Source organism: Berkeleyomyces rouxiae, assembly GCF_048999995.1.
Source record: "Berkeleyomyces rouxiae strain 22BRR77 chromosome Unknown BrBRR77_ptg000003l, whole genome shotgun sequence".
Taxonomy (NCBI): domain Eukaryota; kingdom Fungi; phylum Ascomycota; class Sordariomycetes; order Microascales; family Ceratocystidaceae; genus Berkeleyomyces; species Berkeleyomyces rouxiae.
In genome coordinates this window covers 1,308,194-1,848,393 of record NW_027396493.1, presented here as the reverse complement: position 1 = coordinate 1,848,393, position 540,200 = coordinate 1,308,194, and the positions used below count along the sequence as shown (strand labels likewise).

Sequence of the window (540,200 nt, the reverse complement as noted above, 5' to 3'; positions counted from 1 at the left end):
ATCCTGTATGATAGTTCTTATTAGTCTGTATACTCGCGATGAAATCGCGACATGCAAGAGTTGGCTGAGCTTACCGACCTGTTGGCTTAGTCAGCAAACAACGTTGCACAAACATGAGACCCTAGTGTTAGTTGAGCCAAACCACAAAAATAAATCGAATACACTGATCAACACCAGACATACAACACCGAGGATTCGCATGTGGTCACCCACCATACTACTGGTTCGGCGCTCTGCGGCTTGACTAAGGGGGAGCAGACGGGACCCCGTACTTTCCGCAGGCTATGGTCGTATGTGAAATAAATGGGTCAAGAGATATCTTATAAAGACAGCACTCAGTTGGGCGAGAGCAAAACTAACCTCCACAGTAAGCAGACTGACGATATCAAAAAGAACATACAACACTGGGGATTCCCACGTGGTCACCCACCGTAGTACTAGTCCAGCGCTTTGTAGGTTAACTAAGGGAGAGCGGACGGGATCCCGTGCTTTCTACAGGCTATGGTCGTATGTGGTTGAGGTAGACTCTATCTTCACATACCAATAGACGATCGTGAAAATGGTGGCAGAAGTAAAAAGGATACCGCCCACTGGGAACTGGTGTCCCCGCCGAATCCCCCTTCCGTGTCTCCCGCTACGACGTCCTCACCAGGATTGAGCTAGGCCACATCCTGGCAGCCAGAACCGGAGATGGTGACTTTGACGAGTACTACGACCGATGGGAACACAACTGTCCACGCGGGTGCCGAGCCTGCAACCAGCCAATAGAACAAGGACACTGGTGGACGTGCAGGGCACTGCCGAGGCCATGGAGCCAGAGATTTGCAGACAAGCTTCTGAAAACCACAAAAGCGACAAGTCACGTTGCCAGCGTGTTATGCCGCAATCTCAAGTTCCTTGAGGAAAGACAACAGCCCGAGCGCCCCGAGGCTACCCAGCCATCGCTCACTGCCAGCACCGAGACATGAAGGTGGGATTTTGGAGGAGAGATGAGAGTGGAAGAGAGATGGGAGAGGAAGGTTAGATTGGGAGGAGACGAGGTAGTCGGATCGGAAGGAGATGTCGAGGAGGATTCCATGAGGAGATTTTGGGGGGTCCTTTTCCCGTCCACCAACTACAGAGGAGAGAAAACTTTCAAAAATGCAGCAACGGCCATGCCCGCAAGGGGACAAAACCACGCGTAATCCACCGGGGTCAACTCCCCGTGCCGAGAGCCGGTGGCCTTTTAGACTAGGCTTCACGCGGTTTGTTGCAAACTAAAAAGACCAGGTGATCAATCCTGGAAAGGTAGGTGTGCCCTCGGGCCGCGCTGGACAGAGAGTCCTCCCGGCTTCAATGCCGGACCCTAAAAAGTCACAGAAGATGCTTGAAGTCTACGCGCACCTGCAATCGCTGACCGCCCGGGAGTAGTTTGGAAGATGACATCACCCGACTGCTTCCGTCCGGAATATGCCGTCGTATTGCTGCGAAATAACAGTAGGTAGACGTAAAAGAATAAAATCAATTCAAATCAAATGATCGTGAAAAGGAGTGATGGGACATGAAAAGAAGGCTAAACACCAGCGTGCCACACACGGGTTCGCCGCATTTCTAGAACGTATTGTTCATCTTCGTCTCATTTTGAATGCAACTATATTACGGCTGACCCTTTCCTTTACTCCCAAGGGAAAAAACAAGGGAGTGTTCTTGAAGCTTCAGCGCCCGCAAGACGATCCCGCGTGCAGGCTAGGCAAGTCAGATCTCTGGCTAAGCGGGTGATCTGCTACGGCTGTTGTCGAGAGTAACCGTCCATTGTTTTCGTTCGGATCGGCAGACGGGTGGTATTTTGGTTTCTGGCTTGGTATGTATGGAAAACGTGGGGTTTGGGAATCGCTGAAGAGAAGGAGAGGAGGAGGCTCTCCGTGACTTGTGGATATTGAATCAAGCAAAAAAAAAAACCAGAGGCAACAGATGTGCGGGAAAGAAGTGGCGCAGAGGTCGAGACTTGCTGTCTATGGAAGTCTACTGATACAAAGCCTTCTCTTTTTTCACAGTGGCCCGATTCCGGAGCACAACAGATAGTCTTCGTCCGAGTTCCTATCAGGCCGATTGATGTTGCTACTTGTCTATATATCACTCACGACGTCTTGGAGTTGGACCCTTAGATACGCTTGAGTGACAGATGGCTAATAATCCTCTTCTTCAAATGTTCGGGCGTGAAGGTATATTTCCGCAGACTGGCCTGTTAAGCATTCCCACCACGGACCTGGTTACTTAGACGAGGATGGCATGGGTGTAGACGTAACACGGAGCCATTGAAAAAAAAAGATAATCTTGAACCCCTGTTGACTCGATAGAAGGATCCTGTCACCTCTTTGAGTGTGAATGCCGCGGGTGTGTCTTTACAAGTAAGGATATGCAGCTTTCCACAAGTCTATACACTTCATTCTTCCCGATCAAAACCGGGGCTCAATATTGATAGGCTCTAAGATGACAAACGTGTCATTATGTCCGGCGACAAGGTTGGTTGGTCAAGACTTGTTTTGGCGTATCTCAGTCCCCACGATATCCATCACCAACCACATATTTTGGTGTCTAGCTTGTGAGCTTCATTGATCCTATAAAGATTACGTAAACAGCCAGTGTAGATAGTTCAAGTGCAGTAGAGAAAGAAAGGTCGACATTACTAGCTTTGGTATAGCTTCTATTTGATAATAGCATGTGATATCCCGATTATCATCACTTCACGCCTCTTTGATTTCTGCTCCCATATGGCGTCCTAATCTACCAACAACACCTCCGTTCTATTGGGCTTCGTAAATGTACAGAGTACTCTCGTGTTGGTCTGGCAACCAGTACAGCCGCAGTTTGCCGTCCACCATGGCCAGATCCATCGGGTTCATCGTAATGCGCGTGCCTTTGGACGACGCCAGTGTAATAGGCACTTCGACAATAGGAACCAGCGTTTCCACATCTACTAGTGCAATTCCACCCATCACATAGCCGTCAGCCAGACGCGCCACGCCCGAGCAAAGCATGACCGAGTTGTCCGAAGCTGCTGGTCTACCCAGCCACTTGCAATCCTGGTAATCGACAAAGTACGACCAGTTCTCCTTTGTGCGTATTACATGCGGTGGCGGCAGTTGGGGCTTGGAGCTTTTGCTGTCATCTGGGCCAGTGTTCTTGTTGTTGGCCAGCTTGAAAGTCACGGCTTTCCGACCACCCCACGTTAGGCAGGTGATGTCATTAGCTATCGTGTCATGCACAATGCCACCTAGATGGTCAGGGTAGCTGACCAGCACCTCTGGCTGCAGCGTATATGGAGATGCGCGGAACACATACGACGACGAGTCGGGGCGGTACTCGCCAATAGTACCCCACAGGTACGTGCCGTCAAAGTCAATACCACCAACATGGTACTCTGTCGATCCAGGCTTAGATATCGATGCGTCAGCAATGCGTTCTCCGTGCCCATTGAACACTATCAAGTGCGCAAAGCCCGCGCCTACGCTGGTGTAATTTCCATGGGCATCCTTTTCCACTGGCGCAATGTATTCGCCAGCGCTGACAATGTAGCGATCATCGCTTAGCCGCACTAGACCTTCAGGCTCAAAGGCGTCGCCCTCGAAGCTGATGTTGGCAATACTGGACCACTGAGTGCTTCGTGAAAGACCTTCCAGCTTGCGGATCATGGCATCGACGTCGGCCGATGCCGCGTGGCCCTTGGGCAGCGGCACTGGAGCAAAGGACTCGTTGCGGTACACGGTAATGTTTAGGCCCGAGTCGAATGGTGAAGGGATCCCGATCTGCTGCAAAGCATCTGTGGCAAGCCCAGGCTTGCTAATGACGATGAAAAATAGCAAACATAGGATCGAGGCTGGGATAATGTACACGGCCAGAGACCCTCGCCGGGGCGGTGTGAGCGGCTGCCACGACATTTGAGGCAAATGATACTTAGAGGTATAAAAGCTAAAGAAAATGCTTAGATGTTCCACTCGTGAGACCACACTTGGAATACAGATTCACAGCAGCATATGAGGCCCAGTAGACCTGGAGCAATAAAGGAGATTTCGTCTAGTCAACAACAGGATCACCATGATTTCGTGGCTTATCTTAAAGGGGGTCCAAAAGTAGCGTTTTAGGGTTAGTTTAACACTTGAAGTCGTTTAACCCTAGATCTACCACTACGACTGTCTATTAGGCCGTAGCTTGCCTGCCCGCTACACGGCGTCCTCGAACATACACATGAATTACATTTCGATCATCCCCAGTCATGACATACTTCTCAAAGATTGTACGCTGAGAATCGTCCTTTTCTCGGGGCGTCATTGCAGACTGCAGCCCGCTTGTAGTGCTAACCCAAACCGCATCGAACTCCTTGCCCACCTCGAAGCTGCCAACGGTGTCCTGCAAGCCCAAGACTTTGGCACCCCCGAGAGTAGCTAGATACACCGCCTCGTCAATGGTGAGAGGCTTGTCTTTACCTGCTGAAAAAACTTGCTGTGCATTGGAAGCTATCATGGCTTGGCGAATCACCATCAGCATCTGGGATGCCCAGCCGCCGCCACTGTCAGTGCCGAGACCGACTTTGATGCCCCGGTCAAGATATTCACGGACAGGAGCGACCATGAATCCGCCACCCACCGTCATATTAGATATTGGGCAGTGGGCCACGCCGCAGTTCAACTTCTGGATACGGTCTTTTTCATAGTTGGTCATGATGGTACAGTGGGCTAAGATGGAGCGGTTATTCAGGAGACCATAACTTTCGTACAAGTCAGCCTCGCTGCCTTTGAACCGCGGGAACAAGGACGTTGTGAAATCTACTTCCTGTTGGGCCTCGTTGAAATGGGTTTGCATGAATAGATCGGTATCCGCTTTGCAGAGACCCCCGAGCCCAGTCAGGAGTTCTGGTGTACAGCAGATGGCAAAACGCGGAGTTACGACAGGCCTCACCAAGGCCTGCGATGCCGAACTACACCCCTCTAGCCCGCGGATGTGCTCAATGCATTCCTTGGTCTCTTTAAGTGACACCTGGGCACTCTCGTCTCGGATAAAGTCTGGAGCGTTCCTGTCCATGTTGCACTTGCCGACCAAAGCGCGTTGGCCCTTTTCCAGGCAAATCTCGGCCAGCCGCTTGGTAGCTTCCGAATGGCGAGAGCCGTAGTACGAGGCAGTGGTGATGCCCTGGCGCAGAAAATCGGCGACAGTCTGGCGGTAGCTCGCATCGGCGTAGGCCGGGTCGGCAAAGCGGGCCTCGAATGGGAATGTTACCTCATCCAGCCAGTCGAGGATGTGTAGCCCTTGGCCGATGCCGCGCATGGGCCACTGGGGCGCGTGGTTGTGAGTGTCTATGAAGCCAGGCATCAGGAAGTCGCCAGTTGGCAGCACATTCACAGTGCCTGGAAGCGGTTTGGCGCTGGCGGGGATAGAGTCACGGGTAGGGTACAGAGCCGTGATGAGGCCGTCGTGCACAATGAGGGTGGCATCAGGATAGAACTGCAGAGAGGAGGGGGTGTCTGGGTGGGGTGTTACGATGGCGCCTTGAAAGACGTGGGAGGCCATTGGGAGCGTGAGATGGGCTTCTGGATAGTCTAGTCTAGTAACAGCTTGATAACTAGGAAAATGCAATGGCAGAGAGGCGGCCTGTGGGATGTAGTTGAAAGGGCTCGGCTTAATACCGGGGTTAGATAAGAAGGGGGGCCAACGGCCAATCACCGGTTGTGGAATTTGGGCAGGACGGGGTTGAGAAGGGTCCTAAAAGAGGCCTAGAAGAAGCCTAAAAAGACCTTAACAGGCCACTGTAATGTGTAATCAGCAGCCAGGACAGCACTGATGACCCAGTCAAAGCCCTGTAATTGCAGCCCTGTCGCAGTGATGAGCACACTAATGGCAATGCCTGAAGGTTGAAGATTGATATCCATGTTTCTCAGTTCGTCCTGGGACTTGTTTCTCACCAGACCCCCTGCCAGACTGATAGGCTCTTATGACGTTGCTAAGCCTGCCGTGAACCGGTAGACAGACACATCAAACCAAGTGCATTGGTAAACTGGCACCTGCAACTCCCCGCAGACTGGGCCCGTACTTGTCTACCACCGTGCTATCACAGGCCCGTCGTCTCCGCGGTATCAGCCAATCCGACAACAAGCTTTTAAGCTTGAAGCAAGGGCCTTATCTCGGTCGCTGCTGTCAGGACCCAACCGGCCTGCTTGAGCTAGCTAGTCTAAGCTCAAAGGATCCTTTCACTCCTACTGCACTTTGTCCTCGATGTTTATCTTCCCAGACCCCCCACTGCGGCCGAACTATACCAGGGACACTAGGAGCGTGTCTGCATAGAGTTTCTGGAAACGGCCTATCGTAGATAGTAAGTGATATATAGTGTAGAAGTGACCTGGCTGTGGCTGGCTACTTGCATGTATGTATTTACTTAACTACACAAGTACCCCGGAGCGAGATAGAACTTGGCCGTGGTCTTGATATCCATCCACCCCCTCTCTGTTGTGTGTATTTCCGAGAAACAGGCGTCCACGTAAGCTCGACCTAGGATTGCCGGTGTTTCTCTTCTTCTGGTAGTTCGGGGTGTAGGATAGCTAAGGCGGGAGAGCTCCTTGGTTAAACAGGAAACGAGCCCTTTGGCAAAGGTTGTCATAGCGCCAAGGCGGCTTCGAACCGTCATCACACCCACTTACATGCATGCGACTTTAGTGAGGAGGCTTTCTTCGTTGATTCTCGCCAATACAAGCACAATATCAAGAAGATACTATTTCTCCACGTAGCGCTGCTGCTATGTCTGCTTGTAGTTATGAATGATTAATTAGTTGGTTACAGGTACAAAAGTATGTAGCTGCACATAGTTCTCCCACCAATTGCTTGTATCTATCTGCTGGTTTACACCACGGCCGAGGTCAACTTATCCTGGTCCATAGCACTTATTATGTTTATCTTTCTGGCAGTTGGCCATGTGCGAGAAAACATCGGCAGGCCTTCCTACAGGTCGGCGAAGACTGAGAAAGGGTGTGCAAAAGGTAGCAGCTCGAGTTCTACACCCACAGTCCAAGCTATTATGTTAGATAGGCTGCGGCTGTCAGTCAATCTATTACCTCATAGTCATTTCAAATCCAGATTCTTAGGACCATGGCCTTTCTGAATTGGGAAAGGGAACTTTGTTGGTGTTAGTGGTCCATCTTGGAAGATAGGCCGGCCTTCATCTTGAACTTGATGTTAGAGATGTGGTAGCTGTTAGGCCAGAACAACAAGATACGGACACATCAAAACGTTCTCCGTAGTCGACTACATGTATATAAATCTCAAGATGGCTCCATACCTATCTGTCTTCTGGTCTTCTCTTCTCTTCACCAGGCTCGCCTTGTCCTCTCTTGGGTCTTTTTTCACACTTTCCCTCGCCTTCTCCTTCTCGCTCTTTCTACCTCTCACCACCACTTCTCTACTGTCAAGACCAAGTCTACCCTTTCCTCACAATGAAGGCCAGCGCTACCTTTGCCTCATTGGTGCTGGGTGCCTCTGCCGCCGCCACCCCGCGAAGCCCCTCCCCAATCACCCTGGAAACTCGCTCCAGTCTGAACTCTCGCATGGCCAACGTCCACCTCAAGTTCGCTGAGCCCATCTCCGGCCTCGTGACTTACACCTACGGCCCGTGCGCCTCCGAGTTTGGGGATCATGACCACATCATTGCCCGCTCAACCGACCACTCCAATGATCGTCTCGTTTGGGTCATGCCGGCCGGTGTCTCTCCTGGCGGCTGCCTGTCTGCATGGAACGAGGCTGGAGTTCTTTTGGGCCGCTCGGCTGAACAGGCCATAGACCACTCCAACTCGTATCGCGTCAAACGCGATCTAGCTGCCAAGGCTAAGCGTGACGGAATTGCCATGCCTGACGTGCCCAACATCGATATGATGGGACCGTGGTTCGACGGCGTAGCGGCGCTCGACGGCAAGAACATCACCGCTGTCAGCTCCAATGTCAAGAACAAGAAGATTGGTATTCTGGGTGCCGGCATGTCGGGCCTGATGACCTACCTTGTGCTGCAACAGGCCGGTTTCAAAAACATCGAGATTCTCGAGGCTGCCCAGCGTCTGGGCGGCCGTGTCCACACAGAGTATCTTACAGGGGGCCCTTTTGATTACTCCTACCAGGAAATGGGTCCCATGCGTTTTCCTTATCAGGTCGTCTACAACAACGTCACGCACAACGTGACCGACCACCAGCTCGTTTTCCAGTTGGCTTCGGAGCTGAACGCGCTCAACAACCACAACAAGAACTGGTCCGTCGACTTCATCCCGTGGTACCAGAGCAGCAAGAACGGCCTTGTGTACAAGAACGGCTTCAAGCTGCCGTCTGGTCTGCCGCCCACTGTTTCACAGATTGCAGCCAACGCTTCACTTGGTATCTCGACTGTTTACGATGAGGCCACTCTGGAAATTGAGACCAAGGTTGACGACATTACCAGCAACACCACCTTCCTGGCCCAGATTGCCGACAACATGTTCAAGGCGCACTCTCAGTTTGTGGCCAATGGCCTGGGTGGCAAGCCTGGCGACCAATGGTCTGAGTTTGCCTACATGGTCAACTACCTTGGCGCCACGCTCAACAGCACCGACATGTTGGATGGCGGTTCCTCGTCCTTCTGGGACTCGTTCTACGAAGGCATGTACTTCAGCGCCAGCACCTGGAAAACCATTGACGGTGGTCTCTCGCGTCTCCCTGCGGCCTTCCACCCTCTAGCCGATAAGGTGGTGCGCATGAACCGTCGCGTTGAGAGACTGGACAAAAAGAACGGACAGGTCAGTGTCCAGTGGAGAGAACGCGCCACCGACGTCTCCACCAAGACTAGCACATACGACTACGCCGTGGTGGCCGTACCTTTCAGCGTCGTCAAGCGCTGGCGCCTACCCAGCATTGAGACGGGCATGATCAAGGCTATCACCAAGCTCAATTACAACACGGCCTGCAAGGTTGCTCTGGAGTTCAAGACGCGCTTCTGGGAGCACTACGAAAACCCCATCTACGGAGGCTGCTCGACTACTTCTGATATTCCCGGCGTTGGTACTATTTGCTACCCTTCGTACAACATTAACGGAACTGGCCCCGCCACCATCCTTGGCTCGTACATCTCAGGCACCCAATATGGTCTCAGTTGGGCCTCTGCCCCCGAAGTCCAGCACGTCAATGCTATCAAGGAGGCCATCTTTGAGATCCACGGCGATGTGGCGCGCAAGGCGTACACTGGCAAGTACAACCGCCGCTGCTGGGCTAACGATGAGTACGAGGCCGGCTCGTGGGCTTCTCCCACCATCGGACAGCACGAGACGTACATTCCCGAGTACTTCAAAATTCACAACAACGTAAGTTGACTGACAAAACCTCACCGAGACGTTGTATAAAAGACTAACCATGATCTCGGCAGATGATCTTTGTTGGTGAGCACACCTCCTACACCCACGCTTGGATCTCTTCTGCTCTGGAGTCTGGCGTCCGCGGCAGCGTCCAGCTGATGCTAGATCTGGGCCTGGTCGACGAGGCCAAAGCCGCTACTGAGAAGTGGATGGCGCGCTGGATCGAAGTTGTAAGTTTCCTCGTGACAAGTTTCACTCGATATTCCTCGGTCCACTAACAAATACGTTTCTTCAGTAAACTCTCGAGTTTCAATCGACTCGCAATGATGACGAGTGGCGCGGAAGTGTGGACAGAAATGAGAGGGGGGAGGGAGAAGTTGTATATATTGGCGACTAAGCTTATGAATCTTAATGAACAGAATGACGATGAGATTTTTTATTCACTAGGTTTTACTAGCTATATCAAGTGTGAATATGTTATGTGAAGGTCATTTCACGATGCCGAGACAGACCGTCCTAGGGTTGTTAACCCCGAGAAGATGGGAAAACCTGAATCATCGGGGCCTACGAACCCCCCTCAGCTGACGGGCTGAGGCTCCAAATCCGTAGGAAAATCAACCAGCTCGCCTTGGTTCAACAATGAAAGAGAAAAAAAAGAAAAAAAAAAAAGAAGTCATGGAAACTGACAAAAGATTATTTTTTCGACAACGACAGGATTCGAACCTGTGAGGGCGAACCCATATGATTTCTAGTCATACCCTTTAACCACTCAGGCACGTTGCCGGTTGAAATGTGCGGCTGTTGTCAGCCTACAACAAGGCCGTGTGTAACCCTATCCCTAATTTTGGCTGGTCAACAGTAATGCCAACCTTTGAAAGGGTGTCTTCGAAGTTGATCTGCGTTATTGTACCTGTCTTCTTGCTGCTCAGAACAGAGTCTAAACCAATGGTTGTTGAGGGCTTGGAGATGGAGCGCCACGCCACATCCACAGAAATTGTGCGGCGTGCAGAGCAAAAGGCATTAAATAATTGTCCGATGGTCAAACTGACGTCGTTTGATCTTGGTGATGCAGGCAGACGTTGGACATAGTTAGCTGAAGACTGATGTGTCTGTAGGGTTACGAGCTACTATAAATAGAATAGGGTTTACCGCTTTGGCTTTTGTTCCTCTCGCTAAAGCCCCCTTCGAGATTTCTCAAACGAGCCCTTGTACCTCAGCTTGTGGAAATGAGAAGAGAGATTATGGCGGAACATTACGAGGGGAGGCCAAGCTTCGCTTATGGTGGAGGGCAACATGGCGAGAAAAAACAAAAGAAAAAGGGCGATTCGTTCTGAAGAAAGAAACGAAACGCTGTGGAGTCTTCTTGTAGTTAGGAGCACATAGACGACAAAGTCCTGTGTGACTTGGGAGGAACTGTATCAATTCTTGTGTGTGTGTGTGTGTGTTTTTTTTTTTTTTTTTTTTTTTTTTTCTTCACAAGTCTGGTGGTCAGGTACAAGTACCACGCATCGAAGAGGAGAATAGGAGGAGTTTTCCGACAGGGCCGGTGTGGGATGACTTTGAAACGCGGTTCCTGTCTCACTCACACCACCTCCAGTCCATATTTTCTCTTGTGGCTCTTGGCTTGTGTCCCCTCTGTTCAAGATGGCCGGCCTGTGTTACTTCCGCGGTGGCTCCTAGCTGTCTGCTTGGTGGCATGGGTATTGTCTGTTGTTGTTTATCTAGTGCTCCTGCGGAGTATGTATGTACATCCAAGCAAGTACGAGAACTTATCAGGCTAGAACAAAAAGGCTTGGCTTATTTTCCGTAGTCAGCTCGCTCCTATGCCTTCTAGAACCACCAAGAGCGCTGCTCCCTGTGATGTTTACAATGTGGGCACAGGACTGAAAAAAATACAACTGCAACCACTTGGCAGGTTTGGTGTTCAGTTGAGAGGGGGAGAACTAGAGATGAGGAGAGCCGACAAGAGGGGCTTACTTTCGGGAGTTTTATGCATTGGCCTCGGCCATGTAAGTGATCCGGCATCCCTTTACAACCACACGACATTTTCGTCCAAGCTTCTCACACACTACACTACATCACCTGGCCTAGGAAATCTTAAGCTTGTTCTTGGCCAGGCACAGGATTCAGTCCAGCTTGTAAGTTGGAGCGTCGGAGAAGCGGGATCCTGACTGTCCAAGACTATTTATGTTCTATTGCTTATAGCCTAACAACTGTGACATGGGTATGAGACACTATCAATCTTGTCCAGGGTCCAGAAAGCTCCGACTTTGTTTCTGGTAGCATGTGGTCCTCTGATCCCTGTTTATGCTGGTTTTCTTCTTGTTAGAATACACTACGAGAGATGGCTGTGATGTAACTAGACAAGAGATAGTGGGTGCTAGGCCGCCCAGTCTTCGGGAGAAGGGGAAATTATAGGCGACGCGAGGGGCGCGTGCATGGGACGAAGAGAGAGAATGAGAAGGAATGACAAGGGCAAGGGGAGCAGGAGCGAGAGGAGAGTGTGTAAGTGGTGGATCGAGGTCAAGTCTTGCCTGTCAATCAGCGAGTGACATCAGTTGGCTTTGTGCTAGTTGTCTGGCTTCCCGCTTATAAACAGAGAACCTCCCAGCTCTCGTATTCCCCATGTCACTTGGAAATCTTTGACTCCTCGTTCTCATCTTCAGGAAGCATTCCACTCTCTTTCATTTTGCATTTTCTGTTCGTGCCAGCACTGCGTGCTCACTAGTATCTCAGCTTTTGTCCTGGTTTGACGGAGCCTCTCAGTTCGTCGTTCTTTCGCTTATACCTTTATTCATTCTTTTTTCCGAACTTCAGTTCATTTCTACCTCCCGGTCTTTGATCTGCATCTTGACGATAGAGATCTGCATTCTTTGGCATATATACACACACATATATATATATATATATATATATCTTTCAGAAGCCACATCGGATTCCGCCCCCAACAACACTTTCACAGTCTTTATCATCTCATCATGAAGGCCAACAGTAGTCTCAAGGCGCTTGCTGCCACCACGGCGCTGTTTGCATCCACTGCTTCCGCTGCTTTCGGCTTCACCAAGTCTGGAAGCAACTACGTTGTTGACGCCGGTTCCAAGGACTCCTTTGCCATCACCGTCTCCGGCTCCAACTGCGATGTCACCTCCATCAAGTACCGCGGCACTGAGCTTCAGGCCTCGTCCCGTGGCACTCACATCGGCTCTGGTCTAGGCTCAGCCTCGGTCACCGCCGAGTCCATCAAGGGCTGTGAGTACCGTGCTCCATTCCAGTCTGCTGCAATAATGTCCCTTCTTGCTAACAACTTATCCGCCCCGTGATCAGCCAAGGCCAGCTATGTCAAGGTAACTTGCACCACTGACACACTGATCCAGTACATCATCGTCAAGCAGGGCGAGGCCAACATGTACATGGGAACCCACATCACTGCTGTCCCCTCCATCGGTGAGATGCGATACATTGCCCGTCTCAGAGCCCAGCAGCTCCCCAACGAGTACCCCTTCGGCGAGGTCTCCAACACCGCCGGAGCTAGCGAGACTATTGAGGGCTCCGATGTCTTCCTGGTTGGCGGCCAGACCCGTTCCAAGTTCTACTCCAGCGAGCGCTACATGGACACCGACTCTTACTGCGCCTACAGCGATGGCTCCAACGGCATGCACGCTTGCTTCGTGCCTCTGCAGATGGAGACCTGCCTGGGAGGTCCCTTCTTCCGTGACATCAACTCCAACAAGGCCGACTCCAACACCATCAACCTGTCGTTCTACATGAACTCGGGCCACGTGGCTACCGAGAAGGCTCGTCTGGGTTTCAATGGTCCCTATGTCCTGTCCTTCACCAACAGCAACATCCCCAAGAAGAGCGACTTTGACGCCTCCTTCTTCAGCGAGATGAAGCTGAAGGGCTACGTCCCCGACTCTGGTCGTGGCCAGGTTTCTGGCAAGGCCACTGGTGTTTCTTCACCTTTCAAGCCCGTTGTGCACTGGTACAACGATGCCGCTCAGTACTGGGCCACTCCCGGCTCTGACGGCACCTTTGTGTCTCCCCGCATGAAGCCTGGCACGTACACCATGGTTCTGTACCAGACCGAGTACAAGGTTGCCACCACCACCGTGACTGTCACCGCTGGCAAGACCGCTAGCAAGAGCATAGCCAGTGGCTACAAGGCCCCCACCACCTCGCTTTTCAAGATTGGTGAGTTCGACGGCCAGCCTCTCGAGCTTCTCAATGGCGACAAGATCCTCCGCATGCACCCGTCCGACAAGCGCATGAGCGCCTGGGCTGCTCCCGAGTTCAAGGTTGGCACCAGCAAGGCTTCCGACTTCCCCATGGCCATCTTCAAGACCGTCAACGAGCCCTCCATCTCCTTCAACCTCAAGAGCGACCCTGGTGCCTCTACTCTGCGCATTGCCACTACCATCAGCGCCAACGGTGGTCGTCCCCAGGTCACTGTCAACGGGTGGAAGGCTGCTGCTCCTGCCGCCCCTGTCAAGATTGACTCGCGTAGTGTCACCCGTGGTGCCTACCGTGGCTACGGAGAAGTGTACAACATTGCTATCCCGGCTGGTAAGCTGGTCGCTGGCAGCAACAAGATTAGTATCTCGTCGCTCTCTGGAAGCACTGCCTCGGCTCCCTACCTGAACCCTAGCTTCATTGTTGATGCTATCGAGCTCTTCGCTGGCCAGGCTACTACTGCCAAGCGTTCGGACACCAACGAGCGCAACGTCCCCAGCCACCGTGCCATGCGTCATTAGACGGTCGTTGTTGATAGACCGCCTTCCGACAAACTCAGATGTTGTGTAGATTGTCAATTCCAGCTTTGCTGCGGAAAGAGTCCTCTCAGCCTTTTGCTTTTCTTTTTCCTTCTTTTTGTATATATCTTGGACCGCATTCTCTTTTCCCTTCTTGGTACATTTGCTTTACTTATGTAGCTACTTTTCTTTTCTTTTGGTAACTAGTGCCAGAGTCACAATAACTACGCGTTTCAGTGTCGAACTTGAAGGTTGTATTGTCAATCGAAGCTGCGTGTCAGTGTCACAATGTGCTTGCGTGTGTAACGATAGACTTTTGATTTTGTATGTACAACTAGTTAGTGACGTGTAGTTGGTTTAGTTGTTGGCGCCCAAAAAGGTTCCGCTACTCGACTTGGCGTTTGAGAGAACTACGAAGCGTTTTCAGAGTTTTGGTGTACTCGTCTTCCTCGCCGTCCCAGTTAAGCATCAGTGCATCAAAGAGATCCTCGGCGTCTTCAGCTACAGCTTCAACATCCTCTTCGAGCTCTTCCCTGTCCATCTCGAAGAATGTATTAGCCTGGCCTATTATGTTCAGGTTCATATCGTCAAGTAGTTCTATCACGTCGTCAACGCGTCGTGCTACTTCGGGCTTGAGTGGGAAGTCTGGCAACGTGGCGAGGCGAAAAGTGGCTATACCGTCGTAGAGAGTGCTAATGAGTTTCGAATTGCTGATGCATAGATCGATAACCTTGCACATGCCCTCACGGTCATCCTTGGGCATTTTAGGACCTTGGTTTGTCAGAGCGTCTACCAAGTCTTGAAGATCTTCGTCGGAGTCGTCAGAGTCGAAGCCGCAATCGTAGCTTTCTTCCGAATCATCGCCCTCGACGGAGGTCTCCTTCCACTCAGCAAGTTCTTCGATCATATCATCGATAGTAGCCTTGGCTTCGGTGGTGTGTTTTTCCGCGAACATGTGTCTCGGTCCCAGAGTCAAGTCGTGTTCAAACTCTGAAATATGATGCGCCAGAAGTGATACGCAAAGGGCCATGTTTTTTTCAAGATCTGTAGCCATAGGCTTGTCTGGAGATGTGGGAATAACAGTCAAGATTCTGGACACTACGGCCAGCATTGGCCAAATGTTATCTGCGATTCGGCTGATGAAGGCAACCGTGTAGACCTTGGGATCCCATGCCAGCACGCCCGGAATCAGATAGGTTGAGCATGAGGTTTCAATTTCCTTGACCACAGTCATGATCGCACTTGGCGTGATGGGATGTGTCTTGGAAAAGAAGTGTGCCTGTACACAGCGGGCTTGGACGACCTTCAGAGTGTCTACCAGAGCAGTCGTGGCCACTGGCGTCGAAGGGCCGTTTTTGACTTCAGGCAGATCATTGTATTCTTCAAGAGTTGCACACTTCATGTCGGTAATGCGATCAGAGATTGCCTGAACTTGTTTAATTGCGTGTTGGACGCATTTTACTAGGCCTTGGGGTTGTACCTTTTTGCCAGACTTTTTTTTGGGTGCCATGGTGGCGGGGTTGTTAGAGGCGCTTTGCAGATGATGGAGATTTTGCAGCAGAACTGACGGGGGCAACGAGGAATAGAACGACTCCGGGAGAGTCAAGAAGAATGCAGTGGATAGAGAGGGATCTTGGACGTTGAAGAAAAAAAGATGTGTTGTGACAAAGAATAGTTAGACAAAGCAAGTCTCGATGAATAGGTCCAATCGAGGGGCTGCCACAATCTTCAAAGGGGGATTGGATTACCCGTGGATTCACCGAAGACAACACAGCCACAGTGTGCACTGTCTTCCCCACGGAGAGCTTAAATCACATATCGTCTACTTGTTAAGTTGCATCTGGGGAGAGCTCTCAGCTTGTGCACAGGCAAATCTAGATGAAAGGTTGAGCTCGAGAGTCTCTGCAGCGCCAAGTCGAGTCTTCTAGCAAGCGTATCTTTGTTTTTGCATGCGCATTTGAGCAAGCCGTTCTCTCCGTTTCTTCTTTTGCCGTTGATTGTATTGGTGCACCATCACGCACGGCCAGCTGTGAACTACATTGCACTATCGACCAGTCCGTCCTTTCTTCTCCATCATGAAGACCTTGGCTGTTTTCGCCAGCACGGCCGGTCTGATCTCTGCGGCTTCGGCCTCCAAAGGTCTACCTCGTGGTGTTGGTCCGGAATGTAAGCCTACTTCACCACCAATGCTGCTACTCAAACTCCTATACCAAGAACCGCCGCGCCGTCATTGGATTACCATCATTGTCTAACAATTTAACTCGTATAGATGCCCAGCACTATAGCTCCAAGGACAGCTTTGCCTGCATCAACTACCCTGATATCAAGATAAACCCAACCCAAGTCAACGACAACTCCTGCGACTGCCCCGATGGCTCCGACGAGCCTGGAACTGCCGCCTGCGCCAAGCTCGATGTGCTTTCGCCCCCCCAGCCGCTGCCCGATGCCGCTTCAGGAACCACGCAGACCACCAATGCTCTACCCGGGTTTTGGTGTGCCAACTCTGGGCACATTGGCTCATATGTCCCCTTCATGTTCGTCAATGATGGTGTCTGTGACTACGATCTATGCTGCGACGGCAGTGAAGAGTGGTCTGGAGCAGGTGGTGTCAAGTGTCCCAACAAATGTGCTGAAATTGGCAAAGAGTTCCGAGCAAAGGTTGCTGAGAAGCAGGCTGCTCTCGACCGTGCATTGAAGCAGAAACAGGAGATTCTGAACGACGCCCAGAAGCTGCGCCTGGAGATCACCCAACGTATTGCTGCCCTCCAGCAGGAACTCAAGAGCGAGGAGCAGAAGCGCGACGAGCTGGAGCAGAAGCGCAACGATGTTGAAAGAGCAGAGCGTGGCAAGATTGTCCGCGGCCCTGTCAAGGCCGGAAAGCTGGGCATTCTTGTCAACCTCGCCAAGGAACGCGTCACCGGTCTGAAGAAGGCCTTGAACGAAGCACTGGACCAGCGAGACGATGCGACCGACAAGGTCATTAAGCTGGAACATATCTTGCGCAAGTTTAAGGAGGAGTACAACCCCAACTTCAACGACGAGGGTGTCAAGGCTGCTGTCAAGGCATGGGAAGACTACGCAGCTGCGCAGGCGCAGAGCTCACATGAGTACATGGCGGATTCTGACATGAATGATTTGCTCCGTGACGACAATGAACACACGGGCATTAACTGGGCCGAGTTTGAGGGCCAAGAGGAGTCGGATGCCGACATTAGTAAGTTCACTCACTTGGTGCCAATGCATTACTATCACTATCGATTACAGTCTTCCACAACTAACACCACACACACAGTCTTTAACTTTGAAGCGTACCTACCCGGCTCCCTGCGCTCTGCCATTCGGGACAAGATTCTTGCTGTTCGCGTGTGGATGATCGACAACGGACTTCTCGCCGAGCCCCAGAATTCCGGAGAAAGCTCTGCTGTGCGCATTGCCCGTGAAGCATTCGAGGCTTCTGAGCGCAATGTTGCTGCCAAGTCGCGCGATTTGCAACAGGCCAAAGACGACCTTAGCAGCGACTATGGTCCTGACGGCATTTTCCGCGCGCTCAAGGACAAGTGCATTTCAATTTACAGCGGCGAGTACGAGTATGAGGTGTGCTGGATGGGCCGCACCTACCAGAAGAGCAAGAAGGGCCATGGCCAGAGCCACATGGGCACTTTTGACAAGTTCAGCTGGGAGGAGTCGGATGAGGAAGAGAAGGCCGACGGAAAGGGACTGGGTACTGGCAAGCGACTGGTTCTCAAGTACGAGGACGGCCAGGGTTGCTGGAACGGTCCCAAGCGTCGCACCGACGTTTGGCTGGCTTGCCATGAGACTGAAGAGATTTGGAAGGTCATGGAGGCCGAGAAGTGTGTATACAAGATTGAGGTTGGCACCCCCGTAGTGTGCGCTGGACCTGAGGCTCGTGAGCCCCAAGGCAAGGACGAGCTGTAAAGCTTCCCCTTTGAGTATTTGCACTTCTTTGTCTCTAATGATACATGTGCTTCATATATAGCCCGAGAAGGCAGTTTTTCTCTGTATTCATAAACACCCAACCTAAAAGTTCCATAGATACAGCAAAATGAGGCTAAATGTAAATCATGATGACTGTGAGAGCCAGAGACTCACCTCCTGGATGCTGCCAGCCGGCGACGTTTCTGTTCATCTTGCTCAGCCAACACTTTGCTTGTGATAGCAGCAGCCATGGGGTTATTAATGCCGCTTATTCTTTTGTCTGTCCTACTGCGAGGCTCTTCTGTTGCCTTTCTCTTTTCGCCACGGGCTTCTGAAGCGACAGTGCCAGTCTTTGCTATCTTGTCCTTTTTGGATTTTTTCTTGGCCTGGGACTTGTCTTTCTTGAGACTATGTGTGAGGCTTAAGGCTTGTAAATCTTCCATTCGCTTGTCAAGTTTGAGGATTTCTGATTCAGTGGTAGGCAGGATTGGAATCACGTCGCGACGCTGAAAGGCCTCGCTGCACTCGGGACAAGCTTCTTCTTGGATTTCTCTGATCGCAGCTTCGGCAAAGGCGTGGCCACATGGTACTAGATATACCGACTTGGTTTTTGAGCCAAGCCCTTTCATAGACACAGGGCATGACCAGACGCCATTTCTACTGGAGCCGCCACGCTTGAACTGAAGGCGCACGACATCCCGAATAGACTTGATTCCCGTGGCTTCAAAGGTGGACCGGGTCTTGTTCTCGATATTGGTTTCGTCGGGGGTCGCGGGGGGCATGAGGCCCTGGAGAACGGACTCGTAGTTGTATAGACGCCCGTGACAGTCGGACACGGTGTTTTCCATGTCGAGCTTTTCATCTGTGATCTGGCAGTGCGTCCAGGCATGACTGAGAGACTCTAGTGCAGTGGCCTTCAGCTCGCTGACTGTCGGGTTTCGGGCGGCTTCTTTCACGAGCTCGTGGCGCTTGGGGATGGAGCCTCCGTCGTTACCCATGGCGTACAAACTAGAAGAAAATAAAATAGAGGGGGGGTTGTGTGGTTTTGAGAACAGCCTGGAGTTGGTAACGTGCAGATTATTATCGCCTTGAATGTCTTTGAGAGATGAAGGTTGGGGAAGCAACGTCGACTAGGGTTGAGATGCCAAACTCCACCAGTTGATAAGATAGTGCTGCAGCCTTGCACAAGACCCAATTTTGACCAGGCGTACCTAGACAGTGTGCAGAGCTGGACGGGACATGGTGCAACAGTCTGGGCTGCCGCAGAAGACAGTGCACCTTTCGCCATTTTCCATTCCTAGCACGGTGTCTATACCTGCACAAACCAATCGGCTGACCTGTTTTAGCACAGAAACCCGCTTCCAGAAGCAGAGCTACACCTCACAACCGCCGCTTCTGCTGCTTCCGCAAGAGGCGCTTGCCTGGTGACGGCTTCGATTTTCCCACCAAATTCAAATTCGCCTTCTCCTTCTTTGTTCTGCCCGCACAAGCTGAGCGCGCTACGATCCCACGACTGGAGCCGCTGCCGGTATTTTTTTCTGGCTTTTCTTTTTTAATTCCATCACCGCGGCATTCTTTTTTTCTCCCGTCCCAGTCTTAGTCGCGCATTTTGGCAAGTTTCCACGCCCTGCATTGATCGCCCTCTCACTTTTATCGATAACCCGACAGCCGCTTGGTCGCTTTTCCGCGTGAATCTGCAGACCAGCGCTGCTTGAGCTTACCGACGCTGCATCTTATCCTCGTGTCATCCATCATCGCCGTCACCGCTCCGCCTTCGCTCTCCGCCCTCCGTTCATCGCAACCACCGCCCCAACTCCGCCAGACTCCCCTCCGCCGGGCTATTGCTCCCTTGCTCCTTGCTGGCTCTTTGAGACTCCATCTCATGTGCTGAGGACCACTCCACCCAGCCAGTCCAGGTACTTTGCACGAAGCAGCAGTGCTTTGCCTGGTCTTGACGACCGACCGCAAAAGTCGCCCAACATGGCGCAACAACACCAGATTGCAATGGATCGCCTGGACATCGTCGTCCGAGATCTGCGATCTAGGTACGCTGCCCTCGTCTCGCCGCCTCTCTCCGCCATGCTAACTCTTGTCCCCAGCCGCAACACCGACGAAGCCCGCCGAAGAGCCGCCGGCGCTCTGAGAGAACTCGTTTCGGTTTGTCATAGAGGTGCGTCGCCCAACCCCCAGTTCCTCCCCCATCCCACACGTGCCTAACCTCAGACCCCCGAACCCGCGGCTGACTCCCAGCTCCAGACTTCCAACCCGACCAGTTCCTCCCTTTCTACAACGCCGTCAACTCAAAAATCACCCAACTCATCACACATGGCTCGGACTCTGCCGAACGACTCGGTGGCGTTTACGCCCTCGAGAGCCTCATCGACTTCGATGGCGTTGACATGTCCATAAAGTACACCCGATTCACGCAGAATATTAAAACTATTTTGCGTGGCAAGGATGTCCACCCCATGCAAGCCGCTGCCACTGCCCTCGGCAAGCTTTGCCGTCCCGGAGGAACCCTGACTACCGAGCTGGTCGACTCCGAGGTCAAAATGGCCCTCGAGTGGCTCCAGTCAGAACGCGTGGAAGAGCGAAGGTACAGCGCCGTTCTCATTCTCCGCGAGCTTTCCCGCAACGCTCCCACCCTCATGTATGGCTATGTAGGGCTGGTCTTTGAGCTTATCTGGGTTGGCCTGCGGGACCCGCGCAATTTGATCAGAAACGCATCTGCCGAAACTGTTAGCGCCTGTTTCCGCATCATTCGCGAGCGTGATCCTGAAATGAAGCAGACCTGGATGTCCAAGATGTATACCGAAGCAATATCAGGCTTAAAGGTTAACACTATCGAGTCTGTGCATGCTTCTCTTTTGGTGACCAAGGAACTGCTGGAGCAAGGTGCCATGTTCATGCAACCGCACTACCACGAAGCCTGCGACACAGTCTTCAAGCACAAAGATCACAGAGATCCTGTCATCCGCAAGACAATCGTGTCCCTGATTCCAGACCTCGCCCGCTACAACCCCACCGACTTCAGCTCCAACTATCTGCACAAGTTCATGGTCTATCTTTCGGGCATGTTGAAAAAGGACAAGGAGCGCAACGAGGCTTTCTTGGCCATAGGTGACATCGCCAATTCAGTAAAGAGCGCCATTGCGCCATATCTTGACAGTGTGCTCCTACACGTTCGCGAGGGACTCAGTGTTACCAGCAGAAAACGAGGTTCCGTCGACCCTGTATTTGATTGCATCAGCCGTTTGGCTGTTGCTGTTGGACAAACACTAAGCAAATACATGAGCGCATTACTCGACCCCATATTCGCCTGCGAACTCACACCCAAGCTCACACAGGCTCTGGTCGACATGGCCTTTTACATCCCATCTGTCAAGCCCGAAATTCAGGAACGGCTCCTCGATATGCTTAGTGTTGTACTCTGCGGAGAGCCCTTCAAAACTTTGGGAGCCCCTCAGCCCAACACCCTCGCCTCTGCCCCCGTCATCTCCAAGGACAACAAAGACCCACAGGCCTACGAACAGCGCAAGGAAGAAATCAAGCTTGCCCTTAATACGCTTGGCAGTTTTGATTTCACAGGCCATGTTTTGAACGAGTTTGTTCGCGATGTTGCCATCAAGTATATTGAGGATGACGATGCTGATACACGAGAGGCCGCTGCCCTGACGTGCTGCCAGCTTTACATTCGCGACCCCATCATGAATCAGACAAGCATCCATGCCTTGCAAGTGGTTAGTGACGTTGTAGACAAGCTGCTCACAATGGTCATTTCTGACCCCAGCTCCGACATCCGTCGCACCGTGTTGGCTGCCCTTGATGAACGGTTCGATCGCCACCTTGCCAAAGCCGATAATATTCGCATCCTGTTCTTTGCTCTCAACGATGAGGTCTTTGCTATTCGCGAAGTCGCCGTTTCGATCATTGGACGACTTGCGCGCGTAAACCCGGCCTATGTGGTTCCTTCTTTGCGCAAGACTTTGATTCAGATGTTGACCGAACTCGAATTCTCCGACGTTGCCCGCAACAAAGAAGAGAGTGCTCGTCTCTTACGGCTTCTTATTCAACATGCACAGGAACTTATCAAGCCATATGTAGAACCCATGCTCTCTGTTCTCCTTTCCAAGGCTGACGACCCAAACCCCTCTGTCGCTGCCACCATTCTCAACGCCATTGGCGAGCTGGCCACTGTAGGTGGAGAAGACATGCTCCCTCACAAGGACCAACTCATGCCACTGATAATGAACGCACTTCAAGACCAGAGCTCAGACCTCAAGCGTGAGGCTGCTCTCCACGCACTGGGCCAGCTGGCTACCAATTCTGGTTACGTTATCCAGCCCTACCTAGAATATCCCGAGCTTCTCGAGCTCTTGCAGGGTCTTATCCGCGCCGAACCTCAGCGCGGTCCATTACGTCAAGAAACCATTAAACTTATGGGAATTTTGGGTGCTCTTGACCCTTACAAGTATCAGGTTAGTCTAGAGCTCGTCTCTCCTATATCATTGTTGCCATTACTAACTTTCAACAGCAAGTACAAGAAGAGCGCTTCCCCGAGTTGCAGCGACGAGTGGAATCTAATCAAGTCACCGATATTTCACTCATGATGACGGGAATCACACCATCAAACAAAGACTACTACCCAACTGTCGCCATCAACGCTCTACTTCAAATTCTAAAGGACACTTCACTTGTTCAGCATCATGCTGGCGTTATTGAGGCCATAATGAACATCTTCCGCACCCTGGGGCTGGAGTGTGTGTCCTTTCTGGATCGGATTGTGCCTGCTTTTCTGGGAGTTATTCGGTCGTCTCAGATTCAAAGACTTGAGTCGTATTTCAGCCAGCTGGCAACTTTGGTTGGTATCGTGCGGCAACACATCCGCCAATATCTCCCCGAGATTGTCGAGTGCTTAGAGTCCTATTGGAATCGTTCTCCTAATCTCCAGGTCACGATTCTACAGCTTGTCGAGGCCATCTCTCGCTCACTCGAGGGCGAGTTCAAGATTTACCTCGCACGTCTTCTTCCGCTTATGCTTGGAGCTTTAGAACGTGATACCTCGCCTCGGAGAAACTCTTCGGAACGTGTGCTTAACGCCTTCCTTGTTTTTGGCTCTAGCTGTGAGGAGTACATGCACCTCATCATCCCGGTTATTGTCCGGGCTTTTGAAAAGCATGGCCAGCCTCTGGCTACACGCAAGATGGCTATTGAAACTATCGGCAAAATCTCTAGACAAGTTAATCTCAATGACTACGCCGCTAAGATTATTCATCCCCTTACAAGAGTTTTGTCCATGGGTGAGCCCTTGCTCAGAGTCGCCGCTCTTGATACTCTTTGCCTCCTCATCTCTCAACTTGGAAAAGATTATCTTCACTTCATGGGTCATGTCAATAAAATTATGACATTGAACCAAATTCAACACCAAAACTACGAGCTTCTCGTTAGTAGACTGCAAAGAGATGAGGCCTTGCCACAGCCTCTCAGCTCCGAGACCCAGTCCGGCGAACCTAGTGCCGAGCCCATGTTTGGCGATATGGGCTCTCGCACCTTGGAGATGAATACTGTACATCTCAAGGCTGCGTGGGATACCAAAGGAAAGTCTACCAAAGAGGACTGGCAGGAGTGGATTCGCCGCCTTAGTTCGACGCTTCTCAGCGAGTCACCCAACCATGCCTTAAGAGCCTGCGCCAGCCTGGCAAGTGTATACCCGCCCTTGGCACGAGATCTTTTCAATTCAGCCTTCGTCTCATGCTGGAGCAAAATGTACGACGCAGCTCAAGAGGAGCTCATCATGAACATTGAAAACGCGATAAGATCGGAGAATGTTCCGCCGGACCTCCTGGGCCTGCTACTCAATTTGGCCGAGTTCATGGAGCACGATGACAAGGCTCTGCCTATTGATATCCGAGTCCTTGGCCGCGAAGCTGCACGTTGCCACGCATATGCCAAGGCTCTTCATTACAAAGAGCTTGAGTTCTTGCAAGACCAAAGCGCTGGAGCTGTTGAGGCTCTGATTGTCATCAACAATCAGTTGCAGCAGTCTGACGCTGCTATCGGCATCCTGCGCAAGGCACAGAACTACAAGGAGGGCATTCAGCTGCGCGAGTCTTGGTTCGAAAAGCTTGAACGCTGGGAGGAGGCCTTGAACTTCTACACTAAGCGTGAAGAAGAAATTCCCGACGACCAGCCAACTCCTATTGACATCATCATGGGTAAGATGCGCTGTTTGCATGCTCTTGGTGAATGGGAAGCCCTTTCTGCTCTTGCTGCTACAACTTGGCACCATTCTTCACCCGAGACCCAACGCCGGATTTCAGGCCTCGCTACTGCTGCTGCCTGGGGTCTTGCGAAATGGGATGATATGGATGGATACTTGCAATCGATGCGCAGACTATCTCCTGATAGATCTTTCTTTAGCGCCATTCTTGCGCTTCATCGCAGCCAGTACCGTGAGGCTCTTACTTGTGTTCAACAGGCCCGCGAAGCACTTGACACTGAGCTCAGTGCCCTTGTAAGCGAGTCTTACAACCGCGCGTACCAGGTTGTTGTTCGTGTCCAAATGCTTGCTGAGCTAGAGGAGTTGATTGTCTACAAGCAATGCGAAGGTGATGAGCGGAGAAGAGCTACAATGCGTCGCACGTGGGAAGCCCGTCTTATGGGCTGTCAACGCAATGTTGAAGTATGGCAAAGAATGCTCAAGCTCCGCCACTTGGTTATTTCTCCTGCTGAAAACATGCACATGTCTATCAAGTTCGCCAACCTGTGCCGCAAGTCAGGTCGTATGGGTCTGGCCGAGAAGTCTCTCAAGGCTCTGGTCAACATTGACCTTCCGCTGGAGACTATCATTCCGTACTGGAATGAGAATGACCCAAGTATCATCCTGGATCCTGAGGTTGAAGCCCGTATTCCTAGAGAAATTCCCGAACAGGTCGTTTACGCTATTCTCAAGTACGTGTGGGAGCTTGGACAGCAGACCAAGGCGCAAAAGAACAACATTCCCGAGAAGACTCTGTACTGCCTGCGCAAGTTCACCAGAGACACGGCCAACCGTTTGGAGCTCATCCGCAATTCACTCAACCAGCACGCATCCAATGGAATTGAAATCCCGAGCGACTTCAGCTTCCACCAGCCTCTTGATCCTGCGATTGTTAATCCTCAAGCGCAGCAAATGATTCAAGACCAGGCGATTTTGTTGGCCAAGTGTTATTTGCGACAGGGCGAGTGGCTTGTTGCCTTGAATAAGCATAATTGGCAGCATAACCATGTCGCCGATGTCCTTCGTTCGTACTCGGAGGCTACCAAGTACAACCCTCGTTGGTACAAGGCCTGGCACGCTTGGGCTCTGGCTAACTTTGAGCTTGTGCAGATGTATAACTCTGAAGTTACTGAACGGAGCAACATGGATCGCGCCATTGTGATAAGACACGTGGTGCCGGCTATCCATGGCTTTTTCAAGTCGATTGGCCTGTCGATGGGAAGCTCGCTTCAGGATACACTTCGTCTTCTTACTTTGTGGTTTGCCCACGGCACTCATATTGAAGTCAACGCAGCTGTTACAGAGGGCTTTGGCAGTGTCAGCATTGACACATGGCTGGAGGTTATTCCTCAATTGATTGCACGTATCAACCAGTCTAACAGACGTGTACAGTCTTCGGTTCACAACCTCTTGGCCGATGTGGGTCGTGCGCATCCCCAGGCTCTTGTTTATCCCCTTACCGTGGCGATGAATACAACTGGTCAGACTGGCCAAGTTGGACAAAGTACACGCCGGTCTCGCTCGGCCGCGCAGATCATGGAAAGCATGCGTCAGCACAGCGCCAATCTCGTTGCTCAGGCTGCTATGGTCAGCCGAGAGCTTATCCGCGTTGCTGTTCTTTGGCACGAGATCTGGCACGAGGGCCTGGAAGAGGCGTCTCGGTTGTACTTTGGAGATCAGAACGTTGAAGGCATGTTGGCGACGCTCCAGCCTCTTCATGAGCTCCTCGAGAAGGGTCCCGAGACTCTGAGAGAGGTTTCGTTCCATCAGGCCTTTGGCAGAGACCTGGCCGAGGCCCGAGATTGGTGTCGCCAGTGGGAGACAAGTCGAGATTTGAACGATATCAACCAGGCTTGGGATCTCTATTACCAAGTTTTCCGGCGCATTATACGTCAGCTCCCCCAGGTTACTACCCTGGAGTTGGCGTACTGCTCGCCGCAACTTCTGGAAGCCAAGGATCTTGACCTTGCTGTTCCTGGAACTTACCGCAGTGGCCAACCGATTACCCACATTCAGTCGTTTGACACTGTGGTGACGGTTATCAATTCCAAGCAGCGCCCACGCAAGCTTCACATTAATGGCAGCGATGGTGTATCGTCTCCTTTCCTTCTCAAAGGCCACGAAGATATTCGACAGGATGAAAGAGTGATGCAGCTCTTCGGACTGTGCAACACTCTCCTGACCAATGATTCAGAGTGTTACAAGCGTCATCTTATGATCCAGAGATATCCTGCTATCCCCTTGTCACAAAACTCCGGTCTGTTGGGCTGGGTGCCGAACAGCGATACGTTACACGTCCTTATTAGGGAGTACCGCGAGTCACGTAAGATTCTGCTCAACATTGAGCACCGAATCATGCTGCAGATGGCACCAGACTACGACAACCTTACCCTCATGCAAAAGGTCGAAGTGTTCAGCTATGCACTCGACAATACAACGGGTCAAGATTTATACCGTGTTTTGTGGCTCAAGAGTAAGAGCTCTGAGGCTTGGCTGGAGCGCCGCACTAACTACACGCGGTCCCTTGGAGTCATGTCCATGGTTGGCTATATTTTGGGTCTGGGTGATCGTCACCCGTCTAACCTCATGCTCGACCGTGTGACTGGCAAGATCATTCACATTGATTTTGGTGACTGCTTCGAGGTGGCAATGAAGAGAGAAAAGTACCCCGAAAGGGTTCCTTTCCGTCTCACACGCATGCTCACATATGCAATGGAAGTCTCCAACATTGAAGGAAGCTTCCGGATTACTTGCGAGCATGTCATGCGTGTGTTGCGTGATAACAAGGAGAGTGTGATGGCTGTGCTTGAAGCTGTAAGTTTATACCCCGTCGTTTTGTTCTGTTCTTTTTTGTTTTATTCCCAACTAACCACTCTACTATTTAGTTCGTCCACGATCCACTTCTCACTTGGCGTCTTACCAACACCAACAGCCCTGCCGGACCGTTCCAGTCCGAGCGCGAACAGGCCCTTGCTGGCCCCAACGGACCGCGAATGCGGCGGACTTCTGTCCTGGAAGGAAACCCTGCCGAACTCATGGCTGCACAAGTTGCAGCAGGCGACGAGCTGGATGCTTTGGGTGGCGCACCGCCAACCAGCCGATCGCGCGCACGCACCAACTCTACAGCGCTATCTGAAGCGGCGCTCGCCAACGGAGTCGTCTCAGGCGTCAGTGGCGGGCTCAACACTCTTGCGGTCAACGGCAACGGTGCGACTGCCAATGGAACTGCTGCGAACAACAATAACGTCAACGATCCGGCAGATATGCAGAACACACGGGCGCTCGAGGTCCTGCACAGAGTCAACCTCAAGCTGACGGGCCACGATTTTAAGAACAACGAGGAGCTCGATATCATCAGCCAGGTCAACAAGCTGATTGTTGAAGCGACGAAGCTGGAGAATCTATGCCAGCACTACATAGGATGGTGCAGCTTCTGGTAGATTGGTGAGCAGGGCTAAAGGTGTAGGCGAGGGGAGGAAGTGACAGGAGCCGTGTGCGGGATGGAGGACCAAGGGTTGGGTTGGATGTCTTTTTTTTTTCTACTTGTTCTGGGCTGCTCTTTTTTTTCGCCTTCTCTCTATTTCTGTTGCCTGTCTTTCATGTCCATTATACATAGAAACGGAAGTTCTTGTCCGTTGCGATTTTTCTTTTTTACCCTCTCCTGTTAGTCTTGAATGTTCGGTGCATTCTTGACTGAGTTTTTTTCTTCTTGTCTTTTTTTTGCTTGTTTTGTCTCCTCTTTGGGGCTATGAGAAAGGTATGATGAGCTCTAGAATAGATATCGCTCTTTAAATACTTGATCATGGTGCATAAAGACGTCGGGTTTTCTTTTTATGGTGATGACACTCCCAAGGGTTAAGTTGAATTTATTGATTTACGTCTACCTGCTGTTATTTCGCACTCCCAAGGGTTAGGGTTTGAGCACCGGATAAGTCCGCTTTGCGGCCCGAATTTACAACAAACACCTACAACCCGCCCGGTTAGCTCAATCGGTAGAGCGTGAGACTCTTAATCTCAAGGTTGCGGGTTCGACCCCCGCATTGGGCTCAATTCCCAGTGCTCCAGATCATCTGGAATCACCGAACCTCTCTCGGGTTATCTTTTTCTTTTTTTGCGGATCTTCTTCTCGTAGGCTTGGACAAAGCTTCATAGTTGCAAGCTCCAAGCTCCGAGGTCAAGTACAACCTTCCCTCCTACAACCCTCGGGGTGGCACCTTTGAGTTCAAGATGTCGCCCCCTCGCCAAAAAACGAACATTCCCCCCTCGTTGTGGGCTTGAACGAGCGCGCACATATCCCCAATGCTGCGTCTATTCTTTTTTCGAGTTGTGAGGCCTTGAGCCCGTCTTTTTCCCCTCTCGTGGGTTGATCTCGTCGACGTTCGCCCCTTTTCTCACCACCGCTACGACCGTCGGCCCCTCGAGCACTCTGCACTGCACCTTAGGGAGACACACTCACTCTCGATGGACCGCCTTTCTGGAAGGTTCAGGTAGTCCGCCCCGTGGCGCGGGAACCGTATCGCTGTGCCTCATCCATTGCGCACGCTACGGTTACGCCAACTTTTCTTTCTTCAGGTCCCACGATCACCAGACTTCTGGAGGCTCATCTGGCCGTGGTTTTTCGCTCTTTCGAGAGCCCCCAGGCCACGTCCGCTGATTGGCTCGTCTGCGAGAATTTTTCTCGTTTTCCCGCCCTTTAGCCGACGAGCGAATGTTGGTGGGGATGGTAGCTCCACAGCAGGGCTGCGCTGGTTTTGGCTCCACTTTTTCTTTGGGGGATGGTTTGGGGTTGTTGCGCTTTTTGCGCGGTACTACAGTAGTTAGCCAGGATTCCAGGTTTTGTTTGGAGGTTGCACGAGAGAGGGACAGTCCTAGCAGCTGGGCGGTGGGAAACTGCACGTCATTACACTTCGCCAGTGCAACTATTTTTTAGGCGGATTCGGGTGCTGGTTTTTAAACAGCTGTATGTATTTCTGGTACTAGTAATGGCCCCCTGTCGTATGCCGAGAATCCCTCGCGAGTAGACAGGTAAATAAAGACTTTCATCATTGTCAAGTAGGTTAAAATGGCGACATACGGAAGGATCAGGGTTAAAGATTGCCTCCAGAGCGGTGGAGAGCAGGGGAGCTTATAAGAACTTGTAGTTGGTAGCTTTGAGTTGGTCAGCGTTGTTGGCATCATCCTCTCTTTTTCATCTTTCACGAATCTCGTCTGTCTCTTATCTTCTTCGTTTTTCTATCACCATGGCTCCCTCTACCATCAAGCTGGCCTCGGGCTACGAGATGCCCCTTGTGGGCTTCGGTCTGTGGAAAGTCGGCAGAGAAACTACTGCGGACACTGTTTACAACGTGAGTACAAAACCATAGCTTTGCCTCTTGGCGAGCTTATTAGACGGGATGGCGCCCAGTTCTGGCAGAATGTTAATGCATGCCCGGCACAATAGGCTATCAAGACCGGCTACCGCCTGTTTGACGGCGCCTACGACTACCAGAACGAAAAGGAGGCTGGCGAGGGTGTTCGGCGGGCCATTGCCGACGGGCTGGTCAAACGTGAGGATCTCTTCATTACCACCAAGCTGTGGAACAACTACCACAAGCGCGAGAACGTGCTCAAGATGGCCAAGCTACAGCAGGAGGCTTGGGGTCTGGAATACTTTGACCTCTATCTGATCCACTTCCCTATCGCCCTCAAGTACATCGACCCAGCCGTGCGGCAGTTCCCGGTGAGTTTCCGTAGCCCAGATCTTTGTAAGCTCTGAGTGGAACACTAACAAGCTCCGTTTTGCTTTGCCAGTGTTGGTGGATGGATGACAATGGCACTGTCGAGACCGAAAAGGTATCGATCCAGGAGACGTGGAAAGCCATGGAAGAGGTCGTCGACGCCGGCATCGCGCGGAGCATCGGTGTCAGCAATTTTTCTGCGCAGCTGCTCTACGACGTGCTCAACTACGCCCGCCACCCCGTGTCGACGCTGCAGATCGAGCACCACCCGTTCCTCGTGCAGCCGGAGCTCGTGGCGCTGGCCCAGGAGAGCGGCGTCGCCGTCACGGCCTATTCGTCCTTTGGCCCGCAGTCGTTCCGCGAGCTCCCCGGCTTTGAGCAGAAGATTGGCGACTCTACGCTGCTGCAGCACCCCGATGTCGCTGCAATTGCAAAGGCCCATGGCAAGACGCCTGCCCAGGTCCTCCTGCGCTGGGCTACGCAGCGCAACGTTGCGGTTATCCCCAAGTCGAACAACGTCGAGCGGCTGGCACAGAACCTCGATGTTCTGGGCTTTGATCTGACGGCGCAGGAAATTGCGCAGATCTCGGGCTTCAACATCGGCCTGCGCTTCAATGACCCGGGCTACTATCTGAAGAACCGCCCCCTGCGCATTTTTGCCTGAGGAGGAGGAAGCAAGGGAGGCGGGTGTCTAGGGTCTAGATAGGGTTAAGAATGGCGTTTACCGCCCCAGAATACTGCCCCCGGTTCCCCAGTTCCAGAGGGCCCCGCGTTCCCGTGGTATCCGTAGCTCAAGACATGACATGATCCAAGATGTATATGCAAATCCTTTTAAGAGCAAGTTGTTCTGCTGCGGTCTACATGCAGCCTTTCTCCCACACGTTTTCTGCGCGAACCGGCACAGCCAGAAGCTGGCTCGGCATGTGGTTGTGGGGCCAGGACTATTTCAAGGCGTGAGAATTTGGTGTAGCAATATTAACTGCCGAAACGTGCCCCCCCTGAACAAAGATAGGATCGAGCAGGCGGATCAACGACAGGGTCGCTGGCTTGTGGCTAAGCGTGTGATGGGAACGAGGTGCGACGGGCGACGGCTAGACTGCCGTGAAGGGTATAAGAAGCCGTGAAGGACCAGAGTCCAGGCGCACATAAGAGCGGCTGCCATCCGCCATTGTTCCTGGTTTGTTGCCTCTTCTCCATCTTCACAAGTTTGCCCCTCCACTACATCCCAGTATCACCATGGTTCTCCCCGCTGGCGTCTACCGTGCCGACCACGTCGGTTCCTTCCTTCGCCCCAAGGAGGTGCTCGCTGCTCGCGAGCAAGTCAACACGGGTGCGTTGACTCTGCAGGACCTGCGGGCTGTTGAAGACAAGCACATCACCGAGCTCGTCGCCAAGCAGACCGAGAACGGCATCCAGTCTGTGACCGACGGCGAGTTCCGCCGCGCCTTCTTCCACATCGACTTCCTGCAGCATCTGGGCGGCTGCCAGCGCGAGGGCTCGCTGCAGTCGACCAACGTGACCACGCATGGCATGAAGCCGCCGCGCGTCGTCATCGTCGACAAGGTCAGCCACCCGCGCGCCATCCAGCTCGATGACTACAACTTCATCGACCGCGCCGTGGCCGCGCTGCCGCCCCGCCCCGCCGCCGTCTCCACCAAGGTCTGCATCCCGTCGCCGACCATGCTGCACTTCCGTGGCGACCGCGACTGCATCAGCGAGGCCGCCTACCCGCAGCTCGAGCCGGCCTTTTTCGACGACGTCGCCCGCGCCTACCAGGAGGAACTAGCCGACCTATACGCCGCCGGCTGCCGCTTTGTCCAGCTCGACGACACCAACCTGGCGTACCTGTGCGACGCCGGCATGCGCGCCGAGGCTGAGGCGCGCCACGGCGACGCGGCTGCGCTGACTCGCCGCTACGCTTCGCTGATCAACGCGGCTATTTCCAAGCGTCCCAATGACATGAAGATCGGCATTCACCTTTGCCGCGGCAACTTCCGCTCGCAGTGGTTTGCGCAGGGCGGCTATGAGCCCGTGGCAGAAGTACTGTTCCGCGAATTGAGCGTCGACGTGTACTTTTTGGAGTACGACGATGCGCGCTCCGGCGACTTCTCGCCCCTGCGTTTCCTGCCTGAGCACAAAGTTGTCGTGTTGGGTGTCATGTCTAGCAAGATTGCCGGGTTGGATGACAAGGAGGACATCATCAAGAGACTCAACGAGGCGGCCAAGTTCTGCCCCCGCGGTCTGGACCAGCTGTGCCTGTCTCACCAGTGCGGCTTCAGCTCCACTCACGAAGGCAACGACTTGACGGAAGAGCAGCAGTGGGCTAAAGTTCGGCTCGAGGTCGAGATCGCCAAACAGGTTTGGGGAGACGACCTGTCCAAATAGACAAAGTAGGCCACATATGTATATAGATGGGTGCTGTTTGGGTTTGTCTGGGTGTTATGTTGTAAGCCCATTGTATATTAAATTGCGCATAAGTAGAGTGGAGTTCTGAGCTGTTGCGATGTTGTGATTTATGCTAATTGAACAATAGTTCTAGACATGTGGCCTTATCGGGCTACACATTATCTAGATAGTGTCTAATCCATTCAAGCACCGTAAAGTGTATCTAACCATGGAAGCCCCCGCCTATCTATGATAGATCTCAACAAAGCAAATACATTGACCGACCAGTTTTTCACAAACCACCTATGGCCCACGAATCTGAATAGAATAGAAAACCCAGCAAAGATCACCAGAGCTGCCACATGCCTCTGTCGGAACAGCTGAATGAACTCTGGTGTTACACGGCCAATCCAGCGCAACAACAACGAGGGTTCGATTTCAATCTCTTTTCCTGGACCCATCCCTGAGATGAGAAAGAGAACATCTCGATGCAAAGATTCAAGGACGTTGACGGCTTCTTCGAGTGCCCTGCGGTCGTTTGAGCCCCTAAGAACAAGAAGGTCATCTAGACAATCACCTCTCAGCAGCTGATAACGATGTTGGAGATTTGCTGGCAGGATAAATGACTCGCTACCACTGACTAGGTGCATCACCAAGATCACATTGTAGGGGCTACTCGTAATGTTCTTCCAGACGTTGTCCTGTACCAGGACCGTATGAGAAACCTTAATGGCAGTGAACAAGGAGATGAGATCGTCAAAGTTCAAGTTATTTTTTTGTAGCCTATTGTCTGACAAGGAAGCCAAAGCTAAGATGGCCGACAGGTACGTCATAGCGAAGATGGGACTGGCATATTCAGTTCTGATGTTGTGGGTTGCGCGGCGGTACTCTGGAATGGCGATGCTCTCATGCTGAATGAAGCACCTTTCATACTTATTTCGCTGAGAGGGCCGCAGACTGGCGCAATGCAGGGCTGATGTGGCAAGAATGCCGTGGAGAAGGAAACGGCATGGGATGGCGTCTTCCGGTATAATAGTCTGCCATAGATGTAAGACATCCTGCCGAATCGAAAAGGTTTGACATGTGGATGAAACAAAGTGGCTCATGAGAAACAGATCTTGGTTCCACGTCTCGCTGGGCCTTGCAACAGGAGCACACGGGTCGTATGGTAGCCCAACTGGGGGAGAGGCTGAGTGGGTCGCTGCAGACGAAGCATCACTAGCCTGCTCAACAAAGATACAGACGTATGTAGTGTTAGCGATTATGGTTCTAGCTCAAGTGATGTGTTGTGGGTACTTGCCTGGTATACCGAGTTCGATATAATGCTCTGGGAACTACTCGTAATATCATCCGGCAAAAGACTGCACTCCTCCCGCCTGCGAATACAGTTCCAACATGGAGCACCTTCATCGCACTATGAACTCAAACGACAGTCAGATTTTGTTAGAGCTGAGGTAGAGTTGATATTGCGAACTACCAACCTTGACCCGGCGCTGCTTGCAGCGGGCGCATCCGTGGCGCGATTTAAAGTGTGAAGCTCTGGACATGGAGAGATAGATGGGGAGAGACAGCCGGCGTGTGTATATGAATCACTGAGCCCTTCAGCGAAGAAACGTGACGTGGCTGCGAGAAAACCGAGGAAGCGTTGCGGTTGGAAGAGAAGACTGATGCCCGGTTTTAATGTAAGCGGGAGAACAAGGCTTCCGAACCTCGTAAACTTTACCTTTTTGGGAATGGATTTCTTCATCGACATCCCGCACATTATAAGATTCTACATTTCCTGATGCAAGTGAGGACCCAGAAAGCCCTTTGTGTGTGTGATTTTTCTTCAAGGGATTATTTACTAGGTTCTGGAAGCCCGCAACTAGCTAAACAAGCCGCATTGCTTTGAGGTTCTCGCTCGTAGTCCTGGCCACATTACATTATATACTAGGTGAAGCCATCAGATATATGATTAGCTAGTACGGATCAAACCTCGGATCTTTCGTATTTTGACATAAGTCCTATTTCGTTGTAGACAGCTGGCGGTAGCCTTGTGGATTTTGAAAAAAAAATAAAAAAAAAACAATCCCTAGATTGTGGGCACTGGAAAGCGCTTTTCGTTTGCTGTATGCCCCTTTTTTTCGGCTGCGTCATTGTTCGCATCGAGCGAAATCTTGATCTGAAGTCCACATGGTGTGAAGTTAAATGCATCGCAATACATTCAACATATGTGAAGACAATAACTGCGTCAAACACAGAAAAGACGGGTTATCCTTTACAAGTCTCCATGACAGTAATTAGCCCTTCCCCTTTTATTTGTGTTAGGTTTCACTAATGTTCTCTATGTTTCTAGTCGTTGAATAAACTCTCCAGCAGTCTTACATCCGCGATGTAGTTAGTTGTGTAACTGCAGTCTTGTGGTACTTGCTCTCTGTTCCGCATCCAGCTGACAACACATATATGCAAAGGGAAATGGCAAATCCAGAAGTCTTGTGGCATTGGGGCTCTTTGATTAGCCAACTCCTCTGTGGTTATTCGACCAATGGTAGATGCCAAGCTTGACGACAAAGACCAGCAGAGGATATCACAGCCGACACTCATGGAGTGATTTTTTACACAAGTTCAAGGGAAAAGGAATTATTGGTGTCCAGAAAAAAAAAAGCTCGAAGTCACATTAGCCACCCTCCGCCACAACCCCGTCGAGATGCTTTTTGTATCGGCAACCCTGCGCGGCCCAGTTCAACAGTTGGAAGTAGAAACATCCAAGTTTAATTCAAGGCACTCTTCGGACGTTTCCCTGCTTCATGGGGGCTATTAGTAGCAAAAAGCCACTATACATCGATACTTGGGGCAAGGTCTGACTTCATGCTTTTTTGTCCCATTTGCGCGTATACAAGTGAACTATAGCCCGTACAAATAGACATGGCTTGTCAGCACGCCAATACGCAACTACGAAGTAGCCTTATATTGGACTTCCTCCTGGCGTATTTTCTGTAGTTCGGATAGTTTAAATGCACCGAAAGCCTCCGACTCTGACAACCCCTGCCATAGCTCCTGTCATGGCTGATTGACCAAACTCCAGCACAGCACATGTACATACTGGTAGATAGGAAGCCATCTTGATTTCTAAATATTATTGCAGCCTTATCTTTCCTGTAAAGTTGCAAAAAAAAAGGCACGTTCGCCCAATACCACTGCGGTCCTCGCTGTATCGTGAGCCTTTTCCATTCCATACCTCTTTGCTCCTATTGTTGGCTGCATCCACTGCCTACATACTTGCGAGTCAAGCTCTATCTCCGCTGTTATTATATTTTTCTTTTCTCTCTGTCCCTATTGGACTTTTTCTTGCGGCATGGACAGCTCAGTGAAGGACCTAGATCCCCCACCAGAGGCACCCCATCCCAACCAGCGACGATCGGCATGCGAGAGATGTCGCCGTCTTAAGCTCAAGTGCTCCAGACGAACTGTGGCAAATCAGACGCGATGCCATCGCTGTAAGCGTTTGAACTTTGAGTGTATTGGAGGGCGGCAGCGTAAAATCGGTCGTCCGGCTCTTAATATTGATGCTGCTGCCGCCCCAGTCTCCTGCTCAACCCCCTTGCTGGCCACCGACACATCTGCGCCAACAAGCACTCAGCACAGAGCCGCCAAAGCCCTTACTATTAACCCAAATAATACCATCTCAGCCGCCACATCCTTGCAAGATTCTGGCATAAACACCACAAATGACCCCACTCATCCATCTATCCACACTACCTCCCAGCCTACTGCCCGGCAGTCAACTGGCTTTGTCGGCCTCTTACCAAGCATCTGCGACGAGCTTCAAGACTTCACTATCCCCCATGGCTACTACCGAAGCTCCTCTGTTAGCCCAGTTTCGGCCCATGCTGGGGACATGAGGGTGGCCGGCAATCAGACCACCACAATTGTAAACGAGCAGCTAGATGTAGTCTCGGAAATACCAGGCGTTCAAAACCGCATAGACGCAGATCTGGCGTCGTGGTCATCAGCGCAAGCCCTATTTCCCGAACTACAATCTACCCAATTTACCCACCTAGAACAACAACTACAGTGTCGGCCAGAGCCCCAGGAGGTGCAATATCACCAGTCCGCGCACTTCAACGGGCATTGCGGACACCAAGAGGAGGAGACCTGGGTCAAGCCTTTTCAGTCGCAAACCGGAATGCCGCCCTTAACTCACCAGTCCTCGGTGCCATATGCCTTTCTTTTCCCCTTCCCCATTTCCCCGTATCCTATATTCAACAGGAGCAACCAAACTATCTATCCGCCTAGCCAAGTTGCTCGTGAAGCCTCGCTCGCCATCGGTGCTTCTCGTGCGGCTAACCCAACTATGCACCACGGCTACACGGAGCTAGTAGTGAAGCTTCTCCACATCAAAACAAGACTCCAAGAGCCCGTTGCTCTCCTCTGCGAGCACGAAAAACACACAACAATCGACCTTCTCCTAAGCCTCGATTCTCCTCTTACGGTAGGATCACAACCTATAATGCAAAGGGGCATGTCGGCTATTGAGGAATTGTTCAATGCCTTGGGGAAACTCCATAAAACCCTTTCTCCCAAAAGCCTCGACATACTAACTTCTTCGACCATCATAAAATGCTACTTACAGGCTCTCAAGTTTCTAGAGGTCATCACATACTACATCAACCACACCTTGGACAACCATGATATCCGGCCTCTACATACCATATCCGATATTTGGCAAAGCAAAGGGTCCTTTCGCGAGGTACTCCTCGATGGTGTCATGTTTGCCCAGTTTCTCATACAAATAATCGATCGTTTTAGTGATATTCTAGGCGTCCCAGTCGAGGACCCTGCTGTTGTGTCTTTTACCTGCCCCAACGGCATGCTCAATGATACACAGCGCCGAATGTTGTATCTGGAAATGGGCGAACAGCATGCTACTTGGAGTGCAAGGCCACAGAGGCTACGCAAGGATTTGGATTATATGAAGGAGGCAATGGCCCACCTGTTGGCAGTATATAGCACATAAGTGTACAGCTAGTTTTTGCATCTGCATCTGCATCTGCTTAGAAATTACGTCATTTTTGTGGTATGCATGCTATGATAGAGCTTGTCATAACTATGTGGATATCATGCCTCTATGTCAGAGTTGCAGACCTTGGCACAACTCATGTTCCCTTTGTCTCTTGCACTTGTGGACTACCACGAACTGACAATCAAGTTTGATCGAAGCTTAATCTGTACGTGTCATATATCACAAGTCAAGCGTGATAAATCTTCGAAAGTAAGCATCAAGACATACGCCCCGAGTTGCTTGGGGTGTCTTGTCTTTCTCGGATGCTTATAACAAGCCAAAAGGATCCGGTCCTATGGCCCCTTGCCATTCATACTAGTGGCCCCTCCTGCGGTTGGACTAGTGCGCATGTAAACTATGTAAGCTTCGGCAAGATTTTGTGTTTGAAGATATATACTGGGCCAGCTTGTGAGTCTCAAAGGGCGCCTATTTTTTCACTATCATTAGTAAAGGAACAAGTGCCGTCTAGGCAGCCGAGATTCGCGCGCCTTGACGCCCCCATTACATCTTAAAGCCCCCCCTTCCCTTCCTCGAGGGCAAGCTATGCTCCGATATCCGCGCACCTTTATATCGTTACGCGTAACGCTCCTACTTTTCAATCTCATTTTTCTTTGCTCCTTTGTCTTTGCCCACGCTTCGGTGGCATTTCCTCTACACTATGGGTGATACACGCGATCGGGAGAGCCCTCCACTAATAGTCCCCCATCCAAACCAGCGGCGCCTTGCATGCGAAAGGTGCCGGCGCCACAAGCTCAAGTGCTCAAAGCAAAACGAGCCCGATCAGCTCCGCTGCCATCGCTGCACAAGGCTGGATTTTGACTGTGTTGAAGGGCGCCAGGGCAAAATCGGCCGTCCTACTCGTTCTGCCGTTGCTGCTGCTGCCGCTGCTGCTGCCGCCGTGGCTACCTCGTCGTCAGCTCCCACGGAAACATCCACAGCCACAAACATGCCGAACAAAGCTCTCTCCCGCAAATCTTGTTCTCGGGCACAGCGACGTGAACCATCTGGCACCCCTGAACAGAAGGTCATCAATATTTGTACACCAGAACCTTATGACTTCGCCTCTACGACAAGGTCCTCAAACATACCAGATGGACAGACCACCAGCCGCCGTACTGGTTCTTTTCCTGCAGTCCCAGCTGCCGGCCTGCGAGCGAACGATCGGCCAACCGCTTTGGGTAGTTTGTTGCCAATCATTAACAGCGGTCTCGGAGGCTTCGCCACCCACCACGAGCACTACCTAAGCTCCTCCACGACCGCCATCTTGACTCATGATGGAGATGCTACTGGAGAAACTCACCACACCGTCATGCCTGGAAATCAGCAGCCAGCAGTAAATGATTTAAGAACAAACCCGGAGGTTTTTGACTTGACTGAGAGCATCGCCATAGATCCCGCGCTATGGACCTCAAATCCAAGCATGATCCAGGGAGTCCAGCCTGCCCAAGCTGCTCAACAGCAGAATCAAGCCCAGCCCCTAGCTCGCTTCCAGCGACAGCAACAGCAACAGCAGCAACAGCAACAGCAGCAACAGCAACAGCAAAAACAACAACCGGCTATGGACATCAACGGGTATCAACAATTCTATCAACAACCCTTGTTGCAGCAACAACAACAACAACAACAAGACAATCAATCCAAGACCCTCCAGTCCCAATTCCAGATGCCCGGTATCACTCGCCATCCCTCTCATCCACACGCCTTCTTTTTCCCCTTTCCCATCTCGGCATACCCTCTTTTCGACCAAGGAAACTCCAATTTCTACCCGCTCAACAACATACCTATTGATGGAGCTCCTCCAGTATCAGCTACCTCCAGAGCAATCATCGCAGTGAATCAGGACTACACTGATGTTGTGGTGAAGCTTTTGCGCGCCAACACAAGCCTTCACGAGTACCATGCCCTCATACAGAAGTACCAGGATAGAATGAGTATTGACCTTCTCGTGGGAAACTATTCGCCGCTTACCAGTGCGTCACAAACCATGATCCGGAAAGGGGTTATAGCGATCCAAGACTTCTTCAATGCTCTGATAAAACTCCAAGAAACTCTTTCCCTAAAAAGTCTCGACAGCCTAATTTCCTTGACCATAATAAGCTGCTACACACAGTCACTTAAGTTTTTGGAACTCATCACATTCCATATCAACCACACGTTAGACAATGTCGATACTCGGCCACTTTACACTATTCCCAATACGCGAGGCTCTACTTCGACTCTAAGCAATGCTCTGTTCCAGGGAACCTTATTCGCGCAGGGCATCATCAATCTCATCAGGCGCCTTGATGAAGTAGTGGGCGTCCCATACAAAGACCCTAGCGTCGAGCCTGTCACTTCTCCTAGTGGACTCTTGAGCGATGCACAGCTCAAGATGTTGCTTATGGAACTAGGCGAACAACACGCCAACGGGACTTCAAGACCCCAGAAACTGCTCAAAGATTTAACATACATGAAGGAAGTCATGTCTCAGCAGCTTGTGGCACACAGCACTTGAGCCTATGACTGATGCTTACGCCCTTCTATTTCAAGTAGGGTCTTTTTTCTCTCCTTTTTTGTAGCCGTCTTCATGAAGAATCCATTTGAATGGCCTGAACATGTGCATTTCCCTTGCTGCTGTTGCTACACATGCTTAATTCCGTAGAACGTGACACAGTGTATTTTAGTTACACAGAGCGTACATGAGCCAGAGGAATTTATGTACAAGTCTCCCATGAAAACGTAGTTGGGGGCAGACAGGCTGAATCAATTGTGCCTCGCTCGGGTCTACACATTCGCTAGTTTCTCGCGGCACATCGTGGTCCTTCAAATTTCAGGATGCCAGTGCCGAAGTTTTCCTACAGATAAACATATGGGCAAGCTACCCAGATAAAAAAGTAAAAAAAAAAAGCTTCGAGATGCCTGTAGGATCTGCGCCCCTAACACGCCCACAGCGCTAGATGCGTCAATGACTACGGAGATAACTGTCGGATTAGGGGCAAAGGCAACCCCTCGGCAAAGGCAAGAAACGCTAAGCCACTAACTACGAGAAGAGGTCTGATACTCCAGGTATGTGAAAACATCCACACTAGAAGATCGGAAGATAAAAATCACTTGGACCTATGATTTCCCCTATAGATGAAGATTATTGTTTTTTTCATAGCGATCATACCAATTCGGGCCATGAAGCAGCCGTCTGGAGATGGCTCAATGCGGTATAAAGAACACTTTGGTCCATCCATTGTGCTACCCTCATCTCAAGAACCAACTCTAGCTCCTCTCCATGTATCGGCCAGTCGGCAGCGAAAAGAGAAAAGAAAAAGGCCAACTCCCTTGTCAAGCCTGTCCACCTATGTATATAAGGTAGCATCTCCTCGGCGATTAGAAACGCCCTGATTAGCCGCCTACGCGCGGCCGCCCAATTTACGCTCTGGCACTGACTGGTGGGTGCATGGAGCTGTCACTCGTCTTCCTCCTGTGTCCAACATCGACATGTATGCTATTTTCTGCATAAAACACAGTCAGTCACCTTGTTCGATATCGTGGTCTGGCTCAAGGGCTGCATCCGAAGCTCGGCCCATGAAACTAGCAGATAACCAGTAGCAGGATCGTTTTTTGATTTCGATTCTCTTGCTGTCATGGCCTGATCTCTTCACAGGACAACATCAAGAACATATTAACAAGTGGCACATGCTCACAATTAGATTCGGCTCTCCTTTGGTTTGATTCTCTGGGGCTGAATGAGGAAACTTCGACGTATGCAGGATATAAAAGAGTTAGTTATGCAGTTAATCACTTGTTGTCCATGGTTCGCGTTGGTGAGAAAAGCCAGAATTCAACCGGCATTCTTCTCCTTCTCACTTACACGGCGTGGCAGAGCACCGATATGAAGCGCAATTGCCGAGGGTCGGAGAGGAGGCGGGATTGAATGTGCATGTTGTGTCTTGACATGCAAGCGACTATAGTTAGCTGGTGAAGATGTCAACTACAGTCACGTGTGTCTGTTACACGTAGTACTCCATCTTGACACCTTTGTAGTCATACAACTCACCGTCAACCCCAACTCGATGTCGGGCTGCCTTTCGCCGACGACCTCGCCGACCAGGTTGCGCTGCATGATCCCTTGGTTCCATCCACCACCACTACCGCTTCCCCTAGAAACTCGATCAAATTTGGGCTATCATGTCCGCTAGGCAGCAGCGGGAGCCCTATTCGAGACTTAGGCACCTGTGAAGTGAAGCGGGCAAGCGAAACAACGACAACACACTTGGAGATGGTTCCATGGTCCAGCACAACACCACACGAGATCATGACGGTAAGTCGGCGAGTCGACGATTGTACTAGCAAGCTATGGGATACTTATACGGGGTACACGACAATTTGGGATCTTGACGTCGCATGGCTCGTATATTGTCCAGGCTTTGGAGTTGTGCTGAGAGCTTATTGATCCTCTCTTACTTGGCCTTCACACAAGCACCCCAAACATCTGTCGTATTCCGGTCTAAGGACACAAGATCCTGTGTCTTGTGTGTCTATCCTTAGGGTTGTCAGTCCTGAGCTGAGCTGCTCTACTCGCCATCCCTTCATCCCCCCCAATTTTTGGCTTATCACAACAACAAAATGCCAAAACACAACTATTACACCAGTCTTCTGTTCGTCCCATATTACATAGCGTTATGCATGCATGTATGCACGTATGGGCGTACGTACATACACAGGCACCAATGTAGATTGCTCCAGCAGGCACCAGAATAGAAGTCTACACTTGAAATAGACGCAAGTACGCCATGGCATGTCAATGTATCCCAGGGCGCAACAAGTACCATACAAGCGATCTGAAGCCGCCGCTCCCGGAGGCATCCACCCAGAATGGAAAGCATCCGAAGCCAGAGGGCCCATCTTTATGGTGGCCGCTTAGGTGTGGCGCTGGGGGCTCCTCTTGTAGTCTATCGATCCAAGCTTCGAGACTACTTGTAGAAGTGCTCATGGAAGCAGGCCAAGGTGCCAGGGACAGAAGACCCAACGATAAACGCCCAACTATACAGACAACTGCAGCAGACCAAGAAGTGTGTATGCACAGACATACATAAATACGTACAGGTACAGGCGCGCTGGCGTCCAAGTCCCTCCCCGAATGGCTTGTGCAAGTACACAAACACAAGGAATCGCGCCGGCAGGGGCCCCAGAAAGCCTCCGAACACGCCCCACACTTCTATCATGAATGCTCCGGTCCCGAGACGCTGAGAAATGCAAATTGTAGATTTCCAGTCGGCTCAACTAACTACTTATTTGCTGGAGACGCTTTTCGCTGCACGGGTGCCCCTTTTTTCTGTTTCGACTACAGCCGCGCTGCAGCAGTTTCTTAGCAGTGCTTATTTTGCCGACCAGTAGCAACACCAGGGCCACCTGGGGGACCTCCTCCTGCAACGCCCACCAGAGCTAGGCAGTCTCCTGCGGCCATCCATACAAGCGCAATCTTGCGGGTGCTCGGTGTTTGCCGTGCCCGCTAATGTCGCAGTACATCTCAAACACCCGCTTGACGCCAGGAAGCGCTGCTTTGTGGGCGAGGGAGTCCATCTCCACAGCCTCCTACCTGCGCTGTGCATACCAGGAGCGGGTGGGTGTGGCTGATAACCCTCATACAAGTCGACGTGTACATACATACATACATACATGCTTGTGTCTGCGGCCATATCTCAATCTACACCTGCACTATACTCCTCTTGTTAGTTCTGTTTACTAGCCGGTGCCACCCCGCCTCGCAGCCTTGACGCCCGCGTTTTTGTTTTAAACCTTCGCCATTTCTCCACTCACACCTGCGCTTCGGTATCCGCGACTCTCCCGCCTTTCCGTTGTTTGCACTACTCTGCATTGCCTTGTCCCTCGGTTGCTTTTTTTTTTCTTTCATTCTTCTTTCCTGCCCTCCCTCTCACGTCTTCTCCGGGACCATGGCCGACCCATTAGAGGACCAAAGCCTGATCCCAAAGGCACCCCATCCCAACCAACGGCGATCGGCGTGCGAAAGATGCCGTCGCCAAAAACTGCGCTGCTCCAGGCAAAACGCGGCTAATCAGGCGCGATGCCAGCGTTGTGCGCGCCTAGGCTTTGAATGCATCGAGGGGCGTCAGCGCAAAATCGGCCGCCCGTCCCGCTCCGATATTGCCGCCGCCGCCGCTGCTGCCGCCTCATCCTCGGCCTCGGCCTCGGCCTCGGCCTCGACGCCTTCCATCACACACACATCGGCAAGCACGCCGGACAGAACTCCTTCCCCCCAGTCTCGGTATGCTCAAACTTGGCACAATGTATCACCCGCCGGCATCCCTATCCATAAAATCGCCCACAGCTGTACACCAGAACCGTACAATCCCATTCCACCTATTGGATCCTTGAATGTCCCAAGCTCAAAAGTCAGCACTCATGCTACCAATTCTCCCGATGTTGATATCCTGACTACCGCGTCACATACCAACTCTCCCGTCAACGCTTTTACTGGACTTCTACCAAACATCACTAGTGGGCTTGGAAGCTATGACAGCCATTACTCGAACTCCTCCACTGCCTCCACCACGCCCCATACTGGAGCTGTGACTACTGACAGTCATAATATTGCTACCACAGCTGCAGGCCATCCACCGGCCGCTGCTGACCTCGACATGATCTCAGAGATTCTTGAGCTGGGCGATAACATAGACATGGACCCAGCTTCGTGGACACAGAGCACTAGCATATTCCACCAACTGCAACCTAACCAATCTGCCCAACGACACAAGCAGTCTCAGCCGCAGCCCCAGGCACAACATCATCAACGACACGAGACTGTCAACATGCGTGGCCATCAACCACATCACCAACAATACCCACAACTCCAGCCACAGCAAAGCCGCCGCCACCATCACCAACAACAACAACAACAGCAGCAGCATCAGCATCAGCAATCAAGGGCCTTTCAGTCACAGATCCAAATGCGTACTCTCACTCATCAACCCACTATTCCGCAGGCCTTTCTCTTCCCATTTCCCACCTCTGCCTACCCCACACTTAACCAAAGTAATCCCAAACCCTACCCATCCGATTATGCCCAGTTTCCAGGTTATGACACCCCAACCACCACTCCCGGTGCAATTCTTCCTATACGCCATGGCTATACCGAACTCCTAGCACTATTCTCGGGTATCAACACGAGGTTTCATGGATATCTTTCCCTCATACAAAAGTACAAGCAAGATATGAGCATAGATCTTCTTCTGAGCATGGATTCCCCACTCACGACCGGATCGGACCCTATGATAAAGAAGGGGATAGTGGCCGTTCAGGACTTCCTCAATATATTGGTCAAGTTGCAACGGACACTTCGCGGTATTGTGGACTTGGATATTGCTGATGAGGCGAAATCTAACTTCCCTCCTAAGCTCCGCGTTCCCTCCCCCGTTCTGGAGAATGTCCGCCGTGCAGTCTTTGAAGCAACCAATTCTCTCACTCTGGCTTCATCCAACAACAACAACTTTGCTACTCCCAAAATTCTTGACACCCCGACGTCGCTGGCTATCATAAGCTGCTATTCGCAGTCTCTCAAGTTCCTGGAAGTCATCACATATCACATAATCTACACCTTGGACAACACGGAGACTCAACCTCTGTACAACTTGCCCAATGTTCGAACTGGCGAAGTCTCTCTGGGCGATGCTCTTTTCCGCGGGACCATGTTTGCACAGATCATCGTGAACCTCATTGAGCGCCTGGATGAGCTTCTCGGAATCCCGCTAAAAGACCCTGCAATTGAACTCCCCAGTTGCTCCCACGGCATGCTCAATGATGCGCAACTCAAGATGCTGTGGCTAGAATTAGGCGAGAGTAATGCCAACTGGAGCTCTAGACCCCAGAAGCTGCGCAAGGATTTATCATACATGAAGGATATCCTGGGGCAAATGCTGTTGGCATACAGCACTTCAGTTTGAATGGGATTTGTACTTGTACTTTATATTGTTCGCGAGGATGTGGTTTGTTTTTTTCCGGTCTATATCATGTCGTATATAATTATACCCTTTTCCACAGAGAATCTACTGCCTACAATGTATTGAATATGAAGCTCTTTTCAGACATTCAATACGTGCCTATGCTCTTTTTTTTTGTTTTTTTTTTACATCACGGTCATTTTTGGTTGTTGTTACACAAGGGATTTGAGATTTTTTTAAAAAAAAAAGACTCCCCAGAATCCGCGGTTTCTTGATAATACTAATTCTGCCTGCTACATCCAATATCCAATGGCAAGATGGCCGAGTTGGTTATGGCGTCAGGTTAAGGTCGTTCCTTAACGCAAGTTTCCTGATGGAGAAATCCGCCTGGGTTCGAGTCCCAGTCTTGTCAACACGATACACTATCACGCCTCACATGCGTGGTATCATCTTTTGCCGATTGTCAAAATCGCATTCTTTTTTTTCGTCCCGGTGAAACCACTGTGCCACCGGTTCCGGATCTGGTAGTATACCGAAATTCTCTCGCCGCCTGGTGGGAGGCAGAGGGTCGCAACTCCAGACCTCACCTGCGCCCCTCTGGCGTGAATACGCCGCCAACCCCCCTTTTTTTTTTTCTTATTTTGCACAAATATTTTTATCACTACATCGGCGGTGAGGCCAGGACTCTGGGTCTTGTTTGGACCACGCGGACGAAGGACAGCCTCTGCGCTGGGCAGGTGGGAGACCTCCTGTCATTATACTTTGGATTGTGGGGTTTCTGTATGCATGGTTTTAGGTTTTGGTTTTTGCTTCTGTTATGTATTTTTCCTGGTACTAGAAATAGTCCCCTGTCGTATGCCGAGAATCCCTCGCGAGTAGACAGGTTAAATAAAGACTTTCATTTCACCTCACCTGCGCCGCCCCCTCGGACCTCTGGATATACACAGACGGATCCAAGCTGGGAGAGGGCCGGGTCGGCGCTGGGTGGGCGATCATTCGGGACGAGACAGTCCTGGACACGGGCAACTGCCCGATTCCTTTCCACGCCGAGGTTCATGACGCCGAGGTGATGGCCATTGCCAGAGCCCTGGAAAAAGTAGACTCGTGGGTGAAACCACAGTGCCGCAAGGTCTGGGTCTGCTCCGACAACCTCGCCGCGGTGTACCGCCTCACGACATGGGGCGCGAAGCCCGGAACCTCCGAAGAGCTTCTCCGGAGGGCCCAAACGATTTGCGCCGACTGGATTGGCCAAAGCCCTGACCACCCAGGTCCTAGACCGTGGCCAGATGGTGCCCCCGCTGTGGAAGTGATTTGGGTCCCGGGACACTCCGACGTCTGGGGCAACGAGCTCGCGGACCGACAAGCCAAGATGGGCGCCGAGAGGGCCTACACGCCCGTAGGAATGTCCCTTTCCTGGGCCCGCAGCCATTTCCGCGCCCGCGTCACCACCGAGTTTCGCACCTGGTGGTCGAATGAAGGTTGTGCCAACAGACCTCACCTGAGCCGACCTCTCGAGGCTCCTAAGAAGGCCTGGAAAAACCTTCTTGACGACACTGAGCGCAAGCTCGCCCGCGCTGTCCTGACAGCACTTTCTGGTCACGGAGACTACGCAGACTACCACCGCCGTTTCAATCACTTGAACGCAGTGCTAACCTGCCCCCTCTGCGACGCTGAGACCACCCCGGAGCACATCTGGACCTGCCCCCGCAACCCTCAACGGATGGCTAAGGGCTTCTTCCAGAAGCTCATAGCCACCAAGAGTGGAGCCATCTGGCTGGCATCTAAAGCGGCCAAGAGTCCTCCGGTGCTTCTAGCACACCGCCGTGCGGTAACGGGAACGGACCCGCAGGAAGGGGACTCCCCAGTTCGCCCTCCGCCCGACCCTCCACCGTCTGGTCCGACCCTGCCCGGGGCAGCTTAGCCTCTGGGGCCCAATCTTTTTTCGCGCAACCGCGCTGCCAACCCTCTGGCGTGAATACGCCGCCAACCCCCCTTTTTTTTTTTCTTATTTTGCACAAATATTTTTATCACTACATCGGCGGTGAGGCCAGGACTCTGGGTCTTGTTTGGGGCCACGCGGACGAAGGACAGCCTCTGCGCTGGGCAGGTGGGAGACCTCCTGTCATTATACTTTGGATTGTGGGGTTTCTGTATGCATGGTTTTAGGTTTTGGTTTTTGCTTCTGTTATGTATTTTTCCTGGTACTAGAAATAGTCCCCTGTCGTATGTCGAGAATCCCTCGCGAGTAGACAGGTAAATAAAGACTTTCATCATCATCACCTGCGCCGCCCGGTGCAGGCCCCGAAGAAGGCTTGGACAAGTCTCCTTGACGAGACCGATCGCAACCTCGCCCGCGCGGTGCTGACAGCTTTGTCAGGACACGGCGACTTTGCGGCCTATCACCGCCGTTTCGAGCACGAGGACGCCGTGCTCTCCTGTCCCCTCTGCGGAGCCGACACGAGCCCGGAGCACATCTGGGTTTGCCACCACAACCCACAGCGGGTGTCCAGCAGCTTCTTTCAGAAGTTGATCGGTACCAAGCGCGGAGCCTGCTGGCTGGCCGCCAAAGCAGCCAAAGCCCCCACGGCCCTGCTGGCCCACCGCCGCATGAGGCCGGACACGCAGGCGCAAGACGCGGCCCCTCCCGCGCCCCCTCTGCCACCTAGAGACGGCGTACCCTCGGGGTCTCCCCCTTAGCGCGTTTGCGCTGCCATCACCTCCTTTTTCCTACTTGTTTCTCTCTTTGTTTGTACTTCCCTTTGTTGTTTCCTTTGTTTTTGTTTTTATGTTTGGTCTGCATCAGCGGCGAGGCCAGGATTCTGGGCCAGGTTTGGGGCCACACAAGCAAAGGACAGCCTCTGGGCTGGGCGGGTGGACACACTGTAGTCATTACACTTTGTGCGGGGGGTTTCTGTATGCATGGTTTGGATTTTAGGTTTCTGTTTCTGTATGTAATTTCTGGTACTACTTGTAGTCCCCTGTCGTATGCCGAGAATACCTCGCGAGTAGACAGGTAAATAAAGAATCAATCAATCAATCGAAATTCTCTCGCGAGGAACTGTCGTATGTCGAGAATACCTCGCGAGTAGACAGGTTAATAAAGACTTTCATCATCATCTCTCGCGAGGAGACAGGAGATAGGGTTGAAATAGAGAATTACACATTAAGTCACGTTAAATATGGCGAATTCAAGTAAAGAAATCGATCATCAAAGTACAACATATTGCTATTGAAATAATAATAATAAAAAATGTATAAGAAGCGAAGGTGGCGCACTTTCACAGTACAGTCAAGTACTGTCACACCAAACAGGTCATGATAATTGTAAACTTTCCAGGCTTAGATAGACTTGAAGACAGAAAGACTGTTCATGGGCTTGCCATCATAGGAGAACATGCAGTTCCACTCGCAAGACGAGCCGAGACCGGCGTTGTTGACCCACGAAGGCTCCCAGTAGAAGATGCCCAGACCCTTGCTCACACCAGCAACGATAGCTGCGACCTTCTTCATCCACTGAGTCTGGCCATCAACGGAAATGGGGATAGAGCTAGCATCGGCCGGGAAGGGGAACTTGGGGCTAGGGCAAGAAGTGGGCCAGTTAGTCTCGGCAACAATCAGGCCCTTCTTGTAGGTGGAAGCCAGGTTGGTCAGGGAAGTCTTGAGGTTGGCGAGGGTAGCTTCAGCGTTGTAGAAGGGGTAGTACGAGACACCGATGATGTCAAAGTCGCTCGAGGTCAGGGGACCCTGCTTAAGGACAGTGTCGTACCACCACTTCTGGGTCTCCCACTTCCAGCCGTTGTCCAGGTGGATAGCAATCTTGGGGGCAGCTCCGAGCTTGGATGCACGGACGGCAGACGAGGCAGAGTGCAGCAGACGCGCCAGGTTGTAGGGGTTGGACTCCATGCTGCCGGTGGGGAAGAGCATGCCGCCAGTGATCTCGTTACCGATGGAAATGATCTCGGGGGTAATACCGTTGTCGTAGAACACGTTGGATACCTCGTAGGTGTAGTTGTACAGGGTCCAGGCCAGATCATCAATGGCAGTGGGCCAACCCGAGGGGATAGTCTGGTGGGCAGGATCAGCCCAGGTGTCGGAGTAGTGGAAGTCAAGGAACACCTTCATGCCGGCCTTTTTGGCGCGCTTGGCCAGCTTGATGTTGAAGTCCAGGTTGTAGTTGCCGTCCTTGGGGTTGACCCACAGACGCTGGCGGGCAATGTTGACGCCGTTGTCAACAAAGACCTTCTCAATGGCGGTGTTGGCACCACTGGCACTCTTGAACTTGATGCCATTCTTCTCATCGACAGGCACAGACGTCCAGTCAACGCCGCGGTAGGTCAGAGCAGCGTTGGCAACAGACACGCCGCAGGCCAAAGCGGCAACAAGCTTGTTGAAGATCATCTTGGAAATGGGTGATGCAAGATGGGAAGAGGGTGGGTATAAACGAATGAAGTACGGGATTCTGAGTGGCTAGCAAACAATAAAGCGGCGAGACAGTAACGACTGGACTGTTGCTTGTCCGCAAAGAAGCAATATATAACGAAAGAATGGAGGCACCAAGATGGTATGTAAAGAACGACTGGAGCACAGAGCAGCTCAACTGACACTGAAGCAACACAAAGAATAAGAGAAATGAACGATGAAAATCCCGACCTAATCGAACCTAAAGAGTAGGAATTCCATCCGAATCAGTGCAGATCGGGGCGGGCCAGGCTCATATATAGATTTTGAGATTCAGCTTTAGGCGACAGCCATTGACCTCGCTGAAAACCCCCCTTTTGTCGTTTTTGTTTTCAGCCGATGGAAATATTCGGCTGCTTCTCTGCATGGGCAAACGGTCTGATCATTTTCTCATGGATCCATACATAGATGATGAACAGGGACTCCCTGTATGCAGCCGCATCTCTGGCCAATTTCCTTGGCTAGCAACTTTATTTGTGGATGTCCTTGGTGACTAACACTGCCAATAGCGCCACCGTCACAAATAGCATCTTCAATAGAGTCAGCCAGCTGCTCGTAATGGGCCTTCGATGCTTCTCGGAGCAAATACTTACTTGCGCACAACTGAACTTGTTGCCTACGCCCACATACCCGTTCGTTGATACTAGTGCCAGCTGAGCTTCCAGGAATGTTCTCTGCGTCGCTTGGAAAGTTAGTTCCCGAGCCTCGGATACCTGACCCATGGCGCTCATTTCAGATGAAACGTCGCGTGTGATGCAGTATTGATGCCCCTTGGGAAGCAGGACGGTCGCACACAGAGACACCCAGGCCTGTGTCAGTATTTGCACAAATGCGCAGGTATGCATGTATTTTCATAAATGCCGCGCACAATTGAGTCGTTGTATTCTCCATGGCCGAGCTTGTGCCCAAGAACACCTGCAGACTCGAATTAGCCAAGACATGTTGAGACGTCAAGCCAGCAATGTTTTCTCCACGCTCTAACTTCTTGGTATTGGATCGGGTTACAGCCAAGAGCTGAATCACACTCACGCGCGCCTTTTGCACACACAGATCCTAAGCCACAGCAGGTGTTTGTGCTGGAAGCAGTTGGAATTCCGCTTTCTGGGTGGGGGGGGGGGGGGGGGGAGGGGGGAAGAGTCACGTGTTGCACAATGTCATTAGTTTGTCATTTGTTATGTAGTACAGGTCGGACCTTGCCGTCCGCCATGATAGTTGTGTATAATTCAGGACCTCTTGGAGTAGGTCGGCCAGCAGCACAATTAGGCTCAAGTCCGTAGATAAACTCCAACTGCGCACTCGTACAAAACAAAAATCATAGCCAACCAGCAAGCAAATTTCAGGCGAAAAAATCCTCCTGGCTTGGATTTGTGAGCAAGAGGATGATCCATCCGCCAGTCTGGCCCCTTTCTGCTCTAAAGCACGCAAACCCTAGGCTTCAAACAACGCGTCAGGCGTCCCCCAAAGCTTGATTGTGTTCGCAACAGCTGTCAAACCTCCGGGCCAAGCATCGAGCTGGTGACAAGGACAGGACCAGTACCACATGGAACCGACTGCATCGTGACCTCGGGGCTTTTCCAATCTTGAATTGTCCGGTGCTGCGCTTCTCACCTGTCACTGTCAGCCGAAGCGAAACGGAATAGGCGGGGGCGGGGCGGTCTGGTGTGGTCTTTGTTGCAGTGGTGCAGGCAATGGAGTGGCAGTGACGTCCCGCTTTTCTTTTTCGCGCCTTCCCTTCTTCCCTTTTGTCTGAAGACGGGAAGCACCCACCCACCAACCAACCCACCAATCAGGTAGCAGTTCGCTGTGCACTGCCCTACACTCATCCACCCAATCTGCGCATGAACCGCTGGCAAGAGCAAACACCCACACACTCGCTATTAAGAGCAGCGGATCGATTTGCTGTCGGTCCTCTGGATTTTTCTCCTCTTCACTATTTTCCTTGCCGTGTTTATTCTTGCGCTTCACCCCAACACCTCGCCTCGCCTCGCCTCGCCTTGACACTGTTGCATTTGCCGTTGTTTCGGCTGCTGTCTACTAAATACTATTTTTACTCATTTGTTTGTTTCAACGCTCGCCGTCTTCTGATTCCCTTCGTTGCTGCTGCGAGAACATCCACCACACCACACCGAAATCAATACCTTGGCTCTAGCTGCACCTCAGCGCCCGATACCTCTCGTTAACGCACTGATCCGGTCCCTGATTCTCGTTTTTTTGTGGATTCCCGCGAACCTCGACTCTCGTCGCCCTCAGCAATTTTTGCGACTTTCGCCTCATCCGAAACTGCCCCCCCCCCCCCCCCCCCCACAGTTTTGGTGCAGCTGCGCGCCAAATAACCGTACAAAACAGACCGCAATCATCTTCGCCGTTCAACATGACTCTGCGGTCCAAGATTGCCCGCCACTTTGGCGAAACTGTGAGGCTTTCCGTTCTTTTGCACCGCACCTGATAACGCTGCCCCGACAATCCAAGAATGCCTGTCTGCCTGGCCATGGCCCCTTCTGTTGTCTGCTGATATGCATCGAGTCTCCATTCCACCCGCAATCAAGCCTCTGTCCCACCATCGCCGCACGTCTGGGGTCAAGCCGACCGCCCATCCATCCATCGTGGATCGTCTTCCTCGCGGTGTACTTTGAAAATTTCATCGACGTCATGGCGGCTGTGCTGTGCGGCTTGGCGCCATTGTTGGCTTCCTCCCGACCGGCGCCATGACCGCCTCGAATTCCGGCACGAGCACCCGTCGGAAAAGACCGTACAATGGATGGATGGGCGATCAAGGCTCACTGCATTTCCCTCAACCGCTATGATATTTTCTGCGGAGCCCCGTTTGCTGACTTCGAATTTCATGAAAAGATGTCTCCACATCAGCCATATTTGTCTTGTAAGCCCAGTCTCACCCGCCGCCGCACATCTTGTTTCCAGAACAACACCTAACAAGGCCCAAATAGATCATGACATCCTCCGTATGTTATCCGCCAATCTCGCTGTTACCCAAGTTTGATTTTCATCAACCCAGGGCTCGCCACCCGGAGCCGCCATAAAACCTGCGCAAGTACTAACACTGCCAAAGTAACCTACGAGGATCTCAAGGCCCTTCGTAATGACTGGCTTACAGACAACGTACGTCTCATACAACTCAAAGTATCCCCACACTTTACTCACACAGCCTACAGAATATTGCTTTTTGGGAAGAGTACCTGGAACGCGAGGTTCTGCCTAAATATCCAAAAGCCCGTGTCGTCCTTCTACGACCCAGCATGACCTTCCTCATGATGAAGGACCCCGACCTGAAGAGCGTTAAGTCTGCCCTACCCGATTTTAGACACATCTCGCACATCTTTCTTCCCATCAACGATAACCGTAATGTGGGTGTTGCGGAAGGAGGCTCGCACTGGTCGCTTCTTGTTGTTTCGTTGCTGGACCGTGTTGCCTTTCACTACGACTCTCTCGGTCGTTCCAACTATTACGAAGCGAAGAACGCTACTCAGATCTTTGGCCGTCTGCTACGGATCCCATTAACGTTTTTGCACCTGGACGACACGCCCCAACAAGAAAACGGCAGTGACTGCGGCGTGTTTGTGTGCATTTTGATGCGCCATCTTTTGGTCAAGAGACTTTTATGTGTCGGTGCAAGAGAGCAAGTATCCATGAGTCTTGCTAACAAAATGGTGGACTCGAGGGGTGCACGAAAAGAAATGCTGAACATAATAGAGCAGTTGCGGAAGGAGGGCGAACGTCGCAGATCGTGAGTTGAGACTTAGTTTTGCTGCTCTGGCATTGGGCATTCCGATTTTATAGATGCCCGACCCGCCTTGTCTTTATCCATGCTAACCTTTTTCTGCAGACTTAGTCGGAGTTCCTCGCCTTATTCTTCCAAGACCCCGCCACGGATCGAGTAGAGCTTTCATATCCGCCCGGCCCACGTCGTGAAGAACAAAAAGATTACCAAGGCTAGGATGAGGTAGTCTCTGGTGCTCTTGACCTTGACTGGGTGATGTGTCACATATCGTCTTCTCGCCTTCCTCGTATTTCGTTTTCATGTTTCCTTCATTCCCGCCCTTTGTTTCTCAATTTCCTTTATTCAAGCCTTTTATCCGAGATTGCACAGCATGTAGAGCAGCTGTTTGGAGGCTGTTGACATGCTTGTCCTTTCAAGCCACACGATGGTTGAGTCTAGTATATCTTAGAGAGGCTAAACCATCCAGACACAGATAGACAGTGTCATGTATTGGCAGCTGTTGTAAAACTTGACCAATAGTTTGTTTTGATGAAGCTAACTTGTGTTTGTTGCTTACTTCCTTATACGTCGTCCTTCCATTGATTATAGTTACATATGGTGGTACGACTATGCACAAGCCCGCCCAAATAAAAAAAAACAAGACTCGATGCATGGTTTTCAAAGCTTGCTCCCGAATGAAGTTTCTGCGATGTAGCTATGTCTATGGTGCCATGTATTCTCTTTTATAAGGCTTCGGCTTTTGTCCAAAACGGACTACGCCCTCCGTTGCCTTTACCGCTCATGAATGGTGCACCGTTCTCTCGAAGCAGTCAAGGCAACGGGGTATGGTTTGTGTAATATCTCCGTGGCAAGTTAGATCGAGGCGTATTCAAGCCGTCTGTCTATTTAATAGTGCTAGCATTAGTTATCGTATTCCCAGGCAAGACCTTTGTGCATCCGGGCGTTGTATTTTGTCCAGCTGCGTAGCCAAGACGCTAGTTTCTCGGCGCCCCCTCCGTCGCTTCTCCATATCCTAGTCGTAGCCGTACAACGCTACCTACCTCCCCAAATCTTACGACTTGTTCACAAACGCCGGGTTCTGCTCCATCGTTGCTGAGATGAACCCTCTGAGTGCCGCCCATCTGTTGGTCGTCGACGTCTCCAATTGTGGCGCCGGCGCCGGCGCCGGCGGTAGTGCCTGCTGGTTCTGGCTCTGGAGTTTCTGCTGCTTCCTGCTCAGCTTCACGGGAGCCGGGGTATTCACTGTCGGCGCCACCTCTGTGACTGTAGCCAGCTGGGCCATGTTAGCGCCGAAGCGGCCCATTTCCGACTTGACGAGGAGCTCCTTGCGCTTGAGGGCGCCGGGCCTGCTCTTCAAGCTCCGGTGTCTGATTTTGCCGGCCGCCGCCGCACCACCGTCTTCGCCGTCGCTGTCGAGTTCCGGGAGCGCGTCGGCCAGGCTCGTCAGCGTCGTCTTGAGCTTCTTGTTGGCGCGGCGCGTGGCGTTGCGCGACGGCTTGGTGTTGGCTTTGGCGATGCGCGAGACAAAGGCGCTCTTTTTGATTACGCGCTTGTCCTTTTTGGACGAGGCAAAGGCGTCGCTGATTGTCGTGTCTTCGCGGTGCACCTTGTACGGCGCATGGGGATGGATGTCGCCGCGTAGGCGCGCCATGCGATGCTCGCCGATGGAGAGCTTGGGGACTGTGGGAGCCTGGCGTTGAGCATGTTAGCTGGTGACTGGCGGATGCGTCATCGGCAGGGTGTGTTACGAATCAAGTACCATTTTGATGTGAATTAAAAGACGGTGTTGGATTATGGAGATCTACAGAGTCCGTCTGTCGTTGTTGGTCTTCTTCGTAGCTACAACCCATGACGGTGGTGGGGCGGACAAAATTTCTGGAGCCCTGGTAGTTTCTTATCTTATCTAATCTAGTCTTAATTGGCTCCCAATTGAGATGCTCTGTGCAACAATAGAATTCGGCAGCTGATTCATTAGCTTGACGCAGAGTCGGGGGTTTCTACATTTTTAGAGCGACCGAGGGTGCTTGAAAATTGGCATAGGTTGATATACAACGGCAGCGAGATTAGAGGTATGGAATCAAGGGCGGGGAATTTACAGCGCTTGAAGCTGGTCCTTGCTCAAGTTGAAGCCAAAGCTGCTTTGTTGAGAAAAGAGATTGCTGCGCTTGAAATTGAGGAAAAGAACGGAGGAGACTCTGGTTGGCCTCTTGAACCACATGACTACGAGAGATATGGCCGCCAGATAATTGTTCCCAATGTTGGCGTGCAGGGTTAGTATTCAGCCGTTGCTATACCTTATGCTCGTGGCTTCGACTAATCCGACGCAACACAGGCCAGCTGCATCTGAAAAACTCCAAGGTGTTGATTGTTGGAGTCGGTGGTCTTGGATGCCCAGCTTCAGCATATCTGGCTGGAGCCGGTGTAGGGACGCTGGGATTTGTCGACGGCGATACTGTCGAGGCTTCAAATCTTCATAGACAGATTGCCCATTCGACATCACGAGTTGGCATGACCAAGGTCGAGAGTGCCATTCAATATCTAACGGGGTCAGTTCTCCGCTGGGCCTCTTGTCTAAAACACCTGCTGACACTCTACAGTCTTAACCCGCACGTCACCTACCGCTCTCACATTTACCACCTCACAGCCGATACCGCCGTTGACGTCATCAGCCAATACGATCTTGTCCTTGACTGCACCGACCACCCCACCTCGCGGTATCTCGTTTCTGACGCCTGTGTCCTCCTTCAAAAGCCGCTGATCTTTGCTTCTGCGCTCAAGCTCAGCGGCCAGCTAATGGTCATGAACTACCCGGCAACGCCACAGGGCTCACCAAACGGCGGCCCATGCTACCGCTGCGTATTCCCCAAGTCGTCGCCGCCAGAAGCCATTGTGAGCTGCGGTGACGGCGGGATCCTGGGCCCGGTTGTCGGTACCATGGGCGTGCTCCAGGCGCTAGAGGCGCTCAAGATTATTACGAGCGGCGGACTGGGTGCCACAGCTGACTGTGCGATAGACTACGGAAAACCGAGCATGCTTTTGTTCACAGCAAACTCACCAAATCCTTTCCGCTCGATCAAAATGACTAGCAGGCGGCCAAAGTGTTTTGCCTGTGGTCCTGAGTCGCCGTTGAAAAGGGAGAGCTTGCAGGACGGCTCGCTTGATTACGTACAATTCTGCGGCACAACGTCTCCAGTTCGTATCCTTAAGCCCGAGGAACGCGTCAGCGTCAAAGACTACCAGAAAGCGCGGGCCGACGGCGAACACGTGCTCTTGGACGTCCGGAGCAAGGAGCACTACAGCGTTGGCTCGCTTGATAACTCGATAAACATTCCTTTATCTGCACTTATCACCACCGAGGCGATGGATAGACTGGTTGAGGCTATGGGCCCCAAGTCGCCCATTTACGTCATCTGCCGACAGGGAGAAGACTCGCAGGTTGCTGTTCAGCGATTGAAAGAAGGGGGATATGGGAACAATGGGTCGCGGCCTATTGTCGATATTGAAGGGGGTATGCGGAGTTGGAAACGCGAGATTGAGCCGGATATGCCCTTCCTATGAAAGATCAATCGAACGATATGAAACGAGACCCTGGAAACATAGAGGGGACATCTGTCATTGGAGAAGAGAATGCTATACACAACGTGCAGCTAGTAGTACAAATACATCAGGAAAGATAGCGCGATCCAGGCAAACAACGGTAAAAAAAAAAAAGGAAAAGTCATCAGGTTGCGTTGATTCTTTTGTCAAAATTGAACATTCAAACAAAGCTGGTGCGTTTCTTGTTGAAGGCACGCTGGTCCTTGAGCCAGTGGCGGTAGCCCGTCACACTGGATATCTTCTCTCCGTAAAAGTCGGGAACTATCAAGGAATACCGGGTTAGCTTGCCGTATTATAAGAGAGCGGAGGTCTGATAAGCGTACCAGGGTTGCCGGCCGAAGAAGAAGAAGGGTCAACACGGTTGCGCTTGATGCGAGCAAAAAAGTTATTCTCTTTCTGTCCAGGGGATTAGCACAAAGTATTTCCGCTACGTTTCCTTCTCTCCACCACCTACCAGCATAAACTGCGGCGTGACCTGACGGTTCAGCCAGTAAAACACACGCGAGCCCAGACTCGGTCCCATCAGCCAGCCCAGCGACGCCGCCGACGTAGTCACCAGGCCCATGGTAATCATTGGGTCCAGCGGGACCTGGGTCAGCAGCTCGCCGCCGACGCCGTTGGCCAGCATCACCGCACCCGTCATGCCGCACCCGACAAAGCCGGCCGCGCTAAACAGCAGCTGCCACCGGCGCCGCGCCTTGCGCAGCTTGAAAAAGCTGTTCCAGTCAAGCACTGTGCTGGACGACGAGGGGGGCGCAGCAACGCCGGCGCTGTACATGTGCGACGTGAAGCTCAGTGCGCGCGTCTGCGTCTGCATCTTCGGCTGCACTAGTGCCGAGGATGCGGAGAGCGGCTGTCGTAGGGCGCCGGGGGTGGCGGGGACGGTGCCGCGGAGCGTGAGAAGGGCGGCAGAGGTCGAGAAGGACGAGGCGGCTTTGCACGGTGTCATCTTGGCGGCAGCCGGGCGGGACAGAGCACTGGAGCCCAGGGCTCTGAGAGCTGGAGGAGCGGTCTTGGAGGCAAACATGGCGGGATTGATTGGACGCAGGAGAGAGGTGCGAGGGTGGAGGTGGAGCGAGATGTAATAAGAAAAATCAATTGATCCGGATAACGGGTGACAAGGTGTTGATTAACAGGAGAGCAGGAATCTTGTCGATCAGTTGCTTGTAATCTTCTTTGGCTACGTTGTCTTGGCGGGCGATGCAAAAAAAAATGGAAATCAGGAAGAAAAGTGCGTCGAATTAATAGTGAATGTTTGTCTGCGATGCTGGACGAGAGGACCGAGTCCAAGAGGTTCAATCATGGAGCTTGGATTTTTTGTCCTGGGACTCCAATTATTCCATTCACTGTCCGATCTCGAACTTCAGCCGGCATTTGTCCAGGCCCCACTTTGTGGGAATTGCCACCTTATTTTCTTATCCAGAGCTTGAGCTTCATCCAACCACAACTAGCTTTTGCTGATTACTACGACTAACTAAATAATTTCTATTGATATCCTAACAATGCTGATGTGATAATTCATGGCTGCCGTATCTGTTTCTCTTTCGCCGATACCCTCAAAGCTTCAATGCCTCCTCGTCTGTTCCCTGCAACTTTCCATTCTTTGCTGCTTCATTTATGATGCTTGAAATCTCCCCTTCAAAATCATGCAGGCTAACTGCAGCTTCATCATCATCAACTCCTAACGAGTCCTTCAGCTTGTGTAGAGCTTTGATCGCACCTTGTATCATCGAGTCCAGTTGGTCAAAGTCCAGCTGCACATTATGGACGCCCTGGTCTTGTCGTTCCAGTGCCTCTTCCCTCATTTTTTGTATGATCTTAAGTTTCGCATCACACATGGCTATGAAGGCAGCATTGTTGGTTTCTAGCTTAACCCGCAAGTCCTCTGCCTCTTGCAAGTGCATCTCCCGAGTTTTTTGCACCAACATTGCCGTCTTTTGGCGATACTCGTCGACTACCTTGTCTACCACGCTTTCCTGGCTATGAATGTATTTAAGCACATTCTACATGAAATCATCAGCCTCCTAGCTTCGGAATCCGAGAAAAAAAACTTACAGAAGTAGTTTGTGTCACGGCCTTTGCCAGTGGACTCACATGGATCTCATATGATGGGGCTTCAGCACATGCCTCTGTAGGGGGTGTTTGCTGCTCTTCAAGGCTCGCTTCCTTCACCTTCGAGTCAACTCTTCTCCGCTCTTCGCGTCGTTGAATTTGGGTTGTAATCTCCAGTCGTAGATCGGATGGTTCTTGATCTTGAGCTACTCCATACGGTACATATGGAATGGCAGAAGTGTTATCCTTAGTTGTTGGGCGAAGAGAAAAGACCTCGGGAAAGGATACTTTTGACTGCAAACGGGGATTCGTTTGGTCGTCTGTACCCGGAACTTTGTTAAGCCTTACCGGGGTTGCAGGTCTGCAACTTGTAGTATCTACTTTTTGCATGCTTTGAGAACATGTTTGCTTGGCAGATGTGTTCTCCTTCTTTTGTTCGCTTCTAGCAAACAAAACAAATGATTCACGATCTAGTGAGATCTCCGATGGAATATCTTTTGCCGAATACACGGGGTTATTTTTCTTACGGGGATGGCTGCCAACTTTGGATGTCATTGGCAAGACTGGTGTTCTTGACTCAGATGGTGGACGCCTAACTCGTGTGCTTCGTCTTACAGGCAATTGTCTTTTTTTTGTCTGGTGCTTCGCACGATCTTCCTCGCTGTCTGGAATTTCGATAGCTTCCGGTGTATCTTCCCCAGGGAAAATGGGAATAGGGCTACCGGCCTCATCTACCTTGACACTGCTTGGGCGTCGCGGTAAGCTCGGTCGTCTTGGCTCAGATAGCTCTGAGCCATCGCGAGTAAAGTCAAGTTGACAATTCGGTATGGGGCTTGAACGTAGAGTTGCGATGGATTCTTTTCCAGTAATACTCGGTTCACCATCCTCTTGCATTTCTGGGAATGGGGGTATCACCACCCCAACTTTTTTTCTTCGTTTTCTGGTAGCTTGAAGGAGCTTGTGCTTCTGGCTTTTTCCTGATATCGGGGGTTGGTCTTTCAGGGCCGGACTTTTCTTGTGCTTTAAAGGATTTTCTGGATCTCCCAGACTGTCTGGCTTATCTGGAGATTTTTCAAGACTAGAGAGAGTGGGAGAAGACCTGTTGGTGAATTTATAATTTAGTTAGCCCTGTATATTAAGATAAGCTTCTGTTCTAGTCTTTTTGTGTCGTACTTGGTACTCTCGGCTTGAATTGCCTTTTCTACCAGCTTGGCAATAGTAGCTCTGTGAGCCGGGTCACACAAAAGAAGAGAAGGCCGTTTTCCCTTTTTCTGTTTTTTGCTAGAGGCAGATGGCTGTCGTGATAGATTATCAAAGGCTGTATGGACACTAAAACGCCAACCGAAAGTTAGCTCATGCCGATGGCATCCTAATTTATTGAATAAATTTGGTATACCTTGGTGGCTTTTTATCTCCTTCGTCGAATCCAGACTCGCTAGAGAGCATGAAAACAGACATGTCATCATCTCGGACTTCTCTCCAAGCGGTAGGGGTTGCGATGGGATTGTTTGTTTTCCTTGTGATGACTGAAATCTCCTTGCTAGAATGTCTCGCGAGTCTGGTTCTTTGACTATCAGTGTCATCGGTGGGGAAGATGGAGCTTGGCAAGACGTCATCCAGTAACTCGTCTTGCATAGATGAAGGATGTGGCGGTAGTTCTCCGTAGCCATTCGCGTCGGAGTTTCGAACAGGGGGTGAGCTCGAAATCAGCTTCTCACTGTCTTCGTTGCTAAGAATGAAGCCATGCATCCCGTTTCTTAGAGAATTATTTGCTAGGCCATCGGATGGTACAGTCGAAGTTCGCATGTGCTCATATTCGTCCATGGCCTCATCCGAGGGCAGACCAAGGCGGGAAAAATGGGTTGCTTGACTGCAATCATTGTTGAGTTCAGGCAGATTGAGGTTATCGTCTTCAAGTATTGCCGTCTTGAGTTCGGATGGCATTCTTAGGGTTGGATTTCCTTGGGAGCTTGTCGGGAACAGTGTCGTTGAAGAAAATGAGCAACCAAAGAAGGGTTCTAGATGCTACCTTTTCACTTGGAATCATGTTTAGCTTGAAGAGAAACTGATTTTCAATTTGTGCGTTAGTTCCAGCTCACAATCAATGTCGTTCTTTCTCTTTCTAGACAATGAAGTTCCATCAGGGTTAGGGCATGCCAGACTTTGATGTAGCGGAAACTACAATTGCCACCCGACGGTATATACGAATATTTTCCATGTTATGTTTGAGAATTTGGACACCCAGAGACAACAACCTTTCTTAAAGCAAGTAAAAAACGTCGAAATCCTACATCTTGCCCCCTTTTAGCCTGTGACGCACTTAAATGGGAAAGTTTCGATGGTTAGCTTGGTGGCATTCATTGTTGCACAAGAATTGAAGTGTGGTTTGAACGAAGATATAATAGATTGAATCTAATGACAGGAGAAACTAGCAAATAACCGGTGATCAAAACTAAGAACATCATAGGGTGCTCTACCCCCCCCCCCCCCCAAGGTGGGAAGTATTTGTATCTAGACCAGACATGGAAATGGGGTAGAATCCCTGTGTGTCCTAGTCATGTGACATGAGCAACCATCCATTAACCCTAAAGCCTCGCAACAAGAATTGATTGATATTGACTCAGGCAATCAATACCATGCTGCATCCTTGACTTTGCCTCGCAAGCCCTGTCGCTGACAAATTGGGGATAGCCTTGGTTTCTATTAGTCAGCTGACAAGCCAATGCTACACCTCAATGTAGAGGACAGGTTCATTGTTTCCGTGAGATACATTAAATACACTGATGCTCGTCTTTCTTATTTGTTTACAATCAGCAGCCACTTAGCTCTCTGACTTTTATCATCTCAATTCCTACAGATTTCCATTATTTTGTCGTTGTCATGTTGGACTTACCAGCGATAAGCCCTGAGCGACTTGCCTTGGCGCAGATTGGGACCCAGCCCCAGACACCCCCAGATACAGAGCCAAAAACGGTGCTCTATCTTGCATTTGGCTCTAACCTCAACCACAAAATCATTACGGAACAAAAGGGAGCCTATCCGCTGGGCAAAATCAATGTGACGGCGCCCGCTCTCAGGTTGACATTTGATCTTCCAGGGATTCCCTATATAGAGCCGTGTTTCGCCAATACTGCCCTACGGAAGCTCCCCAAAGATCCTCTCCCGAACCCGATCAATCCTGGGCCCACGCCGCCGCCCATTCAGGATCCCAAGCAACCTGTTTGGAATAAGGGTCTTGTAGGAACGGTATACGAGATTACCAAAGAAGACTACTCCAAAATAATGGCCAAGGAGGGAGGCGGCTCCGGGTACATAGAGATTCTAGTGCCGTGTATTGCTCTTCCGCCTAGCGCATCGATCCCTGAGAGTCCGAACCCACCTGTTCCTCGGCCGTTCATTGCCCGCACTCTGTATCAGCCAGATGTCCCTGGGGAGGTCCCAGAACTGCCTACACCCCCGGAAGTCCCCGACAAGCCACCAAAGGCGCCTGGCAAACCGACCAACGAGGACGAGAGGTTGGCGGGAGATATCTTGGTCATACAGAAGAAGAAGGACGCCGAGAATCCGACCGAGCCGGATCCCAGATGCAGGTGGTGGCTACGCCTGGTACTGCCCCACAAGCGTCCCAACCCGGATTATGCACAGGCTAGCTCTAGGTACCTGAATCTTATAGTTCAAGGTGCAAAAGAAAACGAGCTGCCAGCCGAATATCAAGCTTACCTAGAGAGCCTTCAGCCTTACACCATTACCACGTTCAGACAGAGGATTGGGAAATTAATCATGGTTCTGGTGACTGTTTTCACGGTCTTTCCCATGATGATCTTTTCTGTACATGTATCTGACAAGAATGGTAAGTATCCAAAGTGGTTGACGATAATGTTGCATATTGCGTTCAACATGATTTGGATTATTTACGATCATATTCTGAATCCCTTATTTGGTGATGGTGAACGGACTATCTCCACCGACCACAAAGCCATTAAAGGGACTGACAAGGAAATCCCACGAAACTCGGACGAGAAGACTGCTCTTTTGAGCGACAATGAAATCTCAGAAGGGGAAGAGGAAGCATAAGGGCAGATCCAACACCTTGGTATGGATAGTTATGGATACCTGTATACATAGTGACTAGACGTAGACATATGTACATACATAGAGCAGAGCCTCACATTTTGGGTTGTTATCATAAGACGGGGAATTATATGTTATACAACAGAGCCTCAGCGTGGTAGAGTCTTTGAATAGGGTGAGCTTGGCCATGTATGTTTGTAAGCCGTATGCGTGAATTCTGCAGTGAGAAAGATTTTCGTCAATACACCCTTGAGCTCGGGATGTTGGATTCAATGCATGTGAGTGAGTGGTTTACAAGCCGGTTAGTAGCAGCAAACAAGCCTGTCATTTGCGTAGTTATAACGATGTAGCACTTGTAAATATGTGCGCAGACTTACGTTACAGCACCACATAGCTATGTAATGCGTGGCAGGGATTTCCAGGCGGTGATCCAGTTAATACAACGGGCAGATCTTCAAGTTATCCGTGTAGACAGCGACACAAGCTCAAGATAGTGACAAGTCGGCATCAAGGTGACGTCAAGATCAAGCGGCTCAATAGTCCTCATACGCATTTGCCAGAAACGGTGGCTGAACGGGTGTTTGAGGACATGGATGTCGTTTCTCGGGTTGGTTTCCAGGAGACATGAAGCTTGAACTTGGATGTTATCAGGATTTTCACCTGGACGCAGGGTCCACCTCTTCATCCTATTGAGCGGACACGGTTTTATGTATTGATACAAGCTGGACAACCGTGATGTTTGGATATGTACGTGAGTGCGCGGTGTGTGGAGAATCCAGGAGGCAGTGGGGGTCGTCTCTGGGGCAGCGGCTTCCACGGGCCCATGCTGCTGACTAGGCAGCCCGCGGAGAGATGCCGGTGCGCTTCTGGGGGGGGGGGGGGGGGGGGGGGGGGCTTCTTGCTATTGCTATATTGAAGCCACGGAAGGATAAATTCTTCTGCAAGGAGAAATACATGTGGAAGTGTACACATGGAACTACATGCTTCTATACTTGTCCACCATCAGCATTAGCCAACACTAGCGTGGGATGCTAGTGTCTAGTGTCCCTGTTAAGGGCTTAACGAAGGACATGCTTTGACGGTGGATCCGTTAGCATCCTCGGCCTTGACCTTGGGAATGACTTGCCTACAACATGAGATGTAGACACATAGAGAAGCGGGCTGGCCTAGTATGATAGCAAAAATAACAACTGGCCTAGAGTGAGCGATGTTTCATTAAGGTAGGTTGCGGCTCAAAACCAAAGGGCCTTATCTTATATTCAGGAGGCATAGGGCGGCCTTGGCATTTGACGGCCGACCAAACCTGGCATGTATATCTGTACTTGAGGACTCGGTTGATCTTCGTCGCGGATTGATGTACTAGTACCTGTGTGCATTTATATTTTGACATCTTCAGTTCAAGATGCGCGCGCACGTGCGCAGGACTCGGCAAACAGGATAGGACGACTGGACTAACCACCAAGACTTTTAGAAACAAAGTCCAAGCCATATGTCAATGACCAACACGGTCCACCTAGCCAGAGTCTAGTTTCAGGTACGAAAATACATATACGCGAGGATACTTGTCGTGGCAGACACTTTTAGGGCCGCCCGTTCGCCCATATCGCGGGAAAACACACATAAGCGGTGTCGTTGACAGCATGAAACTCCGGACAAGTGCGAGCTCGTGCAGGTTTTACGGATACAGTTACATGGCCAGCTGGAAGGGCGGATTGGACGGCTAGCGGTATCAAAAAGCATGTGAATGGATCCGGGTCTGTAGATGTAGGCATACGTGTACAAGTCCCTGTGGAAGACATCCTTACAAACACACTTGTAGTTATCTTCTCAGCGGGCGCCAAACCCAATAGCCGTACACCCAATCCTGGTTTAAAAGCCTCAGAGTCGCAATCAAAATAGAGCCTGATATCACCCCGAAGCTAGGCGGCATTCCCACAGAAAGGCTGACAATCTCATGGTTAGTTACAGGATTAGAAACGACGTCTACTTTGGCCAGGTTCTTTTGAGCTTCCACAGCCCGATGACGCCATTGTGCATGGATAGTGGAAGCACGGCTCAAGCGAAGTGGGACAGTCGGCCCGGAGAATGAAGTTCTAGGGGGGGCCGGTGACGGGCTACCGAAGTTTTAAAAGACCGCTTGTCAAACCAGGAACGGGTGGCGAAATTAGCACCTGAGCCGGTGGATTAACTTGGGGGAGCCGACGGGTGCCAAAGTGCCACGTGTGGCGCCAGCGTCTCTAACTGTCTACATCAAGTAAGGTGCCACGTGCGGATTTAGACGTCCTAATCCGACCCATAATGGGCATGGTGGTGAATTTTTCTGGGGCGGGCGTAGGCGAGGATACACCGACACCAACTAGAGACAACTGACAAAAGCCAAAAGTTAGAATCGGTTACTCAACCTTGCCGCTGCAGCTGCTCAACATCATAGTTACATATAAGGTCCGCCCTCCGCCCCCTTTCAGCGCTTTTTTTTTCTGCCTCGATGTTCTACACCAACTCTCTTTTGACCATCTCCTCTCTTCGGTCTGCTTCTCTGATACTCAGATATCCCGTCTTCGCTCGCTCTATCAGACACACTCCCCTCTTTCAATCTTCTGTCGCCACCACATCCCCAACCTTTCTTAAACATCGTTTCTACAGTACCTCGGTATACTCGCCCATCATGACTACCTCTAGCCTCGTCCAGAAAAAGCACAAGGTCACCGTTGTCGGCTCTGGTAACTGGTAAGCAACAGCCGGGGCTTCCCTTTCTCTTCCTTGTCTTCTTCCTCCTACTCTTCTTCCCTGCCAAACCGCTAACAACTGCCTTGTTTCGTCTATAGGGGATGCACTATCGCTAAGATCATTGCTGAAAACTGCGCCGAGCAGCCGGACATTTTTGAGAAGGAGGTGCAGATGTGGGTGTACGAGGAGAACATCACTCTGCCTGCTACCAGCCCCTACTACGATGAGAAGATTGGCGAGACTCCCCAGAAGCTCACCTCCATCATCAACAACTACCACGAGAACGTGAAGTACCTTCCTGGTATCAAGCTGCCCTCCAACCTCGTTGCCAACCCTTCAGTTCAGGACGCTGTCAAGGACTCTACCATTCTGATCTTCAACCTGCCCCACCAGTTCATTGACAAGGCCTGCCGTGATCTGACTGGCCACATTCTGCCTTTTGCTCGCGGTATCAGCTGCATTAAGGGCGTCAACCTGACTGACGACGGCATCCACCTGTTTTCTGAATCCATTGGCAAGGGCCTGAACATTTACTGCGGTGCTCTGAGCGGTGCCAACCTCGCCTCCGAAATTGCCCAGGAGAAGTGGTCTGAGACCACCATTGCCTATGCTCCCCCGCCGCTGGACACCCCTTCTGGCTCCAAGTCTGGCGAATCCGAGTCCGATGATGATGAACTTTACCACAAGGATGCTAGCGGCAAGAAGTCTTCTGTCACTCTAACTCCCATTCCGGCCGAATATGCTCCCATTACCCAGACCACCTTCAAGAAGCTGTTCCACCGTCCCTACTTCCACGTGCGTACCGTCTCGGATGTTGCCGGCGTGTCTCTGAGCGGTGCCCTGAAGAACGTCGTTGCGCTGGCTGCTGGCTTCGTCGAGGGCCGTGGCTGGGGTGACAATGCCAAGGCCGCCATTATGCGCGTTGGTCTTTTGGAGATGGTCAAGTTTGGCCAGGCCTTCTTCTCTACCGCTGACCGAGCCACCTTCACCGACGAGTCTGCCGGCGTCGCTGATCTTATTACCTCGTGCTGCGGTGGCCGCAACTACCGCTGCGCCAAGATGGCCGTCCAGGAGGGTCTTACCGTCAAGGAGGTTGAGGCCCGTGAGCTGAACGGCCAAATGCTCCAGGGAACTTCGACTGCTCTGGAAGTCCATTCCTTCCTGAAGATTCGTGGTGTTGAGGCCGAGTACCCCCTGTTCACCGCTATTGCCGGTATCCTGGAGGGTAAGCACAGCGTCGACGAGATCCCTGATTTGATCTCGGACAACTAAAAAGCGTCTTCTTTGCTTTGTTTTGGGCTTTTTGTTTTTGATCTTTTCCAGTCTTTTTGCTCTGCTACGTAGCCAGCTGGATTGGCATCACGGTCATCTCAGAGAAGGAGAACAGGCCTGTTTGGGATGTACTTTCTTGTGATTTGTTTTTTACCATGATTTGAATTTGGCGTTTTTTGTCTTTTTTTTGTGCACCAATGGAAAGGGAGAAAAACTCTCTTGGCTCCTTTGTTTGCTTGGGCCATGATACCTAGACTAGATGTTATCTCATTGGCAAAAATGAATACGTCGTACATGTCCACCAGTGACTACTTGGACACATTTCACTTTCATTCTCATTCTCATTTTCATTTTTAGTCTCACCGACATGTAAAATAGTTATGCTTTCACACTCTAATTAACAAGCTACTTATGTATGATTCGGCAGTTTTTCACTCTGCACTCTATTCACGGAGTTAGTGCAAGGCTAAGTGATGCTACTGTTGTAGTGGTGGGGTGTCGCGGGGTGTCGGTTGACCCGAGCCCAAGTTAGACTTTGCCCCCAGATCACATTTTTTGTTAGTGAAGCCCCACGACGGAACAGACCGCACTCAGAATCCTCTTTTATGCAGAATATCACGAGTTGACGACATCAAGTGTGAACCAAGGCTGTTGAAGACAAATGGTCAAATGGAAGCTTTTTTTCTTTTTTGGAGAGAGCGCAACGCGGTATTAAAGTCGCATGGAAACCTTCTCAGCGTGGTTTAGTGTTTCCTTTTATGCGAGAGATTAACTAGTATAGGTACAAGTCATACAACCACAATCACATGTAGTCTGTGAGGGCGCATTGCAATGTTTGTGTGCTTGGTACTTGACTGCTTGGGCCCATGGTTCGAAGGCGAGTTTGCTCTTGGCCTCCCTGCAGGCCTCTTGCCCCAACAAGTTCATGAACAAGACCCCCGGAAAAGCGGCCACATGATGCAACTAGTTAGACCACAAATATTGGTAGCCACTTATAAGTAGTACGTGAGATAGAAGCTTAGAAGCCGTATTCACATAGATACATCCTGTTTAGGTATCGTGCAGAGTGTATTTTTCTCCTGCGCCTTGCAGCAGCCACATCGATTTGACTCTGGGTAGCCCGGCCTGGACTTGTCTCATGTTCACATGCCATGCAGATATAGATGTTGAATGGACTGGGCTAGATTTATGTCACACGAGAAGTCAGACCATCAGCCTTGAAGCCGACGTCAGACCCTTGACATGGCACACAACCCTAATTAGCTTAGTCTCATGCAGCCAAATAAAGTAAGTCGTGTTTGCGTGCCTCTCGATGCACCCTATGATGGGTATTAGACTGAACTAGGAGACTTGCATCTCAATCTGCAACTAGACATTGGGCTTCTAGCCGTCTTGAATTTGGGCCTCAAAGCGGGGAAGTTCGCAAGGCCAAGTATTTGTGTCTATGTAACTACGCATGTGGTAACTTAGTAACTATGGGAGTGAACTTCTGGGATTGTGTAGTTAGCGAAATCCTGTACGCGCCTTATCATACACACTTGGCGAACAAAACTACAGCTTCCTCGCCATCAGTGAGTGACAAGTCAAAATGCAACGACACTGAGGACGAAAGTAAGGCCGTGAATTTTGTAGATGGTGATATTCTCTCATTGGGTTTCTGTGGTCTTTTGGTGTCTTCTTGGATGTCAATGTGTCCTTAAATCGTGCCGCGGTGTCCCTGCCCTGCGTGATCCGTCCTGCCGACAAAAGGGAAGCTACACCCGTTTGCGCCTTCATTCATTCTTGGAAGCTCGCATTGGGATAAGCTGCTGGATATTGGCCCAGAAGACCGAATTGTTTATTACATCAGCGCGAACGTTTCCGTCGAGTTCTAAGCATCAAGGCAGTCCAGTCCGGTTTGTAGCCTTTTATATGACCGATTCTCCTCCCGCCTTGAGCGCCATAGCTTCGCCCTGCAGCTCCAATTCTAGAGCTCCTCTCCTTGAGCCACCAGCAATTATCCCGCAATAGTCGCCACAATCACAGCCAGCCATCTCAGACCACATAATTGCTTTGTTTCCTCCAGCTGGCTTTAGCTTGAGCCCATTCTTCATCTCACTGAAGCTTCACCGTTCTTTTGTCTCCCGAATCTCTTCTCTATACTTTCTCTTCTTTTGCTGTCCACTACCCCCCTGGCAGCATCATGGCACCCCCCACCATCTCATCCAGCGAGATATATTTGCTCCCCCTCAACGATGACGGATCGCCCGATGTTGCCGGCCAGTATGTTTATCTCGCTCCCCGCTCGGACGACCCATTTGTCGTGCGCTTCTCAATTGAGGGCACCTCGTCTGTATGCCGCCATGGCAGCCTGTGGGTGAATGTTCCCGAAAAGGGTGCCGAGTTTAGACGAGACCAGTTCCGCGAGTTCAAGTAAGTTGTCCGCCAAACCGAGACCAACCCCGGACGTCTACTAACCCTGTCATACAGGCTGGTTCCCAACTTTTCCCAAAACATCGACATCGATATCACGATTCCCCACGCTGGTGCATATGCCTACTACATCACATATGCCGAGCTGCCTCCTCTCACAGAAGTCCTCGAGGCCAATGACGCCACCGAGTCCGAAGCTGCTACCAAAAAAACAGACCTCTTCTACATCGATGTAGCTCCATACCTCACCATCAACAACTCTCCACTCCCCCTCGATGGACTGTCTGTGTTCTCTGTACTGTCCAAATTCATGGGAAAATACCCCAAGGACTGGAACTCCCACTTCCATGGCATCTCTGAGAGAGGCTACAACATGGTGCACTTCACCCCGCTTCAAGTCCGCGGCTCTTCAAACTCGCCCTACAGCTTATACGATCAGCTAGGCTGGGATTCACAATTTTTCCCCAATGGCGAGTCTGATATTGCAAAGCTGACCGAGAACCTGGAAAAGAACTATGGCCTACTCAGTCTGACAGACGTAGTCCTCAACCATACCGCCTACAACAGCGAATGGCTCCAAGAGCATCCCGAGGCAGGTTACAATCTTACGACTGCTCCTTGGCTCGAGTCTGCCTATATTCTTGATACCAAGCTCCTGGAGCTGAGCAGCAAGCTCAAGGAGAAGGGACTGCCGACCCTTCTCCGTGACGAAAAGGACCTTCTCAAAATCATGGATGCAATCAAGACTGATGTTATTTCTGACATGCGTCTCTGGGAGTTTTATACTCTAGATATTGAAGCCAACGCCAATTCCGCCGTCGATGCCTGGAAAAGTGGACGGTTGAAGTTCCCTGAAGACAAGGATGCTACCAGTATGATCAATAAACCCATTGAGGAACAGGCCAAGTATCTCACTGAAAATGGTCTGCGAGGCACCGACCAGATGGGAGCGCGGTTCCGACGCCATGTTGATCCTGAGATTTCAGCCGGCCTTCTCTCTCTGCACCTTGGAAAGTTTGAATCCAACTCGGGCAACGGGCCTGATGAAGGCGCGGCCAAGACAAAAGTCTCTAGCATTCTAGATGCTGTCAATCTCCCATGTTACAAGGAATACGATGCCGAGGTTGCCGATATTCTACAACAGCTGTTCAACCGCATCAAGTATATGCGCCTGGAAGATAACGGCCCAAAGGCTGGCGAAATCACTGACCAAAGCCCACTCATTGAGACATACTTCACTCGACTTCCCCAAAATGCGCGGACTGCCCAGCACAAGGAAGGCGATTTGTTTCTGGCTAACAATGGCTGGGTTTGGGGCGGCAATGCCCTCATTGATAATGCAGGCCCTCAATCTAGGGTGTACCTACGAAGAGAAGTCATCGTGTGGGGGGACTGTGTTAAGCTTCGCTATGGCTCAAGTCCCGAAGATAGCCCATATCTTTGGGACCGAATGACGAAGTACGTTCGCCTCTTGACCAAGCACTTTGCTGGTATTCGTATCGATAACTGCCATTCGACCCCTATCCATGTTGCCGAACATATCTTGGACGAAGCGCGCCGCGTCCGCCCCAATGTATATGTCGTCGCAGAGCTATTCTCAGGCTCAGAAGAAACCGATTACGTTTTTGTTAAACGTTTGGGCCTGAGCTCTCTTATCCGCGAGGCAATGCAAGCCTGGAGTACTGGCGAGTTGAGTCGCTTGGTACACAGACATGGAGGTCGACCCATTGGCAGCTTCGAGCGAGACGAGATCACCCATGCTGAAATCAAAGTACATGAAGGCAATACAAAGACCAATGGTTCTAATGGTGAACACAGCCGTAACAACTCATTCGCAAAGTCTCGCGAGTTTATCCGTAACATTAAGCCTGTTCCTGTCCAGGCTCTGTTTATGGACTGCACCCACGACAATGAAACCCCCTTCCAGAAGAGAGATGCTCGGGATACTCTGCCCAACGCCGCTCTGGTCAGTATGTGTGCCAGTGCATCGGGTAGTGTAATGGGATATGATGAAATTTATCCCAAGATCATTGATCTGGTTGGCGAAACCCGTCTCTATGTATCCGAGGCCTCTTCTTCGCCTAATGTCAAGATTGGTGCTGGAAAGAACGGCATTGCGGGTGTCAAGAAATTGCTTAACCAGATTCATACTCTCATGGGCAAGGACGGCTATGATGAGACACATGTCCATCATGAAGATCAGTACGTCACTGTGCACAGAGTCCACCCCAAGTCTCGTAAGGGATACTTCCTTATTGCCCATACCGCCTTCCCCGGCTACGGCAATGGAAACGGTGCTTTCAACCCCGTTCACTTAACTGGCACCAAGGCCAAGCATCTAGGTAGCTGGATGCTTGAAGTCGATACCAGCGAAGAAGCTGTGGCTGATGTCACCAACGACAAGACATACTTGAACGGCTTACCTAGTCAGGTTGTTGACCTACCGGGTGTAAAGCTTGAAAATGTTGGCAACGATACTTTTATCACCGTCCGTGACAAGTTCCCTCCCGGAAGTATCGCTTTGTTCGAGACTTGGATACCTTCTGCCGAGCACTCTGCTGGCCTTGACACGTATGTCACAAGTGATTCTACTGCTGCTTTCAGTGGACTTGACCTCGTCGACCTCAACTTTGTTCTTTATCGTTGTGAAGCCGAAGAAAGATCAACCAGTGACGGCCAGGACGGCAACTATGATATTCCTGGTCACGGAAAACTCATCTATGCCGGCCTGCAAGGTTGGTGGAGTCTTGTTGAAGGGATTGTACGGGACAACAACCTCGCTCACCCCCTTTGCCAAAACCTAAGGGATGGCCTTTGGGCTTTGGACTGTATTGTTGGGCGTCTAGAGCGTCGTTCCAAAGTTGCCGGGTGTGAGCGTCTTGCCAAACCCGCCCAGTGGCTGAAGGAACGCTTTGATGCGCTGCGTGGTATCCCCAGTTTCCTCATTCCCCGCTACTTTGCGTTAGTTATTCGCACCGCGTACCGCGCATCCTGGGATCGTGCTATGAGCCTGATGTCACCCATTGTTCAAAAAGGTCAATGGTTCATGCAGAGTCTTGCCATGGTCAGTGTTCAGCAATCTGGTATCGTCCCCTCTGCGTCGCTGTATCCCAAGACCTTGGTGCCGTCTCTTGCTGCGGGTTTACCTCATTTTGCTGTAGAATGGGCTCGTTGCTGGGGCCGTGATGTTATGATTTCTCTCCGTGGTTTGTATCTGGGTACTGGCCGCTTTGACGAAGCCAAGGAGCACATCAAGGCCTTTGGCAGTGTTCTCAAACACGGCATGGTTCCCAACTTGCTGGCCAGTGGCGGAGCCCCGCGTTACAATGCGCGTGATTCAATTTGGTTCTTCCTGCAGTGCATTCAGGACTACATAAAAATTGTTCCCAACGGCACCGATATCCTAGACGAAAAGGTCAAGCGCCGTTTCCTTCCGTACGACGACACCTGGTTTGCAGTTGATGATGAAAGAGCTTACTCGCGCGAAAGTACCATTGCGGAAATCATTCAGGAGGCGCTGCAGCGCCATGCTACTGGAATATCATTCCGGGAAGCTAACGCTGGTCCTGCTATTGATTCGCAGATGAGTGATGAGGGCTTCAACATTGACATCAAGGTTGACTGGGAAAACGGGTTCATCTTCGGTGGTAATCAGCACAACTGTGGCACTTGGATGGACAAGATGGGCGAGAGCGTCAAGGCGAACTCAAAGGGTGTTCCGGGTACTCCTCGTGATGGAGCTGCAGTGGAAATCATTGGCATGTTGTACAGCACGGTGAAGTGGATTTCTGAGCTCAATGGGGCTGGCAAGTTTGCTCATAATGGCGTGAAGAAGGAAGACGGCTCATCAATCTCCTATGCCGACTGGGCTTCGTTGATCAAGGCCAATTTTGAGCGCTGCTACTTTGTGCCAAAGGACAGCGCTGATGACTCCAAGTACGATGTCAACCCTGCCGTTATCAACCGCCGGAATATCTACAAGGACCTTTACCGCTCGGGTAAGGAATACGAAGACTACCAGCTCCGACCCAACTTCCCCATCGCCATGTGCGTAGCACCAGATCTCTTTGATCCCAAGCACGCCCTGGGCGCACTCTTCGTCGCCGAGTCCGCTCTGCGCGGCCCCACCGGCATGGCCACGCTCGACCCCGCCGACCTGAACTACCGGCCGTACTACATCAACAGCGAAGACAGCACAGACTTTGCCACGTCCAAGGGCCGCAACTACCACCAGGGCCCCGAGTGGCTGTGGCCTACGGGCTTCTTCCTGCGCGCACTGCTCAAGTTTGACTTGATGCGGCGCGGCGACAGCGCGGCCGCGCGGACCGAGGCCTTTCAGCAGATTACGCAGCGCCTTGCCGGCTGCAAGAAGATGATTCGCGAGAGTCCGTGGGCCGGACTCGCAGAGCTTACGCAAAAGAATGGCGAGTATTGCAGTGACTCGGTAAGTAATGTGTTTTGTTTATTATTAAGGCACCCCCCCCCCCCCCCCCGCGACTCCCTGTGGATTTTGTAGTATACTAACGTCTGTCTGCTCATAATCCAGTGCCCTACGCAGGCTTGGTCTGCTAGTTGTCTGATTGATTTGTACATGGACGCTGCCAAAGAGCAAGGTGGAGAAGCTTCTCCGATTGCAATCCGCACCAAGTGAGCTCTGAAATGTACCTAGATGCATGTGAGTGCGGTCAAGTAGTGAATATATATGTATAAATAAAGCGCAAAACAGCCACTTTTTATGTATTTCAAAAGTCACTATTGTATAAAAGCGAAAAACCAGAAAAAAAAAAACAAAACAAGACACGCACCCACAGGCGGAGTGGCTCTTTTTCAGGTGCAGTATGGATGCATGATGCGAGAAAGCATGTGCTGGATGAGGGGGAGAGGAAAAAAAAAGGAGAGAGAAGAAAAGAAAGCGGAAAATTATAGATCAATAAAAACACCCTCCCAAAAAAAACGCCAGTTCCCAAGCCAAAGAGGACAGAAAGAAAGAAGAGAAGGGAATAATGAAGCGAATGAAAGAAAGAAAAGAAAAAAAAAAAGAGACGGGAAAGAGGGAAAAAACAGTCAGGTGGAGCCCACAAAGTAAAGGTCAAGTGGTTTCCGGTTATGACCGATGACGCCCAGTCCACTTGCTCAGCTTTTCGAGATTTGAAGCGCTCTGGATTCCGTCCGGGCTGGCATCGGCGCCAGGAAAGTTTGTAGCCGAGTTGGAGGTCGGGATGCCTTTGCCGAGTTCGTACATGCGGTCTTTCTTACGCAGATAGGAGCGACGCCATATACAAGCGCCTACCCAGCATCCTACAATCAAGAAGAATATAACGACGATGGCGACGACCCATTTCCAGTGTCCATCGATCCTGTGAGAGCGTGTTAGTAGGCTCGAGGTAGAGTAGAGCGTGGCGGCCAAGGTGTAGCGGTACGTACCATGAATCGTATACTTTTTTGTTGCTGTTGGATGAAGAGCCTTGGGATATGGACGAGGTCGAGGTTGACGTGCTTTCTGTGCTGGGTGGTGGAGTGACACTACAGGCAGACATGAACCAAGTCTGGAGACTGGCTAGACCCTCGGGCGTGCCAACACAGGCATTGTCGCAGACTCCGGTGGATGCGGAGGAAAAGCCTTTTACACGGGGGTCGGCGCAGAAGCAGGCGGTGTAGATGGACGCGGGGGCGGATCTGAAGGCGGGAGGCACACAGGCACCATTGGCATCATAGAGGACACCGCAGTCGTAGACACACTGCGGGAAGATTTCAAATGGGATGATTGTTGTGACGGCTGCAACAGAGAAAGAAGCGAGTGTTAGTAGGCTTGGCACATGCTGCAAGATAAACCCGGAGGGTTTTAGGTGCCGAAGCTTCATGTGGTACGACTGGCAAGAGACTCTACATACCCATGATGACGTGAGAATTAAGTTGAAGGGTATGCTATGTTGCCGTGATATCGGACGTGCAGGTCAGGTGGAATTTGTCGAATCGTGAATAGGAGATTTCGGCTTGGAGTTCAAGAGCAATGCAAGACAGCAATGACGCAGGGTGTTTTTCTCTGGCGGTATGGCGGAGCTGGACGCGAGAGGTGCAGGAAATAAGAATGAAGAACGGAAAAAATAAAGAAAGCAGAGACGGGAGGTTTGGAGGGAAGGATGTATTGACGTCGGTTGTGTTTAGCGGATATTATGGAGCTCGGGATGGATTTCAGCGCCAGTCGTCAGGTCAGGGCAGCGGATTGTGAGGGCCAAAGACGCGGTTGGCAGTGGGGATTTCTTCGCAGGCTGGATCTCGCTGTTGTAGGTCACGTCGAGGGAGCACGCTGAGAATGAAGCGGGCTTTCGTAGCAGGTGGGCGACCAAGAGCGGGTGAGACAATGACAATGTTTGAACTTTGGGGGGGGAGGCCGGTATTAGCGGAAGAGTAGCTGTGGTTGAACGAAGGAGGCAGAGAGACGGGGCGGGGCTCCGGTGAATTAGAAAATTGCGTAGGAAACGAATGTCGGGAGAGCGAGGGCGAGAGTGAGAGCAAGACAGGAGGACAAGACCGGCGGAAACTGTGGTGGACAGCAGCTGATAAAGTGGTGAGAGGGTTCGCAGGTGAAAAAGAAAAGAGCCAGGCGGTAACCAGAGAAGATAATTCTCAAGAGGATCTGACCAGGGGGCCACCTCCAGTTGAGGAAGGGCAGCGGCGAGGTCTGATTGGCTGGGGCTGGGCCTGCTCGTGTTTACCCTGGAAAGGCTTCAAGCTTAAGTTCATAGTCAAGATGCAGGGCAGGAGGCAGGATTCTGATGGTGGATCCAGCGAATGCGAAGGAAGCTGGGGGACAGAAGTACCTGCGCAGGTGGAAATGTGGGCAGAGGTACAAGGAATGGCACGGGGCCAGGAACGAAAAGACAAAGCGAGGCAGGGGGCCAAGGTATAGTACAGAGGTACAGAGGTACAGAGGTACAAGATACAAGGCACAAGCAGGACGTGGGCATAAATGCCCAGCTGGGCCGTCAGCCTCTAAAATAGAGGGCGCTTCCGCCGAGACGCAGCAATACAGAGGCCAGAAATACAGGGGCCCGCCAGCGCAGAGGCCAGCGCAGAGGCCAGCCGCTGGGCCTGCAGTAGGCCCAAAATAATTTCTAAGCAGCACCCACTGCAAATTCAGCACGCGTGGGTACGAATGTCCATTCTTGAGCGGGTATTTTTGCTACAAAAAGCCTGTGTCAAAGAGCCGCCGGCGGACCACAAGCCCAAGTCCAAGTCCTCGACAAAGTCCCCCCTCTCGTATTCCCGCATTCCTCCCTTTGCGCTTCTCCGCCGGCTGGAGCTGAGCCTTGCATGTTGGGTGAGTCCTTGTATCCTGCGCCAGAACTTCTTCTTCGTGTCCAAGGCTCTGGCGCCAAAGTCCGGCCGTCCTTCGTCTCTATACCGCAATCCACAATCCGTAGGACACGCTTATGCGCGCCGCTGAGCTTTGCGTCGTTTAACCTTTTAGTCTCGCCAGATCGTGTCCTCGGGCCTGAATGGATACGAACAAGCTAAAATCGCTAGGCCTGCCAGCGATGCCGGCAGGCCTAGCGATTCGCTGAGCCCCTGGCCGCCAGCGAGCGGGTTCTGTTTGGCTCTATCGAAACAGTCGCAGATACACATGTTGACGTTGACGGCCGACCCCTGAGCTATTTTCTCCACTTGCATGTACAAGCATGCAATGAATGAATCATCGGTCCATACGAGAATGCGATCTGTTGATCTGCTAATCTCCCCTCCCACACATCCAGACACCGGGCCACGGCACTACGGCACCACGGCACTTGCTCACTATCCTGCTCACGAGGCTAAGATCCGTAGTGTCTACTGTTGCTCGTATTCATTCTTATACTTGGAGTATCGTCCCACATCATCACGGTGCCAGACTTGACGCCCTCGTTCTGACCTCCTCATCGCTTCTCCGCCCATGCACCACCAACCAACCTGCAATTCAAAAACTGAACCCTCGAATCCTCCACATCCCGTGTGTCAAGCCGGGATGAAAGGGCGATCCAGGGATCCATCATAAAGCAGCATTGCCAATGCCTCGCCATGTTCCATGAAACTCTTGCAGTTGGCCCAGGGCTTAAGTTCAGATAACAGCCGGCACATGTCCCGGCCAAGTGGGAAATGGCCTGACCATGTGCTACTGCATACGAGACGAACTTGTGCCGCCGTACTTTGTGATGTGTCTTGAACGAGATCGCCCAGCCTTTGTATTCTCGCCAAGGTTCGCCTGGAGTTCCCTTCCCGTCGTCCTGTCGTGTGTAACCCCAACCCTAATGACACATCCCCATGAGGCGTTCTGTCCGACAAGTCACCGATACGCCACCGTTACGCCACATTGACCGTCCTCCGCAATGATTTAGTGGGGGAACATCACCAACCCCAAAGAGGAAGCTCGAATTGCCAATTGGCAGAGAGGAGCAATAAGTCTCAGCCTTGCATCACGTCACAGACCCAAGGACAGCCTTTTGTTCGCCTCACTAATTGCCTGCCTTTTCCTTTTGAGCATTTGCAGCTTGTCCTGTTTTCCCCGTGCAAATGTTGGGAAGCTTTCTCCGCCAAGCCGGTTCTCGTATTCTCAGAACGACATCAGCGCCCTTCACCAAATCCGCTCTAATCTCGTCTCCCGCCCTTCACTGCCGCTCTCTTGCAATGGCTGCCCAGCGGGATCCAAACACGCTGTCCAATTACAGTGCCTGGCGAACTCGCCATACCACTGTTGACGTCACCATTGACTTTGAGTCCCGGCGCCTGGTGGGCTCCGTGTCGTACGAGTTTGAGTCTCTGACAGATGCCACCAGCAGCGAGCTGGTGCTGGACTCGAGTTTTGTGGCTATTGACACTGTCAGTGTGGCTGACAAGCCCGTGTCTTTTGATCTCAAAAACCGCATTGAGCCGTACGGCGCGCCGCTGCACATTCCCGCTCCGCCGACTGCTAAGGGCGCTAAGCTCAAGCTCAAGATCGACCTGGCCACCACGGACAAGTGCACAGCTCTCCAGTGGTTGACGCCCGAGCAGACCTCCAACAAGAAGCACCCGTACATGTTCTCCCAGTGCCAGGCCATCCACGCCCGCTCGCTGTTTCCCTGCCAGGATACGCCAGACGTCAAGTCCCCCTTCTTGTTCAAGATCAAGAGCGCACTTCCCGTTGTTGCCAGCGGAATCTTCCGCAGCGCAGATAAGCTTGACCAGAGTGGCTTGACCCAGTACACCTTTGAGCAACCTGTGCCGATTCCTTCATATCTGTTTGCCCTTGCGTCAGGCGACATCAAGTCTGCGCCGATTGGCCCACGCAGCAAAGTCACTACTGGCCCCGAGGAGCTGGAAAAGTCCAAGTGGGAGCTGGAGAACGACATGGAAAAGTTTATAGAGATTGCCGAAAAGATTGTGTTTCCCTACCAGTGGGGGGAATACAACGTGCTAGTATTGCCTCCCAGCTTCCCCTACGGCGGTATGTTTCCTACCTGTAAATTGAGTGGTGACATAATGTAGTCAACTAACCCCGTCATAGGCATGGAGAATCCCATCTACACCTTTGCTACCCCTACCATTATTAGCGGTGACCGCCAAAACATTGACGTCATTGCCCATGAGCTAGCTCATAGTTGGAGTGGCAACCTTGTGACCAGTTGCAGCTGGGAACACTTGTAAGTCATCAAACTACTCTACATACACATACACACCTATCGATAATCCAAGCATACTAAGCTCCAAAACTCACAGTTGGCTAAACGAGGGCTGGACCATGTACCTTGAGCGTCGCATTGGCGCTGCCATTCATGGGGAGCCTGAACGTGACTTTTCTGCCATCATTGGCTGGAAGGCTCTGGAAGACGCCGTGAACAGCTATGGCGCCGACCACGAGTTCACCAAACTTGTCATTGACCACAAGGGCATTGATCCCGACGATGCTTTCAGCACTGTGCCCTACGAAAAGGGCTTCCACTTCCTGTATTATTTGGAGAAACTTGTTGGCCGGGACGCCTTTGACAAGTTCATCCCTTACTATTTCAACAAGTGGGCAACCAAGTCGTTGGACTCGTTCGAGTTCAAGGCCACCTTCATCGAGTTCTTTGAGGCTTTAAAGGATGAAGAAATCTCCAAGAAGATTGCAACCATTGACTGGGATGACCGCTTCTACTCTCCTGGCCTGCCCCCCAAGCCTGACTTTGACACGTCTTACGCCGACCAGTGCTACGCTCTGGCCGACAAATGGGAGAACACCGTAAGTTGACTATTCCGATATATTACCGTGAGAATTTTACTGACAGACGGTACAGTCGTTTGTACCCTCCGCTGAGGACGTGGCCTCGTTTTCTGGTAACCAGAAGCTAGTGTTCCTTGAAAAGGTCCAGACCTTTGCAGCTCCTCTGTCCGCTGAGCGCGTCTACCAATTGGGCGAGACCTACCAGCTCACCTCTTCTGAAAACATTGAGCTGCAGTCTGCCTTTTTCCAGATTGCTCTCAACTCCAAGGCCGATAAGTACTACCAGGCCGCTGCCAACCTGCTCGGCCACGTTGGCCGCATGAAGTTTGTGCGCCCGTTGTTCAAGTCGCTCAACAAGGTCGATAGACCACTGGCCCTTGCTACCTTTGACAAGTTCCGCGAGTTCTATCACCCCATTTGCCGCGGCATGGTCGAGAAGGACTTGGGTTTGGCCTAGAGGCGAGAGGCCTATGATGAGCAATACTATTATAGGTGGTATAATAAGCAGGAATTCCATATAAGGAGGTCTTAATTTGACAACAAGGAACCGTGGAAGATGATCTTGAGAAAAGACACCTTGAGACATGTAACGAGAGTTAATACAGTCCAAGTTCATATACCTTAAACCCAAAACAACACAAGTCACTGTAAGTATTATCAAAGACCAGACATAACAAATGAAGAAAAAAGTAGCAGCAAAAAACAAGGACCAAAAAGAAAAATGATGAAAATCAATCTCAACAGCAAAGACAATGCGACGAATTTGAGAAAACAATGAACCGAAACAGCGGTAGAAATAAAAGCCAAAAGTTCAACTAAAACATGCCAACAAGGATGCTAAAACACCATGAAAACAACATTGTGATGCAGAAAAAAAAACTCAAAAACGCAAGGCCACAAAAAAGACATGGAAGCCAAAAAAAAGTTCCAAGAACAGGAAGATAACAAGCCAAAAAGGAAAAAAAAAAACATCAAGCTCAAAAGCCTAAGCAATCAAAAGAGCAAAAAAAACAAAGACAACAAAAACAAACAAACAAAAAGAAACTGCAACGCCGCCATTCCTAGAAAAGGAACCGCTTAAACGCCGCCCGGATACCAGACTTCTTATCGCCGTCTTCCTTGGCCCGCTTGCGCACATCCTGCTGTCGCTTGCGCCGGTCATTTTCCGCCTGCAGCCGGTCATTCGCCTTGCGCGAGACCTCGGCCGCCGCCAGGACGCGCTCGTCCGCGGCGTGGCGCGAGGCGCTTCCGCCACCGACGTCCATGGACAGTCGGCGCGAGTGCCCAGCGGCGGCGCCGGCGGCGCCGGCTGCCGACGGAAGCGTTGTCGAGTGGTGGTGCAGCGAGCGCGAGCGCTTGAGCCCGTCCTTGTCCTTGGATGGTGGCGGGAGCTCCTTGGTGGCGGGCGGCGGCCGCGAGACGCTGGCGTGCTCGAGCTCGCGCGTGCGCTCTTGCTCGGCGGGGTGGTCGCGGCGGCGGCGGAGGCGGCGACGCTCGCGGTCGCGGCCCTTGTCGTTTTCGCGCTCGAGTTCCTTTTGGTGATCACGTTCACGCTCACGCTCTCTCTCTCGTTCTCTCTCTCGCTCACGCTCGTGGGATGACAGCGCAGTCATAATGCGGCCAAGACCATGACCATGTCCGTGGTCTGCAGAGCGAGCGGATCCATGGCGTGCCAGATGGGCAGCACCGGCAGCGTCGCCGCTAAGCAAGGTATCGAGAGGCTGCTTCGGAGCGGCTGGGATGGCACCGGCAGCAGTAGGGCCGGGAACGTTGGTGGAGCGCGAGCTCTTGCGTCTGCTGCTTGTTCTCTCGCGGTCAGGCTCGGCCGGCACGACGACAGCGGCATCAGCCTGCGAGTGGTAGTGGCGCTCGCGCGACGAGCGGCTGCGCTTGACGCGGCCGGCGGCCAAATCGGCCTGGTGCTGCTGCTCGAGCGCGGCTGCCTCGCGGGCGGCCTTGCGCGCTTCCTTGCGCTGTTCATGTGCTGCCTGTTCGGCGGGCGAGCGCGTGGCGCGTTGCGACGGCGGCGTGTTGGATTCGAGACGGAGCAGCTGCGGCGTGAGCGGCGGCGTAGGCCGTGGGTCAGAAGCGGTTGAGCGGTGCGAGCGCATGCTGTCGGTGCGGATGCCTTCAGACGGCCGGGGGCGCGTGTGCGGCGGCGTCGGAACGGTACCCGTGCCGGAGGGACGGGCTGACGTGCTGGGGCGGCTGCTGGGGAGGTCATTGCCGGCTACAACAGCGAGAGGAGGCGCTGCGTGCGAGGAACTGGAACCCGAGGGGCGGGAGCTGTGGGAAGAAGTCTTGTGGCTGCGGCGGCTATGGCGGTCGGAACGACGGCGGGAAGAGCTCTCGGCTTTGTCAAGAAAAGTTACACATTCTGTAGAAGAGATGTCAGCATCAGAAATCCCGTCCACCACATTTGTCAAGTCCATGTCCATGTCCAAGTCGTCAGAAGTCGAGCTGGCCACCCGTTTGTGCTTGCCAGCTCTCAAGATATTGTGCCCTGCTGTGATGTTTTCATGAGTCTTGTGGTTGCCATTAGAAAGTGTCCGCTTGGGTAAATCAAACGAGATCCGGTTTGCGCCATCGGCCCGGGGTGAGAAGCCCTCGGACCACGGCGACGCGGGACACTGGGGCTTGGGGTCTGCCTGAGAAGCACTTGCTTCGGCAAAAGTAGTCTCGGTAGGGCTCAGGGCCTCAGCAGTGGCGTACACAACCACAGCGGCGGCAAGCAACTCCTCGTTATGCAGACGCAGGCGCTTTTTTTGTCGCCGCAGGGCACGTTGTTGCTGCTTCTTCTGGTCCTCCGAGGTGTCGGGAGTCACGACATTGGGGTCAGGAGGCCGGACGCCGTCGATCATGGAAGCGAACGACTTTTGAGGAGCAACATGGTGCTGTTTTTGAGCGGAGGTGCTCGGCGAAACAATAGGCGCACCCTCAAATCGGAAAACACCAAGCCTATTTTCGACATTCTGAGGAGGATATTGGGGTTGAGGGTGTTGGAGGACGGGCATGTTGCGATCCTTAGAGTCCTTTGCATCGAAGATAGCGGATAAAGACTCGGTGAGCTCTTCTTGGCCGTCAAAGCGGTCGACCACAACAGGCGCCTCCTTGGCAAGATTAGGGCTACCAGAAGGAGCCTCATTCACAAAGAAAGACTCGCGGAGTTCATGCTGTACCAACGCGTCATATTCGGGATCAGTATCGAGCTTCTTGCTAGCTGGCGGCGGGGGCGAGGCTCCATAGATACCGCCTCCAGGCTGGCTGTCTGACAGCATTGATCGCGTAGCGAAAACAACGCTAGCAACCATGGCAGCCCCGGCAGCTAAAGCGCCAGCAGCGAGAACACCGTTAGGAGACTCGTCGTCGACAGTAGTGTGTTCCTGGTCTTCATTAAGCTCCCTGGTGATAGGCTCCTCGCTGGTAGCTTCGGCAATGGCGGGTTGTTCAGCAGCCATAGCCTCTGTGACGGTAGTATCGTCAGCGACAACCTCCTTGGTGGTCGGTTCGCTGGAAACGGTCTCGACCATGACAACATCCTGGGATGCAGGCTCATCAACAACTGACTCTTGAGTAGAGACGTCTTCGCCAACTGACTGCTCGGGGCTGGGCTCAGGAGTGACAGCCTCGACAACGGGTTCGATCACGACGGGTTCTTCAACGGAAGCCTCATTCAACTCGGGAGTGTCAATAAGAGGATCAATGACAACAGGCTCCTCATCAATGGGGGTTTGGCCGACATTACCCCGAATAGCGTGCTCTTCAATAAATTCAGCCTCAGCAGTCGCCTCAGTGGCCACATATTGAGTAGATTCCTCGGTTGCAGCTTCAGTGGTGAGAGGCCCCTCAATAGTTTCTGAAGCGGACTCAATGACGACAGAATCTTCAGCCGTAGGCTCGGTAGCAGCAGTTTCTTCGACGGGGGCATCGACAGAAGTCTGAACGACTACAGGTTCTTCGTTAGACTCGGCGAAAGACTCTGTAGAAATGGCCTCTTCGGCAGCAGGCTCTGCAAGATCCTCAGGGATAGACTCAATCGCTGGAGGCTCTTCCATGGAAAATTCAACAGCGATTTCAGCGAGAACATGCTCTTCGGGAGTTGTCTCAACGGTGGCTTTAACAGCCGAAATCTCTTCGGTAGCGGGCTGTTCACCGATAACGTCATGAACATTTAGTTCTTCAGCAGAAATCTCAGCTAAGGGCTCGGCCGAGATCGGCTCTCCAGTACAAGACTCAATAACTCCTATCGTGGCGGTCTCGGTCGTGGACTCCAAAGCGACAGGTCCCTCGGAAATGACATCTTCAGCCGCAAGATCATGAGCCACTATGTCTTCAGTGACACTCTCAGTGATAGGCTCTTCAACCATGGGCTCAACTTCTTTATCAGTGGGAGATTCAGAGATAGCCTCAGCGGGTTCATCTGTAGCAGGGATTTCCTGAGTAGCCAGTTCCCCAGGAACTGAGGCTTCAGTGGGCAGCTCATCAAAAGCCACATCTTGACTAGTTGACTTTTCGGGGGTATACTCTTCCACATCAGCCTCTTCGACAATAACAAGGTCCTCAGCAACAGTCTCTTCAATAGTAGCCTTTTCGGAAACGAGTTCAGTGGTAGGGTCAGAGGGAAGCTCTTGAGAAGTTTCGACAGCGATAATAGAACGGTCTGCCGTCTCTTCGGGGTCTCGATTGCTACCAGCTTGTGATGTAGTCTCGATGATGACTGGATTCTCGCTAGAGTATTGGGCGGTGACTCCAATAGTCTCTTTGGAAACAGACTCCTCAATAACAATGCTCTCAGTAAGGACCTCGACCGATTCCTTGGAAACAGACTCAATGATGACAGGTTCTTCGGAAATAGACTCGACCAAAGTCTCGGTCACGGTAGTTTCTTCAGTAAACTCATGTGTGGAAGGGTCCTCAGAAGATTCAACAAGAACAAGTTCTTCGTTGACAGACTCATGGGGGGAATTCCCATGGCCACTAGTTTCGATAGCAACATGAACCTCAGCGGTGGGGGAATTGGATGTGTTGTCCTCTTCAATGGCGGACTCTTCAACGGCTAGAGACTCTGGAGCGGTAATTTCAGTGACAGAAGGTTCTTCAGTGGCCTCTTCAGGGATAATTTCAACAATGGTGTCCTCAGAATCAGACTCAACAATAACTGACTCCTCGATAGACTGGGCAGCGGACTCTTCAATGGCATTATCCTCAGTGATGGGCTGCTCAAGAACAATTTCTTCAGGATTGGAGTCGCAGCTAGACTCCTCGACAGCAGGCGTCTCAGTGATGGGCTGCTCGGGGGTGCTTTCAGGGGCGGTCTGTGCGGTAGGCTCCTCAGAAATAAGAGGCTCATGAATGGGAGCCTCGTCAACTACTTCAGTCGCAGAATCAGTAGCGTTAGGCTCCTCGGAAGTAGGCTCTTCAATGGCAGGGGCCTCAACCGAAGGCTCTTCGGCAGCGGACTCTTCAGTAGCGGCGGCCTCGGCGACGGCCTCGGCGGCAGGCTCTTCGGAGACGGGCTCTTCAGTGTTAGGGGCCTCAATGACAGACACCTCAACAATAGACTCCTCAGCGGCAAGCTCTTCAGCGGCAGGCTCCTCGGAGGCAACCTCTTCAGTAGCGTCAACAGACCCAATAGCACCAGACTCCTCAAAAGACTCGTCAACGACAGGGGGTTGAGGGTTAGAGTCGTGATCAATCGAGGAATGTTCAGGGTTAACCATGACCAAATCATCTTCAACAAAGGATTCCGAACAAACAGATCCCTCGACAGGAACGACAGTAACAATAGGCTCCTCGACGGGCTCCTCAGCAAGATCATCAGCGAAGGATTCAACAGTGTTCTCAGTAACAGTGCCTTCGACAAGGGATTCCGTGAGAGTCGGCTCCTCATATGCAGGCTCCTCAACAACTGGTTCGACAATAGACGGTATGGTAATTTGGTCATTTGTAGGTTCTTCAGGGGAAGATTCAACCGTGATAGTCGCGACAACAGAATCAATGGCCGGCTCTTCAACAACAGGAACCTCGGCCAATGTCTCGATAATAGGCTCAGGAGTAGCCTCTGGGGTAGCATCATCCACAAGAGGCGACTCTTCAACAGGTACTACGCTGAAACTGTCATCTTCAGCCACAATATCGTGACCAATAGGTTCTTCCAAGGCGCTTGAAATGGAGTCGTCAAAATCGGACTGAATGTTGACAGCCTCCTCGATAGCAGCTACCACAGGCAGATCCTTGCTGACAACAGTGGCTTCAGTACTAGAGGCTTGCTCGGTGCTGGAGGTTAGTGGTTCCTGTGTGGTTTCCGGAACGGCTTCTTGAACGACTGGAGCTTCGATGACCACTTGACTTTCAGTAGATTCTTGAACGATGGTTTCATGAACAATATGAGTCTCGGTGGTGACGGTCTCTTCGACTATGACAGTCTTTTCGACAATGGGGGGAACTTCAACAGATGTCGAGATATGAGATTCAAGAAGAACGGCATCCTCGACGGAGACTGACTCAGGAAGAGATTGGACTTCAACCTGCTTCTCGCTTGTCATCGCCCTCGTAGCGTTATCCCCATCAGAAATTATAGGTTCTTCAACGACAGTGGATGTCTCGCCGGCGGTAGGACTTAAAACAGAGGCTGTAGTGCCCGGTGTGGTCTCAGAAACGGGGTTAACATTGGCAGCCTCGTCAACAACTACAACCTTATCTGTAGCGAGTGTTGCAACTACAGATCCTTCGATGGCGGGCTCCTCGGCTGCAGGCTCTTGGGAGAGAGAGTCTTGCGTGAGAAGCTGTTCAGCAACGGGGACTTCAGTAAGAGGTTCTCCAGTTATAGGCTCCTCAGTATTAGGCTCTACAGAGACAGCATCTTCAGCGACGGGGTCTTCAGTGGTGGGCTTTTCAGTGGAAGATACTTGAACAACAGGTTCCTGAGCAGCGCTATCGTCAAGAACAAGCGCCTCAGTGGCGGGCTCGTCGAGCACAGGCACTTCGGTAACAGGGGCCTCAGTAGCAGACTCCTCAGTGAGGAGTTCGTAGGGACCAGGCTCTTCAGTTGCATAGGCCCCAGCGGCGGGCTCCTCAGTGACAGGTTCCTCAGCAGATGGCTCCTCGGCGGCAGGCTCGTCAGTGGCAGGCTCCTCAGCAGATGACTCCTCGGCGGCAGGCTCTTCGGAGACGGGCTCTTCAGTAGCGGCGGCCTTGGCGACAAGCTCAGCTGTAGGCTTCTTAGCAACGGGTTCCTCGGCAGCGGGCTCCTCAGTTGCAGGCGCTTCAGTGACGGGCTCCTCGGTGACGGGTTCGTCAAGAACAGGCTCTTCGATAGCAGGCTCCTTGGCTACAAGCTCAGCGATGGGCTCTTCAGTAGCAGGCTCTTCAGTGGTAGGCCTTTCGGAGACGGAATCCTCAGCGTCAGGGGTCTTAGTGGTAGACTCCTCAACGGCAAGCTCTTCAGTAGCGGACACCTCAGCGACGGTCCCGGTAGCAGGCTCCTCGGCAGCAGGCTCCTCAGCAACAGGCTCTTCAATGGCAGGGGCCTCAGCGATGGGCTGCTCGTGGGTAGACTCCTCGGCAGTGGGCTCCTCGGCAGTGGGCTCCTCGGCAGTGGGCTCCTCATTGGCAGGTTCTTCGGTAACAAGGGCCTCGGCCGCAGGCTTTTCAGTAGCGGGCTCTTCATTGGCAGGGGCCTCAATGACGGACTCTTCGAGGGTAGGCTCCTCAACGGCAAGCTCTTCAGTAGCGGACACCTCAGCGACGGTCCTGGTAGCAGGCTCCTCGGCAGCAGGCTCCTCAGCAACAGGCTCTTCAATGGCAGGGGCCTCAGCGATGGGCTGCTCGTGAGTAGACTCCTCGGCAGTGGGCTCCTCGGCAGTGGGCTCCTCATTGGCAGGTTCTTCGGTAACAAGGGCCTTGGCCGCAGGCTTTTCAGTAGCGGGCTCTTCATTGGCAGGGGCCTCAATGACGGACTCTTCGAGGGTAGGCTCCTCAACGGCAAGCTCTTCAGTAGCGGACACCTCAGCGACGGTCCCGGTAGCAGGCTCCTCGGCAGCAGGCTCCTCAGCAACAGGCTCTTCATTGGCAGGGGCCTCAATGACGGGCTCTTCGAGGGTAGGCTCCTCGACAGCAAACTCTTCAATGGCAGCGGCCTCAATTACAGACGCTCCAGTGGCAGAGGCTTCAGTTGCAGGCTCCTCAGCAACAAGCCCAGTGACGGACTCGTCGGTCACAGGCTCTTCGATGAGAGAGGCCTCGGAGATAGGCTCCTCGGTCACAGGCTCTTCAATAGCGGTGGCGGCCTCAGTAATGAGCTGCTCGTGGGTAGACTCCTCGGCAGTGGGCTCCTCATTGGCAGGTTCTTCGGTAACAAGTGCCTCAGTCGCAGGCTCTTTAGTGGCAGAGGCCTCGGCGGCAGACTCCTCAGTGACAAGTTTGTCAAGAACAGGCCTTTCAGCGACAAGCTCTCCGGTGGCAGGGGCTTCAGTTGCAGGCACTTCAGTAACAGGCTCCACAGTGGAAGGCTCCTCAGTAACAGGCTCCTGAGCTGCGGGCTTCTCAGCGGCAAGGTCTTCAACGACCGGCCCCTCAGTTTCAGATTCCTTAACGGTGGGCTCCTTATCGATGGACTGCTCGGCAACAGGCACGTCTGCGACGGGCTCTTGTGCAGTAAGTTCTCCAGCAGCAGATTGTTCGGTGACCGGCTCCTCGGTGACGAGCTCCTTGGGAGCCAACTCTTCAGTAGAAGAAACTTCTGTGGCGGGGACTTGGACAATAGTCTCTTCAGCGATGGAGTTATCAACGGGTTCTTCGGGCGCGCAAGTCTCGCCGACGTCAGCCGAAATCTCACCGACAACTGGCATCTCTGAAAAAAGCGGTTCATCAACAACCTCTTGGGTAGAAGGGGCGGCCACAACAGCATCATCAACTATGGTTGTTTCTTCAACAGGAGCAGTCGAAGTCGGGTCACAAGGAGCTTCAGGCTGGGGCTTGGGCTGCTCTTCATCGGAGGTGCAGGCTTCAAGGGCGCCAACGGGCGTTTCTTCGGGTTGAGACACAGATTCAGCCTCGGGCAGTTCGTCGTTGGAAGGGGCCGTGGTAGGTTCAGGCAAAGCTTCCATGGGTTCTCCGGCGTCTGTCTCAGGGGTAGAAGCAGGTTGCTCATCGGGTGAAATGGTGGCTTGAGCTTCTAGATTTTCTTCTTGTGCTTCCTGTGCGTCAACGCCGGAGCCTTCACCAAGTTGGGGCTCAAAGGTCGCCTCAGAATTTGGAACAATAGCAGCGGTTGGCTCATCTTCGGACAAAGCTTGAGGCTGGTCACCGGATTCGCCTTCGAGAGTTTCTTGAGAAGGTACTTCTGATGCTGTTTCAATGGGTTCTTCCAGAGCAGCCTGAGAACCGCTTGCGATTTCGTTCTCTAGAGAGACTTCAGGCTCCATCTGGGCCTGAGTCTCAGGGGAGTCTGCAGAAGTCTCAACTGGCTCGGCGTCGGAGGCTACTCCATTGGTGTCTTCAGGGGTGTCGGGCTGTTCTTCAGGAAGGCTGTCACCTGGGGCCTCGAGTTGGTCTAGAAGAGCCCCAGAAGACTCAACAGCCTCAGCTTGAGGGATTCCTTGAGTATGGCTTTCAGATGTAACAGTGGACAAATCTTCGGTGGGCTCACTGGCTGGTTCCTCGGGACCTGTTTTAGGGGAATCCTGGGGTGGTGTCGAGACGAAAACAGGCTTGTCATTGGTATTCAAGGTGTCCGCGGGACGGTCCTGGGTGTGTTCCTCCGGCTCGGATTGGGTATTATCGTCGGGGTGGTCGTCCATTGTCCGTTCGGTCTCGATTTCTAGGGTCTCCTGGGGGGTCTCATCGAGGGGATTCTCAAGGGGTTCTTTGGGGTCAATATCGGAGCGAATCTCGGAGTGAATCTCAGACAACTTATCAGAGTGCACTTTAGAGGGGACTAAGTCATCTTGTTGGCCCTCATTATTGGACCTTGGGACCTGGACTTGAATCTCTGGCATCGCTGTGGTGTCAGAATGTGGGAGAGTTTGCTTACTATCAGTGTAAATGGGCTTTGGCTCCAAAATTGGGACAGGTGATACTGTGTGGGTATCAAAAGTTCCCGGCGCAGCAGTCATAAGGGGGAATTCCAGAGTTTCTTCAGGGACCGGCATCGTAGAAAACTCATGGCAGTCGGATGGTCTTCGAGAGGACTTGTGAGAAGACTTTCGGGAAGACTTCCGTGAGGATTTCTTGCGAGACTCGGACTGAGATTCCTCGTGAGCCTTTCTCAGAGCAGCATAAATGTCATCGGGCGCAGCGGTGGGCATGTAACTCCCATCCCCTGCTGCAGCAGTGCCTTGATGCATAGTTGAAGCATCCGCACCATGATAGTAGCCGTAGGCCGGACTGGTTTGTGAGTACCCCTTGTCAACCGACCATGAGGCGACCTGTTGCTCTTGAACCCAGGCCGAAGTTTGCGGTTGCGAATAATCGGTCTCAACCCCACGCGGCAGCTCAATTTCAGAAAGCGACTCAAGAGCCGACAATTCTTCGGTAGCGGCGTATGGCTGTGCGTCATAGTTGTAGTAGCCTTGATCTAGCTTATAGCCTTTTTCGATTGTGAAGCTCTCTAGATAGCGGTGAACGGCAGGTTGGAGATCAGGATGAGATTGAGGTTCAGGCTCGGGCTCTGGTTCTGGTTCTGGTTCAACTTGTGGATCAGCCTCATTTTCTTGTGGCGGCTCTTGGGGATGTGAGTCTTCTTGGGGGGCAAGAGACGCGGGTTTCTGCTCAGGGTTAGGCACTTCGACAGCAGGTGACGGAATCTCGCGAGGCATCCGGGGGATGTTGCTATAGCGAATATAGGCAAACGGCTGGTCCTCAATCTCTTCGGCTGTTGGCTCTGCAGGCGACTCTGGGGCACTATCATCTGCTGTCTCGGAAGGTTGTTGGTCTTCTACCAGTATAATGTTAGTAAACAGACTTCCATCTTGAGAGGGTTTGGGTATCTGTGAGTGGTGGAAACTTATGTTGAAAGCCCAAATCTACCTCACAGTCTCCAGATATGGGAGGATCGTGGAAACTTGCGAGACAGTGGTACAGGATACATCACGAGGAACATGAGAGTAGTAGTTGTGATAGCAGTGATATCATAGTAGGCACGGGAATTTCAGAGAGGGCTTGTAGGTAGCCAGAGAGAGAGGGTATTGTTCTCAGTGCAGTGAAACCAACGGATAGCCAAGCCGGGCCAAGTAAAAGCATACATTGGAAAAGCAGAGCATGGTAGAGCACGTCGAAGAGCTGTCCAGCAAAAGGAAACGACAGAGATATCAAATCTGGCGTGGCGTGCAAAAATACAGCCACCAAACCCAGAAAAAGAACAGAAAGACAACAGGGAGCCTCCAAGAGAAGGCAACACAGCCACACCACCCACACAGAAAACAGCACCAAAACACAAGCTTTCCTGTTCCTTTGTCATGTTTAGAAAAAACAAACATGCATACAGTACCACCAACACCATCATCAGATCACCAGACACAGTGCCATTAGAACAAGAGCAGCCGCAATAGCCGGGCGCTGCGCTGGTACCAGATACAGCCCAGGAGCAGCCGTCAGCATCAACAGAATCAGGCTTCGAGAAGATAGCCATCTGAAGATAACTAGAGATACAACAGCTCCAACGGCATAGACGCCAGTGGACGGGTCCTGTGGGGCAGCAGACTTGGTACCAGTCACAGCGGGAGGCTGAGGAGAAGACCTCTGCTGGATAGTTAGAGGCGTGTTCACAGAGGCGCTGGAATCTAGTGCAGGTGGTGGTGAAGATGGTAGGGGCGAAACAGAAGAAACAAAAACAGGGAGAACAGTGGCAGCAGGGGTGGTGGGGGGCAGACTGACATCTTTTCCGCTCGAGGGCTTGGACTCTGAGTTGGTTGAAGTTAAAGGGCTTTTGGTGGTGGTGGAGACAGGCTCGGGCAGGGATCGAGCGGAAGGGGTGTTTTCCTCGAGATCAGTCTTGCTGGTGGCAGACTTCTCGTCCAATTCCGCCTTCTTGTCTGAGGTTGCAAGCTTAATTGCTGCGGCGGTAGCAACAGCACCGGCACCAACAATAGCAACAGTAGTAAGCAGCTCGCTGGTAGACTTGCCCTCTCTCTCCTCTGCGTCATCAGGCACAACGTTCGGACCTAGAGCTTTGCTCAAAGTAACCTCGGGAGCATCATGTTCAATAGCGTTCATATCTTTAGCTTCCAAGACCTCGCTCTGAGCCATAAAAGGCATGGTATCCTCAATATCACTCGGAGCAGTAATCTCAACAAAAGGAGCCGAAGTGACAGATTCCAAGGCAGCGGGAGCATGGTGATCCCCTTCAATAGTGGACTCTGAGACAGCTGGGACAGAAGTCGAGACAACAGCAGGGACATCAGAGGACTCCATGGAAGGCTCACTGTCTGACAAGACGGGTTCAGGGACGCTCTCAGTGGGAACCTCAACCAAGTCAGGAACTTCAATTTCGATAGGGGGTGCAGTGACGTGAGATGAAGCTTCAGGCATCTCATTCTCAACCTCAGCTTCCTTGACAGGCTCAGAAACAGAAACTTCCGGGGCTTCGGACGGGGATCCAGTGAAATGAGGTTCGGTCGAAATGTCATCCGCGCCAAGATCCCAAGCATCAATGTCTTCATTCGAAATGTCCGCGACAGGTGAACTCGGAAGAACAAGTTCTCGCGAGGCTTCTTCAGCCGGGGCAGTAGAGGGCTTCTCAACAGACAAATCCAAAGTGGAAGCTTGAACAGGAGCCTCTTCAATGACTGATTCAGCGAGAGAAGTCGTAAAAGACTGAGCGGGAGCTTCAATGGAGATAGATTCTCCTTCAATTCCCCAGGCTTCTAGACTGTCTTCGGAATCGGCCTCGGAAATAATTGATTTTGAAAGCAAGTCGGACGTACTAGTGGCTTCGACCTCTAGAGTCTCACCCAAGGTCTCCTCAACCATAGATGCACAAGTATCTCCATGAGGCTCAACAGAACCCTCAGAGGCGGGACCGGTAGACTCAACAACAACGAAGCTATCGTCACCCTCAACACCACCAAAGTCTTCCTGGCGCAAAGGTTCATTGGCAGCCTCTTCATCAAATTCAGTATGAGAGGCCGTGTCGCTGTTCTCCGGCTTAGTATCGGCCGCCAGATCAAGGGGCTTCATCTCGAGATCATTCATGCCCATAATCTCGCTCTCAAGTGCTGAAATTGAAGCAGTTGTAGCAGGAGAGGCAAAAGAGGTCTCGCGCGAGTCTGCGGGAGAGAACAGATCCGGGGCATCGGTGACGTCACTGAAGCTCTTCTTGTGGAAGGTCAAAGCATCAGGTGCTGGGCGCCTAGTCTCGATATGGAGAGGGTTCACCTCAAGTGGCTGCGGGGCCAGACCGAAAGCCATAATTTCGGAGATAGACGAGAACTCCTCAGGCTTAGAAGCAATAGCAACAGTGACATTAGACTCCGAAAGCTTTTGTGAATCGAGAGGTACAGTCTCTGCATGGCTGTGTTTGGCATCAAGGGTGTTCTCAGCATGGGGCTCAACCAAAGAAACAGCTTTTTGGGATAGATCTTCAACAGCTGGGTGTGTGGCTGTTAAGTTAGCAACCTTGAACGGTCGTGCTAGGGGGTCCTAGAACTGGGGTGGACAACTTACCAGGTGCTTCAAAGAGCTCCGTGAGCTTAACATCAGCTAGAGCATCAACGGCAATAGGTTCGGTTGCAGCAATGCTCTTCGCAACTTCTTCGACAGTGGCAATACCACTGGCTGACTGCTCAACAGCCTCGGCGGCTTCGACAGAGGCACACACCTTGTCGCCGGTGTCCTCTGTGGCTTCCGTCTCAACTTCCTCCTCCACAAACTTCTCAACAGACATTTGGTTCACTAGCAGGGCAACATCATTTTCGACTTCCTCCACGGCAGATGGACTTGACATGGCTTTTTCCTCCTCAACACATGCAGAAATGGGGGTAATCTCACCTTGTTCGTTTGCGGCCTCCTTTGGCGCTTCCTTTTCTTCAGCAGCAACTTCGACTTTTTGATCAACCTCGGTCTTCGGCGGGACACTGCCGTCGATTGCCTCGTGCTCAGTGGCCTTAGTAGAGCCTGGTGTCACGGGTTCTTCCGGCTCTGAATCAGTAGATGTAGCAACAACTGCGGCAGTGGCGGCAGTGGCTGCAGCCGCGACAGCCGCAACAGCAGCAATTTCGGCAGTCTTGTCGCTAGACTCGTCAGTGCTAGCAACTTCAGCCAGAGCCTTGACAACCTTAGGCTCGGTGGCAGCCTCAGTTACGACCTCAGGAGAGGCTTCGGCAGGAGCCTCAGTGGATTCGGCCTCAGGGGGAGCGTCAGACGGAGCAGTATCGGGCTCAACGGGTGCTTCTGAAGAAGCCTCAACAGGCTCAGTGGCTTCAATGGCCTCAGCAGCCTCTGGTTCAGCTGGAGTCTCAACAGCAGCCTCGGGCTCGGCAGCCTCAGCAGTCTCAGTAGCAACCTCAACGGGCGCTTCAACCTCGATGGCAGCCTCGGCGGTTTCACCTTCGGCCTCAGCGACAGTTTCGGCATGGATCTCAACAGTTTCGTTTTCGGCGACAGCCTCGGTAGCAGCAACCTCAGCCTCAGGTTCATTCGCAGCACCAGGCTCTTCGGGAGCAGCTTCAACGGGTGCTTCAACAGCTTCGGGTTCAGTGGGTGCCTCAGGCTCGGCAGTGGCTTCAACAACAATCTCAGCCTCAACGGCTTCAGGCTCGGCGGCAGTGGCTTCAACAACAATCTCAGCCTCAACGGCTTCAGGCTCGGCAGCAGCAGCTTCGGGTTCCGCATCAGCTTCAGGAGCAGTCTCAACAACGGCTTCGACTTCAGTGTCGACAGCATTAGCTTCGGACTCGGCTTCAGGAGCGGCCTCAGGCTCAGCAGCGGCAGCTTCAGGTTCGGCAACAGCTACTCCGGGCTCGGCAGCAGTTTCGGCCTCAACTTCAGGCTCAGCAGGAGGTTCGGGCTCAGCGGCAGCTTCAATAGCTTCGGGCTCGACAGCAGCGACTTCAGAAACGGGCTCAGCAGCAGCTTCAACAGCTTCAGGCTCAGCAACAGTCTGAGCAGCGGCCTCAGGCTCGGAAGGAGCTTCAGTCTCGGCGGTGACCTCAACTTCACCAGCAGCCTCGGGGGCAGCTTCGGGCTCAACTTCAGGCTCAGCAGGAGTTTCGGGCACAGCAGCAGCGGCTTCGGGCTCAGCGGCAGCTTCAATAGCTTCAGGCTCGGCAGGAGCTTCAGGCTCGACAGCGGTTTCCGGGGCTGACTCGGCTTCAGGCTCAGCAGCAGCTTCAGGAGCGGCCTCAACAACGGCTTCGACTTCAGTGTCGGCAGCATTAGCTTCGGACTCGACTTCAGGAGCGGCCTCGGGCTCAGCAGCGGCAGCTTCAGGTTCGGCAACAGCTACTTCGGGCTCGGCAGCAGTTTTGGCCTCAGCTTCAGGCTCAGCAGCAGCCTCTGGGGCAACTTCAGGCGCGGCAGCAGCTTCAACCTCAGCCTCAGGTTCATTCACAGCACCAGGCTCTTCGGGAGCAACTTCGACAGGTGCTTCAACAGCTTCAGGCTCAGCGGGGGCCTCAGGCTCGGCAGCGGCTTCGACAACAATCTCAGCCTCAACGGCTTCAGGCTCCGCAGCAGCCTCAGAAGAAGTTTCAGGCTCAGCGGCGGCGGCTTCGGTCTCAGGAGCGGCAGCAGCGAGGTCGGTGGCAGTAGCTTCGGGCTCAGCAGGAGCCTCAACTTCAGGAGCAGCTTCAAGCTCAGCAGGAGCCTCAACTTCGGTAGCAGTTTCGGCCTCAGCTTCAGGCCCGACAGGAGCTTCAAGTTCGGCAGCGGCAGCTTCGGGTTCGGCAGCAGCTTCAGCTTCAACAGCTTCAGGCTCAGCAGCAGTCTCGGCTTCAGTCTCGGCTTCAGTCTGAACAACGGCCTCAGAAGAGGCTTCCTCCACCGGTTCAGCACTCACAGCTCCCGCTGGCACTTCGGCGGCCTTGGCCTTCTCAGCAACATCATTGTCGGGCGTGGCTGTCTCTTCAGTGACCACAGGGGCTTCTTGTACTGTCTCGGCAGATTCGATTTCGGTAGAAGCGGTATCGGGAATAGTCACAGGCTTTTCAGTAGGCTCAGAAGCTTCGGGCGCCTTGTCTTCAGTAGAGGCCTCAACTGAGACATCATCTTCTTGTGTAGCAACTCCAGTAGTAGCAGTGGCCTCGGGTTCAGTCGTTTCTTCGGCAGCAATCTCAGGGTTAGATTCAGGGTTAGTCTCGGGGTTAGCCTCAGAAACAGCAGTGGTCGTCTCTTCGGCAACAGGCTCGGGAGACTCGGAAGCAGCAGCCGGGACATCTTCGACTAGAACTTCAGAGGCAGACTCAGTAACAGGCTCGGATTCAGCTTCTGGCACAGCTTTGGCTTCAGCTTCGATAGCGTCATTTGAGGTTTCGGTGGCAGCGGCCACCGGTGCGGGTTCTTCGGTAACAGGCTCTGTGGCGGCTAGTTCTTCAGCAACAGGTGCAGGCTCCTCGGCAACAGGTGCAGGCTCTTCGGTAACAGGCTCTGTTGCGGCTGGTTCTTCAGCAACAGGTGCAGGCTCCTCGGCAGCCGGTTCAGGTTCTTCGGCGGCAGGTGAAGACTCCTCAATTACAAGCTTCTCGGGCATAGGTTCTTCATCGGGAGGCTCCTCGGTGACAGGAGCTACCTCCTCGGTTGTGGGTGCGCTTTCCGTAGATGCAATCTCGGGTTCAGCCGCATCGTCAGCGGCGGCAGCATCGCTGGTAGTAGCGGGGACAACAGTGGCCTCTTCGGTTTCAACAGGGGCCGGCTCCGGGGCATCGGTCGTCTCCGCAACGGCGATTTCTTCGGTGGCCTCAGGATTTGGCTCCGTGGAAGCTTCTGTAGTTGGTTCGGCGGTAGGCTCAACGGCCGGCTCTGGGGTGGTCTCTACGGGATCTGCAGTAGACTTTGCAGCGGGCGCGTTTTCGGGCTCTGCAGCAGATTCTACGGCAGGGTCGGGAAGAGACTCCTCAACTGGCTTTTCTGGCACCTCGGCAGCAGGTTCTTGGGCAGGTTCAGCCGCAGACTCGGAGACAGGCTCTACAGTCGGCTCTTCGGTGGGAGATGCCTCTACTGCGGCTTCAGCGGCAGGCTCACTTCGAGAAGCTTCTACTGCGCCTTCTACAGAGGCAGTGGTGGCAGGCTCGGTTGAAGAAGCTTCTACTGCAGCCTCGGCAGGGATATCGTCAGTGTCAGTTTCCGCCACTGCGGCAGATTCTGTGGGAAGATCCTGCTCTGCGACAGCATCGACAGACTTGGACTTCTTCTTTTTAGACTTCTTCTTCTTTTTCTTAGATACTGAGACCTCGGAGGCGGTGCCATCGGCCAAAGAGAGCACGCTGCTGTTGGGGTCTTCCAGCTCGTCAACAGCAGCCGGTTCTTCAGAGGCCTTGTCCTCAAGAGACTCTGTGCTAGTGGTTGGTGAACTCTTGGACTTTTTCTTTTTCTTTTTCTGCTGCGATGTTGAGGGTGCAGGCTCAGAGTTGTCTACACAGATAGTTAGCTTGGGCCAGCAGCCAATGGGGTGTAAGTCGCAGTAGAAGGAGGCTAAAAGCAAAAATTCAAAAAAAGTGAAATAGGGAGGGGCCTACCAGCAACGGGCTGCTCGTCTGGCTTGTTATCTGCAACTTGGGAGTCGGCGGTCTCCGTCTCCGGGACAGCATCGGCCTCGGGGGTTTTCTTAAGAGGGTCCATCTTTGGCAGTGACTGACTGAGGCGAGCTGTCCGGACGATGTTTTAGGTGTCTTCTTTGTGGCAGATGAGCCGGATTATATGACAGTGATTAACTCCACGGGGCCGATTCGCAAATCCGGGATCGGCTGGGAAGAACTGGAGATAGCAGTCTCGGCGGTGGTGGGGATGTTTTGGATGGGAACAGAGGCTCTCGAGCGAGGCAACGCGGGATAGCGAGAAGGCGATGGAGAAGGGGGATAGATAGGTAGGGGAACTGTATAATGTACAGAAATGGCGATATGAGACGAAGCACAAGTGGCTGGACAAAGGGTATCAAGAATGGTTGGGACAGGCCTTGGGGCTCATGGACGGCGTGGGCGCAAGTACAAGGGCAGGAGACAGGCAATGAACATGGACATGGACGTGGAGATGAAGGAAAGGAAAATATAAGACAAGACGGGCAAGGGGCGGGAGAGTTGGGCTGAACAAGAAGTATGTAGGTAGGCCAGAGTGGGCGGGAGTTGGGCTTCTCTGACGGATCAGATCACCAAGCACTTGACTTGTATACAAGTAGACAATACAAAGACCCCTTGTTGGAAGCGGGCATGGATGGATGGATTGGGTGTTTTGTGAGAGGTTAGTGAAAAGCTCAAGGGCAAGAGAGGAGAAGATTTGACAGGAGACAAGGAAAGAAATCCGGGGCAAGACATGGGATGGTGAGATTTCTTTTTCTTTTTTTTTTCCTTTTTTCCTTTTTTTTTTTGCTATATACGCAACGCAGACAGGCTCACCACTCTCGTCGTGCTTTGTTTTCACAACGCACGATCCCTCTGGGCCCTTTTTCTCTTCTCTTCCTCTTTGCTCTTCCTTGCCCAGAAAAACAGCAAGAAAAAAAATCCCAAGCCAAGGCCCTTGTGCATTGCATAAGCGCTCAAGCCAGGCCCAGCCCAGTATCGGAATCACGGCGCAGACAGGAAGTATCAGGACAGGAGCACGCCCTTGCCTGGCCTGGGGCACAAGTTGTGTTCTCGACTTCGGATGCTCTCAATAGTCTTGGTTTTTTGTCTTTGTCCGCGGCTGGTGCTTGATATCAGAGTGTCTCGCTCGTGTGGTGCAAGAAAAAAAAGAAAAAAACACCAAGTCCTAGACATGCAGCAAACCTGATTGCTCACCCAGACTCCACACAGACCACACATTAAATCTGTGATATGGCAGCTAATCCCACCACACTGGCCATCTGACGGCCCTGCCGACGCTGAGCAGTGAACAGCGCATTGGAATGGGAGGAAGCTAAGCTGCTGATTGTTGCTGGCTCCCGAGAAGAAGAAGGGAGCAAGGAACACAAACACACATCTACGCCGGCCAGGCTTGTGCGAGCACGCCACATAGTTGTGGTCTGGCTGTCTGGCTACGCTAGCATCCTGCTCACGCTCTCTGGCCGGCCTGTCCTGCAGCCCTTCTCGCCGGGTGGACAGCCAGTCTGCGGGATCAAGTCACCCGAACCAGACATGTACCAGTACAGACATACATATGTACATATGCACATGTCGAGTGCATATTTGTCTATCGGCCTCAGTCTGTCCGCTTTGCGACAATGTCACGCTGCACACTTGTTCAAACTCCTGCATCATGCTAACACTTCTTCCTAATTCCTCCTCCGTGGTCGTTGTGCTTCTTCGGTCTTGTTCTTCTTTCTGTGCAGACGTGCTTCTCTGGCGCCATTGCCCGCCCTCAACCCCGCCGCTATAGCGATGCAAATGCCTGGCCCAGCTTCCGGGGCCTCATCGCCAAATGCCCAAGTATATCAACGCCTCTTATTTTCACGCCGTCTCGTAAACACGAAACAGAAACGAGGCCCGGTTGTCGACGACGCTGTGTCCGCTAGGGTTAGCTTGGCCCTAGGGATCCCAGGCGTGTAAGTCATTGGGCATCAAGATTCTCCGCTGCACTGCAGGCCATGCCGCTTCTCAGTGCTGCCCTCTATGCTGCTGTGCTGCCCTGGAACAGTGCATCATATATGCTTCGAGTGGACACAAACAGAACTTCATGAAACCCCTGGACGGCCGCCATGACAAACTGTCCAGAGACTGAGCCGTCAGAAACCAAAAAAAAAAAAAAAAAAAGGACTAGACATGTACTCGCTGCCGGTCCTGCTCACGCGGAACAGCTCGGCCTCGATTATCCCGGCAAATCAAACAGATCACCTTCTTGGGCTTCCCGTTCTTACGCTTTGGTGCTTGTGCTTGTAGCTGGATGTATGTATGCATGTACATACATACACACATAGTTCGTGCTTGGTCCTTGGATGTACTTGTACCTGTTACCAGCTATCGGGGCTGGCCATGCAAGATGTAGAGACTTGGATGCAGAGCTGTGCTCATACTTTAGCACAAGTTGGGCACCAATCATGCACGCGGCCAAGGGATTTTTCCCCCTCCATTTTTTCCCCCGTGCTATTGTTCTCTTAATTCTTTTCTCCTCCACTCACTCCTCTTCTCCCCCCCCTCCCCCGGCCCACCGTCAAGGTCCTTGTCTTGGTCTTGCAGCGCAGGATCTCTTGTGTGCGTTCTACTTGAGACAACGCCTGGCGTTTTCCTTCTGTAGTCTCTTACAGATTGCTGTTATCTTTGCTCTCTGTACCACTACTTCCGTCTCGGTCCGGGACGCAGACTTGCTGCTGCTCTTGTTGCTATTCCTTTCAACCGCCTGCTTTGACACCATGTCACCAAGAGTCTTACCACATGCGGGCAACTACATATGTAGACAGGACAAAAGAGACACTAGAATTTGATATCATATGATTAGCTCGACAACATCAAGACAACTACTGGTTACCAATAAAGTACTAGCTAGCCAACAAACAAACAAAAGACGTCATTGCCAGGGATCTTATCCTTCACTCGCCTGTCTCCCACCATCCCATCCCAGTAATTCCCTGTCTAGCAACCTGATCCTCTGCACGAAGCGGTGAAGACAGCAAGAGGACGCAGGCCAGGCTTTGCGCCAAATATGGACCTCATGTTCCGCCATGAACCACAACCATACAAGCCGGTTCTCTCTAGGACTAGAAGACACCAGTCTGCAAAACCCTTGCATAGAAAAGAACGAGATGTCATCCACCAAACAAACGTAGATATTCACAGAAGAGAGCACGGCGGTGACGAGGAGGGAGAAGGGAAAAAGACAACTAGCTCGGTGTCGATCCCTCTTTCCCAGCATGACAGGAAGGGAAAAACAGGCTTCGAAGTTCGTGCATTAGGCGACTAGCTGACTCTAGAAAGCATACCAGTAGAGATGGCCGCAGAAAAGAAAACCCTAGAACATCAGGAAACAGAGAGAGAAAAACAAACAAACAAGAAAAAGGAAATTGTCCGAAAGAGGAGATTGAGGCGTAATATGAGCATGTTGATGATGGAATGTCCGTGTTTATGTCGGCGTTTGTATGTGAAAAATTGATGGATAAGGGGGAGGGAGGGAGGGGGGTATCGTGAATCGCTGGGCTGCAGTGTTGCCAAGAAGATAACGTCCGTCTGCGATAATGTGATGGCTGTTGATCCCATTCACATGGCCATCTCGGCCTGTAGCTTTCGCAACTCTGCTTCTTCGTCGTCCTCTTCGACGGCGGGTGCTTTTCCCTTGACTACAACAGAGGGAAAGGGTAGATTAGTATCAAGTTTGATGGCCATGTTGTGCCGGGATGGGGAAATGACTAGCACAGCGCAAGGGTATGACATACTGGGACCACTGGACACCGTCGGCATTTTGTGCACGGCATCTGCAACGGGCACACTCCCTGAGTTGAGAAGCTCGCCGTCCAGCATTTCTTGTTGCATAGACTCGAGCTCGTCCTCGAGGTCCATCTCATCGACAGCATTGTTGATGTTGCTGTTGGTAATAGCACTGACGATCTCCTCGCTGAGTGCGTTCTGCTCCTGCAGCGCCGCCCTATAAAACAAGAGTACGTGTGTTAGCATGTCAACTGATATATGTGAATCTCTGGGAAAGACTTTGGGCAAAATAGCGCCGCTTCTCTCCAAGCCAGATAGGAAAAAAACGCACATGGTTTCGTCAACAGTTTCTGGCGTCAGCTTGCCGTGGATCTGTTTCATGGCTGCGCTTGCACGCTCCATGGCTGCCAGTGTCTCCATGTTGATGTTAGCCGACTCTATCGCGTTGACCTGTTGTTCCAGCGTCACGATCTGTGATTGAGTCTGCTCAAGACTGTGCTCATGCGCCTTCTTGCGTCTCAAGGCAGCCTTGGCGCCTATTATCGTCAATGATATCACAGGTTAGCCGACTGCGTCGTGCAAGTGCCGTGACGGCGCAACTAGAACCCGGAAAATCACTTACCGTTCTTGTCTGTGGCAATCTTCTTGCGCGCAATCGCATCCTGTTCGTCCATCTGGGTCTGCAAATGATGCTCGCGCTTCTGCAACATCTCCAGCTGCGAGCGCAAGCCAACGATGGCATTCTTCGGCGTGTCCTTCTTCTTGGCCGCACCGCCACCAAACCAGCCCCAAACGCCCGACATGTCGTGAGCTACGAGTGAAAAAAAAGGCAAGGTGTAGGAGAAAGGTTGTGAACGAGCCGAAGTCGTCGACTTGTCGTGCGTGATAAATCCGTGAGTGTGTGCGTCCGGCGAGGGCGGTCCGGTGGGAAAGTTGTTGATGAAGATGGGGGGCTCGGAGACAAAGGAGGCTTATCCCTATGACGGGTTTCCGGCTCTGAATGCGGAGATGGTCAAAGAGCTTGTCGGCGAAGAGGGGCAAGAGGCAGGCCGGGAGAAGTCGTCCCAGGTGTAATCGGCAGGTTTTTTATCGTTCGTTGTAGCAGTCGCTGTTTTCGTATCACGATGCTGTAGCAAAGGGTCTATTCGGGCGAAAAGAGACAGGGTCAAAACTTGATCAAGAAGCACGGGATCAGAGCTTGATAGCGAAGGGACCCTTCTTGGTGGGGTCGGTCAAATGACGAAAGATGCGATAGATGCTGAGCCGCCCCAAAATGCAGGGGACTCGGCCAAGACCTGAGGAAGTCGACAGCCGGCGTGGGAAGACGTACCTGATTGTAGCGGGAGAACTGCGTGGCTAGAGGCTTTGCAAAATGTTGCCAAGAGAAAAGAGAATGTGCTTGTTGATCCAAGACACGAGGCTGAGTGTTGGGGTGATTCTCGTTATCGGGAACTCAGGCCTGTTCGACGATTGCCAGGCCCTCCTCCAAGACTCAGAGCGTCCGTGGTTTGTCGGTCGTGAGGCCAGCCATGACTATGCCACTAGTGCACTAACAGATGATAACGCATTTACCGCCTAAATCTGTTAGTGCGCTGACAGTCGGGCTCTCAGGGTTGGTGATCATAACCCTTTGTGCTCTACTATAAGGGTTAATCATCCCTATACTTCTTTCCAAATATTCCGACGCACCAAAACTCCAACACTCGGCTCAGCCCAGACTAACATGCCTGCACAATGAACTCATTACCAGAAGCGTCCACTTTGCGTCTTCTATCATCTCTCCCAAAGCTCCGAGTTGGCGACAAAGTGCGTTTCCTCGGATGGTGAGTAGTCCCAAATAGCGGCTCTACCGCAGCTAACACCGTCATACTCGCAGCATTACCGGGTACGCCATTGAGACAGCCACTCTAACTATAGAGCATGATTATCCAAAGAGCAACAATATACGGGTGTCTGCTGATATCAAATTGCTGGTAGAAAATCTTAAACTCAGTGCTGTCGATATTGGGACCTGGACGAATGTGGTGGGCTACATCACTTGGATCAAGAAGCCTAATGCGCGGAGGAGCTATACGTCTGTCGGAGTTCACGCGCTCATGATTTGGCAAGCTGGGCCGTTCTGTCTTGGTACATATGAGAAATTAGTAGGTGGGTCAGATTTATCTGGCCTGGATAACTGATATCTCAATGAAGGGTTTTTCTCGCTCTCTTTCCTGTACTCACATTTAATGATAAACTGCCACCTTTACAAGCTACCATTAGGCTCCATCTCAAGTTCCTCGCCTACTTCTTGCTATCGTGAATGCTCCAGTATCAATATGGTTCTCATTTGGAAATATCTTTCTAGTCAAGATTGTGTGGTATGACTACCAAGTCTAGAGGTTACAAGAATTTAATGTGATCTTCCAATGTTGAACATGACCAAACTCTAGTCCAATGTCAAGGAGTTTTCTCTATCTGTACTCTTCATTTGGCAAGCGCATGTCGAGAAGAACACCCAGTGTCGCTCTCTCTCTCTTCCTGTCCATTTAACAGAGCAGTACATATGAAGTTGGCCCCGGCTCTCATTACGCATGTTCAATTCAGCCGCGTCATATAAAGGTCTTGAGTGCAAGATCACCCGTGGTAACACAAACCAAAATAGCCACACTAAACATCTTGTGGGACTAGACACACCTAGTTATACATGTTACCCAAATTGTATGGTGTCGCTAAGGAGCGACCGCCCCACTTATTTTGCCTGGGGCAACGCCAAACCACAAGAAAAAAAATCAGCATGAAAACACGACCTTGCAGGCAGCTCCTGGACTTGTTCTGTCGATCACCTTTCCACATCACGTTGAGACCAATCGTGCGAGACATCGTTGGCTTCAATATCGCTATTTTGACGTGGGCCTTCCCTTTCATCTTACGTCACATGGTCAGCCAATTGTCGACTCGATCCGCCCAAAAAAAGCCAACCCTAATCACATCACCACCGCCGAAACAACCGAGCCCAGAGACATAATAGCCAACAATGGACGCCAACGCCTCCCAACTGTGGACCAAGGTCGAAGATCGCTTCAATCGCGTCTGGAAACTGCGCCAGGAGTGGAGGCAGCTTATCAATGCTCCCACCACCGAGCTGGGCACGCAGCCATGGATTGGAAGCGTCCTCGCATGCTGGAACGAAGCTGTAAAGCTCCAGGCGCCTTTTGTGAATCCTAAGAGCCCCCTCCGCGAGTTCAACGATGCAGTGGGCCGCATGCTCGATGTCTATAACTCGCACACTGGCGGTACGGCCCGTCTCAAGGAACTCGGCGAGCCGAATCTGGAAGTCATTGAAATATCCTTCCTGCATAACCTTCAGACTGAGTACAGACAGTCCTGCTTTGAGCTTGAGGCTAAGAAAGAACTCAGTACAACTGTCCGATCCAGAAGCAAGGGCTCGGCCGAGTCCCGATTCTCAATATCCCATAGTGTGACTGAAACAAACGGATCCGGTGGCTACCCTAAATACGACATGGACGACCCCGAAGACGACCACTCGCATGAATGCATCTGTGGCATCCCGCACGCCGGCGGTATCCCTGGATGTTTCTACCTTATCCCTGAGCTGCGTCCCGCGCACTTCATCTCTCGTGAAAAGGTTGAGCAGCGCCTGGAACGCGTACTGCTCAATGACAGAAGACTTCAGCATTATGTGGATAAGGCGCGTAGCAAGATTCGCGGAGAAAATGCCACGCCGACCCCGAGCTTTGGTCTGCCCTCTGCCAGTGTCGCGCCATCGGAAATCATATCCGATTCTCTTCATCACGAACCTGTCTTGGACTGGGCCGACTCTGACAACGGATACACATATAGCAGAATCGATACAGACTCAAAGCACACTGTCACCACAACCCCCACCCCCATCACGACTCTCTCTGCTTCGGCCGCTGCATTTGTGCCTACCGTCTCGGCTCCCGACTTTGTTCCAGCATCGCAGTCACCGGTCGCCCCCAAAACGTCCGTGCAGGAACACTCGCTCAAGAAGAGCTGGATCATCAGCGCTTCGTCCACCATTTGCGTATGCAACGACAAGTCCCGTCTCCTCGACTTTGAGCCCGTGGCTCCTGGCGAGAAGATCATTGCGCACGGCCAGGAGCTCGAGGTTTTGGGTGTGGGCAAGGCCGAGCTGCGCATGGAGTCGTACGAGGATAGCTACCAGTACGTCACGTTCCCCGAGGTCTGGCTGGTGCCAGAGTACTACACCAACATCATTTCCCTGAACGCGCTGGAGGGCTTTGATATTGTCTGGGTTCACCGCGACGACACGCTTGTGATGAACGATGAGCCGTGGTGCAAGATCAAGCGCATCAACGGCATGCATGTGCTTGAGTACATTCCGCTGCACAAGGAGATTATGTAAAAGTTGTCGACTGCGTGTAACTAAGTGTGGACAGAAAAGCGAATGATGGACGAGCAGGATGCGAGCATAAAAGCAATGTGGGTAGTAGCAGGGTACATGGAATTTCGCACGAAATGCTACTCAGAGGCTATACTGAAAAGCGCCCAAAAGAATACATCCTTTGCTCCAGTCAATCGAGGCAGACAAGCCGTGATGAAGCCATGTAGTTGTGATGGAGCGATGGGTAGGGTTACATGTGGCCAATATGTGTACCACTGGTAGACACCCGTACTTTTCTATATTCATTGATCTATGCAGCCTGCGCTATAGTTGGAGATGCCCAGTCCTTTTGCCTATAGCGCGTCAAACCGGCACACTGACCACGAGCAAGAGGGAGGATGCACTTGGCGGTCGTTTCTGGCTCCAGCTGTCAGCCCACCGGGGCCTTGTTTGCAGCCCACCATCATGTGAGTTTGTGGGTTGGCTTGGGGTTTATGTTTCTGTGTTTCTGCGGTGGGCGGCAGTAGCCGGCAGGTGGCATTGTCTTGCCCCCCCACTATAGTTATAGTGGAGACAGCCAATCACCGGCGGTTTCTTCTTTTTGTCCAAAAAGCATGTGATTGGTAATGTGTAAGACCTGCCAGCTCAACTCTAGACAGCTAGCCAACCCGACAAGAAAGCGGCCTCAGACAGATGCCATAAGCTCTAGAGAGGGTGGCCTTATTGCGGTAGTGAGCGATAGGAATTGGCTAGAGTAGAAAAGAAAAAGGAAAAAAAAAGCAAACATGCGCGAAGCTCCAAGTCCAGCTGCAAAACCAACGAATAGAAAACAGGCAAAAAAATCGAATGCGTTGGCTCCACCTTGCCTCTCTTGGACAAGGAAGGAAAGAAGGACAGCCTCCAATGCTTCCACAGGTTGCTTCCTTGCCATTCCCCAAAGTTCGCCAATTTTTTCCCCCCGTTGGTTCCAGCTTCCCTCTTCTTCTGCTCTCTCCTCTTCTTTTCTTTTTCTTTTTATTTTCCCCCACACATCAATTGCTCTCGCAGTTTGTGTTGGCATCATCTTCTTCTAGTTAGTTGCTTTTCTTGCTCTTGCATCGCCAGCCCTGCTTGGCTTCGTTCCACCGATTTCTCCTGGCTTCTATTGTTCTCCTAGTCGGAAGCCGACTCGCCGATTTATCCATTGAACCCTACCCTTTTTGATTTTTTTTGCCAACGCTCTGAAATCCGTACCTGAGCCGAGGAGCTCTTACGCCCACCAAATCTTCCATTCCGCCCGATAACCTTGGGGACAAAGAAAAAGAGTCTCCGGAACTCTAGCGGCGGCTTCCCGGGTCCGACTTTTCTAAAACTACCACCACCTGCTCCTCCTCCTCCAATCCGCGCCGAGTCCCTTCGGAGAATCGGTCAGAGTCTGATACCTGAGGCGCTCCGCTGTTGGTCTGTGCCTTGTGCAGTCTAGGAGCCGAGCTACAAGTACAGACGCATATTTTATCCGAATCATCGTGTCTCGAGAAGCCTCATTCCACGACTCTTTGGTTTGCTGGTCCGCCAGTGACTGCCCCGATAAGCTCATTGCATCAATTGCCCACCCACCCACACTCGACGCCCAAAATGGTGCTCACCCACTCAACCACCCACAAGTACTCGCACCCGTTTCCGGCCGTGGCGCTGGCCTACTTCCTGCGATATTCGTCGCCCAAGTTGAACCCGTTCAGCAAGCATGTCATGGGCACCGACACCATAGACTGCTACGTCGACCCCGCCACAGGCCGCCTGCACACCACACGCATTCACCTCAAGAAGTCGCGCATTCCCGCAGCCGTGTTTAAGCTGCTCCCGTCGTCGGTGACGGGGGGGGCCTCGGACAACAAGTCCTCCTACGTGCTGGAAACCAGTGTCGTGGACATCCGCGAGGGCTGGATGCACACCGAGAGCCGCAACCTCAACTACGTGGGCGTGCTCTCGGTCGTCGAGAAGCAGCACTACAAGGTGCCCAACGGCTTCCACGGCCCGGCCTCCACTAGCAAGGAGACCGATGTGACCACCACCGTCATCTTCCGCTCGCGGCTGGGCGAGAAGCTCAGAGACATGAAGGACTCGTTCCAAACACACAACGAGAACCGCTGGGCTTCCGTCACTGGCTTCGTGGGCTCGTGGGGCGCCAAGGGCATCCAGCGCAGCATCGAGTCCATAGCCTCGACCAAGACGCTGGACCAGCTGGGCAAGAGCCGAGAAGGCATGCATGTGGTGCTTGAGCGGCTGCGCAGCACGAGTCCCATGTCCGTGTTGGAAATGGTGCGCCGTGAGAGACGCGAGCGACAGATGCTTCCGGCTTGAATCTAGCCCATGGCTCCCTTGTCCTTTTGCTTTTGATTTCTTTTTTTTTTCTCTTTTTTTTTTTGCGTCTGGCGGGCGTTTCTCTCCGGCTTTTGGCTGCCATGTCCAGTCCTCTGCCCTTTTGTTTCCTTTATTTTCACGACCATGGCCTGTTTGTATTGTTTCTCTGTTCTCCGATACTCTCATCCCCTTGTACATTACCCTGTTTCTTCACTACTACCCCTCTCTTGTGCAGCGCGGCGTCTGATCTCTTTTGCTACTTTTCTGCTTGTTACTCCATCAATTGTGTTCCTGATCTTCTTTACCTGGATCCTAAAAAGACAATACCATTGTCAGTGTTTGTTCGTTGTTTATTTTCCCCCATCTTCTCTTCACAAAGTTTATGTAATTAGTTTATTTCGATTTGTCCATGATTTCCCCCGCGTAACATGTGTCCGCTATCTCCAAGTTGCTCTCTCCGCCTACATTTCGTATCCAAAAAAAAAATGCATGTTTTTCTGCAGAATGATTGCCAAGATGAAGTAGTCTGTAGTTCCAAGTCATTAGCAAGAATCGTGCGTTTTCATGCTTCGGTTCTACGTAGCCAAGGAGACACTGAATGCTTATTCAAGTTATACGGGTAGTACTACTATTCAACCATCTACCCATTCCGTGTGGTGATACAGTAAGTTAATGTACAAGTCTATCTTCTCGTGCCCCCCCCCCCCCCTCTCAAGCCTTCCCATCCTTCTTCTTCTCCGCCGCAGCCTTGGCCTCCTCATCTGCCATCATGGCTCTAATATCCCTCGCCACCAACCACTCCCTCACACTCACCACCACCTTATCCAGCATCTCGCCGCCCTGCAGCACATCCGGCAAGTTATGCACATCCAGGCCGGACCGATGATCCGTACAGCGGTCCTGGCCATAGTTGTACGTGCGGATCTTGTCCGCGCGCGTCATCTTGTCCTTGGCCAGGACGGCATTGCGTAGCGCATACGCCTGCTCTTCGCGCGCCTCGCGCCGCTGCTGCGCGACGCGCGAGCGCAGCAGCCGCCACGCCGCCTCCTTGTTGCGCTGCTGCGACCGACTGTCCTGGATCGCCACGACCGTGCCGCTGGGCACGTGCGTCAGCCGCACCGCCGACTCCGTCTTGTTGACGTGCTGCCCGCCCGCTCCGCGCGCCCGCATCACCTCCACCCGCACCTCCTCCGCGTCAAGGTAGAAGTCGCTCTCCGGGTTATCCCACCCGTCCTCGCCCGCCGACGCCGCGCCCGCTGCCGACTCGGGGAACGCCGGCAGCACCCACACCGCCACCGCGCTCGTGTGCGTGCGCCCCTTGCTCTCCGTCGCCGGAATCCGCTGCACGCGGTGCATCCCCGCCTCGCCGCGCAGCAAGTCATACGCCCCGGTGTCCGCGACCTCGAGGATCGCCTCCTGCAGGGGCATCTCGCCATCCGCGCCCGTCGAGTCGCCCGCGCTATCCGACATCTCATACTTGACCACGCGCACCGCCAAGCCCTTGCCGTCCAGGTACTGGCGGTACATTTTGAACAGCGAGTCGGCAAAGAACCGGCCCTCCATGCCGCCGGGGCCCGGCCGGAACTCCATCAGGCACGGCATCGCGGCAAACGGGTGGCGCGGGGTGAGCGCGGCCGTCAGCGCGCGCGTCTGCGCCGCCAGCTGCGCGTGCGTGGCCGCCAGCTCGTCGGCTGCCATCTGCCGCAGCTCCGCGTCCGCGTCCGCGTCGGGCGCGCGCAGCAGGCTCTCGAGCTCCGCGAGCGCCGCGCGCGCCGCCTCCCACTGGCCCAGCGCGCTCGCGACCCCCGCCAGCTCGCCCACGCGCTTCGCCGTCGCCGCCGAAAAGTCCTGGTCCAGCTGCGCCTTGAGCTGCGTGTATTCGGCCGACTGCGCCTGCGCGCGCTGCAGCAGAGCCGGGGGCAGCGCCGTGTCGCTGCCGGAGGAATCTGCATTCGGGGAGAGAGGGAGACATGAAGCACCAGGGTCAGCCTCTTTGCTTCTTTTCGTTCTCGGCTTGCAACGACTACCTGATGCCGTTGCTCACGCCATCACATCACCACGCAGGAAATAAAGCAGAACCCACTATTTGATGCCCGGCGAACAGTCTGTACGCTACCGCATTGCCAGGGCTTACGCACTGTTTGGGCGGCTGCCATTGCAGGTCGCCTCCATAGCCATTGTGTTCTCAGCATCGTCGTTAATGTTGCAATATCGCCAGCATCTTCTGGACCTCCAGATGGACCAGCGCTGTTGAAAATTGGGCAACAAACATCTGATTTTTCCTTTTTTGCCCATGCTCATATATTTATGACCCTTAACAGTCCTTCCTCTCTCTTCCCACAATAAACACCAAGACCCTTATGGCCAATTAATCACCAGACTCTCCATGTGACGTTTAACTTTTATACGGGTTAGTTCATGAAGCTCAAAACAGGGCAGAGAAAATCACTCTTGCATCCATCCATTACTTAGGTACAGTAAAACTACAGTCAAACATCCCCGAGCACAGCCCCTCCAACACCAAGCCAAAAGATATTCAGAACAATCATCACCAATACAAACCAATCCCCCTCAAATACTTGTGACAATCAAACCCGACACGAAAAAAAACACACAACTACATTCTGGAACCAACTTCTGACCAACAATACATATTGAAACCCGAATGTCAACAACAAACTGAACTACAAAAGAATAATGAATCAAGCAAAACAAGATATCAATGAAAAAGTTTGTTAAAAAGTAAAGGGGAAAAAAAACCTGTAGGGTTCAAGAGACGCAGTCTACCATCAGACGAGTACAGGACAAGTGGGGTACAAGAAATTAATATAAAGGAAACGTGGGCATGAATCATTAGAGCAAAATAAAACAGTGAGGCAAATGATTGAAGATAACCAAGCCGGGTAGCAGATCACCTCACACCAACTTAGGCGCACACAGGAGTAGTCTTGCGCTTCTCAGCACTGGTCAAGACAAGCATGGGGGCCTTGCGCTGGTCCTGACCCTCGACTTCACGGCCCGCGTTCTTGAAGATACCAGCAAAGCTCTGGTCCTCAACGAGGTTGTCGTGCTTGCGGTCCTTTGAACGAGAATTGGGGCGGTCAGAACCAATGGCACCCCAGCCAGAGGGGGCAGAGCGAATGTTGATGCGAGACTCGGCATCACCGGCTAGGCTGCCAGAGCCACTCCGTCCAGAGTCAGACTCGTTGTCGGTGATCGGAGTGTCAGCTTCTTCAGCTGTTTCGGAAACGGGGCTCATGCTACCAGTAGAGCTGGATGTTCCCTTACGGCGGACAAGACCGGCACGAACCAAGTTGTGCACGGCAGACCGACGAGTGCGAGTGGCAAAATTCTTGCTTCCTTCAAACTTGGCAGTAGGCTTAGCACGCAGCTCCTCAATAGAGGGAGGACCACGAGGCTGGCGAACAGGGTGCTCACCAGCCCGGGCCTGACCAGGCCCATAGGTACCGCTAGCGTTTGTGGGGAAGGCGTTGGACTTGGGACCGGCCGACTTGGGGTCCTCGGTCATCTCAGTAGCAATAGTCAAGTTGGCGTTGTTGTTAGCAGCCATTGACGTAACCTTCTTGTGACCACGGCGGAAAGCATTGGCTGAAGGGGGAGGCAGAGGGGCGTGGTCAGAAGGCGTGTCGTTGCGCTTAGGCGGCGAGGTAGCACGATGGGCGAGGACAGCATTGTCGGTCGGGGGAGAAATCTGGACACGGGGAGCCTGCTGGGGAGCCATGTGTGCCTGGGCCTGGGCTTGAACATGGGCCTGCTGCAGCTGCATCTGCTGGAGCTGAAGCTGGAGCTGTTGCTGCTGTTGCTGAAGCAGAATCTGGGTCTGATCGACGTACTGGGGGTAGCCCTGGTCCATGAAGTACTGAGTCTGACCAGTAGCAGGATCGACGTAGGCATAGATCTGCTGAGTCTGGCGAGGCTGAGCCTGGCCGTACAGAGCAGCTAGCTGCTGCTGCTGGTACTGCTGCATCTGGGGGTTGGCAGAGAGACCCTGAAACTGCTGAGCAGCGGCCTGAACCTCGAGGAGCTGCTGCTGAAGATGCTGCTGCTGCTGAGCGAGATACATATTAGTATGGACCAGACGTTGGTAAAGGTCGGGGTCCATTTGCTCCTGGTCCTGTTCATCAAGTTGAATCTCAGGAGGGGCCAAGATGTGATCAGGCGTGTACTGGGCGGTCATGTGAGCTAAAGCGGCATAGTTCTGCTGCTTCGGCTGACTGGCGAAACGCGGCATAGCGCTCTTAGGGCCGTTTTGCTCACCAGATGTCGACGCAAGCGATGTTCCACTGACATTGCGAGACATGGCAGGCTTGCTACCAGTGACAGGAGAGGTCGGGTAGGCAGCACCAGTGGCTGTCTTTGGAGCAGTGCGTAGGCCAGCCAGCATGTGGCCACGGCTAGTTCGGGGTGTGGGCACAGCGGGATCGCTAGGCTCAGCAGTACGCAAGGTATCGAAGGAAAGGGGCTTAACATTGGCACCCCCGCGACGAGATGCCAGGCCGGAGGCCTGGGCGGGAGCGAAAGAAGACATTTGAGCAAGACCGCCTGCGTCCATTGCTCTCGATTTTGAAGTGAAGACGGAAAATAAAGGGTTGACAAGATCTAAGCTTGAATGATGGAATGATAAGACGCACAGAGTCGTCTAAATTGTTGGCAAGGGGTAATGAAACCAATGACTAAACTAGGTCTTGTGGCTGTGAAAAGCAAAAGCTCAATTGCGGGCAAAATTAATGCTGGTTGTTTTTGGATGTGGGCTTTGTGCGGTCTCGTCCGGGAGACAACGAAAGCAAGGTCCTGAGACTGGAACGTGGTGGTATCGTGAGTTAAATCGCAAAGAATATGACAGCAAAGCTGAACGCCAACAGAAAAGACACGTGACGAGAAAGAGGTGGAAATTTGTGGATTGGTTTACACCGGGCAAAGAAACAGAAGAAAAAAAGAAAGCGAAGCGATTCAGTGTAGTTCAAAGGAGGCACTGGGCAGTTCAATCACACGATTCCAGGCTGCGGATAGTCGAAAGCGAGTAAGACTCGGTAAGATGAAGCTGGTAGCGCAAATCAAGATGGTGCAGATAGCTCGAGGTGGCAAATTGACTGGCGATGTCGAGACGATGCGAACGGTATGAACTGGGCAGCAATTATGTATGGATAAGAATGAAACACGAAGGTGGGCGAAGAAAAGAATGTGCACTGTGTACAGGCAATTAAGAAAAAGAAGCGTTTGAGTGGATGCAAAGAAATGTGATATTCCGACGAAATTGCTTAGTGACCACGACGGTCGGAAAAGAAGGCGATTGGAGAAATGAAAAAGAGGAGGAAAGCAGAAAGAAGGATGGGCGGTTTGGAAGAAGCCAAGCTCGTAGTGAACCGCTTGTATTTTGTTGGTGCGTTGTTTGTGTGTGCTGGGAAAGAGGCCCAGGATGAGTGATGCGAATGGGTGCGTATTCTTATGTTTGACGAGTGAAAAAACGATAGCAGAGAGCGAGCTTTTTTTTGGAACAGGTCGAAAGCAAGAAAACGGTAGTAAACAGAGTACGAGTACAGACGATGACAAGACGGAAAATGCAGAAGGTAAGTTTTGTGATCTTTAAGAAGAGAAAAAAACAACGACGCCGACGATACAAGCTCGCACGAACGAGAGAGAAAGAGAAAGAAGGAAGAGGATGGGATGGTGAGAGGAGGGAAATGTAAAGAAGAAAAAGAAGAAGAAGAGAGGGAAAAGTCTGGAGGCCAATGGAGGTGCAGGTGGAGGGGAGAAAAGGAAAAAAAAAAAGATGCGATGGAAGGAGCTGCACCACAAAGGAAACGACAGCCCAGTGGGCCCCCTTCCTCCCCCTTCCTCCCCCGAGAAAACCTGGCAAGGAAAGAATAGAAGTCGCAGACAAAAAAACGGGTTAAGTGGGCAGGTGGGTACAGGGAGCTCAGGGCTTGAGGGGCGTCCAAGCAGAGGGCATTCCGGGTGGGGTGGGCTTATCTAGATGGTTGTGTTGGTACAAGTTGGTGGCCAGTGCGGAAAAGAAGCAGCAGATGAATAGAAAGATGAACAGAGTGAACAGGCAAGATGAACGCCGTATGGCTTGGTTCGTCGCAGCACCGATGCAAGCGCGCTGGTTTGCGGTGTGTTTTTATGTCCTCAATCACATAGGGACACATGCATGCAGGCTGTATGTGCATACACATGTAACTATGTATGTACTGACTGTGTAGATACTTGTATAGCTACATATCGGCAGCTGGCAACTTCCCCGTGAGAGCTGCTGACTCCGCAGCCACCCAAGGAGGAACGCCGTGTTCTAGGGGAAGACCAGGCCGAGAGGGAGGTTCAGTCATCAGCCATACGGCAAGCTAACTCTTGGAACTGGGCAGGTGCTTGGTTGTATGCAACAAGGAAAGAGGGAGCTAGATAGGCAAGCAGGATGTCCTCTCCAAAAAAGAAACAAAAAAGGTCTTGCCGGTTTTCTTCTCGTCTTCGTGTCCACAACTAACTACATACAAAAGGGCAGCTGCCACCCAAAGCGAACAAGAATTACCACCTTCCCTCTCAGTCAATAAACAACGCAATGACGTATTAAAAAAAAATAGAAAAAAAAAGATGCATCGGCCAAGGAGGCCTAACTGCTGCAACTGCCTACTGCCGGCGGCGGCAATCAGTGAAGCGTACTTGTCTCGACCGCGTTTGCATTCCCCGCGCCTTCTGCAAGTGGCAGATCCCCCATTGTGGCCAGTTATACCTGCAACAACTGCGTGCCAAATTAACAACAAGTGCACCGCTGTGCCTATGCCCACAAGCCCTGCAAGTCCTGCAAGAGGACAAGTATAGAACAGAGCATCCATCTGTGGCCCAGCATTACATCAGTAACAACGGTTCACGCGGCAAATCAAGATCACCGTAACCCTTGACCACCCACACAACCTTCTTTTTTTTCCTTGCCCATCTCTTGTGCACTTTAAGTGGTCTCTGTTTAACCTCGATTATTTTGGTATTCGCCCCCATACCTGACTGACAGTCTTCTGTTTTCCCTTCCTTCCGCCCTCAAAGCTCCAGGCAAGAGGCCCACAAGACTTCTCTCACCTCCCAGCGATGGTGGCCCCTGCCGGCCAACCCTAACTGCATATGAAACTTTACAGTTTGCGAAAAAGCCCAGACATCCTTGCCTTGGAAGAACCCTAGCCCTGTCCGTATATACATATTTACGTGCATATGCATATAGCGCTGACACAGCACATGCCGAAAAAGACCGAACGCGCTGCGTCACCTGGCTCTAGGGTATACACGCAGGACACAGTGTAGGCACCGCCAGCCAATGAGAAGGCGTATCCTTTGTCACTCGAAAAAACAGGTGAGGCCCAAAGCAACCCCAGGGCTCAAATGATTTCGCCCTCGCCTAGCACCATCGACGTCGTCAATGCATTCATTCTCTGCACACTAGGATCCGTAGAGTCTCTTCTCTCTCTTCTCCTGTTGGAAGCCCTTAAAGAAGTCGAGCTAGCGCCATGAACAGCTTTCCAGCCAGCTAGCCCCAGGCAAGTCCAATCAGGTTGGTCTCCGCCGCTGGAGACGCTTGCTGGCCTATAGCTACTTGCTTGTGTGCGTCTATGCACACCCCCTTGTCACTGAGTTTTTGTCTCTTTTTTCTTGCTAGTTCTCACCTGCACTCGTAGCATGTTGCGTTGAGTTGACGAGAATAGTTTATGCGGCCAGCCATTTTAGTCAAATACAAGTATGTTGTACATAACTACAGTCAGTACATGTGGCTGTGAAAAAGACCCAAGTCACCAAAGCATAAAGGACGCTGAGGCGTGTGTGCATACTTCACGATCGCCTGGACAAGTGCTAAACTACATGCATGACATAACCTACGGATGTGTCCCTTTGTTCTCTCATAAAAGTAATAGCGTCGAAGTCACATGGAACAGTATAGCTAATTCCAAGCTGGTGTCATAAAAGTCAAAATGGGTACAGCTCACGCAATGGCTGAGCTGATGGGGAACGTCTTGAGCCTCAAGATAGACTCTAATAATAAGTGCATTCATGCTGTCAAAACCTGAGCAGCCAAGCTTCGTCTTAACTTCGTAGACAGAAACAACAGGAAGGGCAGAGATGTTTCTCTTGGGTGAAATTAGTAGTTGTTGGGAGGGCCTGGATGTTGTCTTTGTTTGTGCCATTACGACCAGAAAGGGTACAAAGCTTAGGGTTAGGTGTTATATGTCTTACAGATGATGTTCTTCCGCTCCGTCTCACCGCCGGTTTTTTTTTTCCCCCTTCGTCATCAACGAACGAGAAACCTGGTACTCTTGCTACGGCAGCGTAAGATCCAAGAAAGTTCCGAGCCCCCAAAAAGTGCGATTCGCTCCATCATGTTTCAAAGAAGAAGATGAGCGAAGGGAAGGGTTTACCTTGCTGTGTAAACCTGTGTGTGCGGTACCTCAATCTACGTGTTGAAAGAGTGGCGATGCAAAGTATATCTCGCTAGCACGGCACAGGCCGCGACCCTTGAAACACGGTTGCGATAGCATGGGCTCTCTGCCAGGGTCTGCAGAAGCGTTCTGAAATTAGAATACACAGGCGTTCGGAGCAGGCAGTCTGTTGGCCTGCCCTGGAGGACAACAACACAAAAGAGCAAGAGAAAAAAAGAGCATGGGGTTTTTTTCTTGCTTTTCTTTTGTGTCTGCCCTGTTTCCTCCCTCGTTTCCCTGGTCTTATTTTTTCTTTTCTCACTCGTGGTTATTTATATAACTGTGGGACCGACTGTTTTTTTTCTTTTCTTTTCTCAGGGCTTGAATTGTGGTTCGCTTGTTGGGCTTCGAGTCGCTAGTAGATGTTTAGATCGCTCACAAGAGAAATCAAGGACTTGTGCAGATTTGCACTTTTGCGAGGGCCGAGGCCAGGTGAGAATGATATGAGCGGATTAGCCCATAGACATAGACACGGCTAAACTAGCAATATGTACCTGTGTACCTGTTGTCGTTGCCCACAGACAAGTATCGCTTGTAGTACGTACGTCTGCATGTTTCATTCTCGTGGTAATCCTCTTTCCTCTGTGGCTTCCCACCAGTCCCCCTTTCTGTCCCTTTTACCTGCTCCATGTCTCTCAAGACGTCTTTCCCCTCTGTTGGTCTTTTCTCCTGGAGTTCGTAAACAATTGAAACCAAGGATGACGCGTGATGAGCACAAGTAGTCTCTATACCTCTATGCCTCTATACCGCCTTTTAGGCCAGAGTTATATAAAAAAAAGAAACCAGGTCAAAAATGGCCTGTAATTTCGACTGGGCCAATCTGCTCTGCTGACCGTCCAGAGAGCCGTGGGTCCGAATGACGAATGACGTGAAGAGATTAAAGCGTGGCCCAAGCATAAAACGATTTGATGACACCTTGATCTACCTTCTGAAGTGAAGAAATCTGCGGCCCATTGTATGAATCTCCATACTGGTTATATCTCGCTGTTTTAAAAGGCCTGAAACCGGCTGGGTGTCAACCACGGATAGAGTGGCCTTTGTATCAGCTGCTTCTAATAACCACACACAAGCAAGCATTAACTAAGATTCGGTTACTGGTTATAGTTGGTTACTTGTATTGTCCGGCCGAAGCTTCCCCTCGCTTCAACACTCCTGCTCAAGTAACGACGATGACACCAGCACAAGAATGCACAGAAAGGGGGGAGAACAGGATCCCTTCTCCGTGCTCTCGTCAAGGCGAAACACGGGGGAGCGCGGGTTCCCATGACCATATGGAAACCCAAGCCGAACAGGGAGTAAAGAGAAGGTCTTTGCAGAGGGAACCACCATGACGCTCATCTCTGCAACCCACTATCGCAACACAGAAAAAAAAAAGTACGTATATACATACATGCAACACCAAGTACTAACTAACTACATGGAAAGTGTAAAGAGCAACTAGTGGCGTTGTTGGTCCTTGTATTCTCGTTTACCAACAAGGGCCACCGACACCAGAGGGAGAAATGAGAAGACAAAAGACTCGGTGTTTATGGTGCTTGATCAAGCTGTGTAGCACGATCTAGACAGGGCTCCAAGAGGCCAAGCCCGCCAGCCTTTTTCTTTTGAACCGACTTGCAAGAAAGGGATTGTCGTGTTGTGGCTGAGCCCTGAGCCTGTTTTTCTCTTTTGTTTTTTTTTTTCTTTTTTTTTTTCTTCTTTTTCTAAAACATCTGTGCGCACACCATCTACCCCCTGATGATCTTGTGCTCTGTTGGGCAGTGATCCCTGAGTTTTAACGGTGCACCTTTTCTTTTTTTTCACTTCATCATTACGAATCCTTGACACTGACTGACTTGATGTGGCTATATGCAAGTAACAATTGACAACGTGAAAGTGAAGAATTTTCCTTTTCTTCCTTTTTTTTTTTTTTTTTTTTTTTTTTTCTTGTTGCTCTTTCTGCACTCGGAGATGTTAACTTTAGGCCCTCAGTTTGATATCAGGTTGTCACACTCCCGTTTGACAGAAGCTTCCCATGTATGCTCCTCAGGGATGGAGGAGGGGTTGAAGCTTCTGTATGTACAAATACAAGTCCTCTTGTCTCTTGGAAGCTCTTGGGGAGGGAACCCTGGAAAAAAGAAAAGAACAGAATAGAAGAGACCATTGCTGACGCGGGGGTATCCTCGGGGCATTTTCATCGTAAAGCGAAAGCATGATGATGATGTACCGTCGAGAGATTATAATTAGCCACGATACTACCAAGGAAGATAAGGATCCGAAGGAACCATATAGAGTAAGACTGCACTCTGTCCGTCAGTCAGTCAAGTCGGTCTCTGCTCTCTTCATCTTCTTGACCCAACTACCTGCGTATCTGTGTAAAAGACAAGATACACAATATACACAAGCATACAGACATATGCTTGTGCCTTTGCTGGTAGCGCTGTGCATGCTTCGTCATCTCCACCGGAGATTCCCTCACATGGTTGAAATTAATCTTGTCCAATTTCACTAGATATGCACCCTAGATACAATAGTCTGGCATAATTTGTGCTGCCCTGTGCGGCCATGGAATAATGAACTACGCACGGGAGCATCATAGTTACATATACAACTAACACAAGCGCACAAAGGGGGCTATTTTATCTAGTTAGGCTTAAGGTGAAATGAACCGACCACGGTAGCTTCAAGGCGAACCATGACTCGTTCTAGGGTCCATATACCCTACATGTAACTAGCCACACAGATGAAGACGCACTCAGACGCTTCTCATGTAGGCGTCAATCTGCATCGAGAATTGCAACATTGGCTTGAGATGTCGACAGCCACAAAGTAAGGCGTCCCGCGTACATGGCATAACAATTTGAAAAAAAGGGACATTACACCTGCATAGACAGCGCTCATGATTAACTATAACCATACCAAAGATTGCAAGTACACTGCGCCGATGGCTGGCTGCATTGCATGTCTCAGATGGTGTTACGTGAGAGAGCTGATCGATTTTCCTCCAACGTGAATTCATAGCTGCAAAAACAACAAGACGGGCTCGTGAACTAAGCAAAGACAAACAGCCAGCGCACGCAGATACCATGCCAATGAATGTCCCAAATATTATTATCAGTCTCAGGTCTCACATGCACATCAGCCCGTCCCTACAGACGAACGTCTCAGTGAGGCCATGGTTACACAGACCGTGAATACATGTGTGTTTGTAGATCGATCAGCCCGAGACACCAACTGCCATTTTTCTCATTCTTCTTTTTTTGCTAGATAAGCCTCTGGTATTGGCCTTAGAGAGACCCCTCCTGACAACCTACTCAGCCAGATCATCCAACCTCAAAAATCCAAGTGCTACGAAACGGCCCAAGGGAAAAGAAAAAAAAGGAGACTTCCCAAGGCCAGTAGAAACAACCCAACCGAGGACACGCGAAACATGTCAACTATACATAACTACTTGTTACATCACGGATACATGCAGGTCAATGTTCATTTTTTTTCTCTTTTTCTTTCTTTTTTTGTTCTTCTTCTTCTTTTCTTCCCCCTCCACTTTTCTCTCTTTTAGCCGCGATATCAACAACCTTGGTCACCAACCCGCTGCGGCTCTCTGCAGATCGGGCGGCTATATAGACACACTCAGCAATCCGAAGTGCAACGGACGTCGTTGTTGGATATTCTCGACTATCCGTGTCCCCGATGCACCGTGGGGGATGGCTTGTATGTATATGTACATACGTACATACATATATAAATGTGTGGCCACTTGTTTGATATCTCTGGCGTTTGTGCTGGTGAGCCGCTGGCATTTGGGGGGGGGGGGGGTCTCTTTTGGGGAGACTTGGTCAAATCAGCCGCTGTGTTGTATGCACAGCCTGAGAAGGCACATTCATGCAGTTGTATGTACGCAAATAGATAGAGACAGCCGCCAGTGTCGTATATCAGGCGTGCTTGATGGCCCGGATGGCGATTCGTGGCTCTGCGGGATCAATATCCACCATAACATGCAAGTATCGTGTTCCAAAATATAGCTGCATCTAATGCGCCATAGGAAATCGGAGCACAACACGCGGCTCTTAGAGTAGCTCTGGAACCGAAGCAGCGACAGACTGAATGGTACTCATGCCTATGGTGTATCTTGAGGAACACAGGGAGCGGGAAATATCATAAAGTAGATGTTGTACTCGGTGATACTTCGTTTGCTTGCACCGAAGAGATTCTGTAATGTTAACTTTCTTTTGATGTGAACCTAGTTACAACTATCATACCCTTCAAGTGTCGTGAATGAGCTTCCTACCATCAGCGAACTACGCGCTACACCAACCCGTTTCGTAGAACTTGTCCGTAGGTTGAACATTGACATGTCGCCCAGGGCCTTTGGAGACTCCATGGACAATTACACATAACTACGACATACAACTCAAGCTTCAATACATGCTCACTTACAGAGTTACAATTTCCATTAAGTATATACCATAAAATCGCCACTTTTGAAACAGGACATGTCCCGAGTGTGTAAGTCTATAGATTAGGCGACTAGTCATGTTGACAAATGAAAGTAAGTGAATTAGAACCAGACAGACCATCCGTTCTTCTGTTGTGACCGGAATTGCTGCCCAATGAGTTGGAAAGCAAGCCTGGTGTCTCCCATTCGATGATACCAAGGCTTATTGGGAAGAAGTGAAAGAGAAAACAGAGAGAAAGTATGAGTACGAGACAAAACAGAAATCATATGCATCATGAGGGTCGTATCAGGTTCAAGGCCAAAAATGGCAGAGTGTCATGACGTCTGGGAGGTGAGATGGCGTGGCACAACCCATGTGACAGAGTCAGTTAGCTATGAGCTCAGGGAACGGGAGCTTACTGGCGCTTCTCAGCAGGAGTCACACTAGGACCGTATGAGCCACCGCGCTTACTGACGCAACACGAGCAAGGGCCATTGTTGTAGACAACAGTATGGCGAGTCCACTGCTGTCCGTTCATGATCTGGCCCTGAATAACTTCTCCGTGGGCGTGTCCGGAGCCAACACTAGCTTTGATGGGCACGGCAGATTTGACAGAGGTCTGTTCAGAATCAGACATTTTGGCGTTGATAAAATCCTCAGCGTCTGTGTCTGAAAGATAATCAGGGTTTGGTTGATGAATGAACTCTGTTTCTGAAGTACGAGTTCCAAGCGTGAAAATAGACTCCGAGACCTCTGGGGGCGTCAAAGGCGGAGGAGGCACGCTAAAGTAGTCTGGAACAATAGTTAGAATGTCGGATATTGAAAAGGGGGAGAGGGGGAGGGGGGAAGGAGGGGAGACGGCAAGAAGTTATAGAATTTTCTTGGACCAACTTACAAGAAGGGTTGTTCAGAAGCGTTGAGTTCACAAAGTGTCTTTGCAAACTTTGGTGGTTGAGAAGTTGTTGGGTTTCAAGTTGGGGAGACAGAGTCCGAAAATCAAGCGATTGATAGCTGGGTTGACTCAAGTAGCGGGTTGAAAGCGAATTGGGTTTAGTGGTGTATGTGGTTATGGAGGGAGAAGAAAAGGGAGAGAGAGACAGTGAGGATTTCGTAATTGAAATAGTGGACGGAGAACAGGGGCGAGAAGATGGAGAAGTGGAAGGAAGAGACGAAGAAGAAGGTGGGCGTCTTGTCTTGAATTTGCAGACCAGCCACCAGACAACAAGCAAAACCGAGATGATGGCAAGAGCACTAGGCAGCTGCGATGTAAGTGTGGCAGTTACGGCCTCAAAGTGGCCCAAGGACACCTGTTGCAGGTGGTTCTGAAGGCCGTTTTGGCGTTGCTGAGGCAGCAACGGAGGCGGCGGCGGCGTTTGCTGTTGACTGTTATGAGAGTGGGCTTTTTGATGATGCTGGTCGTACGGCAAGGAAGGAACAACAGTGATTGGTTTGGCGGCAGTCAGGTCAAAAAGCGGGACTGGCTGGTTGTGGAGAGTTGATTTCTGGTTTGTTCTGGCAGGTGCAGTTGCAGTGGGTGAAGTGGAAGCGGAAGGCAAGGAAGATGAAGACAAAGAAGCTGCAGTGTTGGCGGCGGCGGTGGTGGTGGTTGAGGAAGAAGAGAATAATGAGGAGGGAGGAAGGGAGTAAACATCCGAAATAGTAATTTCCGCCGCAGCAGAGGGTACTTGTAGGAGGTGAAAAATGGCAGGCATTGTGAAGACCGAAATGATTCCTTAATGTTTATTCTTGCCTTATTTTCAGGCACGTCAAAAGCAGGCCAGGGCAGGGAAATGCAAGACTACTTGCTGACTGAGCAGGAAGGACTTGCACAAAGTTGAGTAGGAAAGCGCAAGTACCAAAAAGGAGCAGAGGCCACACGGAGACAAGAACAACCCCCGGAAGGCAAGAACGAGCACAAGAGAAAAGGTAGGTGCAACGCAACGTAAAGGGTGCACAAGTAAAGGGGAAATCCCCTATCCTGGTATTTTTTCTTCTGTTCCCAAGACGTATAAGGCAGAGTGGTGAAAGACCAGATGAGGCCAATTGTGCTTGAAGCGGAGCGTTTATGGCCTGCAGGTGGAGACTGGGTTTACAGGTGGGAGCAGGCTTGGGTTCTTTTTTTTGTCTCTCTTCCTCTCGGGCTGCAAATTCGGGAGCCGGCGGGGAGGGTGTAGCAGAGGCACAAGTAAATGCGGTAAAAGTAGAGGCTTGTCGAAAAGCCAGAGACGGGCGAGACTAGAACTGCGAATACAATCGTATTTGCACCTGGATATTTTATTTGGCCTTGTCTCGGTGACAGGGTTGCAGCCAAGGATACACAGCGAAAAAAGGATTCTTTGACAGTGTCGGATTGTCCTAGGGCTGGCAACCCAAGCTGAAGAGGAAGCAGCAGGATTCACTGGCCTGGTACGTAGTGGGTTTCGATTTACAGATTGGCGCAGCAAAGCCGGTGCCAAATGGTGGCCAGATGGGTGCAAATGGTTGTGGTTGTAAGGCGTCTAAGTGTCTGGTCTGACGGACAACACGAGCAAATGGGCGCGGGGCAGAAGGCAGCACGTGCGGGCTTGAAGCTTCGGAAATGTTAGAGGGAAAGAGCTTTATGATAAGAGTTGATGAAGATGATAAGCAGGCTTTCGTAAAGCAACAGCCAAAAAAAAAAAAAAAAACAAGAGGACCCGGTACTAGGAAACAAGGCAGGCCTGACTCAAGAGAGAAGAAGGCCCAGATGAGATGGGATGAACAGGACTTACAAGTTTCTTATATGCTGACAAGTAGCAAAAAAAAAGACGCGATAGTGATAATGCTGGCCAGGGAGAAACAAGAAGAAAAAAGGATACAGCGATGAGCAGAGAATAAAAAGAAAGTCGAGACAAGGTAACCGCACACAAAGCAGCAGAGTTCAGCTTGCTATGTTTTTTTTTCAGCGCGACCAAACAGGCTAAAAGGACCAGGCGAAGAGAATTGCACACGCGGGCGCCAGAACAATGAGACTTTCTGGTGGCGATAGGGATGGAGGAGCTGCAGAACCAGAGTGAGCGAGAAAAAAGATGATCAGATATCGCCGCAATATATCAGCAACAAAAGCGGCACTAGGTCTTGCAGAGAACCGGAAACCAGGCCAGGCAAGCTGAGAGAGGGGAGCGGCCGTGCGGGGGCCAGAATGACAATGAAAATCGCTTTTGCTGTGCGGAAGAAGCCGACCCTGACGCCTGCAATATCCGGGATTTTGCCCTGATGCAGTTTAGGTGGTGTTGTTAATGACTGGGGCCAATGACCAAGTGCGCTGAAAAGAACCCCGGTCAAGCTCAAGGATACCTGCGACTCGAACTGGACTTGGACTTGTGGACTGGTGCAAGTGGAGAATGGATAGGGATCGAGATGGGAGACCCGGTGACGAGGGGTTGCTGTTTCGGCTTCACTCTTTCCAGAGGTGCTCGGCGAGAGCGAGGGCGAGGGCGAGACAGAAGCAAAGGGAACACCAGCGGCGGAGGCAACGGGCGGGGCGAGATCGTGGTGTTGGAATAGTTGACCTGAGAGTGTGTGCAACAGTCTCTAGGGTTGGGGTTAGACTGGCGATCTTGAAGCGGTTAAAGACGAGTTGGCAATGGAGGATAGACACATACAGCAGAAAGCCACGGTGTAGTAGAGGCGGGAGCCCATCCAGACTTATACTGCGGCGCGTCTGCCCCGGTGCAAAGGCAAGTTAGGCCCATCCAGACATGGCATGGCCAGGATGCAACGGGATGCTCACATGGTGCTATGCCTCTGATACTTCGGAATAGACTTATTTTTCTGGGCTCGTAGCGCAGTGTCTGGGCAGTCAGAGGGGTGGGGGTATGGATGGCAACAAACCATTCTGCATGCAGATCTGGATCTTGGTCCAACTACTGGTTTGGACGCTCAGCAAGCTACGCCCAAGGAGGCTCCTGTACCAGCAAGTCAAGGCAAGCATTCAGCGCTACTGTCCAGACTCGTTCGTCTCAGCTGGCTGTGCTTCGACAATCACTGCCCAGGCAGTTTACCGTCTCTTGTCAGCCAGGGTTTCCAAGACAGAGAAAAAGGGAGAAGGGGAGCGACCTCTGACTGGCATCGGTACTTGTCAAGGGACTAGCTAGCTAGCCCACTGGCGGCCATCCATGGGGCAGAGAATCAGGACGAGCCTGATCTGCGGATCCGTGCAATATCCCCGAGGGGCAAACTTGATGCTCAAATTTCTCGCTCGCACTCTCCAGCTTTCAGCAGCCGTTGCATGGCAAGCGGACAGCCGTCGCCATCCTTCAGAGACAGAGTTCAGAGAGCAGCGGCGGCATGGGCCCAGACTAAGACCAGAACAGACCAGACCAGACCAGGAACAGGGGACCTGGGTTGAGCATCCTCTTTTTGTTTTTCTTTCGTTCTTTTTTCTTTTCTTTTTGTAGAAGAACCCCAGTGCTCTCTCTCTCTCTTTCTCTTGATGTCTTCTGAGTGGCTGATTAAACTTGTTCAGCAGACGTGGTTGGTGTCTTGCAGACAAGGCTAGTCACAAGCAGGAAGCGAGAGGTCAGGGCCTACAGAATTATTAAAGTAGATCGTGGGATGCATTCTCGAATTTGTCATGGAGGAACACAGCCATAGGACAGACGTACAGGCGTAGCTTCGTGGCTGTGGCCATAGTGACACTCATACTCATACTCATACTCATACTCATACTCATGTCTATTCTCACACACCACACACCACATAACTTGTCCCAAGCCTGTCAGTGTCGTCCTCCTCTCCCTCCCCCTCTCCTTGGCCTTGGGTCCCTCCTCTTCCAGCTCCAGCCTAGAAGCCAGTCGGTAAAACGGCTGCGAGGGGAAATAGAGGCTCACATCGTTCCTCAAGCTGCGCTGAGTGTCTTGTAAAGTGTCTCACCCCAGTCCAAGTGAGAACGTGGCCAACGCCCAGGACGACGACTAGTTCACGACCGATGTCTTTTCCTTGGGAAAGACGGTCAGAACTAAATGTGTCTAGAGTAAGGGTTGTGGCGCTTTTCTGTGCAAGCCAGAGTGCACCCACCGCTGGGCCCTAATAGACCGCGCCACGGCAGACTAGTCTGCACTGCATGTTCCCATATCACCACGACTGCCTTCCATTGAGCACTTGTACAGGCGACATCCCTGTTTTCAGCCGATATGGCGTTCTTGTCAGAGGTCATGGGCATGCGTGCATGCATCCGTCCGCGTTGTACTTGGGCTTCATCTTGGTCTTGGCTTGTTCTTGGGCCGGCGTATGTACATACATATGCATGTGTTCTGCTGCTGCTGTCTTTGAGAAGAATCATGTAGTGTGACTTTGGTGTAACTAGTAACTAGTCACATAGACAACTATGTACACCACTACATGATATTGACATGGAAGTAGACTTACAAGTACTAGTTATCGATAACACACACACACACATCCACACCCTGCCTGTCACAAGTACGCCCCAAGCCCGCGGGTTTCTTGTCTCTGTCTCTGGCCGGGCCACCCTTTCCGACCCTGGCTTGACCCATCGTTCGAGGTGGTCCCCTAAACAGGCCATTTCTCGCAGAAAGTGCCCATTGTCAACATGGCTTGTCCGTAAACGCCATTAGCCGAGTCTGCTAGCCATGATGGCTGCATTGGGGAGGGTGTGTTGCTGCTGTTGGCACATACACAACACTAAATATATGGTTAGTTAACTATATATAGATACATACGTGCATGGAATGTCAGACCATCTGCCTCGGGCCAGGGTACAACTCTGTGGCTACAGGCACACATCGTGCTAGCTGTCAACAGGCGCAGGACCCAGGTGACTTTCTGACGCACACGCTGTCCTTGACGGCTGTTTATGGCGTGTGGTATTACAAGGAAAAAGAAAAGTACAGCAGTGGCATGCCAACCAACACAGCTCGGTGTATACTTGTACGCCATGAAACACAAGTTTAGGAACATCACAGCTGGCTGGGCTGGCTGGGATAGAGTACAAGCATGTATGTTGTATGTACATACAGATATACGCACAAACAGACCACCGTCTACTACCCCTGCGTTTCTTCGGCGTGTTCTGGAAAGCTGGCAGAACAAGCTGCCGTCCACAGCACTCGGCAGACGTTGTAAAGAAGAACGCCATTCATTTAGCTATCGGTACACCTGTAACTAGTTATATTACTTCTGTGGCTACATAGTTACTCATCTATGTGCATACATACATATAGAGCTTCCGGATTCATACCCTCAGCTGACAAAGGGAGCGCGTTACAGGCATATATATGCACATACAGGGCCTTTGGGGGGGGGGCTTCTCCAGGGAAGGAAAAGTGACTCTGGGTTGGCCTGTTATTTTGGGATTTGTCCAAGATTCAGGACAGAGAAGTGCGACCCGGGCAGAGCTGAAATAACATGGAATGAGGAAATGACTCTCAAAGGCGAAGGCCAGCGAGGCCCGTTTCAAAACATGGCTCTTGTCCTTGTCCCTGTCTTTGACCTTGCAGTACTCGTAGATCTCCTACTAGTTACAGCTTTGTTTGAGACACAAAGACGAGAGGAATGAGAAGGGACTGGACATGTTGGATTACGTCATGGGGTTTCCTACCTGGTGGGCGGCTTTGGGTCAAACAATTGATACCGGCAGAGGGGAGGTGTTTGGAATAACCACAGACAACACAACACGATGGCTGACTACTTGGATCCCGAGTAACTAACACTGGGATCAGCAGACAAGCAGCGCATATGCACAAGTAAAAGTGTGCATGCATGTGTGCGCGTATGCATGCGCTACAATGTATGTACGTATGGACATATGCACGAACTATGCAACTAGCTAGCTAGTCACTCAACTACTAGTCAGTTCGTTAGTCGTAAAACTCGCACCTATGCTATGCTGGCTTGCATAAGATTCAGCTGCCATGGAGCGAATCGCTGACATCATCTCACAGTTCCTCTGGATCCGAGTCACGCGTCTGATGCGTGTATTCAGTGCCTTGGATGTCTGGATCGGGCCCTTCAGTTGGCAATGTCTCTGCATATACGTGTGTACGAGCATGTAGCTATGAGTTGGACATGCAGTGATTTGAGTTGAGCAACACTCCAAACTCCACCACATCACACCACATTACACCGAGCCACAAAGCGCGAAATCGCCTGCATCGACACCGACATCGCAACGTCTCCGCTTGGGCAGCAGTCCTCACTTGCACTGCACTGGGCGCCAGCTCCAATGCCACTTCCGTTGCCCTGTGCCGTCTGCTGGCTTTCAGCCAGGCCTGCACTGTTGGCTCTCGACAGACCAAGCTGTAGGTGACGTTGACTGATACTCGATCTTCTCAGACTGGCACCCACATGCACAAGTGGTCCTGTTTACGTTTTGCCTTTAGCTTAAGCTACAGGGACAGCCATATGTTGAAAGCACATTGAATCTCAGTCTCCGCCCCTCTGCGTCTCCCCGTCCCCGCCGACTTCAGGTCCCACGCTTGATGTGTGTATGTAACTACATACACCATGCAAGGGATGTTTGACAAAAGTGCAGTGCTTGCTGTGGCCGAGGCATAAAGTGCTGCGGCGTGTGTACAATGCATCCAAGCAAGCCCCGTCCCAGTCCCCACAACAACATCTTGGTGGCGGCTGCGTACAGATGCAGCTCAGAAGAGTGCCGGCCGGCTTTGTTTACCTGTCGGGACTAGGCATAGCCCGCATAGCCATCATAGGCACATTGACGTCTCCCACCAGCACACGTCCCTGTGTCTGTACATCCATACATGCGCTATTTACCTCGTTTAATTGGATGCCATGCCCTTGCTAGTCAAGTGTCAAAACACTGTCAATGCAGCCCTATCCCGCCAGCGCCAAGCAGGTTGCACTTATGTACTGGGCTCCATGTACAAATACAAACCAGTGCTCAGCGACTGCGCTATTTACGTGCGGCGCCCACAAGTACAGGTACAAGCCCAACAAAACACTGCCGTCACATCGTGGCATGGCATGGCTGCCACCCAACTTTGCTTCAACACGGGAACCGGAATGTGGCAGGGTTCGTTTGGCGCATCGGGTTTTGTGCCTGCTGGAGTATAGGTTGGGTGTAGAGCCTCGTATCTACCCACAAGCCACCTGCCGTCACGTCACGTACGCACGAAAGAGGAGGAGAAAACAGCGCCCGAGACAGAGTCTGCCTGTAGCTCTCGTCTCGCCGTCTAGTGGGATGGCTATCTATGAATGAATATAAACTAATACCTCCTAATCCTCAACCCTTACTTTCTCTCCTGCTGTTCTTCCGACGACCACTTCCACTCGGTCTGAGCATCACAAAACAAGTCTGGGAACAGCACGTCACCCTCAAAGTCCGAAGTCTCCGAGTCCACAGGTGAATAAAGAGCATCCAGCGTCATCCGCGGACTTGCTGCTACGCCTAACAAAAGACCCGACTCCTGCAAGGTCAAATCGGATGCCAGGAACGGGTCTTCCGATCGAGCATGGAACGAGCAGATGGGCTCGTCAGACAGCCCACCGGCCTTTGGTTTCTCAGCCGGTTGTCGGTAGACAGGCGGGAGCATCGGAAAGATGGGTGGCAGCTGGATATTTCGGTCGCGCGGTGCAGGCGGCGGCGATGATGTTTGCCCGGGCGATGTGTCTGGAAGCAGTGGCGGAAGGGCTTGCGACGCCGGAAGACGCACGTTCTCAGACATCTCGTACTGGCGAAGGGGCAGGATGGTTTTGGCACTGGCGGCTGGCAGGTGCACGAGATTCTGTGTTTCCACGGGGCCACTGCGAATGTCAGCCATGCCCCCAGCAGAGCGTCGCCGGCTCCGCGCGCCGTAGAAGCGCCCATGCCTGGGACTGAGCGTATAGTTGCCTCGCTCAGTCTGTTGCATGGCACGCGCCTCTGCAACGGCCTGCTGCAGCTTGCGGCCCAGCTCGCCCGTCAGCCGCAGACCGGCGGGGTGGCGGCGCCTGAACTTGCGTTTCCGAGGCGGCCGTGGTCTGCGTGGCGGGAGGGACGAGATAGGCGGCACGGATGACACAAGCGGCGGCGGCGATGTCGGCAGCAGAGCCGTTCTCGACAGAGTCCCGGGCGCCACGTAGAGAGTATCCGCGGTCTCGGCAGCAGTTTCGGGTAGAGATCGCGGGTGGGATGTTTGTGCGGGGAGCAGCGTTAGCGCGAGAGCTTCGACGGGCGATGGCGACGGCTGTGCGGTTGCAGCAGCGGGTTCTCTGAGCGGAGCCACGGTTGCGGTGGTGGGTGGGAGAGGCTTAAACACATTTGATAGGGGGGGGGGGAGAAAGGAGGAGTTGGAAGCCCACAAAGCTACATGTGCCGGTTCAGCCTCGTGGAAGACGGCAGAGGAGCAGAGACGGACGACGCGTAGCTGAGAACTTGGAATCTCTGTGGAAGCACCGCGAGATGCGGCGGCGGCCTGACCGGGCGGCTAATGGATGGTCCAGGCAGAACGCCTTTATATTGAGTTCTCTATCAAGTAGATGAAAACCCCAGGCGTACTGTCAATACTTTGTTTCCCCTGTAATCTCATCTCAAAGACATAGCAAACACAGGACAGACAGGAACAACATGCGCATATAGACACGATCGAGAGATGAGAAAGTCCAGACATGTTGCCAACCAAAGTCCCCAGACGCAAAGGAGAAGCACGTGGTTCGGAGAAATGAAGAAATCAAGAAAGAAAAGCGAAAAAGCCTTTTACATTGTTGTCGCGTCTAGATTAACCCAAAGAAAGAAACGAGCAGGAAACAGAGGCACAGAATGAGCATCTCATAGAACCCGGAAAAGAAAAAAAAAGAAGGCCGTGGTGGATGAGAGATGCCATGTAAAAGAAAGAAGCAAAAGAAATGTCGCCTGGTAGTTGGTTGGTATAAAATAAGGAAGAGAAGAATCTCGCGGTGAACAGTCTCCAACCGCCATCTGCATCCACCACTCTGCTCAAATCACAGCCGGCCCACAGCCACACGCTCGCCATCCTCCGGCACCGCCATGCCCGGACCGACCATCTGCTCGTCCTCTTCCATCATCTCAATCAAATCATCAATATTCTCATCGAGCACGCCGGCATCCTGGGCGTCCAGACAGTTGCGTAGTAGCCGACGGTACTTTTCAATCTTGGCGCCCGTGCCGACCATGCTGAGTGCGTCGACGTAGTCGGCCTCGGCCTGCGCCTCGTCCTTGATGGCCTGGCTTAGGCTTTTGGCTAGCGCGAGCTTGTCCTCGGCTGAAAGGCCTGCATCGTCAGCTACGTCTGTCGCGGCCGCGGCGCTCGCCTCGTCCAGGCCCAGCCGCTTAAGCTCCTGGTCGACAGTGGCTTGGATCTGCGTGGCGTTGCGGTGGCGCACGAGCTCGAGTAGCTCCTGGCGTGCGCGGGCGGCTTCGCCCGTGACTTTGGCGGCCACGTCTTCGGGCTCAAGTTGCGATTCAAGAGTCTGGATCTCTTGATTGACCATGTTAGTCTCAGTCTGCGTGTTGGCAAGGATTTGCCGCGCTTCCTTTTCGGCTTGATCTTTTTCCGACCACTCATCTTCAAAGTTGTGTGCCATGCCCTGCAGCTTTTCAAATATCAAGGGCGTTATGCTTGAATGCACAGTCTTTGCCGCATTGCACTGGTAGGTAGCACCGAGCTTTTTGCTCGATCGGTCCATGGCGAACCATGGGTTCTGAGATTCTGGGCCAAATGGAGACGAAGATCGTTGTGGTACTCGCTCCTTATCTTTTGTTCGAGAGTTGAGTTCCATGATCATTTCTTCTCCGGTAATACCCTCCAGGTTCGGTATATCCATAGAAGCATTGCGGCCAATCAGAGACCGGATGCACTTGCGCGCATTGCGCCTCGCCGCAAGATGAATCGCTGTATTCCCTTCGTTATCCTGGGTGTCGACCAAGTGTTGGATAAAGGCAGGGTCGTGAGTTTCCTGGAGCTTATTCAAGATATGGTCGAGATAATATCTTGAACATGATTGACCAGTCACTCGGTCGTTTCTCAGGGTAGCAGCATGGTGAATGACAGTAGCGCCCGTGAGGTCTCTCAGACTCACCGTCTCCCATAGTTCCTTCATCACGGCGGGGAATGTGTCTCGCTCAAAGCAATTAGTAAAGGTGACGGAGCGCATGAACGGGGTCTCGCCCCTTGAATTTCTCGAGTCTAGAGAGGCACCACAGTTCTTGAGCTCTCTAATAACCTCAATGTCTCCCATGGCACAGGCCCAGTGCAGAGCCGTATTTTCGTCGGTGTCTATTGTGTGGTTGGGCTGGAAGTTGAGCGGCGGGTCGGGGCGCCGAGCCATCTTTCCGGTTTTCTCGTCTCGCGAAAGTAGGAAGTAGTCCAACAGTTCGTCGCCATAGACTGCATGTTGTTGACGTACAAAGTCAATGCTCTCGTCCCGCTTGCGCTTGCGATGACCGGTCCCGGGTTGTGGTATGTCAAGGCGCTCGTCGTCTGTGACAAAAGGCATCGAAGCCACGGTAGTGTTGTCAGGAATTTCGTCGGCGCGTGCAATGTCCATGGTCTCGGGCAGGATCTCGGGGGGAGGAGCAACTATCGGCGACGGCATGACAGGGGCCACGACGGGCGCGGTGGGCACGGCAGCGGTCGCCTCTGTGGGATGGTGGTCAGCAGGGTCTCCCGGTTGTGGATATGGGATGCAAACTTACTCCATTTCGGCACGGCAGGCCGTTTTGGTTGTTTCGGCTTGCTGGTGTGCCGCGGAGCTGGCGGGGGAGGCTCGTCTCCGCCCACATACTCGAAGATGGGCGCAAGCTTGTCGTATGTGTTGTTCCGTATCGCCAGGGTCTTGCCGTTCTCAAGAGGGATCCAGGTCCCTTGGTATTTTCCGTAGCCGCCTTGAATCTTCTCATGGGTATCCTTTTGTACCTCCCGCTCGAGAATTCTGGTGCGCGAGGGCTGTGAATTCGCAGGTCTGTTAGCCAGAGCTACATTGCCATATCACCGAGGGGCCACGGGTCGCCATACCTTATCAAAACCTGCTGCCTTGAGGATGTGTGTCGCATTGATCCAGTTATCGACCTGCCGGCGCATCACACTCTCCTTGAGCTCAGGTCCGTAGAGGAACTCGAAAACGGGAATCTAGAGAGCCAGGGATAGGACAGTATTAGCAAACAAAATCTTGTGCATCGCCAACGGGTAGCTCCGCATTAGGGTTCGGACGTACGCCGCTATATGTGGCACTGTAGATGCCATCATACGGCTTGGCCGCCATTCTTGCTGCTTTTCTGGGCGAGTCGTCCCCCGATTCGGTATTGGTAGGTAGTGGGCGACGGAATGGGGCGAAAAAGAAAAATAGGAGAGCAGTCCGGCGAAGACGGCATAAATAAGGCTGAAGTTGAATAGGTCGCTACGGAAGTGCGCCGGGCGGAAAGGGTTCACGGCAAGGCGGGTGGGCGGGGGGGGGGAAGGATCACGAAGTCATTTACGCGTGGGCACAGAATGACTCGAGGCGTCGAAGCGGCGAGATGCGATGGGCAATGGGCAATGGGCTTGTATCAGACAACGCGAAAGCGACGCGTCTCGTGGCGCGTTGGGACACCCAACTTTAAAAAGCTTGGGTGGGTCCCTAACTTGCCTGTTTTGGTCCATGTCACATGCACAGTCACGTGCGCTTCTCCGGAGCCTCTACGCCGGCAACAGGACCTGACCGGTGGATGCTTGCATGCAGTACGAATCCTTGCACATATCGACTTTTCATTCCCTGGAATACCTGCACGTACATATGCGTACGTTTGGCTAATGCTTGACGTCGTCGTCTTGGCACCCATCCGACCAGACGACCATGTTTGCCGGCGCGTCTTCCATGCCGTAGAAAAAGTCCCGGATCTCCTTGTCGCTATACCTCAGGCTGAAGTGCATGAGCACAAATGTAGTCTTGGCCCATTTTCTAATAATCGGCTCAATGTCGCCCCAGTAAACGTGCTTGGTTTTGCGTGCCTGGGCAATGTGCTCCGGGTACAGGAAGCTACACTCGACGATAACCACCGGGATGCCGTCCTTGAGCCACTGCGGCTCGGCCTCGAGCGGCTTTGTCGTCGTGTCGCCACAAAAGGCAAAGATGTTGGCCTTGACCGGGGCAGTGATTTCAACTCCTGACTGGCGCAGCTTTTTGATCTCTGTGCCCTTGAGTCCCACGTACTCGGGCTTGAGCTTGTTGTTGATCTGCGAGAAGACGTACCCTATACACGGAACTGTGTGGTCGCAGTTGAAAGCCATCGCCACTATATCGGCCTTAATCTTCCGCAGCGGCACTTCATCGCCGTCTCTCATGCCAAACGACATGTGGGTGTCAAGCCATTTGGGCCCAGGCGGTCCTCTGCCGTCATCCTCATCCTCGTCCTCTGCGCCGCCCTCAGTTTCCTGCTGGTCGCCCTCGCTGTCCGGCTTGCACGGCCCCACATTGCCGCCTTCGTTCATCACTCGGCTGTACATTGCATACGCATCCATGGCGGCCTTGAGCTCTGCCGGGCAGTAGATATCGGGGCAGCGGGTCCGGCTAATGAAGACCGGCACACGGCCTGAGTGATCGGTGTGGCCGTGCGTGATGAAGATCTGGTTTGGGCGGACCTTGTTTACCACATAGCCAACGTCGAGAACAATGTCTAACTGGGGAATTATAAACGACGTGTGCCACCCGGCCCGTGAGCGGCCAGTCAAAACGAACTGGTTGAACGGCTTGGGAAAGGTCCACTCGAGCACTTCTGAGCGGGTAGACTGAGGCAGGGCCCGGGCAAATGTGGCTGGTGCCATGGCACTTTGTCTTGGGACAGTTGATGGACTGATAGAGGTTGACCAACGAAGCGATGTCAGTATCGAGTAGATCTAAAACTTGTGTGAGAATCATCAAAAGTCGAGGGTTCAAAAGTGTGACAGCTGCCGCCAGCTGGCAAGGGTCCCGGCTGCATCATCGTACTGCCGGTACATCGCGAGAGTGTATAACTAACTAGCCAATAGTCAATGATTGCACAGTTTGCTACAACATCTATAAAGCATAAGAGGACAGCGTGCTCAAAGTATCGAAATATTGCGTTCAAGTTAACAAGATCTAAAATAACACGGTATATAACATACACTAGCCAAGAAAGCAGCTAGCCGTACACCTATATACAGCTCGTCTACGGCTTTGCGCCTTCTTTGCCCCAACGTGAACTCTCGTCACCGTCCTCCCACACCTTCTCGACGTAGCCAATTTCCTCCTTAACCTTTCGGACAGTTTCCTGGTCGCCAGTATTCTTACCCGAGTTGTCGCTGTGAAGTGTGCTGATTGTTAGCGCTGTGGCAATTCTATTGGTTATGGAAAAGAACACAGGGGGACTGACCTGATCTTGACGGCGTGTTTCCCAGCAGCAGAGCTTAGCTTAATGACAATATTCATGGGGGTCGACTTGGTTCCAGTCGAACGGTGGATAAAGTCGTTAGTTAGGTATGTACCGACACCAAAGGTTGGGACAAAGCCATGCTCCTCCGCGATCTTCTTGTACTCTATGCAGCGCTCAATATTGAGTGAGTCAGAGAATACAATGACCTTCTTCTCTGTGATGCCAGAGTTCTTGAAGTATTCTGACAGCACCTTGACGTATGTAGCCGGGTCGCCCGAGTCCTGGCGGACACCGGCAAACACATCGGCATACGTCTGCATCTTGCCATTCTCGCCGCGGAATTTCTCATTGTCCGAACCATCGGGGTTCTTGACAGGCAGACTGAACGCGCGCAGGAACTCGGGCGTGCCAAAAGTGTCGGTCAGTGCAATGCCAAGACGCCCGCCAAAGACACCGACCCAATGGCGCAGGGCCATCTCGGTGGAAGTGGTGTAGTCGTTGTGAATAGCAGCGATGCCCATGAACCACTCGTGCGCCACGGTTCCAATGGGGGGGATGTTGAAGCGCATGGCGAGGTGCACATTACTAGTTCCTGTCAGCTTGCCCGAGAAGCCCTTTGTCTTGGCTTCCTTGCTGGCGCGAACAAGGCCGCGGAATACTAGAGCCTGGGTGTGGTAATCGCGGCGACGGCGGGTGCCGAACTCGGAGGTGGTGCAGCCGGCTTCCAGAAGACGCAGGCCCTTTTCGAAGGCGGCCTGCTCCTGGTTTTCATAGTCCCAGTCTTTGTCCATGAAGCGGAAGTACACCTCGGACGTCAGAGCCAATATGGGGATCTCGTACAGAATGGTATCACACCACGTGCCCCGGATGGCAATTTCAACATCTCCAATCACGGCGTCAGAGCCATCGTCAGAGCCGGCGGGCACAAAGTTCACTTTGACCTGATCGCGCGGCCGCAAGCGGAACTCCTTGAGAAAGTCAAGATATTCAGGCGTCAGGTAGTCGCAATGGGTCTTGAGGAACTCGTACTCTTCATTGGTGAGGCTAATGTTTCCCAGTTCTGTAGGAGCAGTAAGTAAAACAGCCCACAGCCAGGAATAGAGGGGTCAAGACTCACTCCTGATTTGTTCATCCAGCCATTTATAAGCTTCGCGCGACAGCTTCTTTTCAGGAGTGCGATTTGTGAATGAGTAGGTAACGGGCACATCCTTGAAGTACTTTAGGACGGCACATTGCATCGTCAGCTTGTACAGATCGGTGTCCAAGAAGGAGATGACGCCCTCCGGGTACGGCGAAGAGCTGTTAAAATCCATGATTGTGGCGGTGGCTGTAAATCTGACAGATGGCACGAAATGGAGGAGTATCAACTCATGTACAGGTCCTCGACAGCTTTTGGCCAGCAAAAGAAGTCGCAGAGTGTGATGTCACAGGTCACGAATTATGTTTCGTGATAAGATAATATCATGGGGGAGGCTGAAAATGGAGTTCAATTAATGGCGCTAGGGTTACGCTGGTTGGAATGACGAAGCACTGAATATGTGGATTTGAAAGTACAGGTACGGGGTCAGACACAGTGACGAGCGTGTAGCCACAAGTACCAGTACTTGCAGTTGGGCTGGCTGGTGCAGCATGGCAGCCGGCGTGTAGAGCCACTGACGAACGACAATGACGATGGGTGAAAAAATCTTCATTGTGCTGGCATGTGGTAGTTGTAGCCATGGCATGATTCTTTGAGGGGAAGCGCCGGTGGGCTGGAATTGCTAGACATTGTTTGTATTTGTGCTCTTGCGCATGAGTCTAAGATAAGGGCGGATAAGTATATGTACAAGGGCCGAAATATGTGGGGTGGATATCCCTAGCGAGTACGTGTAGATGTTTGCACAAATCAAAGGTGATTAATGCGAGAGGGCATGTTCTGGATATCTAGCTGTATACACGTATATGGAGAAATCTAGACGCCTGACTGACAATATCGCGGCTTGCGGATTAATAATAGACGCAGCAAGCTGCAGAATCTTCCTGATATTCACCCGATGAGTCGGCCCTTCTTGCTTCTTGTGGGTGGCGGCTATTGAAGCGGGGTTGTCCCGTGTACCAGGACATGCATTAACACCGGAGGAACGGCACTTGACAATTGCAGGCACAGGAGCGGGCGTATCAAGAGCCGGGTCAAGATTAAAGCGGGCTCAGGTGGTTTGCAGCTTGAAGCTTGAAGCTTGGGCGTCAGGGTGCATTGCCATCGTGACGGCAAGTACCACAAAGATAACCACTTGTGCAACTATACCTCCGTTGCTGCCGATTCAGCACTCAATGACAAAAGGTGCTGAAAAGGCGATTGTCGCCGGCTTGCATCTTAAATCTGTTCGGTGCTTTCATGCGGAAGTAGCTTCGCCGGCCCCTATCCAACTAACGAGGGCTTGATTATGAAGCGAGACCACGGGCGGATGAACTTGATCCGCGTGCTACTCCAGATTCACTGGAATATATATCGCCGGCCCGTCGATGTCTTGGCACTGGATTGAAACCACCACTCATCACTCATCGCTCACTTCTGCATCTCCTCTCACCAGCCATCTCCAACAACTATCTCTAACAACAGCTCCTCCTTTCCAACTTCACCATGTCTCCCACCCAGGACTCTAAGCCCCGCATCATTCTTGGCCTGATGACCTTTGGCCCTTTGAAAGAAGCTGGCGGCCGCATCACCGACCTTGAAGAGTACAAGAAGTGCCTCGACACCTTCCAAGCCCGCGGATACAACGAGGTCGATACGGCCCGAGTGTACGTTGGTATGCAACAGGAGGCCTTCACTCGCGAGGCTGGCTGGAAGGAGCGTGGTCTTACTCTTGCCACCAAAATCATATACCCTTTGAAAGATGGCACCAACACTACGGAAAATGTTCTGACTTCTGCCGAGACGAGTCTGAAGGAACTTGGAACTGAGACTCTTGATGTATGTTACCACTAAACGCCACTGCATAATTGCGATAACAAGCCTTTGCTAACTGTTTGATGTGTAGATTCTCTACCTCCATGGCGCTGTAAGCTACACACATGCACCCCCTCTGATAGTGTCATCACTGGTAGCATCTATAAACTAACCATTGCCGTAGGACCGTGGCGTGCCCTTTGCTGAGACCCTTGGGGCCATCGATAAGCTGCACAAGGCTGGAAAGTTTGTGCGCTTTGGCATTAGCAATTTCACTGCCTTTGAGGTGGCTGAGATTGTCATGACTTGCAAGCACAACAATTGGGTCCAGCCTACCATCTACCAGGCTCTGTACAACATGACTAGCCGTGCTATTGAGCCTGAGCTGGTACCAGCGCTGCGTTGTTATGGCCTTGATATTGTGGTTTACAACCCGCTTGCTGGTGGACTGTTCTCCGGCAAAGTCAAGTCGGCGGATGTCACTCCCGACGAGGGCCGCTTCTCCAAGTCCAGTCTTACCTTTGCCATCTACCGCGACCGCTACCTGAAAGACAGCACCTTCCAGGCGCTCAAGCTGATCGAGGACGCTGCGAGCAAGCACAATATGTCGGTTATTGAAGTCGCTCTGCGCTGGGTCATGCACCATTCGGCGCTCAAGATCACCAATGGTAATGACGGCATTATCATTGGCGCCTCAAGCAAGGAGCAGATTGACCAGAACATCACCAACCTCGAAAAGGGCCCTCTGCCTGAGAATGTGGTTGAGGCTGCGGAGAAGGCGTGGCAGCTGACGAGGGCAGAAGGTACCCCTTACTGGCACAAGAATCTGGTGTACCAGTACGACACCAAGGAGGCCGTGTTTGGCAGCAACTAGTGGGACGGGCGCTTGAGACAAATGCAATTATGAGTACTGTAGCCAGTTAGTTAGTCACCTGTACATACTATAGGGCAATGGGTGTGTTCCAACGTGCCGCTCTCGTCAATACCAACAGAAATCTTTGCTGGCAACTCTGGGGCTGCAACTAACCATGATAACTTGTAGTTAGTCACAGATAACTCACTAGTTAACTAACCGTACAACTACTAGTACCACGTCACTTGACCTATTTTGGGATCCGTGTTGTCCAATTGCCACTAACAGCCACCCCCCAGAATTGCACCGCCAATTGCTAGTGCAAGTGTGGCTGAATGATCCGCCTTCGTTTCACCATGTCCATGTCCACGTCCACCACGACCAAGTCTTGTTTTCTTTTTTCTTTTCTCTAGCAAGCTTCAATTAGCAAGTCGACGGACGTTTCCATCGTCATCTGTAGCGCTGATCGTCTGTTTTTTTTTACGGACCGCCTACAAACTCGCGCGCTCATTGTATTTTCCTCTGATTCTGCCTTCTCTCCCAGCTCGTCTAGATGGCTTGGATAACAATATCACCCTCATTAAGCCCGTTTCCCACCAATCCCTTCCGCCCCAGTGACGTCAACGCCAATCTTGCACATGTGTAAAGTGGAAAACGACTCGATAGTCAAGCCCACACAATCTTGCCATTTTTGTTAGACTTTCCTCACGAGCCTGCCTTTGTCATTGGCTCTCCTTGGACGCACAGCCCTTTTTTTCTTTCTCTCTTTTCTTTCGCACGACTATTCTAGAATGGCCGCTGGCAGCCTCCAGCGCGAGCACTCGGCTGCGCCACTCCTCTACAAGACCCCGTCAGACGGCTCCGATCATAGCGACCATCTCCACCCCGACCGCCACCTGCCCTCCGCATCCCATCATGTCCGCGGCTCCACGTCCCGGCCGCACTTTGGCACGCGCCACAGTTCCATGCGCAGCCGCAGCCCCGCCCTCGCCTCGTCGGCCCGCCGCGAATCGGCCCGGACAAAATACATCTACGCTTCCTTCTTCCTCGCCCTCAGTCTTGTCTCGTTCACAGTGCAGACCGAGCTATCGGCATATATCCAGCAGGAGCTGGGCTGGAACAAGGCCTACTGCATGATGTACTTTACACACAGCTCGTGGTCGCTGTTGTGGCCCTTCCAGCTGCTCATCATTCGCCTGCGCAAGCCTGATGTGCCATGGCCCGTGGTCTGGCGCCGCCACGAGCAACTCCTGCGCTCGACACTCGCAATGGTTGAGTTGCAGGACCTTGACATTTCTAAGCCGCACCGCCGTACCCGTGGCTGGACGTATCTTGTACGTACCACGTCCGTCATCACCGTGGCCCTGACCGTCGCCGGGCTAACATGGTACATCGCTGTCAACATGACGACCCCTGCCGATCTGACCGCCATCTACAACTGCTCTGCATTCTTTGCCTATGCCTTCTCTGTGCCATTGCTCAAGGAAAAACTGCGTCTCGACAAGTCTGTCGCTGTGCTGATTGCCATTGGTGGTGTGCTTATCGTCGCCTACGGCGGCGGCTCGAACGGCGCCGATGCCGAGGGCCACTCAAACCGTTTCCTGGGAAACGTCTTGATTGGTGGTGGTTCGGTGCTGTATGGTTTGTACGAGGTGCTGTACAAGCGCCTTGCGTGCCCGCCTGAAGGAGTCAGCCCCGGCCGCGGCGTCATCTTTGCTAACACTGTTGGCTCCTGTATTGGTCTATTCACTATGCTTGTTCTTTGGTTCCCCCTGCCCATTTTGCACATGACTGGAATTGAGACGTTTGAGTTTCCGACGGGCTACACCGGCCTGTGTGTCATGGCATCGGTGGCCTCCAATGCTATATTCTCCGGATCTTTTCTCGTGCTCATCAGCCTAACCAGCCCTGTGCTCAGCAGCGTTGCTTCGCTGTTGACCATTTTCATCGTCGCTATAGTCGATTGGATGTTGACGGGCATCCCGCTCGGCTCGTCGTCCATTTTTGGCGGCTTCTTGATCATCATTGCCTTTGGCATGCTGAGCTGGAGCACATGGCGTGAAATGCAGGAGCAGGAACTGCTCGCTGACCAAGACGTGGATGACGAGGAAGAGGAAGAAGAGCTCTTGTCGTCGTCGACTTCAGAAGCATAGAAGCTTGCCTGATGGCCTAGATAATTGCGTAGTAGACTCGGAACAGGAGGCCCTGCCGGCCACGGCTCTGGATGGGACATTAGAGGCTTTTTTTGCTAAGATTTTACATCTCAACAACAATACACACACATGATTCTCTTTGCGAAGCAAAAAAACAGAAAGAAACATGATGATGAAAGTCTTTATTTACCTGTCTACTCGCGAGGGATTCTCGACATACGACAGGGGACTGTTTCTAGTACCAGGAAAAATACATAACAGAAGCAAAAACCAAAATCCAAACCATGCATACAGAAACCCCTCGCACAAAGTGTAATGACTAAAGTGTGTCCACCCGCCCAGCCCAGAGGCTGTCCTTTGCTTGTATGGCCCTAAACCTGGCCTAGAGTCCTGGCCTCGCCGCTAATGCAGACTAAACATAAAAACAAATACAAAGGAAATAACAAAGGGAAGTACAAACAAAGAGAGAAACAAGTAGGAAAAAGGAGGTGATGGCAGCGCAAACGCGCTAAGGGGGAGACCCCGAGGGTACGCTGTCTCCAGGTGGCAGAGGGAGCGCGGGAGGGGCTGCGTCTTGCGCCTGCGTGTCCGGCCTCATGCGGCGGTGAGCCAGCAGGGCCGTGGGGGCTTTGGCTGCTTTGGCGGCCAGCCAGCAGGCTCCGCGCTTGGTACCGATCAACTTCTGAAAGAAGCTGCTGGACACCCGCTGTGGGTTGTGGTGGCAAACCCAGATGTGCTCCGGGCTCGTGTCGGCTCCGCAGAGGGGACAGGAGAGCACGGCGTCCTCGTGCTCGAAACGGCGGTGATAGGCCGCAAAGTCGCCGTGTCCTGACAAAGCTGTCAACACCGCGCGGGCGAGGTTGCGATCGGTCTCGTCAAGGAGACTTGTCCAAGCCTTCTTCGGGGCCTGCACCGGGCGGCGCAGGTGAGGTCTGGAGTTGCGACCCTCTGCCTCCCACCAGGCGCGAAATGCGGTAGTGACCCGGGCGCGGAATTCACTGCGTGCCCAGGAGAGTGACATGCCAGTCCTTGTGGTGATTATGTCTGCACCCCACCTGGCTTGTCTGTCGGCGAGCTCGTTGCCCACGACATCGGAGTGGCCTGGAACCCAGATCGCTTCCACCTTAATGGCTCCATCTGGCCACGGTCTTGGCCGCGGATGGTTGGCGTCGGGACGTAACCAGTCCGCGCAAATTGTTTGGGCTCTCCGAAGGTGTTCCTCGGAGGTTCCGGGCTTGACGTCCCGGGACGTGAGTCTACTCACCGCTGCCATGTTGTCTGAACAGATCCAGACTTTGCGGCACCGCGGTTTGTCCCGCAGGTCGACGGCGGTTATGGCCTCGGCAATGGCCAGCACTTCGGCGTCGTGCACCTCGGCGCGGAAAGGGACCGGGCGGTTTCCCGAGAGCAGGACCTGTCCCCCCTGGATAATTACCCAGCCGGCGCCAACCCTGTTCGGACTCAGCTTCGAGCCGTCTGTGTATAGCCACAGGTCTGAGGGGGGGGGAGGTGCAGACCAGAGCGAGGTGTGCTGCAGCGGCAGCCTCTTTGTCACCCCGGATCGGGGCCCGGGTCGAAGGTAGCTTGCCCTTGCACGGCGGCGGGAAGCTCGTGGACAGCTCGTATGGGAGCATACTCCTGAGCTCACCCAGTATGCCCCACATAGGCCTTATGGAGTCTAGGGGGTGGTTTGGCGTGGCCAGCGCGACTCTGAGAGCAGCCGACCCAAGGAGGTTGTCCAGCGCATAGCGCATGGGAGGGAAGCCCGATGCGAGGTTGTATATTGCACAGGGTGTGGTGCAATATAGCGGCAGGGTGGCGCGGAGGCCTCTGCGGACGGTGCGGTCGAGGAGCCTTGAGGCCCCCAGTAACCCGCGGCTCAGCGGAGCGTTGGGCAGGGTTGGGCGCCACCATGTGGCCGCAGCGTAAGACAGCTTAGCAACTACGCATGCGCGGACCGCCGTGAGGGCGCCCTTGATCGGGGCGCCTTTCCAGCACCCGGACAGAATCTGGATGCCGCGAATGGCCGGTGCCGTCCTCTGTGCCACGTCTCGGATGTGTGGCACGAAGGAGAGGTTTCGTGACCAGCGCACGTCAAGCCAGCGCAGGGTCTCGCGAGGGCTGACCGCCTCCAGCGTAGAGCCGTCGGGGAGTCGCAGGCTTGGGTTTTGTCCATGACGCTTGCGCGTCACGTGCAGAAGTTCGGACTTCGTCAGGTCGAGCGCCATGCCGTTGTCCGTGCACCAGCTGTCAACGAGCTCCAGAGAGCGGGAGAGAACCGAGCAGTTGCCTTCGAGGGACGAGTCTGAGTTGACTAGGCAACCGTCGTCAGCGTACCCACGGAGAGCGCAGGGGAGTGGCATCTTGAACAGCGGCGACATGAACAGCATGAACAAGATTGGGGAGATGGGCGAGCCCTGTGGGAGGCTGCCACCTGTTGGCTGGAGAGCGTCGGAGACGCCGTCTAAGGTTAGGGAAGCCCACCTGCCCGCCAGGAACGACACCCATCGACATGTTCCAGCCGGGCACCCCAGGTCCGCCGGTCGTTTGACCATGCGGTTCGGATGCACGGCGTCGAAGGCCCCCCTGATATCAAAGGTGAGGACCGAAGACTCACCTCTGAGGTCGGCTGTGCACTCGAGAGAGTGCGCCAGGCGTAGGCACATATCCTCGGCGCTGCGCCCCGGAACCGCACCGGCGTAGTTGTCTTGGATGTGACCTGCCTCCAGCGCCCAGCACGAGAGACGGCGGGCGACGATCCTTTCCAGGCACTTGGCCAGGGTCGGGAGCAGTGAAATCAGCCGGTAGGCCCGTGGCGACGAGCGATCCTTCTTGTTGGGCTTTGGCAGGGCGATCACCTTGGCCTCTTTGAAGGAGGCAGGGTGGTGGCCCCAGAAGAAGCTTGCGTTGAACAAATGGGTGACCTGCCGCTTGAGGGAGGGCTAGGCCAGTTTCAGGACGTTGTTCGAGAGGCCGTCCGGGCCGGGGGCAGTGTTGCGCGGCCTCCAAAGAGCAGCTTCCATCTCGTCTCTGGTGATTCGGGCGCATGTCGGCGGGGCTTCCGTCCTGGAGCCCCGGGTCCTCGGTTCCACCTGCAGGGCGGGGGATTCGATGTCCCCTGGCCGGACGGAAGGCATGTGCACGCTGCGAAGGAGAGCGATCTTTTCCGTGGTGTCTTGTACCGTGGCCTCCGCTCCGTCCGCCGGCGATAGTGCTGGAGAGTGGCGGTGCGGAGCTTTCGTCCTCCATTTCACGATACGGAAGAGGTCTCGGGTATCAGTGACCTTCGCCAGCAGGTCGGCGTAGAAAGCCCGAGCCGCGCTCCTGAGTGCGCGCCTGAGGCGCTTCTTGGCTTCGCGGCGGTCGGTCCTGGCCTCTTGTGCTGCGGCCTGTGTCGTTGCCTTTTCCACCCTGTTCCGCGCTGCGCTTTGCTCCGCACGCGCGACGCTGCACTCCTTGTTCCACCATGGGAAGCTCTTGGCCTTGCCCAGAGACCTGGGCGTTGATGCGACCAGGGCGTCCAGGATCACATCCTGTAGCAGCCTCGCGAAGTCGTCAATGTGCTTTTTTTCCGGGATCTGGCCGTCTGACCTCCGGTACTCTCTCACAAGGTCGTCCAGGCGAGCGGCGCCGGCCTTGCATGCCGCGTCGAACTTCTTTTTGTCAAGCTTATCCATGAGGAAGCGCCCTGCGAGGCTCGGGACCACTGTGTGCCCTGGCAGCGGGATGGACACCAAGAGCGGGAAATGGTCACTTCCGCATGTCAGATCGTCCCGTAGCTCCACGCTCGCCCCGGTGACAAAAAGAGGCGACGACATTATGGTAAGGTCTATGACACTCCCTGACTCGTGGGTTGGCTCCCCATCCGCGTTGCCCAGCAGAAGGGCTCGCTCTTCCATCCAGGCCAGTAGGAGCTCGGCGTCGTTGTCGTCCGTGGCGCATCGGGGGTTCCAGGCACTGTGGTGGAGGTTGAAGTCGCCCACTACCACAGACCGCGGCCCTGGCTGCATGCTGGTCAGAAGACGAAGCGCCTCCCCTGTCCTAGCCTCCCCTGTCCCGGCATTGTAAAGGTTTACGATGCTGTATGTGTGCCCCCCGATTAGGACCTCCACAATGATGACATCCTGGTGTTCCTCCCTCATGTAGGCCTTTTGGAAGCGAAGCCCGTGTCTTTTTGTCGAAATGTATGTGGCGACTCGGGGATTCGAGCGCCAGTTACCCTCCGGGACTATTACCTGATAGGAGGGGTGCCTAGGGAACGTTCTGTTCCCCGGGTCTGCGCTAGACGGGGCTTCTTGGAGGCAGACCACATCCACCTGGTCTTCATGCGCCTTGTGTAGCAACGACTGTGCACAGGTCCAGGACCTTTGCACATTCGCAGAAATCATTTGCAATACTGTGTCGTTAGGGTGTCCTAACATTTACAGAAGTTCCTCGTCATTGTCGTCTACCTGCATTGAATCCTGTGTTTCAGGGGACTCGCTGGAGGTGGGCAGGGGGGAGGGTTGCAGCTGGGCGGCCTGTGATGGGGCGGTCGATGGCTGGCTGGGCGCCGAGGAGGCAGGGGAGGGGGAAGCCTGGGAGCTTGAAGGGCTCTTCGTCTGTGACGACGGCCGGGCCGGGGGGGCGGAGGTGACGGCCGTGGAAGGCTCCTGGGAGGGCACTGGGGACGGGGCCTTGTCTCCCTGGGCGGCGGCTGCCGGGGTAGACGACTGCGTCTCGGTATCGGCCGGGCATTTGCGGTCAAAGTGGTGGACCCGGCAGCGTGTGCAGAACGGGAAGCGCTCCAGGGTGTTGTCTGCGGAGACCATGTGCAGCTCTCCAAGTGTCGCTACGCGACGGGGAACCGCGGACGGGGACACAAGGCCTTCGTGGAAGGCGATGTGGGCGCGGAAGGTGGGCACGCCCGCCTTGCCAACGTACTTTGACAGCGTGGCGCTGGCGGAGACGACCCCAAAGGCCTGTTCGATATCCTGACGGACATCGTCTAGGGTGACCCGGTGGAGCATCACGGCGCCAGGGGTCTTGGGGTCCTCGACCGTGATCGAGGTGGGCAGTCCGTGTACGATGTACTTGGACCAAGCGTCCCTCTTGTGGACCTTCTCCGCAGTCAGGTTGGCGCGGATGCGCTCAGCGTGGCTGAGGAATTTGCCGACGTCGCAGACGGCTGTCAAGGCGAAGCCCGTCTTGGTGGCAGTGGCGGTGCCTGCGCCCTCACCGCGGGGGATGCCCGCGTTGGCCTTCGTTACGATGTAGGCCGGCGAAAGCTTCCGGAGGGGAGAGTCGGTTGGCACAACCACGAAAAGGCGGTTGTCGGTGGGGGCGGCCTTGGGGGCTGAGCTGGTATTGATTGCCCTGTTTGGCCTTTGGGGCCCCGGTCAAGGGGGCGGCGGGTTGGGTGGCCTTGGATGTTTTTTTTGCCCTTGCGGGCGACTGTGCTCCAGGATTCCTTGTCCGAGGACTCGGTGGGCACTGCAGGAGCGGCAGCAGAGGGGTGGTATGCAGGCTGGGCCTTTGATGGAGCCGGGGCCGGGGCCGTGTTAGGGGCGGGTGGCACGGGCTGTGCGGCCGGGGGGAGAGAGGTGTTTGTGGCAGCGCCCGTGGGGGGCGCGTGGGGTGAACCTGTCATCGCGGCCACCAGGCCGTTCTCCAAGATTGAGGCCAGGTCGTTAACGATCTGGCGGGTAGACGCGAAGGCCTCCGCGTGGGGGGGCCATGGAGGCCAGGCAGTTGTCGGCCATTGTCAAGAAGATGCTGGCCAAGCGATCTCTCGCGGCCGCTTCCGCATCCTGCTTGGTGCGGATCTTGTCGGCCAGGGCCTGGAAGCGACCGACCGGGAGCGAGATGGGAGCGTAGTGAGCCTCTTGGGGGAGGGGCGCGTCTTCGCTCCTGGCGCGTTTTGCGCCTGTCGCGACGCGCGCGACGGAGGAGGGGAGCCCCTGAGGGGCCTGGCCGGCGAGGTTCGGCGAGAACGACACGGAGGAGGGGACAGTGGTGGGCACGGGGGAGGGGTCGCTGGCGGGCGAGGTGGCCTGCGCGTACGTCAATGACGGAGGCGCGGCGGGCGCGGGTGCGTGGACGGACGCGATCATCTTAGGGATGACAGGGCCTGTCGGGGGCGAAAATAAAGTAAAGTAGTTTGCAATAATGGTAGCTGATTGCTTGGTCAAAATGTCGAAGGTGCCCTCTGAAAATCGGGGAAAATTTTGGCGCCCCCCCCCCCAGAGTCCTGGCCTCACCGCCAATGTAGTGACAAAAATATTTGTGCAAAATAAGAAAAAAGGGGGGTTGGCGGCGTATTCACACCAGAGGGTTGGCAGCGCGGTTGCGCGAAAAAAGATTGGGCCCCAGATGCTAAGCTGCCCCGGGCAGGGTCGGACCAGGCGGTGGAGGGTCGGGCGGAGGGCGAACTGGGGAGTCCCCTTCCTGCGGGTCCGTTCCCGTTACCGCACGGCGGTGTGCTAGAAGCACCGGAGGACTCTTGGCCGCTTTAGATGCCAGCCAGATGGCTCCACTCTTGGTGGCTATGAGCTTCTGGAAGAAGCCCTTAGCCATCCGTTGAGGGTTGCGGGGGCAGGTCCAGATGTGCTCCGGGGTGGTCTCAGCGTCGCAGAGGGGGCAGGTTAGCACTGCGTTCAAGTGATTGAAACGGCGGTGGTAGTCCGCGTAGTCTCCGTGACCAGAAAGTGCTGTCAGGACAGCGCGGGCGAGCTTGCGCTCAGTGTCGTCAAGAAGGTTTTTCCAGGCCTTCTTAGGAGCCTCGAGAGGTCGGCTCAGGTGAGGTCTGTTGGCACAACCTTCATTCGACCACCAGGTGCGAAACTCGGTGGTGACGCGGGCGCGGAAATGGCTGCGGGCCCAGGAAAGGGACATTCCTACGGGCGTGTAGGCCCTCTCGGCGCCCATCTTGGCTTGTCGGTCCGCGAGCTCGTTGCCCCAGACGTCGGAGTGTCCCGGGACCCAAATCACTTCCACAGCGGGGGCACCATCTGGCCACGGTCTAGGACCTGGGTGGTCAGGGCTTTGGCCAATCCAGTCGGCGCAAATCGTTTGGGCCCTCCGGAAAAGCTCTTCGGAGGTTCCGGGCTTCGCGCCCCATGTCGTGAGGCGGTACACCGCGGCGAGGTTGTCGGAGCAGACCCAGACCTTGCGGCACTGTGGTTTCACCCACGAGTCTACTTTTTCCAGGGCTCTGGCAATGGCCATCACCTCGGCGTCATGAACCTCGGCGTGGAAAGGAATCGGGCAGTTGCCCGTGTCCAGGACTGTCTCGTCCCGAATGATCGCCCACCCAGCGCCGACCCGGCCCTCTCCCAGCTTGGATCCGTCTGTGTATATCCAGAGGTCCGAGGGGGAAGAGGAGCGTACCAAGGCTAGGTGCGCCGCAGCTGCAGCCTTCTTGTCACCCTGTAAATGGGGGCGAGATGATGCAGGCGCGCCCGTGAAGGGGGCCGGGTAGTTTGTGGCCAGGCTGTGCGGGAGCAGCATCTTGAGCCTCCCTATTCTACCCCAGTTTGTGGCTGTCGTTCCGAGCGGGTGGTTTGGCTGCGCGAGAGTGGCCCTAAGTCCGGCCGAACCAAGGCGGCTGTCTAGGACAAAACTCATTGGCGGGAAACCGGACGCTAGGTTGTATATAGCGCATGGGGTTGTGCAATATAGCGGGAGTGCCGCACGCAGACCTCGGCGGACTGTGCGATCCAGGAGTGCCACGGCCTGCTTCAGCCCACGGGGTTGGCTAGTTGTCCCGGCTCCGTGGTTCCACCAGACGGCGGCGGCGTAGGCGAGCTTGTTCACCACACAAGAGCGGACTGCCGTGAGGGCGCCTTTCACCGGGGCCCCCTTCCAGCAACCAGACAGAATCTGAATGCCGCGTATGGTGGGTGCCGTCCTCTGGGCGACGTCGCGGATGTGCGGCACGAAGGACAGGTTGCGTGACCAACGCACGCCGAGCCATCGTAGGGTATCCTTGGGGTCTATGGCATCTAGTGAGCCGCTATCGGGGAGTAGAAGACCCGGGTTTTGGCCGTGGCGCTTGCGCGTCACGTGGAGGAGTTCCGACTTGGCAAGGTCGAGCATCATGCCGTTCCTCACACACCAGTTGTTGACAATGTTAAAACAAAAAACGAAAAAAAAACCATATCTTCGAAAGATGGCGCCGCAGACAAAGGAAATATGTGAGAAGGTGGTTATGAGCTTCTGGAAGAAGCCCTTAGCCATCCGTTGAGGGTTACGTGGGCAGGTCCAGATGTGCTGCGACAGAAAGAAACATCTTGGTTGCCGTTGACCGAATGCTCTCGCACGAGAGCAGCAAAAGATTGAACCGAGGCGGACTTGAACCGCCGACCTTTTGTGTCCATCCATTCGAAGATGAGTGTTAGACAAACGTGATAACCAACTACACCATCGGTCCCGGGTGTTTGTTGAAATGGAGGGGCATGGCTACGGCCTAAAGAGGAAAATTTGCCGAGTTTTGTTTTCTTTTTTCTTTTTTCTTGTTGTCTCGTTTTGATTTCTGTTTTGTGTTTTTCCTGGGACCATCGGGGTGACTTTAGGGTCGCTCTGGAGGCTGCGAGCCTCCGTGTTCCAGTTGTTTTTTCTCTTCGTTCAGGTGTAAACCTGCTCTTTTCATGATTATACTCTTTTCACAGGTGGAATAGCCGCCTGTGACTGTGTGAATCGTATATGTATTGCAAGTATGTACAGATTTAAGATTTACACCGTCTTCCGCTCTTATCCCTCTCTTGTGTGGGTTATTAGGCGGAAGGGTTTTTCCTGTAGTGCTTAGTCAGGATATTGTGCCCCTGATTTTGACAGTGACGCCCATTCGACCAGTGAGCCCTGGCACACGGCGTAAAAATAAACAACAACAAAAATCTTTTTTCTTATTTTTACATAGTTATCGAACAGACAGCTCAATCAGTACTAACCACAGGGAGATCCCGAGTCGGCGTCTACAGTTTCTTCGGAGCTGGGAGACTACGGTCACCAAGGCAGTCCGAATCGGAGGATCCTGGCAGCCGGTTATGCCGCTGCCAGGTTGCCAGGACCTGCCTGGTCATCTTATGAGTGTTTGACGAACACTCCGAATGATGTAAAATAGATGAAATGAAATGGAATGAAGCCAGTACTAACCATTGAAAAAAAAGGCATCATTCGTTTATCAGCTGTTGCAACCACTAGTTTTCTATGATCTAGCTAGTTGTGTTTGTATACCATGAAACCTTGACTACATAAAGTTGATACCCACGCCAACTTGGAATCCCTTAGCAGCGTCTTCGCCACGACGCAGAGCGATAGGGAGACCAAAGTTCAACTCAAACCGAGCCACCGGATGAGCATACACAATTCCCACCCCGGCGGCGATGCTCGGAGGACCGGTTGCCAGCTCACCAAAAGAATTTTGGAGGCTTTGGAAGAGGTCAAATTTGTGTGACTGCTTCTCTCCACTCCTGTGGCCTGAGAGAGCCACTAGTCTTCCTGCGTTGGCAAAGGCCTGGAGCCTCAGGGCCGAGTCGGCACCTCTTCCTGGGAACGGCACGAGCAAATTGACGCTTCCAGCTACAGCAATATCGCCGCCCAATGCATCGCCCAAGTCACGGGGGCCAAGGCCGCCAAGACGGAATCCACGAACGTCGGTGGGACCGCCGAGCTGGAAGCGATCGTTAATGCGGCTAGGTTTCATGGTGCCAACAAGGTTTTGGGCCAGTGGGCAAAGCATACCTAGACGCAGGCCGGCGCCAATAGAGACACCACTGCGGCCCTTGATACCGGGAATGGGAATTGGCAGAGCGCCGCCAGCGTTGAGCTCGGTTTTGGCAAAGGAAACGTCCCCACCCATTGGCCCAAGACCAGCCAGCTCAACAGCAGAGCGTACGTGGTAGCCAGACTGTGGTAGGTTGGGATTATCGCGACGTTCGCGGGAGAAGGTATGCTTGATGGCGGTTTTCAGCGAATCGCCCGAGTCATGGCGGACTGTGGGCGATGCACGGGGACCTAGACCAGTAATTTGGCGCCACATGCTGGTATATTCGACTGAATGCATGTCTCTCTTGTCAGAAAGCCACGAGAGTCTCGCAGTGCCGCCGTTCAAGTTCTCTTCGTGTGAGGCCCATGACTTTTCGGTCACAGATGATAGCCCCTCGAAGGCTAGACGGAAGTCTGGGTTGCTGAAGAGGGGCATGCTGAGCGAGGCATTGTAGGCTGAGCGTGTGCGCGTGCCACGGCTGGCGTTGAAGGTGAGCATCTCAGCACCACCAAAAACATTTCGCCAGAGCAGCGAGGCGTAGCCCTCGCCCTCGCCGTTGCCAAAGTCAGTGCCACCCTTGAGCAGAAAGCGGCCTAGCTCACGGACACGGATGTCAATATCGGTATCGGTGACGGTAGAGTCGGGGTCGGTGGCATCAACGTTGGAAAGCCAGACCTGCGGGTTGGGATGGAAGAGCTCGAAGGAGTCGAGTTTGTGTGACGCATCGCGCAGCTTCAGAAGCACATCGCCGACAGTTGTTGCGTCATTGTCGTGGACTAGGGGGGCGATGATGGGATTCAGAAAGCCGTGGCGGACATTTGTTGCGCCGTGGATGCGCACGCGATTGACAGTTAGGGGCTTCGAGTGCTGGTCAAGAAACTAGATGGACGGCATGTGTGAGCTCGAGAAGGACGCGCAGGCAGGGCTTCATCGTTGTCCTACAAGTCGTTCAAGCCTCTTCTTGCGCAGCTTTGCATCCAGCTTCTGGAAGTCGGCATCACTATGCAGCCCCTGCGCAAGCTGGCTGGGGTCAGCCTGCAGCTTTTGGACTGCGGCGGGGGTCTAAGAGCAAAGAGCAGCGACCAAAGTGGCCAGGTTAGCAACTCGCCGATTCAGGCAGCTTCTGTGAGTTATGGTTGTGTGGTCGCATACTGGGTTGGATGAGGTCATATTGCCGGGTCCAACAAAAATAACGTCAAGCGCAGAAAACCATGAGGTCAATGAGTTTGTTTTAGGCCGTGATGATGTCTTAGGAGAAGCTGAGCTAAGCAAGGCAAGAGGCGAAAAAAGAAGTGGGGTTATGATTTAATGGACTTGGGCTCCACAAAACCTGACGGCCTCTTATTAAGCGTTGCAGCTGGCCCGGCCGATGCGATGGCTCCCTTCTCCTCCAATCCATCTTTTTATCATCACCGGCAAATAAGAACTCGTCCATCCCCTTCAGGCTGCGCGCTTATTTTTTTTCCGCATCTTCATCACCATCGCCATCTTATTGACCTCATTCTTTTGAGTCTGGGATCATCCGGGCCTCTTTTTTTTTTTTTTTTTTTTAGCTCAGCTTTGTTTGTTGTTTCTCATTGTTCTCCTTATCTAATTTCAGCCTCTCTGCGAATCTGAAACACGAAACGCTTTCAAATCATCCGTTCAGTACTTCTTTCCGGCTCTTGGAGATCCCGCCCACGTCTTCCTTCTCTTTATCCACCGCATCGAAAAAAGAATCCGACTCGTTGGCGATCTTTATTGTTTGCTTTTATTAAAACCACGCGCGATATATTCTAGCTTTCTGATAGCAAGCTCTTCACCTGTCGAATTTCCATCTCTTTTTGACTTGCTTCCGAGACCTCCAGCATTGCGTCCGCTTTCTCGTGTTCGCGCTCCAAATTTAGTCCAACCACCCAAGTTTCACAACGCTTGTCAATTTAAACTCGCATCTTCCATCTTCTCATCACATCCAACAATCATGGCGACCACCAAGGCTGCCCGCACTCGGGTAGGTCACCTGAAAACTCCAACCGGCCGACCAACTGACATGTTTGCTAACCACCATTCTGCAGCTGACGCGCGAGTACAAGTCCATCCAGGCAAACCCTCCTCCGTACATTGACGCCCACCCTTCAGAGTCCAATATTCTTGAGTACGTGATCTCAAGCTGTACTTCCAGCCATCCACATCTGCGTGATTTGCACGTACTAACTTACCCCTGTTCCTAGATGGCATTACGTCATTACCGGGCCCGAAGACACCCCATACCACAATGGCCAGTACTGGGGCACTCTGGTATTTCCGCCCAACTATCCCTTTGCGCCGCCCGCTATCCGCATGCATACACCGTCCGGTCGCTTCCAAACATCGACCCGCCTCTGCCTTTCCATCTCCGACTTCCACCCAAAGTCTTTCAACCCCGCCTGGGAGGTGTCTACCATTCTGATCGGACTCCTGTCGTTCATGACTGGCGACGAAAATACTACGGGATCTGTTACGAGCACAAATCTCCAGAAAAGGCAATATGCCGACCGGACACGCTGGTGGAATTCGACTGGTGGAGGCTCTGTGGCTAATGCGGCAGCTAAGGGCAATGTCAAGGCCGGCGATGGCGGGGCCAAGTTCCGTGAGCAGTGGCCTGAGCTGCACAAAGAAAATCTCAAGTGGATGGAGGAAAACAACATTGACCCTTTGACTGGCAACTCCACCACGAGCAACGCTGCATCTGGTCCTTCTGGTTCGTCTACATTTTGTGCTCCGCCTCTTAGTATCACAGGGGCAACGGGAAGTGGCAATGGAAGTGGAAGGGCTAACCAGGCACAGGCAGTGGTTGATGCTGTCGTTCAGCAACGTGATTCCAGGACTGGTTGGGCTTCAAACAATCGGCTTTTGCTTTTTGGGACTTTTGTTTTCTTCTATGTTCTGCTGGCGCGCCTGTTGAACTCGACTTGAATGAAGTAGCAGTAAAGTATACCCAGATGTCGTCTGTTTTTTTGTTGCTAGCAAGCACGGGGTAATAGTTTGTATCTGACATGCACCACAAATTTGCCTTAGTTTTGTTTTCGTGTGTTTTGGATACCTTTGACTGTGGCCGCCCCATATGCATCAAACCTACGTCTTGCTGCCCATCCATTTATGGACCGCGGACTGTGGCTTGGTCACAAACGGCGTTTACGGATTCTAGATGAATGTATGATGTTCTAGCCTATTTTCAGCCAATCACATACCCAACCACCACATATATACACACACATAACAGTATATAAGAACCACCTGCATGTCTCATTTGCGCTGCGATCTGTACCTAACACGGCCGCAAGCAAAGGATGCAGTCACGGCTGCTGAGAGTGTGATTGTATCTCAGCTCTTGGATATGAATGTGATCTGGCTTCTTTGATGTAAGTAAGCGCATTGCAACGCGAGATCAAAAATACCACACGGGGTGGTAACCTGCAGCGAGGGTATACATGCCTAGCTACACATTGTTGCAACTGTCATGCGGAGTCTCTTCTGTCCAGCTAGTATCACAATATGCACCATAGCCATCGCACATGGTTCCCGACACATAATTCCTTTTTTTTTCCAAGCTCGTCCGAATATGTTGATATTTTTTTTTCTTTTCGCACCTCCTCACCGCTGACGAGTGGTTGACCTGACCTCTGCGTCATCAGCTCTTAACCAACAGTGGCCGCTTCACGCTTATCAGACAAACTCGACGCTTGGCACATCCCTATGTGTGGGTGTGTGGGTGTGTGGGTGTGTGGGTGTGTGGGTGTGTGGGTGAGTGGGTGGGCGAGCGGGTGTGTCTTGGAAGAACAATGTAGGCAATCAAACTAGAGAGGGACGGGCAGGCAGGCAGCTGATTGCTGAAGCAGGTGGTCAAAGTATGGCTCGCTTGTGGGATGGGTGGGATCGCTGACTATGTAAAGCGCTGACCTCGCTGCTCTGCAGAAAGGCCGGCCTTCCCCTCTCCCAGACTTTTTTCTTTGACTCTTCTTCCGATTCCCACACGCACACGTCTCGGTGCAGCCAAATCAGCCATGGCCACCTCCAAGAGAAGCTTTTATGTTGTTTTATGCGCCGTTGCCGTCCTCATCATGGGCGTCCGAGTGAAGTCATTTGCAGATCGTCTGTTCCAGGTGGCGGGAATCTGGCGGATCATCAGCCCAACCCTAGTGTCCAAAGGCGATGGCTTCGTGTATATTCCCGACACCATCCAGTGCGAAGATCTCCACTACCACGAACGGAGCGGGTTGATCTTCACTGCCTGTGAAGATAACCGCCAAACCCGCCTGTCGTGGTTTCCGCCACTCGGCATCTTTGACGATCCCGTCCTGGGCCAGGAAAGCCAGGGCTCGATCCACATAGTCAACCCTAACGTGCGTTGTTGTGCCCTATTTGTGTTCTGAAACTGTGGTTGACTGGTTTGAAATAGACTTTTACCTCGACTCGCCTAGACATGGAGAATTTCAACGGCCCCTTCTCAACCCATGGCATTGACGTCATTACGGATCCTCAAGACGCACAGGCTGTATACATCTTTGCCATCAACCATGCACCCCACATGCGATATCTCAGTGACTTTGCCGCTGGCAAGCCAACCAAGCACCTGCAAAAAGCACAGTCAGTTGTCGAGCTCTTCCACCACAAGCTCTGGTCAACTTCGGTCCGCCACATACGAACCATCCAGCATCCGCTGATCGCTACGCCCAACGATGTCTTTGCAAGCTCGCCAAAATCTTTCTTTGTTACAAACGACCACCACTACCGAGAAGGGCCTATGCGGTTAGTCGAGGACATGTACATGGATGCTCGTTGGACTAACACTATCCATGTTGCCGTTACTGACATGACCCCCGCTTCTGGGGCTCCTCAGGATGGCGTTGAGGCCTCCGTGGCCCTCGATAATATCCATAACAACAATGGGCTAGGTCACGGGCAAACACCAGACGAAATCCTCATCACGGACACCATGGGCGGCAAGCTGCTCATTGGAAAGATTTCTGCCAACAACCAGATCCGCATCGTCGACTCCTTTGATGCTCCAGCAACCATTGACAACCCGAGTTATTTTGTCGACCCTTATGGCGACAAGATGGGCATAGTATTGCCTAGTATAGGAAGGCTATTGGAATTATCAAGCCAGATGCAAGACCCGCAACACAAAATCTCAAGTCTCGTCATGATGGTCTCACCCGAGCGAAATACCACATCCAACGTAATCTCATCCTCGTCTACTCCAAGGACGACCAGCCAGTGGCACACGGATATGCTGTTTGAAGATGACGGCTCCCGGCTATCAACAGCCAGTGGGGCGGTGTTGATACCAATCCCACCGGCTAAAACTGTTGGCAATAAGCGACAGGCGTGGTTGTTCGCTACGGGGTTCATGTCCCATAGTATGGCCGCAGTGAGAGTTGGGCTATAGGCACATTTGAAGCTAGCCTGCGTAGGTTTAGAGAGATGATAATGTAACCTAACTTCTATCCACACAGTGGCTCACTTTTTGATATGTTGTATTGGGCTAGCTTAGATCGGCCAAGGACAAAGTTTATTGAGACGAAACTGTCTTTGTGCTACATGCAGATCCAGATCTACATGGCCATCTCATCCCCATGAGTAGCTTCTCTCTTTTTTCTCTTTTTCTGACAACTTGAGTCGCCGCATGTGACCTTGATGTCTTGGATAAGCATACATATACGCATTTATGTATGTACATCTACCAGTGGTAAAGGCTTAGGGTTGGCCGATAATTCACGCGATGGCACTTGGAAGTCAAGCTGACGTGAAGTGGCATTGAAGGCGGCACAGGCTGTAACCCTCAGCACATGTGATATATGTGCTTGTACACACAGGTTTAGGCCTAAAGCTGGCGGCTAACTAATCCCTTCTCCCCATGCCTTGGTGTCCTTGGCTCGATATGAACAGACAATGGGAATGGTCTCAGAAGCTAAATAAGTGGCTTAGAATCCAGAGCTAACCGGCAACAATCGCCCCCACAATCTCAACCATCCAACAACCTAGCCATGACGTCAACCGAACTTGCTATGATATCAAGAACTCGTATATTTAACTACATGAAGCTTAAAACTAAAACTTCTGTAGCCGACAGATCATCCGGGACGCGGGTTTCCTCGTTAGTAAAAGAATCTTCGTTTTGCAAAAGTAGAGCCATACGCGTTCCTTCCGTATCTGATCACCGTGTTTGCACCCACGGCACCTTGTTGGGCTCTTTCCTATTTGAACGAGCTTGATGCCTGAGGACGGAGCTCTAGATACTTTAAAACCAGAACTACAAGAACTTTTTTTTCTTGCAAACTATCTGACTTGTTATTCAAGCTGATCATGCCTTATAGGCGTAGTATGACTCCAATTGCGGCTTCAGCCTCACCAATCAATACCACGCCATTCTTATATGCAGCAGCTTACTTATCTCACAGCTTCACTAGACGTTCTCCAAGAAGGTAGAAATCAACGACGACGCAGATAGCCTTCGTTACACCATCGCCTTGAAATAAAGCCATCGCCATTCAGCCATTTTTGCTGCTCGCCGCGATCCAGCTCATCGTGACAGAGCTCACGGTTTCCATCACCCCAAAGTCGCTTACGACGTCCCGCAGTGTGAGTGATCACCCTGATCAACCTGATTTGTTGAAGACCTCCCAATCGGCCTACCCCAACCTGTACGTCAGCATTGATATCGCTGTTTTCATCCCCACCACTTGCATGGCTTGCTCCGTTTGGGCTTCACAAGCCCTGGCAATCAGTCCACCAACGAGACCCTTGTGTCACCATGCGAATATGAGAGGACCTTGTTCTACTGGAGATTGTACCAAGCCTTCTAAAGCATTATTTCACTCTTCGCTGCTGCAAACATGATCACTCTCGAAAGTCCTCTTCTAGACTTAATCTCAAATATTTGCTTGCAATGAAGTAAACTAACAATAGTCTAGCTCAAAAACTTTGGTCTTTGTTTGCCACCATCACACACAACAAGCGCTATCAGTGCATTGCTGTATTGACTCTGCCTACACCGCGCTTCAAGCTACTTTAGGTCTCGGTAACCTCAGAATTTGTTTCTCTTCTGCCCCAATTAAGCAACGCAAATCTGAAGTAGAGTTATGGCTTTAACCCACGAACAGCTGAGAACCATCAGCTCTATCGAAAGAGCCGGTTCCGTGCTTTCTATGCTCGGCATATTTCTGATTGTGATATCGTATTGCAGTTTCAACCGCCTTCATACTATTCCCAATCTCTTCATATTGTATGCTTCTCTAGCAAATGCAGGTGCTAGTATTGCTTGCGCTATAGGATATGACGGGCTAAGATCCGGTGTGAATTCATCACTTTGTCAGGCACAAGCCTTCCTCCTTGAGATGTAAGTTTATGCACGCTTTTCAACTCTATTTGAGGCGATTTTTTTTATTCTGACATACCTAGGTGTATGCAATCGGATGCCTATTGGTCTTTGGCCATGGCCATCAATGTGTTCCTCGTCTTTTTCTTTGGGGCATGCCCATCTTCCTTCAAACATTATTTGTGGCTGTACTGCATAATATGTTACGGACTTCCAGCCATCCCTGCGATTACCCTACTTTTTGTTAAATCAAAGGAACGAGGCAAAGTATACGGCGATGCGACAGTATGTGAAAGCGAGCTTCCAAGACCCTTTGTGTTATGTACTAACCATGGACCTGTAGTTATGGTGCTGGATCGGCTCCAATTGGGCACCTCTCCGCCTGTGGACTTATTATATTCCTATTTGGATTTGCATCATCATGTCTCTTCTCATTTATTTTGTCATCGGATATCGTGTTTTCAAACAACGAAACCAACTTCGGAATGTCGTCTTCAGTCATACTGATAGAGACTACCGACAACAATCATTCTCGGATACCCACGATTGTTCTGAAAAGGTACGCAAAATATGTTGTAGACCAAATCTTTTACCACAACCTTCTGACACTTTCAAAGGGAATTTTACGCCCTGTATTGACTGTGACAACCGAGGTCGAAGTCACGAGTAGCCCCAATCTTGATGCTGTTATACCAGAATCTTCAAGTTCCCAAGTGCGATCCTCCGCCAATTTTCCGCCTCGCCCGCCATCACAACCTTCCCCTGTTGAATCTGGAGCATGCGAGGAATGGAGTCCACCTGAAAAATGCTTAGAACCTCAGCCGATGCCCTGCATACAAGCACATCTAGAGACAACATGCACTTCAACCTCTGCTGGGAGGGCTTTCAAGGAGTCCCAAGCCAAACTTTCCTTGTGTGGCCAATGTCGAGAAAAGCTTCGTCGCATAGATCCTGTTAAACTGGCCTACCTGCGAACCAGTTTTGTCTTCGCCATCTCGGTTTTAGTGACGTGGACGCCTAGCTCGATCAATAGAATACACAATCTCATACATCCAGACTCGGTAGACTTTGGCCTCAGCGTTGCGAGTGCTGTAGTTCTCCCGCTTCAGGGTCTCTGGAATGCCATTATTTTCTTTACAACAAGCTGGAAAGCCTTTCGAGAAGAGATCCTGCACCGCTGGAGGTCTCGCCAAGCCTCTGAAGACATGACTCATCTGAATCAGCGACTAGATGAAAGCAGTCGCTCCCGTACCAGATCTTTGCCCATCCGCAGTGGTAGTGGACTCTGGTCTGATGAAGCTGATGAAGATGGTGAGCTAGCCTCGAGAGGTCCATTTACAGTTGCAACGTTGTAGGTAGCACAAGCACAACTAGCTGCGGAAACCCAACATATGACGAACCCTATTTAAGAAAAAACAAGCCCGGCAAAAAATGATTGATTCTTTATTTACCTGTCTACTCGCGAGGGATTCGCGGCATACGACAGGGGACCATTGCTGGTACCAGAAATACATACAGCTGTTTAAAAACCAGCACCCGAATCCGCCTATAGATAGTTGCACTGGCGAAGTATCTCGGCAAAAAAAAAATGCGACCAGAGATTTCATTCTAGCACGTTTCGCGATGATTGATGTGAGGTAACGAACTAGACGAAGCAAAAAGTGATATTGGCCAATTGGCAAAAGGAAACACCACACATGTGAGATGTGGTGATGTATCGTGTTGACAAGACTGGGACTCGAACCCAGGCGGATTTCTCCATCAGGAAACTTGCGTTAAGGAACGACCTTAACCTGACGCCATAACCAACTCGGCCATCTTGCCATTGGATGTTGAGAGCGAGCCGGATATACGGGCATATACGGCGGTAACGGAGTGCGCTGGAAGTTGTTCGGAAGATGACATCATCAGAGTGCTTCCAACCCATTGTGGACTTTGGCTGCACTGAAACGATGGCGCAAGCGGGAGTTCCAAGCAGCGACAGATCGATGGTGGAAAAGCACCGGGCGAAATCTGGAAGCACCGGTGGCATGGAAGGCTACAGCCGGAAAGCACAACCGAGTCAGCGTCGGCAGAGTCCTCGCGGCTAGGTCGGGGCACGGAGACTTAGACAAGTACCACGTCCTCTTCGAGCACGACACGCCGTTGGGGTGCGAGAGATGCGGGGCCGAGAAAGACGGCCCACATGTTTGGACATGCAAAGGCCTACAGAAAAGATACAGCAGGTCATGGGTAGAGCGTCTATTGAAGACGGCACGAGGGGCAAAGACGTTGGCCGAGAGAGTCGACAAACTGGCACAGAGGGGCCCCGGGCGGCAACGCCTCATCAACCAAGCATAGGCCGGCAGAAAGACCGAGCAATTTTCTACTTTTTTTCCTTTGTCTAGTTCTTTGTATTTCGTTATTTGTTTTACTGGGACCTTTGGGGTGACGTTAGGGTCGCTCTGGAGGCTGCGAGCCTCCGTGTTCCAGCTGTTTGTTCTCTTCGTTCAGGTGCAGACCTGCTCTTTTCATAGTTATACTCTTTTCACAGGTGGACTAGCCGCCTGTGACGCCCATTCGACCAGTGAACCCTGGCACACGGCGTAAAAATAAACAACAACAACAACAATCGGAGTGCTTCCGTCCAGAACATGCCGTCGTCTTGCTGCGAAGTAACAGTAGGTAGACGTTAAAAATGCAAACAAACAAGCCGGAAGCTTTTCCATCACACAGGTGTATCTCGTAGGAATGCCCTCTCTTCCCACAGCTTCTTAGACCAGTCTTCCGGCCATGGCTTGATCTTGGCCTTTATCTAAGGTCAGTTTCTTTTTTTTTTTTTTTTTTTTTTTTTTTTCATTTCATTTATTTTACATCAATCGGAGTGTTCGTCAAACACTCATAAGATGATATCCAAGGTCAGTAGCCGTGAGATGAGCCTATAGGCCTTTGGCTCTCGACAGTCTCTCTGTCGTTTCGGGACCAGACACATGCTAGTCTTCTTCAAAGGAGTGGTGTGTACTCCGCGGGTCAGGGTCACTTGATCCAGGTGGACATTTTGTGTGTTTTATCAGATATTCCGCGTTTCGCTGATGCCTCTGATGTCCTCCGCGCATCAAGTAATGCTCCTTCGATTTGCGAGCCCCTTTGAGTAGCTTATTCTCTGCCAGATTCCTCCGGCCGGCAAGTCTAGACGCCTATACCATCTGCCTCAGCCCCGCACTACTCGCAGGCCAGCGAGGTGACGTGATGGAAACGAGTGTAGCCCTTGCCCAAGTCTCCATGTCCCGGTGAAAGTCGGCGTAATCGTTGTTGTCTGTTTTAATGCCGTGTGCCAGGCTTTACAGAACTTGAAGCAGCTTTTGTTTGCTTGTTTATATTCTTTAACGTCTACCTATTATTACTTCGCAGCAAGACGACGGCATGTTCTGAACGGAAGCACTCCGATGATGTCATCTTCCTTTTCATTTCATTTCATTTCATCTATTTTACATCATTCGGAGTGTTCGTCAAACACTCATAAGATGACCAGGCAGGTCCTGGCAACCTGGCAGCGGCATAACCGGCTGCCGGGATCCTCCGATTCGGACTGCCTTGGTGACCGTAGTCTCCCAGCTCCGAAGAAACTGTAGACGCTGACTCGGGATTTCCCTGTGGTGATAAGCACCCCCTGGCGCGGGATACATCAGGGGGGATACATGAAGACTGTGATAATGAAAAAAAAAAAAAAAAAAGAATCAGAAAACAGAACAAGAAAAAGAAGCAAGTAATGCACGAAAGAAAGCACCCAAAAATAAAACAGAAATACAAAATCACACCACGCCAAACGCCATCGCAGCTGGCCATTCCTCTCTCACCCTCTTCAACTTCTTGAGGAGCTGCTTGCATCCTTTGACTGTAGGGAGAAGCTTTTTAACGAGTCTCTCCGTCAGCCGTAGCCTCTGTGGGATCGAGTCACACGTCCAGGGGTGCCATGGGGTCTTCTCCTGTCCACATCTCGGACAATCGTGAGCGGCCCCGGTGTGCTCGAACCTCTGGTGGTACGTGGCAAAGTCGCCGTGTCCAGAAATTGCTGCCATCAATGTGCCAATATCGAGTCGGTCGTGTTCCCTGTAGTCCTTGAACTTCCAAGGTTCGACGGGCTCTGGCTTGTCTATATGGGAAGGCCCGTTCTGCGCCCCCCACCACGTCTTGAACTCTGTGGCGGCCTGCTCTCGGCACCACCGTTTTGCCCTGGAGAGCGACATCTCGCGTCCGCCGACTTCAGTCCCAGCAACCCCTCTGGCTAACCGGTCGGCTCTTTCATTGCCGGGGATGTTCTTGTGGCCCGGTACCCATCTGACTCTTGCCTTTGGCGCAAAGAGCCCGCCCTGTCTCAGCTTCCAGCTTGCCAGGAGTCGTCTCGTCTCGTCGATGACTGTTTGGGATGTCCCCAGGTCACCCTCTTCTGCATTCAGACGGTTCACAATGCCCCTGTTATCAAGACATAGGTAAAGGTCGCCGGTCGTCTCTTGCGGTAGCTCGTGGGCCGCTTGCACGGCGTGTAGGGCTGCGATTGCCTCAGCGTCAGCCACTTCTTGCCAGATGCCCAATGGTTTGCTACCTTCGGCGCAGGTCGTATTGTCTACCACCAGGGTCCACCCGGCCCCTGCGCCGCCGTCTTTGACTTTCGCCCCGTCTGAGTATGCCCACACCGTATCAGGCCACGCCATGCGCAGGTCTTCTAGATGTCTGGCTACCTCCTCATCTTTGTCGCCCTTTATCTCGATGGGGTCGTCTGGTCTCTCCTTTGCAGATCTCACCCCGCCAGGGCTAGGTATCGTCTTGGGCAGGAGCCTACCGGTTCGTTTCTTGACTTGACTATATTTATCGTCTACCAAAATCACTAAGATCACACGACGCCGGATTGGTTACCGGACGGAAGTTTAAAGTCCTCCGCTCGACACGCCCATCGTTTCTGTGTGTTCGGGATGGCGCACCATCCCCAAGCCCCGAAGAACCAGTGGTCCACACTCCGCTATGAGCAAAAGAAAACAAGTAAAAAAAAAAAAAAAAAAAAAAGGGAATAGCAAAGAAAATGAAAGAACACAAAACACGCAGAAACACAGCAAAAAACAAAACCACTCTCATCACCTCCCCCCGCTCCCCCTCGCTCGTTCATCCTCTGAAATTGTTGCGCCCGTTGATGGGGTCGCCTCTCTCGGTGCGTGCGCTCTGTAATGGCGCCACTTCACCTCCAATCTCTTTGCAAGATACTTGCATGAGCTGTTTTTGCGGAGTAGCTTTTTGACAAAGTTCTTCCGCAGTCGTCGCTTGTTGCTCACACAGGACCAAGGGTGGAAGGGTTCCTTTGGCTGCTGGCAAAGCGGGCAGTTCTTCTCGGCCTCTGTGTGGTCGAACCGGTCATGATACTCCGCGAAGTCGCCATGGCCCGCTCGGGCAGTCAGGATGCGAGCGATGGTGGATCTGTGTTGGCCCTTAAGCCAGTCAACCTTGTAAGCGTTTGTCGACTCGAAGCGAGCCCCAATGTGGCTTCTAGGCTCGCAACTCTCGGTCCACGCCTTGAACTCGGCGTTCAGCTGCAACTTCTTCCATCTGCGTGCTGACGCAAGGGACATGCCTCCAGGCCTGACAAGCAGGACCTCGCTCTCACATCCTCTCTTTGCCAGCCCGTCGACGAGCTCGTTTCCGGGGACGTTGGTGTGGCCCGGGACCCATCTAACAGCGCCAACCGCTGCATCCAGTGACAAGTGCTCGGTGCCTCCCTTCTAGTCGTGAAGCAACCGGCGGATCTCATCAACCTCTCCTTGGGATGTGCCATTCTTTTTGGATCTGCAGGCGATGCGTTGCGCTACGCCCAGGTTATCGAGGCACAGGTACAGGCTACCCGCCTCCGGAGGAGCATTTTCGACAGCTGCTCGGACCGCGTTGGCGGCAGCGACAGCCTCGGCATCCGCAACTTCTCGCAGGGTACCACAGGACCCAAACCCTTCGCAAAGCTTGGTGCCTCCGCAGAAGATCGCCCAGCCTGCTCCTGTTCTGCCGTTCTCGTCGCGCGAGCCATCTGAGTAGGCCCATACAGTGTTTGGGTTTGACTCGGCGACTTCTCTTTGGTGCTGCTCAGCAGCCTCCTCTTTGTCCAGCTGCGGGGGCAGGGGCTCCGGTGGGCCCTTCTCTTCTGGAAGAAGTTTCTCGGACTCGTGTATAGGGTTCGGAAGCATCTTCTTGTACTCGTCTATGTGACCACCTAGCTCTGTGATGTACAAAAGGTGGTAGTTGTCTACCGTAGACGCGCGGATGGCAGCAGCCCTCTCATAGTCTCTGAGCAGCATCTCCATGGTCGGCACCGCGGAAAAGATGTGCAGTAGCTTGATGGGCGTCGTGCAATGGACTGGCAGGGCAGCTCTAAGGACAGCTCTCAGTGCCAGTTCCAATCTCTGAGTCCCTCTGGTTTTATGCATGAAGGGAGACCACGTGGATGACGCATATGTCAGTTGCGGGAGCACACAGCTCCTCACCACATGTAGCAGGCTCTTCACCGGGGTGCCATGGTACACTCCAGCAAGTGCGCGAAGGGCGTTGGTAGTTCTCTTGGCCTTGGCCGTGACCTGTTTCGCGTGCTCCGCGAAGTTGAAAGCAGAGTCCCACCACACGCCAAGCCATCTCAAGGACTTTGACGGCTTCAGGATGTTGCCATTCGGAAGCTCGACGGTGTTCTTGGCCGAGCAGCCACCAGGCCGGCAGTGTAGCAGTCCTGTCTTGTCCCAGTCTAGCTCGAGTTCGTTTTCTCTGCACCACCTATCGACCTTGGACAGAAGTTCGGTGATAGAGAGATTGTTTGTCTTTGCATTTCTTGACGATACCGCGAGCAGGCCGTCATCTGCGTATCCAAGTCCCATGCACGTGCTGTGCAAGTCCGCCATATATAGCATGTAGAGGATGGGGGACACCGGGGAGCCTTGAGGCAGACTGCCTCCTACTTTCCCAGTGACCGCTTCCCCTCCTTCTATGGACAGGGAGACCTCTCGCCCGGTCAGGAAAGATTCGACCCACCTGATCAGCTTCGTTGGCCAACCTTGCTGCCTGAGCCGGCGGACCATTTGTCTTCGCTTCACGGCGTCAAACGCACCCTTGATGTCGTATGTGGCGAAAGTGGTTGTCTCTTTGTACCTTGACCTCCCTTTTATCTTGTCCGCCAGAGCTAGTGTCAGGTCCGCAGCCGCGCGCCGTGGCACTGCGCTAGCGTAGGCGCGGGGGATGATCTTGAGTTCAACTGCTTGGACCGCCAGGCGACGTGCCACCAGTCTTTCCAGACCCTTTCCCAACGTCGAGAGTGAGATGACCCTGTAGCTTCTTGGGAGCGATTTATCTCGCCCTGGTTTCGGGATGACTACCAGAACGGCTGTCTTGAAGGATTTCGGATGCCAACCAACCTCCAGACAGTCTCGGAACAGTGCCGTCAAGTGTGGACCCAGAACTTTCCATGCGGTCTTCCAGGCGCTGTTAGGGATGCCGTCTGTACCTGGCGCTGTGTTGCCCGGTCGGAAGAGCGCGGTGCGGACTTCCTCTTCGGTCACTTCACCAAGTTCTCGTGCTGCCCTATCTCGTCAGTTGCTCAAGTTTTCGGTTGCTTCTTCTTCTAACTCTTCGGCTTGTGTATGAGTGTCTAGGAGGAGCAGCGCCTTTTCGGTTGTCGTGAACGCCGTTCTGCTCCCTGAAGCCAGAGGAGGCATACTGTACGTGGCCGCAGCCCGCGTCCATCTCAGTGCCTTGAAGACGTCACCCGGTTCCTGGATGGCCTCAATGTTCCACTTCCACATTTCCTTCTTGGCCTTGCGCACTTCTGCGTGGAAAATCTTACGCTTGGCCTTGTACAGCTCGAACACATCGTTTCCCCGGTGTGCCAGCCACGCAACTTTCGCTCGGCGTAACTCTCGGACTGCAGAGTCACAGTCACTGTTCCACCATCGTTTTCCAGTCCCCTTGCCAACAGTCTTGGGGGTGGACCTATCCAGAGCCCGGGTCATAGCTTCTCCGATCCTCCTGGCTCCTAGGTCGATCTCCTCTGGAGTTGTCATTTGATGTATTGAGAGGCCAGCGGCTTCTTCTGCGCACAGCTTCAGAAACCTTTCTTTGTCCATCTAGTCCATCTTGTACCTTGCCGTGCGGCCAGATCTTTGAGCGGGGGCTCCAGTGACCGTCGTGATCAACACCTCATGGTCGCTCCCGCAGTCGAGATCACTGCGTACTTCCGTGGTGCAGAGGTGTCCTGTGTTGAGCTCCACCGTGGCGAATGACAAATCTATCACCGAGGGGGATGCTGGGTTGGCATGACAGGTTGCGATGTCCGGGACGTTCAAGAGGACGGCCCCCGACTCCTCAACCCAATCTACCAGTTTGTCACTGTCGGAGGACTCGTTGGATTTACTATCCCACATGGGTGAGTGTGTGTTCCAGTCTCCGCACAGTATTGCTTTCTGCCCCCGCACGATTTCCTGTGTTTTAGCGGCGGCTATCCAGCGTTGATCGTCTCCCGGGTTTGGGTTGTATATGTTGGCAATCATGGTCCCTTGGCTCAGGCGCACAATCACCATGTCACGATGTCCCATGTTGTCGGCTGTCGTGACTTGCTCTGAGACTAGGTCCTTTCGGACGTACGTCATCGTTCTTGGACGCTCTACCCACTTCGCGCATGGTGCATAGGTGCGGTAGTATCCAACGTAAACCGTCTTCGCTTCTGCTAAATCTCTCCCAATGTATGGTTCTTGGACGCAAACTATGTCCGCTTTTACTGCTATTGCCGTCTGAATGGCGGCAATGTGGTTGTTGTAACCACGATGAGCATTGAACTGAAATATTTTCAGCCCGTTGATTCCTTGTGTGTTTGTACTATACATTAGTTATCACTGGGCTTGGGTCGATTGGCGGTCCGCTTTCTAGTGCGGATTGGCTTGGGGGCACTACTGGGCTCTCTTGAGGCGCGCGTCCTTGGCGTGTCCTGCTCCGAACCCTGTGTCTCCACGTCTGGGGCCTCCGGGGCTGGGAGGTGGGGCTGGGCGGCCGGAGGCTCCTGGGAAGTCAGGTCCTCTACCGCCACGCTAGTCTCCTGTCTCGCGGCTGGTGGGTCTGTTAAGGTTTCTGGCTCTGTGATTCCCTGAGATCTGGGGATTTTCCCGCACTTTTCATTGCGGACTCCCACGTACTTCTCCTGCTGCGCTGTGCGGGTTTCTCGCTTCTCCTGCGCGCTAAGGTTTCTGTTTCGGAGAGGGCATTCCGGGTCGTCTGCCGGGTGTGGGCCTCGGCAAATTATGCACTTAGACACGCATTCGTGTGGCACGGTGCAGCAAGTGGGGTGTTCATCGCTTGCGTGTTCGCTAGAGCCGCAGTGTCTGCACAGCTGGGCTCTCGCGCAGAGCTTCTCATTGTGCCAAGCATAGCACTTGGTGCACTGCTTGTGCGCCTTGGGCCTCTCTAGCAGAAGGCGGGTGAGAATAAGTCTGGATCCCATCCTAATTTGTCTAGGGACCTTTGTACCCTCGGCTGGGATTTTGACCACGAAGGTCGCTTCGTTGCCCTTGTAGCTTGGGCTGACGTGTTCGGGGGTGGCTTTGGTGGCCGCCTCGAAGCACTCCGCAATCATGTCGGGTGTGACTTCAGCGCTACCAGCACTGCCCAGGCTGATGTATCTGTTTACAGGCCCAACTATGTAGGCGTCACACACAGACGCCTTGTCGATAGTAGTGCCGGGACCGAACCATTCCTTGATGGCTTCTGACTGCTCCAGGAGTGCAGTGCGGCCCTCCGCGTTGCGCGGCTTTAGGGCAAAGCCAGTCCTAACGTGATAGGCGCCAAGTAGCGCCCCTTTGATGCTGTCACTCAGTGCGCGCAGCTGGTTCGTTACAATGAAGCTGTCTGCTTCACGTTTGTCGGATCCGCTGTCCAAGCGGACGAAGATTCGGTCATCCTGGCGCGCTTCCGGCTTGGAGACGCGTTTCTCAGGGCTGGGGGTTTCGGAGTTTTTGGCGGCAGCTCTCTTTCTCTTCTTCTGTCTCTTGCTAGAGACGGCCTCCCACTCACCCGACTGCTTGGGCTCGTTGGAGGTTTGGCCACCTTGCTGGGCAGCCTTCGTAGTAGCGGGTTGGGCTACTGCGTTGCCGGCAACTCCTGCATACGTTGCCTTCGGTTCGGGCGCCTCTTGGCGCGTCGGGGGGGCCAGCTGGTCGGCCGGCTTCGTCTTCTGAGCCTGGGTAGATCCGGCCTTCGTCTTGTTGGTGTCATTTGTCGTCTCAGTCCGGGTGGCAGTGGCGTCAGCGGGGGGCGACCCGTTGAGAAGGGTGACCATGAGTGTGGCGGTCATGGTCTCGATGGTGTTCAGTGTTGTGTCGATCGCGGACGCGTTCAGTTCGTCCTTGTACTCCGCGCATTTGGCTTCGAATGCCTCTAGCAGCGGGAGTATAAGATCCTCGACGACTTTTCGTCGACTTTCAAGCATACGGCTTTGCTTCTCGAAAGCCTGCCTCTGTTGGCTAGACATCTTCGCGCTGATGTCGCCGTCGTTGGTGTCTTCGTTTGTGTGGTGTGTTCGAGGGTTGCTTAGGGTTACCTCCTTTTCCTGGAGTTGTAGGAGGGAAGTTTTTTTGGATGCATCGTCCGAACAACTTCCGGCGATTTGATTTGATTTGATTTTATTCTTTTACGTCTACCTACTGTTATTTCGCAGCAATACGACGGCATATTCCGGACGGAAGCAGTCGGATGATGTCATCTTCCAAACTACTCCCGGGCGGTCAGCGATTGCAGGTGCGCATAGACTTCAAGCATCTCCTGTGACTTTTTAGGGTCCGGCATTGAAGCCAGGAGGACTCTCTGTCCAGCGCAGCCCGGGGGCGAACCTGCGGGGTTCCAGGGTTGGTTACCTGGTGTTTTTGGTTTGCAACAAACCGCGTGTAGTCTAGTCTAAAAGGCCACCGGCTCTCGGCACGGGGGTTTGTCCCCGGCGGATTACGCGTGGTTTTGTCCTCTTGCGGGCATGGCCGTTGCTGCATTTTTTTGAGAGTTTTCCCTCCTCTGTAGTTGGTGGACGGGAAAAGGACCCCCCAAAACCTCCTCATGGAATCCTTCTCGACATCTCCTTCCGATCCTACTACCTCGTCTCCTCCCAATCTAACCTTCCTCTCCCATCTCTCTTCCACTCTCATCTCTCCTTCAAAATCCCACCTTCATGTCTCGGTGCTGGCAGTGGGTAGTGGCTGGGTAGTCTCGGGGCGCTCGGGCTGTTGTCTTTCTTCAAGGAACTTGAGATTGCGGCGTAAAACGCTGGCAACGTGACTTGTTGCTTTTGTTGTTTTCAGAAGCTTGTCAGCAAATCTCTGGCTCCACGGCCTCGGCAGTGCCCTGCATGTCCACCAGTGTCCTCGTTCCTTTGGCTGGTTGCAAGCTCGGCACCCGCGTGGACAGTTGTGTTCCCATCGGTCATGGTACTCGTCAAAGTCACCATCTCCGGTTCTGGCGGCCAGGATGTGGCCTAGCTCAATCCTGGTGAGGCCGTCGTAGCGGGAGACACGGAAGGGGGGTTCGGCGGGGACACCAGTTCCCAGTGGGCGGTATCCTTTTTGCTTCTGCCACCATTCCCCGTATTCGAGACTTAGACGGTCTCGCCTCCATCTCCGTGCTCCGGCCAGGCTGACGCGGGGTTCCGTTGTCGTCTGTTGGCACCCCAGTTTTGCTTGCGCGTCTGCCAGTTCGTTGCCTTCCAAGCCCATGTGGCCTGGGACCCACAGCACATGGACTCTCCTCCCAGGACTCTCGCTCGCCCAGCGGCGAAGGGTTGTCTTTGTCTCATCAATAACGTCCTGAGATGTGCTGTTTCTGGTGGATGGGTTGCGGAGGCGGTTCACTATTCCTTGGTTGTCCAGACAAAGCCAGATTTCCTCGGTACCTTCGCGCGCCGTGGCCCGCCTCGCTGCTTCGAGAGCGCCAATCGCCTCAGCGTCGGCCACTTCCATCCATTTTCCCAGAGCTACGTGCCCTTCCTCTAGCGTAGCCCCATCTTCCGTAATCACCCAACCCGCGCCCGCGTTTCCATTCTCGTGCTTCGATCCGTCGGAGTAGGCAATGATCGTTCCCGGGGTGGCCATCTCAACTTCCGCTCTGTGTGCCTCTGCCTCTTTTTCCTTGTCTAGCCACGTTCGAGACGGCATGTCTGGCCCAGCTGCGTTTGGCCTGAGCCTGGTGTGCTTCTCCATTTCGGCAGGTAGCAGTTTTCGCAGCCTCACCACCACTGGATTGTACTGCGGCCCTCGAAGTAGATGCTTGTCGTCGAGTCTGTGCCATCGTACCGCCTCTCGTCTCTTTTCATCTTCCAGGAGGAGCTCGAAAGGTGGAAAGCTTGCCGCATGGTGTATGCATTCTCTTGGCGTGGTGCGATACATAGGGAGAGCCGCCCGTAAGCATTTTCTAAGGGCAACATTTATCTTGTCTGAGGCCGTTTTTGTCGTTTCCGTCCCAGTCCAAGAGCTGGCCGCAAAGAGTGCTTTGCTCAGAGCGCACGCGCGTACCGCATGGAGCATGCTTTCCGTATCTGCTCCCTTATAGCAACCGGCCAGATACCTCAGGCCGTTCGCCACTCGGTTGATACCCGCGGTCACGTGCGCGATGTGCTTGTCGAAGAGAAGTTTGGCGTCTAGATGCAGCCCCAGCCATCGCATCGAGGCATTAGCCGGGGTGGGTTCAATCGTGCCTAGACCCTCCACTGTGACGGACGGATTTCCTGCGACCTTTCTTCTGCCCTTGACGTGCAGCAGTGTTGACTTTCCGGGGTCGATCTCCAGTCCATTGTTGGCCGTCCACCTCAACACTTCCCTCATGAGAATTTGGATGACTTCGCAGTTCTTGCTAAAAGCAGGACCACTAACCACCAGAGACCCATCGTCTGCGTATCCGAGAAGTGCGGGGTTTCTCTTGTACAATGGGGCCATGAAGAGCATGTACAGCACTGGCGAGACCGGCGAGCCTTGCGGGAGGGAACCTCCTACAAGGGTTGTGGTGACGCCTCCTTCGGTGCGCATGCTTGCAGCCCTATCTTCCATGAAGCTTCTGACCCATCGGCATAGCTTCGTTGGCCAGCGGTTCTCAATCAGGCGGTGCTCCATTCTCGCTGGGTCAACTGCATCAAAAGCTCCCTTGATGTCGAATGTGAAAATTGAGGTGACCTTTTTCCAATCCTGGGCGTCCTCGATTCTTCCACGGAGCTCAATGAGCATGTCGGTAACGGCCCTTTTTGGCACGGCGCAGATGTAGTTTCTCGGGATGGTTTCTCTCTCTATCGACTCTTCCGCGAGCCGCCTAGCCACTGCTCTCTCGAGGCCTTTGCCCAGAGTGGGGAGAAGTGAGATTAGGCGATACGAGCGTGGTGCTTGGCGTGGGCGTCCTGGCTTCGGTATTGCCACGAGGTCGGCTTTCTTGAATGTGCTCGGGTGGTGTCCGCTGTCTAGGCATAGGTTATATAGTCCCGTTATCAGATTACCTAGAGGTTTCCACGCCCTTTTCCATACCTCGTTGGGGATGCGGTCCGCTCCCGGCGCAGTGTTCGCAGGTTTCCAGATGGCAGCCTTCACCTCGTCCGAAGACAGAGGGGGCCACTCAATTGCGTCGGGGTTGGGCTCCTGAAACCGCCATTCTGAGCCTGTGTGTGGCTTAGTATGGGTTTCCAGAAGGAGAGCCACGGATTCTGCTGTGCAGGTCGTCTTCGTACCGTCTGGTCTCTGCAACAGTGGAATACGTCTGTCGGTCTTGTCGTTGGCCCATTTGATCGCGCGGAATACATCTCTCGTTTCGTTGAATCCGTTGATGATCTTACTCATGAGGGCCCTCTTGGCCTGGACGACCGCCCATTGCATTGCCTTTTGCTCCTTGACGTATGCCGCTCGCAATGTGAGGTCTCCCAGTCTTTCTCGAGTTTTGTCGCGTGCCTCCCTCATCCTGGCGTTGCACCGTTTGCAATTTTCGTTCCACCATGGTTTGAGGTCGGTGTTGGGTGGTGTTTTCGGTGTCGACACATCCAGTGCCCTTCCCACTGCTGCGACTAGTCTCCCGGCAAGATCGTCCGCTCTGTCTGCTCCGCTTCCGCTACCGGTGAGCAGCCACTCCAGGCCGCTGTTCTCTCTTGCGCACTCCGCCACGAAACGTTCTATATCCATCTTCCCTAGTCTCCACCTTGCCTCTGGTCGTTTTCGAGACGCTCTCGCTTCTATCTCTAGCTCGAGTATCTCGTGGTCGCTTGTGCTTCCGGGAACAACTTTCATGCGGGTCTCCCATTTCACTACCGCCGCGTGCGGCACCACGACCAGATCTATCACCCTCCCGGCTCTGTGCGTTGGTTCGTCTCTCTGGTTCAGCACAGTCAGCCCTTGGTCAGTCAGCCAATTTTCCAGGGTCATCCCGTCGTTGTTTTCTTTGTCGTTGGCGTCCCATGTACCGTGGTGGGCGTTGAAGTCTCCCAATGCAACCCATGCGTGTTCTTTTTCTGTACACATCAGTTCTTGCAATCCCTCACCGGCTCGCAAGCACCTCTCCGGCGCATTGTACACTCCCAAAAGCCGAAGCACGCCCTTTGTCGTCTTGATGCGGATTGGACACAGGTCCGGGTGGGCCTGATTTGTTTCAAGTGTCTCGATGTCTTTCCGCACGTAGGCGATGCTCCGTGGTCGATCCAACCATCCTTCTCTCGGGCTATGCAGAGTGAATTCTGGGTGGAACTTCGTTTTGTCCTTACGCGGTCCAATCCAGGGCTCCTGCACAAACACGACGTCTACCCGTTGCCTGACGGCTTCGCGTAGAGTCAGTTCATGGTTAGGTCCCCCTCTTCCCACGTTGACGCTCCATACTGTTAGGTGTCCTAACATTCATCTCGCTGGGAGCGTTCTCGGATGACCTCGGGCCGCGGAGTCGGCTGCTCCGCCGGGGAAAGTCTCTTTCTCTTACGAGCCTGGTTGTCGTCCTGGGGGTTGGCTGGCGTGTTTTCCGTTGGCTTTGGGGTCGTGCGATTCGGGCGAGTGCCTCGCTTGCAAGCGGGGTCCCCTGCCGAATGGTCCGGAGCCTTGCACACGATGCATGCGGCGCGGGATCCAGCGTGTTGCCCCTCTCTGTGGTCTGCGCTCCCGCACAGGCGGCACCGTGGCTTTTCTTTGCACCCCGCTGTCGGGTGTGTCGCCCAGCAGGTACGGCACAGCGGCAGTGAGGGGGTCCGGCACTTCTTGACCGTGGCCGGGTTTGAGCTCCCCTCGAATTTCACACTGTTGGGGAGGGTCTGGCCCTCGGGTAGGTCCACTGCAATACGGAGTGTGGCGTCCATGTACTTCTCGGTTTCAAATTGCCACTTGATGGATTTCACTTCTCCACCGGTTTGCTCCGTTATCTGTCCGATGAACCATTCTTCGTTCTTCTTAGTCACCGGTCCGTTCTCGCCTACGACATAAAAGTCTGATAGGCCAGTGATGCGTGCATGCGTCCATCTTTTGTCAATTTCGCACGCTTTCGCCCCACACGCTTCCTTGACGCAGTTCAGCTTCTCGGCTGACACCGCACCCTTGGTCGTGTAGAACGCCCAGCCCGAGTTCACCTTCTTGATCTGGATCTCGGCGGGCTTGCCGCCAAGGACCTTGGCGATCTCGTTGCTGGCGTCCGCTTCATTTGCGGCCGCTGGTCCTCGGACAAAAACTCGCACTTTTTTCTCTTCCTCTGTTGTCGTTGTCTTTGTCTTGGGCTTGGGGGCAGTCTTTTTTTTCAGGGTGACTGCTTGTCCCTTGCCACCGTCGGCCTCTGCCGCGGTGCTTGCGTAGCTCCTGTTGTTGTTGTTGTTGTTCGTGTAACCCGGTGTGGGCTTCGGGGCTTTGGCAGACCCTTGCTTGTCGTTCTTAGGGTTGCCTGAAGGGGCAGGGGTAGTGCCACCTTGGAGCTTCTGGAGCATAGCTCTGAACTCCTGGGACACGTGTCCTGCCAGCTTCCTCACGTTCGCGTCGCCTTTAGCCATGGCGACGGCTTCGTTGCACATTTCGGGGATCTTTTCTGCGAGCCAGAGGTACGCCTCAGCGCGCAGTTCTATCTTCTTCATCTCTCCTGCGATGTGCTTTCTGGCCATGGCGAGATTGCGGTCTTTCTCGGTGGCCGCCCCACGCTTCTCGTTCTCCTTGGGGGTGTTGGACGGTGTCGAGCCCTCATTCTTCTCGATTTGTTCGTCGGGCTTGTCGACAATCATCAGCTCCATTGACGAGCTGGTCGGAGTCTCTTGCTGGGCGTCGTCGGTCTCGGTTTCTGGCTGGACGTCGTTCGTGTTGACCATCTCAATGTCGACCTCCGTGTGCGCGTCCGTTGCGCTGATCGTGGGCTGGTCTTTCGCGGGTCGCGCCACCTGGGCGCTTCCTGGTGCATCGTCGCACTCCATTTCTGGATAAGGGGATTGTTCTCGATTGATTCTTGTAAGTCTGTGGTCGTTTCGCTGATTGACTGTTACCAGTATGGTGGTTCTCGCGAAAGTTGTTGTTGAGGGGTCGTTGAACAACTTCCGGCGCACTCCGTTACTGCCGTATATGCCTGTATATCCGGCTCGCTCTCAACATCCAATGGCAAGATGGCCGAGTTGGTTATGGCGTCAGGTTAAGGTCGTTCCTTAACGCAAGTTTCCTGATGGAGAAATCCGCCTGGGTTCGAGTCCCAGTCTTGTCAACACGATACATCACCACACCTCACATGTGTGGTGTTTCCTTTTGCCAATTGGCCAATATCACTTTTTGCTTCGTCTAGCTCGTTACCTCACATCAATCATCGCGAAACGTGCTAGAATGGAATCTCTGGACGCCTTTTTCTTTTCGGAGCCGGGCGGTTATTTTTCGGGCGGGCTGCGGTTCACAGTCGACGGGCGAGTGAAGCCAGATTTCTCGACCATGCCTTGGAATTCAACGGATCAAAACCATGATTGGGCCGAGACGCACTTCTCGTGGCCCAAGAGCGCCAGGGTAACAACTTCCGCCTAATCGATCCAGATAACCTCTTGACGTCGGCGAGCTTGAGAAGTATTGAGGGCCCGGGACTTACCACATCAGAGCAACATGTCGCGCAACGCTCACCAATTCATCCTTTGTCAACAAGCCGGACCTATCCTCATAGATCGGTGATTTCTTCACACCGGAAGACACTCAGGGCAGACTAGAGAATTGTATACCATGGCTCACGGATTCTGAACCACCGCGGCTATTGAGGTAACGGTGGAATGGATTCTCAGCAGTTCAACCCACAATCACATTAAATATAGTCAAATACAAAGTTTTGACGGACAAAGAACCATTTTCAGCAAAAAGCCGAGTTCATGTGATACAGGATAATCATGAGTGGTTTAGATGACAGCACTAGAGTATGTTTTGTAAGATGACGATATATGAAGACTTGGTAAAATCCCTTGTTGCCTTTCTCGCTCTTCTTTATCTTATCCTCCCCCCTCTGCATAAAATTCTCATTCGTCTCACTCTTCACAAACCTGATTTTGATTTGATTGTCTTTATTTTACCTGTCTACTCGCGAGGTATTCTCGACATACGACAGGGGACTAAAACTAATACCAAGAAATAACAAACCTGTCTTCATCCTTCACCTAGGTTTTGTCAATCTTTGTCTTTCCAAAAGTGCACTCAACCGTGCTTGAGTTCCCCAAAAATAGGACTACAGGCCAATAGGATAGCCAGCATATGACAGTGATAAAGAGAAGCATATTAGGGAGCATTAGGGTTAGTACGTCACATGTTTGTGTGCATGGGGGCAAAAAAAACAGAACGTGCTTCCACGCGGATTCGAACCGCGGATCTTCGCATAACCGTAGCCGAATGACTACAAGTGCGACGCGTTACCCCTGCGCCATAGAAGCCCAGATTGTTGGTGCTGTGATTGACGAGCTAGAAAGCTAGCTATAAATAGGAGGTACCAAGTGTCAGATTAGTAAGCACAGATCTGACCACAAAACTGAACAAAAGATGGACCAGTTGAATAAAGGACGGTGTTGAGAATTGTATCCATGTACAAGAAGCCACCGGCTTCTCTACAAGACGGATATTGGCATAAGGTGGGCAGGCGAAAGCCGCCGCGCCCAACCTCAAGCTTGGCAGCATCCAACGACTCCTCGGAACTCCAGAAGGCGCCATCCGCTTCGCCAAATACCTCGCAGCATCCAACTTTCTTACAGAGTGCCTGTACACCACCACCCCAAAGCTCCATTGCCTGTGGCTGAACCGGTTGAAAGACCTTAGCTACTAAACTAGTAGCGTCGTAGCCTACCCATGTATAGCTATACCCACGCGCCCAGCGGAATGCGGGCGCCAGCCATAGATCTCCCATACAGTCCGCATGTCCCCACCAGGATGAGGGTGTGACTTACGTGACACCGACACCAAGCCCTGTGCTATAGGGTTGCTCTGCACGTGACAACACCCTGCGTGACTTTAAAAAGTAATAAAACAAAAAAAAAAAAAAAAAAAAAAAACATGTCCATGACATCGAAAGAAATTGGGCGGAGAGCAAGGTGAGTACCTTATTGACCATGGACGTTAAAGGTGCTTTCGACGCAGTCCTCCCCGGTCGGCTCCAATGTCGGCTCCGCGAACAAGGCTGGCCCTCATACTTGACAAGCTGGGTGGGTTCCTTTATCTCCGACAGAAAATGCCGGCTACGGATGGGCTCGATCCGATCGACAGGGAAAAACATATCGTGCGGTGTTCCACAAGGCTCTCCGGTATCCCCCATTCTGTTCATGCTGTTCCTTCAGCCTCTGATCAGCACCAAACACCGATTCAGCTACGCAGACGACGTGGCTATTCTCGCCAGCGGCCGGTCGCCCCTGGAGTCTGTAGCCTCGGCTCAGTCTGCTGCTGAGAAAATGCGAAAATGGGCTCATGAGAACGGAGTAGAGTTCGCACCAAACAAGACTGAGGTGCTCCACTTCACACGATCCCGCCTCCACCCCCACCCTCCGGTAACTATTGGTGGAACCACAACTGCCCCGAAGAGCTCTATGAGATGGCTCGGCTTCTGGCTCGACTCTAAGCTGTCGTTCAACAAGCACGTAGAGACATGGTCCACCAAGGGGCGCAAAGCAGCCAACTTTCTGAGATCCATCTCGAACACGCAGAGCGGAGTCCCTCCTGCCATGGCCCGACTTGCGGTCATTGCTTGCGTGATCCCTACCGCAATGTATGGCGCAGAAACGTACTGGCCAGGCCTCCACCGGACGAGCTCCAGAGGCAATCAGGTCTCCACTCGGGCTAAACACCTCGCAAACAGAATAGAGGGCACGCTCCGGGTCGCGATGAGAGCGGTGCTGCCAGTATGGAAGACTACGCCCTCCTCAGCCCTTCATCGTGAGGCCGCAATCGCCCCCGCCTTACTCCTCCTGGAGAACAAACGACAAAGGTTAGCCGCTAGGTGGACAAGCCTGGACCCTGCTCACCCGCTGGTATCTCGAGCCAACGCCAGCCCTGAAACTAGACTCGGCCGAACTCTTTCCCTGATCGAGCACAAACCGCCAAGACCCAAACTGATGCCCCCGCCCAAGACGGCACAACCGACCAAAAAGACCAAGGAAGGCTACGACTTCTCCCCGCTCCGGAAAGCCGCCGACACCCGTGACATCTTGGTGTACTCAGATGGCTCCAAGCTTGAGGATGGCCGCACTGGCTGGGGATTTGTCATCTTCCAAGGTGGCCATCTGCTCGGAAGCGGTCGCGGCTCCCTTGGGACGAACCACGAGGTCTATGACGCTGAGATAGCCGGTGCACTGTTCGGCTTGAGGATGGCCCTCCAGACCCCATGCACCTACTTAGCCGACAACATCCTAGTAGTCCTAGACAACCAGGCCGCTCATGACTGCCTCCTCCCCGGGGCCACACCGACAGACACCAGCCAAGACCGCATCCTTGAGTTCCACTCACTTGCTGGCACTTGGCCCAACCGACACCGCTACCCTCGAGTGCAAGTGGGGCAAGTCCTCCCGTTCTGGGTCCCTGGACACAAGGGCATTCCCGGCAACGAAATGGCTGACACTCTGGCAAAGGAAGGCGCGTCTCTGACTCCACCACCCAACCTCACCCCCTCTATCGCCCACGTTCACCGTGTGGCACGCGAAAGGCTACGCGTTGCGTATGCAGAATGGTGGGCTACCTCAGCCCCCACGTCATACAAGGACCTCGGGCTCACGGCGACACTGAAGGCCCCCTTCGAGCTGACAATCCCTAGAAAGACTCTTGGTTGGCTACTCGCTGCTCGTTCCCACCACGGGGACTTCGAAGAATACCACGAGCGCATGAACCACGCCAACTTTAAAGCCACATGCTCATGCGGGAAACGAAAAGATCCCCTCCACCTCTTCTTCTGTTGGAAAGGCAAACGTCTGTCGAAGGTCTTCACCAGGAGGCCCATACACATGACAATCGACGACACTCTGACCACGAAACAAGGTGCACGCGACTTCCGCAGGTTTGTTGAAGAAACAAAATTCTTCGTAGATATATGCCCGTAGCCTGTAGCTTGTAGCCATGTTTTGGTGGACGGTAGGAGAGAAAGCTCAGCCAGGATAGCGCTGCTTGAGTCCCCTCCCGCTCCCCAGTTCCGACCGGTTTTTCCCCTTCTTCCGGGGTTCTTGTACCACATAACTTTTCCTTTGTTTTCCGGACCTTCACCTTGGAGGGATTTTCGAGGACCCTAGGGTGCCTCGACGTCTAACGATCCAATAGGGTCGGGTCCACGTGACCCACAGACAGACGTAAAACGCAATAATAATAATAATAATAAAAAAAAAAACATGGCATAAGGTGGGCCCGTGGCACCTTGAACACGACCTGATGAAGATGACATCCCTAACATCGCCTGGAAAATCACACGGAAAGCTCTAGATCTGGAAAGACTGCCGGGACGTTGCCTGGCAGTCCAAGCAGTTGAGCTAAAGATCATTCCCCGTACCTGCACCCGACCAGTACCACGACGAGCCGGTGCGGGCCTGAACTCTCCCTAACGGACAAGATTAAAGGGCAGTTGAAACCCAAAGAGACAACCACTTGGAAGAGTGCTTCCGACTCCGGACGCAACCCACTACCTTGTGTGCAAGGCGACTTGCACGAACTTGAACTCTCGTGCAGTCTCCCCTTGACGATGAAGGCGGAAAAGAAGATGACGAAGAAATTCCTGGTATTGTAAAAGCTTGGGTATGGGGGAAGGCGCCATGGCAAGTGCTCCACTATCACCAAGCCGCATCGCCGGCTGCCCAGCAGGTTCAACCAGCAACATTTGGGGTGGACCAATGGAATGTCACGGGCTGCCCAAGAAACCCCCGTCGAGCTCAAGTAGCTCTGAGTATGATCAGAATTATCTGGAAATGGCCAGTTTCCACAGTCGAAATAAAGTTTAAGATGCTTACCATATGCCACCTGTGCTCGTCTTGTGGATGTTCTATGATGGAATGTCAGCTCTCTAAACTTCAACAGCGTTATATCAAGAGACCAAAAGAACAAGATTAATCCCACCACTAGCAGCGCTGCTCCTCCACTGTCGTTTGGGATTATCCTCCAAATTGGGCACTTGGAAATGTACCAACCGAGGCTTCTGCTTTGGTTTCTCCTGCAGGCACTTGGTGAGAAGTTGACTTTCCTGCTTGATGTTACTCGGCTACAGGGGCCTTGTAACACAAGACGACTCCACCAAATAGTTGACAGAGACTTCTTTTTTTTAACTTGTCCTAGGTAAGCCCGTGAGACCATGATCGCAGGTTACGAGAGCCACGGGCTTCCACCTACCGAATGTCGTTTGCATAGATCATACAGAATTTCTTTTGGCAAGATATCACTTGACACCGAGAGTTTGCTACTATAGATATTCACGACACATGCAACAATCCAGCGTTGGCGTGTTGAAGAATCGATCTTTAGCAGACTGTATCAATCTAGAGTCGGGAGCAATATCATCTGGAATTACATGTCTAGCATACAGTTACCAGCACACAAGTCCACACAAGGTTATTGATGCAAACAACAAAGAATGACCATGTGCCTCATGCTTTTCATTACATTGTGCTATGCAGTTGAAAAATATTCTTAATCTATATCCAACGAATCATCCATTGTAAGGAACAAAAACCCAAAATCAAAATTTTACACCCGGCCACGCCAGTTTTCGCTCTAAATGGCCAGAGGCTTAAAGGCCTTTTTGCCCTTCTTCTTCTTTCCATTGGCCGGCTCTTCCTCGACGACAGGCGTCGTGTTACCCGATTCCTGTGGAGACGACGACGACCCCCCGTTCCACGAGAAGCCCGTGTCGCGCGTAGCGCCAAAGTCCCTGCGGACAACACCACGACCGTAGCCCAGCATCCTAGTCTGGACCTTGGGCGCCGCAGGCAGCGCAGGGAAGGCGTCTTCGCCGGCCGCAGTTCTGGCAACAGGGCGCGTGGCGACGGGGCGCGGTGCAGGTCGTGAGGAGGATGCGGCGCTGCTGTTGTTTTTGCTGCTGCTGGAGGGCAGCGCAGGGAAGGCAGCGGCGGACGGCGCGCTGGACAACGAGGGAGAGACCCAGGTGGATGCCCCGGAGTTTTGGACGGGAGCTGGGCCGCCAAGACGCGTGCTATTCTTGAGCTTCATTAGACGGTTAGAAGTTTGGGCCGAGGTGCCCCGCGAAGAGCCGGGGGTGGCGTTGACGACACCAGCCCATCCGCTGGAGCTCGTGGTCGCTCCATGCATACCGGCGAGGCCGGGCAGCGACGGGTAGTCCTCATTGACAGAGCGCCAAGCTTGCAGGGCGCTACGGAGGCTCTGGGAGCGTTCGGGATCTTCATACAGCTCGGCGAGTTCTCGTACGAGGGTGCTGATAGCATTCGGGGAAGAGTTGGAGCACAGAGTGAAGAGTGACTCGATAAAGTCGTGGGCTCCCAGCTTATGATTCTTGTAGGACGAAACATTTTCACGGAAGGTCTGCAGCTTGTGTTGGTCGTTGGCCATCATCCCGCTGGCACGCTCAATGACCGTCTGATGTTGGGACAGTCTGAGACGTTGTTCGGGGTTCATGGAAGAAATGTCAACATTGCGAACAGATTCAAGAGGGGCAGACGATGAAGCAGAGGCGGAGGCGGAGGTAGAGGCGGAGGCGGAGGCTGCAGGGGCACGGCGTGAAGACGAAGATGCTGTCGGTTGAGTTGACGATGGACGCGAAGCTTCGTTATTGCGCAGAGCAAGCTGTCTATGGTAGGCCATTTCATCACGTCGCATATGATGCGTAGGCGCAACGACCGGCACTTCCGCATTTGGATCGCGTCCATGGCCCCCTCGACCCCCACGACGATTTCTCCCGCCTTGGTTCTCGGTCTGATACGATTGTCGGTAGTCAAAGTTGGACATGTCTACCACGCGGGCGTCTCTTCTGACGTCCTTGGATAGGGAATTTCCATGCTCCTCGAGCTGGTGAGCTTTCAAATCAACCTCGGACTCAAAAACCACAAACTTTTTGTCCAGGCAGTTTCTATCGAGGCAGAGATAGTGGTCTCGCATAAAGTGCTTTTCTAGAGACTCGTAGTTTTCAAAGTAGTGTGGCTGTCGGGAGTTCTGGCGATCACAGATGAAGCAGCGCTCGTGCTTGTTGCGGCAGTGCTCAAACAGCTTATCATCGTCGTAGAACCGCTCGTTACAGAAACCGCAGATGGGGTGGCCCTTGAAGCCTGACTGGTCAGCTGCGCCAGGCTTATCATCGCCCTTCCGCATGTGGGTTTCAAGCTCTCTGTGCTCGTAAAGAACATGCTCGTGTGTAAAAACCTTTTTGTTGCGTGTGCAGAGGTCGCACATCTTTTTCGAATGGGTGCTTTTAACATGGCGGTGGAGGTCTGGCAAGCCGAGTCCTGCAAAGTCGCATTCCGAGTCCGGGCAGTTATACCGAAGAAGAAGGACGGTATCCCCCACGATATCTTCGTTTGCGTATTTGATTCCAATGTTTGTATCAGTCGAAGAGATCTCACTGTCGGCGTAATCCTGGTACTTTTTCTCAGCATCGTTTGTGAAGATGACGTAGTCGGACGGTGTCTGTGGAAATTAGCAGCTGCTGTGACAAACAGATTTGCACATCCGCAAAGGACATGGAAATAACAAGGCTACTCACCCGGCAATGGGCACAGTCTTTTGTCTTGTAAAGGGCGCGCATACGAAGACTGCAGATGTGGCAGGTAGTATGGTTGCAGGGTGCAATGGAGTAATGTTGGACGGGGTTGGCGCAGATGAAGCAGACCTCCTCGGATGTGTCCGATGCCGCATCATCGTCGGCAGGCTTGGTGGCCGGTAGCTTCTGAACCGCTTTGGAGCTCAGGCCGGACGAATTGCCGTTTGACTTTGCGTTGGACTGCTCCTTGGCTTTGGCCTGGCCGCCCCGACCCCGACGACCGCCACGGTTTCCGCTGCGACCGCCACGATTGCCTTCACCCTTGGGGTGGGAGCTGTTCTGAGAGTCACCAGTCATGTGGGCGGATGCTGTATCGAAGGATTGAAGAATAAGACTCAATGTTGGGTTGAGGGACTTGGAAGAGAGCCCCGGAGTTGACGGCAGGTGGCGGGGAGGAGGGGGATGCTTCAAGGTTAAGTATACTTGTGCAAAAAGGCTGACAAAACAAAAGGCTCAGAGGCAAAGGCGCTGACCAAGAGGGAGAAGACTGGATGATTAAACGGAGGCCAAATCTTAGAAGATGCAGGATAGATCGAGAAGTAGGATACAATACAAGTGGTCGAAGACAAGGGCTTAAACCAGATTATCACAGGGCAGCTTTTTACGTCCAGCTACAAATAAATAAGTTGCACTGATGATTTTCGATGTGCTCATAATAGTGGAGCACCCAGAACCGGGACTGGTGTTAAACAGGCACAATGGGTATTACCGAAGATTAGCCGGCGTCGCATCATGATGATATTGGGCAGCGTTTGTGAAACTGGAATTTGCAGTGCCAGTAAAAGAACTGACGTTTGATGTTGGAACGTTCGGCCAACTCGATAGAGGGTCTATGGGCCGACTTTGGGCCTCGGTGCAAACGACGTCCAGGGCTCAATGTACATTGGGAAAGCCTGCCAAGGCGTGCTTCTAGCTCCCCTTTTTGTCTGGCTTGGCTGCGTTGAAGTTCTGGGCCACGGACGAGTTTGGACATGACATCAGATGGCATCACAGTCAGTTGGAGCAGGGGTCTCAAGCCACCCCTATGAACTGCATACTTTGTTTGATCTCGTCAACTCTTTGGGCAACAGAGTCTATTAGATGTTTGTATGCTTGGCCTGTAAAATTTCGACATGTATCTTGTAGTTATAACTAGTTATTCTTGTCTGTTCAACTTGAACATGGAACAGTCTAGAATGATCGGGTTTGACAAGCCGTGGTCTTGGCTATTTTGGGATGGGATCTGCAGAATCAACCCCAAACCTGCGCTGCCGCCTCGCCTTGTGTATAAAATCATTTGCCAAGTAGCATTGTCAACACTACAATGAAGCGCTGGCACGTATCTGAGGAAAAAAAAAAGTGGAAGGCTGTTGGGGACCACGTAGCATTGGATAACAGATGAGATAATACATTGTACATCTTGCACCTATGGAGTAGCATAGAGGAACGTAAACGGAGTGAAATGACATGTGAAGCATGAAGAAAAAGATGACGTAACTGGACAGCATGGCAATGCGAAAGTGAGAGAAAACGGAAATGAGAAACGCCCGACGCCAAATATCCAAAGGAGGCGTCTATAGAACTAGGAACAGCCAAACACGCAGGGGAAGATGAAAGGAAAAGATTAAAGGCAAGACGTAACAAAAGAGTAACATAGTAGGAAGATGACCAGATCTTGCTCAAGACAACATGCGCTGTATACGGGTTCCATGCTGGACAGTCCTGTCGGTCATTCCTCTTCAATGGGATAAAGATGACTTCCCAAGTTCTTGTTCATCTGGAACATGTTGATGGTGGTTTGTTTGAAGACGGCCTGCATTAAGTCGTCGCAGCGAATCTGGCGCTTGTCATTCGGGTCTTGGAGCTCGTTGCTCTTTATGTGCTCCCATATCTTCTTGACGACCTGGGGGCGCGACAGCTGGAAGAGGAGAGCCATGTGTTAGCACAGCAAGAATGAATGTCACGTGGGACTAGCTGCAGCGCTTGAGCAGGGGGTTTGATTGGTTTACCTGAGGCTGACCGACAAGCACGGCAAGCTGATGGCTCAGATTGAAGGGCTTCTGGAAGCCAGTACCCTTCTTTGGCGGGGCGTCGGGATCGCTCTCCTCCCCGCCCGAGACTCTCTTAGGCGTCTTCTTGCGCGGCGTAGCCTTTTTCTTGGTGACCTTGCCAGATCTGACACCATTAGTGCTTCCACGAGTTGCTCGGCCGCGGCTCAGGCGATTTTCCTGGGCCTGTAACTCGGCAGCAAGCTTGGCATCGGCATCTTCAACGCTGGAGCTGTGCTTGTGCGGTTTTGGCGGCTTGATGTCTTCGTCGTCGGCGCCAGGATCGCCGTGCGTGTTGTCATCGTTGGAGGCAGCGGGTGAGGCTGGTTGGGATTGTGTCAAGGCGTCGAATCGGGCTTCAATGAGGTCGCGAATCGCATTCTGATTGGAGTGTTAGTCACGAGGCACATCTTTCTTTGCTTTGCCGAGCCAGTCGAGGCGTTCGTGCCGTGAGGAACTGGGTCTAACTTTTTGTAAACTGAGATCTTTTCCCCCCAGAGTCAGCTCCAGGCCCGAGCGGATTTTTTTACGCGTAACAGTTTCGAGATCAGACGTCTGGAGGATGTTGTCGACAATAGCTGTATATTTTGAGATTTCGTCGGCCGTCACTGCAGAGAAATCGGGTGTTAGGCGTTTGGGGGCGGTCGTTACAGCACGCGCTTGATGGAAGCCGAAGCAGAGCGCCGGGCAGAAGACGGTGAACATGCGACGCTGGAGGGAGACTTACGCGGATCGGACATGATTGCGCAGAAGACAAGCCAGGGCAGCACAACAAAGAAAGGAGAGGCGGCTTGCAGCGCGATGAAGGCAGGGCGATGACGGGAATGGCGGTTACAGGAAAAATACGCCGACGCCCGCGATGGAGGCTAGCGACAGCAAAAGACAAGGAGCAGAAACAGCAGTAGCCGCAACGTATGCCACTCGAGGAGAGAGAGCCTGATAGAGAGCAATAAGGATGATGGGACGAATCAAAACAATCACAATGTCAATACAGCGACGTGCATCGACGATTCTGCGTGGCGTTGGGCCTGGCACTCGGGCAGTTGATGGAGTCGTGAGAAAACGCAAGGGAAGAAAAGCAAGTAAAGAATAAAATAGCCTGCTGCCACACGGCAAAAAAAAGCAATTCAAGCTGCGCCGAGTCGAGATAAAGTTGGCGTGCGATGTTTGTGCTTTTCGACGCTTGGGCGACTACAAAATGCTACAAAGTATGGAACTATCAAGAATCGCTGTGCTGCCGTTTGGTACCTGGAGCTTAGATCAGCCCAGGACGAATCGCCCATCGCGTTCTGGAGCGTTTTGCTCCCTGGGCGAGCGAGAAGGATTGGGGTTAGGGTTTGGCCAGGAACCGCCACCGTCGCCGCCGTACTGGAGCGAGGCTTCTGTAACGAAAGGACTGCGTGATGTTGCGCAATGAGCAGTCGCCTACATGCGCCAAATTGCCTATTCCCATGTCCACGTCACAGGCTGAGTTTGTGCGCGTCAAAGGCGATTGTTTATTCATCTGGGCTGTTGTACGCAGTGGAATCGACATTCAAGTCCTCTGCTTAGTCATCTGCTATAAGCTGTGCTACATAACCTCCAAAATTGTCAGCTGCATCGCTGCCGCTCGCAGCCTCCAAACGCGCTGTCCTCGCATCCAAAACCCCAAACTCATATACCGCTGCAGATTGCATAATGTCTTCTCAACCGTCGAATGAACAGCCGAGCACGTCGCCCGAGGCTCTCGTCACTGAAGAAAAGAGACAACAGTACCGGGCGTAAGTCACTGCCATCAGCCAGCCAGACATCCAAGACGGATACAAGTCGGCAGGCTGGAGGTTTTCTTTTTTTCTTGCTGCATCTGCTGTAGGACTGCGCATCTGTTTTCTAACCCGTTCTAAAGCAAGGATGTGAGCAAGTACTTTGACCCGTGTCAGGAGGCTGCCGACCGGAGCATTCGGTGCCTGCACCGGAACCCGACCGATAAGTCGCTGTGCTCAGACTACTTCCAGTAAGAAAAAGACCCCGAGCTGGCGGAGCACTGGCGGGATACTAACAAACATGGCGGATATAGGGCGTATCGGGACTGCAAAAAGGCTTGGGTGAGTTCTCTGCTGAGATGTGACAGCCATGTAACTAGGCTTTGTACTGACGGTTGTATTCGTACCAGCTGGCCAAAAAGCCCTCCAAGTGGCTTTAGACAAAGTACACATACAAAAGTTTGGAGCAGTAGATTAGCAACGAGCTCAAGTTTTCCGTTTTCTTCTTTCAAGCGTCAATATGTAACTACACACTTGTTGAAGGGTCTTGACAAGCCTGCGTAGGGTGTTCTGTAGGCCGCTGGACGTTCTAGACGTCGGCTCTGGATTACAAACGCACTGTTAGGGTTAATGGTTGCCCCTGCATCTGAAGCTGAGATGCCAGGAAGCAAGCTTGACCTCCAGCTTAACACGCAACTTGAGCTTGATTTCCCACCTCAAAAACCTGTCCCCAACACCATACCCACCACCCCCAATCCCACCTGCAGACGCCATGGCCATATTATCTGGCACCACCATCGTCGGGACAGTCTCGCTGCTGCACCTGGCGCTGGCCTACTTCTTCCTTTGCAGCCCCTCCACCGTTGCCGACCAGGCACTCGTGTACATTCTGGGCGAGAGCATGGGCCTGCCATCCTCGCGCGGCTTCGACGTGCCCTCGGCGCCGCTGGCGCTGGTGGCTGCCCTGTTTCTGTTTATCGGCGTGTCAGACCTCATGAGTTTGACCATGCCCGAGGACGTGGCAGTCTTGTACCATTGGGGCACACAGGGTCAGTATATATCTAAATAAAGCCTTCTGCCTCCCTCTGCCCCCCCCCCCCTCTGAGAGCACCACTGAAGCTGACCGTCTGTTCTCTTGCTCCAATCCACAGCACCCGCTCGCTTCTTCTTCGCAATCTTTGGCGTCGTCTACTCGTTCCTCTTTTCGGCCAGCTCGCCGCTCTATGCCGACGCCAACGCCCGTGGCCGCATGGCGCATCCGAGCGCCCATGCCCACAATCCCAACTACGTCCCGGCCACGTGGGGCGGCGAGGGCTTCAAGAACCGTGTGCTGTTTAGTGTCATGTTTGTTGAGGCGGCCTGCTGGTTCTGGGTCTGGGTAACGCTGCGCGAAGAGCGCCATGAGATTGTCACCAGACACAGACAGAACACTCATGAACATGAAGATTAAGTAAAGGGTGGTGTCGTCGCGTCTTGCTTGATGCTTCGTGTATAACTACTTGTATATTTCATGGTCACTTGAAACAATTAGCTAGAACCGGTTATAGATAGAAAGCCTTGAATCTTGTCCACTCTGACTTTTTTTACTTTTTTACACAACCTTACTCACGATTGTTCCTACTTCATTTGCTCCCACCCAATAATGTTGGTTTTCCAACTAGACACAATAGCCTTGGCCCATGTTGCCGACGACGAGCCCTCGAGGTCAGCCGCAACCCTCACTGCCTGAGAAAGGCCATCTTCATCATCGCCCGTAGACCCAAAGGCCAGGGCCATCAACTTGCGCTCGAAACTCGGCTCAGCTACCGTCTTCTTGGCCTCCGTGATCCACGCTTTGCTCTTGGCTAGAGCACTTGAGGAAGCAGCTGCGAGAGCCTTCATGTTGGCCGTAACGTCTTTGGAGGGGGGCTTCGGCGGCTTCTGGCGCCCGTTGAACAACGTAATGTAATTTAGAGCAACGCGGATGGCGTTGGCCGTGTCACGAATGTACCACAAGTCGTGCAGCGAAGAAAAGAACTTGAGCGTCTTTATGGCAGTTTCCGGAGCACTGGCCAAGCGCTCTTCGACAACTAGAATCATGTCTTCCAGTGCGCCGACAATGGCATCGACAGCGGTTTTTTTAGCGGCACCGGCCTGGGCAGCTGGGGGGCACAAGGCCAGGACAAACACGCTCAGCAGTGCAAGGATCTGGTAATATGTGTGCTCTGAAACAGTGAGCTTCTCAAACGCGCTAGGAGATAGTTGATGGTCAAATGAGTTGGCGAGACGGGCAAGTTCCTCCGCAACATAGAATTCATCGAGTCCCACAGCCGCTGCCGAAGGTTTGTAGAGAGAGGGCGGCTTGAAGTTAAGGATAGAAAAGAACTTTTCTCCCAGAATGGAAAGTTGAGTACGAGTGTTCTGCAAGATGTTAGATAACCTCGAGGTTGGATTCACGGTGTGGTGCAGCACTTACAGAAGGTTTAGGTCCGATCGACAGCGTTTCATAGATGGGCCGAGTAGATGCGCTCTCGAACTTGGGGAAAGGCCCGAAATCAATCGTCTCTGAGTAAACGGGCTTGTCAACCATGGTCCCTAAGTTGGTGTCAGTCCATAGTTCAATGATCCAGTACTACAAGTTACAACCTACATTCTTCTGGCTTTGCGGAATAGCTGCGACTGGCCTTTTGCCGTTCAATGTACGCCATGGCCTGGGTACTGCTAGTCTTGAGGCTGTGAATGTATTTGGGGATCTCAATAATACTCGAGTAACTCCGAGCATGAACAGCCTCGACAATAGATTTCGGCATTTCTGTCTTGAATGTATTTTCGTAGTATGACATAACCGTCTTGATGATGCGGTCACTGTATGCGAAAACAGGCGAGATGGTAGACAGTCTATCAAGGAAAAGAGGTGCCAAAGAGTCTACGATGGTTCTTTTGACATCCAGTGTATCCCACGTCTCCTTGGCACGCCATACAGAACCAATCAGAGAATGTAGCTTCACCAGCAAGATCAGAACGCCGTGGTCCTTGGGTGTAATATGGAGCTGATTTTCGAGGATGGCGATAGCTTGCAATATGTACGAAAACTTGGCATCACAGATGTTTCCAGGCGTCAGACCACTCAAATTGATCAAAGCGACAGCAATCAAGATTGAGAAGTCAGGTGATGACTCTAGTTTGATATTTCTGGCATCTTCGATTTCCATTTCCTTGAGCAGCAAGGCAAGCTCGCTGTCAATATTGCCGTTTGTGGGGTGAGAAAGACTGCGGAGGTCAGTACAGGCATCTCGGACAATAGAACGGAGAGCCTCTGAAGAAGGTTGCTCTTGGCAAGTCGAGATCAAAAACGAAAGTTTGCCAACAAGAGCGCGCTTGAGTACCACAGCCACTGGTTTGAAGGTGTCTTGAAGAGGCGCGGCTATGGCTTCTACAAGCACCTTCATGTCCGAAGCAGACAATCTCTGGACTAGAGGACGTAGATCTTCGAATCGAACGACAACCGTGAGCTTCTGGATCATCTCGGTCATATGCTTGATAGCATCTGGGTTAGATTCTGACTCAGACGAATCCTCGTTGCTCAACTCGAAAGACGCAAGGATCTTGGCCAGGGCAATGGTGCGGCGATGGATGGCAGTCGAATTTTCCTCCCATGCGGCTTCGAGTAAAACGTTGGTTTCTTCTAACACACTGTTGCATATAATTAGACCAGGGTGTGGAAGTGGGTGTAGAGGGGACACATACTTTGGGTTTGATTCGCGCATATGGCGAGCGGACCTCAAGAAGTATTGCCAAAGGATCCAGTCAGAAGCCAGAACAGACGGCTTCCACTTGACCTCCGTACTGTCAGGGTCTGTGATGCAAGCCTTGGTGAGCTGGTAAATGCTTGGCCAATCGCCAAACTTCTCAAGGGCCTGTAGGGTTGAAAGGAACGGCTCCTTGCGGCCGAGGCGGCACTGGGAAATAGGGCCTAGAGCGTCATTGCCAAGCAAGTCTTGCCAATCTTTAAGAGAGCCCTGTTCCGAGAGAATGCGGTAGTAGACTAGAACTTCTTCTTCTTGTAAGGCCAGGGCTTTGGGTGCCGCCGCTACGTCTTGGTTCTATCTAGTGTCAGCTGCTTGCCCGTGAAAATCAGTACAGGAAGAAACAGAGAGCACCCACGACTTTCAGAGCCATACGAGAGGCCAATGTGATGTACAACGCCTTCTTTTCCTTGGCGCACTGATCGCTAGTCTGCCAGAGGTTGTGTTAGTCTTGCAGGTCAAAGTGCCAACGTCATCAGAGAGTTAATGAACCCACCGCCAATAAAAAGGTCACGGCAATGTTCCAAAACATGAAAAGGCGCTCCTGCTTAAAGGTTCGGTCCTGGTAGACAGCAATCTGCTGGGCACTCTCGAGATCCCAGTTGCGCAGGCACGCCTCAAAGCACATGATCATGGAATCCCGGTTAAGCTTGCCGGACTTGACGGCGCGCAGCCTCAGCGGGCCAATGACCTCCCGAAAGAAGCCGTCGTCTGCAACATCCTTGGTGGCCCAGTCTAGCAGATCAAACGACTCAATGTCGCAGATGACAGCGTCTTCCTTGAGCATCTTGTATGCGTAGGCCACAGCTGCGTAGCGAGACACGGGCGCATCCATTTGAGCCTCAGCCGCCACCTTGAGAATCTACAGCAAAGTCAGCAGATGCTCGCCATGAAACATTGTGAGCTGGCGTGACAGTGTGCATGTCTACCTCGTGATACTGACGGTCTGTCATGGTGCTGCGCTTGGCAGCCAGGCGGGCAACACGGAGCCAGTCGCCATCGCTGTAGGCCGACTGCACCTGGAGATCAACTCCACGCTTGAGCTTGGGGTAGTTCCAGTAGTACGACATGTTCAGGGAAGCAGGTCTAGCGGAGCGTCGCGCCAGGAGTTGCTTATAAACAATAAAGGGCGGCGATGCTTGGCCGGCGTCGTTGGACGGCTCAGACACACGCACACATTGGCGAATACGGAGAAAAAGGCATGGTCTGAGCTCGGTGGAGCTGCGGGGTTATTGCTTAGGGTTAATCGAGGCAACGTTGTCCGAGATGAGGGGCAATCAGGTCAAGACCCATTGAGATGAGCACAACGCACAGGACAACACGGGAAAATTCATTCAAGTATGACAATAGATATGAAGCCAATTGCATCTACCAGCCCAACATCCGGTTCCAAGACAAGCTATCGCAGAACAACATGAAGCACAGGGCCGGGTATATTTACGCGCCAACCCTGGTTATCACTTGTTATCTGGAGCTGGGGTACAGATATACAAGCACAAGTACAGCTTGGGCATAGCTTAGACGCAAATGGCGGCCCTTTATCTATAGCTTGAATACAACCAGGCCAGATGACCGTTCCCCAGGCGTTCTAGAATCTCACCACGGGTGGTACTTCGGGTTGGAAGCGACCAGACCGGCGAGGGGGTGATGGGGGCAAAACAGCCACGTCCAGTCAGTTTCTTTGGCGATAATTCAAGATGTGGCATTACTATGACAGCATGTTTGAACAAGGTCTCTGATTCGCTGCTCTTTACAAAAGAAACAGAGCTCGGTTTCGAGTGAGAGAATGTTACGTGAACTTCCCGCGGAAAGTTTGCGTATTGAAGGCGGCCCAGCACCATGATAGAGAGGGAAAGATCTTTGTGGCTTTTATGAGGGGAAACTTTCAATCCGCAGTTCAGCTGTGGTCCGGTGACTCAAGGCGTAGGATTTCCCCAGGGTATGTTGGCAAATAATAGGCGGACTAGATGTAAAGATCCGCAGCTAGAACGTTGAGTATATAAGAAGCTCCTCTCCCCCATACTTTGTATACCGCGGAAAACTACCAGTTCATCTCCGTTTTATACAACACATCTTGATCTCTGCAAGAATGCCAAAGTTTGTGGTGGACATTGACAAAAGCCCAGTGCCCTATGCTCTTGGGCTGCTGGTGGCCGCTGTTATCTTGATATTTACCAGGCTACGATCAAGAAGCCACTATGAAAGACAGTCGGTATGTACATGTCTGATGCCCATGACTCGACAAAAACTAACCAAAGCCTTTAGATTCTGCCCGAAAAACACCCAAAGACACCTCTCCCAGTGATTGAAGCGTTGGAGAATGTTAGTCTCGAGTCAACCGGCCCGGAGAAATTCCGTCCCTGGAAGCCCGTCTACAACATCACCATGGGTAAGACACAACTTACAAGAAGCATCATGTGCATTCATGCTAACCAACTACCAGCGATTGAAAGGGATTCTCCCTCTAACCTGATTTGCATGGATAGCGAGTATGCAGAAAGAATTGCGATGCGCAAAGCCATTATCACCGAGTTCCCCGAGAAGAGCCACGGCTACACAGCGGATGGAGTTAGCTCAATCCACGATATCTACTCATACCTGACCGAGACATATCTCCCAACACGCTATCCGAGCATTTTCTCCGTTGCCAACGGCCGATTCAAGAACGCCGTCACCGGCCAGTCGTACCCGCTCTTCTCCCGTGTAAATCTCACCCACGAAAAGGGCGCCATGCTCTTCGACCCGCGCGCTATTCTGCGCGCGCTCGGTGAGATTGTCCAGGAGGACCTTTTCCTGCTCAAGCAGGACGAGGGCAACGGCCCGCACCGGCTCGTGGCTTTCATCTGCTGCTGCCCAAGTGGCTTTGACCCTTCAGAGAAATTGGGCCTGACGCTAAGAGACATCCACGCCCCGGTGCCTTCGTACGACAAGATTGGGCCGAGCATGGAGCGCTTTTTCTCGCGCCTGGAGGCTGGCCAGAATGTCAAGCGGACCAACGTAAGTTGCCATGAAACCCTGACCCCATCGTAATAGGTACGTCGCTAACCAGAGTAGTGGTCCGTTACGACACACGCAAACCTTTTCGATGTATCCGTCAACCACATCAAGGGAGACGTCACAGCGGAAGACCAGGACCAAGACATCAACTGCGAAGAATCGTTTGCCCGCATCGAGCGCCAGACCGTGTCTCGGCTCCCCCAGACAGACACCGTCATGTTCTCCTTTAAGACTTATCTATACCCGCTTCGCGACATCAAAGCCGAGGGTCTAGGCCCCAAGCTGGCCGAGTCAATTGAGGGCCTAAAGGTAGGAAATGCACCCGGCATGTGGAAGTACAAAGGAGCAATTCGGTGGGGAAAGGCGGTATGCGAGTACATGCGCTCGGAGAGCAACGATGATTAGAGTTGTAGTCAAAGTGAAGTAAATCGGATGGAGTGTTAGGTGCAAGATTGTGGTTTAACCCACATAAGGGTTGCCACTTAAGTGGGGTATCAAGGAGAGCTCAGTTACAACAGCTCGATGATGAGTTAGCTGGAAGCCAAATGCGCCTCTAATAAACATCTTTGTTGCTTGCTATAATATTTCTATAAGCAAGCTTTTGCTTTATCTCGATTCTCCTCCCCTTAAATCCTAGCATCAATGGAACCCACTATCAATCGAGACAAGCACTTGGCATACTGGAACCGCTGCTACAAGTCGTTTCTGCCCTCGGCCTATACTGCCTCGGACAGCACCCGCGCTACCTTTGGCTGCTTCATTCTCTCAGCCTTTGATGTGCTAACACAGCCGTCTGAACTCTACCCATCATCGCCAGACTTTCTCTCCGCCGAGGACCGCAAGCGCCACTATGACTGGGTCCTAGCATTGCAGCACCCCGCCGGCGGCTTTGCCGGCTCGCCGAACCAGATGCTCCCGTATTCGAAGCAAACTGGTGCCGACGGTTCCACCCGGCAAGGCCCACCAGACAGCAACTGTGCCAATCTGGCCGCAACTTTTTTCGCGCTCACGATCCTAGCGCTGATAGCCGAGGATGACACGGCCCAGGACGCCTTCCGCGACGTGGATCGCGCGGCGACGCTGGCGTGGATCAGGCGGCTACAGCGCCAGGACGGCAGTTTCGGCGAAGTTGTCGATTCGCGCGGCCAAATCTCGGGCGGGCGCGATATGCGCTACTGCTATCTGGCGGCGAGTGTGCGCTGGATGCTGCGCGGCCGGCATGAGCCAGGGTCGGAGTTCTGGGTGGAGGATATTAACGTCGAGGCACTGATTAGCCACATCAGAAAAGCACAAGTAAGCCTTGACGTTTGAACTTTTAATGGGAGTACAAAGCTGACTCCACCTAGACATACGATGGCGGCATCTCTGAGAGTGACTACAACGAGTCCCACGGTAAGTAGATACCCTAACGAATCCAAGATTTCACCCGTATAATCTTACTGATCCTGTCACAGCCGGATATGCATACTGCGCCATTGCCGCCTTGACCCTTCTAGGAGCAGGAGAGGATACGCAGTCTGCTAACGGGCCGCCAAGCACTATTTCTAGTGGTGTGCGCAACATGAACAAACTTGTTGAATTCTTGGTATATCGCCAACAGAGCTATCTTGGCGAAGAAGACGAAGATGGAGACATCGTTGAAGCTCCGCCGCCCATAACTGCAGTTCCCACGGATCTCGAGACCGTGTCTTGCGCACACATAGGCTTCAATGGCCGCCAAAACAAGCCCTCTGATACCTGCTATTGCTGGTGGGCTGGTGCTACACTCTCTGTATGTCTAAAATGTTCGCCCTATTGTCGGGAACTTGGCATTGCTAACACAGCTCTAATCCCGCTATTTTGCAGATGCTTGGTTACAGCCATGTCATCGACTCCATCCCTGCTCGACGGTTCCTGGTCGACAAGACACAGCACTTTGTCGGAGGCTTCTCCAAAGCACCCGATGGATTCCCTGATATGTACCACAGCTATCTCGGTCTAGCAGCGCTCGCGACCATGGGCGACCCAACATTGGCACCGTTCGACCCAGTTCTGTGTTGCACGAGGGTGACAGTGAAGAAAATTATCAAAGCGCGGAACGGCATGTTTCAGAAGGCCGCTTCGACCTGATCGACTGGTACATGCCTCACTTGAAAAGAACTATAGTGGTATATATTCTATTCTATTTAGTGACCCATATCCCATGATGCCAGATCCCATGCGAGGCATACTGACACAGAGCAAGGGGAAGCAGCGTGGGTAATATACTACTTGTAGTACTTGTATGTGCTAGCTAAGCAAATCGAGAACAAAAGGGATTTTCTAATACAATGGGGTATATATCCACGAACGCAAGGGGTTCGGACAAGTAGAACAGAAAGAGATACGCAGAGATGACGGCAAGATACGACTAGTTGAAGAAAAACAAAGGAACACGGGCAGCAGTAGTATATAAGACAAACAAAGAGGAACAAAGGGGAGTGAGCTGCGAACAATGTATGAAGCAAATTTTGGTGAGAGAGCTAGGGTGGGACAGGGGCAACAAGAACGAGTCCGGCAGGTCAATGAAAAACTTACCAAAGCCACGTTCAACTTTCAGTAAGCTTAGGCATCATCTCAAGCGGAGGCAAAGTCGGCGGTCCGGAGCTCGACAGAGTCGGGCCGTCGCTGATGATCGAGAGCGTAGACTTGTCTATCGACATGCTCTCTTCGCCCTGTATGTCCTCGAAAACATGCTCCTCGACAATCTCGCCAGGCCGCGAGACTACGGGCGAAAACTCCTCAACATCCTCGATATCCTCGTCCTCAAACTCATCCTCCTCGGCAATCGTGATCTCGCCCGACCGTCGCCCGAGGCCTGATGCGCTTGCACTGCGCGAGTGCGAACGCCCGCTCATCTTGGATGTCGGGGTGCCACGAGCGCCAGGCGCGCTTGCCGTAGCGATGCTGAGCATGGGGCCTTTGAAGACATTGCGCTTGCGCTTGGCAAACATGACGCCGCCGTTGCCAAACGGGTTCGGCGAGCCGGGTGCCTGACCTTCCCGCGGTGGCATGCCTTCGTTGAACATGGCAAGCGGGGCTGGTCCGGAGCCGCGCACGAGCCTGATACTGGACGGGATGGCTTGTGTTGCAGGCGCGGCGGGGAGCATTTTGACGGAGTGGTGAGGCGAGGTGCCCCGTGCGAGAGTGGTTTTAGAAAGGGCGGTAGATATAGAGCCGTTAGAGCTCGTAGATGAAGCTTTGGAGTGCGTGTGGTGGTGGTGGTGGATTGAGCGGATGGAAGACACCGAAGAGGAGGTGGACTTGCGGCCACGCAGACCTACAGAGGATCGGCGCATGTTGGAGCGTGGGGTGAGAGGTGACGGGGAGAGTGACTGGCGTTTGTAATATGGTGTTATGCGGTTATTGGGAGTAGCTACAACGGGCGAGATTGGTGCAGGTTGCTGGCTGACATTTGGAATTGGTGGCGGGGGCACTGCCGTCTTGGTGCTTTGTCCATTGGCTGTTAACCCAGCAGGCAACGTGCTGGTCGAGCGGCCTTCCTGGGACTTTCCACGGGGGTACTTGCTAGTCTGTGGCCGGGGGCTTAAATCCTTGGGTTCCTTTTGCGACGAGGATTTGCTCTTTTCTCGGAGATTCGACGTTGAGTGGCTCGTCCTTCTCCCCGGCTTGGTCCGTCGTGTTGTCTCAAAGATCCAATGTGTCCAGTTCTTCCACTGCGCGATGAATGCCTGAGAGTGCTTCTTACGCACTTTTTGTTCGGGCCCATTCTCATTCTCGACCTCGGGCACAGACTCTGGTAGCACGACGCTGGGTGGGGCGACTAGGTGCAACGTAGACCCGCGAGAACGGGCGCTTCGGATATCGCCTTCTTTGGGGGGCGGGATGGGGCGTCTTGTCCTTGACGTGCTAGATGAGCGGACAGACTCCCTGTCTAGCAAGCGCGGGGAGTGGGGATGGAGGCTGGCCTCCTGAAGCCGCTCCTGAAGCTGCGGAAGATCGGGGCTTTGGTAGTCAAAGTTGTAAGAGCTCCTGCGTTCCGAACGCCCTCGGGCCCTGGGTGTAGCAACCAGGTGGTCTGAAGGACGGCGTCTCGCGCCTGGTGATTTAATCCTCTCTTCAACATTTGCTAGCGTCATGCGATCAAAGCGACTAGAGGCAGCTGAAAGGCGTCTCATGCTTCGCGTTTCGGATTCCTTGTCTTTCCTCTTGCGCTCGCGACGCGCAAGTTTGCGCTGCTCTTTCTCGAGAAGTAGTGCCCACCATCCCCCCAAAGCATCGCAGCGCTCAGCAAGAACGCTCTCGATGACATTGTCAATATTGACTCCGGCTGAACGCAACCGGTCTAGAGTGTCCTTTTCAACTGGTGTCGTGAATGGCGGAGTTTGTTGCACGTTGAGGATGGCTTGTTGTGTGGGCGCGTGTTCTGCCAAGAACGGATTGGACAGAATTTCGGGCAACGACGGTCTGAGAAGCGGTCGCTTAGACAGCAGTGATTTTATAAGGGGAATCGACTCGGCTGGTAGGTGGTCGGGGTATTTCGGCTCGTCGGAGAGAATCTTGCGTCTAGTTTCATTGTCGATATCGTCGTCAAAGGGAAGTTCACCGCAGAGCAGAGCATAAAGAATGACACCCAAGCTCCACACATCAACCTTTTCGCCGGCGTACTTTTCGCCCCTGAGCATTTCGGGGGCAGAGTAGCATATTGTTCCACAGAAGGTCTGTAGATGATTAGTCTTTCCTTCGTATTCCCGCGTAAAGCCAAAGTCCACCAGTTTCACGTTCTCGTTCTTGTCAAAGAGAATGTTTTCGAGCTTGAGATCGCGGTGAACACAGGAGTGTTGGTGTACATAGGCGACAGCGCCAACAAGCTGGGCGAAGATTTTTTTGACTTTATCGACGGGAAGGGGGCCATGTTTCAGGAGGTGGTTGTAGAGTTCGTCGCCTTGAGACTGATGTTAGCGTTTTCGGTAGACTGACAGCTAGAACTCCCGGAACTCGGATATACCTTCGCAGTACTCAAGCACCATCCACACCATGCTCTCCGTTACAATCACCTCGTAGAGCCTGGCGATGTGGGGGTGAATAAACTGGCGATGATGGTGGATTTCGCGCGCCAGGTTGGAATCATTCTTGTCGGCTGATTTCAAGACCACCTACAGCAGCAGGTTAGATGACGGTGTTCCCAGAGACAAGCAAAGCAAAGGAGCGCGTTTCCAGAGTCGTACCTTGGAGCCGTTCGTAAGCTTGTGCGTGGCCAGGTATACTTTTCCAAAGGAACCCTTTCCTATCAAGCGTCCTAAGGTGTAGTTTCCCACCGATCGCAGATCTGCTGTGGCGAATTCGCTGGGGGCGGCGAACGGAACGTTAGAACGGGGTACTCGGCGTGGATGTATTTTGGTTGCGCAGCGAATTGGGATGACGGGGTGGGAAGCAGATTGGCACATACTCGAGAAGTTGCTGGTAAGATTGCGCGAGCTGAGGCAAAGAGCCGGCGATCACGAGCTAGTTGTCAGTATTTTGTTTCAAGGAGCCGTCACAGGCAGATGGGTGGTCGTTGGGATGGTCGGCCAGGAGAGTGGCCGCTCTGGGCCACAACACCCACTCACCTTTGCTTTGCGCCCGTTTGGGTCGTTTGCCTTGGCTTTGGTTGACTGCATAGCGATAACTTGTGCGCAGCAGCTGCACTGGCCCGGGCGGGAAGTTAGATATAGCGAAGCTCGAGGACAGTAGCAATAGTGCCGGCTCTGAAGGGGGCACTCCGTCGCTGGCGCAATCGGCTTGCGGGCAAGAAGGCAAAGGCGGGCAGCGCAGACGTCGATTCGGCGAAGCAGGCGAGAGATGCAGGATTTGCCTTTCCTTGGGCTGTGGCCGTGTTCGATTGGGACCTCCACTGTGCCGGCGAGCTTGGTCTTCTTGGATTTGGTGCTGGCTTTGGCACTGGCTTTGAGTGGATGGGTGGATGGGGGATGGTGGCTGCCGGGCTGCCGCTTCGTGCTGAGCTTCCTGACTAGAGCGATTCTATTTTTGCCAGTGTTTTGAAACAATAAAGAGAGAGTGGAGGACGCGGACAGGCAGGCCCGGGACGATCAGCGAGCAGGGTTTGGCTGGTGAGTCTGCGAAGGCGATAACGAGAGTGGCGCTGTACTTGAAATATTATGCAGCAGGCGACGAGGGTTCGCGATTTGTCTGGCAGAAAACAAGAATGCTCGAAAAGAATCGACAAAGTGGATGGGCCGGATAATGAGTGTCCTCGATGACCGCACAAAAAAAAAGTGTGACGCGCAATGATTTCGGACGCGGCTAGAGCTTCTGAATGTCGATTCTCGCTTCATGGTGTTCATCAAGGGTTATGACTCTCACTTCTTCTGAATCGCGAATTCACTGCTCTGCATCTCGCCAGGCCCAGACTTAGGGTTATCACAGTATGCAGGGGCATTCTGCACGGTAAGCCACATGCGACGAATTCCCCTGAGCAGGCAATAGACGTCACGTGCCAGCACAGAAAGATGCGATGATGGGCTGCATGAGCCACATCCTGACCGTGCCTGTTCGCACTGTCCGTAGTAATGTGGTAGTCAACTCGATGAATTATGGCTGGCATGTAGATTTGCGTAAGGATGGATGCTGGCATGTCCTAAAGACGATCTACAGGCAGAGGCAAAGCCGAAGCAGGATAATCGTTGAGCGAGAGGCGAGCACTTGGCATGCGGAAGAAGCAAGCCAACTAACCTTTGCTGCAGCTTGCACGCCATTGTGCAGCATACCTGCAAGCTCGATTATATGTTTACTACACTGGCCAGAAGTATCCATTTACAACAACAACGTGCGGTCTGTCTTGATATGCAGAAGAATGGAGCCTTGGACGCATCTGCGATCCTCTCTGTGAAGTCATAGCCCATGCTGTGCCTGTGGTGGTGGTAAACGCGAGATTAAGAGGCCGTGTGGTGGTGAAGCTCTGGCCATGAGGCACCCATTCCATCAGTTCACCGCGTTTGCCTGCGAGATGCAAAAAGCTCAAACCATTGAGGTTGGGGCAGCATTCGCCGGCGGATGACGTGGTTTGATATTGCACCTTGCTTTTGCATGATATCAAATACATGTGTACGAGGATATGCGTTGGTTCTTGAATATCTGCCTCTTGTACGCCCATTTGCGCGGGCGGTTCTTCAGAGAGGATCCATGTCCTGAGAAGCTGTCCAAGACCTGGAATCTCAGTGGGTTGGTGCTATAAGGCCTCTGTATGTCGGCGGTTTCTGGCGCTTCTTGATGCAGGCTTCAGTAGGAAGAGGGAGCTATCTTGGTGGGTCCCACAACTCCTAGTCCAAGAATCTGCTACAGACTTCCCCACCCACCCACTTACACACAGCCGGAAATGCGAGGGAATGTCTGAGGGGAACCAGCGGGCCGCAACGCTGAGATTCCGAGGCTGCATTAAATGTGATATTGAGCCCGATTTCAAGAGGAGCCTGTGCTGCACTGTTACAGGATTATGCAATGCCGTTCATTTGATGGAGGCATTTAATAATCCGTAGGCCACCCACCCCATCATGGACAGATGCTTCTGCTTGTATAGCGCCGTTCATGCCGCATAACACTTTGGTTCCCAGGCTGAGATCTGAAGGCTCATGTGCGTCTTGGCCAGATGTGAATCAACTGTAGTTTTGCATGAGTAGCAAAGTCGAGGCAGTTAGGGAATAAAGCAAAAAGTCTGCAGGCAAAGATGCCGTGCAAGGGGCTACTTGAGGATCTGACGACTCACTAACCTCACTCAGCCCCAAGAACTCGAACTCGAACTCGAACTGTATGTATATACTCTCGGCTTTGACGGTTGTAGATGGTCAGTGGCTATGGTGAGCAAAGTACGTTCCTTTTGTATGTTTGATGGTGCCTAGTTTTTTTTTTTTTTTTTTTTTTATTCATTACTCGCATGGAACCTGACAGGGTTATGGCGAGGTGTATATTAATACTATACACGAATCAAGGTTTAACGGAATCTCAAACAAGCTAGCTACTACACATAATATACTCCAATCCCCTGGCAGGGAGGCAGTTACATCTAAGATCCCACAAATATAATCCCCAAGTTATGACAGAAAGGAAATACATGAATAGCTTTTGGTATGAATTTCCAACGAGCAGCACTAACCCCAAGTGCCCCAGTTAAGGTTGACTGCTCGTAGAAAATTGGCGTCACTGGTAGGAATCGAACCTACGACTTCTCGGTAGCCAACCGAAAAGCCTTGCCAGGTGCTATACCACTGCACCACAGCGACCGGTGCCTAGTTTGAGTGACCGCAGATAGGCGATCGACGTGACGGAGACTTTTGCGGGAGAAATGAGCTAATGGCTTGTGGTGTGACAGAGAGACGGCCGGTTTCCTACTATCGACAGGCGTCGTCATTGTGCTGGTTTGATGTGTTCTGAGCGGAACATGTGCTGGAGAGATTGCAGCCATTGGATGACTGATGTCATAGATGTATAACTAGCTAACTAACTAGATGTCTATAACCATGGTGGTTAGTCACCCACCCGTACTTTGGTGTTCTAGAGTTAGGTATTGAGCACGGACAGACACTTGGATAATTTGCATTTCTGTGCTTAATTCTCGTAGTGTTGAAGTATTAGTACTACTAACCACTTCTCCGCTCCAGCACCTGTTACAGTTGGAGTTCTCCTATTATCCCAGCCCGGTTGTGCCTAGGGGGCACTGTTTCATGATCCTTTTTGGGTCTAAAGAGACCTTTAGGGCTAGAGCCCGCTTCCGAAGTTGGAGGCAATTGCCATGGCCTCTCGGCACAGACTGCAGAGTTTCCATTTTTGTCCTTGTGCTTGAAGCCGGCCGTAGAACAAAGTAGGCACTGAAGCAAAAGCCAGTAGTTTCTCTACAAATAGCTAGTTGACTGGCTAGCAGATGCACCGAGAGGTACAAGTACACATGTACACACTACAAACAGTGGCAAAGAACCAAAGAACAGGAGAACAGGGGCATAGGGGCACCTGGATATAGTGCCAGGCTTGTGTTGTCTGTGTGCATGGAACAGGGAAAAAAAGCCGTCTGGCTTTGTTCAGTCAGTCAGGGGATTCCATCCAGTTCGATCAAGATCTCTGCAATTCGAGACGAAACGTCCGTGACCTGGAGAGAATTTGGTGAGCGGCCGCGACTGGGTTGTACAAGTACACGGGTACAAGTATTTACATAACTATAGAGGCAACTGTGCCGGCAAGTCTGTCCACTTCCTGCCGGGCCTGTCTATCTTCTACATACATACATACATAGTTACAACAGACAGACCACATACCTTCCCCCATCTCTGCTCCGCTCCACCCACCCTTGGCTACTCGCGGTTATTGCCCGTGTTAGCTGTGTACCGTACTTGCTCATTGCACTTGCGGCCAGCCTCCTGGGATCAGAGGCCTTGGTTTTTTTATGCTTCAGGGCTGCTTCCTTTATTCTCTTCATCAAAATTTTCTTCTGGCTTTGCACGTATCTCGCCGTATCGCCGCTCTGCCCAATTCTCTCATTAATTTCCCATTTCTTTCTGCAGAACTCGCCTCATTCTCATTCCCGTCTCTGTCCGGTCTCCTGCAGTGGTGAAAAAAATAACATCCTCATCATTCTTTGCCTCATTCTCTGATCGGGCAGCCCACATCCGCAACTGCACCCACCCATCCACACCCACACCCACAACAGATCCCACACAGCATCCATCCACTGCCTCCGTACACCCATCACACTATCGACAAGTCCCAAGCGTCGATGGCCTCATGAGTCTCTACGCCGGCCCGCCCCCCACACCAGTCAACAGTCTCCATGAATAGATGAATTGGACATTGCTATCCGCCAGCCAACCATGCAGCTACGTCTGGGCCGCTATTTGATCGCCTTGGCCGTGCTGCCTGTTGCACACACTGCAATTGTCGATGCCTCCTCGCCCTCACAACACACTCAAGATCCCCAACGCCAGTTCCACCTCGCAAACCAAGAACCCAACTCTAACTCCCACTCCAACGCAAACACCGATGGTGATACAAACTCGCCCAACTCTGCTTCTGCCGCTGCTGCCGGCTATGTGCCCCAATACAAGAGAGACGCCGGGCAAATAATCTCAAGCATCCCCCAAGCTTCCATCTCGACCCCCAAAACACGCCATCGTCGAGATCCCACCTCTAACAAGAAGCTCTCTACCAAAGACCCCCGAAACAAAAACACTGATTATATAACTTCCGACGATGCGAGCGCCCTCGCTACTTTGGCTCCGGCTATAGCCGTTCGAGCACCAACCCCCCGCCTCCGATCCAGCCCCACTTCCGGGTCTGGCGTCGCTTCGCAGCATCTTGCGCGGAGTCTGGGTGATTGGGAAGCTGAGGATTTTGTCCTTCTGGCGACCGTCGATGGAGACTTGTATGCCGCAGATCGCAAAACAGGCCAGGAACGCTGGCGTCTGGAGGTCGAGCTACCCATGGTTGAGACTATTCACTACCGGGCCAACACCTCCACAGCCAACGAAGACTTCAATCCCGTGGACCACTATATTTGGGCCATCGAGCCTAGCCAGGATGGAAACCTATACTTGTGGGCTCCCGGAGAGACTTCGCTCTCGGGTGCCTCTATCGTCCAGACTGGCTTGACCATGAAAAAGTTGGTTGAAGAACTTGCCCCTTATGCAGATGCTGAACAGGCTGTCATTTATGTCGGAAGCAAAACGACCACCCTCATAACTCTTGACGCTGCCACTGGACGTGTTCTAAAGTGGTTCGGCGAGAGTGGTACGCATGTCAACGAACCTGAAACTTGCCTCAGGCCTTCTGTCCCTTTCGATCGAGAAGAATGTGGTTCTACCGGAACCATTCGACTCGGCCGAACTGAATATACTGTCGCCATTCAGCGTGAAGATGGAAAACCCGTCTCTATGCTCAAGTACCGCGAATGGGGTCCCAACAACTTTGATCAAGATCTACTTCAACAGTACCACGCTTCGCAAACTTCATTTGACAACAAGTATATCACGTCCCGTCATGATGGCAAGGTTTATGGTCTTGATTATGGCTTCGATGAAGCTACCTTCCATGACCCTAACACCGAACCGGGCTCGACCGTTTTTGCTCACAAGCTTCCGTCTCCAGTAGCTCGTGTCTTTGACCTCTGTCGCCCACGCGATATTTCTGTTGAAACGAACCCAGAACTTGTTGTTCTCCCCCAGCCTGTCCCACCCGCCAAAAATCTTAGAGAGGAGACTGCTCGCTCTACTAGTATTTTCCTTAACAAAACTCGTGAAGGGAGCTGGTTTGCTTTGTCTGGGATCTCCTATCCCATGATAACCAATGCTCCTGTTGCTCTGATGGCCATGGACGGCTTGATTGAAATGCCGAAAACCCTCGAGTTCGATGCCCTCTGCAAAGCACTGGTCGGTACACATAGTCTGGGACTCGTTAGCAACGGCTCTAAGTCAAAGCATCACGTGCATCTGATTGAATCTGGTGACCCACCCCAGTCAAAGGTTGAGAACGAATATGACTACATCGACTATGTTCCTCCCGCCGATATTGTCATCAAAGATCCGCCAACTTTTGTCGAGCGTGTCAAGAGCTTGCCCCAGACGGCCGCTCGATTAGTTGCCCTTAGCATCATAGATCTTGTCTCGAACCCTGCTTTGTTTTGTCTACTCATTTTCGCCCTCTTCTACTATCAAGATGATGTTAGACGCTGGATTCGCCAACGTGTCAAACATGGATGGCTTCAAGATGCAGGTTCCAGTCGCAAGCGCATTCGCAGATTCCTGACACCCATGGAAGAGCAGGAGAATCCCATGGAATCCTTGAGCCAAGAAGAGGACTCTGCAGCTCCAGCTGAAGGGTCCATGACTGACAGAATATCCAAAGAAATCTCTCAAGCAGATGCCAACAAAGTCATGCATAAGATCAAAAACTTAGTACCCAACGTTAGTAAACCCGACGCTTTTGATGGGCCTGAAAAGAATGAACAAAAGGACGACGGGTTGCCAACTGTTGAGCCCACAGGAGCTTCTTCAAACCTTTCCGATAACGTTACACCTTCTACCGATTCTCTAACCACACCGCTTCCTAAGAAGAAAGCCCACCGTGGCCGCCGCGGCGGAGTCAAGCACAAGAAGAAGAAGAAGGATTCGTCTCCAACTCGCGAAGAAGAGGACACGTCCAAAGCAGTTGACCAAAATACCAAGTCGGTTGATGATGCTGTCCAAGGAGTTCTCAAAATCACCCAACAACGCGAGACTCAAGTTGAACCTGATGTGCATTCTATCATGGAAGACCCTGAAAACTTGAACAGCCCCCGCCTTCGCATGGGCCAGCTTGAAGTGGACATGAACAACCAACTTGGTACAGGCAGCAACGGCACTCTTGTCTTTGCCGGACGTTTTGACGGCCGTGATGTCGCCGTGAAGCGCATGCTTATTCAGTTTTATGATATTGCTTCTCAAGAAACGCGTCTTTTACGCGAGAGTGATGACCACCCCAATGGTAAGAGGCGCCTCTGGCCTTTCCGTTTTTAGATTTGATCTAACGTTTGGAAATAGTTATCCGTTACCACTCCCAACAAGTTCGAGATGGCTTTCTCTACATTGCCCTCGAACGTTGTGCTGCTTCGTTATCGGATGTTGTCGAAAAACCTCACATGTTCCGCCAGCTCGCTGATGCGGGTCGACAGGACATTCCGAATGTTTTGTATCAGATCACGAACGGCATAAAGCACCTACACTCACTGCGCATTGTCCATCGCGATCTTAAGCCCCAGAACATTCTGGTGAACATGGGTAATGATGGCAAACCCCGACTTCTTGTTTCTGATTTTGGTCTTTGTAAAAAGCTAGAAGGAGGGCAGTCCTCATTTGGAGCAACTACAGGTCGTGCCGCGGGAACGTCTGGATGGAGAGCTCCTGAACTACTCTTGGATGATGATGCCCGTGACATTATGGAATCTAGTATCCACAGCGGGTCTGGTAGTGTTTTGGTTGGTGATGGGCTCACCCCTCGCCGGGCTACCCGTTCCATTGACATCTTCAGCTTGGGCTTGGTCTTTTATTATGTGCTTACTAATGGTGCACATCCATTCGATTGTGGTGATAGATACATGCGCGAGGTCAATATTCGCAAGGGCCAGTACAATCTCGACCACCTCGAAGTTCTTGGGGAATTCCGTTACGAAGCCGAGGACCTAATCAAGGCCATGTTGAACGCTGATCCCAAGCAACGCCCTCCGGCACACGAAGTCTTGGCCCATCCGTTTTTCTGGTCTCCTAGAAAGCGCTTGGCTTTCCTAGCTGATGTCAGTGATCACTTTGAAAAAGAGCCACGTGATCCGCCTTCAGAAGCGCTTCAGGAACTTGAACGCCACGCGTCCAACATCACCAAAGGAGACTTCCTCCGGGCTTTGCCTCGAGAATTTACGGAATCCTTGGGTAAGCAACGCAAGTACACGGGCACTCGGCTTCTTGATCTCCTGCGTGCACTGCGCAATAAAAAGAATCACTATGAAGATATGAGCGATTCATTGAAGCGCACGGTTGGCTCGCTCCCAGATGGATACCTGTCGTTTTGGACAGTTAAATTTCCCATGTTGCTTCTTGTTTGTTGGGATGTTGTATACTGCCTTGGGTGGGATAACACGGACCGGTTCCGGGAGTATTTTGAACCTGGTCCTGCTTGATTGAGTGTCTATATTTGTATTAGCTTAGTGTTATAGAAAAAGATGTGTCTGTATGGATTCGTTGCATAACCAAGCTTCTATTTCGACTAAGTGAAATTGCCCTGTAAATGCATATATTGTTCTAGCACCAAATATATGCTTTTCTTCAATCGGGGAACCTGGTATCTTGTGATGGGCTAACTAGTTACTTTATGGGACTGCAAACATGCTTCCGCGGATTAGTTACTTCTCACTTTTCCTGTATGGACCAACAAACGGAACCGTCCAGAATCATCGGATACTTAAGATGAGGCTAATGTCGTTCCCGTTTGAGCGCAGGAAAAAGTCACCCACTGTGTTGATTGGTTCTGGGTGGTGTCTGCGTTGCTCTTGAAGGGCTAGACTTGACTTTTGTGTCTGTAATAGCTACTACGCACTTCCATGGGCCATTGGCGTTGTCTAAAGCTTTGCTGCAGAATTCATGTGCGGTACCTGCAAATGAAGTACCCACACAGCAACGAATCCAATACCGGACTTGTTTCTTGGAAAGCTATGAGTATGGGGACTCAGCCTAAGAGGCAGATAATTTAGCAAAAAAGAAAAGAAGAAAAACGGGGGTTCCACGTGCGGGTTGTTGGGTAGCCTGCGGAATCGTTTGCCAGCTCTGCATGAGTCAAAGTAGACGTTATTACATGAAAATAGGCGACCACGCAAACATGTATGGATAAGAACGTGGGACAACAACCAGCTTTGCCTTGTGTGTGGAATATAAATTAACAGCCGTGCCTCTATCGAAAGCTTTCTTTTCCTTTGAAGTTTCTTCTCCACCACCAACATCATTGAAAAGATTCATCCTCTTCCCGCGAAGCATACCGTACCCATCTTTGCCATAATGGAAAACGGGCAGCAGATTGTCTTCGGTAAGTCATCTCGAGACTAAATCTCTTCTTCTCTTGCTAACAAGCTTGTTTTCTATAGTCTACTGGGCGCCGGGTGGACAGTATACTACTGAGCCCCAGCCAATGACTGCCAGTGATGCTGCTTTCGAGAGGCATTGGCAGTATCGATACGTGCGGCGCTACGATCGGTACACCCCAGACAGTGATGTCGAGAGCTTGGCGAGCTCATCAGATTACAGCAGTCTGTCATCACAATGCTCAGAATATACAGCTGCTACTAGCGTCATGACAGACGAAGAAGACCTAAGCTACGAATTCGGTAAGTTCACTTTGCTTCACAGGTGCACCTTTACATATTAATGTTCTGGGACATGGACTAATTGATGGTTCAGCATATGTTACACCAGAGGAGTCATTCATGTATACTTCCGACTCTGAAAGTGATAGCGATGACGATGACGATGACCTGGCGGGTCTCTACTAGCTCTGTAGAGTCTGGGGTGTTTCGGGGACCGTATGTCCCGCAACGTATATAACTTCATCTCATATTTGGGATGATGAAATCAGTTTGTACATATGCATAGAACAACTGCTATGAACCTTGCGTATAGATGCCTGTTATGACAGATAAAGCTTTAGTCTTAAAATCACGAGTTCACCCATTACATGATAGACATGGCCTTCTCCAGCCCCGCCCTACTCTGCCCAAAGATTGAAGACACTACCAAACAAAGAAACGAGGCAAATGTGTTGTTGCTTGTACCTACCAAAAGTGGATATTCCAGAGTGGCACACAATAGTATTTATTGTATACAGATAGTTACGGACCCAAAGATAAGACCGTACTTCCAAAGACCCAGAGCGTCAATAATAGACAGGTTAGACCTATTAGCTTAGCCATGTGGTGTTTTTTTTTCGCCAGTTAGTTTCTCTTTGGGAGATTGTTTTGGCCCTTGTAGTTGGTTCGAACCAGGCTGTCCACCGACTAAAACCAAACAAATACAGGTACCAAGCCTGGAAACTAATTGGCCCACAGCCTTTTCCCTTTTACGTGATGCCAGGTACTGTTATTCCATTGTGTCGTCGAAAGTGGGTCCTCCAGTTAGTAGCCTGTTTTGATGTTGAAATGTTGTACAACTCGAAGCCTTCCGTGTGGAAATTCAGGATCCGTGTTAGGTCACGTGAGTCCAGCCTGGCTCTGAATACTGGTTCTCATATTCCGGACGGGTTTGTAGTCCATGACGTAGTCGTGCCTTTTTCTTTCAAGTTTGGTGGAAGAGGCATGGAGTACTGGAGGGAGAACATAGAATGTTGTGTTGAGTGTAATATGTATGCCCCATGATATTGGCCCGACGACAAGACCCTTCTCACGTGAAGATAGATTTGTAGATGGCTTCACTAGAAGACAAGAGATAAATTAAATCATAGTTGGAGGTTTCAAACGTACTATCTAAAAGCTGTTCTCGCTCATGACAAATCAGTGGTTGCTCCGGCAGGTCCCAACCTGGGTTCTGGTGCGGTTCTGGTTGCCGACCTGACTCGTGAACTATAGTTTGTATTTCTGGAGAATGGTCGACTACAAAAAGCTACTGATACCAATTCACCTTGACCGTGACTTCTTTCATTTGCTATTCGCGACTCTAAGCTGACATCTCTGCGAGCCCGGCACGTTGAACATCACCATGAAGCTTTCGAATACTCTCATGTGGCTTGCGCCTAGCACCGTCCCTGCTCTGGGCTTGCGTAAGCATTGGTTTCTCCCATTGTCGGCCCCGATATGCTAACAAATACTAGGCCGCCCCATGTTGGACCGAGGCGACGTAGCTGCGATGTCTTCTTACTACCCGTGCCACAGCTACTATCTTGATAGCAACAACGCAAATATGCTGTGGTCGTCCTGCCCGGACATTGACCAAGACGAGGAACTCTCTAGTCTTGATCTCAACCGGTGCCTTATCAATGACAAGGGCACTTTGAAATATGTCGATGGCGGGTAAGTCTGATATCAGGGTGAGATGGGCTTTGGGAGACGTAGTCTAATGTGTTTTATAGAGGCGATGCCATGAAGACTTGCTCGGAGTGCAGTCTATCAGACGCAGAAGGGTACTACCCTCGCATCAAGTGCCGGTGCCGAACAGGCCACGGCGACAAAACCAAGAAGACTACACTTGATCTGAGTAAGCTTCCAGGCCAGCACTTTGTATGAGCAGGCAGCTAACAGATGGGTGTAGTGGAACAGCTTTACAACTCGAATGGTTATCTGGCGTGCTTCTGGGCTATTGGCGATCGCCAGGGGGACAAGAAATAGGCCTGTATCGTGGGATGTGGGACAATAAGCCCAGCCCAATCGTCAGAGTCTTGATAGAGCAAGAAATGCTTAGCTAAATGCAGGTTTTTTGTCTGAATGCGGCTTCGTAACCACGGGTGCAATTTTTCATCACAGGGTCTGAAATGTGGTGCAGAAAGCTGCGTCATGGCGTAACTTTGTACAGTGCGCTGAAACATGGACGATTTCGTCCTGTAATTTTTTAGGACAGAGGCAAGGCCTTCCAAACTGGCGCATGCACGTTGGGCAAAAGCTTGGCAGGCTGTAGAGAGCTTCTATCAGAAAATCCAGCGACAGCATTTCCTGTGCTCCATTTACACGCCTTTCAAGACCAGCCAGCGAGCCCGTTTTCCACCATGAAGCTCGTCCTCTTCAGCTCCAAGACCTACGACAAGACTTACTTTGAGGCAGCGCTCTCTGCCGAAAAGGAAAACGAGCTTGCCAGCGTGACGGTCGACTACTTTGAGACGTCGCTGGGGCCAAGCACCGTCTCTCTTGCCTTTGACGCCGATGCCATCTGTGTCTTTGTCAACGACATTGTCAATGCCGAGGTGCTCCGAGAGCTCTACGGCTACGGCGTGCGCGCCATTCTGCTGCGCTGTGCTGGCCACAACAACGTGGACCTCGAGGCGGCGTCGCGGCTGGGCATCTTTGTGGCGCACGTGCCGAGCTACTCGCCCGAAGCCGTGGCCGAGTTCGCCGTGGCGCTGATCCAGACGCTGAACCGCAACACGCACCGTGCCTACAACCGCGTGCGCGAGGGCAACTTTTCGCTCGGCGGCCTGATGGGCAAGACTCTGCACGGCAAGACGGTCGGCGTCGTCGGCATCGGCCGCATCGGCCTGGCCTTTGCCCGCATCATGCACGGCTTTGGCTGCCGCATGGTAGCCTTTGACCCAACACAGAACCCGGCGTTTCTCCGCTATGGCACGTATCTGCCGCTCAACAGGCTGCTGGCTCAGTCGGATATCGTGAGTCTGCACTGTCCGCTGGGCGCGGCGACCAAGCACATCATCAACGACCAGTCGCTCGCCATCATGAAGGAGGGCGCAATGCTGGTCAACACATCGCGGGGCGGGCTGATTCACACAAAGGCTGTCATCGCGGCTCTGAAGCGCGGCCATCTTGGCGGCCTGGCGCTGGATGTATACGAGGGCGAGGGCTCCTTGTTCTACAACGACCACTCGGACCGCGTGATTGATGACGATGATCTCATGCGCCTGACAACCTTTCACAATGTGCTGATAAGCGGCCACCAGGCCTTCTTTACAGAAGAGGCCATGGAGGAGATTGCAGAGTGCACTTTCCGGAATCTCGTAGACTTTATGCATGGCAGGCCGTGCCAGAAAGGGCTCACGCAGCCGGTCGCAGCCCAAGAGGCATGATGATAGAGCATATTAGGGTTAGAGATACAGGGTTATACATAGGTTGCCTCAAGCACAATACGCGCAGTAGTGAAGCGATGGAATGTGAACGCCTTGCACTATCATAGGCACCCGAATTAGACTCCACGAGTGCTTGTAGTCGTCACATGTCAAAGGATCACGGGTTGACGCCATCACAGAGGCTTAGTCGGGACGGGACAACTCAACTAGCACAAGAGCCCCCCGGAACAAAGCTCAAAGCGTAGAAACAGGCTCCTCTGCCGCCTCTAGATCCTCCGTCAATGGCACAACTAACGTCGTGTGCGGGCTTGGGTTTCTTTAGGCTGCCGCAATCATGCTTTTTCTGTCTTTGATAACGCCCGATCCTTGGCCCAACGCTCGATGCTGCCTCTGCCTCCATCGCCGATTTTGAGGCAGCCAAACCCACAGAGTGTGCCAAGCATCCACAGAAAGAAGCTCCGCCCGCCTACTTAAGAAGCTGCGGCCCCGAAGCCTCGCTGTCATTATTTTCCCGTTTCTTTTTTCATCCCTTTGACATTTATAAACGCCGCCCCCGCGCTGTTTCTGGCAACAGTCTTTTTCTCTTTTCTACATTGTTAGTTATTCTTTTTTTAGACTTTTATCTCCTTTCCCACTGCCGCCGTATCGCATAGACCATCGATATTCTTCCCACCCAGGCTTCACTGCTGCACTTGGAAAAAGGCCCCCCCCCCATCATGACGAGGATCATCGATTCAACTCTCAACACCCAGGGCCTGGCCGACGACCAGCGCGGCCTCCTCGAGCTCATCGACAAGCTCCAGTTTGCTCAGCTCGACAATGTCAAGCTCCCCCAGATCGTCGTGGTCGGAGACCAATCGGCCGGCAAAAGCTCCGTCCTGGAGGCCCTAACTGGCACGCCGTTTCCCCGCGACTCCGGCGCCTGCACACGCTTCGCCACCGAGATCCGCATGCGCCGGTCCAAGGAATCCGCCCTCAAAGTCTCCATCATCCCCGACCGCAACCGGCCCCAGAGCGAGCAGATGCGCCTGCTGCAGTTTGGCGGCCATGTCCATGAAAACACCTCATTTGACTCCATGATGCGCGACGCCGGCGATCTCATTGCCCCGCGCGGCATTCCTGGCCGCTTTGCCGCCCGCGATATCCTCGTGGTGGAAAAGCGTGGCCCGGATATGCCTCTCCTGACCCTGGTTGATCTTCCCGGCCTGGTCAGGGTCGCTAATCGGGATCAGTCCGAGTCTGATATTCGCACAATCGAGGCTCTTTCGGACCGCTACATGAAGAGCTCGCGCACCATTATTCTTGCCGTCATCGGCGGAAACAATGACTACGTCCAAGCCCCCATTCTCAGAAAAGCCCGCCAGTTTGACCCCTCTGGCTCACGATCTATTGGTGTGCTCACCAAGCCCGACCTCACCGAGGGTATCGGCCTTGAGGACAAGTTCATTGAGCTGGTAATGAACCAAGATACCGAGAACCACTTCAAGCTGGGATGGTATGTCTTGCTGAATCCCGGTCCTCCCCAAAACGGCGAACCTTGGCCGAGTCCCTCGGAGCGCCAAATGCGCGAGGATGACTTTTTTAGCCGTGGCAAATGGAGCACTCTGCCTGAATCCATGCGCGGCGTCGGCGCTCTTCGCCAGAAACTCAGCTCCCAGTTGCAAAAGCACATTGGCCGCCACATTCCAAGCCTGCGCAAGCAGATTCAAGATGCTCTGGGCCGCTGCGACCATGAACTCAAGCAGCTTGGCGAGGGCAAGGATACCGTCGAGGAGATGAAGCTGGAGATGGGCGAGCTCTTTTCCACCTCCAACAATCTTGTCACACCAGCTATCAACGGAAACTACAAGAACCCCCCCGGCGAAAAGTTTTTCCCCCGCCAGGCAATCTCAAAGGGAACGCCTTCCCAGCGGCTTCGTGCCCGTGTGCGCGAAGAGAGCGAGCGATTTGCACGCCGGTTCCGGGATAGTGCTCGCAAGGTCAAGTTTGGTGACGCTACGGGAGCTGCAGGCGCTGACTCTACTCTGAATGGACTGGGCTCTAACTCCAAGAAGGAGTTTGCCCGCACTCATGTTGAGCCGCTCCTGGCACAGGTCCGCGGTACCGAGCTTCCTATGGACTCTAACCCACGTGCCCCCTACATTCTCTTCCAGGACTATGCCGAAAACTGGCCCACAATTTCGACCGAGTTCAAGGACAATATCGTCGTCATTTGCAACGAGTTTCTTTCAGGAATCATTGACTATGTTTGGCCTTCGCGCATGCATGCACCTCTGCGCGAGCACTATCTGGAGCCTATGATGGGTGAGCTAATTCAACAGGCGGAGAAAGAATTGGTGCGCCTGACTGAGGACATGGAGTTGGAGATCCAGCCCTTTGATCCAGAGTACGAAGAGCGCCTCAAAAAGTGGCGCCACCAGGCAACCCAGGAGGGCCAGACATACACCGAGGCCGAAGAGGTTCTAGAGAAGATGCTGATCTACTATGACTGCACCGCTCGCATTTTTATTCGCAATGTCATCACACAAGTGGCTGAGCGTTACCTCATTCTCGGTCTACTCCGCCTATTCAACCCCGTCAAAATCCTCCAAATGACCAACACTGTCGTCGAGGCCATTGCTGCCGAGAACAAGCAGACGCGCGACCGCCGCGTCACGCTTAAGAAACAGAAGCAGGCTATCGAGGAGGCCAAGGCACTCTGCGCCAACCTAGCGATGCGTAGTGACCTGCGCGCGGCCTATGAAGATGATTATGGCGAGGATTCTGCCGATGATAGCGCCATCCGCCGACGCCCAGCAGCCGTCGCAGCGCCAAGCCCGCCCCCCGCGCGTAGCGACGAGGACATTATCGCAACCAACCAGCGCCGGCTTCGCGAAATGGAGGCGACAAAGAACATTGCCATCCAGCAGCAGCAGAAGCTTGCCATGGAGCAGCAGGCCGCAGCACAAAGAGCGCAGCAGCAGCAGGCTGCCACGCCCCAGCGCTCGTCGCATCGTGACAGCGCCGCTTACTACTACAACGAGGCCGATGTTGATCCCAATGTCCCCGTGAGCCGGAGCAAGAGTCGTGCTGACCCGAGCGTCGGTGGGGACCGGGACTACTACAAGCGGGCGTCTGGATTGCCCGATGGCCCAGACCTTCCTTCTGCTTCCCCGCCGGCTCCGCCGCCCCGGCCGCCCTACCATCCAGACAATGAAGCAAGCTCGGCGCCAAGACGGGAGCCGCGGCCGTATGGATCCAAGAGATAGCAGGTGGTAGGAGAGTGGGGAGCTGTTGTATAATTGGTGCGAATCATGGCAGATATATAGACTAGTAAACATTATTTGCTTGTATTCATTGGTTGTGCTTCTATGTGTGTGTATGTATGGGTGAGGATTGTGGTCACAGTATTGGGTCTATACGTAACCCTAACAACATGATCAGCACGTGGCAATCAAACGCGAAAAATCAAAAAAAAAAAAAAAAAAAAAAACTATCCTCTCGCCTCTTGTTTTGCACCGGGTTGCCTGCAAATCCACACGTCGCAAGCCACCGTGTTCCATGTCCCATCACATTGCTATTGTGTGCCGCCGAACAATACCGTCAAGTCAGCCTGACTGACTGAGAGATTGACTGTAAAGCTTCCCTCTTGTGCGACGGCTCTGGAGCTTCAAAAAGAAGCCCTGGGCAGTGTGGACTTGAATGCGAGGCTCTTTACGCGTGGGCTCGGTTTCTGCACGCCTGGCACGACGACACGCTACGCCATATTTTCGACACTGCCACGCCACTCTGGACTCTTGATTTGCACGTCATCTCGTCTCTGCCATCTGGATCAAGCCGGTGGGTACATGACTTGACGATCACTACACGCTTTCCCCGAAGGTGATTTTCTTGTCTTTTTTTTGTTGGTGAGACGGAACTTTCCACTGCTCTTTTATTTTATTTTATTTTATTTTTGCCCTGGGAATCTGCCCAGAAACACCACTTTATATCTATGCTCCGATCAGCGCGTTTGCCAGAAAGCCCCGAATTCATCAACATTACTACTGATTTCTTGCCAAACACGTCACGTCGCTAAACTTTGGCGCATTCTCCACCGCAGCGCATCGCGTCTTCTTTGATCGCCACCTCTCAACATTCCAGCCCTCGGAACCCCCTCCGAAAAAAAGAAACACCCCTCCCCCGACAACCGTTTCCTTTGCGACCAACGCTGTCCGTCCCTTATGTAATCCAGCGCCTGCGACTCTCCTCCACCATGTTCGGCATCCTAGAGTCGATCAATGCACCGCTGACGGGCATATACAAGTCGTATGAGGAACTCTTCAGCGAGTTGAGCGCGCGCATGCAGAGCGAGGGCTACAAGGTTGTCAAGGCGCGCTCGCACCGCGGCAAGATTGGCGGCGCTGATGTGCCCGGGAACGAAATGGTCCGATGCGATCTGGTCTGCGACCGCGGCGGCCGCCCGTACAAGTGCCTGGCGACTAAACACCGGACAAGCACCAAGAAGACCGACTGTCCGTGGAAGGCCAAGGCCGTCAACCGCAAAATGATGGGCGGCTGGGTGCTGACGGTGATTTGTGATCAGCACAATCACGAGCCCGGAACACCGGAACCCCCAACTCCGGGCGCAAGTGAGCCAGACGCAGCTGGGGAACTTGTCGCTGACGGTGTGTGCCTAGCCCGATTCTCTCCCCCGCTTTATCCCACCACTCTTTATCTTGCATGTCGTTGTTGCTGACTCATCTCCCGCCGACTCTCTAGCTGCTGCTGCAAGTGGCATCGCCGATCAATCAGACATCATCGCCCTGCCGCCTAGCGCTACCCTCTCGAATACGGTGGCCTCACTGCCGCCCCCAAATGTCGCCTCCACCGGAACTGGATCCAGCTCGGATCTCGTCACCTTGGCCGGACCAGTCTCCACGGCCGGTGCTCCCGACGTCGAAACAAATGCCGCTCTTGCTGTCGCCGGCGTATCACAGGCTGTTCTTAAGCTGTCGGGAGACACCTTTCATCAATTCAAGAACGAGTTCCGTAAGCTTGGCAAGCCGGATCGCCTAAACGCGCTTGCCCAGCTCCAGTTGCGCATCGCTGCCATCTACGCCGTCGAAAATGAAGACTCACAGCGCTATTTACGCCAGGAGCAACAGGAACGCCGGCATCGCCAAAGCGACGAGAGCAGAAACCAACCCAGCAGGCTCAGCGCCGAGAAACCGTCTACCGGAACGCAGGTCGTTCCTTTGAGCGCCAGTGTCGGCGGAACGTCAACAGGCGGGCCAAGCTCGGTCATGGGGAATGCCGCTGCATCACAGGCACAATCTGCACAACAAGCACAGCTGCAACAGCAAGCCCAGGTCCAAGCCCAGCAGCAGCAGCAACAACAACAACTCTTCAGACAATCACAGGCTCACGCCCAAGCCCAAGCCCAAGCCCAAGCCCAAGCCCAAGCCCAAGCCCAGGCCCAAGCCCAGGCCCAGGCACAGGCCCAAGTTCAGGCTGCCCAGGTTGCACAAGCCCAAGCCCAGGCTCAGGCCCAGGCTCAAGCCCAAGCCCAAGCCCAGGCCCAAGTCCAAGCTCAAGTTCAGGCTGCCCAGGCTCATGCCCAAGCCCAACAACCGGGAATCCATCTACCCCCGGACTTCCTCCAACACCAGTTCCAACTGCAGGTGCCACAAGCTGCGGTGCCCACGCCGGTACCACCGCCAGCGCCGTCATCACGAAACAACTTCCGGCATTACACTGGTCCGTCGCGTAGGCCTAGAGGAAACCGCACGGCCGGTCCTGGCCAGTAGTATTCCAGTCTCTCATGTCCATACCATTGTTTTCTTTGCCTTTTTCCTTTTCTTTTTACAAAAGCATAACCGGAGATTGTGACCTCGCGGTCGGGATGAAGTAGCTTTTTTTTTTTTTCGTATTTCCCTTTTCATATCGGTCTCTTTTCTTTTCCGGTCTAGTTATGTACGGTTGGGTTTCTTGGATAGTTTGTATGGGTGCGGACAGGCTTTAAAATGGCATTTGGGCTCTTCATTGTTTTGTATCTTATTTTCTTTCTTCTTTCGTTTCATTTCTTCGAGTAACGGCTTTGGTCTAGGAGCCTCGGGATACTTTGTGGTGGCGTTTGAATCATTCTCTTGTACCATGTGGCCTTCCTTTATTCTCTCATTGTGTTGCGGTTGTTGGTGATTATTGACCATGACCCCCCAAGGTTGCAGTCCATTTTTGTCTCCAAGTCTAGACACCAGTTTCTCTGCTCTCAACTATAATCAAAAACGTCGTCGGCCGTCGTCCTTTTCTCTTCCATCATCTTCCGTATTACAAGCGTGTAGGAGGTAGTTGCCTCTGTGGGAACTGTGTGCCCAAGATGTGAAAATTTTATGAATTACTTCTCCTGAGATCCTTCTTCTCAGCGCTCCTACAACGTGCCTGGAAGGTTGCTTGGTATTAAGCCCGATCCTCAATGGAGCGTTATAGCCTTCCGTCGTCACGGCCGCCCACGGCTCAGAGTCATCTTCACAGCTCCGTCGGTGGGTTCCGGGGCTTGGGCTCCCCGAGCGCCGAGTCGTCCATCAGTCAGATGCCGAGCTGGAATCAAAAGCGCGCCATCACACCTGGAGTAACCTCCCTTCGGCCTTCCTCCTCTGTATCCCAACATGCTCTACCCCAGTCCCAATATAGTACCGGCTCCCGTCAATCTCGGCCACCAACCAGCATGTCGTCCCGTGGCCTCAGCACGACCTCAGGTCGCAAGTCTAGAGCAAGCTCGGTTATCGGCAACGATGAGTCTGAGAATCTCATCTGTGCACTGAGCGAAGCTCGGGGAGTGGCTCCCGCTGTTGGTATCTGCTTCATCAATGTCTCGACTGGTGAGGTGTCAATGAGCCAGATTTGCGATAACCAGTTCTACGTCAAGACAATTCACAAGCTCCGAATGCATGAGCCTTCTTATATCCTTGTTTGTACAACATATTGCTTGCCAAACCACAAGTCTACATTGTATTCTCTACTAGAGGAGCATATTGTGGGCTCCAAATTGGTTTCTGGCGACAGATCAATGTGGAATGAAGCCGCAGGCCTGGAATACATCCAGACATTAGCTTTCAGAGAAGATGCTGAAGCTATCAAGGTTGCTTTACAGGGCAACTTTTATGCCATTTGCTCCTTTGCCGCAGTAAGATTAATACAGAAAGCATCATCATGTTCTCTTGCTAATATAAAACAGGCTATGAAATACTTGGAGAATGAATATTCTGTTCGCGTCACCCCCCATTCCCTCCGTATCAAGTACCAGCCATCAGAGGATACCATGATGATTGATATTTCAGCTGTCCAATCTCTAGAGCTTATTCGGAATCTTCGTGAGCCGCGGTCGAAAAACAGTCTTTACGGATTGCTGAACCACACACAGACTCCGATGGGGGCTCGGATTCTACGCAGTAATATCCTCCAGCCATCAACACTTCGAGATGCCTTCCTGATTCCCCGGTACGATGCGCTGTCTGAGCTTACTACCAACGAGGCAATGTTTAAGGATATCCGACAGGGTATGTTCATCTAAATCTTGATCTTCCTCGGAACTCTCAAGTACTCACAGGATGTCGTCAGCACTGCGAAAGTTTCTCGACATTGAAAAGATCCTGACAAAACTGGTCTTCGTAACGACAAAGGTGTCCCTGTACGAATCAGAGCAAGCTTTAAATCAAGTTCTCATGATCAAACAGTTTCTGGAGTCTGTTCCCACCATTCACATGGCATTGTCACCTGCGAAAAGCCCGTTGTTGACAAAAGTCCGTGATTTATGCCGTCCGGATATTACGCTGCCTATTATTTCTAGAATTCTTGAGTCTATCGAACCAGATGTGACATACGCCAAAGCTCCAGTTGAGTTGAGAAATCAACGCACCTTTGCTGTCAAGGTAAACCCAATTCTATTTTCAAGACACATGCGGGATGAAATATTAATACACCTTCATTTAGAGTGGCGTCAACGGTCTTCTTGATGTTGCCAGAAAGACTTTCAAAGAAGGCCAGGCAGATATTCATAGCCATTTTGAAGAGCTAAACAGTGAGTTGATTCCTCTCAAACATTTTTCTCATCACTATTGAAGTATCGGGTACTGATTATCTTAGGTGTCCTTGGTATCAACTCGCAGCTCAAGTACGATCCCGGTCGAAAGTATTGGCTGCAAATCCGAGCAGAAGAGTTTGAAAATAGACCAATGCCCGAGGGCTTGATAAATTGTGTCAAGAAACGCAAGTTCGTCCAGTGCCAGACTCTCCTTCTAGTAAAACTTAACCAAAGAGTCAAGGATTCAGAGCAGGAAGTTATCATCCAAAGCGATGCCGTCATACAGGAAATTCTTGACTTTATTCGCACACATGTTCCGCATCTCTTTAGGGTCAGTGAGTCAATCGCTCTTCTCGACATGATTGCATCCTTTGCTCAATTAGTCACGGTGAGGGACTATGTCAAGCCCGAAATCAACGGAACCCTTGCTTTGAAATCAGCCCGACACCCGCTGATGGATGTTGTAAGTATAAAGTCTTCAGGCCCCTCCATGACCCTATATTGTACAACTAACAGTATTCTAGTCTATCAGCCAATTTGTTCCGAATGACTTTTACTCCAGCGAGGACTACCACTTTCAGATTGTCACTGGGTGTAACATGAGCGGGAAAAGCACCTATATTCGATCGGTTGCTCTTTTCCAAATCATGGCTCAGATAGGATGTTTTATTCCTGCAGAGTATGCCTCATTTCCAGTTATTCACAGCATGTTTGCACGTGTATCTACAGATGATAGCATTGAAGCAAACATGTCAACCTTTTCCATTGAGATGCGAGAGATGGCCTTCATTTTGAGGTAAGTAGACATCATAATAGCTGGGTATCATGTGCCTTGATCAACATACTTACTTCGCTCTAGGAATGTCGATGAAAACAGCATGGCGATCATTGATGAGCTTGGTCGTGGCACAAGCACAAGAGACGGCTTGGCTATTGCAGTGGCCATGGCTGAATCGCTCATTAAGAGCAAAGCTAGGGTCTGGTTTACCACCCACTTTCTTGAACTCGGCAAGTCTACAATTGACGGTTGAAAATCTTCTCAAAAAACTGTGCTCTAACATCGTTGTGTATAGGAGAGGCACTTCAAGACCAGCCAGGAGTTCTCAATCTACATCTGGCAACCCATACATCAGACGAGACGGGGAGTGCCCCAAAGACGACGATGTTGTACAAAGTTGAGTCTGGCGTTGTTGACAATGAGCATTATGGTCTACGCTTAGCCAAGGCAATGGGGTTCCCACCGCGCTTTATTCAATTTGCAGAAGCGGTTTTGCAAGACTTGCAAGCACGGCGCGAAGCGTCTAAGCAAAGCGCGGAAAGAACGCAAATAATTGCTCGACGACGCTTAGTCATGAACTTGTTTGAAAGCCTCAAGCACGTGGTTAACTCGAAAATGGACAACGCTAAACTGTGGGCGTATTTGGAGCGATTGCAGGAAGAGTTCATCAACCGCATGGAAGAGCTCTCACACCACGAATGTATAGAGGTAGATGATGAGACTAGTAGTGCTATGGGGTTGTTTGTTGATAGTGCCAACGTATCGAGTGAGAGCACCAACGGCCTGGAGCAGTAGACGCAGGCAGTCTAAATGATGGAACGTTCGGTTTTATAAGACAAATATCCAAGTTTTCTGCATTCCAAAGTAGTTATATTGCACCACGAAAGTACATCCACAAATAGGTCAGCCCCACTTGTGAAGTCGGGTTGCACAAACACCCATGTTAACTCTTTATCTTATCGCCAAGTGTGCCCCACGTCAAAAAAAAAATCGAGGCAGTCTACGACAAGAACACTGGAAACACACATTGCAGCCGTAAGCTTTGAGGATTTTGTTTTTTTGATTTCTTAGAGAAGCTGTCAGTTTTTGTCGCTCTGGTTAAGTGGGACGTGTTATTTTTCTCCCGATCTTATTTATTATATACATCATTTCCGATCCAACCAACGAACCAAAACAAACACCAAGCCACCATGTCTACCGTTCTGCCCCCGCCGTCCAAGCGGCAGCGCAGAGAGCATCTCGAGCGCACGACTAACCAGCAAGATGTCACCGCTAGCACAAGCAAGGACATTGGCTCTTTCAAGGCGCGCTTTGTAGATTCTGAAGGCCAGCAGCTTGCAGAGGTCATTGAAGTTCCTCTGGCCGACGCGAGCGAGAAGAACATCTCACTGCTTCTCAACACATTACTAGGACGAGTAAGAGAGAGACTCTACATGCCAGGCAGGTGCCATAGTACACTCATTGACAGTTAGCAACAGGACCGTGAAGAGTTTCTTCCGTACAAGTTCCGCGTACACATCCCCGACTCCGATGTCATCGTCGACACATACCCCGAGGACCTTTTGGCCCTCCTCCAAAGCCATGGCATTGCCAACCCATTCGAAACTACCATCACGCTTGGTGCCGAGCCGCAGGCCGTCTTCAAAGTCCAGTCTGTGACGCGCATGTCACACCGCATTCCCGGCCACGGCGAAGCGATTCTCTGTGCACAGTTCAGCCCCGCCACGAGCAGTCGCATGGCAACTGGATCTGGCGACAAGACAGCGCGGATATGGGATACCGAGACCGGCACGCCCAAGTGGACGCTGGCCGGCCACGATGGCTGGGTGCTGTGCGTGGCCTGGTCGGCCGACGGCGAGCAGCTGGCAACCGGCAGCATGGACAAGAGCGTGCGCGTGTGGGACCCCAAGACGGGCAAGCCCAAGACGACCAAGCCGCTAACCGGCCACGCCAAATGGGTGACCAGCACCGCGTGGCAGCCGTACCACCTGTGGAGCGACGACGAGGGCCCGCGCCTGGCCAGCGCTAGCAAGGACGCTACGATCCGCGTGTGGGTGGTCAACAGCGGGCGCACCGAGCACGTGCTTTCGGGTCACAAGGGTAGTGTCAGCTGCGTGCGCTGGGGCGGCACGAACTTGGTGTACAGCGCCAGCCACGACAAGACGGTCAAGGTGTGGGACGTGGCCAAGGGGACTCTGGTGCACACGCTCAACTCGCACGCCCACTGGGTCAACCATCTGGCACTGTCGACGGAGTTTGTGCTGCGCACGTCGTTCTTTGACCACACGCCGACGCCGGTGTCGGCGGCAGAGCGCAAGGAAAAGGCAAAGGACAGATTTGAGCGTGCGGCTAGATTCAGAGGCAAGATAACGGAGAGACTAGTGTCTGCCAGTGACGACTTCACCATGTACCTGTGGGACCCGTCACAAGGCACAAAGCCGGTGGCTAGAATGCTGGGCCATCAGAAGCAGGTGAACCATGTGACGTTCTCCCCTGATGGAAACACGATCGCCAGTGCTGGCTGGGACAACCACACGAAGTTATGGAGCGCAAGGTAAGCTAAAGCACCCCCTCTCCCTACGTTTCCCTGTTCCTCTTCATAGAGTACACATGGGAAATGCCCTTTTAATTTAAAAAGAAGCAACGTACTAACCACGCCCTACCTATTTAGAGACGGCAAGTTCATCAACACCCTGCGTGGCCATGTGGCGCCCGTCTTCCAGTGTTCTTTCTCTGCCGACTCGCGGCTCTTGGTTACGGCGTCACGCGATTGTACTCTCAAAGTGTGGTCAATGGCGTCTCACAAGATGGCAGCCGATCTGCCGGGTCACCAGGACGAAGTGTACGCTGTCGACTGGAGTCCGGATGGCAAGAAGGTTGGTAGCGGTGGAAAGGATAAGGCGGTTCGCGTTTGGTGCAATTAAAGGGCAGGTCTAAACAGAGGGACTTGGAAATAAGACAGATCAAAAGCAAGTCATGATTCAAACGACTCAAACTTATTTGGCATAATTGCATGTCGATAAAGACTCTTCGTTGTTAAAGTACAACATGTTCATATTTAGGGTCAGAAATTCCATTAGGGTTCCACATAACTACAAGATGAACATCTATAGTTGGCCAAGCTGTTCGCATACAGGACCAGCGGTGTTGATGGGAGAAAGCCAGGTGCATGCAAGGTGAAAATCAAGAGGACAAGTGGAGATGCGATGAGGTCAGAATATGTAGTGAAGCCATTTAAAAAAACGCCATAACCCAGGTAGTGCAATAGAACAGTAGAAGACAAAAAGGACAAAGAAACTAACACCATCCATCCGTACACATCGTCAAACTCCATGTACCGGCTTGCTTCCCACTACCTCTCACATGTTTCGGCTTGCGGTTTCTTCAGTCACGCCTATGACGGCTTCAGTGATGGAAACCATCAGGGGCCCCAGCCGACGCATCAGCAACGCTCGTTTTAAGCATGGCGGAAAGAGGAAAAGAAAAAGGTAGTGGGGGGGGGGGGGGGGGGGTTGCAGAGTTTTAAGCAAAGGCCGAGATGAAGCGAGAGGTGCCTGAAGCGAGCAAGCGAGCATGCGAGCAACAGAGTAGGCAGGTTTACCGGCCACCGCGGCTGAAGCCGCCACGACCACGACCGCCACCGCCACCTCTGGAGAAGCCACCACCACCACGGGGAGCACCACCGCGGCCACCGAAGCCGCTGCCGCCACGGCCGCCGCCAAAGCCGCCGCGGGAGCCACCACGACCGCCGAAGCCGCCGCGACCAGCACCGCCGCGGCCGCCGCCAAAGCCACCGCGACCACCACCACGGCCACCAGCGCCGCCACGCGAGGGCTTCTTGACCTTGGGCAGACCAGCGAGGGGCTTGGGCTTGGGAAGGAAGCGCTCCATGGGCAGCAGCTTCTCGGTGGAGATGTAGAACTTGTCGCCGGCCTTGAAGGAGGTGGCCTTGATGCCCTCGGTAGGGCGGATGGTGAAGTAGACCTGGTTGATGGGGCCGAGAATCTCGTCGATCTTGCCAATGGAAGTCTTGTTCTCGAGGAACATCTGGGCGTTGAACTGAGGGACCTTGGGGTTGGTGGACTCGCAGACCATCTCGTCCTCGCAAGCATGGAGGAAGGTACCCATCTCTACAGTAGAGGAAGAAGTTTAGGTTAGCAGCGCGTTTTATTAGAGCACAAGGCAAGACTATCTTTGGTCAAGCCAGCCAGCAGGAGTTAAACGTACCAATGACTGAGGCGGGAGGACCCTCCTCACGGCGCTGGAAACCACCGCCACCGCGACCTGAAGCAAAACGCTGTTAGCAAAAACGCCTAGGAAAGCACGAAAGCCTCAATGCCAGCGCAAATGCCGCAAGATGCGAGATATTCACGCCGGGGGGGAGACGAGCTGGACTCGATTCTTACCACCACGACCACCACCACGACCACCACCGCGACCACCGCCTCTGAAAGACATTGTCGGATAGAAGAGAGCTTAGGAGCCACACGAAGAAAAGGAAGCCGGAAACGGAGTATAGACTTGGTCGCAGAGATTGTCGCAAGCTGTTCGTCGAGGCCTTGCGATCGTTTCGGCGAGGTACAACAACAAAAAAAAAGAAAAAGGGCGATAAATTCGTCGCTTCAACAACTTCTTCAGCAACGAAGAGAGGAAAAGCAAAAAAACGGACCAAGGTGTCGCAAGTTTTTTTTTCCCAAGGCAGTGGAGAGTGGGGCCGTCGCCAGCCATCGCGCGGCAGCCATTGGTCGGATAAGCGCCACAGGCTGCTATCACGCAGCCACACAAAACCCATCCATCACGCTAGGCTTTTTTTTTATGGGAAAGCACGCAGAGGTTGTCAGCCACATCAGATCTGCCAGGCGAGAGAAGTCTCGGCGATCGGGATAGCGTTGGCTTGGCCCGGGCGCCTGTGCAAGTCTCAACATCAGCTGTATGCATGTACACGGATTTCAGACAAGAGTCATTGGCTCCAGCACAAAACAGCGTCTGCATTTACATGCGTTTTGGCTGCATGTTGGAGAGCAGTACGGCCAGATACCAGTAGCATTATACAAGTAACCGCACTATACCATTATAACCTGTACGTGCCTATCACAACTAGGGCTCCTAGTAGTTACAGCACGATTCGCCGTCTGAGTCACAACTACAGCAGCCCGCCAGCCTGTACTACCCGCTAACAAATGGATCAAATGGCTCCGCCAGCGCCCCAAGTCCCAACTCTGATATTTTCTTGGTGGGGTTTGCATCCTCCATAGAACCAATCCTCCCATTTCCTCCCTGTGGTTTGTCTTTGGCTGCTTTGGCTGGTGCTACGCTTGAAACCTGCTTAGCTTCCTCTTTCTCCTTCTCTGCTCCTCGCCTTTTTTTATACTCTATGCTGGCTGGTCTGCATTGATCGTCAGAACAACTCCATCCAACGCCCGCTCCCCTCCCCTGGAAACCCCGCCTTCCCCTCCTCAACCCACGCTTTGCTGCTCCCGCGAAGATGGACCCCGCAAAGGCCGTTGATGCCGTCACCGAGGCCGTCAAGAAGGTCTCGGTGAAGGGCGGCGACAACCCGAACCCCAAGAAGACTGAGAAGAAGACTGAGAAGAAGCCCAAGAAGTCTGGTGCCGCTGGCGGTGCGACCGGCCCGCTCGAGCTGAACCCGGCCCCCGAGTTCCTGGCCTCCCGCCTGGCCTTGTTCGACCGCCTCAAGAAGGAATACGACGATGAAATCGCCGCCAAGCCTCGCGAGCCCATCACCATCACCATGCCTGATGGCTCGTCGCGCGAGGGCACGGCCTGGGAAACCACGCCGGCCGAGATCGCCAAGAGCATCAGCAACTCGCTGTTCAAGCGCACCGTTGTTGCCCGCCTGGACGGCGATAAGGAAAAGCTGTGGGATCTGGAGCGCCCGCTGGAACGTAGCTGCAAGCTGGAGCTTCTGACTTTTGACGATGAGCAGTATGTCCCTGTGCTGCCCCTGCTTGGCTTGCTAGAACGCCAGTGCTAACTATACCTTGTGTCTCCCTAGGGGCCAGTTCGTTTTCTGGCACTCAAGTGCCCATATCTTGGGAGAGGCCTGCGAGAGACGGTTCGGCTGCTCTCTGTGCATTGGTCCCCCCGTCGACAATGGTTTCTACTACGAGATGGCTCTGCCCAACAACGCTGCCGTCACCGATGCCGATTTCAAGCCCCTCGAGACTCTGGTCGGCTCGATCGTGAAGGAGAAGCAGAAGTTTGAACGTCTGGAGCTGTCCAAGGAACACCTGCTCGAAATGGTGCGGTTGATTCTCAGTTACATTCTGTTGTTGAGTTGCTGGCTAACACCAGATTCAGTTTGCGTACAACAAGTACAAGCAGCACATAATAAAGGTAAGCTCCATGGCTATTCTGACCAAACCCAAGCACAAACTAACATCACTCATGTAGGACAAAATTGCCGATGGTATGCTTCACTATGACTCTTTACTACATACCAGCCGACTCACATAGCATAGGTACTCGTACTACCGTCTACCGCAACGGTCCCCTGATCGATCTGTGCCGTGGTCCGCACGTCGTTGGTAGGTGCTCTCTAGCTCCCCAAAGACATCCACATATCACTAACACAGACAGACACCTCCCGCATTGAGGCCTTTGCCGTGATGAAGTCTTCGGCTTCTTATTTCCTGGGTGACCAGGCCAACGACAGTCTGCAGCGTGTCTACGGTGTTTCTTTCCCCGAGTGCGTGGCAATCACCCGAAACCCGACTGCAAGTTTTTTAGCTAACACCCCTACAGCAAGAAGCGCATGACTGAGCACAAGAAGTTCCTGGAAGAGGCTGCCAAGCGTGACCACCGCAAGATCGGCAGAGAGCAGGAGCTGTTCCTGTTCCACGAGTGGTCGCCTGGTTCCGCTTTCTGGCTGCCCCATGGTGCCAGAATCTACAACACCCTGCTCAACTACCTCAAGGACCAGTACTGGAAGCGTGGCTACGAGGAGGTCATCACTCCCAACATGTTCAACTCTGATCTATGGAGACAGTCTGGCCACTGGCAGTACTACAAGGACGACATGTTCGTCGTTGATGTCGACAAGACCCAGTTCGCCCTGAAGCCCATGAACTGCCCCTCACACGCTCTTCGTGAGTTAATGACTATATCTCCCTCTCCCACTACTCAATACATGCCTCTAACAACAGACAGTGTTCGGCCACCGTGAGCGCAGTCACCGTGAACTGCCGTGGCGAGTTGCCGACTTCGGTGTTCTCCACCGTAACGAGGCCTCTGGTGCTCTGAGTGGTCTGACCCGTGTGCGCCGTTTCCAGCAGGATGATGCCCATATCTTCTGCCGTGAGGACCAGATCAAGTCTGAGATTACCGAGCTATTCGACTTCTTCTCGGACATGTATGGCCTGCGTAAGTGGACCTGGCCTGTTTGCTTAATACAGGCGTGTTCCGTTTGCTAATCATTACCAGTTGGCTTCACCTTCAAGCTGAACCTGAGCACTCGCCCCGAGAAGTACCTGGGTGAGATTGCTACTGTAAGTTTTCCATCCTCAGCCTATCGTTAAGTCCAGTAACTAATGCGTTGTAGTGGGACCGGGCTGAGTCCATGTTGAAGGAGGCTCTGGATGAGTTCTGCACCAAGCAGAACTCCACCTGGGTCCTCAACGAGGGCGACGGTGCTTTCTACGGCCCCAAGATTGATATTCAGGTCTATGACTGTAAGTCAGATACGGCCCGAAACTTGGTTTCTTCAGTTACTAATAACCCACCCATCCCATAGCTCTCAAGCGTGCTTGGCAGACTGCCACCATCCAGTAAGAAACTCCCCCCAATACTAGGTGAAGCGCAAGCTAACCATTTTCAGGCTGGATTTCATGAACCCCCAGAACTTCAACCTGGAGTACCACACCGACGCCAAGGTCGAGGACGTCACTGCCGAGAAGGCTGCCAAGGAGAAGGTTGCGCCTATCGTCACGCCTGTCCCCGCACCCGCCGACGCCGCTGCTGCTGCTACCGATGCCGCCGACGCTGCTGGTGCTGAGGGTGACAAGAAGAAGGTTGAGACTAAGAAGTGGGCTTTCCGCAAGGCCCTGTCTCCTGGCTGTGCCCGCCCCGTCATGATCCATCGCGCCATGGCCGGCTCCATTGAGGTAAGCAACTCCCGTCAACGTCCACACAAAAAAAGGAGTCCCCAAAGCCGCTAACTACCCACCCATCCCCGACAGCGCTTCACTGGTATTCTGTGCGAGCACTTTGCCGGCAAGTGGCCGTTCTGGCTGTCGCCGCGCCAAATCATGGTGATTCCCGTCGGCAAGGGCTTCATCCCGTACGCCGAAGAGGTGCGCGACATCTTCCACCAGGCCAAGACCTTTGTCGACGTCGACGTGTCGGGCGAGACGCTGCAGAAAAAGGTGCGCAAGGCCCAGCTGACGCAGTATAACTTCATCTTCATTGTCGGCGACGAGGAGATGCGCGGCCGCCAGGTCAACGTGCGCTACCGCGACGATACCTCGGCCCAGGACCGCGGCAAGCCTGTGTCCATTGACGAGGCGCTCGAGAAGCTGGCCAAGCTGCGCCAGGACCGCGGCATGTACAACCCCTTTGCTGGCGTCGTCGTCAAGCCGACTGAGAAGAAGGCTGAGGAGCCTGCTGCTGAGGCGGCGGCTTAAAAGGCGGGTTTGGGTGACTAGTAGAGCTAGGAATCAGAGCTGGCATGAATGAAAAAAAAATAATGAAAAACAAAAACAAGGTGAAACAGAAAAAACACTACTGCTTCTTATATGATGCATTACTTTACTCTTGTCCATGATTCTAGGTTTCTTTTTGTTATTGTTGAAATATTGCTTTGTTTTTGAAGTTTTTTTCTTGATATTGTATGACGTACATCTCCTCGCCCACTCTTGTCAACAATGAAGCCTGTAATCTTGTTTCAGGATATCTAGATATTATAAAAAAAAGAGAAGAGAGAAAAATACATGAGTAGGGTTGACCTGTTTGTTTTTTTGTCTTTGTTGAGGAATGGGGGTTCAATCTTTTGTTTCTTCAAGGCTTAGGTATCCGAATACTCCGTGAAGTCATCAAGCATCCATGGATGACAAAGATGATGACGGCAGGATGCACTTCGAGCGCCGAGCCCTCAAACCACAAGCCCCAGGGCAGCTCGGCCAGGACCCAGTTCTTGGAGACCCAGTAGGCGAGAATGGCATCGATGCCGAGCGTGGTGGGGATCGGAGTGCCCTCGAAGTAGCGGCTCTTGCCCGAGGCGTCCTTGGGCAGCAGGGCGACGGTGACGTTGAAGCGGGCGAGGCGGGCGAGGCCGCACAGCACGAAAAAGGCGAGCGCGACAGTGTCGAGGGTTGAGCGGAAGCCGAGAGCGAGCGCGGCAGAGGCGGGCGCGACGCCAAAGGAAATCTGCAGGGCAGGGCAGAGGTTGGTTAGTCGTAGGGAGGCGGAACGATGGGGGAGGGCAGACAAAGAGGGAGACGAAAGCGGGGGGAGGGCGGGAGGGGGTTCTGGCAGAAAGCCCTCTCGGAGGGCGGGAGGGGGTTCTGGCAGAAAGCCCTCTCGGAGGGCAAGGAAAGAACAGCAGTTCCGCAAGCGTAAATACATACAAGATCAGCGAGAGAGTCAAGCTCTTGGCCCATCAGGCTGCTCTTCTTGCGCCAGCGCGCAACGCGGCCGTCGAGAAAGTCAAAGAACAGGCCAAAGGGGAGGAAAGCCAGGGCGACGTACATGACGCCGAGGTCAGCCGGATTCCCGAGGCAGTAGCGCAGCGAAGTGAAGATGGACATGACGCCACAGAAGCCTACGGGGCAGCAAAAAAAGAAGGAAAAGTCAGTCAGGAGAACGAGGAGAGCAGCAAGAAGTAGGTGTGGCGGGCGTGGCATGGGAAGAACGCACCGTTCATCATGGTGATCAGATCAGCGAGGTGCATGGCGCGGATCAAGGAGAAATGGCCTGTATCGGCAGAGAGCAGGACACGCTGCTTGTCATTGTGGGCTAGATGGCGAAAGCACGGGGCAAAAGTCAGCATCGACAGTGGGATATCAGCGGTGGCCGCGAGCCTCTGGCCCCGACGCAGCGCAATGTAGTGTCGGCGGCGAGCGCAGGCGGGCGGCGAGCGCAGGCGGGCGGCGAGCGCAGGCGGGCGGGCGGGCAGCAGGGTGCGAGATGGAGACGTACGGAGCAGCGGCTTGGAAGCAGCAGCCGGGATTGCAGCGTTTCCATTGCCGCTAGAGACACTAAGACGTTTTGACATGGTTTATAGATGCGTGGAGAGCTGTGGACGCGGGTGCGGGTGCGGATGCGGGCAGCCAGCGGGCGGAAGTTGGAGAGCGGGACTCGGAGAGCCGGGGGCGAGGCAAGATAGCAGAGTGGAGCCGAGGCGGAGATGTGGTGGGTTTTTTTCTTGTCTTCTCGTTTTGGTTTTTCTTGTTGAGAATACGACGGCAAGGTTGACGGATCGGTGCCTGATGCGATGGGAGGGAGATGTTCTCGCTAGATGGGGGCGGCAATGTTTCGTCGGTGGTAATTTTTTTTGCCGCTGCTGCGTATGTACAACAGAGCTGAGCCGAGCTGGGCTGGTCGGTATGTACTTTGTACTTTATCGGCTAGTTGGCAGCTTAGCTAGCTTGGGCGTGGGTGGTTTTGAGCGAGCTGTGGAAGGGATCGTCGAGACACCGAGACAACCCGAGCAGAGCAGGAGAGGAGAGCCGTGGACAATGTTGAGGGGTTGCTGGCAGAACTAAACAAAGAAGAAAGAAAAAAAAGAATGGGGATAGAGAAGAGGGAGCAGAAAAAAAGAATGGCTGGCTCAGTTCGTCCAGACCAGGAATCAACTCGACTTGGAGGAGGGAGACGATGACAAGCCAAAGTTCAAGAGGAGAGGCAGGCACGCCGGCTTTGAAGGATCGAGGAAGGAAGCACAGAAAAAAAAATTGGGAATGGGACAAGAGAGCACAGCAAGAGCCAGCCAGGAGAGGAAGGAGGAGAGAAAAGAGAGGACGGCTCGATTCGACAACTGCACAAACCGATAAAATCGGGCTGGTTGGCGGTGTTTGATCGCCAACTATAGCGTCAGAGAGCACAAATGCAACTGCCATTGGCCAACCTAGCTAGACTCACTAACTGCATGTATAGCTCGAAGCAACTACCCACCACATCGCATCGCAGTTTCCCGCAGTCCCAGCTGGCACGCCCCAAGCTGTTCTCTGCTGCTAATCTGACAGCACCACCACCAATCACAAGGAAAACGATAGTTAGTGAGTTACTTATAACCCTATAACCCTGGCTAGTTTTGTCTCTGTCGCTGTCACTGTCGCACCTTCTGCAGCTCGGTGGCTCCACTTTCACAAGCCAAAAAGCAAATCTAAATCTCAACGGCGCCTGCTTTTTGCACGTTAGCTCCTGCCTCACCGCCGCCGCCAATAGGAGCCCGAATGAGGGAGGGGGTTGGTGTCAATATCGGCAGATTATTCGGCCTACGGATTGCCTGGACCATCAGAAACAATGCATACTATCAAGTACTAACTGCAAACATGGCCTATATTAGGTACACAACTAGTTAACCGCAACGAGAAACAAAGCCAATGTTATATCAACTGCATAATATCATCCTCGACGCCTTAACCCCCAACACACTCATGGCCCGGCTCCACCCAACACTCCGGCAAATAAAGCGCGAACACGACTAGAGAGCGAAGAAAATCAGAGTCCGGAAAGAAAACGAGAGAAGCGGGACCGAACCTGCCGTCTACAGCAGTGCTACTCTCACGACCTGAAAGCCTACTTCGATATAATAATAGAAAAGCTATCCAACCAGCCACCACTAGACCCTGAAACACCACGAATTGTGTAGCCCCTCGGCGGTATCACACAGTGTGCCGACCCGCCGTGGGCATTGCCGTACAGTTCCGACTTGCGCCCAAGGCTGGTTTTGATCTGTATTGCGTCAATGTATGCCCCGGATCGGACCAGGAAGCCCGATATGTATTCCCCGCGCCGGATGTCTATAAAGCCAGGCTGTTAGTTGATCGCCCACTACACCAAAAGAGGTAAACAGCAAAAAATGACTTACCAAACTCAAACATGTGGGGTGAGCCACCTTTTTGCCCAAAGAGTTGAGACGAGGCATCGTCATATACAAACTCCAGACCATCTACCGCCAGACCAGAGTAGACAATCATTTTGCTCATCACCCGATCAGGCTTGGTGGAGCTGATAAAGACTTCATCTTGGCTCTTCTCCTGATCAAACCTGCCGAGATACTGGCTGCGGGACGCCATCTTGCCTGTATCCAGCTTGAAATATGCCGACTTCGAGCACATTTGCTCAAAGTTGGTAATTTCCATCGACCCACCACCGACCGAGTGGACTGAGATGCACAGCTTCTTTTGACGATGACTTTCGGGTAGTCTGAGGCGCACATCGTTTTCGTAAATGCTGATTTGCCGTTGGACGCTGTTTGGGTCCAAGGGGTACTCAATCCACGCCCGGCATATTTCCTCGCCCTCTACCCGAATCTCAACAAATGCTATTCCAGAGGTAGCGTATATCACAACGCTGCCGACTTCAGCTGAAAATGCCTGGATACTCCCATCTATCTGTAAAGGCGGGTCATGTGGCAGCCTGAAGCAAGGGTGCGTTCGGAAACGAAGACAGTCAAGCCGGTGCCATGTGCACTCGTCCACCTGTGTGACCATGCCGCCTTTGGATTTTGTTCTAGTGCTATATGCTTCACGCGTGAGGAATGTTCGGTTAAGCGTGACATAATCTCGCAGCATGACACCGCTTTCCTGGTGTGGGCACCCTAGAAGATGGCCGGTTTCGTGCATGTGGGCTCCAATTCCAATGTTTGCTGTCTCCCAAGCGCTGCCTGCTTCGTTGCAATCATTGGCAACAAAGCTCGTGTCTGTGGGGGTACAGTCGGTAAACGCCGGCACAACCTCTTCGAACGATGATGGATAGCTGTACAGGCAGTGTGAACCAAAAATCGCCAGGTTCATATCACCATTCGCGCCACCAAGGGCAGCATGCCCCGTGATCACGTTAGAAGCTGTATCCCAATGCGAATCGAGAATGAGCACAGACACATAAAGTCTATGTCCTGCTTCGGGTTTAAAGTAATCGCGTACAGCATGTGTAGCAATGTCATATAGAGCGCCTTTGTCAGTAGCTGGCTGGTGTTGCTGGGCAATATTGAGGTCTTGAATTTCTGCGGTAGTCTTGTTACAGCGGATAACGTGGACACGGGCTTCAGACCTCATAGTCCCATTTTCCTTGTCTTGACTACTGGCAGAGCCAGGAATCCACTCCTCATCAAAGCGGAAGACCCGCCGACCGAGTCTATTGCGCACCATCTGTTCTGCGGTAAAGGCCTGCCAAAGATACGCAGACATTCGGAATTTCCGGATTGCGGCGTCAAGATCATTGCCTTCCTTTTTGGCACGCTCGGGGGGACAGTCAAATTTCTCTGGGGAGTCACTGGCCAAAAGGATAGCCAATTGTACTGGTGGCGCACCAATGGGTGGCATCATGTGTAGAGTAAGATAACTAGTATGAATGGGATTGGAGGTTTGGCTGTTTGCAAGCTTCGGGCTCGAGAATTCGAAGCGGAGGCGGTTTGGCCCCGGTTGCAAATATACCAAGGCCTTGAATGTCGAACTAGTGACGGGCCATGAAATTGAAGGGAAGCTGTCATCAAGTCGGCTAACTGTGAGGGTTCCATCCAAGTTCGTGGACTTGGACTCACCCACAGTACCATTTACAAGAAGGGCTTTTTGATATACCTATTCATCATGTATCCAGTATTAGTATTCTTGAAGCTTTAGGCTTGCGGTGTGTATGAACATCCAAATGACACGAGGAAACAACTTGGAAACGTTCTTTGGGCCATAAAAGGAGGGGGGATAACAAGAGGACTATTGGCTTGTTGAAGTTAATGAGCGACTACTCAATGAAGCTTCAATTGGGGTGTTGCACAGGCCCATCTGTGATCCCCATCTGTGCATTCTTGATCCAAATAAAGCACAAATTGCCACTTCCTAGGATGATATGCTTGATTACATCCGTCCCACCCGTTTAAAAGACAAAGCCGTGGCTGGGTTCTTGAAAGCTGCCATGAGCCCTTTTTTCGAGCTGGGCTGCTATTCGCCTGTGTGCAAAGCACGGCAGCCAGCACATGGCAGACTGTCGTGACATCTATCACCCTTCCCTTTCCCTTCCTGTGTCTTCCATATTGCTGTCAAACAAGGCAAGACTTCGATGGGAAACACACGTAGTGTAACAAAGGGACCAAGCGCTAGCTTATTGGTTCTGCTTCCACCCACGTCTGGCTTCTGAGGGCGTACTTGTGTGCATCAGTCATGTTGGGTAAAACTTACCCAGGAGCCTTCAGTAATGTTTGTTATACGCGGTGCATACTGAGAGACTGGAAGAGATCCTTTCTGGTTGAAAGGGGCACCAAGTCCTGCCATTCCCGAAACACTTTGGCGGTTGCTGTGTTTTTGAACTGGAGAGGATGGTTGGGTGTTTTGGTTTGGAGATGGCGACTTGCTCACAAGACCAGGGTCGGAATCGTTGCCAGCAATTGAAGGGGGAGTCAAAGAGCCATGGCTACTGTTGCCGTTGCTATCGTCGCGATTGCTGCTGGGGGATTCACTGGAGCTATCGGTTCGGAAGCTCAGACGCGAGCGTCGGCGAAGCTCTTTTAAACTGAATCGAGACATGAGTTGTGATGGAGCTAGTGACCGGGTCGTATCAACAAATGCGCAATGGTTTGCAGATAATACGAATATAATGTCGACGGGCGGTGAAAAGATAAGGCTTTTAGCTGTCCAAGTATTCGGTCGTCTTGTTTTCAGCTGTTTCGGATGCAGATTTGTCGATTGGGTCAAAAGTTAGTAAACAGCGAGGGAGGTTGAGTTCAAAGGTTGTTGGGTTGCCGAAGTTGTCGATTTATAGAAAAGGGAAAAGGGGAATCGTTGAAGTTTGCACTTGAGGCTCGATATGCGCGGATTGGACGTGTCAAAAAGCCACCACAAGAAAAATAAAAAGTGAAGCGAAGTGTACGGCGGAATTTTCGTTTCAAGATCGCCAGCAAAAAAAGGCCAAGATGTAGAAAATAACCAGCAATGGAAACTCAGTAGATAAAACAAGATGCGATCCAAGGCGTAGTCGGAAAATCAAGGATGCATGGAACTGGCGGTAGAGGTCGAAAGGGAGAGAAGTCAACGAACGCTTGGAAAGAAAGAAGAATAGGGAGAAAGCGAGGAGAATATGTTGGCACGAAGATTATCGAATGAAGCCTCCAAAAAGGAATTTGGAAGGAAGAAGGACAAAGTAGGAAGAACAAACAGCCAAGAAGCAGCTCCCCTTCATATTATAGGTAATTAACTATGTTGGAATATTGTCTCCTGCGAAGGCTCGGGCAGGGTGGGAGACTTATATTTGTATACAGACGAATACGGCAAGAGCGCAGCAACACTTGTCAAGTTTAGCTTTGGAGCTATTCAAATGGTTGCAATTGCCCTCTTCCCTCTTTCTTGCAAGTTCAGCATTGGAAATTGGACGTCCATCGGAAGGAATGAGCGACGCGGCCCGAATAAAGGATGGGGAACTCTGCCTCTGTCAAAACGGCCAATCAGCATCAAGCAGGCCAGACATACAAATCGGGACAATACCCAGGTAAAGGTTTACACGTCTTCTCTTCGTTACAGAAACACACAATTCCTCACTCTCCAAGCTTATTTGCACCTGAATTTGCACACATGGGATGCCGTCCCAATTTACTCGACTGATGCAATCTACAGGATGTAGCCAAGTCTGTTCTTGGATCCAACTACTCCTGTTCTGGAAGAAACTAGAGACCATGTAATTAAACAAGGCCCAGCATCCCGATGTAGTGCATACGTACCACTTGCACAAGTAGCTATTAATTCCTTCTCTTGGCCTCTTATCATAGTCAGCTCATGGCGCCAAGCAAACGAAACAATCGATACAAGTCCTTGGGCAAGCATCCAAGAATAACGACATGTCACTGCACATGGCTAAGCGCGAGCCGGCGTTGGATCGCTAGAATAACGGCGCACAATTCCAAGTAACTAACTAGCATATTTTTGATTTTCCATTCCCTACCTGACAAACTAGCCGCAAACTTCTTGATGCGTCTACAATATACTTGTATGACATGGCACAAATGTCGGCTAAAGCCATGCCGATAACAGCCAGACAAGGAGATGGCAGAGCCCTTGGGCAAATGTCTTGAAAGTAAAGCCACGTAGTCACGCTATCTCGAGTCATTGAGGTCTTCTTGTCTAGTCTCTGCAACCATTGTCAAACAATGCCCGCAGAAACTCGCTCTCATGTGGATTCACGCCTGTGTATTGATACTTGTACTACATACATGAGGATATATGTCCATGTGTGTAAAGCATAACAACACCCAACGAGAACAGGCCAACACTCTTGGATGCAAAACTCTAAACATTGTTCACAAGGCTTCTCATGCACTGGCTTCATAGCAACTCGTATATCTCTTGGCACGCCTATCTCTGCCGCTTCTCTCGTATCGAGAGTGATACGTACTAGCTACCAGTCAGCATGCTAAAACGCCAGTGCTTTCTTTCCGGCTAATGTTCAAGTACAAGCGGCGTAAGGCGGCGGTCATTCAATACGGGCGGGAGATCATATTCAAATCGAGGAGGTGTCGTTTCATTGGTATTTGATAAACATTCCTGGCAAGTGGTAGATCTTCAGCTCACAGGGCCATAATGACGTCACCCTGTGGCCCGGGGCTAAGCTATAACATTTGAAGCAGTCACAAATCCCAGAATACAGGTGCCAGAGTTGGCCTTCGGAATTGCAAGCGGATTTACACTAGTATTAGGTCATCAGCGCCATGCAAGCGTAACCGTCAGGGGATTTCGGGTCGAGATGTCTCAGAGTTTTATTCATAAAGACGGCTTTAGGCTTCTGCTGCTATCGGTCGTCTCGTCCAAGTAACCTCAACTGTTGATGTGCATTGTTTCACATGCAGAATTATATGCATTGTGCTGCATGTATAGTGACTTGTTGTGGCGTAACCCTAACCCTAACCACACTCAGCGCCACATATGAACGCCACATGTAAACGCCTCACAAAACACCACCTCCTCTTAAATACCCGTAGATAGCACAACACTCCTAAGCATTTACCAATAAAACCCTCAGTTCAACTTACATGACTCCTTATCTAGTCTGTAAACGAGTCTGAGACAAAGCCGACAATGAATGGCAACCAAGGTCGGAGAATTAGGGTTATACACAGACACGCTCATAGTCACATGACTTTGTGCAACGGCCAAAATCCTTCAACGCCTATGTTCAACAACTTCTACGCTTTGTCTTGATTGAAAAGTTAGACTGTGCCTTGACTACTTACAATGACCACGTCATCACTACTAACACCAAAGTTGACGTCTTACTCCCAGACGACGTTAACCTTTTTTTGTTACCCGAGGATTTTGCTTTTTGTTGAGGTATGGCATTTCATGTGCACCGTCCCTGAGCCTCGTGAAGCGAATTCCATTCAAGAACGACAGGTAAGAGAGACCTGCAGTGAAATACAAGTGGGATAGTTATGGCACGTACATGATTGTGTATTAACGTGCATATATCGGCCCATAATTGTATATGATCTTTTGGATCAGCTAAGGGGGCTACCGTAGGTTAGCTGAAATGATGTAGTTAGTACTTGTATTGTCATTGAAAGAGAGGTGACTCGGCTAGTTGTTATCAATTGATACTCGCACACAATAGACAATATGGCTTCTGAAAGCGGAGTGCCTTTGCCCAATGGTCAAACTAAGCAATTGATCTTTTGCTTCAGCTTTGAAAAGAACCGAGAATGCGGTACTACTGATGAGCCGGAGGGCGTTTCGTGGCTAGGAGCTTCCCCTCACCCCTCTATTTACACGTGCGCTGGGTGTAAAAAAAGGACTTGGGGCAAGGTTTTAGATTGATTGTAGAAGGCAATGGCCAGGGGAGCCAGCTGCCTTGCCGGCCATATGGTGCCGGTGTTATGGCAACCGGAATTATTGGCAGGGTACAAGGAAGCATAGTTTGAAGGAGCGACAGAGGCCAAATCAGAAAAGAAGGGCAAAGAGGTGCTGGCCAGTAAAAAAACTCAACAGATGAGTGTGTTTGACGGTCAAGTGGAGGAGGTGGGTATAACTTTATAGTATATGACTTACAATTGTGAATATACATGCAAATCGGGTATCGCATCCAATGATTGTTCTTGAAGTCGAAGCCTGCTTCAAAGAGATAAAATGCGGCGACTTTTTGATGCCATTTCATTGGCTGGGGGGAAGGGTGGCCGCCCTCTTTCCTAGCTTGAAGTAAATTCTTGTAGCTGCCTTGATCCTTTGGTTCCTGTTTGCAACTGCCACAGGAGTTAGCCCCAAACGCTGTCAGGGCTTAGGCACAAGTCCAAGTCCAAGTCCATAACTACATACATACATACGTAGTTATAGAAAGAAGCAAGAAGCAGCAATGTTCCAAAGCTGGTAGTTGCGGTTGGTAGGATGGATCTACGGAACCTCCAGATTCGGGGCTGCATGCTGGCTGCATGGGGCTTGTTTGCGGTAGTTACCTGATCCAAGCACACTAACATGTATATTATATATGTATGTAAGTAGAGACATACATTCATCCACGTCTCCAGCCATGGAAAAAAGCCTTCGAAATGTCTACTACAGAGCGGTTGTCTTGGTGGAGAATTGGCATCTGGAGCTGCTATTAGAATGTAGCAGACCGAATATTCGAGCAATGGAAGAGAAGTGGACACGAAATAAAGTGATGGAATGCGTCATGCAGAAAGTTGTGTCCCTATATTGGCGAGGAGAGACAAACAAAACAACGAAAAGGCAAGTGCCCTGGCAGTGCTCTTCCCCTCGTTCTCGAAGGCGGCCATCATAAGGCAACGGAGTTTCAATGGCTAGGGGACCTTCCTTTATTTAGAGCTTCGGCTAGGAAGAGCGACGAGGACAAGGCCCGGGCGCAGCAGGACCAGCGCAAAAAAAGGCAGTCAGTGGTCGTCTCTCTTGTGCTGCTCTTTCCTCGTCTCGTGGCCCCTGTTTCCCTCGTTCCCTCCCGGTTGCTATGTCGCATTTTGTGGCCCCATCCCAAGTTTCTCGTCCTTCTCGTCACAACATGGACCATGTTGTGCCCTCTTTTTTTCCTCGTCCTCCCTCTTCTTCCTTTTTCTTCCCTTTTTCCCCCTTCACTTGCATCAGCATTAACGCCACGCTGCGCTCTTGTTTATGTCCTTTGTTTCCCCTGTTTAATGCTTAACTCTCTTAATCGACTACTTATCGCATTCCCTTTCTTCTCTTTTCTTTCTTCCAACTTGTACAAGTACTTGTACCTCCGCCTCCCGCCACCCTTTTACCAGCCATTTTTTCTGCCTTCTTAACCCCAACCAGAACAACAAGAACAAGCCCAAGCAAGCCCAAGCATCGCCTCCTTTTCCCTTGTTGCTGTGCAGTTGTGAATACCATCACTACAAGTATAATCAGTCAAGCCCGCAATATCTCCTTGTGCCCGCAATTGTCTAGTGTGCTGTGTCTCGTGTGCCTGGCCGCCTTTGCCTTCGCCCCATCTCTGTTTTCCTGGTTGCTGAGGCTACCTGTGCACACCACTCAAGCCGGAAAAATTGCGATACTTGGGAGTTTCCAGCCTCAAAATCCACCATCCCCGCCCCCCCTTCTCTCCCCTTCAACCCTCACCCAAATCCTTTGCTCCTTGATCGCATCCACCGGCGCCGCGCTGCCTCCAGCCTGTTGTGCCGTGCCATGCCAACCACCAAGTCCGAGGCCGATGCCGTGGCCGACAGAGTCTTGAAGCGGGCCGAAGTTAGCAAGGTAAGAAATAACCGCCGCCAAACGAACTAGCTCCTAGCCCCTTGACCTCCTCATATGCTTACTCGCAATGTCCTCCGCAGATCGCCCGCCGGCTGCAAGACCATCTTGCTCTCGCCCAGTTCAAAACAAAGCATGGCTGGGAAGATCTCACCCTCGATAAGATTGAGCCCAAGGTCGAGGCCGAGCGCCGCCTACGCCGTCTTGCCGCTTCTTCAGCCGAATGCGACCACACCTCCGATTCTTCGTCTACCGTCTCCGACCTCCCCTATCCCCGGCTTTCCAACGGCCTTATGAGCTCGCCGATGAAGCCCCCTGCTCCCCTTTTCAGCGATGCCATCTCAACCCCCAGCGCAAGTGGCAGCGGTAGTCGCAACCACCGCAAGCGCAGCTACATGGTCTCCTTTGACGATGAGCCTTTGCCTGGCCCTGGAACTGCTCGCACGCTGTTCAACCAGTCCAAGCGCTCCCGTGATGCGTCGCCCTCCGGCCAAAAGCCCTTCCCTACTGGCCACGCATCCTGGAAAGACCTGCACAAGCTAGCCCAGTCATCTCCCATAAAACCGCGCAAGCACTATTATGCAAACTCCAAGCCTGCTGCCACCAAGACATCCACCACACAGCACCGACAGCAGCAGAAGCAATCAAAACCGACAAAAAAACACTATCAACAACAGCACATCCTCCAGCCGCCTGTACAGCAGCACCGCCAAGCCGCCGTGCCCATCCAAAAGCAGCAATACTTCACCACCACCACGGGCCCCAACGAGCCTCTGTTTTCAGCCCAGGCCTTTGATGAAACCCTCGGCTCGCCCCCCTTCAACCTCATGTCTGACGATGACGATGACATTCCCCTTGACTCCTTCAACGTGCGCTCTTCCCCTCCACGAACACCGCCCACACGTCCCCGAACCCTTGCTCGGCCCCGGAACATCGACCCCAACCCCACCATTTGCCCGGGCGAGGTGGCCCATGACGTCGGCGCCCACGGCACCGGCCTGCTCTACCTGTCAGATCTGTCAACAACCAAGCGCCATCCTGCCGTTAGTGCTCTGAATGTGGACATTGCCAACAACGTCGATGCTGGCATCGAGCCTCCCCAGACGCCTCCTCCAAAGAACAGCATGCTCCCGTCATCCCTCATGACTACACCGGGCGGCAGCAACCTGTTCAACACTCCCGGCCAGCCCTTTGACTTTGCCGACTACGTCAACATCACCCCCAGCCCTGCACAGAAAACAGCCTGGGTGCGAACGCCGGTTGTCTTGCCTGGCGACTCCCGAACGCCAATGAGCGCAAAACCCTTGGAGTTCCCGTCCGAGTTCCGGTAGCGAAGCAAATGCCTTGCTCTCTCTGTTGTTGTCATGATCACGTCTGCCGTTTTGTTTTTTTTTCTTGCCATATTCACTCAGCGCGCAATGAATTTCTCATTATTCAAATCAAGGTTCAGTTATTTCATGTTGTTTGGTTTCTGCTTGCCCAATACCGAAAATTTGCCTGTTAGCAAATGGGCCGCTTATCGATACCCTTTTTCTTTTTTCTTCTTCTTCCTCTTGTCTTCTCTTCTACTTTCTCGTTGTACTATTGACAAATATATTCCCCCCCTACTCCCCTACTCGCTTGGAGTGGCAATAATCAGATGGGACCTTGGATGTCAAGTGGTCCTACACAGTTTGATATCGTGATGACCAGCTTTTTTTTCAATAAGATAAATGACAGGCAGGCCTAGTTTCTTTCCTTTTTTTCTTCGGGCTGATTTTTTTTCACTCCAGAGGAAAAGGATAGTGTTTTTTATTTTTATTTTTGTTTCTTGGTTTCCATGATGTTTGTGTTTTTTGTTTTATCCATAACTAAAGCTGGCGTTTTTTTTGGTGTGTCTGTTTTTCTTCTTTAGCTACATGACTACTATTTCTTTATCTATCTTGGCTTTTCGCCTGTTATCATCACACGTCTTTTTTTTTCCTAGTCTTTTCTTGCGTGTTTATGCTACAAATAACAAAGAGCAGTATGGTTGAGCTTCTATTTCAATAATGTGCTCGGAATAGCCAACTACACAAAAGGCGTAGTAGTCATCACCAGCCTAAAAGTGCCCTCCTATTCTAAAGCGTGATGGCCATCTACACAACAGACTGCTGACAACGCCGGTGTATAAAATAACCACGCCGACGATGTCTTCTACCTTGGGTTGAACACATGCACATACATAAAATCACTCTTCATGACACGAATCATGTGTCAAATGCAGTTGGTTAGTTACTGGATAAATCGGAATTTCTTTTTTGACATATCTGACAGTATGGCGGACTTTGTACACGGGTGGGATATAATAAGAGACAAAGAAAAAAAAAAGAAAGTGAAGATGATAGCGGGACCAAGTCCTGTCAAGTGGAAACTGATGCAACTCTTGGTCTAAACGAACAATAACCTCAAGACCAAGAGACCAGCTTCAACGACCCTACCACTACCAACCACGAAGTTCTGAGCTGAATGCATATGAAGAAAAAAAGCTCATCTGCTTAGAATCCTCGAGGAGCCATGTATATATGTTGTGGTATATGGTATTGAGAAAAAGAAAACGAGGAACGAAAGGGGGGATATAGATAAGAGGTCGTTCATGAGATAGTAAGAAGAAGAAAAAAGAAAAAAAGGAAAGAAAATGCCAGGACGGAGGCCAGTACTAGTGTAGAAAGAAAAGTTTGAAAAAAGGGATGGAAAAGCTTTGAGTCGAAAGCTTCCCAGACGAAAAGAATGATTAAAAATGAAGAAATTACGGTACACAGTACCATGGATACACACATGTCGTCCAAGACAGAGAGTATGTAGCGCCAAAAAAATATGATGGCCAGCAAGCGGCAAATGCTCAGAAGCACCCGTCCAAATCTTAGATTATGCAAAGTATTTAGGCAATTAATGAGGAGTACAGTCGGTACAAGGGAATGTTTAAGCTGCGGCACCTTTGCTGAGGGGGGACGGTAGCGGGGTTGCCAGAGCAAGGCCACTCGGTCCGATATCAGGACCGGGATCCGACCAGTCACCCAGACTTGTGCCACTAGACCATTTCGATGACAAGCTGTCTCCGCGGATGCGAGCCACTAGTGGTCGCTTTGGTGGCATCACACTCATGGTCGTGCTATTGCTGTTCACGCTGATGCCCGAATCTGGGCGGGGGATCATCGCAAACTGGGGTATGGGTGGCGGCGCCGGTTTTGGAAGAGGTCCGAGATTTCTGTTAATCTTTTGGTCAAGGTCAAATTGATCAGAGCGGAAACGATGGCGATTTTCATTGCTCTGTTGGTTTTCATATGCCAGCCAGTACATGGATTCGCTCTTGAGCGCAGATGATGCTTTAGATGCCTTGGAACTGCGAGCAATGGATTTACTACGGGTTTGACGCAAGGCGGCCGTGTAGGATAGTTCGTTTCGCTTGTGGACTTCATTGTCGTCGGAAAAGGGATCAAGCCCATTGTCAGAGCCGGGACGAGAAGCCGCCTTGCTTAAATCAGGCAAGGCTTTAGCATCAAGGGCTCTGTCATCGGAGAAAGGATCGCTGTAACGGTTTTTGGCGAGCAGATGATCTGTTGAGCTGGCGCTGTTGCTGGCTGAGTGATTTGCCTGGCGTGGAAGATCGTTCCCATTCATTCCAAGGTATCTCATAAAGTCCGGCTTGGAACCCATTTGGGAGTCGTTCTGAGTCATTCTGCGAGCAGATACATTATTGCCATCGATTCCTGTTGACGTACTAGGGGATTTACCCAACATGCCGAAAACCCAACCTTTAGCCTTGTCTGCGGTGGCAGCAGCACCGGCAACCATGGCTTGTTGGCGTGTCATAGGCGGTTTAGCACGGGGCAGTCGCGAATTACGATCGGTAGTAACATCGGCAGAGCTGAACTGAGTGCGCAGCTTGCTTACATTGTAATTAACAGCAGCCTTGAAACGGGCTGAGCGAGGAGTTGGTCCCACAGAACCCGTCTCAATAATGTACTCCTTTTCCCGTTTAGATTTGGTGGCCGCAGCAGCAACATCGCCATTGGGGTCCAAGGTGAGAGGTGTCAATAGGGTACTGCGACGCTTCTTAAGCTGGCGTCTACGCCACCACCACAAGAGAAGAGCAATCAGGATGACAAAGAACAAGCCACCAAGAACACTACCAACAATGGCACCAATAGGAGTGTCGCTGCCATCAGATCCATCGTCTATGTTGGTGGTAGATGAGGGCAGGGCAGTAGCAGAAGTAATGCTGTCCGCAATGTCAAAGGAGGTGATTTGCTCGGCTGGAGTGCTTGAAATAGCCTCGTAGGGGGTTGTAGTTGATATGGCAGAAGTAGACGAGCTAGTTTCGGATTCGGTGGAAATATCTGAAGTAGCGGTCGCCAGATCTGGTGTTTCGCTTGAGCTTGACTCGAGCTCCGTGGTTGTTGAAGTGGTAGTTGAAATATCGGGCGCTACAATAAGAACATCGTCTGCTGATGTTGATTCTGGGGCTGTAGACGAAGAAGTTACTGGGACGATGGAGGGTACAATAGAATCCGAAGTAGATGAAGGGGCAACAGGCTCGGGGGTCGACACGGGGGTCTGTGTTGTTTCTGGTGCTTCCGATGTTGCCGAGCTAGGATCAGCAGACGGTGTTGGTGACGGCGTACTCTCTTCGGGGGTAGGTGTAGAGCTTGGAGTGGATGAACTCGGTGTAGGTGTAGCCGTCGAAGAAGACTCTGAGACGCTTCTGGGGACAGCAGTACACCGACGGCCGTTGAAGGTGGTGATGAAAGAGCCGGAGAGATTTGGGCTCGACATTTTGAATATGTGGCGGCGTTGAATGAAGAGTATTCCTATGATACAAAGATTTTTCGTGGGCGGATATGTCTTGCCTTGGACCAACCAAAGACACAGACAGGAAAGATACCTAGGTGTTGTGTACTTGTGGTGACAGTTCTGAGACTGGTGTACTCGTCAAGAGCACGATGGACTGTAAGGAATGGCAGAGAAGGAGACTTGGGCTCTCTCTCGAGTAAGAAGTGTCGAAAGGAATGAATCGAATGGAAACCAAGGACCGGCCAAGTTGTTGGGAGAAAGGGTTGTCTATGCCTGAACCTCCATCTAGACTGAAGAAGCAGCGATCATAACCGATGATGGCTGCGGAACCACTCAAGGTGTAGTCTCAGTAGAGGGCGAGCGTGTTGGACGGTTCACCAAGAGGGACGTGACAGAATGGGAGGACAACGGCGATGTTGGTGATGCCAAAGACAATAAATGCTTGGAGTTGGCGAAGCGGTGGTGACTCGAAGGGGAGACACGCAGATCGGATTAGCAGCTCCGGGCAACAGGAGAAAGGGAAAGCAAGGAAATTAAAGACGGCGGAAGTAGCTCGCGCGTCTGCCGCAAGACTAGAATGACTTCTTGGTGTTTATGCAGTAGACAGAGACCAAGCCGCTTGATAATGTCTTGATGAATGGATCGGCTTCCTCCAATTTCGCAGCAGCAGTTTTTCCAAGACACGACAACAGGACAGAAAAAGAAAAGAGGCGAACAATGCAAAAAGAAAAATGGGAAAAATGGGATGGGATGGGCAATACCTTCAAGGTGGTGATGAGCAAAAAGAGAAGAAAGCGAAGCAAGCGGAAGAAGAAATTAAAGGCGGACCTTGAAGGAAACGAAGTGTGGACGATTGTGTGTGTGGGTGTGCAAGGCAAGTGCAATCAAGTTACCAACTACTTGCACATAACTAACCAACTGCAATATGAGACAGTGGGAAAAGGAAACGCCTCACAGTCAATGTGGAACAAGAGAGACAAGCCAAAAGCAAGTCTAGCCCCAAAAGAGACAAGGCCTGGGTGGGTAGTTGCCTGCACATACGAGGAAGGAAGTTGACGTCCATGCACACTTCACCTAGAGCAGGAAGCCTCAGAGCAGCACAAAGACAATTCAGTCTTGGTGGGCGGGGGAGGCCCTTCCAAGACTCCTTCCAAATGGGGCGCCAACCACAAGCTGTCAGGGGTAGGTGCCAGGAAGGAGGATTAGGGATTGGGCGTAGAGAAAGAGGCAAGGGTCCTTTTCTTTCCTTCCTTTTCTGTTGTGTTGTTGCCTTTGGTGCGGGTTGTATCCGCTTGGCTGAATACATCGTTAATTACAACTGTAGTTGGCGAGTTAGCACAAGATACGTGCTTGTTCATTCAGACGGTGGCTAGATAGTCGCCGGCTGCCCACGCCTGCTTGGCTGCATAAAGTGTCAGGCCTGGCTTGGTGGTCATCTTCAGCGTCAACTCTACCAAGAATCGAAAGACTGGTTGGTGGCCACCCGTCGATCCAGGCCTTGCTCGCTGTGATAGCTGATTGATGGACAACCAGAGAAACAACCAAACAAGGCGCCTATTAAAAACCCGTCCGCCGCCCATCTGGTCCGCCTGTTATGGGTACTGCAACAAATAAATAGCAGTGTTTTATGTGTGTCAAACGTTGATGTGCAGTCGCTGGTCGTACCATTCGCAAACTTTACAGGTTGGACAAGTAGTTAGTTGCAACCAGCTATTTCACTAGTTACATTTAAATCAAGAAGTGTATTTCAAGTGACTGGTGAATTTTTAGAACCCGGCGCAGAATCCAGGAGGACTGTCTGTCTGTCTGTCTGTCTGTCCGATGCGGCCCAGGTGTATGCCCTGGGGCTCTAGAATCAAGTACAAGAAGTTAGTTACATCTCTTTTTATAACTAGCTATAACTAGCCTTGTAGTAACTATATCTTGTTTGCCGTCTCCTCTTGTTCCGTCTGTTTATCTTGTCAATCAAGCCTGTCCCAGATAGCTGCCCCATGCCATGCTCCATGCTCCATGCCCATGCTCCAGCCAAGAGATCAGCATGCTTCAGTTCCCCTCCAAGTCCATGGCCCGCTGCCCTGTTGGTTCCCGTGAAGACTCTGATTTTTCTCTCGTAGTTTTCCCTGGGTAGCATCCAACTTGAACTAAATGACGATAATATAGGAGCAACGCGATAGCTTCCGGCTACCGCTCGCATCGCATTTACACTTGTAGTTAAGCATACTTATCCAAATGTGTACGGAGGATTCACCAAGAGAATAAGGAGGATCAAGAGGAGGCACAAGGTCAGGCAGGGACAAGGCCAGTCTTTAGGAAAAGGGGTGATTGAGAAAAAAGATTAATGAATAAAACTCTAAAATTCAAGACCCCAGAGGTCAGCTCCCCCTTGCTGGTTCCGCGACAGTTTTGACGCGCGAACAGGGCTTCATGTTCAACGCTCTGGCCAACTTGAAATTGTTATCCAGCCAATCAGAAAGAGCAGGCGTCGGGAATCCATAGAACCTCTCCAAGTTTTGATGGTGGCAGGAGCAAAAAAGTTGCTTTACGCTTTCTTTTGTTCTCCGGATTCAAAAGCCTCACCAGTAGCTTGGGAAAGCTTTCATGACTTGTGGGAGACGGCAAGTGTGTACAAAGGCTCAAGACTGTTGTATCCGGGCTTACGATATCTTCGAAAGCTTATTGTTGCAAGTAACTACCAAGATGGATTGTGTTCTAGAAATGGAATCCCGGTGTGGTCTTGTGTCAGCACATGCAGTGCCAGTAGTTGCCAACCTGGCCGCAAATCCTGCTTTCAACCTTCAGAAACCTTCATTTGTTAGGGTTAATAAACATCTCGCCGTTAACCCGAGACGACTTCAGCCTTTGCAACGCCGTTTTCACTAGTACGTGCTACTCATTGTCTGCGCATTTTTGTTTCCTCCTTTTGTGCTCTCTTGATGCTTGGAAATAGAAATGGCTTGGAAGCAGCACATCATTAAACGCAAGTAAAGTCCCAAGAGAGCTAACCTCTGCCAGGAACATGGGCAGTTCAGGTTTATGTAAAAGTCCTATGCTTACAACTACGCACTAAAAAAAAGCCTATTGACTTGCTTCTTGACAGCTTCTTGCCCAGGCACAGGCTAGCTGGTAGTATTTGCTTCATGTTTTCTCTTAATCTCCGGAATTGATTCTTCAAGTATGTGGTATCAGTAGTTAGCACCTGGACAGGACTTATGTAGTGGTGTTCTTTGAAGTTGTTGAGGCTGCCCGCGTCTATTGAAAACACGACTCACATGGGAAATCAAACTTGCGCTCTGCAGTTACGCACTGGATCGTAGCCTGGTTTAACTAAACAACCAGTAAAAAAGAAGAGAAACAGATGTGCCGATATGATGCGTGATTGATTACTAGAGGTCAACGGGCATGAATGAGTTGCATGAAAAATGTGTCTACTTGTGTAAGCATGTAACGATGGCATGTATACATAGCCGCGAGTTACCATTGTGATAGTTACCAAGCATCACCAAACAACAAGCCAGAGGTGAGTTTTGCATTCATGTAACTATGTATGTACACATTATTTAGTACTTGTCCCAAGCCTTGAGTTGAGTAGATTGGTCTAACTCGTGTCCCTAGCAGAGGAGTTGGCCGTTGACAAAAACAATGGGCATAAGAACTTACTTGGAATGCGGCGGGCCATACAAGCATACAGGTAATGATTTTCTAGAAGTTTCATGTCTGATCCTTTAATATGGACATATGACACACAATGTGAGAGATGAATTCATGACCCAGCCATTGTCTGCCAAAGAAAGCGGTCTGCGGGCTTTTTATTTGTTGATGGAGAAATGCTTGACCAGAGTGGTGGATGGATGCCCAAAATAAATGCCAGGTATACTCGAATTGGACTTTCCGGCATCCGGTGGGGCTGGGTGATGTATACAAGTATTTTTTGCAACTGCTAGGTTACTTGTGCTTCCGTGATAGGATCGGCAGGCCGATGCCGAGACCCCGTCTGGCGCTCCCGCCCCACAAGGCCATGCACTTTCCCGAGTTGCACCGTGTTTTCCAGGGGGAATAGAGGGGGGGGGAAAGAGTGGCAAGCCAGGACAGTTAGCCGCAGGGTAGCTGTATGTTTGAACTGCACAAAGAGGCGGAAATGAGTTAATGAGAATTTTAAGAGACGAGCGGAAAGAAACCCGGCTGCATGGCGAGGGGGCAAGAAGTTGCCAAATAACTAGCTAGCTAGGTGGACATGTGTGTCTACAAGCATGGGCAACTGCTAACTACGGGACTGTGGGAATATGAGTATTTGCCATGGCAAGAAGCTGTTGCAGCAGCGGCAGCTGCTGCAGTTGCTCTTGCCGTTGTCGTTGCAGTTGTACCTTCCAGTTGTTGGCCCATAGCTCGCAGCTCACAGCTCACAGCTCACAGCTCGCAGTTGCAGTTGCAGTTGCAGTTGTAGAACCTGCAGCTGCCGTTGCCGTTGCAATATCCAATTGGTCATCGATAAAAGGCAAATCCCGCATTTTCCCTCGGGTTTTTTTTCTTTCCCGCTCTCCCTTTTCAACTTCTAGCCTGAGGTTTTCCTACCTTTTTTATCCCCTCTTCTTGGCTATTTTCATCCCGACTCGTGATGATAGCTAGCCAATACTGATTTGACTGGATTAGTCAAACTTTGGCTCAGCACCACGCTTGCTCGTTCCAGATTCTTGGATCCTACATGTCCATCCACCTCACAGTCGCTTTCATTTCTGCTTTTTCCTAGCTTTTTACCTTGAGCGGCTGGGAAATCTTGCTCCAATCCCCCTCGAACAACCCCCGACAGCTTCAGGTCTCAGAAGCCCAAAAGACGGCTAGAATAACCCGAGCCAGCCGCTCCCGCTTTCGCTTTAGCAGCCGCAGCCGCGTCGCCGATTAACCTCCATCCTTTGCCTTTGGCATCCATACTGTCCTGTTGTCGTTGGTACAAGCACACCACCATGTTCGCTGCCAGCATATGTAAGTTTGAAGTTGCTTGCTGCGACAGCACCAAATCCAAATCCCGGAAGAACCACTCCTCTTTTGACTTTTGGCTGGCCTCTCTCCCCCGCCATTAGCAATGCTTGCTGTCTGCTGCTGTTTTTGCAGCCTTGGACATCCAACCTCATATGTTTTTCTCTCGTGGCCTGGAAAGCGAAATCGAATACACATGTCTACCCCCTGCATTGTCTACTTCCCCATCTCCCACCATCAATGGCTCTGGCGCAATTCATTGCCGTCAGTTTGCCCTTGGAGCTCGGTATAGCTTCATATGGAGCTTGTGCTCGTGCCGGGGACAACTTGGACGTGTATATGACTACAAAGACCAATAAACATTGCTCTGCAGCTGTTGCTTACCCCACTCCGCATATCTGGCATGGCGTGATCTCAATCAGCTACAATACTGCAGCTCACTATGTGTTCATTTTGCTGATATGCCTCATCGCTGCTTCTAGCCAACGTACGCCTTCGGCCCGTTGTGGATCGTTCCAAAGTTCCGCCGCCGACGCCAGTATCATTTCCGCCAGCTCCGCCAGTTTCCCCCGCGTCAACTGATAGAGTCAAAGAGAATCTTGTCCATGAACTCCAAGCCATCTACCGCCCTCATGACATCAAGCCCATCCTTCTTTCCAATGTAGGACTTCAGGCTGTCTATGATGCTTCTCCTGAAGATGTGTTACCCGACGCTTCCTACTTGCCTGATTTTGAGGCTTGGGACAAGCTGTCATTTGAGGAAGCCCGAGAGCTAGACAAGACCCTTCGGAAGAAACTTCCCAGCGGTCACTTTGGACCCGGTGCCATTACTTACCTTGACCGCAAGCGTGAACTCAGCTACCCAAACTCGGTTGCCTTTCGGAACATCCGCCGCTTACCGCCGGCACCAGGAAACTCCCAACCCCGCCTGGGTAACTCGTATGATTTCTTCCGTCATCTCGAACACATTACCATGTACTGGGACGACCCGACCCAACCTGCTATCGAGAGTGAGCCCAAGGATGAGAACGCCAACAAGACCCAGCCTCCCAACGCGACGGTAGCTGGTGGCGGGGTCGACTCTAAGGTGGCTGTCAAAGATTCAGACTTCTACAGAACTGCTCAAGGCCAAGTAATGCCTAACGAAGCTCGTCTCAACTTGGTCAACGCCTTTATCAAACTAATTGCCTATGACTTTGGCGGTAATACTACTGCACCTCGAATGGAACCACGCCTCTATATGTGTACTCCGATCAAGGGTGATTCGCGGATCGCTCCGCGTCGCTCATACATATCATCAGCCTGTACATTTGTATTCCGAACTCCAACTGATCGTGTGTCCGCCCGTGCCAGTATTGTTGAGGGGCCTTTGGCTGTTGTTTCATGTCGGACAACTGTCAGTTTTGAAAACGACAGTGAAGTATGCCAAGACATCACCCGTGAGATCATTGCCGCTTTGGTTGCTGCGCAGCAGCGTGATCGCGAGGGCAAGAAAGAAAAGAGGTTTGGCCAAGATGTGTGGTGGACCTCAAAGCCCCGCTGGGGTGGTGGTCCCGGCGGTCCTATTGGGCGTGAAATTGATCCTGATGATATCCCTGGTGACAAAGAATCAGCTTTCCAGAAGCCAAAGAAAGAAGAGTCCCGCGAATCGCAGAGACCGCTGGGCAACATTCCAGGGCTTCCGACGGTGAAGCGGGTGAAGAAGACAACCCAGTCCATTTACGACAGCTACCGTCAAGTGCGTCCTCCATCATCGACCTGGGACGCGAAAACGAAATACCAAGCGATTGGTCGCATTCCCGGTGCTCAGTTCGACGATATTTTCATGGTCAGTGGCTTATTCCATCATATTAGTATTGTGCGCATCCGTGTCCCTCAGACGCTTCTGCACATGCTTGAGGGCAATGTTGAACAAGTCGACTATGGCAAGTTGAAAATGTGGCGTAGTAAGTGGTATGACCTGTTTTCATTTGACGACAGAATGGAGGCTCTGCGTCTCGTGTGGGGTATGATGGCATATCAAATCCGCGACCCGTCGGAGAACGTGCCCATGTCAGATGTCGCCTAGAAGACGAGATGGCATTGGGCGAAGGCTTACGAGGGAGCCGTTGGCAAGTATGTCCATGTGGGCAAGAGGTGTCTCAAGCTGGTGAGGAAACAGGGGATAAAGAAAAAGAGAAAGTAATGATATGAAGACGAGAGGGCGTTGCATAGGAGTAGACAGTCTCTGTTGACAAGATAGTGTTGCATATATGCCTTGCCCGACCGTGACTTTTTATTTTTATTTTCACACATTTATATAAATCACGAGCTTATTAGGAGAAAACAATCTAGTCTGGGATGAATCTGCAGCTCCAAGTAGGTAGATAGCTAGTTAACTACAACTACGCATGTATGTAGTTGCTTGGATAGTTTGTTTCTGTTCTACGAGTCCATTAGTAGTGTAGACTGACTGAACAAATCTGCGAAAGCAATGCTGATGATGCCAAGCATAATCTCGTACAAGCCCACGGACGACTAAGCAGCCAGCGGTGTGGTGATTTGGATGTTGTGTTCCAGCAGGGCAAACGAGGCCACAACAGAACAGCCCAACGAACCAGGTTCTAGTTTCTATGTCTGGCTTGTCTGTATGTGTGTGTTGTGTTCATGTTAGGCTCATGTAACGAAGCATGAACACAAACACGTCGAAAGAGTTTCTCTTTAAGGGAATTGAATGACATGGGCACGTTCCTGATGGGAAATAGCAAGCAACCCTCCTCACAGCCTGAGCAAACTGCTACAGGTACATTCTGATACCTGCATGCATCTAGTGTATCGCAAGTGAATGAATACTCTGGGCACACAGGTACGAACATAGCTGAGCAAGGGGACTGCTGGGAATTGACATGGCATAACTAGGTACTCCGTTTATGTAACTAGCAGCCATGTCTAGTTACTACAAAAACAAACAGTCTGGCAGAGCGCATGTAATGTTACGGTATGGCGCGTGGGCACGTACTGGCAGAGACACTTGGCCATGCAGCAATATGCATCTATCCAGAACCATAGGTTACACGTCATTGCGTCTTTTTCAAGCTCAGCACCATGTGGCTTCATGTACAAGTACATGCTTGTCAACGCCTGTGCAGGCTGGTCGGCAACAAGGCTTCGTTTTCTCTATCACTAGCTATGCTTTTTGTTAAGCCTCGGATGAATGAGAGTGGTGGAACACCAACAGGTCTGAAGGGATAATCTAAGATGTAGAATTCCGTCTCCTGAGACATGGCTGTGCTATAGCAGCTGGGATTGGAGGATATGGGCATAAGAGAGAGCGAGCAAGCAAGCAAGAACGAGAGGTAGACCTAACAGCACAATGGCAGGGACCTACCGTATGTATTGTGGTCGTCCATTCAGCCCGGTCTTTGTTCTCTTTCTGTGTAGCATGGAAAATACCCAAAAGTCTCGGCTACCTCAGCCCACCCCCTCCCTCTGGCCCCATTTGCTCTTGTCAAGCTCTAGATCCCCTCCTCGGCTATCACCATCTGACACAAGTCTATGTTTGCCTGTATCGTCATCAGCCAGCTATGGGAACTACTTGCTATTGTGTAGAAGCAGAGGGACTCGACTCATCACACCAGCGCACACCTGTCACCCTAGAAAGCTCACCTACTATGCCGAAGATTCAAGCACATGCTAGTTCAAGCTGTCAAGTCCATGTCGCCCAGTGTGGTTAGACACGGATTGACTGATACAAGCATATACGTATATATGCAGTTGACTATATATATATGTACAAGAACAAGCTCACGGCTGACAATACAGGGAGAACATTCAGTGGAGAAAGCAGATATAGCCCTGCATTATGCGTACCGTTTACATCCCCAAGAAGCTGCCAGACAGAGACACGGCTAGAAGGCCTCAGACGGCATTACAGAATGACATTAAACAAAGACATGCAGCAGTGGGAGTCGGAAGGGAGCCAATCTGGTATGTGTGATACATGACTGCATGCTTTCAGTTGTGCGTGTGTAGTAAGTAGTTGAAGAAGTTGGACTGCTACCTGAAGAGTGTTGGCAAAAGCAACTATGGATCGACATGTATGTATGTATTGCAGGCAAGGGAAAAGAAAATAATTAGAAGGGGTGCGTTATGCATATTGTAGTACAAGCAACGGTAGGTGCGAGTAAAGTAACACATTAGTGTCTCAATGGCAACTGTATTAGGGTTGCTAGGGTTTCTCTTGCCTTGTGCTCTCTCTTCTGACTTGGACGTTGTTTTTTCTTTTTCTTCTACTTACTTCATGGTGTGGGAGCCCTACAGACATGACATTAAGTTAGATGCTGGATAATAAGGTTGATACAGGTAGGGCTTGTTTGTCCCAGTGGCTGAACTAGAACAAGACAGAGACAGACAGACACGACACGGCTGATTTGGTTGTGATGCAGCGGGTAGGGACGATAGATGCACTCCAGAGATTTTCTCTGGCTAGCCATGAGCGAAGAAAAGCTCAGCCAGGGCTTTCAACCCTGGAGGAGCGACAAGGCAAGCTTTTTCTTTTTGGCGTTCGCGTCCACGTTGTAGAGCATGCGGAGAGGAGGAGCAGGCGGGAGTTAGAAGGGCTCTTTTTCTTTTTTTTCTTCTTTCTTTTTCTTTTTGCTTCTTCTAGTTATAACTACTTGTTTACAGGTATCGGGTTTTTTTTTCTTTGGCTGCCAGGACCAAGTCACACTAGGCGGTATTGGGCTTAGAGCGGCGTGCTTCTAGCACGGAGCCGACCGGTGCCATGATGACAAGAGCTGCTGAAAGAGAAACGAAAACTAAGAGTCAAGCCAGGGAACTTGCAGGCCGGGGCGGGTCTGAGATTGGGAGGCCGCCACCACACCATACTAGCGCCAGAAGATGCCGTTACTGACGGGGTTAGCTGTGGTAGTGAAGGGACACGTGACTGGCTGCGTGGTGTGAGTAAGCGAAAGTTGTCGAGTACATACATACACACTTGAAGGCGTAGTGTAGTGTAGTGTAGTGGGTGCTACGCTGTGGTGATAGACCGATGGACACTCTCGCTGGTCTCTGGCGGGAGAGGGTCAAGTTGGGGGGTTTGTAGATATGGGGGTGGACTTTGTCGAGCACAAGCAACAAGCACATGTCCATTTGCTGTAGTCTCTCTCTCTAGTCTTCTTCTCTGCCAGGATGTCAGTGGCATCCCTCACCAGCAGAAACTCGGCCCAAACCCATGTCTCTCAGCTTGACGTGGTTTTCTTTTATTCTTGATCCGCCACTCGGCTCTGGATAGCGGCGCCAACCACAGGCCTCATACGGGCAAGATTTGGCGGCAAACCCCGTTGATAATAGGGGAGGGGAGAAGGGGGAGGGGGGAGGAAGTGGTGGTAGCTAGCCCAAACCTCACTCACCAATGAGCTGCTGTGATTGCACTTTGGATTTCGAACGGGCTATGCACATATCTGCAGAAACACTAGTTGAGTAAAGTGAAAGTGACTTGCGTCTGGCTACTGTTACTGGGGTTGTTCAAATGTGCAGTTCGTTCAAGGCCATGCACATAGACAACTGGCCAAAGTACCCTGTACCTTGCTAGACCCTGGTCCTATAATCCCTCTGTCAGCTTGGTTGGTCTGTGGGACAATGTGGAAGTGGTGGGGGGAGGGGGCAGAGAGAGAATTGACAGGCATGTAACATACATATGTATGTACAATGTATGTGTGTACACAGACAAGAAGGTTAATGTGGGTGTAAGAGTTGAGTGCGGGAGTACAGGAAGAGCATGAGCATGGGCACAAAGACAAAGGTTGGAGACTGGTAGTTAGAGGTGTCGTTGCACACCAATCTAGCCTGCGGGTTGGAATGCTTTATCTTGCCTGAGAGATGAGATACTGTGCTTGGGAGCCATTTCCGGGTGGAGGAGATGTAGATGGAAGTGGAGACGGAGACGGAGACGGAGATGTACATTGTACATAGATGCAGCAGTAGCAGTAGCAGCATTGAGCAGTGGTAGTTACCCAACTGAATGCCCAGTTAGCTACGTACAAATGTACAAATGTACAAATGTCTATACACACCACAGATTGTATGCACCTGCCTGTTTGGATGCTGGGCTGTTTGTACCTGTACAGTCAAGGAAATGTCTGACTTGGCATGCACGCATCTGCTCTTTCCTTGCCCAGCCTTGTGGTCCTTTTTCTGCCTCTGCTGCCTTTTTTCCGGTATGACCAGCTTCCAAGAAATCCTGCAGTCTCTGGTTTCTTCTCTGCGAGCGATCCATCGTCCATCGACAATCCCTCGATAATCCATCCATCCCCCATTGTTGCTTTCTGGAGCATCCAAGTCCCTGGCCGAGCTTGAGTCCTAGTTCCTCCAAGGCCTGGCCTGGCCTGCCCACCACGCGCCGTCTCGTCTTCCTCGTACTTCTACCCGCAAACTTGAGACGCCGGACTCTTGCTGCTGGCGCCACCTTTGCTGCTCTGCCCGTGGTGGCTGTCCAGGCTCCCAGACCCGCTCTCCACTCCACTCTCTCCAGGCCCAGCCAGGCCCCAAATGCACCGACCCGCGTGCTGACTCTGATCTTCTTCCGACGCGAGTCTGAGTCCTGGGAGTCTAATCGCTGGCATAGTCATCTCGGTCTCTCTTTGCCGCCCAAACAAGGCCCTTCTTGCTCGAGGGACAACACGCACATGCCGTGGCCGCAGATCGGCATTGCTGTCACTGGCCGATAACTCTGGCCCAAGCCCTTCACAACTTCATTATGCCGATACAATCATTTGTGTATGTACATACCTACCTATACAACAGACAACCAACACAGCGCCGATGCTACTTTGCTGCCCGTCATCTTCTCCATGCCATTGTCTTCTCTTCTTGTCTTGTTCCTCCTTTTCTCTCCTCTCCCCTCTCCTGCTATCAACTATTGTCCTTGTACCCTAATCCCTGCCCCGCCGCAGCCCAACAGGCTGCACATTGCATTGATTCAATCAACTCTGGGCCGCTATATAGGCGAGCGAAGATCCCCTCTCCAGGGTTTCAATTCTCATTATTCTGCCCGCCCACCTGTCTGTGCAGCTCGACTCTTTTCTCTTTTTCCCGCTTGATCGGCTATCATCCGTCCTACCCACCATTTTCGCATAAAAAGTTCATTGCACAATTGCCTTTTTGCCGATGCAGCTGATCTTTCACTGCCACTGGAAATACCTTGTTTGTTCTCAGCTCATTGTTTCGTTTCTTTTTTTTCTTCCAGACATCGCATCGTATAGATTCAGCACGTCAAATCTTGCCTGTCAAACCTACATCGCCGACTGAACCCCCCGACAAATACAACCTCGATACACACCCATCATCGCGGTGCCTAGACCTCTCGCCCCTCGCCTCACATCACCTGTTTGTCAAAGACCGGAAATCTCCTGACGCCAGCAGACCTACAAGTAGCTCTGGAGCACCAACTATCAGTACCAACACCCTCGTTTCTGGTCTTCACCCACCCGTCGCTCGCCCTACACCTGCCCTCGCTTTCTACAATTAGCCAGTCGCTGGACGCCCTGGTTTCTCATACGAACCAAACTGCAATCACTTAATACTGTTCCACCCCTATCAGCCGCAAATCTTGAGGGTCTTTGTTTTGCCCAACAAGCTCAGCGGGCCATCGGTGCCAAATCTCATCGCCAAATTGTCCCATTGTCTCGTCTGTTCTCAAGTTCACAGCTGCCCATCATGTCCGGCTACAACTATCCATACGACGGAACAACTCCGATCCCCGGTGGTGTAAGCCCACAATTTGTGTCAGGATACTATGATCAGCAGCAACAGCAGCAGTCATACCCACAGCAAGTGTACGTTTCAATAAGAACCACCGCTGTTACTTGATGGTCACCAATCCAGTTTTATCTACATGCTAATTTGATGACATTGAAAAGACCCGCCAACTACCAAACCTATGCCCAGAACCCAGAGCCGGTTTATAGCTATGCGACGACTCCTGCACAGCCCATGTACCAGTATGCGCAGGTTAGTTTCTTCTTGGCTGCCATTTGCAGCTTGTCGCCATCTTGTATATAACAGAAACTGACTACTTGGAAATTTAGTACTCCTCACCAGGATCTGCACCATACTCGCCCCAGCCAAACGTTGCTGCTGCTTCATGTATGGGACCCCCGGATTTGTGCTTTGTTTTATCCATGTCCCGAAAGCTAACGAAAAACCGGCCCAGTTCAAAATGCGATCCCTATGAACTATGCGCAAGCTTCCGTAGCTGGCCCTTCAACTGGCGTTGTTAACCCCAACACTTACCCCCCATCGACGTCACTTCCTCCTGCACCAACTGGAAACTCTGCATATGACTTCCAATTACCGCCGTGTCAAGGGCGCAAGAAAGCACTCTTGATTGGAATCAACTACTTTGGACAACGCGGCCAGCTGAAGGGTTGCGTGAACGATGTTAAGAACATGTCAGCCTATTTGACTCAGCAATTCTCATACAAACGGGAAGATATGGTTATACTTACCGATGATCAGCACAACCCCATAGGCCACCCTACTAAGCACAACATTCTTCGAGCTATGCACTGGCTAACAAAGGATGCCAAGCCGGGTGATGCCCTCTTCTTTCACTACTCGGGTAAGTAGCATGCGTTCTGCACTCCCGGACTCGACCTGTAGTAGAAATGAAAGATAAAAGATCTAACTCTGAAATGCAGGCCATGGTGGACAGACGCGAGATCCCGAATCTGAAGACCCTGAGGGGTACGACGAGGTTATTTACCCAGTAGACTTTAGACAAAACGGTCACATATCAGATGACGAAATGCACCGCATTCTGGTCAAGCCACTATGCCAAGGTGTGCGACTTACTGCAATCTTTGACTCCTGCCATTCAGGAACAGCTCTTGACCTGCCCTATATCTATTCGACTCAGGGAATAATGAAGGAGCCAAACGGAGTGCAGGCCGCTGGCGCAGACCTGCTGCAGAGTGTCTCTGCTTACTCTCAAGGCCAGGGCGAAGCAGAGTCAGTTAAGCGTGGGCTTCTTGGTCTTTTGAAACGCGCTACAACTGGCGACGAATCTTTACAGCGCTCTAAACTCCTCAAGTCGTCTGAGGCTGATGTCGTCATGTTCTCAGGGAGCAAGGACAACCAAACTTCGTACGTTTACACACATCGACCAATGCATTTTAACCCGCTAACTCTTTTCTTTTTACCCACAGCGCCGACTCAATGGTATCATCGCAGCCAACCGGCGCCATGTCATGGGCCTTTATTTCGGCTCTACGCAAGAACCCTCAGCAGAGCTATGTGCAGCTTTTGAACAGCATTCGAGATGAACTGGCTACTAAGTACACGCAGCGGCCACAGCTTTCTTGCAGCCATCCCCTGAGTAAGCACCACCCACTGATGATAAAACAGTACAAAGCACCCGTACGAATGCCCCTATAATATGCACCCAGCCTTGAATTTAGATTTTGTTTTCCCTCCTAGATCTTAAAACAGCCAGCGTTGTATACCCTTCACTCAAGCACACATGTCTCCTATCCAAATCTTGTCATTTTCACTTTTCCTCCCTTGCATTATTTGATGGCCGTTACTCCCTGTGCGTCCGGGCGAGTGTCACATCCACATGTAACCTTGGCCTGGTGCTTCCCCCTCCGGCCCAATCGCCCCTCCTCCGCAAGTTTAAAGAAGTCTCTACGTGCTGACACTGTAGTAGATACAAATCTGCCGTTCGTCATGTAAGCAACACAAACGCGCAACGTTCCAAAGCTAGACAACCGAGCAGACCATGCAACAGCGAATCTGGGCGGGCGGCAGGAAGTAAAAAAAAAAGGAAAGAAAAGAAGAAATACAGAGTCAAGAAACAAGACAAAGAGCGTGCATGTAACTATTCTATTCCAACCAAGTATTTCCGTCAAAACAAGCCGCTCCCCTTTTTATATTCTCGGTCACGCCTCCAAGTCGAAGGGAAACCATCGAGTTCCCTACGACTATCAATACTCGTGGGAATAACAAGCGGCTCATGTGGATGAGGGAGCAATTATTGTTTTTTTTATCTTCTGTTTTTCTAGCTTGGTTGTGTGTTTTTTTTTCTCATCTCTTTTCTTCTCGGGAGGTTTGATTTATCGGACTGAGTTGAATGTTGTAGCGAACACGATTTTTGCAACACACTTGTTTTTATCATCTCTTAGCCTTGTGAGAATATATGTATGTGCATCCATGTGTAATGTTCCTCGTTGGGGAGGCCTTGATGGCAGCTTATAATATAACAAGCGTCGGACTTGATTTGACTTGCCGTTGAACTTGATGATGCAGGACTGAAGTCACGCAGGGGCAAATAAGAAGAAGAAAAAAAAGAGACAGGAGGGGGGAAATGATATACGAATAACTGAGTGATACCAAAGCCAATAAATCATCATTACAGCGTATAGTTTGAGAGAGAGAGGGAGAGCGAAGGGTAAAAGAACTGAGAATGTTCAAAGTCTAGTCCAACGCCGTGTAGTAGTGGTAGTTAAAACAAGAAAAAGAAGAAATAAGAATCAACGCCAGTCCCTCCCACAAAGAATCATCCAAAGAGAAAAAAAAAACACATTCCAAGTTTACATAACGACGTCATTTTGCTGCGAGCGGATAGAGAGCCCTCAAAGCACCTCACCTGCGCCTCGCCTCTGCGCGACACGGCGTCCACCCGAGGCCGTACCAGCAGCAGTAGCAGCAGAACCACCAGCTCCAAGCTGCTTATGCGCTGCCATGCGATCGCGCGCCTCGCGCACGCGGCGGTTCTTCTTCATCGTCTGGACGGCCTCGACGATGCGCGCGCGCGTGGCCTCCTGCACCTGCCACGCGGCAGCGCAGCGGCGCGCACGCACCGCGAAGCGGACGGCCAGGGCGACGGCGCGGAGCGACGGGCGGGCGTCGCGCGAGGTAGACGAGGGCGCCGGCTTGGCGGCGGCGGACGGGAGAGCGAGTGCGGCCTTGTCACCGAGGACGTTGCGGCGGATGTGTTCGAGTTCGCGCAGTTGGGCGGTGTTGCTGTTGGAGGAGGAGGTAGTTAGCAAGTCTGTCACATTGTGAAGACACAGGAGGAAACAAAGCCAAGGGCGTAGTGCAAATAGGGATCAAAGGGGAATACAACATACCAGGCATTCGCTACATCGAGCTGCAGCTGCAAGAAGCGCTTGGCAAACGCCGCGTCGGCGCGCATCGCCGCCTCGCGCTCCCAGCGCGCCTGCATCCACTCCATCTGCTTGACCATGCCGCGCAGTTCCTTGCGGTGCTTGTCCTCGGTAGCCTGCAGCGAGCGAGCGAGGTCGTCGACGGTAGCGCGTGAGCCGGAGTCGGCCGCGCGCGCCAGTTCGTGCTGTAGCTCGGCAAAGACGCGCTCGTGCTCGCCGGCTGACGCCTGCAGGTTCTTGAGGTCGCGGGCGAGCTTCTCGGCGCCGACGCGGAAGGCGGCGCGCTCGGAGCGTGTGCGCTCGAGTTTCTTGCGCAGCGAGGCTTCGGACGCCGTCAGGCCCTGGATTGTCTCGAATTGCATGCGCACGTCGTGCTCCAGAGCTTCGGACTCGGTGAGCGCCTTGGAGAGCTGTCGCTTGAGAGTCTTGGTCTCGTTGGTCGACTGACTACCGCGCAGGTTACGCTCGGCAACCTCATCGGTGCGGGCTGTGGCAGATGCAGCTTCCTTCTCGGCCTTCTCCAGGTGCAGATTGAGCTTGCGAGCTTCTCTATTGTGTTCAGCGCGCAGTTCGTCGGCTTCGCGGCGGGCGTCATCCAGAGCCTCCTCAAGAGCCGCGCGCTCGTCCTCGACGTCGGCCAGCTGGTTTCGCAACTCGCTTGCGGATTGCGCGGCCTTGCGCTCAGCCTCGCGTAGCTTGATCTTGGCCTCTTGCAGATTTTGCTGGGCAGTAGTGACCTGTTTGCGCAGAGATTCGATCTCAGTGCGCCAGGCGGCTGAGCCTGGAGACGAGTGTGCAGATGCAGGCGAACCCAAGAACTTGGTCATTTTGGCTTCATGTAGGTTGCGCTCAAGGTCGACGATCTGTTTGTGCAGGCTGCGAATAGTCTCCTTGTTAGTTGATTCGCGGGATAGATAATCGAGTTCTTTTTGGCGGGCTGCCAGCAGATCCTGGCGCATTGAGAGAACCGCGCTGTTGCCATCGTCAGCTTCAGTCAAGTCGGGGACAGACGCAGCCGCGAGTTTGGTTCGATAATCGTCCAGCTGTCTTTCCAGATCGCGGATTGTTCGGCGTGCCGTGGCGAGTTCTTGTATATCGTGGGCATCCGAAGATGAGGAGGCCTGCCGTAGCTTGTTGATTTCAAGTGCAAGCTTGTTCTCTACCTCGGCGGCCCGATCGATTTCATCTTGGAGCGCACGCTCAGCCTCAACTCTACGCCGTTCAAGCAAATCTTTCTCGTCGTTTAAGCGGCGGACTTCGCCCTCAAGTTTGGTGCGAGCAGCCCGCAGGTCAACACGCTCCTGGTCGATTCGGTACGTCTCCTCGCCTCTCTGATGACTAAAAGACTTGAGCTCGGCCTCCAACTCGTCGCGTTCGGCGCGGACCTCGGCAATGCTTCCACGGATAGTTTGCAGTTCTAAGCTGATAGTAGCAACTTGCTCTTGCAAAGCCATCTTTTCTTTGGAAACGCGGCTAAAGTTCAAGGAAGACTCAGAAAGCTGAGTACGGAGTCGCTCGAGTGTCACAGAAGTCTGACGGGCCACTTCGTCGTGCGATCCAGAAGCAGCAGCACGGTTTGCTGCTCTCAAAGTCTCAATTTGCTCCTTCAAATCATCCCTCTCGCGCAAAGAATTCTCGGCCTCTTCATCCATGACTGCTTGTAGAACATCAACTTCGTCAGCCAAAGCCAGGGCCTTTTCGCTTTCGGCTTTTGCCTGGTTCTGAGCTCGTCGCAAATCTTCACGGACATTGGAAATCTCTGTGCGAAGCTCGGAAAGAGACGACTGTTTAATCTCTAGTGCGTGCTGGAGCTCCTCGATACGTCGTGACAGAATGGCCTCGTCACGGTTATGGCGATCGACCTCGTCGTTTATGGCGTCTTGGAATCTCGTTTCCTTGGAGCTCAGGCTTTCTCCGGCCTGGCGGAGACTTTCAATTGTGCGCTGCAGGTCGGCGGCCCGTTGCTCAGCGCGCTCTCGCGCAGACTCTAGCATTCTCTTTTCGTTCTCCCACTTGTCTGAATCCATATCGTAAAGGTTATCGCGTTCATGAATCTGGGCTTGCAGTTTGAAGATCTCTTCGTTTAATCTGTCAATGTCGCCGGTGTATAGCTCGCGTGCATCTTTGTCGAGGTCAAGGGCCTTCTCCCGTTCGCGGGCCAGACTGGTTTCCAAGTCGGAGACAAGCTTGCGTAGCTTGATAGCTTCTTTCTGTAAGGATGCCGACTCGTGGACCGCGTTATCGTATTGACCTTGCAAGTGGATCTTTTGGTCACGGAGCCCCTCGACTTCGGCCTCTAGATCAGCATGTTTGGCCTTGAGCGTGTGAAAGTCGCGTTCAAATGAATCGCGTTCTCGCTTCACTTCGCGCGCCTTTGTGCGGAGTTCTTCGCCTTCGGCCAAAGCTGTAGCATATTGCTTTTCTAGCGCAGAAAAGTCTTTGCCGGCTTGGTCAAGTTCCATCTGCAAACGGACAGACTTTTCATCAATTTGGCGGGTGAGAGATTTGCTCATAGTCGACTTGTTTGCCATTTCCTCCTGGAGCTCTTCAAGATCGGCCTCGGCGCGCTCGCGTTCAATCATGGCCTCCTCCATCTTGATCCGGATATCGTCAGACTCGGATTCTATGTCTCTGATCTTGCGCTCCAGGTCCTCGATGGTGTCGCGTGCAAATTCAAGGTCATCGTTAATCTTTGTGGCATTTTGTGTTTGTTCTTCAAGCTCTACCAACCGGCGTTGATCGGCTTTGGCTCGCGTTTCAAGCTCAATGATTTGACGCTGTTCGTTCCTGGACCGCGCCTCGGCGGCCATGAGTCGTTGCTCGAGTTCGGCAGCCTCCGAGTCTCTGCCTTCAAGACTGCGCAGTTTCGTTTGTAGCTGTTCAGTCTCCAGTTCGTGCTCTTTAGATCGTCGCAGCTTATCACGGAGACTCTCTATCTCTGACTTTCGGTCTAGCTCAACGCTCTCTAGATGGCGTACCTTCTCCTGAAGTTCTTCGAGTTCTTCATTGTTGGCCCGGGACCTTCGCAAACTCTCCTTCAAGGACTCAATCTCGGCTTCTCTGTCTGATAGTCGTTTTACTTTGAGTTCAAGTTCTGATACGTGGCCATCCTTCTCCTCTAATGAGCGCTGTTGATCTCGCACAGTTTTCTGGAGTTGATCGATCTCGCTCTCTTTCTGGTCAAGCGACTGTTCCTTGTCTCGCAAATTCCGTTGCAGCTCTTCTAGCTCGTTCTCTTTCTCATCGATGGCGCGCTCCCTATCTTGAAGATTCCGTTGTAGGTCGCCGATTTCGTCTTCTTTCTCTTGGACTGCGCTGAGTACTTTGTCTTCAACATCGCCACCAATCTTGTCGCGTAATTCGTCCATTTCATCTTGGTGTTCGGATATGAGTCGCTCTTTTTCACGTAATTCGGCTTCGAGATCGGTTATTTCGTCGCGAAGTTTGTCGGCTTCTGCGCTTCCGCTCTCTGCTTGATCAAGCTGTGTTTGTAGGCGCTCAATTTCAGCCTCTTTTTCTTCGAGACCTAGGCGGAGGCGTTCAGCTTCAGCTTTGAGGGAATCATCGGCGTATTTGCGCTTTGAGCGCTCTTGAAGTTCAATCATCTGTTGGCGATATATTTCGAGGTCCTTTTCAGCGACAGTGAGATGCTTCCTGTAGCGCTGGAGGTCGCGCTGCATTGTGACCTTGTCGACCTTGAGCTCGGTATTCTCTTTGAGCGCTGCCTCACTGAAGCCGGGGCCTGCCTTGCGCAGCGCTTCTTCGAGGAAGTGAATCTTGAGTTTGAGGCCAAAGTTTTCCTTTTCGATCTTGTCAATGACGTTTTCTTGCTCGCGCAAAGACATCTGATTGCCATCGTCCAAGGGCCCTTTGCCGGAGAAATTTCGTCGTGGGGGGAGATTGAGAGGTGTAGAGGCAACACTGCTGGCATCGGCTGGTAATGGTGTTCCTATCGACATGACAGAACGCCCGAGAAGCGAGTTTTCAAGGGCGGGAATTGGCGTGAGATCTTCCTCTATCCGGTCCAGCAGTCCTGTCGGTGTGCCTGGCATATCGTTGCCGTTTTCCTTGCCACGGCGCCGGAAGCCGCCGTTTCTGGTTGCCGACTTGAGAAGAGGCGTGAACTCAGGGCCGTTGTCTGGGATATTGCGCCGATCGGCTAGCGGCCCTCGCCTCGGAGTTCGGATTGTGGCTCCGCTGCGACCGCCGCGCAGCTGTGCAAATAGATTTTGTTGCGCATCGTCCTTGACTGGTGATACGAATGAGGCTTCTTGGGAGATATCGAGGTCGGGCTGATGTTGAGAAAGATAAGTCGCGTCGCCGAGATTTGTGCGCGGAGTATCAAGACCGCTTCCGTAGCCGGGATAGACCATGGCTAAGTGTGGGGAAGAGGGTAGGTGATGCCTGGAGTTAATGTATATGAAGTTGTGAGATTAAACAATGGATAAGATGGTAGTAGCGGCCGGTGAAGCGTTACGCGCTGGAGGCTTATGGCGGAAAGATACGTCGGGGATCGGCTGCTGTAATCGAGGCTGAGCGGGTAGCCTTATAGTAAAAGAAAAAAAAGACACTTTGCTAGTCACAATGACGAATTTTCAGATACCCGGCCGGCGTTGCTTGAGGGGAAGCCTTATACGGTCTTTGTTGCAATTGCTCAAGCGCACTTTGCAAGGGCGCGTTTGTTGTTTACTGCGTGTCCATTTTAGGACTAGCGCACTTTTGCTGTCACACCTTCTCAGCCAATCACTTTTTTTAGAATGGCGCGAAAAGTCGGTTCTTAGGGTCTTTTAACCCTCAAAGTTAACATCGATCTGCAGCCTGGTCTGCGCAGTTAAATAGCGTGCAGGAACCCTTAATGGTAACCCTACGCCCTACTGTTAGCAAGCGTCTGCAAAACGCGTGCTCACCACTAACAAAAGCGGGGTGTGCAACCGTTCCTACAATATGCAGTACCCCGGAAGGTTGTTGAACATTTTGACGACATGGGGCCGGATCGCGGGATGTCTTTGCTTTTGTTTGTTCCGCTGTCGTGACGCCCTGGTGCAATGCTCAAATCATTCTTGGATATTGCCGGATCGCGCTTCGTTCCTCGCTTCTCTTTTTCTTTACATCTTCCTCTCTTCGCCCATTGCGCCTCGCCCGCCCGAGAATTTCTTTTTTAACGCCGTCTCTCGTCTGTGATACCGGTTCATACACTCTACTATATACTTGGACCCAGGCCTATAAAACCTCGCTGTGGTTCTCTTGCGGCTCCATATTTTCTCCGGACGACATCCCTTTGGCATTGTCTCGCTGTTCAAACTTTGAGCAACCAGCTTGCATTCTCTCCCTCGCAGCTTTTGCCTGGTGTCAAGCCTGCGAAGCTCTGAAGCAAGGGGAACCCTACACCAACGGCCCTTGTGAGCCGAATTGTCAACCACCAGGTTTTTTCCATTTTTATTTTGTTTTTTCTTCGGCTGTTCCTGACTGCATGTCGCCCTGTTTTTGCCACTGTCTGCAGGTCTTCGCTCTAAACGACTGTCGGGCTATTTCTGGAGGCTCGCTTTGTTGGCTTGCGGCTCTTATTCAAGGCGGCCACATCCGCCGGCTTTTTCCTCATTGGCTTTAAGAATTCTTTCTAGCCTCACTTCTCGTACATGTGACTACTTGTACGATCTTACACGCTCATCCGCGGCAGCCACTCCAGCCTCTTCCTACCTCTCCTGTTTACCGTTGCGCGCATTCTCCTAGAACACCGACCCAGACTATGCTCCATAAACCCCGGTCTCTCTCTACGCGCACAAGACTTGATGTACCGCCCCTTGATTCTCTCATGCAATAAAACACTGCCCTCGTCAACCTCACCCACGTTCATATAGACGAGGTCTCCCGACCTCTGCTCCTTTGGCGCCTTGCGCATTTTCCTCTGCCATGACACAAAGGATGGCTCAATTCTCAGATCTGCCCAACGAGCTCATACAGCTCATCATCAACTTCATACCTCCGGAAGATAACCTGCGCAATGTGCAGCGTGTTAACCGTCTCCTCCATTTTCTCGGTAGTGATCCGAAGATATGGCGTCACCACTGCTCGTTGATGCGCTATTGGAGTCCCCATCATGAATTCGAGTCCAAGCTCAAGCAGGGACTTTCCATGGTGAATTGGAAGAAGCTATATCTTTTGCGGAGACGGCGCAATGCCGAAGCAGAACATTTGCTATCAAGCGCCATAGAAAGCCGCCGTGGTCGCATGCTGAGACTAGAGCAAGTCTCAGTGCTTGGTCTGGACGTCAAGCAATATCTCCTCGACCAAACTTCTCTAAACTTGATAGATCGCAGTGATGCTCTTGCTAGGAGGTATGTTACAACACAATTGCTGATACAGGCCATAGTTGCTCTGTATTGCCACCTTACGGGAGCTTCCCACTCACTAACACTACACACCCTTGCAGGTTTCATGCAGACGTTTCATTAGCCAGTATGCATAGAGCCATGGGTATTGCCCGCGCTCTCCGGCTCGGCCCTCATGGAATTAAAGGAACCCGAGTTGCTCTCACTGTCAAGTTACCGGACTATGATCAGCAAGAGTGGAATAGAAATGACCTGGAAGAGGTTATGTCAGCTCTTGATATGTTTGCATTAACAAAACAAGAACGGGATATGTCCTGGGTAAGAAAAATGAAACATGAGACACGTACTCTGAAGACTTCTGACACGAACAATATAGTCATCAACACAACTTGACCGGTATGCAGCAGAGTTCCGGGCACAAAACCCCGATTTCAGCAAACTCAACCACCGGCGAAAGGCGCTCCGCCTTAATAGATGGCTGCGTCATCGTGGTTACACGGGCAATAAGCCGACGGGGAAAAATTTCTACTATTTGCGGTGTGCCTATCTTGGCCAAGTATTAGCCCATGATGACCACTTGTCGAACCCGCTGATGCAGTGTGTCATTTACTGTTGTGTAGCAACTCGGCTCGGGATCCGCGCTGACTGTTGTATGTTTCCTGGGAAGCTGCATGTCATTGTACGGGCACCTGACGGCGAATATCTTGACGGCCCGTTTATGCGCAAGACAAGAGATGTCGGAGATGAAGGTCGGTTTCTAGTTGACATGTTCCTAAGTCCATGTGATAGCGACTTTGAGATCAATCTCTCCGACCTTGAAAATGACCTGATGGCGTGGGGGTTCCATGCCTCCGAAGATGGCTGGCTTCAGCCTATGCATCCGGCCAGTGTGGCCCTGCGGAACTCGCGCAATATTGCCTCTAGCTGCGAAAGAATACATCGCATGGACAACAACTCGGCTGCCGAGGCATCCCGTTTGATGGATAGCCAAGGGTACAACAATGTCCTTGTTGCTGCTTACGCCAGTCTCTGGATCCGGACTGTTCTGACCCCAACCTGGGACGTCTCTTGGAAACAAGGCGTCCTTGAGCTCGTGGAGACAGTGAGATCATCTTGGCCAGAGGACTACTGGCTAATCCAAAGATTCTGCCCACCGTTTGATGCATCCGGCGTGTCGCATACCCGTGCAGGAACACACAGCTTGATGACCACCCTCACGCCATACAGGCCCTCAGAGATAGAACAGCAGCGCGACCAAATGAGACTCCAACCCTGCTACCGGGATTCCCAAGGCGGACCAGCGAGGTATCATGTTGGTCAAATCTTCGAGCACACTAAATACGGCAACGTTGGCGTTATAACTGGCTGGGTGGAGGACCGCTCACCACGGGGCTATGTTTCATCCGGCACGGAATCCGAGGAAATCAAAACTGTATTTTATTACTGTCTGTAAGTTACGCCCCTCCTTTCTCACACTACAAAAGTTGAAAACTAACCGTCTTCAGTGTCGGCAACAATGCGCTTCCTGCTCTTGTTTCCGAAGGCAACATCCGAATCATCAATAATCTTGCCAAAGTCCCGATGGAGCTCGTCCACCGCTGCGGGAAGTATTTTGCCAACATTGACTTTTCCAAGGGAGAATTCGTATCCAATATCAAGGATGCCTATCCCGACAACTAAAGGCTACTACCGCTAAACGCTCCCCTTGCCGATGTTCTGTGGAGATCTCGGGACCTTCTATTCTACCCCCTTTTGTTTTATTATATCATCCTTTTTTTCCTGTCTCATGTTTGAGAATAACAGGAAACCGGCGGATGGGCTGTGTCCCATCAGTGTACGTTTTATATTTTGGTTGCGTATCAGTGCTAATTAGATTTAGCAAGAAGGAACAAGCCAGATCAGCAAAAGAGAGAGAGATGCATAACTATTATGTTGAATACCAACTGCTTGAATCTTGCAGCATTTGTATTCCTTCGTAGAAGTGCTACGTCGTCTTCTAGGCAGTCTGGCTGATCCGTGAACAATCCCAACTCAGTCTTAGATGTAACAAGTAGAACCTAATTGTAGTCTGCTCCTATCACAGAGCATGTTAATGTATATTATATAGAGAGCCTCCAGGCCAACATTGTATTCTCATTGTCGCATGACCGTATTTTTACTGCTGTCAACTACCTGAAGCAAGCGCGTTCAGTGATTTGAGCTCATCCAACTCCGCAAGAACCTTTGTCCATTCATGAATAGCCGGCAAGAACGATTCATTCCTTTGCTCGCTGCCCATTGTCTCGTCTTGAAATTGGATGTGCTGACCTTGCCATTGATCAAGTGCAGCTTGGAGCTTGTCTATCCATATAGAACGGAGATTTAGGAGTTCACCTGGTCTTTTGCCACTCTCTAGTACTGCAAGAGCATCATTATTTGGTTTCATCGCTTCAATATCCTTTTGTGTGAGCCTATATGGTTTTAGTGCCTCGTCCTTTGTGCCACTAAACAGTGGCGTAAGAGGTGTGGCTGATTGGGCGTCCCAAGAAGGTGTCTGTTTTATGAGATGAGTCTCTATGGCTCTTATTGTAGCGAGGGACGTAGCAATATCGGTGGCATACGACCATAGGGGATCCTCAATGACAGACAGAAGACTAAAGCCCCCTGAGGAGCTCATCTGCATTCTGGCTTCGATTATGGGCGTAATTATACTTAACCAGCTTGTCCCGTCGCCCGCCAGGTCATCATCGACCTTCCCTAGTAGCACAGGCTTCGCGCGTAAGCCGTCGAGTTCCCAGACCTCGTGCGAGCTTTTGACAAACGCGACGTAATGAAACGATGTTTCTTCCCTTTGCCGCCTGCGTTTGCTGGTTGTGTCGCCATTGGAAACGATACGCTTCCCCGTGCCGTCGGTGGTGGTTTGGTTATCGAGAGCAAGGTCGGCGTTAAGCATGTCCATGCGGCTGGCGAATTGGTTGTGAGTCGAGCGCAACGATGGATTTTCACTGATACTTTTGCCCCGCGCTACAGTGTCCATAGGCTGCGTTAGATTCTTAAACTCCAGGAGAGTTTCGCCAAGATTGACAGACTTTGCGTTCATAATGAGGTTGAGCAAAGCTACTGTAGCACACGAATTTTCCATGGTCTAGATGTCGAGTTAGCAAGCGAGTGCTCTCCAATAACACGGCGCAAGACGTTACCTGATTGGCAAACCAAACGTTGCTACACTCTGTATTCATGTCCTCGTCACTTTCCGTGTATTCCGATAGGAAAATGAGGCCAAACACGGCATTTCTAGTAGCAGACATGTTAGCGCTGGTTGGGGATGTGTAAAAGGCCAAGATCGAGAGCTAACCCTAGAGTTGCAAGGTCGTCCAGGCTGAAGACTTCCTGTGTCCGCGCATTCTTGACGCCAAGATCTTGCAAAATGGCGTTGAAAAAGGCCTGTTATTGGTTAGTTGAGAGTACTCAGTAGGGTGATGAGATATTAAGTATAGGATACTCACAGGCTCTGATTCAACCTCGATCCAGCCCTTCCACTGCTCCAAATCCTTCTTCGTAAGAGACGTGAGAGAAGCCGCGAGAAGATCGTCGTTGGCATGATTCAAAGCGGGTTTCTCCTTTGGAGCCCGTCCGCGCCGAGCGCGTTTCGGAGAAGGGCGCATTAGTGATTCTTGGGCGCCGTTCAAGGTCAGAGTCTGGAGAGTATCTTGGGTGGTGACAGCGGGATTTCTCATTGTGATGGCGGCACCATAAACATCGACGCATGTAGAAAGGAGTGAATTACAACGGGAAATAAAGGCGAGAACCGGAGGAAATGAAGGGAGCTGTGGTAGAGGGTGGCCGGCCAATTAGACCGCGTGTAAGAGATGAAGCCTCGGCTCGATTCAAATCCAGTTGTGGTGAAGAGCTCAATGTTGACGTTGGGCTGTGAAACACTAAACAGAGCAGCTCCTCAGGGTTAGCGTAAGGGTTCACAAACAAAGAGCTTCTCAGCTGGCGATTGCTCCAAAACGCATCACAACCTTGGCCTTTGTCTTCCACTTCTAAACTTGCATTGTTACAGTGCCATGGCAACTAATAGCACCTGAAAGTATGCCCTGAGCAGCCAGCGCTAGGGGGGCCTGGAAGCTAAAAACTAGAGCCACACTAACAGCCAATTACATTGGGCCCTGGGCCGTCTAGCCCCACTTATTTTGGCAGGTCGCGTTCTAGGGACGTGACGAAAAAATAAGCACCAAGCACCAAAAGAAAGCAAGCAACAAGCAACGAACAACTGCAGCAGCATTACAGCAAGGCTCTGCGGTTTTCTGGCTTCATTTTGCCATCTCACGACGACCTCCGCTCATTTCTGGCTGGGCTGCTGTGATTTACCACAGGTCTATTTCTTTCTGTGCCTTTTCGTGCCTGCCGTGGTTGTGAGGCCGAGCCGACCAGCTAGCTACCTTTGACTCTTCCATCGCCAGTTTTCACGTGTGAAAGGCTGCCTCAGCCAAAGCTGTGATACCTTGCTCGCCGGCCATCTCTGATTCGGCCTCTGAATCTCGCCAATCCATCACATGTCGACATAGGCCGTTGCTGCCATGAACTCGACGCCCAGAATATCGACGGGGGCCTTTCCCAAAACACCAGGCGACTCTGTTCGTCCCCGGCGCACGTTTCAGCAAAAACCGCCGGCCTTCCCACGATCCCCCTCACACTCACCCGAAAAGAAGCCATCAATCAGCTCGTTGGGCGGCCCGATAAAAGCGCCTCGCAACAACGCTCTCCCCATAGCGCCACAAGTCAACGCCCGCCCGTCGGCGAACTCTCCCGTCATCCCGCTAGATCTGCTCGATGGGCCACAGCAACGCATAGTGGCATTTGCTGTCTGGAGCCTCCTGATGCTATGGCGGTTCTACCACTGGTTCCAGCTCATGGAAGAGGATGAATCGTCTGCCTTGCTGTTTTTGTGGTGGGTGTTGGTTGATTGGGGGTTTATATTTGGCCTGTCTACGATGCGTATACCTTGGCTGGAGCTTGCTGGCTCTAGCCGGCTGGTGATATTCGCCTTGCACGCTGTTCTGAACTACATGCTCATGTTCAATGTTTCGGTGAGTTTGGCCAGCACACGTTTCTTTGGAGTACAGCCTGCTAACAACCTATAGCTTCCCTTTCAGTTTGGCATTGCAGCGCTTTGGAAGGCCTTCTTCGATAGTGAGATTGCAATCTCGGAGCACAATGTTCGGGTGTCGCACATCATTCACAACTCTTCGCTGATTATGGGCAAGCAGATCATCAATATTTTGCCTGAAGGGTAAGTCCCAGCCGTTTTGTCCTGAAACCCGGCTCGCATCGACTAACATGTTGCTAGTACTGCTGTCTTGAACCGCGACCAGATACCCTACTGTATTGGCCCGAACAGCAAGGTCGTTCAGATCCCAATCCAATTCAACGGAACCACTCCAGTCGAAATCGAACTTACCCGTGTCGATATCCTCACCAACATCGCCGAAACCATCAAGCTTTCCAAGAAGGAAGTCTCGCAGATTGTTCGCCAGATCCGCCAGCAAGAAGCTGAGGCCGAGGATGAGATGATCGAGGCCTTTTTTCCTATCAAGAAGACTGGTGTTTACCGGCTGTCCAAGGTCCTGGACGAGTACAAGCTTGAAGTCCAGCGCCACTCGCGCGAAACATATATCGTCCAGTGCCCCAAGGTTAGCATCCGTATGCCTCCAAGTACAGACCGGTGCATCCGTGATCTCTCCGATCTCTTCTTCGATGTTGAGGGCACTCCGCCCCTGAAGATCAAGTACGACCGCACCATTAATGGCAAGGATCGTAGCTTTCACTTCCAAAGCCTTCAGCCTGAGGACTTCGTCTCTCCCATGTTTGGAGGTGCTGCCACGTCTCCTAATGGCGATGAGGACTACTCTTGGGCTCGCTCTTCCAAAATCCCTGTTGGAGTTAATGAGTCTATGACCAACTCTGGAGAATGGGAGTACTTTGTCCACGAGGTTCACGATGCCTTTGGAAATGCTGTCAACTACACCACTCCTGAAGATGACCTCGACCATGAACCTTTTAAGAGCTCCCTGGCCAAGAAGTTTGCTGTCAAGGAGCGCCCCCGTGCCCACTTGAATGGCTGTGATCTCCGCAACCCATTGTTGGCCGCCAAGGGCAAGCCCATGGGTTTCCCTGTCTCCGTTAGCATGCCGGGTGGTGTCGGTGCGACATCTGACTACCAGCTGGAGTGGGACTTTTCGCCTCTTTCTTCTCTATCCAACAGCGGTGATCATGGCAACAAGGTCTCGACTTTTAAGTACAAGGCCAAGAGCTCAAAGGATATCCCATCAGTTACCGAGTCTGGTCTCTACACCTTGCGCAAGGTAGTCAGCGGTGGCTGTGAGGGCGAGATTGAGGAGCCTTCATCCTGCATGCTCATCAACCCGTTGGAACCTACACTGAAGATGAAGTCTGAGCCTATTTCTGACAAGTGCGCTGGAAACTCGGTTGGCCTCCGTGTTGATCTGGACCTCATGGGAACGCCACCATTTGTTGTGAGATATGACGTCCGTAGTAGCTCGGGCTCTCGCTACGAGAAGGTTACTATCAACGGCCTACGCTACCAGCTGGATCTTCGGCCCACTGATGCCGGCCACCACACCTACACCTTCAAGTCTGTTAGTGACTCCGTCTACAAGGATCTTCCTTTGAGTGGAGCCGAGTACTACCTGGAGCAGGATGTTAAGCCTGCTGCCTCTGCTTACATCTCGAGCGGCGACCGTAGCGCTTGCCTTGACGATAAAGCTGAAATCGATGTCCAGTTCCAGGGTGAGCCTCCGTTCAATCTCGAGTATGAGATTGTTCACGAAGGTCGCCGGAAGGCGTCCAAGATCAGCGGCATCGAGACCTCCTCCTTCACCATCACAACTGACCACTTGGTCAAGGGTGGTGAATACATTATCGCCCTTAACAGCGTCAGCGACAAGCGCGGTTGCCCTACTTTCTTGAAGGACCAGATCAAGGTTTCTGTCCGCCGCCAGAAGCCTCGTGTTGGATTCGGATTCATTGAGAGCCGTCGCAGAGTTCTGGCTGTTGAGAATAGCAAGATGGCGTTGCCTGTGCGCCTTCAGGGTGAAGGCCCGTGGACTGTTTCCTACCGCAACTCTATCGATGGTGTTGTCGTGAACAAGGTGCTGAGCAATGCCAATGACCGTATCCTGGTCAACTCTAAAGGTATATACGAGCTGGTTGATGTCGTTGATAAGCAATGCCACGGCAGTATTGATACCGATGCTTTCCAATTTGAGGTCAACTGGTTCGACAAGCCTCAGTTGTCGCTGCAGCTTTCTGAGACTATTGGCGAAGCTAACGGAGTTTGGCGGAAGAATGATGTGTGTGAAGGTGATGTTGATGGCATTGAGCTCCTGTTCAAGGGCCATGGTCCATACCACGTCAACTATGATCTCAAGCATCGTGGCCTCAATGGAGGAAATGCCGTTAGCCGTCACCAGCTTGATGTTCCCCAGGAACGCTCATCTATTGCCCTCGACACCACCAGACCTGGAGAAAACACATACATTTTCAACTCATTGGAGGACAGCTACTACAGTAGTGACCGCAACTTCAAGGGTCTCGAGGTTCGCCAGCGCATTAACGCCAAGCCTTCAGCGACTTTCAACAAGCCTGGATCCTCCTTCAAGTACTGCAAGGCAGAGCAGGCCAACGAAAACACAATCCCCATGACACTCAAGGGCGTCGCACCATTCTACGTGGAGCTTGAGATCAAGCATCATAGTGGTGGCCCGTCTGAACCTTATACCATTACTGCCATTGATAGCAACAACTATGGTGTCAAGATTCCCCGGGAGATTTTGCAGTTGGGCAGCCAGCAGGTCCGAATCCGTACTGTCCGTGACGCGCGTGGTTGCCAGCGCAGATATGACGTTGACGGCCCGTCGGTCCAGGTGCATCTCTACGAAGCTCCGGCTATCTGGCCTCTCGAGACACGTGAAGATTACTGTGTTGGTGAACGTATTTCGTACACTCTTTCCGGTACTCCTCCGTTCGAGATCACCTACAATTTCAATGGCAAGCGTGTGGCTAAGTCGCCTACAACCACCTTCCGTCGTGTGGCTGAGAGCCCCGGAATCTTCACCATCACCGGCATTTCCGACAAGGCGAGCGAGTGTCAGGCTGCTGTGAATATCACCAAGAACATCCACCCGCTGCCCAGTGTGCGCATCAGCAGGGGACGCCAGTCCCAGGTGGACATCCACGAGGGAACGGAGGTCGAGATTCTTTTCGAGTTTGGCGGCTCTCCTCCTTTTGAGTTCACCTACACCCGCAGCACCAACTCACGCAAGGGCCAGAAGAGCGTTGTCCTCGAGACGCGCCACGAGGTATCATACGAGAACACAAAGGTCGTCCGCGCTTCCCAGGAAGGTACGTACGAGGTTGTGGCCATCAAGGACCGCTACTGCTCGTACTCGACGCACCAAATGAACGCCAGGGATAACAAGAAGATCAAGACGTTGTAAGACCAGTGATGGTTTCTTGGAATAGGTGGACTTTGTATAGAGGCTGGCGCGGGTGGAGAGGGGAGAGTCGTTCTGGTGAATTGGGATGCGTTTTTGTCCCTTGTTGCATTTTGTTTTGTATCTCTTTTTTTTTCATCAGCAAAACTAATTTGTTTTGGCACGGGCGTTTTTGGGCACAGGAAATGGAATATCTTCAAATCATAGCAAAATGAATAGCTAACTGTATTGAGTCGTTTGTTGCTGTTTTTATAACTAGCGATTCCATGGAGTAGTTACAGAGTTACTGTTCGTTACAGGATCCGCTTAACGTAGTACAAGGGCTTTAGACAGAAAATATTCTGACAGTCCTAGCTTATCGATAAGTGGCATGGTTTTTATCGATAAAAAAAGTTGGACAAAAATTCTAGCTCAACTCGCCCACCTCTGGACGCCGTCAAGCGGGCATAGCCGACCTTGTTCTCATCCTGCTGAATTCTGCTACCAGCTTTTTTCCTTTTGCTTTTGGTGTTTGTGGACACTTCAGAGCCCAAGGCAACAGAGATCACAGAAAAGCTACGCCATGGAATCCAACCCGAAGCGATTAAAAACCTCCCATTCGGGCGGCGGCTTCAATGCCGACCTGAAGATGGCTGCTAGGCTGACCACCGCTAGCACGTTTGTGCTGGAAACGGAAGAGCTGCTGAAAAACGCCAAGTTCGACTATGCAAAGGCCTTCCCCGGCGCTGATGCGCTTCTGTTCAAGGCCAAAGACGCGATTGAGAGCCTCGACAGCAGTGAGGCCGAAAAGGTGCGCGCGCAAGCGAAATTCACACAAGCCCCCCCCCATCCTCCGCGCTGGAACTACCGACTAACACTGAAACCCTCGCCCGATGTAGATTGGCCCCGCGACAAAGCGCTTCGAAAAGGAGCACAAGATGGTCATCCCGTTTCCCGAACCCAGACCGGCCGAAGACTCGCCGTATCTCATCTCGTTTGCGAAACCGTCCAAGATCAACGTGGTTGGCAGCTACGTCATGCGCTCCATGGTGCGTGGACAGGTCTTGCCGTCTATTGATATGGTGGTTGAGATGCCCAAGGACATGTTCCAGGACAAGGACTACATGAACATGCGTTACTTCTACCGCCGCGCCTTCTTTGTTGCGCACCTCGCGCAGGCTGTGCAGCGTGCACTGAGTGATGACGTGGTTGTGGAGTTTGAGTATCTGCATCAGAACGAGCTTCTGCCTGCCCTGGTCATGCGCGTGATCAAGAAGAGCGGCGAGTCTGACGATGAGAATGACGAGATATCCGACAATGAAGATGGGGCTGAGCAGAGCAGCACGCGCTTCGAAGACTATGTTATCCGCATACTACCGTGCGCGCCCGCCGGTCTGTTTTCCAAGAACAAGCTGGTCCCGTCCCACTGCAGCAACAAGCAAGGCGTCCCCGAGGAGAAGAAGGAGCTCGGCCTGCCGGCCACCCCGTTCTACAACAACACACTCAAGGCCGAGGAGACGTTTATCGCGTATCTGCGCGTATTGACCTTGTCTAAGAAGGAGTGCGCTGCGTTTTCCGACGCCTGCCTGCTCGGCCGCATCTGGCTCAAGCAGCGCGGCTTCGGCAGCAGCGTCAACGACGGCGGCTTCGGCTCGTTTGAGTGGTCGCTGATGCTGGCGCTATTGCTCAAGGTGGGCGGCAATGGCAAGAAGGCCAAAAAGGGCGGCTTGTCGGCGTCGCTGAGCAGCACCGAGCTGTTCAAGGCTGCTATGCAGTTTCTGTCTGCTGCCGACTTTGCCAAGACGGCGTTTGTGTTTGGCGGCGCCGGCAAGGCGGGCCTGGTTGACGAGGCGTCTGAGGACGGCCCGGTGCTGTATGACCCCGAGCGCCAGCTCAACATTGCGTTCAAGATGAGCACGTGGTCGGCGGGTCTGCTGCGGCTGCATGCCAAGACGACATACGAGGTGCTTGGTAACCCTGCGCTGCCGCAGTTTGAGTCGACTTTTATTGTCAAGGCCAACGTCCCCGCGCAGCTTTACGACGCAGTCTTCAACCTTACGGTCTCGCCGTCAGCACCGTTTATGAACAGGATGAAGACTGCTAGCGACAGACGGGGTGTTGCTTGGGGCAGCAGCACCGAGGTCTATAAACTCCTGGAGAAGGCATATGGAAATCGTACGCAGCTCGTGCATATCAACTGGCTGCCTCGCAAGTCGTGGGCTGTTTCAGGCCGGCCATCCAAGGTTAGCGCTCAGACTCTGAGTGTTGGGCTGATATTTGATGCAGCTCACGTTTCTAGAATCATGGACCTTGGTCCATCCGCCGAAGAGCAGGATGAGGCGCTCGAGTTCCGTACATTCTGGGGCGCTCGCTCCGAACTCCGGCGCTTCAAGGACGGTAGTATTCTTGAGTGTGTGGCGTGGGAAAAGCGAATCCCTTCAGAACTTGTGGTTGAGATTGCCACAGTTATTCTCAACAGACACTTGAAACTGGATGCCGAGGCTATCGAGCTGCAGGAGACAGGCATGGAGCAGATTCTTGGCCTCTCTCCTGTGGACAAGAGCTCTTTCGACATGGCCAAGCGTGCTTTTGCGCTTTTTGAGCAGGATATCCGTGCCCTGGAGGGCATGCCTCTCCACGTGCGTAGAATCAGCCCCATTGCACCAGCCCTTCGCTATGCCTCCCTGAACATCCCTGAGCTCCGCGGCTTCTTCACCGGGCCCATCAAGCCAATGGAAGCCCTCCTGTACTTTGAGGCATCCAGCAAATGGCCTGAAAATCTAGTAGCTATCCAAGAGGCCAAGATTGAGTTTCTGCTGGATATCCACAAGCGTCTCACTGCTGCCAAGGAGGGCGTGTCGGCATACCTGGGTCGCGAGAATACCGGGGAAGGCATGGCTAACCTAGCCTACCTGGATATCGTCTACTCTACGGGTGCTGCCTTCCGCCTGCGCATCTTTTCAGAGATGGAGGAGACACTGCTTGAGCGCCAGGTCAAGAACAAAACCCTCGAGACGCCTATCCGCATTGCCGCCGAGGTGTCTCTTTCCGAGTCCAAATTCCTTTACGAAACTCTGCCCCTCCACACGCAAACCATTGCCACGGCCTGCACACGTCTGCCCGCGCTTTCAGGGTCCATCCGCATGGTCAAGCACTGGTTTGCCTGCCAAAAGCTCACTGGCTACTTTTCCGAAGAACTGCTCGAGCTATTCACTCTACACGCCTTCCTGGAGCCGGCGCCGTGGAACATGCCGGCCTCAGCATCAACGGGCTTCCTGCGCACCATGTCATTCCTGGCGCGTTGGGACTGGCGCGACGAGCCACTCGTGGTCGACACCGAAAGCGAAGGGGGCGCCATGAGTATGGCCGAGCGCACGGCACTGCGCGAAAGCCTCGCGGCCTGGCGCTCGCGCGACCCTGGCATGAAGAGCCTGGTGCTCTTTGTCGCGACGCCCCACGACGCCTCGGGCCACGCGTACACGCGCGACGGCCCGTCCAAGACGGCGGCTGCACGCATGACGCGCCTGGCCAAGGCGGCATGCAAGATGGCGCGCACCAGGGACGGCAGCCTGGACTTCCTTGCGCCCGCACAGGTGGCGGCCATGTTTGAGCCGCCGCTGCAGGACTACGACGTGCTGCTGCATCTGTCGGCGCGCGCAACCAACACCATCCTCAAGACCATTGGCGGACCGAGTGCCGTGGGCCCCAGCGCGCTGCCGGCGGCGGCGGCGGTGCAGTTCAAGAACCTCGGGCTGTCGGCGCCGGGATCTTCGATTCCACTGCCTTTGGCGCGCCACCCTGCCGATGTGCTCGTCGACGAGCTGCGGGGCGTGTACGGCGACTCGATGGCCTTTTTCTTTGGCGGCGAGAATGACGCTGTGATTGGCGCAATCTGGACCACCAAGGCCAAGGATGTTACGCAGACCTTCAGAGTTGGGCTGCCCTACAACTTTGTGGTTCCGAGTGGCGAGGAGGAGCACACGGTTGAGCTCAACAAGAAGGCCATCCTGCTGGAGATTGCACGTATCGGCGGCGAGATGATTCGCAAAATCGATGTTGTTGAGGCATAGAGTGCGCCAGGATAAAAGAGGAGGTTTGTTTTCGTTTTGGCATACAAAATAGCGGTTCACTTGTATATATGGTTGGTTAATAGCAAGATCATTCTTTGAAGTTTCGTGGCTGTGGCAGGGTTACCATCCCTAGATCGCAGAAGATGGTGATGTATGTCTGTATATATAGCATCCCGCGATCCACTTATGCAGGATGTCGCGGTTATTTTCTCTTCCTTGTTTACAGGCGACATCTTCGACGGTCTGGAGTTCACGGGAGGGTATTTCTCTTGTTCTAGCTACACCTTTCCCCATTGAACATCGGATAACCCTAACAAGGTTAGACACGTACACGCCTTCATCTTCAGCTCGTAATTCTGTTGTCATGCCTAAACCCCAGCGCAGCTCAACTCATCGATGGATACACGAATGGACACACCAAGGATCTCTTTTGCTCCAGAGCAGCCGCCGCAAGGGCGCCCAGTCTCTCGTGGCGATGTCGACGGAGGTTCTGGTAAAGAACATGGCCTCTCTGCCGAATCTCCCCGGCAGTCCACGTCTGCCGGCCAGCACCGTGGAAGAAATCCAATGCGAGCTCACCAAAAAGTGAGTTCGTGATTCCGGATTGCGTACCGCACTCCAAGTCGTCCAGCTTTGCTAACCAAGGAGCACACCAGAAACAAAGTGACTTTTCACATCTTCAGGCTCTTGTCGCGCTATTTCAAGGACTTCCCTAGCGAAAACATACCGCTGAGAGCCTGGCTGTTCAGCGCGCACCAATGCGCTCCCGACGGGCCCTTCAACGTGATTCCGATACATTTGAGCTCACATAGTCTGGAGTTTCTCGCACACATTGTCCTGACTGGCGGAGCCATGATCACAGAGGGAGAGTTTATGCAGCTGGCGTCCATGCCCAACCTCGCGGTCCTCGAATTCATTGTCCCATGGGGCTGCCGAGCAGGAGTATCTCGAAACCCGGAGGAGGAGTCTGAAAGAGTGCTACCGCGAGTGACCGACCGCATGTTCTGGGGCATTTCCAAACAGCGCAGCCCGTTTCCAGCTCTTCGAGTGCTGCGGCTTTGGGGTGAACACGAAGTGACACTAAAAGCGCTGGTGGCCATGGCCCAGTTCCCCTCGCTTGTGCTGGTTGACATGAATCTCAGCAACTCAGCCCCGGTCCACGGAAAGCGTGAAGCCATTGAAGCAGGATGGACAGGTGGCGTGCGCCTGCCGTACACCAGTATGTTGGAAGATGTCGCTTTGGCGGGCAACAGTCCAGACGCGCATGTTGGCTATACGGAACACGAATCATTTTCCAAGGAGTATCCGAATCTTCCTTGGTCGCTGTCCACTAGTTGGCGGAGGGCCTGGAAAGCGTCTACGCAAATTGATGACGGGGACCAGGTGAAGCCTCTGCCGGTTGCTTTGGCTGATGTTCTGCTGGCCGGTCCCGATCACAACGCGTGCCTCGACCAAGCGGTATTCAACGACCGGTGCTGGACGGACCTCTTTTCTCACTGGGGAATTCTCACGTATGCGGCGCTGGGTCAGGCCAACAGCAAAGATCGAGATCTCGAAAAGCTGGACCCTCGCTTCAAGGCCGGCAAAGATAGCGTGTACATGGAATCAAGCAACACCAAGCTGGCGCTGCCGCCCAAGCCCTTTGCTTCAGTGTGTATCGGACACACGATCGTGAAGTACGGCCCCAGGGCTAGCTCTGATGCTGTGGGCACTCACGACTTGTATCCACCAAACAGCATGACACGCTTTATCTACACGCGAGACTATGATGCGATTGGTGCTGCACAAAAGCAGGAAAACAAAGACGTGCCACCGCTAGCATCGCGGCCGAAGCATCCTGTCGGTTCCTCTGGACCCGCGATGCGCCCCAAGAAAAAGCAGCGGATGGACGACATGTGGAAGTCGTTTGGGCTGTAGGATTTCACAATACACAATTGCCCGCTACAAAACATGTATTTACAAGTGGTAGAATGTACCGCAGTTTATATTTCTCTAGGCGTCAGAGCCAGCAGCTCCCCAGCGAGGGGAACGCCAACTAGACTAGAGGGTAAGACTATGGCATGACTTCTTCTTACCCCCAATTTCCCCCCCGAGACTACATTGAGATGAAGCGTCAGGGTGAATATGAGGGTGTGGTTTTATGATGAAGAAGAAAAGAAAAGAAGAAGAGAGAAAAGTTTGAAGACCAGCGCGGCGCCGCAGCGACGTTTTATCGTCGATATTTTTTTAGTGGGTCGTCGACTGTGGATACACTGGGAGATTGCTGGCCCCAGGGAAGTGCCGAAGAATTGCCGACAGCACACACCCGCCGGGGTTCTGCCAGGGCTCTGCCGAAATAATCCTAATCCATGCTACCCGCCCTCGCTTTCAGTGCTGCAGCCAATAGGATGAGCGCCAAACGCTCTGACTGGCTCTACGGCCATTTTGCCCTAGATGCCCTGGATCTGCACCAAGGCGCAACGACTCATCATGACCAACTCTCACACAAATGGCGCGGATCTGTGAGCAAAGCTGCTTAGGGCGCAAACAAGCAGTGACTGCACCAGGCTAGTAATGGGTTTGCCGGCATTCCAAATGGCAGAGGCGCTGTTTGTAAGCTTGTAGCACAGAGTAGAAGCGTAGAAGCCTCCAGAGACTGAAGCATAGTATCTTTTGCCTTAACATAAAAACCGGCCTTCACGTCACCCACCGACCGCGCCCCCACCTTCTCGCCTCCTGCCAGACTTATGACAGCGCCCCAAAAAATCGCTTCGTTTTTCTTCCGCTTTTCTCGGCTCAGCTCTACCAACCCGCACGCCGCCCTTTTGCTTGGCTTCCGCACACTTTGCACAACTGCGCCGTCTCCCATTTTCTTCTCACATCATTCATCATGGCTCGTGGCGGTGGTGCTGCTACGTCTTCGCGGGGTCGCGGAAAGTTCAGAAACTTTACTCGTGGTGGTGCGTTCCTTTCTTTGACGCCGCTTGCTCGAAACTGCGTCACGCGCATGCTAACTATGCTAAATCGCTTCGTCTAGGTGGCAAAAGCTTCTCTCGCAATCTCGGCGCGAACGGCGACGGCGCTGAAATGTCAATGTGGGGTGATGCTCCCGAAAACTCAGACGAAGATAACAGCGAATCCGGCTCTGAGGCGTCCGACTCTGGCGAAGAATCTGAGGCCTCTACCGGCGCCGCCAACGCTGCCGAGGCTTCCCGCGAGGAGCGTAAAAAGGACAAAAAGGCCCGCAAGACCGCCGCCTTGGCTAAGAAGAAGGTTGTGCAGGTCGGCGACATGCCCACCTCTGACGAGGACAGCGAGGACGAGGCGCCGCCCCCCAACCCTAGCCGCGCTAAAAAGGCTGCCCCCGCTCCCGCTCCCGCCCAGCGCAACGCCGGTTCTGTCAAGAGCATTACCAAGGGCGTCGATGACATGGCCCTGAACCGCCGTGAGCGTGAGGCTGCGGCTGCTGCCGAGGCCAAGCTTAGATACCAGAAGCTGCATGAGGAGGGCAAGACGGACGAGGCCAAGGCCGACATGGCCCGTCTGCGCATTGTCCGCGAAAGAAGAGCTGCCGAGGCTGCTCAACGCGAGGTAAGAAAATAATTAGACCCCAATTGGCCCCTCGCCTGTCCTCAATGGTGCACATGACTAACGTATTTTTGTCATCTTATACAGGCCGAAAAAGAAGAGCGCGAAGCTCAGGAGGCTAAGCGCCAGGAAGAGCTAAAGGGCCGTGAGGCTCAGCGCCGCGAGGCCGCTCTGGGTCCTACCAAGAAGTCCAAGAAGTCCAAATAAGCAATGGCTTGAGCCTGATACACCCCGGTGCTCGCGGTTGCCTATCTTTGTATCGTCTTAGGCACAGGTTGCCCGGGAATGGCGTGACTTTGGGACGCCACGTGAAAAATGCCAGGATGATATCAAGTTTTATCATGTCTTTACGTCTTCTTCTTGGCCACATGTTTCTTTTCTGGCTGCATTCTTTTTTCTAAGCGCTTTTATTTTCTTTCTTCGTAGTCGCGATTTCAGTGGTGGAGTCTTTCTTTGTCTCTGCCTGATGTCTTTGTTATGGAAATCTATTTTCCCTGGTCCTCTGCAAACTACAACATTCGATCACTGTATGTGGTATCAATTAGATACATGTGATGTCATTAGTGTTGTCTATAAATCCCCCATCTTCTGTTCCCCATCCACGCCATGGGTACACAGCCTAAGAAGCCCCGGTGACAGAGGCCGTCGTGTCCTTCCAAAGCTGGTCAAAGTCAATGTCGTGCTCCTTAAACATGTCTCGGATCTTCTTAGCAGCCGTTTCCTGCTTGTCGGCTGTGAAGCCACCCGGAGACGACGCTTCGTATTGCACAATCTCGACCCAGCGGTAGAACAAGTTTTCCTTGTTCAGAGCAGTCAGAGCCTGTTTGAAAGCTAGCACCTGGCGTTTATGGAGAACTGACGTCTCCTCCTGGCCCTTCTCCAACACAGCCACCAGCCAGCCAAAGTCCTTGTGGTGCATGAGGACAACGCGGTCAAAGTCCTCCACCACGACATCCTTTTGGTCCACCATGGCGGTCGCAACCATCATGAGATCCCAGTCCAGACCCCACTCACTGTTAATCATGAGGTAGGCAGTCTTGCGGCTAATCCAGCTGGGCGCAATGGCAGCGCGCACCACAATCATAAAGTTGTTGAGGATATCAGGCTTCTCAAAGATGGGGCCCAGTGACTTGTCCCAATCTTGGCTACGGCGCACAGCCACCTCCTGTTTGCGGAAGCCGGTCAAGAAGCGCCAGTTGACGGGGTTGCCATGCTTAGATCCCATGCAAAACTCAACAGGCCACGGCCAAACAAAGATGAACAGGGCGAGATCGATAGACATGGTGGTGGCCCGCTTCAGGCCCTCCCAAAAGATGCTCTCCCACCCGGCATCCTTCGGATTGAACATGTCGCCCGGCGCAGAGTCCAGCGCAGCGCGGATCAAGCCCCAGTAGAAGGGCAAAACACTTTGCATGCGCAGGGCGAACAGCAGGACGATGAGGATGTTGAGGCCGACGCTGAAGAAAAAGATCTTTCGCTTGTAGTCCACCGGGTGCTCGTCAATGTGAGTGATGTAAACGTGTTCGGGATCCAGGACATCAACAAATGGCTGAAGTGACTCGGGCGCCTTCTTGAACATCTTGGGTAGCTTTGCTTGGCGGCTACTTGACGAGGAAGACGTTGCCGTCTTGAACATGCGCTTGTGAGGCGCCATGATGATGGAGGAATGGGAGAATAGGAGAGAGATGAAGAGTGTAGTGGAAAGGGAAAAAGAAACAGAATCACGAGAAATGTGTCGAACAAGCTCAAAGCCAAGAGCCTGCAACGATGCAAAATAAAAAAATGCGAATGTCAAAGTCAGCACCGCAAATGTTCGCTGAGAATTCTGGCACGTGGTGGTCGTCACGGACGTTGCCTCACTTAGTTTGACAGGTGTTGATCAAAGTGTCTGCTAAAGGCCAACTGTCATGTGGGCCCTGATTGTGCCTTACAAAGCACAAAACCCCATTGTCTTTTGCGCGGTCACACCAAGCCCTTTGTGTAACTGAATAGACACATACCGAGAGTGAACTGGAGGGAATCGAGTAACGGCGATTAGTCATGTTTACACTTCAACCGGAAAGTATTTACGTGCCTGGGGTATTCACGACGATGACTAAGCGATGCAGAGGCTATGGATGCGCAAGTCGGTAAGTTACTGCCCAATGAATATCTCCTCGTCTCGTCTACATGCATGCTGCAGTTGCAGTCGAGTCACATTAGGCAATGTCTGGCCCCAATCCAAATTTCCGCCCGGATATAGAGGGACTGGCTAACTCCGCATCTATTTCTTAATCTTCCGTGTACCTTTTACTTATCCAATTTAACATCACCACAGCTGATTTCTTGTTTTACAGAACATTCACTTTTCCATTGAAAGAGAGACACACACTCCTAAACCGCTGCGATGGAAGGAGTTGGTGTTGCTGCTAATCTGATTGCAGTTATCAACTTATCAGTCAAGGCTGGGTTACTTTGCTTTCAGTACGCCAAAGATGTCAAGAACGCCTCGGTTGATATCGAGAGGCTCAAAGCAGCGGTCCATAATCTCAAGGGTGTCACAGAGGAACTCCAACGCCTGCTCCGAAATCCAGATCCAACTACTCAGGACCTTAGAAACTCCCGAAAGCTTGACGATACCCTACAACGAGGTCAATCCTGTTTGGATGAACTGAACCGGAAACTTCAACCCCATCCTGGGCGGAAACTTCTGAAAAAAGTGCGACTTTCTGCCCTCAAATGGCCATTTAAACGTGGAGAGGTTGATCGACTTATCTCAGATCTTCGTTTATACAACGAGGTAATCACTCAGATTCTTCAAGTGCATCAGACGTAAGTTTGCCTGTTAAAATGCTTTTTGCTCTATGTTGACGTTGGATACAGTGGAGTTCTTCACAAAGTTAGTCAGAACGTCGACCGAGTCGGCCAACAGACCGAGCGAATTAATCGGACCGTTAAGCGAGTTTTCCAGCAAACTGAACGAATTGATAAGAACGCCGAACGAATCAACACTAATTTCACCCAAAGCACCATCTTTAATGCACTTCCCATTGCAGTCGGGGCATCATTTGACTCCTTTCATGAAGGATACAACCAGGTTTGTTTTCCAAACACTCGAGCTGAACTTCTACAAGATATTCAAAAGTGGTCTACAGACCCTTCGTCAAAGACTTTGTTCTGGCTCAATGGCATGGCTGGAACTGGAAAGTCCACTATATCTCGCATCATTTGCCGGCAGCTTAAGGATTCTGGCCGACTGGGTGCAAGCTTCTTCTTCAAACGCGGAGAGGCCGACCGCGGGGGCCTGTCAAGATTCGTAACGACAATCACAGCTCAACTTTTGCAAATGCACCCTGAAATAGCAGAATATACCAAATCTGCAATTGAGACTGATCCAATAGTTTCTACGAAGGACGTGTGGGAGCAGTTCGAAAAGCTTGTCAAAGAGCCATTGGCTAAGACTGGGGCTAAATCTTTCAAATCGGCCCAGCTTGTGTTTGTTATAGACGCCCTTGATGAGTGCGACCGGGATGAAGATGTTCGACTCATCACTCGTCTCTTCTACTCTTGTGCAAAGGACGCCAATATAAACATGAAAGTGAAGTGTCTGATCACTAGCAGACCTGAGCTACCCATCCGCCTTGGGTTCAATGCTATCAAGAGTACGGTTCAGGACCTTGTTCTTCACAATATACCACCCAATGTCATCAAGCATGACATCGCAGTTTTTCTTGAGAGTGAGCTTATCAGAATAAAAGACGAGTATAATGAGTCGGTGTCTATCGACAGACAGCTATCTCCGATGTGGCCAGGCAGGGAAAACATGCAAACTCTTATCAATATGGCCGTTCCTCTTTTTATCTTCGCAGCTACGACTTGTCGTTTCTTGAGCGAACGGAGATATGGCAATCCAAACACCCAGCTAAGCTATGTCCTACGTTATCATACAGAAAGCCAGGTATCCCAGCTAGATGCAACATACATGCCAGTCTTGGATAGACTAACAAATGGCCTGCCTAGCAGGCAACAAACGGAGGTGATTGAGACTTTTCGCACCATCGTCGGCGCCATCATCACGGTTTCCAAGCCCCTTTCTACGGCTGCACTGGGAAGGTTGCTTGCTATTTCTAAAACTATAATTGACGACCAGCTCGACTCTCTGCACTCTGTTCTAAGCATCCCAAAAGAAGCCGGAGCACCAGTGAGATTATTACATTTATCCTTCCGCGACTTCCTCGTGGATCCAGCCAAAGAACGATATCCATTTCACATCAATGAAAAGGATATGCACAAAAATATAGCTTCGCGATGTTTGCGAGTCATGGAAGAGCACCTACGGACCGATATTTGCAACATTGCCCATCCTGGAGCGAGACGCAGTGACATTGATCACCAAGTCGTACAACGCCACATTCCTCCCGAGTTAGAATATGCGTGTATGTACTGGGTCAAACATCTTGAGCTGGGAAAAGTACTCCTGGATGATAACAGTGAAGCTTTTAAATTTCTACGCAACCACTTTCTTCATTGGCTAGAAGTCATGAGTCTTCTGGGAAGAGCTTCAGAAAATCTAAGCACTGTCAAGCCTTTACTATCAATTGTTGCTGTAAGTTGATACTATTATCGACGATGAGTATATCAAGAAATTAACTAACTGATTTCAGGCGCAGGATGGCCCAAATTTAGGAGCCTTTCTGGAAGACGCTCTTCGGTTTATAAGAGCCAATCTGCTCGTCATAGATACAGCACCGCTTCAGATTTACTCTTCCGTCTTAATATTTACACCAAAGAAAAGTGTAGTCCGGCAAGCATGTGAAGGCCATATACAAAATTGGTTATCTCTACACCCAAGGCCGCGAGACAAATGGGATCAATGTCAACAGGTTCTAGAAGGTCATAAGTCTTCGGTAGACATGGTAGCCGTTTCCCCCAATGGCAGCCTTGTCGCCTCTGGTTCAGGTGATGCTACCGTGCGACTCTGGCGCTGCGACGATGGTGTTTGTGTCCAGGAGCTGAGGGGCCATGAGAGCTGGGTAACTTCACTTGCCTTTTCCCCCGATGGCCGCCTTGTCGCCTCTGGTTCAGGTGATGCTACCGTGCGGCTCTGGCGCTGCGACAATGGTGTTTGTGTCCAGGAGCTGAGGGGCCATGAGAGCTGGGTAACTTCACTTGCCTTTTCCCCCGATGGCCGCCTTGTCGCCTCTGGTTCAGGTGATGCTACCGTGCGGCTCTGGCGCTGCGACAATGGTGTTTGTGTCCAGGAGCTGAGGGGCCATGAGCGCTGGGTAACTTCACTTACCTTTTCCCCCGATGGCCACCTTGTCGCCTCTGGTTCGGATGATCACACAGTGCGACTCTGGCGCTGCGACGATGGTGTTTGTGTCCAGGAGCTGAGGGGTCACGAAGACCGGGTAACTTCACTTGCCTTTTCCCCCGATGGCCGCCTTGTCGCCTCTGGTTCAGGTGATGCTACCGTGCGGCTCTGGCGCTGCGACGATGGTGTTTGTGTTAAGAGTGTGATAGGTACACTTTCTTCGCAGCTTTCAGACACTTCAGGGTCACCTTTTCTCATCGACAATGAAATGACAAGCCACAGTATTCCAACTACCTCTGATGAAATGAATATGCAAACTCTTTCGGCTTGTCCCGATCACCTTGAGTTTAGTTCTGACAAGTGCTGGGTGCTGTGGAAACACAGGCCAATATTTTGGCTGCCTGTTACATTTCGACCGGAGATTTCACAAGTGCGAGGATGCACTTTGGTTTATACTACTGGATCTTTTCAAGTATTTATCATTAGAATTGACGATCCAGAACTTTTGGACAAGTTGATTAGTTGTTAGTTTCCATTTCAAGGCAGCACAAGAACCCTCACAAAAGTCTGAAACAGCTAGGAAGTGGTGATTTTGAAATATAACTTGTATTGATTGTTCAATGATTCTCCCAACTTCTTCTTTCATTCGTCGTAATAAGAATGCTGACGTTCTCTGTGGAGAATAAATGACGTCAGCTAGCTAAAACCAGCTTAAAATAGCAACAAGTTGTTGTTGAGGAAAGAGACAACACGCCTAGAGACGCGAAGGTAGCTAGCTGCAAACCCTAACACTGTCAGCCATATCCAGAAAGCCATTTCTTAGGGTTGTAATCTATGACTTTCCAGTGGAGAAACGCGCTTCAATCACGATGAACTTCAAGGGCACAAGAAGAATGTCCAAGTCCGCGGAAAATATACAGTACCCTTTTTTGCCACGCAAGTATACGACTAAATACTTCATTGTCCTAACCATGCCACCGCCCACGCCAAAAACGATCACAAGCGCTCAGTTCTCCGATGTCCTAGCGCGATATCCACGTCTTGTGAACGTTATATCGACGTCCAAGGGTTCGTCTCGACGATTCACTCATACATGTCCTTTCCAACGTTGATGAGTTTTGTCCTGTGCCCGCATTTTTAGAGATCATGTACACTAACGTTAATATTTTCCTCCCTTCATCCTGTAGCCTTGAAGCCGGGACACAAATCGCTTGAGGAACTTGACCTGTTCCGCTACATTGAAGCTCCCAAGAATTTTGGACTTGGTAATGCGACAAGGAGCGCCATGGACCGCGAAGCTATCAAGCTGCTAGTGGAGTGGAAACTGTATGTTGCTGTATCTCGGGTGGTTCAATTCCGTATCGCCGACCTCGCTGACATGTGGTACCAGACGCCACGGAAAGTTCAGGCCAACCTTGATGAGTCTTGTTTCGAACAACCCGGCAGATCTGGTGGCAAACACGATCCGTCAAGCTATCGACACATACACTGAGTCTGGAGCAGCTCCGGCGCTGGAGATCCTGAAACGGCTCAAGGGCATCGGGCCTGCGACTGCGTCGCTCCTCCTCTCTGTGCATGACGTGGACAAAGTGCCCTTCTTCTCGGACGAGGCATACCACTGGCTGTGCTGTAACGGAAGGAAGGAAAGCATCCAGTACAAGGCACAGGAATACGATGAACTCGCTCAGGAGGCAGTAGCCCTCATGCAGCGACTCGACGTTGGAGCCCTGGATATAGAGAGAGTTGCGTACGTGCTAATGAAAGAAAATGCAGAGTCGTCTACCACTAAAGCGCTGGCGAAGAAGACCACGGCGTTAAAGAATGGGCGTAAAGCCCCGTCTGAAAAAAAGAATACGCCACAAAGTAAGGAAAAGGATGCGCCTGCAGGTCTAATGGATAGTGCAGGACCAGAGGCTAGAATGAAAGCAACCAAGCGGTATGCCGAACCTGCTGACGAAACCGCAGCAACCGCGCAACCCTTGCGTAGATCCAAGAGAAATAAACCCTAGAATAGGAGAGAAGCTAGTATGACATCCACTCAGAGCAGCTGTCAGAATAGACAAGCAGGTCTTAAAAATACACCTCGTTATTGTGTTGTTATATTATTTCTTGTGAGTTGCTAACAAGTTGTTTTCATATGATCATAGATCGGCCCATTTTAGCGGCGAATCAATATTACCATCAACTAACCCAATTTCGAGGACTATGGTCTTCAAGGACCAATCATGATACTCGAGGAATAAGATGAAGTTATAAACTGGCACAACCAGCGATATACCACTTAAATATCCTTCTTCAGAGAGCCATCACTCTGGGTAGCAGCGTACTTGTCGCTCAAGGAGCCGTACTCATCATGGAGCTGCTTGCTCTGCTTCTTCAGCGTCTCGAGATCGCGCGTCTTGGCAGCCAGTTGCTCACGCAGAGTAGCAGTCTCGGCCGAGTTGCTCTTGGTGCTCTCGAGCGTACGGACCTTTTCCTCCATGCGGATGAGCTCCAGGATCATGGAGTAGGTACGGTTGAGGATGAGAGAAAGTAGCAGCGTGAAGCCGCAGAGGTACATGTTGCGCTGGGCGTAGAACTTGCGGGCCTGGACTTCGGTGCGCTCGTGGCCCATGATTCCGGCGCCCCTGGAGGTAGAGTAAGTCAGTACGGTGGTCACACGTGGGGGCGGGGGAGGGGAAGCCCATACATGTTTTTGGTGTTGGCTTCGGTGGCGATATGGAGCTCAAGCTGGACACGGTAGACGCGCATTACACTGTCGGCGAACAGAATTAAGACAAATACAAAGGTGATCTTGAGCCAGTACTGGACCTTGGAAATCAAAGGGCTCTCGGAGATGAAGCTATGCAAAAAGCGCAGGGTGTTAGTGTGTGCGAGCGGGTTACGGCGGGGCTGAGAGACGGCAGTACGTACGTGAAGAGCTTCTTCTTCATCTTGTAGGGCATGGGAACAATCAGGAGGAAGAAGATTCCAACCTCGAACATGAGGAGGAAAAAGACCTGCAGAGCTTGTTAGAACGGCACTGGGAGCATTGGCTGGGCGTGTCATTCTAGCATACGAGAGAGTAGTAGAGCGTCATGGTGGCTCTGGGTGGGCCCAGCGAATGAGGGCAGCTAACGGGCTAGATGTGAAGAGAAGCGGGCTGTTCTGTGTACGCAGCAGCTATCGGCGGCGGGGACTTTAGAGGCCTGGAGGTGAGTTATGAGGCGATAATGGCGCAGACAACAAGCAGAGCGGCTGATGAAGAGGAGAGAGCGAGAAAGCCTTCTTCGGCGTCGAGGCGGAAACGTCGCAAGCTTTAAAGCGGAGCTAGGGCAGCTGCTTGGGAAAAAGGCAGTTGCTTGTACAGGTACAAGCGGATCATCCGAGGACAGGCTCCAGTCATGGTAGCTGCGCTTTCCAGTGCGTGGGGCTCGCTCGCAATAGGGCATTCTAGAAGTACAAACAGCACACCAATGCCCCCAATCTTGGTGGCCCAGCTCGGTCTTACATAATGCATAAAGTGCCTGTACCTGTACAGCCAAGAGGCAGCCCGGCGCAAGCTCTGCACTCAAAGGTACAGGTACAAGCATAGCTTTCCTCGCATTCTTCACAGCTTGCTGCCCGAATCAGAACCAGGAGCGTATATACAGGGATCCAGCAACAATGTAAGCCGCCCTGACTCCCGAAAACAGCGAGCAGAGGCCGGCCAGAGCTCGGGTCTCATCGTCATATTACAAGCCCGGCAGAAGTAGAGGTACATGCATGCAAATGGTCGTTTACTCAATATTACACGCGTGGTATCAGCTAGTATCTGCCGGAAAGGAAAGAGCACACAAAAGAAACCGCCAGTTCAGCTTTTGCAGTTGCTCGCTGCCTGCGCCAAAACGTCATCGCCGGAAAAACAGTGGGGCTACGACGGGACCCGATCACGTGAGACAAGAGGGATGACATGGGTAGGGCTGGATTGGATTGGTTGTTCCCGCAGACGTCGTTCTCGCCGTTTTGCATCGTTTTTTTGCATTGCATGCACAAGCCACTTTGCACATTTGTGCTAGAATCATTAGGGGGTTTTCTTTTCTTCTCTTCTTTTCGGTGGGCCAATGAAACATGTCCTGTCTTCAACCGAGTCCGCGGTGCGTTTTGCCCGTCTTAGTTCGGCCGCTTTTTTCGCTGCTGGTGCCGAGCAAGCGGTGAGCCTGGACATGTCTTTTTTTTCTTTTTTTTGGTTGGCTGGCTGGCTTTGTGACAGAAGAACCCTGCCTTCAGATACAAGTGCATACATTTCATAGCTTAACGTTTTATATTGATTCATCAGACATTCTCAACAACTCTGACAAGTTTCCTGACGAGCTTTCCGATACCTCATGCTCAGAGTCCTCATACTCAGAATCCTGTATCTCATCATTAATACCATGTAGTTTCGATTGGCGACCAGTCCTCTCCTTAACCCCCGGAATGCCTTGTTTAGACATTGGCTGTTCAGGCGACACGACCGAGTGTTCCGAAACGTCAGAGGCATTGCCATTGTCGGCCGCATCCATCAGATTTTCCGTTGCGGTGGCCCGGTCGAAACCCAACGAGACCTTTTTACTGAATATGTTCTCCTCCTGGGTGGAGACATTGGACTTTTTCCGTTTAGTATTACGTGACTTGCCCTTGTAGGGTGTGTAAATGTCCGCATACTCGGCAGTCTCCAGACTACTCGCAAACTTGTATGCTTGGCTTGACTTTGGCTGGTCATCCAAAACCTGTTCCTGAGACGACTTTTGCTGCCGATTGGCCTTGTCTCTGTCCATAAGATCAACCAAATTGGGAAAGTTGTCGCCGTAGTCAAATAGGAGCTCCTCGCCCGTCTTGATGGCGCGTTTCGCTATGAATTTGATGCGGTGCTCGTTGACCACAAAGATAATGCGAGGAACGAGATTGCACATGTCTTTGGAATGGTTGATGTAGCGGCTCTTGTTACCAAATCCTGCACCGTCCACCCAGATACCCTCGCCTTCGAGAACAGTGAAAAGATAGGAACAAGAAGCATGCTCGTTGTCGTCGCCAAATCCTTCTCCTCGCCGCGCTCCACGTCGAATGCCCTCATCAGCAGCGATTTTCTCGCCCGTGTACTCAATCACAAAATCGCCCTGGGCAATGTCTTCTGCGGCAAAGAGGCCATAGCCCACTCCGGGAATCCGGCTTTGGCCTGACACAAGCTTTTTGACTCGGCCAAGCTGCAAGTCGCAGTTCTGGCAGCCCGATTTGAGGCTTGTTTGTTCAAGCATTGCTGGCCTGTTTTCCGGCGCCGTTAGCTCCTTAACACCACAGAAGCCACAGAGGGCAGGATCGCATTCGCGGCGAAGCATCAAGCAGATACACGGCCGATCTTTTTGTTTGTCTATGCAGGCTCGTCCTGTTGAGTGACAAGCGCACCCTGTGAAGTAGTAAGAACAGTTTTCAACAGTGCAGCCACAGCTTGGCTGGCAAAACTTTTCTTCTTGAACGCACGAACAATTCAATATTGAACATGGCCCGTCGTGAAAACACCCCGAGCCCACTGTAATTTTGTCGGGTAAGTGAGCAACAGTTTGGCGTTCCCAGTCACCCATAAGGGTCTTTCTGAAGCGGTCATACCAAGGAAGAATCGGTGCAATTTTCGGCCGAAGAGTGAGTGTGCTTGGTTTGTTGGGGAAAATGCCCTGTCGCATGCCAAAGTAATGAAGCAAACTGCATGATCTCTGCAAATACACCGAAGCAATGCACGATGCCGGGCGCCGCTCCAAAGTTTTTGGTATAGTACCCACAATGGCATAAAAGGCATCGAATTCTCGCCGTGTCCATGGTTGGTAATCTCGACGCATCTGACTGGCAGATGATACCGCCGGAGGAGAACCGGTTTGCTTCTCATACATGAAGCAGTTGTTTTGGCACGGCGCGCAATCTATTGTCCCACGATCTAGTTCCATATATGGTCGGTTGGCAATGGCATTCTTCTGTAGGTCAGAAAAGCTACCCCCGGAATAGCTCAAAGAGTCCTGGACTAGGTGGAAGGAGCTGTCAAAGTTTGCATGTTCGCAGGAATGGCTGAAACATTGTAAACACAGCAGTATTTGATGTGTTTCAAGGCATTTGTCAATGTCCGTCTCCGAATGTGGCTCGGGCGAATTGATATATAGCCCAGGATCTAAGGCGTCGAGCTCAAGGATATCATGCAGGTTTACTGGCGCTTTAAATCTTGACGCCACATCGAAGACTTTACTGAACGCACTGGCGAAGACTTCAAGGTGAATCCGGATGCCGGGAGGGCCTAAAACACTCTGCCAGTTTTCGTAGGCCGTCGTGTCTGTTTTACACAAGTGCCAGACACGTAGTGTATACTTGTTGATGTAGGGCAGCTTAAGGTCTTCTAGCCAAAGCTCCAGAACAGAGCGGATTATAACAGCGGCCTCTTGTCTGTTTATCCGGTCCATTCTCTCGCCTTCAAAGTATTTGCTAAAACCAGAGTCACGGGCCTGTTGTCGGAGATCAAGAACAAACTCGTCCCATTTTGCCTGATCTATCGGGTTATCGATATCTCGCACATGGGGCACATATGTGAGTGGTGCATATGGAGCGAGAATGTTTCGAGGAACCTCGATGATATGAGATCGGTATGGTGGTACTGCTTGCGCTCTTGACTTTACCATTACTGTTTTCATCATCTCTATTTGTCTTTTTCGGGCATTGAACTTTATAACGTCAGTTACGAACACATGGCAACACGTGAGATGGGAGCATATGTTACCGTGGACCGCGTGTGGATGTGACTATGTCGTATATTCTTTCCCCTTCTTGGAGAGTCAAAGAATTTGCCGAACAAGTCTTTTCCTGTCTTGGGAGTTTCCGCCGTGGGCTGCTGGAGACAAAGAGCCGAGTATACAGAGTTTGTATGGAGTTCAGGAAGTTCTTTCTGAAGTCCTTTGAGAATCTGAACAATTTCATCCTCAGACTTGACCTTTGCGTCGCCGAGCGTCGCGCTTGTGCCATTCTGGTTAGGACATGTTAGCATTGACGAGAGGTCTGAAAGGTCTGTAGTCGAAGCCTTTTGGTCCTGGCTACATGTGTCACCGGCCGATGGCGGGGCGGGGCGAACGGATAGGCGCTGGTGGTTAAAGACGCCATCGATGGGAGTGTCGAGGTTCACGGCGGGATACGGCAACGGGCCATCATCGGGCCGGGAGACGGAGGTCCCATGAGCACCAGAGTCTCCACCCTCGCTTTTGCTGGAGAGCTGAGTTAGATCGATGAAACTGATAGATTTCATCGACTTGTGTCTACCGTGGGCGGCTGTAGGGTATTCATCCGGATGGCTGCAATCTGGCTAGGCGAGGGACACGGCGCATGTAAACAAAAGACGGGAGAGCAGAAAGGAATCCGGGGCCAGGTTACAGCCGGTCTAAAAGAGAACGCAAGCGAGCAGGACACAATGGGGATACTTTTGGAGGGTGATCGGCTTGCTTGACATTGGCGGCGTTGGTCCGGGCGGCTCGACGACGGCGGTGAAATGTGCTGCTGGTTGTCTCTGTGCGAATGACGTTAGTTGGAAGAAGTGTCCCGAGATGCGCGTAAAGCGCGTTGTGGACTTGTGCGACATGCACTTTTGTGGGGCGGTGGGGAGCCCATGTACCAAGTACCAATTTCACCCAATGTATGTACATATGTAGTTACCTCTATTTTGCGAGCATTCGATGGTGTCACTGGGTGCATCTCGCTGCTGCTTATCGAATACAAGCTTGGGATTGTGTTCTCTGCTTTGCTTTTTTTTTTTTTTTTTTCAAACAATGCTCAAAGTCCCCGACTAGCATAAACCGCTGGCTGTCCTTTGCTGACTACCACCCACCACAAAAACAATCCTCAGTCTTCCGCCCATGCAATCTATGTAACTTTGCAGTGTCAGAACCTTAGTTCCCTCCATCACTCTCCCACCTACTGCCGTTCTTTACTCGTTGTAGTCATCTTCCCAGTCAAAAACCTCTGGTGCCCGCGCATAAAGCACTTCGCAAACCGCTCCTAGTGGAATATCCATGACCGCGTCTGTGCCCTCGCTCCAGATAGCAGCCAGTTCGCCGTAGCCCTTCATAACATCCATCTTGGCCGACGTCATGCGGCTTCCGTCCCGCAGGCTGCCAGCCGCATCCGCCATGGCAACCTGCGCCGCATCGTCAATTACAGTCTCGACTGCCGTCAATGGCAAAGTCAAAATTTCTGTGTTGTACGCGGCTAGCGCTACGTAGATGTACACTAGTGTAACCACCAGGAACGTCGGCATGGCCAAGGCCCACCAGCGGTCTGGGTAATACGTGATGCCCAGCGCGTGCAGGAATGGTGACGGCAGAAACGCCCAGAGCAGATATGTTAGAAAGCACAGCGACGAAAAAAGGTACAGCACAAAGCCATAGTACTCATATGTCGGGACACGTGGCGCCGCGCGCGGCACAGGCTCCGGCTCGTCGTCAGACGCGTCGGGCGTGGTGGGCCGCGACGGCCGCAGCAGCGACGTGATGCTAGGCGAAGGCGGAAGCGGTGTTGGCGGCCGGCCGTAGTATGGCGGGGCAAAGTCGTTTTGTTGGTGTGGCCACGGGTGCGACTCGTCGTCGTCTTCGTCATCGGGGTCTGAACCGTCGGATGGACTGGAGTCAAATGTATTTTCAAAGCTGCGGTGCTGAGACCCGTAACGGGAGTTCATGTGCCCGTTTATTGATTCATCGTCGGCTGTCATTGGCTCAAAGCCGAAGGCGTTGGTTCTGTCGCTGCCTGCGCTGCCGCTGCTCATTCGCGAACCGTTTCGGATCAGGCGCGGCGGTTTCGTGCTCAGCTTGGACCGATTCCGGATTTGGCTTTGGGGCCCATCGCTAGATGCAGACCCGGCCATGGGCACCGTATTATATGTGTATCGACCGTCTACTGTGTTCTAATCGTATATATTTCGTGATGGGAACTTCGCTGAAGCCGAGGGAGAAGAGCGCCGAGCAAAAACTGCATTTGGGGAATACCAATTGCTATCTAAAAACAACCAGAAGCATAGCTGGCATATCCGATCAAGTTGAAGGCGATCAAATTGCAAGTCGAGATGGTGCGGGGGTATGTTGGTCAGGGAATGGAATTGTGAAGCCAAGCTTGAAGCGTTCATGATCACAAGCTTGGATCAAGATTAATTCGTAACCCTAGTCACCATAACCCTAGTTAGATATCTCTGTGCTTGTATAGTTGTCTTCATGACGAAACGAGATAGCTATCCTCACATCGTAACTATGGCTCGGTCTTCTCTTCCTCCTTGTCTTCTTGGTCATTTTGGACCACATCTTTCGCCGTGTCACTAGATTCAGAACCCGTCTCGCCGCCAACCTTGTTCTCCCTAGTCTCAGCTGTGGTCTCGGGACTCTTGGGTGCAGAACCACGGCTAGTTTCATTCTCGTCTTCTGGCTTCAACTTTTTCACTACAGCCTTTTCTTGCCTGTAGTCGTCTTCCGCCCCGCGCTTTGAGCCTGTTTCAACGTCGTCCATCTCATCGTCCTCCAAGGCCTTGCTCTCGGCGTCATCCTCGTCATGCTTGCGACCCAGCGCTCGTTCGTAGTCAACATCCTGTGGTCCAACAGAAGGATCAAACGAGGTATTGCTATCGGTCCGCTGGGGCCCCAAATCCTCGGCCCCGATTTCTGCTGGTCCGCGCAGGTGCTCAATCTCGTCTTCGTCAATCTCGCCCTCGCCGTCGCGGTCTCGGGGGTCCATGTCATTGCCATCTTGTTTCGAAGAAGCCGAGGGCCCAGGTCCCGCTGTACCATGGTGGCTCGAGGTCATTGATGAGACACCGTTCAGACTTATAGTGACGGTTTCAATGCTGCCCATACCGTTTGGTCCCTCAATGGTCATGGTGCTTTGTGTGCGGAGCTCAGGCCCGCCAGAGGCCCCGCCTGAAGCTGTAGTTGATACGGAATCCATATCGACGTCTCCGTCCCCGTCGGCATCCTCGTCGCCACTTCTCATAAGCCAGGGAATAGGCGTAAGCAATGCGCCCCCAAGCGCGTCATCGGAGCCTGGATTGAGGGTCTGTCCAGTGTTACCCCAGGAATGTAGTGCACTCGCCTCGCCAGTATCGCTTGCGCCGTCAGGCGCTGCACACGACGAGGTTGACACCACACTCATGCCCGAGGTGACATGGAGCACGCGGTCGAGGGCATGAAGCCACGGAACTAGGTGGTTATGGTGGCGGCGCGGTTCAAGAAGCAGTTCTGCTAGGCGCTGGTAGGTGTGCGGCGGCTCCACTTCAAAAGTTACGAGAACCCTGTGGATTTCCTTCAATTGATCGATTATAGGCGCCGGTAGAAGATGTGTCGAGTGCGAAAGGGCATGTGATTCGGCGGCCTGGGCCTCCTTGATTTTGCTAGGATCGTCGGAAGTATCGTTGGCGGCGTTGGTGGATGAAGGCGCAGAGTCAGGAGAGGGTGAGAAGAGGCCCCGCACGGGGATTTTGTCGCCGGGGAGAATGGGTGCGGTGAATTGCTCTATCACAATCTACAGAGCGCGCGTTAAAAGACGCCGTGCCTGGCAGACTTGAGGAAGCAAAGGCTTACACTAATGATGCGCTCGAAGAGGTTGTCGCGAAAGGAAACCCATTCCTGGGTGGAAGCAAAGCATTCGCTTCTACACGGCGATTAGTCCAACCAAGTCGCCGATCGGTTTCTTAGCGGCGAAGGCCACTTACGACTTGAGGCTCCCGCTTGCTGCAAGCTTGTGCAGCATAGCTGTCTGGGTATCGGGTTCGGTGATGGGCGGCGGTGACATGGCCGTGAAGGTTGCGCTGAAAGAAGGAAGAATCAGAGGTGAGCGTTGGCGAAGAATGAAAAAGCGCAGTCGATGTGAAAATGTATGGGCGGGGGAACGGCGCTGAGAAAAAGTGTAAACTCCAAGTACACTGCTGATTGTGGTTATGGGACGATGAAGATCGCAAAATCTACAAGCCAGCCTTGTGATGGATGGACGGTGGAAGTGGGGCTGGTAGTCGGCTTTATTGCAGGGGTCGAGAGAGCCTACAGGGGCCTAAGCGCGCTAAAAGAACAGGTAGACCACCTAGAATGACGGATGCTGAGCACGACGCATCAGGCCAGCAGCCAGACCCGACAACCTGAATAAAAAAGAATCCCCAGAGACCTTTGTTTCCGGCACCGCGATACTGCTGTAGTTTTCTGGCCTTTGATAGACAGTCGTTGCTAAAGTCTAACCGTCATGTGGATCCTGGAGATGCCTTACAAGACATAGACCCCCGCGTTCTTGGTGTGCGTGACACCAAGTTCTCTGTATAACCAGCTACACCCATGGAGCTACTTCATGTCATGGCTGTATTCACGTCATAATAATACATGGCGGCTGGGGCAAGCCCGGGTTCCACTCTGATGGAATGGTGATTGAGTTTCAACTTCCCCAACTCGATCAGTTATTGTCTTTGTGGGTGTCAAATAGGATCTCCATGTACTTTGCTACGATGCCGGGCTCGGCGTTGTTCCCAGCGCTAGTTAGAGGAGTTTAGTGTTAGTTCAGGCGAGTGCTAAATCCTGTGGTATGACTATCAAATACAAATCTTCATCAAATACTTTGGAACTGTGTTTTGATTTCGAGCAGATATTCTCTTTTGTCAAGAGTTTCTATGCATACTAACAATCAGTACCAGCCGTTTCCATCTAAAAAACAAGGACATCGGATTTTGACGTAGTTTATAAGTTGCTGTGTTATCATAGGATCTTGTCTATTTCACAGAGTCTCACTAAATAGGAACAGGTACTAGGTCTAGGTTACTGTAATGGAATGTATAGCTACACCCTTTAACCCTGAACCTCGTAAGCGTGACTCTTGTGCTTTGGCACAAATCTGAAGGTTTCGGGCGCCGGTCCAAGGAACATCTCCGAAATCTTGATCCAGTCCCGGCTATCGCCGCTAGCCAACAGCGTCTCTAGTTCATTTCTACCCTTGAACGGCGGCGGCCGATCGTTCAGACTCGGCGGAAGTCTTTCCAGAATGCCCACCGGGATGTATCTTTGTGTGAAGCTGAGCCACTCCAGCAGGAAGCGTCTTGTGTAGTTGACACCATGCTCGTCCGAGCCCCATGCATCCAGGCCGTACTTGACAAATTTCTCAATGTATCCCAGACGTTCTGTTGCCGACTTATCCAGGTACTGGCCAGCGCGAATCTCCTCAAACAGCCACGGCTTGATCAGCGCACCGCGACCTATCATGACCGAGTCGACCTTTCCGTTGTTCACATGATCAAAGTACTCTTCGTGCGAGTAGCAGTCGCCATTTCCCAGGAAGAACAGCCGCCCGCCCTTGGAGTTGGCCAGAGTGCGCTCGTCAGGCTCGCGGATCGTATCTTGCAGCACGCCTGCCTGCGCATTGTAGTCCTCGACAATCGCGCCGCACTCCCGGATGTAGCTCCAGTCGGCGCGCTTCAGGTAGCGCTGCTCCCTGCTGCGGCCATGCAGCGTCACAGCCGCGCAACCAGGGGCGCCCAGGCGCTCGCGGTGCTCAGCGCCACCAAAGGCCAGGCGCGTGAGGACTTGGGGCGCGACGGGGCGGTTGCTCTTGACGCCCGTGCGGATCTTGGCCGTGATGGGGATTTCGCCCGAGACGGCGTTCATGCCGCGAACCATGCGCTCAATCTTGGCGGGGGCCTCGAGAAGCGCCGCGCCGCAGCCCGTCTGGTACTGCGAGTCGACGGGGCAGCCACAGTTGATGTCGATGACGCGCAGCCGGTCGCAGAAGCGGTTGAGCGCAAAGGCTGCCTTGATCACCTGCCACGGCGCGTTGCCAGAGATCTGCGCACCAAAGCGCATGTCACGGCTGTTGTCATAGTCAAAGACAATGTTCTTGTGATCGGGCCGGACGCGCGGCGGCGCTGCTTCGGTGTCGTGAGCGCGCATCAGAGCCCAGTCGGACTTGACGCCCTGCACAATGGGCCGGCTCAGAGCCATCTCCGAATATGTGAATTCGGCACCAAGCTCAACAGCCAGGCGGCGAAAGGGCATGTTGCCCTGTGTCGTCAGAGGGGCCACAACAGGTGTCTCGGCAGCAAAGTACAGACGGCGCTTCTCAGACGGAAGCAGCGGCGGCTCAACATACTGTGCGCTTAGGTCCTTCTGCACTTCAGTTTCGTCCTCCCTCTTGCGGCGGTTTTGATATTCGTTGTTCAGTCTACCCTCGTTGTCGATCCACTTGATGTATTTTTCAATATCATCCATGTCAACACGGCGGCGAGCCAGATCAATTTTGTCCTTTGATGAGACAATGTTCACAACACCAAGCCGCACATCCTCGCTATCCTGGTCATGCGAGGCATCCGCCGGCCCAATAGAGCCGTCAGCGTTCTTCTTCAGCAGAATAAGCTCCTTACGGCCGTCCTCGCGGTCGATTTCCTTGCTGTGGCTCTTGGCAAATCGACATTTCCAGCCCGAAGTGCACTCGCCATAAGCGTCAAAGACAGGGCACAAGCCGCCGAATGTTTCAAGATCGGGACGGCGGTCCTTCTCAAGGTACTTGCGCAGGTTGTGCTCGCGCTTGCAGCTCTCGCCGAAGCGGCACTCGCGCGGCGAGAACTCGGAGTTGAAAGCGCGCGTGTTGCACAGCGGGTTGGCATCGCCTGTAGCACCGAAGAAGCGGTCCGTGTTTTGGCCCGTCTGCTTCTTGCGCTTGTCCTTGCCCTTCTTGTTATTCGAGCGCTTTTCATCGCCGCCAGCATCATCGCGGCCCTCGGCCAAATCGTAGTCGATAGCATCGGCAGCGACTCTGGTCGCATCAGCGCCAGTCAAAAGGTACCTGTCGTTGTGGAGTCAGCAGACTGTTCTTGGGTCATGTTAGGTGCGATGGGGGACTGCGTCATACTCGGCCTTGATTGGCGCAACACCAGAGTCACGCTGGTCTTGTATGCGGCCGTTCACGTGGCCATTCTGGCCTTCAGCGACAGGCTTCTCGGGGTTGGAGCTTTCGTTCACAGAGACAGCTTCGGTAGGCGCAGGCGCAAAGGTTGCGACCTCGTCGCTGTTGCTAGGCGCATCTGTTCTGATGCGCTTAGCTGTAGGCTCGATGACCTCGGTGGCTTTGAGATCCGGAGCGTCCATTTTTGTATGGATTGTATGGGAGTTGCAAAGGACAATTGGAAATGTACTCGATCAAGAAGGGTTGAAGCGGATTACATCTGCTACTGGGATGGAAAATCCACTTAAAGTTTTTCGGTAAGTGTCTCACCGACACGGCAGTAACCTAGGGCTCGGTAAAAAAAAAACGCCCCGCAAGTTGGTTGCACTTTTGATACCTAACGCACGCTCTCCAGTACTTCTGACGGACTCACACATCAACTTGAGAAACTCATTGTCCAGCATGAGAAGACGAGATTTGTATTATTGAAAAGACCTTGCGCCAAACGTCCCAAGAATAGAAACACAAAAGGCGCAGACTGCGCAACTCAAAAGTACACCCAAAAACTGCCCCCCGCCCACCCACTCCATGATGTGATGTAGCCCTAGTGGCCACTCGTAGATGATGTGCCAGTGTACCGTTCCCAGCCCATAAAGTAGTCGGTTGCTTCCACGGCAGATCGCGGGTCGTTGGCTTTGTAGTGGACCTTGCGCCGTGGCTGCGGCACTTGGCTGTACTCGAAGGATGCCTGTGCCTGGTCCTGCACACGACCCCTGGCTTCGGCGTTCATGAATTCGTGATAGGAATAAACAATCTGGGGGCCGTGGGGGTACGGGCTCCGCGCGTTGCAGTACAGGTCACTTGGATACTGGCCGGAAGTGGTAATTCCACAGCTTGAGCTCGGAGCCACGAGAGGACAAGGCCAGCTGTGACGTTGTGAAAGGCGGTTCTCCATTCTATGCTTAGTGTCGGAATTTGAAGTAGTAGGGTTAGGGTCATTTGAAGCGTGCTCCTTGTGCATCGCGAGTAGATGAAAGAAGAGATGAGTAGGCAAAACGAGAGCAAGCGCAAGGCAAGGAGAGGATAGAAGAAGAAGAGTGCAGCGTGAAGAGCGGGTTGGAAAGATCAGGATGCCAAGAGGGCAGCGCAAGCTGCCGTACTTGTACTGAGCACATATATATATCGACGGGCTAGAATTTATCTATCAACCAGTGCCTTGTTATATGCAGCAAAGTCGACAGTTATGTGACCAGTCATGGGCGTTGTGCCGTTGTAATTTTACAGCCCAACTGAAGCACGCCAAACGGGAGCTGTGAGATTGCTACAAACAGTGCCGCAGCCAAATTAACATCGCGGTGGGCACCCAGCCGAAGGGGAAAAAAGGGAAAATGACGTTGTTGGTTAGGAATTGTAGTCTTCCGCCGGACTAACTCGGTGCTGGGGACGTAGGCCAGATGGCAAGATAATGGCATTTCTAGGCAAGAGGCAGTTTGTTTGGATGAGGAGAACCCTGTTGTTTGACGGTGTGGAAGAGACCGCTTGAAGAAGTACTTTGCATGGACATGATAGATGATAAATGATAGTTAACTAGTTACAACACGCCATGGTACTTGTATACGAGCAGATAGTTACATAGATAGCTACACATATGCTTGGGCGGGAAAACATCGGTTCAGGCTTTCTGCACAGTAATGTGTGAGGAAAGAGCAGCCGTTAAGGCGGCATGGCATGCACGGCAGCTGCAACGCAACTGCAGCGCCATGGGTGAGGAAGCTGCTTGAAAAAAAACTGCCCAGTATCTAGGAATGGGCTTTCTTGGTTGCACAAAGGAGGGGAAAAGTGTCAGGTGGACGATGAACAAAGGATCATCAAGTATCGGTGTTGCTTGTTGCTTGTGATTTGCCAGGGTGCTGTGGATTTGTGCCTAAGGGGCCGCCTTCATGCGACAGACGGAAACAATGTTCTGGCGACCAAAGTGTCTTTTTGCTGGCGATATATGCACAAGCCCGTGGACTCTGACTGCAGAATGGCGGCTGGCCTAGAGCCATCTAGGAAGGTATAGCAAAATGAAGCAAACGGACATGGGACTTGAATTCAAAACGGGAATGAACATCATCCAGTAGGATGCGGGGGAATGAAGAAAACAGTTGCTTACAAACGGCGAAGTGGGGCTGCGTTTGAGGGGGCACGGAGGTCTAAGTACAAGTGCAGACAAGCACAACTGCCTAAATGGCAGACTGTCTCGGCCAACGCCCGCAACCCCGATTGCCCCTGAGGCCCACTCGGCAACCAACGTCATCAAAGCTAGTCGCCACTGAGGCCTGCTCGGTCCGGGGCTCCGCTTGCATGGGAGGGCGCCACCAGAGCGCGGCCGTATTGGGGCCACCATCGTGGCCGCCGCGGCCCTACATGACATTGGTGATGCTCTCGCGCATAATCACGCTGTTGCAGCGATCGTCACGCTTGACTCTGTAAAACACATCACAAAAGTCTCCGCAGCGCATGCCGCGCAGAAACTCCTCGTCGTGCGTGATGATAATCAGCTGGAAGTTGGACTGCGCCTGCCGCTGCTGGATCAGGTCGTGCAAGCTGTGGGCCAGCGCCTTGATGTTGTCCGTGTCCAGGTTGGTTGTCGGCTCGTCCAGCGCAATGATGCCGCAGTTGACGCCAAAGGACTCGGCCAGCGCCAGCCGGATGATGATGGACGCCAGAACCTTTTGACCTGCGCTGCAGCGCCCACGCATGTCCATTTCCGTGCCCTGCTTGCTCATGACCACGCGGTAGTTGTAGTTGCGCCGGCCCGTAGCGCTCTCGGCATCCGACCGGATCATAATGTAGTCAATGTCGTCGCCCTTGTACGTGCTCTTCCACAAGTCAATAGCCGTCTCGTTGACTTGCCGCATCTTCATTGCGTGGTACTGCATAATAGCCTTATCCAGTGCATCGCTGTAGCGGCCCATGTCTTCAATAGCCGCCTTGGTCGTCTCAACCTTGATACGCGCCTCGCGGTATTTGTGCGCCGCATCCTTATACTCCATGTCCCACACCTCAATCAGCTTACGGAGCTGGTCGTCGCGGCTCTTCATCATGCCCATGACCGATCCGCGCTCAGCAAGCAGTCTGCTGTTGTGGCTTTCCAGCGCATTGGCTTCATCCTCCAGCTGCCGGTGGTCTTCGGTGGCGTCGCGATCTTCGAGGTCACGGATCATCTCCTTGAGCTCCTCGAGCATCCGCAGGTTCTTGCGGTAGTTCAGATTGTCCGAGATATTCTTTTTTTGACGGTCGCCGTTATCGATTTCAGTGGTGAGTGCATTCCCCTTGGCCGTGAGCTGCACAATTTCTCCGTCAAGCCCAGCAATGCGCTGGTCAAGTGTAGCAATCATTCGTTGATTCGTCTGCAAGTTTGACGGCCCCCCAGCATCCAGATACGCCCGGATGTCATTCTCTATCGGCTTCAGCTCGTTCATAGAAGCCATGACCACGTCTCGCTCGTCCACCACTTCCTTTTCTTTCGCCTTGCCGTCACGCACAATTTCGTCCAGGAACAACTTGGCCTCAAGTAACTGCGCACCAACCACCTCCAGCTCTTGGTCGGCCTTGGAAATGACTTCACGCTGCTGCACGTGGTCGTCCTTTAGTGCTTGAATCTGCTTTTGCAAGTCAAGTTTCATCTCAAGCTGCATCTTGGCATGACTCAGTTTACCCTGCAGGTCTTTGAGCTCCATCTCGCACGAGGCAAGTTGGTCGCGATGGCGTTGCTTTTCAGCCAACAGATCATCTTCCTTGGCCTTTGCCGCGCGCATCTTCGCGTCGCATTCACTCAAAAGAGTGTTAATTTCCTCGGCCGTCTTGGTGCTTTCGGAGCTAGACGACTGCTGAGATTCGATACGGCTAATGCTGGCCTCTGACTCGGCAATTTCTTTCAGCGTCTGTGCAAAGGTGGTGACGGTCTTACTCAAAGCCTTGATGGACCGCAGATGCTCATCGTCCTCGGCTAGTTTTGATTCCATGTCCATCACAGTAGTCTCCAGCTGCTCATACTCGGCCTCCAGCACAGAAACCTGACTTTTGAGTGGTTGTAACTCGTTTTGCAAACGCTTGAATGTTTCGTAGTCGGTACGCAGACTCTTGAGCTCCTCAAGAATTCTCACAGTCTCTGTCAGCTCTTCCTCAGACTCTTCTTTTTCTTTGGGGTTCAACTTTTCGCGAATCTTCTTCTCCATGCGCGCACGGAAAGCACTTTGGCTGGTATCAAATGTTCGCTCGCAAAGCTTGCATGAGTTCTTGGCGTTGAGATACTTGTTGCACTGCGTGTAGTATTTGGCTAGTGCATCCCACAGGCCAATCTCAGCCTTGCAATCTTCGACCTTTTCTTCGTAGTGGCTCAGCTCGCCGTCAAAATCGTCGGCGCCTAGCGATTCCTCATTGATGCTTTTGAGATAGTCAGCCACCTTTTTTTCGCACCTTTCAGCCTCGATAGCTGTGGAACTGAGGCTAGAGCGCGCTGCCTTCAAGCGCACATCCAACTTTGTTTGATTGGCAAGTGCTTGATCTCGCTTGGCCTTGGCGTCACGGGCCTTGGCTTCCTGGCTGGACAGAGAAGCCTGGTACAGTGAATCAAGGTTCTCAGGCGTCCACTCTGTCTGCAAAAAGTTGTCGAGCTTGTCCTTCCAAGTTGTTTTGAGTGACTCCAGGGTTAGCTTGCGCTTAGCCATCTGATCCTTGTGGAAGGTGAGCTGGGCGCGGTCCTGGGCAAGGCGAGAGCATTCCACCAGCTCGCGATTCAGCTTCATGCTTTCGTAGGAAAGATCGGACTGCACGTTCTTTTCCTGCTTAATCCGGCTATCATAGTCGGCCTCGGCGAGGTGAGCCCGAGCCTTTTCCAACCGCTCCTTGGCGTCATGGGATTGGCCCTCCAAGATTACAAGCGAGCTTTCATCGTGATCGAGGTTGCGTATTCTGTTGTTTAGGTTCAGACTTTGGCGGTCAATGGTATCAATACGCTGCTTGGCGGAATGCTTTCCGTGTTCTAGATTCGACTGTTTCCGCTCTAAATCGCCAATAGCCGAACGAGCCTTTTCAGTCTCTTTAGAAACATGGTTTTGCACGCGCTCGACATCTCTTTTCTTATCGGCCAACAGACGCTGAATCTTTTCTGTAAAAGAAAGAACCTGGCTTTCACTAAGTTGGTCATCGTCATAGCCAATAAAGCCGTGCTCTTGGGCAGCTATCTGTATCAGCTGTGATCGGGCTTTTATTTGACGCTCATATTTATCCTTGTCGGACTGATGTTTTCCCTGTTCAGCCAACTTGGCCGAGTGATTTCTACGCGCAGTGGCAAGATCAGACTGAAGTTTAGATTGCTGAACGAGGTTTTCTTCAGCCTCTTGCTCAAATCGACGCATACGCTCTTCGTAGTTTGCAAGATCGGCCTCAAGACTTGCGTCGTCATCGGGAAGTTCGTCCAGTGTTTCCTTGAGCTCGTTGACTGTTTGCTGGCGGAAGGCAAGCTGATTACGCTTATCCTTGAGATCATAGATCAGTGTAAGGAAGGTGTTGGCTTGCTCACGAAGCTCGCGGGTCCGGTTTTTAGTTTCTTGCATTTCTGCTGTGATCTGCTTGCATTTGGCGCGGTCTTCTTCGATGAGCTTTTGCAATTCTCTAGACTCCTTTTCGGCTCTCTCGCCCCGCTCCTTGTTGATCTTGTCGTGCTCCTCGCGCTGCTTGAGAACACGCAGATCCTCGCCCTTTTTTTTCCGTAGAGTCTTGAGATTATCGATGGCTTTGGTGTACTTTTGCGCCTCGAAAATTTCATCAAAGCGTTTTTTGAGGGCTGATGGCTCGCTCAGTGGCCAAAGAGACTCATCCTGGTGGCAGAAAATAACAGCATCGAGCACAGCAGGTGACACGCCAAGATATGATGGAATAGCTTCGTCTAGCTGGGCGACTCGGGTAGACACGACGCTGCGCTCTCCATTATTGAGCACAAGCAGTGAGCCCTCCAGCGTCTTCATAGACCGAGTAGTCTTTTTCACGGTAAGTTGTAGATTACGATTGACGACATATTTGGCACCGTTGGCTGACTTGAAGGACAGTTTGACTTGGGCCAGAATCTCTTTTGATTGTTCTAGCTATAGACGGGCAAGAGTAAATCAAGAATAAGATTGTTAGCATTGACTTCATCTCTAGAGTAGTTAATTATACTGACATCAGGATCGTGAATGAAGGCACCGCCTTTGCTGTTGGGTGGAAGCTCGCCAGTTGTGGCATACTTGAGACACTCAATAATAGTAGTCTTTCCAGAGCCATTGTATCCGACAATAAGGGTTAGCGGTGTGTTGAACTGGATTGTTTCTCTACTCCCGGGACTGAAAGAGCGGATGCCCTGGATGGAGAGTTTATCAATCTTTGACATGAGGGAATGCGCAAAGGGAGAAGCAAATCAGAGAGAATGGTGCCGTGATTGTGCAGGCGGACATAACAGATTCAACCCGGTACTTGTGGGATAATAGAAACCACAGAGACAGGCCCAGGATGAGTGTAAACTGTCGTGATGGATTCAATCGAAAAAAAAATGGCAACACCGGATTCTTGGGAATCTTCTTCCAGCACAAGCAAATGATCGCAGAAATCTGACGCGGTCGAGGCCATAGCTCCAGTTCGAAAACGCGTGTCGGCCTCACTAAACGCGGGGTCAGGCATGGAACGAAGACACGTGACCTCGCGCCACATAGGGGCTTGTCCTTGTTTTGGCTTCCGAGCTAAGACAAACAGCGCCACACTAGTCAAGGGGGGCCTGCTTGTGACGGTAGAGCACGCTTGTGTAACCAAGCATTGACGAACTTCCAGTTATTAGCACTACGCACGTATGTATGTACTGTGCTGGTGACACACTTCCTGCACAGACGATGGAATCATCTTTGAAAGTGGCCACACACGTTGGCTGCGTGGGAACTGGAAAGGCTGCGTGCTGCATGTTGTGCGTGCGCAGTGGGAAAAAGAAGCAAACGGGTCATTGCTAGGACCTCAGTCAATGATTCGAGACGCGTTGTTTTGGTTAGGCAGTGGAGCCAAGATTACATCTCGTTGCTAGAAAGATCCCCTTAGGGTGAGCAGGTACAAACCCAAGACACACAGGCCAGGCTTTTGAAAAGTCAAGCTTCTCCAGCCAGCGCCTAGTCTTGTGGCGGTCGCATTGTAGGCTGTCCCAGTCGGCCAAGGTTTGTCTTTTCCGGTTTTCCCTGTGGTCAGTTGCGGGAAGGAAAAAGAAGACGAGATAAAGGGACGGAAGACAAAGATCTGACGGCGCTGAAAGATATTATGCTGTGGTTGCACTCTTCTGTCTTTGTCCAAGGCTGGAGGCAGAATCTCATCCAATATCCGTCTTATAGATAAATGGGTAGATCTCTCTCCGTTTTATGTGTGCATGTGCATGTGTTTCTGTCCGCCCGTTTGACTATCTGCTTCCTTTCCCTCTCTTCTTTGTTTTTACTTCATTCTCTCGGGAAGCTTGTCTACTTGAGCGACCACTTGCCATGTCTTCTCTGTGTTTGTGTATCCTTCCTAGCCATAGGCATTGTATCATGTGCACGCACCCACGCCGACGCTACAAAACAAAAGGTCTTGCCGAATCCCCTGTGCTTTCCTTCGAGGGCTCTGTTTTCATTCCTCTTGGACCAGGTTTCTTTTGTCTGCCATGTAGTTGGAAACTGGCTTGTCGGAATACTCCCGACTGACACAGGTACAACCTCTTAATTCCTTCGTGTCAAGGTTCCGCTTTTAGACTACCATGAAAAAACAAGGGATAAAGTAAATCTACCTTGTAGAGTGTAGAGATAAGAGCCAGAGAGGTAGCCCATAGCGGTGTAAGCTGATGTGTAGAATGTAGTCAGAATAAGAAGAGAGGATGAAAGACAAGACACAAAACGACTTGTATAAGTGGTTAGGGTTTGAGTAAAAGGTAACAAAGGTAGTCTTGTTAGCCCGGAAACTCCAGTCATCACACCCTCTTTTTCTACTCATTACTCTACCTCCTTTTCTCGTATTGCTTCTCACACTCGCTCCATAGAATCCAGGGTTTTTTCTGTCTTTCTTCCCGCTTGGTCCTCGGCGACGTGCTGCCAGAGAGCGCACCAACTTTGAGACAAAATTCTCCGACCCAGACCCAAGAGCCAGGCCACACCAGACTGAAGCCCAACAGCGAGACCGTGTTGGAACCAGACGAGTCCAGGCAATGCCAGGGCTGCGGGCCACAGCACCAAACATGGCATCATATGCCATCACGAGCCCATCCTGCTGCATCCCCGGCGTCCACGCTGCCTCTGTACCGCATGGCCTTGCCAGGCCAGAACAAGAGTTGCAGAGTCAGACTACCGGGCAGACAACGGCCCAACGCAATGCAACGTGAGTGATTCTGCTTGTGTAAGGGTCGGGTCTCAGCAGGTCTCAACAAGTCTCAAGTCCCAGAGAGCTTTACGCCGAGAAGACTGAGGACTGGGGACTGGGGAAGCAGTGGCAAGACAAGGGAGGGCAAGAGCAAGAGATAAAGTCAAGTTCCAGAGTCATTGATAAGAAAGAATGGGACAAAATAACAGGGGAGGCGCGAGAAACGCCAAAGCTGGAACTGACAGTTGCCACGCCATGATCTGGTTAGGAAAGCAACTCTATTTTTAGGTCCTTCTAGCCCCATCTTAGAAGCCTTCCTAGCCCAGTTACCGCTCCAATTGTAACCGTAGGGCCTAGACGTCAGAAAAGCAGATTGGACGGTGCGTCAGATCGGGTGGACATTTTCCCCTCTATAACCTAGGGCAATACTTCAGCTAGTACGATGTGTCTATTGCTTGCTCATCCTCTACAACGATGGTTGATGTGGCAGACAACTAGCAAACGAAACATTTGTAGAAGATATCTCTTTATCTCTGTCTGGATATCCAGATTTTCAGGTGTGTAGATAGATACATATTACCTGGTTTCTCCGTGTTTCAGTAAGCTTGCTTCGGACCCGCCGTCTACGGGCGAAAGAACAGCCTATGATGTATCCTAGTCTGTAGCTATTGGCTAGTGACTTTCGGTCTCGAAAGATGGTCTGTGTTGAGCTGCTCCCTCAGACCCAGATGCTGCATCACTGTCCCCGTGAATGGGTCTTTCAGTCCGTGACCACCATTCTGCCGTGGTACTGACTCTCTACCGGAGCTCTCTTCCATTCCTAATCTTGATCTTTCTCCTTTGTGGGTTATCAACAGACACGCCACGTGGGCGTCTTGGCCTTGCTGCCTTACCGCCTGGGTGGCCTGGCCCCCTCGGCCCCGCAACACCAAGCCAAAAGAACCAGCCAACTGTAGCTGTGGTGACTGGTAGATAGACACGGAACCACACTCGCGGTTTTGAGATGTGGAGTAAGAGAAGGGGGAGCGAGGGAAGCACCAAAAAAGTGGAAAAGAGAAAGAGGGGATCTGCCAAAACCAAGCACCCACATCAATGGCAGGAGGAACAGCGCAAATGCATAGTCCCAAAGCACATAACGTGACCCAGCTGGCTATGCAGTGCCAAACAGTGCAAGGTGTTGTCATGAAGGGCGAGGCTAAGACAGCCACGTGTGTTCCCGTCGGTGTGTGCTGGTTAGTGGCGGAGGCAACAAAGGCGTTGAGAGTAGCAGCAGAGTGGCAGCTGCAGTGGGCGTCTCCGCGGGCGGGTGCCAAAGCCACAAGAGCAGCAGGAGAAAGCTAGTAGTCGGAGAAATAGAGAGCAAAGAAAGACAAGGAGACCAAGTCAACCAAGTAGCAGATGTCGACAACCAGTCAACACCAGGACAAGCAGATAGGATAGGCAGGCATTCCTAGCCGCTTGCTGTCCAGATCCTGCACTATGTCTGCGCTTCTCTGGCTTGTCACACAGCGTCTGCATGTTCTCTCTTCTTCTGGTGCGCCTTATGACGCTGTCGTGCGGGTCAAAGCGGCCCATGCAGTATAAAGAGGCGGCGAGCCGGACACTCCATCACCAGCCCAGAACTGCCTGGTATTGTCTGTCTTTTCCAGGCACCAACTGTAGCCTGTTGCTCTACTGCGGCTCTTTTTCCTCTTATCACAGTTGTGGCTGAGTTTTCACTCTGTCTGTTTCCTTTGTTCTTGTCCGGTGTCATGAAAACTGTTCTGACATGATCTCGCCCATGGGCACCATCTTGCTCCGACACTGTCTTTCTTCTGATTCTAACCTTATTCCTTGTCTTAACTCACGCCACTCTCAAGCCTCCTTCTTTGTCCCCTGTCCCGTCTTAACCCTCTACAATGTCTCAGTGCCGGTCTACCACACCGGCAGCCATCCCCTACAGCTTTGATCTCGCCTTGGACAATGTAGGCTATTCCTCCCTTTTTCTTGCGGTGGTAGCAATGCCTGTATGCATTAACAATCCATGCTAGATATTCATTGACGATCTGAACTACGATCTTTACGACTTTTGCAGTTTTGGCGCTAACCCCCTGCCTCTCGCCGAGGATCCACTATTGGCCCCGGCCCCGGCCCCACTTCACAACCCTATTCCGTCCCCGTACTTCCCCACCCTAGACCACGCCTACACCGAGTCCTCCTTTCCCTCCTTCGGCGCCCCCGTGACGTATTCTTTTCCGGCACAGACGCATTCGTCATTAAATCCTCTCCCATACATATACACGCACCAGTTTTCGTTGACCCAGGGCCACTCCATCTCCCCCTCCTCCCCCTCCCACCACATGCCTGCCGAGTACCAGTACTACGAGGAAACCCCGAACCTCTGTAGCGCAGCCCTGGCAGCCCCTGCCCCTGCCACGACCATGAACCACGAATACCCATCCTCACACGCGCCCATAGACAGTAACAATAATGACAACAACAGCCATCCCACATCCGCAGTAGCAATCAGCATCCTCGTCCAGCCGTCGCTGCGCATCAGCTACATGGCGCCGGAGAGCGCGCTCCTACTCGGCTACCACGCCGACGAGCTCGTCGGCCTATCGCTGCTGGCGCTTGTGTGCCCGACAGACCAGTACGCCTTCGGGAGCCAGTTTGTGCGGCTGCTGGACCGACTGTGGGAAATGAACGCCATTGTACGGCTATGTTGTAGCGATGGATCCCTGCTAGCTGTAGAGTTCAGGGGGGTCTTTAGCCATGACGGCTCCGTGATTTGTCTCACCGGCCGGGTCGCCAGAGTCGGGAGTAATGATACGGCTAGGTCCAAAGATGCCCAGCAGTCCTTTCCAGGTAGGTTACCTTTGCATGCTTCCTTCAGCCTCTCGCCCGCCCCCTAACGCCCTGCAGCCAGTCCCACTGCCGCTACAGCTCCGGCCAGCCGCCTCTACAGCGACCCGAGCCCCCTCCAGTCCGCCAGAACAGCACACCTACTGGACCCTGCATACAACCTCAGCAGTCCCACATCCGACGCCATGCTCGTCACCACCAACACCAGTCAGATGTACCTCCCTGCACCGCTCGCCGCCTACAACGAACGGAGCAGCGACAAGAAGCGCCGCACCAAGATGCCGCAGCTGTACGTATGCGCCGACTGCCACACCACCGAGTCCCCCGAGTGGCGCAAGGGTCCCAATGGGCCCAAGACGCTCTGCAATGCGTGCGGCCTGCGGTGGGCCAAGAAGGAGAAGAAAGCGGCTGCTGCAGAACGGGAGCGTCATCATCTTGCCACCAAGGGCGGTGCTCGCGGGAGTGCTGCCAGGTGTAGCGGTGACGGCGCCAAGAGAATTCCAATCAAGTCTGCGCCATGCTCGCGCCCGGGTATAGGCGTGCTGGTTGGCACCGGCGTCAGAAGTCTGGCCCCGGAGCTTTCTAATGAGAGCTGGAAGCCTGGGTGATAGGGCAGAGTGGCGAGGTGTTGAAGCTGTGAGCTTTGTCTGTTAGGATTATCAGACACAGGCATCAAAAGTTGTAGACAAAAAGAAAGGTGAGCCGAGAATATCGATACACCAAAAGTATAATAGAAATCAAATAAAAAATATATTTGTCACAAACAAGGTTCTGTCAATCTATGAAAATATATTGAAAGACAGTCACCAATGTATCCCCCAAAAAAACCAAAAGGTCAACTAACAAGTTATCCTGAACTAAAACACATGTACCACCCTTTTTTTCAACCCTGACTTACCGCCGTCCACTAGTACCAAGCGAATACCGCTGGCTCTCCTCTGGGTACGGCTCTTCATCATACGCAGGTCTCTGCTGCCCCTCAATTCCAAGAATCGTATCATCATCGTAGTCATCGTCATCCGAGGCTGACCGCAGCGATGACCCGTCTGGATACTGCTCCAATTCCATCTGCAGCTGTCGGTTCTTTTCTTCCTCGTCCTTCAGGGCCTTGTTCTTGCGACGGAAGCTAAGCAGCCGCTTAAAGGCCGAGGGACGCGCATTCGCACGTGCCGGGGGAGGCCGTGACTCCATATCGTCCATCCCAGTTTCGGCGGTCAACTCACTGTCTTCTAGGCCCAGATCACCCCGCTGTGGGAACTGTGTAGACTGGAATTGGCGTTGGCGCTGTTGGCGTTCTTCTTCCTCTCGTGCATTTTCATGCTCTTCAAGAGCTCGCTCATCTTCTTCGCTGAAGAACAGACGCGGTACAAGCAAATGATACGGCTCAGTACGACCATTGGGGTTACGAGGGTCGACCTCCATGTGGAGACAAATATCGAGCGCACCCTGCAAGTTAACTTCAAGTTCGGCAGCACCCTGCTTCCGCTGTTTAGATGTTAAAGTAGTAGGCGAACGCTTCATATTCTGTGGCACAATCTCGCCGCTACTACCAAAGGCCATGGCCAGACCAGGGGTAGCCGTTGTGGGTTGATGCTGGCCCTGAACAGGGCGAACACTGAACTGGGTCTCGTCTCCAACGCTGTATTCTGGCTCCTCGTATGCGTAGGTTGCACCTCCACGAAGACGACCAGTATTGTTGCTGCTCTCGTTAACGTAGCTACGACTTCGGCTGCTGGGTGGTCTTCGGTCGTCGTCATCGTAGTCGTCAAAACTGCTAGCAGTATTGGTCATTGTGTACATGTCAGATTGTTGGCCGTTCAGAGGATCATCTTGGCCCCTTTGTATCGAAGGGTCCCTCCCATTGTGGTAATTTTGAATCAGGGGTGAAGAGGCACGCCGACTCTTGTAGTTGGAAGCAGTTGACATGTCTTTAGTACCGCCAAAGGATGACTCTGATTGTAACAAGGAGCTTTCTTGGAGATATCGGCTTTGCGCAGCGAGAGAGGTCGGTGCAATTGACAGACTCGACTCTGAATAGTTGCGAGAGCTAGACAGGGGTAATGTGCTAGTCAGGTCGTTACGGCTAGCCATGACCGATGATCCCGTCTGCGTGTGAGCGTTGGCGTACTGTGGAGGTGAGTGAGCCTCCAACTGGGACTGGGTAAGGCCACGACGACGGCCAGCATCATCATCAGCACGTCGGGGGGCCGTAGCAGCCAGAGATTCGGTGATTGATGATTCATAATCGTCATCATAGTTGTCGTCTGAATATTCGCCCTTCCATTCATCTTCGTCATCAGGACCATTGTCCTTTTTCTTTCTGCCAAACCCGAACATTCTCGCCACACTAAGGGACCGTTTGGGTTTTTCAGCAGGAGGGGGCACATTCGCGTTGCCAGTTGAGTCGCCCGTAGCCGTATTTGGCGCTCCACTTATATCCCGTTCAGCAGTATTTTCACGCCCACGGTTGCTACGCTGTGAAAGGCTTCGGAAAATCCCACCAGAACGTCCAACAGTCGTGACTGGTGGTCTGGAAACAGGGGCGTCGGGATCGACGGGAGAAGCCGCCTTTCGATTGTATGGCATAGCATTTGACAAACGTCTGAGAAGACTACCTTTACGCTGCGGTGGCTGTGTAGGAGTTCCGTCTACTTCAGGAGTTGAAAGAGCCGGCGTCTCAACCGGTATTAACTCTGGTATCCATGGGCGAATAGAGCACCAGTTGCGGCGTGGCAAGAGATGTTTGTTGTTGCGAGGGGTGCCATCTACATCGTGCGTAAACATAGGAACCATACTTTCGTCTGTCTCCTTGTCAAAATGGTGCACTTTGTTGCGCTTGTTCATTACATCAGCAAGGAAGTTTGGAGGCGGTGCGTTGGCAATGGCCGATGAAATAACGTTTGGCATGTAGCGGAAGTCCTTGTGCTTGGCCGTCTTGAACTTCGGGTTTGAGTAGAATTGGCCTACACCACCCATATGAACATCGCCACTAAGAATAGTGACTCGTACCGACTTGATCATGGAAATATCTTGTAGTTGCTCGATAACCTCGCGTCGCTCAGCTTTGTGGTTCTTGGCAGTCCAGTGATCGTTCAAATCATCCAACACCTCAACACCACCATCAATCTTGTTGATGAGACCAGCAAATCTGCGGGTACGGCCCAGGGCTTTAACGGAATCCATCAGTCTGGAAGTGAGCAGATTCTCTAGCCACACCAAACGCGGGTAAGCAATAGGAACACCCAGCAGCACTAATAAGTGCTTAATCTCGCCAGACTTAACATCCTTGTAGCACCGGTCCATGATGCGTTCCCAGGTGTCTTCAGAGACAACGTCAAACTCAGTGCGCTCAGTACGACCATCGACAGCAAGTAATGCTACATCAGCACCAAGGTCAATCAACAAACTGCGGCTGAACTCGTTGATGTAGGGACCTCTCTTAGTGCCTAAAATCCAGCTAGGCTCTGATTCTTCTGTCTCGTCCATGACGCTCTGATGCTGGAACAACATGTAGTACTTGAAAGCCACGGCTCCAAGTCCCTTGAACACTGGGGAATTCATGGAGCGATTAGGGTAAGAACCATAACCATCCATGATGTCATGATCGTCCAACATGTTAACCATGGGAATCTGCGAGTTGGCTAGGCCGAAGAGGCCCTGCGAGTACCACATACAATACCGCTCCAGATAAAAGGCTTCTAACTGGTCCTGCATTTCTCGCGTGAACGGTGCCCTGTGCTTGTAAATGGGGTTTTTGGTGGAGAGCCACTGCTTGAACAGGTCGCACTCCTTAGGAACGGAATCGCAGTACAGCTGATCACCGCCACCAACCATAACATGAAAAGGGTTGGACTGATGCGTGTTCATGACGTCACGCCACATGGGATCTGGTCCACAGTAGTCGTCAGGGTTAGCACTAACACTGAACCCGTTGCAGCTGTAAAACATGATGTTCATCGACTGCCCCTTGGCTGGAACCCAAAAACCTGTGGCCGGTCCACGGTTGATGCGGTAGGCAATTCGCTGGTCCGTATCCCTCAGCTCTACCTCAATATTGAATCGCCAGAACGTCAACCCCCTTTCGGCATGTAGGCGACAACCACGAACCTCCTTGTACTTGCCCAGGGCTTCGCCGTCAATTTCAACCTGCTTACGGCGAGCATGAAAGGAGCCAGGAATCTCGGTAATTCCTGCTGAGCCGTCGCGCAAGGTACGACTCGTCTCATACAGCCCGTTTTCTGTCTCATCGCGCGACAGGTCCATAGCGCTGTTAATCTGACTGACTGGTCGTACATAAAGGGTCTCACCGCGGCGTCCAACCTTGGGATGACTAGCAATGGGATCACCGGCCTCAAAGGGGCCCTTGTTTGACGGGTCAGTGGGCTTGTAGAGCTCGATTGGTTGCACAAAAAAGCGCAATGTGGGTGCAATCTCGTAATGTGACTCGTCATCCTTGGTGACAATCATCACCGTACCACGCCAGAACTCTCGGTCCCGGCCATTCGTAACAGAGCTGCTTGTGCGGAAACGACCCGGGTGTCTCTCTCGCCGAATACCAGTATAGCGCAAAAGCGGGCCACACTTCAAGTACAATTGAGGACGGAACTTTGTAGGAGCTAGTCAGGGATTCAATCTGTCAGCTTATACGGAACCACACTAAAGAATTTGGTTGTCTCAATAAATTCTTACCATCTTTTCTGTCATCATACTCGCCATCAAAGGCTTCTGCTCTACGAGGCCTAGAAGACAAGCTACCACGTCTTCTCGAAGTATCGGTAGAAAGAGTTGCTGTCGACTTTGTACTTGTCCCATTTCCAATTTGGGGTTCCCACCAAGCATGGCTATAACTGTCGGCCTTACTCCGAGGCTGGGGTTGACCTTGGTCAGGATTTTGTTGCTGGATCTCTTGTTCATGAGACTGGCTAAGATCCAACAACGAACCACTAAGGGTGCCAACTGTGCCCTTGCGCCATTCATCAAGAAAGACCGGTGGTTCGTACAAAGAGGTGCCGGGTTTGAAATCCTGTGTCGGGCGGTACCCCATACTTGACATACTGCGCTGTTGCTCACTCTGCTCCAGGTCGCGTTCCCGCTCTTGCTGTTGCTTTCTAAGCACATGTCTGGGAGCCTCTTCTTGAGAGCTATCACTAACATAGCTCTCATCTACGATGGACTGTACAATCTCTTCCATGGTAGGCTCGGGGGCAGAACATTGGGCTTGGTCAACCAAACCAGGTATCTGAGACCTGGGAACTTTCGATTTTTCGTTTGCGGGTGCGGTTGCTGAACGTGTGATAAACGCCGTCTTTGGTTCTTGGATACTGGCGCTAGCGGTAGTAGCGGCTCGCTGAAGCTGATGCTTTTCAGACTCAACACGCAGACGGTAGAACGGATCGCCAGGGGGGTCCTTTTGTAATTTGTTGCTGTTGCGTCTTGCTATTGACGAAAAGCTGAAGGAAGAAGAACGCTTGGGCGGAGGCGGAGGTGCATGCGGGTCCATCAAAATAGGATCGGGCATGAACGGTGGGTCTGCCACGACTCGAGGTTGAGGTTTAAAAGTTTCGGGAACAACGGTATCAATGGGTGTATATTTCACGGGAATAGACTTAGGCTGGGGGGTTCCACGATTTGACGCTTGCTGGAATACTTCCGGCTCGGGAACTGAGATGTCGATAGGTTCAGGCGACATGATCCGCGTAGGCCGTCGGTAACTTGAGGTCACAAACCCAGCATTCAAGTCAGAGTCCTGGGAGTTGGACATTCTGCGATCACGGAAGCTCAAGCCGCGTCGAGGTCCACCAGCATTAGATATGCGGCGGATTCCTTCAGGGAGAATCATGTCCCCATGGACCGAAGGCCTACGTTTATGTGAGCTAGTTGGCTCAACGGGTGTTTGCTTCTTCTGGGGAGGTAAAGCCGACCACTGTGCGTCACTTGAGTGTTGAGACAGTGGGCTTTTGTAGGCTGGTTGGTTCTGAACTGGTGTTGTGCTGACTGAGGACATGGCAGTACTATGTAAGGAATTGGCATCAGAAGCTCTCCTCGGGGTTCCTTGCGGAGTTGTCGATAAAGGCGAAGATGACTGCCTATCGGTGTTGGAAATGCGGCGGCCATTCGGAAGATGAGACCCACTTGGGTCAGAGCTTGGTGTGTTTGTATGAGGCTTTTCACCAAGATGAATTTTGTCGATTTCGAGGTTGGAGCGCTCACGGGCGCGACGCTCAGCAGCTTCAACTCTGGCACGCTTCTCCTCTTTTGTCATGCTATCGAGCGTCAGCTCAAGCCTCTGTAAGGGGGAGTGGGATTCGGCAAACTTTCTACGGCTGCGAGGTATAGCAGCACTGGAACGTCTTCTCGTATCAGGAGATAAAGCAGGTGAATTGACCACCACGTGGCGGGCAGTTCCAGACTGGACATCATGTACAGATTTCACAGAGCTTGGAGACTGCGGTGCTAGAGTCTCCCGAACCGATGCGGCGGGTTGTGAGGAAGACTGTGAGACTGGGGCCTCTTTGATGGATTTTATAGATCGAGGGGAGTGGGCAACAGAGGCTTCACGGACAGACTTGACGGATCGGGGTGACTGTGAGACGGGGGCTTCACGGACAGACTTGACGGATCGGGGTGACTGTGAGACGGGGGCTTCACGAACAGACTTGACGGATCGGGGTGACTGTGAGACGGGGGCTTCACGGACAGACTTGACAGATCGGGGGGACAACTGGACCAGGACAGCTTCGCGGATAGAAATGACAGATCTGGAAGACAGTAGCACAGGAGTTTGCTGTTCGAAAATCTCGGCCGGACTAGCAAGTACTGGTGTATGAATCCGGCTTGGGTATGAGTCTTCAGGCGGTAAAGCCGAGTAGACTTCAGAAGGCGGCTGCATGTAGGATTGCACGTCGGAGGATGGCAGAACCGAACGTATGGACCGCAGTGACTCTGGAATCGGTGAGCCTGGTATAGAAGATGGAACTGGAGATTGCGCTGGCGGCGGAGAATGATGTAAGGGCGTAGCTTCAAGGTTCCCACGAGAAGACTCTCTAACCGTAGTGGTAGCAATAGCAGCTGCGGCAGCAGGCTGGGCAGTACTATAGGCCATGGAAGCCTCTTTTCTATGGTCGCGGACACGATCGCGGGTTCGCGTCCGGGTAGTGGTGATTGGGGTTGGCGAGACCGGTGGCGCATATCCGTTACCATTAGAGGGCCAATTCTTGAAGGAAGATTCAGTCGGAATCAGCGGAGACAGATCCCCAGCAGATTGGCTCTGAGACTGGCGGGCGCGCTGGCCACGGCGCTTTCGTCTGCGCTCTTCGGCTTCAGCATCTTCGGCAGCGGTGGTGTCAACGGGTGTTTTCGGTCTCGGGGCAGCGTTTGGGACAGGCTGCGGCTGTGAGGGCACTTTGGGTCGAGGTTGAACTTGCAGAGACGGCGGCCGTGGGGCTAGTGGCTGTTGGAATGTAGTCGAGGTGGGGGACTGGCGCAAGACATAGGATAGCTCAGATTCGGTTTCAGAGGCGTGAGACAGCCCCGGAGGTTTGTATGCTTTAGCGGGCATTTTCTGATGCGGACGGCGACGGGAGGATGGGAGCTGTTCGATGTCGTCATCATAGGCGTAAAATGAGTCGTTGGTAATTTCGCTCTGCTGCTTTGACTTGACGGCAGCAGACGCAGATATAACAGAGACTGTACCAGCAATATTGACAGTATCAAGTTCCTCTTCTCCCAAACGAGGCGTGGCTGAGCTCATGATGACGAGGACGGGCGGATCTGAGAGTGCACCTGCTGTTTTGGGGAAGGCGAACAAGGACCTCTGCAGCGATTCCCGGCGAACCGCTTCTTGAAATTAGAATAAAGCTGCAATATGCGCGGCCAGAGGAATCTCGGCACAGCACAGCAGCAAAGCGGAGGGCGGAGGCCAGAAGCCGGAGAACAATGGGCTTTGTTTGGTTAGAAGGGAGCAGTAGTTGGAACGAGACGCGAGGGAAAAATGCAGCAGCTGCCAAAACAAAGAAAAAAAAAGAAAAAAAGAGGCGCTAAAAATGATGTAAAACGAAAACGCGGTTTTCTATTGCTTCACTTTATAGTTTCTGCCATACAGGATGTCGATTGTTCTTTTGGAGAAGATGAAGAAGAAGATAACCAGAGAAAAAGGAAAGCCGCGATACGAGCAGCAGCTGCGAGAAAAATATGAAGACCCGAATGGATCCCGGCGAAGGAAAGAAGGCGCCGGGCTGAGCAGTTGCCAAACGTGCAGGAAACGGGAAGGCTGGGTGGGCAGAGAGAGTGCAGTGGGCAGTTGCTTTTTCGTGGTGTGGCAGGGTCATCCCAAGACCCAAGAGACGAGGCAACAGCCTAACCAGGACCGAGTGGCTAGGACTTACACTTTCACTTTTACAATAGTTAACCAGTTGGAGTTGCTGGTTGTTCAAAATACTGTGGTTCTGCATTCGCCGTGGCTGCATGTAAAATTGCACTGATGGTGAGGCTCGTTTTGGCTGGCATCATGCATATTACGAGTAGCCAATGTAAACAGCACAGCATGCAGGTGCTGTGGGAGGCACAATCCCTTGCTCGTTTGTGGGGGGCATTCTTCGAGACGTTCGACGAGAGCAACAAGGGTTGACAACCCTCCGCGAAGCTACTCGGACAGTAGGGTTGGATCCATAGCCCATAAGGGTTATGGGTTCAGGATTGCCCAACCTGCCAAGCAGAATTATTGAATCCACTTACAGGCAAGGCGCCGTATCTTTTCAGGCCCCCTTTCGGAAGGGGGAATTAAGAATGCACCTGTGATGTCCAGAAGCGACATCAAAGAAAAGTGACGAAGGAAGCGAGAGCCTCGAGGGCAAGTTCTCACAGTTTGTGCGGGCCATAGTTGCTCGAGCCCGAGATCTGCCTCGCGGTTTCAGGACCTTCGCAGGCTTCACTTTGCGCTTCCTCTCCCGTTTCACTAGATATTCGTGTACATGGCGGTGCTTATAGGGCTTTTCCGCTGCTTTAGAGCCCCTTCAGGGACTATTTTAGGGCTGCTTGCGGATTATAGAGCTTTCGATGCGTCAAGGAAGCCTCGCTTTAGCCCTATTGGGCCATCCGCAGCCCACTGTAGCGACTAGTGCCCGCTGCTTAGTTAGTGGCAAGAGTAGTTCCTTCCTGGCGCCACAAGGCCACGACAGCCTCTTTGACCAGCTTTTGCTTATAAGGGGCAGTTACCGTCTGCTGCAACGCATGCCTGCCTGGCTGACCGTTTCGTCGAATAACACAAAAAGAATTGAATTCTCGTGGTTATTTTCTTGGATTTTTTTTCTTCTTTTTAATTTTTCTTTTGCTCTGCTTGGAACTATACAGATTTATTATTTCTTTTTTTTTGCTGCTCTTGTGAAGCTGAAGCCTTCCTCCGCCCAACCGGCGTCGCGATTCTCTTACCCACACACCGCAGCCCGGATTAACAGCCACTCCGAAAGACGTCATCAGTACCAGCCGCCGTCCTTCCGTGCCGGCCCAGCCCCGGAGTGCTTTCGCGTCGGTACGTTGGTCGTGCCCTCTTCTATTGCGATTGTCTTGCTAACACGAATGCGGCTTCTTTGGTAGACAAAGCGACGATCACCCAACCACTGCAAGGGTGTCCCTCCATCGTGGCTTCAGGCCCGTTTATGTATAAATCTTCGTATATATACAAGCAGACACCACCCACTCCAACGAACCCGCCCACATCTCCGGTTCCACGACATTCCCCCCTGCAACGCATCTAAGCAACGTGCCCTCTGTCTGCTTTCTTTGCAGGTCGTGTCTCGCCCCCTTCGAAACACTCTATTGAGCACATACGCTCGCCATGCGGATATCTTCTTTGATTGGCCTGGCTGCCAGCCTGGCCCCTGCTGTATCGGCCGTCCAGTTGTCCTCTCGCAACGTCCCACAGTTTGACTTTGATTCTGCCGACCACTATGTATTGAATTTACGCCCGGAAATAGATCCCCGGGAGGTCGCTTCCAAGCTTGGGCTGCGCTACGATGGCCAGCTGGGAGCTTTGGACAACCTCCACGTCTTCACTGGCGAAAAGACTACTCGCGACGTAGCAGGCGAGGCCATCGCAATGAGCCGCCACCGCAAGCGGTCGCTGGGGGAGACGGACGCTCTCGCTAGCGTGCGATTTTCCCAGAAGCAGCAGCTCAAGCCTCGGCTCGAGAAGCGCATCATCCCTCCGCGACCCGAGGGCTACATGGCGCCTCGTAGCGGCCACCGGCTAATCGCTAGAAACGACGAGCTCGAGGAAAAGCGCAAGGCCCTCATCGAAAAAATCGACATCAAGGACCCCATATTCAAGGATCAATGGCACTTGATCAACACTGAACAGCCCGGCCATGACGTCAACATGACCGACATTTGGCTGGAGGGCATCACGGGCAATGGTTCCATTGTGGCCATCGTCGACGATGGTCTAGACATGTACAGCGAAGATCTCAAAGACAACTACTACGCCGAGGGATCTTATGACTTCAACGACCGGAGTCCAGAGCCCAAGCCGCGTCTCTCTGACGACCACCACGGTACTCGTTGCGCTGGCGAGATCGCTGCCGTGCGCAACGAAGTATGCGGTCTCGGCGTGGCCTTCAACTCGAAGGTGTCTGGCCTCCGTATCCTTAGCAAGATGATTTCTGATGCTGATGAAGCCGTAGCCATGACGTACGACTACGAACACAACCATATCTACTCCTGCTCGTGGGGCCCTCCGGACGACGGCCGCAGCATGGAGGCTCCGGGTGTGTTGATTCGCCAGGCCATGCTCAAGGGCATCCAGGATGGCCGTAATGGCCTTGGGTCAATCTATGTCTTTGCCAGCGGCAACGGTGCTGCCAGTGACGACAACTGTAACTTTGACGGTTATACCAACTCTATCTACAGTATCACTGTTGGCGCCGTGGATCACAACGGTGACCACCCGTACTACTCTGAAAAGTGCTCTGCCAACTTGGCTGTGACATACTCGAGTGGCAGCGGTGATGCGATTGTAAGTTTGGATATACCATGTTTCTCTTCGAGGACCATCGCTAATAACTATGACTTCTTCGTTTTATAGCACACCACTGATGTTGGGCCTAACAGCTGCTACTCTGGCCATGGAGGTACTTCTGCAGCAGCTCCCCTGGCTGCTGGCATTGTGGCCCTTGTGCTACAGGTCCGTCCTGATCTAGGCTGGAGAGATGTGCAATGGCTTGTCGTACTTACGTCTGTGCAAATCCACCCTGAAGAGCAGAAGCTGTGGCAGACCACTTCCATTGGCCGCATGTTCAGTCACGTGTACGGCTACGGTGCTCTGGACACTTATGCCATGGTACACGCCGCCAAGGATTGGAAAAAGGTCAAGCCTCAGGCTTGGTACTTTTCGCCCTGGCAGCACGTGAACAAAGAGATCCCTCAGGGTGCTGACGGCTTGGTCAGTGAGTTTGAGATTACCGAAGACATGCTGAAGCAGGCCAACCTGGAGCGTGTTGAGCATGTCACTATCACCATGAATGTTAAACATGAGCGGCGTGGCGACCTTAACGCTGACCTTGTTAGTCCTTTCGGCGTTGTCAGCCACATTTCAGCCCCGCGTCGTCTCGACAGCTCCAAGGCCGGTTACAACGATTGGACCTTCATGACCGTTGCACATTGGGGCGAGTCTGGCGTCGGAAAGTGGAAGATTATCCTCAAAGACACCATAGTGAATGATATGTCGGGCACCTGGGTTGACTGGCACTTGAAGCTGTGGGGTGAGTCCATTGAGGCCGACAAGGCCACTAAGCTGCCCATGCCTACCGAGGAGGATGATGCCGACCACGACAAGATCGAGACCCAAATTGCAACTGTATCAACCACCTCTATTGCCGCCACGGCTTCGTCTGACGCGACCGCCCTGCCAACCACGGTTCCCACCGACCACCCCGATCGCCCCACGAAGCCCACGTCATCCGAGTCTGGAGTCTTTGCTCCCTCGACCACCGCCAACGCGACGGCCACCTCGACCCTGCCCGCCCAGACTTCTGCTACTGAAGGCTCCTCCTGGGTCGACTGGCTGCCGTCGTTTGGCAACAGCGCCCGCGTCTGGATCATTGGCGCATCGACGCTCATCGTCGCCTTCTGCGCCGGCCTGGGCATCTACTTTTTCATGGCGCGCCGCAAGCGCCTGGCCAACGACTCACGCAACGCCTACGAGTTCGAGCCGCTGCAGGCCGTCTCCGACGACCCCAACGGCATCGAAAAGGGCACGTCGGGCCGCGGCGCTGCTGGCGCTCCTGGCCGCACGCGCGGCGGCGAGCTGTACGACGCCTTTGCTGGCGGCAGCGATGACGAGGACGACGGCTTCAATGACGGCTACCATGACCAGCCCCAGCGGGGGGCGCGCGCGCTGGGCGACGAGCCGCTGCATACGATTGGCGACGACGATGACGATGACGAGGAGAGTGCCGGCGACGCCGCGAGCGACTCGGACCGCGAGAACCTGCTTCGCGGGAACAACCGGTCATGAGAGGCGCACGCGCATGGTGTTGCCGTCGTTCTTGAGTCGACATCCGACGCTGAGCAAGGCGTTGGAGAGCCGAGCTAATTGTGCGCGGAGAGCCTTTTTCTTGTTGAGTTTCTAGTATTTACTTTTCTTTTTTCTTCTTGTCTTTGGCGTTGCTACACATACTATTCCTTTTGGCGTGATGCTAGCCCCTGATAAATCGCAACCGCTTTTTTAGAAAGAAGCACACACAGGTGTGTAGATTGGGGCCTCTGTTTCTTTCTTTATTTTTTTTTTCGCTTTCATGTCATGATATTATGTCTTTATTTTATTTTTTGGTGCTCTGTTGCTAAGACCGAGTGAATGAGTTGGGAAACCAAGAAAAAAAAAATCACGCGTGTTCTCTCTGTAGATTAAGAGCATCAATCAACCACCAAACAAAATGTCACACCCTCTCCCTGTCCCGCAATCACTCCACCGCACATGGCGTGTCATGCTTCTGGATAAACTGCTCCCACGACGCCACGACGTCATCATAGTAGGCAATGTTGGCATCGCACAGACCAAGCAGCTGGCCGCGGAACTCGACACGCTTGATGCGGTCAAAGTCGCTGATCTCGCGCACCACCTCGTCGTTGAACAATTGCGCCGTGCTCTTTGCGCTCTCGGCCTCAGAGCTGAGCATGTCGATGCGCAGCTCGAGCTTGCGCTGGCGTTCGCGGCGCGCGTGTTCGTGGTCGACGCCGCGCGCGTCCTCGATGCGCGAGCGAATGGCGCCCGTGATGCCACCAGCAAGGCCGCCCGCGCCGGTCAAGCTTCCGGCCAGTCCGCTGCCGCCACCGCCGCCGTTTTGGATACCCTCACGCTCAGCTGTGCTCTTGGTCAAGTACTCGGTTAGCTGCTCGTAGTCAAGTTGCTTCTGCTCACGGGTTTTAAGCAGCGTCTTCATGGCGCTGCAGTAAGCTTCCATGTCGCGCACGCTGCCGAGGTAGTCGACGTCAGTGCTCTCGCGCATCTGGCACAGACTGTTGGCTGTGCTGTCGATAGTGGCCGAGAAGCTGCGCACATCACTGCCGATGTGGGGTTCCATGGCAATCAGCTTGCGGAACTGCTCAGCTAGCTCGCGCTGGTCGGTTTCAAGATCGGTGAGGCGGCGCACGACGCGCGACACGATTTTTTCAATGCTGGCTAGGCCCTCATCCAGTTTGTCTGTCTTGTCCCGCACATCGATAAAGCGCTTATTGGGCTTGTGTACTTTGGTAAAGGCATTGATGACGCTGTCAGCAAAGGCGTCAAAAACGCCGCCGGCGCCCGTGCTGCCGTTCTCGCTGCTCATGGAATTACGCTGGTTGCGTGAGCGCATGGTGGCATTCCAGTCTGGGCTCTCGAGGAAGGTATGTAGAATCTGGGCGCGCCGCAAGTGTGGGTGCATAGAGATTCGTGTAAGGAAGCGTTGGAGGCTCTTGGCGCGGCGATTGGTGAACTCAGGGCCGAAGCGATCGCCACGGACATATTCCATCCGCTGCTTGTCGGGGATGGGCGGGACTGCACAGGCCACAAACTCTTTGACGAGAGCCTTGTAGAGATATACAAAGTCGGTGAAACGGCGGCGGACCGAGGAGACGGGTTTCTGAAATGAGGGGAAGTCGCTCTACAAGAGGGGTCAAAGGAGCAATCCCATCGTCAGCATCATCTTTCGGTCGCATGAGCAATAGCACAACAGAGCGGTGGAATGACCTACAGTAGTAGTGATAAGGTATGACACAAAGGCGTCCTTGGACCCGTCCTGTTCTTTGATTGGCAAGGTCACAGTACACTCCAGTCGGTCGCCCGGCGAGTTTCCAATGTCTATGTGGGCGCCAGCATCGATCTGGGCCGGAATTGGCGTGCCAGCGCTGGAGCCAACGATAACGTCGTCGTCATAGTCGTAGGAAGATGACAGACGACCGCCGGCTTGGGGGCCTGCAAACGCATCGTGTCCGGTGTCCCATGTGACGTTATCAAAGTCGTTGTCCATGGCAGGCGGCGGCAGCGTCGGATGGACGAATTTGGAGTTTTGTCGGAGTGGAGCGAAAGAAGCGGCGTACAGGCCGGGATACAAGTACTTGGTAGGAGGAGGAGCAGCGGCAGAGGCCGAATGAGTTGCGAGGAGGAGGCCGTTTTAGCAATTAAACAGCAACACGAGGAAATCAATCAAAGGCTCGACGAAGAAATAGGCGCGGAAATTATGACGTCGTAATTGGCAACAAATGACGCTGAAGACTGGAGAGCGGAAAATGGTACAAGCAAAAATAAGATTTAAAGAGAACAAGAAAAATTGAAGGTCGCAATCTGATCACTGCCCGTAGCGATTATCACATAACTAATTCTGGTGACGGCAGGCACGCGGTTTGAGATAGTGGGGTTCCGTTCTGACTGTGCTGGAAAACTGCAAGCACCACGCAAACGCACGTTATGTGTGCCTTCCTGATCAGGGCGAGCCAGGCAGAACTTGAAGAAGAGGCAAGGGACTCGGACTCGGATCTGTGGACTCGACAAAAAATATAAAGATACTATGTATGTTGAAATTGGCCTTTCTTCCTGCTCTCTGACTCTAATGTCTGCATCATAGACTGCTTCCAATCATGGCGATGATGTCTCGATCGCTAGCCTTCCCTCCGCATTCAGAGCTTCTTCCTGGAAAATAAGTGGGGGCATCCCTGTGCTTTCCCAAAGCTCCAGCAGGCAGCTTGATTGCATACCCCTGCGCAAAAAAGTCGTGCTCGTCAAAGGCTGCCATCAAGAGCGACCAAGAGCCAAGAGCCAAGAGCTGAGGGACTCTACAGAGGACAAAAGGTGTACACGTGACCTTTTCTCTACATAACTCAAAAAAAGGTCTGCCAAATCATCGCGACCCAACTCTGCCTTTTTACGTCACCACTCATAATAATACACATGTATACACGACACTCGCTCTAAATCCAACTTGAGTGTTCACTTGTAGTGAGGGGTCGCCAGAGCTGCACTGCCAAACTCAACACACGTGACTATGTCTCCACAATAATCGAAAATACGGCATCTGGTTAAACATCTTTTACTCAAGTCAAAGCCAAGGCCACAATTGACGATTTGAAGCAAGTCATTAAAGTTACAGAAAAGCAACCTGCGAAGGGTAACACAAGCTTCATCGACGGGTTCATTGCGCCTCGTTCTTCCTCTCGGACTTTCCTCAAGCAAGTAAGACGGAGTGAAAGTTTTCAAAATATGCATTGAAGCTGGGTTCCCTCCAATGCGAATGGAGTAGAGTTTCAGCTGAATTTATATAACTATAAAAGAAAAGGGAAACCAAATGCAAGTGGGTGGAACGAGTAGACGATATAATCTCTACGCCATATAGAAAATGAAAACCGAGACCCCAAATCTTGAGACGCTACTGGCTTTGGCATCTTGGTACGAACACATGAAGAAACGCCCAAAAGAAAACAGGAAAAACATGGAAACAAGAAACTGGACAGCCAGAAAGAAACAAAAAGAGTGACAAGTTTGTGTGGGTTTTCCGTGTTTTTTTTTGTAAGTGAAACATGTCCATCAATATAATTCTGGTAAAGAGCGTAGGTAGGAGTGTTGACACAGTCCTGGATATGAATAAACAATGAGAGAGAAAAGGGAAAGTGAAGCATCGTCTGGTACGATCATAGATGGTCTTGTTGATGATAATCTTGAGCAGAAATAAGAGAAGTATAATGGGCAATAAAAGAAAAGAAAAACCCTGTGATGGCACACAGATTGTGATTGAGTTGAGAAATGGATGAGCAACAGTATGGATAAGGAAACAAAGAAGAAAAATGTGGTATGGAGCAGGAGAAAGATAATATGGAATACCGTCAACGAAAATGAAATCGTCGAAAAGGGCAAAAAAACAAAACGATAAAAAAGGGAAATCCAAACCGACAGAAGAGAGGATGGGGGGCGCAGAAAGAGAGATAGCCCGTGTCTCGGGCTCTACACCATGAATCAAGCTCAGCAGCAATGTTCACATTCACATGTAACAGGGAGAAACGAGCATCAGAAACAGTCGCTGATCTGTGCGTTCTCCTGCGCCACTATAGGCTGAGATGGTTGCATGTCCCTGACAAAGGACACGCTTTCTCCGTCCCCCACACAAACAAAAGGGGCATCATAACGTCTAAATGCAAGAAAAAGGAAGAGAGAAAACCAAAAGACCAACAATGAAAAAAAGCGTCGAGCAAAGTAAGCAACATGGGCATAGAGATGAATCTTCAGGATGAATCTTAAATGGAATCCTGCACTCGAGGGCGAGATGGCATAATCAGACGAACACATCAGGACTCGAGCGATAGTATGCGCACACCATCGACTTCCATTGTTGTTTCGCGGTTTACTCTTGCTTCGTCTTGCCCTCGGCAGAGCCGGCAGAGCTAGTGGCAGGTGCTCCCTTGACAGCCTTGAGAGTCTCGGCCTCGGCGGCCGCAACTTCGCCGGCAACCTTGTTCGCCAGCGCGGCAGGCTGGGCTGCCAGACGCTCCTCCTTCTCATCAATGTTGGCATTGTCGCGAGGCGCAGCCATGCCAGTAGTCTCATGGACTTCGTCTTGCTTGGCCTCATCCTCAATGAGCTCTTGCTGTTCCTTGAGGACCTCCAGACGCTGCTTGTTGGTGGCAGCGCCCTCTGCGTTGTGCACCTCGAGCTCAATCTCGTGGTACAGCTCCTCAGGAATCGACGACAGAACATTCATCAGCGCATCGACCTGGCTCGTCATGTCACCTGAGTACATGTAGGCATTGCTCAAGACTAGGAGTGTTGAAGGGACACCCTCCTTGAGACGCAGGTTCAACCAGGTCTGAAGGTCGGCCCGCATGCGCGCAGGGGACACGCCGTGCGTGCGGATACCACGGCTAGCGCAGGCAGTCTGCACCTCACCGGGAGTCAAGTTGTCAATACCCTCAAAGGAAATGGCGCGGTCATCACGCTTGATCTGGCGCATCCGGTGGCGCACCTGGTAACGCAGCATGCCGTCATTGCCCAGAGTGCCCAGGTTCATGTAGCGGCACATGCTGACTAGCTGAGGCCGGGAGAGATTGTCCAGAGTCAGGTCATCCTTGAACATCTGGCAGATGCGAATGACAGCAGCGTCTTCCGGCTTCTCACCAGTAGACCGTAGCTTGGTGAAGAAACGACGGAATTCTTCCTTTTGTGATGAGGCAATAGCCAGAGGGATTCCAGTCTCCTGCAAAGTCGACTGCAAGAAGGTGCTGACATCCTTGCGGGTAGCACGTAGTATAGAGGCCTTGGCAGCTTTGCTCTTGTCGCCCTCAAAGGTACTAGGCAGCATTCCGGGGAACAGCTTCAGAGCAAAAGGAAGCAGCAGCTCTGCAAAAGGGACAATGACAAAGACGGAAAAGGGAACTAGACGGGCAACGTCCTGCACTGTCCGTCTGAGCTGGCGGTTCTCGCGGCGGGTCAGCTCGTATCCGGCCATCATTTTCAGGGCAAGGCGAGTGCTGATCTTGACCTCAGCAGCGAGCAGTTTGCTGCCGTCCCAGTAGTGGTTCGCCTCGTGCTTGATCTTTTCCCATAGGGTCATATTCTTTTCATGATCGTCCTTGGCAGCGGCCTCGGCATCAGCCTTGCTTGTAGCTAGATTTGAGCTCTCTTCTTTGGAAACCTCTTTCCCTGTTTGCTCGGAGGGACTGGCTGCCGGGGTTTTGTCGGCTGACTGGGCAGGTTTGGACACGGTTACAGGGTCTTTCTTGAAGGCAACGTCCCGGGGCAGGGGCTTTCTAGCTACCTCGGCGTTGAAGCCCGGAGGCGGGCCAGGAGGCATGCCCGGGCGATGGGGCTCAGTTGACACACTGCGAGATGATGACAGTAGGATAGAGACGGCGGGCATGAACGAGGGAGTAGTGCGAGCATTGCGGAGCAGCAGCGTGTTGGCCGCGGCGAATTGTGATCTGGTCAAAGAGCGGGCTGCGAAGAGGGTTAGTATGAGGTGGGTCACGGACGACGGGAGGCTGTGAAAACGTACCGACCAGAGGAGCGGTCGCTCTGCGCGCAACAGCAGCAGTGGCGCTCATGATGAAGAGGGAGTTGTGACCTTGTGGGGGTGTGAGGGGCAGAAAGAGAGGGAGAGAGCAGGTCAAGCCGTCGCGAGAGTGGTGAAACGGCAGGCAAAAACTCGTGAGGCGGTGGAGATTCGGTGGGCTCGCTTCACTTCGGGTTTTGTGCGGCAGAAAGACGGAAAGTTTGGCTGCTACCAAGAGAGGAAAAAAATAAGATGCAAAAGAAGGATGGAAGAATAAGAGAGCGACTGTTGGGAGTCACAGAAAACACGGCGCAGCGAATCAGCGGCAGCGGGAGACGAAAGCGGTAGAAGTATCGGTAACAGTAACAGCAGCCGGTCGATGATGAGAGGAGCAGAGTTCAGTCAGAAGCGAGACAGAATAATATAAAGAAAACGGGAGTGAGAATCAGTGTTTTGCTTGGGAGGAAGAGAGAAGCCAAAACGAGAACAAGACCAGGAATCAGGAATGGCAGGGAAGCAAAAGCAGAAGATGAGTAAGACGGGTAGGGTTTCAGAGACGGTGAGAATTCCAAGAGAGAGGTGTGTAGAAGACACGAAGTTATGCAGTGAGAGCTACCTGTTTATGCAGTTTGAGGGAAGTTGTACAGGAGTTGTGCAAATATTGACCCCCTCCATGACCTAATACTTATGCCCCTGGCCTTTTTGTATTCTTGCTCAAGTTATGCAGTGCACAAAAAGAGCCCCAGCCAGCTCGGCTTGACCCAAAATAGCATTGTACTTACTAAGCAGACCTTCAGGAGACACCGAAATGCGCCCCTAATTTGCACGAGGTTGTGGGCAGGGGCGTGGAGCTAGGTCGTCTCTAATCCGTCCCTCAGTGATATCAGATGCCAGATAGGGTTACCAAGCAAGCGAGGTACCATCTCATCTGCATGCCGGCCTAATCTCACGAACAGTTTACTCGGCACGCATACAAAATAACGTGGAATGGCATGTTTTGGCACGTTGTTTGTGGTGGGCTCATCGTTGTCAACAAGCAGACTAACACGACGCCGCGTGGAAAGTTCATCCCCGGAAGGGCCCTATCTACAATAAACAAACCCTAACCCCGCTAGGCCAAAAACGCCTAGGCCGTGGCGAGGCCCAGGAATCTAGAAGCTAAGGTACGAGACATTTTGCTTTTGCACACGAAGCCAAAACTTGAGACAACAACACAGAAACCGCCTCGGGGCGGTATTGCATGCAGATGTGCAAGGTGGCATTCGGCAGGAAAGACTCCCTAACCCGTCCTAGACGGGCCGGGTAATCCTCGGATAGCTGGGTTGAGACAGGGGCCTAGAAACAGCGTGCTTATGTCAGCCGGACTGCATTCGGTACCTCTGAAGGTTTATTCTGGTTCCAAATAGATAATGAGAGTCTCAGGGTGTCATGGTTGTTCATCAAGCTGAGGCAGCTGGAGTATGATGGTGTTTATAAATGCAATTATTCTGGTGCTCAAATCTGTATGTAGGGAGGCCTTCAGGCACGTGTGCCAGAGTATAGCGATAGCGGCTTTAACATTTACCCCAGGAAAGCAGCATGTGGTTACAGGGGCGGAGCTTATCAGGGAGCGCTGTATTTACAGGGGATATAGGGTCTAGTTCATGATAGTGAGCAACTTACTACAAGGTCACTGGCGTCTCAACAAAAAAGCCAGAGCCAACAAGGCTGGCAGGCAAGGCTGAGGATTCTCGCTTCAACGGCAAGAGAAACCACGGGCGAATCCTGCTGCCGTTGAAGCGAAAGAGAAACGGCGCAATTGCCCAACAACTTTTGTTGCGGATTTCTGATACTACTGCGCTAGAAACTGAGCACCGGGGCTTCCTGAGCATTTATGGGCAGCCTGTAACACGCTGTGCACCAGCGGCAGACCACCTGTAATAGGGGCTCTTGCAGCAGCCCCGCTGCTAAAGACCGCCTGTAGCCCGAGATCTCTAATGGGAATTTCCCCTCCCCCGCAGTCATCCGGCCGTCCCTGAAGAGCCGCCCAGCCGTAGAGAGATCGCCATGGACGCGGGCATTATTCTCTCGATATTATTTTCTTTTGTATTTTTGAATGAGTGCGTGTCAAGAAAATAAAGAGCAAGAATCACGGCGTTTTTGCTTGGTTATCTCTTCTTAAAAATCTGATATTGATTCACGCTTTCTTCCCCACCGGATTTTCCGACATCGCTGGCGAAAGCCCGCACAGGGAGGTTTTTGGCTTTTCTGTTATCACTGCGTGTTTTTTTTTTGCCTGGCGCTCAAAGTGAGAGAGCGGGGGGAAAAAGATTGAGAATATCGCCAAATTAAAGAAGAAGGAAAGCAGGCTTGGGTTGTGACGCAGATCACAACGCAGCTGTGTGGCCGGTTTCTTTTAGACTTTTACGTTTTTTCAAAGGAAAAAGAAACCCCTCCCTCCCCCTCCGCTCCCCCGCGCCCGCCATGCAGCACCTGCGTAAAGCCGCCCGCGTCATTCTCATCGGCGCTCCGGGCGTCGGAAAAGGAACACAGAGCGAGCGCCTGCTCCAGCGCTTTCCGCAGCTTCAGACCATCAGCTCGGGCGATCTTCTGCGCAGCAACGTGAAGCGCCGCACGCCACTCGGTAAGCATCGCGAGGATACGCTACTTCGATCTGCCCGTGTCTCGCCCTCGCCCTCCCCGCACAATCCGACCGCTAACCTCGTCCTGCAGGCATCAAGGTTGAAAACACCATGAAGGCCGGTGGCCTGGTCAGCGACGACCTGATCCTGCGCGTCATCGGCAATGAGTTCTACCAGCGCGGCTGGATCTCCCTGCCGCCCGGCCACGGCAGTATGACGCTTGCTAGCAGCGGCGAGGCCGCCGCCGAGGCCGAGCCAGAGTTCTCGCCCACTATGGCCAGCAGCTTTACCGGCACGCCGTCCATCCTCGAGTCGATCCCGCGGCCCGCCTTCAGCGACGACCCGGCCTGCTCGTTCCTGCTCGACGGCTTCCCGCGCACGCAGGCCCAGGCCGCCAGCCTCGACCGCGTCGTGCCCATCAACCTCGTGGTCTCCATCAAGACGCCCTTTGACGTGCTGCTGCGCCGCATCACCAGTCGCTGGGTGCACGAGTCGTCGGGCCGCGTCTACAACACCGCCTTCAACGCCCCGCGCGTCGCTGGCCGTGACGACGTCACCGGCGAGCCGCTGACGCAGCGCGCCGACGATACCGAGGAGGTCTATCGCGCGCGCTATGCCAAGTTCCAGGAGACTGCGGGCCCGTTGCTCGAGCACTACGCCCGACGCGGGCTCGTTATGGAGGTCGAGGGCATGACCAGCGATGAGATCTCCCCTAAGCTGTTTGAGGCCTTTGGGCGCATGTACAGTTAATGACGGGCCAATCTTTCTGCGTTCTTTTTTTCTTTTGGTTCTTTGGGCTTCTGTCTCTTTCGGTTGGCGTCTGGTGGTTGGGCTGGGGCGATGACGCCTGAGGGGTTATTCTTTGTCTGATTTCTTCGTCTTTCTGTTCTGAATTTGTAATTTGTCTAAGCGTCTGCAAACACGTGCTTAATTGAATATTAAGAATGGAGTCTGAGGCAGTTCCGAAACTACATTTTCACCGGTGAACACATAATACCCACGTTATAGGATCAGGGCCAAGAATCGAGAAGATGTATGAGTAGATTCAACAGCAATACAGAACAATGATAGAAATAGAACAGCAAAATCACAGGCGAAATGAGACAATGAGCAAAACGACAAATAAAGACAACAAACAGACAACAAACACACGGAAAAAACCCAAGCAACAATCCTTGCAATACAGCAAACTCATTTTAAGCCATTGATGCATGCCCCTAGTTTGCTCTCTCCCACCGCCTAGTCATCCTCATCGTATCTCGGCGCAGGCGTGTCCGGCACGCCTCCATACGCTCCCGGCGTCGGCGCGCCATAGTATCCACCCGAGGCGTATCCCGACGCAGCTGGAGTGGGTGCGCCGGCAGCTGGCGTTGGAGCCGAGTCTGCGCCCCAGCTATTCCAGCCACCAGGCGTCGGCGCGCTGAGAGCTCCAGGCGTAGGTGCCGAGTAAGCACCGGGTGTGGGCGCGTTCAGGGCTCCTGGTGTGGGCGCTCCGAGTAGGCCGGCACCAGGTGTCGGTGCGTCGAACGCGTGTGACGACGAGCCTGATGCTCCGGGCGTATAGCCCCATCCGTCGCTGGGCGCGGCAGGCGTTGCTACCGACGCACCGTATGCGGGCGTCTTGCCACCGCTGTTCCAGCTGTCGCTGCCGTACGCTGGTGTACGACCGCCGGAACCATACGAATCGTGTGCAGGAGTCTTGCCGCCAGAGGCTGCCCACGCAGGTGTCCGAGAACCAGAGCCATAAGCTGTACGGTTACCATCGTAGGGGTTGACAGTGCGGGAGCCGTCGGCCCAAGCAGGCGTACGTGAGCCCGAGTTGTCCTGTTTCCAAGCAGGAGTCCGGCCACCACCAGGAGCAGGAGCTATTACATCATGTTAGCAAATTTTGATGGATAAAACAGGTGGGTGACAAAGGCCAGGACGTATTGTCCGCGTTTAAACTTACTTCTGGAGCCCCAAGCGGGAGTGCGCTCTGACGAGTTGTATGACGGTGTGCGGTTACCACCCTGCCAGCTGGGAACTCTACCACCACCACCACCATTACCTCCGGACCGATCCCGATCACCACCTCCATTTGATGGCCGAGGGCCGCCTTTGCCGAAGGGATCAACGGGCTCGCCAGTAATCTTGTCGCGGTAGCTGAGATGGTCCTTGTTCACAGACACAATCTTGTTACGAGCGTGAAGCTCAACACGTGCGTTGGTATCAGTGGCATCTTTAACAATGCCAAGTAGACCTTTGTAGATACCACGTCGGATAACTACCGTTTGGCCAATTGAGCGATCGCGCCCCATAGGTTTGGGAGGAGGACCCATGCCTTTGGGTCCGTTGCGCTTGAGCGCCGGGTTCATGGCACTGAGATCAGGACCACCATTGGCCGCAACACGGCCTCCCTTGGCGGCTACGGTTGTGACATTTGATGCGCGCACCACAAAGATACCACCGTTCTCCGTTGAATCATGTGTTTGGAGGAATAGGTAGGAACGGTGGATGTGCATAATAGTGCCGCGGCGTTGCAGGTTTCCATACTCCCGCACCACGTCTCCCGTCTGGATTTCAGCCGAAGTACGGTCGGCTGCAACGGCATGGCGGCGAGGAGGCAGTTTGTTGGGGATCTGTGAGGGTGCCGATTGGCGCGTGTCACCATGCTGGTCAAGAACAGTCATGGATTCACGGTCGATCTTGATGATGCAGCCAACCGTGGTGGGATCCAGTTGTACCATATCATGCAGTGAATACTGGCCCAGAGTGGTCTGGCCACCCGAGTCACTAGCCTCGCGCAGGTCACGACTGAAGACCGTGATTTCGTTGTTGGTTGTGTCTGTAACGAGAGTGACACGGTCATCCTCGATCTTGACAACCATACCGACTTCGTCCTGGAAGCGACTTCCACCAACAACCTTGACGTGATCACCCATCTTGAAGCGCTTGCGAAGGTTTTTAGTAGGAACATCAATGGTCTGACCAATCAAAGTGCCCTCAATGACATTCAGCGTCACAATATCACCGTGAACACCCGTAGTACGACCCACGACGCCCTTTTGCTCACCAGAGTGCACCTCGACAACATCACCAGGCAGGTACACAACCGTAGCATTGCTGTTCTTCAAACTGGCAGCCAGGGCCTTTAGATCCAGGCTTTCGGTACCATCTTCAGCGCCCGACGCAAACTTGGTGACTTCTTCTAACTTGGGGTTAACATCGTCAATAACCAGTTGCTGGATCTTGATATCCTTAACCTGGAAACCGTTTTCGAACTCATCGCCGTTGTAGGTCCATGTGTTGGTTGATGGGTTTCCGACGACATTGCGTGGCTGACGCTTGCGAGCTTCCTGCTCACTAAAAAGACGCTGAGGCGGGCGGGGACCGGGGCCAACAGGTCTTTTGCGTTTGCCGTCTATACTAGTGGCCTCTTCACGAACACCATAGTCCAGACGAGGGATGAAGCGTACACGGGCTTCCAAGCCGTTTTCAGTGACATCAATGACCTGAGCCAAATCACCAGCATGCTTGAACGGCTTGCGAAGACGCACCCAGGCACCGGGTTCCAGAGTAGGGTTCTTGGTCACTCTGAGCAAATCAGGCATGTCTTTGATCTCGACTAGATGCATTTTGCTACGAGGGTACACATTCATCAAACCCTCCAGAGCTGTATGCACATCAGCTTGACGCATAGCCTCGACGTAGATGTAACCCTTCATGACGGAGTCAGGGCCAGCGCGCTCGAATGCTGAGGTGACCTTGAGCTCGTTCTTGGTGCCAACCAGCTCGTCCATGCGCTTGATAAGTGAGAAGACGACTTCGCGCTCCTTTCCTTCACGGGCCTTGACAGCCCAGATTTTGGGATCATCGACACTGGGAAGCAACAGACGTTTAGGGACGGCAGCCACATCGCCTGGTCCGCGGCCGGACCGACGGTTACCGTAGCGCTGACGCAAAATTTCGGCCTGCTTTTCGGCATCCATTGAGGCGGCCATGTCGCGACGGCGGTCGAGCTCGCGGTGGCGGCGGTCATCATTGAGGCGGGCGGCTTCAGCAAGGTCCTCGGGGTTGTCTTGTTCAATGAAGTTGCCAACTTCCTCTTCATCGAGTTCGTCGTCTTCTTCCTCGTCTTCGTCAACTTCGGCTTCGATATCGAAGAAGGCATTGCGGTGGTCCTTTCTGCGCTTGCGACGGTGGCCCTGGTTAAAAAAAGGGCTGTTAGATAACACGTCCAATAATGGCTGGGCTCAAGGTGATGAGAAATAGAGGGCATCGGTGGTATCTCAACTTACGGACTGAACATCATCCTCGTCATCCTCCTCCTCTTCTTCCTCTTCTTCCTCTTCCTCTTCTTCCTCCTCTTCTTCCTCAACCTCTTCTAACTCATCTTCCTCGTCGGGATCGGCAGTGCGCGTCTTCTGAGGCGCCGGGCTGGATTTGTCGCCAGCCTGGCTGCTGGCCTCGGCGGGTCTCTCGTTCTCTTCTTCATCGTCTGAGCGCACCTCGGGCGCGGGATTGAAGTCTTCTTCATCCGAAGAATCGTAGTGGTCGGACATGGCGGCGAGTGGTGCGGATTTCAACAGTCGACGGACCGAGTCAATGGATTGAGCAAACGCGGGGGTTCAGTTCGCGTAGATGAGGCTAAGGCGAAAAGGCTGAACAATGTGATGGGGCAAAAAGCTTGGTCGTAGGTGTCGTGTCGTCTGTGGGCGAAGCCTTGGCGCAGGCTGTCGTGATGAACTGGCGACGCCCCAAAAAAAAAAAAGGGATTTGAATGAAACCAGCGAGCGCGAGGAAAAGGCCGAGCAAGAAGGCGATGCAAAAAAAGGGAGGATGAAGAAACAAAAATTGCTGGGACAAACTAAAGACAAATGAAACTTGAATATGAAAGAAAGGAAGAATGAAAGATGGCCAAGTCTTGATGTCCCAAACTCATCCGGAGTTGACTAGTAAAAGTTCGAAGTTGGAAGCTTCCATTCCACTGTCAGAGGCAACGGGTGCGTAAAAGTGGGGCTTTTCAGGTGAAGCGTCGCGCTCGTCTGAGAATATGAGAATAGGAAAGAGCGACGCGAACGCCACATTGACACTGTGGGGCCGGCTGCTTTGGGGATTAGCTACAGTCAGTATTAGTGAGCTGCGAGGCTACAATCAAGAGTACGCAAGGCTGTGGGTTGAGTATGACAGCTCCCGACTGCTTTCATTTTGTATGTATATTCTGGTATATAAATATAGAGAGACAGATGAAAACCCACGGTATCCAGCCGAAACAATGTGAACAACCGCACCATCCACCTCCCATTCACATTCACATTCACATTCACATTCTGACTGCCCATATTCCGCGACCCGCACTAACACCCAGCCAGTCACCGGCATCGTGGCTTGCCATATGTGGTACCCAGCCCAGATTTCCGATTTCATAAGGACACTGCCATGCCGAGATGGGGCTGCGCACACTGCTGGGCTGTCCGTTGTTGTATGTCGGGGCCGAGTTTATCAGATCCCATACCAGCACTTGGCAGTCGTCGCCACCCGTGGTCAGAACACCACGACGCGTCGGCGACCATTCGACACAGTTGACAGCACCGCCGTGGCCACGGAGCTCCAGAAGCGCCTGGCCGGGCTGTCGCACATCCAAGATGCGGACAATGCTAGAGTCTTGCGCAAATGTAGCCAATAAGTTCGTGTCGTGGGGTGACGTGGCAAGCCGCATGAGCGGTGGAGGGTGTGACATGGTCTGTTGAGCTAGGGTGGGACTCAGAGGGCGGGAGCCATTGGCTGCTATCCAGTACATTAGTAGGACGGTACGAAGATACTTGTGAGAGTCTCCCTGAGAGATGTTGGCGGGTGTGGGTATTCTTCAGCGTAACGTACCTCTCTCGTCCTTCACGGTCGGCTCATAGATGATGGTGCTGTGCTCCAAGCTACGAAGATCAAACATACGAACACTACCGTCCTGACCGCAGCTAACGAAAACATCAACACTGTTGGCGCAAAAGCGCACGTCGTAGACTTCCTTGTCATGGGCAATCAGCTGTGTCTTGGCAGTCAGAGACGGAATATCCCAGATTGTGCAGGTAGTATCAATACTAGAAGTAATGATCAGGCTGGGCGACAGTGTATTCCAGTCCAGCGAGGTTAGAGGTGCTGTGTGCTCGGGCGTCTTGGAGTTTGACAGTAGCGCCAGAGGTGTGAGCTTTGTGGGAGGGCCATTTTGCCGGCCAATTGTAGCACTGGGCTGCGGCGCCTGAGAATCTGTAGGAAGCGACCAAAGGCGGAGGTGATCGCCAGAAGTCGCAAGCAGGTCAGTGGACTGCTTCTGTGACGAGGGCGGCTCCCAAAGCAGACGTGTCACGGGGTATGAGTGGGTGGCTTCGGCGACTCTGTTAAACTCGAGGGATATCCGGGACGTGCCGCGGTTTGCAACTTGTGTATCGAGAATTTGGATCTATGCAGGCACGGTTAGTGGTGGAGAGTTCGTAGACCGGAGGTCACAGGCTTGCCGAGTGCTCACGTAGTTGTGGCCATCTTCGAGATAGCTGCCAATGGCGACCTTTCCGGCACTGTTGCCCTGGGGCTTCCACTTGCACCAATCGAAAGCATACATGGCCCATGGTGCCATATAGTTGCTCGGTCCATTTTGGGTCGCCGTAGTCTCGTAGACGGCGTCCGAGGGGGTTGAGTCGGCACGGGGCCGGATATCAGCCAGGCCGAGAGGCGTATTGGCCATCGCAGCTCGCTGAGCAGAAGAGGCGGGGGCTGCAGTGCTGTACTGCTCAGGGCCCGGATACGGCGAGGTGGCGGTGGGAGAGCCGTAGGTCGGATAGTTTGCTGGCGAGTCGTAGGAGGAGGAAGCGGTAGCGGTGGTGGGGCTGGACCGGGGATAGTTATGTGCCAGGGTGGGCTGCTGTTGGTGCTGCTGGTGTTGCGAGTGTTGGGGATAGCTCTGGAGGCTCTGGTGGTGCTGCTGTTGGTGCTGCTGCTGATACTGTTGCTGCTGCTGCTGGTAGTCTCCGGCTATGTTGTTTGGTCTTGTCGCCATTCCGCTAGGCTGGTTCAGGTTGAAGGCGCTAGACGAGGCTGAAGCTGGGACGGCGGGCACTAGGCCAGAGGAGGATAATTGGTAGTGGGCGGGGCTTCCCTCAGGCTTAACAGCGGTATTATACGATGGTCCGTCGACGGCGGCGGCAGAGGCAGAGACAGAGCCAGAAGCAGAAACAGAGCCAGAGACTAGAGCTGAGGCGGGGACTGAGGGAGAAGATGGAGAAAAGAAGCCAGGACTTCCCTGCAGATTTTGCCTTCCCTTGGACAGAATGGCCAGCGGCGGGTGGTCGCTGTGGAGCGAAAAATTCTGGTGCTGCTGGTTCTGTTGATATTGTTGCTGGGCGGAATCGGCAAATGGGCGTTGCGATGGTGAAGTCGAGACCACGGACGCCTGATAATGTGATTGGCTCATCGGGTTCGAGGGGAAAAATCACTGGTTCTATATGTCACCGTGCCAAGTTCGAGTCTGATTCGAGGGCCGCCACAAAAGCCACACCCGTTGAGCCACTTCTACTCCTGCCTATTATGATGCGTTAAGCTGAGCGGAAGCGTGCCAGCCAAGTGTGGGGTAAGAAGGGGGAAAGCCTTTGTTGAGATGTACTGACGTGCGGATTTAAAGTCACGATGTTGGTGCCAGGACCAAGGCCGGTCCAAGAATCAGGTCTTTAGTTATATTCATCTTTCGCCCGCCGCAAGACTGGTGTGATTGGCTGGCCTCAACGGCGTCACATCAGGCTGCGACTCTGACTTGCTGGCTGTGCATCTTCTTTCACCTTGACCTTGGTGTTGCTGCGGCTCCGCATTTAGACCCTAATGTGACACAAAATAACCCTACTGACGTAACCAGGGCGAGCTGCCCACTCCGACTACATGTCACACAAGTATTTGCCCTTGGTAATGTGTTGTTGTTATTGTTAGTTCTCTCGCTTGGATACAGACTCACTCTACCAACCACGTGTATCAACGCCGCTGCCAAAATGGCTGACATCCCACTTTCTTCGTTGCGATCACCCTCATCATCAGAAAGATCACGCGACCACTCACCTGACCGTAACAGCGGTGGCTTCTCGACGCCCACAGCACGTCTCAAGAACGTCGCCTTTTCACGCCTCCCATCACATCGGTATGGCTATGGCAGCCAGAACGCATTAGCCGATCCATACCCTGCTATATTTCATGGGCCACCGCCGCCCATTGCGCGCTCCGTATATGCGTCTGAATCGCCTCTGTCTCACGCGGAGCCACCCCGTCATTCGTCGTCGACGGTAGAGGATGCCCCCCCACCTGTAACCTCTACTAGCAGTAATAACTTGGTTGCAAGTATCTCGAACATTAGCAGCATCTTCTTTGATACCAAAAGTAGTGCGACTGGTACAGGTACTCATAAGCAACTTGCTGCGCGCCCTCACCACAATCCCGACTCAATATGGCGTCGCATGCAACGACAGGAAAAGTCGTTGAGCCAGGAACTTCAGGCAATTCTAGATATGCAAGCACAGGCTCTGACTCGGGGATTAGATAGCAGCAGTCATGCTATTTCTCCCGATGAAACCCATGCGCAAAGCAGTGGAAGCAACACGCCTACAGGAGATTTCTATTCACGTGGTTCAGCGTCCCTATCCAAGTCTTCACAGATGGCCAAATCGCTACACCAGCCAAATGCGCATGGCCCTGGTGGTGTAGTTTTACCAGTGCGGCAACCCAGGCCCCACAAAAGTCTAGGCTTGAAGTCTGCGCGCAAAGCACTTTCCGACACTCTCAGCGAGCTAAGAAGCTTAAAGCAACACGAGAACAGATACATCAAGGGTGAAATACAAGCCCGTATTCGCGCCTTGTCACGCGCCGAACGATTGACTGCACGCCAACTGCAAATATCGACCGAGTTGGGGCTTCTCGAAAACAACGACGAAGAGGAGCTAGCCCAAGAACTCTTCGGCTTGGAGAAAGAACGCGACGATCTCTCGCGTGAAATTCAAGAGCTAGAAGAGCGCCTTATTCTCCTGCGAAATAAGCGGCGCTGGGTCGACGGCAAGATTATGCATGTACGCGGCAAACGAGAAGCTGGCCTCAGTGGCTATCGTGGCGCGTTAAAGGAAGTCGGCGAGGAAATCAACAACCTTGTGCGGCAGCCACCTGTCGAGCCGTTGCAGAGCGAGGCTTACACCCACTTGCACGTATTGGATGATGACGGTGTGCGCATTATGTCACCGGGCGGTGACGAGTTTCTGGCGTTGGTGCCGGAACGGCGCACACTAGAACTAGCTCGTGCATGGTGGGAAACTGAGATCAGAGTACTTGAAGCGCGAAATGACGGGGTAGACAGCGAGATTGCAGTACTTGAAGAAGGCGCTGAGGTATGGGCTGCTACCGCCAAGATGATCGGCGAGTATGAGTCGTCGTTGTCTCAACAGATGAAACAGCTGGCTGCTACAGACAGCGGAGAGAAAGTGCAAGTGGAAGAGAATACAGTAGACAGACTTGTAGCACAGATGGACGAAGTCACGAGTGTCCTGAGACAAAATCTGCAGCTGGCAACAGAGAAGAAGTGGAATCTTCTGATATGTGCTATTGGAGCTGAGCTAGAGGCATTCGAAGAGGCCGGGTCAATGCTTCGTTTGGGGGGTTCTGGACCTAGCGAGAATGAAGGGAAATTTCAACATTCTCGGGTTTCTGACCAGCCACAGCAGCTAGACGACGTCTTGACTGGATCAGAATACCACCAGAACCCGGAACGCGAAGATTTGATCGATACACAGGACCAGCGCCAGTTCAATGAACCCGACCAAGAAAATAGAAAGCCCGAAAAGGCAGAACAGTCGTCCAAGTTCAAGGCTTTAAAGCCTGGACTGGCTTCGCCCCTTTCTGCTCCGTATACAGAGTCCTCGGAAAGCCTCCCATCGCCAGCTTTTAAGCCGTACCACCCCGAAGGCGACGGCGAGTATAGCGATAACGAGGTACCGGCGGATTTTCTGGCCTAATGAAGCATTTCCTGGGCGCTGCGGTCTTGTTGATATATAAAGCTGCATGTCTTGTTTTAATGTTTCCACAGTGTTTTATGATGCCTTGACGATGAACGGCCGCGAATTCACAAATTATGTCATGTGTGGTTTTTTTGTCTTTTTTTTCATGTACCAGCTTCCTGATTGCTCACATAACGGTTCAGTCCTATTCTTAATGATGCTAGACATATGATACAGAGTTACAGTGATAATGTTACTGATGATAGCTATACGAAGTGTGATATTGGTTGAAAGAGCAGCGTCGACGGAATCATAAACATGAAGGAGGCTCATAGCAAAGCGTGAGAACAAAAACAAGATGCCCAAAATAACGAAAAAAGAAAAAAAGGGAATCAGAGGGTAAAGCAGGATTGGTGTGGTATCAAGACTAGACCTGTAGGTAGCGCATGAGTCGCCTAGAAGCTAGAACCAGTGAAGTCGAGGAGTAGGCCGGCACTGCCTGGCCTGACACGGCTCGATCTGAACCGCTCTGTTATCGACCAGCGCCAGCATTCGACTCACCGGCGCCGCTCAAACCAGCCGCTCGCACCGGCAATGGCGACCGACTGGTCCATGACCCACTCGCCAACACCCAGGTAGCGGTCAACCCACCCGTTGAGGTCCTTGTTTTCGCCCGAGATCTTGTCAGTCCGGAAGCTATTTGGCAAGGAATATTAGTACGGCGACTTGGATAAAAGATCCCGAGGGATCGTTCTCCGTCACTTGGAGCTGTCTGGGGCGTGTTGAGGCGAACGGCAGCGTAGCATGAGAGACGGAGCACGAGGCTGGGGAAGTGCGGAGTGGGAACTCACGTCAAGCCGGTAGAGCGGCGCATGCCGGCCAGGACGGCAGAAACTGCAGGGCGGTTGGTTAACGAAAAGTTCACATGCACGCGCCAAGAAGCCCTTCACGTGACAAGAATTGTGTTGGCGCAAAGTCAGGCGATGAGGGGAAAAGAAAAGGGACATACTCATGACAGCGTCAAAGGCATAGTGGGTGAGTTTTCCGAGCTTAGACCACAAGCCCAACGTCAGTAAATCGAGGAGCTAGCAAGAGTTGCTTAGAACCGAAGCCCTGAACTATCCAACGGACAAAGCAAGCGGCGGAATCAGAGACATACCACCATGATGACGGCTTTCAGGCGGGAGGGGCGGTGTAGGAGGGGATCGGGGAAGTCGAGGGCCGGTGATGGTAATATGCAGACAGGAAAAATCGGCGCAAAACTGGGCCAGTTCAGACACAATAAGCAAGGCTGTTGGAAGCAGAGCAGTGCAGACAACGGGTTGGTTTGCTGCAAGTGGCGTTGACACTCGGCCACCATCGAGACCCGTTCAACGGTCTGAAGTCTGGGGCACCATTTTCGCATGGACCCACATAAAGGTGGAGATGTTGCATCGGTGGCTAAGTGACAACTAGTCTTGACTAAATACCCGGATAAAACACCCCAAAATTGCACTGCTTGCACTTTAGCAGTTTGAAGACTGCACTTCAGCAGTACCCCCTCGCGGAACGCTGAGTCCGGCCAGAACCGCTTCCCGTCGGGCCCGGAGACTGCGGAATAGAGCTTATGCGCCGAACAAAGACCAGCAGAAAATAAGAATAGACTACAGACTAGAGACACAGGATGCTGCGCTGAGTGGGGAGTGTATGGCCGAGGGAAAATGTGCCCTGTCATCTGCTATGGGCACAACTGGCGGCGAGGACAACAGAGAGGATTGGGGTACAGAGATGCAGCAGTGCTAGAGACATTTTAAAGCGCCACACGCAGTGCGATGCGTCTTTATTGTCTTTAATGGCGCGCTGTGGTGGTGGCACATGCATATGTATTAATGTTTCAAGGTGGTGACGGCTCGTCAATTGAGGACTTTATTGGCTTTTCTTTTTCTTTTCCTCTTCGAACGGGCAGGTGAAGGCGCAGTCCGATGGGGCTACAACTGCCTTTTTTGTGGTTCCAAAGACAGGGCTCTCGGACCCCTGCGCCCCACTTTTGCTTTTCCCTCCTGCCTGTCGTTTGTCAACGTGCAGTTATGGTTGTCCCCTGTTCCTTGCCTCCTGCCTCTTTTCTGTTTGTTTCCTGTTCGTAATTTTTAGAAATGGCAAGTGCTGATATGTCTGGAAAAGTAATTGTCCTGCTTCGAGTCTGGGTATATACGTCATGGGCCGGTGGTACCATGATATCAGCGTGGTTGTTTTCAATATCAAGATGGAATCGGCTGACGGTCGCGATTCAAGGCATTGTTTATATGTCTGGTATATGTCTGTGTAAGCCAGCCACAGAGGCCCTGTCAACGTACCCCAAAGGCATCTCCATTCGGACCGGGCCAGTGAACGGACTTCAGGGATGGGCAAAAATAACGTGAGGAGAGCGCTATGGGGTGACAAAATCGACGCAATGTGAGGCGAGGACGTTTTAGAAGACGTCACATAATCATGGCCAATGAAGCCAAGCCGGCGATCCAATCAGGCCCCTCAAGCCGAGGGGCTCGTCAGCATGCGGCTAGGTTATTAGCTTGCTAGCGGGACTGATAAGAATATCTATCTGGAGATAGGTGTGTGTAGGTGGGGCCAAAACTCGGTGGTGATGGATGAAGAGCCTCAACAATGCACCATTCCACCCGCAAGGGCCAACCCCGAATTTTGTCGTGGCCTCAGGAAGCGGGGCGATGTGAGCTTGGCGGACATGAGGGCCGACGGGCGGAAGCTAGTACTAGATACATAGATTATAGGCATATAAGTGTACATATGTACAAGTATACTTGTGTACAGGGTACTAACTATCTGTCTTCTGGGGGCTCTGTTCATGAAACAGAGAGGTTTGCAGTTGCCGCTTTGTGAGGCGGCTGTCGCTTGCTTGGCTAGTATGCTTGCTGTTGCAGCTTCCCGTTCTGAAGGCTCTGAAGCAGGCAATTGCGTCTCCTGTCCGGGAAAGCGTAGGAACCTTTAACCTGATAGGTCCCCTTTGAGCTTCACGTTAGCCCATAGTTATAGTTAGTTGACGACTCGGCCATATATCCACACAATTTACATCTGCGCTGCGCCAATTTTGCTCTTATTCGACTCTGGCACTACATAAGCGAAGCCGCTCTTTTTTCCCCTGCTGCTTCCTCCTGTCTCATGTTTCTCTGGCCATGTCGTTCTTTTCTGGAAGCACTTCGGCCGTTATTCGCTCAGATCAGTCTATGTGCCGCCCGAAAAGCGGGGCCTTACTAGGATCAGGTGTAAAAGAAGGGCCTCTGTGGTGAAAATACCCCGCCGTACAAGAGAGACGCAAAATGGATGCAGTAATGAAGTTGTGTGTGGTCTGCAAGTGCAGCGCTGCTCTTCGCTGCCAAGCACTGAAGCCACAGCGCAAATGCCGGCAAACCTCTGCAAACCCAGCAGCTTGCCCGCGTAGCAAAGACGCATGGCGCTGTAGCAGTCCCAAAGTACCTGGGTACAAGTCTGGTACAAGCCGGGTACAAGTACCAGTACATAATCCGCTCCTTCTTGCTGGCCGCCCGCCTCGCCTTCTTCGTTCCCGCATATTTTTTCTTCCTCGCTTCGTCTTTCTCCTTCTTCTTCTTCTTGTTTTCTTTCCCTTCGACAAACCGAATTCCCCTCCTCTCCACCACAACCTCCATCGCCGATCTCTTCACAATGGCTTCTATTCAGCAGCACCTTGATGCCCGGGGCAAGGTAGGCAAATCTTCTGTTGTTCTCCCCGCTGCCCGCTCCCTACGAGTCTTGGCCGTGCCGCCAAACTCCGGTGGGCTCCTAGTGTATCTAGCCGGTATTTGGGGTCCTCGGGGGCTCTTGGGAGCCTTGACTGTCTCTCAACAGCTTGACCATGTGCCGCTGTCCCTCCGATCCCGCCTGCTAACATGTCCGCTTGTCTCCGCAGATTGCCTGGTTGGCCGGCCTCGACACCGCCTACGCCCCCGAGCGCAACTACCGCCGCTCGTCCATCATCTGCACTATTGGCCCCAAGACCAACTCGGTTGAGGCTATCAACAACCTCCGCAAGTCCGGTCTCAATGTTGTCCGCATGAACTTCTCGTTAGTGCTCCTCGGCCTGCTCTCCGAATTGCCCCCGCTAACAATCCACACAGCCACGGCTCGTACGAGTACCACCAGTCCGTCATTGACAACACCCGCGCTGCCGAGAAGGCTTACGCCGGCCGCCAGGTTGCCATTGCCCTGGACACCAAGGGTCCCGAGATCCGCACCGGTAACACCGCCGGCGATGCCGACATGTACGTACTTGAGAAACCAGCCTTTGGCACCGAATCCTCGAACCGCCTGCTAACCCGGCTGTAGTCCTATTTCTGGCGGCACCATCATGAACATCACCACCGATGAGCAGTATGCCACTTCCTGCGACGCCTCCAACATGTAAGTAGCCGCCTATTTCTCTCTCTTGGTGCTCTGGATCTGCTGTACGCACATATTGCGTCACCATGTTCCACGGCCACAAACACCATATCCTAATCAATTTGTGCGTCTTGACAGGTACGTCGACTACAAGAACATCACCAAGGTCATCCAGCCCGGCCGTGTCATCTACGTTGACGACGGTGTCCTGGCCTTTGAGGTTCTCGAGATTGTCGACGACAAGACCGTCAAGGTCAAGGCCCGCAACAACGGTTTCATCTCCTCCAAGAAGGGTGTCAACCTGCCCAACACCGATGTTGATCTGCCTGCTCTGTCCGAGAAGGACAAGGCTGATCTGCGTTTTGGTGTCAAGAACAACGTCGACATGGTCTTTGCCTCTTTCATCCGCCGTGCTCAGGACGTCAAGGACATCCGCGCCGTTCTGGGCGAGGATGGCAAGCACATTCAGATTGTCTCCAAGATTGAGAACCGCCAGGGTCGTAAGTGCAGAACGCCCAAAACCAATCCCTGCCCTGCCTTGTCTTTGTTCTATTCTTCTCCCTTGTCGTCACCCTGGCCCTGATCCCAGTCAATGACCCGCGCTAACACCTGCCTATCTAGTCAACAACTTCGCCGAGATTCTCGAGGAGACCGACGCCGTCATGGTTGCCCGTGGTGGTAAGTTTTATGTTATTTCTTCCCTTGTCCTACTCGGGCATTTCAATATCCCTGTTTCTAACACCGCCCGCCGATAGACCTCGGTATCGAGATTCCCGCCGCTGAGGTGTTCGCTGCCCAGAAGAAGCTGATTGCCATGTGCAACATTGCCGGCAAGCCCGTTATCTGTGCCACCCAGATGCTGGAGTCCATGATCAAGAACCCCCGCCCCACCCGTGCTGAGATCAGCGATGTTGGTAACGCTATCGCCGACGGCGCCGACTGTGTCATGCTGTCGGGTGAGACTGCCAAGGGTGTCTACCCCAACGAGGCTGTCAGCGAGATGTCCCAGGCCTGCCTGATGTCCGAGAACTCTATTCCCTACGTTGCCCACTTCGAGGAGCTGGCCAGCCTGATCCAGCGCCCCATCTCCGTCACCGAGTCTTGCGCCATGGCTGCCGTCCGCGCTTCCCTAGACCTGGGTGCCGGTGGTATCATTGTCCTGTCCACCTCGGGTGACTCTGCCCGCATGCTGTCTAAGTACCGCCCCGTGTGCCCCATCTTCATGGTCACCCGCAACGCCTCTGCCTCACGCTACAGCCACCTGTACCGTGGCGTCTACCCCTTCCTGTTCCCCGAGGCCAAGCCTGACTTCTCCAAGGTCAACTGGCAGGAGGATGTCGACCGCCGTATCAAGTGGGCTGTCCAGGAGGCTCTTGCCCTCAAGGTCCTCAAGAACGGTGACCGCGTCGTTGTCGTCCAGGGCTGGAAGGGCGGCATGGGTAACACCAACACCCTGCGCATCGTCACTGCCGACCCCGAGAACCTGGGCATTGGCCAGCTGGCTTAAATGTTGGGTAAGAACACAGGTGGTTCTTTTTTCTTGACAAGAGTCGCGGCATGTTGTTTTTTTGGAAAAGAAGCTTGAAATGGTCAAAACCTGGACATATTTTTAGTATATTGCGTTAATGAATGAATAAAAAAACTCGGAAACATTTTTTGTATTCTACACAACTACTGCAGAAACAACTAACTACATGGCTATGTTTCTCTTGTGTTGCGTGAACTACACTTCATGTCTCTCGAACCTAGCCGAGGGCAACACGCAGAGGGTGCCCGTTTTCATCACCCACCACAAAACCACCACGTGCATAAGGCCCAACAGCACCGCACTGCTAAAGGTCCAAACAAACAGAGGTCCGTAGCTATGATGGGCATGGCCATGGCGTAAAACTATGCCTCGCCCCGCGCCATGCCGATCCAGTGACAGCGGTAGCGGCAATGGCAAGAGGAGATCCAGCGCCGCCAGTCCGACAAGCGGCAGCGCCGCGCTGGTGCGCGGGACATACGGCGCGCACGGTTGCATTATCGACGCAGTCTTGGCGAGAAACAAGGCGCAGCGCAGCGTGACCAGCAGCGGGGCGCTAAGCTGGTCGACAAAGGCGTCGAGCACGAGCGTCGCGAGACGCAGGCGCGCGGCAAGCGCGGTCAGCGGGTTGTGCCGCGTGGGCGGTGGCATGAGGAGGGGCATGGCGTGGGCGCGGGTGTCGGTGGGTGCGGGCGCGGAGATGGGGATGCCGCTGTGCGTGGAGGAGCGCTGGAGAGCGGTGCTGGTGGCGGTGGCGGTGCTGGTGGTAGGGGCGGTAGAGGCGGAGGGCGAGGTGTCGGGGCGGTTGGGCATCTCGTGGACGCTGTGGCGGTGGTGGGTGGTGTCTTGGTTGCGCGAGAGGGCGGTCATTTGGGGGCGGAGGCGCGGGCTGTTGAGTTCTCTGTGGTCTCGGCCGGAAGCGCGGGCGGGTGAGAGTGAGGACCGGTGTGAGCTGTCGGCAAAGGGGTTCGGGCCAGTGGCTGGAAGTGTGCTGTTGCCAAGAGGCGTGGGGGAGGCTGCCTCTATGCATGTGGTTAGCCCTACAACTTTGATATTATATTCTACCTAGAAACATACCCGGCGTCGGAGTCACGGAAGGTGAAGGAGTGTCAACAGCCTGTACCCGCCTAAGACCAAGTGGAGGGACAACACCAACTCCCCTCATACCAGGTTCAAGCGGCGACTCGTTACGGATCGCAGCGAAAACCTCGGCGGCGCTCGGCCGATTTGCCGGGTCTAAGGCTAGTAGAGTCTTGATCAACTGGTATAGCTTGGGCGGAAGGTCCGATCTCTCGCGCCGCTCTTCATGGAAGCCTTCCCAGGCGAGAATCTCCTCGCGCAGCAAGTCAATGTCTTCATGCTCCTCCTCGATGGCGTTTGAGTTGCGGTATGGAAGACGGCCAAAGCACATGAAGTATAAAATCATTCCAAGGGAAAATATATCAGACTTGGTGGTGAAGTTGCCGTAGCGGCCCGTGTGGTCTTTACGCAGGACTTCGGGAGCACAGTATGAGATAGTCCCTGTTGAGCCGGTAGACTTTCGTGTAGCGTTTTCGACTTGGACTTCGCCAAAGTCGCTGATAAGACACGTAGTCGGCACACTGCTGTTTCCATCATGATGTAAAAGACAGTTACTCGGCTTCAAATCGCGGTGGATATAGCTGTTGGCATGTAGATAGACCAGACCCGAGGTGACGTCTCTAAACAGCGAGTAGATTTCCTCCAGCGGAAGCCGGCGCCTTGTGACACGGGGCGGTTCCTGCTGGCCCTGAGACCGCCGGCGGCGCATCTGAGCCTTGAGGTCTTCTTTCGTAGTGGCTTTCGGGGCTGAGCCCACAACGTAGTTGAGCAAATCACCGCCGTTGCAGTACTGCTGCAGAATAAAGGCACAGGCCACGCTAGGGCCAAACATGGTGAGCTGTACATCTTCAAGCCACACATGACGGTACGAGACAAGATTCGGATGAGAAAGCTTGGCCAGTAGCTCAACCTCAACGAGTACTAAGTAACGGGGGTTTAGCGAGTAGTTTTATCAGTAACTTCGACGTGTAGAAGCCTACCTTTTTCCAGCCATGCGTGGTCATCGCCAACAGGCACTCGTTTACATGCAAAGTGTCCTAGTCCTCTATGTTAGCGCACCGATTGTCTTCATCGAAGAAGGAGGCCAACTGACCCAATTTACACCCGTCAATCTGATGCCGTACTAGCAGCACCACGCCCTTGCCGCCTTTTCCAAGGACTTTCTCTTCGACGAAAAAGGTTCTGAAATAATTAGGGCTAAAGGCTTCTCGTTTGATCCCACTTCCCGGAGACTGCCGCTGGTGGTGTTGATGACCTCCCATCGACGACAACCGCTGAGGCTCAAACTCTTCGTCTTCGGGGTCCTCCACCATGACGCTCGAAGAAACAGAGACGGATCTTGGCAGGGTCGGCTGGACATACCGCCTCAACGGACTGCTTCCCGCCACTGCAGCGGCCGCAGCAGTCTCTATGCCCGCTCCGCCTCCCCCCGCCGTCGCTGTTCCCACATCTGCATCCATGACCCGGTCATTATACGTCGCAGAGCGCAACATGCGGAAGTAGTCTGGATTCACGTAGGACTCATGGCGGCCCCCGGTCTGAGAGGTCTCAAAGCCATTGCGCTCAGTCTGCGGGCCCTGTGGTTGCAGTGGCTGGTGGCATGTGGGACACTCTGTCAAAAGGCGAATTTCCAGTTGTTGCGACGTGGGATCACGGACTACGATGGCGTTGCGATGGCGTCTGGAGAACGTGAAGGCGGTGAGTAGGTGAGTGGCTGACTCAGATCAAGAGCAGGGGAAGAAACCGGTAGACCAGATAAGATAAACTCACAGCACAATTTCGCGGCCCTCGACCGAAGAATAGGGAATTAGAGACAAGGACATTGCGATTGCAGCCCAAGTCCACCGTCTTTTGATCAACTGTTTTCGTGGATGTGGACGTGGTCAGGATGGCGTTCTATCACGGCAAAAGCAAACAACTATTGTAAGATTGAAGAGTTCTATGAAAATTCCTCTGTTCAAACGTAGAAGGCAAGAGCAGAAGAAGAGGACACCGTTGAGATCATCTGACAGCAAAATTTATCTTTTGAAGTTTCCTTGTCTTGATCATCTCGCCTGTCTTTGCTGGCCAGCACTGAAGCTGTGGCGGTAAGAGCGATCATGGGATTTTATTCACACTGTGCCTACCATAGTTTTACCACACTTTTACAGTGTCAATTTCTCGTCAGGAAAACTGTGCGACTGAGTACTTTAACCCAAACCCTAGTTCCGGCGTGGCGCGTTCTCACGTTGCACACGAACAATTGTAAGCCCATCATCTGGTGATGCAAAAATTACAAGATAAGTATTAGAGAGTCAACTGACCATACAGGGTAACAATACTAGACAGGGGCAAAAGAATGTCGGGACAAAGAAGTATAAACAACGGGGCAGCAAAGAGGTAAAACGGCAATATCAACATAAGAAACTCTCCATGTAAGTCAATGAAGTGACCCTACAGTATTGCATGGTCCTTAACACAGAAAAGGCGAGAAACGGGGACTAGGAAGAAACATAGGAAATTAAGCCAAAAGAAAGACGAACCACTCTTCTACCGGGGCATGGCAGGATGACCCATGGCCGGCCCCACATCCGCCATTCTTCGCCGCATCAAGTTGCCTGTTTGGCCAGCAGCCTTGACCGGGTAGCCGCCGGTAATACTGCCCGGCCCAAAATCTGGCCTACCGCCAAGCGAGCCCCATATGTCGCCAATGTAGTTGGTTGACTGAAGGCCCTTCTTGTACGTACAGTCCCATTTCTCGACAATACCCTGAACAATCTTGATACCGGCGTTGTAAAGATTGCTGATTGCGATAGAGAAGCCGTTTTGATCAAGAACCAGAAGATGTTCGTAGGCCGTAACTCCCTCTGGAGGACGGTCAAAGTTAGAACCTACCATAGGCATGTTGCCGCAGATTAGCATCAGGGGACCCAAGGCACATCATCTTTGAGAATGTTTCAACTCACCTGAACGCATCACCATGACGCGTCCAAAGTCCATCAGTCCTTCGATTGCCAGCCTAATCAGCACCTCCAAGATTGCACTGTCTTCTGAGGCTGTCATGCAGTACTGCGCGCTCCCATTAGTCCATACTTCGCTAACTCGTTCGAAGCCCTGACTCAGCAGTTTTCCGCTGTAATACACGTCGCTAGTTGCTGTGTCGCATTTGACTACCGCTGGAGGCTTTGTTGCCGCTGATGCCATGTCACCCATGGTACTATATTTGGCGCGGTACAAACCTGCGGCTTCCGAATCGACCAATGTAGCGTTGGAGGCCATAGTGAACGCTGCATCACGAAGGGCTTCGTTGAGTTCAAATACCTCGGTACCGTACAGAATACTGGGATACTGTAATGGCTTCTTTGTGCCGTAAGCTATGTATCCCATAGCCCAGTCGGTTGGTATTTCGCGACTGTCCAACTCGTACTGCAAGGCCACTTGCACTGCGTACTTGGCAAGGCCCACACTACCAAGTGTGCCTCGTTTGGGGTTAACGCCAGCAATTCCGCTAACTAGAATGTACGTTGACTTCAAGTCGAATTTTTGTGACAGTCCCAAGGCCATGGCTGTGGCAGCCGCATTGATCTCGCCCATACCCGTCGTTACTTGACACACCGAGTGGTCAACAGTGCAGTGTACATTCGGATACAGCATGCAAAGACCCGGAGCTGAGACTTGTACGGCTTCAAGACTACCAAAGCCGGAACTGTTCCAACACTGATACCAAATATCCGCCTCAGAGGGAAACTGTTGTAGAATAAGGAGTTAGCGGAAGACAGGCATATGTATACTAACAGGAAACTCACCAAGCTGAATATCAGCACTTTGGGGGCTATCTTTGGCGACGCAAGACCACCTTCACTGGTTACATTACTGCAACTATCTGTCGGCTGGGATATGGGAACACGAGCACCAGAAGCAGCATCCGACGTTTCCCTTGAACTCCCATTCGAATTGCTATCGGGACTAGCTTTTGTTGTCTGGTTGCGGACAACAGTTCTACTGCTAGCAGGCACCCACAGAAAGGCAGCACTAGTCAGTAGCAGAGCGTGCACCATAGATCCCAGGAGCATCTTGGCCGTGCTTGCTTGAAACAAGACAAAAAGAATGAGATGGTGTGGCCTGGTGAAAGTAAGCAAACAAGAAGGGCCCGAGAAATCGTTCAGCAGCCGAGGGTCGACTTCATATGGTAGCCAGAAGAAAAGTGGTCAGGAAAGCCGCACTAAAGGATGAGCAGCAGATAAACAGTTTTCCCGTTCCGAAATGAGTGACTCAGATTAAGATATCTCGATTCCAAGCAGGGCGGTGACAAGACCGAGAAAGCAGGGGAGATGGGGAAGAAAACAGTTTGATATTACCCTGGAATTTTGTGTGATGAGGTCCAACATTAGCTCAAGTCCGCGGGTAGATCTCCAGATACTTTGTGGTAGTTTTTCTCTTGGTCTGGCGCAAACTTGCCTCTCCAGACTTCTTTTTCTCCCGTCGGCTCTCTAGTCTTGATTGCTGCTACACAAACTTGCAATGATCTAGCACGCTAGTACGTGAGACAGGTCAATATGTCTTTGTCTGTATCTTTGTAAATCGAGGGCCATATAAGACTTGAAAGCGAGAGTCAAAATGACAAGCGTAGGGGGCTCGATTAGGATGGAAGAAGAGGCGGTTCGACTTAGGAGAGGTGATGAGAGTGGGAGAGTTTTCGATCTGATGTGGCAGATACAACAATGAACTTCAATACTGGACATGAGTATACCGAGGTATATTCTTTAAAACGAAATAGACAGGCCAAAATAGCTCGATCGGGAAACATCGACCAAAGTAAACAAACAGAGCAACCGGTTTGTGAGTACAAAGGCAACTTCCGGACTGAGTCTAATGCACATACAGCCAGATAGGGTTGTTACAGAGCTATTGACGCGGTTCTTGCTCTTTCTGGCACTACGACTCGAGCAAAAACAATCGGCTAAGTGCATACATGTGGTCTCTTTCTTGTATCTCCTAGTTCACCTTCTGCCAGACCCGTTACACAGCACAAGGGCAAGGAAGATCGGGACGAAATGAGAGGTCTAGCATATAGGCGAGCCGGGTAGATGAATGCCGACGGATGGGAGACACTGACCCTTGAGGCGGAACGCTCCAAGAAGGATGGGAGGTAGCAGTATGTTTCTACGGAATATTGTACCTGGTCTCTGTAATATTTGACTTTTGATGCTCCCCAATGTCTCCTCATTTCCTGTACTTGCTCTTGTTGTGTAACAAAGCATCATGTTGGGCCCATTTATCCTGTTGTTTTCTGCCATCACGTGATGTCCTAAAGTCGATTCGATTGAGATTCTGCCTCAGGACTTCTCAATGAAGATCTACATGCACAGCTCATTTTTGAAGCTGTCTCAAAACAGCTTCACAATCTTGTGCGATTGTCGTTATTTTCTCTGTCATACCCCACTTGATCCCTTCTTTACTGGCAGATAAACCTCCCTGCCATGGAACCTGTAAACATAGAGCCCGAGGGTATCCTCATGCAAGCCGATTTCATTACTCCAGCTCATGAAGCTACTCTGATTGATATTTTCAGCAACGAACTCTCATGGCCAGAGAGAAAAGGCCGGATCTCCTTGCACTATGGCTACACTTTTAGCTATCAGACCTTTGGCATCGACCCGCACATCCCCTTCATCCCCTTCCCCGAATGGCTACTCCCCATATTGCCCACAACCGAAGGTCGCCCGCCAGACCAAGTCTGTCTCCAGCACTATGCACCCGGCACGGGCATCCCGCCACATGTCGACACGCACAGCGCCTTTGATCAGCTGTACGCGCTGTCTCTGGGCGCACCTATCACCATGCAATTCAAGGATAGCGCGACCGACACGGTAGTTGACGTCGACTTGCCGGCACGCAGTTTGATGCAGATGAGCGGGGACTCTCGACTTCACTGGACCCACGGCATTAGGTCTCGCAAAACTGATGTATTATCAGATGGCACGGTGCGAAGACGCAAGGATCGCTGGAGCTTGACATATCGCTGGCTACGGCCTGGTGCTGTATGTGAATGTGGGAACATTAAGCTATGCGATACAGCACAGAGGACAGCTGGCATTGAAAAGGAATATCGGTGGAAGGCCGCGACAACATCATATCCTACAAGCAACGAGGACAGCGGTAGAAATATTTCACCATCAGCACCAGATGATGACAAAGGTTTGCAAGAGCAAGAAGGTCACAAACCCAGTGTATGAACTTTATAGATCCAAGTGTAGTGAATGAGAAGATGTACGCTTTGTGATGTCATATTGTCACAGTCTGTCGGGGTTTCCGCAGCCACAAGCTGATATCCTAATCATTTAACTTGACTAACTATATTTAACGTCAACACAGCATGTATCCTAATGATTTAACAGAGCTAAAGGAAATAATATACTATATTCAACATTGACACGCATCCAATTGCTCTTGGTATAGAATGAAAAAAAAAAAAAAAAAAAAAAGAAAAAAAACTGCAAATTTTTGGATTCATAGATTTTGATACTGACACTCATCATCAACGAATAAGCTCGGCTTAATAGTCTAGTTGGTTAGGACGTCGGATTCTGATTCCGTAAGCCCAGGTTCGAATCCTGGTTAGGCCTTGTATCTCGAATCTCAATCATCAGATTGAGCTTTACTTTTTCTTCATTTTGAAGTATTTTCTTTTTTTTTTTGATAGAGGGGATCTGGGACATCGCCGGTCACGATGAGGCAAATCTTTTATCATTTTTCCGCCTAAATATGCTGCGGTGCATGCATGTCACCGCTTCAAACAGCCAAAAGCTACTAACTGCATCCCCCCATGTCTCACCCACCCTTACAGGTCCACCCCTGAAGCAACCATCCACTCGCTCCAGCCCGGCTTTTCGCCCGGCAGCGTGATGGTCTCCCACTCGGCCCGCGTGACCTTGTTCCAATCCTCGACGGGAATCCAGCCAATGTAGGCGCGGTCGCCGAAGCCACCGACCCAATACACATGCGTAACAACGAGGCGGGCCCAGCTAGAGCGGTGTATAGGGTTTCCCGGCAGCCAGTACTTGGCATCTGCATGCTTTTCAACGAAGCACTGGGCCAGCTGCGCGGGGCCCGTCTCGTCAGGCTCGATAGGCTGGATGTAACCCATCAGCGAGACGCGCGGCAGGTTGGCGGCCGAGTAGGGCACGGTGTCTGGAACTGCTCGAGCAGCCGCCTCAGTCTCAGCCTCGGCAGCAGCCTTCTTGGATGCGCCGAAGCCAATCCACGACATCAGGCTGGTCGCCAGCGAGAGGCGCTTGGCGGGCGGGTATGGCGGGACCCAGCGCAGCGAAAGGGTGACGTTGGAGCCGTGAGCGGCGTTGCGAAAGGTGGTTGCGATGGCGATGGCGAGCAGCGTGGGGTTTCCGCTGTCTTCGCAGTCGGCCAGGTAGTCCATCATGGTGATGGGAAGGCCGGCAACGTCTGCGGGCGCTGCAGCGGTGGCGGGATCAGTGCCGGCGTCGGTCCCGATGTCAAGAATATTTGCACCGTGGTCCGTGTTGATGGGTGCAGGGAAGACAGTGGCGAGGTCGCCCAGCTTGGCGAGGCCGAGCATGCGCCGGCCCATGACGGCGGACTCATAGACGGTGGGGATGCGGTGGGGCCAGATCTGGGGGGCCATGGGATCTTGGACTATAGCAGCGGATGCAGCGCCAGCCACGAGGAGGTAGGCGAGAGTGGGTTTCATGATGGGCAGTTGGATAGCTATAACTGTAGGTATGATAGCTATCAATATCAATAAACTGCGCAAAGTGTTGGAGAAAGACTGGCAGGTTAACCTTTTAACCAGATAGTCTCAAGGTTGGGGACGAATAAAAACACAGTTATGATAGCTCTGATATAAACCCTGAAATAAAGACCAAGATATGTTTTTGTTGTAGAGAATACCTCAACTGTGCCGTCCGGAAAGAGCAACAAAGGAAGCCGTTGATGTCCATGATGCCCGAGGTTCAAGATCTCCAAATAAGGCAGATATGCTGATTAGATAAGATAAGTGGGGAAAATAAAAATGGACCCCACTCACATGTCAAACTTGCCACCAAAAATGCGGTCGACAAGAGAATGACTTCGACCTTTGTGGTACGATGGGTTTGGTGTGTATGGCTGAATTATACTGAGCGCTTGGAGTGCATAGAGAGGAGGGGAAGGGTGGCTTAGAAATGGAGAGTTGAAGAGTAACATATGAATGCTGTGTGTGGTGAAAAAAAAATATTTAAAAAAGAATTTAAAAAAAGTCACTCCACCCGCCGCCACTGATGCTGGAATTACCTGTGTAGATTGATAAGATAAGATGGAGGATTCGACAACGATTCATTGTGGCTCACTAAAAGAACGAACAAGCTTGGACTCCACAAATAGGAACACTTACACAGCAAAAACATGCTCTGAGATCTCTGATGCGCAAACATGTATGTTGTCAAGCGTTGAACAAAGCTTCAGTGGAGAGAAGGGGGTGTTCTCGTTCCCAGAGGACGACATGGAACACAGAGGTGTCTGGCTTCAGCTGCAGATTATGCTTTTGGTTGAATACGTGACTGTGTAGCTTTCCCCGTCAGCCTCTTCGTCGTTGCAGATATTCACACATCTTGACTGGGGAAAACATCGGATTTGTTTTATCTCATTCAGTAGCTAAACACCACCTGACATCAGCATGTTCCAAACGACCAAGCCACAGTTAAAGTCACATTCGATGTTGGCTCATGAGGATATCTGAGCACTGCCAAGACTGTGTGCAAAAAGTGTGTGGGAATCTCCGGAGTTACCAGCGCCGGCTCAGAAACACAAGCCAAATGCAAGGCATGCGGGAAAACAAAAGGTAGCTTATGCGGGTAGGTATTATTCTTTTTTCCCAAGTCTCCTCACTCCTCCACGGTCATCCGGACTTGGTGTCTGATCATTGAGAAAAGTGAGAGAAAATGAAAAAAAAAAATTTGAAAAAAGGTGGCTCATGGCCGGTGATCGGCGAGAAACAAAACCAAACCCCGAAAAGACGGAAACAAGAGCAGCAGAGATTTTCCAAAAAAAAAAAAAAAAAAAAACTAGCTACTTAGCGTCGATCGTGCCCAAGTTGTCCTTGGGGACCGTCGTACGAATGTACAAAACTCGAGATAAGCCAACGGACTCCGACGACGACGACGACGACGACGACGCCAAACAAGCCGCAGAAATGGGCGAGCTTACTCGGCAATTCCGCGGCTCTTCTAGTCAGGCCTCTAGAAACATGCCGGTTGCCTGGAGGAATTGTTAACTAGCTGTGTGTAATCAGTTGCTGGCAAGAATATAAGCACCCAAAAGAGCAAGGTCAAACTTGAGACCGAGACGAGACTCGTGCTTATCAGTCGTGCTGCGCTACGGCTCCTGATTGGCCGGTCCGCCGGTCGTAGTGAATGTAAGGAACAAAGGAGCACGCGTCGACTGAGACTACGACTGATGGATGGAGAAAAGGAGTAATCAGCGCATGGGGGAAATGATCAAGCTAGCAAGGGGTATGGCGTTTGGATCATGATGGCACCGTAGCGAGATTCAAGCTACAACACAAAGAAATATACAATATCAAAGAGAAAGCCAAGATTAAGCCAACACACTCAAGTTGGGTATTATTACAAAAACTCTATGTACGAGAAATGGCAAAACCCCAATCCAATCGCTACACACTATCTCAAAGAACCTTGGCTGGAACCCGACAGAACTCTCAAAAGACAAATACCTCCAACAACCCCCAGTGAATCCAGGATTCACCATATGCCGAGCTGTAACCCGAGACATGATGCACACCCCAGCCAGACGTTGCTGGGTGGAGAAATGCCGTGAGAAAGATGCGAGTCTCCTTCGGAGGGAGAAACAAACGTATGCTTCGGCTTGTCGAAAACCGATAGCGAAAGAAGAGGGCATCAGATCAGATCAAGACGCTTGGTGATTTCAAACTTGGACACACAAGAAACCTCAATCACACGCTACCGGCCAGTGCAACAGCTCGTCCGTACTGTGGACAGGAATTAAGAGCAGAAGACCGGCCGGCCGCTACCGCCCTGAGCAAATGCAAGGCATTTACAGGGCAAGGGCAGCAACCAGCAGACCAGCCAGGGGAGCGGCGATCTGGGCGGCACCGGCAGTGGGGACCGAGGTGGCGGTGACAGCGCCAGTGCCGGAGGCAGCACCAGTGCCGGTGGCGGCAGCAGTTGTGTTGGAGTGGGAGTGGCCGTCGTGGGCGGAAGCCACAGCGGCGAAGACGGTGAAGATGGCGGCAACGGAGAACTGCATTTTGAAGGTTTGGTGTGGTGAGGTGGATATTAAAGTGCGGAAATGGTGAAAAAGGTAAATAAGCAGAAAAGAAAGTAAGGCGAGTTTGAAGTTGGAACTTGAACGAGAGGCTGAGTGATGGTGGGATACAGAAAAGAGGGAAGAAGAAGCCCGAGGAGGGGGAGATGCGGTGCCTTTTTAAAGCTGGTTGGCAACGCGTTTGCGAGCCATGGCAACGACAGTGTCTGTAGTGCAGGAAGGAAGGAGGGACAAAGCAAAGCCTCAACCAGAAGGAGCAATTACCAAGTCGGTCAGTCACAAGTCCACAAGTCGCCAAGCCACCCACACCCACACCCACGCCCACACCCAAATCTATGCCCACACCTGCACCTATGTACAGGCTCTGTCAGTGACAGCCCACACAGCCCACAAGCCCATGGCCGACAGGGCCTACACGACGTTCTGGAGGATTCGCTGGGGGTGGATCTCGCCTGCGTGCGCGTTGACCTTGGTTCCAACAGTTCAAAGAGCGTGGACGAACAAGCTTCAGCAATGGCAACAGCAAACCCCAGTCAAAGCAGGTGCAGGTGCACCTGGGATTTCGCCAATGGTACCTACCACGCCTACACCCTTTTTCTTTTTGGCTGCACGCCCCACACCCCCTTTTTTCACCTTCCTTTTTTTCTCTCTCACTTCTCGATGTGCTGACGCCAACCCCACGCAACTGCCCCCCTAGCCGTCTTAGTCTTGTTCTTTCCCTGCCCTGCAAATCCAGACCGAGCCCCTAACCAAGAGCCACTTTTCCCATGCTGTCTAGCGGCTCCATGCAAGTATCCTCACTCGAGATAGCCCTAAATCTAAATGAGCGCCGCGATGGCGACAAGAAAGATGCACGCATGTCTGTGGGCGTCAAATTTGCTGGTGCGATGGCATGGCTTGGCATTGGTTTGCATATCGCTCTCTTACTTGCGCTCGCTTCTTCGTTTCTGGACTCTTGAATCGTACAGTGTCAGACCAGAAGCTGCCGTGGGTGACCTGGACGCGCATGCGGTGCGTAGAGTCTGATAGCACTAACTAGCACCAGTCATCCATCCCATCTGGTGATGTCCTCACCAGCATGAGCATTCGTGTGCAAGACAAGACCCATTCTGGCCTGCAAAGAATGCTGCCCGGCCGATAGCGCGCCACTCGTCTGACGCCCGGGGTGGCCGTAGACCTGCCCGGCCGGCCCTGTCTGTGGGAGCACCGGAAGACCACCACACGTACAAGCAAGTATCTAAGTATCTAGACGGCCAGGGTTATAATGGATAGTCCAAAGATCCCAAACACGCATTTTTGGCACAAAAGTACGCCACTCTGGCAACATTCGCCATGATAACCCTTAGACCGTTATAGACGCACTCCGCCAACCCACCAGGTTTGTTTGGGTCGTGTTTATTTTTTCTGGTGAGGCTGTGAATACTTCTTTGTTTGTCGCCAAATTGCTTGATTTCACATGCAGCTTGTCTAATTGGGGACGCTGGCATGCAGCACCCATATTTCCTTGGTTCTACACCATTTTCCCTGGACACAGCTCACAGCTTGCTGTATACAGAGTAATGCCCTCTCTCCCTGTCTGGGACTTGGCTCGGAGTTCGGGAGGTGTTTAATTTGATTTTCTATTTTGCGCCCTGCTTTTTCTTGTTTGTCCACTACAGTCAATTTGTTTGTGTGGATGCGTGTGAGTTCGTGTTTGTTAGGGTTACCGTGGATATCGCCTACCATGGCGGCTTGGGCTCTGCCAGGCTCAAGCTTGAGTCATCTGAAAGAGAAGCCCGCCAGACTCGAAAGCACTGACTTTGCTGGTCAGAGCCAGCCGGCATAAACGGCGCGGAGCCCATTGAACAGGGTCCTTGGACGAACATGTGCTGGTGCTGTCTCGTAGCTGAAATGCCTACATGTGCTCTGTTCTGTTGTGTTGCTGTCGTGTCCGGAATGCCTTGTGCGTGGCTCCCCCCTACTCAGACATGTTCTAGGCCAATAGGCCAATTTCTAGCGAACTTGACATGCCTGCTTGATGTCTCCCTTTGATCTGTCTTGTCTCTGGTCCCCTGGGCGGGGCAGCTAGTGCACTCCAGCAGAGAAATGGAAGATGGCAAGGCAAGGCGAGACACCAAGCAAATAACAGACGGATACAGGCACATACCACGGCTGCCACGAAGGCAAGACAGGAGAGGGGAAGGCAAGGTTAGGTCCATTGAACCAGGCTTGGGACGGCTCTCCGCACTCTCCTGCGGTCTGTCCGCTGGGCTGCTTGGCCTGGGCTGAATAGAACTGGCTGGTAGCGCAAGGGAGAATGTGATATGCAAAGTAGGGCTCTTTGCGCTGTTCCCCATAGAAGTACATAACTATATACACACACATGTTCCCTTGGTTACCGTACCATACAACACAATCAACGACGGAATGTCTAGCCAGACAGGCCTTTTGGCCTTGATCGCCGGGGGCCACTGAGCCTCATGGCTTGTCGACTCCGGTATTGAGAGCCTCCGTCAGCCGGAGATTGCCCTGGGTTATTGTGAGGCTGAACCAAGTGAGGCTTTTTGAGCCCTGGCCCGCGTGCTAGCTTGCTTGCTTGTTCGCTGTCGCTGTCGGCGCTCACCGTTTCTTTGTCTTTGTTTGCCATGCTCCCTCATCCTCATGCCCATCCTCGCGCTCATGGCCAGGGGGGCCGCTGCTGGCATTTCTGGCCTTATCACGGCGGCCCTCGCGGCGGTTTTCCTCCATCCTCCCAAGTATGCTGCTCCTGTGTTCCTTCGTGCTGCTGACAAAACCTCCGCTGCGGTTTTTGCTTTATGCGCCTGCGCGAGCTTCCACCCGTACACAGGAATGTTTCAACATACATGTGCCAGTATGTTGTCGTGCCTTTTGCCGCCACCACCCACGCAGGAGGAGGAGGAGGCGGCGGCGGCGGCAAAGGGTCTCAAGACTCAGGGCCGATTAAGCTGCGCTACAGGTGCGGTGTTTCAATAGCATGCATGCTTTTTCTCTCCCAAAGCCGCAGCTAATGTTGTTCTGGAGGCTATACTACAGGCATATAGGGCAAATGCATGTATGCACAAATGGATATGGTGCTGAGGGCGTCTGGATGGCCCTGGCAGTAGTGTACATATCAGCGTAGTAGTAAACATCTGTAGCAGTCCTCATAGTTGGTAGACAGAGCCGTATAGTTGCAGTGTGTGTATCCTTATCCTTGGACTTCTCGTCATGTGTGCCACAGGCGCAGGCGCTGTAACAAATCTCTTTTAGCTTCTGATATTCCCGGTGATTTTGCCACAATACCAACCATAGTGGGCTCTGCCGAATTAAATTAGAAGCACGACTCGATTTAGGGCTTTGTTGTCGTCGATTGTCTGCTATGAGAAGTATTAGCAGTAGTTAGCATTCGCAATTAATTATGCTGCTTGTATATTGTTACCAGACCCCTGGATGGCTGGTCAATACAATCTCTGCAAATGAGTCTCTGGGCTAATTATCTCACCTCTTGATCGCAATTTCTCCTGCCTCAATTTCGCTCTGCAACCAAGAGAGATCTTATGTGCAATGACTATTGAATTCTTGTACTGCACTTTATGCACTATCTTCACAATTGTGCACAGATGACTTGGCGATCAAGGCCAAACTTGAAATTCCTTCAGACAAGACAATGCCCAGCCAGTATCCTTTTTTCCAAGAAAAAAAAAGGAAAAGGCTGACAAGCTTCTGCTGCTGCCATAGTCTCCCCCTCCTCTTCTTCATCATCACTACGCAACATCTTACGTATTTCTCTGGCGAGAGGATAAGCCCACTCACTGCACTATGGCGCCCTTGAAGCTAGAGAGACACGACTAACCCTAAACAGCTGATGTGGAGCCATTCAACCCATCCTCCACGATAGCGCCTTGGCCTCTTTATCTTTTCTTTGACCTCTGACCTTCTTGGCTCTCTGTTCTCTTATCATCGCCGAAAATTTTTACCTCTTGCCCTCTCTCTCGCAATGACTTTTCTCACCCCGCTTTCGCTAAACACGGAGAGTTTTTGTCTGAGCATATGACGGCGCTTGACAAGCTTGCGTGCTTTTTTTTGCCTTTTCTTTTCTCTCCTCATCTTCTTGTTCGTTCGCTTTTGCTGACGCCCAAGAAAACTGGCCTGCCCTGTGCCCACGCTTGTTGCTCCTATCTCATTCTGCCCCAAGCCAAGGCCAAATCAGTCAAACTTGAGCCCAAGCCCAAACAACAACAGCGGAACGGATCAACTGTGAATACGAGTTCTTACTGCCCATTTGTAGTCCCACGTCCACATGAACAAACATAATACGTGGTTGCAGAGGAGCCGAGCCGTCTGGTGACAAATACAGCACGCCTCCGGTGACGAGTACATGACAGAAACACAACGCAACGTCCTTGCCTGCCCGGCCGATCAAAGGCCGCGATAACAAGGTCTTCCAAGCACATGCTGAGGAAAACCCATCCATGGGCAGTGGGAAGGCCGGCTTGGCTTGGCTTTTGGGCTGCATCGACTGCAACATCGTGTTTTCTTTGTATGTACATACATACATCCAAATCTGCGTCTGTGTGTGATTTCAATGTAGTATTGCATGCATTGGCATCGTGTCGCCCGCCAACTTAAGCCTCCATCACTCCCTTGGGACTTGTCCTTTTATGCTTCCCCACTGTCGTCCGCTTCCTATCCACGGCAGGCTGGTTTATACGTGTAGTTGTGTCGTGACATAGTTGCATAGTTATACCTTTAATCGTGCCCACTGCATGATCCCCAGCCCCAGCCCAGCCAGCCAACATCTCACAACACGTGCACCCACCAACCACCACAGAAAACCTTGGGACGATCGCCATGGCTGTCAACACCAGCATGAGGCCCGCCAGACTGCCAATAAGATTGCTCCTTCTTATTCTCCTTCTTCCCTCCTCGTTCTATTTTTGTCGACTGTCCGGCAAATAACGTGTTGACTTTTCCGTGGTCATGTCGCATAATATACGACGGGGCCCATCGTTGATTTCTGAGCTGTGACCACAGCCTCCTCCTCCCGCTGCCCTATTCCCTGTGATAAGCTCCGGGACACAGGAAACCGACAAGAAGCACAGCCCCAGTGCTGGTCAAGGGCGAGAGAGAACAGAACAGAATCGACCGGAAGAGAAGACAAAGGAAGAAGAGGAAATCAAACATCATGAGCCCTGCGCTTGTCAATGTCAACGTGAACGAGCGAATGGACTGCCCCACTCCACTAGTTATGCTATAACCAGGGCCAAAGCACCATGAGTTCGCTTGTCCCAGGCTTGGGCCACGATTGATGCCGGATGCCAAGGTGACGGGCAATCTTGGGGGAGAAATGAGTTTGTTTGGAGGTGGGAAATAAGACTCTGTAGAAAAGTGTCTCTCTCTCTGTATCTGCTTGTGGGCATACACAGTTGCTCAAACCACCCAGCATCAGACTCGACTCGGGACCTGGAGATATCGGTAATATGCGTGCATGCACACATCTTGATACTGGGGTTAGGGTTAAAGGCATAGCAAACAGCACAGTTAGATTTACAGTGCTAGTCTCACAACTACACGGTACAGCATCAACCAGCCCCACTTTAGCCTTTTGCGCCTTCCTCCTGCAAATCACCACCAATTTCTTGTGAGACGGTGTTAACTTGCTGTGCTACAGGTATAAGTAACAGTACATGCACAAGAATCTATGCATGTCGATGCTTGTGCATATATGCATAACTGCACAAGCCCAAGGATTCTTTTCCTTCTATACCTGGATGCAAATAAACCTGTAACTCACTACCAGCCATTGTGCGTGCCAACTCCCCCTCGACGCTGGGTTTGCTTTTGCTCTGGTCCTCTCAGCTCTTCCCCAGCAACACCCTTCCATCCTCCGAGTCTTGGCTCTCTGTATCAAGTCCTGTCTTGACAACGAGCTTAATAGCGCGCAAATGAGCACGTATGGAATCCTCCTCCCATTCTTGGGTTGTGTGCGAGCGCCACCTCTAGCGTCGCAGTATCAAGACCCTGCCTTGTCAGTGTCTGTGATCTTCCTCACATATTTCACTTTGGTGTGACACTGGCCCAAACAAAACCCCCGATTCATTTAGTTACAAGTAAATAGTTAACTATGTGTGGTTGGTTATAGTGCTTGATTCTACTACGTATGTACACATACCCGCAGCACTTGTCTAAATATCTTTGTCGTGCGCGTGTTTGCGTGTATCCTGCTGGATCAGCTAATGTTTCCATTGTTTGCTCATGTTCCGTCAGCGGGCCCTTGATTGTACAAGTAGTCCCATCCTCTTCATCTTGCCTCATATTTGCTCTGCTTGCCGGGCCCCCCTGATAACTAGAGTGTAAATGACACATATGCGTCTGGTGATATCTTCATTCTTGGCTTTGGTTTCGCCTTGCATGTGCTGAACCTTTGAAGGAACGAAAAGAAAAGAAAAGAAAAAACTTGCTCTTGTTGCCTCAGTCCACCGCCTTTGTACCTTGTGATTGTTACATACATACTATTTGCCGTTGGCTGTAGTTTTATATGTACATAGATGTGCATGCATATTTAGCCACCTCCATGTTATCTTGTTGCCTTGGCGGGTTCCATTTTCATTAAAACATTCGGAGTGCGCCCGGGAGATAGCCAACCAGTTCCGAAACCTCTCTGCATCGGCGACCCAAACGGAAGATATCTCTCGCGATTTTGTCGTTGGTCGGGTCCATCTTGGACACCTGCAGGTCCGTGATATCCCCCCTTTCCCACAGTGCCTGTCTCACCTGGGAGCAAGACTCAAACTGGTCGTTGAAAACCTGCAGCGGCCAGTTCCACGGCCGACAGCAGCTAATGGCCAAGGCAAGGACTTCGACCGGCGGGATTCCAGGGTCCGCCGAGGGTTTCAGCGAGTAGTACTCAAAGAAGCGGACCCAGCTCTGGAAAAAGGCCAGCGGCACCTCCCAGTGGCCCGGCATGTCAAAGATGCGCTGGAAATTGCGGTCGTAGTGGTGCCGTGACAGCATAAACAGGAGCTTGGTGCGCTGCGCAATGTCAGTGGTGTCCTGCGGCGCCCGCTTCTCGCCGTACTCGGGCTCCGTCAGGCCGCGCTCAAACCATGGTGCCCACATTATGTGCTCAGGGAAGATGTGCGTCTGGAACGAGTTGGGGCTGCGGAAGCACGGGACTGTACGCAGGGATCGAACGGTTGCGGCCGGGGCCCGGTCTATGCGGAGATACTCTACCATGTCGTCTTCATCCGCGTATCTCCTGGTATCCGCGAGATCTTGAGCAGTTGGCACATGGCCAGGCGTTGCCGTGTTTAAAATGTGGGCCTTGAGACGTTCGGATTGCACCGGGTATCGTTCAAAGTGGATGTACGACCACGGCACAACATATCTGTACGCCATACTTTTGCGGTACATTTCCCATTCATTTTCAAGGCAAGCTTCAAGGTCAAGAGGATCAGCACAAGTGCATACCAACGGAGCCGAAGGAACCGGGGGAGTAGTCTGGGAAGAAGAATCCGGGTTTAGCTCTTCAGCAAAGGGTTGCTTGGACATTTTACATGCATACCAATGTTGCATGTTGCGGCTCTTGTGCCATCTTGACAGAGCACCCATAAAAATATCATAAGTCAGCCATTTCTGGGTCATTAGCTCGCCCTGTTTAAAAGACGCTGTTAGTATAGAGAAGCTGGCGGCAAGCGGAATAAGTGTACAGCTATATACAACCATGCCAGAAAGAAGGTGCAGCCACCAAGGCCAGCGATGGGAATCACAATGTGACTCTTGCACCTTTACCATGCGTGCCGTCTGCGTTGCATATGTTGTGTGCTTACATACATGTGCATATGCATGGCCTCTGGCAAATATAGAGATGCCGCATATATGCTGCAGGAATATTGGAGCGGGAAGGAAAAAAAGGCTCAACGCAACTAGTCACGTTGTGGGGATGCATCAGGTGCACAAACTCACCTCGAGTTTTCCATGAACACTGTCTGGATCAGCTTTGAGCAGCTCCGCATCAGCCGCCTGCAAGTCTTCGGGTGCAGTGCGTCCACGGTACAAGTCCCACGTGAGCATGAATCGATTCATGGTGAACTTGATGAGCAGGCTCTGGCTAGAGAGGGCCCGTCCGAGGACTGGCGATGCCCGCGGAAAGTCGACGCTATCGGCGTACAGGAAAATCATCTCCAGAATCTCGACAGGTAGCGTCTCGAGGAGACGGCTCTGTTTGCTAGACAGGAGTGGGCGAGAGGGTAGAGGGGGGGTAAACTCCGGGCTCTCTGCCGTCTCTGCCTTTTTTGCGGAAGCCGGTCTAGCATTGGCTTCAATAGCACGCTTGACGAGTTCTTCAGACTTGGAAGACGAGCTTGCACTCTTGGAAGCCGCATGGTCATTCAAAGAGGCGGAGTCGGAAGCCGAGAGTTTAGCCTTCTTGCGGTAGGATCCGCGGACTTTCATAGGTGTCAAGGCCATGTCTGGAGAGAGGGAAATGTTGATCTCTGTTGCAAGTGAACTGTGACTGTAGATTTACGCCAGTTTGATACAACCTGTGCAGTCCGAACGAAGGGTGCATATGTGTATTACTCAAGAGAGGAGCTTTTGATCCTGCTGCTCAGGATAGTGCGGGATCATAAGTGAAAGAAATAAACCAATTGGATATTAAAATATGGTGTAGGCAGGTTCTGGAGACTATTTGTCAGCATTGATACAAAGCTAGTTTATGAGAGTAGAAATAAAGAGATAAAAACGTGCATACTTGGAAAGGAGCGAGGCTCAATGCCACCAAGAATGATGCCAGAAGAGAGATCTGATGATATTGGGGTTGTAGTTGAGCAGACAGGATTCAGGTAGGACAATGATATATGGATGAGAGCCCCCGATTAATGCATATCGGGGTTGTGCTCCAAATATTCGGCTATCGGATTATGCGCTTAGTCATTCATCGTGTCGCTCAATGCTGGCCTTGCGCTAACCTTCAAAATTTCCGTTGCGGATCACGGGCTAACCGCAGAACGGCCACGGAATAGCAGCGTTTCTTTTGTGTCTTGCTGCTGGAGACTATCTGAGGAAGGCGGCCTTGTTCTTTAGGGACCCGAAACAGAGATTGGATTCAGACCCTAGGCGTGGCCCTTGAACAGAGTTTTCGGTCTCTGCGGTCTTGCTGTGGCCCAGCCGTCGGCACGAATTATACACACGCAGAAATTGACAAAAGGCCACTCACATTCATGTCGGCTTACTTACGAGCAGCAATGTCGTCGTCCTTGCGATCCACTACGCCGGTGCCCTCGCGGGCGCTACTGCGCTTTCTGCGAGCCCAGTCCGAGAACCGGCCGTTCTTCAGCCCACGATGCAGAGTCCTCGGGAACGAATCGCGGGGCACTAGGCCCTACAGCAGCCGCAATAGCCACAGCCACACGAGCCCAATCCTATCACCACATACCACCGAAGCCCTGACCCAGCTACCGCCAACGAGCATAGTTCCACTCCTGGCAGCACCTGCTGCCAAGCGAATGACGTCCCTGGGTGCAGTTCGCGGCTTCTCGGGCTCTGGGTCGCCGCGAAAATCTGGGCCAAGCTGTGGCACCGGCGAAGAAGAGCGGGCGCTATCATGGCGTGAGCGCATATTCAACCTGCGCATCAAGTCCGAGAACAAAGATGCCGAGACGCAAGCCATGGATGAGCGCTACATGTTCAACCCTCGGCGGACGCTGTCGGCCAAGGCGGCGCTGGAACCGAGACTACGTTGTACTGAAGTGGACGAGAATGGCGAGGTCAGCTTGACAGACAGCGAGTTTAAAAAGACGGAGCTAATTGCCAAGGTAAGCAACATCGGCGTATCTCGCACGTGATTAGAAGACTGCGAGATCCAACCCTGCGTCCTTTTACTAACGATATTCATCCGCATTTATAGTACGGTCTACTGCCTCGTGATCTACGCAAAATCGACTCATCGAACCTGCCCCACATTCTCGTGCGACCCTCGGCGATACTGATCAATCTCTTGCATCTCAAAGTGCTGATTAAACATGACCGTGTACTGCTATTCGACGTATACGGGTCCCAGACCTCCCACTCGCAGTCCGCCTTCATGTACGATCTTCAGGGAAAACTCAAACAGAAGAACCCCGCCATTGGCGCTGGTCTGCCGTACGAGTTCCGGGCTCTCGAAGCCGTCCTGACATCCGTGACGTCGGAGCTGGAGGCTGACTTTGAGTCGGTCCGCGAACCCATTATCCACATTCTGAGCGAGTTAGAAGATGATATTGACAGACACAAACTGCGTTTGCTGCTGATATTGTCCAAAAAGGTGACCACGTTTGAGCAAAAGGCTAAGCTGGTTCGAGACGCCATTGAGGAGTTACTGGAGGCCGACGATGATCTTTCAGCCATGTATCTGACGGAGAAGACACATGATCTATTCCGTGGCGATGACGACCATACGGAAATCGAGCTTTTGCTGGAGTCATACCATAAGCTTTGCGACGAAATCGTGCAAGAGGCTGGTAACCTGGTATCCAGTATCCGCAACACGGAGGAAATGTAAGTCGTATTTTACCGACACCTGACGCACCCCACTGCACATGCTAACGTTTCGATTCCTATGCTAGTATTCGGGCCATCCTGGATGCCAACCGCAACTCTCTCATGTTGCTTGATCTCAAGTTTAGCGTTGGAACGTTGGGTCTTGCCATGGGCACCTTTATGGCTGGTCTTTACGGCATGAACCTGGAGAACTTCGTTGAAGAGACCAACTGGGGCTTTGGCGCTGTCACAGGCCTATCAATCATGTGCTCTATTGCCGTGTGCTGGTATGGACTAGTCAAGCTGCGCAAGATCCAGCGCGTCAAGATGATGGTTGACGAGCGCAATGACCTGTCGCGTACACAGCGCTGGATCAGAGAGGAGGCTCTTCTGGACCCGCGCAGTAGAGAGAAGCTACGCATGATGAACCTGCAAAAGGTGGCTGCCGGTCGTAAGAAGAAGTGGTGGTGGTGGTGATGGTGGTGATGGTAGGGGCCGGAAGACCAAGCAAAAGGAGAGCTCAGGACGGAGCGTATCGTCTGATTGCAGGAGTGGATAAGCTTCTGCGTGTAGAATACTGTACATTAGTGACTGTTAGTTTGGCAAAAGCGAATTTAGACGCGCATTTACGTATTAACTTGGTTGATGTCATTATGTATGCCTCTATCCAATATCTAAGTGAGTGAGACCAAAAGAGGTTGAGTTAAAGTGGGCCCTGGATAACAAAGCGGGGCTAAATTGTTACTGTCTGTACTCACTGTAAGCCCCGCCCCTCCTTCCATCTTGGGCGATGAAAAAAAAAAAAAACGACTGTTGCAGAAAAAAAACCCCGACGAAATAAAGAAATAGTTTGAATCAAGCAACTTCCAAGTGTGAAGAGCAGTGATTTATAAGCAGCAAATATAAAAGCCTCTGTGCACTTCTTTTTCTCTCTTTGCATTTTTTTGCCGTCGAGAAAGCACTCCACCGATTTACACGCCGAAATGTCTGAGCATCCCCGCGAAAACGAAGAGCCCATGGGGGGCGAGTTCCTCAACGAGGACGAAGCCGCCGAAGAGTTCATTCCTGACGATGACGACATGGCCATGGACAGTGACGGTGACGAGGGCGGCGACGACAACAACCTCGAAAGCGAAGAGATCCTGCTACAGAATGACAGCATCGCCTACTTTGACCAGCACCGTGACAGCGTTTTCTGCATTGCCCAGCACCCCCTGCACCCGTCGTTGATTGCCACCGGCGGCAGCGAGGGCGAGGGCGACGATGCCCCCGGCAAGGGCTACCTGATTGACGCCTCGGCTGCGTCCAGCCGGCCTGTGCTGCCGCCTAGCTTCTCGTCCGACCCGAACTCGCGCCCCGAGAGCATGGCCCTGGACGCCCTATTCTCTATTGACGGCCACAGCGACTCCATCTCCGCCCTGGCTTTTACCCTGCCCAAGGGCCAGTTCCTGGTGTCTGGCGGCATGGACGGCCGTGTACGCCTGTACGCTGTCGGCGTCATGCCCGACCAGCCTGTCAAGTTCAAGTGGATGGCTGAGGCCGCCGAGGTGCCTGAGGTCAACTGGATTTTGCCGTGCCCCGACCTAGCCAACCCGCATACCTTTGCCGTCGGCGCCTCTGACGGCTCTGTATGGGTGTACACCGTCTCACCCAAGGACAAGGCTGCTCCCCTGCAGATTGTGAACACCTACTACTTGCACACCGGCTCCTGCACCGCCGGCGCCTGGACTCCTGATGGCAAGATGCTGGCCACCGTGGCCGATGACTCGTCCATGTATGTATGGGACGTCTTTGGCGAGGCTGCCGCTCACGGCATCACAGCCGAAAATGGCATGAGCGTCGTGTCGCTGACAGCCAACGACCAGCGCTTCGCCGTCGAGGGCGGCCTGTACTCGCTGGCCGTCGACCCCAAGGGTGCCTTTGTCGCCACCGGCGGCGCCGGCGGCGGCATCCGCATCGTGTCGCTGCCGCGGCTGGGCTCCAAGCCCAGCGAGGTGTCGCCCGGCGGCCAGATCCTCGCGTCGCTGCAAACTCTCAACGACACGGTCGAAGCGCTGTCCTTTTCCTCGCCCATTGTCGGCGCCGGCCAGTCGCAAATCACCTTGCTGGCTGCCGGCTGTGTCGACGGCACGATTGGCGTGTTCGATGCGTCGCGCCGCTTCGCCGTGCGCCGCACGCTGCCGGGCGCACATGAGGACTTTTCTGTCGTCAAGCTCGACTTTGTCCCGGGCTCGTGGCTGCTCACGTCGTGCGGCATGGATGGCGCTGTGCGCCGCTGGGACTTGCGCGCGGCTGCCGAGCAGTGCCTTGTCAAGGAGTGGAAGGGCCATCGTGGCGATGGCGAGGGCGGTGGTGTGCTGGGCTTTGTGCAGGGCGAGACGGGCGAGAGAGTGATTACGGCGGGCGATGACGGCGTGGTGCTGGTGTTTGAGGCTTGAGCCTAAAGATGGCGGTGGAGTGCTAGGGCGGGGTTGCTGTTTTTCTTTTATCATGACTCGTTGCTTCTTATGACTGATCTTGGGTGCGTGGGATAGACCAAAAAGTAGGCTTTCTTTTTTTTTCACTACATCTTTTCTTCTTCTTTTTGATATTTACTTGGCAATAAACACACAGACATATCCAGAATGCAACATGGTAGGACGTATGTCCATAGAAATTATCTAAATCAATCACAGAATCGCATGGTGGCATTAGACCGAGACATGATCTCCCACAGGATACTTATGTGCACATATATTCGTTGAGTGGTCTATCATATCATACACAAGAAAGATTGGTTGAACATATATGCTGTTGAAAGAGTCAGGAGAACACTCTCTCCTCTAGGATTTTTGAATGGTATAAAAACACGGCCATGTTGAGATTTAGTGAAGGCCAAGGGACATGTCCCGAAACAAAGTATAAACAAGGACAACTCTGACAGAACTGCTGGTCAAGTTTGACAGATATGGAAAAGTTTTAGAAAGAGAGCAGAAACAAGAAAAAAAGAAAGAAAACGGGTATGATATAACTCCCCAGACGGAGTTGTTGAAATGCACGCTGGGATAGGCTGTAAAACAGATGATGAAAAGTTTGTCGGAAAAGAAAAGAAACGCCATTTTGGAGCGAAGAAAAATGATCAAAGATGGTCTTCTGAAATTGGAGAAAACAAGAAGTAGTGAGTCGACTGGAAATGTTTGGTTTACTCAGTCTCGCCGGTGGTGTCTGCGACTGGCGGGCAGGTGCAGAACAGATTTAGATCACCGTAAGCTATAGCAAAGTTTGTTAGCAACAGACGAATGAAAGCACCATTAAAACTAACATGGCGAAGAAAAAATAAACTTACTGTCGTCCAGACGGCCAACACTGGGCCAAAACTTCTTCTCTCGTAGCCACGGCAGCGGGTATGCAGCCTTCTCTCTCGAGTACGACCGTTCCCATTGGCCAGCACCATCACCGTTGATAATGTCGGCCTGGGGGTGGGGGGCGTTGAGTAGCACGTTGGCCTTGCGGGGCTGATGACCTTCTTCAATCTCACGGATTTCACCGCGAATAGAAATCATGGCGTCAATGAATCGATCCAGCTCCTCTTTGCTCTCACTCTCAGTGGGCTCAATCATGAGTGTGTTAGGTACAGGCCAGCTCATGGTGGGAGCGTGGAAACCGTAGTCCTGGAGACGCTTGGCAATATCGATGGCCGCAATACCCGCTGTCTTTTCAAACGGACGGGCGTCGATGATGAACTCGTGGGCACACCGCCCGTTTTTGTTGGTGTACACAATCGGGTAGTGCGGCGACAGCTGCGAAAGCAGATAGTTGGCGTTAAGGAGAGACGCCTGAGTGGCACGCTGAAGACCCTCTGTGCCCATCATGTGGTTGTAAGACCATGTAATCGGCAGAATGCTAGCGCTGCCGTAGGGCGCACTGGAAACCATGGGTTCGGTAGCCTCCGGACTCATTCCCGGCAAGTAAGGAATAAGGTGCTTCTTAACACAGATAGGGCCAACACCAGGACCACCACCACCGTGGGGGATGCAGAATGTCTTGTGTAGGTTCAGATGGCAGACATCAGCACCAATCTCACCAGGGGAGGTCAATCCAATCTGGGCGTTCATGTTAGCACCGTCCATGTATACCTGACCGCCATGGGCATGCACAAGGTCACAGGCCTTGCGGACATCTGGCTCGAAGATGCCGAAGGTACTGGGGTAGGTAATCATAATGCAACCAAGCTCGTCGGCGTGCTTCTTGCACTTGGCCTCCAGATCGCTAATGTCCAGGTTGCCGGTAGTGGGGTCGCACTTGATAGGGACAACACGCATACCCGCCATGGCAGCTGAAGCAGGGTTGGTACCATGAGCCGAGACGGGAATCAGGCAGATGTCTCGCTTCTTGCCACCATTCTCCTCATGGAAACGGTGAATAGCCCGCAGACCAGCAAACTCGCCCTGAGCACCCGAGTTGGGCTGGAGCGAAACACCATCCATGCTAGTGATAGTGGTCAGCTGCTCTTCTAGCTGCTTGACGAACACATTAAAGCCCTCCTTTTGGTCTTCATTGGCGTAGGGGTGCAACTGGGAGAAGCCAGGAAGAGAGATGAGCGACATCTCAGTAGCAGCATTAAGTTTCATGGTGCAAGAGCCTAGAGGAATCATAGAGTGAACGAGCGAAAGATCTTTGGACTGCAGGTGGTGCATGTAGCGTACAAACTCCATCTCACTATGGTAAGAGTTGAAGGTGGGGTGGGTGAGGTAGGGTGAAGTGCGCTTGAATTCGGTAGGAAGAGAGTCCGCAGAGAAGCGACCGTACTGGGAGGTGTACTTGGCAATAAGATCACCAACGGCAGAGTCTTTGTTCTTGGGGGCGGTAGCCTTGAAGGCGGACAACAAACTGTACAGAGTATCAGTGCTGAGTGAATCATGCATGCTGATACCAACTTGACCATTGCGGAAATCTCTCAGGTTGCAGCCATTTTCAACAGCAGTATCGAGAAGTTTCTTGGCATTATCGCCACAGTTGAGAACGACTGTATCGAAGAACACACGGCCTTCGGGGTCGCTCTTATTCTTAACAGTATCGTGTCCGTAGTGGTCGGCAACAAACTGGATAAGACGGGCGAGGCTAATGGTAGTTTCGGCTTGGGTCTTAAGACCCTCGGGACCATGGTAAATTGCATAGAAAGCAGCCATGTTGGCTAGTAGGGCCTGAGCAGTGCAGACATTGCTAGTCGCCTTTTCGCGACGAATGTGCTGTTCTCTAGTCTGCAGAGCAAGTCTAAGAGCGCGGTTGCCTAAACGGTCCCGGGACACACCAACCAGACGGCCAGGCATACGACGCTTATGGGCTTCAGTAACAGCAAAGAAAGCAGCGTGAGGGCCGCCGTTTCCTAGTGGCACACCGAAACGCTGCGCGGTACCAAACACGACATCAGCACCCCACTCACCGGGAGGAGTAAGGACGGTGAGAGCTAGAAGGTCAGTCGCAGCAGCAACCAGGCCACCAGTGGCATGTACAGCCTCGGAAAGAGCACGGAAGTCGCAAACTCCACCCTTGGTGTCGGGGTATTGCACAAGAACACCCAGGAGATCCTTGTCCAGGGCCTTGATATCAGAGACGGCACTTTCCGCGGCCAAATCCACAATCTTTAAGTGAATGCCCTGACCCTGGGCACGACTCTTGAGCACGGAAATAGTTTGGGGATGAACAAGATCAGAGACCACGAAGGTTTTGTTGGGGCGCTTAGCGCGCGACCCCGGCAAGATGTTGACCGACAGGGTCATGGCCTCGGCAGCAGCCGTACCCTCGTCGAGTAAGCTAGCGTTGGAGATGGGGAGACCAGTGAGATCGGAAATCATGGTCTGGTAGTTGAGCAGCGACTGAAGCCGGCCTTGCGAGATTTCTGGCTGGTAAGGCGTGTACGAGGTGTACCAAGCGGGGTTTTGTAGAACATCGCGGGCAATGGGTGCGGGGGTGGTAGTCGCATGGTAGCCGGCGCCAATAAATGAAGTGGGGGTCTTGTTGCGCGCAGCCATAGCAGCAGCATTCGCTGCCACATCCAGCTCCCGCAACGAAGCAGTCTTCTTGCCGTCCGCCGACGCAGATTTGACAAGCAGCTCGCGAGATGCCATGAGGACTTCCGCGGGGACTACCTGAGCCACAAAATCGTCCATGGACTTGGCGGGCGGAGAAAGCTTGCTGATCATCTCACTCACGTCGTCACTGGTGGGGCCCACGTGGCGACGGGCAAAGGTGTTGGAGGAGGGCACCAACAGCGGGTACAGCTTGTCTCTGGTAGAGGCATCAAGAGGCTCTGCGGGCGAAGAGCGGGATGCTGAAGACGACAGAGTCCGAGAGACCAATAGAGCGGAGCCGGACCGGACAGCAGCGCGAGGGGCGGTAGACCGGAGCTGTGTCTGGGCAAAGGGTCGGACCAAACGGCCGGAAGCCATCTTCCCGGCAAACATTCTCACTAACAGGGCGGGATAACGGTAGGGAGGATGTTTCCGTGAGAAGAGCGGAAGGCTTAGTGCAAGAGGGAATGAAGCACAATGAGAGGCGCAGATGGGAGTGGAAAAGAAAAGAGAAAAAGAAAAGGAAGAAAAAAGAACGGAGGGGAAATAGATCAAGAAAGAAAAGCTTGCTGTCCAGATAGCTACAGAAGGACCAGAAGGAGGAAACTGCGGGAAAATGCGCCCCGATAATGGAACAAAATCCAGTGGTTACAGCCGAATGGGGGTGTTCCTTTTCTAATTTGCGGACCGATGATGAACCGGTGTTGGCGCAACTACCAAGACATGGACGGGGATGCTACGCAGCATAAGATCACAGCGCTATTCACAAGTAAAAGTACAAGTGACTAGATACATGTAAAAAATATGAGTAGTTAGCACAACAATTATACAATCTTGTATGTATGTACTTGTCTCTACGATAAACTCGGTATTCGTAGTCAGCTTCCTTTTACCCTCGCGCCCTCATTATCAGCACTAGCCGTCCCTCCGTCTCTCGGTTTCCAGGGAGCCACTCCTACCATGTGCCCGAGGATGTAGCTTGACTTGTGATTTGCTTGTGACCAGACCATGTGTCTAGATTCCCGCGGCCAACGCCTTACGCTCTCCTGCAAAGCAAAAGCACTACAAATCTGGACAGTCCGACAAAGGACTTTGCGCAGATGTGGTTTCTTTTTTTTTTCTTTCTATCGCTTCCTGCATTGGACGTGCTTCTTGATAAGCAACCCTGCCCCGTCTTGGTCAGAATTTTTGCAGGTGCTGTCTACATACATACAGACTCGATATTATATGTCCGGCTCTAACTGAGGCTCTGTCTCTTTTATAGAGTTTCCACCGGAAAACTTGGCTTGATCCTACTCCCTCCTTTCGCCGTGTCTGGCTCACAGAGAGGCTGAAGTATTAAACCAGCTCTGACATGTGAACTCGCGATCTCAAGACACTGTGCATAATGATCACTAGAATATATTGCATAAAAGACAACCCTACGTCTTTCCCCCTATCCCCCTAAGCTACACGCCTCTCTTGGTGATTCATTGACCCCTTCCTAAAGCTCATTGTTGCCCATAGTAAACCACGACTTCACTTACAACATCACCGCCGGGGCCTTCCTTGCCCATCATGAGCTTATCTTATCGCAATCAGCCGTACATCAGCCGAAGAGACCCACTATCAAAGAATTTCCACTAGGAGCTCGGCCAAACGCCAATATCTGGGCCGTGATGTGTAAAGTAGCCCTCAGCCCTGCATAGCCAGCTCAACCACATCTCAGTCCCACATCCCGCCATGTTTTGTAAGACTCTCTAGGGAGACCCGAGTCCAACTCTCATATTCGTGTATCTGACCACCGCCACAGTCCAGCCGCCCCCGCCCTCTGAGGAGGAGATCCGCCAGCAGGAGGCCGATGCCTCATTTGCTATCCAGCGCTCCGTTGTTGCTGCCGTGCTGCTGTACCTGTGTATGTAATGCTCTTTTCTTCTGAGATTTGAAACGACTGTGGCTAACTCTTGTGCTGCAGCTCCCTTTGCTATTAATGCTGTCAAGATGATCTTCTAAGCCTACTGCTTCTTGGCCGTAGATGCAATGTCGTCATTTATGATATCCAACTCTAAACAGAGTGTGTACATTAGTTGTGACCCCAGAGTAAAATCAAGGTCGTTAATCTACAAGTGTTTCTTTGTAACCATGCCGTAGACCATTTTCCTAACCCTTGCACTTGCACTTGAGACGCTTATTACACATCTCCCCCGACCATTTCTGCAATGCAAAAAGCTATAGTTAAGCATTCAAGGCGAAGCAACGCATGTTTATGAAATCATTATTACCACCGGATCAGCCACTCTCTCGGCCCATGTATCCCCTTCACTCGACAGTCCTCTCCAGCCCCTCGTACTGGGTCTTGATCGACTCGACCTCCTTCTTAAGATGTTGTAACTGCTTGTCGTAATCCTCGAGGACCTGTGTTCATCAAGGGTTAGTAACGATGATTGATATTGTCGGCACGCGTTGTTTCGAGTGTTACCTTCTTCAGCTTCATCTCCGTATCCTCGTCTAAGCTCTCTTCCGCCTGGGCCATGGGCTTGCTAAGCTCCTGTGTCAGGGTCGTCGCGTATCCTCTCAGGATAAGGAGTCTGCTCCAGAGCTCCTCTTCCTTGGCACTGATCGCCGGATCGTTGACTGCCTTTTCAAGCGCGTGGAGCTTGAGACGCATATCATCCTCCTCGCCACTAAGCGCATAGCCACGGTTGCGTAGCACTTGCACCTTTGCGGCAAAACTCATGCAGCGCTCCTGCAGCACGACATGCCGGCGGCGAGCGGCGGCGGCACGCACACTCGTGGCAAGATCGTGTCGCGAAAGAATAGCGTCCAGACTGCTGTTGATCTGGTGGATGCGGGTGTTGAGATCAGCGATGGCGCGGCGCTGGGTCTTGAGGCGCTCTGAGATGCCTTGGAAACCAGTGCAGAGCACTGGGATGAAGCCTGGAGCTGGCTTCTTTTCAAGCGCTTCTTCCCAGTCGCGGGGGTTCTCATGTGGGCCGGGCTTATAGAAGGGAACATTGGATTCTTCGACGCGGTTGTAGAAGTAATGTTGAAAGACACAGTTGGGGTTTGTCGTGTCCCATTTCTCGAGTACTTGCATGATCTGGTCCTGCACAGGGCGCTGGTCTACACAATAGAGCAATGTTAGAAGATTCCCAGTAAATCACGACAAAGTCTTGGATAGAGTACTTACGCGGCGCCTCACGCGAAGGTTGCCACAGAGAATTGGTGAGCTGCGCCTGCGACTGTGATAGAGAGGGAAGGCCAGGCTGCTGGGGTTGGAGCTGCTGCTGGGGCTGCGCCATTGTATTTCCAAACATGCTGGCCCCCAGCTGCTGTGTCGGCTGTGATTGTTGCTGCGTTTGTTGGGGGGCTGTGGTGGTGGCGCCGAACAGCGACTTTCCAAACACCGAGCCGGTGTTGGGGTTGGCCGCTGTAGACCCGAATCCAAAGCTCATGGTGGAGGCGAGGGGAAGGTGGCCGCGTTGGATGACAGCTGGAAGAAAGGGTTGCACAGTATCGTTCTGGCCTGCGGGATGCCAGCCAAGCAGGTTTTCGGGTGCGCCGATATTGACCGGTTGCAAGATGCGTGAGAGCTATCGTGGAGCTTCGAAACTTTTCCACAGGATGGGCAAACAAAATGACTAAGTCCGAGAACTCGCGAACGCGGTATTCAGTGTAGCCAAAAGTGGTATAAAAAGAAGAAAAGGTACTATTGGCGCAAGGAACACAATACAGCACTGTACATGAAAAAAAACAAAAGTGGTCGTCGCTGTGGACTGGGCTGTCGGAGAAGTTGGCTTGAAGTTTATTTTCACGGTCAAAGAGACAAGGGACGCGACGGTGCACAGACGGGCCCTTCGGTGAGCCACACTTACCGAGCTTGGATCAGCGTACAAAAAACAATGGAGACCCTAGTGCAAGAGATATAACCCACAGATGACAGCTGCACGTGACTCCCATAATGCGTGGAAAAGGTCAGCCAATCATGGTCATCCAATTGCGGCGAGCCAACTTCGGGAATCCCAAGCTCACATCTTCATCCTTGGAGACGACCGACTGCCGCTTACTTCGCCCACACCCCGAGTCTCTTTGATCCCGCCCGCGACTCTATCCTCCAAACCCACCGGCCGATTTCGAGCACCGATTGCCCACAATGTCCACCAGAAAAGCTCAGTACGTTGCGGCCTCCCCAAAATCCTACTCAGCCGAGTCCGCTCCGCTCTCCTCGTCTAGCGGCCCATCAATACCCACCCGCCCACTCGTTGCTGGGATCCGTAGGGCGCTTTATTAGCTAGACGGCGGAAGCAGCCCTGATTGTAGCTGTGCGCATATCAAGTCCAAGTGCTAGCTAACCAGCATGTCTCGTGCTTCTCTTCACACAACAGGTTCGATCAAAGCCTCCTCTATGATCTGGCGCCTATGCCGGATCATGTTCCCAAGGTTGAGGAACTTGGTGCTTCGTCGGCGCCGCTGCTGTCTGCTGCGTTTTTCATTGGCGCAAGATGCCGCCCCTACAACGACGATTTCATGCAGTGCAAGTCAGAGGCCAATGGCCGGGGAGAGTTTGACTGCATGAAGGAAGGCCGGAGAGTGACCCGGTGTGCTTCGAGCGTGTAAGAGCCACTTGCCAAATGGGTCTCCTGTCCGGTGATATAACCATCACCTCCCGGTGTACAGCGCAGAACAGTGCCGGGCTGCCTTAAACACACTGCTAATAAACTCAAAGCATCAAGGACATCAACACTCACTGCTTGTCCGAGTTCCGCAAGCATTGGCAATGCCTGGACAACGGCAACCACCAACTATGGCAGTGCCGTGGAGAGGAGTGGAAACTGAACAAGTGTGTCTATGACAACCTGGTACGTGAACCACCGTGTGGCGCTACATTTTACTCTAGCTAACGCGCGTCCTCTAGAAACTTGAGAAGCACATCCCCGACCAACCCAAGACCAGCACTCCCGTGCATCTCCGCCAGTCGCAGATCTTTGCGGACCACCCCGCTACACCTGGCTCGAAGCCGTTTATCGCTGCCTCAAGCAAAGAGTCGGCCTAGGGCCAGTTGAGAGACAAGGACTACAAGTTGACATGGAAGCCGCATGCCCCTTCGTTGCTGTTGTCTCCTGCCCCCCACCGCATACTCTTATATTCACTCACAACCAGGGACTCCATGGCCTACCATGGACACCGCGGATGCCCCACTGGTCCATCGCTTTGTGACATTGATGGTGTATCCAAGCCTCTTTATTATACATTTGATACAGCCACAGAAGCGGGCCAGTCGCGGGCTCCGGAAGCTATTCTACAGACCAGGATTGTATTTAACAGAAGTCGGGCTGCTCACCGATGAATTGATGATGATAACAGCTCTCTATATTTTTGCTAGTCGTGACCATATGAAACCACCACAGCCATGTGAACTTTTATAATATACGCTGGAACTTTTTTGTAGAACAGCGGGCAAGCCATACAACACGTAGTTAATAAAATTTCCACAGTAGGCACTCATCTATATCCCCTCTTGAGCCCATCATGACCACTCCGGCTTTGATCGTCCACGGCAACCTGAAGGCACTCCATATCCAAGCTTGGACCTTTCCATACTAAAGGGCGGCACCAGAATCTGAAAGTCTTCATCATCGGTAAGCCCCCATTCCTTACCCGACATGTGCTCAAAGTTCTCGGGTCGCGTAAACAGCTCCGGCCGGACCTTCTTCAGCTGTGCGTGTACTTTGATGAGAAGGGCAAGCATATCTTCGTTGTGGCGCGCCATGAACCCCTCGTTTCTCGCGAGAAGCGCACTGCGCTGCGAATCAGTGTATTGGCCGAGGCGGTAGTACCAGATGTTGTACTGGATGAGAGACACGTTGATATTGCATGTCACAGGCTCGCGGCTGCGGATGAGCAGGGCTTCGAGAATTGCAGCTGCTCCAATCAAGCCGGTTTGATAGTCGGCGTTGGCTAAACAAGAAGTCAGTATGAGGTCGCGAAGAACAAGCTGTCGCAATTCCAACTTACGCAAAAGCGGCAACACGGGCTCGTCCAGGCCTAGAAACTGTCCCTGGAGCCACGATATTCCCACCATACAATCGCTGATTTGCTGCCACCCAGAGCGCGCCTTTAGCGGCCCAGTCCATCCATAGCAGTTCTCTCTTGCAATTACAATGGACGGATTGATCTCGCGGAGTCTCTCGGTGCTGAAACCAAGACGGTCAAGCACGCCAGGTCGGTACCCATCGACAATCACGTCAGCATCACGGACCAGCGTTTCAAAGACGGCCTTGCCCTCTGGCGTTTTCATGTCGATGCTGGCATCTCGCTTGCCTGTGCTGAGATCAGGCAGCAGAATAGTAACGTCAGGCAGTGCGATGTTGCCAACCTTAAGCACATCGGCACCCAGGACCGCAAGAAGCTTGGATATCACAGGTGCCGCCACCACACGCGAAAAGTCGATAACCTTGATCCCTGCCAATGGTTTGAGCTCGCTCCCGCTTTCGCCTCCGGTGGTCTTGTCACCGGGGGCTTGTGTAGGCCAGGGTACAGCGGCGGGGATGGCTACTCTCTCGCGGTTCCACAGCGGCTCGGCAGCCATGGCCTTTCCATGCTCGCTGGCAAAGAACTCGTCAGGGGTCAGGCAGGTTACGCCGGCCTGGGCAAACTCGTTGTTGGCCTGGTCCTCGAGAGATGCTGCAGTGCGCTGAGCAACTTTGTCGGCGTAGATAGCGAGGGCCTCGTCGTAGGTGAGATCGTCCTGCTCCGAGACGTCCATCATGCGCATGGTGGCAGCCGCATTCATGGACCCATGCAAAAAGTACCAGCGGTCATCGGCTGTCTTGTATATGCCAGTGGATGCTCGGTGGATGGGCTTCCCCATGTCATAGATTTCGCCCTTGGCCAACTCGGCCATAAGCCCCTTGTGTTGGACAAAACAACTGCCCTTGATGGAGGGCAGGATTATGGAGAGCGCAAAGAGCGTCGCAAGATCTCTATGGAGTTAAAGCAAGTCTTGTTAGCTCAAAGTGAACCTGCCCTACCCGTCCTACCAGTAGGGGGGCTACATACGTATTGACGCTGGTGCTTTGGAGCGGGATGTCGTATCGGTCCGAGGCAATAGCATTGGCAGCGCTGACTACGAGGCCAAACAAGGCCGACATGCTTTCTGTGAGCTTGCATGGCGATGGGACAAAGGGTTGAGTGTCGTCACCCGTGAAGCTCACATGAGAAGCTGCCTTGACAACATCAGGGTGCAAACTCAGCTGCCGATCAGCGACGAGCTTCTCGGCAAAGAGCCGCTGTGCCTCGTGCTGCACATTGTACGAGTCCTGGGTGTTTGAGGTGTCTGCCATTGAGATGTGGTGATGCGAGAAGAGAGGGCATAGAGTGAAAGGAAAAGGCGAGAGTCCAAGCTGCCGAGTTATTCTCGCTGTTTCGTGAGGGGCCCTGTCACCTTATTATGTCACATTTTATGGTTATGGGCGCAATCGGGCGGCTGACTACGGACGAGGACGCATTCACACAAAGCACGGATCTGAAGTTGGAATGATACGACATCAGGGAAGCGGATATTTTGCCAACCAACATGCAGGCAATGCCCATGGTCAAATCCTCCTGTAAGCGCCGACGGGGGATGTGATCGAAACCAAGACTCGGGCAGCAGCGGTGGCATCTCAACTCCAACGAGACACTCTTGCTGTGACATCTCATCCGGGAAAATACCGCTTCTTCGCCCTATCAGAATTCTTGCTTGACAGGGCTCTACTTTTGTTTATGGAGTCTGGACAGGCCACATGGTGCATTGAACAAAAAGGAAGGCAAATGTAACATCAAAGGCCCGGCGCTACATGCGAGAGCAGTTAAAGCGACACAAATTAATTCCAAGACATGCTGTATGCGCCTTTGTTCCGTGTGTGCAAAGCTCTAGCCAACTAACGATGGCTTTGACGCGCCGTCTCTAAGACGCCTTGCCCATTGGATCATGGGGCTTCAGGTTTTCAAAGGCCGACGAAGTCATGTCCTGCAGCGCTATCCTCAGCCATTCTGGAAATACCCGCAGCCATGGCGTAAATGATATGCTTGCCGGCACAAACTTGTTCTGACTGTCTCCTCTATGCAAAACACTCACGATCTCGTCCGCCACGTAGTCGGCGGTTACACTCGCCATGCCCGGCACTTTCTTGATTCCAGTAAACATGTTGGTCTGGACATGGCTGGGCTTGATCAACGATAGCCGCACGGCGGGGGCGTTGTATGAATGCTTCAGCTCGGTATGCACGCCTTCATAGATGCTCACGGCGGCTGCTTTGGTGGCCGAGTAGTCGGCCCCGCCGACCGAGGTGTGGTAGCCAGTTTGTGAGCCCATGATAAGAATATGGCCGTGGTTATGGGCAACGAGATGCGGCAAGAAAGACTTGATGGTCCAGAGGAGGCCGAGAGTGTTGACGCCAAATGTTCTGCGTGTCTTTTTTTCAGCAAGGAGGTTCAGGTCTATCATTAGGGATCCAGTAGTGTGCGTCTACTCACAGTTCAATGTCCTTCTTGCTGGCCTTGAGAAGAGTTTTGCCCCGGCATACAGCAGCATTGGCGATTATCACGGTGGGGTTTCCCAGATCCCTTAAAGCTTGTTAGCAAACCAAGGTTCATTTTCCACAGGAATAGGATGAAGCAAGCTAACTGCCTTACCTTGTAATCTTTGCAGCAGTTTCTTGTAGCTTTTCGTAGCTACCAACATCACATTTGTAGTAATGCAGGTTTGATGCTATATCTCACGAGCCAGTTAGCAAGTGAAGAAATGGAAAATAAACCGGCCCAGAACACGTCACTCACGCTTTTTGTAGCTCAACGGCATCACATCAATGACAACCACTTGTGTACCCTGTTGGGCCAGTTTCTGCGCCGTCCTCCCGCCGATGCCTCCCGCGCCTCCGGTGATCAACACAAGCTCCCGGCTCCAATCGAACGAGGACCGGGTCCCATGATTGAGTGCACGGCGTGACAAGGCATTGCTAGCCATGTACACAGCTATCAACCCAAGAACCAGAGTCGGAAATGTTGGAAACCACAGTCTGTTCACCGAGATGTCGAATATCGACAGGTAAGAAGATACCGAGCCGAAGGCGGAGGCGGGTGAGAGCCAAAATGGCGACGGGGGTGTAGAAGACGGGGTATGAGATGCCGGTGAGAACATGGCGTTGAACATGAAAGAGGCAAACGCGAACAATGAGGCACCTTTATCCTGGGACATCACGGCATCGCAAACTTGACGAGAGTTTATCGTAGTCATGGCGATAGACGGGGCACCCGAGACAAGAACGACAAGCAAAGAGGGTTTTTTCTGGATCCCTCCGATCCCGTACGCAACTTCTTCTACCAAATGGAGGGGACCAGATGGCGGGACCACATGTAACAAGATGCAAGGGTCGGCTTGACGGTAGGATTCACTTAATCTTATACTTGGTTCTTGAGCCCTCCAGAGAAGCAGGGAGAAAGGGGACAAGAAAGAGAATTTCTCGTGGGTCTGTAGAGACATAGACAGCAATCAAGTCAGGCATGACGATAGTGACGAAGTTGAAGCTCTCTCAGGGCACTACCGAATCATTCATCACCACCTCTCGGCCACCGCATTTCCATCCGGGGCCTTATACGTGCGAGAACGACACGTCACGAGCTAAAAGGTCGAATCCATGTGTACGTCCTTTCTCAATTTGACCCTTGCCCACAAGTGGCTGTAGAGCAAGGGCTCGGGCCTTCGCAGTCCGCAAGCACTAGCTCATCGGGACGAGCTGTAGTTTGCCTGTATATTTCTATGTACTTATGCAACTATCGCTACTCACATACGCGGTCTTCTAAACAAGTCACTACAAGCACATCTGGAAATATGCCAGTCCGCAGCCATCTACAAGCCGCCAAAGTGTCGCCCCCGCCCAAAATACCCAGCACGGTACTGATAGTTTGCCCATGGATCCGGAGGCAGCCGCGGCGAAAGCTGGGACGAAGAAGATAAAGACAAGGAAGGAACACTCCTTTGACACAATCGCACCTTCCTTGTTTATATAAGCAGCTTCTTTCAATCATCAGTAGTTGGCGCAAAACAACAACAAAAAAGCAGCGTGACTCATTGCTACCATGTCATTCTCGTTCTGAAGTGATACATCCTATTCACCAGGGCCATAGTTGCTTTTTCTTGTACCTTGCCGCGTTTTGTTTCTTCACAGTCTGTTGCAGGATTGTGATTCGGCTATTGAAAAGACACGGCCTACCAAAATAATGGGTTCTCAAGAGCCCGCGTGTAATATGACAACCTATAAGTGGGACATACACCGGACTCTGAAAAAGGGGTTTGCGGGTTGTGGCGAGACGCTATGAACACCACTCTAGGCCGTACGCCACATTTATACATTTAGGGTTTGTGTCTGCACTCACAATGATGGCATTCCAACTTGCCTATCAGATGCACCAAGTCGTGAAATTCTGTCTGTTTTCATAGTCCTTATATTTGCCCAACACTCTTCTCCCATGATTTTTGTGACGAGGTCTCAAGGGAACATGAAATTCAAAAACCGTCCTCGAGTTCCAATACTACGGACTATCAAGAGAAACAGGGCCAAAAACCCATTGTACTCTCACCGCCTGTGACACCGCACTTGCACCTGCACATGACTTGTTTTTTTTTCTCTTAGCCGTTGTCTCACGACGCACGTCAGTTCCGTCTGTTTTGTGTGTTTTTGGGCTTATGTTTTTCTTTCTTTCCCGTTTGCTTGCTCTTTATGTTGTAGCTTTGTCCCAGCCGCTGTGTCTTCGGCGTTCTTCTGTGCGACGTCATCACAAGGTCTGTGTCACCACGTCGGCTGACCACTTTGATGTAACTGTCAGTCGGCCATACGCCGACGGCAATGACTGCACATGACGACATTATTGGCATAGTAGATACAAATGTGCAATTCATGACACCTCAGGTTAATCTCTTGTATAGATTTTACGTAGTCTATCCTTTAAACAGACTCGCCGGCTTGGCTACAATGTGAGTACCGTTCGGAAGTTCGTTTGTTCCGGTTAGAATATCGGAACAAGTTGCGCCATGTAGTACAACCGCACATACATATACACGAGACTTATAATTCTCCCTTCAAACGCCTCCAAGTGGAACTTCATAGATTCCAAACTAGTCTCCCCCTTCCTGCATCTCCAGCTGCGTACTTTTACATGCATAGATAGGCAATCGGGTAAGTAGTATCACAGCTGAGTCACTAACACCATGCTAAGGAGGCCAAGGACTTGGTGCAAGAGTCACAAAGTCCGCTCGTGGCGGACTCTAGTTGCACCAAAAGGTCTCGGCATCGTAGCCTGTGGAAAAAACGAAACAAAAAGAAATAGCGACAGTCAAATAGACCTAAGAGAAGGAATAAAGTTCCAGGAAGAAGACACGTCTAGACGATATATGCGGCATGTGCCTCCAAGGAGCCCGCCTCTGAAACCCATACAGCACGTGTTCACGTTTCTCAGCTCACACGGGGAAGGATAGGGATCAATAAAAGAACTAGACCTAATAAGTTTTAGCCGTGATGGGTCCGGCTAGGCTAGCGCAAGCCTTTTCTGGTCTCCGGCTAAAGTTAGTGCTGACAGGTGGAAGAAATCGGCCGGCTATAGCTAGGGGAAAGACTATTATAGTACAACTTTTCTTCTAACCTTTTGGGAACACTGGAAGGTTGAAAGGGATAAAGAATGGGCTTGCTGAAAGAACAGCATAAGTGGGAAGTTGGGTGAAGATAAAACCGATGTAAGACATTTAGGAGAAGGCACTCTCTTTGTTTGAGCGATGTGAAATGGCATAGTGCGTTAGTCTTCTTCTTTGTAATCTCCCAAGTTGACTTTAGCTTTAACATCAAAATGGCATGTCTCGGATCCTGAAAGACCGGTTGTAAGGGCTGGGCTGGGGCTGGTTTGAGGAGGTTCTCTTTCCCGGCCTTAATCTTCACATGCACACAAGAACAGAACGTGGTACTACTAGCAAATATCCAGCCTTAACAACCAACTCAATAGATTGGCGAATTTCGGCTTGGAAGTTGAAGGGGCACATTCAGCAAGGGAACAACGGCATGAGAAATAAACAGACTCACTCGGGCGGTGAAATCAAGGGAAATGAAATACAACGTGGAGGCTTTAGAAATAAAGTTTTTAATTTTTTTTTTCAAACAAAACAAATCTCGACAAAAAAGCAAGACGAATGCAAAGAAGCAGGAAGAAGAGTAGATGTCGGGTTGGGGGCCAAAAGTCTACTCATACAAGTAGTACAAGCGCAATTATCTTCTTCCTTGTCTGGATTGTTCTAGGCCGGACAGTCTGGCTGCATCTTTCTGGTGCTTTACACTTTGTTTGTTTTGGCGCCGACGGTTTATTAGGCCGGTTTCACAGTCGAGGCCGATAATGAGGAAGAGGGGGAGAGAAGAGAGGGGGGAGCCCAAACAACATGGGAAAAAATGGAATAACTAGGAAAATGTTGAAGATTAAAATCATGATGGGTACGACGGGCCGCTGGAGGCGGCATGTGAGCAGGAGCATAAGGACAGCACGGAACGAGATGCAGGAGAGAGGGGAAGCTGCAGCGGGGGGCTGCCATAGTAAAGATGTGCTATAGATTGGGCGCGTGTTTATGCAGGACGCTCGCTATACACGGGGCGTAAGGTAGCCAGCCACCAAGCAAAAGGGAGTAAGAATATAGCACATCACTTACAAGCTAGAGCCGCACTTGTGGTAATAGCTACAAGTATACAGCTAGCTACAGACAACACATATGTACATACATACTGGAGATCGTCAGTAGGACTTGGATGGTTGAACGGTTTGGGTTTTCTCACGAGCCTTCTCCAATGACAGCACCCTTCAACTGGGAGCCATGCTTAATTGCATCCCCCAAAGGGAGCAGACCCAGAGACGCATTGGATAGTTAATCTTATGTTTGGTCCAGACACGCCAGAATCATCAAACTTGACAAGCCGACATCTCACGTTGTTGGTTCCTGGCTAGGCCGGATCAAGGCAGAAGAGCGCCCCTTGATCCCTTGATCGGATGCTTCACAACCGGTCTCGGACCCTAGTCACTAGCAGCGAACCCTAGTCCTTCATAGAGCCAAAACCTGATTAAGCAGTCCTGGTGGGATGAAGAGCTGGTCAGGCCTGTTAGTGCCTGTGTGTCGGCTATCAGGCCGCAGGCTACAGGGGTGTTACAGGGGCCTGACCGCCTGTAAATAAAAACGGCCAAAGAGCGCCAGCAGTGCACGGATAGACATGTCAAAAATCAACGTCACCTTGATCCTAAATGCACAAGTCAAACTCGAACGGTGCAGGAAAAAAGTCATAGCTGAGCTTCCTCCCCACAAAGCGAACAGCTAGGACCGGAGAAGGAGAAAAAAAGGAAAAAGACAGAAGGTGAAGCTTGGGTGCAGATCACAGACACTTTGTCGAGGTTAAGCTTGTGACAAGAAGAGCTAACAAGCAACAGGGCACATACAGCGAAAAAGGGAAACTGGATGGTGGCACCCGAGTAAGAATCAATCTGCTGCTGACCGAATGGCATCAGGGGAAAGACAAAGAGAAAACAGCCAGAGAGAAAGGGTTTTATATTCTCAATTCTGATACACGCAAAAAGGAACGGGAAAGAAAATAAAACAGAGGAACAACAAAGGGAGATCAGGTACAGTCAGGGGTGAAGAAAGAAAACAGGAATAAATCCAGCGATCGCTCCTTGTCTGACAGCTCGTGAGATTTGCGATCTCAAAGGTCTGCGACGATCTCTCTTTTGCCTCACTTTTGGTGCATGATTTTCGCCATACGCACAATGTGATGTATTTTTTTTTAGTATGAAAAGTCGCACATCCGGTGGCGCTTTAGAGGCGCGCTTGGGACGGGAAATAGATCTTCTGAAAAAACGGCAGTTGCAACCACAAAAGAAAAGGGAAAGGGAACAAAAACCCGCCACGGCAGCTACTCGTCGCGGCAGCGAATATCTCCGATGAATCAGACCCTAACAAGAGATACTAAGGAAGACGCACTAAACAAAATCTCAACTATAACGCTGGAAATCAAAACCTTAAAAGTTGCATATCATGTTTGGCTTCCAAAGGCCCCGAAATTGCAGCGTTGCCCGGTGTTTATATGCGCAAAAGGACAAGTGGACTGACTGTTGTTTGTGTTCGCTTGGTTGTTTGTTGTTGTTTTCTTCTCCCTTCCTTTGGTTCCGTCTCCGAGTTCTAGATCTTTTACACGTGGGCTTAGGGTTCTTACAACCACGACGCTAGGAATGTACTGTGCAAGTATTACATGTGCGAGCCAAGCTAATGCATCCAGTTTCACCGCCGGCCGGTTGTTCATCCTGTTGCTATGTACACAAGTGGCCCTTGCCTAACGTCAGCAGCAGCACAATACAACTATCCAAAGACAGGTAGCTAGGTAGAGACCAAGCGAAAAAAGGTTGAGCCCTAAACCGGCGAGACACTGTCGCTGACAATTCCGCTGACGATGTCGCTGAGCGTTTTGTCTTGGTGACTTGAGCAAACGAAATTAAGGGTTATGAATGCCAACCGCCAGCCTGTGTCACATCTGTGAATCCCCGCCTGTGACCTCATCCAAATCTGCTCTCCGACAAGCCCCTTCTTACAACACTAAGAGCCAATGTCGAATTCTGGGGCCAATGAAGGCCCTTGGCCAAGCCCAAATTAACCCCTTCCAGTCTCAGCCCTGGTATTTACTGGCAGTTTAGGCTTTAACCTAGAGCAGCCTTAACAAGCTGAGCATGTTGACCAAGAGGGAAAGGGAAGTGAGCGAAAGAGTATGTGTGACAACAGCCGGGTGGATAGGACAGGGTAAGCTTAGTACGTGTTTCAGAATGAGCTAGGCGCTCTTGTGTTGTAATATGTAGTGCATATGCATACAGACAAGTATTTCCCTGTCCAAGTAACTAACACCCAAGGAGCAGTTTATTGGAGGTCTCAAGGGCAGACCAAAAATGTAATAGTGAAGAGACCATTGGACGTTGCATATTGCAGCGCAAATGTGCACATTTGACAAACGGTAGACGACTTACGCCCAGTTGTGCCTGTCCATAGACCAGATAGACGGATAGGGTTGGGGTAAATATACAACCAACGACACTAAGTCGTGCAGCACTACACATGCAGGGGCTGCTGGGTGGAGAAGGAAGGAAACAGCCATTGTGTTCCTGCATGTTCTATTGCGGACTTGACTGATAGCAACTGCCACACGAAATTGTACACAAATATAAAGTTGCTGACTTTGTCGAGCGGGAGCAAGGCAGGAGCGAGGACGACATGAGGGCAGCCATTAGATTACATTACACCAACAAAATGGCAACTTCTATTTCCTGATGTTCATGCAGCTCGACATCAAAGGTACTTGTGTAGATGTAACTACATGAATTTCTTCATTTATTTCTTTATTTATTCCAGCATTGATTGCATTGTATTGTATTGGAAATGCCCTCCCTCTTGTTTCTAGGTGCGTTCCCTGATCTTTCTAAATTGCCGTCACACCTCTGCCGTGTAAACCGGCGTGGGTTTGCGGTTGTTTTCTATAAAGTCCCGCTCTAATCTCGCATGTCCGTTTGTCTCCCCCATCTTCCCGTCCATGACAGGGAGCGCCGGTAGGAGTAATAAGAAGGAAGAGGGATAGGGAGAGTCTGGAAGTGACACTTTAATTAACTATACACAGTTTGAAGCTACCAACAGCCTCACCCAGTTCGGTCACTTGACATGCATACCAGCCAGAGATGCCCATGTCTATGTCCGATACGGTACACCTTGACCAAGGTCTGGACTGGAATGCATACACAGCACAGCACCACTACACGACGAGGACTTGGCAGTCTACGCCAAGACCTTTGTCTCCTGGTGGTATATTCCCAGCCGGATTTACCAGGCGTGAGTGCAGCGCAGCAGACTGAGCAAGTGGCGGGATGAACTCTAGGTGCAAATAAATAGATAGTTTGGTTGTAGGCTCTCGAGGGCCAGCAAATAGATAGTTACTCGGTTTGGTTGTAGGCCAGCATGGCTGGATCTACACACAGTACAGAGCTGCTCTTGCGTATAATTGTAGCACCAGCAGGCGGGCCACCGGTTCTGCTGAATAGTCCTACAGGATGCATCTGTCATCGAGCTGAGACAGCCGAGCAGCTAACACTGGGTGAAGGTGAGAACGGGGGCACAGGCACATCATGGCGAGAAGAAAATAAGAAGGAGAAAAGAAACCATGTGTGTAATTAAGCAAAAGGAAAAAAAAAACAGAAAAAAAAAAGGTGCGGCACAGATGTGTAAAAGAAGCACACAAAGTAAAAGAAGCTCAGGCATGAGAAAAGAAGAAAATGCACCACGAGAACGAGGCAAGGACATAGGCATGGACAAGCCACAATTGCCGGAGAAGAAGATGGGCACGGGTCTGGGCAGCAAGTTGAGCGAAGACCACAGGAGACCACAGGACGCCCACAAAGCAGAGACACGCAGGTCAGCCAGCACAACAGCGTGCATCACTATCAAACAACGCCCCGAAGCCACTGGCGCCCTGGTATGCTGGACGGCCAGCCAATGATCACGCACCACAGGCCTTTGGTCTTCTTGTGCGTAGCGGTGGTGGCCGGCTTGGCGTGGTATCGCCAACAGGCAGTCCGGCGTGGTACTGGTGCTTGGTGTGTATGTGGATTTAAGTTGGAGGATGGCGACGTAGCGACGGGCAAATGACAGGAGCCTGGAAATAGATTGCTGGCCCATGAATGTAGCCAATCCACGGAGCGGAAGCCCGTCTGGGGAAGAAAGAAAAGAAAGGTTGAGGTTGTGTTGTGGTGGTGAAGTGGAGGGTTCCACATGGGGGCGAATTTACCTCAATTTACCGGCTTTGTCGCGCGAGCCATGGCGTTTTCTCTCTTTCCTCTCTTTTCTCGCGTGAGCCTATTATTTTATTTTTATTTTACGGCTAACTCGTTAGTTGGTTGCTTCTTTTTGGGACCTGCGATGCGATGCGATACTACTTCCTTCATTCTCGCCGTGCCTTCCCTTTCTTCCTTTCTCCCAGGCTCTGGGCCCTAGGCCCCAGGCCAGGGTCTGTCGTCGTCTTCCTTCCTTCCAGGGACAGTCCCAGGAGGAAGGCAACCTGCCCTGCCTAGCGTAGCTGCACAAGCAAGCAAGCAGGTGCCTTCCCATCACTCGCCGCCTTCCAAACGGCCACCGCCTTATATGAGCCGGCCGCTGCCCTCGTCGAGTTCAGATCTTCTTCCCTTTCCTTTCCTCCTCACCAGCTCTTTTTGGTTCTTTTCTTCTTCGCTTCTCTTCTTCTCTGCGCTCCAGCCAGCCTCCATTCCTTCGGTTCGCTGAGTATTTTTATCTTTCGCTTCTTACTCTTGACTTTCCTTTGCTCCAAGCCAACGCCTTTTTTTTGTGTCGTCTAGACATTGTCACTCTTTTTTTCCTTCAACCTGTAAGTTAGTTGTCTTATTGCGTACGCCTGTCGCGTGCTGTTTTTCTTCGCTCTCCGCCTCTGCCAAGTCCTTTTTGTGCTGGGTTGTGTTAGTCGAGCGAGTAACCCGCCCTCACATTATGTCCCCCCTCCCCCTTGAGCCGTTGACGATCAGCTCAACACCGGCCACCACCTCCTTTTTTCCTTTTTGTTCTGGCCAGCCTCGCTTCTGTGACTCTTGAGTGTGTGCTGTCTTTGAATCGGAGCCTACTTAAGCGATGTAGGATCCCCTTCGGAAACTAAACATTCACCAAGTCTGCTCTCAACCAAGCAATGCTGTGACTTGTTTTCTTTTCACCTTTTTGGGCTACGGAATCTCTGCTTTGAGCCCGTGTTCTAGTTTTTTTATGCTTCTTCCCCGCCGACCGGATCTGGACCTCAAGCCTTCGCACCTGCTCACACATCTCTGCTTAGACCTTTCAACAACCTTCACCCCGAAATCTTACCAGCTGTGCTGTTTGATTTCTTACCCAGCTGGTCCTGAGTTTCAACGAAAAAACCACCGAAAAATCAACACGTAAGCCCGAGTCCAGTCCGGTTATACGGTACAGCCGCTTTATCTATGGCCTTTATGACATCACAAGTTTGATGGCTATTCCCACTCCACTCCCATTGTTTCCCTAGGCTTTGTAGTATCTAAGCTTGGCCACACATGAGCGCATCTCTTTCCAATCCACCAAACAAAAGCTACCCGTTCTGGATTGTATAAAACGTGGTGACATTATTTACTAACCGTCAATTGTAGTTATCCTCAAAAAACCACACCCCTCAAAATAGTCAAGATGAAGGCCTCATTTGCTATGCTGGCGGCTACCGCCACCCTGGGTTTTGCCAGCCCTCTTCAGATCCGCAAGCTGGTCACCATGTACGAGGTTGAGACTGTCACCGCCTACGTCTACCCCGACGGCCGCCCTGCTCCCCAGCCCACCGGCAAGGTCAACGCCGACTCTGCCGATTCCTACTACATGAACCGCAAGAAGCCCAACAAGTCTGTCTACACGTCGACCTCGACTTCCACCACCACCTCCACCACTTCCTACGCTGTTGCTGAGGTCACACCTGCCCAAGTTTATGAGCCTACGCAGGAGCCTGCTCCCGTCTACGTGCCTACGCAGGCACCCGAACCTGTCTACGCCCCTGTGTACGAAGAGACCACTCCCGTTGTTCAGACCCCTGTTGTGGAGACACCCGCTGTCTCCACCCCTGTTGTCTCCAACAACGGTGGTGGCTCTACCGAGTCTGAAGCTTCTCTATCTTCGCACAACATCCACCGTCAGAACCACTCTGCCTCCGCCCTGAGTTGGGACGAAAACTTGGCTGCGTACGCTCTCACCTCGGCCCAGAAGTGTGTCTTCGCCCACGATCTGACCCCCGGTGGTGGTGGCTACGGCCAGAACATCGCAATGTTCGGCAGCTCTGACAACATGCCCGACGCCGGCACCGCTATCGAGCAGGCTGTCACCAACATGTGGTACAACAGCGAGCTTGACCTGTACCCCGGCTACGGAGGTGAGCCTGACATGAGCAACTTTGAGAAGTGGGGCCACTTCTCCCAGATTATCTGGAAGGACACCCAGAAGGTCGGCTGCGCTTCGTTCAAGTGCGCTGCCGGCACCATGGCTAGCATGGAGTCTTGGTACACCGTCTGCAACTACTCTCCCCCCGGCAACTACGGCGGCGAGTACTCCAGCAACGTTGCTCCTCCCGTTGGTCTGGCCAAGTCTGAGGTCACTTTCTAAGTCAAATGTCACCTTTTGCTTTTGGCTTGCCTGACCGATAGACACGTTCTCTTCTCTTACGCCTCATTGATTCTCTTCTCCCCCCTTTTGGGCACTATCGTTCGAGAGGCCGGCGTTGACTTCATTCCAGCAAATGGGTGTGTTTCCGGGGGCCCTTCTTTCACATGTTGATTTTCCACACTTGGTTCTTTTTGTGTTTGGTTGTTTATGGGCCAGGTGATGTCTCTTTTTTCCTTTTTTCTTGATTATTCTTTTCTATTTTACGCTTCGAAGGAAGAAGCACGGTTTTTTTTTCTTTTGAAAATCAAATTTCAACGCTATATTATCTGTTACAACAGGTTATTTTTTGTCTACTTTTTTCAATACGATTTTCAAAAAAAAACAACTGGCTGTTTTCGTGTGTGTGATTTTGTCTGTTTTTTATGTCCACTTTTGATCTTCCTTGGCACTCCAGACTCGAAGAATCCCTGCGCCTTTAGCCTGTCCTTGCTTGCTTCGGCTGGCCTGACCTCTTGTTTCAAGTCAACTTCCAGGGATCCGCATCATTTCCCTTTGTGGCTTTGGTCTTGGTCATAAATGGTACATTTCTGTGAGAGAGATAGGGAGGGGGGGACAGAGGAGAATGGGGAACATCACAAGGTCGAAAAAAACCACCACCGGCTACGGAATGAATACTTGTGGCTATCACGTTCCTTTTTTTTTCTTTTCTTTTTTTTCTCTCTTTATTTCTCTGAGACAATTCCTCTTTTTCTTTTTCTGCACATCCTTTCGTTGATTGTTTCCTTGGGATTATTTAGCTCACATAGTTAATACAATGTTGACTTCATGAAAATGTTTTATAGTGCGTAACTACCATTATTTTTCTTTATTTTTCTGCGTGGAACATCACCACTACCACCGCCGCCGCCGCCGCACTGCATTAATCGTATTCTCTACACACTATTGGTTTGTCTCTCTCACTCCACAACATCAAGGAAAAAAAAAAAGGTACGACTGACAACTTGCATACACCGGGTTCGTGTAAATATAGAAGCCCTTTCAACCCTTCCCCCCTCCAAAATGTCCAAGCGCCCGGCGTATAAGCGCAAAATGCCTATTCGGGCTCCTGCTCTGAAAATAACAGCCTTTCTCTCTATCAAAGTAAAATGCGGCACGGAGCATAGACGTCGACATCAAAATATTTCACACAATAACTAGTTACATAGCTATACGTCAATTAAGCTTCCACTCTGACTAGCCTTAGCTTCTATTTTTCTTTTTCTCATTTCATCTTGTCCCGCAACCCATCGGACATGCATCTCATTTCCCATGCCACCAACTGCCCCGTGCTCGCACATGCAGCTAGCATCGAGAAAACATCACCACCGTCCCTAAACTTGCCTCCCTATGTCGTCATCACTCTGCTATGCTCTCAGCACTACCCACTACTTTCGGTTAGCCTGATGTATTATTCATGTGCCTATGGCCCTCAAAGAATGAAATATAAGCTATATAATTAGATTGACTCGGACTGACACCAGTGCTTTCCATCAATGTTCGTTGCTATCTTCATGCCCCGTGTTTTTTCCCCTGGGTTACCGCTAGCTCAAGGTTTGAGCCAGGCTCTGTAAATACTTGCGTTAGAATGCAACCGCAGCCATCAACGAGTAGCTCACTTACCATGTAATAATAAACTTTCTTTCGGTGCATCAGTTCGTCATGAGTGCCAATTTCTACCACTACACCTTCTTGAAGCACATATATCATACTGGCCTTCTGTGCTGTATCGACACGCTGGGTTGTAATGACCACTGATCGCCCTTCTCGTAGAAAGTCGATTGTCTCATGCAATGTGTTTGCATCTTCTTGGTTGAGGCCATCCGTCACTTCATCTAGAAGTAGTAGCTTGGGGTTCCGGATCAGTGCTCTTGCAAGTGCAACTCGAATCCTCTGAATTGCCGAGAGCATAGCACCACCAAAGTCTAACACTGTATCATACCCTTCAGGCAGAGACAATGCAAGCTCATGAATGCCCGCAGCACGACTGGCTTCGTACAGCTTTTCGATACCCGTATCTGGTAATGCCCCCAGCATGATGTTGCTCCGGATTGTGTCTGTGATAAGATCTGGTGCCCGGGTGACAGTGGCCACTGACCTACGCCAGGTCTCCGGTGTTTGATACTTGATACTGATCCCGTTGACTGTTATAGTGCCCCTTGTTGGCTCATAGAGGCGTTCTAAGAGTGATAGTATGCTCGTTTTTCCGGACTCATTTCCACCGACAATCGCAATGTAGTCGCCATGTTTGATCTGTAGTTATGCCTATTGTCAGTCTTAATCTTGAAAGTGAATTTCGTCAACTGATTTACCTTGATATTAAGACCAGTTAGCATCGATATTTCATGTTTTGGGTACTTGAGCCAGACGTTGAGGAACTCAATATCAACCCTTCCTTGTTCAATTTTGGGACACTTGGTATCAGAGTCTGTCTTTGGTAGACCAACGTTCTTCAGCTCATCGTTCCTAGGTTCTCGCGATAACATGAGTTTTGCTGCTATGGTCGCGTCTGCAAAGTTGGATGAGATATTGGGACATTGAACTCTAGCAATCCCTTGTTGAACAACTGAAAACAATATGACCACTATGACATTAACGAGTTAGTAGGTTGGTGGATGAGAAAATTAAGAACCTTTTGCATAGACTTACAAAAGTCAAACAGTTGATATTTCCGATTTTCCATAAATCGAACGGCATACCACAAAACAAATGCCATCCAGAAAAATGACAAACTGTCACTCAACCCCACAAGAATAGACGTTCTGACCCGCTTGTGAAAAGACCGCCCGATATAGGCTTGAAGAAAAGTGTGGTGCTTGCTCAGAATTACCCTCTCAATCTTGAGAGACGTGATGGTTCGGATTGCAGCAAGGGTTTCTGTTGCGAACCTTTCTGCTTCATCAAGATTTCTAGTATTGAAGCGCCGACATTGAATTTTGTCTGTAATTGTTAAGAGGGATAGGAGAGCGATTAGAGGCATTGCAGTTCCAGTTGATATGGCAGTTAGTTCCCACCCAAGGTAGAGGCAGATAACGAGGCTTCCAAGCACACTGAATATTGAGATCATTACTATCCCAAATGTCGAACTGAGAAGACGTTGCAGCTGATCAGAGTCAGTTGTGACAGCTGTGGTCAGTATTTTGTTGCTATTGGAGATCTCATCGAAAAATGGAACTGGCTGGTTGATGATATTCGTGAAGTAGTCTCGCCGGAGATCCTCAAATAGTTTCTAACGTCCGTTGTTAGCCAAAATCAAGCTTTACATAGAAATATGAAATGCTAGTTATCTTACAAACGAGAGATGCGTGGTGGCCCAAGTCGAGCACAAATATCCCAAGCTAGCAGTACTTGATGTTGCAACAAACATCAAGCACCAGAATTCCACATGCTCCTGTTGGTCGGCTTTCAGCAAAAAGCTCATAATCTGGTGAGCAAACAAATAGGGCTGAAAAGCTGAAGCAACTGTTGAATAGGTAGTCTGTTAGTCCCTCAAAATCGTCAGAGGACTTTGAATTGGAGGTAATACGTACCACCAATGATCAATGTCCCAAAAGCTAGCAAAAGGTACCAAGGAATAAGTTTTTTTCTTGCCTTCAGAAAAGAACAGCAAAACCCAATGACTCCGCTTGATCGAGTCGAGCCGGCTGCAGGGTTCTTGGCGGCATATATTGTCATGAGATCTAAGCCACGTCTCATGCTTTGTTCCCATTCCCGATTTTCCGTGAACTCAAACCCTTCAAGCATTAGCGGCACGAGCCCGGACCTTCGTCGCCACCAAGTTGACGGCCGTGGAACCGAAGTCTGACTATCGACATCTAGGTGTTGAGAGGTTGCGAGAGTAACATATGCACCGTCCTTGTCCTGGATGAGCTCATTATATGAACCATTTTGAACTACTGAGCCATGAACGAGAACAATAATATTATCCGCATTCACAGTAGCCGAAAGACGCTGAGAAATTATTAGCGTAGTCCTGTTTCGAGATGCCTTCGCCACGGCGTTGAGTACCACAATCTCTTCTCTCCCACCAAGGGACTGTGTGATCTCATCTAGAATCAATAACTTCGGATCACGGATCATGGCCCGAGCAATGGCAATCAATCGCTTTTGTCCGATGCTGAGAGTTGACTCGCAATCTTTAAACCTTGTTTGCAGTCCATTTGGCAGCTCGGATATAAAATCTAGTGCCATGGCGTCGGCACAAGCTCTTTTGACGAGTTCCTTCTTGGCTTCTGGAGATTCGTGCTCTAATATAGACCCAAAAAGGCCATATTTGATGTTCTCTTCAACTGTCCCATCGAAGAAATAAGGCTCTTGAGCAACGAACCCAATCTGAGAACGCCAGCGTCCCAGGTCGATGTTTGATAGAGGTCTATCTCCACAGAAAATCCGACCGCAGCAAAGGGAAGAGTCTTGAAATGGTAGTGGGTTTAGTTCATACCATCGTTCAATAAGTGCCGCAATGGAACTTTTACCGGCGCCAGGTGGGCCAACGATGGCAGTTATCTTGTCTTTCAAGATGGTAAAACTCACATTATCCAGAACCTTCACATCTGGACGAGAGAAATAGGACAAGCTTACATCCTTGAAAGTAATATCCCCAAAACTAAAATCGTTTGGAGACGAAGTTTCATCATTTTTGACAGAAGGTATGTCGATAAAGTTGTAGAGAAACCCAGCGTACTCTGTGGCCAAAGCCAATGATTGAATAGGCTGATTGAATGCACTGATGGATGTAGCGACGATGATCATAGAAACAAAGACACTGTGTAGTTAGTTGGTTAAGCACGAATTGCAGAAGTGGAAGAAGCACATACGTTATCATTGTACCAATATCGGGAATATCATGGGAGATATACAAGTGAACACCGTAGTAGGCTGCTAAAGCATTTGTGCTATAGAGTTTAATGAAGGTTAATAGCACTAGCCATACTGCATTTCTTCCAAAGGCTTACCCAAATAAAATGAAGGCAACTGTTGATTATTGTTAACAATTGGGAAGAGGAAACTTGGGGAATAAGTGACCTACAAGTAGCCTGCTGAACGGAAAAAAGCCTTGTAATTTTGGTACCTTTCCGTGAGGATTGTTCAAGAACAGCCGAGTATTGAGCGATCGGTTGTTTCTGAGCGCCAAAGGCAATGATAGTTCTGGCCATGGAAAGTGCTTCCAGTACCACACCGCAGGCCCTTGAGTTGATGTCTTTGACTGCTACGGTGGCACGATCGGTTGGTCCTGAGCTGAGGGCATATATTGCTGCTATTGGAACAAAAGCGGCAAATATCATACATGCTAGCTTCCAGTTGTAAATAAATGCAACAACCATGGCCGATATGATCATGGCGGACTTTGAAAGCAACAACGGTAAATGCTCACTAAGCCCAGTCTGTAGATGCTCTACCGTTACTATCAGAGCATGAATTGACCAGTTTGATGGTAGCGCATCGTGAACTGAAAGTGGATGGGAAAGGAGCGATCGCAGATAGTGTTCTTGTAGTGCCGTAGTTATTTGAAGACTTGATGTTTGAAAGAGAATCTGGCTGTAGTATTAGATATGGTATTAGAGATTGAGGCGCTGGTGGGGGCTTTACACTTGTGCCATATATTAGCACGAAACGGGCTGCACCAAGGTACAGGAAATGGAATCTTTGAAATATACGATGATTAGCTAACGGTTGAATAATATGAAGCTACGATCGAACTCACATGCTATTGTGAACCGAGTGTATGATGGCCTCTTTCGTCAGTTCGTTTGAATTAGAAGCTGTATAGAACTTGGTGATGTCGTATACGAGTTGGCCTGCGATGGTTTATTGTCAGAAAGGCGGGATAAATATCAAGTTGGACTGACACCAACTTACCTATAATAACGCTCACAGTAGGAAGCGTGCAGCCAGCGGCTATGGCCGTAACAACTCCAATACAAAGTAAAAATCGTTGATAGAATGAAATTTCAAAGACAAGTCGCTGAATATCATCAGATATAGATCAAAGCGAAGGAGGGGGTTTATTACGCCTTACCACAAGTGTGACTAGATGAAAACCATATTCAAGACTTTTTTCTTTAGGGTTGTTGTTTCTTGATTCTGAGCGAGGTCGAAGTGTTATATCCGACTCGTGGGAGCCTTTGGGAAACTTTTGAAGCTTTCCTCTTTTTGGAAGAAGCGCTTCTTCCTGGGAGTTTTCGACAATTCCTGGCTCACATCCATCAAGCTGCGAAGCTTGCCATGCAGAAGAAATGGGCTTCTTCTGGATGGTTGAGGATATTGGAAGGCGAACATGAAGTATGTTTGAGCTGTAGCTGGCGCGGGCAGCTTCAGGATGGGCATTGTCGCTTGTGTCGTCAGTTGTTAAGAGAGCAGGTGTAGTTGTAGAGGGCACTTCTGAGATATGGGCAGATGATCCCACCAGCGACCTAACAGACTCGGGAACGGACCAAAATGATGGCTTTCCTGAGTTCACACTTCCTCTAAATGCCGTTTCAACTGAGGAGTTGGTGGCGGCCGACGCAGCCGAGACATTTCTGGGTTTTAGATGGGATTGCGAGGCCCGAAGATGGGTGTATGTTTGGACTCTATGTGGAGCCAGGTCGTGGGAGGGTGGCGGGGCTGGCGTCGGAGGTGAGACGGTAGGTGGTGAGACTATTGCTGTCGTTTTAATTGCTTCACCTGAAGTCAGTTTCATGGCTCCGGCTTGGTGCTGGGTCTTTTGAAGCCCAGATTGACGAAGCGGATAGAATTATAAGATGTAGCCCGGGCGAATTTGGTGATGGTTGTATCGTGCGGGGTGAATAGTTGATAGAATTTGCAACGTCAGTGAAGGGGGAGGAGGGAAGCGGAGGGAAGGAAGACAACAGTAAACTAGGACTCTAGCCACGTAGAGGTTGAGGCCAATAAGGGAAACTACTCAAAGCAGAAAACCTGTAGTACATAGAAGTCAAAGTAAGAGCAAACAAAGTCTTTCAAAAGTTCCCTCCCACCAAAAAGGAAAGAAGTAATTCAATTTTCTCATCGGGCGGTAAAGAGTGAAAACAGTGCGGGAGAAGCTGGGACTTGATGATCTCAGCCATCAGGGCCCTTGGGGTCATGGAAGTCATACGGAGTGCACAGAAACGTACTGAGACATTTCTCTACGTATGATTTCGTGGGGAGAGTCGCACATGGATAGCTTAGTGTTTGGGGTTGTTTGTGTTGAAGAGGCTAAAATGCAATGTGACTACAGAGCGTAAAAGAATGAAAGTGGCAGTGGAATAATAAAGCATATCGTGAGCAGTTGCGTTTCAAATTCTCTAGGGTAAAGTTTGGGGATGGACAACTGCGGTTTATTCTTGGTATTGTCCACATGCTGAATGTGAGACCTTTTGCACTTGTATATCAAGTGTTGTTTATAGGACCATTGCTATAACATGGTTCGTAGTTTTCTGTTGTTGGATGAAAACTACGCTACCAAGCTTCATGTTTGGTTGTTGGGCGTCTGAATGTTACACAGACGGGTGTTGGTAACCCTGGAAACAACACATGACCCTAGCTATGACAACTGTTTACTTTCAGGAACAGACGTTTTGAAGCCGAGATAGTGTTGCGAGGCACAGCCAATAAAATCTTCTTTACATCCACTCCACAGATAGAGAGTAGTTGTATAATATCTATCAAGCACAAGTAACCAACCGATTGCTGAAAATTCGGAGAATGTATATTGATATCCAATCTATTTATGCAGATCAGATGGTTATACTGGGTATCATAATGCTGCTTCATTGCTCTCCAATTGGCGCTGCACCCCGCGTGGACTCTTCTGTTACTTGTTCAGCCATGGACTATCTCAGTGTTATAGATACAGCCAAACAACTGAGATTTCGCCGGCGGGTTTCTCCGTCAGCAAATATATCATCATCTTCAGGGACCACATCGTCGATAGTAGTGATTGTTTTTGTCTTAACATTAACGACACAATCATTCTCTTGTGAGAACCACGACGCGACACTCAAAGTTTTCTCAATCGCCTTCCCCGTGCCCATTACGACAACAGTCTTTCCGTCTCCCTGGGTGCCGCCAGCCTGCTTCAGTGCACTGATCTTTGCACTGAGACCCATGCCCTTGGACGTGAGACGATTGCTACCGCATGACTCATCCAGCTCTTTGCGCACGCGGCTGATAACAGCCATGAAGGGGGTTTTGCCAGAGACGTAAATGGTTTTAGTTTTAGCAGAGGCAGACTGCTGTTGGCGCAAGAGAGGCCGCTTCTGCACTTTCGTGCCTAGACGGAGATGTTAGTACGGAGGGAGTGGTGATATTGGTCGTAGAAATGCAGACAAACCCTTCTGTAGGCTCGGAAGCTTTGTTTTGCCTGTTGGTGTATTCATTTTCGCGGTGATATTTTGTTGTTTGGACGATGGGCTGTTGATTGACTTGAAGTCGCGACCCCAAGAAAAGTTGTGCGCCACATTTAATTCATTTGTTGTGGCACAACTGTGGCGTACATTACAGTCCAAGCTTTCAGCTCGGCTAGGCTTAGATGCATGAGCAGCTGATGACGTTCCGGGTCGCAACTTGGGTTGTCTGGATTAATTGCGACTGTTGAAGAAACCTGCTAATTATTTTGTTTATCTGGCGTCTCGAAGCTTTTATCAACCACACCATTCACATAGCAGCCATGTCTCTCTCAATATATCCTCCGGTATCGCCTGCACACATAAAACAGATGCAGCAGGAGGCGCATGTGAGTAATAAATGTTATTTGCGCCAGAACCGACATGACATGGCCAGGGCGGCAAAGCCAAGCTTACACAGCACATTGCACGATGCTGACAACTGCCGGCGCAGCAAAGGGAACTCAACTGGATCATCGCCGAGATACGTGAATCGCTACAAGAAGTCAAACATGGTCTACAGGATTGCTATGCGCTACTTGCGCCTGTCGAGCCTGGCAGCACGCTTGTGATGAGCACCCCGCGCAACGAAAAGATCAAAGGCACAGTGACGCGTGTAGGATCGCGATTAGCTAAGGGCGTGAGTGAAGAGCTTGCCATCATCAAATGCGCATGCCATTACTGACTCGCGATAGACCTTACACCTACAACTGAGCACGCAACAGCCCCATGTGCTGACTATCAACACCTCGAAACCCATACATATTAAGCCACTCATGGAAATCCAACAGTCCCTCAATGATGCGATAAATCTGCTCGAACTGACCCTCGATAACGATTCGACGCCCGAGACGCTGTCTGCGCAGCTTCGCGTGTTGACACAGCTCATGTTTGACGCCGCGGCAAATCTTAAAGGCGACCCGGCTGCGACCCGGCCCGTGACACCGTCGTCGCCTTCACCTTCATCCTCTCTCGATACAAGCTGGACTACAATGTCTGCTGCTTCCAACGCATTTGACCCGCCTATAAATTCATCGCTAAGCGTGCATGTTACACTTCAGGACTCTTGTATAGTCCTGTGGCTACGAGCTCTTGAGCCGGCCAATGCACCGGTATTCTTCGGCACCAAAATTGGCCTGGCAATTGGGACAGTACGCAGACTTGAGCACGACGAGATGGACAAGCTATTCAAGTATACATTCAATCGCGACGAACCCACGGTCCAGACCGTAGGGGCAGGGCACAAACAGTTGACCCTTCTGAGCGGGTCAAAGGCTGCTGAAGTATTCGTGCGAGAAAAGATACGGGTTGAAAGCGCGGATCCGAGCTTAATGTCATTACAAGCAAAGATTTCGTCGCTACATCATACCATCATAGCACTTAGACAAAACCTTTCAATTGTCATGGGGGCTGAATGGAACGACTAAAGGAAATGAATCTCGAGTTGAGCTTCAGGTATTTTGCTGACCAGAAAATACTAATTTGCAACATGTAGAATGGCTGAATAGAATAGTGTAAATCAATCTTGGTAAAACAAGACACAATGGTTAACTACAGTTAACTGCGAAGAAGAACAGCACAGGAGATGACAAAGTTTGTCCAGAAAGCGCTAACTATGTAGACTAGTATGACTACTAATATCGCCAACTACCGCACAGGCGACCAGGGCATCGGAATCATGATGCGTGACTTCATGCTTTGGATCAGCGGAACAGTCCGGTGAACGGTCTCACTCCAGCCTTTGACGCCCCAGCTCTGATCACGGCGGAACTTGCGCTCCTCCAAGTTGGGGAACTGCCACAGGTGATGGACGGTGTTTAGCTCTCCTAGTTGCACAAACCACGCACCAACGCCTTCCATAACTTCACGTCGAGCTTCCAGACCGCGACGCCAATGCTGCTCCCACTCGAGCAACTGGCCGGGGTGAAGTGTGTAGGAGCGCAGCTCGAAGACACCGCCAAGTTCTCGAGGAGGGGAGGTCGGCCAGAAAGAAAACTCCTGCATGAGAGAGATCTTCTTAGAGTAGATGAGGGTGCGAAGCTTTTTGTTGAATTCAACGTAGTCTGGGTGATGGGTAATAGCGTATCGAGACTCGTGGTATCCGTGGTAACGATGGTACTCCCAGATGTGCACTTTGACAAATTATGTTTGTTAGAAAGGGCCTTTGATATGTAAAGGGTGTAGTGGTTTGCATTTCTTACCAAAAGTGTCCGAGTCGCCAATCTCAGTCCTCCAGCTGCCGACCAAGTTGACCTTATTTTCGGACAGTTTTGCCATACGGGGATAAAATTCGCCGACTAACTCGCTGTACTCATCTACCTTGTCAGGCTTGACATCGTGCAAAACGATAGAATGGACGTATTTTCCTCTAGCCAGGATGGCGCTGAAGCTCGCCTCGATCTGTGCATCCATCTCACGGCCCTCCTTTGTACCGTAAATCAGGCTGGACAATTTTCCTTGCTTTTTGCCGTCATCTTTGATTCCCTTCTTCTCCTTGTCGGTTGCTGTGCTTAACGATCCTAGACCTTGACCCTGGGACAGCCCTGGGGGCACATAGACCTCGTCGGACGGGGAGTTCTTGAGCTCATTGGCCAGCTCCGTGTTACGCCGCTTGCTTGTTTCGGCAAGCCGTTGGCGGAACTTGGTCTGCTTGGCATCAAAGTCCGAGACACTCGACTTGTCGGGGTTGATGTCGCCGATGGCGGGCGTGTGCTTGGCAAGGCGAATCGAAGACGTGAAGGCACGGGCTCCGGTTGAGGCTGCAGCGAGACGGCACGATGCCGTCAAATACGGACGAGTGGCAGAAATGGGAAACATGGTGGTCGAGCGTCAGGAGTAATAATATGCAAAGGGGAGAGCGTTCTGGATGTTATAGTGGATGGGCGAGACGAAAGAGATGGGGTACGTATTCTCCAACAAGAAGAAAGCCGAGGCAGTAGTGTGCAACTCTGCACAAGGAGAAAAGGCAGTAAATGGAACGTACGAGCGGGCAAATGACGGATAAAGTCACAACCGGCTGGAAGCAGAAGAAACAAAGAGCAGTAACGAGGAGATGATGTTCAAACTGGGGATTTGTGGTACTTGTATTGGTTAGTTATAGCTCAAAGCAACAGTTAGGACGTAATGTATGAAATTAGTTAGTTGACTAGTTATGCCACGCAAGATCAAGTTTTCCTTGACATCAGACAGGCCCAATGGATTCTGAGGAGACTGTAGACATGTGCAAGTTTGGTTGGAGAACGCTTATCCGCCCACAACATGCCATGTCCGCCTGATAATAGGTTGTTTGTCAACGGAAGAACGGTTTAGTACGACCTTGCCAGACATAAACCCTCAAGGCCATGACGACCTGTATTGATTTGATCTGTGCTGATGCTCGGCTTTGACGTTTGACTTTTGAAGCGTCTTGATAGAAAAACCGTTCCGGGGAGGACACATCCATGTCTCCATGTCTGTCTATTGCGTCTCTGGCGGCGATGCAGACATGCTGTACATCACTAAGTATTATTGGGGTAGCTATGATACATTAAACAAGTCAACACGACAACATGGAGTAGATGCACTCCTCCCTCTCTTGGGAAACAGGGATTTGGCTTTATGAAAACAGGGGTCATAGGGAATGTCGTCAATCGAAGCCTGGAGCTTACGCCACGCTGATAACGACGATATGCCACACTGTGCGAAATACCAAACGTTAGTCTTAATGTGGCGTAATACAAACTTTTGGCTGCCTTGATTCGCAGGCTAACACAAGGCTCCGTCGGCTCAGGCCGGAGAGAGTCGAAAACGCTCTTCGGTCAAAAGTGAAGCCATCATCAAAAACCACTTCCACCGCCGAATCCCTACACCTCCCCACCACCGCTCACTCGTCTCAATTCCTCCGCCAAAATGTCCTGGTTCGGCCTTGCTCCTTTCAAGAAGTTCCCCGGCGCTTTCGGTATGTCAGAAAACACCCCCTCATTGTGGCATTTTTTGCCTGCTAGCTTGCGATGCGCTTCTGCTTCGAGCGAGAGGCTGCGGCTGTTGTTCAATTGCTCTACTTTCTGAGCCCATGCTAACGTGGTGTTTTTCTCATATAGCCAAGCCCATGGCCCCCTTCGGTGCCGCTGGTACGTGAATCTTACCGCAAGATCCAGCATAACAGACTGATCGGGCTACCAACCCAGAGCATCAATTGCGCTATATACGAGGGCCAATTGCTTGTGCTAACACCTGCTGCGAATAGCTGTCCTTGTCATGTTGGGCGTCAACTCCATGCAGAACTCCATGATGCAGGGTTAGTCTCCAAGTTCCCTAGCTCTCTTGACTGGAAAAGTGACTAACCATGATTCTTCTCAATAGGCGCCGAGTGGAAGAACGACCCTAGAAACCCCTACAACAAGGGCGGTGCCTCTGCTGCCCACTAAACAATTTGGCTGCTAGAAACTGCTGTAACGATATGTTGAGGAACCGACCGAGTCGTGCTTGAGGTTGTGTGGAGAATGCGCATGGCTAGATTTCCGATTGTTTGCCTTATTGTGTATCATATGAATAAGAATCCGCATACCACTCCACTCAGCACCACTGGTTCCAAAATGGACCTCAATTCCGAATACAAGGCCTTGCTTGTGTTCTACTGGACTTGGAATCGAACCCGGAGAGCCGCAACTGTGGATTTTAAGTGTAGAACGGAAGCCGGGGGAGATAATGACAGTCCCGGATGCGCGCATCGACTCAACCAGAAGGGCGGTGTGATAGTGGGGCCGAACTCTCCTGGTCTAGTAGCGTGAAGCTCCAATGTGCATGCAATTCGGCGGGATATGACGTTGGAGGACTTCCGGCCGCGTCCCGGATAAACATCACGTGATTCTGAATGTACACCACAGACCGATGCTGTGAACGCTGAGCGGTCGAGGTCAATATCACAAACGCAAAAAAGATATCTCGGTAAGTCTTCTGCTTGTTATATCCAGCGCGTCGTTGGTTTTGCTTCAGGGCACTTCCTTCCAAGACGACCAGCAACGAAGCGTTTTCCGTAAGAAGTCAACAGTTCAAGTATTGTATTCCTAATATGGCACCTTGTCAAATTACCCCATAATAAATCTAGTTAATGCACCGATCGCAGGTTTGCAGTGACTCTTCTTTGTGAACAAAAGGCCACCCAAGACCGCCAATCAATTCACATTGCTCTTGATGCTTAGTTTTTTCAGACCAGCCGTGAAATTCACACCGTCTGCTCGCTCATTGGTTTCCTTGCCTCCACCCCACTGCTGGCTGTTCTCCACGTTCGCGCCAGCCATGTCCAACGAGTCTTCCGCAGCCGCCATCGCAAGTCCCGCCTCTGCTACCCCCGGAGGTGCGGAGGCTGGTGCCAAAAATGACGGCGGCAACAGAAAGGCCAAGCAGGCAACTCGTCCGCCACGCCAGCCCAAAAAGGCGGCCGAGAAGCCGCCTATGAAGGAATACAAAGTGCTTATGATTCACGGTACTTAACGCTCTACGATAACTCGCACAAGAGAAGAAAAGAAAAATAAGAGATAGCTCATGCTGACCCAGGCTCTAGGCTACACTCAATCCGGATCACTCTTCCGGTCCAAGGTCCGCGCCGTTGAAAAAGCGCTGCTCAAGACACTCAACCCAATCGGCATCACCCTAGCCTTCCTTTACCCCACAGCGCCGATCCGCCTCAGTCCGAGGGACATCCCCGGCTGGCAGCCAAAGGAAGATGGAGACGAGGGCAATGACGAGATTGACGCCTATGGCTGGTTCCGTTTCGAAGAGAACTCGCTGACGTACAAGGGCATCGACAAGGGCGCTGCCACACTCGCGGCCGAGATTCGGGCTGCCGGGGGCGTCGACATTGTCCTGGGCTTCAGCCAGGGCGCGTTTGTGGCCGCGGCGCTGGCGGCGATCCTCGAGGCGCCTCATCGGACTCCCGCGGATGCTGACCAGGCGGCGTGGGTGGCTGACTTGCGCGATGCGAACCAGGGCAAGCCGGTAAAGTTTGCCGTGGTGTACTCGGGCTTCATTTCCAAGGCAATGGACTTGATGTGGCTATATGAGCCCAAGTTGAAGACACCGTCATTGCATATTCTCGGAGGCCTTGACACTATCGTCGACGAAACACGGTCAACCGCACTCATTGAAAAGTGCGAAAACCCCAAAGTATACGTCCACCCCGGAAGCCACTATGTTCCAGTTGCCAGAGAGTGGCTTAATGCCATTGCTGGGTACTTTAAAAAGTATCTCCATGACGATCTACAGCCCAACAAGGAGACGGCCAATGATAGTGATTAGCTTGATAATAAAGGCGCCTTAATAGAACACATATTCATGACAGAAGCAAGACGCCTACGGTTTGTGGAAATATAAGAATATGTAGATGTACAGTAATACGCTGGAACCCTATCCACACATGAAACCTTGAGTGAACCCTGAAAAAAAGAAATCAAATTCGTTGCTTATTTCCCCCACCTTAAGCCTTTACTTTGCTCTTGGAAGTCTTGCCCGCCTTGGTCTTGGAAATCCGGGCCATCATCTCCTCCTTGGTAATCAAGTGGTCAATACGCTCCAAATGACCCAGAAGGCTCTTCATGTTGTAGCTCCACTCGTTGAGAACATCGTCGGCGTCGCGAGGCTTGGAGAAATCGACAATGCCGGCCGGCCGGTCAATCTTGGCGTACACGGTCTTGGAAGTAACCAGTTCGCTAATGTACTTCTCGGTCTCGGTCTCTGTCAAGTCCAGAAGTTGAGTGAGACGAGTGGTGCGGATTCGAGTATAGTACTTGGCCACAACGCGGACATTGTGCTCAATGACTCTCTTCTTGAGGTCCAACCATCTCTGGTGGGCCTTCTCGTCATCGGAATCGTTGGCTTTGGCGTCGAAAACATCAGTTTCGCAGAGGTGGGGGCCGAACTGGCGCACAACCTGGGGCCAGCACATGAGCTCCTGGACAGTGAAGAGCTTCAACAGCTCGGCCTCGGTGGGTATTTGGGTGTTACGAGTGTCCCGGAAGATGCGCTGGAGAAGATCGTGCTGCTCGTTGTCGTGGGGGGCAAGGATAATGAAGTAGATGATTCGTTGCAGGACCTAGTGAGCACACATGGGTTAGCAAGAGCAGTATGGTAGATCATGCAGTTCAAGGCTAGACTTACAGGCTTGAGCTTATCAGCATCCTCTTCCACCACGTCGGTATCTAGCACTTGTCTGAAATGCTTGCACACTTCCAAGTACTTACTCTCGTGCTTTGCGAGAATAATTTGCTGTTCGTAATACTTGAGCTTGAGGTCGGTCACGTTGTCAATCTTCTTGACAATGACTTCCTCACCCTTGGCCTTCTTCAGTCTGTTTTCCTCTTCCTCGCGCTTGATTTGCTCGGGGGTCTGCTTTGCGGGGCGCGCCAGATACTTGGTGCTGATCTTGCGACTCAGGATGCCGGCTTGTGTCCAATCGCCAATTTCAATGCATAACGCAATCTGCGCAAGGATAAACTCGGTCTTTTCCCGGCGCTCCATAGAACCAAAAGTCTCGACCTGCAGCTCACATAGAACCTCGGTGGCCTTCTTCACATCGCCCTGCGACTTTTTGATATCAGAAAGCTCCTTGGTGACGCGGGCACGTTCCACTTCGACAAAGATCTTGCCTTCGGTGACGGTTCGCAGGGTTTCGATGACGGAGAGCTTGGTGTCGAGATTGGGGGTTTCGGGCAGGAAATCCATGACTTTCTGCACCATCTTGGTGATGGCAAGCTTGAGCTGGCCATGCTTCTTGGAAAGGATGAGCGTTTGCTCGTTCATCAAGCTCCAGTCATTTGCATCTTTGCACAGTGTGACGATGGCGATTAGTATGCGGGAGATGGAAGCAAGATCGGAGGCCTGATGGGCGAGGTTAGCAAGGTTCGAGTGTTGTTGAAAGAGCGGCATGAATTAATTATACCTGGCGTGTCTGCTTCTCCAGGATAGACAGCTTCTCGATAGCGCCTGGAAGATCGGTCTGAAGGAGCAGGGTTAGCACAACCGCAGATGAGGGCAAGTCAAGCTTCAGCCGGACGCACCTCGGCAAGCTTCGTCGCCTCTGGAAGAGCAGCATCGACCTGCTTGCTGTAGTCCTTCTCGGGCTTGAAAGCTGCGTCCGCCATGATGTAGTGTGGTTTGTTGGTATGATTATGTAATGGATGACGCGTGAAGGCCAGGCAGAGGCGCAAAAGGCAAGGCGACAGATGAAAGTAGAGCGGCGTGAGTGATGAGCAAGCGGGATCTCGAGGGAATTGGTCTGGTGTTGTCGTCCTGAAGGAAAAACGACAGCAGCCCGTTTACTGGGGAGAGCTTCCCTGGTGGTCTTCCGTGCTCCAGTGGCTCTTACAGGGGGCTCTGGTTGCCGTTCAGGCTCCAAAAGGTGACGAGGCTACAGCAGCAAGACAAGGACCCGCATTTAACTAGTCAACAGCGATGTCATTTTGGGAAGCCAGCAATCAGCCCCTCTTAGTGTGGCGTAGAAGTGGCTGAACCTTGACCCTTGAACCCTTGAACCCTTGAACCCCGCCGGCGTCGGCGTCGGCGACGGCCCAAAAACTTCGCTGCAGCGATGACTACACTCTGCATTTTAGCTGCATCATTGGCCCCACCTTGAGCAGTCATTGAAATTTAGGAAGCTTGAGCTTTTAAACACGCGAGAAACTAGTTTTTGTTGACGATTGTTCCACCACAAACCCTCAGTCTTGCTTGCGTCTGTTTTCTTCAGGTTTTCCAGTCCTGATCTGCAGCGCATTCATTCTCTTTGCTGCCCCGCGCCGCTACATTTCCTCAGCCGTAAGCCAGCATCGTCACCTTCACCATGGCTTCGCCCATTCCCGACCCCACGATTGACCTTCACTGGGACGATTTCAAGGGTGGTAAGTTTTGCTAGCCAGACCTTCACTGTCGCGCTTCTTCCTAGGCTGCTTCTAATAACAATGCTTTTTCACACAGCCATCCATGACATCTTTGAGGCCAATGCCCTCAAGCACCCCGAACGGCCCTGCGTCATCGAGACCAAGACTACGACCACGCCGGAACGCGTCTTCACTTACAAGCAGATCAACGAAGCCGCCAATGTGCTGGCGCACTACTTCGTGGCCAATGGCAGCGAGGTTGAGGATGTCGTCATGGTCTATGCTCACAGATGGTGTGTATTCTCATGAACTCAACCTTGAGAAGCAGAGGACTTACAAATCCCGGACAGTGTCGACTTAGTCGTTGCGTACATGGGTGCGCTTAGGGTATGTCACCTAACCCTTGAAAGTTTAGAATGATGCTCCATGTTATGCTAACACTCCGCCCCTTGCAACACAGGCCGGCCTGACTGTTACTGTCCTAGACCCTCTCTACCCCGCCGATCGCCAAATCATCTACCTGGAGGTTGCCCAGCCCAAGTTTCTGGTGCAAATCGCGCGCGCTACCGAGGATGCCGGTCAGCTTGCGGACAAGGTCCGGGAATATATTGATACCTCCCTGTCCCTTAAGGCCGAGGTCCCCGGTCTCGCTCTCCTGGACAACGGCAACATCGCGGGCGGTGCTGTCAACGGCAAGGACTATCTAGATGAGTTCCAAGCCAACAAGACCAAGAACCCCGGTGTTCAGGTCAGCCCCGACAATGTCCCCACGCTCAGCTTCACCAGTGGCACCGAGGGGCGGCCCAAGGGCGTGCGGTCACGCCATTTCAACCTGACCTACTACTTCCCGTGGATGGCTCAGCGTTTTGGTTTGGACGAGAACTCCAAGTTCACCATGCTTTCTGGCATTGCCCACGACCCTATTCAACGTGATATCTTCACCCCTCTTTTCCTGGGTGCCCAGCTTCTCGTGCCCAGCCGCGACGACATTGCCCACGAGCTGCTGGCTGAGTGGATGAAGACTTACGGTGCCACCGTGACGCATCTGACTCCTGCCATGGGTCAGATTCTCGTTGGCGGTGCTACTTCCCAGTTTCCCACCCTGAAGAATGCCTTCTTTGTCGGTGATATTCTCATCAAGCGCGATTGTAGAAGATTGCAAGAGCTGGCTGAAAATGTGCGCATCATCAACATGTACGGCACTACCGAGACTTCGCGTGCTGTTTCTTGTAAGTGACTCTGATATTCCGTCTTTATTAACATGGCCCTTCTAACGTACCTGTTTACATTAGACTATGAGGTTCCTAGCCGCGCTCAACAGCCTGACTTCCTGGACACTCTGGGTGACATTATTCCTGCTGGCTTGGGTATGATGGATGTGCAACTTATTGTCGTTGACCGTGATAACCACAGTCGCCAGTGCGGCATTGGGGAGCAGGGAGAACTCTTTGTCCGCGCCGGTGGTCTTTCAGAGTGCTACCTGGACGAGGACGAAAAGATCAAGGAGCTGAACAAGACCAAGTTCCTGAACAACTGGTTCGTCGAGCCTGGAAAGTGGGAGAAGGAGTACGCTGCCAAGATGGCTAGCGGTAACTACAACGAGCCGTGGAGAGCACACTTTAAGGGCCCCCGTGATCGTCTGTACCGCACCGGTGACCTGGCTCGTTACATGCCTGATGGTAACGCGGAGGTGACTGGTAGAATTGACAACCAGGTCAAGATCCGTGGCTTCCGTATTGAGCTGGGTGAGATTGATACTCACCTCTCTCGCCACCCCCTTATCCGCGAAAATGTGACTCTTGTGCGGAGAAACAAGGACGAGGAGCCGACCTTGGTCAGCTACATTGTTCCCGAGATGAAGCGTTGGCATGAGTGGCTGCAGGACAAGGGCCTGCCTTCCGACACTTCAAATGACGAATCCATGATTACGATGCTCACCAAGTTCAAGCCTCTGTCGGATGACTGTCGCGAGCTTCTCAAGACCAAGGTGCCTTCATACGCCATCCCGTCGGTCTTTGTTCCATTGGCTCGCATGCCTCTGAACCCCAACGGCAAAATCGACAAGCCCGCCCTGCCCTTCCCTGAGGCTTCTGAGCTCCGTGCTGCTGCTGGTGTGAGCCAGGCTGTTGATCAGACTGAAATGCCTGAAACACAGAAAAAGGTTGCCCAGATCTGGGGTGAGCTTCTAGAGGCGGTCAACGCTGATGCTCTGAGCTCGTCGTCCAACTTCTTTGAGGTTGGTGGCCACTCTATTCTGGCGCAGCAAATGCGCCTCAAAGTCAAGAAGACGTGGAATGGCATTGACTTGCCCATGAGCGTCATCTTCCAGCACCAGACTGTTGCTGCCTTTGCAGCTGAAATTGACCGTGCCCTGGACCCCACTGGCCTGACGCTGGGCACTGCTGACTCTGTTCCTATTGTTGACGAGGCGTACTCTATTGATGCACGCGAGTTGGCTGAGAAACTTCCCGCGTCTTTCCAGACTGCAGCTCTGGATCTTTCGACTCCCAAGATTGTGCTTTTGACAGGCGCGACTGGCTTCCTGGGATCGTATCTGCTCAAGGATCTGGTGGAACGGAACATGAAGGTTGTGGCCCATGTTCGTGCCAAGGATGCTGCGTCTGGCCTGGCTCGTATTGAGTCGACTACCAAGGCCTACGGCATCTGGAATGACGCCTGGAAGAGCCAGATTAGCATCGTCACTGGTGACCTGGCCAAGCCTAAGCTTGGTATCAGCGACGCTGAGTGGGAGAAACTCGCTAACGAAGTTGACATCATCGTTCATAACGGCGCCATGGTCAACTGGATGCAGCCCTACTCCTCTATGCGTCCTGCCAATGTCCTCAGTACCCTTGCTCTGATTGAGCTGGCTGCTGTTGGCCGGGCCAAAATGTTTGGCTTCGTTTCCTCTACTTCGACTCTGGACAACGACTACTTTGTTAAGCTGTCTAAGGAGAGCATCGCGGCCGGTGGTACTGGTGTGGAGGAGTCCGACGACATGGAGGGCAGCAGCAAGGGTCTTGGCACTGGCTACGGCCAGAGCAAGTGGGCTTCTGAGCACATTCTGCACGCCGCTGGCAAGAGAGGTCTGGCTGGCTCCATTATTCGCTCTGGCTACGTCACAGGCGACCCCGTCAGTGGTGCTACCGTTACTGATGACTTCTTGATCCGCATGCTTAAGGGATGCCTGCAGCTCCAGGCCCGCCCTCACATCACCAATACTGTCAACCAGGTGCCAGTCACGCATGTTGCTCGTCTGGTGACTGCCTCAACACTGCACCCTGCTGTCGCACCCATGGCTGTGACCCAGGTCACATCACACCCGCGCCTGCGCTTTGACCAGTATCTCGGCTCGCTGGAGACCTATGGCTACGACGTACCAGAGATCCCGTACGACGAGTGGCGCGTCAAGATGGAAGAGTACGTTGCCAACTCGACCGGCGGCTCGCGAGAGGAACATGCCCTGCTGCCCCTGTTCCACTTGGTCACGGGCGATCTGCCCGGCAACACCATGGCTCCCGAGTTGGACGATCGCAATGCTACTGCCTCCCTCAAGGCTGACGCGGCGTTGACTGGCCAAGATCTTTCTGCCGGTGGTGCTGTCACGGAGGAAATTATGGGCACGTACATTGCCTATCTGGTCACCATTGGATTCCTTCCTCCTCCTACCAAGGCTGGCACCAAGGCACTGCCCGTGTGTGAGCTGAGCGAGCAGCAGAAGACATCGCTGGCTAGCATTGGCGGTCGTGGTGGAGGCAAGACTTAAGCGACTCATGCAATGAAAAAAGTAGCCATAAAATGTAAAATGTAGATACCGGGTTGGGTACAGTTATTTCCGAGATGTTAGATGCAAGCAATATTTTCTCATTGAACTTTTTTTTTTTGAAGAACAAATAGAATCAATCATGCACGCCTAATTAGTGAACTATGCTATGGAAGGCAAACATCTACGCATTTTTGAAGATGAAGCCGTGAAGGATCTCGTGATGGTTGCGCAAGGCTGATGGGGCTCTGCCAGTTATGACCAATTAGAGGCCACCCCGAGATCCACTTTTGACCGTAGGGCAATTTTTTGCAGGTCTCAGCCTGCCGCTGCCACAATGAAGAAGCGAGGTGAATCTTGGATATAGAAGCGCCTTGGCTAGATACACGACCCCCGTAACCCAACGCCCAAGATGTCCATGTTCCAGCGCGCCAAGAAGCTCGATCTGGGCTGCTTTGTCAACATTCGCACGATCCGTGATCACACTAAGCGCAAGGTGTTTGAGCAGTTTGAGCCGGAAAGGTGAGCATGATGAAACAACAGCTGGGCAGAGAGGGAGTCGGATACAAGAAGGGTGTCCTTCTTTCTTTTGATTCTTTAGTTACTGACATGTTTGTTTCTTGTGCAGACAAGCACTCCGCTACATCATTCGCAACACTACCCTGCACCCGCGTATCCGCACCGAGGCCCAGCTCCAGTTGGCCCAGATGCACTCGTACACTCGGCCCACGATGATCCGCAACCGCTGCATTCTCGGTGGCAAGGCACGCGGTGTATTCCGCGACTTCAAGATGACTAGAGTATGTGTTCTTGTGCCAGGGGAGGCCTGGTCCATATTTGGCGAATGTTTCTTGGTTCCTAACGTTCAATGTGCAGTTCAACTTCCGTATGCAGGCTCTTGCTGGCGATCTCCCGGGTGTCAAGCAGGCTTCTTGGTAGAAGGGCTTTGCTTTTCCTGTCTTTTCTTTTATCTTGCGTGTTTTTTTCTTTCTCTGCTGTGGCTACGCCCGTGTACATCACAATCAGGCAAATACTGTGACTTTTCCGCGTCAATGGATATTGTTCTATTGCTAATAGGTTCTTTCTCTCTTTCTGTCGACTTTAATGCACGCTGTGCTCGTAGCTTTCTTGTTATCATATCTTGACTTGATTACTGTAGATAACCTAGTACCTCGGCTCCTGATCCAGCGGCAGTTTGAACGCAGAAAGACCTTGCCCACCCTGATCGAGGCATCTAAAAGATCAAGCTCTAGTTATATCCATGCCTCTCAAGTGTTGTCCTTTGTCGGGTCGTAGTGGTCTTTGTGCTCCTCCATGGAGCTTTCCGGCCGGATGTTGGGGCGGGTGAGCTCCTTCCTGTCAAACAGACTTAATTTTGCTCCCCGATCTTTGTGTATATGCAGATGGGGACCTATATTCTTGCTTTCAAGGGGCGACAAAGGGTAGGTATCTATCCTTGCGTCTTTGTGCTGTAGTGGCATTCCACTCACACCAGTCTCCAAGTCCGTGCTGCCGCTAGTTCTATGTCGACTACTAACCCCCGTGGCCTTTTTGCGCTGGTGGCACCACAGTACCAAAAGCATCCCGAACAGGAACACAACGACTGTTACCACAATGATGCTGACTTCGACTGGTGATACGGCGACAGGATCCGGACCGGCTCCGAGCGCGGTTTTGGGGTCACCGCCGGCTCCGTGGATTGCGGGATTGGCGCCGCTTCCATCCTGAATAATCGGGGAGGATGTAGGGTCGTCGGGTGCTCTTGCAGTGATGGTCGGCATTCTTGAAAATATAGCCCTGGATATTTGAAGGCGTAGTAGGGGGGCTCCGCTTGTGCTGTTGTTGAGAATCTCGAGGGAGAGTGAAGCAAGGCGGTTGTTGGCGAACACAAAAGGTAAAAGTTGAGATGAAACGGATCTTGTTTGTACATAGTCAAGAACTTCTGTTAGAGAAGCCTCCAAGCACTGCAGTGATTTGCTCGGCCTGCTGAAAAGGAGCGGAAAGCCGAATCCGAGCCCGATGACCTCGGCGGTGATGCCCTTGGAGCTTGTGGTCTGAATGGAAATTGTAAGTACGTTGTCATATTTAAAGAACGGAAGGCACGAAAATTTTTCTCGACCAGAAGACCTACGGTAAAGAAACTACCGAATTTATCCAAAGTTTAGATGATAAGTGAAATGATGGAAGATGGCTATTTTAGAATTAGAGCTCCGTCTTTAAGCGAGTCCCAAAGCACGAGAGACTTGGAGATGAAGATTTGTTTTCTGGGTTCAGGAATCTGAAGTTCTCAAACACAGTGTCCAGAGAACATTGAAGGGGCGTGCTTTGGCCTGTACTACACGACCAATCTCCGGCTTAGCGAACAGCCTGTGGGTGACATGCATTCTATGTTTCTGAAAGGAACGCTACCTCGATTCTGCACGTCTACTCGAAATATAAGACACGTTACTAGGAGTCTGAGTAAGGGGAGACCCAGGGAAAGGGCCGGAAAGAGATCAAAAGCAATAGGGAAGGTCGGTTGCCCCTGTCTGAGCGACATAGCTACCAACAGTGAATATGCGCCATGCTTGAATAGCATGCAAGTTTAAAACTATTGTCCTACCATAGATTTGGCGATAACGCTTCCTCTGTCTGACCACTTTGTTTCTCTTTGAATAAGAAGCAATAAGACGTATGAGGGCGCTTGGTGCAAACTGCCGTTTTGATATTGACAGTCGCGCTTGAGAATTGGGTGTTGTAGAATACCACACTCGCTGTTGTCTGCAGCAGGCCTCTTTATGTGATTTCTCAGACAAATCAGGTAACGGCGTGCTTATCCCGTACTCGACTCATTTCAAATTAGACAAGACATCTCGATACATGTATATGATGGCTTCGGACTCACATCTCTCGTCTCACCCCTTGTGTAATATGAGCTGGTTGCACCCTTGGAGAGATTCAGCGACGTTTACCACACACATCGCCATGCGTTCATGACCTAAGAGACTGATCATGTACCTTTTGATCTTGAGTGCAGGGATGGAGACCAAGGGGGTGGATATCCGACTGGGATTTACAGTAGCACGATACTCCTCAACTACATGACCACAACCCTGATTCTGTTACACAGGCCGAAATCTGTATTTTTCGAGTGGTGTCTAGGATGTCATCAAAGCTTTGCGTCCTAATTGTCTATTGTACACAAAGCACTCACGAGTCCTATAAAGGCTTGACATGAATGAGAGATATGAGCTAGCTTAACTATATTAAACGTCTACATCACTGGTAGCTAGAGCGGCAAATTTCGGCAGCCTGAGGAGTGAGTCTCATGGCAAAGTCCGCTGCCAGTGTTCTACAATGCGAGCCGCCTTTACAACCGTAGTGTCTCAATCTGAGGGCTGTGGGTATCACTCTGTGCCCGTAACTGAATCTGGTTTGCTTCAAGGCGTGCTTGTATGCCTAGAGTCTGAGTGGTACTGGGCGAACTTGAAGCTGGAAAAGTATTCTACGGCTGTCTGCTTTCACCCTGTGTGTCAGGGTTTACTGGTCGAATGGGCGTCACGGGCGGCTAACTCACCTGCGAAAAGAAGTCAAGACTATGAAATGACCAAGTCTACGCCTGAACAAAAAGAAAAAGCCCTTGGAACTCGGAGGCTCACAGCTTCCAGAGCGACTCTAAAGTGACCCCGATAGTCCAAGTAAAACAAGAAGCGAAAGCAAAAGACAGTATAGATAATTATTTGGCATTCTTGTTGGCATGTATCAGGTTGATGAGGGTTCCTCTCCTTGGACCCCTCTGGTCCTTGTTGACGGCTCTACTGGCCAACGTCCTTGCGCCTTATCTCATCTTCAAGAGACGTTCTATTCATGACCTGTTGTCCCTCTTTTGCCGGTTTTTGCACGTCCAGACATTTGATCTGTTCGTCTCGGCTTCGAATCTCTCGCAGCCCAGTAGGGTGTTGTGCCCGGAACGGGTGTAGTACTTGTCCAAGTCTCCGTGCCTCGACCTTACCGCGAGAGCTCTGCCCACGGTAGCCCGGTTCTGCTTTCCGGTCGTATGCTTCCGTGCAACTGGTGCCTTTAGCTCGTTTGATTTGATTTTATTCTTTTACGTCTACCTACTGTTATTTCGCAGCAATACGACGGGATGGAAGAAAAAGAAAAAGGCAAATTTGGCAATTTGGTCATCAATAATCTGTCGCCCTTCAACAACAAGTAATCCGATATGGTCTAGGGGCTAGGATATCTCGCTCTCACCGAGAAGGCCGGGGTTCGATTCCCCGTATCGGAGGTATAACGGTTCGTTGTTCCTTTTTGGCTTTTTCCTCTCCGTGGCCATATTTTTGCGTCAATGACGTCATCGATTTCGCCGCCATCGCTCAAGATATTTCAAGTTTGGGTGTGTTTTTTGGTTTTTTTTTAGGCTTCTCGGTTTGAACTGTGTGCCTAGAAGTTCAAATTGACTTCGACTCAAGTTTCTCAACTTGATATGTCTACGTAATCATGTTGTTAGCTCTCTAGTCAGCTAGTAGATTATGCGTGAAGTTATACACAACTGAGAGACATTAGGGTTACTAACCCTAAAGAGAAGACTCTCTTTGCTAGCTTTTAAGATTTCGGATGAAATCCCCGAGAACGGCGTCCCAGCTAGACAGTCGAGGTGATAAACGAAACTAAAAAAAACCCACGGTGGTGTTGACTGTTGTCTCGTCTGGGAGTCCAAACATCAAGACGTTTGCCATGTTACACTAGCTATACATGCTTATCTGAATGCGTGTAAGTCATAGAGGTGAGTAATTATGCATATCAACCCAGCCCTAACCCTGACTCATATAAATGTATGCATGATGACCTTTCCCGCGGCTACATGAGAACAGACGCCCACAGACTTTGCAAGATTTGAAGGTGAGAGCAAGAAGGCCGTTGTGTGTGTAGTGGTTGTATATCTGTAGCTTAGGTTGACTCATGGATTGGGCCAATCAGAGACCATGCCGGCGGGAGCGCGGAGGCGGAAGCCCGTCGCGGTCTGCCGTGACGCGAGTGGGACCTTGTACACAAATACATGGATACATAGGCACAGATATCTACTCTTTTCACAGCATGTCGGCCTCAAAGTAGAGAAGCTTGATGTAGCTGTTGGCATTTTTTTCTCTGTGCTTATAAATATGCGTGGCCGACCGAAAAAAGAAAAGCGAGGAATGGCTGCAAGCATGCCTTGCAGCAGAGCAGAAGCTACTGGCCGGAATGGATGCAGGTGCTGTAGTGCTGTTTCCAGCGGCTACAGGAGCTATCCAGTACTAGTTTTTGGCGGCAATGGCACTTCCTGGTCTTTTCAGTTAATCACGTTAAGCGGTAATCCCACTGCTGGAGCGCTGTAGCTACAGCGGCTTGTGCCCTGTAGCCTGTGTCCTGTAGCCTCAGGCTGGCCGTCAATATGACTCTTCTCTTTGCAGCGGACCCACCCGGCGTCGCTACCGCCTTAACTGCCCCTCCCCCCACTTGACAGCAATCCAGGCCAATCACAGGGCCGAACTCGGGCGGGCCATCTGGGCTTCCAGGAAGGGACAAACGGACGGGCTTGTTACGTATGTACAAGTATCTCTGTTTTCTTCACCAAATTCTTCTTCCTCTTGATCTTCTTTCTCTCGATCTCAATTGCGGTTATTTCTCGGGTCTCTCTTGGCGGCTGTCTCTTTTTCTTTTCTGTATCCTTTTTTCTCTTTTATTCGGTCTTTGTTTTTTGTTAATACCTAGCTACACGGCCATTTGAGATCCAGTCCTCTTTCCGTCTCCGACGCCACAGGCCACGCCTATCCGACCGCCCTCTGTGCTCTCCGGCCAAGACCCTCGACGCTTCGGCTTCCCAATTGGTACCGACGCCATTTTCGTTGTCCCGAGCAATTCTTCGCCGCCGATACCCTCTGTCATTAAATTCCTGTCGCCCTTTGCTGTCGTCTGCAGGACGCTCATAACCACATCATCTATTTCCGCTTATTCCCACCCGAGAATGCTTTCTTCCGCTGCTGTTTCGGCCTCCGGTGCCGCCACTCGCGCCATGCTCCTTCGTGGCGCCAGCCGCGTGGCTCGCAGCTCCCGCCTGTCTGTCTCTCTACGCTCTTCTGCCCTGGCCGCGTCTGCGTCTCCCTCTGCCGCCACGCTTCGCCAGCTTTCTACTTCGGCTGCGCGCCTGTCATCGCCGGCCCAGGACAACATGCGGGACATAGTGGCCCAGACCCTGCGCGGTATTGGCAATCGCCGCGAGGGCCAGCAGTACCTCGAGTATTTCACCTCGGTCAGCTCGCAAAAGTTCGCCGTCATCAAGGTCGGTGGCGCCATTCTGACTGAGTACATCGACGATCTCTGCGCCGCGCTGTGGCTGCTCTACAAGCTGGGTCTCTACCCCGTCGTCGTTCACGGTGCTGGCCCTCAGCTCAACCGTCTTCTGGAGGAAGCCGGTGTTGAGCCCCAGTTCGAAGAGGGTATCCGTATTACTGATGGCAAGACTCTTGGTGTGGCGCGTAAACTGTTCCTCACCGAGTCACTGCGCTTGACTCAGGCTCTGGAGAGACACGGCGTGCAGGCTAGACCCATCACCACTGCTTTGACTGCCGACTATCTCGACAAGGAGAAGTGGAAGTTTGTCGGCAAGATCACATCCGTCGACAAGAACCCCATTGAGCTTGCCATTGAGCAGGGCTACCTTCCCATTATCACGTCCATGGCCGAGACCACTGACGGCCAGATCCTCAATGTCAATGCTGATGTGGCTGCCGCGGAACTCGCCCGTGCTCTGGAGCCCCTCAAGGTGGTTTACCTGTCCGAGAAGGGTGGCCTTTACAACGGCGAGACCAACAAGAAGATTTCCGCCATCAACCTGGACGAGGAGTACGATCATCTTATGGCACAGCCGTGGTGCCGTTACGGCACTCGCCTCAAGATCAAGGAAATCAAGGAGCTTCTCGATACCCTGCCCCGCACTTCTTCCGTTGCCATCATCCACCCCCAGGACCTGCAGAAGGAACTGTTCACTGACTCCGGTGCTGGTACTCTGATTCGCCGCGGTGACAAGGTCCATGTCGCCACCTCGATTTCGCAATTCGAGACTCAGTTTGGTGGCCTGGAGAAGCTCAAGAGTGCTCTGGTACGCGACCGCTTAGCGCTGGATGCCGAGGCGTCTGTTGATCGCTACATTTCCTACCTGCGCGAGAACCCTTTCAGTGCCTACTTTGACGAGTCTCTCAACTGCCTGGCCATTGTTCTCCCTCCTGCGACCGAGGGCTCGGGTGCTACCCTGTCCACCTTGACTATGACCAAGTCTGCCTGGCTCAGCAATGTCTCCGACAACGTCTTCTCTGCTATCAAGAAGGCCAATCCCAACCTGGCCTGGACTGTTAGCTCTGAGGATGAGAACCTTACTTGGTTCTTTGAGAAGGCCGATGGCCATTTCAACCAGGACGGCACCCTTCTCTTCTGGTACGGTCTGGAGACCGACGGCAGCCTGAAGGCCACTCTGGACAACTTCAAGACCACTGGCTCGTCCCTGACTGGCACTTCTCTGTCTGCTCCTGGTGTGAGAGATGCTGCTCGCGTGAACACTATGAACAGCAACCTACGCATGGCTAGACCCCGCCAGTCTCGTCCTTACAGCACTTTCGCCCGCCGTCCCATTTACAATGCCACCCAGATGTAAGTATACAAACTTGAATAACCCGCTGTATTTAAGTATTGTACTGATTACCCCCGTTCAATTAGTGGTTTCCGTCGCACCTTCGTCACCGACACCAACCCCAACCCTCCCATGGGCAAGAAGAACGCTTCCAACGATCTCCCTTCGCGCGTTGCCCTCATCGGCGCTCGTGGTTACACTGGCCAGCAACTTATTGAACTGATCAACACTCACCCTAAACTGGACCTGCGTCACGTCTCTTCACGTGAGCTCAAGGGCCAGGAGCTGGCTGGCTACACCAAGAAGAAGGTCATTTACGAAAACCTATCAGCTGAGGATGTTTACAACATGGAGAAGGCTGGCCAAGTTGACTGCTGGGTCATGGCCCTGCCCAACGGTGTGTGCAAGCCTTTTGTCGAGGCCATTGACGCCGCAACTAGCGAGGTCACCGCCTCTAAGCCCGACCACCGTAGTGTCATTGTCGATCTTTCCGCCGACTACCGCTTCAACGACAAGTGGTCCTACGGTCTGCCCGAGCTGACTGCGCGCCAGAAGGTCTACACTTCCACCCGCATCAGCAACCCTGGCTGCTACGCTACCGCCGCTCAGCTGGGCATTGCCCCCATGGTCCCCTACCTGTCGGGCACTCCCTCGGTGTTTGGTGTCTCGGGCTACTCTGGTGCCGGCACCAAGCCCTCGCCCAAGAACGACACCGAGAATCTGCGCGACAACATGCTCCCCTACAGCCTGACGGACCACGTCCACGAGCGCGAGATTAGCGTGCACGTCGGCACCCCCGTAGCCTTTTCGCCCCACGTCGCTTCGTGGTTCCGCGGCATCGGCGTCACCATCCACATTCCCCTCAAGACGCCCATGTCGTCGCGCGACATTCGCCAAATCTACCAGGACCGATACGCCGGCGAGCAGCTCGTCAAGGTCGTGGGCGAGGCTCCCGTCGTCAAGAACATCATGGACAGACACGGCGTCGAGATTGGCGGCTTTGCCGTGCACAGCAGCGGCTCGCACGTTGTCGTCTGCGCCACCATTGACAACCTGAACAAGGGTGCTGCTACTCAGTGCTTGCGTAAGTTTTCTTTAGTTTTTTTTTTACATGTCCCCTCCCTTCTTGCTGGTTTTTGTCGCGATTCAATCTCTAACTCACTTTTTTTTCTTTCTTCTTCCCCAACTATAGAAAACATGAACCTGGCTCTTGGATACGCCGAGTACGAGGGCATTCCCATCATGTAAGGTAATAGGCCTCGACGAGAAATAAATAAACAAGTTGCCCCGCGGCTTGTTTCCCCTATCACGACTTGATTTCATTGTTTGTGTACTTTCTTTTTTGTCGTTGTTGTACAGAGGGTTTTTCCTTTTTTCTTTTTTCTCTCTCTTGCCTTGATCTTTTTTCTACTGCCTGTTTTCTTTTTCATATATAGAGGCGCCCTCAAAAGAACCCTTTTTTTCTCTTTGTCTTCGACTTTTAGCTTTCTTGCAGAAAAAGAAAAAGAACTAGCTATTTAGAATAATGCACCGTTACAAGTCATCTGATAAATGGCATGATGTTACTTGAGTCTAAGGGTTTTATGGTATAGTTGCTTCGTGTTGTGAATCTGGTTTCATTACATAGATCAGGAGTAAATGGTGGTATCTAGAACAGAGAGAGAGAAAACAAGAAGTAGTGCAGATCAATGTCCAAATGGATAGATTGGTGGTATGCGTATGCCGCGGATCCGAGCTCCGGAAAGATTATATATGCCAGGCGAATGAATCCGATCAGTGTTCCGCATGATATGTAATCAAACGACATAAAGACATGAAGAAAAGAAAAAGTGTGTGCAAGCAAAAAGACCAAACAATACTGCCCCCGCCTGAGGAGAAGAAAAAAAAAACAGAATCCAAACGCCATGCTTTCATATATGTGAAGAGTCCAAATGGGGGGAGGGAGGGGAAGATGGAGGGTGTACGATGTGTGTGTAATAAGGACAAGAGAATGCAGAAGATGGAGAGAGCAGCGGATAAAGTCCGAGAGATGATGTGAGGTGTGTGAAGATCTAATTCGAGATGGCGACTTTTGCTTGTCTGTGAGAGTAGGTGAACAAGCGTGGTTGCAGAGTAGGAATATACAACGGTTCTTTAAATGCGCGCCAAGCCTTGGATACGTCCTAGCATCGGGTTGTGAACACAGACGATTACAATCCAGTGTATTAGCTGTCTGTGGATTTGTTTCCAGCCGTTGTGCTACCGCTTCCTGCTACAGAATTGCCGGCTTGGACGCGGAAGTTGACGAGGTCGATAAAGTTTGAATTGCCAAGGTCGACACTCTTGGCTTCCTGTTCAGTGGCATTAGTGTTGGTGGTGAAGAACCTTTCCAGCGAAGCTTGAGCAGCCGAGGCTTGGCTCAGGTCGGTTTCCTGGAGAATGAAGAGGACAGCCACACGCGCAAAGTCGATCGAATCTTGGCTTGTGTCGTAAATAGCAGTAGCTGTGGGAGGGTCAACAGTGACGGTAGAGGTGAGAGTGACAGTAGTGGTGGTAGGCGGCATCGTGGTTGAAGGTGCAGCAGTCGTTGTGGCGCCATCATAAGACTCAGCTATGGCAGCATTGTTGGTAACTCTTTCTGCTGAAACATCAAGATCGGTCTCATCCAGACGTGTGGCCGAGCCGTCAAATGTTACAAGGGAATTTTGAGCAACGCAGGAGAGATTGGCTGAGTTGAAGCGAGACAAGATTTGAGAGCCCGAAAGGGAAACAGAATAGCTGTCCTGGGATTCGACAATCAAGCGTGGAATAGCAAGACCTAGAGTGACGTTGTTGATTGTATCGGTGGTGTTCTGAGGAGTGACCAAGTTGGTAATGGTACAGCCAACGGCTCCAGCAATTCCACAGTTGTCGCCAGTGAACCCATTGACACAGATGCAGGAGCATTCGCCATTAAGGATGACACTAGTACCTCCGTTCAGGCATGGAAGGCGGGTCAGGCACTGGTCAGTTCCAGATTCGGCTGCAGCTGGTGTTGACTTGGGGTTATCTTTGAGAACAAGACGACGTAGAGGGATAACTATAGCAGCGGCGGAGAGTGCGAGAATGAAGAGGATGAGTAAAACAAATCCCCACAATGGCAGACCACAACAACGACGGGCCTTGGGGTTGGAATATGTCTTCTCTGTCGTGCCGGTAGCGCTAGTTGCCAGAGGCGATTTTAGTGCCTGCATTCCCGGTGAGCGGTTAGGGGGGAACGGCCAAGAGTTCGGAGAACGCAGAAAGCTTCTTATTCTGCCTGGCTGGGCCGATGTAGGGGTTGACCCGGGGTTTGCGGGCGGTGGAAATGCAGCCAGCATGTCCGACAACCCAGATTGACGACCATTTACTAGATAGTATGGATGTTAGTGATGTTGAGCAAAACGATAGTTGGATATTAAAGACTACAAAGTGGTGTCAACCTACCATTGAACTTGCCCCCTTGTGCGGCTTGGCCAAAGTCAAACTCGACCGCCTCAGCTTTGCTACCCGGTCGTTTTCCTTTATCAATCATATAAGCCAAGCGTGTAGCTCGACGAATCATATCTGGAAGACTGGTTGTGCTGGTTCTATTGTTTGCAGCATCAATGTTCAGTTTCGGAGGACGCCTCATGGCAGACAGTCTACTATATTGTCGTTCAGTGGTCGGAGAATTCGAATCAATGTGAGTAGCAGCCATCACGGCGCGTTGGATTCTCTCGGGGGTCACCGCTTGAGGGCTTTGCTGATTGGAATTACCTGGTGATAAGCCAGGGGAAGCAGCGGCATATCTTCTAGGGGATATCGATTCGGCAAGGTCGCCTTCAAATTCATCCACACCAAGGAAAGGATTAGAAATTGGCCCAGCGCGTGGAGACACACTAGATGCCTCAGTCATCATGAAAGGGTTTGCGGCTGGTGGTGGCTTCAACATGTTGAAAGTGATGTTTTCACTGCTAGAGTTTCCCGTGTTGGGTCTTGTGCGCATAAAGTCGGGTCTATCGTCGAAGACCTGCTGCTCAAATGGAGAGTATTCATCATCATCACTCATGAAGTCTGAGCTGGGCATGCCATCAGTGTCAAAGTCGTCAGGGATAGCAGCGCTCGAAGCAAATGAAGTGTGGGAGCGAATAGTCTGCGAGGTTTCTTCCGGGATGGGTTCTACGTATGACAATGTGGAGTAAAAGGAAGAAGCGCCTCTTCTGGATGACGGAGGAGGGCCAAGCGTGGCTCTCTTTGAGAAAACAGGCTGAAACTCCGAGGGAGTCTGGGGCGCTGGTACGGGAAAGTCGGGAATAGAGCCGACAGACGAAATCGATGGTCTTGAAGAAGGCGTGTGCAGAAAATTAATCTCGTAGGGCTCTGGCTGATTCGTTTCCTGGTTATAGATCTGGCGGTGTGACGACTCGTATGTTGAAGCTGGGACTTGTAATTGCGGTTGATTGTTGCCGACCATGGAAACAAGCTTGCCTGTTCGTACCGGGCGTGGTGGAGGTTGTGATCTTCCCGCTGGCGGTTTATACGAGGAAGGGGCAACACTGGCTTGTGGCAGAGGCCATTGTTGTGCTTGGATGGGGTTTTGAATGGGAATGGGCTGAGAAATGGCGACGCCAATAGCATCGGCTGGGTCGACACGAGGAAACAGCGGCGATCTCTGTGGAGCATTGGCGTTGTATGTTTGTGCTACCAGCTGTAGCTGTTCTCTCTGCTGTGAAGCACCAGCCAATCTCGAGTTGTAAGACATGGCATTATTTGAGACGGGAGTGGCTTGTGACGAGAGGGCCTGAGCACCGGGGTTGGTGGGGCCTACTTTTGAATACAGGTCGAGGTTGGACTGGGACGGAGAGGTGTTCTGGGCCTGGACGGGCATCTGGCTACGGGCACGGTCGTCCGGTGCACGCACCAATCCGGGCGTGAGTTTCTGGGGTTGTCGGTCCATGGTGAGTGACGCATATTGGGGCTGGCTCATGAAAACGGCAGCAGCGGTGATATAAGACGGCGCGAGAGTGCTGCAATGGGCGGTAATGGACAAGTGCAAATTGATGTCTTAGCCAGCCTTCTGCAGGGAGACATGTGAGGGGCGGCAGCTGAGAACAGCCGGACGGCTCGCTTCACTTTTTGGACGCAGACCGCGTGGATCTCCGAGACAAAACTATCAAAATGGAAGCTGCGGAAGTCGGTGCTTGATAATGCGGCCGGAGTCGTCGTAATTCACAAGCAGATCGTAACAAAGGCGGAGCGGAGGGTTGGAGTCGTAGAGAGAGAGAGAGAGAGAGGACGAGAGGGAGAAGTCTGGGCAGGGCGTATAAGAGTACTTGATGGTGAGGTTTCTGGTATATGGAAGCGTGGACCACAATGGAGAAAGATGCCGGCTAAAAAAAAAAACAAAAAAGAACGAAGTGTAAAAGACGGCGGATGATGGAGCTAAATTGTCGTGAGATGAAAAAATATAGTTGAAGAGAAAGAAACAATGAGGAAAAGTTTTCAGAGGGAAAGATTCCAGTCTTGACAAGATTCCCTCCAATGAAAAATAGAAAAAGAAAAAGAAAAACCTAAAAAGACAGGTGCAGAGACAGCAAGATCCTCAAACGGCGATGAAGAGCAATTGCTTCAACTTTCTCGCTTCTATTGCCAAATATTTCGTCAGTCACATGGATACATCGATAAAACGGAGCTAAAATGGCCAAGATGATTGCGCCAATCGCTGGGTCTGATACTGGCCAAGAACTACTTAAAAGGGAAGGGGCCAGGGGTAAGTTCTCTGACTAGGACGGCAAGAACAAAGCCTGTTCAGGCAGCATCCTTCTGTTTCCACTGGCAAAATGGCGCGGTGGCCAGGGTGTGGGGCACAGGCAACGGAGGGGAACATCCTGAGGGGAACTACGCAAGAACCTTCCTTCTGTTACCGTTACCACTAACAAACGGCGGCCCTCGGGGAGCATCCGCCATCGAGGCAAGAACCCTTTTTTCCCCAAGCCAGGGCACAGTGGGGCAGGGCAGGTAGTACCAGGACAAGACAGAGAAAAGAAAAAAGAAAAAAAAAGAAAAGAACAAAAAGGTGCTGCTGAGTCTTCTGCAGCCTCAGCCAGCTCCGGAGTGAGGGGGAAGAGGGAGGTAGTCTAAATATGGAGAGGGGAGGGGCTGCAAAGACAACTGGCCAGTCATGCTGCGGTGTGGGCGTTTGTGTTTTGTCTGGTCTGGGATTTGGTAAAAAAAAAAAAGTAAAAGAATTCAGACGGAGAGGAAAGGCGAAACAAGAGGCTGAGCCCACAAATACTCGGCCTGAACTGCGTCAAAGCCAAAGCAAAGCAGGTAGCTACTAGGACTTGTATAGAAGCCAAAGCACGTCCAAGAAAAACACCATCGAAGCCACTCGAAACCACAGACCTTCTTGGCCATGAGATCGTTTATCAGGAAAGGGTAAGAAGAAAGCGCCCGAGGGTTGCACTAGACACGATAGGAAGGAACCCAAGCCCGAGTCCATCGATATCGACACCGGTGCAAAAAAGGAAGGAGGGTCTGTGTACCACTTACCCTAAACAAGGCCCCAAAGAAACCTTTTACTTCACCTCGTCACCTGGAAGCAGGTTCCGACGGGTTTTTATTTTTATTTTCAATAATGCACCAATATGGTGAGTCTTTTCCTGCCCTGAGACGTCAAGATAGGTGATTGGCAGTAAAATCTGAGCCACGGTGTTGTTTCAGGACGGACTGATCTGGTCGCTAAACTGTGGCAAAGGCAGAGTCGGATAAAAAGAAAAAGGTGGAATGGTAGAGGCTGACTCTCGCGGAACCTCGCATGCAGACTAAAGTCAACCAGAGTTTTGTCACGACGACGTACTTTGGGCAAGCAAGTTCTGGTTAGTTGACAGGTGACAGAGGCCAAGGTTGGTGATGGGTTGTACTCACCGACCAAAACAGTCAAAGTTTGGTAGCGAGATGCAAGTTGTCGAGTGGTTGGTACGTGAATGATGGTGCGTTCATGTATGTTAAAGGAGATGTAACTGGTGCAGATTGCAGATGCGTGTTGCCGTCGATGTCGTTGCTGTAGTATGTACTTGGTGGAAATAAAACGTGATGAAAGGCGCTTACGGATCGTTGTTGTCGATGTCAGCCGGATGGTGAAGTTCAAAGGAGGGACGTGCTTCTTCTCTTGACCACAAGATGTGGCTCGGGGCGCTCTGGGTTCCTTGTCTCTCTATTGTCTTGTCAAAAAGAGACACACACGATGCCTTACACCAGAGGAAGACAAAACGGAAATAGGGAAGAAAACAAAGGACAGAGAAAAAGTAAAAACTTCAAATGCACCGAAAGTCCTTCGCCATATTTCTCCTTGTTCGTGGCTTGCGCTACATAATTTTTGTTATTGTCCATCATCTCTGTACAATCCCAGCTCCTTGAGAAAAAAATTAGCTGTTCAGGTGAACGGTCACCCTGACCAAGTCGGAATATATTCACATCGTGTATCTCACTCTCGCATTTCCACATGTATTCCTTATGGACATTAAGTTAGCGTGCGCCACGGCCGCGCTATTGGATCCAGCTCCAAGGACCACCCCATCTGCCTCTCCACGCCTTCAATGATGGTCCTTTTTTTTTTTTGTTCTAGCAGTTATTTCTTGCCTCCTTTTAGCCCAAAACATGTTTCCTTCTTATTCTCCTTCTCTCCAGCCGACTTTTATTGGGATCTCTCCCCTTGCTTCTCATAGCCTGTGTGAATCGCTTGCGGAGGCTGAAGTGGAGTGGGCAGCTAGCTCACACGGCCTCCCCTTCTTTTTTGTGGGCTTCCTTGTCGACATGTGTGATAGACAGGCGACATCTTCAAGGGGAGAGTTGTCAGGTTGACAGTCTTCTATACACAAGGCATGTCCAGTATGTACACAGGGCTAGACTGCAGGCCAGTTCGTTGATGGCTGGACGGAGCTGATGATTGATGCTCTCCGATGCTACACGGCTGCATATATCCCGCATCGTCTCAAGCAATATTGAAAAAAGGAATTTAAGAAAAGATTAAAAGAATTACCCGGTGAATACGTCCTTAGAAAGCATCCAAAATCTTCAGTTCTAGAGTCTTTAAAGAGCCCAACTCGCTTGCCTGCATGTAATTTGGTTATGCGTGACTGTTATGCAGGTACCCAAGGCGTGCATATTCTCGCCACCTTTTGCATATTTCTTGAACTCTTCTTCTCACGTACAAGCAGTTATGCAAGTACAGAAAAAAAAAAAGAAAAAAAAAAGAAACCCCATTAGTTCGTTGCTCGAAGCACAAAACTCGCAAGTAGGGCTGTTCTAGACTCCAGCGTCTGCATGGCCATCAATGACATTGTTCGCTTACGGAACTGCAACCCTATCCACACAGACCCTAGGTTTCTCTTCACCATACTGCGTTGAGCCCCTGAGTTAAGCGGAAACAGTAGTGTGTCGCCTAACTTTCCATATGCAGTGTTTTTATGCCTCTCTTTTATTCTTGGGGGAAGAGAAGGAAGAAATGCATAGTTATGCAGACAAGTATACTCGCAAAGAGGAGACAACCCAAGAGATCAAATCGCACGACACTCCCGATTGATTCTATGCAAGACGAAACCTGGGGCGACAGCCGTGGCAAGACTCTTCAAGAAATGACATCATTATGGCCATGGCCATGCTGTGACGTCTCAGGACAAAAGAAACCCTACACAAACTTTTAAGCATAGCCTGCGATCTTGTGGCCAGCGGCACCCAGTCCATCTAAGCCCATGGATACCCAGCTCCAGAACTATTGTGCCTGTCTGTTTCTCCTACACTTTGAAAAACCAGCCTTCGAGCTATGGTTCGCTTACTACAAAATTCGCCTATAGTGACTGATTCTGTGGGCTTCGGAGATAAACCACAGACTCGTTCTTTATTCACTCCCACATTGAAACGAAACAAACGGTGCTGTAACCCTGACTATAGGTACTTACATCACTACACCAGCGCATGTAATTATGTATGCCTGGGACCTGCATCCATATGGCTACAATTCTCAACAGGACCCTTTCTTTCCCCTGGTGAAAATTCAGGACGAAGTACTGCCCATCATTTCAAAGAAAAAAAAGACACCATCTCAAAGAACGCCACCAAAGCCACAGAACAGCAGTTCGTCAATCTCGATTGAGGGGCTACCTGATTTTCACTCTTCTCCTTGGGAACCAGAGTTTGGTTTTATCTCGATGCCACAAGCTAAGTATAGTTGCCATGTGCAATTGGTGCTAAGTATACCTGTAACAAGTAGCAACAAAATGTTACATACTATCTGTAAATTAGTTGCATCCTCCCGGAGTGACTTGAGCCCCATGTATCCAAGTTATTTCGTATTCTCTCTCAAAGGAATTGTTTGATCATCGTCCGGCATATAACCCTAGCATTTATAATCGCTATAGGGTAGGCCATGCACATTGCGCCACGTATGTTTGCGCTTGTATTATCCAACGTCCGACGCCACATATGTGGCTCTGAATCTTGTCTTATAAAAAACTTTTAGACGCTTCAACCTCAGAGAAGTAGCTCAAACCACGAGATATCTATGACGAAGCCTTCGGGTGGAGTCAACTAGAGACCCCGCAAGGGATCCTTCTCTTTTGATTTTTTTTCTCTCGTCAGAAATGCTTTCAGAATCACAAATTCCAAACAATTCCGCCCTGCACCGCTGTTTTTCCCCCACGATGACGTCATCGACAATGGCCTGAGCTTGTTTTTTGGAAGAATAGAGTAGTGGTATTGATTGACATGCTGAGATGTGATTGTGATATAACTGGTTCGATCTGCAGCCAGTCAACCATGTTTTTTTTTTCAGGTCTGAATAGGCCGTGTAACGACGGCTTTGTTGCACCGGCTCAAGCTTGTTTCTATTGCCTCAACTGCAAGTTGCGTAAATAATGTCTATTGAATGTCTTGTTTCTATGTTGATGAATTTTTGTTATTCAGATTCATTTCTATTTTTTTTTCAATTCAAAGGACGTTGTTTCTTCACCGGTGAACTACATTAAACGGCCTCCCACCACTCGCAGACGCATCCAAGTTCGCGACCGTGAGTTCCAGCACACGGGTCCAGTACTTTTTAGACTTCCACGAAACATGCGGCGTGATCAAGATATTCTTTGCGTTCCACAGCGGATGCTCGCGCGGCAACGGCTCAGGGTCCGTGACATCCAGTGCCGCGCCGCGAAGCTTGTCCGAGTCCAGGGCCTCGATCAGCGCGTCCTGGTCAATGACGCCGCCGCGTGACACATTCGAGACAAAGGCGCGGCGGCGCGCGAGAATTTCAAACTGCTCGTGCGAGAGCAGGCGGTGTGTCGAGTCGGTCAGCGGCACGCTGACGACGAGCACGTCGAGGTCCTGCGCGAGAAAGTCGTTGACGGCGGCCTTGGTCGTGCCGTGGAACCAGCGCGCGGGGATTACGCCGTCCGGGTCGCCCTGGCCCGGTTGTGACCAGGTGGTGTCCTTGCGTGACTCGGGTGTGGAGCGCTCGCGTTGTGTAAAGGCGTATACTTCCATGCCGAGAGCCTGTGAGAGTCGGGCGACCTGGCGCCCGATGGCACCGTAGCCGAGAATACCGCTGTGTAGTTGGACAAGGCGCAGATAAGTTAGCTTTTGATGATGCCCGCGGGTGTTTTGTGTGCAAATTTCGTGGGAAACTTACATCCGGTAGCCGCAACAGTCGTCAACGTCAATGTCAAAGTGCTTCTCCCAATAGCCCTCTTTCATGTAGGCCTGGTAGCGCGGGAAGCGGCGCTGCGCCGAGAGCAGACTGCCGATAACCCACTCTCCCATCTGGACGGGCTGCACGCCGCTGGCGTTGCAAAAGACGACGTCCTTGTTCTCGTAGAGCGGGTGGCCCTTCCACTGGTCTGAGCCGGCAGACAGCAGCTGCACGAAGCGAACATTGCTGACCAGCTTGGGCGGCGGCGGGGCGTAGGTTACTAGCATGGTCACGCCGGCCCAGCTCTCAGCAGGGATCTCGGACATGGCACGCGGGGTGAGATTGTCATTCTGGATGTGTTCGAAGCGGACTTGGAAACCGGGATATTTGCTTTCAAGTCTTTCAATCCATCCTTGGGGAAGAGGCGCCGGCAGGAGCAGTAGAAGAACGTCGTTGGATAAGGGCGAAGCGGTCATGGTTGTGTGTGGAGAAGAATATGGGGGCGGTAGTGATGGTTGATGTTGTGGATGGAAGGGAATGGAATGGAACTAAGGAGCAAAGGGAAATGGGGACTTGTCAGGCCATCTTATAGATGCCGAGGCCCGGCAGGAATAGAGGGTCTTCATGGCGAGGATACATGGGCCAGTAACAGTAAGCCGTGGACTTTTGTAGTATAGACTCGCATGTAGTTCACACGGTGCCATAGGAGGGCGCTTTTCTGCATGAGATCAGCAGAATACGGAATGCCAAGGCGCCCCGAGGAAGGAGCCATATGAAGGAAAGACAAGGAAAGGAAAGGCCCAAAAAAAGGAAACAACCGCGGCGGGAAACTTCCTCGTCCTAGCGTATCACAGTGTCTCTTTTTTATCCGCCCTGCCAAAGAAAGATGTGCAACTACATGACTATACTGCGGGCATTGTATAGAGCGGAAGTTACCCCAGCCCATCCTATCCATCCCACTCCCCATCCGCCCCATATCCAGGAGAAACTGCCTGATTGAGAGGAAGAAATGGGCCTTGTGCTGTCCAGGAAAGCAATTCCTAACGGACGAATAAACGTCCGTATGTCCGGGAGGACGCACGAAGACACACACACAGAGAGAGAAAGAGAGAAAGAGCAGCAAGATGGAAGTGTGGAGCCCTGAATACACTTGTCTTTATCAGGGAGCCCGCGATCAGATCGAGTTCTCGATCCCACCCATTTTTGACATGATTCTTTTTTTTTTTTTTTTTTTTAATTTTTACTTCCGCTCCTCTCTTCCCTTGCTTATCTATCGAATCGTATGCAAATGTTTTTTAAGCCGGAAAACCATCACCCAGACCCCACTTCTCTCACATACACACGGCGCGGCCTTCTCTTGCTGCTTCGCTGTGCCGGACGGAAATACCACCGCCCTTGGGACCTGGTCCCCCATTTCGGTCTCCACCCCGGAGTGGGGCCGCCAATAGCCGCCACGTCTAAAAAACATAAAAAAAGGCAGCTGTCATCGCCGAGCATGTTTTCTTCTCGGCTTAGTTATCACGCTTAAAATGCTTGTAGTAAGAATGTATGCGTGGGTTGAGTCGAGTCGAGGAGCTGTACAATCTGATCTACCCCAGCTGTATGCATGTTGTTGGCTAGCCCTGTTTTTTTCTTGTCTTTTGATAAAAGGTCATAGGTGGTTGGCAAATGTTCGTCATTTTCTTTCTTTTTTTGACACCCAGAAAATGTGACCAGGAACAAAGAACAACCACCCCTTTTTTTGCCGACGTCACACACACACACGCGCGGTTTCTGCCCGACGATGACGTAGAGACAACTCCAACACACGTAGTATCTCCTCCATGCTTGGTATAAAAATAAGACGAGACCGTTGCCGCTCTACTTGTGTCAATCTTATCTCTCAATCTTCCTTACTTTTGCTGCTGATTCCGAAGCAAAGCGAACATGGTATATATCTCCCGAAATAGCCAAGAACCCAGAACCAGAACCCAGAAAAAAACAAACTATTAGTTATAGGAAATAAGAAGAAAAAGGCCCCGCACAGCAGTATAATGAGAAAAGAACAAGCACGGTAATTATCAACAAGACCAGAACTTCCGTGACGCAGTTATCCCGTTCCGCATCTTGATTCCGCATTGCTCCGTCACTTGGCATTACTTTTCTTTTCTTGCTTTTATCCCGCGTGGCCTGATGTTAGCCACCCCCACCCATCACCTGATGCTTTGCACTCTGTCTAAGACCCTGGGAGATGAAACGAATAGCTCCCGATAAACAGTATTTGCATCAATGTTTTGACGAAAAAAAAGGTGTCATCAAACGTTGTCCTGGCCCATTGGTTGGGACGATCTCCGCGTAGGTAAAGCCGCAGCTTCTGGTTTTGAAGGTTGTTGTACTATGGTCATGGGATCCGCTGACGGCTTTGGACTGAGAACTTTGGTCTCGGTACAGTAAACTTCCTGCACTCTGGTTTTACTGTCGCTCTTTTTGAATAAAGAGCCTAGACTCGCCCCACCAGCACCATTTCCAACCGATGAGCCGGTGATGACGTCCAACAAGTTGGTTGATTCTTCTTTCAACATCCACACAATTCCAGCAAGCAGACATATCAAGACAAAGGCTGTCAAGAAACCCGCTCCAACCTTGGATCCCAAAGAAACGGTAATGTGCTTCTTTCCATCGGTGTTGATGTCTTGACCACCAGCACTTGAATCTCCCTGGCTGGTACCTCCGGTATTGGCCGTCAGGAAGTCCGGTTGCTCGTCAATTAGGTTTGTCATAACTGCTTCTAGAGCAGACATTTGCATTCCCAGGCCGGAAGTGTTGTCGTAGGCACCGGTATACCACTTCAGACCGCAGAGGCGACCATTGTCCCCTCCAAGACACTGTTTTGCTGCAGCGACCGAAGTAGCGCGTAAGTAAGGCTTGATAGTTTCGGCAGTGTATGGGGCCCATTTGGTAACTGATGCCATCCAGCGCGTGAGATAGGCCTTGAAAGACTGTTGGTCGTAATTGCACCGGTCAACAGTCTCACAAGCTACCTCTGTCATGATGTCGTTGTTGTCGCCGCGGAAGAAGACCTCTGCACCTTTTATTAGACCATCTAAGCGACTCTTCCATATGTCGGATCCGGTAAGATTGTACATTGCGGCAACGCCATGCATAAAGACACCGTTGTTGTAGGTCCATTGGTACGGCGTCAAGGCTGCGCAGCCGTCGTGAATGTAGGCGCCGTCAAAGACATTGTAGTGGCTGTCAATGTATTGCTTCTCGAGTACCCACTCGTATGTTTTCTCCGCCCAATCTGAATACGACGTGTTGCCAGTGTAGAGGGCAAGTCGGGCCGCAATGTTGAAGAAGCACCCTTGGGAAATGGTGTTTTTGTAATCGTAACCATTGTTCCAGGTAAAGATTTGCCATCTCAAGCCACCATCACAGTGTTCAGTGTCCCATCGGGCAGCTTGTGTGTTGAAAATGGCCTGGGCAAGCGCTAACCACCCAGGCTTGTTTGGTGCAGGGGAAAATTCAAGCTCGGCTGCAGACATGACAGCCATACCCCAAAAGCCTTGGTCATCGTTTCCCTCAGTAAGAGTCTGGTTGTCTGGCATGTAGTCATTATACCTTCCGGTTTGGTGAGATAGTCCATCAATGACATCTTGGTTGTAGGTCTCGTCGCCAGTCAACTTCCAGTAATCAATCAGAACACCCATTAGGGCTCCAGCTTCCCACCCTGTATTGAAAAAAGAAGTCGGGGTTTTAGTGATTGCGCTTTTTGAGTGTTTTGTACTGGGTTTTAAATTGACTTACAGTAGTATGGCGGTCTCAAGTCACCTGGAACTCCAGGGACCTTGACATCAGCGTAAAATTGCATCATGTCAGCTGCCATGTCCTTCGCTACGGACTTGATATTTGCTATTGTGTAAAGACAACCATGTTAGAAAGCTGCTTCATAGAGTTGTGTTGTTGCAATGTTACAAGGGTCGATTTCCAAAAACACGAAGGATGGGTGTTTCTTGTAGTTCCGGTAATTAAAGAAACACTGCAGCGGAGAGAGTTGCCCTGCAAGTCGGGAGTTGGGGAATGATGGCACTTACAGGAGTCGTCTGGTTGAAGATCGTAGGCGGCGGTTGTGCCTAATGTGGAAGAAGCAGCGAGGAATGTGACAATGGACCTTAAAAGTCCTCGTCTATGTGGTGGTGATGACATTGTGGATTTCGTCTTGTTCGAAATATTGTATCTCGACAGAGAGAATTGTAGCCGAAAAGACAATGGAAGCCAAGGGGCCAAACGAAGGACACAAATTGAAGGGCCTGTACAAGAGATAAAAGCAAGCGATTGGAAGAATAGAGAGAGTTTCAATTGTATGAAAAGAAGACAGAAATAACGAGCAAAAGGTTGGTGAAGAGATTAATGATGACCGAACCAAGAACGAGTGCGTGATTTCTGAAGACTTGTCTGTCCTGTCAGCTAACTATTCACACAGAATAGCTAGCACGGCAGCATAAGAGTGAGACAGCGGGGCAAACGGTCAACGGAGGCGACTTTTCTTTTCCGGTCGTTTTTGGTGCTGACGGGTGTCGCGGTAGGGAGAAGAGCGTCGGGATAGCTTGAATTCGGAAGACACAGCTGGGCTGTTGAGTGGAAAAGATGCGGCAGCAGGGCTGATTATACGTGCTTCGTAGAAACCATGATTTTGGGCAATGGGTATCGGTATGTGTTGTTGGCTTTCCGGCGGGGAAATTAGACGATCCCAATCAGACTGAAGCCAGTAGGCCGAAATACAACTGTCGGTAACGAAGGAGCAAAGCTAGAAAGAATGTGTAATAGTGGTGATACTAGTACAAAGTCTCCAAACGTCAATGGTGAGTTCAAGCGGACAAGGACAACAAATCAAGTAAAGATTCCACGAAAACAATAACAAGTAATTAAGAAGAGAATATTAGGATGACAACGACATATAATAATTAAATAAAGTGGGAGAAGCGAAAAGAACAAGAAAAAAAGCCCAAACCGGCGGTCTGGCGTGGCGGCGCTGGCTAGCGAATCAAACAATCGATGGCCGGCTAAAGATTAGTGTAAAAGAGCGATAAACCCACGGGCAAACGATAATGAAGAAAGGGAAAAAGATGCAAAGAGATGAAGAAGAAGCCACTGCAGTTATGGGCGAGAATGCAAATGCATCTAACGGGATGGCTTGACCGGACATGAAGCTTCTGTATATTGCAGTTTCCTCTTTGACCTTGGCCCCCGTTGTGGACGCCGGTTCTGGAAAGCGAGGCAAACACTGACTGAATGTGGGAGGGCCGAGGACCTTGAGAGCCTAGATATCCAGGTAAGGCAGGAGCACGGTTCGAATGGAGGTAGGAACCTTCGTCACACACATGCACACAGATATATAGTCATGTATGTATGTATGTACATACATGCGTATTCGTACACGGGTCGAGGGCAGGAGAGGCGAGAAGCAGAAGGCAATTGCTAAAGACGCGGCTGGCAGGGCTGAGATTGGCCTCTCTCGGATTTTGAGGCTTCGGTTGTACTTCCACGGGGTTTTTTTTACAAAATATCACCACCACCACCCATTGATACAGCTGTCAGGTGTCAATGTTTGAGTTTGTTTGGGCAGTAGTGGTTCGTGTGCGGCACAACATGAGGGAGACCCACCCGCTGTGGATCGAAGATCGGAGATCTTTGGCGACTATTCCCAGCAAAGCGCTAGAGGGAAGACATGTGTGTGATATTTTCAGCTCTGGTCCTCCGGGATACCAACCCAGCTATTCATTCGCTCAACCCCAAGCTCGTCTTGCATGACTCGATGAAGAAAAGCCGGAATGCAAGCAACTTTTCTGGCCGCTTTCTGTCCGTCAATAGCACAAGTCTGTACGAACAGACGCCAGGATGAGCATTGGCAATGAAGTCGGGACTGCATTGAGAACAAACAGAGAGCGCATAAAACGAGAGAGTTTATATATACAGGTACGTAAAAAGTAACGCATCTTGGCCAATGCACCAACGACACACGTGCATTATGCAGAGTCCATCCATATTCATGTGTAAAAGTATAGTCAACTACAAGCACAAACACAAATAGTATGTAGCTAGATATATACTCCCACGTCATTGTGCTTGCTGTGGGCCTGGTGTCTGCATGTTACAAGACCTTGCCGGGGGCCCGTTGTTTTGCCCAAGAGTGCCGTCGTTTTTGTTATGCAGGTAGTCTATTTAACCTTCAAGAGACTGGTGTAGTGCGGCTTTCTGCTTGGTTCCCTAGTCCCATCGTCAAGGGCTTGGCACCACAAAACAGGCCGGCCCTGTCTTGGCTCAACCCTGAGCCAAACGTCAGTGTACGCATGTATAAAAGTGCCACAAGGAAAAGGGAGGCGTATGTTGAGACAACGACATGAGGCCAGGATTAAGCCTCCCTTGAACTCTGTTTGCATCTCGTCACGATACTTCCTACCAAAGGACTGAAAGCGATGCTTGGAACACGGCGGAAGCAAAGAAACAACCGGATAAAAGCGAAGACGGACTAAACATGTGCGTATTCATTGCAAGAATATCGGTATGCGTGCGATTTAAGTTGCCAGAGACACGCATTGGCAAGACATTGGCCGACGCAGCGGGTATTTCTGTCATCGTCTGTCCCGATAAATGCAAATGCAGTTCTGTGCTGAGGCCCGGGGGCAGGGCTGAGGGAAAACGTGGGCCGGTGAATGTCTGTTGGATACAAGGGTAACTAATGATACAAATTCTAGCGCCCAGCGGAACGCGGTTGGCGGTTAACGGATGGGATGGTAGTTTCTATACAAGGGTTAGACGGGACTTACGGCAGAATAACCCTAGGCTTCGAGAACCAGATTATGGGGATTGGGCGCAAAAGTGCGTGCACATACGAGAAGTTAGGTGGGGTCAGCTCAATTTTGCAGGACATCCAAGAAGGAATTGCACATGAATGAGGGTTCGCTTTCCTCGGGAGTCCGTTTTTAGTTTCTTTGAGGAAAATAATGCTCTAATACAGTGGCAGCATCTATCTTAGAAAACCAACTACTCCGGAAAAGACTTGTCAAGTCCATTCGTGATACGGCTCAAAGCCGGAATAGGGTGGCGGTTTGTGGGGTTCCAGGTTGTGGCGCGCCAACAGACATACGCAACTACTACAAGGTGATAGTGCAGCTGCCTTGCGGTGCGGTGCAATGCAACACGTAATCTCGAGGGGAAGGAAGGATGGCGGGCAGTTGCCCAAGTATTGTCTTTCACATGCTAGGTTTCAAAACAAGGTGCAAAAAAAAAGGATTATCCTGTACTTTTTTATTCAACGTGCTGTCAATGTACCAAGATCACAGACCCAAGAACCAACCAACAACCCATCAGGTGTTGTTTGTGTTTGAAGTTGTGCCTCATAAGGGCGTCAGAGTTGTTTGGAGGGTTGGTGTTTAGTTTTGCAGACACTGACGAATGTTTCACCACGACAACAGGTCCGCAGATCTGCCCATACATACATACATACATACATATGTACTTAAGTCCTTGTAACTAGCCAGTTGGTTGGTGGCGTGAAAGCCACGGGCGAGACCGCCGGAGAAGAGAAGAGAAAAGTTGCCTTGTTGAATGGTTGGATGATGCGAGTGACTTGTGGTACTTGGTACTTGCGCATGTGAGTGTCGCCTGTACGGAACAGCAGGGAACTCAAAAAAAAAAAGGCGAACAAAGCCACAACAGTCAAAGGCAAAGCACACATGCACCGAAAAAGACGTTCGATTGCCCCGAAATCCAGCAAACTCCGATGCCTAAAAGAGACTTCAAAAGACGACGTAAATATATATGCTTGTTAAAGAAAGAACATGCAAAAAGAAAAAAGGACGGACACAAAAAGATCATCTCGCTGCGCCGCTTCGGCACGTGATTCCAGAAGCCTGCCTGCCCCGACTTTGCCACACCCCGCACTGTCGTGCACTGTGGCAACGATGGCAAAAGCCCGTGTTGCTGCCTTGTTGGTACAGTGCGGAGGCCCGCAGATCTGCGGCAATGCGCACAGTATGTTGGGGCTTTTTTTCTTTTTCTTTTTTCTTCCCAGCCTTCCATTCTTGCTGGCAGTGTTGGGGTCTCCCTAAGAGGCCGGTTGCCGCTGATGGCCACTGTAGCTACAGGGCATCTCCAGGGCGCCTGCAGGCACTTGGGCGCCTAAACAGCCAAGCCCGGCGGTGCTGTCAGCGGGTCAGTGGGGTACGTGAGCCCACCACAGCACAGCCCAGTCCATTCCAGCAAGACTTTAAGACATGGCCGAGTCCCCCAGGCTTGGAGGCTGCTCGATTCTCCTCTTCTCCTCCTCTCGGCTCATCTTTCTTCGATTATTATTTTGCTCTTTATCCATCGGAAGCATCGCCATCGCCATCATCATCACTTGGTGCCAATTTCCATCTGTCAGCCATCCACCGAATTACCGCGACATCCCCAGAAGCCCTACAGACTTTGTCTCTCGCGCGCTTTGATTCCAGTAGCCGCTCGCCTGCGCTTTAGAGCTTGTCCAGGCCTCTCTTTGTTTCTCTTATTTCGCTCCCAGGCACACCTCAGCCACAGCCAGCATCCCAGGCTAGTTCTTGGACACTAAAACTCGGCTGCCCCCCCGCCTTTTCCCGCTTCTCCGCTCGAGCTCCATCATCGCCGGCCTCATCACCGCCTCTCCAGCCAACCCATCTCACCACCACAAACCACAACCGCCCATCATGCCCGAGCATCAAGACGCGCCCTACGACCCTTACATTCCCAGCGGCGGCAAGGCTGCCGGCTCCAACGCTCAGAATGCCAACAACGGGGATCCTCGCACGCAGGCTCTCCAAGCTGTAAGTTTCTACCCTACCCCTCTTTGATGTCGAGCGACGGCCACGAAACACCTCGCCTTGGAACGGGCGGAGCACGAGATCCGCTTGGCGTGTTCTAACCGAGCCAACCTGCCCGTGTCGGCAGCGGCTGCGCTATTTGGCGGCTGGCTGGTGAGCACCACTCCCCAACCAAGGCCGGCATCTCGGGACACCAGAATCGCAGGGAGCCAGCCCACCAGTGGCTGCGCTGCCTTTTCTACTCTTGGATCTCCAGATGTGCGGGGGAACAATGTGCTCGTCTTCCGCCTCTTCCGCGATAGTTGCCACTGCTTGCTCCGACGTCTTGGCCCAGCCTGCTTGCTGCTCTGCTGTCATCATCTCCCAACCTCGCCCCCCGCAATTTGCCTTTAACGACCCTGCTAACACCTCTCCTCTCCCTCCGTTGCAGCAAATCGACGACACCGTCAATGTCATGAAGCAGAACATCCACCTAGCCACCCAGCGTGGTGAGCGCATGGACTCTCTGCAGGACAAGACGGACAACCTGGCACACTCCACACACAGCTTCCGCCGCGGCGCCAACCGCGTCCGCAAGCAGATGTGGTGGAAGAACATGAAGATGCGCATATGGATTGGTGTCGGCATTCTGATCTTGATTGCCATCATTGTCGTGTCTGTTGGTACGTGGCAGCCCGTGATCATCTCTCCCTCCGCGACCAAACCCGTGTACTAACATCAATTTCCAGTCGTCTCCAAGTAAATGGCAGCTGAACAACGCCGCCTGCGACTGTCTCGTTTCCCCCCGCCCTGTCTCTCTCCTCGATTCCTATACCTTCTGGCCTGTTGTCATTCGTTCATTCCCTCCGTTTTCTTGCCCATCTTGTTCTGCTGTCTCAACATCTCCTCCCCAAACGACTGCTGCTCCCTACGACCATGGACCATGATCTTGCTCTGCCTTGCGTTGCTCGATTCCTCTGCTTTTTTTGTTGTTCTCCCTACCGTCTTCCTTGAATGTCCGTCCCCTTTCTCCTTCTTTTTCTTAACGACCCAGTAACGTTCTTGCTTTTTCTTCCTTGCTTCTCGGCATCCACGTCTTCCTCATCGCGATGGATTTTGCTCGCAATGTCTGTAAACGTGAATTCAATCCACTCAATTTTCCTACCACGTACAACTATACTGTCATTTTTTTGTGCATGATTCGTAGACTGCCATGCTCGCAATTTGCTAAATGAATTCGTTTTTCCTCGTATGTGATAGCTATGATAAAGTAAGACATAAAACATGGATACATCCTGCCCTGCCCGGTTTACCATTCTCTCTTGCTACCCTCCTTCAGATTTCCCCTCTGTCCTTTGTCATGTCTACCCCCACCCCCTCTCCCCTCCGTGAACTCATTCCTAGCCACCAACTCCCCGATTCCACAGCGCCTGTCCAATCAGGTTTTGCCTCTCCGCTACCCCCGCTGTGTCTACCGACTCAGCGAACGACACCATCGTGTTGCCCTCACCGTCATCTTCGTACTCTGCAAAATCAACCACTGGCGCAAACGCGTCTACATCTGCCAGGCCACGACTAAGTCGCCAGTTCGCATAGTAATCTGGCTCGTCCTTTTGAATCGGCTGGTGGTACTGGCGCTCTTGCACCGCACTTTCCACTGCTAGCTTGCGCTCGAGATCCATTTCCAGCTCCATTCCCTGCGTCATCTCGCGCTTGCGTGCAATTTCCATGCGCAGGCTGCGCCGGTCGCTGGGGCCCCTCGATGCAATTCGCCCGAGAATCCCGAGTGGACTCGTGCTTAACTTTCGCCGCGGCACAAACGATGGCAGATTGCCCATGCTTAAGCTGCTAGTGAGACTATTGCCTATGTTTTTGAGGATCCCGTTGCTACTGGAACTGGAATTTGGGCGGCTGAGAAAAGTCTGTTCTGCAAAGGATGTCCTTTTACTTTTAGAATCGGATGTGCCCAGCGACGCACTGCGCAATGATGACGAAGGCGTGAGTCTGAGACTTCGTGTAACAGAAAGAGAAAAAGCCTTTGACAGCGTTTGTTTGAGCGAAGTGGTACTATTGTTCACGTTCTACATGAGACTGCACTCGCCTTCATTTGCCTGCTGGTTGCCCATATTGGATCGAGAAATTCGTTCACGTTGACGAGGGCCAGATTTGCCCGCTCGCTTGAGATCTTCGAGACGTTCACGTGCTTTGGGGAAATCTTGGGCTAAAAGGAGAGGAAAAGAGAGTCGTTAGCAAGTCGTGTAATCCAATTGATAAAAGCATGGTAGTCAATGAAATAGCAAAACTCACCTGCAGCGCGCCAATACCAGCGCTTGGCATCCTCCATATTTGCCGGGACGCCAATACCAACTTCTGTAAAGTAACCCATGGCATATTCCGCCTTTGCCAGACCCGCCATGGCAGCCTTACGTGCCCATAGGTACGCCTCCGTGTCGCTTTGGCCGAGAACACCATCGGAGCCGGTTAAATACCAACCACTAAGGGCCAGCTCAGATTGGTGCTCTTCCTGCTGTGCAGCCTTGGAATACCACATGATGCTTTGACGCGGATCGATGGGACAATTCAAAAGACCATATTCGTACGCACATCCGAGTCTAAATTGCGAGAATTTGTAGCCAAGGTCTGCTGCTTGTTTGAAAAGAGAAGAAGCATAAGCTTCATCACGGGCGATGGAGTCGTTGGGGCCCGGGTTTTCGTAAAGCAAACCTAGCTCATGAAGCGCATGAGGGTTCTCGGCATCAGCACGTTCGGCAGCACGTTTGAGCCAGCGAACAGCCTCACGGGAATCTTTGTTTTGCCCCAAAAGGCCCTTAAGCATGATCATGCCAACCTTATACATGGCAGGAGTATCCCCCAGCGTGGCAGCTCTATTGTACCATTGCATAGCCTTGAGAGGATCTTTACGAGTGCCACCGCCATCCTCGTGGCCAATCTCGCAACAGACTGCAGTACGATACGCAGCTGCACCATGCCCAAGTTTAGCGGCGGACTGGTACAAGGTGAAGGCCTCCTTGTTGTCTGGTTCGCCGCCCCAAAGCCCACGACCATGGCAGTCAGCCAAGAAAAACATGGCTTCAGAATTTTGTCCGCTATTTGCCAACTTCTTGAGGACTTTGTGTGCATCCGTAAGAAATCGATCCCGTGATCTTGTCTTGGATTTCAAATCAGGTATCGTTGCAACTAGTACGTCAGATGCTTCAACTAGACGTTTCGCAAATTTGAGACCAGTTGCTTGATCATTCGGATCTGCCTTCACCATACCTCGCAACCTCTCAAGTTCGTCGGCCGTGACAGGAACTACAGGCTCCTTGGTAGGGGCTTTTGATGTAGTAGAAGGGGCAGATACCTGCTGCTGCATGTGCTGTTGGAGATTCATTTGTGGGGTTGGCTGCACGACTCCGGGTATAGGACCGCCGCCATAGTTTCTCACCGGCACAGGCTTATTGTCTACATTGACCATCGATCCATTCATGAGACCAGGGCGCATAGGAACAGGGTGAGGGTTTTGTCCACCACCAGACTGCCGATTTGGGATGGGATTACCGGGGTAGCCGCCAGGACCGGGGCCAGGCCCATTTTGATGTTGAGCAGGAGGACCCGGTGGACCCGGTGGACCCGGGGGTCCTTGTGAAAAGGCCCGGAAGTTTTGCGGCATTGGTGGTACTTCGCCGGGGATTTCGGCAGGATTACGCAGATTTGGCTGAGATTTGGTGCGGTTGAGATTATGGGGCATCTGCATTGAGTTGTCCATGCTTCCATTAGGATGCATCGGAGTAGGTCCGTAACCGTTCGGAGGTGGACCAGCTCCATATGGAGCTGGTGTAGGTCCATTTCCTTGACCCCTAGGAATTGGGCGAGCTTGCATTGGGCCTGTGCCCATATTCATACCCATGCCTCTTCCATCACCCGGTCCCATATTACTCATTTGAGTGCTAAATTCCGGGTTGCTCATGCGGACGTTGCCATAGTAGCTGTCAATGGCGTCATCGAACTGCCCATACCCAGAGTTTTGTTGTTCGAAGCCTCCGTTTGGGGGGCCTTGAGATGGTCCCTGTCCGGGGTACATGCGCTGTGGAGGAGGTCTATGGCCCTGAGCAGTAGAAGGTCTAGGAGGGCCCATATGTCCCATAGGTGCATTCATGGGACTGGGACCACCCATAGGCCTCCCCATAGGTCCTCCCATGGGGCCCATTCGGCCGCCACCACCATTGCCACCCATGCTCATGCCATTCATTCGTTGCTGGGGATGAGGCATCCCTCTTTGCGGTGGTGGTCTCTGTTGTTGCATTCCATCATTGATTGGCATCGTCATAGTTCGTGCCGGTCCGTTGAAATCGTATGGGCCCTTTCCTAAATCGGTTGGAAGAGTCAGGTCGGCGTTGATATCTACATCGTCATCAAATCCTGAGCTATCTGGACGGCCTCCACCTTGCCGACCACCGCGACCAAAGCCGCCGCCTCTCTTCTGACGACCGCCGTTGTCGTCCAGGGCCATATTATTCATTTTGGCCAAGATGTGATTTTCGGTGTCCATATCTGTTCGTCGAGATTGGCCGGGAAGGGCTGGAAAGGCACCACCGAAACCGAAGCCTCCGTTGAGGGGGGGACTGTCACTTGAAGCTGGGACTAGATGAATATGTTTAGTGTGTTTTCCTCTTGATTAAATCGAAGTATTCAATGCCTTACTGTAGGGACCCGCAGTAGCAGAACGCTGAAGCGGTCGAGGGGCGTCATCGGGGCCTCCAAAGCTACCAGGACCGCCCCTTCCACCTCCATATTGACCATTGGGGGGGCCTGGACGCTGCATCATTCCACCGGGACCAGGAGGACCACCACGGCCATCCTGATAGCCCATCATGGGCTGTCTGCCAAAGTCCTGTGAACCTCCGTGTGCGCCTTGTTGATGATAGGGACCCTGATTATAGCCTCCGGCTGGCGGGCCGTTGTTGTAATACTGTGCCTGGGACGGCGCTCCTTGTTGCATAGTGTTTGCTCGCACTATGCCAGGGCCAACTTCCGGAGGGCCAGGGGTAGGTCCCGGGGCACCAGGATATCCACCATTGTATGCCATATGAAGTCGGAGTTGTGTGGGTGTGTTATGTCGCGTATTGTCAAATGAAAAGTAGAGATATTTGGGCGGTTAAAGTGATTCCAGCAAGAGAAGTGGTTGTTAATGTCGAGCAGTGGGAGGAGGGTCTCCTCAAATACCAAGCTTCCTGAGTAAGGTGTTTCAGCTGGTTCTATCAATCGAATGAAAAAGCCGAATGGATGGTAGTGTCGTGCTGGACAACCGAGACTATTCTCAGGAGTCAGGTGTTGAAAGATACAAACAACCCTTTATAGGGAAACAAAGCTCCTTAAACAGTAAAATGGTAGGTGCGATCTTTTGGAAGATGATGGCAAAATTAACAAGATCGGTGCGCCAAAAGTGGAAGTATGACAGTCAAAATAGCGAAGCAAGGTGCGGCGCAGTAAGAATTTCTAGCTGGAAATAAACATGTATGAGGGTTCCGGCGCCAAAATGGGTTAAGGGGACTCCCAAGAAAGTATCGTCAGCTGCAATTTCGAGATTGGATCTATTCTGCTGGGAGAAATGGCGATTACAGCTTGGCAGAGCGGTATCGCAAAAACTTGAGGGATAGATGTGTCGAGAAAGGGCGGATAACTGATTAGATGGCAGAGAGATTTGGTCTAACGTGGACGGCCCGAAGCGGTATATGAACCAGGCCAAAAAAGCGAGTGCAGCAGCAAAAGGAAAAAGAGAAACACCTGTAGCGGTTAAGCTGGAGCTGAAGCTGAATGCTGCAGCAGTCTTAGAGAAAACCAAAGCCCAGCTTGTGATCACCTGCAAAGGTCAAAGACGGAACAAAGAAGGCCAGAAAATGAAAATTAGGAGTAAGGAGAGAATAGAATGGCTCCAAAAGCTGGCGGGGAAAAAGCTCGGAATAACGGTCCCACTTGATACAAGTTGGAAAGTTGGGCAAGGAAAGAACGTGTCGTAATCAGCAAAGATCAAACAAAAATAGGCTCCAACGCAAATGAAGCTATTGCCGTGTCTCGAAAGAAGAGGGCGCAACAGCCCCTTGAGAGAGCGCAGAAGTCGTTCAAGGAGAGGAAAGTCGCCAAAAGACAAACGCAAGCTGCAATATGAAGCGACAGTTGCCGATTCCGTCCGTACGTATGTATGTATGTACATATGTATGTAAAACTAGATGTAGTAGCTGCTGATAAGATGGGCGGGAAAAGCAATAACTACAGCGTGGTGGAATGGGGAAATGGGGAAAGGGCAAACGGGCTTGGCGGGGAAGGCTTAAGTAGTAACTGCATACAGAATAGAGAAGGAAGCAAGGGAAGGAGTCTCATACAGGAAAGCGCCAGGTGCAAGGGACATCAAACAGTGGCCAGTGGTTGACACACTGGACGACAGCGGGAAATAGCATCCACAACCAACAGCCTACATGCACTTTGTTCTTATATCACTATTCTGTATAGCTGACCCGTCTATGTCCAGCCAGCCAATCACTGTGGCCCTCAAAACAGCAAGACACATTGCTTGATGTGTGCATATTGCCCAAGTTTACCTTCCCTTCTCGCCCGTGGCCAGCCAACCAGTATGGATAGGTCCATCCAGATATGGACTTGTCGTGACATTTCCGCATACGTAATGCAACTCCAGGCCGGACCTACTGGCTCTTTGATCGCCAGAAGTACCTAGCTACCGAAACTTCCATTAATGAGGACTCGCCGATTATATTGCAAGCTTTAGCATTATGGCTGCCACGTATCATTCGGTAAACTACTTGCCAGCCTAACCAGATTGAATTTGACCTAGATGAGTAGTTTGTTAGCACCAAAGATTCCCAACAATGTTCTGGCCGTCACAAATAACTCTTAGCGCAATCAAGCCGCCAGGGGCATCTCCCTCTGCATTTTTGCTCCGTTTCACACCACACTCGGCGCGTTTTTAGGCAGCCAAGCGCATTGATCTCGCAGTGCATACCTTCTTTCATTGGCTTGAGGCACGAAAACTACAAGTCCCAGGTCGGAACTTTGGGTTTCATCTCGCCGCGAAACCCTAACCCAGGTGTTGCTGGTCATTTCGTCGCAACTCTGCCTCGTCAATATGGTTGTTAAATGAGGTATGCCTAGTCAGCCTTACCTACATCTTCCCCCCCTCCGTCCGAGTTTCAGGCTATCTAGTTGTTAAGCGCGTCCATATGTTTATTTTGCAAGGTACATAAGACAAGACCAGCCTCTTCGGCTGACCCTAGATTGTACATTTCCTGCTTTAACCTTGTTGTCTTGCGTATGTACACCATTAGGATTCCGTTCATCTATTACCAACTATGTCTTCTACCCTCTGGATCTCCAAATTGTATCAACATATTTCACTATGATCATGTGCTTGCATGCTATTCTACGCAAGCTTTACTTGTAGCCAAAACATAGTTAGCTAGTTAGTTAGTTAGTTATACAAATTGATACTTCGCATCTGTAGACCAATGTCGTAGTCCATCCCTAGCCAATTAGACGCAAGCTTAGGTTTCACAAAGGCTCTGGTGGCGTCTGACCGGCAGAATCCTCACCGCCTTCTACCTCCAAAGTCGCTAATCATCTTTGTTGTATTGGAAAGACGCCAACCTCAATATTGATAGTCACCGACAAAGCTCGCCAATTCAACTCTCAGTCGTCCAAAGCGATATAGATTGAGAAGCGTATTTCTGCTTGTACCCAGCCTGCAATATTTGACTCACAAACATGGCCAAAAAGCCAATCAACTGGATGCTCTGGGGCAAGGTCCTAACTGCGTAAGAATTCTTCCTGGCATTGGTCTTCTCTCCGGGACAACATAAAGAACCAACCCATATTCTAACTGAAGTATTTTCTTAGTGGCGCAACTATCAGCATCGGTGGACCCCTGCTTACCATGTACCTGAGTCCCAGTGAAGAGGAAATCTTCAAGCGGTACAACCCCGACCTACAAAGACGAAGCTTGGCCGAACGCCACACCCGAGAGCAAGAATTTGACGAATTTGTGACGCGGCTTAAAGCATACTCTAAATCTGACAAGCCCAGTATGCACCCTACATCAATATTTACTGATGACACCCAAACTATGCCATTGGGCATGACACAACAAACATGTGCTAACATATCAAACAGTTTGGGCTGTCATGGATGAAGAAGAGAAACTCCGCAAGGCCAACACTCTGAAGAACGCTAAGGAGGCTGAAGCCCGGGCCCAGGCCCAGAAGGACGCCATGCGGAAGGAATCTGGCCTATAAGAACAACTCTTTACCAGCGACAGATATCGTGAAGGCAGCGGAACTGATGTGGTGGGTTCGCATGTGTATGATTATGTATGGTAGTTTTCTTGGACTATATCGAGCGGGAGTAGTGTCTACTGCGCTCTGGCGTTTAGGTTGTTTCTATTCATTTGAGTCTTAAACAAATTGAAATGCTTGTGTAAACCCTCAGGTAGTGAGTGGTGTGGTCCAAATTATTTCAAATGTTATTGATATGCACTTTGGATGTTGTTAGGGTCTACAGTCTCCAGGGTCTGCAGAGACCCGGAGTATCGTCGGTAGATTCGCACGTGACGCACTTTTGGGATGCCTTCATAGTTATGGCCCGGACCGAGCCCGATTTGGCCTACCAAAAGTCTGCTTGATGCGCACAAATGTGAACCCAGAGCGACCCAGCTGGCCCAGAAAGTATCCCCGCCGGCTTTTTGCCCCATCGTTGCTTGAGCTTTGAGTCTAAGCCTGCTGCTAATACGGCCATCTCGATTCTTCTCTCCGCCTTCTCTTTTGCTTTGTGTCTAGTCAGAAGCAGCTTTGGTAAGTTTTTTTTTCCCGCCCGTCCAGCCTTCTCCCTTGTTGCTTGATACCCCTCGTCTCTCTTTTTTTTTTGGCGTGTCTTTTCTTGCTAGTGCTCCATTTCTATTTCTACCTTCTTCCGAGTTGTGTATGTACTGACGTCGACTTTCTTCCTCTTGGAACCTGCAGCCCTTTCTCTTTTCTTCTTTTTTTCTCCCCATATCACATACTGCCCATCATGGCCGACGTTCAGGAGCGTCTCAAGAAGCTCGGTGCTACCGCCCGTACCGGTAAGTCTCTACCCAGTCCTCACTTTGTCGGTGACGGAGCATTCTCTACAATCAAGTCGTGATGCTCCCGTTCCAACCGTCCTCCAAAGTACGACTTCATTGTTGTGTATCGTGTGTATTAACTTGTTGTGTGCCGTAGGGTATGTTTCCTATCCCAAAATGCCCACCATTTCACTTTAGTCGACGACCTGTCTTACCCCAGCCCCTCTTTTCCATCTTCGATTACAAGTAAAACCAACGACACACATAATGGCGGCATATCAATTTGTGCCATTGGACCCCAGCACTGCAATTCGAATTCTCTCCGCCATTGTGATTCTCTGGCAATGAAATATGTGGTCTGGTTCTGACAATTGTTCCTGTATAGTGGCAAGGGAACTCCCCGGAGAAAGGCGAAGCGCACCCCCCAGCGCTCCGGTGCCGATGACCACAAGCTTCAGGCTACCCTGAAGAAGCTGAACACCCAGCCCATCCCCAACATTGAGGAGGTCAACATGTTCAAGTCTGACGGCAACGTCATTCACTTCAACCAGGCCCGCGGTATGTGATATCCCATTTTCGTTGAGCCAATGGTTCACACGAACCATGGTGCCCCGCTCCTCAATTTTCGACCCCTGTTCTTTCAGGCCATTATAGGATGGACGAGGGCTTTTTTCCTACCAGATCCAAGTTGCTAACAAAATATTTCAGTCCACGCCGCCGTCCCCTCCAACACTTTCGCCATCTACGGTGCTGGTCAGGAAAAGGAGCTCACTGATCTCGTTCCTGGCATCCTGAACCAGCTGGGTCCCGACTCTCTGGCTTCTCTGCGCAAGCTCGCCGAGAGCTACCAGCAGATGCAGCGTGCCAAGGGCGAGGGCGAGGCTGAGGGTGAGGATGAGGACGAGGATATCCCCGAGCTGGTCGAGGGCGAGAACTTCGAGTCCAAGGTCGAGTAAGCCATCCATTTGATTGGATAAACATAAAAAAATATAAAAGGCATACTCAAATTTCCTTCTTCTTTTCGTTCCCAAAACGGTTCTTTATGTATACAAAAGGGTTGGACAAGAAAACCATGTACTATATCGTCTTGAATGTCCATCTTAGCGTCGGTGGGGTCAACATTGTATGTCTATGTGATGAAGACTCTGGAATTGATGTTTGCTTTACCTGAGTTCAAACTCATCATCTCCCTCGTTCCGAACCCACCCTTTCAATGCCATGTCTTTGACGAGTTTGTGAACGGCTTGCCTAGATTTAAGCGGCTCATTTGACTTGGCTTCGTTATAAGTCTTGGCTGCGATTATGGCTTGAACATTCTGCTGATTCTCTGTCATGCCATGTGCCACAGTTTTGGCCTTCTCCCACATCCTTCGGCGAGATAGTGCCGACGCAGCCTTGATATCAAACGGCTTTTTTCCAAGGACAAAGCCACCAAGTGTCCGCTCTTCGAACCCAGAAGCAGTCCAAGCTACACTCAAGTTGCATGGCGAGATTTGATAAGACTTTGCCTCAAGAGCTCTACGAGAGTAGGGGAACTCTATAGAAGTCACATGGAATTGTAGTTTGTGAAAAGCATACCCCTTTGGCCAATCTATGCCGATGATAGTAGATAACCGACCAGTTGGCGAGAAGCATCTGGCCATTCCGGTCTCGGAATACTGCGCTTGTGGTAACACAAGACTGCTCAAGTAGGCCCGCTCTGGCGATATGAACATGGACGAGGCCCAGGATAAAAGTGAGGTACATTGCCGCAGGGCAATCTTATCAGAGCAGGATTTTGATAGCGAGATAGGAGCATCACCACGAGCTGGTTTTCTTCTCACAGCACCTAAGTTTGCGAACCCCCGCCGACCAAGAAGTGTTGTTGAGTTGGACAAGTCTGTAGGGTTAGGATGTCTATCCCATGGTGTAGTGTCGTCTTGAGTTGCCATTACAAGTTCCATACTGGCATCTCCGCCTGTGTTATAAAATTAGCAAAGGCCTAAACACTAGGTCAAGGAGCTGTGATACGGACATGGAGCTTCAGAGCAGTACATATGAAAGATGACGTCTTCCTTGATCTGGAAAGGGTGAGTCCCATTGCTGCAGGGCTCAATAATGTCAGATTCCGATTCGCCGCCCTGTAAGCGGTAGCATTCTGAAAGAAGATAGAGATTCAATGCTCTCAATGTGACAACTTCAGCATGCCAATCATGCAATGCATTCCCGTTAGCCTTCTGAAGCTTTGAAGCTGGAAGACACTTCATCCCCGTTCTACGAAGCCGTCAGTCAAGGCACTTGGTGATTTCAGATGAGTGGAGAGGCCAAACCCTAGACAGATGCATTCCAGCGTCCCCCGAATCTCAGCAATGATGCTGCTGCAGGGAACCCATTCATGGACTCCATTGGACTTTATGCCTGGTTTGCGAGATGGTGGCAGCTTTTGGAATTGATCCAAGACACACTGCGTTATCCTGTCACCGAGTTGAGGCTCCATAGCACGCAGCGGCTAACTTACAGAAGCACCGACTACATATAAAGCTAAAACATGCTACCGTCCTAAATTCATCAGAAACTCTTGTTAGATTGATCCAGAGCGTCTGTCAAGCTCAGGTGACGTTGAACACCTTGCTCAGGGCTTTTGACAAGGGCCCTACCCGAGTTGTCTGATTTGGGTAGCACAAGGTCACTTGTATTTTTCATGGATGCATGTGGGGCATTTTCTTTTTCAAGCCTGCACGTGATTCTCAACTTTTGGTTTTTTTGAGAGGCCGGAAATGTGGGTGTTGAATCCTACAGGCCCTAAAAAGTCAAATCTTTGCTGAGTAATCTTGCCCACAGAATTCATGCGAAACCTCTTGTGGGAAATTGGCTATTGAATCACTACATCGCGTTCCCAGACCTCCTCCTTTGATACTATCGCCAAAACCTATTGAATAGATTCCGGGTTCATATCAAAATAACGCCAAAATGCGGACCTACGACGACGCTTTCTCCGGCCAGAGAATTTACCCCGGCAAGGTTCGCTCATATCCCGTCGTTCCGTTCCGAGTCCTCACGAAGCATCGTTCAATCCGTTACTGTTGTCCCCTTCAACCATCGACGTCCGACTTATCACGAATCGATTCATCAAAACGTCACCGATAGCTCGAGTCTTGGTTGAGGGGTGTTATACTGATGGGGTCAAGGCCTAAGTTTCACATTCGAGGGGATACTATTAAGGCCTCAGGGGTCATGCCGACCTTGTGAATTTTAGCCTTACCTCATTATCGCCTTATACGACGACAGTTCAACCTTGCGACATGCTTCGAAGGAAAACCGGCTGCCCTAATGATTGACCATGTAACTAATCGAACTTGCCGTATAGGGTAAGCTCTACATCCGTGGTGACTCCAAGATCTTCCGTTTCCAGAACAGCAAGTCCGAGTCCCTGTTCCTGCAGCGCAAGAACCCCCGCCGCATCTCGTGGACCGTTCTGTACCGGAGACATCACCGCAAGGGTATCTCTGAGGTATGTTTAAATATATATCCCTTCACCTCGATTAAATTTATCCAACTGTAATGCGAGTCGCCCGGTTTGCTTTCATCCTCAACGGAGCGTTCGCCATCTTCGCTCGACCCCTCTCGACTTGCGAATATATGACTCACAGATTGCTGAGTCTAGAGTCACTGCTCGAAGCCTCTCCATATATGAAAGCATACTGGGTCCCATCACTTTTGGAAAATAAACATCCGGGTTGAAAATTCCTTTACTTTTCGTAACAGTACTGACCCGTTCTACAGGAGGTCGCCAAGAAGCGCTCGCGCCGCACCGTCAAGGCCCAGCGTGCCATCGTTGGTGCTTCCCTCGATGTGATCAAGGAGCGCCGCGCCATGCGCCCTGAGGCCCGCCAGGCCGCTCGTGCTGCTGCCATCAAGGAGTCCAAGGACAAGAAGGCTGCTGCCACCGCCGCCAAGAAGGCTGACAAGGCCAAGAACTCCGCCGGCCGCATTCAGAGCAAGCAGGGTGCTAAGGGTGCCCCCGTCAAGGGCAACCAGAAGGCTCGTTTCTAAGTTAATTCTGGGAGGGTCAAAACAACAGCGCACTTGGAATTGAATGAAAAAAATTAGAATGAACCAGGAAACTCTCGGGTCCTTTTTTTCTCTCTTGATTCTGCCTTGATCAATCTGTCCCACCTAAGCATCCCATCACATGCAATTTGCCAACAACAGTCCATGACGCGAAAGTATGATAGGAGGAGGATGATGTTGGTTTTGGCTGTTGTTGTCAGTCTAGACACCAACTTCATGGAAAAAGAAACATTTAATGTTCTTTTGGCCACCCATGTCCACCATCTCTATGGTATAACTATGCTGACTTACATTGACAAACGCTTGCACTCTTTTTCTTTTTCATTGTGGTTAACTAACTTGTTTTCATAGTGCTAAAGATACCTTCATGTTGGGCTAGGGACAAAGAGGTTCTCACATCCTAATTTCGGCAACATCTGCTTGCTGCATCATATCGAAGCTATCCGCTGCACTATGGCTACTACTACGCATAAAGAAGTTAATGTAGACTACATGATGAGACTAGTTAGGTCCAACTAGTTATGTATTCACTTGTAATAAATTGCGAAGGGGTCAAGGGTGCAACCGCAAAGGTATTTCGTCATTAATTCATGTCATATATAGTACTAAAGTGTTGATTTTTTTCAGAAATTCTAGCAAGTTTGGAGCTTACAACTGGGCCAGAACACCGTCGGCGCCAGAGTTGGCAATGGAGGTCTTGCCGAGGTCCTGGGCGGCGTAGACAACCTTGCCGTGGTCGATGATGACGGCGAAGCGGCCGGTACGGGGAGGGGAGGCCCAGCCAATGGTCTGACTCCACTTGGCGTCCAGATCGGACATGAAGAGCTGTGGTTGGTTCATGGGTTAGCCGGGAGGGGTCCGAGCGGCGCAAGCCAGGAGGTACAAGCAAGCAAGCAGGGCGGAAGAGGAGGGGTATAATGATAAGATAAACGTACGATGGAGTCGTCAGTGATGTTGTTAGCCTTGCCCCAGCCGGACATGACAAACTCGTCGTTGTAGGCGATGAAGATGACCTTGTCGACGCCCTTGGCCTTGATCTCGTTGATCTTCTCAATGTACGAGGGCAGGTGGTTGGCGGAGCAGGTGGGAGTGAAGGCGCCGGGAATGGCGACTACGACAATCTTCTTGTCCTTGGAGTCTGCGAGGCGGCAAAGTTAGCGACAATGTTCAGAGAACAATGGAATAGCTACACATAGGTGGAAGTTTGGACGACATGATTGACTTACCCTTGGACAGATCGTACTTGATGGGAAAACCGCAGACGCGGATAGAGGAAGACTCCTCGGCAGGGGGGATCCAGCCGAAGACAACGCCCTCGGGGAAGTCCTGACCAACCTGAAGCTCAGACATTGTGAATGGATAGAAAGATAGGCAAAGGGGTAGTCTGTTGAAAGAGAAAGAAGACGGTAACCGGTGGAGACAGAAGAGTAGACGTGAGGAAAAGGAAAGAAAGAAGGGAGAGGAGACCAGGCAAAAGAGAGCTAGAAATGCCCGAAGCTTTGTACTTATATGTGTCGACTTGAGCTACAGATAAGTGGGGTCCTGTGTAGATAGCAGGAAGGAGGTATGGTATGGTATGGTATGTACCTCATATAAGCAAGCAAGCGCAAGGCAAGCACGGGCAAGTCCGTTGCTCCTGACGCTTCTGGTGGCTTCGGTCTTGATCTTCTGGTAGTAACTACTATACCTGTATCCTTGTATTTTACATGCAGTTATCATCTGAAGGAAGCCATCGGAAGCGTGCCAGGCATAGGATGGATTCCTCTGCGAGGAGCCTCGGGCGCAACTGTAGCGCCCCGCCAAGGCAGTAGCCAGGATGGGGAGGTGGGTGGTTACTTGCAATTGCTACTTGCTGGACATGTCTTCAAATACATAAAAATTAATTCATGACAAGCGGCAGACTCGCGCTTTGCGCGTGGTGGGTGCGTGTTTTGGATTTGGTGGGTGGGAGCATATGGCATAGTAGTTGATTCTGGGCTGGATGTTGGTCGAGGCCACGGAGGTCGTATTGGCCAATTCATTGGCACTGCGGTAAAACTGGGTGCTTGGATAGTTACATGGAAGCGGGGAGCATGTCCTCCCTGGGCACCAGGCCCTTCCTTTACCAGGTTTACGTACTGAAAACACACCCGAGGACACAATTTGCCAGGCCAAGCACGCAGCGATTCCCAAAGTCCCAGAGACTAAGGATTGGCCTCGGAAGTAGAACCGAGGAAGAAAGATTCGTCGGTCTGGCCTGACACGGGCTCCAGGTTGGTGATGTTGGATTTTCCTCGTACAAAAATATCTTGTCCATGTGCAGAGTCAAAAAGCCAGGTTGCCTGTGTCCCAAAGGTTGCATTTAGCCATCCTTCACGCTTGGCTTCAGGGGGGAAATCAAGTCAGACAAGAATCCGAAGCTGCCTCAGGTATCTGCCCGTATCTTGGGCCAACTGGACAGTCGATCAACGCGGGGTGTATCGTTGCCCATCTACGCATAGCTGTAAAATACTTACTCATATGCTTATGCACCGCTATATTCATTTGGTCCTGGTATTGTAGAGGCAATTGATTTCCAAAATGCATCTACAAGTACCTAGGCTTCACCAGGCACGAAAGCGCATTGATCTCATGTCCATGTACACAAAAACACCTGTACCAAAGCCCGGGTTACGGCACTGTCTAAATGGCCCAAAGCACCCCGCCCCCGCTCCATCGCCTCAACAGAAAAGAGCAGGGTCAATGCTGGCCAACGGCTCATGTTCCAATGGGCAAAACATTCTGCGCGTAAATTCGGGGCCTAAGCGTTTGACTAAATTTGTACGTTTGAGAACATGCAAGTCCGCCGACAAGAGATAAAGACCAGCCGTAGCGGAAATGTGTCAATACGGCAGAGTATTTATTGCCAGAGTACTCACAATCAGTCTTCATGGTGGAATATTTGATGTATGCACATACATGATGACGTGTGGGCCAGATCTGATAAGAACAAACCACCAGCTCCCACCCAGCCAACCACCGATTGACCCCTCATCAACACAGACCCATCCCTATTCCGCAACAACCCGTCGGTTCTCGGCATGGTACTTGTACACATGCACTCATTCACCGCTAAATTTCCAGCATCAAGGAAAACAGAACCAGGTCATTATGGAGAGGAAATCCTCCATACACAACGTTTATCAATCAGTGCATGTGACGTCGCTCTCCGAGACTCCGATCGCCGCTCCGACTGGCGTGACAGAGCCTCGATTTCCCGCAATTGGGGAACACACAACTATCCAGACTTGTAATTTGTACATAACTGCTTGTATGTACTATGTAGACGGCATGAGGCGAATTTTTCTCAGCTCGGCATTAAAGTACGGCCTTGGTCGTTGTCCCACTAAGGCGGCCCATCTGAGCAACCCGAGCCCTACGCACTTGAAGATTACCAGGATTTTTGTGATTAACTGACGAATCAACTGGTTAAATGATGCAAGCATTTAGGTACATAGGTAATTGGTAGATGTATCACAAGAAATTGGCACACTTGGTTAGGTCTAGCATCAGTACGCTGGTGATATCAAACTGTCTAGTTACGCAACTCATTCTTCCCTTGACTCGCTAAACGGAATACACCATATTCTCAGTATCGAGTGACAACAATTCTAAATCTCCCCAATTCTCAAACCATGCCATAAACATGTTAGGCTTAGATCTTCAAGTATTCAGTGAAGAAAGAAATTCTTACAGACTATGACGCCCAATCTCAACCCCGACGTCTCCTTAGACCTCGCCAACAACTGGATTAGCGGGCAGAGCAAACGTATCATAGGTAGCAATGGCTGCAGGCTGGGGTAGACTGTAAACTTCCTACCCGGTGTTGGGATGTTATCGACTGCTGGCACGGTTGTGTCGATGAACACATAATCGACAGTAGACATGGCTTGTTATCTACGAATTCTCCCATCAACTTTAGTAGGTCGATCTGAGAATCATTCTATTTCACCAGAACTTTTAGTTAGACAGGTCTACTTCATCGGCAGACCTAATTGAACACGGCGTCAATCTGGGGCCGGGTGGTGCTATATCATCCTACTTACCGCCTCAAAGAAAAGATGAAAAGCCAGAAACACATACCCTTTTCTTATATTTACATGTCATCATGATCAACGATCAACTAGATTGTAACCAAATTGTCACCACATCTAAAACTAGAGCTTTCACAGAAAGTTAAGCAAGTCATTATGTGTGCGAAGAGGCTCTGGGGGTGTGATACTGCGAGGAACTATGATCAAATGACCTTCAAAGAATATCTATTTAACTTAAATCTAGTAAATATATAAGCAGGTAAGTGGAAATCAGTGACGAGAGTTTTTGTAGGCGTTGCCTTTGTTTAATACTTGATTGATCTCCTGTGGTGATTGGTAGTGGGCGGTCGAAACTATCACTTAAGAGCAAGCAATACATGACGGCCAATCTCATGGTATACGAGGCGAGAATGAGAAGAGAAACGCTCGTCGGTGATCTAGGTGAAAAAGAAAACCGGCCGGCCGTATTCTTTGGAGTCATCCCTCCGATCTAAGCGGTAGCTCGTTTCATAAAACCCTTGACCCGTTCTCCGTTCTAGACTCGGCGCCGAGAAGGTTATTCGAGGGTTAGTATGAGATCCTACCCTAGGGTTCCTTCCACATGATTTTTAGGACGCCGCGATCTAGAACACGCCATCGTTTTGAAAGGCAAACCCTGAGCGATTTAAAAATCGTGGATGAACAGGAGGAGCTAAAAAGAAAACACACAAGCCACACACGGAAAACAGTGTAACGCAAGAACTCCAATGAAGAGCCGTGTGTATGTGTCTGTATGTGGTTCTAGAGTTGACGGGGTGTCTCTACGTGTATAACTATAGTATGACTAGATCCATGCAGGCAGACAAAGCCACCACCATTGCGCAGCTGTACATGGAAAGCTGCGTATGCCTCGTCACAAGTGTCTTGTGTGTTGAACACCAAGTATGTCTGACCAGTGAAGAGGCTTACAGCTAACATAAAGCCCTCGCTTTGTTATGTTGGCCAATCATGGCGTCTGTCTTGATTCCCGCGCTATGTTGGGTCTCATACGATCTGATCCATCTGTGAAGGCCTTGAGACGCCTTCAACTTGTGGTTTGTTGTTTGTATTTGGCTGAGCAAATGTGTGTGTAGTTAGTATGTATAGTTGACTATGGCCATTAGTGTGACGCTCCTGGCTTCAATGCCCCGCCTGAAGCGTCCTGGTTCCTGCATGTGCGAGGGGTACCGTTTCTGTTAGTCAGACGGCGAAAGGAAGACTCCCTTAGCCTCTCGTGCATGGAGTGGATGAGGAAAGACGCTACCTACTCTTATTTTCTTTTTCCCAAGCTTCTTTGTCTTGTTTGAGCTAGTTGTAGGTATGAATGTTGTTAGTTGCTGTGGTACCTGTGCTTGTACTTTTAACCCTTGCAACTCAACCCTCCTTGCATTTTGTTCAAGAAGCATCCCTGGTATTCTTGTGTTCTTGCAGGCCCAGCTACGGTTATCTCAGGTAAAATACAGACGAATAAACATCTTGCCTCTACCACGGAAGGGCCTATCTACGCGTTTGCCTACAGGCCAAGTACGCAGTTTAGAAAGGTTAAAAGGGAGAGGCCAGTCATCTCGTCAGTGCCAAAGCCGCCCACTTCTCTGACAAAGTTTTCCGCTTAACAGATGAAGATGACCAATCATCCAGACGCGACGCAGGAGGAACAGCTGAATAAGAAAAAGAAAAGCAGCTGCTTCATCGACAATGTCACCTACTTCTTCTGCATTGAAACGGGACGATACATCAACTACCAGTAACTATACATGTACATAACTAGCTAACTAGGCAATTGCTGGTCTGCAAGTATGCAAATACCGTTAGTTAACCAACTACCATTGACCCGATGTTACTATTGGGTGGTGTCAATGATGCTGGGCCGAAATGGTGGGGATTTCCGGCTAGTCCCGTTTGCACCTGCCGCGACCAGTGCATCATGAACGACATGTTAGATCCACAGGGTGACGTGTGTGATCACCATTGAAGAAAGTAGCAGCACGTTTATGCCTTTTCAAGAGCATCACAGGACCAGGGCCGGCGTTTGTATCTCATGCTTTTCGTTTGCACCGTAAAAATCTCGGGCAAGTGCCTTTGGGGATTGTAGCCCAGTACTAGTGATGAGTGCATTCCTATTTTGGAGTGCAACTGGTCGCCAGAACTTTTCAGTCTCTTCACAACTGTTGATCTTTCTGCAGCTTTTCTCTTCTTGTTTTCTTTGTCTTCACCACGTTGCAGTCTGGGGCCTGGATTGTCCGATGGCTTCCGCAGGAGTACCCACAACGACACTTGGAAAACGAAGAGGCCCGAATGGCTTAGTGCGCCCGCTTTGCCTCAAGACACAGCAGTCGAGCTTTCTACCCAAGAATCAATGCAGCCTGCTGCAAAGTTCTCTCGCATTCCTCTCCCAAAGAGGAGAGACAGATAGTGTGCTTGTAACACTCGAGCAGGCCAACAATGGAGTACCACACCATAAGCAGGCTAACCAACAGGCCATTGCGGGACGCACAGACGACGGCGGTTTGGGGCGAATGCTTGTCCAAATCTGACAGCAGACAACGTCGAAAAAATCAAGCCAGCGGCATCTGCATTTGAAGCAACGCTAGAGTCCACGACAATCTTGCGTGATCGGCAAACACCGATTGTTTCGCGAGCTCGTGGGCTAGGGCCAAGTTTGACCAGGCCAGTTGGATACGCCGGCACAAAATAATGGCCGAGGTCCTTCGTTCCTATTCTTTGCTTACACATTAATGTTGGTGCTTCCCTCTGCGCTGCTTCTTTGTGCCTCCGCACTTCAAAGTCTCATCACTCTGGATGCTCAGCATGTTGGCGGCATCGCACGCCTCCCTTACAGTCCTATCGCCTAACCCCTTTGGAGAGGTCTCAACTCCTCTTCATTCCCGCCCAAGCCGTTGCGTGATTCTAAACTGTCCATCTTGGAGCGAGCCCGAACCATACGGGAATTCCAGACTGACTGAAATGTTGTGTTGCGTTGTTCTGTCTCGACTGGGCTTTATTCTGCACCGCCAATTGGAGAGCCAAAAAGGAACACAGGAGCCTGCCAAACGATTAGCACCCTGGCTTTTTGACGGCTTGCTGATACTAGTCCACTCATACAATCTAAGTCAGTCTAGAGAGGTACTGGCGAGAAAATCGCTGAAGCAAGGGAGTTGTTGGACGACAAGGCGATAGGGGAATAAGCAACACGGAAGCAGGATCAGAGGCAATGAGACAACAGAAGTATACAGGAGACGGCCTCTGGATCCACTGGCTTCCTCTGCCTTGCATCAGGTTTTACGACGAGTCCTAAACTAAGCCCAGGCGGCCCTGATCGAGACTGGGTTGTTGTTTTGAATCCTCGGTGGCCCTCCTTACAGCACACAGCACCACGTCATCCCTAGGATAGTTCCAGTCTGTGACCAGAAGAAGCTTCATTTATTCTTCTCGCCCTTCGTTCTTCATATTTGTTGCTCCGTTCCTCCCCTCTGCTGCTCACGCAAGTTTCTTGTTTTTTTTTCATGTTTTTTTTTCATACTCATTAGACTTGTTTTGATTTTCATCTGCTTGTTTCTGCTCCATACGCCGTTGATATTTATGCTCCACATTCTTTAAAAACAATCCATCCTGTTTGTTGGTTGCTCCCTCAGAACCCATATATCGACCACCACTCCACTCACTCGCACCCTCCCGCAGACTTCGAGAACGATTTTCACTTTCGCCCAACACCCTTTGAGAGCCCCCTTCAGACTACCAAAGATTTCGTGATCGCAAATATCGCCCTAACTATCTATCTCTGTTGTTGAGCTTCAAGCCCTAGCATATACGATCCATCAACTCGCCGTCTCAGCTCCACCTACGTCACCGGAGTTGACTGACCCATGCTCCGATTTTAACATCGAGATACCATCTTCTACTTTATCTTCAGTGGTTATCGCAGAAAACGTTTCCAATGCCACATCCGCCGTTTCCTGCAAAACATCCGATTCCCGTGACGCAGGACGAACGTGAATCTTTCGAAAAGACAACGGCATGTCCTCAAAAAAGGCGTCTTTATATTAGCAACGGGCCCAGCCAATGCTCCGATTCACTTAGCTTCGAACGTGTTGCCAACGGTGATCTTCAATATGTAAGTTTCTTTTAGCAACTGAAGTTGTGAGAACTTTATTATGGCTGGGACTGACCAGCTTCATGAATAGCCATTGACTAAGCGCGAGTTTCTCGACTACCTCATTTACATTTACGGTTCAGCTGAAAACTTTCAGTTTTGGACTTGGTATAGAGATTACGAAGTCAGATTCAAGGCTGCATCCAGCCAACTCAACCTTGCTCTAAACTCTGTGTATAGCGGAACTACTAATTTTTCTAACACGCCTGAGCTTGTGTCAGACGATGGATGCTCAGGCCACACGAGCGAAGATGGCGTGGAACTGAGAATACAGGATACTAGAAGGGCCATCGTTTCGACGGTATCAAACTCTTCAGATCCATTTGCCACACCACCATGCACTCCAGCCGTCAAAGATTTTGATGTCGGAAAGGCCCCTCCATCGCTACTATACCACCAGTTGGTTCCCAAGACCAGTTTAAGATCTTTGACACCAGCTGAAGCGCAGACACTCTCAGACCCCGAATACGATGGTGAGTTGGAGATGTCGTTGGAAGGTATCCGCGAGTTTGTCAGAGAGCTAACATTTTGGTAATGCTAGACCTACGACCATTTAGCGAAGAGAAATCTCGTGTGGTCGCCACTTATATCATCACTGGCAGCCGTAGGCAGTTGATCCTACCTGTCCATGAGCAAAAGCAACTTATTGCTGCAGATACCGCACACCCAGATGTGTTCAGAAGTACTTTCACTGGTGTTGACTTGATCTTGCGCAAAAAGGCTCATCCCGCATTCATCTCATGGTCCAAAGCAAACTGCACTGAGCAGCGCATGTGGGCTCTGAAATCTTTAGGAGCCCTTGTAGTCCTGTTTTCCTTGATACTGGCGTTGCTACTTGTTTTGAGCAATGTGCGTCGGGAGTGGCGACTGCTGGCAGTCCCCGGTTTCTTTAGTGGTTCTACCATGACCCTTTGTGCCTATCGCAGGTTGTGTGTCTTCTTGTACGCATCGCGGCTGCGTCATGCTCCACCATGGGAGCAATTCCTTGACGAAGAAATGGCACAGAACAAGAACACGTCCTCCGACACGCCTTTCGGTCCGTCCAATACCTTTGGTGACGAGATTTGGAAGGAGAGATATGAATCGCGGACCCTGTGGCAAAAGATTTTTGACAAGACCGTGACAATCCAGGAGCCAGCATTGGCTCGAGCACATGACATGACTGTGCTTCAATGCGTGGTGGTTGCATTGTTGATAGGAGGTGCTGCTTCGGGCATACTGATGGCTATCCCCCGGGCGAACCTGTACTAACGACAGAGCACATTTGGCAAAAGTCGATTTGTTCATAAGGTCTTTTTTTTTCCTCCTAAAAGCTGGTTCCTCCAGGGAGATTTGTGTTTGTTATTGGCTGCTTCGGTGTTATTTAGGGAGGTTTCCTTTTGATTCTTAGTTTTTTTTTTTTTTTTTTTTACGGCATGGTATATGCATGGTGCCTTGCTTCTCGGTACGGATCCATTCATAACACAGAGACAGGCAGCATAGCGTCTGTTGTCGTCGTTTCCGTCGTCCCTTCCTGGGTCGAAGCGGACTACGTCCAGAGCGTGGTGTGTCTCGTTTTACATGTTTGCACGCCCCTGTCTTGTTCAATCCTGTGGTTCTTTTGTATTTGGGAATGGCTTTGTTCATTCATCTTATTGTTATTTTGCGGCTTACTGGTGTTTGGGTGGATTTCTGGCCCATAAGTTCCTCATTACATTTATTGGCGGATGAAGTATCTAGCAAGCGCTGAGATGTGTGTTTACAAAAAATATTTGCCCATTGTTGTTCTGTTGTACCCTGAAAATGAAATGCTTCAAGCGTGATTTGTGATGTTTACTGTGATAAATGTGCGTATTCCTTGTTGAAGGCGCGGCCAATGACCATCCGACGGATCTCGGAAGTACCAGCGCCGATTTCGTATAGTTTAGCGCTGTGATGATGAGAGTTAGTAGAGCTGAGGTCGATCAAGACAAAGAAAGGGCAGACTCACTCTCGTAATATTCTGGAGGCAGGCATCTCCTCAGTGTAACCCATGCCGCCGAGAAGCTGAATACAGTCCAGAGCGCACTCAGTGGCCCGTTCAGCAGCATACAAAATAGCGCCAGCACAGTCCTGGGTCTTGATGAGACCCTCATCGTCCACGGCCTTGGCTGTAGCATAGGTGTAGGCCTTGGCAGCTTGCATCCTCGTGTACATGTCAGCCAGCTTTCCCTGTACGAGCTGGTTCTTGGCAATTGGCTGTCCAAACTGCTTTCTATGGTGGGTGAAGGGCAGGACAAGGTCCATGGCCGCCTGCATCAGGCCCAGAGGCCCGGCCGAGAGGACCAGTCTTTCCAGGTCCAAGCCTTCCATGAGGACGCGCACGCCGCCGTTGATGGCGCCCAGGATGTTTTCGGTGGGCACAAAGACGTCGTCAAAGGCCAGTTCGCCCGTGTTGCTGCCACGCATGCCCATTTTGTCGAGCTTGCGAAGGCACTTGAAGCCGGGCGCCTTGGCAGTCTCCACCAGGAACGCCGTGATGCCCTTGGTCCCGGCGGCCGGGTCTGTCTTGGCGTAGACCACAATGACATCGGCGTCGGGCCCGTTGGTGATCCACATCTTGGTGCCCGAGAGCAGGTAGCCACCGTCGACGGCGCGCGCCGTCATGCGCATGCTGACCACGTCGCTGCCCGCGCCGGCCTCGCTCATGGCCAGAGCGCCGACGCGCGTCCCGTCGATGAGGCCGGGGAGGAAGGCTTCCTGCTGGGCGGCCGTGCCGTTCAGGGCAATCTGGTTGATGCACAGCTGGGCGTGGGCGGCGTAGCTGAGGGCAATGGAGCCGCTGGCGCGCGAGAGCTCCTCCATGACGATGCAGTGGGCCTGGTAGCCCATGGACAAGCCGCCGACCGACTCGGGCGCGGTGATGCCAAGCAGCCCGGCGTCGCCGAGCTTGCGCCACAGCGGCGCGGGGAAGGCATTGGTCTGGTCGGTGCTGGCGGCGAGGCTTGGCGGGATTTCGCGGCGCGTAAAGTCTTGCACGCGGTCGCGCAGCTCGGAAAGCTCGGCGGCCGTGGGAGGCGTGAAGCCTTGCGGGTGCTTGGACGAGTGGTGGCGGATGGAGACTGGGAGGGCTGGGTGCAGGCGGTGCCGGAGCCGGGGCAGATTGCGGACGGGGTTGAGAGTGCGGAGGGACATTTTCCGGGCGGACAAAAGGAGCAGCGGCGGGTGTGGAAGGACTCGGGTTTTGTTGGTGTGGCCAGCCAATGTTCTTTGTGGTGTTATCGAGAGCTTCAAAGCTTCACAGGAGAAATGAGGAGAGAAAGTGTCGGTATTTTCGCACCTTCCGGAAATCGCAATGCAGATGCCCTTTCTCAGTCCCTCTTTTAAGCCCGGCGGGTTCTTGCCTCGGCGGGTTTTTGACTGTACAAGACCGACCAGCTTGACTCCAAGAACTGCTGCTATTGGCTGGCAGCATGCGTTGTTGTCCGTTTGGGGTAACTTAGAGAGCGTTTTTTTTAGCGCATTGGCTACTGAAACGAACAGCAGTCCGGGGGGTCCTGAGCCACTAATGCTGAGGTCGCTAGCAACAAAGAGCTCACGGCTGGGGACGGCTTCAAGCGGCTTTGGGCAGCCTATGACGAAATGGGCAGTGTGAAGCTGGCTGGCCTTTATTTCATACACAGAGCTTGGGTTTCCACCCCTTTTGCCGAGCAAATGTCTCGATTGTCCACCTGATGCATTTTGGAGAAGCAGCAGACTGGCTCGCTGTCGTGGGATAAATCTCGCTGGCACGGGGTACAGGTACAAGGGTACTCCTAGTCTGCAAGACACAAAGAGCAGGCGGCCAGCCAAGGGAAGGCGCGGCACAAGACAGGCAACGGCTCGACGGTGGGCGAGTTGGGGAAGCTTCGTAGTTGCGTAGTTGCAGAAAGAAGTCAACAAAAAGGAAAGAGCAAACGAGAGCACGAAATCTCTGCACCTGCCTCAACTTTCGAACATTGCAGTTCTGTATTCTCCATCAGATTAGAATCCAACCATCACCACCATTAGCCCCCAGCTCATCCCGTTATTCTCCCACAAATGCCGCCGCTTCGTTCGCCAGCCGCGCTCCACGGGCTCCGCTTCTGCCAGCCCCGGCGCCTTGTGCGGCCACTGCTTGCATCTTCGAGCGCCCCCAGCCAACGCCGGACGGCAGCCTCATTCACACATCGGCGCCAGGCCGCGCAGATATCCGTCATCCGCAGTGAAATCGACCCCTCGTCGCCGTCCTTTCTTGAGAACAAGGAGCAGCTCCAGAACATCATCTCCAAGCTGGAGGTGCTGACGCTGAAGGCCCAGCAGGGCGGCTCGGAATCAGCGCGCGCAAAGCATTTGGCTCGCAAAAAGATGCTGCCCCGGGACAGAATAACAGCGCTGATTGACCCGGGCTCGACCTTCCTGGAGCTCTCGCCGTTGGCTGGCCACGAGCTGTATCCCGAAGCTGAAGTGCCGGCTGGAGGAATCATCACGGGAATCGGCGTCGTGGAAGGGGTTCAGTGTGTTATTGTTGCCAACGATAGCACGGTCAAGGGCGGCACGTATTTTCCAATCACGGTCAAGAAGCACTTACGTGCACAGGAAGTCGCGCAGGAAAACAAGCTGCCGTGGGTGTCACCAGATAACCATCTCCAAGCTCTAAGATCCTTCTGTATAGGCTAACTGTTGTGCATAGATGCATCTATCTTGTCGATTCCGGAGGCGCCAATCTGCCCCACCAAGCCGACGTATTCCCAGACCGAGAACACTTTGGCCGCATCTTTTACAACCAGGCCCGCCTGTCTGCTGCCGGGATCCCTCAGATTTCCGTAGTCATGGGGCCATGCACCGCCGGCGGTGCCTATGTTCCCGCCATGTCTGACGAGAGCATCATTGTGCAAAACCAGGGCCACATCTTTCTCGCCGGCCCACCGCTGGTCAAGGCTGCGACGGGAGAAGAGGTCACGCCCGAGGAACTTGGCGGCGGTGCCATGCATACCTCGGTTTCCGGGGTTTCTGACTACCTGGCTGTCAATGATGCGCACGCACTAGTCATTGCAAGACGTTCAATCTCGAATCTCAACTGGCCAGCCTACACTGAGCCTTCTGCCCGCCCCAGCAAGACATTCGCTGAGCCTCTCTATGACCCCAAAGAACTACGTGGTATTGCGAGCACGAACCTACGGACCCCGCTTCCCATTCACGAGGTCATCGCGCGCATTGTCGATGGTTCTAAATTCAGCGAGTTTAAGCGCGACTTTGGCTCATCTCTAGTTACCGGCTTTGCCACAATACACGGCCACCGCGTGGGCATCATTGCCAACAACGGCATCCTCTTTGCCTCGTCGGCCATGAAAGGCGCCCACTTCATCGAGCTGTGCACCCAGCGCGGCATCCCTCTGGTCTTTCTGCAAAACATTTCGGGCTTCATGGTTGGCTCGAGCGCCGAGCGCGAGGGCATCGCCAAGCACGGCGCCAAGCTCGTCGCCGCCGTCGCCTGCGCCCGCGTGCCCAAGTTCACCGTCGTCGTCGGCGGCAGCTACGGCGCCGGCAACTACGGCATGTGCGGCCGCGCATACTCGCCGCGCATGCTGTGGATGTGGCCCAACGCGCGCATCGGCGTCATGGGCAGTGAGCAGCTGGCGTCGGTCATGGAGACTGTCGGCAAGGCCGTCGACCCCAAGCTCAAGCAACGCATCGACGCGGAAAGCGAGGCCGTCTTTTCGTCGGCCCGGCTCTGGGACGATGGCGTCATTCCGCCCGAGCAGACGCGCAGCTATCTCGGGCTTGCGCTGGGTGCTGCCATGGGCGGGCGCAACGAGGTCAAGGCGAACGACACCAAGTTTGGCGTGTTCCGCATGTGAGAAGAGGCTGGCCAGGGAAGAAGAGACATCAATGACACCATTTCTGTTAGGGTAGGCATTTTAGACTATTAAGCAGGTAAAGTAATTTATTATAATAGCCATGTATTGACTATGCTGTTGGCCTTGCATCGCACTCTTACAGGTACTCGCCAAAGAACTCTAGCAGCTTCTTGTAGCCGCGCGCATATTCCTCCTTGTTGCGGGGGTCAGAGAGGTTCGAGCGTGCTGCCATCCATCCGTGAATCTGGTCCTTGTAAATCTCCACATACTTGGGGGCCGTCAGATTAGCCTCGAACTTCTTGACCTCCTCGGCATCCTCGTCCTTGCTGGCCAGCATAATCAGTGGCACCTTGATATCCGTGGCATCCGCAGCGTCGACCATGGCCGGGTGCACCTCGGCGGCGACCTTGAAGGGCGTGTCGGCGGTGTTTGTCACGCTGCCGGCAACCTTGCCGCCCCAGCAGAAGCCGACAATGGCCCAGTCGGTGACGGCGGGGTACTGGGCGCGGGCAGCGGCAGCGTAGGCCTTGACCTTGGGCCCGACAACGGCTGGGCTGTTCTTGGCGAGGAATGCCGTCAGTGTCGCCTTCTTCTCGGGCGTGTCGGGCGGGAAGACGGAGATGTCGGCCGGGTGGCCCTCGAACCAGTCGGGCATCAGCACGCGGTACTCTTGGCCGAGAATGTCGGCGCCCTGCAGCGTCTGCGGGAAGAAGCCGAAGATATCAAAGATGACGAGCACGCCCTTGGTGGCGTCAGCGGAGCCGGTCGAGTCTAGTGCAAAGAGGATCGAGTCAGCAAGCTGATGAACAGGCGAGGGGTCTTGAGGATATTGGAAAAGGGTAAGGCTTTTTTTTTCTTCTTTCTTCTTGTTCCACAGGCCTCATCTTCTTCTTCCCGGGACTTTTACTATCTACCGGACTTACAAGTGTTGAAGCCTCCCAACTGCTCATAGCTGCCCTTCTCCTTGTATCCCTTCTCAACAACGGGGGGAATGTTGCAGCAGGCGGCGCTGTGGCCGTGGGTAGCAGGCATAGCACTCATTCTGTTCTGTTCCGTTCTTTTCTTTTCTTCTTAGAGATGGGCGAAGAAAGCAGGTGTCCGTTTTACGCGATTTCTACAACACGCAACGATGAAGTGTATCAGACAAGTTTGGCTTGGAAGAGCTGCTAAGAAAGAAAGAAAAAAAAAGAAGAGGAGATCCAGGAGCCAATATCAAGGGAAAGAGGGCGTTATTTTTATATCTCACAACTTCCCGGATAACTAATACCGCGCACCTTCCTAGCCGAGGAGCTGACTGAGCAGGGACTCCAAAGCTTCCTGCTCAGTCAGCTAGTTAACTGGAATTCGTGTTTTGCAACTTCCTGATTTACAACACATCACTCTGCCCCTCCCGTGGCGGGACCCGCCCTGAGGTCCCACTTGGTACCCCACCCCACCGGGCCTCCCATCCTATTATGATGCTTGTAAGAGCGGGGAAGTGGAAAAGGAAACTGCAACTGCAATGTCTTCTTTCGTCCCTGCCTGGCCGATTGCCCTTAATATTTCGAAATGGACTTGACCCCCCCTCTTTATTGCCGACTATGAAATGAATCAAGGTCAAGAAATAGTTATCAGAAGATGAAATGAAAATAGCATTGATCAAGCAACAACAAGATACAGCAATATGTATGTAGCTAGAGGTAACTACCCAAAAGAGAAACGTTGCATCCTACCAGTAAACAAAACCTAAAATGCAAGCAATAAATAAATGAAGAAAGGGCAAAGAAACAACTCTCTGAAAAACAAGCTCCAACTCGTGTGCGATCAAAAGACGCATCACGATAGTCTGTAAACAAGACAAAAAAGACCAGTAAACAGCATCCGGCCCCCTTCCCAACCCTGAAGTCGTATCCTCAACGCATCAAGACTCCTCGCAAGAAAGAGAGAAAAGAAAAAAGAAAACATTGAATGACAACAGAAATACGCCGTATCAACAGCTCCAGCAGCAAGATACCGAAACAAAAAAAGAAACAGTGGAAAGTCACAACAACAACTGAAAAACAAAAAGGTAATTCCCCATCGCTAACCAAAAACAAAAACAAAACCCGAACAAAAGACTGGAAGGAAGAAAGAAAGAAAAAAGTGCCAAAGGATTGCGGTGTAAAGATAAAAGTACACGTCTCAACGAGACTGGAAAACAGGACGATGTTGCCAAATCCGAAAAAAAGAAAAAGAAAACAGACAAATGTGGTATGACAAAGGAAAAAACCAGCCGGATAAAGGCATTAAAAAAGAAAGGAAGAATCAACACCCAAGCCCATCATTTATAGCCACAGCTATCGTTCCGGCTCATGGTACCCGTACCGGTCTCTCAGCCACGGCAACAGCCCGGAGAGAAATGACCGGCCTTCTGCCTGGAGAATCTGACGCGCTGCCGCATCACGGTCCATGATGAGCGCAAGCTGGCTGCGCGTGCGGCCCAGGTGCACCGGCGGCGCTGTGCTGGGCTTGGATGGCGTGAACACGGGATCCAATGGGCCGCGGACGCTCTCGATGGGGTCAATGCCGTAGTCCGTCTCAAGCAGCGGCTCGACTTGGCTGCGGGCCATGTTGAGCTGAACATCCACATTGCCAAAGTCGTAGACTGTGCCTGGTATTTCGTTGACATAGGTGGCCACAGAGGGCGGGCTGACGAGCCCACGGCGCTCGACGCGCTTGATTGGCGAGGCAAAGAGGCGTTGGCTGCGCGGGCTTGTGTTTGCAGCAGTAGAATTGTTTCTAGTCCGGATGTTGTTCTTGGGAGTAGTAGGTTCCTCGGGCTCGACATTGTCTTTAGGTACAGAATGGGAAGCAGATGGACTCGTCAACTGGTAATTTTCAAACGAGGGTGGTGGCTTGTACATTTCGGGCCCATACATGCCCACTTGGGCTCGTGGCTGAGTGCTGTGACTACGGCGCAAGCGTGGCAGATTTTTTGTATCCTCAACCGAGCCCGGAGGGGGCACATGATCTGTACTGGCGGAATCACGTCGACGGGGAGGGAAGCCATGATTTGATGCTAGTACTCCCAATGACAAGGCGCTCGACGACTTGATGGCATGGCTGCGCTCTAAGCGGACTCTAGTAGCCTCAACAGAAGCAGTGGGTAGGTCGATTTGGCTCTGGGCCCTTACGTTCCGTGGTCTGATTGGCGAAATTTGGCTAGGTCTGCGAACCATTGGACCTGGAGTAGACATACGAAGCATCGAAGCCAGGTCCTCGGAAGTTATTTGGGATGGCCTTCTTGAGCCGGAAAAGCCGCCAGTGGATGCTCTATGAATTGGAGGTGCAGGGCGGAGTTCAGGTCGTTTGTCGGGCATTTTGCTACTCAACGACTGCACTGAGCGGGAATTCTCATTCTTGATCACGTAGCCGGCTGGAGGAGGCGCATGAACAAGAGGCTTCTCTCCCTGGTGCTTCCCACAAGAGACAACATGAGCCTCAGTTTCTTCTTCTTCTGGTGTTGGCGCTAGCGGGGTTGGTGATGGAAACAGAGGTGGCACTTTGACGGCATCATGTGTTGTTGGCGTCGAGACTGGACTTGGGCGAGTATTGTGTACCACGACAGAGCTGTTTGGAGGTCGTGACGAGGTTTGTGATGCCTGCGATCCAGATACAACCTCATTATTCGTGGGCAAAGGCAGCCGAGAAGAACCGTTTTGAGAGTCGTAATACACTGCATTATGGTTGGAGCTTGTACGTCTAGCAAGACCTGGCCGTCTCTTAACAGCGGTTGAGACTACATGTTTCTTTGTCTGTTTGGCAGTGACAACTGGTTTCTTCTTAGGAATGCGTGATGCAGAGCTACCAGAGGCGGGGTTTGTCGAAATACTATTGCTAGAGCGTGTAGCAGAGCCTGACTGAGGTGCTTGAGCTTGAATAACGTTGGAGCTGTTGACGCGACGCTTCTCTGTACGGTCGGGGGAGGCAAATCTAGCGGTTAGCCGTGAGGTACTAGCATTTGCTGGACCTCTCGACTTCTTCAGAATAGACTGCCTGGGAGCCGGTCTCTTTGACGATGGCACTGGGTGAATGATCGGCGCATACCCGCTTGGGCTCTCTCCACCAATAAAAGGGCCATTCACGCCTTGGGCTGCTGCGACCACTGGTGAAAGAGAAATGATCGTGGACGTGTTTGGATTCAAAGAAGAGTTGGCCATGACAGCTGGCGACATAGAAATTGTGTCACCCGGAGGGAGAAGCGCGACAGTTGAAGACATGTTTTCAGTCTTTGGAAACAAGGTCGGGATAGAAGATGGTAGCTGTGGTCGTGATGGTTGCACAGTTCGTATTGGTGTTTGTACCGCCACTGAACCTTCGTCTTGCGCCTGGGTTGAATTCGGATCAGTCAAGTTATGATTGCTTGATGGGTCTCGAATTTCTGCAGTATTCAATGGTGTGGTGCCAGTTTCTTGATGCGATTGTGGTGGTACCGCGTATCTAGAGCCAGCTGCTATCAACACAGAGCTTCTCGCCCGGGTCTGTCGAGGCGGGATGGCAGAGGTAGAAGTAGGGGTAGAAGTAGTGGCAGCTAGTGGGGAAACTTGATCGAAAGCAGCATCGGGATCGGATTTCGTGGTCATAGACAGACAAGAAACTGAACGAGACCCAGACGGACTGACCGCATTTGTCGATGGGGATGGTTGGTTTGTAATAGCTGTAGGAGCAACGAGAGCAGGGACAACAACGGACTCCATGGCTGGAATGTTGGAAACAGGTTTTAGCGGACCATAAATCTGGCCGGTTACAAAAGGAACATCAAGCTGTGGCAACGCGTTTGTATCGGAATGCCGGAGCGCATCCGCGAGCTGAATAACGGGGTCAGTGAGTAAATACAGAGGGAGAACTTGAGAGAAAACGGGAAGACAAAACAAGACAAGAACATGAAGAAGAGGCTATCTTGAAACATACTGTTGCGGGCACGATCCGACTTTGGACAGACGGACCGTGAATGGGAACGGCGGTTGGGCCGGTGGAAATATCCTCGTAAAGCTGTGCTAACACACGGCCACTGAGGTAGCGACGATCACTGCCCCAGACATGCCACCAAAAGTTTTCAAGGCGGTGAGCAGTAGGATCACGAAGCTTTTTGTTAGTGACAGTGTATGCTACATGAAAGCAGGCGAAGCCAATCAGGTTAGTACAAAAGACATGGAGAACGAGTATTGGCCGAGCATTGAATCATTGCGCACTCACCATGCCAGCAGGCGCGTATCTTGTCGTCAGGAAGCGTGTCGAACTTGGCAACCTCCTGGTAAACGCCGGGCTGGTTTACTACGATGCCTGGCGGAAGGACCAAAACTCCATCCATTGGAACTGCAGGGATGGGTTCTGAACGGCTCCGGGGTTTGCGGCCCCGGACCAGATTCAAAAGAGGAAGGAAGGGTTAGGGAACCGAGATGAAAGAATGCCAGGAGACGGAAGAATTGGCACAGTGGTGGTTTGATGGAGCAAAAAGGCGTTGAGAGTGAGTCGTGCTGGCCTGGCGAGTTGGACAGAGACGGAAAAGACAGACCAGCTGACACACGAGAGAAGTTGAGACAGAAGCGTTGGCGCCGGGGCCGGAAAGACGTGGTGTTGAGGAGGCGTCCGAGAGGAAATCTGACGCGATTCGTATTCTTGTGGTGGCCACGGGCTTGACGAAAGAAAAGTTGCTGCTGGTTGCTTGGGTGGTGGTCGTTTTCGTCGATGGCAGATGCTGCAGGCGGTGAAGGTGGTGATTGAGATGAAAAATGGCTAAGGCATGACGACCAAGGATTCGCAGCAGGAAAAAGGGAGCAGCGGCTGCAAAAAAGGCAGACGAGAAGCACAAAGTAGCCGGAAACAGGCAGCACCAGTGGCCCAATGCAGGAGAGCCGGAGAAGCGAAGAGATCGTGAGGAGATGAAAAGAAAAGAATGATGGCGATGGAGAAAGAAAATGAAGAACTGAAGGGGAGGAAAAAAGGGGATCACAGAGTCATCCGCACAAAAGGAAAGAACTGAAAAGTTTTCACAGCAAGACCAAGCAAGAGCAAAAGAAGGGAAGCTGCCTGCGAAGCTGAGTCGAGTCGGTGCAAGAGCAAGCCATGTGTGGCCGGTAGTTGCTTCTGATCCCAGGATCTTGCCTTTTGAATTCGAACTTGCCTGTTTGGGTGTTGTTGGACTCCCTTCCTGCTCGACCAAGTCCCACACGAATTCTTTTTTTCCCACAATTTTCTTTTACTTTTGTGCTAGTTGTGGTCACATGGAGCGGACGGCACAGAGGAATGAAGGCACGACACACAGGAGACAAAAAGGAACCCAACAAAGGTCAAGAGACACACGTCTTATATGGCATCCAAATAGCACAAAGTCTCGAGGCCTCGAGTCGCGGCCGAGTCCACTAGAGTCAGGCTGCAAAAAGGGCAACTGCCCAAGGCCAAATAGACGTCACTTATACTCAAAAGGTATCAGAAGCAGCATCCAGCGCAGCTTCACCTTGGCCCGCTCAAGCGTATGCGCTGAGACCAGGCTGAATGTAGGTGTACTGTACTTGTTTGATGTTTCGTTGGTTGGTGTTGGCCTGGGAGAGAAGAGCCAAAAGAAAGATGATCAGAAAAGAAGCTAACGCTCGCGGAGCAAGACAAGGGCGGTCAACAAGTATGCACGCTGACGGCAGAGAGGCGCACGAGAGAAGAGAAACAAAAGACAAATATCACAAGGCAGAAGAACAGTCCCCTTTATTAGAGGGCAAGAAAAATAGAACAGCCACGCAAGTGCAAGTCCAGCCTCAAGAACAGGAGAAAAACATGCCCAACTAAATACAAGAGCTTCTAGTACGACATTTAAAAATCAGCGGCTCGTTCTCGAAAGCTCCAAGCAAGGATGCTAGATGTTCTGCTTTGTCCCCGGTTCCAAGAGCCAGTAGAAAGAAAAAAAGGAAGACATGGGTCAGAGACGAGAAGCTAGCTTTGCCAACAAAAATCGGTGAGCACGAGGAGGCTGGTGTGGAAGAAGGTGGAAAGGAAGAGTGAGGATCTTCTTTCTGCAAAATTATGTGTAAATAGCTCCTGTGTGTGTCTTGTCTGTCTGCACTTGTCCAAGTACAGGCAAGACATCCACTCTAACATCCACTCTCAATCCATTCTACAACGCACAAGAAAAAAAAAACTTTGAAGAGAGGGGCTTGGGCAACAAAGAGAGAAGAAGAAGAAAAACAGAAGAATTGCGAAGCCAAGAAAAGAAGAATGAGACCAACGGCCAATGAATATTAAATAACTACCAGCCAACAAAGAGAATCACACCAAGCTCCGACTTACAACCAACTTTACGGCAGAAAAATATATATAAAAAAACGGCGAACCAAAGGAACGTGCTCAGGCTATATCCAGCCAATTTCTATAGTGACCAGCACTAACACCCAGTGAGGCCTAGTTGAAGAAAACGCAAAACACTACGCCGCCATCACCAATAATTGCCTATGAGACTTGTTCGTTGGAGCGAGCAAGCACAAATTGCGGTGGAAAGGAGCGGCCAGCAGCAAGAAAAGCATAACAAAACATGACACGGAACACGACACAAAAAAAGAAAAAGAAAAACAAAAAGGCACAGAGGCCGCTCCCTCTCCTGGCATCAAGCAGGGTTCATGTTAATAATGACGTAGGCAGGCTTCATGGGGGCCCTAGGGTCGAGTCTTTCGAGGTTCTAGGGTCCACATTGTGCAGCCATTCACACTTGGGTCTCCCTCGTGTCAAGATTGGTTGGGCATGGGGGAGCTCCTGCTTTGTTTTCCCTTTCTTCTGGCCGTGTCTTGATCACATGTTGTAGTTGTTGTTTTCTTTTTCTTCCTGCTTCGACCTTGTTGATGCAGGTATATTTCATTTCTCCCCTCACCTCCTCCTCCCCCTCTATCCTTGCAAATCTTCTACACAGCTAGACTCTTGCAAAGAAGAAAATATATCCGAGCTGGAAGAACTTTGCCTCCACCCAGCCTTGTCTTGTCTTGTTTTTTTTTTTGTCAGGGCAGCGTGTCGTGTCCTAGTGCAGGCTGTGAAACCCCAAGGACAAAAAAAAATAATACCATTATTACGCATGGAAAGAAAGGAGAACGAAGGGGAAAAAAAGAACACGGATACAAGGTGTGCCAATGCCTAACTAGTCGGCTTGGTTCCTCCTTCATTAACACCCAGACTCGTGCTACGAACAATAAAGAACATCCCAAAGAACAAAAAAGCCTAGTCCAGGTTCCATTCAAGCAAAAGCCCCCTTCCCCAGAGTCGATCACGGCCAGGTCGTGTGTCTTCCTTCCGCAAATCTTGTGCTCTCTCTCTTTGCCTTTGTAGTTACGGGATTCCCCCTTGTTGTTGATTTCTTTTGGGTCTTCTCCCTCTTTGCTTTCTCCAATTTCTGCCTGCCCATTCTCCTTTCCCTACCTTCACTATTGGCTGGGTCCTGACTCTTGTCTTGTCTTTTTCTTTCTTTCTTTCTTTATTCTTCTTTTTATTCTTCTTCGTCCACTTGCTCTTCCATGTTGGTGGTGGTTTCTGTCGCAAGTTGAATAGTAGCCAAATGTGTCTGCACAAGAACAAAAGAAAAAAGAGCAAAAAAATGAGGCCCACGAAATAGGGGAATGCAATGGCTGATCGGCTGACAGGGACCACCCCGGCGGCGGACCTTCAAACTTTCAGCCCAGCCAGCACCAGCCAGAGTCCTCCCATTTGCATGGATCATATAATCATCCATGCCATATCCGTCCATCCCATCCCATTCTTCTCGAGCTCCAGTCGTAAAAAAAGAGGTGGCGCATGCGCTACCAATATGTCCGGTTCTGGCTGTGTAACGGCAATCTAAGATGATGAGAAATATATTAGAAGCTTCTCCACATGACAACGGCTTTGTCTAACCGTCTCCCGGCACGAGGACGGCTCTATTGGCGACAACATACACCACCATCGCGTACATACATGAATACGTATGTACCTTGTTCGCCCATCTATCGTTTGTTGTTGCAGTAGGACCCCGTACAACCTCGTCCTCATAAATTACATGAAATACCATGGTAGTACGAGCGCGGAACCGGTTCCTAAGCGCCCCTCACATGATGGTGGGAAAGCCCGTATCGTATCCTCTTGTTCGCATGTTGGCCCTCGACCGCCACTTCTTCATCGGCCAAAGACTCTCCTACACTATGCTGTAGCCCCCGTCAACACGAAGATCTGCCCCAGTCACGTACCGCGCAGCGTCTGACAGCAAAAACGTCACAGGGCCTTCAAGGTCAACCGGATTTCCCATGCGCTGCATTGGTGTCAAGTCAACCCACGGCTTCTTCAGCTCGGGCTTGGCAAGCAGAATCTTCTCCGTCAGTGCCGTTCGCATATACCCCGGCGAAATGCAGTTTACGCGGATGCCCTTGGGAGCCCATTCAACTGCCAGAGATGAAGCCATGTGACGTACAGCAGCCTTGGAGGCATTGTATGGCCTGGGTGACGTAAAGTCCTGGTTGTCAGCAGCAATTTCCAAAGCAAGGTAGGAGACGGACGAAGACTCACGTCTGTGGCTGTGGCACGTTTACAATCGACCCGGACATGCTTCCAATGAAGACCATGCTGCCCTTAATACCAGCCTGCATCATCCACCGCGCAACCTCGGTTGCAAAAATATACGTTCCGTCGACATTGACGCCCCATAGCTTCCGCATGCGCTCGACGGGATACTCCTCCGCCGGGAAGTTCTCCACAAACCCGGCGCTCGTGACCAGCCCATCGACCTTGCCATGGCGGTCCACGACGCTGGCCACACACTGGCGAACAGACTCCTCGCTCGCCACATCAACCGAATGCACCGAAACCACAGCCGTGGGGAACTCGTCCTTGATCCCGCTAGCAACAGCAGAGCCGGCCGTGGGGTTGATGTCGGCAATGGCAAGCGAGCCACCCGAAGCCACAATCGCGCGCGCCATAACGGCTCCTAGGCCGCTACCCCCGCCGGTAACAATGATCACCCGGCCGGCTAGGGTGAAGCTTGATAGCGTTGGCGCCTCGGCTGGGCTTACAATGCTGGCCACAGACATCTTGGCGGCTGACCAAAAAGAAAAGAAAAGGCGGAGGAGGCAAGAAAGAACAAAGAAAGGACGGAAATCAGGAGCGAGAAAGAGAAAAGGAAGAAAAGAACGGACATCGTTAAGGCGGCAGAGACATTGAGATAAGTACATACGCACAAAGTTACTAGCGGAGTAGGAGCCGGTGAATTTGGGGTAGTTACGCGGAGACAACAACATGCGCGCCAACGAGATACGCAGTAGGGAGACCGGAGAAGCCAAGTCCCGAAAGGGGTAAGACCGTAGTGAAGACCACGTGTGTATGAACACGCCGGTAGCAGCCGCCTGTCCCTGTAGCAACTGCTTGAAGGATCTTCTTCGCGCCTTCCCAATTACACCACGATGCTGCATTTGGTGAAAGGAGTCGGCGTAGCCCAAAACAGTAACTGCGGATTTACTTTGTCAGCTCCGCCAAGCCCCAAACATATAGTCATTCAACGACATCATCATCTAGTTATCACAAAACAGATAGTTGATATAGACCGCAAAGGGACACGCAGCAGTGGCTGCTTGATTCTATAAACTGCTCTAACATCACACCAAGCCTAAGAAATATATATATATAACCCATACGCACAGGACCAAACGAGCAAGAGATTTGTACTCAGCGGCCAATCGTCTTCCAGGTATGAATCCAAAGCCACAATAAAACAGAAACGCTAACTAGTGATTTCGAACCAGCAAAAAAACAATAAACAAGGGAATGATGAGTGTGAGAATCATAAGAGAACAAAGGGAAAAAACGATACATAGGAAACGCGAGTCCAGGCAAAGACCAACCACTTTCACCCAAAACTCGACCAAAACGGTGGAAACAAAGGCTGCAGTCTTGTACCTTGTACAAAAGAAGACTGTACCAAGATCAATCTGTGATTCGCAACATCTTGCGCAACTTTCCAAACTTCTTTTTACTTGAAGGCCCAGCTACAGAGAAAGCTTCGTCGGCATCATGGCTCTCACGGGTCGGGGTGTTGACAACTTCTGATTCCCGAGGCCCCATTATGGATGCTGGCGTAAATGATGGAAGAGCCGTGTTAGAAGTAGACTTTGTTGCCAACGTTGAAATACCCAGTCCCTTGTACCCACCAGCGTCACTGGCACAAGCACGATTGACACTACTAGTCCCCAAGGCAGCCCTGGAAGCCGAGTGAAGCGATGAGACGCGCTCGAGCTCATGGAGCTCTTTTGCATCTTGGCCGAGAGGCCATTGAGCCGCAATATCAGCAACAGGTGGCGAAGTTGAAGAGTCCAGAGCTAACGAAGAAGCGGTAGGTTTACTTTCCTCGAAAATTGAGTGCGGGAGCGCCTCCATAGAAAGTGAACCTTTGGGGGCGGTGCGGTCCGTACGCAAGGCCGAGATTGCTGCAGAACTGCGCTCCAGGGGCGTATCGCGACGAGCGGCACTCTCAGTTGGGGGGGCACGCTGAATTTTCTTGGACGGATCTTTGCGGCGGCGAAGTGCACTCATGAGACCTTTGGAGTCACGGGACTTTTTGAGCTTCGCGTCGCTCAGTGTAGAAGCCTTGGGAGCTACCGACTTTGAGATAGAATGGTCGCCACTTTCCTCTGTTTTGGCAACAGATTCTTCATTGTTAATGGTGATTGAGTGGCTCAAGTTACTCGGTTGGATTTGATTTGAAGCGGCCAAGGACTTGCGGGCCAATTCAAGAAGACTCTGATCAATCTCGGGGGCCGCCTCAGAACGAGAATATGTTTTGTTGCTGGTAACAGATCGAGAAGGGCCCTCATCATCACTAGAATCTGCGTAACGACTTTGGAAAGCAGGGGTTTCATTCCCAGCCTCCTCATCGCTGGAATTATCAAATCGGCTAGTATTGGGCTTCACACTTCCTTTTGGTCTAGAAGTTCTGGAAGCCTTTGAAAAAAATCCTTTTTTGCCGCTGGAAGCAGGCTCACGCATGCTCTTTCGGAGGGCGCTCTCGGAGGCAGATGGGGCTGGGACCAGCGCTGGAGAAGAGCCACGTCGAAAGCCGCTAGGGGAAAATGAGCGGAGGTTAAATTTTCCATGCTTTAAAGGCTCAATACGTTCAGTGCTTGCCATTGGTGAGTCACGCATGGTGCTATAACGGAAAGAGTTGGAAACGCTATCAGACTTTCCCCTGCTACGACGAAAGCTGGATTCAGAGTCTTGCCGTTGAAGAGAGTGCCGGTGAATGCGAGTATCTTTGCCGGTGCTGCTAGGAATATCGAGAGAAGCATGTCGTTGGTAGTCACTAGAAGGGACAGCTACAGGCTGGGTGAAAGTCGCAGTGTAACTAAAAGGACGCAGCTTCTTCTTCTGAAGAGCAGAGCGCTTCACAGATGTTACAACTGAATCATCATCACTCGCATTATCGCGAGCTCGGGGGGCCTTCGCCATCTTTCTATCCTTCTTGTTCAGGTCCTGATCTTGGTTGCTTGGGAGGACCAGAGGTTCATTTGTTTTTGAGCCCAAAATATTGCCAGTGGGCATAGGTTGAATACCCTTGGGTGTCTGTGTAACAAAGGTCGAAACAATATGGGCTTGTGCACTAATAGTAGAGATCATTTGAGCTTGAGCATTAGCTTCATAAACTTGGCCGAGCTCATCAGTGGTAGACCCCTGAAAGCTAAAGAGACTTTGGGGAGACATGGGTGCTAATGAAGCGGCAGGTCGAGGAGACATTGGTGATGGAGTTGCGCCTTGTTGAAGGGTGGCAGGGTGGTAGTCCTGAGCTTCAAGCTCAAGTTGGCGACGTTTCTCTGGACTAAGGCTCTTCCAATACGCCTTTGCTCTTTCCCAGTCAAGTTCACTGTTCTCCGCTGGCACGATAGTTTGCGGAAGGGCAGTGTTGAAGAAGAAAGAAGACTGTGCAGCGGTGCCCTTGGCAATGGGAGACTGAGACTGGGTGTCGTCACTAGAGTTTAGAGACTGGGGAGACGTCACGGAGCTAAGTGTAGGGGTGGCTTGGTCTGTTTCTGAGCCAATGTCAAGATCTTCTAACGGAGTTTCTGAAACTGCAGATAACTTGCTGGCACTCATGGTCGGAGTTGTTACCGAGTCTGTGGTTGAAAATTCCGCAATAGGACTGGCCATAACAACAGCATTGAGGGATTGGAACCCATCTCCATCAAAGTCTTCATAAGCATCAGTGTAGACACTAGACCCATCTGATTCCGAGTCTGAGGTGGATTCTTCTCCAACAGGACGCTTGGGAAGATCATTCGCAAATCTAACCGAACGATTGGGCGAGGCTGCCGAGTCCGATGTGTCGTCATCTGAGGGCGAGGCATTACCATCATCCTCGTAATCAATTGCACCCATAATACGAGGGAAGCCCTCTTGAAGACCATGCGCTTCATCGTGGGATGATGACATGATCGAGAACCCAGGAGGGTCAGGAACAACAGGAGGAACCTCTCCATCAGTGGGTGATATCGATTGGCGGTAGTCTTCAATAGAACCCAGTCCTGAACCTGAGCCAGAAGCATCTTCTTCACTGTCATCACTAAGGGGGCTCGGGGTGTCCCCATATCCTGTTCCATTGACAGAAGTCACAATGGGCGGAAGTGGTTCGCAGAAGCGAGATGCATTGTTTTGGTGGTCTTTGATAGAATGGGTATTTTCGTCGGAGAAAACAATGTGATCGAGACTGTAATGGGCATCGGCCTCCATGTAATCAGTGTTGAGTTCTGTCCCACTCCGTATGGTGGGAAGTTGTCGAGGCTCGTAGGCAGTCGGGACTTCACAAGGCATGGTCGGCTCGGGATCAGAACCTCGAACTGTACCCTCGGGAGAAGGACTTGACTGTTTTTCCCGGATGCTTTTGAAGGACGGGAGCATGGGAAGAGGGCCCATTCGAGTGAAATCATGGGGGTCTTCAACTGCCAAGTCCTCCAAGATAGCGGACGGATCAATGGTGGCAGTGTCGGGTGTGGAACTCTTCTTGTCCGATTCTAGCTCCAAATCGGAATCTGAATTTGAGGCTTTGGTCTTTCGGCGCGATCGACCAAGACTAGTAAGCCATCGAAGCTTCTTCTTCTGTGGAGCACCTCCGCCATCACTAGCATAAAAAAAATCGTCGGGGTGCATCACAGTAGCTTGATCAAAGCTAACTTTCTTAACAGCGGCTTCAATATTGCCGTCCTGAGACATTGATCTGGGCTTGTTGTGAACGTCATGGATTGATGAGTGAGAAGGGCCACGAGAATTCTTGAGAGCCGACTTTCGCGGCGAGAGAGACCGAGGTGGTGGAAGGTGGCGCCCAGACATATCTGGGGTATGAGTTTCTGATGATGAGAATGAGGGAAATGGAAGTTTGTCAGATGGTTTTGTTCGTAAAGAGTGAGAGACGGCAGGATAATGCGAAGACCCGGGTCTGGAAGGCAAGGGAGTTGTTTGCGATGAAGCGGTGTGCGCCAAACTTGTGGAACTGGCATGCGGGTCGTCGATGACGGTGGACTCTTTCTCGGGGGCAGACAAGGCGGTTGACGACTTGGACCACTGAGATGCCCAGCCCGAGCTTGGTATCACAGCGGACCCAGTGCTAGCAGGGCGTGCAGCCGACGACTTGCGAGTGTTTGAAGGCCCCTGTGATTGTGAGGCGTATGAAGCTGAATCGGATTCTTGCTGCGCACTCCCGTGTAGCTGCTGGTGGGGCACAGGCGGAGCTGCGTTTTGTCGAGAAGGATCATGCAGGGTATTAGGCTGTGTCGGGTGCAACGCGTCGGTTTTTGCTGGCGGTTTATGCAAAAGACTTTGCCTCTGAGTTGTTGTTGCAGCAGCATGACGAGCTGAAGAAGTGCGATCGGGTGGTGCCATGGGCAAAACCCCAGGTGTGTATGGGAGCGATGAGCTAGATTTTGGGCGAGCCCGTGTGTTGTTGCCGCCCTTATCACCAGGCGTGGCATTGTTGACATGTTTCGCAGATTGATTCAATGATGTGGTTACAAAATTCGCCGAGAATTGATGTTTGGTGGATTTCGCTACTTGGCCAGAAGGCTGGGCCTCGGCCATCTGCAAGTCTCGATTAAGCGCATCGAGCTGCGACTTGGGGACAAGTCTCCGCGAGTTCGCATCATAGACCATGGTCTCTTCGGGTTCTTCGATAATGGTGCTGGAGCCGGCACCCTTGTTTGGTCGTGGATAGGAAAAGTTGATTGACAGACTAGGACTCGTAGGTCGTGCATTGAATGATTGAGCTCGTGGGCGCACAGGCTGGTTGGTTTTGACGGCGGCAGCCAGTCGATTGTCCATGGTTGATAATGTCGACGCTACAAAGCCTCCAGGGGCTTGTTCACTCAACGACCGCTTGTGACTTCCAATGTTGGGTTCACTGGCGCTAGAAGATCTTTGGTGGCCGCGACTGGTGGAAGCCGACAACGGGTGGTGGTTGTTTCGGGGCAAACCTGGAACAGGGACGGTAGACATCTCAGTTGTGTTCCCTCTAAGTGACATGGCAGGTGACTGGGCTCGAAAAGTTCGTTCGCTCATAGATGACACAGAAGGCGAACGGCGCATGGAAGCCGGTAGGTTCTGGGATGTTGCGATGCTGGAAGGAGATAGACGACCAAAGGCACGCTTCGTGCTGGAACTAGACGAGAGAGAGGAGCTGCGACGACGCAGATTTCGTTTTGTCTGGACTTGGCCAACGTTCGTTTTTGGAGTCGGATTAGCACGCAAGGCGGCAGTAGCAGCAGCAGCTGAAAGACTCAGAGATGTGGCTGCCGCGTTCTGCTGATGATTGCTGAAGGCGTTAACTGCAGCGACATTGGCACTGACAGCAAGATTCTGATCCAAGGTCTGGGGCCTCTGTGGGTTTTGAGGTTGGCGATCAGCGGCCCAGAGGGACCTGGACTTGGAACGGCTCAACATTGCTTCTAGTCTACAGGCACAGGTATGTTCCCAGGGCAAGGGTCATAGCCTGTGAGGGGGTAGCCACAAACTTGTGAATAGGCTCTATGGCAAGCGGCAGCCCGCCGGAAATCAGAAAGTCTCAGGAGCGCAAGTCAAAGTTAATTTGGGGCTGTAGCATGCACGCTCAGCATCAAGTCAGACTTTGCTTACCAGGACTTCCTTGCGCAAGTCACAGCTGGAAAATGATTGGACAGCTGCAGCCAGTAGGTAACAGGAGAAAAAAGAAATCCCGATATAGTTGAAAGAAGGAATGCAAGGTAGGCTGATGGCAAGGAGGAATGGATAAAGTGAGGACAGGAAGAGAGAAAAAGACGCGAAAGCAACAAGGATCCGAATATATGACAGCGAATGCCGGACGGCTGGCTCCCTGGGGAATAGAGAGGGAAACGAACCCTAGCGAAATTGTCCGTTTCGTGATGACGATGATATAGATTGGAAGTAGTAGCCGCACAAATGCCACGGCAGAGCTAATAGTTGAAGACGTTGGAATATTATTGTTTTCATAGGATGTTAAACCGTAAGGGCGTCGACCAAGGATGCGCGAGTGAGTGAAAAAAAAGAATATACATGTATAAATGGGGGAGTATGCGGATGCAACGCAGTGTGGCGACAAGAATACTCGGAAGAAAAAAAATGATATAGTGGGAGAGAGAAAAAAACCAAAATGATGCTCAAAGAAGCATCTGAGCGTGGATGAAGAGCAGATTCCGAGGAAGAAATAAAAAGGGAAGAAGAAGAAAGAAAGAAAAACAACACGAGCACAGAAGTCGGTCCACCAAGTAATCAGCAAAGACCAGAGGAAACCGGAAGCGACCACTCCAAGGCGGGCTTTTGCTCTCTGAGGCGCCCGAAAAAGAAATACAAGGCAAGACCAATCCGGAAGAAGAAAGCAGGTTTGTTGATAGCCAGTGCTTGATCGGCCCAAAGCAGAAACTACGCTGAGATAGACGGCTCGGAATACAGCAAGTTGGGCAGTGACGGGAATGACAAAGCAGCAGCTGCGTTTTGAAAGACCAATGATGACATGCGCACATACATAGGTACAGAAAAAAAAACACAGGACACACGCTAAGCAAGAGCTCTAACAGGCTAGTGCCTATTCCGACCTGGGCAAGAGTCAAGACACACACTATGTACATTTACACTCCAGGGGCCGGCCGCACAGAGTAAGCACGCGGCCAAGTATAGATACTTTCGCCAAGCCTAATGGATGGCCAAATGAGCCAAGCTGGCGTTGCAAGTGCCAGGTACTGGTACAAGCACAGGTACATGCACCCACATCCACAGCTGGTCTCGACAACGCCAGGCCCATTACAGCAAATCCCACCAAGGAGGCCTGGGGCGTCTCGGTCTCCAAGGCCATGGTTGTCTCATTTAGGCTTCAACTTGTGATGTCTTTTGTGCGACCAGGACCAGGCCGACCAACCCAGTCAGCCCGGTCAGCTCTTGAGTTGAAATCCACACGTATGCATGAGTCTTGCCCAGCCTTTGCCAACTCTCGAGTCTCGGCTGCGTTGCAAGTCTTGTGCCGGTGGCACTGCATATCTGGTAGGCTGGCTGCCATGTGTGTGATGATGCGACTCGAACTTGTAGCACGCCTTGAATAGCCTCCGTTGTCTGTCTTACCGGAAAGGATCGTGCCAAGGTGTCCTAGATAATATATCCCTAGATCGAGAGTCGGCTCGTCAATAGACAATATAGACACAGCCATACGAGCATCACATGTTCTAAACTAATACTTAGTCATGTATGTACAGCATAAGAATATGAGAGTACGCAACTATATTTGATACACAAGAGACCAAGGTCGGAAATTATCGTAGCTAATGAAAAATACATCACCAAGAAACATGCAGTACGGCGCTTTGTTCATCCCTCAAAAACACCATACACCAAACACCATCTCACCCCTCCCACTAATTATTCTATCCGCGTTCTTAATCTCTAGGCCCTCGCCAAAAAAAATCATTCCAAGCGGTCCATCTTCTCCTGGGTTAATCAACCCGAATCACCACCTTCCACGCCAGCGCCTCCGCCTCCCGGATAGCACACGACAGACATCCTCTGCGCTTACGGCTGATCAATGCATTCCATCCCTTTTGTGCGCAAATCGCACGCGCTAAAACTTCCAAGTCACTGCCAAACTGGCGTCCACGTGACTCTGCATGCATCATCGGCAGCTCGCCTTTGCGGCTCATTACCGGCGATGTGGGCGATGACGGCTCAAAGTCTGATGACTGTGACGTGAAAGACGGCGACAGAGACTGAATGCGGCTCTGGTTCGTGATGCAGTCAATTACCAATACACGCGGGCCTGTTCCGGCCCCATTGTCCTGTGGCATCTGAGATGGTTTGCGGTTCTGGCTCGTGCTTGCTGCAAGAAGAAGGTCGTCCAGGTTGTTGTCACGTGGCCGTCGTAGGAGATCCGAAACATGCATGACGGTATATGTGAACGATCGGTGCAGCGGGTGACCTGCGACCACTGCTGGTATTGTCACTTTTCCGGCGATGCCAACACCCGAGACATCAATCTGCTGAATGGTTGTGCTGGTTGGCGACCGCACGAAACGGACTTGCTGCGATGGCGTACATGGATGGGCTGTAACAAAGTTGATGTCATATTCCAGTGCCACCTTGACCTCTCGTTGGACGTCATTTCCTAGGTTAACTGCGAAGCGCATGCAGGCAGGCATGCTTACCGTTCCCTGGTTCACTTCGGACGCTGAAGGAACAGAGGTTGTGACTCCCGATGCGAGTTGCATGTGATCAGGAGCCAAGTCACTGTCCCGGGGACTGCTTCCGTTGCTAGCAGGCTGAATCCGAGGTGCCTCAATAGAATGCAACTTGACATTAACATTATCGGGCTGCATCAAATAGACATCCTCGTAAGGAATAATAAAGTCGCCAGGGAGTACCGACTTCTCGTCACTGTTTCCAATAACATTGGAAGCCTTTTCAATGTCATGTTTCTGCCACAAGCGGGCCTGTCTACCAGTTTTGGTCAGGTCGTCTGCAAAGTAGATATTATTAGTATGAGCGTTCTTTTCTCAACCGTTTCGTCACCATGCATGTATGCATTGGTATTTACATGCAGGCCATTTGTATATTGGACTTACCCTTGACTTCGTGGCTGACCACGTCAACCCAACCAGCAGTGTGACCGACAGGCACAATGTCACTGGAGATCCAGCTCAGGCACTGGGCTGAGCCTTTCCCAGCTGCGAGAACACGGCCCACAACATTAGCAGTGTTCCAAAAGCTCTTGTTTCTCCAGACAAAACCGCCGGACAAATTGGCCCGGTTGCCAATGGTTGCAAGAGCTTCTGGGTCATTTTCAAGAAGAGTGGCCATGAGAATATAACCTAGGCTTTCGCCCGGAAGGATGATGCCCGACATGTAGATCTTGGATAACCAACCAGCCTCATGTAAAGTGGCTGAAACATGACGCCGGCGAGAGGGTATGGCAGTCTTGATGGCTGTTGATGGCTTGGAAACCGAAGCAGCCGATTGCTTGGGCACGGCTACCACAGCATCATATGTAGTCGATGTTCTATGGCTACTAGGCTTTGGAGCCTTGTCATCTGCAAAAAAGCAGTTTTCCATAATCCGTCTCTCATAATCTTCAATTCCAGGCCAGCGCAGGATCTTAGCAAAGTGGAGCAGTCCATAGACCTGGCGGTCGGCGAACCGACCCTTGATGGAATACACAGGGCCCTTGTAAACATTGTCTTGCCGGTGGTGCAACGACATCTTCTTGGTAAGACTCGCGAGCCAGCCAGCCAAACTCCGCTCATAGATCGATGTACCATCGGTGACTGTTAAATGTAACTCGGCTTCGGGGTGGTGAGTGCCATTCGCTGTAGCTGAGCCATTAGGGGGGGCTGCCTCCTTGACAATATCGACATTCTCCATAAAGGACCGGGCAAGCATGAGCGACCACTTGACTGGGGTAGTCGCTTCCTTTTCAAAGCGGCGTATAGCGGTGATTGGGATACTCTCCAAGCCAAGTTCCTCATCTTCAGTAATTATGTCTAGGCGAATCAAAAGCTCAGACGCCAATAAAATCTGCACTAATAGCCAAGTTCTTTCCTCAGCATGAATGGGGATTTGGGCATCAAAAGTGCTTTCTGGGTCGGTTCCCGAAGCTTCGTCAACTGCATCCTCACGATGCAGTCCCCAGAGAATTTGGCCAATTTGCAGGCGCCACTCCACGCGCGAAAAGTCAATCCATACATTAGGTAGAGCAAGCGTCTGGACTAGTGAGCGAATTTGGGGTGCCAATGAACCTTTGTCCGCAGTGTCGGCATATTTCAAGGGTGGATTCAGGATAGTCGTGTAAAGCTCATTATACAGGACTTTGTTGGTAGGTAGCTTGCTGTCTGCTGGCAATGGGCCACGCTTATTACCCCAGAACTTGGGATCACGGTAGCGTTGGCAGTTTACAGCGAGTTGGTCGAGAATGACATGTTCGTCGAGGGAGCGCAACCCATCGCGAGCGTTGAGAAGACGCTTTCTGGCGTTGAGAACCTCGGGGCCTCGTGGCAAACGGTGGATGTCAAACCCGGCTTGATCCTGACTGAGGGCATCGGCTACCCCAAACTCGAGAGCGCTTTGGTAGCCCATGGTACCCTTTTCAAGGCCCTGCATGTTCAGCATGCTCGGTTTCTCGCGACATCTAGGGAAAAAGTGACCTCGCTTCTTTTCAGGAGGGGCAGCCTGAGAGATGACGGGCGAGATAGGGTTGAAGGATGACGAAGATGTAGAACTTCGTGAGAGTGGGTGTGAGTAATCGTCAACAGGCGAGCCTAGACTAGCAAAATCGCTGCCGCTTTCTCTGTTACCTGAGCCATTGCTTGGCGTCGGCTCTAGTCTGTAGTCCATGCTCGTCCTGCCGCCGTCTGAAGAGTTCGTACGTAGACGCACTGGGATATGCGGCCATGCGGTCATGCAGCTCCATGCCGGGTCGCCGACGCGCATGTGATCACTCATATCCCGGATGGCGACCTCTTCGTCCCATGGGTAAGCAGCCGATGGATGCGGAGCTCCGGTGTTGTGACCTTCGCTACGGGCAAAGAATTGCGGTGCACCGGAAAAGAGCTTCTCGACATCCTCTTCGCTTAAAGTTGTCATAATTCGCTGAATTTTTAGCGGCGGCCTGCTGTTTGGATCTTGGTTCCGGACACTATTAGAACGCGGGGGCGTCGGTAGAGGCTTGTTAAAATTGAGAATCGAAGCTTTCTTGGACGGGCCGCCATAAAATGGCGGAAAGGGGGATTCAGTAGCCAGCAGGTCGTGATATGATCCAGGAGAAGGAGCCTTGATGGGAAAAGCAAAATAAGCCAAGGTTAGTAACGTCGTCAGAGGAATGGTGTAAGAGTAGGAAGCTATAGTAAGCTCAAAAAAGGCTGAAATTGGGAACGAGGAGGGAGAGACAAGAAAAGCAAGGGAATCCAAGGGCCAAATGCCACAGGGAATAAGGCCATGATGACCAACAAGTCGCAGGGAGAAAAAAAAAATCACATGATGCATATCAGGCACAAGCAGGAGCAAAATTAAACAAGGAAGCAGCGGCCCGTCGGTCGTTTGTCGCGTGAGGGGAACTCAAAAAACTGACCACCTCCAACTTTCTAGGTGGTGAAGCAGACCCAGGGTTAGACGAAGCCCAGGGTTGCTTCGTATCGCCGACACTTTTCGGTAAGCAGAGGTGGAATTCAGGGAGGGCGGCATTGTGGCTAACAAGGGATACCCCAAGTTTGGCTCCAGATCTTAGGGGCAATGCCAAGACACCACTTGATGCCACATCAAACCCAACTTCATCTCAATTGAAGCAAACAAAACAAGACACCACCACCAGGCTGGTCTCGACTTACCATTTGTGGACAAGCGGGCTGTAAAGGGATAATTGTGCTTTCTGGCCGGGAAAAATAATCCCGGGGTCCCGATCCCGTGCACATTGTCATGGACGTCGTATTCAAAGGAACAAGTCCAATAGCGCCCGGCGTCTGATGATCCGCCGACGCCAACCACATCGCCGGTCCCTGTGATCCTGCCGGATCCAGCAGTGTACCAATGGGTGGAGATATAGGCATACCAGGCGTTGAGGGCGTAGAAACTGTCAGTGGTGACATCATCGGTGCGTTAGGGTTTGCAAAAGCAGGCATTATCATGGGCCCAGGCATAGTAATTGGACCAGGCCCAGACATAGCTCCCGGCATGGAAACAGGCCCAGGCATAGAAATGGTTCCAGATAGATGAGCTCCCGACACTGAGGGCATAATGGTCGGAAATGACGTCTTTCGAGATACTACCGGATTAGCTGCATACTCCGTTGATGTGTGGCTTCGGATCATGGGTGGTCTGGAACCACCTCGTCTTGTTTGTGGCAAAACATAAGCAGCGGCAGATGAGGGCCGAAAAGTTGAAACCCCTCCCGTAGATGAAGAGGAATAGGATGAGGTCAGTATGGAACTCGGCATTTCCTGTGGCATTGACGACCGGGAAGGTGGCGCGCCCGCTGTAGTCTTGGGAAGGGTGGCACTTCGGGTTTGTTGGGTCTGGGCCATAGAGGGTATTGTGTTGCGATGTTCTGGATTTCTGAAACTGGGCATGTTAGTGTCGGCATCCATCTCCGTTTTGGAGTTGTTCAGGTCAGTTCGGTCCTGGGTTTGATCACCAGACTTTGGTTGACTCCCTCTATCTCTTGATGCAGCTGAAGATAATGATGATGATGAAGGTCTGCTACTGAACATGCTAGATAATATCTCGCGACCACGGGTTGCGGCCATAGCAGAGGCGCGATCGGTGGCATCTACATTCCTTTCTCTGATGCTTCTTTGAGTATTGGCCATGCCGGTCGTGTAGTCGTTCTCCTTGGTCTCCGGAGATGAGCTTCTATCGTTGTAAGTTTTCATTTGTGCCAGAGGACTGTTGACTGGGGCTGGAGAGGTGGTGCTGTTGTAGCAGGAAGCACTACGTAGGTTCTCTTCAGAGCCAACGTATTGGCGACGGTTGTTTAAAGTGAAAACTCCCCATGGCGAGGCACTTGAGATAGGGTCATCGTGTTGAGAGGTAGGCGATAAGTTCAAATTGGTGGTTGTAATAGGCGGAGGGGCAGCGGCTCTAGAGCCTGGAATGCCACCGTAGTTCATGGAATTAGTGCTGCTCATGTTGGTACTTCCAGGGGCCATTCGATGAGCTTGTGGTGTCGGTATTATGCCCGCTCTCCAGGCCTCAATGTTCCGTGGCCTTTGCCGGTATTGTTGCTCGATGTTTGATTCATAGCATCCAGGAGTAGGGTTGTTAGTGTTGTTGTCACCAACCCAGTCCTCCAGGTTGGAAGCATTCCGATACTGGTCGAGGGGTGCTCGTGTAGTTCTCATGGCGGCGATAGTAAAGAACAGACGGGTATTGAAAATAAAAGAGGGCGCTAAAAATGAATAGAGAATGAAGGCACAGCCGGTTCCAGGAAAAGGCGGATCTACTACCTATGAGGTATGTTCGCGAAGAATGAAGTAACAGAGAGCGAGATGAGGCGCAAAGAGAGGACAGGAAGAAAATCGGTGGGCAAACTCTATATAACCCCAATAACTTCAAAAGGATGGAAAGCAAGATATTGGTAGATGATGGAATATTGGCCGAGTATCATTGACTGGAAGTACCCAGGATGTTATAAGCCGAGTGAGACAAAGAACTAGTCAGATCAGGGAAAGTCAAAAGATGAAAACTTAAACCCAAATTGAACGTGCGTTCGAATGGCAGGGAAGCAATAAGGAATCTATCCAAAAGCGATCCGTGGCCGAACTAAGCGAGCTTGAGGTTGCACATTAAGAGCGCTCACCAACTCGCAGACTTTCCAAACTTGCAACTGATTTGCCACTGTAGATGATAGAAAAAGAACCTTCAAAAGAAATCAGAGATGGGTGATCTAGAGAGAACCATGGTGGGAAAAGAGAAAATCAGGAGGAGTACACTCTAAAATCACTTGAAACCCCAAACGCATGACATCTTGAAGCTATACCAGAGCGGAAGATATAGCCGTACGTACAAACAGAAGCTTTTGGAAATGTACAAGTAATAACTATACATGTAGGCTGCTTTGTTATCAGGCCAGGAGTGGGTACGTCTTGAGGAGGAAGACAAAGGGAGAAATGAAAAGACCGAGCTTCGCCCTGTCCAGTAAAGAACTATAGATAGCCCTCACTTATACGAAGTCAAGGAGACTTGATCCAAATAAGGAGAAGTTGGGATTGGGGCCCCAAGCTTAATGGCGACACTTTCCTTTTTCTTATGTGTCCTTTGCAGAGAAAGATGGCAACCTTTGTTCCAAGATCTGATACTGTTTCCCCATGCCGACGAACATTGATTTTGGCTGGAGCTTCCTCGTGTGTGTGTAGTCTTTGTGCAAGCGCAGGTTTACACCATTTCTTGACGTTGTTCGCTATTAAGGGTTGCATACCCTAATATTATTGTGTAGCGAGATTTCAGGACGTTGCTCGTCAGACTGCATAAACCTGTTTAGTCTGTTCGAAACAGAAGTAAAGTAAACGAAAAGACAAAGCCCCTGCTTCACCGCCTTGTGATGGAAAAGAGAAAAGTTGAAGGTCTTCGGATGAGAAACCTTGGTGACTAGCCGTATGTATACAGACAGATCACCATGCCAAGGGAAACAGCAACACAAAACTCAAACGCTGGATGGATTTGAAACACGAAACTGGAGGTCCATTCTCGTTCACGGCAGTTTTCCAGGCTGTATTGTGTCGAGAAGGCTTAACTTGAAGAAGCATGCCGGTATTCTACATCGGAGTGAAGGGCTGTTTAGGCATTGATGACCCTTCCTTGTGCAGGAACAGTCAAAATTGAACTAAGGCAGATCGGGTGGCGAGCTTTCGAAGCTTCTATGCCGAAGGAATAATTTGTGCACAGAGGGAGGCCAAATCAGGGTTGGATCCATAAGACGTGACAACCGGACTAGGGAGAAATAATCTCTAGCGAAGAGCCGACCCTCTCAGCTGGCAGTCTACAATATGCCCTGTTGATGCTAAATACAGCGAAGTTGAGATTGCATGAAGGGTTTTCTTGAATTCTGTATTGGCTCGTAAAGCGACCTATACCGATGTGGTCCTATGATATGCCGGCTTTGCCTTGGTTTGAACTTGCGCCTAGGTTATTGTAAGTGTAGCATTATGGCATCCAGTCCGCTGTAACGGGAGGTGACTCTACAACCGGAGTAAGCGATTGAAGGCCATCAACAGTGGAAGCCTGGATTGCCCTGCATAAACCTGCATGAGCCTCGATGACATGCATCTAGCATGCACAACTTGGCTGGAGCGCACGAGTGAGTTAGTGAGGGCATAGCGGCAAAAACACAAACACAATAGAGCCTTAGTCTGTATAAATCCATACTCTTTGTCTGAGTAGTGTGTACTCGCCCACCAGCAAAACATCATGCAAGGAGGAGAGAAACAAGCCTAGGTAGGGCAGACATGGGTCCCTCTATTTCCCGCCGGAGTTTTCCAGAAGGCATAAATAGTCAGTAAAGGGATAAAAGCCGATAAAACAAAAGCCGAAGATGAACAACGTCAAAGCACAAAACGCATCACAGCGAGAAAAAACAAGGCGCGGGGCTTTTCCAGCAGCTTAAGGCTGATGAAAACTTTTTTATACAGAACATAGCGACTTTCTTTTTTGTGCCGCCCAGGTTCCACCCTCGTTGTGAATAAATGCAATTGCAAAAGCTGCTGCTAAACACCGACAATACTCCAACACTTACCCGTTCTTACGACACCCAGCCAGCTTAGGCCAACCCAAACCACGCCACAACTATGATCATATCCCATATCCATCTATTCTGTGCTCCAAGGCCAAGTGACCTGTAATGATCAAATCCCCTCCTAGCGGCGGCTTTCCAAGACTCCCATCAACACGATGTCACTTGTTTCATCAACTGGGTCATGTCGATGAGCCCCCTCTCTCCCCACTCGCCTCACACTAAAACGCCCAGGCGGATGAGTAATTCGCTCTCCAGTCCACCCAAGAAACAAAGCTTAGCATGTGAGCAAAGATGATACATATTTTATGTGCCCCCAGACCTCCCGCCAGACTTCAGCGCATGCACCGATCTTCGCTCTCTCATTTTGGCCTCGTTCCGCTGCTGCATCAACTCTTCGTCGTGCTCGGTTCGATATCTTGATGCTTGTCCAGACGACCTGATGCTGATCGCAATCATGTCAAGCGTGCTACAAATAGCACAGGGCCATAATTGCACAAATAAATGCATAGAGTCGGCCCAGCTTGTTTGTTACAGGCTTTCGGGGGCTTCGTTGGAACGTGCATGTAAACCACCGCTTCTCTTGCTCTGCACGCCAGTGCCCGTGGCTCAGTACCTAGCCAACACGAATGAAGAGTCGAGCTCGAGCCGTTACGCGGTACAGTCGTGAAATGAATAAGGTGGATTAATCTCACATCTCCCACTTTCATTTGAGCCCCCTTGCTTGTGTACTACACCAGAGAATAATGCATCTTGGCTAGCTTCGTACGTCATCGCCTGGCACTTAACATGTTGATACTTCGGCTCATAAATCGCCCCCGATCTGCTTCTAACGATATGATCGGCCTTTCCAAGATAGACGAATGACCATGTAACCACTGACCCAGGCCCCCAATAGATTTGCATAAAGCCACCCAAGGTTTTTCTTGGTTCGTTACATGCATACCTCCCCCTCGTGCCTGACATGTATCTCTACTTGATCATAGCGGCAGTTATTAAAGGGTCCAGGCTCCCAAAAAGCCAAGGTAAACCCGCCAACCCCCCTGAGAAAACACTTTACTGTGTGCCTTATTCCTAATTTCTCGTTGTCTAGGCATTTTCAAGTCGAGGAGCAAAAGAACGAAGACGAGAACAAGAGAAGAGCACAAACTCATAAGCCTTGAATTTCAACTTTCTAACTGTGCTACCTTTCAACAAGCAATGTATTGTGTGTTGTAACCCTAATCATACCAACCCCATGTAGTACATATGTACGTGAGGTAACAAGTTGATACCTTTCATCACTTGCTCCCCAAATTGTGCCTCATAACAGCATCAGTCGTACTACTCTTAGATTGCGGCGAGAGTTTTTGATTCTCATGCATTACGGCAATAACTATATTGCGCGATCTTCATTATTAGAACGGCTATTCTTTTTGAGTATCGTGGACCACCATGTACTATGTATATGTATCATGGTGTAGGTATTGATCATCAGCGCGCGACGTTCTCAGTGACTCGGCGGTTGTTTCGTCATCATCTATAGGCAAATAGGAAAAGCGATATAATAAACACATGATAGTCGGCTCAATGGTCGACTACTGAGGCAGCCCTAGGCTGTTGGGGTATCATGAACAAGAACCAAGAGGTACTTTGAATCTGGTACAATGACCAATTCCTGTCTTTTCGTGCGCAACCGCAGAAGTTTTAGCTCATCCTATATCGCACAAAGTTCTTGTTAGTATGGAAGACAATCTCAAGACGCCATTACGCCTTCAAATGCAGTGGCATGGACTTCACGCACCTCGGCCTCCAGATCATCGACTAGCGCATCTGTTGTGTTCACAAACGCCCAAACCAGCGCCGCGTATCGTTGGGCGCCACGCATTTCGACTTCGTGTGCGCTTGGGATCGGAAATGCGCCATTAGCTTCAGATTCTATCGTCGGTGTCGTCGGTGATGTGGTAGCGCTGTCGGTGGGAGGTTGGTTGCGCAATGAAACTGGACGCAGCGAGGCGATGTTGCCACTTGTTTTTAAGACGGCACCGCTGGTCCGGTCCAGGATAATGGTGGCCTTGACACCAGGTTTCTTTGATAGGCGCACTAGGGCCTCTTCGAGAACATCGTGGCCATTGGCAGAGGACTACTTAGTTGGAGACAAGGTTAGTCTTCGGCTTGCTGGCAATTTCATGGCTTGATAGGGGAAATTGGGTACCTGTATTGGTTCTGCCATAGTTGGAGCTGGGCGCTTGCTTGCTGTTCCAGTAAGTTGGACGATGAGATCAAAATACGTGAATGCAAGCTGATTGATCAAAATTAGCCGAAGCGGGATTAGGTTCTGAGCTTTACTCTGATGCCAGCCAGAGCTCGAGATGCTGAGCGACGCAAGGTGGTGCAAAAGTGTGGCGTCCTCCCTATAAATCAAACTGGCGCTAAGCGCATCAAATGTGGCGCTCAGAATTCTGCCGCTTTAGACCGCCTATATTTTCTGCAAAGGTTGGTCGGCTTCATCTTGCATCAAGTTGCGACACTAGTTTGCGACAACGCACATAGTTACTTGTTTTTCTTATTTCATATTTCTTCTTTCACTCCCAATTAACCTACAGTACTTGTTATATATTGCATAAAAACTGTCAAGATGGGTTCCAGCGCAAAAAAGAAGAGAGAGAAGGCGAAGGACTTCCAGGTATGTTGAAAGCTTTTCCATGATTGCAACTGATCGTTTACTAATCGACCTGTAGAAAGCCAAGCTAAAGGTAGGCAAGGAGAAAGCCAAGGCGGCCAACTTCACCAACACTGGCTTCAAATCCAAGTGTAAGTAACCAAATCAGCGACATCCAAGCTTACTCTGCTAACGCATACTGTCCATCGTAGCCATTGTTATGGGCCACCAGTCCATATCTGAAGTTGCTCCAGATGCCATCAAACAATTCAAACACCAGCTCTCGCTAGCCACGACTTCCAAGTCCGAAAAGCAACGAAAAGAATGTCTATCCTACCTCACCACTCAACTATCAGCCACGCCCCCAAACAACCCTATCGGTACCTATGCCTTGTTGATCAAGGTTCTCCCCCTCATCTGTGATCTCTCAGCCGGTGTACGTACGCAGTTGATCAAGCTCCTACGTTGCCTACCAGCGTCCGATGTGCGCAATCACGCAGAAAAGGCAATCATGTTCGTCCGTGCTGGCATGACCCACGTCTCTGCCAAAGTGAGCAATGATGCGCTTGAGATTCTTGCTTGGCTGCTTGAGGTCGCTGCGGATGAAGTTGTATGCTGCCCTGGCGGCTGGGTTAAAACACTCAACAGCTTTTGTGCTATTATGGGATGGTCAACAGCAGGCAACAGCGGCTGGACACAAGGTCGATCTTCCATGAGAGCCAAGGACAATGTGGCTTATTCTAAGCAAATTCTGGCGCTGGTCAAGTTTGTGCAAATCGGCTTGGGCGAGGAGTTGCAAGAAAAGGAGAACAGAAATGGCTACTGGGATACCCTTTACAGTGTCCCCCGTGATCCGGAACCGTTTGCATACCTCAACATGTTTGGTAAGCGGACGGATGAAGATGGCGAGATGTATGCCGATAGAGAAGCAAGACAACGAGTGTACAAAAGAAAATTCTTTGGGTTAATAGGGCTTGGAAATGCCATGGCACTAAAAGAAGGTGGTGCCCCGGGAAGGGCGGCTGCGGAGTTGGACAAAGCTATCGAGGATGGAATGAAGGGCTTCGATATGTCTGGAGGAAGTGAGGGTTTAGATCTAGATGCTTTGTGGTAACGATTTACGAAGCTTTTTATGAATATTAACATTACTTTAAAACTGTGCCATGTCAATCAAATCCTCTTATGGGAGCTTTGTATTGCATTATGTATCATGCCTAGTAATGTTGATAACCTTCCTTTGGTGTGTCATTCGCCCACATGTCACTAGGCGATGCTACATGTCAAGACCGAAACAGAGTTTGTGTAATACGGTTACAACGTCTACTTTCAAATAATTGTGTTACACAAGTGAACCTCAACAAACCGGTTCTTACATCATAGTTCTGGTGACTCAACATCAAACAATCTACCTAGAGATTCTTTGAAATTCCATGTTCATATTTAGTCTTTAACATTTGGAAGGTGCTCTACGTAGGCCTTGAACCGTTTGCTGATGTATCAGGCAACTACCCATTTAGCTTCATTGAGGACCAGTTCCGTTTTTCCTCTCTCATATCACCCACTCTTCCCCTCTTGCAAATTTTCTTTCTTCTCTTTTTTTTTTAAATCTTTTCTTCCAAGGCCACGAATGAGTCCGTTGCCATCGTCTCATTCAAGCTCTGCTTAATAGCTCTGGTCATTCATTGTACAATTTATCACTGCTTCATCTCACCAATATGGGGGCTGTGGAAGATAGAGAAGGCTCGTCTTGTGACTTGAGTGTAAGTTTTGTCATTAATTCCAACTCGTCAATCAGTGCAGTTCCAGGGGCTATCTAATTGCTCACCAATATTTTGAGTTTTCATGACAGACCCTTGATATCAACGACGATCCTGAGCTCCGTGATGTCTGGGAGCCAGAAGAGCCACAGGAACAGGAAGACTGTACTTGGGGTCATGCGGGTAACGTCTACGAATGGGATGGCGATGTGGGTGACCTGGCCCCAGCCTTCCCTGAAATCGAAGCAGAGCTATTCGGTGTACCTGAAGAACGCATTGCTCCTCAGGGCGATGACTTCGAATGGTATGTCTCTAATTTTATGACTGTGAATAGAATTCTTCGCGAATTCAGAAATTAATGAAACCTACTTTATTGTCTAGGCTGAATAACATCAAGGTATCTCAAGAGTGCGAAAGCCCTATTGGTCCTATTGAGACGTTTGAACATTCTGGACTTCATCCGGCTATGCTTGACAATATCAAGATGATGGGATACACTACACCTACCCCCATCCAAAAATATGTCCTGCCCGCTGTTCATTTGGGCCGAGATGTCATGGGCATCGCCCAAACTGGTGTGTCTTATTTTGAACTACGAAATCCTTAGGTTGACTTCAACATGACTAACATATCTTCAGGTTCGGGAAAGACTGCTGCTTTCTTGATTCCCGTTATCAATAAGCTCATGGGAAAGGTTAGTCGTTGGGCTGCTCCGCGCCCTTCAATCAATGACTCCTCTACTGTAACAGCAGAGCCTCTGGTTGTCATCCTGGCACCTACTCGCGAGCTTGTGGTCCAGATTTTTAATGAGGCTCGCAAGTTTTGTTATCGTACGCGAGTCCGTCCTGCTGCCGTATATGGAGGAGCCCCTGTTTCTTCACAGCTCAACTCTCTTGGTCGTGGATGTGAGCTTCTTGTTGGCACCCCTGGCCGTATAATCGACTTCATGCACCGTCGTGGTGTATTGAGCTTTACCCGTGTGAGATACATGGTCATTGATGAAGCAGATAACATGCTTCTTGAAAATTGGAAAGACCAGCTGAACCAAATCATGTCATGTGGAGGTAAGTATTCCACGGCCTCACGAGGACCGAACAAATTCTAACAGCAGAAATCAGATCAAGATGCTGGAAACCTTAGCTACCTTATGTTTTCAGCCACCTTTCCTTCTGAAGTTGAGGACATTGCCGTCAAGCACCTGGCCCTTGATCATGTTCGTTTTCGCGTCGGTCGTACAGGAAGTACGGTGCAGAATATCCGCCAAATTGTCATTCAGAGCGAGCGTGGCAAAAAGAAACAGGCCTTGATTGATCTTTTGCGTAGCCTGCCCGCTGTACGCACGATTATCTTCGTGAATACGAAAACTGAAGCCAACAAGCTAGATGGAATTCTTTTCACTCTAGGCATTCCTTGTGTTGCCATCCATGGAGACCGTACTCAGGTAGAAAGAGAGCATGCAATCCGGTGTTTCCGCAGTGGCCGGCTGCCAGTTCTGATTGCAACATCTCTAACTGGTCGCGGTATCGATGTGAAGAACGTGATGCATGTCATCAACTATGATTTGCCACATGGCTCTGAGGGTGGAATTAAGGAATATGTTCATCGAATTGGTGAGTACCGGTTGACTCCCCGCCAGACATCCCAATTGAAGTCTTGCTAATCATATCTGTAAAGGACGAACTGGACGCATTGGTCACCGCGGTATAGCATCGTCACTATTCACTGATCGTGACTATGATATTGCACCTGACTTGGCTCGTTTGCTCCTGGAGACAGACCAAGAAGTTCCTGACTTCTTAGCGAGTTATCTCCCTCAGGGTATTACAAAGGACAATATGTGGAATACAGAGTTTCAAGACCAGCCTACGGTTCAATATGACACAGAAGGTTCGCTTGAGGAAATTTGGTGAACTCCTGCCGATAAACAGTGGCCAGAACGTTTGAGGTTCACATGGGCAGGTAACCTATCATATAAAGTCAATATTACTAGAAATGGAAATGAAAATTGAACCAAGTTGTTATTTTCACATCTAACATATTTACATGTTCTTGAGGATATTTGCCAAGCCCGTCATCATGCGTCCGACAGTTATACCGTAGCCCATTTCGACAATACCCTTCACAAAGGCCCAGCTTCTATCCTGGTTAGCTACGGGATACTGCACCTTCGGCGGAATACTAGTCCGGATGCCCATCCAGGCCATACGATCGATACACACACTCTTGGCATTGCAGAGGCCCCGAAGTCCCTCTTCGCCGGCGAATCGACCATATCCCGAGCCACCGACGCCGCCAAAGGGCAGCTGTACAGCATAGAAAGTAGCAAAGTCATTGATAGCAACGTTTCCAGAGCGAACGCCGTCGACCACGGCCTGAACCACAGGATCAGACTCTTTGCCAAAAACAGAGGCACCGAGACCAAATGCCGGAGCGTTGGCAACGGCCAGGATAGACTCGGCCGAGGCATCCTTGGTAGACATGACTGTCATGATAGGACCAAAGCACTCCTCGTTGGCAATCTTCATGGCAGGTGTGACGTTGACAAGGAGCGTGGGCTGGAAGTAGTGGCCCTTGGGATATTCAGGGTGCACATAGCGTTTTCCACCGGCCATGAGTGTGGCGCCCTTGGCCACCGCATCAGCGACAAGGTCTTCGAGGCGCTCAAAGGCCGTAGCAGAGATCATAGCACCAATATCAGCCTCAGGGCCCAGGCGCAGTGCCTTGACCCGCGGCGCAACCTTGGCGACAAAAGCATCCAGGAGCTCGGGCACGACGATGATGCGCTCGATACCGATGCAGTTCTGGCCAGCGCTCTGGAACGTGCCGCGCAGCGCAATCTCAGTAATGCGGTCGAGGTCGCGCCGCGCCGACGCCGTAACGATGAACGGGTCCTTGCCACCCAGCTCGGCTACCAGCGGCGTGAGTGACTTGGCGGCGGCAGCGGCAACGTGGTGGCACACGGGCTTGGAGCCGATAAAGGTCAGATGGGCGATGCCCGGGTGAGAGGTCAGGTGGCTGGCAGCGGCGGGCCAGCAGGCAACAGTCTGCACGAGCGAGGGGTCGTGGCCATGGGCGACGAGGGCGCCGCGCACGATTCTGGCAAAGTACATGGAGCTCCAAGCAGTCTGCTCGGATACCTTGACGACGATGGCATTGCCGGCGAAGAGCGCGGAAATGACCGGACCGATAAAGTTGTGAAACGGGTAGTTCCATGAGACGAGGGCAGCGACAACGCCGAGCGGCTCGTAGCGCACCTCATTGCGTTTGTACATGAGCAGCAGGTTGGTCGGGCGGCGCGACGGGGCCAGGGCAGCCTCGCCATGCTTGAGCGTCCACGACAGCTTCTCGGCCGTCACCATGATCTCGCCCAGCTGTGCATCCAGCATGGTCTTGCCGCTGTCGAGGCAGGCGACACGGCAGATCTCTCGCTGGTTGTCGAGTACGTACTGCAGCAGCGAGCGCAGCACGGCGCGCCGCTGGATAAAGCTGGTCGTGGCCCAGATCCTTTGGGCGCTGGCGGCAGACTCGATGGCGCGATCGATGGAGGCGGGGGTTGACGGGTTGATGAGGCCGAGGAATTTTCCTGTGGCGGGGTCGTAGCATTGAATCGCGGTGGTTCCAGGAATCTGTCGCGGGGTATGTGTTAGTTTCTTCTTGGGTCTTTGGTAGAGAGAGAGGACGAGGAGACGCACTACGACGGAGGTTTCTTCTACTTCGCGGTCCTCTTCTGGCATCTTGGGCGGCGGAACGTGGTACCCTATAGGGCCCTGCTCGCCGGGCATTAGCAGGTATACGCAAATGACGGCAAGCAAGGTACCGGTGGCGGCCGAGAAGAGCTCGAAGCTAGGGGCAATCACATGTCAGTACGAACACACGGCACCAACCATGGAGATCTGCGCAGAAACAGGCCAGCCAGTAACTGCACGACAAAAGCGCCAGGAACTCACGGAACGCTGGGGATGTTGGTCTCGAGCCAACCCCGAACGGTTTCCACCACATTCAAGACGGCTTCCCGGGCCGGGTTATGCACGACGGCTTGGATATTCTCCATGGCCAGCGGCGATATTCCTGTGTAGACGTCAACAGAAAAGGAAGAGACGATGCCCACAACACTGTCCAGTGCAGAGAATGCGCCGCGGTGCAGAAAAAAGGTGACAATGGCACTTAGTGAGCCTACTCCTAGTCTTGAGGTGAACTTGTTCAACGAGCTGCCATCGCGTCTGTCTGGCACCATCTATTGACGTCTGTTGCTACTGTAGCTGTGGCGTACGAGTGTGGCGTCAGATCCTTTCTTTGACGACAGCTGCCGGCAGATGTTAAGGTTTCCCCCTCTCCAAGTAGATCGACGCGCTTGGCTACAGTCAACCTTCCAGTCACACAGCGGCAGCCTGCACAAGGGTTTATTGCGATTCACGCCCTGAACAAGGGCACTTTTGATCATCTTTGTTCAGGCTTGCCAGCTACGAAAGTCTGCTCCAAGGAGCAATGCACCGGTATGAAAACCCCCAAAGAGCATATCAGACGAAATGGGCAGCATCATGACATGGGACGGCCAGGCCAGGCAACGATTTGCTTGCTGCCAGTCCATGTTCACCATGTTCACCCACCTTCTGGCTCTCTTCTTTCTCTTTTCAGGCCAGAGACGAGACATCTCATGTGTCAGATTCTTGGGGTGGGATAGCGTTAACGGCGATCTCCAGCATCGAGCAGGCCAGGTAGGTGACAATCGTTTTGTACGAGGAGGGTTGGCTGCTCTATTTCTGGCAGAAATCACAGAGATGGTGTTCAGTCAGAGCTTCGTCCTTGCCCTGCTTCGCGTGCTTTTTCTCTTCCTTGGTTCTAAAAAAAGAGAGAAAAAAATACTAAAAAAGCGCGGACTCCGAATAGCTGATGAACGGGAACATATAAGCTGCCGAGCCGCTCGGTAAAAGGATAATTAAAGCCCGCATTACACATCGTTGCGCACTAGTTTGTTCTAACCCTATTTAAGGTGATAACCCTAGGATACAAACTGTCCTATCCCTGGCCTCAAACGCTGGTACTCAGCCACGTTTCGATGCACATCTGGATTCGAGAACCAAGTAAGATAAAGGGAGAAGCAGAAGCATGAACAGACGAAGCTGAACTTGTGGTAGCATGGCATGGAACGTGTATCTATATAAGCATGCCGCCAAGTTGGTGCATATGAAGGCACACGCACGAGTGGATGTGACAATGGCCCGACTTTTGCTTGGAAGTAAGGGCATGGGCAATAAGCCTGCGAGATGGCAAGCTAGCGGGTTGTTTTTTATCTGCTGGCTGGAGCTTGAACTAGAACTATAGGTTCATCCCGATGATGGCCTAGTCTCTGCATGCCGTAACTATGTGTTGTGCTAGTTAGTTTCTAGCTAGTTAGTTGGAAGTAGCTAGCTACTACCTGTAACTTCCAGGTACTTGTAGACACATACATACCTGTATAAGTGGCGTTCTACTATGGACTATTGATGGTGCATACACGGACAGACATCACATCACATTTGCGTCTGTTCATGTGGCCCACGAACCGTCTACCAAGTGCTTCGTGCGCGTTCGCACGCCAACTAAACCCAATGCCCCAAGGAATACGGAATTTCAAGGGGCAATATGAGGGAGGCAGAGCCAGAGGGAGGGAGAACGAGCCCACTCGCCCCTTATTCATGGCGGGACGGGTCTGATGGTGCATCGGATTGGCCAGCGGGTAATTCTGTCATTCCGAGATCGAGATACGGGCTGTCCTGTTCTGTTGCAGTAGCGCTTTTCTCCTTTGTCCCCTGCGCTGCTGGCGTACATGCTTGAGCACAGGTATAACTAACCAACTATGTGACTAACTAGTTACATAGTTACATGCAGCTGTAGTTACAGGCAGCACGCAAGTAGTCCCCTGAAGAACAAAGAATGGGAACAACGCCAAGCAACAGCAATGTTTTGGGCGTTTACTTGGAGGTCGACCTGAGCTACGGCTATGGCTACGTCCACCACTAGGCAGCATGCAACGAGCCTTGTAAGAGGAGGACGAGAACTTCATCTCATCTCTTTTCAGGTCGACAACTCGATAATTCCTCCGTGACGCGGGGCTCCGCAGATAAGCTGAATAAGCCACGGAAACGAGGGGGGAGGGGGCTGCACCAAGAACATGCCTCTGCTTCATGACGTCGAGTTTGAAATCCGAGGCCTATTATTCTGTTTACTTTGGACCAGAACAAAAGGTGACTAGTTGGTTATAATGGGGCTGCCCCTGACTTACAACCCGCTGACTGCATGAGACGTGGGATAAAAAAATGCAGCTTTAAATTACTAACAAAGGGAAACCCAGTTGGAGGAAAGAGGAAAAAACATGAGACGGTGGTCAAGCGGAATAATGTTTTGATATTGACGAGCAGAGCAGAGCAGCGGCGGCGGCGGCGGAAGGTCTGTGTCGGACTGTTCACCAGCCGTAGTTATAGGCTAGAGCACCAGGGGACTAGTGCTGGCATCAGACGCTGGAGGCGAATGTTTACAAAGGGTTGGGCCATCCTGGCCAGCACTAGCCCCCTGAAAGACACCCGCTGGAGCTCTCTCTTCAGGTACCGCAAAGCATAAGCCCTAGAGGCATCTCAAAACAAATGATTTTAGGCTGCCATCCACTGTAACCGGCTTCAATAGCCACTAAAAACGCCAAGCTTCAGTGGCCCCTGGCTGTCGGCTTGGCCTTTTTTCTAAGCTCCCATCCCCCTCCATTTCAAAGCCTCCACATCATAGAGTTTACGGTGCCTGGATTCATCCCGATGCCGGATTTTGTCAGCCTGTACCTGTTCCTTCTGGGATATGCTTTGTTTTTTTTTCTGCTTTTGTTCATCTGAAGCCATCCAAACGGCAGCCAAGATCCCAGGGCCACGATCCCAGGTCTTGAGCCTTTCGGTGATATTTCTGATTTTCTGACATATGAACAGGTAGCTGACAAAACGCTCCAAGCTCACTCACAATATAACTACACATCTGTGCCAAGGAACTGGTCTTTACTCGTGCAAGGGCTTCTGCAGGCTCCCGTAACTTTGCCTTCTTTAACGTCCGATTCAGCGCCTGCTTGCGTCGCCCATTTGGCGTTGCACAGCCTCGACGTAGATACAGATGCAGATGCAGACGGACCCCCGGGCGTGGTGCTCTCAGGCAGACCCAACAAGCAAATATATGGCAGGTTGTTTCTCCTCGCTGGGACAAGGAGCAGGGTACACTTGGTATCGAGTCGGCAGACAGAGGCAGCCGTTTGGTTGTATTGCGCCGCGCTTCACCCATCCCATAGGCTTTGTTGGTTTGACCGCGGAAGGATTGGTAGACATTTCCAAGCAGAGGGCATCTGTTCAAGAGCTTCGAGGCCTTGCTGTGTCTGTCACTGATGCACGGGGCTTCCTAGACAAGACCAATTAGCTGGATGGGGCGTCGTCCTTTTCTGGGCTTCGTTTCAAGAAGCATGTATGAGATCACAAACTCCTCGAACTCCATAGCCGGTCACACGGCTTTGGTCTCGCCTGAACACTACAAGAGACCTTATATGAGTGGTAAAGCCAAGCCGAAGAAGCTGCCACTTTCTGCCTTGCACTCCAAGACACGTTTTGCTACATGAAGTTACGGTTGTATTTCCTTTGTGTATTCCGTTGTCTCTTCATTCTGTGCTACGTGAAGATGAAATTCGCGGCAGTAGTAGAACTGGGGTTAGGGTTACATGGATTGTATTAGAAATGTGGTTGATCCCTTGTTTTAACGGTGTAGTTATGCGAAAATAGCATGACAAGGGTGACGACAAACAAGGACAATGTATACATGTCGATACATAGCTGTATCTGTACATGGTGCTGCCCCCCGGGCATGCATGTTGCAGACAATAGATATGCACTAGAAATTATACAAGGGAGTGTATGGAATGCGTGCAACTCCCCAAAGCCCGGCTACTGCAATGCGAACCCCCTGAAAGAACAACAACGAAGCGGCGGAGGAAACTAGGCAAGGACAAGGAACGGGAAAATCACGACAACGACATAGTTGGCTAGATGAGAGAGAAGAAACACTCGGAATACACAAGACTGCACATGAAACTGCCACCGGCGCAGGCAGATGGATGGTGAAGCATCCGAAGGCCAGCGCAAAGCCAGCTCGGACTATGGTTTAGTTGTTCTTCGGCCAATACTGATGGAACTGCGCGGAATGGACGGGGAGAGACTTACAAATGCAAAAAAAAAGCTTATCAAAGCAATGGCGGATGCTTGGTTTGTCTGGGGCGGAGCTCATTGCAAAGTTCTTTGTTAGATGGACCTGCAGGTACAAGTAGGTACATCCACATGTACCTGTACCTAAACGTATGTACAGGGGGAGGCGGACAGAAGAGCAGAGGCGACATGATATGGCAGCGCCAGTCCGGAAGCCCCGGGCGTAGTGGGCAAGTTTGGTATGGATGTAAGTAAAATCTCTGGGTCTGCGGGGGCGGGGACGGGCTCTAAGGTGCTGTCAGAACTTCAGAAGCAATGGGCCAGGCCGGGAAGCCGGGAGCTTGAGCAATAGGAGAGAGGGGGGCTAGGATGAGCTGCTGGCTTTGGTTTTGGGGATTCAATGTCGTTCATGTTGAGAGTATCGGTAGTAAATTTGTGGTTGTGACTTGTCGGTAAATCAATACACACGAACGGAGTGGCAGCTGCAGAGAGAAGCCTGAAAACTGTAGGTCTCGAGAAGATACCGTCGAGTATCTTGTGTAGTCTGGGTAAGCCGCGCTTACAAGCAGCGTTAGGGTTGGGGTGAAAGGAAGCCGAGAAGGTGGGAAAACACGAGAAGGAGCAATTTGGAAGGTAGTCGTCACAGACAGGTACGAACAGGTAGTTACGAGCACAAGTATACGAAGGCCACTAACTACAGTTACAGATGCGGCTGGAAACAGTTGCTGCAACTTGATTGCCGTCGCTGTTTGCTTTTGTGGATGACACAAGCGATCATGGAGTTGGGGAGGCAGGGCAGGAACAGCAAAAATGGCAGGAAAGGCAAAGGCAGGAAAGAAAGAATGAAAGAAAGAAAGAACAGAAAAAGGAAGGAAGACAGCGAAAGAGGAAAGAGAGAGAAGACGCCAAGACAGTTGCCCGGGCCCCGGGGGCAATAAAATGCAGAGTTTATCGCGGGCTCTTTTTTTTCTTTTTTTTTCTTTCTTTTTCTGTTCCTTTTACTGAGCCTCGCTCGCTTCGTTAGTTGGCCGGCTGTGGAGCTGGGGATGGGTGGCAGAGAATGAAGAGCGTCTCCTGCATGAGATGAGAGCTTGAACGGTGTTATGTTAGTAATACCCACCTGGACATTGCATTGCATTTTCGCTCTCGGGTGGTGATTGATTCCTTAGCAAGCACAAGTAAGCAGGCGAGGAGCAGGTCGAGGACGAGGGCGAGGAGGAACGAACGAATGAACGAACGAACGAACGAGGGCCCGGCGGTGGCGGAACTGAAGAGCCTGGCGGGCAGAGAGCGTAGCGTAGCGCGTTTTATTGAATTTATGTGTGTGCAGCTGTTGTTGTTTGTTCGCCCGGGCAAGTGCCACAGAGCCTTTGAGCACTGCTCCGCCGGCGAGGCGCCTGTAGCGCCGGTGCCAAAGCTTCTCCAGGCGCCTGTGGGCGAGATTTACAGCGCAGTCCAGCGGCCAGACGCCCTGCAGAGCTTCTGGCCATCGGGCTGCAGGCGGGCTGGGGGCCTGTATTGTACACGCCCAAGCCCTGTAACATGCACGCCCGCAAAACCCCCCGAGCAGGAAGTTCGGCACGGATTATTTTCTCGTCCCTTTATGATCTCGCTGGCCACGCCGTTTTAATCTTTTTTTATTCTTCGCCTGCCCGACTTTGCCGCTGTCTTTTCTTTCTCGTCCTTCTCTTGTTTTTTTCTTTGTTCCGCCTAGAACTTTGTCGTAATTCCCGTCTCGTCGATCGCCGGTCTCTTTCCAGGCTCGCCCTCTCCCACTCCGCCGCCGGCCACCCCATTGTCGTCGCTCCTCAGCTGCTAGTTGGCTTGATCGACCCGCGAAGCCTCCCCAGAGCATCACCACCGCCGCGTAATCTTCGCCTTTACACTTTCTTCGCGTGCTGCTTGTCTCTCTCTCGACTCTCCCTCGCCCGCTGCACGCCCCCAAAGCACCACTCCCCTCCTCTCGACGCCCTCTGTTTGCCTGTCCCTCGTGTCGTGCTGCCCGCCCTCTCCCTTTTACAATCCTCCCGTTCTGGCACTCCATTCCGGGGCTGTTCGGGCTATCGCCCGCTAAACATATCTTTTCACCATGGCCTCGTTTAACCACGACGCTCCTGATTCACATCGTCCTACCGAGTCCTCACCATACCAGCCATACCCGGGCCACGATGCAGACGTGATGGCAGACCAAAGCAACGGCTTCTTTCACGGCCAGGATCACGACCCTTCACAACAACCGCAACCCTCGCTCAGCCAACCGCCAGCACAACACCATCTCCAGCATGAGAACCACCCACAACAACCGCCATATCCCATAGACGAGCCCGCCGAGGCTTCTCCCTACCCCCAGACCGCCCAGCTGCCTCCGCCGCAAATAGCCATTGAGGACGAAAACAACATCCGCACACAACAAGTCGACTACTACGAATCCCACGACGCCGCCCAATCCCGCGGGCTGTCAGCTGATGCCGCCGTGCCTGCGTCACCGCGTCTCCAGTTCCAAGACCCGCGTCACGCCTCGTTCGCCCCGTCAATTGCCCCGACCGTCGAAATGACGGTGCCGGGCCAGGCCCTCACCACCGACGATGCGAATGCCACGACGCCGACCGCGCCGCGCTTTCCGTCGGGCGTGCGGAGCAGCAACTCGCCCCGCGCAAAGGGCCACATGATGTCACCGTCAGAAACCCACCGAGCCCGCTGGGCCACGCGCAAAATGACTGTCAAGAGCAGCAACAACAAACGCGCTTCCATCATCGATCGTCTAGCTAACCGCAGGTCGCTGCTCGGCGAGAAGAAGCGCATGAGCGTGGCCGAGAGCGACGAGCACGAGAACGAACATGACGACGACGAGTCCACCGAGGACGGCGAATCTTCCTCGGGCCGCTGCTTGTACTTTAACCTGCCGCTCCCTGACGATCTCAGGGACGACGAGGGCCACCCGGCCCAACAGTTCCCCAGAAACAAGGTCCGCACGGCAAAGTATACGCCGTTGAGTTTCATCCCCAAGAATCTGTACTTTCAGTTCCACAACGTTGCCAACATCTTCTTCCTGTTCATGGTTATTCTCGTGGTAAGTCTCCGCTCCTCGTAATAAGCTATGTTTGCCATCTGCTGACCTGATTCTCGTACGTGTTTCGTAGTTCTTCCCCATCTTTGGTGGTGAAAACCCCGGCGTCAACGCCGCTCCTCTTATCTTCATCGTAGCTGTCACTGCTATAAAAGATGCCGTCGAAGACTCGCGTCGAACAAGCCTCGACTCCGAGCTTAACAACGCGCCGGTTCATCGTCTACGCCACTGGGAAAATGTTAACGTCGAGGACGACAATGTATCCCTGTGGCGCCGTATCAAGAAGGCCACTTCGCGTGTCAGCATTGCCTTTTGGAGAGCTACCAAGTCTATCTGGAGTAAAAAGGCCCGCACCGAGCGCAAGAACCTCAAGGAGGCTGCCATAGAAGAGGCCCGGCAGTCCATGGACTACCGCCATTCTATGGAGTCTCACCGTCGCGCCTCTCAGCACGGAATACCAATGACGCCTGTTACATCTCCCCTGGCCCCCAACGCCGGTGCTGAGGAGCGTGCTCGCGCGCGCGCCAAAGTTGTCCGGACCATGAAGACTGATATCATCAACCACAATGCAGAAATCACCGGTCGTCCGCGTTTCCATAAAGACACCTGGAAGAGTATCCGCGCCGGAGACTTTGTCCGTATCTACAACAACGATGAACTGCCAGCCGACATTATCATCCTGTCCACATCTGAAAAGGATGGCGCCTGCTACGTCGAGACCAAGAACTTAGACGGCGAGACGAACCTCAAGTTCCGCCAAGCCCTCCATTGCGGCCGCGATATGCGCCACGCCCGCGACTGCGAGCGTGCCCAGTTCTGGATCCAGAGTGAAGACCCCCAGGCCAACTTGTACAAGTTCAATGGTGCGCTAAAGTGGTACCAGGAAGTTCCTGGCGATGACACTGGGGAGCCCGAGCTGATGACCGAGTCCATCACAATCGACAACATGTTGTTGCGTGGCTGCACCCTGAGAAATACTGAATGGATAATGGGCGTTGTTGTGTACACTGGTCACGATACCAAGATTATGATGAACGCTGGTATCACACCCAGCAAGCGCCCTCGCATTGCTCGTGAGCTCAACTTTAATGTCGCCTGCAACTTTTTGATTCTTCTGTTCATGTGCCTCATTTGTGGCATCGCCAATGGTGTCTTTTGGGCCCAGACGGACTCTTCCGCCCACTTCTTCGATTTCGGCATGATTGGTGACACACCTGAGCTCAGTGGTTTCATCACTTTCTGGGCTGCTTTGATCTTGTTCCAGAACTTGGTACCCATCTCGCTGTACATCACTCTCGAGATTGTTCGTCTGCTGCAAGCCATCTTCATCTACAACGACCAGGAAATGTACTACGAGCCCATCGATCAGCCTTGCATTCCCAAGTCATGGAACATTTCCGACGATGTTGGCCAGATTGAGTACATTTTCTCGGACAAGACCGGCACGCTTACACAGAACGTCATGGAGTTCAAAAAAGCCACTGTTAACGGTCAGCCCTATGGTGAAGCGTACACTGAAGCCCAGGCTGGTATGCAAAAACGCTTGGGTATCGATGTAGTTGCTGAGGGTGAGCGCGCTCGCGCTGAGATCGCTGAGGCCAAGGTTCAGGCTCTTGAGGGCCTGCGCCGGATTGACAACAACCAGTACCTGCACGACGACGACCTGACCTTCATTGCCCCCGACTTTGTTGCTGATCTTGCTGGAGAGTCCACTGCTGAGCAACAGGCTGCCACTGAACACTTTATGCTTTGCCTCGCACTTTGCCACACTGTCATTGCCGAAAAGGTTCCCGGAAACCCGCCCAAGATGGTCTTTAAGGCTCAGAGTCCTGATGAGGCCGCCCTGGTCGCCACTGCTCGTGATATGGGTTTCACCGTATTGGGATCCAACAGCGAGGGTATCATCCTGAACGTCATGGGTGAGGAGCGCCACTATCCGATTCTAAACACCATTGAGTTCAACTCTACTCGCAAGCGCATGAGTTCGATTGTGCGCATGCCTGATGGCCGCATCATCCTGATTTGCAAGGGTGCCGACAGTGTCATCTATGGCCGGCTCAAGAAGGGCGAGCAGCAGGAACTCCGACAGACAACTGCCGAACACTTGGAAATGTTTGCTCGCGAGGGTCTCCGTACTCTGTGCATTGCCCAGCGTGAACTTTCCGAGTCTGAGTACATGGTCTGGAAACGCGACCACGACGAGGCTGCTGCGTCCATTGATAACCGTGAAGAGAAACTGGAGGCTGTTGCGGAGCTCATTGAACAAGATCTTACTCTTCTAGGTGGTACTGCTATTGAAGATCGTCTTCAGGACGGCGTCCCTGACACAATCGCACTGTTGGGTGAGGCTGGTATCAAGCTCTGGGTGCTCACTGGTGACAAGGTGGAAACGGCTATCAACATTGGCTTCTCTTGCAACCTTTTGAACAATGACATGGAGCTCATCAACCTCAAGTTCGACGAAGACCCGACTGGTAGAACATCTGACGAAACCATCATTCGCACTCTGGACGCTGAGTTGACTAAGCACCTCCAGTTGTTCGGTCTGACGGGCAGCAAGGAGGATCTGGATGCCGCCAAGCTGAACCATGAGGCCCCATCCCCTACGCACGGTGTCATCATTGATGGCTATACTCTGCGCTTTGTGTTGCACGAGCAGCTCAAACAAAAGTTCCTTTTGCTCTGCAAGCAATGCAAGTCTGTTTTGTGCTGCCGTGTATCCCCTGCCCAGAAGGCCGCTGTTGTGTCCATGGTCAAGAATGGCCTCGATGTCATGACTCTGTCCATTGGTGATGGTGCCAACGATGTGGCCATGATTCAGGAAGCTGATGTCGGTGTCGGTATTGCCGGTGTTGAGGGTCGTCAGGCCGTCATGTCTTCTGACTACGCCATCGCCCAGTTCCGTTTCCTGCAACGCCTTGTTCTCGTACACGGCCGCTGGTCGTACCGTCGTCTGGCTGAGTCTATTTCGAACTTCTTCTACAAGAACATGGTCTGGACCTTTTCTATCTTCTGGTACCAAATGTTCTGCGACTTCGACATCACTTACATCTTTGAATACTCGTACATCATCATGTTCAACCTAATCTTCACTTCGCTGCCTGTTGGTCTTATGGGTGTCTTTGACCAGGATGTGTCGGATAAGGTGTCTCTGGCCGTGCCGCAGCTGTATCGCCGCGGTATCGAGCGGCTGGAGTGGACGCAGACCAAGTTCTGGATCTACATGATTGATGGTGTGTACCAGTCTGCCATGGTCTTTTTCATCCCTTACCTGTACTTCAGATACACGCATTTTGCTGCTGACAGTGGACAGAATATTGAGGACCGCACCAGAATAGGAGCCTACATTGCTGCGCCTGCTGTGCTGACCATTAACATGTATATTCTTATCAACACCTACCGCTGGGACTGGATCATAGTACTGGTTGTGGCAGTCAGTTCTCTGCTTGTTTTCTTCTGGACTGGTATCTACACCCAGTTGACCTCGTCGGGTGTCTTTTTCGAAGCTGCTCAGCAGGTGTACAGTCAGGCGTCATTCTGGGCTGTGTTTGTCATTGTGCCAGTCGTCTGTCTGTTCCCGCGCTTTGTGTCCAAGGCCATTCAAAAGGTTTACTTCCCCTACGATGTCGACATCATCCGCGAGCAAGCGCGCATGGGCCTTTTTGATTATCTGGACCAGCCTCGGAAGAACGCCGGCGGTCTTCCCTCTAAAGATGCCGCCTGCTCGAGTTCTAGTTCGCGCAAGGGTAAGCATGCGCCCTATGGTAGTGTCGATGAAGACCAGCGGCCTATTTATCCGCCGTCCGTCATGACCAAGACTACCACGCACCACGCCCACCCTTCCCAAACTGGCTCTGACGGCACAAATTACACAGGCCACCAGCACCAGCGCCAGAGTCTTGAATTCGGCCTCGTGTCTGAAACCGAAACGGTTCCCAGCCCCCTGGCTCACCAACAAGTCGTCAACGTGCAAGTCGGCCAGCCCGCCGCCGCCACCACCCACAACGCCCCGCCGCCGGCCCACCAAAACTACAACGCGGCGGCATCCGGCCACCACCAAGGCCGCCCATCCATTGACCGCACGCGTCCGTCGTTTGACCGAATGCGCGCGTCGCTCGACCGCGTGCGCCCGTCTTTTGAGGCTAGTAACGACATGACTACAGCGGCACGGCTGACGCGCATCGAGAGCACGCAGTCGGCACGTCTGCGGTCTGCAGCAGCCTACAACGAGCAGAAAGATATGCGGGGGGGTGCCATATAGTAATGGCCTAGTTATAGATGAGCCACAGGGACTCTTGTTTTTTTCCCTCCCCTCCCAGCCCTCTGTTTCTTTTTTTTTATTTTTATCCCTTTCTTGAAACCTTTTTCTCCCATCTCTTTCCCCTTTCGTGTCTGAAGCGTTTCCCTTTCTTTTTTATCTTGTTGATTTAAGTCCCTTTTATTTTCTACTCTTTTCCATATGACATATTATATCTGCTCTTTGTATTCCTTTTCAATACTTTCTCACATGTTAACTTGCTCTCTCTGTTTGTGTGTGTCTGCGTGTCTCCCTGTCTCTCTGCTTGTGCTTTGGTGGTGATCTTGTTTGCACGATTGTCTATTCTTTGAACATTAGGGAGAGCCACACCCGATATGTCGAAAAAAAAAACAATCGTTTCTCATTTTTGATATTCTGTTGTGAGAGGATGGATGCGGACTTGGGCGGAGGCGGATGAGGAGAAAAGAGGATAGAAGAAGGTTAGAAAAAGCGAATTACCAACACACATACCGCTTTTCTATCTTCTGAGTTTGGTCTGTCTCCCTCCTTTTTTTTTGTGGACAGAAGGTATGGCGCCTTTTGTTACAGTCTGATTTCCTTTTTGTTGTGGCTTGTGTCGTGGTTCTGCCTTCCCATCGTGTTGTCTTTCTTCTTCCCCCTTTCCCTTGTAGATGATTAGTTGCTTTCCTTCTTTTCTTCCAGCGCTTTAGTCTACTGCGCTTACATTGTTGTCTTGATTACTTCTCATGCTCTATTGAACTCATGATTCTGATTTCTTGTATTGCACGCCTTTCTCACCTGTTCTTTATATTTGATCGTTATGTTGTTTGCCGTGGTGTGATTGAATGCTGACTGGTGGCAGTGCTTCTGTTGACGAAGAAGACCATGCTGACTCTACATGGTCACTTGGTGTGAGAACAAACTGTGCAATGTCCATGTCTTTGGCGTCCTGCTGTGGTGCTTCAGTGTTCCGGCAAACGTACTTGGATATTAACTCGGGCATTGTTTCTGCTATATGGACATGGAAGACGTGAGTACTTATTAGGCGGACTTGTCAAGAGCATCAATAGAAAATACATGAGACACCAGCTTTTTGAAGGGTTATGCTATGGCCAACATCTCATCTCTCTCGAAGTTTACTCTTTGAGTTGCACCAAAGGATTTGGTACTACGTAAAAAAACAGGACCGACTCAATGTATGTGTTGCTTACCTAATCCTTATACAGATACAGTTGTTGTATTCTTTTATGGTCTTTAATCTTCCACATCGGGAAACAGCGATGGTCTGCTCTTTATTTATTTGTTTTTAAAGTCTAGCGGGAAAGCATGTGACTCCCGCCGATCCCAGTGGGAACATGCAGCCTAAGGCTAACTATGGAAAAGAACTGTCGCTATGAGAGCGCGTGGCGCAATGCCGGGGTTAGGCTGGTGAGGCCTGCGTAGGGGTTGGTGGGCGCTGTACAGCGGCTGTTCCACCGGTGGTGTGGTGGAGGGGACACAGGTCCTGAAGAAACTGCGTCTTGTGGAGGAGGGTGGAGAGGCGGGCCGCTCCCGTAGGGGTTCCGAACACGAAGGCTAGGGTTCCGAAGCCACGGGGGCGTCCGAGGGTTGCGAGCCGTTCCCTCACGGTGGGGCACGCAGCGAGGTGGGTGGAGGCCTTCGGTCGGCCATAGGCGCAGTAGAGAGCCGCTTCGGTGTGCTCGAACCGTTCGTGGTATGGCATGCAGTCACCATGATCGGTTCGGCATTGGATCAAGAAGCCGAGGTGGCGTCTTGGGAGTCGGAGCTCTTTTGGAGGTCCCCCGGGCCAGGAAATCTCCAGCTCACGGTAGGTGCTGGGCGCCATCCTTTGCCACCACTTTGTGGTCTTTTGGAGGAAGTGGCGTCTTGTGGTTGCCCTAGCCCCTGCGACTGTCGCAGTGGGTCTGGCAGATGTGCTTTGGCATGCTGCCTTGGCGAGCGCGTCGGCACGTTCGTTGCCTTCGATGCCAACGTGACCGGGGCACCACACCACGCGGACACGTCTAGGCCGGGCTATGGCGCTTATTGTCTGGGCAGGCCAGGATGCGGCGAGTTCGCGAAACTCTATGATCTCCCTCTGGGAGGTCAGTGTAGGGGTGGAGTCTAGTAGGGACTCCGAGGCTTGTTGATTGTCCAGTATCACATGGACATCGGTGGCGAAGCGGATGCACGGAGATGCCAGCGCCGCCTTTAGACCCACGAGAGCACCTGTGACCTCAGCGTCGTAGACCTCATGGAACTTGCCTAGTGGTTCGCTCACCTCGGCCAGGGTCTGGCCGCGAGAGCCGCGGCGCGCAGGAGGTTGGTGGGGCACCCGCGAACGGTGTTCCCCAGCCCACGAGTATGGGCCGCGACTTTCATCGCCTTGGCCGACCAGTGTTGCATGTGGGTCTTGGAACTCAGCTTAGTGTTCAGGAACATGCCTAGCCACCTGGTGGAGTCGTTGGCAGCGTGGTTTGCCCCGTTGACCTTGATCTGGGGGGCCCGCTGCTGTGTCCTGTGTAGGTATTGGAACTCCGTCTTGTTGTCGGCGACAGTTAGGCCATTGTCATAGCACCACTTTCTTGCCTGGCTGCCACGCGTGTCAGCCAGGCGGGATGATTCCTCTAGCGTCTTGGCGGTGCAGAGGAAGGCAACGTCGTCTGCATACCCAAAACTAGATGGCATGACGTTGAGGAGGGGCTCCAAGTAGAGCAGGAACAATACTGGAGAAGCGGGGGACCCTTGGGGAAGGCCGTGTGGAATGGCGCGGAACTCACCGATGTGGTTGTCGAGGCGGGAGCGAGCCAACCTCCCAGATGCAAACGTTGCTGCGCATCGGACTAGAGGGCCCGGGAGATCCTGATGGTGGAGATTCTTTGCGAGGTATTTGAAACCCTGGTCGGTGAGCGCCAGCTTGTTCACGAAGCGGGGCCATAGCCGCTTATCGCGACTCGGGCAGCCCCACGGGTGCTCCAGCGTCTTCTCGGCCTCGCACTTGGCGCAGGTGAGAACTGCCGACTCATGCTTGAGCCACCTGTGGTAGCTGGCGTAATCTCCGTGGGCGGGCAGCAGGCCCAGGATTGTGCCGACTGTCTTTCTTCCGACGCCCTCGTACGGATGTTTCCATACCTTCGGGGCATCGGGCCTTGATTTCAGGTGGGTAGGCAGCTTTTGCTTCTGCCACCACTCATCTGTTTGGCCTTGTAGCCACTCTCGCCTCCAGCGCTTTACTCGCGCGAGAGACATCGTCGTGGGCGGCCGTGGGGAGCTTGATGCCTCCTTTGGCCAGCCGATCCGCCCGTTCGTTGCCGGGGACTTCGGTATAGCCTGGCACCCAGGCGACTTCAGCGCGGTGGTGCTCTCCCTTGCTAGACAACTGCGTCAGGGCGTCTCGGATCTCGTCTATGATGCACTGTGACGTGCCAATGTGACCCGAGGGGTAGCTTATTCTGTCTACCATGCTCCTGTTGTTTAGGAAGACCCGTATAGTCTCGGTGTCTCCCGCCGCGCAGTGCGTCGCTGTCTTCAGCGCCTCTCTGGCGCCTATGGCCCCCGCGTCGGCAACCTCCATCCAGCTGCCTGTGTTGGCGCTGCCTTCGGCTAGCAGCTCGTCGGACCTATATACCGCCCATCCCGCTCCGGCGACTTTCTTGTCATCCATGGACCCGTCTGAGTATGCCCAGATCTCGGTGGGGTCGGCCAGGTCTCTTGCCATCACGTGCCACTCCGCCTCTTCCTCCTTGTCCCCGTATGCTCGTCTGTTCAGGGGGAGTTTGGAGAGGCTTGGGCGCAGGTATCCCGGTTGTGTGATGGGGTGGGGGAGGAGGGCCTTTAGTCTGTCTACCACCCCGCCCATGAACGAGGTGTTGAGATGGTGTGCCCCATCCGGCGTGTACAGTCTGATGGACTCCCTGTGGTGCGTGTCGTCTAGTAACAGCTCTATCGGCGGTATCCTCGCCTCATAGTGCACCAATGTTGTCCTCGTGGTCCGATATAGCGGCAGGGCTGCTCCCAGCGCGTGTCGTAGCACTGTGTCCATTTTACCTGCCAGGCCGACCACTCTTCTGCCCGGATGTCTCCTGGGCCACCGTGCCGCGGCTGCGTAGGCGCGGCTTGTCTTGCGGATGCGGGCGAGACCCGATCTGGTCTCGCTGATCGCGCTCACTCCCTGACTTTTTGATTGGTTTATTCTTTTACGTCTACTCACACCCTGACCCCTGGGAGGCGGCTGTTAAAACCACGTCTGCAATTTTCGTCACACCATCTTCTCCCTCAGGTGTGACAGGTGGTATACAGCTACAGTGGCTCCACTCAATTTACCTCTTTCGGGTAATCTGGCCCCACATTGTCGACGCGTTTTTGAAGGTTGAAGGAGGGCTTCAAGGACAAGGCTCCACTTGCATCAACCACACGAAGCAGGCTGATGAGGTAATCAGGGTTTTGTTTTGGAGAGAAGGCGCTGAGTCAGATGGTGAAAGAAGACGGCTTCTATGGGTCTTTCCGTTTTTCTTCTACCGTCTAACCCACCACGAATAATCCATATCTGCAGGTATTCTTCTTCTCGCCTTTTTGCCCTGTCCCCGTGATTTCAATAAACTCTGAGCTCTCCAGTGGCTTGTGCCTCGACTTGGCTTTGTTTGTTTAGATTTGAAGTGGGTCGCCTTTTTCCCACCGAATCCTTGTGCGCGCCGCTTTTCGTTTCTGCGACGACTGAACCCACCATTAGCTCCATAGAGCGAACCCACGAATGCTGAATGCTAGAGAGCGAGCTTTACTGCCAACGAACTCCCGAGCCCGCTTCGATTTGCTGCTGCGCCCTTGCTGCTGCCGAAGAACCAGCCTCGCTGTTACCCCTCGATATACTGCGACCAGACCGGTAACCCGGGCGACGAGTCCTGTCTCTGCCGTCGCATCACGCCGTACGCCCGCCCGCCTTGCCACAGGAACCCCTCGATCCTGCTCTCTGTACGGCCCCGGGGCTTTCCATCTGCTTGTGCTATTAGCTCCGACGGGATGGCTAATCTTGCTTCTGCCAAGCCGCGGAAACAAAGTAAACCGTCTGCTTTGCCCGCTGCGAAAAAGAGTAACAGCTTCATTTCAAACTACTTCAAGCCTGGCCCTCCACCACGAGTCTCGACGCCCACCTCGGCCCCCTCTCCTGCTACGACGGCACCTGTCCATGTCCAGGCTGGAACTCCTGATTCGGGAAACACGGCGCCTATCTCCATCCCGCTGCGCAATTCCCCGCGACCGTCCCTCGAGCGCACGGGAAGCGCATCTTCGCTCTCTCCGTCTCCGGCGTCCTTGCGCACTACCCTCCCCATTATACCCAGTCCGAAAATACGGCGCTCCGTTCCCATAGATACCGGCGAATGTGGGGGTGTGGACCTCGCTTGCACAATGTTGCCCCGACGGGGCTCGTACAACAAGAGCAAATCTTCAAGCCTGTCGTCCCTTAGCTCTAACATCCAAATGCGATCAGCGACTCCGTCAATATCCAGCAGTTTGCGCAGATCTACTCGGAACTCTACGTCATTAGTCTCAACTCCAACTCCACCTCCGCCCCTAACTTCAACCCGCAAAGCTACCCGATCAAAGACCCCAGATCTATTTGCATCCCTGTCGCCCGAGCCCGAGCCGATACGCAAGTCCTTTCGGGAAGATGAAGAGATTGGTGCGTCGGATGAGGACAGTGGAGATGACTCCGACGACTTTATGCCCTTGGTGGCGCTCCTCGGCAGAGGCACAAATGCAACGTCCACTACGCAGTTGGAAACACCAAACTCCAAATCAAGTTCGTCATGCCAGATGCCACGGTCCAAAAAGCGGCTGACAAGCTCTGCCTTTGCAAGATCACGCAGGAGCGTCAAGGCAGAGGCTGAATTCAGCCTGCAAGACTTGCTTGCCGATGCAGCCCAGGACATTGCGACTGGCGTAGTCTTAGAAAAGTCGGCCCGGTACTACGAGGAGACACGAAGGGAGCAAAAGGAAGATGGAAAGGCATCTGGTGCTTACTCCCATGGCGATGGCTATGACCCAAACAATCGAGTCCAAAACATGAACATGAAGAAGACGCTCCAGGCCGTTACTGGTGATGAAAAGGACGATGCACCTGATGTGGACAAGGTCCTGAGGGCTATGAGTAATGCAAACTCATCAGCATATCTCCATGTATGGCACTTTTTTGATCCCCAAGCCATGAAGCAGACACCTGCTGTCCCCGAGTTTCCCGCCCGGGACATGAAGGCGGCACTGCATGGGCTCAACATAGACCGCAAAAGCGAGTCAGATGCAGCTTTGATCATCGACCAGCTGTTCACGCGGACATGTGCTGCGCCCGCTGTATCTTCTCATCCCATTATCGAATGGCTGCTCAAGACTCTCTGTGTGACGTCATCGGCCGTAAAGTCGGCGCAAATCTCTAAATGCCTTGCCCTCTCGTCCGGGGCCGTGGCTTCTCTGACGCCCGACACGCTCCGTGATTGCATGCGCTTGCTTGGGGCCCGGGACGAAGTCTTTGCCGATGATTGTCTCATGCAACTCAAAGGCCAGACTCGCTCGTGGGAGTCACACTATGAGGGTACGAGATGCGGTCGGTTGGTGTTTCTACTGAATGCGATTGCAGCACTAGCGCTGTACATGAGCCCTGAATGTCAGCTGTGTGCGGCCACTTTGCTGCTCAAACTGGCTGCCGATGCTGACTTGATGACAGCCACAGCGGTTCAAGCAGCATACATGTCTACTCTCAAAGCTGTATTTGAGAATCTCGATGAGATGCTCTTCAATTTGTTTGTGAGTTGTCCTCGTGGGATTAGGTGTTTTGGTCCTGAAGCTAACTCTCTAAACTCACTCCCAGGCTGTCTCTGTTGCGACCACTTTGATCAAAAACTTTCCTAGCATGGCCATCCGTCATGGCATTATCCGCGCTATCCCAATCGATGAAGCGAATCTAGCCAATCTTCGTCGCCGACTGGCTATTGCATTTCTACATGACGATCCCAATCTCGCCGGGCGCAAACCTATCATATCCTTTGGGCTAGATGAAGCAAGCAAGCTCCTCAAGACTCCAGGGTTTACGGTTCGTAGAGATACGGACTACATACAACTGCGCCACAGTGTTGCCTTGTTGGATATTGCTCTTGATGATGGCTGCATACCGCCAACTCCCAGCAGCCAGAACTACGACGAGCTGCAGGGCAAGGAGCTCCTCCAAGACTTCAACGCAGCACTCGACACAATAGTCAGCCAGCTAGAAGCCCTATCGCGCAGCATCAATGACGTCAGACTGGGCTCCATGCATTCGACCGATGCCAAGGGCCAGATAAACATTGTGACCAATCGGCTGCAGTACACGGTGCGTTACGGCGGTGCTCTGCGCGTCAGTATCTACGACAAGGCCCTTAGTACTGCTGCCAGAAGACCGCAGAAGTGGTCCAGGCTGGTCAAGAGTGGCCAGGCAAAGGAGAAAGGACAGGCGAATATCATGGCCTTTACCCAGGCAGTGGATGACAAAAACAGCCGGCAGACTGCCCCGGTCACAAAAGCATCTGAAAGCTCATCACCACACACAACAGGCACTTCTACATCGCCGGCCAAGGAAGACGGCGAGTAGCGAACACGGTGCAGTAATCCGTGCTAGAATAATTCCAGAGACGATGACGGTTCGGCAACTAGGCAAAAGGACGAAGATATATGGACCAAGATGAAGAAGACTCTGTTTGATACCCTTGATGATAGACCCTGCACGATAGACTACGCAATATAAAACGCCTGAACAAAAACGTATGAGACGCGGTGGCATTGAGCCAGCGAGACGGGAAGTAAGTTTCCTTTGAATCTCCGTCTATTGGAATAGTTCCCGGGCAGGTCTAGATACCATCCACAGCCGCTCTCCAGAAAGGCCGCCACACTGGTGGGACGGGGACCAAAAAAGAATAACGCGCAGTGTCACGAAGCCCTGAAGAAGAGATGAACAGTTATGTGCCAACTCTGTGTTTTCTATCCTCTATCACATGGTCGATACGATGAAAAAAAGAAAAAGAAATATGAGGGAGAGGGAGGGGAAGAGAGAGAGAAAACAAGCACAAAGATAAGCTCTTCTTACACTATAGCGCTTTCAACCGCAAGCCTCGAAGCATATCCCACGGTATCGAGCTGATTCGGCTCAAGGCTGGTGGTCCCAAGACCAGAAATAAAGAAAAAAAACAACTGGAAAGAAAACCCTCCCTCGGCAGCAGATGAGACAGAACAAGAAAGGCAGTACAGCGCTTAGTCGTAAAACTTGCGGTTGGGGTTCGAGCCGAACAGCGACTGGCGCACGGCCGGAAGCGCGTTTTCGCGCAGAATCGCCAGACGGGCCTCGAGCGTGTTGTCGATAGTGATCTTGCCCTTGCCGCCGACGATGATGGCACCACCGGCACTGTGAACAAGGGAAGACAAAGGAGGAGGTTAGTAACAGAGGGCAGAACGGTGCAACACGTGCGGAAAGGAAGATGGGGAAGGGGCTCGTCGTACCTGTCCTCGGGCAGCGGGTTCTCGGTGTCCACGGCCAACATCACCTCGCGATCAGTGGCCTTTTTGAACTCCTCAGCCGCCTTCTTCAGCGCAGCGTCGGCAATGTCCTTGTCGGCCGGGCGCAGTCTGACGAGCATCTTGGGCTCGTCCAGGGCGTAGGCGCCCTCGAGCACCAGCTGGGCCAGGGCGGTCTCGTAGCGGGGCTTGTCCTCGGCAGCGCTCTTCTTGAGGGCAGCCTCGGCACCGTCGAAAATGTCGTCGAGCAGCGTCTCGCGCGCCGCCAGAACCGTCAGGCGGGCCTTGTTGGCGACGGTGGACCGCGTGATTTGCTGGGCCATGGTGGCCTGCTTGTACTTTTTCTCAAAGGCGGCGTCGATGGCGTCGGTCTCGGAGCGCACCAGCTTGGCCTTTTCAATGTTGAACTCCTCGTCGGCCTTGATAGTGATTTCGCGGGCCTTTTCCTCAGCTTCCTGCTTGATGAAGGCCGTCATCTTGCGGAGCTCCTGGCCGACCTGGTCGTCGGAGAGGCCGTGGATAGCGGACATGATGGGCGGTGTGGTTGTTGGGGGGGAGGCGGGCGAGTAGCAGATCTGGAGAGGCAAGGCAGCGGAGCAATTGGCTGGGGCCGAGTGAGAATGGAGACTGGAGGCGGGTGGCGATCGTCAAAGGGCTGGAGGGTGGTGGTTTTTAACAGCTCAAAAAGGCCAAGCAAGGCTTGGATGAGCTTGGACTAACAGCGAGGGAGGCTGATATCATCGGCCCCGCTTTTTCTGGAGGGCGCAGCGGTAGGAGAGGAAGCTTGGGGCGCTGTGGGTAGAGGGTTGGGGGCCTGTAGATAGTGGGTGGCAGCGCTGTGGGTGGTGGATACTCCCCTGTAAGTGATAAAAACGCGGCGCTTATCCACCCACCACAGGGGGTCGACCGCCTGTAGGAAATCGCGCAGCAGCCAGGACGGGAATTCTGCCAGCTGGCAACAGCCCAGTGCCGGCAGCTGTCCAGAGGACGCGTGCCTGCAACCTCAATTCAGCTGTGGCCAGCTGCATCATGCTACCTACCAGCTGTCAGTACCAGCCCCATTTGGCACCTGTCCTTATCGCCAGGCCAGCTGCCGCCAGCTGTCCCGCGGCTTCTGAAACACTCCCCGATCCTTGCCACATCCCGTGAAGCTATGAAGACAGACAACACGAACCCGCAAAACCAACCCACAAAGCCGCCAGCCAGCCAAGACCAGAACTGCCGATCTCTTGACGGCGAAACAAGCGACAAGCGGCGACTGCACTGGATTCTGTGTCGTTCCTCGGCTTCTCTGTGGCTTCTGGGGCCCTAAATCCCGCCCACTTGGCGCGCAATACGAGCTGGGCCATCTGCCGGCTACTTTTTTTTTTACATTTATTTCCGGTCTTCTTTAAGCTGCCCTTGTGCCTTTTTATGCTTGGCCGGGCTTCTCTCATTCGCTTTTTTTTCTTAGCAACACTCGCATTTAATCCCTTCTCTCCATCGCTATCTACGGCTGCGCCTATTTTGGGCCCTTCACTTTGCATTCTAGCTGCCTGATTTCGCCTCTCTGCTTGGCTGGCCGATATATCTATTGCCGCTCTCCTCCATCGCGAGATCAGCCGCAGCGTCCCTCTCCTGCTTCTTCATGGCTCTGCCCGACTGGCTGTGACGCTGTTTCGAGACTGGCTTTTCCGTCCTGTCGCTTTCCTTTCGTCGCTGCTTGCCAAGAACCGCCAACTCCAGCTGTTGGGTGCTGAAACAAAGAAACGCCGAAACACCACCAGCCAGGACCCTCAAAACCGCGCCCACGCTCGCCCTCTTCTTCGCCCGCCCGTCGATAGCGTACAGTACAGTCTCTCCCTTCCTCATTCCATCTTGACAGCCAACCAAACCCGCCTGATCTGCCGCTCCAGTCGCAAATCCCTTTGCTGGCCTCCCTCGTCCTCGACTCGTCGCCTGCGCCCACGCCTGCGGCCAACGAAGCCTCTTCCATACACCCAATCGCCTGTCTCGTCTGCTGGGTGATGCGCTGACCGCCCAGCAAAACATCGCTGCCATCGTTCATCTTTCGTGTCCGCAAGCAACGACGTCCTACGTCGCACCACCACTTCGCATTGCGCCTGTTCTTGCCGCTATTGCTTTGACCATGGCGCAAGATGACGGCGCCTTTCCTGGGGGCACCATTGCTGTGAGTACGAATGCCTCTCTCTCTCTCTCTCTCCTCGCTAACCCTTCTCTCCCCACCAGATCGGAATCGTCGTTGGCATTTTGTCAGCTTCCATCCAGAGCATCGGCCTCACCCTCCAGCGAAAATCACACATTCTCGAAGATGTCAAGTCTCCGCACGTCCGCCGTGCCCCTCACCTACGCCGGCGCTGGCAAATCGGCATGGCCATGTTTATTGCCGCCAATCTCCTCGGCAGCTCCGTCCAAATATCCACGCTTCCGCTGCCCGTGCTGTCCACGCTGCAAGCATCGGGGCTCGTCTTCAACGGCCTCTGCGCCACCCTCATCCTTGCTGAGCCCTTTACGCGCCTCTCGCTGATTGGAACCGTACTGGTCTGCTTGGGCGCTCTTCTCATTGCGTTCTTTGGCGCTATCCCCGCCCCGACTCACGACCTCCCCGAACTGCTCGAACTGATGCGCCGTCGTCCCTTTGTCGCTTGGATGACTACCACGGTCGTCATCGTGGTCATTGTCGCCATATCTACCGACGTGCTGACTGCCTGGGCTACTCGCAGGCGCCGCTTCGAACACAACCCGCGCTTTCGCCTCATGCGGGGCCTGGCCTATGGCTGTATCTCTGGCGTTCTCTCGGCCCATCTGTTGCTCGTGGCCAAGAGCGCGGTAGAGCTCATCATCAAGACCGTCATTGATGGCGACAACCAGTTCGTGCACTGGCAGAGCTGGATGGTAGTGATTGCCCTTGTTTCACTGGCCCTTGTGCAGCTCTCGTACATGCATCGCGGCTTGAAGCTAGTTTCGACCTCAGTGTTCTACCCACTCGTATTCTGTGTCTACAACATCATTGCCATTCTCGACGGCCTCATCTACTTTGAGCAGACTGACTGCATTTCCACTCTTGACGCCGGCCTTATTTCCCTCGGTACATGCATCCTCCTCACTGGCGTCTTGGCTCTCTCCTGGCGCCTCTCTGACGACTGCTCACAAGCCCAAGGAACCCAGCCGAGAACCCACAGCACCATTGGCTTCATCGAAGACACCGAAGAAGAGTCTCTTATTGGCTCCGAGACACCATCGCTCACGTCGAGCCCTCTTGTTTCGCCCACCGCTTCAACCGCCCCGCACGCTACCTACCAAACCTTTTCACCACGCGTCGACTCCTACGCCGAGATCTGGGACGAGCTGCACGACCAAAATTCCCAGCCAAACTCGCCCATCACGGCCCTGCCGCGCCCACAGCGCCATTCGCTAGGGTCCCTCGCTGATGAGGGCACATCGCTTCTGGGCCACAACCACGCGCGGCGCAAGCAGCGCCGCTCCATTGCCAGCACGACCGGCCACTCCCACTCCTCAAAGCGCAAGAGCACGGGTGGGAGCGCCACAACTGGGACTGTTTCGGGCGGTGGTGCCAAGCAGCTGCAAAGCGCTGTCGATGGGCTATTCAAGATGCGCTGGTTCTCGCGGAAAGACGGGCCCAAGGGTGAGCCGGATCGGCAATCCAAGCCGCGGCAACGTGGCGACGCAGAAGCTCAGACAACACATGCTTCGTGGTCAACATTACCAAATCCTACGTCATCTTCGACCTCAGCAGGGCGGCCTGACAAACCAGCCTCAGACTCGCCAATTTAACTGCTCTGTTCTTGTTTTTATTTTTCATTTGTCCTTGTGCTTCAACGTTCGATATATCCAACAGTTATCTTTTTTGTCTCTCTCGTCCTTCTCTAGCACTTACACTGCAATAGATATTCTCCATCATGGTGTATCAAATATCATCCAACAGTCATCATCTTTCCCCTCCCCGTATTCGTTCTTCAATATACTACACTCCCCAAGCTCTGGGCCATCATGCATCCTGCTGTCTCTTTCTTGGTCCGCCGACCCATGCTTTTGCTCGTTTGAGACTTGCAGTGTTCTTCCAACTCGTGTTTTGCCTTTTGATTTGACACTCTTGTCTCTAAACGCCCTTCGTATGCGTTTCACTTTTTGTTTCTACGAGCTTGTGATCATCTGCATCTTTTGTTTTATCCTCATGTTTACACACACGTACAATTCGTCATCATGGCCACTTTTCTTTTCTTTTTCATGTTTGACACACTATTAGTCAATCTCTCTTTTTGTTTTGTTTTTCTTGCTGTCTTCTTTAAGACCCTTTTATGCTTCACCAGGAAGACTTCTTTTCGATTATTTGATTATGGGGGCAGAGAAATAATATGTAGACAGAATAGAGTACAAAGAAGGGAAAGTCGTCATGTCGTTCGTTGTTTGTTCATCAAATGGAGCAAAGTTCGGTCTGTGCCATCTGTACACGTAACCCTAACCCCATGAACATGTGTTGTCCTGCACGTGACCGCGACATGTGGGTTATGTAAGACGTCAAGCCGTCGATCACTGTCGCAAGGGGTCATCCATGAAGGAGGCTTTTTTTGTTGCAAGTTTCAGGTTGCCGCGCAAGACTTTTGAGACAGCTTGTTTTGCTTTAGAAACCAGAGTACCCGGCCTTCTGGTCAATATGGCGATAGCGCTCGTTCTCTCTGCGCTCCTTAAGCAAGCAGGCAAAGGCCACAATGACCACGGCGTCGAGGCCGACCATGCCGAAGACGCCGGTGAAGACGGTGTCGGTGAACATGTTTATGAAGGACGTCACGGCTGTTGCGCAGCCGACTTGCAGCGAGGCGGCGGCGGGCGATGTGCACATAGAGTTGGTGACAAAAGCGGGCGTAGTGGAGTTGAAGTAGCCACAGCACTTGAACTAAAAGTTGGGGAAGGGATCTTGGTTAGCACATGTAATGGTATAGTTATGCTTACGGTCATTCTTTAGTGACAGAATGGCTGGCTTACAGAAATCTCCATTGCAGACTGAACTTCCGCCGGCTGCTCGGACCAAATCTTAAAGGTATCGGCTTTCGTGGTCAGGGTTAACACCCACAGGTACACGCCAATGCACAGAGTGAAGATGCCGTTGATAACTATCATGAAGCTTCCCATCTTGATCCAGATGCGTGTAGGAATCAACAGGCCGGGTATTGTGAGCAGGAAGGTCAACAAGATGAAAATACCGTTGACAATGGCCGCTGTGATTTCAAGGGTTAGCGCATACTCTTTACTGGGTTTCTACAACATACAGACAGGTTCAACTCACCATCAAAAGGCCACCGCTGGTACATCAAATGTCTTGCAAGCTCCTCGCCCGTGGTCTCGGTTCTCCTCAAGTTTCCCTTGACGACAACTGAAAAGCCCACCATGAGGCCGCCAGTGGCTGCGAACAAAAAGTCCAGCGCCATGGCTGTGAGCAGCACCTTGGATGGCATTGCAAATAAAGGGCGAGCAGGAGACGAAGGAGAATTGGAGTTGGAGTTTGTTGCTGGAGTCGGATTGTGAAGAGGGCGTCCAAGTTCGAGGAGGGTGAGCTGGTTGGTTTGTATTTACAGTTTGACTAGTCCAGCTATGAAAAATCGGTGTTGGAGGATATCCCGGAACGGTAATCGAAGATTGTTGGTGGTGTTTTTGTGGTACGAGACGGCCGGCGTCAAATCAGGTTGTGTATTGTGTAAGTGAGCGTAAGAAGAGAAGAAAGTCGTGGATACAAGTCGACGTCGACGATAGTTACCAGACAAGAACAAAAAAGAAAAACAAACAAAAAAGATATAAACGAAGAAGAGAATCACTATAATGCCGTCATAGGCATCAAGGTGCACCTAAAAACAGAACCACCTTGACAAAGGAAAAAATCAGAGGCAGAGAGAAAAATAGCAAACCAGAACCAAGTCGGCTCTGGCGGGAATATATCTAGAGGCAGGAAGGAGCGCTTTCCTTATGCGCCGAGTCTCGTTCCATCCGCCCTAGACTCCAGGATTTGGCAACTACCACCACTACCAGGACATGGCATGGGCCTTGGTCCACCCACCCACCCAACCACACCGTCGTAGGTAGTTGCTCGGCGCGGCTACAAACAATAGTCCGCGCTCTTTCCTTTGCCATGGCACATACCTCCCTCCACCTGTTACAGCCTATAGAATTCTGTGTCGCAGGCTTGTTGTCTTGTGTTAACTGCAGACCACCATCCTCTGACACAGCACTGGCAGCCAATCAGACCAGGAGGTCTTGGGAATGCAGGGGTGGGGGAGGGATAAAAGAAAAAAAAAAAAGACAAACGCCGGCCCACCCACAAGCATACATATAGAAGACTCCTCCGTGGCCGGATATCCGCCCAACCCCTGGTGCACCTGCCGAGAGTATCTCTCTCGTCTACTAAAAGGAAGGAATATCCCCGATGTTGGAAAAAAGGGGGGGACTGGCAAACGGAGCAATAGCTTCTCTGGGAAACATATTGCATGTCTACTCGCGTCCAAGTATCAACCTCTGATCGCACTTCTGTTTTGTCAATCTTCATGAAGAAAAAAACACACAACATAGTTGATGGGCCACACCAACAGTTCTAATTCTGTCTTCTGTCTTGACTAGAAACTGCCCAAAGCTCAATCCCGTCTCTTTCGATTCTCTATTCCCGTCCCTGCCAAGACTTTTTCTGCCTCCTCCTTCCTTTCTTTTTTGGTGCCCTTCCCCCTGGTCTTGATATCAGACGAAACCCGCGTGCCTTCTCCTTCCAGAGCCCCTGGTCCCCGGTCGTACCATTTGCCATGTGCTAAGGCATGACAACAAGCTGGCATTCACATGGTGAAATAATCTTGTTTCCCGGTCGTGATGACGAATCTGTCGTCGTCACAGACAAGCCTCTGAAATTGCCAATCTGTAAAGTGTGTTCAAATCTTTGGGGGGGGGGGGGGGGGGGGAATACGCGCTAGGAGTTACAAGGCACCATTCCCGCTTCTTTAGTCTCGTCTCTAGCCCCCACCATTCGCCTGTAGCAAAGCGCGTTTCAGATTCAATCGCCTAGTAGGGAGAGATAGAGAGCAAGAAAAAAATTCCGTCCCCCTCCCCTTCGTGTGCTTCCTCTTGTACTTGAAGCCAGCACATGGATTGTTTTCCAACCAATCACATGTTAAAGTGCAACCAACTACACGTACCACTACAGGTTAACCCGCCTCTCATGACATGGACCTTGATTCCAATGGCATGCAAAACATTCCTGTAGGGCTTTTTTTTGCTTGGACCCTCAAATCACTCTCACCTAAACTAACCAAAGGATGTATTGTCATTCGTTTAACATGTCAAAGCCTTTTTCTACCCCTGTAGACAGCTGTCTCGGCCTTGTCAAAAAGAAATTATCATACGGTCGGCCTGAATGAATTTTGAATGAAGAGCACATCAAACCCTAACTTTCTAGACTACCCTAAGAAATGAGTGAGATTTGACTATGCAATAGTTAGTTAGTTACACATTCACACTAGTACATGTTACACCACCAAAGTAGTCCATTCTTGAGCTTCAATAACATCATAACCTTCCAACAACAAAAACAAGAGCGCGTAATTGGTGTAGTGGTAACATTAATCGTTGCCATCAAGCAATGATTTCGATTAGCCCTGGGTTCGATTCCCAGATTACGCAATTGATGGCTATGCCCACAGTTCACCATCCTCCTCAGGAATGTGGCATTGGACAGCATTTCTTTTTTTCACTCTTTTTTCTTTTTTGTTTTCTCAATTCTTTGTGTAACTATGAACATCTTCCCTCTGACTTTTCCAAATGCCGGAACGGGAAATAAAGAAGACTGCTACAGGAAAAAAAGCTGCCGTATGCCGACACCTCGCGAGTACACAAGTTAATAAAGACTTTCGGCTCACCTACAGGGAAAGCTATGCGATTCATACAGTCCAAACTTTGTTATGGACCTGATTAAGTATTCGTCCTCCTTGGATGTTTGAGCTTTATTGGATGTAGATATTACGTCAAGTGCCATAAAAACCTTGGCGAAGCGGAACTTTGCAAGAGTGTTGTTCATCAATGGAAATCGCAACTGGCTTCTGCTTCTTCTCTAGCCGTCGATCGAACTTTGTAACCTATTGTTCTAGTTCTCCTGGAAATGCAGATGCCATTCTCACGTAGCATCATTTTGCATGTTTAGGAAACGTCTACCAAGTCACGGTACTATGTTGCTAGTTGGGCTAATGAGTTTTCTACAGGTTGGCATGGGTACTTTTTCTTTGGGGGCAATATCGATAACTACAAAAACTATGCTTGCTTTGTGGATGTACTTATGCGGGCTTTATTCTCTACGCTTATGTCCCCGAGAAGAAATGCAGACTTGAAAGACTTGTGGCCATTGGAGATTTTCAGGGCCGTTTTCCCCTCAGTTCGAATGTCACGGGGCAAGATAGAACCTGTTTACGTGACGTGCGGTGGTGTTATGTCTAGGTAACTAGACCCAGTGGCCAATTCCGCTAAGTGCCTTGCCTGTCCCATAAATGTTATTATCCAAGTCGATATCTACACCGAAACCCGGGGTTAGTAGTTGCTTGCTTCCAAGGGAGATGTGATATAGTTGGTAGCGTCCATGGTCCGTCCAGGAGATTTGGGCGGATGTCTCTTGACAACGCGACGGCATATAGTAGAGGTATCAAACTTTGGCAGATACTGATGGAAATTGGCTGTGTGCAAATGTTATATAAAACCTTGTAATTTCAAGTTGGTACGGAAAAAAGTCCTCTCCTTGGTCTTAAATAGTCTCTGGGTTTAGCGCGAGGTAAAGGAGTGCCTCTGACACCACGTCACTTGGAAATAAGGTAATCAGATCAAATACTTGCCAAGCTTCGCCTTTGTGATTGATAATGAGAAGTTAGTAGAAATTGACGTGTTAGTCTCTGTAGTTCTTAGCGGCTTTAGCTAAAGCATGGATAGCAAACAGAGAGCTCAAGGAGATGCCGCCTCTGGACGCCGGTGAGAGACTACGACGGAAACCACTCCCAAGCTACGCAAGTCCGTTGAACTCCGAGATAAACTTGTTGAAGAATTGGAAGAAATAGCAAGACAAACGATATACGAAGCTCAGTAGATGTGCAGGCTTGACTGATACCACCCCATTTCACGAACGATTTTGTGTGGGTAAATCGGGAAAGTTCCCACAGAGAGCCCTTATTCGGCGAATTGACCATTAAAATAGGACATGCCGTTCAAGCTACCCAGTGTCTTCAATCTTCCCATGGATCTGGAAACACCAACAGACGCTTGAATGCATCCAACAAGTCGCTGCCCAAGCACTGGGTGAGCGGCTTGGATGAAAAAGATTGAGAGAGCCCAGGCAGAGAAAAACAACTTCAATGTGGACGTCGAGTTCCACGGGGAAGAGCAATGTAGAAAGCTCCGGTTTAGTGCAGGTTGGAACGACCTATTGATCCATCTTTGTGTTTCCGCCTCTGTTTCTCGATTTTCTGCCTTCGTGTCTGCTGGTATTCTCATGATTTGAAGTCTTCCAGAAGCATAGCTACCCACCATGATCGTAGCCTTTTAGTACCTTCCTCCATTTGTATTCTCGCCTTGTGTAGTATCCTTGATACATAAATAAAACTCTTTTACTACATCTGGAGTTCCAGCACAAACATACACTCTGGTCTACAATGCCTCCGTGGCTGGGAAAGAAGAGATACAAATGTCATGTGGGAGTCATGAAACTCAAATAACATGGTATAAAGGCGATATAATGCTGAGTCGTCAAGGCTTCGTTCTGTCTCACTTGATTGCCCAGTGACGTAGATTTAAATACAACCTGACGAATTTTGTCTTTGAAGTCTGTCATTACATGTTCATAGAGAAAACTTCCAACCGTTCTTATTTCAGTAGACATCCGCACAACTTTGATAAGCATTTAGGGAGTTCACCTCTCTCCTTATAACCATATCATAGAGCATTTACGAACGCCGAGTAGAAACTACCGATCATAATCTTATATTCATTACCACATGCCGAACGCTCTTTCGATCAAGCCCCAATATAGACATGAAGTGTTACACAAAAAGTAACTGGGTAACTATATGCCACCAACAAGGAAGGTGGCCTTCCTATGTAGGAAGAGCCACAACGGAAGAAAGGCTGTTGTTGGTCGGGCCAAAAAAGGAAGGGCGATCTTGCACCACGGCAAGAGCCAAGTCACAGATACAACCAACACAAGCCGGCAAATTGGAGCCCAACGCGTAACCTAAAGCGCGGAATATGGAGGAAATATGGAGTCATATAACACGCGCTCCGCACAGCTCGGCACTGCCCTGATTCCCAAAAAAGAAGTTGTTGGCGGGAGGATGCATGTAGTCCATCACGAGATCAAGATCATCTTACATAACCTAGCTGCCCAATGGAAACCCTAACGAAACCAACAACGGTTGATTTCTATCCATTTCATCCCGTGGGAGAAAACCCCCTCCTCCCCTTCCGCTACTTAGAGTTGGTGAACCCTTCTTTTCCAAAACAAGCCTGAGAGGAATCTGTCTAGAAGGCGTGGAAGTCCAGCCGACGTTGCCCTTTGGATGTCGAGTCTTGTCGCGTCGCAGCCCAAACGGGAAAGATTGGAAAATACTGTGCTGATAACAGGAAGGAAGCCGGCACAGATGCAAGTAGCTGCTTGTGGAATTGCCACACAAATTGTGCTGCTGAATCCAACTTTACACTACTTGTAGAGAAGAACCAGCAGGTTACTACCAATGCAAAGAAATAACCCTGTAGTTGTAAACTTGTGCAGTATGGAGGCAATGTACATGTGGTGTGCTCTTCTCCAAAAAAAATGAAACTGTGCTTGTATTTGGAGACGCAGTTTGCATTAATTCGTGTATTTTGTAAGAGTCACTTGGTCATAGTTTTTTTTTTGCCGGTTATTTACTTTACATTTTTGTTCTCCCGGCATACAGCAACTTCTTGCCACCGGCCAACTGTTCCAACTCAACCTCAATCTCAATCCCATACATTGTCTAGACGCTTAGCTGGTATTTCTCTCTCTCTCTCTCTCTCCATCGACTCCAATTTTTAGCCCACAGACTTTAGTGGGGCCGGAGAGGCAAAACACGATGGAGAGTGGGTACAAGTGTACAGCTCTGTCTCTCTGACTCCCGAAATCACCCATGCATCATTATGATTATGGATGTTTGGAGCAAGAGACAAACGAGCCAATCATTGCGAGGAACACAGACCACGGCCCACAGTTGTTTCCTCGTTTTCTACCATGTGTCAAACTCTCAAGGGTGGATGAACAGGGGGAAGGAAGGAGGGGCGAGTGGAGACGGTCATTTTTATGACAAGGACAAGGAAGCTGCTTCAGGGCCTTTGCATGTGCCTGCTATTGTCAGTTGTCATATCCAGCTCGCCTGAATAAAGACATGGAAAGTCAAGACATTTTTGAAAAGGTGGCATTATGTTATTGAATCTTATCAGCTTCTTGACCCAAGCCTCCCGAGCTAGTTTTCGCTGTTATAGGGGGGATGGAAGAGCACACGGCAAAAAGACCATTCGGCTCCGATACAATCGGTCGATAATGTCTCAGCGGTCACCGTCAAATTGTGCTCGCCCATAAGAGAGACAGAGTCAAGTGGCGGCCTGAGAGCAGAGCCTGGCACTTGCAGAAGGTCATGTGCAAGCACTGGACAAGCACGCTCGAAAACGAGGCAGGAACCAGAGACTTGGCAGTCATGGCATGGCAGTTGGCTCTATAGTTGTCGTTCTTCTGGCATATTTCCCTTTTGCTCTTACCCCCATATTACAGGAGAGGCCAAAGACCCATTTCTGGAGAAGGAAGGGGCATAAAAAAATATCCACTTGCGACAGATAGATCCCTTCTTTCCGATTCCATCTTGCTATTATTGCTGCTGTCAGTACCTTAATCCTCCCTTTCTTGGGCGGTCTGGTCTATCTGCTTGAGCCAGTGAGCGTCCAGAACTACGCCTCACATTTCCCCAAAGAAGCAGTCCTCCTGCCTTTCTTGATTGATCCAACAAGTCATCAAGCCTCGATCGATCCCTTTGCTTTTGTCTGCCCACTTAATACGAATAGGAAAGTTTCGTTTTTTTCCCCTTCTTTTCTTCTTTGTGTCTTCTTTAGTCGTAGTTTTGGTTAACTGCTGGATTAAGAAAAGAAGAAGAACATCGTCCATCGAAGCATCAAAGTAACGGAGACTAAAAATGAGGCAGGTAGCTCTTGCTGTCTGGCGCTCTTGCTTTCTGAGAGGCTGAGAGTAGCAAGTACATGCAAGCAAGTACTTGCCTGTTTATCCCTTTGTACTTCGGATTTCTTATCTGGCAGCCATGACATGGACTGGGTCAAGATTTATGACCTGGGTAGATAGACTTCAACGTCGTCAACAACAACAACATTTGCGCCACAGAACACAGGCGACAGAAGAAGCTTGACGACCATCTAAGCTGTCTGAGCCCCTGTTATTTTTGGGGTTGACAGTAAGTGAAGGGAACAGCAGATCATGTAGTCATCTGTATAGTTACTTGTACATGTATGTGTGTACATAGTACATGGCACATGGAGAAACATTCTTGGACAAGTACTTCTTGACCATTTCACGGCTTCCCTCCTTCGCCCTGCTGCCCTGTTGGCTGTTTCTCACCCCCTGGCTATTGCCTGCGATTTCCTTCCTTTGCTCCTTCGTGTTGTCCAGC

The 540,200-nt window shown here is 51.8% G+C and overlaps 157 protein-coding genes across 157 annotated transcripts; 74 read left to right on the top strand and 83 right to left on the bottom strand.

Annotated features, from left to right (window-relative positions):
• Positions 1-2,783: 2,783 nt before the first annotated feature.
• On the bottom strand, positions 2,784-3,917 carry BROUX77_003694 (uncharacterized protein; the record flags this gene model as incomplete). Its single annotated transcript, XM_073748373.1, has 1 exon — positions 2,784-3,917. The coding sequence occupies one exon, from the start codon at positions 3,915-3,917 to the stop codon at positions 2,784-2,786; it is 1,134 nt and encodes a 377-aa protein (XP_073606119.1).
• Positions 3,918-4,176: 259 nt separating this feature from the next.
• Positions 4,177-5,544, bottom strand: BROUX77_003693 (uncharacterized protein; the record flags this gene model as incomplete). The annotated part of the gene is made up of 1 exon (XM_073748372.1): positions 4,177-5,544. One exon carries the CDS (start codon positions 5,542-5,544, stop codon positions 4,177-4,179), a length of 1,368 nt encoding a protein of 455 aa, XP_073606118.1.
• Positions 5,545-7,457: 1,913 nt separating this feature from the next.
• On the top strand, positions 7,458-9,610 carry BROUX77_003692 (uncharacterized protein; the record flags this gene model as incomplete). The annotated part of the gene is made up of 2 exons (XM_073748371.1): positions 7,458-9,341; positions 9,404-9,610. 2 exons carry the CDS (start codon positions 7,458-7,460, stop codon positions 9,608-9,610), a joined length of 2,091 nt encoding a protein of 696 aa, XP_073606117.1.
• Positions 9,611-12,310: 2,700 nt separating this feature from the next.
• BROUX77_003691 (uncharacterized protein) lies at positions 12,311-14,083 on the top strand (the record flags this gene model as incomplete). Its single annotated transcript, XM_073748370.1, has 2 exons — positions 12,311-12,581; positions 12,657-14,083. The coding sequence occupies 2 exons, from the start codon at positions 12,311-12,313 to the stop codon at positions 14,081-14,083; spliced, it is 1,698 nt and encodes a 565-aa protein (XP_073606116.1).
• A 382-nt stretch (positions 14,084-14,465) lies between these two features.
• On the bottom strand, positions 14,466-15,590 carry BROUX77_003690 (uncharacterized protein; the record flags this gene model as incomplete). The annotated part of the gene is made up of 1 exon (XM_073748369.1): positions 14,466-15,590. One exon carries the CDS (start codon positions 15,588-15,590, stop codon positions 14,466-14,468), a length of 1,125 nt encoding a protein of 374 aa, XP_073606115.1.
• Positions 15,591-16,155: 565 nt separating this feature from the next.
• Positions 16,156-18,016, top strand: BROUX77_003689 (uncharacterized protein; the record flags this gene model as incomplete). The annotated part of the gene is made up of 3 exons (XM_073748368.1): positions 16,156-16,246; positions 16,350-17,294; positions 17,373-18,016. The coding sequence occupies 3 exons, from the start codon at positions 16,156-16,158 to the stop codon at positions 18,014-18,016; spliced, it is 1,680 nt and encodes a 559-aa protein (XP_073606114.1).
• A 170-nt stretch (positions 18,017-18,186) lies between these two features.
• Positions 18,187-19,014, bottom strand: BROUX77_003688 (uncharacterized protein; the record flags this gene model as incomplete). The annotated part of the gene is made up of 1 exon (XM_073748367.1): positions 18,187-19,014. The coding sequence occupies one exon, from the start codon at positions 19,012-19,014 to the stop codon at positions 18,187-18,189; it is 828 nt and encodes a 275-aa protein (XP_073606113.1).
• A 982-nt stretch (positions 19,015-19,996) lies between these two features.
• BROUX77_003687 (uncharacterized protein) lies at positions 19,997-27,715 on the top strand (the record flags this gene model as incomplete). Its single annotated transcript, XM_073748365.1, has 5 exons — positions 19,997-20,061; positions 20,116-20,186; positions 20,267-22,494; positions 22,551-27,089; positions 27,161-27,715. 5 exons carry the CDS (start codon positions 19,997-19,999, stop codon positions 27,713-27,715), a joined length of 7,458 nt encoding a protein of 2,485 aa, XP_073606112.1.
• Positions 27,716-29,515: 1,800 nt separating this feature from the next.
• On the top strand, positions 29,516-30,656 carry BROUX77_003686 (uncharacterized protein; the record flags this gene model as incomplete). Its single annotated transcript, XM_073748364.1, has 3 exons — positions 29,516-29,620; positions 29,716-29,994; positions 30,066-30,656. The coding sequence occupies 3 exons, from the start codon at positions 29,516-29,518 to the stop codon at positions 30,654-30,656; spliced, it is 975 nt and encodes a 324-aa protein (XP_073606111.1).
• Positions 30,657-31,228: 572 nt separating this feature from the next.
• Positions 31,229-32,377, top strand: BROUX77_003685 (uncharacterized protein; the record flags this gene model as incomplete). The annotated part of the gene is made up of 1 exon (XM_073748363.1): positions 31,229-32,377. The coding sequence occupies one exon, from the start codon at positions 31,229-31,231 to the stop codon at positions 32,375-32,377; it is 1,149 nt and encodes a 382-aa protein (XP_073606110.1).
• Positions 32,378-35,711: 3,334 nt separating this feature from the next.
• On the top strand, positions 35,712-37,373 carry BROUX77_003684 (uncharacterized protein; the record flags this gene model as incomplete). Its single annotated transcript, XM_073748362.1, has 1 exon — positions 35,712-37,373. The coding sequence occupies one exon, from the start codon at positions 35,712-35,714 to the stop codon at positions 37,371-37,373; it is 1,662 nt and encodes a 553-aa protein (XP_073606109.1).
• A 703-nt stretch (positions 37,374-38,076) lies between these two features.
• On the top strand, positions 38,077-39,912 carry BROUX77_003683 (uncharacterized protein; the record flags this gene model as incomplete). Its single annotated transcript, XM_073748361.1, has 1 exon — positions 38,077-39,912. The coding sequence occupies one exon, from the start codon at positions 38,077-38,079 to the stop codon at positions 39,910-39,912; it is 1,836 nt and encodes a 611-aa protein (XP_073606108.1).
• Positions 39,913-43,342: 3,430 nt separating this feature from the next.
• Positions 43,343-45,349, top strand: BROUX77_003682 (uncharacterized protein; the record flags this gene model as incomplete). The annotated part of the gene is made up of 1 exon (XM_073748360.1): positions 43,343-45,349. The coding sequence occupies one exon, from the start codon at positions 43,343-43,345 to the stop codon at positions 45,347-45,349; it is 2,007 nt and encodes a 668-aa protein (XP_073606107.1).
• Positions 45,350-45,782: 433 nt separating this feature from the next.
• On the top strand, positions 45,783-48,043 carry BROUX77_003681 (uncharacterized protein; the record flags this gene model as incomplete). Its single annotated transcript, XM_073748359.1, has 3 exons — positions 45,783-45,789; positions 46,294-47,174; positions 47,645-48,043. The coding sequence occupies 3 exons, from the start codon at positions 45,783-45,785 to the stop codon at positions 48,041-48,043; spliced, it is 1,287 nt and encodes a 428-aa protein (XP_073606106.1).
• Positions 48,044-48,685: 642 nt separating this feature from the next.
• BROUX77_003680 (uncharacterized protein) lies at positions 48,686-49,744 on the bottom strand (the record flags this gene model as incomplete). The annotated part of the gene is made up of 1 exon (XM_073748358.1): positions 48,686-49,744. The coding sequence occupies one exon, from the start codon at positions 49,742-49,744 to the stop codon at positions 48,686-48,688; it is 1,059 nt and encodes a 352-aa protein (XP_073606105.1).
• A 2,431-nt stretch (positions 49,745-52,175) lies between these two features.
• On the top strand, positions 52,176-53,700 carry BROUX77_003679 (uncharacterized protein; the record flags this gene model as incomplete). The annotated part of the gene is made up of 5 exons (XM_073748357.1): positions 52,176-52,217; positions 52,655-52,682; positions 52,872-52,921; positions 52,975-53,546; positions 53,646-53,700. The coding sequence occupies 5 exons, from the start codon at positions 52,176-52,178 to the stop codon at positions 53,698-53,700; spliced, it is 747 nt and encodes a 248-aa protein (XP_073606104.1).
• Positions 53,701-54,591: 891 nt separating this feature from the next.
• On the bottom strand, positions 54,592-55,302 carry BROUX77_003678 (uncharacterized protein; the record flags this gene model as incomplete). Its single annotated transcript, XM_073748356.1, has 2 exons — positions 54,592-55,230; positions 55,300-55,302. The coding sequence occupies 2 exons, from the start codon at positions 55,300-55,302 to the stop codon at positions 54,592-54,594; spliced, it is 642 nt and encodes a 213-aa protein (XP_073606103.1).
• A 309-nt stretch (positions 55,303-55,611) lies between these two features.
• On the top strand, positions 55,612-57,098 carry BROUX77_003677 (uncharacterized protein; the record flags this gene model as incomplete). Its single annotated transcript, XM_073748354.1, has 3 exons — positions 55,612-55,810; positions 55,873-56,086; positions 56,138-57,098. 3 exons carry the CDS (start codon positions 55,612-55,614, stop codon positions 57,096-57,098), a joined length of 1,374 nt encoding a protein of 457 aa, XP_073606102.1.
• Positions 57,099-57,297: 199 nt separating this feature from the next.
• BROUX77_003676 (uncharacterized protein) lies at positions 57,298-58,164 on the bottom strand (the record flags this gene model as incomplete). The annotated part of the gene is made up of 3 exons (XM_073748353.1): positions 57,298-57,398; positions 57,461-57,533; positions 57,592-58,164. The coding sequence occupies 3 exons, from the start codon at positions 58,162-58,164 to the stop codon at positions 57,298-57,300; spliced, it is 747 nt and encodes a 248-aa protein (XP_073606101.1).
• Positions 58,165-60,563: 2,399 nt separating this feature from the next.
• BROUX77_003675 (uncharacterized protein) lies at positions 60,564-61,133 on the bottom strand (the record flags this gene model as incomplete). Its single annotated transcript, XM_073748352.1, has 1 exon — positions 60,564-61,133. The coding sequence occupies one exon, from the start codon at positions 61,131-61,133 to the stop codon at positions 60,564-60,566; it is 570 nt and encodes a 189-aa protein (XP_073606100.1).
• Positions 61,134-62,069: 936 nt separating this feature from the next.
• Positions 62,070-63,263, top strand: BROUX77_003674 (uncharacterized protein; the record flags this gene model as incomplete). The annotated part of the gene is made up of 1 exon (XM_073748351.1): positions 62,070-63,263. One exon carries the CDS (start codon positions 62,070-62,072, stop codon positions 63,261-63,263), a length of 1,194 nt encoding a protein of 397 aa, XP_073606099.1.
• Positions 63,264-65,925: 2,662 nt separating this feature from the next.
• Positions 65,926-67,259, top strand: BROUX77_003673 (uncharacterized protein; the record flags this gene model as incomplete). The annotated part of the gene is made up of 2 exons (XM_073748350.1): positions 65,926-65,987; positions 66,086-67,259. The coding sequence occupies 2 exons, from the start codon at positions 65,926-65,928 to the stop codon at positions 67,257-67,259; spliced, it is 1,236 nt and encodes a 411-aa protein (XP_073606098.1).
• Positions 67,260-69,441: 2,182 nt separating this feature from the next.
• On the top strand, positions 69,442-74,322 carry BROUX77_003672 (uncharacterized protein; the record flags this gene model as incomplete). Its single annotated transcript, XM_073748349.1, has 3 exons — positions 69,442-69,671; positions 69,729-74,115; positions 74,218-74,322. The coding sequence occupies 3 exons, from the start codon at positions 69,442-69,444 to the stop codon at positions 74,320-74,322; spliced, it is 4,722 nt and encodes a 1,573-aa protein (XP_073606097.1).
• Positions 74,323-74,775: 453 nt separating this feature from the next.
• BROUX77_003671 (uncharacterized protein) lies at positions 74,776-75,566 on the bottom strand (the record flags this gene model as incomplete). The annotated part of the gene is made up of 3 exons (XM_073748348.1): positions 74,776-75,028; positions 75,096-75,447; positions 75,563-75,566. The coding sequence occupies 3 exons, from the start codon at positions 75,564-75,566 to the stop codon at positions 74,776-74,778; spliced, it is 609 nt and encodes a 202-aa protein (XP_073606096.1).
• A 2,652-nt stretch (positions 75,567-78,218) lies between these two features.
• BROUX77_003670 (uncharacterized protein) lies at positions 78,219-80,344 on the top strand (the record flags this gene model as incomplete). The annotated part of the gene is made up of 4 exons (XM_073748347.1): positions 78,219-79,131; positions 79,192-79,327; positions 79,404-79,905; positions 79,952-80,344. 4 exons carry the CDS (start codon positions 78,219-78,221, stop codon positions 80,342-80,344), a joined length of 1,944 nt encoding a protein of 647 aa, XP_073606095.1.
• A 604-nt stretch (positions 80,345-80,948) lies between these two features.
• Positions 80,949-97,659, bottom strand: BROUX77_003669 (uncharacterized protein; the record flags this gene model as incomplete). The annotated part of the gene is made up of 4 exons (XM_073748346.1): positions 80,949-90,875; positions 91,399-93,473; positions 93,550-97,452; positions 97,557-97,659. 4 exons carry the CDS (start codon positions 97,657-97,659, stop codon positions 80,949-80,951), a joined length of 16,008 nt encoding a protein of 5,335 aa, XP_073606094.1.
• Positions 97,660-101,198: 3,539 nt separating this feature from the next.
• Positions 101,199-102,169, bottom strand: BROUX77_003668 (uncharacterized protein; the record flags this gene model as incomplete). Its single annotated transcript, XM_073748345.1, has 4 exons — positions 101,199-101,278; positions 101,375-101,583; positions 101,698-101,902; positions 101,989-102,169. 4 exons carry the CDS (start codon positions 102,167-102,169, stop codon positions 101,199-101,201), a joined length of 675 nt encoding a protein of 224 aa, XP_073606093.1.
• Positions 102,170-104,382: 2,213 nt separating this feature from the next.
• BROUX77_003667 (uncharacterized protein) lies at positions 104,383-105,756 on the top strand (the record flags this gene model as incomplete). The annotated part of the gene is made up of 1 exon (XM_073748343.1): positions 104,383-105,756. The coding sequence occupies one exon, from the start codon at positions 104,383-104,385 to the stop codon at positions 105,754-105,756; it is 1,374 nt and encodes a 457-aa protein (XP_073606092.1).
• A 1,593-nt stretch (positions 105,757-107,349) lies between these two features.
• Positions 107,350-108,075, top strand: BROUX77_003666 (uncharacterized protein; the record flags this gene model as incomplete). The annotated part of the gene is made up of 1 exon (XM_073748342.1): positions 107,350-108,075. The coding sequence occupies one exon, from the start codon at positions 107,350-107,352 to the stop codon at positions 108,073-108,075; it is 726 nt and encodes a 241-aa protein (XP_073606091.1).
• A 711-nt stretch (positions 108,076-108,786) lies between these two features.
• Positions 108,787-110,231, bottom strand: BROUX77_003665 (uncharacterized protein; the record flags this gene model as incomplete). Its single annotated transcript, XM_073748341.1, has 2 exons — positions 108,787-110,021; positions 110,159-110,231. 2 exons carry the CDS (start codon positions 110,229-110,231, stop codon positions 108,787-108,789), a joined length of 1,308 nt encoding a protein of 435 aa, XP_073606090.1.
• A 770-nt stretch (positions 110,232-111,001) lies between these two features.
• Positions 111,002-112,648, bottom strand: BROUX77_003664 (uncharacterized protein; the record flags this gene model as incomplete). Its single annotated transcript, XM_073748340.1, has 1 exon — positions 111,002-112,648. One exon carries the CDS (start codon positions 112,646-112,648, stop codon positions 111,002-111,004), a length of 1,647 nt encoding a protein of 548 aa, XP_073606089.1.
• An 8,728-nt stretch (positions 112,649-121,376) lies between these two features.
• BROUX77_003663 (uncharacterized protein) lies at positions 121,377-122,673 on the bottom strand (the record flags this gene model as incomplete). Its single annotated transcript, XM_073748339.1, has 2 exons — positions 121,377-121,753; positions 121,857-122,673. 2 exons carry the CDS (start codon positions 122,671-122,673, stop codon positions 121,377-121,379), a joined length of 1,194 nt encoding a protein of 397 aa, XP_073606088.1.
• Positions 122,674-129,192: 6,519 nt separating this feature from the next.
• On the bottom strand, positions 129,193-130,516 carry BROUX77_003662 (uncharacterized protein; the record flags this gene model as incomplete). Its single annotated transcript, XM_073748338.1, has 2 exons — positions 129,193-130,153; positions 130,500-130,516. The coding sequence occupies 2 exons, from the start codon at positions 130,514-130,516 to the stop codon at positions 129,193-129,195; spliced, it is 978 nt and encodes a 325-aa protein (XP_073606087.1).
• A 366-nt stretch (positions 130,517-130,882) lies between these two features.
• BROUX77_003661 (uncharacterized protein) lies at positions 130,883-133,162 on the bottom strand (the record flags this gene model as incomplete). Its single annotated transcript, XM_073748337.1, has 4 exons — positions 130,883-132,540; positions 132,597-132,846; positions 132,916-133,029; positions 133,115-133,162. 4 exons carry the CDS (start codon positions 133,160-133,162, stop codon positions 130,883-130,885), a joined length of 2,070 nt encoding a protein of 689 aa, XP_073606086.1.
• A 524-nt stretch (positions 133,163-133,686) lies between these two features.
• BROUX77_003660 (uncharacterized protein) lies at positions 133,687-134,700 on the bottom strand (the record flags this gene model as incomplete). The annotated part of the gene is made up of 1 exon (XM_073748336.1): positions 133,687-134,700. One exon carries the CDS (start codon positions 134,698-134,700, stop codon positions 133,687-133,689), a length of 1,014 nt encoding a protein of 337 aa, XP_073606085.1.
• A 365-nt stretch (positions 134,701-135,065) lies between these two features.
• BROUX77_003659 (uncharacterized protein) lies at positions 135,066-136,582 on the bottom strand (the record flags this gene model as incomplete). The annotated part of the gene is made up of 3 exons (XM_073748335.1): positions 135,066-135,198; positions 135,270-136,329; positions 136,387-136,582. The coding sequence occupies 3 exons, from the start codon at positions 136,580-136,582 to the stop codon at positions 135,066-135,068; spliced, it is 1,389 nt and encodes a 462-aa protein (XP_073606084.1).
• Positions 136,583-137,889: 1,307 nt separating this feature from the next.
• Positions 137,890-139,072, top strand: BROUX77_003658 (uncharacterized protein; the record flags this gene model as incomplete). Its single annotated transcript, XM_073748334.1, has 3 exons — positions 137,890-138,222; positions 138,290-138,310; positions 138,383-139,072. 3 exons carry the CDS (start codon positions 137,890-137,892, stop codon positions 139,070-139,072), a joined length of 1,044 nt encoding a protein of 347 aa, XP_073606083.1.
• A 770-nt stretch (positions 139,073-139,842) lies between these two features.
• On the top strand, positions 139,843-141,204 carry BROUX77_003657 (uncharacterized protein; the record flags this gene model as incomplete). The annotated part of the gene is made up of 1 exon (XM_073748332.1): positions 139,843-141,204. One exon carries the CDS (start codon positions 139,843-139,845, stop codon positions 141,202-141,204), a length of 1,362 nt encoding a protein of 453 aa, XP_073606082.1.
• Positions 141,205-141,712: 508 nt separating this feature from the next.
• BROUX77_003656 (uncharacterized protein) lies at positions 141,713-145,214 on the bottom strand (the record flags this gene model as incomplete). The annotated part of the gene is made up of 3 exons (XM_073748331.1): positions 141,713-142,698; positions 142,760-144,146; positions 144,333-145,214. 3 exons carry the CDS (start codon positions 145,212-145,214, stop codon positions 141,713-141,715), a joined length of 3,255 nt encoding a protein of 1,084 aa, XP_073606081.1.
• Positions 145,215-145,625: 411 nt separating this feature from the next.
• Positions 145,626-146,833, bottom strand: BROUX77_003655 (uncharacterized protein; the record flags this gene model as incomplete). The annotated part of the gene is made up of 2 exons (XM_073748330.1): positions 145,626-146,559; positions 146,667-146,833. 2 exons carry the CDS (start codon positions 146,831-146,833, stop codon positions 145,626-145,628), a joined length of 1,101 nt encoding a protein of 366 aa, XP_073606080.1.
• Positions 146,834-146,873: 40 nt separating this feature from the next.
• Positions 146,874-147,296, bottom strand: BROUX77_003654 (uncharacterized protein; the record flags this gene model as incomplete). Its single annotated transcript, XM_073748329.1, has 1 exon — positions 146,874-147,296. One exon carries the CDS (start codon positions 147,294-147,296, stop codon positions 146,874-146,876), a length of 423 nt encoding a protein of 140 aa, XP_073606079.1.
• Positions 147,297-147,558: 262 nt separating this feature from the next.
• Positions 147,559-149,283, bottom strand: BROUX77_003653 (uncharacterized protein; the record flags this gene model as incomplete). Its single annotated transcript, XM_073748328.1, has 1 exon — positions 147,559-149,283. The coding sequence occupies one exon, from the start codon at positions 149,281-149,283 to the stop codon at positions 147,559-147,561; it is 1,725 nt and encodes a 574-aa protein (XP_073606078.1).
• A 1,147-nt stretch (positions 149,284-150,430) lies between these two features.
• BROUX77_003652 (uncharacterized protein) lies at positions 150,431-152,119 on the bottom strand (the record flags this gene model as incomplete). The annotated part of the gene is made up of 3 exons (XM_073748327.1): positions 150,431-151,828; positions 151,892-152,011; positions 152,102-152,119. 3 exons carry the CDS (start codon positions 152,117-152,119, stop codon positions 150,431-150,433), a joined length of 1,536 nt encoding a protein of 511 aa, XP_073606077.1.
• A 790-nt stretch (positions 152,120-152,909) lies between these two features.
• BROUX77_003651 (uncharacterized protein) lies at positions 152,910-153,883 on the top strand (the record flags this gene model as incomplete). The annotated part of the gene is made up of 3 exons (XM_073748326.1): positions 152,910-152,939; positions 153,004-153,083; positions 153,160-153,883. 3 exons carry the CDS (start codon positions 152,910-152,912, stop codon positions 153,881-153,883), a joined length of 834 nt encoding a protein of 277 aa, XP_073606076.1.
• A 1,088-nt stretch (positions 153,884-154,971) lies between these two features.
• On the top strand, positions 154,972-156,359 carry BROUX77_003650 (uncharacterized protein; the record flags this gene model as incomplete). The annotated part of the gene is made up of 2 exons (XM_073748325.1): positions 154,972-155,310; positions 155,367-156,359. The coding sequence occupies 2 exons, from the start codon at positions 154,972-154,974 to the stop codon at positions 156,357-156,359; spliced, it is 1,332 nt and encodes a 443-aa protein (XP_073606075.1).
• Positions 156,360-158,052: 1,693 nt separating this feature from the next.
• On the top strand, positions 158,053-159,643 carry BROUX77_003649 (uncharacterized protein; the record flags this gene model as incomplete). The annotated part of the gene is made up of 4 exons (XM_073748324.1): positions 158,053-158,309; positions 158,372-158,573; positions 158,632-158,847; positions 158,906-159,643. The coding sequence occupies 4 exons, from the start codon at positions 158,053-158,055 to the stop codon at positions 159,641-159,643; spliced, it is 1,413 nt and encodes a 470-aa protein (XP_073606074.1).
• Positions 159,644-164,035: 4,392 nt separating this feature from the next.
• BROUX77_003648 (uncharacterized protein) lies at positions 164,036-166,930 on the bottom strand (the record flags this gene model as incomplete). The annotated part of the gene is made up of 3 exons (XM_073748323.1): positions 164,036-165,861; positions 166,003-166,274; positions 166,425-166,930. 3 exons carry the CDS (start codon positions 166,928-166,930, stop codon positions 164,036-164,038), a joined length of 2,604 nt encoding a protein of 867 aa, XP_073606073.1.
• Positions 166,931-167,163: 233 nt separating this feature from the next.
• On the bottom strand, positions 167,164-168,801 carry BROUX77_003647 (uncharacterized protein; the record flags this gene model as incomplete). Its single annotated transcript, XM_073748321.1, has 1 exon — positions 167,164-168,801. One exon carries the CDS (start codon positions 168,799-168,801, stop codon positions 167,164-167,166), a length of 1,638 nt encoding a protein of 545 aa, XP_073606072.1.
• Positions 168,802-169,486: 685 nt separating this feature from the next.
• On the bottom strand, positions 169,487-170,404 carry BROUX77_003646 (uncharacterized protein; the record flags this gene model as incomplete). Its single annotated transcript, XM_073748320.1, has 1 exon — positions 169,487-170,404. One exon carries the CDS (start codon positions 170,402-170,404, stop codon positions 169,487-169,489), a length of 918 nt encoding a protein of 305 aa, XP_073606071.1.
• A 319-nt stretch (positions 170,405-170,723) lies between these two features.
• Positions 170,724-172,246, bottom strand: BROUX77_003645 (uncharacterized protein; the record flags this gene model as incomplete). The annotated part of the gene is made up of 3 exons (XM_073748319.1): positions 170,724-170,799; positions 170,877-171,951; positions 172,021-172,246. 3 exons carry the CDS (start codon positions 172,244-172,246, stop codon positions 170,724-170,726), a joined length of 1,377 nt encoding a protein of 458 aa, XP_073606070.1.
• Positions 172,247-173,163: 917 nt separating this feature from the next.
• BROUX77_003644 (uncharacterized protein) lies at positions 173,164-174,708 on the bottom strand (the record flags this gene model as incomplete). The annotated part of the gene is made up of 1 exon (XM_073748318.1): positions 173,164-174,708. The coding sequence occupies one exon, from the start codon at positions 174,706-174,708 to the stop codon at positions 173,164-173,166; it is 1,545 nt and encodes a 514-aa protein (XP_073606069.1).
• A 2,352-nt stretch (positions 174,709-177,060) lies between these two features.
• On the top strand, positions 177,061-178,824 carry BROUX77_003643 (uncharacterized protein; the record flags this gene model as incomplete). The annotated part of the gene is made up of 1 exon (XM_073748317.1): positions 177,061-178,824. The coding sequence occupies one exon, from the start codon at positions 177,061-177,063 to the stop codon at positions 178,822-178,824; it is 1,764 nt and encodes a 587-aa protein (XP_073606068.1).
• A 1,651-nt stretch (positions 178,825-180,475) lies between these two features.
• Positions 180,476-182,789, bottom strand: BROUX77_003642 (uncharacterized protein; the record flags this gene model as incomplete). The annotated part of the gene is made up of 2 exons (XM_073748316.1): positions 180,476-182,359; positions 182,436-182,789. The coding sequence occupies 2 exons, from the start codon at positions 182,787-182,789 to the stop codon at positions 180,476-180,478; spliced, it is 2,238 nt and encodes a 745-aa protein (XP_073606067.1).
• A 1,411-nt stretch (positions 182,790-184,200) lies between these two features.
• On the bottom strand, positions 184,201-185,259 carry BROUX77_003641 (uncharacterized protein; the record flags this gene model as incomplete). Its single annotated transcript, XM_073748315.1, has 4 exons — positions 184,201-184,389; positions 184,481-184,900; positions 184,988-185,127; positions 185,247-185,259. The coding sequence occupies 4 exons, from the start codon at positions 185,257-185,259 to the stop codon at positions 184,201-184,203; spliced, it is 762 nt and encodes a 253-aa protein (XP_073606066.1).
• Positions 185,260-186,196: 937 nt separating this feature from the next.
• On the top strand, positions 186,197-186,701 carry BROUX77_003640 (uncharacterized protein; the record flags this gene model as incomplete). The annotated part of the gene is made up of 4 exons (XM_073748314.1): positions 186,197-186,279; positions 186,405-186,512; positions 186,576-186,603; positions 186,672-186,701. 4 exons carry the CDS (start codon positions 186,197-186,199, stop codon positions 186,699-186,701), a joined length of 249 nt encoding a protein of 82 aa, XP_073606065.1.
• Positions 186,702-187,033: 332 nt separating this feature from the next.
• On the top strand, positions 187,034-187,711 carry BROUX77_003639 (uncharacterized protein; the record flags this gene model as incomplete). The annotated part of the gene is made up of 2 exons (XM_073748313.1): positions 187,034-187,310; positions 187,413-187,711. 2 exons carry the CDS (start codon positions 187,034-187,036, stop codon positions 187,709-187,711), a joined length of 576 nt encoding a protein of 191 aa, XP_073606064.1.
• Positions 187,712-187,878: 167 nt separating this feature from the next.
• Positions 187,879-191,116, bottom strand: BROUX77_003638 (uncharacterized protein; the record flags this gene model as incomplete). Its single annotated transcript, XM_073748312.1, has 7 exons — positions 187,879-188,661; positions 188,717-188,835; positions 188,891-189,933; positions 189,988-190,343; positions 190,405-190,476; positions 190,543-190,908; positions 190,976-191,116. The coding sequence occupies 7 exons, from the start codon at positions 191,114-191,116 to the stop codon at positions 187,879-187,881; spliced, it is 2,880 nt and encodes a 959-aa protein (XP_073606063.1).
• Positions 191,117-192,135: 1,019 nt separating this feature from the next.
• BROUX77_003637 (uncharacterized protein) lies at positions 192,136-193,448 on the top strand (the record flags this gene model as incomplete). Its single annotated transcript, XM_073748310.1, has 4 exons — positions 192,136-192,258; positions 192,312-192,435; positions 192,490-193,043; positions 193,101-193,448. The coding sequence occupies 4 exons, from the start codon at positions 192,136-192,138 to the stop codon at positions 193,446-193,448; spliced, it is 1,149 nt and encodes a 382-aa protein (XP_073606062.1).
• Positions 193,449-193,685: 237 nt separating this feature from the next.
• BROUX77_003636 (uncharacterized protein) lies at positions 193,686-195,152 on the top strand (the record flags this gene model as incomplete). Its single annotated transcript, XM_073748309.1, has 4 exons — positions 193,686-194,336; positions 194,390-194,435; positions 194,498-194,814; positions 194,889-195,152. 4 exons carry the CDS (start codon positions 193,686-193,688, stop codon positions 195,150-195,152), a joined length of 1,278 nt encoding a protein of 425 aa, XP_073606061.1.
• Positions 195,153-195,610: 458 nt separating this feature from the next.
• Positions 195,611-198,682, bottom strand: BROUX77_003635 (uncharacterized protein; the record flags this gene model as incomplete). The annotated part of the gene is made up of 5 exons (XM_073748308.1): positions 195,611-197,967; positions 198,031-198,178; positions 198,251-198,368; positions 198,472-198,500; positions 198,632-198,682. 5 exons carry the CDS (start codon positions 198,680-198,682, stop codon positions 195,611-195,613), a joined length of 2,703 nt encoding a protein of 900 aa, XP_073606060.1.
• Positions 198,683-202,876: 4,194 nt separating this feature from the next.
• On the top strand, positions 202,877-206,709 carry BROUX77_003634 (uncharacterized protein; the record flags this gene model as incomplete). The annotated part of the gene is made up of 2 exons (XM_073748307.1): positions 202,877-205,523; positions 205,580-206,709. The coding sequence occupies 2 exons, from the start codon at positions 202,877-202,879 to the stop codon at positions 206,707-206,709; spliced, it is 3,777 nt and encodes a 1,258-aa protein (XP_073606059.1).
• An 871-nt stretch (positions 206,710-207,580) lies between these two features.
• Positions 207,581-208,071, top strand: BROUX77_003633 (uncharacterized protein; the record flags this gene model as incomplete). The annotated part of the gene is made up of 3 exons (XM_073748306.1): positions 207,581-207,608; positions 207,667-207,906; positions 207,980-208,071. The coding sequence occupies 3 exons, from the start codon at positions 207,581-207,583 to the stop codon at positions 208,069-208,071; spliced, it is 360 nt and encodes a 119-aa protein (XP_073606058.1).
• Positions 208,072-209,269: 1,198 nt separating this feature from the next.
• BROUX77_003632 (uncharacterized protein) lies at positions 209,270-209,895 on the top strand (the record flags this gene model as incomplete). Its single annotated transcript, XM_073748305.1, has 4 exons — positions 209,270-209,330; positions 209,382-209,580; positions 209,640-209,764; positions 209,819-209,895. The coding sequence occupies 4 exons, from the start codon at positions 209,270-209,272 to the stop codon at positions 209,893-209,895; spliced, it is 462 nt and encodes a 153-aa protein (XP_073606057.1).
• A 374-nt stretch (positions 209,896-210,269) lies between these two features.
• BROUX77_003631 (uncharacterized protein) lies at positions 210,270-211,298 on the top strand (the record flags this gene model as incomplete). Its single annotated transcript, XM_073748304.1, has 1 exon — positions 210,270-211,298. The coding sequence occupies one exon, from the start codon at positions 210,270-210,272 to the stop codon at positions 211,296-211,298; it is 1,029 nt and encodes a 342-aa protein (XP_073606056.1).
• A 716-nt stretch (positions 211,299-212,014) lies between these two features.
• BROUX77_003630 (uncharacterized protein) lies at positions 212,015-214,546 on the top strand (the record flags this gene model as incomplete). The annotated part of the gene is made up of 1 exon (XM_073748303.1): positions 212,015-214,546. One exon carries the CDS (start codon positions 212,015-212,017, stop codon positions 214,544-214,546), a length of 2,532 nt encoding a protein of 843 aa, XP_073606055.1.
• A 986-nt stretch (positions 214,547-215,532) lies between these two features.
• On the top strand, positions 215,533-217,066 carry BROUX77_003629 (uncharacterized protein; the record flags this gene model as incomplete). The annotated part of the gene is made up of 2 exons (XM_073748302.1): positions 215,533-215,944; positions 216,039-217,066. 2 exons carry the CDS (start codon positions 215,533-215,535, stop codon positions 217,064-217,066), a joined length of 1,440 nt encoding a protein of 479 aa, XP_073606054.1.
• A 665-nt stretch (positions 217,067-217,731) lies between these two features.
• BROUX77_003628 (uncharacterized protein) lies at positions 217,732-220,912 on the top strand (the record flags this gene model as incomplete). Its single annotated transcript, XM_073748301.1, has 8 exons — positions 217,732-218,442; positions 218,494-218,815; positions 218,877-219,187; positions 219,249-219,336; positions 219,402-219,802; positions 219,864-220,135; positions 220,199-220,347; positions 220,413-220,912. 8 exons carry the CDS (start codon positions 217,732-217,734, stop codon positions 220,910-220,912), a joined length of 2,754 nt encoding a protein of 917 aa, XP_073606053.1.
• Positions 220,913-221,307: 395 nt separating this feature from the next.
• Positions 221,308-223,041, top strand: BROUX77_003627 (uncharacterized protein; the record flags this gene model as incomplete). The annotated part of the gene is made up of 3 exons (XM_073748299.1): positions 221,308-221,532; positions 221,596-222,671; positions 222,789-223,041. The coding sequence occupies 3 exons, from the start codon at positions 221,308-221,310 to the stop codon at positions 223,039-223,041; spliced, it is 1,554 nt and encodes a 517-aa protein (XP_073606052.1).
• A 673-nt stretch (positions 223,042-223,714) lies between these two features.
• BROUX77_003626 (uncharacterized protein) lies at positions 223,715-224,575 on the bottom strand (the record flags this gene model as incomplete). The annotated part of the gene is made up of 3 exons (XM_073748298.1): positions 223,715-224,247; positions 224,345-224,401; positions 224,524-224,575. The coding sequence occupies 3 exons, from the start codon at positions 224,573-224,575 to the stop codon at positions 223,715-223,717; spliced, it is 642 nt and encodes a 213-aa protein (XP_073606051.1).
• Positions 224,576-225,602: 1,027 nt separating this feature from the next.
• Positions 225,603-228,759, top strand: BROUX77_003625 (uncharacterized protein; the record flags this gene model as incomplete). Its single annotated transcript, XM_073748297.1, has 13 exons — positions 225,603-226,063; positions 226,134-226,380; positions 226,439-226,474; positions 226,532-226,547; positions 226,600-226,665; positions 226,718-226,826; positions 226,883-227,226; positions 227,288-227,500; positions 227,561-227,625; positions 227,679-227,808; positions 227,871-227,904; positions 227,955-228,240; positions 228,316-228,759. 13 exons carry the CDS (start codon positions 225,603-225,605, stop codon positions 228,757-228,759), a joined length of 2,451 nt encoding a protein of 816 aa, XP_073606050.1.
• A 373-nt stretch (positions 228,760-229,132) lies between these two features.
• On the bottom strand, positions 229,133-230,348 carry BROUX77_003624 (uncharacterized protein; the record flags this gene model as incomplete). The annotated part of the gene is made up of 3 exons (XM_073748296.1): positions 229,133-229,501; positions 229,702-229,895; positions 229,991-230,348. The coding sequence occupies 3 exons, from the start codon at positions 230,346-230,348 to the stop codon at positions 229,133-229,135; spliced, it is 921 nt and encodes a 306-aa protein (XP_073606049.1).
• Positions 230,349-231,874: 1,526 nt separating this feature from the next.
• Positions 231,875-234,816, bottom strand: BROUX77_003623 (uncharacterized protein; the record flags this gene model as incomplete). Its single annotated transcript, XM_073748295.1, has 3 exons — positions 231,875-232,098; positions 232,167-233,877; positions 234,472-234,816. The coding sequence occupies 3 exons, from the start codon at positions 234,814-234,816 to the stop codon at positions 231,875-231,877; spliced, it is 2,280 nt and encodes a 759-aa protein (XP_073606048.1).
• Positions 234,817-239,922: 5,106 nt separating this feature from the next.
• BROUX77_003622 (uncharacterized protein) lies at positions 239,923-241,319 on the top strand (the record flags this gene model as incomplete). The annotated part of the gene is made up of 2 exons (XM_073748294.1): positions 239,923-239,991; positions 240,072-241,319. The coding sequence occupies 2 exons, from the start codon at positions 239,923-239,925 to the stop codon at positions 241,317-241,319; spliced, it is 1,317 nt and encodes a 438-aa protein (XP_073606047.1).
• A 1,609-nt stretch (positions 241,320-242,928) lies between these two features.
• On the bottom strand, positions 242,929-244,782 carry BROUX77_003621 (uncharacterized protein; the record flags this gene model as incomplete). The annotated part of the gene is made up of 1 exon (XM_073748293.1): positions 242,929-244,782. The coding sequence occupies one exon, from the start codon at positions 244,780-244,782 to the stop codon at positions 242,929-242,931; it is 1,854 nt and encodes a 617-aa protein (XP_073606046.1).
• Positions 244,783-249,758: 4,976 nt separating this feature from the next.
• BROUX77_003620 (uncharacterized protein) lies at positions 249,759-251,839 on the top strand (the record flags this gene model as incomplete). Its single annotated transcript, XM_073748292.1, has 2 exons — positions 249,759-249,777; positions 250,254-251,839. The coding sequence occupies 2 exons, from the start codon at positions 249,759-249,761 to the stop codon at positions 251,837-251,839; spliced, it is 1,605 nt and encodes a 534-aa protein (XP_073606045.1).
• A 5,627-nt stretch (positions 251,840-257,466) lies between these two features.
• BROUX77_003619 (uncharacterized protein) lies at positions 257,467-259,482 on the top strand (the record flags this gene model as incomplete). Its single annotated transcript, XM_073748291.1, has 7 exons — positions 257,467-257,585; positions 257,670-257,760; positions 257,838-257,895; positions 257,963-258,370; positions 258,450-258,894; positions 258,957-259,126; positions 259,457-259,482. 7 exons carry the CDS (start codon positions 257,467-257,469, stop codon positions 259,480-259,482), a joined length of 1,317 nt encoding a protein of 438 aa, XP_073606044.1.
• Positions 259,483-260,381: 899 nt separating this feature from the next.
• Positions 260,382-265,288, bottom strand: BROUX77_003618 (uncharacterized protein; the record flags this gene model as incomplete). Its single annotated transcript, XM_073748290.1, has 2 exons — positions 260,382-260,772; positions 260,880-265,288. The coding sequence occupies 2 exons, from the start codon at positions 265,286-265,288 to the stop codon at positions 260,382-260,384; spliced, it is 4,800 nt and encodes a 1,599-aa protein (XP_073606043.1).
• Positions 265,289-266,837: 1,549 nt separating this feature from the next.
• On the top strand, positions 266,838-268,924 carry BROUX77_003617 (uncharacterized protein; the record flags this gene model as incomplete). Its single annotated transcript, XM_073748288.1, has 4 exons — positions 266,838-267,250; positions 267,346-267,562; positions 267,621-268,693; positions 268,750-268,924. The coding sequence occupies 4 exons, from the start codon at positions 266,838-266,840 to the stop codon at positions 268,922-268,924; spliced, it is 1,878 nt and encodes a 625-aa protein (XP_073606042.1).
• A 484-nt stretch (positions 268,925-269,408) lies between these two features.
• BROUX77_003616 (uncharacterized protein) lies at positions 269,409-270,960 on the bottom strand (the record flags this gene model as incomplete). The annotated part of the gene is made up of 4 exons (XM_073748287.1): positions 269,409-270,368; positions 270,424-270,517; positions 270,579-270,667; positions 270,730-270,960. 4 exons carry the CDS (start codon positions 270,958-270,960, stop codon positions 269,409-269,411), a joined length of 1,374 nt encoding a protein of 457 aa, XP_073606041.1.
• An 846-nt stretch (positions 270,961-271,806) lies between these two features.
• BROUX77_003615 (uncharacterized protein) lies at positions 271,807-275,745 on the top strand (the record flags this gene model as incomplete). Its single annotated transcript, XM_073748286.1, has 3 exons — positions 271,807-272,316; positions 272,371-272,519; positions 272,577-275,745. 3 exons carry the CDS (start codon positions 271,807-271,809, stop codon positions 275,743-275,745), a joined length of 3,828 nt encoding a protein of 1,275 aa, XP_073606040.1.
• A 559-nt stretch (positions 275,746-276,304) lies between these two features.
• On the top strand, positions 276,305-279,791 carry BROUX77_003614 (uncharacterized protein; the record flags this gene model as incomplete). Its single annotated transcript, XM_073748285.1, has 2 exons — positions 276,305-276,532; positions 276,621-279,791. The coding sequence occupies 2 exons, from the start codon at positions 276,305-276,307 to the stop codon at positions 279,789-279,791; spliced, it is 3,399 nt and encodes a 1,132-aa protein (XP_073606039.1).
• Positions 279,792-280,155: 364 nt separating this feature from the next.
• Positions 280,156-281,708, top strand: BROUX77_003613 (uncharacterized protein; the record flags this gene model as incomplete). The annotated part of the gene is made up of 2 exons (XM_073748284.1): positions 280,156-280,376; positions 280,448-281,708. The coding sequence occupies 2 exons, from the start codon at positions 280,156-280,158 to the stop codon at positions 281,706-281,708; spliced, it is 1,482 nt and encodes a 493-aa protein (XP_073606038.1).
• A 952-nt stretch (positions 281,709-282,660) lies between these two features.
• Positions 282,661-283,565, top strand: BROUX77_003612 (uncharacterized protein; the record flags this gene model as incomplete). Its single annotated transcript, XM_073748283.1, has 3 exons — positions 282,661-282,730; positions 282,808-283,361; positions 283,446-283,565. The coding sequence occupies 3 exons, from the start codon at positions 282,661-282,663 to the stop codon at positions 283,563-283,565; spliced, it is 744 nt and encodes a 247-aa protein (XP_073606037.1).
• A 412-nt stretch (positions 283,566-283,977) lies between these two features.
• On the bottom strand, positions 283,978-285,012 carry BROUX77_003611 (uncharacterized protein; the record flags this gene model as incomplete). Its single annotated transcript, XM_073748282.1, has 1 exon — positions 283,978-285,012. The coding sequence occupies one exon, from the start codon at positions 285,010-285,012 to the stop codon at positions 283,978-283,980; it is 1,035 nt and encodes a 344-aa protein (XP_073606036.1).
• A 732-nt stretch (positions 285,013-285,744) lies between these two features.
• On the top strand, positions 285,745-289,169 carry BROUX77_003610 (uncharacterized protein; the record flags this gene model as incomplete). Its single annotated transcript, XM_073748281.1, has 4 exons — positions 285,745-286,169; positions 286,221-287,943; positions 288,008-288,860; positions 289,138-289,169. 4 exons carry the CDS (start codon positions 285,745-285,747, stop codon positions 289,167-289,169), a joined length of 3,033 nt encoding a protein of 1,010 aa, XP_073606035.1.
• A 453-nt stretch (positions 289,170-289,622) lies between these two features.
• BROUX77_003609 (uncharacterized protein) lies at positions 289,623-290,660 on the top strand (the record flags this gene model as incomplete). The annotated part of the gene is made up of 3 exons (XM_073748280.1): positions 289,623-289,719; positions 289,839-289,977; positions 290,042-290,660. 3 exons carry the CDS (start codon positions 289,623-289,625, stop codon positions 290,658-290,660), a joined length of 855 nt encoding a protein of 284 aa, XP_073606034.1.
• A 272-nt stretch (positions 290,661-290,932) lies between these two features.
• On the bottom strand, positions 290,933-291,730 carry BROUX77_003608 (uncharacterized protein; the record flags this gene model as incomplete). The annotated part of the gene is made up of 4 exons (XM_073748279.1): positions 290,933-291,278; positions 291,341-291,493; positions 291,565-291,650; positions 291,710-291,730. The coding sequence occupies 4 exons, from the start codon at positions 291,728-291,730 to the stop codon at positions 290,933-290,935; spliced, it is 606 nt and encodes a 201-aa protein (XP_073606033.1).
• Positions 291,731-292,931: 1,201 nt separating this feature from the next.
• Positions 292,932-295,924, bottom strand: BROUX77_003607 (uncharacterized protein; the record flags this gene model as incomplete). The annotated part of the gene is made up of 2 exons (XM_073748277.1): positions 292,932-295,349; positions 295,406-295,924. 2 exons carry the CDS (start codon positions 295,922-295,924, stop codon positions 292,932-292,934), a joined length of 2,937 nt encoding a protein of 978 aa, XP_073606032.1.
• Positions 295,925-296,599: 675 nt separating this feature from the next.
• On the bottom strand, positions 296,600-297,532 carry BROUX77_003606 (uncharacterized protein; the record flags this gene model as incomplete). Its single annotated transcript, XM_073748276.1, has 1 exon — positions 296,600-297,532. The coding sequence occupies one exon, from the start codon at positions 297,530-297,532 to the stop codon at positions 296,600-296,602; it is 933 nt and encodes a 310-aa protein (XP_073606031.1).
• A 377-nt stretch (positions 297,533-297,909) lies between these two features.
• BROUX77_003605 (uncharacterized protein) lies at positions 297,910-299,442 on the bottom strand (the record flags this gene model as incomplete). Its single annotated transcript, XM_073748275.1, has 3 exons — positions 297,910-299,172; positions 299,232-299,301; positions 299,363-299,442. 3 exons carry the CDS (start codon positions 299,440-299,442, stop codon positions 297,910-297,912), a joined length of 1,413 nt encoding a protein of 470 aa, XP_073606030.1.
• Positions 299,443-300,476: 1,034 nt separating this feature from the next.
• BROUX77_003604 (uncharacterized protein) lies at positions 300,477-302,765 on the bottom strand (the record flags this gene model as incomplete). The annotated part of the gene is made up of 2 exons (XM_073748274.1): positions 300,477-302,463; positions 302,530-302,765. The coding sequence occupies 2 exons, from the start codon at positions 302,763-302,765 to the stop codon at positions 300,477-300,479; spliced, it is 2,223 nt and encodes a 740-aa protein (XP_073606029.1).
• A 401-nt stretch (positions 302,766-303,166) lies between these two features.
• On the bottom strand, positions 303,167-303,583 carry BROUX77_003603 (uncharacterized protein; the record flags this gene model as incomplete). The annotated part of the gene is made up of 1 exon (XM_073748273.1): positions 303,167-303,583. The coding sequence occupies one exon, from the start codon at positions 303,581-303,583 to the stop codon at positions 303,167-303,169; it is 417 nt and encodes a 138-aa protein (XP_073606028.1).
• A 1,384-nt stretch (positions 303,584-304,967) lies between these two features.
• Positions 304,968-308,977, bottom strand: BROUX77_003602 (uncharacterized protein; the record flags this gene model as incomplete). The annotated part of the gene is made up of 2 exons (XM_073748272.1): positions 304,968-308,693; positions 308,771-308,977. The coding sequence occupies 2 exons, from the start codon at positions 308,975-308,977 to the stop codon at positions 304,968-304,970; spliced, it is 3,933 nt and encodes a 1,310-aa protein (XP_073606027.1).
• Positions 308,978-312,845: 3,868 nt separating this feature from the next.
• On the top strand, positions 312,846-314,399 carry BROUX77_003601 (uncharacterized protein; the record flags this gene model as incomplete). Its single annotated transcript, XM_073748271.1, has 3 exons — positions 312,846-312,911; positions 312,978-313,794; positions 313,852-314,399. 3 exons carry the CDS (start codon positions 312,846-312,848, stop codon positions 314,397-314,399), a joined length of 1,431 nt encoding a protein of 476 aa, XP_073606026.1.
• Positions 314,400-314,685: 286 nt separating this feature from the next.
• On the bottom strand, positions 314,686-321,541 carry BROUX77_003600 (uncharacterized protein; the record flags this gene model as incomplete). Its single annotated transcript, XM_073748270.1, has 2 exons — positions 314,686-318,407; positions 318,481-321,541. 2 exons carry the CDS (start codon positions 321,539-321,541, stop codon positions 314,686-314,688), a joined length of 6,783 nt encoding a protein of 2,260 aa, XP_073606025.1.
• A 2,082-nt stretch (positions 321,542-323,623) lies between these two features.
• Positions 323,624-326,299, top strand: BROUX77_003599 (uncharacterized protein; the record flags this gene model as incomplete). The annotated part of the gene is made up of 2 exons (XM_073748269.1): positions 323,624-324,799; positions 324,869-326,299. 2 exons carry the CDS (start codon positions 323,624-323,626, stop codon positions 326,297-326,299), a joined length of 2,607 nt encoding a protein of 868 aa, XP_073606024.1.
• Positions 326,300-326,744: 445 nt separating this feature from the next.
• On the bottom strand, positions 326,745-328,292 carry BROUX77_003598 (uncharacterized protein; the record flags this gene model as incomplete). Its single annotated transcript, XM_073748268.1, has 2 exons — positions 326,745-327,926; positions 328,017-328,292. 2 exons carry the CDS (start codon positions 328,290-328,292, stop codon positions 326,745-326,747), a joined length of 1,458 nt encoding a protein of 485 aa, XP_073606023.1.
• Positions 328,293-330,653: 2,361 nt separating this feature from the next.
• On the bottom strand, positions 330,654-332,349 carry BROUX77_003597 (uncharacterized protein; the record flags this gene model as incomplete). The annotated part of the gene is made up of 2 exons (XM_073748265.1): positions 330,654-332,242; positions 332,301-332,349. The coding sequence occupies 2 exons, from the start codon at positions 332,347-332,349 to the stop codon at positions 330,654-330,656; spliced, it is 1,638 nt and encodes a 545-aa protein (XP_073606022.1).
• Positions 332,350-334,760: 2,411 nt separating this feature from the next.
• Positions 334,761-335,668, top strand: BROUX77_003596 (uncharacterized protein; the record flags this gene model as incomplete). The annotated part of the gene is made up of 2 exons (XM_073748264.1): positions 334,761-334,920; positions 335,010-335,668. 2 exons carry the CDS (start codon positions 334,761-334,763, stop codon positions 335,666-335,668), a joined length of 819 nt encoding a protein of 272 aa, XP_073606021.1.
• A 489-nt stretch (positions 335,669-336,157) lies between these two features.
• On the bottom strand, positions 336,158-339,459 carry BROUX77_003595 (uncharacterized protein; the record flags this gene model as incomplete). The annotated part of the gene is made up of 3 exons (XM_073748263.1): positions 336,158-336,783; positions 336,867-339,102; positions 339,196-339,459. 3 exons carry the CDS (start codon positions 339,457-339,459, stop codon positions 336,158-336,160), a joined length of 3,126 nt encoding a protein of 1,041 aa, XP_073606020.1.
• A 761-nt stretch (positions 339,460-340,220) lies between these two features.
• Positions 340,221-341,945, bottom strand: BROUX77_003594 (uncharacterized protein; the record flags this gene model as incomplete). Its single annotated transcript, XM_073748262.1, has 3 exons — positions 340,221-340,684; positions 340,778-341,351; positions 341,418-341,945. 3 exons carry the CDS (start codon positions 341,943-341,945, stop codon positions 340,221-340,223), a joined length of 1,566 nt encoding a protein of 521 aa, XP_073606019.1.
• A 979-nt stretch (positions 341,946-342,924) lies between these two features.
• On the top strand, positions 342,925-344,925 carry BROUX77_003593 (uncharacterized protein; the record flags this gene model as incomplete). The annotated part of the gene is made up of 1 exon (XM_073748261.1): positions 342,925-344,925. The coding sequence occupies one exon, from the start codon at positions 342,925-342,927 to the stop codon at positions 344,923-344,925; it is 2,001 nt and encodes a 666-aa protein (XP_073606018.1).
• A 539-nt stretch (positions 344,926-345,464) lies between these two features.
• BROUX77_003592 (uncharacterized protein) lies at positions 345,465-346,072 on the bottom strand (the record flags this gene model as incomplete). The annotated part of the gene is made up of 4 exons (XM_073748260.1): positions 345,465-345,603; positions 345,759-345,801; positions 345,917-345,992; positions 346,067-346,072. 4 exons carry the CDS (start codon positions 346,070-346,072, stop codon positions 345,465-345,467), a joined length of 264 nt encoding a protein of 87 aa, XP_073606017.1.
• A 2,510-nt stretch (positions 346,073-348,582) lies between these two features.
• BROUX77_003591 (uncharacterized protein) lies at positions 348,583-350,803 on the top strand (the record flags this gene model as incomplete). The annotated part of the gene is made up of 7 exons (XM_073748259.1): positions 348,583-348,621; positions 348,827-348,981; positions 349,035-349,178; positions 349,243-349,317; positions 349,435-349,796; positions 349,918-349,974; positions 350,052-350,803. 7 exons carry the CDS (start codon positions 348,583-348,585, stop codon positions 350,801-350,803), a joined length of 1,584 nt encoding a protein of 527 aa, XP_073606016.1.
• A 216-nt stretch (positions 350,804-351,019) lies between these two features.
• BROUX77_003590 (uncharacterized protein) lies at positions 351,020-353,724 on the bottom strand (the record flags this gene model as incomplete). Its single annotated transcript, XM_073748258.1, has 5 exons — positions 351,020-351,843; positions 351,899-352,822; positions 352,882-352,938; positions 352,995-353,581; positions 353,672-353,724. The coding sequence occupies 5 exons, from the start codon at positions 353,722-353,724 to the stop codon at positions 351,020-351,022; spliced, it is 2,445 nt and encodes an 814-aa protein (XP_073606015.1).
• A 706-nt stretch (positions 353,725-354,430) lies between these two features.
• BROUX77_003589 (uncharacterized protein) lies at positions 354,431-355,953 on the bottom strand (the record flags this gene model as incomplete). Its single annotated transcript, XM_073748257.1, has 3 exons — positions 354,431-354,771; positions 354,847-355,627; positions 355,687-355,953. 3 exons carry the CDS (start codon positions 355,951-355,953, stop codon positions 354,431-354,433), a joined length of 1,389 nt encoding a protein of 462 aa, XP_073606014.1.
• Positions 355,954-357,360: 1,407 nt separating this feature from the next.
• BROUX77_003588 (uncharacterized protein) lies at positions 357,361-358,116 on the top strand (the record flags this gene model as incomplete). The annotated part of the gene is made up of 1 exon (XM_073748256.1): positions 357,361-358,116. One exon carries the CDS (start codon positions 357,361-357,363, stop codon positions 358,114-358,116), a length of 756 nt encoding a protein of 251 aa, XP_073606013.1.
• Positions 358,117-358,721: 605 nt separating this feature from the next.
• On the bottom strand, positions 358,722-359,606 carry BROUX77_003587 (uncharacterized protein; the record flags this gene model as incomplete). The annotated part of the gene is made up of 1 exon (XM_073748254.1): positions 358,722-359,606. One exon carries the CDS (start codon positions 359,604-359,606, stop codon positions 358,722-358,724), a length of 885 nt encoding a protein of 294 aa, XP_073606012.1.
• Positions 359,607-361,966: 2,360 nt separating this feature from the next.
• On the bottom strand, positions 361,967-362,179 carry BROUX77_003586 (uncharacterized protein; the record flags this gene model as incomplete). The annotated part of the gene is made up of 1 exon (XM_073748253.1): positions 361,967-362,179. The coding sequence occupies one exon, from the start codon at positions 362,177-362,179 to the stop codon at positions 361,967-361,969; it is 213 nt and encodes a 70-aa protein (XP_073606011.1).
• A 6,606-nt stretch (positions 362,180-368,785) lies between these two features.
• BROUX77_003585 (uncharacterized protein) lies at positions 368,786-370,645 on the bottom strand (the record flags this gene model as incomplete). Its single annotated transcript, XM_073748252.1, has 2 exons — positions 368,786-369,829; positions 370,142-370,645. 2 exons carry the CDS (start codon positions 370,643-370,645, stop codon positions 368,786-368,788), a joined length of 1,548 nt encoding a protein of 515 aa, XP_073606010.1.
• A 776-nt stretch (positions 370,646-371,421) lies between these two features.
• Positions 371,422-373,171, top strand: BROUX77_003584 (uncharacterized protein; the record flags this gene model as incomplete). Its single annotated transcript, XM_073748251.1, has 3 exons — positions 371,422-371,991; positions 372,084-372,712; positions 372,781-373,171. The coding sequence occupies 3 exons, from the start codon at positions 371,422-371,424 to the stop codon at positions 373,169-373,171; spliced, it is 1,590 nt and encodes a 529-aa protein (XP_073606009.1).
• A 506-nt stretch (positions 373,172-373,677) lies between these two features.
• On the top strand, positions 373,678-375,132 carry BROUX77_003583 (uncharacterized protein; the record flags this gene model as incomplete). Its single annotated transcript, XM_073748250.1, has 1 exon — positions 373,678-375,132. One exon carries the CDS (start codon positions 373,678-373,680, stop codon positions 375,130-375,132), a length of 1,455 nt encoding a protein of 484 aa, XP_073606008.1.
• A 743-nt stretch (positions 375,133-375,875) lies between these two features.
• On the bottom strand, positions 375,876-379,137 carry BROUX77_003582 (uncharacterized protein; the record flags this gene model as incomplete). The annotated part of the gene is made up of 2 exons (XM_073748249.1): positions 375,876-375,943; positions 376,020-379,137. 2 exons carry the CDS (start codon positions 379,135-379,137, stop codon positions 375,876-375,878), a joined length of 3,186 nt encoding a protein of 1,061 aa, XP_073606007.1.
• Positions 379,138-381,042: 1,905 nt separating this feature from the next.
• Positions 381,043-382,178, bottom strand: BROUX77_003581 (uncharacterized protein; the record flags this gene model as incomplete). The annotated part of the gene is made up of 3 exons (XM_073748248.1): positions 381,043-381,138; positions 381,203-381,846; positions 381,914-382,178. The coding sequence occupies 3 exons, from the start codon at positions 382,176-382,178 to the stop codon at positions 381,043-381,045; spliced, it is 1,005 nt and encodes a 334-aa protein (XP_073606006.1).
• A 698-nt stretch (positions 382,179-382,876) lies between these two features.
• On the top strand, positions 382,877-383,776 carry BROUX77_003580 (uncharacterized protein; the record flags this gene model as incomplete). The annotated part of the gene is made up of 4 exons (XM_073748247.1): positions 382,877-382,896; positions 383,109-383,336; positions 383,450-383,582; positions 383,639-383,776. The coding sequence occupies 4 exons, from the start codon at positions 382,877-382,879 to the stop codon at positions 383,774-383,776; spliced, it is 519 nt and encodes a 172-aa protein (XP_073606005.1).
• Positions 383,777-384,250: 474 nt separating this feature from the next.
• Positions 384,251-386,066, bottom strand: BROUX77_003579 (uncharacterized protein; the record flags this gene model as incomplete). Its single annotated transcript, XM_073748246.1, has 3 exons — positions 384,251-384,681; positions 384,739-385,706; positions 385,783-386,066. The coding sequence occupies 3 exons, from the start codon at positions 386,064-386,066 to the stop codon at positions 384,251-384,253; spliced, it is 1,683 nt and encodes a 560-aa protein (XP_073606004.1).
• Positions 386,067-386,671: 605 nt separating this feature from the next.
• On the bottom strand, positions 386,672-388,000 carry BROUX77_003578 (uncharacterized protein; the record flags this gene model as incomplete). The annotated part of the gene is made up of 4 exons (XM_073748245.1): positions 386,672-387,170; positions 387,241-387,330; positions 387,400-387,475; positions 387,544-388,000. The coding sequence occupies 4 exons, from the start codon at positions 387,998-388,000 to the stop codon at positions 386,672-386,674; spliced, it is 1,122 nt and encodes a 373-aa protein (XP_073606003.1).
• Positions 388,001-397,015: 9,015 nt separating this feature from the next.
• BROUX77_003577 (uncharacterized protein) lies at positions 397,016-397,972 on the top strand (the record flags this gene model as incomplete). The annotated part of the gene is made up of 1 exon (XM_073748243.1): positions 397,016-397,972. The coding sequence occupies one exon, from the start codon at positions 397,016-397,018 to the stop codon at positions 397,970-397,972; it is 957 nt and encodes a 318-aa protein (XP_073606002.1).
• Positions 397,973-399,552: 1,580 nt separating this feature from the next.
• Positions 399,553-404,690, bottom strand: BROUX77_003576 (uncharacterized protein; the record flags this gene model as incomplete). Its single annotated transcript, XM_073748242.1, has 13 exons — positions 399,553-399,576; positions 399,632-400,261; positions 400,321-400,592; positions 400,658-401,237; positions 401,301-401,470; positions 401,539-402,773; positions 402,826-402,903; positions 402,964-402,982; positions 403,038-403,542; positions 403,598-403,652; positions 403,713-403,806; positions 403,868-403,973; positions 404,028-404,690. 13 exons carry the CDS (start codon positions 404,688-404,690, stop codon positions 399,553-399,555), a joined length of 4,431 nt encoding a protein of 1,476 aa, XP_073606001.1.
• Positions 404,691-405,822: 1,132 nt separating this feature from the next.
• On the bottom strand, positions 405,823-406,368 carry BROUX77_003575 (uncharacterized protein; the record flags this gene model as incomplete). The annotated part of the gene is made up of 2 exons (XM_073748241.1): positions 405,823-406,262; positions 406,323-406,368. 2 exons carry the CDS (start codon positions 406,366-406,368, stop codon positions 405,823-405,825), a joined length of 486 nt encoding a protein of 161 aa, XP_073606000.1.
• Positions 406,369-406,658: 290 nt separating this feature from the next.
• On the top strand, positions 406,659-407,801 carry BROUX77_003574 (uncharacterized protein; the record flags this gene model as incomplete). The annotated part of the gene is made up of 3 exons (XM_073748240.1): positions 406,659-406,724; positions 406,829-407,014; positions 407,070-407,801. The coding sequence occupies 3 exons, from the start codon at positions 406,659-406,661 to the stop codon at positions 407,799-407,801; spliced, it is 984 nt and encodes a 327-aa protein (XP_073605999.1).
• Positions 407,802-408,021: 220 nt separating this feature from the next.
• BROUX77_003573 (uncharacterized protein) lies at positions 408,022-409,191 on the bottom strand (the record flags this gene model as incomplete). Its single annotated transcript, XM_073748239.1, has 2 exons — positions 408,022-408,506; positions 408,576-409,191. 2 exons carry the CDS (start codon positions 409,189-409,191, stop codon positions 408,022-408,024), a joined length of 1,101 nt encoding a protein of 366 aa, XP_073605998.1.
• Positions 409,192-410,262: 1,071 nt separating this feature from the next.
• BROUX77_003572 (uncharacterized protein) lies at positions 410,263-410,780 on the top strand (the record flags this gene model as incomplete). The annotated part of the gene is made up of 4 exons (XM_073748238.1): positions 410,263-410,311; positions 410,454-410,483; positions 410,600-410,650; positions 410,716-410,780. The coding sequence occupies 4 exons, from the start codon at positions 410,263-410,265 to the stop codon at positions 410,778-410,780; spliced, it is 195 nt and encodes a 64-aa protein (XP_073605997.1).
• Positions 410,781-411,546: 766 nt separating this feature from the next.
• Positions 411,547-412,650, top strand: BROUX77_003571 (uncharacterized protein; the record flags this gene model as incomplete). Its single annotated transcript, XM_073748237.1, has 2 exons — positions 411,547-411,838; positions 411,917-412,650. The coding sequence occupies 2 exons, from the start codon at positions 411,547-411,549 to the stop codon at positions 412,648-412,650; spliced, it is 1,026 nt and encodes a 341-aa protein (XP_073605996.1).
• A 178-nt stretch (positions 412,651-412,828) lies between these two features.
• On the bottom strand, positions 412,829-414,491 carry BROUX77_003570 (uncharacterized protein; the record flags this gene model as incomplete). The annotated part of the gene is made up of 4 exons (XM_073748236.1): positions 412,829-413,443; positions 413,509-414,228; positions 414,290-414,346; positions 414,408-414,491. 4 exons carry the CDS (start codon positions 414,489-414,491, stop codon positions 412,829-412,831), a joined length of 1,476 nt encoding a protein of 491 aa, XP_073605995.1.
• Positions 414,492-415,186: 695 nt separating this feature from the next.
• Positions 415,187-418,989, top strand: BROUX77_003569 (uncharacterized protein; the record flags this gene model as incomplete). Its single annotated transcript, XM_073748235.1, has 5 exons — positions 415,187-415,244; positions 415,321-415,516; positions 415,574-415,610; positions 415,684-416,452; positions 416,516-418,989. 5 exons carry the CDS (start codon positions 415,187-415,189, stop codon positions 418,987-418,989), a joined length of 3,534 nt encoding a protein of 1,177 aa, XP_073605994.1.
• Positions 418,990-419,398: 409 nt separating this feature from the next.
• Positions 419,399-419,925, top strand: BROUX77_003568 (uncharacterized protein; the record flags this gene model as incomplete). The annotated part of the gene is made up of 3 exons (XM_073748234.1): positions 419,399-419,508; positions 419,615-419,786; positions 419,863-419,925. The coding sequence occupies 3 exons, from the start codon at positions 419,399-419,401 to the stop codon at positions 419,923-419,925; spliced, it is 345 nt and encodes a 114-aa protein (XP_073605993.1).
• Positions 419,926-420,254: 329 nt separating this feature from the next.
• On the bottom strand, positions 420,255-420,767 carry BROUX77_003567 (uncharacterized protein; the record flags this gene model as incomplete). The annotated part of the gene is made up of 1 exon (XM_073748232.1): positions 420,255-420,767. One exon carries the CDS (start codon positions 420,765-420,767, stop codon positions 420,255-420,257), a length of 513 nt encoding a protein of 170 aa, XP_073605992.1.
• Positions 420,768-424,972: 4,205 nt separating this feature from the next.
• BROUX77_003566 (uncharacterized protein) lies at positions 424,973-427,879 on the top strand (the record flags this gene model as incomplete). Its single annotated transcript, XM_073748231.1, has 3 exons — positions 424,973-426,651; positions 426,718-427,715; positions 427,824-427,879. 3 exons carry the CDS (start codon positions 424,973-424,975, stop codon positions 427,877-427,879), a joined length of 2,733 nt encoding a protein of 910 aa, XP_073605991.1.
• Positions 427,880-428,835: 956 nt separating this feature from the next.
• BROUX77_003565 (uncharacterized protein) lies at positions 428,836-431,567 on the bottom strand (the record flags this gene model as incomplete). The annotated part of the gene is made up of 2 exons (XM_073748230.1): positions 428,836-429,998; positions 430,076-431,567. 2 exons carry the CDS (start codon positions 431,565-431,567, stop codon positions 428,836-428,838), a joined length of 2,655 nt encoding a protein of 884 aa, XP_073605990.1.
• A 5,048-nt stretch (positions 431,568-436,615) lies between these two features.
• BROUX77_003564 (uncharacterized protein) lies at positions 436,616-437,764 on the bottom strand (the record flags this gene model as incomplete). The annotated part of the gene is made up of 2 exons (XM_073748229.1): positions 436,616-437,204; positions 437,289-437,764. The coding sequence occupies 2 exons, from the start codon at positions 437,762-437,764 to the stop codon at positions 436,616-436,618; spliced, it is 1,065 nt and encodes a 354-aa protein (XP_073605989.1).
• Positions 437,765-439,582: 1,818 nt separating this feature from the next.
• Positions 439,583-441,473, bottom strand: BROUX77_003563 (uncharacterized protein; the record flags this gene model as incomplete). The annotated part of the gene is made up of 3 exons (XM_073748228.1): positions 439,583-440,997; positions 441,075-441,179; positions 441,362-441,473. The coding sequence occupies 3 exons, from the start codon at positions 441,471-441,473 to the stop codon at positions 439,583-439,585; spliced, it is 1,632 nt and encodes a 543-aa protein (XP_073605988.1).
• A 4,517-nt stretch (positions 441,474-445,990) lies between these two features.
• BROUX77_003562 (uncharacterized protein) lies at positions 445,991-446,846 on the top strand (the record flags this gene model as incomplete). Its single annotated transcript, XM_073748227.1, has 3 exons — positions 445,991-446,107; positions 446,535-446,766; positions 446,833-446,846. The coding sequence occupies 3 exons, from the start codon at positions 445,991-445,993 to the stop codon at positions 446,844-446,846; spliced, it is 363 nt and encodes a 120-aa protein (XP_073605987.1).
• Positions 446,847-447,483: 637 nt separating this feature from the next.
• Positions 447,484-451,172, bottom strand: BROUX77_003561 (uncharacterized protein; the record flags this gene model as incomplete). The annotated part of the gene is made up of 4 exons (XM_073748226.1): positions 447,484-447,979; positions 448,181-448,304; positions 448,391-450,727; positions 450,788-451,172. 4 exons carry the CDS (start codon positions 451,170-451,172, stop codon positions 447,484-447,486), a joined length of 3,342 nt encoding a protein of 1,113 aa, XP_073605986.1.
• Positions 451,173-453,859: 2,687 nt separating this feature from the next.
• BROUX77_003560 (uncharacterized protein) lies at positions 453,860-454,386 on the top strand (the record flags this gene model as incomplete). The annotated part of the gene is made up of 3 exons (XM_073748225.1): positions 453,860-453,909; positions 453,992-454,176; positions 454,265-454,386. The coding sequence occupies 3 exons, from the start codon at positions 453,860-453,862 to the stop codon at positions 454,384-454,386; spliced, it is 357 nt and encodes a 118-aa protein (XP_073605985.1).
• A 772-nt stretch (positions 454,387-455,158) lies between these two features.
• Positions 455,159-456,148, top strand: BROUX77_003559 (uncharacterized protein; the record flags this gene model as incomplete). Its single annotated transcript, XM_073748224.1, has 4 exons — positions 455,159-455,210; positions 455,350-455,389; positions 455,578-455,750; positions 455,901-456,148. 4 exons carry the CDS (start codon positions 455,159-455,161, stop codon positions 456,146-456,148), a joined length of 513 nt encoding a protein of 170 aa, XP_073605984.1.
• A 1,993-nt stretch (positions 456,149-458,141) lies between these two features.
• On the top strand, positions 458,142-459,224 carry BROUX77_003558 (uncharacterized protein; the record flags this gene model as incomplete). The annotated part of the gene is made up of 3 exons (XM_073748223.1): positions 458,142-458,192; positions 458,539-458,682; positions 458,955-459,224. 3 exons carry the CDS (start codon positions 458,142-458,144, stop codon positions 459,222-459,224), a joined length of 465 nt encoding a protein of 154 aa, XP_073605983.1.
• A 666-nt stretch (positions 459,225-459,890) lies between these two features.
• On the bottom strand, positions 459,891-460,592 carry BROUX77_003557 (uncharacterized protein; the record flags this gene model as incomplete). The annotated part of the gene is made up of 3 exons (XM_073748221.1): positions 459,891-460,067; positions 460,178-460,380; positions 460,469-460,592. 3 exons carry the CDS (start codon positions 460,590-460,592, stop codon positions 459,891-459,893), a joined length of 504 nt encoding a protein of 167 aa, XP_073605982.1.
• Positions 460,593-467,246: 6,654 nt separating this feature from the next.
• Positions 467,247-468,713, top strand: BROUX77_003556 (uncharacterized protein; the record flags this gene model as incomplete). Its single annotated transcript, XM_073748220.1, has 3 exons — positions 467,247-467,423; positions 467,494-467,935; positions 468,004-468,713. 3 exons carry the CDS (start codon positions 467,247-467,249, stop codon positions 468,711-468,713), a joined length of 1,329 nt encoding a protein of 442 aa, XP_073605981.1.
• Positions 468,714-469,274: 561 nt separating this feature from the next.
• Positions 469,275-470,615, bottom strand: BROUX77_003555 (uncharacterized protein; the record flags this gene model as incomplete). The annotated part of the gene is made up of 2 exons (XM_073748219.1): positions 469,275-469,371; positions 469,432-470,615. 2 exons carry the CDS (start codon positions 470,613-470,615, stop codon positions 469,275-469,277), a joined length of 1,281 nt encoding a protein of 426 aa, XP_073605980.1.
• An 885-nt stretch (positions 470,616-471,500) lies between these two features.
• Positions 471,501-473,299, top strand: BROUX77_003554 (uncharacterized protein; the record flags this gene model as incomplete). Its single annotated transcript, XM_073748218.1, has 2 exons — positions 471,501-472,063; positions 472,132-473,299. 2 exons carry the CDS (start codon positions 471,501-471,503, stop codon positions 473,297-473,299), a joined length of 1,731 nt encoding a protein of 576 aa, XP_073605979.1.
• A 136-nt stretch (positions 473,300-473,435) lies between these two features.
• On the bottom strand, positions 473,436-474,340 carry BROUX77_003553 (uncharacterized protein; the record flags this gene model as incomplete). Its single annotated transcript, XM_073748217.1, has 2 exons — positions 473,436-474,070; positions 474,223-474,340. The coding sequence occupies 2 exons, from the start codon at positions 474,338-474,340 to the stop codon at positions 473,436-473,438; spliced, it is 753 nt and encodes a 250-aa protein (XP_073605978.1).
• A 1,274-nt stretch (positions 474,341-475,614) lies between these two features.
• BROUX77_003552 (uncharacterized protein) lies at positions 475,615-478,628 on the bottom strand (the record flags this gene model as incomplete). Its single annotated transcript, XM_073748216.1, has 3 exons — positions 475,615-478,125; positions 478,229-478,425; positions 478,514-478,628. 3 exons carry the CDS (start codon positions 478,626-478,628, stop codon positions 475,615-475,617), a joined length of 2,823 nt encoding a protein of 940 aa, XP_073605977.1.
• A 3,828-nt stretch (positions 478,629-482,456) lies between these two features.
• BROUX77_003551 (uncharacterized protein) lies at positions 482,457-483,345 on the bottom strand (the record flags this gene model as incomplete). The annotated part of the gene is made up of 2 exons (XM_073748215.1): positions 482,457-482,754; positions 482,825-483,345. The coding sequence occupies 2 exons, from the start codon at positions 483,343-483,345 to the stop codon at positions 482,457-482,459; spliced, it is 819 nt and encodes a 272-aa protein (XP_073605976.1).
• An 889-nt stretch (positions 483,346-484,234) lies between these two features.
• On the bottom strand, positions 484,235-489,226 carry BROUX77_003550 (uncharacterized protein; the record flags this gene model as incomplete). The annotated part of the gene is made up of 1 exon (XM_073748214.1): positions 484,235-489,226. One exon carries the CDS (start codon positions 489,224-489,226, stop codon positions 484,235-484,237), a length of 4,992 nt encoding a protein of 1,663 aa, XP_073605975.1.
• A 2,036-nt stretch (positions 489,227-491,262) lies between these two features.
• Positions 491,263-494,398, bottom strand: BROUX77_003549 (uncharacterized protein; the record flags this gene model as incomplete). The annotated part of the gene is made up of 2 exons (XM_073748213.1): positions 491,263-492,278; positions 492,385-494,398. 2 exons carry the CDS (start codon positions 494,396-494,398, stop codon positions 491,263-491,265), a joined length of 3,030 nt encoding a protein of 1,009 aa, XP_073605974.1.
• A 422-nt stretch (positions 494,399-494,820) lies between these two features.
• BROUX77_003548 (uncharacterized protein) lies at positions 494,821-496,647 on the bottom strand (the record flags this gene model as incomplete). Its single annotated transcript, XM_073748212.1, has 2 exons — positions 494,821-494,895; positions 495,139-496,647. 2 exons carry the CDS (start codon positions 496,645-496,647, stop codon positions 494,821-494,823), a joined length of 1,584 nt encoding a protein of 527 aa, XP_073605973.1.
• Positions 496,648-500,625: 3,978 nt separating this feature from the next.
• BROUX77_003547 (uncharacterized protein) lies at positions 500,626-501,246 on the bottom strand (the record flags this gene model as incomplete). The annotated part of the gene is made up of 3 exons (XM_073748210.1): positions 500,626-500,730; positions 500,818-501,156; positions 501,229-501,246. 3 exons carry the CDS (start codon positions 501,244-501,246, stop codon positions 500,626-500,628), a joined length of 462 nt encoding a protein of 153 aa, XP_073605972.1.
• A 405-nt stretch (positions 501,247-501,651) lies between these two features.
• On the top strand, positions 501,652-502,789 carry BROUX77_003546 (uncharacterized protein; the record flags this gene model as incomplete). Its single annotated transcript, XM_073748209.1, has 3 exons — positions 501,652-501,699; positions 501,755-501,827; positions 501,888-502,789. 3 exons carry the CDS (start codon positions 501,652-501,654, stop codon positions 502,787-502,789), a joined length of 1,023 nt encoding a protein of 340 aa, XP_073605971.1.
• A 601-nt stretch (positions 502,790-503,390) lies between these two features.
• Positions 503,391-505,342, top strand: BROUX77_003545 (uncharacterized protein; the record flags this gene model as incomplete). The annotated part of the gene is made up of 6 exons (XM_073748208.1): positions 503,391-503,435; positions 503,525-503,736; positions 503,814-504,007; positions 504,071-504,496; positions 504,590-505,042; positions 505,107-505,342. The coding sequence occupies 6 exons, from the start codon at positions 503,391-503,393 to the stop codon at positions 505,340-505,342; spliced, it is 1,566 nt and encodes a 521-aa protein (XP_073605970.1).
• A 129-nt stretch (positions 505,343-505,471) lies between these two features.
• Positions 505,472-507,483, bottom strand: BROUX77_003544 (uncharacterized protein; the record flags this gene model as incomplete). Its single annotated transcript, XM_073748207.1, has 2 exons — positions 505,472-507,275; positions 507,380-507,483. The coding sequence occupies 2 exons, from the start codon at positions 507,481-507,483 to the stop codon at positions 505,472-505,474; spliced, it is 1,908 nt and encodes a 635-aa protein (XP_073605969.1).
• A 6,236-nt stretch (positions 507,484-513,719) lies between these two features.
• Positions 513,720-518,958, top strand: BROUX77_003543 (uncharacterized protein; the record flags this gene model as incomplete). The annotated part of the gene is made up of 2 exons (XM_073748206.1): positions 513,720-514,700; positions 514,771-518,958. 2 exons carry the CDS (start codon positions 513,720-513,722, stop codon positions 518,956-518,958), a joined length of 5,169 nt encoding a protein of 1,722 aa, XP_073605968.1.
• A 1,417-nt stretch (positions 518,959-520,375) lies between these two features.
• BROUX77_003542 (uncharacterized protein) lies at positions 520,376-522,814 on the bottom strand (the record flags this gene model as incomplete). Its single annotated transcript, XM_073748205.1, has 3 exons — positions 520,376-521,248; positions 521,332-522,087; positions 522,170-522,814. 3 exons carry the CDS (start codon positions 522,812-522,814, stop codon positions 520,376-520,378), a joined length of 2,274 nt encoding a protein of 757 aa, XP_073605967.1.
• A 1,157-nt stretch (positions 522,815-523,971) lies between these two features.
• BROUX77_003541 (uncharacterized protein) lies at positions 523,972-526,570 on the top strand (the record flags this gene model as incomplete). Its single annotated transcript, XM_073748204.1, has 2 exons — positions 523,972-525,750; positions 525,815-526,570. 2 exons carry the CDS (start codon positions 523,972-523,974, stop codon positions 526,568-526,570), a joined length of 2,535 nt encoding a protein of 844 aa, XP_073605966.1.
• Positions 526,571-527,226: 656 nt separating this feature from the next.
• On the bottom strand, positions 527,227-528,017 carry BROUX77_003540 (uncharacterized protein; the record flags this gene model as incomplete). Its single annotated transcript, XM_073748203.1, has 2 exons — positions 527,227-527,377; positions 527,473-528,017. The coding sequence occupies 2 exons, from the start codon at positions 528,015-528,017 to the stop codon at positions 527,227-527,229; spliced, it is 696 nt and encodes a 231-aa protein (XP_073605965.1).
• A 1,598-nt stretch (positions 528,018-529,615) lies between these two features.
• BROUX77_003539 (uncharacterized protein) lies at positions 529,616-531,282 on the top strand (the record flags this gene model as incomplete). Its single annotated transcript, XM_073748202.1, has 2 exons — positions 529,616-529,657; positions 529,717-531,282. 2 exons carry the CDS (start codon positions 529,616-529,618, stop codon positions 531,280-531,282), a joined length of 1,608 nt encoding a protein of 535 aa, XP_073605964.1.
• An 847-nt stretch (positions 531,283-532,129) lies between these two features.
• On the bottom strand, positions 532,130-532,961 carry BROUX77_003538 (uncharacterized protein; the record flags this gene model as incomplete). Its single annotated transcript, XM_073748201.1, has 3 exons — positions 532,130-532,402; positions 532,492-532,724; positions 532,793-532,961. The coding sequence occupies 3 exons, from the start codon at positions 532,959-532,961 to the stop codon at positions 532,130-532,132; spliced, it is 675 nt and encodes a 224-aa protein (XP_073605963.1).
• Positions 532,962-540,200: the final 7,239 nt, after the last annotated feature.